This window comes from Hevea brasiliensis, chromosome 10, assembly GCF_030052815.1.
Source record: "Hevea brasiliensis isolate MT/VB/25A 57/8 chromosome 10, ASM3005281v1, whole genome shotgun sequence".
Classification (NCBI taxonomy): domain Eukaryota; kingdom Viridiplantae; phylum Streptophyta; class Magnoliopsida; order Malpighiales; family Euphorbiaceae; genus Hevea; species Hevea brasiliensis.
The window spans coordinates 95913946-96485051 of NC_079502.1; the positions used below are offsets into that span (position 1 = coordinate 95913946).

The 571106-nt window shown below is 34.0% G+C and overlaps 58 protein-coding genes, 2 long non-coding RNA genes, 3 other non-coding genes and 3 pseudogenes across 97 annotated transcripts in view; 40 read left to right on the plus strand and 26 right to left on the minus strand.

Annotated features, from left to right (window-relative positions):
• The window catches only part of LOC110648616 (LOB domain-containing protein 36), a 3300-nt gene extending 779 nt beyond the window's left edge, over positions 1-2521 (plus strand). For 7 of the 8 annotated variants that reach the window (XM_058154520.1, XM_058154527.1, XM_058154528.1 and 4 more), the window contains one exon: positions 1-876. This exon is cut by the window's left edge. In XM_058154520.1, the coding sequence (XP_058010503.1) occupies positions 1-818 (818 nt within the window). In that variant the 3' untranslated portion in view covers positions 819-876. Of the gene's footprint in view, positions 877-2181 lie in introns of those variants that run through there. The other variant, XM_058154521.1, reaches the window with a different exon arrangement.
• A 3262-nt stretch (positions 2522-5783) lies between these two features.
• LOC110648615 (transcription factor HHO5) lies at positions 5784-8391 on the minus strand. Of its 2 annotated transcripts, none has more exons than XM_058154530.1 (6): positions 7805-8391; positions 7452-7660; positions 6976-7351; positions 6451-6527; positions 6135-6363; positions 5784-6061 (listed from the first exon to the last, which is right to left on the minus strand). In XM_058154530.1, the coding sequence occupies exons 1-6, from the start codon at positions 7965-7967 to the stop codon at positions 5982-5984; spliced, it is 1134 nt and encodes a 377-aa protein (XP_058010513.1). In that variant the 5' UTR covers positions 7968-8391; the 3' UTR covers positions 5784-5981. The 2 variants fall into 2 exon arrangements, with proteins under 2 accessions (XP_058010513.1, XP_058010512.1); XM_058154529.1 differs by having other exon boundaries at positions 7769-8391.
• Positions 8392-13788: 5397 nt separating this feature from the next.
• LOC110648614 (serine/threonine-protein kinase SRK2I) lies at positions 13789-19785 on the plus strand. Its single transcript, XM_058154531.1, has 9 exons — positions 13789-14287; positions 14873-14947; positions 15051-15152; positions 15236-15289; positions 15402-15494; positions 16568-16660; positions 18405-18509; positions 18598-18696; positions 19115-19785. The coding sequence occupies exons 1-9, from the start codon at positions 14111-14113 to the stop codon at positions 19409-19411; spliced, it is 1095 nt and encodes a 364-aa protein (XP_058010514.1). The 5' UTR covers positions 13789-14110; the 3' UTR covers positions 19412-19785.
• Positions 19786-21183: 1398 nt separating this feature from the next.
• LOC110648624 (probable disease resistance protein At5g66900) lies at positions 21184-25181 on the minus strand. Its single transcript, XM_058154534.1, has 5 exons — positions 24415-25181; positions 23488-23888; positions 22916-23274; positions 22372-22574; positions 21184-22229 (listed from the first exon to the last, which is right to left on the minus strand). The coding sequence occupies exons 1-5, from the start codon at positions 25091-25093 to the stop codon at positions 21418-21420; spliced, it is 2454 nt and encodes an 817-aa protein (XP_058010517.1). The 5' UTR covers positions 25094-25181; the 3' UTR covers positions 21184-21417.
• Positions 25182-30225: 5044 nt separating this feature from the next.
• On the minus strand, positions 30226-35253 carry LOC110648622 (probable disease resistance protein At5g66900). Of its 2 annotated transcripts, XM_058154533.1 has the most exons (7): positions 35046-35253; positions 34098-34966; positions 33140-33540; positions 32564-32922; positions 31633-31835; positions 30730-31502; positions 30226-30430 (listed from the first exon to the last, which is right to left on the minus strand). In XM_058154533.1, exons 2-7 carry the CDS (start codon positions 34774-34776, stop codon positions 30356-30358), a joined length of 2490 nt encoding a protein of 829 aa, XP_058010516.1. In that variant the 5' UTR covers positions 34777-34966; positions 35046-35253; the 3' UTR covers positions 30226-30355. The 2 variants fall into 2 exon arrangements, with proteins under 2 accessions (XP_058010516.1, XP_058010515.1); XM_058154532.1 differs by having other exon boundaries at positions 34098-35253.
• Positions 35254-37847: 2594 nt separating this feature from the next.
• LOC110648623 (probable disease resistance protein At5g66900) lies at positions 37848-42290 on the minus strand. Of its 2 annotated transcripts, none has more exons than XM_021802913.2 (5): positions 41424-42290; positions 40462-40862; positions 39879-40246; positions 38920-39122; positions 37848-38786 (listed from the first exon to the last, which is right to left on the minus strand). In XM_021802913.2, the coding sequence occupies exons 1-5, from the start codon at positions 42085-42087 to the stop codon at positions 37996-37998; spliced, it is 2427 nt and encodes an 808-aa protein (XP_021658605.2). In that variant the 5' UTR covers positions 42088-42290; the 3' UTR covers positions 37848-37995. The 2 variants fall into 2 exon arrangements, with proteins under 2 accessions (XP_021658605.2, XP_021658606.2); XM_021802914.2 differs by having other exon boundaries at positions 39888-40246; positions 41424-42289.
• Positions 42291-46072: 3782 nt separating this feature from the next.
• Positions 46073-48395, plus strand: LOC110648617 (uncharacterized). Its single transcript, XM_021802908.2, has 2 exons — positions 46073-46885; positions 47946-48395. The coding sequence occupies exons 1-2, from the start codon at positions 46073-46075 to the stop codon at positions 48393-48395; spliced, it is 1263 nt and encodes a 420-aa protein (XP_021658600.2).
• A 2673-nt stretch (positions 48396-51068) lies between these two features.
• Positions 51069-53066, minus strand: LOC131169551 (uncharacterized). The gene is made up of 3 exons (XR_009140484.1): positions 52636-53066; positions 51847-51903; positions 51069-51274 (listed from the first exon to the last, which is right to left on the minus strand). It is a non-coding gene; the product is annotated as an uncharacterized LOC131169551 (long non-coding RNA).
• A 3121-nt stretch (positions 53067-56187) lies between these two features.
• On the minus strand, positions 56188-56294 carry LOC131170078 (small nucleolar RNA R71). The gene has a single exon (XR_009141021.1). It is a non-coding gene; the product is annotated as a small nucleolar RNA R71 (small nucleolar RNA).
• Positions 56295-101344: 45050 nt separating this feature from the next.
• On the plus strand, positions 101345-103881 carry LOC110648611 (pentatricopeptide repeat-containing protein At4g37170). Its single transcript, XM_021802901.2, has one exon. It carries the CDS (start codon positions 101421-101423, stop codon positions 103500-103502), a length of 2082 nt encoding a protein of 693 aa, XP_021658593.2. The 5' UTR covers positions 101345-101420; the 3' UTR covers positions 103503-103881.
• A 375-nt stretch (positions 103882-104256) lies between these two features.
• Positions 104257-105376, minus strand: LOC110648621 (uncharacterized). Its single transcript, XM_021802911.2, has 3 exons — positions 105104-105376; positions 104799-105024; positions 104257-104707 (listed from the first exon to the last, which is right to left on the minus strand). Exons 1-3 carry the CDS (start codon positions 105341-105343, stop codon positions 104283-104285), a joined length of 891 nt encoding a protein of 296 aa, XP_021658603.2. The 5' UTR covers positions 105344-105376; the 3' UTR covers positions 104257-104282.
• Positions 105377-127098: 21722 nt separating this feature from the next.
• Positions 127099-128145, minus strand: LOC131183823 (uncharacterized). The gene has a single exon (XM_058154535.1). The coding sequence runs from the start codon at positions 127907-127909 to the stop codon at positions 127331-127333; it is 579 nt and encodes a 192-aa protein (XP_058010518.1). The 5' UTR covers positions 127910-128145; the 3' UTR covers positions 127099-127330.
• Positions 128146-128217: 72 nt separating this feature from the next.
• TRNAW-CCA (transfer RNA tryptophan (anticodon CCA)) lies at positions 128218-128289 on the minus strand. The gene has a single exon. It is a non-coding gene; the product is annotated as a tRNA-Trp (tRNA).
• Positions 128290-128358: 69 nt separating this feature from the next.
• Positions 128359-129506, minus strand: LOC110652134 (reticulon-like protein B13). The gene is made up of 4 exons (XM_021807654.2): positions 129326-129506; positions 129050-129236; positions 128743-128957; positions 128359-128668 (listed from the first exon to the last, which is right to left on the minus strand). The coding sequence occupies exons 1-4, from the start codon at positions 129360-129362 to the stop codon at positions 128478-128480; spliced, it is 630 nt and encodes a 209-aa protein (XP_021663346.2). The 5' UTR covers positions 129363-129506; the 3' UTR covers positions 128359-128477.
• A 6417-nt stretch (positions 129507-135923) lies between these two features.
• LOC110667374 (L-ascorbate oxidase homolog) lies at positions 135924-140048 on the plus strand. Its single transcript, XM_021828185.2, has 9 exons — positions 135924-136100; positions 136193-136355; positions 136466-136575; positions 137189-137459; positions 138036-138132; positions 138253-138598; positions 138763-139128; positions 139204-139282; positions 139579-140048. The coding sequence occupies exons 2-9, from the start codon at positions 136212-136214 to the stop codon at positions 139780-139782; spliced, it is 1617 nt and encodes a 538-aa protein (XP_021683877.1). The 5' UTR covers positions 135924-136100; positions 136193-136211; the 3' UTR covers positions 139783-140048.
• Positions 140049-156235: 16187 nt separating this feature from the next.
• LOC110667369 (L-ascorbate oxidase homolog) lies at positions 156236-158943 on the plus strand. Its single transcript, XM_021828176.2, has 8 exons — positions 156236-156397; positions 156505-156614; positions 156718-156988; positions 157076-157175; positions 157282-157627; positions 157720-158085; positions 158492-158573; positions 158680-158943. The coding sequence occupies exons 1-8, from the start codon at positions 156254-156256 to the stop codon at positions 158875-158877; spliced, it is 1617 nt and encodes a 538-aa protein (XP_021683868.2). The 5' UTR covers positions 156236-156253; the 3' UTR covers positions 158878-158943.
• A 2461-nt stretch (positions 158944-161404) lies between these two features.
• On the minus strand, positions 161405-166300 carry LOC110667373 (dof zinc finger protein DOF2.4). Of its 3 annotated transcripts, none has more exons than XM_058154537.1 (2): positions 166104-166300; positions 161405-162645 (listed from the first exon to the last, which is right to left on the minus strand). In XM_058154537.1, exon 2 carries the CDS (start codon positions 162625-162627, stop codon positions 161641-161643), a length of 987 nt encoding a protein of 328 aa, XP_058010520.1. In that variant the 5' UTR covers positions 162628-162645; positions 166104-166300; the 3' UTR covers positions 161405-161640. The 3 variants fall into 3 exon arrangements, with proteins under 3 accessions (XP_058010520.1, XP_058010519.1, XP_021683875.1); XM_058154536.1 differs by lacking the exon at positions 166104-166300 and adding an exon at positions 165864-166005; XM_021828183.2 differs by lacking the exon at positions 166104-166300 and adding an exon at positions 162832-162955.
• Positions 166301-171311: 5011 nt separating this feature from the next.
• On the minus strand, positions 171312-173038 carry LOC110667361 (uncharacterized). The gene is made up of 2 exons (XR_009151849.1): positions 172855-173038; positions 171312-171534 (listed from the first exon to the last, which is right to left on the minus strand). It is a non-coding gene; the product is annotated as an uncharacterized LOC110667361 (long non-coding RNA).
• A 19607-nt stretch (positions 173039-192645) lies between these two features.
• On the plus strand, positions 192646-196659 carry LOC110640200 (autophagy-related protein 101). Of its 2 annotated transcripts, none has more exons than XM_021791421.2 (7): positions 192646-192911; positions 193015-193051; positions 193436-193521; positions 193974-194069; positions 194586-194757; positions 194855-195014; positions 196227-196659. In XM_021791421.2, the coding sequence occupies exons 1-7, from the start codon at positions 192879-192881 to the stop codon at positions 196237-196239; spliced, it is 597 nt and encodes a 198-aa protein (XP_021647113.1). In that variant the 5' UTR covers positions 192646-192878; the 3' UTR covers positions 196240-196659. The 2 variants fall into 2 exon arrangements, with proteins under 2 accessions (XP_021647113.1, XP_021647112.2); XM_021791420.2 differs by having other exon boundaries at positions 196287-196659.
• A 968-nt stretch (positions 196660-197627) lies between these two features.
• LOC110667370 (methylesterase 10-like) lies at positions 197628-199688 on the plus strand. The gene is made up of 3 exons (XM_058128737.1): positions 197628-198760; positions 198847-198981; positions 199108-199688. The coding sequence occupies exons 1-3, from the start codon at positions 198407-198409 to the stop codon at positions 199387-199389; spliced, it is 771 nt and encodes a 256-aa protein (XP_057984720.1). The 5' UTR covers positions 197628-198406; the 3' UTR covers positions 199390-199688.
• Positions 199689-204895: 5207 nt separating this feature from the next.
• Positions 204896-205993, plus strand: LOC110664333 (methylesterase 10-like). Its single transcript, XM_058128738.1, has 3 exons — positions 204896-205361; positions 205433-205570; positions 205659-205993. Exons 1-3 carry the CDS (start codon positions 204999-205001, stop codon positions 205938-205940), a joined length of 783 nt encoding a protein of 260 aa, XP_057984721.1. The 5' UTR covers positions 204896-204998; the 3' UTR covers positions 205941-205993.
• Positions 205994-209696: 3703 nt separating this feature from the next.
• Positions 209697-210957, plus strand: LOC110664389 (methyl jasmonate esterase 1). The gene is made up of 3 exons (XM_021824053.2): positions 209697-210182; positions 210279-210416; positions 210536-210957. Exons 1-3 carry the CDS (start codon positions 209745-209747, stop codon positions 210812-210814), a joined length of 855 nt encoding a protein of 284 aa, XP_021679745.1. The 5' UTR covers positions 209697-209744; the 3' UTR covers positions 210815-210957.
• A 349-nt stretch (positions 210958-211306) lies between these two features.
• LOC110664332 (methyl jasmonate esterase 1) lies at positions 211307-213648 on the plus strand. The gene is made up of 3 exons (XM_021823967.2): positions 211307-211795; positions 211889-212026; positions 213200-213648. Exons 1-3 carry the CDS (start codon positions 211370-211372, stop codon positions 213476-213478), a joined length of 843 nt encoding a protein of 280 aa, XP_021679659.2. The 5' UTR covers positions 211307-211369; the 3' UTR covers positions 213479-213648.
• A 1791-nt stretch (positions 213649-215439) lies between these two features.
• On the plus strand, positions 215440-216962 carry LOC110664388 (salicylic acid-binding protein 2). The gene is made up of 2 exons (XM_021824052.2): positions 215440-216011; positions 216357-216962. Exons 1-2 carry the CDS (start codon positions 215640-215642, stop codon positions 216774-216776), a joined length of 792 nt encoding a protein of 263 aa, XP_021679744.2. The 5' UTR covers positions 215440-215639; the 3' UTR covers positions 216777-216962.
• Positions 216963-217096: 134 nt separating this feature from the next.
• On the plus strand, positions 217097-218030 carry LOC110664334 (salicylic acid-binding protein 2-like; annotated as a pseudogene).
• Positions 218031-225679: 7649 nt separating this feature from the next.
• LOC110664387 (salicylic acid-binding protein 2-like) lies at positions 225680-228359 on the plus strand. Its single transcript, XM_058128652.1, has 4 exons — positions 225680-226077; positions 227431-227568; positions 227670-227941; positions 228326-228359. The coding sequence occupies exons 1-4, from the start codon at positions 225688-225690 to the stop codon at positions 228357-228359; spliced, it is 834 nt and encodes a 277-aa protein (XP_057984635.1). The 5' UTR covers positions 225680-225687.
• LOC110664386 (methyl jasmonate esterase 1) lies at positions 228166-230509 on the minus strand. Its single transcript, XM_021824050.2, has 3 exons — positions 229871-230509; positions 228736-228867; positions 228166-228644 (listed from the first exon to the last, which is right to left on the minus strand). Exons 1-3 carry the CDS (start codon positions 230234-230236, stop codon positions 228363-228365), a joined length of 780 nt encoding a protein of 259 aa, XP_021679742.2. The 5' UTR covers positions 230237-230509; the 3' UTR covers positions 228166-228362.
• A 1295-nt stretch (positions 230510-231804) lies between these two features.
• Positions 231805-238053, minus strand: LOC110664384 (uncharacterized). 3 transcript variants are annotated; one of them, XR_009151851.1, is made up of 11 exons: positions 237608-238053; positions 237375-237491; positions 237150-237245; positions 236743-236829; positions 236004-236621; positions 235195-235674; positions 234619-234680; positions 234269-234529; positions 233658-233987; positions 232752-233029; positions 231805-232042 (listed from the first exon to the last, which is right to left on the minus strand). XR_009151851.1 is itself a non-coding variant. In XM_058154539.1 (10 exons), exons 1-10 carry the CDS (start codon positions 237671-237673, stop codon positions 232975-232977), a joined length of 2172 nt encoding a protein of 723 aa, XP_058010522.1. In that variant the 5' UTR covers positions 237674-238053; the 3' UTR covers positions 232699-232974. The 3 variants fall into 3 exon arrangements, 1 of the variants encoding a protein (XP_058010522.1); XR_009151850.1 differs by lacking the exon at positions 231805-232042 and adding an exon at positions 232265-232650; XM_058154539.1 differs by lacking the exon at positions 231805-232042 and having other exon boundaries at positions 232699-233029.
• A 1251-nt stretch (positions 238054-239304) lies between these two features.
• On the minus strand, positions 239305-244431 carry LOC110664385 (nuclear pore complex protein NUP58). 2 transcript variants are annotated; one of them, XM_021824048.2, is made up of 7 exons: positions 244005-244431; positions 243261-243375; positions 241690-242163; positions 240582-241122; positions 240083-240123; positions 239745-239794; positions 239305-239634 (listed from the first exon to the last, which is right to left on the minus strand). In XM_021824048.2, the coding sequence occupies exons 1-6, from the start codon at positions 244268-244270 to the stop codon at positions 239759-239761; spliced, it is 1473 nt and encodes a 490-aa protein (XP_021679740.2). In that variant the 5' UTR covers positions 244271-244431; the 3' UTR covers positions 239305-239634; positions 239745-239758. The 2 variants fall into 2 exon arrangements, with proteins under 2 accessions (XP_021679740.2, XP_021679739.2); XM_021824047.2 differs by having other exon boundaries at positions 239305-239794.
• A 19786-nt stretch (positions 244432-264217) lies between these two features.
• On the plus strand, positions 264218-266622 carry LOC110664383 (ribosomal RNA small subunit methyltransferase NEP1-like; annotated as a pseudogene).
• A 989-nt stretch (positions 266623-267611) lies between these two features.
• On the minus strand, positions 267612-269523 carry LOC110664380 (glucan endo-1,3-beta-glucosidase). The gene is made up of 2 exons (XM_021824034.2): positions 268721-269523; positions 267612-268601 (listed from the first exon to the last, which is right to left on the minus strand). The coding sequence occupies exons 1-2, from the start codon at positions 268785-268787 to the stop codon at positions 267643-267645; spliced, it is 1026 nt and encodes a 341-aa protein (XP_021679726.2). The 5' UTR covers positions 268788-269523; the 3' UTR covers positions 267612-267642.
• Positions 269524-269662: 139 nt separating this feature from the next.
• Positions 269663-270922, minus strand: LOC110664381 (dof zinc finger protein DOF3.4). Its single transcript, XM_021824035.2, has one exon. The coding sequence runs from the start codon at positions 270582-270584 to the stop codon at positions 269865-269867; it is 720 nt and encodes a 239-aa protein (XP_021679727.2). The 5' UTR covers positions 270585-270922; the 3' UTR covers positions 269663-269864.
• A 5995-nt stretch (positions 270923-276917) lies between these two features.
• LOC110664379 (GDSL esterase/lipase At2g23540) lies at positions 276918-278753 on the minus strand. The gene is made up of 5 exons (XM_021824033.2): positions 278382-278753; positions 278138-278268; positions 277788-278036; positions 277460-277715; positions 276918-277364 (listed from the first exon to the last, which is right to left on the minus strand). Exons 1-5 carry the CDS (start codon positions 278653-278655, stop codon positions 277141-277143), a joined length of 1134 nt encoding a protein of 377 aa, XP_021679725.2. The 5' UTR covers positions 278656-278753; the 3' UTR covers positions 276918-277140.
• Positions 278754-279239: 486 nt separating this feature from the next.
• LOC110664378 (uncharacterized) lies at positions 279240-282522 on the plus strand. 2 transcript variants are annotated; one of them, XM_058154540.1, is made up of 5 exons: positions 279241-279610; positions 280020-280256; positions 280902-280985; positions 281108-281237; positions 281323-282522. In XM_058154540.1, exons 1-5 carry the CDS (start codon positions 279339-279341, stop codon positions 282220-282222), a joined length of 1623 nt encoding a protein of 540 aa, XP_058010523.1. In that variant the 5' UTR covers positions 279241-279338; the 3' UTR covers positions 282223-282522. The 2 variants fall into 2 exon arrangements, with proteins under 2 accessions (XP_058010524.1, XP_058010523.1); XM_058154541.1 differs by lacking the exon at positions 280902-280985 and having other exon boundaries at positions 279240-279610.
• A 4925-nt stretch (positions 282523-287447) lies between these two features.
• LOC110664376 (uncharacterized) lies at positions 287448-291518 on the plus strand. Its single transcript, XM_058154542.1, has one exon. The coding sequence runs from the start codon at positions 288243-288245 to the stop codon at positions 291072-291074; it is 2832 nt and encodes a 943-aa protein (XP_058010525.1). The 5' UTR covers positions 287448-288242; the 3' UTR covers positions 291075-291518.
• Positions 291519-292631: 1113 nt separating this feature from the next.
• LOC110664375 (uncharacterized) lies at positions 292632-298496 on the minus strand. Of its 2 annotated transcripts, none has more exons than XM_021824026.2 (11): positions 298036-298496; positions 297742-297920; positions 297435-297657; positions 297192-297333; positions 296904-297104; positions 296567-296698; positions 296305-296433; positions 295312-295730; positions 294923-295139; positions 294482-294672; positions 292632-293309 (listed from the first exon to the last, which is right to left on the minus strand). In XM_021824026.2, the coding sequence occupies exons 1-11, from the start codon at positions 298395-298397 to the stop codon at positions 293132-293134; spliced, it is 2373 nt and encodes a 790-aa protein (XP_021679718.2). In that variant the 5' UTR covers positions 298398-298496; the 3' UTR covers positions 292632-293131. The 2 variants fall into 2 exon arrangements, with proteins under 2 accessions (XP_021679718.2, XP_058010526.1); XM_058154543.1 differs by having other exon boundaries at positions 295279-295730; positions 297742-297940; positions 298036-298175.
• A 3464-nt stretch (positions 298497-301960) lies between these two features.
• Positions 301961-303744, plus strand: LOC110664331 (putative B3 domain-containing protein Os03g0621600). Its single transcript, XM_021823965.2, has 4 exons — positions 301961-302372; positions 302465-302855; positions 302930-303072; positions 303172-303744. Exons 1-4 carry the CDS (start codon positions 302295-302297, stop codon positions 303424-303426), a joined length of 867 nt encoding a protein of 288 aa, XP_021679657.2. The 5' UTR covers positions 301961-302294; the 3' UTR covers positions 303427-303744.
• Positions 303745-305214: 1470 nt separating this feature from the next.
• Positions 305215-307921, plus strand: LOC110664330 (B3 domain-containing transcription factor VRN1). Of its 2 annotated transcripts, none has more exons than XM_058154544.1 (4): positions 305215-305528; positions 306294-306831; positions 307065-307231; positions 307569-307921. In XM_058154544.1, the coding sequence occupies exons 1-4, from the start codon at positions 305424-305426 to the stop codon at positions 307809-307811; spliced, it is 1053 nt and encodes a 350-aa protein (XP_058010527.1). In that variant the 5' UTR covers positions 305215-305423; the 3' UTR covers positions 307812-307921. The 2 variants fall into 2 exon arrangements, with proteins under 2 accessions (XP_058010527.1, XP_021679656.2); XM_021823964.2 differs by having other exon boundaries at positions 305218-305528; positions 306291-306831.
• A 1096-nt stretch (positions 307922-309017) lies between these two features.
• Positions 309018-311405, plus strand: LOC110664329 (B3 domain-containing transcription factor VRN1). Its single transcript, XM_021823963.2, has 5 exons — positions 309018-309348; positions 309473-309979; positions 310105-310384; positions 310595-310731; positions 311039-311405. Exons 1-5 carry the CDS (start codon positions 309244-309246, stop codon positions 311276-311278), a joined length of 1269 nt encoding a protein of 422 aa, XP_021679655.2. The 5' UTR covers positions 309018-309243; the 3' UTR covers positions 311279-311405.
• A 328-nt stretch (positions 311406-311733) lies between these two features.
• Positions 311734-313724, plus strand: LOC110664328 (putative B3 domain-containing protein At5g66980). The gene is made up of 4 exons (XM_021823962.2): positions 311734-311995; positions 312349-312739; positions 312822-313087; positions 313295-313724. Exons 1-4 carry the CDS (start codon positions 311915-311917, stop codon positions 313571-313573), a joined length of 1017 nt encoding a protein of 338 aa, XP_021679654.2. The 5' UTR covers positions 311734-311914; the 3' UTR covers positions 313574-313724.
• Positions 313725-314161: 437 nt separating this feature from the next.
• On the plus strand, positions 314162-318610 carry LOC110664373 (uncharacterized membrane protein At3g27390). Of its 3 annotated transcripts, XM_058154546.1 has the most exons (11): positions 314162-314555; positions 314766-314890; positions 314975-315083; positions 315208-315406; positions 315510-315643; positions 315765-316053; positions 316186-316292; positions 316396-316546; positions 317053-317245; positions 317505-317748; positions 317996-318610. In XM_058154546.1, the coding sequence occupies exons 2-11, from the start codon at positions 314797-314799 to the stop codon at positions 318135-318137; spliced, it is 1662 nt and encodes a 553-aa protein (XP_058010529.1). In that variant the 5' UTR covers positions 314162-314555; positions 314766-314796; the 3' UTR covers positions 318138-318610. The 3 variants fall into 3 exon arrangements, with proteins under 3 accessions (XP_058010529.1, XP_058010528.1, XP_021679712.2); XM_058154545.1 differs by lacking the exon at positions 314162-314555 and having other exon boundaries at positions 314567-314890; XM_021824020.2 differs by lacking the exon at positions 314162-314555 and having other exon boundaries at positions 314567-314890; positions 315513-315643; positions 317996-318609.
• Positions 318611-318717: 107 nt separating this feature from the next.
• On the plus strand, positions 318718-321364 carry LOC110664374 (demethylepipodophyllotoxin synthase). Its single transcript, XM_021824021.2, has 2 exons — positions 318718-319795; positions 320544-321364. The coding sequence occupies exons 1-2, from the start codon at positions 318788-318790 to the stop codon at positions 321177-321179; spliced, it is 1644 nt and encodes a 547-aa protein (XP_021679713.2). The 5' UTR covers positions 318718-318787; the 3' UTR covers positions 321180-321364.
• Positions 321365-321661: 297 nt separating this feature from the next.
• LOC110664372 (protein root UVB sensitive 4-like) lies at positions 321662-326290 on the plus strand (annotated as a pseudogene).
• A 588-nt stretch (positions 326291-326878) lies between these two features.
• LOC110664369 (extra-large guanine nucleotide-binding protein 1) lies at positions 326879-332778 on the minus strand. Its single transcript, XM_021824015.2, has 8 exons — positions 331191-332778; positions 330955-331092; positions 330732-330836; positions 330456-330641; positions 329637-329817; positions 328769-329010; positions 328099-328259; positions 326879-327847 (listed from the first exon to the last, which is right to left on the minus strand). The coding sequence occupies exons 1-8, from the start codon at positions 332367-332369 to the stop codon at positions 327256-327258; spliced, it is 2784 nt and encodes a 927-aa protein (XP_021679707.2). The 5' UTR covers positions 332370-332778; the 3' UTR covers positions 326879-327255.
• Positions 332779-334942: 2164 nt separating this feature from the next.
• LOC110664371 (protein root UVB sensitive 4) lies at positions 334943-339497 on the plus strand. Its single transcript, XM_021824016.2, has 10 exons — positions 334943-335954; positions 336210-336356; positions 336566-336712; positions 337127-337189; positions 337277-337353; positions 338050-338155; positions 338363-338465; positions 338575-338726; positions 338825-338890; positions 339050-339497. Exons 1-10 carry the CDS (start codon positions 335475-335477, stop codon positions 339281-339283), a joined length of 1575 nt encoding a protein of 524 aa, XP_021679708.2. The 5' UTR covers positions 334943-335474; the 3' UTR covers positions 339284-339497.
• Positions 339498-340061: 564 nt separating this feature from the next.
• LOC110664368 (extra-large guanine nucleotide-binding protein 1) lies at positions 340062-345999 on the minus strand. The gene is made up of 8 exons (XM_021824014.2): positions 344373-345999; positions 344136-344273; positions 343940-344044; positions 343664-343849; positions 342881-343061; positions 341948-342189; positions 341273-341436; positions 340062-341021 (listed from the first exon to the last, which is right to left on the minus strand). The coding sequence occupies exons 1-8, from the start codon at positions 345549-345551 to the stop codon at positions 340430-340432; spliced, it is 2787 nt and encodes a 928-aa protein (XP_021679706.2). The 5' UTR covers positions 345552-345999; the 3' UTR covers positions 340062-340429.
• A 4978-nt stretch (positions 346000-350977) lies between these two features.
• LOC110658090 (protein JINGUBANG-like) lies at positions 350978-352737 on the minus strand. Its single transcript, XM_058154548.1, has one exon. It carries the CDS (start codon positions 352548-352550, stop codon positions 351135-351137), a length of 1416 nt encoding a protein of 471 aa, XP_058010531.1. The 5' UTR covers positions 352551-352737; the 3' UTR covers positions 350978-351134.
• Positions 352738-353155: 418 nt separating this feature from the next.
• Positions 353156-396343, plus strand: LOC110658088 (uncharacterized). Of its 3 annotated transcripts, XM_058154549.1 has the most exons (36): positions 353187-353750; positions 353833-353929; positions 354246-356491; positions 359797-359911; positions 360857-361711; positions 361902-362145; positions 362218-362612; positions 362748-362874; positions 362957-363081; positions 374560-375227; positions 375353-375470; positions 375561-375677; positions 377076-377170; positions 377455-377603; positions 377819-377874; positions 377959-378172; positions 380094-380510; positions 380587-380864; positions 381005-381090; positions 381185-381271; positions 381365-381629; positions 381741-382148; positions 382260-382356; positions 390293-390612; positions 390872-390988; positions 391159-391326; positions 391478-391606; positions 391697-391786; positions 392812-392918; positions 392991-393139; positions 393646-393728; positions 393809-393904; positions 394051-394173; positions 394514-394597; positions 395018-395161; positions 395759-396343. In XM_058154549.1, the coding sequence occupies exons 1-36, from the start codon at positions 353470-353472 to the stop codon at positions 396101-396103; spliced, it is 9495 nt and encodes a 3164-aa protein (XP_058010532.1). In that variant the 5' UTR covers positions 353187-353469; the 3' UTR covers positions 396104-396343. The 3 variants fall into 3 exon arrangements, 2 of the variants coding, with proteins under 2 accessions (XP_058010532.1, XP_058010533.1); XM_058154550.1 differs by lacking the exons at positions 353187-353750; positions 353833-353929 and adding an exon at positions 358398-358535 and having other exon boundaries at positions 356364-356491; XR_009151852.1 differs by lacking the exons at positions 391478-391606; positions 391697-391786; positions 392812-392918; ... (5 more) ...; positions 395018-395161; positions 395759-396343 and having other exon boundaries at positions 353156-353750; positions 390879-390988.
• A 3474-nt stretch (positions 396344-399817) lies between these two features.
• On the minus strand, positions 399818-401604 carry LOC110658092 (uncharacterized). Its single transcript, XM_021815576.2, has 5 exons — positions 401445-401604; positions 401301-401353; positions 400551-400727; positions 400339-400419; positions 399818-400259 (listed from the first exon to the last, which is right to left on the minus strand). Exons 1-5 carry the CDS (start codon positions 401499-401501, stop codon positions 400091-400093), a joined length of 537 nt encoding a protein of 178 aa, XP_021671268.2. The 5' UTR covers positions 401502-401604; the 3' UTR covers positions 399818-400090.
• Positions 401605-407145: 5541 nt separating this feature from the next.
• On the plus strand, positions 407146-412075 carry LOC110658093 (wall-associated receptor kinase-like 14). The gene is made up of 4 exons (XM_021815578.2): positions 407146-407399; positions 407728-408543; positions 410003-410086; positions 410575-412075. Exons 2-4 carry the CDS (start codon positions 407787-407789, stop codon positions 411852-411854), a joined length of 2121 nt encoding a protein of 706 aa, XP_021671270.2. The 5' UTR covers positions 407146-407399; positions 407728-407786; the 3' UTR covers positions 411855-412075.
• A 1915-nt stretch (positions 412076-413990) lies between these two features.
• LOC110658094 (uncharacterized) lies at positions 413991-414497 on the minus strand. The gene has a single exon (XM_021815579.2). The coding sequence runs from the start codon at positions 414495-414497 to the stop codon at positions 413991-413993; it is 507 nt and encodes a 168-aa protein (XP_021671271.2).
• Positions 414498-414543: 46 nt separating this feature from the next.
• Positions 414544-419592, plus strand: LOC110658073 (NASP-related protein sim3). Its single transcript, XM_021815546.2, has 7 exons — positions 414544-414552; positions 414594-415054; positions 417039-417295; positions 417975-418175; positions 418300-418390; positions 418670-418943; positions 419022-419592. The coding sequence occupies exons 1-7, from the start codon at positions 414544-414546 to the stop codon at positions 419352-419354; spliced, it is 1626 nt and encodes a 541-aa protein (XP_021671238.2). The 3' UTR covers positions 419355-419592.
• Positions 419593-423699: 4107 nt separating this feature from the next.
• On the plus strand, positions 423700-426722 carry LOC110658096 (BTB/POZ domain-containing protein At5g66560). Of its 2 annotated transcripts, none has more exons than XM_058128326.1 (4): positions 423700-424263; positions 424370-424439; positions 424556-425863; positions 425942-426722. In XM_058128326.1, the coding sequence occupies exons 1-4, from the start codon at positions 424226-424228 to the stop codon at positions 425948-425950; spliced, it is 1425 nt and encodes a 474-aa protein (XP_057984309.1). In that variant the 5' UTR covers positions 423700-424225; the 3' UTR covers positions 425951-426722. The 2 variants fall into 2 exon arrangements, with proteins under 2 accessions (XP_057984309.1, XP_021671272.2); XM_021815580.2 differs by having other exon boundaries at positions 423722-424263; positions 425968-426722.
• An 8238-nt stretch (positions 426723-434960) lies between these two features.
• LOC110658100 (cold-regulated 413 plasma membrane protein 2) lies at positions 434961-437357 on the plus strand. Its single transcript, XM_021815584.2, has 4 exons — positions 434961-435366; positions 436252-436359; positions 436459-436529; positions 436998-437357. Exons 1-4 carry the CDS (start codon positions 435191-435193, stop codon positions 437249-437251), a joined length of 609 nt encoding a protein of 202 aa, XP_021671276.1. The 5' UTR covers positions 434961-435190; the 3' UTR covers positions 437252-437357.
• Positions 437358-438162: 805 nt separating this feature from the next.
• LOC131170172 (small nucleolar RNA SNOR75) lies at positions 438163-438252 on the plus strand. Its single transcript, XR_009141108.1, has one exon. It is a non-coding gene; the product is annotated as a small nucleolar RNA SNOR75 (small nucleolar RNA).
• A 1528-nt stretch (positions 438253-439780) lies between these two features.
• LOC110658098 (oxygen-evolving enhancer protein 1, chloroplastic) lies at positions 439781-441569 on the plus strand. The gene is made up of 2 exons (XM_021815582.2): positions 439781-440143; positions 440693-441569. The coding sequence occupies exons 1-2, from the start codon at positions 439898-439900 to the stop codon at positions 441449-441451; spliced, it is 1005 nt and encodes a 334-aa protein (XP_021671274.2). The 5' UTR covers positions 439781-439897; the 3' UTR covers positions 441452-441569.
• Positions 441570-442450: 881 nt separating this feature from the next.
• Positions 442451-444693, plus strand: LOC110658101 (CASP-like protein 5C1). Its single transcript, XM_021815586.2, has 3 exons — positions 442451-443011; positions 444089-444221; positions 444308-444693. Exons 1-3 carry the CDS (start codon positions 442881-442883, stop codon positions 444500-444502), a joined length of 459 nt encoding a protein of 152 aa, XP_021671278.1. The 5' UTR covers positions 442451-442880; the 3' UTR covers positions 444503-444693.
• Positions 444694-444840: 147 nt separating this feature from the next.
• LOC110658097 (pentatricopeptide repeat-containing protein At2g22410, mitochondrial-like) lies at positions 444841-447755 on the plus strand. The gene has a single exon (XM_021815581.2). The coding sequence runs from the start codon at positions 445636-445638 to the stop codon at positions 447607-447609; it is 1974 nt and encodes a 657-aa protein (XP_021671273.2). The 5' UTR covers positions 444841-445635; the 3' UTR covers positions 447610-447755.
• An 8019-nt stretch (positions 447756-455774) lies between these two features.
• LOC110653242 (uncharacterized) lies at positions 455775-456642 on the plus strand. Its single transcript, XM_058128739.1, has one exon. It carries the CDS (start codon positions 455894-455896, stop codon positions 456401-456403), a length of 510 nt encoding a protein of 169 aa, XP_057984722.1. The 5' UTR covers positions 455775-455893; the 3' UTR covers positions 456404-456642.
• A 6329-nt stretch (positions 456643-462971) lies between these two features.
• LOC131169427 (uncharacterized) lies at positions 462972-463334 on the plus strand. Its single transcript, XM_058128654.1, has one exon. The coding sequence runs from the start codon at positions 462972-462974 to the stop codon at positions 463332-463334; it is 363 nt and encodes a 120-aa protein (XP_057984637.1).
• A 2962-nt stretch (positions 463335-466296) lies between these two features.
• On the plus strand, positions 466297-467058 carry LOC110639472 (STS14 protein). Its single transcript, XM_021790451.2, has one exon. The coding sequence runs from the start codon at positions 466381-466383 to the stop codon at positions 466900-466902; it is 522 nt and encodes a 173-aa protein (XP_021646143.2). The 5' UTR covers positions 466297-466380; the 3' UTR covers positions 466903-467058.
• A 745-nt stretch (positions 467059-467803) lies between these two features.
• LOC110639471 (uncharacterized) lies at positions 467804-473435 on the minus strand. 3 transcript variants are annotated; one of them, XM_058128328.1, is made up of 12 exons: positions 472874-473435; positions 472580-472655; positions 471768-471840; positions 471173-471256; positions 470951-471067; positions 470279-470704; positions 469538-469938; positions 469321-469420; positions 469143-469202; positions 468970-469056; positions 468649-468777; positions 467804-468371 (listed from the first exon to the last, which is right to left on the minus strand). In XM_058128328.1, exons 2-12 carry the CDS (start codon positions 472651-472653, stop codon positions 468069-468071), a joined length of 1854 nt encoding a protein of 617 aa, XP_057984311.1. In that variant the 5' UTR covers positions 472654-472655; positions 472874-473435; the 3' UTR covers positions 467804-468068. The 3 variants fall into 3 exon arrangements, with proteins under 3 accessions (XP_057984311.1, XP_057984312.1, XP_057984313.1); XM_058128329.1 differs by lacking the exons at positions 472580-472655; positions 472874-473435 and adding an exon at positions 472033-472496; XM_058128330.1 differs by lacking the exons at positions 472580-472655; positions 472874-473435 and adding an exon at positions 472017-472494.
• A 5535-nt stretch (positions 473436-478970) lies between these two features.
• LOC110639486 (histone-lysine N-methyltransferase SUVR5) lies at positions 478971-493130 on the plus strand. 6 transcript variants are annotated; one of them, XM_058128334.1, is made up of 12 exons: positions 478974-479556; positions 482189-482686; positions 482970-483272; positions 483388-483498; positions 485948-486058; positions 486877-489702; positions 490001-490162; positions 490747-490863; positions 490929-491032; positions 491128-491265; positions 492344-492431; positions 492589-493130. In XM_058128334.1, exons 2-12 carry the CDS (start codon positions 482204-482206, stop codon positions 492643-492645), a joined length of 4500 nt encoding a protein of 1499 aa, XP_057984317.1. In that variant the 5' UTR covers positions 478974-479556; positions 482189-482203; the 3' UTR covers positions 492646-493130. The 6 variants fall into 6 exon arrangements, 5 of the variants coding, with proteins under 5 accessions (XP_057984319.1, XP_057984317.1, XP_057984314.1 ...); XM_058128331.1 differs by having other exon boundaries at positions 478976-479556; positions 492531-493130; XM_058128332.1 differs by lacking the exon at positions 478974-479556 and adding an exon at positions 479602-480103 and having other exon boundaries at positions 492531-493130.
• A 1635-nt stretch (positions 493131-494765) lies between these two features.
• LOC110639467 (histone-lysine N-methyltransferase SUVR5) lies at positions 494766-508546 on the plus strand. 3 transcript variants are annotated; one of them, XM_021790438.2, is made up of 12 exons: positions 494767-495208; positions 497768-498265; positions 498559-498861; positions 498974-499084; positions 501156-501266; positions 502080-504914; positions 505256-505417; positions 505977-506093; positions 506161-506264; positions 506362-506499; positions 507628-507715; positions 507913-508546. In XM_021790438.2, exons 2-12 carry the CDS (start codon positions 497783-497785, stop codon positions 508018-508020), a joined length of 4560 nt encoding a protein of 1519 aa, XP_021646130.2. In that variant the 5' UTR covers positions 494767-495208; positions 497768-497782; the 3' UTR covers positions 508021-508546. The 3 variants fall into 3 exon arrangements, with proteins under 3 accessions (XP_057984320.1, XP_021646130.2, XP_021646131.2); XM_021790439.2 differs by lacking the exon at positions 494767-495208 and adding an exon at positions 495337-495755; XM_058128337.1 differs by lacking the exons at positions 507628-507715; positions 507913-508546 and having other exon boundaries at positions 494766-495208; positions 506362-506503.
• Positions 508547-510568: 2022 nt separating this feature from the next.
• On the plus strand, positions 510569-516729 carry LOC110639461 (BTB/POZ domain-containing protein At3g50780). 2 transcript variants are annotated; one of them, XM_021790423.2, is made up of 3 exons: positions 510569-511230; positions 511584-512322; positions 515337-516729. In XM_021790423.2, exons 2-3 carry the CDS (start codon positions 511684-511686, stop codon positions 516303-516305), a joined length of 1608 nt encoding a protein of 535 aa, XP_021646115.1. In that variant the 5' UTR covers positions 510569-511230; positions 511584-511683; the 3' UTR covers positions 516306-516729. The 2 variants fall into 2 exon arrangements, with proteins under 2 accessions (XP_021646115.1, XP_021646116.1); XM_021790424.2 differs by having other exon boundaries at positions 511619-512322.
• Positions 516730-523023: 6294 nt separating this feature from the next.
• LOC110639462 (BEL1-like homeodomain protein 4) lies at positions 523024-529355 on the minus strand. Its single transcript, XM_021790426.2, has 4 exons — positions 527660-529355; positions 525993-526378; positions 525244-525304; positions 523024-523939 (listed from the first exon to the last, which is right to left on the minus strand). The coding sequence occupies exons 1-4, from the start codon at positions 529022-529024 to the stop codon at positions 523298-523300; spliced, it is 2454 nt and encodes an 817-aa protein (XP_021646118.2). The 5' UTR covers positions 529025-529355; the 3' UTR covers positions 523024-523297.
• Positions 529356-571106: the final 41751 nt, after the last annotated feature.

Consider the following 571106-nt stretch of genomic DNA (forward strand, 5'->3'; position numbering starts at 1 on the left):
GTGTCCACAGGGTATTTGGTGCCAGCAATGTCGCCAAGCTTCTCAACGAGCTTAGCACTGCCCAACGAGAAGATGCCGTCAATTCCCTTGCTTATGAAGCTGAGGAGCGTCTCCGCGATCCTGTCTATGGCTGCGTGGGTCTAATATCCATCCTTCAACAAAGACTCAAGCAACTCCAGAATGACCTCTACCATGCCAAGAAAGAGTTGGCACAGTATATCGGGCCTAGTGCAATGCTTCCCATTCTGCAACCCCCGACGTTTATGCCACAACAGCATCTGGGTAATCCCTCTGCTTCGAATGTCATGCCCCATAATATGTTGCCGATGATGGGTATTCCTACCGGGCCAGCGCATGGCGGGCAACTTATGATAAGAGACCATCCACAGCAGCCACACCAGCATTCAACACATCATCAGCAGCAGCAATTCTTTGAGGCTCAGCAATTGGCTGCCGCTATGGCCGTAAGAGACCAGCAGGAGATGTTTAGGGCTTATGATCAGCAGCAGCAGCAGCACCAACAGCACCAAAATCAATCACAGCACCAGCAAGAGCTTGTGAGATTTAATAGCGGATTTGACGCAGCAGGTTCGGTTACTGCTACTGGATACAATCAGCTAAGTTCCGCTTCTGCTATGTCACCTTCTTTGGCTCTGGGCGCCTATGACAACCCTTTCCAGATTCAACCTCAAGCGGAGCACCATCATCATCAGCTTCAGGCACAGCTTTTGATTCAACCGCAACAACCTCAGCCAACCCAACAGCAACAGCAAAGGTCTGGAAGTGAAGAGGGCAGGAGTGTCGGTCCATCTTGTTGAATTTTTTGCTTGTTTCTTTACCTTCTTGCTAGTTCCATTGAAGCAATTTTCTATTATAGGTACGTGTTATTTTGGGTCTTTGTTAATGTTCTGCAGTCAAGTGGTTTATGCTTGTGCACGTGAGGGTTCTCTTCACTAGAATTGCCTTGCATTTACGGATGATTTTGATGCCTTTTGTTTGTGTATTCTGAATAGGGTTTCATTAATGGGGAAATATAGTTTTCTGCCAGTGTGTAAAACCAGAGATACTCTTCATTGCATAGGGAAATAGGGCTTTCCCGGGTTGGGTAAGAGAGAAGTTATTGTCTTTCGCTGCCAGGGTCCTTGGGATATGGCCTTAAACCTTTATGAGTAGCATGCATCTTTGCTTTTCTCTTCTTTAAATTGTAGTTATTGAAACTTTGTTGACATAATAGATACATATAGTTGCAGGAGAATGTGCACTAAAGGTATGAGAAAAACAAAGTTTTGCTTGTCTTTTGGGTGATAGACAAAACTTGAGGTGGCTAGAGGTATTATATTGGAATTTGTTGTGCTAATTCAATCCATGAAGCTGATTTGTGTACTAGAATTTCGTTTTTTAGTGTAATTACAACGGTACACTTCTTGGATGGTTTCTTCTACCTAATGAATGACAATTTGGTTTTCCATTGAAAATGATGTTCCTTTTGATAATTCATTCTGGACACGTGTTTGTGTGTGTGTGTGTATATATATATATATATGCCCTTTAAAAAGAGAATATTAGACATTCATTTTGAAGTCGTGTCCTAATTAAAGTATGTTGCTATTTTTCTGTTTCTAAAAGTTTGTGTAATATTTGGCCAAGGTTGTTGTACATGAACATGATAGTGCTATTGGGTGAATAATATTTTGTTCAGAAGGAATTTATATTTATGATTAAATTTGATTTATAACTTTGGACTATATTATATACCATATATAGGATTAAGAGAGCTTTCTCCCTCTCTCTCTCTCTCTCTCTCTCTCTCTCTCTCTCTCTTTTTCGTTTTTAATTTTTCGATAAGATTTTCTTAAAACTAGCTCTGTATGCTATCAATGACTCTGCAGTATTTTCCTTTATGGAAAAGAGGATAAAAAAGAAGAAGAAGATCTATCATTAGCTTGTTAATTATGAACACTTCATTTCCATGCCCTGGGATTTTATTAACATTTCTTTGTGCTAGCAGGACATTATTATACTTAAAGAACATATATATTAAAAAAAAAAAACATTTAATGGGTTTGTTTCCTTTTAATAGGCTGTTTTGGGAATTATCATTAGATTGCCTAGTTTTAAATATGTTGATCACAATAAACATTACCTAACTATATATTTTTGTCCCTCTAATCTTTCTTGCAGCTCATGACTGCTGGACAAAGTTAATACAAGCACACATATACATTGAGTGATTGATAAAGAAAGGTGGGTCGTTGGTCAGAGAAGAGGAAAGATTCATATTTGAGATCTATGAAGCAAGCATTGTTTTTTGTGTTTGAAGAAGACGACTTTTGTGGGGAGATAGCATTTTGAAATGTAGGATCTGCATTGATTTCCGAGTACAGCTCTTTTTTTTCTTTTTCATTTGGTAGGAGATGTTTCACTCTTCTTAATTTATTGCAAAATATGCAATACATATGTAATTAAATCAGACGTTGAGAAGTTCTTCTTTTGCATACTACCAATCTCTTATTGGTTTCAAGCTTTCTGGCCTAATTATTTCTTTTCTCATCTCTTATTATCAATTTTTTTAATAATTAATTCTGAGTGAAACTTAAACTCGAGAAAATTCATAGATAAATTTTGATTATTAACAATTGTTTATATTAGTCAATATTGTTGTCCTGAAATTCTGAATTGGCTTAGCAAGTCTAATAAACTCCTATAATTAAGAACAATAAGTATTGACTACTGATTCACATCCATGTTTGGGCATGTGCCACATAATACATAGTTAATTTATTATGTTTAGGAATTGTTAGTATCTATTCAGGGGGTTCTGCTCATAGATTTCTTATGCATAATGAACTTCAATAACCATGTGCATTCTGTGATAATTAATACTATAATTTGCCCTGAAATAGCTATATAACTATAATATTGTAATAATATAATAGTGTTTCCATTAATTAATTATTATGAGATTGATCTCATGGAGATCCACTTCACTCTCAGAAATATGAAAGTAGTGTAGTAAACTGGAGGTCATCTCTTTTACTTATTTGCCTAGATTTTCTAAATATTTTAAAAAAATAAGAAGAATTAAAGAGAGAGAGAGAGAGAGAGAGAGAGAGAGAGAGAGACTTAGTTTGCCTCCATGAGAAGGCTGAGGGAAGCAAGCAAAGTGTGATGTTTTGTGAAAGCCAAGTGACAATTGCACATTTGATTGCTTGTGAAAAGAGACAAAATGGGAGAATGCACATACCTACTATGGAATGTCAAGCAGAGACAAATGGAGAGGTGATTGCTACTTTTCTCTTTACAAAATTATTTCTTTATTGAAAGTTTTGTCTTATACAAAAGAATTTAACCTTTAATTAATTACCCAATTAATTACTATATTTTATAAGAATGCACATACATTTAGGGTGAGCATTTTTTTTAATCTAAATTAAAAAAAAAAACCAAATTGATATATAAAATTAAATAAATTAAAATATTGTAATTTCATAAAATTTTAAATGAAATAAATTAAGTACATTTACATTTAAATAATTTAACAAGAAAAAAAATATTGTAATTGAAAAAGGAATGAAAGTTAAAAATATATATATATATTTAAAAAATATTTTTTTATATATAAATTATTTTTCATTAAATAAACAGAACTTTAGCATTATTTTTATTATTATTGAACTTAAAAATATTAATTAGAAAAACAGCATATAAAGAAAGATGACCAATCTAGGTTAAGATATAAAGCTAAACCCAAACAGAAACTGCCCTTGAACAAACATCCACACCAATGATGTTATCAATTAATAAAATTTGCAGAGCTAAAGGGGCTTAATTTGAGCCCATTTATAAATCTCACACCCACCTAAAATTGAGAAGCTAAAATGGGCTTTTGGTCTGTCTGAAAATTTCTCAATTTGCAGGTTACATCACAACAGAAACAGAAAATGAAAGGACTTTGATATGATACGAATTATTTGGGATGAGATGTTGATGTCTGGATGTTCTTTCTGTCGTGAAAATTTTGAATTTTCTTGGATTTTTTTTTTCTTTAATCAGACGTACCTTCCAAGTTTTAATTACTATTATTTTACTCTCTTATAGATAACATTAACTTAAATCTATGATAGATTAACTGGTTCACTTTCAAATCAAATCTAAAATTTTTTTCTTTTAAAGAAAGGAAAATAAAATATTTTAAAAGTTAAATTTAATCAAAATAAAATTAAATCAGAATCGAAATAAAATTAAAATAACAAGATTCTTTGATATGATTTTTATTTTCTTACCCTTAAAATTAAATCTTTAGTCTAATTTCAATCTAAAACTAAACCATGATCAGCTTCATAAAATTATTAAAATTTTAAACTACTCAAGAAACATAATTAGTAGAATCAGCTTGAGTACCCACTTTCCCAATCCTCTACTTAGAAAAAAATTTAGGCATTGATAGTATATATATATATATATAAAAGAGCAAGGAAAAGGAGGTAAGATTAAAAGAAAATAATTAATAGAAGATGCTAAGCATTTATTGAGCATAGAAAAAGATTCCAACCAAAGTTGAATAGTCATTCAATGGTAAAGGCAAAATCCTGGCATGGGCTCACCATATCCTCTCAATTAGATTCATATACTTTTGTTATTTTATAATGAAGTTGACACTTTTGTCTTTACAAACAAAGTTTAAAAAAAACAAAGCCCTAGCTGTAAGTTGAAGTTGACAAAACCCTATATTTATCTAATCTAATGGATAACTTAAACAAAACAATATTAGTTTTATAACTAATTAATAGGATTTGATTTATTAGGTGGGTAATGTAATCTCTCCACTGCATTATCAGATGCTCAACTCCCGCTGAAATAGTCTTGATTGTTCTTAATTAAACAATCAATGCATTGCACTTGTAAACGGACTTAAATAAAAATATGAATACTGAATCTTGCATGAATATTGCAAGAGCACAGTCCTGAGCCTATATATATATACACTTTTTTCAAAGCAAAGAACAGTCCTGAAGCTGTTTAGAGCATGTGTAGACGTCAAGGTATGATTTGATAAGCGTCCTCCGTTTGTTTATATTGCAGTGAGCATGCAAGCCAGGGTGTTATCTGAGATTTGGGCATTGCATGGCGATAGTTTTAGAGTTTCAAGTTAAAATAAAATAAAAACCCAAATAAAGATATCAGTCCTGCTTCATGGGAGAAGATGTGAACTTAAAATGAAAGAAGATGAGTTCCTTCAAGCTTAATGTCAAAAAGCAAAAAAAAAAAAATTCCCCTAATTTGGACAAAAATAGCTGCAAAGAAGAAAGAAACAAAGATAAACATGACAAGATTCTAAGCGGTTCAGCTGTCGCTATTATGCACAAGAATCAAGATCGTGCCAAAATCGATTTTTATAAAGCTTTCCCTTGTGTTTAACATGGGGAAAAGCTAGTAATCGCATCCTATGGAAGAATATGGAAGAAGATTAAATGTAGAACTAGCAGCAGTCAAGATCTGGGTTTCGCAGTAAGGAAAATTAAAGGTTTATCAAATGCGCTAGAGCATGATAGTTAGCATGAAGATAGAACAATAAAACCAGAAATATATGTCAGCAAACCAGAAAGCTCAATGGCAAATTTAGTAAGTTCAACAACTTCAGGAATTGCCAAGGCAAATAGAAAACATACAAATCGATTTTCTTAGCTACATTTGTAAACAATGAGAATAAGCAGTGCACAATGATTTCATAAGCAAAGCATAACTCAATGATGCTGTGATTGAAAACAAATAAACTAGCAAGAGACACACCAACCAGAATTTGGCATTAACATCCTAGAATCCGTCAGTATGGATTACATAAACTGATAAACAACACAGATAAGATAGGAAGAGACAGAACTCAAGTTTGGAGAAAAGTAAACGCAACCCATAAAATCCGCAAAATCTATCATATCCTCATTGATATATATATCATCTCTTGGCTAAAGAAGGAAAAAAAATTAACTCCAATCTTGAATACCATATCTATCAACTTCATTGTTCTGATCTTTACAACTTGATTCCCCATGTACATTTGTATCTGCAAAATTCACAGTATCAGAATCACTTTAGTTACCACTATACATCAACTTTTCCTGCCTTGTGCGGCCTACCAGTCCAACTATGGCTCTCCGATTTGTCATCATCTTCCGCTTCCATGCTATCGCCTCCAGTGCTAGAGATACCCTTGGCAGACCCACATCCATGGAAGGGTCCTTGCGGAGAATTAGACTCTGAAATACTAGGTTTTGATGGATCTTTGCACTGATCTTGAGCCATCCATAAGCCATTTGCTTGGGCAGCTGAAGAAGCAGGAAGTTTACGGACATGGAGCCTGTATTTCTGCTCACGCACAAAACATAATTAGTATTGTTCCTTAATAACAGAAAAAAATGCATGGAAAAGAGGATTCTGAATGGAAAAACATACTTGCAAGTGACTCTTTACTTCGTCATTGGTGAGGCCATCCACTTGCATAAGTTCTCTTATCTGTTTGGGAGTGGCCACTGCAAAACAGAATAATCCAATCAGAGATTGACAATGATCATATAAAAAGAACTAGATTTAATTTATGAAAGGAATAAAATTGTACAAATCCAGTATTTTCGAATAAATAGATATAAGCCACTGAATCAATTTAACCGGAAATTCAAATCACTTATCTTTCTCTTATATTAATCAGCAGATATTTGCAATTGCAATTTACACAAAAAAAAAAAAAATTGCAGCTTTCTTTCAATTTCATCCTTTATCTCTCCCATAACAGTCTCAGACTCCCACAAGCTACCCAAATATATATATATATATATATATATATATATATATATATATATATATATATATATATATATATATATATATATATGTATCAATCCTTTGAGGACTAAAAAGCCAAGCTAAAAAATCCCTTTCTACAATTGTTATAAATAGATAAGATCTTGATTAGCTTCTAACCTTGAGATCCACCAAGTTTTTGGAGGGCATCCACAAAGCGCCGGTGAAGCTCCGGCGACCAGCACCGCCTCTGTTTCTTGTACGAAGGCTGCTGGTGCTGGTGATGCTGCTGTTGTTGAGGATTATTCTGTATCTTCGTTTGAATATTGGCATTGCCTTTTGAAATCAGATTGCAGGAACCCAATTCAGATACTGGAACTGGAGTCATAAGAGAAAGACTGGTAACTTGTGACATAACCTCTTTCTCCTCCTTCCTGTCGGTCCCTTCAAATAAAGAAAGTGGCTTAAACGGCATAAATGCCCCTCCCTTGCTTTTATAATTACACAACTGAATTGGGTTCTCACTAGTGGACCGATCATTTTCTTCTTCATTTCTCTGTGGTTTAAAAAAAAAAAAAATCCCATCTTTCAAAATCATGAGAAAATTCCAGACTTAGCTTGTTTTAGAACAAAAAAATTCAATAATTTCAATCTACCTGTTTGGTTTCTGATTTTGAGTCGTGTTGCTTGGAATCAGAGTTGATATTGTTAGTATTCCAAAGTTGAACAGAACTCATCCAGTTCTTCTTATCACTCGTATCATTTCTCATGTTTTCCCTTTCCTCTCCTCTGGAATTTTCTTTCACTGCTACAACATCCTCGAATTCCTTACACTGCATTGCCTCCTCCTTCAGCCTCAAAATAGCTATAAATCAACAAAACAAACACCAAAAATAAAACCCATCTCAGAAAACATAAAATCAAAACTACTAACAGAAAAAACCTAAAAGAAAAAGATTAAAAAAAAAAATACCATCTTTTAGGAGAAGCATGCAAAGAGGAAGCTCACGTTTAAAAGCATCAATCTTTCTCATCTCCTCTTCTAATTTATTGACATAATCATCAAGCTTTGATAATTTCTGTTTACTATCTTTAAGCCTAGAAACCTCCATAAGATACTCACTGATTGTTTTGGGTACATAAACCAAGCTCAAATCCAAACTCAGCCTCATTTTCCCTCGCTATTTTTGATTCCTTATCTCTTCTCTGCTTATGTTAGTCTCTAACATCCCCAGACAAACATAAAATGCAAATGAAAAGGCACCGATCTCTCTATATATAGAGATGATGAGGAAAGAAAAAAAATTCAGATTCAGGGACGAGAAGATTCGGTTGCCAACATTTCGGGTCGTCGCATATTTAGTAAACTCGGGTGAATCGGTGACTATAAGAAGAGTAAAATATCCTAAAATTTGAGTCTGAACCGGCGAGTTAACAGCTTTAATGGGTTGGGAATCTTTTGGATACCGCACACACGCGGCGAATTGCGCTCGCTAACCCATGTTCGGGAAAGAGGTGAAAAGCAGAGTAAGAGAAAATGTGAGAAGATATTGGGGATAAGAAAATAAAAAAATGGAGGATAAAACATATAATGCATTAATGCTTTTATCTAAATACTATTTTTTTTTAGAAAAATAAGGGATATTATTGTTATTTAAAATTAATAAAAATATTTTATTTTATTTTATATTTTTTCTTATTCATTTAATGATTTACTTGCGAAATGTATTTTTTATTTTTGAAAAAATTTTAAAATTTGAAAAATAATATTCATATATTTTATTATTTATTTTAATATATGTTATTCTTATTTTATAACAATATAATTATTTTTATCAATGTAACAAAATTTTTTAAATAATTATTTGATTTTTAATTATAAAATTTATAAAATAATTTTGATTAAGAAAATTATTTTTCATTTGAAAAATATTTGCAAAAAAAAATACATTATAAAGAAATTTATTTAAAAAAATAATTATATCAATTAAATTTTAAACAACTGAAAAATTATTTTTACTTCTTTATTAAGAAAATTAAAAACTAGTTCTAAATTAAATTTCAAGTTTTTTTTTTGAAAAAATGTAAAACTAATTTCTTTTGTTAAAATTTTAAATTTTTTATTTTTTAAATAAAAAATTTAAAAACATAAACACTAAATCTTATTTTTTAATTTTTAAAATTAAAATATTAATTCAATTTTTTTAATAATGAAGAGATTACTCTCTGTCACTTCTGTCCCCTATTTTTTTTATTTCTCTATTTTTTTTCTCACTTTTTCCACTGTTTTTCTAAATACAAAGTTTTTTTTTTTAATTTTTAGTAAGAAACTAAGAGAATAAAAATAATTTTTTATTATAAAAAAAATAATTTTTTTCCAAAAAATAAAAATAAAAAAGAGCAAAATTTGCGTGGTTTCCAAGATTCCTTTTGACTTACTCTCACTTTGGTAAGAAAGTTAGTGCCCAACTTTTTGTTTTGTTGTAAATTACATGTTATCTTATATGTTAATTTTCAATATTACCCTTCCTTTTTTGATAAATTTATTTACATACATCTCTTTTAATATATATATATATATATATTAAATAAAGATAGGATATTTATTTTTAGTAAATATACTTATATTTATTTATCTTTTATTATTTTACTATTTTTTATAATATACTGATATGATATAAGTAATTTACTATTTATCTTTTACTATTTTACTATTTTATCCGTTTCAACAGCCTCACGCAGAACAATGACAAAAGGGTTATCATGTGAAAGATTCCTTAGCTTATGAAGCTCAACCTTATTTCTTGAATAGTTTATCACTACGATGGTTATGTTTATAGACTAATATCGAAAATTAAGAAATCAATAATAACAGGATATACACTTATTAATTTTTTTTTTCACTTTTAAATTATAAAATAAATAATAAAAAAAATCTTGAACTAAAATCTTCTATTTATTTTAATATTAATCATTTTTATAATAAAAAGTAACTAGTTATTATTTATCGTCGGTTGTTTATATTTTATTTAGATTAAAAGAAAATAAGAGAAAAAAATTAAAAAAAAAATAGAATTATTTTTATTTTCTCTTTAAATTAAAAGATAAGTAGAAAAAAAATAAAAATATAAATTCATACTTTTTATATTTTCTAAACTTAAATATAAAATTTTAATTTTACTATTTATGAAATAATTTTTCCTCCAATATTTTTTTCTACAACTAAATATAGAAATAAAATTTATTTTTTCCCTCATTATTATTTTTTAAAATTTTTTCTCAAGTTAGGCTCAAAAATATATTTATTAAAAAATATTTTTTTAATATTTTGGTGTTTGAAATACTACGAAAAATCGATGAAAGAAAAAGATTTTTATAATTAAAGGAAAAAATAAGTCATATTTGAAGAAAATAATTATTTTTATAAAAAATTATTTTTTAAATTTTAATAATTTTATTAAAATATAAAAATATTAATATATATAAAAATAAATATTTATTATTAAGTTAAATAATTAAACAATAAAAATTTTATGTTTATAAAAATATTTTACTAAAAATTATTTTTATAAAACATATTATATTTATATAAATTACTTTTCAATGAAATAAATAAAAGTTTAAATACAATTTTAATATTAGTTGAGTGATATATGTATATATATATATTAGTTAAAATGTGTAACTACCAATGAAAAATCAAAACATGGCACAGCTAAATTCTGTTGATGAGCGGTGAGATTCTTCTCTGCAAAACTCCTACGCTACAAGGGAATAGTTTCTTCTAGAAAGCAGACGATACAGTATACCAAGCACAATAGTATAGGCTAGACTTACGGGTTTTGATTCCGTGTTTCGAGAATCTTTTGGCTGTGAAATGAACACGTGTCCGAATCAACATCGTGATTTTCTAACATGTGAAATAAAAAAATAAAAAAAAAGAGAATACGTTTGATTGGAGATAAGGATTCTTTTTGGAATGGTTTTCATTTCTGAGTGGGAATTTCTTTTAGATGCTTGCCTTTCTGCTAAAAGACAACCATTTCCAACCGCCATTTTCGTTGTTCCCCTTTATTAGAAAATTAAATTTATTTAATATTTTAATTATAATTAAAATATTATTTTTTATTTATATTATTTAATAATATAATATTTATAATAATATTTAAAAATTAAAAAAATAATTTATAAAAATTTATTTCTCTTAATTTTTATAAGTTGAAAAAATATTTTAATTAAGTTAATAAAAATAACATTATTATTTTTATAATTAATATTTTATTTAATTTAATAATTATTTTTATCAACTATTTTTATATAAATAATAAATTATTAATAATTAATAAAGTAGATATCAATCACTAAAATAAATAATAACTATTAAAACAGTTAATATTATGAAATAAAACCTTCATCATATAATTTTAAAATAAATTTGAAAACTCAACCATATTAAATAAGATATTAAATTTAAATTTAATCAAGTTTAATGCTAATAAATTAAAATAAAAAAGGGTAATGTTGAAATGAATGTAATGAACAAAAATTTTAGAGATATATTGGAAGCAAATAAGGTTCCATGTAGGGTTTCAATTTGGATTAGCGTGAAGGACTACTAACCCTAAAATGAAAAAAAAAGTTGGGCTAGAATTTGATGGGCATAATCATCTGATGCTAATCTATTTGTTTATATATTTGCTTTCTAATACAGAATCTTAGCTATAGGATTTATTCAAACAACATTGGACACTAAGCTCCTTCCTCTAGCTCTTTCTCCATATAAATGTTGTACGTATCGCTGCAATAAATAAAATATTCATATAACACATCTCCAAATAGAAATAGTTTAGCTACAGGTCAAAATGAAGCTGGAAAGGTACTAAAACATTCTATATAACACATCTTCAAGATTCTTTTCCTAATATTTTGATTATTTAAGTCCCACTACAGTGACATTCTATGAATTTCCAATAGAAAGGTTTTACATATAACCAATTTGTGGGTACTGACACAGAATTTCAGGCAACTTTGTTGTGTGGGTGAGATCAGAACTCAGACTAACCCCTAACTGTAACACAGGGCCATTCTTAAGGATGGCAGTATAAGCAAAATAGCTACTGATTGTACATCACAATGTCAAGTACAAAGCACAATGGCTTTAATGATTTAATCATGGTCTTCAAAACATTACATCACAAAGATAATAACCTTGGTTTGATCTGACAATAGCTATTATTCTGATAAGAAGTAAATGGCTGCTAATATTCTGACAATAGCTAAGTACAGAAATAAAAATGCTACTGCATTTCAAATGCCTTGGCTTAGTAAAAGTGGATTCTGCATCAAGTGAAATCTCAGCAAAATTCCTGGTCAAATCCATGTGAAAATGAGTAAAAACTTCAACAGGAAAGCAAATAGCAAGCAGTAAGCCAGGCTACAAGCAATAGACATTGCAAATCAACAAATGAATTGGAATAGACTTACAAGAATCACAAAATTTTCCCCCTCATCTTTTTTTATTTTAATTTTTTTTTCATTTTCTATCAATTGACTACGTCTTTTTTTTTCCTATTTTGTTAGAAATGTAATATAATTATTTTAAATATGGATGATATGTTTTAAATAAAGAGGATTCCTAATTGAAAATTCTTCAAGTCACCAATTTACAGTATTATAAAAAAGAGTTATTTTATGCAATTATAGATTTAAGAGCTTAATAATCATTTTAATGAGATGAATACCGAATTACTTCTTTATGTAGCATGTTTAAATTCAAATGGTTTGTTTCATTTATCATCTTACAAAATTCTTTTCTTCTAATTTTTATTCTCTCAATTTCTTGGTTCCGCTCCTGAGTGAAAGTACATAAGTATAGGAAGTACTCAATAATTTTCCAAAAGCCAGAAGGAGAAGAAAGAGATTGATAATTGAATTAAATTATACATAAAAGATTGATAGTTGAATTTAATCAAAATAAACTCAAATTGAAAGTAAAATTAGATCAAGGGACATAGATATAACTATTTTCTCCTTTATATTAAAAAAAAAATCTCAAAAAGGGGTAGATACCTAAATATAAATTGCTAAAATTGAAAATAGAATTGAAAAATAGGTCATTATCATTAATAATGATTTTTTTATATCAAAATTAAACCAATAATTATTTGTATTATATTTAACCTAATTAATATGCCAAAGCATAGAAAATTTGAAAAATAAATAAATAAATAAGGACGGTGATTGGCGACTGATTTTGTTAATCAAGCAGTAATATCTATGCCCGCTCAATGCTTTGAAGAAGCAAGATGGCCATGTATGCCGATGCTCCTTCCTTGCCATGAAAGGGCAGCCTATTGGCTATTGCATTGCCCAAACATTCTAATTGGTCAGAACTCAGACAACGTTCAGCTGATGGAGTCAAGGTGACGAAAGTCTAACCAATTGGAGGTTCAGATTTTGGGTAGCCCTTTCTCCTTAATGCACCGCGTACACTCTCAATCAATGCTTATTCAATAAATTATAGTAATAAATTAATAATCCTTTATTCCCAAGGCTCCGTCCTGAAATGGACAATGCTAAAAATTTTTAATTAAAATATTTATTATAAAAAGCTACTAACTCTATTATCATTGAAATTATAAAATTATAAATTATAAAAAATTAATTAAAATTAATTACAAAAAATATTTATTATAAAATTCGCTTAAATTCAATTTAAATTGGGTTCTCATTATTTTCATCACTTAGCAGCGATCACATGCATTTCACGTGGTCACCAAAATAATCCAAATGCAATGTATAATTCAGGAATTTAGCAGTGAAAGGACACAAAGCTGAAGGTCAATTACAATGGAACAAGACAAAATACAGCGAGACAAGAATCGAACATCACTGCCAATTGAGCATAAAAAAACCAGTGGAAAACGTCGTCGTTTTGTTTTCCGCACTGCTGCAACTAACGCCACTGTTTTTGTCTCATTAGCCTTCTATCTAGTAAATATCTCTTGGCTTCATCATTTCCTCTCTCATCATGACCAAAGAAGTCCTCTCTCTCTCCTCCTTCATTGTTACGGAGGCAGAGGCACTGAGATATTTTGCCGTCGCCGATCAAAAAAATATCTATTCCAACTCCAGCTTTGGCCGCCTCCTCAATATATTGAGTTCCAGGAAACCGAGTCACCGATCTACAAGCCGTGCCTTTGTTTCTTGTTGCTTTCTGTGTTGATTTGTGGCTGAGCAGGAAAAACGTCGTTGTCTTGAAGTTTTCTAATGTGATCACCGAGTTTGTTAGAGGGCCAAATACGAAGCGTGGATAATGGATCGATCGACGATTACTGTGGGGCCTGCTATGGACATGCCGATCATGCACGATAGTGACCGGTACGATTTTGTCCGGGATATTGGGTCGGGGAACTTCGGGGTTGCCAGACTGATGAGAGATAAGGTCACCAAGGAGCTTGTTGCTGTGAAGTATATCGAGAGAGGTGATAAGGTTGGTTTTCTGGTTTTATAGATTATGCGATGATGATTATTTTCTTCTTCTTATTATTATTGATTTATTTTGGTTGTCTATTTATGGAAATTATTAATTATTTTCTTTTTATTGTAGTTTTGTGCTCTGTCGAATTTATTACATTTGAATTTAATGTTTGTTCATTTATGGATTTAATTGTGAGAATTTATGGTGTTTTGTGCTTATTGTTTTCTTCTCTTCTCTCTCTCTCTCTCTCTCTCTCTCTCCCCCTCCTCCCTCTCCCCCCCACCCCACCCCCCCCCCCCCAAAAAAAAAAAAAAAAAAAAAAATCTTACTAATAGTGTATAGCTTGCTATTGTTTGCCAAGTAACTAGATTTACTCAGTTTTTTTGTTTTTTTTTTTCCTTGTTTGGTACTTTATCATTTTGATATTTTTATTAATATGGGATGAGGCATTAAGTTGAGATGAATGTTTTTATGCTGTTTGTTTTTGGTTTACGGAATAAAGTTGGTCCTATAATTTGTTTTTTGGATTGCATTTTAAATGGAAAATAATAGAATTCTCGAATGCTTGTAGCAGTTCATTGTGGTACTGTGTTGCAGATTGATGAAAATGTTCAAAGAGAAATTATTAATCACAGGTCCCTCAGGCATCCCAACATTGTGAGGTTTAAAGAGGTTGGTTTTTTATTTATTACCTTATGTGGCCTCACAAGATCATATCATTTAGATGGGGCTTTGTCTTAATTTGATATATGAGTTGCTGTAAATCTTATTCCAGGTCATTTTAACTCCTACCCATCTGGCCATTGTGATGGAATATGCCTCTGGGGGAGAGCTTTTCGAGAAAATATGCAATGCTGCACGTTTCAGTGAGGATGAGGTTTACATTCCAATATAATAATTATCCTTTCCTATTATTTTTGCACTTTTTGTATGGTTTCTTGACCTTGGATCCTGGTTCAGGCTCGATTCTTTTTTCAACAACTCATATCGGGGGTTAGCTATTGCCATGCTATGGTACTCAAACTAACTTTGCTTTTACCCCTGTAAATGTTGTTGTTGTTTTGATGTAAAAACTAAATCTTTACATAATTTATTTGGCTTTTGAATATTGTCCTCCTTGATGAAGCAAGTATGTCACCGTGATTTGAAGTTGGAGAACACTTTACTGGATGGAAGTGAGGCTCCTCGTTTGAAGATTTGTGATTTTGGGTACTCCAAGGTTAGTACTTATTTTCTCTCACTTCTGCTTTCTTCTTTCACTTGTGCTTACATATTTTACTGCATCTATGGACCATTGGACCTCGTGGTTCAGATTGTGAATTTTCTGGTGCACACTATCAATTTTGGGGACTATGCCACTTAGGGATGCGTTCATTTTGAGTCGATGAAATTGCACTATAGATTGAGGACGATTTAAGAGTTGTGGTTTTTGTTGAAACGCTTTCTATCCCAATGAAATGCTGAAATAAATGAGACAAGTTCAAGTTCTAAAATCTTATTGGCAATATGATTTATGATATTGGAATTGGAAGGTACAACAGGTGCTTGAACGATTCTATGGAGGATGTAACATGACTATTCCTTATTTAGTTACCATCTGGTTAACTTACTAGATTTACTATATTGGCTTTTTGCTGTTTTAAAAGCAAAAAACAACTGACAGGCAACAAGCAATGATTGGTTAGACAATTAAATAAATTACTGAAAAAAGCCAAAAAATGCTTTTATACTCAATTTAACTCAACTAAGCCTTTATCCCAAAAATTTGGGGTCGGCTATATGGATTTGCTTTCTCCACTCTAAACAATCTAAACGATTTTGGGTTAAAATGCTTTTATAAAAGTATAAATTAATTCCTTTCCACAACTGCCTTTGCCTTTCTCATGTGAACAAAAAATTCATGCAAGCATACATTTTTGTTGTTTCTTTTGCTTTATAATGAAATCAAAATTTATTAAAAATTTAAGAAAGCAAAAGTAAGAACTTGAATTAAATGGAGCTTCAACTTTTTTGAGCATTAATCTACTCATGTCCCAAAATTTTCTTTCACTGTTCTTTATTTTGTCCTTAACTGGAACTGAATGGCATTTAAGTTTTGTGCTTGTTTTGTGATAGCAGAACTTTTAAATGGTTCTTACTGTGGTTATTGATAGTTTCTTCATCCTTCTACCTTGACCATATGTTAAACTTTCAGCAACTTGCTGATTGTCATCTTCCGTTTTAGGAGTATTTTGGATCACTAATAGCAATAATAGTTTTTCTTTTTTAATTGCATCTATGGGTGTTTTCCAGTCTTCAGTGCTTCATTCACAGCCAAAATCAACAGTAGGAACTCCTGCATACATTGCGCCTGAGGTGTTGTTGAGGCAAGAATACGATGGCAAGGTAACACCATTTCATTTCTTATGAATTCAGTTATGAAGATACGTGATGTGACCACCTCAATTAATTTGGATCTTTTTGATATATATTTTTTTTAATTCATTTGATATTTTTATTAAATTGATTGGCTGTACTAATGTATTTGAGGTTTTTTGCAAATATATTAGTTTTGTTTCTTTGTTTTTGAAGTGTTTGGCAATAAGGTGGAAAGTTGGGAATACAATGAGCCAGAAGTCTAAGTCTCTCACATGGTCTTTATTTTAAATAAAATGAAATTCATCTCTTATCATTTTGTGTATTGCTTATGGTTTTGGTGTTGTGCATTTGAAAATTGTGGCTGAAATGATATCTAAAATTTTTGTATGATGCATTTTTCCTTAGTACATGGCATTTTTATACGAACAGATTCTCCTAAACCTACTATTTATCAGAGATTCAGAATGTAGTTTGAAGCTTTAAATGCCCTCGATCAACACCATGGAGGCAATCAGCTTGCTTTAGGTGTGAATTGCAATCTATGTGATTCCAGAATGTCCATCTTCTTGGGAAGAACCTGGAATGCTTTCCTATTTACCATCTCACCATTTAGATGATGTACTGGTCCAAGATGTCACCTGTGACTGCTGTGCCAATTGTAGGCCATTGCCCAATATTAATCCTACTTAGGTGCTTGTAGAACTGGGCATGACTACTGACCTTTAGTATTTTCACATGAAGTGTACACTTCTGAGATGGCTTATGTGTCAATATATTCTGTTTGGCTTCATGGAGGAACCTGAGCCCAGTTCACTTGTTACTAGTTTTATATCCTCCTTGTGTGAAATCTCATGATCTGCGCCATGGAGGTTGAACTTTTGGTTATGCTCTCCTTGATAAATTTATTGCAAATGGGATTGAGGCTGTGCGTTCATTGCCACTTTAGGTTTATGCTGCCTGTTAACAAGCTATAATTGGTCTAAGTTGGAAGTTTGTTTTATCAAACTCATGCAATAGTACTATTCTCCCCTCTCTCTCTCTCTCTCTCTCTCTCTCTCTCTCTCTATCTTTTCTTTTTTGTGTGTGCATGTGCACATGTGCATTATGAAAAACAAAATGCACGTTTATGCATCAATATATCTTTTCTTTTCTGTGCGTGCATGTGCACATGTGCATTACGAAAAACAAAATGCACGTTTATGCATCAATATATCCTGGAGCATAGGTGCAAAATGGATGCTACCAGTTTGCTTGCCTGTTCATAGTGATATATTTAATCACAATATTGAAGTATCATTCATATTACTTTAGAGACGAGATCTTTTCTTCTTCTAGGAATTAGAGATGGAATGTGTAACCTAACTTGCGTGCACACGTGCATGTGTGCATGCATGGGGCAATTAAAGGTTTCGATCCTTAGACCATTTTGCGTTGCATATTTATATTATGCCTTCACAGTTCTGGCAGGTGTGGCAGCCAACAGGAATCCTTCTGCGTTTTAGAATTTGATGATTCTTTCTCATTTCATGCCTGTTGCCTTTTTTTTTAATAGTTAGATGTTGATAGATTTTACTGTGCTAAGCATTATATATATATTTTTGTGCATGTGGTTGTGAAACTGCATTGGTTTCTCGTATCTGTCTTCTTAGTCTAAGCAATATGTAATTTTGGATTGCATGTAGACATACCCACACCATGATAAATGTTCTTCAGAATTCTAATATTTAATATGAAAACAAGTTGCTATTTTAATTTTGTACTGCAATACCAGATTGCAGATGTGTGGTCATGTGGGGTAACCTTATATGTGATGCTGGTTGGAGCATATCCCTTTGAGGATCCTGATGAGCCAAAAGACTTCAGGAAGACAATACAGGTTTATCACTAGATCATGTTGTTATTTAACACCTTATCCTAGATTTCCTTCTTTAATGCAATTTAATGTTCGTGTTATTTCCTTGCAGAGGATTCTTAATGTCCAGTATTCCATCCCAGACATTGTTCAGATATCTCCCGAGTGTCGAGATCTGATTTCTCGAATTTTCGTTTTTGATCCTGCAGCTGTGAGTAATTTCTTTTGTTGCAAATCTTAATTTTGCTATGTAGATAAATATAAATTTGATATGTCATTTAGAGAACAACACGAGAAATATGATAGTAAAAATGCGCCTTCTACTGCTGAGTAACAAGTGCATAAATTTCTTCTATCTCTGCATGGTGATGAATAGAAATAAAAACTTGTGTGAAATTAAATAGGAATCATTATATGTGAACCTTGGCCCAAAATATTTAATATAATAGATATTAATAAACCATCATTTGAGTTAGCTTTTATTATTTTGGTTTGGAAACTTGCTTCAAAAGGTGAATTAAAATTTGATGAAATGCTTTCTATTTTTATGATTGTTGGCATAATTTTATCATTCAACTATTTTTGCTAGCGTAATCATTTGTTAAGGTTCTTACTTTCGCATGCAACAGAGGATTACCATTCCACAAATCAAGAACCATGAGTGGTTTCTGAAGAATCTTCCAATGGACTTAATGGATGAAAATACAATGGGCAACCAGTTTGAAGAGCCTGATCAACCCATGCAGAGTGTTGATACCATAATGCAAATAATTTCTGAGGCCACCATACCGGCAGCTGGGGCCCATGGCCTTAATCGGTATATGGCAGACAACCTTGACATGGATGATGATGACATGCTGGACTTTGATTCTGAATCTGAGCTTGATGTGGATAGCAGTGGGGAGATAGTTTATGCATTGCAATAATTTCAACTCTTTACAAGAGAGGGGGTGGTTCTTCAGGCATGTGGACATATCAAAATCTGGCCAAAAGAATGCATTGTAGAATGTGGTAGCTTAGAATAGACAAACAGCTTAGGAAAGTGCAATATTTGCTTTGGGTCTGTCATGTTCACAATATGAATGTTCTATTTCTTTCTGTGTGGAGGGATTTCATCTTACTCCTTAAAAGGGTCGGTAAATGGTACAAATTCTCAAACTTGGGGGATGTATATGCACCTGTAGCCATCCCATTGAACAACGGTTATCATTTTTGCTTTGTCTTGTGCTTTTTGTCTTCTGTACTGTTCTTTTATAAAATGTTTGTATTCTAATATATATTTGGCAGCTAGTTTTTCTCATTGGCTTAGTTTTACGCTAGTTAAGAGAGGCGCCTTTCTCGCCATGTACAAAGTGCTTGTGAGCATCTCTCTCTCTCTCTCTCTCTCTCTCTATTGAAATGCATATGTAGCGTGTTGAATGGTGTCATAGCCCATGCTTTTGCTGCTGCATTGATGTTCAATTGCTCGTATTATTGTTAAACCAAGTTCATTTCGTATCTAAACTAGCTACATTCTAATTTATCAGTCACTACCTGTGTTGCAGCAAAACCACCTCCTATCATGAAATGGTGCACGCCAATTCCATGAAGTTGGCTATTTCTTCATCACGTCACTTGGGATGCTGTAGATCTGAGATTAACAGTGACAATTTTGTTTGATCATCCCATCATATGGACCTTTCTTAGATTATGCAGATCACTAACCTGTTCTGGCAATTTTTTTATTTCTCTTCTCTGATGTGTCGAGAATTTTTAACTACTGGAGGCTTCCAATTGTGAAAGCAGCCAAGTCTTGCAATCTCAAAATTAACCAACTTGCCTATTTCTTTAGGCAGTGCATCTATGTCTTTTGTAGATTCAGCTGGAACTAGAGGAAGGAATTGAAACCTGCTCCAATCTGATTCTCTTCAAATTATATATATATATATATATATATATATATATATATATATATACATACACATGTAACACTCTCACAATACAACTTCTAAAAACATCGATTGAAATAACCGTTTGGGGTTCATTCAATATATGAGCGCGCATAATTATATAAAAATATATTAATTATATAATATACAATTTATATTAAATTAATTGATTAAAATTAAAAAAAATAATATAATTATCTATTACGCATAAATATTGTAAATCATATAAAAATAATGAATGAAAGTTAATTTTAATTATTTTTCTTACAAATATAATTCATTGAGTGATTATCTTATTGTACATAATTTAAATAAAAAAAATTAAAATTAAAGAGAACAACAATTCTGAAATTAATACAAGCTAGAAATGAAAAGATATTATAATAAAATAATTATTTTAATAAGTTAAAATAACTTTTTAATTATATTAATTTTACAATAAAAAATTATTCTTAAAAAATTAAAAAACTATTTGAAGGGTTGTAACAAATAATAGTGGAGCGCTGGGACTGTGGACATGCCCCCTAGTTCTAATATGTCTCCGTTTTAGAATTTTTATTTCACGCAACTATTATATATATATATATAATAATTTAATTTTTGAATTTGAAGTATATTACTTTCACGTAATTCATAGGGTTTAACAAACAATCGAAATTTCATGAGTTATTTGCATTAAGCTCAAATTTCCTTCTGTATGCGTACTTCTCCGAAAGCACAGGTAAAAATTTGTTGATAGTATACTCGATCAAACGAGTGATTTTCTCATCTATTATAAAATTTTTTTATTGCCCTCCTGATATTTCCTGACATTAATTATTGATTGTAAAAACTCACCACAATCAATAATTATAATAAAATTTGTGTGTACGTTGATTTTCTGTCCTTGATCATAGCCTAGGCTTAAATTATATAGCCTAGACTATACATTCGTTTACGTACTTAAATGCATACATTGTACACATTCTTAGATGTATGAATCTAACATTATCAGAAAACAATGATTAGCGAAGCCAGTTTAGGTTGACATCTTTATGCACCGTTATTGCCAGATTTGGGAGGAAAGGCTCAAAAGCTTTCCATGAATTGGCTGTTTCTTCGTCACCTATAACTTCCATTAGATGGACAAGGTTCACAACTGAGCATGGCAATTCACAACTTGAGCAGTCAATCATGCAGAGCTTTCTTAAACTATTCAACTCACTGATCTGTTCTGGCAATTTTGTTAAGCTTAAACATTCAGATATGTCAAGAATCCTCAATTTATGAAGCCTCCCGATCGTGTCTGGCAACTCTAACATTTCAATGCAGGACTTAAGTCTTAGCACCTCCAAATTCACCAAATTCCCCAAGTCTTCTGGCAATGCTGACAGTTTGTGACAATTGGTGATACTGAGCTTTTTCAGCCGGACAAGATCACAGATTCCATTGGGTAATTCCACCAAATCATTGCAGTAGTCAATGTTGATCTCCACTACATTAGGCAAATGGATGGCAGAGTCACTCAAAGCTTGACCAATACTACACATAACCAAGGATATCTTTTCTAGCTTCTCCGATTGAACAGAAGCCAAGAAAAAGGATGGTATTGAAACCTTTTCCAATCTGATTCTCTTTAGATTGGATAAAGAACCAACAAGCTGGAAATTGCTCAATTCAGCATGAAAGAAACCATAATTTGTAACGACTAGAACCTTCAGCTTATCCATGCCTCTCATGAACCTGGGTAAGGTGTAATTCTTTGTCTGAAAATTTAGCACTAAAACCTCAACTTCGGGTGCTTCAATGCTGCACCAATTTGATGAGAACATATTATCTGCAAGAAATCTCTTTATGGTGTCACAGCATGGGGGAAAAGAATAAATAAATTAAACTTTAAAATATACAGTTCTCATGTGTAAGTGTGTGAGGTTGACTATGTTTGTTGTGTTAGGGAAATAGATATAAGGAATATCGACCTGTGCAAATAGATAAAAGGTTGGCCCTGATAAATTGCTGTCTTTGTTCATCCCACCATTCAGGAATATTGTTACCACTTATGTCTAGAAATAGCCTCTTTCTGTGCTCAATGCTTCCTGAGCTGCTTTGAATGATAGCCAACTCTCTTAGTAAATCATGCTGCAGCACGTTAATAGAGCCATAATCTTCACTTGCATCTTTCCTGGTGAATGACAGAAGTTGACAGCTAAAAAATTCTCTTCATTTACCATATTGTCTTGACCAACTAAATACAGCAGCAAAAAATTTACAAAAAAAGAAAAAGAAGCTTTCACTAGCTTTAAATTATCTAGAAACATATCTCAGTCTAACAAAATGCTTTGCCATTAGAATGTCAAACAATCTTATTCTAATGAAAATCCCACTCATGTAAAGTTGCTAATTCTGATGCATTTTCAATGATTATTATAAGTTGTCTAAGCCACAGAACTAACGCCAAATTCTTTGTTGTAAAAAGCATCACAGCAAATCATATTGGCAACAAAACACTCATAGCTAGCATACCTTGTAGATACAAGATCAATCAGATTTCGTTCAGAGAGTTCGTAGAGATTAGCAATGGCCTCATCTTCTTCAAGCTTATGCCATTCCATCCACATATCAGTAAGGGTAGATGCAGGAATTTTTTGGTCTTCAGGAAAGGAACCTAGGTCCATGTAACACTCCTTGGCTGAAGTATTATTCTTCAAGGCATCAACGCTGCTTTGAAGACAATGAAGCAGCTCAAACTCAAAGTTAGAAAGAATAGAAGAAGCTTTAGAACATTCCTTTATTCTCTTGCTCCATTCTGCCGCAGACTTCCCACATAGTGATTTGCCAACCACTGAAATAGCTAGTGGGAATCCCTTACAGACCTCCACCATCTGTTATCCATTGACAATAGTAAAATCAATTGCTCTTTGCATATTGTATGGGCAGAATAGCTAGTTCTATGGCAAAAGTAGAAAAGCGACTACATTTTTCATTTTCTAAGAGTAAAAAATTTTCTTATCTTGTAGGAGTGCTGCACATAAATAGTGAAATATCAAACAAAAATAAGCAAATATTCTTGTCATAACTACAGGTTAATGAAGCACCTTATTGACAACATCTTGATCTGGTCTGTATAAGTTCCCATCTCGCAGGAATGCTAGTTGACAAAAAAGAGTCATGGCATCAGCATTATTAAGTGTTTTCAATTTGTAACTGGGACCAAAGCGTGGAAATTCAAATCTTGATGTTACTAAAATCTTGTAATCAGTTATTGGAAACTTGAGTTTCTCAACCAGAGATTCTGCTCCAGACCAAACGTCATCAAGGACCAGCAGTATAGGTTCTGGCCCTCTGGACCTGAGCAAATTTTCCAATCGGTGAACTGCGTCTTCTTCACTTAGGAAACCAGTGTTGGAATGCATATGCTGAAATAGCCTCTCTACAATAACCATCATGTTCGGTGATTTCGAGACTGTAACAAAGAAAATATTGCTCCTGTATTTGCCTGTCCAGAGTGAAAACACCATATAAGAAAGCAGCCATTGAAATTTCCTTGGAAATTTTGTAGCATTTCACATAAAAAAAAAATCATAGTGCAAAGCCTTGTGTGTGAATCTTCAAATCCTAATCTTTAAACATAAAAATTCTGGGATCCACATGTAGATTTTCTGACATCAAAGTCCCTAATGAAGGCTCAGCAATTTTCCCATCACTCTTGTAAGGATTTACTAGAAACAAATGTGAACAGTCTCCAACAGCTGAAAAGGTTAAACAGTTGTCTATATCTGAATCATCTTATTCCCCTCCAATCCTAATGACTAATGTATTTAACAAATATAAATGGTCTAAAGTTCAATACATAAAGACATCAGAGTAGAACAAATAACCACTGCAATAACCTATGCATTATCAAATTCAAATCCCTTCATCCAAACACCATGAATGATTAAAGCATTTCTATAAATGAATCAATTACCGCTAAAAATAAGAAATAAAAAGGTAATCAACTGAAGTATGGAATAAATAGGTACCCTTAACATTAGCATCTTGACAAAGTGCTGTAGCCAGTGTGGTCTTTCCACATCCTCCAGGTGCAGATACCGCAATCACTTGTGAGACCTCATCATCCTTGAGCAGCTTTTCTTTCAAATCCTGCAGGGGAATCTCTAACCCAACTGGAACCACCTTGAGTCCAGGAGGCGAGCACACACCCGCAAACCCACTCTCATTGGAGCCACCGCCTCTGGACACCCCAGCACTGGATGCTCCAATGTCTAATTTCCTAATCTGTGTACTTAGCAGTCCTATCTCATATAAAGTCTCCTTTACATCGGATGTTAGATATATTGGCAAAATGGTATTAATATACCTACGAATAGATTCATCCAGCTCAACAAGTTTCCTGGTGTATAAAGGCTTCTTGACATAGTTGTATCGATGGATTTTTGAGCATTTGCGAACTAAATCCTCACCCTTTTTCATCAACTCTTGTAGCCCTTTAATTTCATCTGGCCGATCGAATTGTCTGTTGAGTGTTTCGATTCTATTGATGCTTGGTCTTATAGACTCCATTGTGTCTTCCAGGAGCTTCAGGGTAGGAGCAAACATTGCGTTGCTCCTGCTCACCTCAATAATGGCTTTCATAAAACTTCCAAAAACTGTCTCCACCCCAACTCCTGCAGCTGCTGAAGCGAAAAGTGAAGCTGCCATCTTCTTGAACAAAAATGTCACTCAGAATCTTGCAGAGCTAATTACCAATGGTGACACAAATAAATATGGAAAACAATTCAAAAGTTTGGAAGCTTTGGAGTTAAGGCATAGGACTAATGTGAACGATCAATAGCATGTTTTGGAAATGTTTATTAAGAATATCATGGTTTTCGAGTCAAAATTTTTATTTTTTTCAATTTTTCAACACTTCAATTTAGCCATTTTGGAGATGTTCACGTTATCTTCAATAAATGTTGAAAATTTTATATTTATTGTCATTTTAATATTAAAATATATCATTTTATTTAATAAAAATATTTAAATAATATTTTATTTAATTTTATTTTTCCCCTTAATTTGAGAATTCTCAAAAATTAAAATATTATCAGCATTTTTTGTTTTTCAGATACCTGTTATTCTGTTGTAGCTTGACAAGAAAGCTATAAGATAATGCATGAATTCAACTTCAACTAAAATTTAAGAGCAAGACATATTCCTTTGTATATCTTTTATTAAAACATTTTTTTAATTGATTCAATTTTACATACATATCATATAATAAATATTTATCTTATTTATTATTATTGGAAGAAGGAACTTCTCACATTAAAATAATTTTGATGAGACAATCTTTATGTATCAAATAATTTTTATTAAATTAATTTAATTAAATTTATTCATAATTAGATTATTAAATTAAAATTTTTTATTAAATGAAATAGTAAAAATTTGTGCGATCATATCTGATATATAGAACTTTTTATTTTATTTTTTTTATTAAACAACTTGAAATAATTGGCATGAATGACTGACAAAATTAATAATTTATATTATAATTTACTTAATTTGGTTCAAAATTAACGTCTAAGATAAAAACATATATAAGTTAGTAATATATTGTAATACTTACAATATATATAAAAATATAAATTTATAAAAATACTTTAAATTTTTTTATATTATTTATGGTATATAATATTTTTATAGAGTGAATTTTTATTAATTCATGTAAATATTTAATATTTTAATTAATTTTAATTATATTTTTTAATTTTATTTTGCTAAAAATTAATTATTTCATTTTAATTATTTTTTATTAGGAAAAAGAATTATAAAGAAGGGTGAAGAAATTTTTTTTTAAGTCCAAAGAAGGGTGAAGAATTAGAGAAGAATTATTAAAATAGAAGATATCATGGCTCATCATGAAATCTGCATAGGTAGTTGTAGAATTGAAAAACAAATATGGCTAGTTATGAGATTATCCAAGAGATGCTCTTTTAGGGCATTTTCTCATTAAATAATCTTGTGACACTTCACCAAGTTAAGAGGAAGAGTCCAAATTGAAGGTGGTTGGAAAATTTCTGAAATTTGAGGAAGAGAGGAGACATTTTTGGAGTCTCCCAAACACAAAAAAATATACCAATTTCTGCTAGAGTAAGGAATTTAAGAAGGGGGTTTTGGAAAGTTTGAAGGAGGACACCAATTCACATCTTATAGTGTTTTTTTTCTTCTTCTCTTTTAATTTCTTTTCTTTGAAAGAAACTCATTTTTGTTGAATAATGTTGACTTTTGATTGTTTGAGTTTTATTGTAGTTTTCATATCATAAATAGCAAGATATTTTAGCGAAGAATTTGATATAGCTTAATTTGAATTAATCTCTAAATTTTGATATAATTTTCTCTAATTTATTAATAGTTTTTACTTTTGAATTTAATGCATTTGAGCTTAAAAGAGGTTAATTTATAATCTATAGTTAGAAAACTTGATCATGATTTTGATTTAATAATAACTACCATAAATTTCAATTAAGAGTGAAAACTAATATTAGATTTATGAGATTTTGTTGAAATAGTATTTTTTTTAATATTCTAATTAATTGAGTAACTGAAGAAATAGAGGTTAATTCGTTAATTGGAAAGTTTGATGATGCCTGAAAGAGATTATTAAATGCTTTATTAGACAAAATTGATTAAGATTAATTATTGGGTCAAATAAAATCAGTATCCCTAACCACTTTTTCATTAGTTTTTAAACCCAAAGTTTTCATTATTTTTATTAGTTGGTTTCTAATTTTAATTAATTTCATTTTTAGCTTAATTTTAATTTTTTTAAATTTAATCCAATTTGATAATCTAAATATTAATAAAATTAACATAAATTTTGATAATTAAAGATAATTATCATATGAATGATACTTTATTCTTATTGTATTACTTATGTAATTTTGTACATTTACTAATGTATATCAACTTATAATATTAAAAATTCTAATATTAAAATAATTAAACTAAATATTTTAAAAATTATTAAAATAAAATAAAAAAAAGGAAATTTTGTTTCTAATTATAAAAGAAAAATTTACACACTAAAAAGAAAAAGGAAAGTTCAAGATCAAAATTCCATCACTAATAATTTTAATTTGCAACAATGGAATAAATTTTCCTGTCATTGTGAATAATAACAAAGTCAAAATGCATTTATTCCTTGGGCCACACGTGGCAAAAAGCCATTACATTGCTATTTTGCCATCCATTTCCAAATCATTTCTGGATTGTACACTTGGCTTTTTTTTTTTTTTTTATCCTAAATGTTATTAATTTATGAACGTATTCATAAATGCCATCTTTTTCCCTTTCCAATTTATAGATGAATATTTTTTAAAAGCTATTAACTGTAAAAATTAAAAATGAAATGACAAATAATCTAATTTTAGAAAAATAATAGTTTAAATTTTAATAATTTTGTACTTTAAAAAGAATTTTAAAATAAAAAATAAAAATAATCTTTTTATAAATGCTATTAATCTCACATGATTTACCTATTGCAAAAGCCCGTCATCTTTTAATTCTGACAATTCTCATAGATGACTCCATCTATTGGTACTTCTTTTTACTTATGCTTCTACTTTATTTTTTTTACTAGTAAAATAATCCTCCTTCAGACATTATAAAAAATAAATAAAATGAAAATTTTATTTTTAATCGATTTTACTTCGTTCATAGGTGTATTTTTCTTGTAATAGATAGATTTTATATATGAATAGTGATAAAAATGAACCACTGTTAAAATTATAATAATTTTAATAAAATTTTTATTTTTGTATAATCTACACACACGAACACTCTACATTCAATATAAAATTCTAAAGGATCAATTTCTAGACATATTCGACTTACTCACGGACTTTAACTAAGGTCATTTAGGTGTTATTAGGGTGACAATTTGAGTTGACGGGTCGTGTTCATATCGTGTGAATACACGATACGAAAATAATTAAGATTGACACGAACACGACACGATTAATAAATAATATTAAAAATTTAAATACGAATATAACTCTTCTATTATATGGGTTACACGATACAACACGATTAATATTAAATTGTATTGGGTGTATTCAACATGACACAACTCATTTAATACAAAATGACCCATTTAATATGATTTGACACGACTTAACCCATTTAACACCAATATTAAGTGGGTTCATAGATTATAATGGATCAAATGGATTAGTGGATCATGGGTCAACATATGACACGAATATTAAACCGTGTCATAAACGTGTTAATTCGAGTTAACAGGTTAACCCGTGACACAACATTATTCTACTCGTATCATAAATGGGTCGATATGATATGAATTCGACGTGAACACGAATAAGTCTGACTAAAATCCTATATTTTCGTATTGTATTCGCAGATTGTGTCAAAAATTGCCGCCCCTAGGTGTGATTCAAGGAGCTAACATGGATGCATAAAGCTTATATTTCTGCTATAGCTCATCAATAATATTGAAGGCAAACTATACTTTTTGACAAAATCAAAATCAAGGCGAGAGCTCACCTCTCAGCTGACGGCTGAATTTGTTTCCCTCTTGTCTCACCTCAACATCAGTAATCTGGCGTCCTTGTTGGGTGCTCCTGGCTTTCTGCTTCTTCTTCTTTGCGACATATCAGTGCTCCATTGCTCTTATTTTCTACTTCTTCTTCTTCGGTTTGTCGCATGTGGATTATGAAAGTTGAGATTTTCAGTTTTATTATGGTCTAAGTTCTGCCCTTCGTGCGTCCATGGCTCTATGCGCTGCAAGGCCTTCCATTTTGGTTTGCAATTCCAAAGGAAACCATGGTGATTGGTGTATGTGAAATTGTGAAATTGCAAAATTGCGATGGTAATCGATTTTCATTTTCATAATAATTCGGTAAATTTCTTGTTTCCAAAACTGTGAAATTGAGAATAAATCTACCGATTTGAAATTCTTTTTCTTCCTCTTCATGATTACAGTATTTGTCTGTGTGAAGTTGTATGTCAATATTGCGATGGTGATTGGTAATTGTGAAATTGTGATGGTGATCGGTTATTTTGTTGTGAGATTGAGACTGAATGGTGGCTGGAAGCTTGATATTGTGACAGTGGATTGGGAAGCTGAGAATGGAGCAGAGTAGATGGGTCCATAGGAGACGGGCAAAAGGGTCTGTTTCCCGTGTTTTTCTTTTGCTGGGTAAAGACACGAGTCAATGACAGGAATGAATCGCTGTTAAATCATAACAATTTTAATAGAGTTTTTACTTTTATATAATCCAAGACACACACACTTCACAATCAATAGATATGAAATCTTGAAAGATTAGTCTTGAAAAGACAAAATTAAAAAAAAAAAAATCTATGCTTCAAATTGAACAGTTTACATGAACAATAAATCGGCCTTTAATGTATGGTAATAGATGCTTATAAATATAACGTGACTCACATAAATTTTTTATTTTTATTTATTTATGTATAACTAAAATTTAGTCATTATTTAAAAAAAAAAAGAATGAAATTTATTTAATAGCATAAAATAATTATATTATTGATGTTATAATAAATATGATAAATTATATAATAAAAATATAATACAAATTAAGTTACTAATGAGCACAAGAAATAAAAAGATTTTAAAAGATCTTACATTTTAAAAATAGCAATTGAAATTCAACAAAATTTTAGTGAAATAAATGTTTAGTAAATTTTTTTTTTCATGTAAAATATGGTTATTCTAGCTATATTTATATCACCAAAAGAATTTATATTTGTTATTTTTAATTAATTTAATATTTAATAACAAAGAAATAAGGAAAAAGTTTCTAAAAGATTGAATAAACGTCGATTGATGTAAGCTACAAAAAGTAATTGACGTAAAATTGCAAAATAATAATAATAATAATCACTTTCATGTAATTAAATTTTTATTCTCTTTTTTTGCAGCTTTAAGATATTAATTTAGGAGGATTTGCTTCTTACTGTCACCATTAATGGTTCCCAGGTCGGTAAATGATTAAATGATGGAAGCACTGCCTGTCACAAGAGAAAAAGATGAGATTGGTGGCCTGAACAAGACAACTCCAATGCTTTAATTTCAATTAATTCTATATCAATTAATTTGAAATATAATTATAGACATATCATATTTTTTTTATATCAAAACAACAATGTGTTTAAATTGTTAAAAACTATATTAACATTTTGCTAATTTTATTATTTTTTAAAAATCTGATCTAATTTCAAAATTAGAGAGGCATCAACATTAGCGGAGAATAATCATTATCAGAAAACAATGACTAGCGTAGCCAGTCTAAGTTGACATCTTTATGCACCTTTATTGCCAGATTTGGAAGGAAAGCCTCAAAAGCTTTCCATGAATTGCCTGTTTCTTCATCACCTATAACTTCCATTAGGTGGACCAGGTTCACAACTGACCATGGCAATTCACAACTTGAGCAGTCAATCATGTAGAGCTTTCTTAAACTATTCAACTCACAGATCTCTTCTGGCAATTTTGTTATGCTTAAACATTCAGATATGTCAAGAATCCTCAACTTATGAAGCCTCCCGATCGTGTCTGGCAACTCTAACAATTCAATGCAGTTAAGTCTTAGCACCTCCAAATTCTCCAAATTCCCCAAGTCTTCTGGCAATGCTGACAGTCTGTGACAATTGGTGATGCTGAGCTTTTTCAGCCGGACAAGATCACAGAATCCATTAGGTAATTCCACCAAATCATTGCAGTAGTCAATGTTGATCTCCACTACATTTGGCATCCAGATAGCAGAGTTGCTGAAAGCTTGACCAATACTACACATAACCAAGGATATCTTTTCTAGCTTCTCCAATTGTACAGAGCCCAAGAAGCTGGATGGAAGTGAAACCTTTTCCAATCTGATTCTCTTTAGATTTGATAAAGAACCAACATGCTGGAAATTGTTCAATTCAGCAGGAAAGAAACCATAATTTGCAATGATTAGAACCTTTAGCTTATCCATGCCTCCCATGAACCAGGGTAAGGTGTAATTCTTTGTCTGAAAATTTAAAACTAAAACCTCAACTTCAGGTGCTGCGATGTTGCACCAACTTGATGAGAACATATTATCTGCAAGCAATGTCTCTTATGGTGTCACAGCATGAACGAAAAATTCAAACTTTAAAATACAGAGGTTGCATGTGTATGTGTATGAGATTGACTATGTTGTGTTAGGGAAATAGAGATGGGGAATATCAACCTGTGCAAATAGATAAAAGGTTGGCCCTGATAAATAGTTGTCTTTGTTGAGCCCACCATTCTGGGAAATTGTTACCACTTACATCTACAAATAGCCTCTTTCTGTGCTCAATGCTTCCTGAGCTGCTTTGAATAATAGCCAACTCTCTTAGTAAATCATGCTGCAGAACAATCGTAGAGTCATAATCTTCACTTGCATCTTTCCTGATGAATGACACAAGTTGACAGCTTAAAATGGTATTCATTTACCACGATAATCACTACCATGCACATCTGATGCAAAAACTACAATAACAGAGTTTAGCTAGAACAAGAAATCCATCAGAGAAAAATGGAAAACAGCCTACAATTTAATCTCCAAAAAATAAATAGTAGCTATCTTTGTCTTATATCTCTCTTTTTTTCCTATGATATTGGTACTTGGTTTTCCATGGGAAGATCAGTGAGCTATTAACATAAAAAAAAGAAGAGGAGAACTTGGATCCGTAATTGTTCATACTTCATTGATCTTTTGCAAAAACATATATATAGGAGACATAAACATATACTAAATGCCAGGTCCATACCAGCTACAACTACAAGTTGCTTCCCAAGACAAAATCCTTAAATCAAGGATTTGCACAACTTTTCTACCTAATCCTTGCCCAACTAAATACAGCAGCAAAAATATACCAGAAAATAAAAAAGAACTTTCTCTAGCTTTAAAGTATCTAGAAACATATCTCAGTCTGACAAAATGCTTTCCGTTAGAATGTCAAAAAATTTTATTCTACTAAAAATCCCACTCATGTAGGGTCGTTAATTCTAATGAATTTTCAATGATTATTAAAAGTTGCCTAAGCCACAGAACTAACACCAACTTCTTTGGTTTTAAAAAGCATCACAACAAATCATGTTAGCAACAAAACACTCGTGCCTAGCGATTAGCATACCTCGTAACTACAATATCAATCAGATTTCGTTCAGAGAGTTCATAAAGATTAGCAATGGCGTCATCTTCTTCAAGCTTATGCCATTCCATCCACATATCCATAAGGGTAGAGGCAGGAATTTTTTGGTCTTCAGGAAAGGAACCTAGGTCCATGTAACACTCCTTGGCTGAAGTATTATTCTTCAAGGCATCAACGCTGCTTTGAAGACAATGAAGCAGCTCAAACTCAAAGTTAGCAAGAACAGAAGAAGCTTTAGAGCATTCCTTAATTCTCTTCCTCCATTCTGCTGCAGACTTCCCACATAGTGATTTGCCAACCACTGAAATGGCTAGTGGGAATCCCTTACAGACTTCCACTATCTGTTATTCATTGCCAATAGTTAAATCAATTGCTCTTTGCATGTTGTATGGGCAGCAACAGCTAGTTATATATGGTAAAAGTACAAAAGTGGTAACATTTTTCGTTTTCTAAAAGTGAAAAATTTTCTTTGCTTGTAGGAATGCTGCACAAAAATAGTGAAATATCAAACAAAAATAAGCAAATATGCTTGTCCATAACTACAGATTAATGAAGCACCTTATTCACAACATCTTGATCTGGTCTGTATGAGTTCCCATCTGGCAGGAATGCTAGGCGACAGAAAAGCGTCATAGCATCTTCATTATTTAGTGTTTTCAATTTATAACTGGGACCGAAGCGTGGAAATTCAAACCTTGATGTTACTAAAATCTTGTAATCTGTTATTGGAAACTTGAGCTTCTCAACTAGAAATTCTGCTCCAGACCAAACATCATCAAGGACCAGCAGTATAGGTTCTGGGCCCCTGGACCTGAACAAATTTTCCAATTGGTTAACTGCATCTTCTGCACTTTGAAAACCAGTGTTGGAATCCATATGCTGAAATAACCTCTCTACAATAACCAGCACGTCCGGCGATTTTGAGACAGTAACAAAGAAAATATTGCCCTTATATTTGTCTGTCCAGAGTCAAAACCACCATATAAGAAAGCAGCCTATTTCTTCGGAAATTTTGTAGCATTTCACAATTAAAAAAAAAAAAAAGATTCATAACGCAAAGTCTTGTGTGTGAATCTTCAAATCCTAATCTTTAAACATAAAAATATTTGGATCCACATGTATATTTTCTGACATCAAAGTCCCTACTGAAGGCTCAGCAATTTTCCCATCACCCTTTTAAGGACTTACATCGTGCATAAACTAAAACAGTCTCGAACAGCCGAAAAGGTTACACATTTGGATTTAAGTGTTCACAGTTGTCTATCTCAATCTGAATTATCTCATTCCCCTCCAATCATAATGACTAATGTATTTAACAAGAGACAAATGTTCTAAAGTTCAACACAGTTAGACGTCAGGGTAGAACAAATAACCACTGCAATAACCTATGCAATTCAAATCCCTCCACCCAAACACCATGTATGATTAAAGCATTTCTATAAATGAATCAATTACCGCTAAAAGTAAGAAATAATAAATAAAAGGTAATCAACTGAAATATGGAGCAAATAGGTACCCTTAATATTAGCATCTTGACAAAGCGCTGTAGCCAATGTGGTCTTTCCACATCCTCCAGGAGCAGATGCTACAATCACTTGTGAGACCTCATCACCCTTGAGCAGCTTTTCTTTCAAATCCTTCATGGGATTCTCTAACCCAACCGGAACCACCTTGAGTCCAGGAGGCGAGCACACACCCACAAAACCATACTTAATGGAACCACCACCACTGGACACCCCAGCACTGGATGCCCCCATGCTTAAGTTCCTAATCTGGGCACTTAGCAGTCTCGTCTCATACAAATTCTCCTTTACATCTGATGTTGAATGCAGTAGCAAAATGGCACTAATATACCTACGAATAGACTCATCGAACTTAACAAGTTTCTTGGTATACAAAGGCTTCTTAACATAGTTGTATCGATGGATTTTTGAGCATTTGCGAACTAAATCCTCACCCTTTTTCATCAAATCTCGTAGCCCTTTAATTTCATCTGGCCGATCGAAATCTCTGTTAAATGTTTCGATTCTCTTGATGCTTGGTCTCATAGACTCCATAGTGTCTTCCAGTTGCTTCAGGGTAGGAGCAAACATGGCGTTGCTCCTCCTCACCTCCAAAATAGCTCTCAGAAAACTTCCAAAAACTATCTCCAACCCAGCTCCTGCAGCAGATGAAGCGAGAAGTAAAGCTGCCATCTCCTTGAACAACAATTTCACTCTGAATCTTGCAGAACTATTAGTGAGACACAAACAAATATGGGAAACAATTCAAGGGTTCGGTTAATTTGGAAAATGGAAATCTCTCACCCATTTTTTAGGAAATTCTCTCACTTTCTTGGGATAAAAATAGCACTACTGTAGACCCTCTGGCGTGCAGCGCGAGAAGCTGATAAAGAATAAATTTTTTTTTTAGGTTGAGAAGAAAAACAATAAATGAAAAAGGAACTTGCAAAGAAGCTTCCTACTTTCTTGAGCAGTCACTTAAAGCAAAGACTTTCGTTGTGATAACGCCGTTTAAGGCAAAGAAGAAAGAGAAAGGACATTCTTGATTCTTCCATTTTCAAGAGTGAGTAAACCGCAATTAATACATCGATTGTTGTTCAATTCTGTTTACTGTTTGAACAAGACTGATGCTTCGCGCCTGGTTCACATTGACAATACTAAGGTGGGAACTGGGGAAAGACGTGGTTGACTTAACTATTCATTTATCTATGCTAAATTGCTGATTAATTACCTTCTAAACAATTATTAGGATGACATTTCTCCAAAATCAAATATTAATTTGAAAGATTATGTGTCTTTAATCCAGGTTTAACTTAGTATTCTACTACAAGATAATATCTGCAGATTATTTCAGCTATCATTGAAATTTCTTGGTGGTTTCTGTGACACTTGAATGAAAACGCATATAACTAGCTTATGCATTTTCTGTTAAAAAAACAAAAAAGCTATTGGAATTCAACGAGCAATGATCATTGATTTGTTGTTAGGTTCTACTCCACTAGTAGGTTAATGCCAATCCTTGCATTCACGGGCGTTAGTCTCTCTCTCTCTCTCTCCTCTCTCTCCATAGCTAATTTTTACAGCATCCCTAACTTTTAGGGTTTATTATATTTTTATTTTTTATTTTTATTTTATTATTATAAAGTCTTTCTACCTAAAAAAATATTATATAAAAATTTTTTAACTTAAAAATCATTATATAAAAGTCAGACTTGGAATTTTTAAATTTATAATTTTTTAAATTGAGAGAATTTATTTAATTTTTTTTAAATTAAGAGATTTTATAATAATAAAATAAAAATGATGAATGTAAATAAAACAACTCCAAAGTTAAGGATAGCAAAAAAAATTAAGCTGTACATAATCAGGCTGCGAACATATCTTATGGATAGAGCTTTGTATTATTTTTTTTAATAAATTTAAAATAAATCTTAAATAATTTGACACAACTAACTCATAAAATTTAAAAATTAATACAATAATTCATATTATTTGATTTAAAATTAATATATAAAATAAAAATATTTATAAGTTAATAATATATTTTAATGTTTTAATACTTATGATATATAAAATTTGTAAATTGATAAAATAATTTTAATTTTTTTTATAATATTTGAAATTCTAATACCAAAATAATCAAACTAAAAAATTTAAAAATTATTAAAATAAAATGAAAAAAATTTTGATTTTATTTTTATCTTATTATAATTTGACAAGTAAAATGAGAAAATTTTTCTTAAAAAAAAAATACATCATAATTTTTTTAAAAAAAATTATAAATTATTAGACCCCTAAAAATTATGTAAATGTGAATGCATAGGTGTTGAATTTCATGTAAAATAAATAAATAAATAAATAAAAAGTATCCCTTTACCTTTGGTGTTTAAACTAATCAGAAACATTTTCAAAAGTTGACTTCAATAATTTCCCAATAATTAATAAAAGATATTTTTTTAATATAATTTAGTTTTTTTTATAATATAATTCAAATGTTACTAAATTCTTTAATAATTTTTATAATTATATCTTAAAGTTAAACAAATTAAATATAATAATATTTCAAATAAAAATATAATGAATTTAACAAATTATTGGTTAAAAATAATAAAGGCACACGCGTCATAAAAAAATAAATTGTAAATAAAAATAATTTAAAGGATCTTTAAATAATTTAGATTTCTTTCTATTTAGTATAAAAATTTTTAATTATTAAATATTTTTATTTATTTCGCAATAAAATTAGGTTATTTTTATTAAAACAAATCTCAAAATTTTGGAGATGCCATGGCCTCCTAAGCCGTCGGCAATTTTTATTTATTGTTATTAATATTTAAATGATAAAGGAATATATAATAAATATTTAAATTATAGAGGAAATTATCTTTAAAAAAAACAATCTTTCATTTTAATAAGAATTTCTTCTAACTTTCCTCCCTTCATTTTTCTTTTTCTTTTTCTTTTCTCTTTTAATTTCTTCTTCAACAACCATGGGTGGCTCCTCTCATATTTATTTTTTTTTAATTTTTTTAAATTTAAATCAGTCTTCGTCTCGAAGCAGCCAACCCCCACTTATGCACCTCTTATCATGAATGGAAATTGGGATTCTTTGAAAAAGAAAATCTTAATGGTCAAAAAATTTAAAATTTTCCGAACTTTTCTAATTATTTCTAGAATTTTTAATTTAATTTTAAAAGTTTATTATATTTGTAATTATTGGTTAAATTTAATTATAAATCAATTTACTTGACATAGTATTAATAGTTGATTTCTCTCTTCGTTAAATGTTATGTGAAAATTAATTTTGACCATTGACTGTAAATATAATAAATTTTCAAATTAAATCGATAATAAAATTATGATTCAAAATCTTAAGAGAATTTAGAGAGATTTTTTTTTTAATTTAAGTGGAATAAATATTTTTCAATATTATTCTTAGATAGGGTGAGATTCCTGATTAGATTAGGATAAAGGGACTAACTGCTCATTGATGATGAGCTCTTGCCCATTACATTCTCGTAGAGAGAGAGGTGGAGAAAGCCTAAGGTGAAGAAAGAACATCCAATTCAAGAGACTTTTTCTTAATTTGAGTCTATAAAATGTTAAAACTAATAAATTAATTAATTGACCCTCCACCTTACCCTTTGAATTCCTTATTCTTTTTCAAAGTGGAACTCTTGACAAATATATATTATATAGATATTAACAAAGCATATATGCTTACCCTAATTCTTGGATAACTAAAGACAAGAGCAACACATAGATTGTTTGATTTGATCAAAATTAGAATTCAAGAAAAGTTATAACTTTGTTTAATTTAATAACAAAATGCAGGGATAGAAATAGTTCCTACTCATGGGATAGAAATAATTCCCAATCAATCTCATTCAAAATTGAAATTGATTGTAACTTCTAGAGTTTACTCACCTTTATTGCCAGATTTGGGAGGAAAGACGCAAAATTTTTCCATGAATTGGCCGTTTCTTCATCACCTATAACTTCCAGTAGGTGGACAAGGTTCACAACTGACCATGGCAATTCACAACTTGAGCAGTCAATCATGCAGAGATTTCTTAAACTATTCAACTCACTGATCTGTTCTGGCAGTTTTGTTATGCTTAAACATTCAGATATGTCAAGAATCCTCAAATTACGAAGCCTACCGATCGTGTCTGGCAACTCTAACAATTCAATGCAAGAGCTAAGTCTTAGCACCTCCAAATTCTCCAAAAACCCCAAGTCTTCTGGCAGCGCCGACAGTTTGCGACAATTCGTGATACCGAGCTTTCTGAGCCGGACAAGATCACAGAATCCATTTGGTAATTCCACCAAATCATTGCAGTAGTCAATGTTGATCTCCACTACATTAGGCATCCGGATGGCAGTGTTGCTTAAAGCTTGACCAACACTACACATAACCAAGGACATCTTTTCTAGCTTCTCCAATTGTAGAGAGGCCATGAAAAAGGATGGAAGTGAAACCTTTTCCAATCTGATTCTCTTTAGATTGGATAAAGAACCAACAAGCTGGAAATTGCTCAATTCAGCAGGAAAGAAACCATAATTCGCAACTATTAGAAGCTTTAGCTTATCCATGCCTCTCATGAACCAGGGTAAGGTGTAATTCTTTGTCTGAAAATTTAAAACTAAAACCTCAACTTCGGGTGCTGTGATGTTGCACCAACTTGATGAGAACATATTATCTGCAAGCAATGTCTCTTATGATGTCATAGCGTGGATACAAAATGTAACTTTAAAATACACAGGCCGCATGTGCGTGCATGCGAGATTGACTCTGTTTGTTGTGTTAGGGAAATAGAGATATGGAATATCAACCTGTGCAAAAAGATAAAAGGTTGGCCCTGATAAATAGTTGTCTTTGTTCAGCCCACCATTCTGGAATTTTGTTACCACTTACATCTACCAATAGCCTCTTTCTGTGCTCAATGCTTCCTGAGCTGCTTTGAATGATAGCCAACTCTCTTAGTAAATCATGCTGCAGCACGATAATAGAGCCATAGTCTTCACTTGCATCTTTCCTGGTGAATGACAGAACTTGACATCTTAAAATATTCTTCATTTACCAAGACAGTCACTACCATGCATATCTGATGCAAAAACTACAATAACAGAGTTTAGCTAGAGCAGAAAATCCACCAGAGAAAAACGAAAAACAGCCTACAATTTTAATCCCCACAAAAACAAATTTAATAACAGCTATCTTTGTCTTATATCTCTCATTTTTTTTTCCTAAGATACTTGGTTTTCCATGGAAAGATATGAGTGCTATTAACATAAAAAAAGAAAAGGAGAATTTGGATTGGTAATTGTCCATAATTCATTGATTTTTTGCAAAAACATATATATAGGAAATGTAAACATGTACTAAACGGCTGGTCCATACCAGCTACAACTACAAGTTGCTTTCAAAGACAAATTCCTTAGATCAAGGATTTACACAACTTTTTTACCTAATCCTTGACCGACTAAATACAGCAGCAAAAATATACCCCGCCAAAAAAAAAGCTTTCTCCAGCTTTAAAGTATCTAGAAAGTAGAAACTAATCTGAGTCTAACAAATGCTTTCCATTCGAACGTCAAAAAATTTTAATCTATTAAATATCCCACTCATGTAGGTTGTTAATTCTAATGCATTTTCAATGATTATTAAGGTTGACCTTAATTCTAATGCATTTCAATGATTATTAAGGTTGACCAAGCCACAGAACTACCACCAACCTCTTTGGTTGTAAAAAGCACCACAACAAATCAAATTAGCAACAAAACACTCATACCTAGCATACCTTGTAACTACAAGATCAATCAGATTTCGTTCAGAGAGTTCATAGAGATTAGCAATGGCATCATCTTCTTCAAGCTTATGGCATTCGATCCACGTATCAACAAGGGTAGAGGCAGGAATTTTTTGGCCTTCAGGAAAGGAACCTAGGTCCATGTAACACTCCTTGGCTGCAGTATTATTATTCAAGGCATCAACGCTGGTTTGAAGACAAGGAAGCAGCTCAAACCCAAAGTTGGCAAGAATAGAAGAAGCTTCAGTGCATTCCTTAATTCTCTTGCTCCATTCTGCCGCAGACTTCCCACATAATGATTTGCCAACCACTGAAATGGCTAGTGGGAATCCCATACAGACTTCCACTATCTGTTATTTGTTGCCAGAAGTAAAATCAGTTCCTCTTTGCACATTGTATGGGCAGTAATAGCTAGTGATATGGAAAAAATAGAAAAGTGGATACATTTTTCTTTTTCTAAAAGTAAAAAATTTCCTTTGCTTGTAGGAATGCTGCACATAAATAGTGAAATATGAAACAAAAATAAGCAAATATGCTTGTCCATAACTACAGATTAATGAAGCACCTCATTCACAACATCTTGATCTGGTCTGTATGAGTTCCCATCTGGCAGGAATGCTAGGTGAGAGAAAAGAGTCATGGCATCTGCATTATTTAGTGTTTTCAATTTATAACTGGGACCGAAGCGTGGAAATTCAAATCTTGATGTTACTAAAATCTTGTAATCTGTTATTGGAAACTTGAGCCTTTCAACTAGAAATTCTGCTCCAGACCAAACATCTTCAAGGACCAGTAGTATAGGTTCTGGTCCTCTGAACCTGAGCAAATTTTCCAATTGGTGAACTGCATCTTCTTCACTTAGAAAACCAGCGCTGGAACCCATATGTTGAAATAACCTCTCTACGATAACCAGCACGTTAGGTGATTTCGAGACTGTAACAAAAAAAATATTGCCCTTGTATTTGTCTGTCCAGGGTCAAAACGCCATATAAGAAAGCAGCCATTGACATTTCTTTGGAAATTTTGCAGCATTTAACATTAAAAACAAAAAAAATCATAATGCAAAGTCATGTATGTGAATCTTCAAATCCTAATCTTTAAACATACAAATTCTAGGATCCACAAGTAGATTTTCTGACATCAAATTTCCTAATGAAGGCTCAGCAATTATCCCATCACCGTTGTAAGGACTTACAAGAAACAAATGTGCCTAAACTAAAACAGTCTCCAACAGCTGAAAAGGTTACACATTTGCATTTAAGCGTGCACAGTTGTCTATCTCAATCTGAATCATCTTATTCCGTTCCAATCATAATGACTAACGTATTTAACAAAATATAAATGTTCTAAAGTTCGATACAGATAGACATCAGAGTAGAACATATAACCACAGCAATAACCTGTGCAATTCAAATCCCTTCACCCAAACACCATGTATGATTAAGGCATTTCTATAAATGAATTACCGCTAAAAATAAGAAATAAAAAAGAAAAGGAAATCAACTGAAATATGGAGTAAATAGGTACCCTTAATATTAGCATCTTGACAAAGTGCTGTAGCCAATGTGGTCTTTCCACATCCTCCAGGAGCAGATACTACAATCACTTGTGAGACCTCATCATCCTTGAGCAGCTTTCCTTTCAAATCCTTCACGGGAATCTCTAACCCAACTGGAACCACCTTGAGTCCAGGAGGCGAGCACACACCCACAAAACCACTCTTATTGGAACCACCACCACCGGATGCCCCAATACTTAAGTTCCTAATCTGGGTGCTTAGCAGTCTCATCTCATATAAAGTCTCTTTTACATCTGATGTTTGATGTAGTGGCAAAATGGTATCAATATACCTACGAATGGACTCATCCAACTTAACAAGTTTCTTGGCAAAAAAAGCCTTCTTGACATAGTTGTATCGATGGATTTTGGAGCATTTGCAAACTAAATCCTCACCCTTTTTCATCAAATCCTGTAGCCCTTTAATTTCATCTGGCCGATCGAAATCTCTGTTAAATGTTTCAATTCTCCTGATGCTTGGTCTTATAGACTCCATTGTCTCTTCCAAGAGCTTCAGGGTAGGGGCAAACATGGCGTTGCTCCTCCTCACCTCCAAAATAACTCTCAGAAAACTTCCAAAAGCTACCTCCAACCCAGCTCCTGGAGCAGCAGAAGCTAAAAGTGAAGCTGCCATCTCCTTGATCAACAATTTCACACTATTAGTGAGACGCAAATAAATATGGGAAACAATTCATGGGTTTGGTTAATTTGGAAAAAGGAAATCTGCCACTCATTTTATCAGAAATTCTCTCACTTTACCTTGGGAACTTCGTTAAAGGGGAAAGAAATATAAGAGGGGAAAGAAAATGAAGCAGAGGAAACGAGGAAGGAAAAACAATAAATAAAAGGGAATTTGGACTACTTTGTAGTTTATGAATTATTATTTTGGCTTGTTTTATATTTATATAATTTTCATTATTTTGCTATTTTTTTGTTATAATTAGCATAGATAATATTAGCAAATTTATTCAAATTGTTTGTTATTACAATTATAATTTAAAATGGGTGCCAAGCACCTTTTCATTTTATATCTAATTTTAATTTAATTTTATTTTTTTTAATTTCTTATTTTTTCTTTTATTAAAAATCAAATTTGTTCTGATCAAATCGATGATTATAATCAATTTATCATTAATTTTAGTTAATACTATTTTGATCGATTTCAAATTAATTTTAATTTAATGCAAATTTTCCTATTTGAATTCTAAATCCACTTTAAATATCACTATTATTAACAATTTAAAGGAAATAAATAATATATGCAATCACTCAATTTCATAAATATTTTTATAAAAATTATTAAATTTTAATTTTTTTATAAAATTTATTAAATTTTATTTTATTTTTTATAAAATTTATTATATTTTATTTTATTTTTATAAAATTTACTGTTATTAAAAATTAAAAATTTTTAAATTAATCTATTAACCTGTCAATTATTTTTATCAATAAAAATATTTTATTTTATTAATTTTTTTTTTAAATTAGATGCATAAAACATATTTAGCAACTCCCTTTATCATCAAACCCCTCTATTTTTTCTTTTGTTTTTTTCTTCACTAGCAATTACTTATTAGCAACTTGAAAACTTTTAATTTTTAATTATATTAATTTTTATAAAATTAAATTGAAATTTAGTAAATTTTATACAAAAAATTAAAATTTAATAATTTTTATAAAAATTCTTATAAAATTGTGTAATCACATATAACATTATAATATTTATCCTAATTAAGGACCTATTCTAAGTCTCAATGCAGCCTAACACCCACCTAATCTCTTATCATGAATGGAAACTAGGATTCTTTAAAAAAGAAAATCTTAATGGTAAAAAAAAATTAAATTTCTTAATTTTAAAAATTTTAATTTAGTTTTAAAATTTTATTAAATTCTAAAAAATACATAAATGCCTCATGATTATTCTCTTAAATATATTTTCTCCTTAAATTGGTGATAAAATAAAATTTCACAAATTAAATTATTTTTAGATTAAAAATAAAATTAAAGACATTTTAATATTTTTACTAAATTTAACTGAAAATTAGTTGTTATTCTAAAAATATAAACTAAAGTTTATTAAAATGTCACATGTTAAAATATCAAAGGCTAAAATAGACTTAAAAGCATTTTTGCTTGATTCTCTTTAGGGATTAAGTTATAAATTTAATTAAATCTTAAATATTAAATTATTTTTAGATTAAAAATAAATTTAAAACATATTTTAATGAATTTTATTAAAATTAACGATAATTTAATTAAAAGTATAATGATCTGATTAATTTTTAGGTTTATTAAAATATAAAAAATTAAATTATTTAATTTTAAAACTATAAAGATTAAATTATAGATTTAATGAAACCTTAATAATTAAATTATAATTTACCTTTTAATTTTAGGTGATTTGGTACAATTGTAACTAGTTTTGTAGATTAAAAAATTACATAAATTTTTATTGGAAGCTAATTGTATAAAAAAATTGCTAGGACAATGAAATGGGCTTTGGGCCTAGAAGTATATTTTTTCCAACAAGGATTCGCCCCTGAGGATGGGTGTCTGGGGCAACCCTCTTTGCATTTTGGGCTCTACGACCCCTAAAAGGTAGCAACTTGGTCTCGTGAATGGATTTTTATTTTTATTTTTTTCAGCTTAATCTCTCCTGCACTGTGAGAGGGATATTATTAACCAACTACTGGGGGTGGTCAAGGATCGGTAAGGGTGGTCAAGGATCGGTAAGGGCTTGGATTGATGGTTCAAGGTAGCCAAGGCCTACCTAAACTCTTATCTGAATGGATTCTTTAAAAAAAAGAACTTAATGATAAAAAAATTTAAAGTTTCTAATTCTTTTGTAATTTTGTAATTAAAATTTTTAATTTCCATAAGTTTAATTTAATTTTAAAAATTTATTATATTTATAGCTAATAATCAAATTTAATTATAAATTAATTTACTTGATATAATTTTAATGATTGCTTTCCTTCTTAATCAGATGTCAGATCAATTGATTTAGAATTAATTTTGATCATTCATTATAAATACAATAAATCTTTAAAATTAGATTAAAATTTAAAAATTTAAATTCCTTAACCATCAAGCCCCAAAATAAAAGGCCCATTCTACACTCTAAAAAGGAAGTAGAAGAACAAATTATAGCTTCTTAATTACTTAGACACCGTTTGTTTTACAAAAATATAAAAAATAATTTTTTATACTTTTTAACGTTTGAGATATTTAAAAAAAATTTGTAGTGAAAATATTAGAGAAAAGGTAAGAATGATGCCAATTAAAGATAAGTTAGAGAAGGGAAATGAGATGGTTTGATAATGTGAAGCGTAGACATACAGAAACTCCGGTTAGACAAGTAGAACACATTGGTCAGAAAGAAAAGAAAGGGTGGACCTAAACTGACTTGAAAGAGAGTAGTACAATATGATCTAGAAGCATTACATATTTCTTAGGATTTAGCCCAAAATCGTTTAGAGTGGAGAAAAAGAATCCATATAGCTAACTCAACATTTCTGGGATAAAAGTTGAGTTGAGTTGAATGAGAAACTAAGTTAATTTTATTTTTATTTTTTAAATTTTGATAATCTTATTAAAATATGAAAATACATAATATAAACATATACCATTAATTCCATATTGCAACCAAATAACGAAAAATATTTTTAAAAAATATTTTTTTTCCATATCCAAATTACCTTTCACCAAATAAAAAGAGTCTTAATTACACTTGGGTTCCTCTTACAGAGGTTGATGCACATAGTTTTTCAACTTCACGCATAAAATGGTGTTACAAATATTATATAGATTGCTTATAAAATATATATATATATATATATATATATATACATCTACTTCTTATAAATAAAAGCCTAGGCTATAAAATAATTTAAAGGTTCACTCATAAGTTTTTATGAAGAATGAGATTATGAATGCCTTGTCTGATGTAGAAGGAAGTAATTATTCTCTTCTCCTCTTCTCATTTTTTTAATTTGTGCTTTTTGTTCATCCTGTTTTCTCATTAGACTACAAACAAGAAAAACATCATAGGTGATCATGCCATAAAAGACCCAAAATTCTATTTAAATGTTAGTTTCCTGCTTATTAGTCTCCTATATATTTTCTTCATTGAATTATTAGGTGCAAATATATTATTGAGATTAACAAGCAATTGCTTTTGAAATATATATATATATATATATATATATATATATATATATTCTTGGAAAAACTAGACATTGATCATGTTACTTTATCAAACTAGATGCCAAGGAAAGTTCTTCACTTTCTTTAATTTTATTAACGAATATAAAATTGAAAGTGATTGGAATTTCAGTTGTTTTCTTGTTAACTACACAAATATATTGTAGGCATTCACAAAGCATAGAATATATGCTTACTCTAATTCTCAGATAACTATGACAAGAGCAAAATATAGATTGTTTAATTTGATCAAATTTAGAATTCAAGAAAAGTTATTACTTTTTTTAATTTAACAACAAAATGCAGGGATGGAAATAGTTCCAAATCAATCTCATGAAAAATTGAAATTGATTGGAATTTCTAGAGTTCATCAAGATCTTTTTTTTTTTCCCTTCACTTGAAGAGGAGCAATCGATATGTTTTTAGTGGATGTAGCTGTGGAAGCGGTATTAGGAAAGTTGCTAACTGCTGTGACGGAAGTGAAGTTGAAATCAGAAAAGTATGAAGAAATCCTGCAACGTGTCGAAACCAGGATTAGCTTGATAAAGCCAAGTTATCAAAGGATCCAAGAGCTAAACAACGACATAGCTGGGGGAAATACTGAAATAAAGAAATTGTGGAAGCAAATACAGGATGGGGAGCAGCTTGTTCGTAAATGCTCATCAGAAAAAAAATGTTGCAGTTGCTTCAGTAAGCCTCGTAATTATATGAATGATCTCATCGACTTGGATAACTCGCTTAGCAGGTTCTATGAGATTGCTATGATTGAGACTATAATAGGGGTGAAAAAAAATCAAGAACATGTGAAAGACATCCAAAAAGAGGTGACAGACATCCAAAACCAGGTGAAAGATATCCAAAATAAGGTGAAAGCCATCGAAAACATCAGTGACAACGTCAAAGAAATTGAGAAAAAGGTGAAAGACATCCAAAACATCGGTGACCAGGTCAAAGAAATTGAAGGAAAGGTGAAAGAGATCGAGGGCAAGGTGAAAGACACTTCTGAAGATGTCAAAGACATTAAGGACAAGTTGAAGGGCATCCAAATCGACGTCAAAGAAATTTGTGGCCATATATCCAGCCTTTTGCGCTCGCCAAATAAGGGAACATATAAACCCCAGCTGCCTGTTTCCCCATATTCAAAATCTCCAATAGCAGAAGAGAATAGCATTTCATCTTCGCGTCCAAGCATTCTTGATCCGCCAGAGGTAAGAGACAACCACAAGCAGGTTAGCAATTATACACTGATACCACTTGTTAGCTAAATCAAAATAGATATATAGATAGATGAAAGTGATGAATAGAAATCAGATAAGATATCAAATTCATAACCATTCACTTTACTTGCATAACCTTTCACTTCATCTCCATAATCACTTCCTTTGCCTTTACCATTCCTCCTCCATGCATAATACAATAGCATAGATACATATATACAACCTATACTATGCATATATCAGCATCCTTTAATAAATACTTTGCACACATTACTAAATACATGAATTATTATCTAATCATAATCATTATCTAAATATCTTATTAGTTCATATACTTCACCTCAAGATTTTTCCTTGGTAACTCTTAGCTTCGAATCTTCTAATAGCTAAAGCCTTTGTCATTTTTTCTACTAACCGATCATCTGAACTAGGGGAGAGCATTTGGTCAATTCGGTTCCGAACCGAACCGAATACCGAAAATCGAAAAATTGAATCGATTAAAAATATAAACCGAACCTAACCGATCACCTAAGGAGAACTGAACCTAACCGATCACCAAAGGAGAACCGAACTGAAAAATATCGGTTTGGTTCGGTTCCATTGTGTTAAACCGAAAATATTGGAATTTTTATTTTTTTTGGGTTGGGTTATGCATCTTGGGCCGGTTATGCATCTTGGGGCCTTGAGACTTATGCATCTTGGACTGAAAAATTATTTGGGCCATTTTACTATTCGGTTTTATCAGTTTTAACCGATAAAAAACCGAACCGAACCGAAAGTCGAATATGTTTAAATTTTCAAACCGAACCGAACCGATAAAACTAAAAAACCGAACCTATTTAACCGAAATGGCTCAGTTCGGTTCGATTTTTCTGTTCACACCGAAAATTGCAGAGCCCTAATGTGAACTTCATATTGAAACGGTTGCACTTTTCCTTTCTTTTCTACTAGTCTTATGACATACACTTTGACATTCGTATGATTAGTGCGTTCATGTTGCACTTGGATTTTTAACCATTGCAATAACAAATTTATTATCTACCTTGATGACAGTTCCTTCATGTTGACACAGAGGTTACGCCCTGATGATAATAAGAAGGTTGAACCATTGAATCCGTCAAAGAATGTTGACACAGTGATTACAACTTCACATCCGTTGGTGCCTCCTGATTCACTGAAGGTAAAAGATATTTATGACGAGGTGAAAGACACTGGTAAAAAGCTTGAGCCCATAAATCCAATTAAGAAGACAGATAACATGTCTACAGCGTCCATATCCTTGTCTCCACATGTACCTCTAGAACCACAAAGTGTCAAAGATATTGATAATGCAGAGGTGACCATGAAAGAGGCTCGGAAAAAACCTGAGCCCTTAAATGCAACCAAGAAGAAGTACACAGTATCTGCATCTTTGCCCCCAAACCTGCCTGGTGAGCCAATGAAGGTCAGAGATATTCCAAAAGCACAGGATCACGTTAAGGAAAAAATACCAATCGAGAAAGATGAGAATGTTGAGGACTAAATCAAGAAGAATACGAGGATGCATGTTATAGAAGAGCATCAACTCCCATGATGCAGCAGGTATCAAGGATATTAACTTCATTGATCTTATGAAGTAGCTGAATGTATATAATAGCATTTTTTACTTTATTTATTTATTTATTCTGTATTCTACATCCCTGTTTTTATATATATATCAAAACACAAATTTCCCCCTATCAAAGTGCACTATTTTCTTTTTAATGCCTTCATTTCTTTTTCATAAAAAATATATAATTGGCATGTTGTTCTTCTGGTGATTGATGCTGCCCTTCTTAATTATTTGATGCATGCATTGAAACAAGAAAAAAAAAATGATGCATCATTTTTCCTTATTCTTGCTTGATATTTTGTATATGCTAGTGAACGGAATTAGGCTTTCTTTATTTGACAACTCTTTTTTCAAAAAAAAAAAAAAAACTCAAAAAAGTAATTAAGACATACCTAAAAATTTCAAATGAGGTTCTTGCACATATATATTAGTGTTTTAACAAGTACGCAAATCTAAGACACATATACAAATCACACAATCACACAATATTAAAAATAGAAGAAAAATAACATAGAATTTAACGTGGTTCAACCGTAAGGTCTACGTCCACGAGCAAGATAAGAGAAAAAGTTTCACTATGATGAAAATAGTAAGATACAATCAATCAGAACTCTCAAACCCTAATCCCAGTGTGTTTCTCGAATATCTCACAACTCTACCACAAATGGTAGAATATTACAATATTTATACTGGTCCATACCGTGGGGGTAACCCCCAAGGAGATCAATGGTGGGCTTCGGGCTCAGGCCTATCGGCCCATGCCCTCTGCTATCACTACAAATCTCACTTTTTATTCCAATCAGATCGCAGCGCGAAACCTTCGGGTCAGGTCATAATTCGGGTCCATGAAAAAATATATCTAAAATTCAAGCCACAAAAATAATAATGCTTTCCCTTGGCTTGAATTCCCTTGGCTTGAATTCCCTTTATCATTAATAAAATAACCACAAAATACTCTGTCTTGCCATATGCCATCGCAAAAGGCATTACTGAACACTATAAACACCAACCAAGTCTACGCAATGCCTAAACTTGTTGACTGGGACTCCCTTGGTCATCATATCTGTTGGATTATCATGTATAGAGACTTTTTACACAACTACAGTCCCCTGAGATACAATGTCCCGAATGAAGTGATATCTGACATCAATGTGCTTAGTTCGCTCATAGTACATATGATTCTTTGTGAGATGTATTGCACTCTCGCTATCACAAAACACCGTTGCCTTGTTCTGTATCAACCCAAGATCACTCACCAAACCTTATAACCATAAAATTTTCTTTACTGCCTTTGCTAAGGCCATATATTCAACCTCTGTGATAGATAAAGTAACTGTAGCTTGCAATGTTGCCTTCCAACTGATTGCACTTCTAGAAAGAGTAAACAAATAATCTGTCAAAGATCTCCTCTTGTCTAAGTCCCCTGCAAAATTTGAATCCACATAGCCAACGATTGAATCACTCATCTTGGCCCTATCAAATATCAGACCAACATCTGTAGTACCTTTTAAATACCTCAAAATCTATTTCACTGCCTGCCAATGCTCTTTCCCAGGACACGTCATGTATCTACTCATAATACTAACTGCGTGTGAAATGTCAGGTCAGGTGCATACCATAGCATACTGATTGTGCTAGTGTGAAGTAGCTTCCGCAAGTGCACGGGTAAAATTTAAAGATATTAAAAAAATTAAATTTAAAATTTAAAATTGGTATTTGAGGAATTTAAACTAAATCAAACAATTAACTAAATTAATTAAACTAGATTACCAAAATTTAAATTGAAATTGCTAATTATGAAATTGGGAGGAATTAAATCTAAATTCAATAAAAATTAAAGTGATTCTAGAGATAGGGTTTTTAATATTGTTTGCATGTGGTTTATCCCCAATTTAGCCAAACACATGAGAATTGTAATTTTGAGGGAAATCAATTCTTAATTCTTTGAAACTTTTTTCAAGCATTTCAAAGTTGGTATTCATCAAATCAAAGCCTGTTTTCACGGTATTTCAAACCTAACAAAAATCCAATTAAAACTCTAATTGATTTTTGAAAGTCCCCTTAATCCTCTTAACTTATCTCTAACACCAAGAAAACTAAGTTTATTGCAAGATTATCTATCCCAAACATTCACTTTTCAGTCCATCTGTCAAGGATTAAAACTTAACTTAATGAGGGTCTATTCATCAAGCAAGGCAACAAGCTCACAAGCAATAAATCAAAATACAACAAATCTCATTTAAATGACTAAATCAGTTCAAAAACCATAATACAAAGCAATATTTACAAACCCATCTCTAGAATCTCAAAGGTCTACTCACAAATCATGGTTTCAAGACAAACCCAAGTATAGAAATGAAGAAATTGTCACGACCCAACCTATGGGCCGGACCGGCACTAGGACCTGGGCCAGCTTAAAGCCCCCGAGGCCCGTAGTAAGCCTAATTATTCCTCAAATCCATAACCAAGCCCACAATTTAGACCCAATATGCATATAAGATAATTTAAATCAAACTGTTATAATTTTATTTCGGGCCAACTTAGCCCAGAAAATTTCAAAAAACTAAAATCAGGGGAGCCCAGCTCAACCTTGTTACCTCATTTACAAACTGTTTAAATACCATACAAATCTTCATTTATAAATCTCAAAAATTTAAATTAATACAATTTCTAACAAGGTCCACACTATTACTAATACATGCGGAGTTCTAGATTTTAAATTTAGAAAAGATAGTAAAACAATTAAATAATCGACGTTAAACCTGCGAGGAAGAAAACAGGTTGCTCTGTAAAATAACTCCTCCTGTGGCCTGGAAAAATATTGAACAGGAGTGAGCGTTCGACTCAGAGAGTAAAATATCAATTTTAACCATAATCTCTATAACTATCTAAAGCTAATGCACCCTGTAGAGTAAAATGCAACATCAACAATAATTTCACATCATAACAGCAAAAAGGCAATTTGGAGCACTCACACACCCAATAATAGCAATCATAATATATGAGAGCTGATCCCCTATACAGCTCTCTTAAATCCAACCTGTGCCAGCGAAGAACTCAGCTCGGACTTCCACTTAATAACCAAATCAGGGTCCCAGCGAAGAACTCAAGCCGTGTCTACCCCGAAGGACCGGGTCCAAGCGAAGATCTCAAGTCGTGTCTACCCGTCCTATCCATAGTCCACACCACATCACACGCATGCCAACGTACGCACACTGCTCCAAATTACCACAACAACATCCAAGGCATTTTAACAGTTATGAATGCAACATAAAACGTGTTTAGAGTTTAACTACATAGATACATACATATAAGTGATGCATGGGCATGCTTGAACATATAATAATAGTGAAATTACAATTAAAATTAATATTTTACTCACAGTACACCGATGACTATTGTGGCTGCTGGATGCAGAAAAATAGCTGATCTCGATCACCTAATAATTAAATTATAAATTTATTAGTACTAAGTTAGAATAAAACTCTAAAGAGGCAATAGACAGCCTAATTTATGCCGGAAATCCGGCAGAGTTTCCCCTATACCTGGGACCTACCCAACCTGCAAAAAGGCTCAAATAACACTTCTAAATTCAACTCATATCTCATCATCATTATATGGCCCCTTCTGGGCCCTCCAAACCAAGCAATACTCAAAACCTTAAAAATTACGTTTTAGTCCCTATAATTGCAATTTGTAAAAATCCACCCAAACATGCTCTAAAAATTCTAAAATTTTGTCCTGTAGTCCTTAATAATATTATAAGACTATTGCAAAATGAATTGTAATTTTCTAATCACCCATGAATATTTTATCCAATAATTTTACTTGATTCCATAAGTTTCCAACAGCTAACATATTCTTAACTCACCCTAACTCAATATTCACATATTTAAACCTCCATCCGCAAGCTTCAACCAATTATATAAAATTTAATTATCTTAATTTTAAATAATCTTGTATGCCCATATGCTAAAAATCTAACTAAAATCCATCTATATTTTTCAAAAATATTCTACAATCATTCAAAAATTCAACAAACACCATAGAATATCTCCAAATAATTTTACTTTCATCATATATTTTTCTTAGAATTTTTCTCTAATTTTTCCTGTTTAAGAAACATTGTATTTATGCTCCATAGACAGAGAAATAATAAAAATAGTCTTACCCGAAGTTTATCTGTGTCTCAAAAATTCCAAAAATTTATGAGGAAGCCTCTGGAAGTTGAATCATCTCCATAGCCCATCGGAGCCACCACCGGAACCACCGCGCACGGTGGCCGGCCGCCGGTCGCCAGCGACATTTGCCGGATCTGATCATACCACCATGTTCCTCCCCTCTTCCTCAGTCCATATGTGGTCTCAGATCGTCGATCCAACGGTCGGATCATCCTAGATCTGACGAAAAAGCTTGAAAAACCCGAAACTTCTCTCCTCCATATCTCACTCATCCGACCTCCATTTGCTGCAAAATTGGTATCAAAAGAAAGCTCTCGGAACAAGCTTTCCAACGCCACCTGAATCGCCTCGATCGGACGTCGGATGAAGCCAGAATCGTGCCGGAAAGCTGCTGCCCACTGTGCGCGTGTTTTCTCTCTCTTCTCCCTCTCTTGCCACCGTTTCTGGTGGTCTGGCCGTCACCGGAGGGTCGCCGGCTGGGTGGGAAGCCGCTTGGGAGGTCGCCGGCCGGTCACCGGAGAAAGAAAGAAGAAGAAGGGAGGGGAGGAGAGGAGAGAAGAGAAAAATGGGGGGGGGGGGTCCTCCCAATTTTTGAGTCCCTTTTTTTTTTTTTTTTTTTTTTTTTAAAGGTTAGCAGTGACAGTGGAAACCCACTGTCACACGCCAAAGTCACTTTTTTTTTTTTGGTGTTTATTACAGAAATAATGAAAATCTAAGCTAAGGAACCGAAAAACCCAGTAAAATGATGAAGAATCAACTGCCGGAGAGTTGCAGAAAATGTCTTATGTTGCTGCTGCAAAATGATTCACGTGCTCCTCTTCCTCTCTCCCTTTCTTGCAAAATCTCCCTCTTTTTCTCCTTGTGGAAAGAAAGATAAAAAGAAGCTTTTATATGGTTCAGAGGTCTACCCTAGAATGGGTAAAAAGGTAAAAGATTCTGGAGAAAGTGATGTATTAAATTAGAGGGACGAAAGTGCCACGTCAGCTATTTTCAGTAAAATGACACAAGCTGAATCAGTTGTGTCGCAGGTTGTGAAACCGTCTGTCCAAGAAAAACTGCATATCTGACAATCGACACAACCTGTGACACAAGCTGTGTCGCAGGTTGTGTCACCTTCGGTCTCTTTAACTCAACTTCATAATTTTGCAATTCAACTCTAATTTCTTTCAAATGGCTGCTCTGATCAAATGATGCATACATTTTGCATAATCATTTAGGTTTAATTTCATAGCCATTTTATTTGATTATTAGTCACTTTTAGCTAATTTCATTAGTTATTTAGTTAGTTTTTCATAATTGTCAATTTTGGATTAATTTGTAATTTTTACTTTGTTTTGTAGGAAAAATGGTGTTTTTGAAGGACTGAAGAGAAATTTTGCCATTGAGGAGTGACTTCTACTGCCAAAGATGTCAAAAACAAGTTTTCAAGCTGAAATATGCATTGACCAAATTGTGCATAACTTGCCGTATAAGCTATGCAGATCTGCATAAGGAGAAAAATCACTGTTCCAGAACCAACCGAAATGTGTATAAGGAGACTGCATAGCTTATGCACATTCACGCCTCCCTTATGCACTCTCACGGAATTGTGCATAACCTATGCACCAAGTCATGCAGTTTCGCATAAGTGAACCAGAACCAGCCGAAAACTGCATAAGGGACTGCATAACTTATGCAGTCCACTTATGCAGTCCCATAAAGAGTTCATTAATGAGCTGGCAGAAGATTCCCTCAGATAATTCCTCCTAGAACACACCATTTTAGGGCTCCATGTCAGAAAAATGCTATAAATAGTCTCATTTCCCATTTTTAGAAAGGAGGAGACAAGGAGCAGAAAAGGAAAGGAGAGGAGAGGTAGAATTTGAATAGTCACTTTCACCTTCCACACCATTTTCAACCAAGATTTGCAGATTTCTTTCTTTCCTTACATTTTTCTATATTTCTAGTGTTTAATTTCTTATTCCTTAGCTTAGATTAAAGCTTTATTTCCATTTAAACTCAATATATCTTGTAAGCATTATGGATAGTGAGTAGTTTTACCTTTGATTCTGGAGTAAGGGTTGTAATATTTGAGATATTTTGTGGATTTTGATTGGGTAATCCATATTTTGTGGTCTTAATGAGTTTTATTCATTTCTTGTGTACTTAATGACATGCGTAGTGTAGGATCCCATTAAGTGATGTTCTTAATCCATAGTTGAGGCACCGAAAGGAGAAGGCCTTGTGATAGATAATCAAGGAATTGGACTTAATTAACTTAGATCTAGAAATAGACTAAGGATTAAGAGGATTCACAGATTAATTAAAGAACTTAATGGGTCTTAATTAATTCTAACTCCACGAAAGTAGGATTAGTTTGATTAAGGCACTCTTTGTCTCACTCGAAAGGGTATTCGAAGGATTTAAGAATTAATCTCCTTAAAACCATAAATTTCACAAGATTGGATAACCAATTTAAAATCCCAAAATAGCTCGAATATGAAATCCCGAACTCCGGAATCGCCTTTTTACCATTGTTAATTTTCAATTGAATTTAATTGCTTGCCATTTTAGAATCTTGCCATATTTGAACTTGCTTATTTCAATTTGATGCAATTTTAGTTTAATTAATACATTGATGAATAGAATATTAATTTTGCACATATAGATTTCACATTCTCAATACCCATCAATTCATTACTTTAATTTCAAAAATACTTCGATTTAGTCAACTTTTATATCAAAAATTCAATCATTAACTCAACTCCTCGTGGGAACGATATCTTTACTGTATTACTTGTACGACCTGTGCACTTGCGGTTGGGCCACATCAAGTTTTTGGCGCCGTTGCCGGGGAGTTGTTTGTTTAAGATTGAATTCTTGATTATTTTAGTTGTTTTTAGTTTTATTTTGTTATCTTTTCATTTTGTGTTTGTTTGTTCTTTTTCAGGTGCTTTTAATCTTTTATGAGAAGAGCTAGAAGCACAAGTGACACATCCTTATTGTTCAATCCTGAAATTGAGAAATTTTGTAAAGCCAACAAGAAAGAAACCAGAAAAAGAAAAGAAGCTTTGAGAGAAACTGAATTAGAAGAAGTCATGGCTGATGAAAGAATGAGAATTGGTGTTAATGCTGGAAATGATCAAAACAATGAAAATGCAGCCCAAGGTGAAGAAGTTGTTAATGCTAATGTGCCTAGGGGAAGTATGATGGATCATGCTTTTCCTCGTTTTGATGACTTGAGAGAGAGCATAGCAAGACCAAGAATTGATGCAAATAGTTACAAGATGGATTTTGGAGTTCTTCAAATGATTCAGAATTCTCAATTCGGAGGACATCCTTCTGAAAATCCACACACACATCTGAAGAAGTTTGCTATGATTTGTGATATGCAAAAACAACCTGGAGTGTCTGATGATGCAGCAAGATTGAAGCTATTCCCATTCTCTTTGAAAGATAGAGCATTGGATTGGCTTGATTCTTTACCTCACAACTCCATCACAAATTGGGAACAACTCACCGATGCATTTCTTGCACAATATTTTCCACCTAGAAAAACTCAAGAATTGAGGAATCAAATGACAGCTTTCAGACCAAGAGAAGATGAAACTCTCTATGAGTTATAGATGAGATGGAAGGAATTAGAGAGACAATGCCCACATCATGCCATTCCGAAATGGATGATAAACCAGAATTTTTACACAAATGTCACTCCTGCAATTAGAGGGATAATTGATGCTCAAACAGGAGGAGAATTTATTATAAAGCATGAAGATGAAGCTTATGAGCTATTGGAGAAAATTGCAAAGAATACTCATCTTTGGAGTAGTCCAAGAGGACCAGCTCCAACTCAAAAAAGGCAAGCTGCTGGAATGTATGATCTTGATCCGTTCAACATGATTAATGCAAAGTTCGATGCACTTACAAATGTTTTGGCTAAGAAGATGGAAGATTTGAGTATGTTGGTTAGTTCATCATCATCATCTGGAAGTTCACAACAAGTGGCTTATGCAGAAGGAACTATCAGCTGTGGAGTAGATTATAGAGAGCAAGCAGCATATGTTGGTAATTATGAAAACAAGCAAATGGGGAATCCTTATTGTCAAACTTATAATCCAACTTGGAGGAATCATCCCAACTTTTCATGGGGAAATCAGCAAAGTCAAGTTCCAAATCAGAATTTTCAACTACAACAGCAACAAGGAATTCCATATCAACAAAATAGGCAACCATTGCCTAATTTTCAGCAGAAAAATATGAATCCTCCACCAAAACAGCAAGAACAAAGTTCCACCACTGAAGCTTTATTGCAACAGATTCTTGCTAACCAAAATAAGCATGATGAGGAGATGAAAGAGATGAAAGCAATTTGGAGCAGATGCAAACACATAACTGAATCTTTGGAAAATCAGATTGCACAACAAGCATCTTCCTCAAGTACCAAGTCTTTTGGAAAACTACCAAGTCAACCAGAAAACCCAAGAGAGCAGTGTCAAGCTATTACTTTAAGAAGTGGGAAAGTTATAAATGATGAGAAGAGTGAAAATAGTGAGAAGAGAGAAAATGAGAAAGAAACTGATGAGAGTGAAAAACAAGAGAGTGCAGAAAAATGTAAAGAGAAAATTGAAGAGAAGGAAGAGAAGTATATACCTCCTGAGCCCTACAAGCCACAGCTTCCCTTTCCACAAAGATTTCAAAAAGCCAAGCTTGATAAGCAATTTGGGAAGTTCTTAGAGGTTTTGAAGAAGCTTTACATAAATGTGCCGTTTGTTGATGCTCTTTCACAAATGCCCTCTTATGCCAAATTCTTGAAAGAAATTCTCTCAAACAAGAGGAAACTTGAAGACCATGAGACTGTAGCTTTGACAGAAGAATGTAGTGCTATCCTCCAAAGGAAACTTCCTCCAAAGCTCAAGGATCCAGGGAGTTTTTCAATTCCATGCCACATTGGGGAATCATGTTCTACAAAAGCCTTATGTGATTTAGGGGCTAGTGTTAGCCTTATGCCCCTTTCCATTTATGAGAAGCTCAATATGGGAGATCTTAAATCAACCCACATTTCTCTTCAGTTAGGTGACAGATCAATTAAGTATCCTGAAGGAATTTTGGAGAATGTGCCTCTAAAGGTTGGGAAGTTCTATATACCTGTTGACTTTGTCATCTTGGACATGGAGGAGGATTCTAATATTCCAATTATCTTGGGAAGGCCTTTCCTGGCTACAGCTGGTGCTTTGATTGACGTGAAAGGAGAAAAATTGACTCTTAGAGTTGGTGAAGAGCAATTGGTTTTCAACATTAATAACACTATGAAGAAGCATCATTCTGAAGCTGATACTTGCTTGAGAATTGATATTATTGATGAGCTGGTTGAAGAACATTTCAGAAAGAAATATCCAGAAGATCCACTTGAAAATTGTTTGGTTCATGGAGGAAGCATAGACTATGATAACCCTCATGTGGCTGCATATGCTTAACATCTAGAGGGAAGTCCACCATTCATTTCTGCTCCAGTTTTTCAACTCACACAAAAGGAAAAAGTCGAATCTAAGCAACCATCACTCAAGGAAGAAGATGCACCTAAGGTAGAACTTAAGCAACTTCCTTCTCAGCTCAGGTATGAATTTCTTGGCACCAATAACACTTATCCAGTAATTGTAAATGCAAACTTGAGTACCCTAGAGGCTGATAAGTTGTTAAGAGTGTTGAGATAATTTAGGAAAGTCTTAGGATATACCATAGATGGCATTAAGGGAATAAGCCCGCACTTTTGCATGCATAGAATCATTTTGGAAGAAAATTGTAAACCATCTATTGAACATCAATACCTGCCTGAAAACTGTTCAAAGGGACGAAAAAAAAGGCTCACTGCCTGGGTAAGGAGGTCGAGAAGAAGGAGGCCCCCTTCTCGTGGTGCTCAAGTGCTGATTGCTTCCCTGGAGAACAACCGGACTGTTAGGGAGAACCCCGATTTTGCCAAAGTGTTGGGGTCTTCCATCTGCCTTCGGGAGGATTGGGACAGACTGTCTCCGGACAATCTTGACGACATCCTGACCCGATCCATGAGTTTGAATGTAGAGTGCACGTGAACCAAAGACGTAGTCCGAGAAAAGGCTCCTTTGCACTGGGTAAGGAGGTCGTGAAGAAGTGTCAAGATGTGGCATCCTCCGATCCCAACTCTCATCCGCTCAGATTACATATCTCAAATTGAGGCGCATGAAGTACTATGAGGATAAGCCGCGAGCAGGACTCATGTTCGGCCGAAAGGGATCATGCTCTTAGAGAAGTCCAGCGCCGCCAACGAATCCTTCAGTCGCTCACCTTGCTGAGGAGCTTAAGGCAAAAGATGAAGAGATGGTGACAGGAATAGTCGGTGCTTATGTGAACGCTCACAAGGATCTCTTGGCGGAGCTCCAGAAGCGTTACCCAGAGGAGGACTTCTCTTGGATGGCTGACTTGGCTCCTGGAGGCGAGGAGGAAAGCGAAGAGGAGGCCGAGGATGAGAGAGAAAATGAGCAAAATGTAGATCAGGCTGGGGGTGATCCCCTAGCCGAATGACTTGTACAAATTTTTGAAATGAAATGAAGTGGAATGCCCTTTTTGTTCGATGAATGGTTATGATCGGAAAATTTCTAAATTATTAAACACTTGATTGTCTGAGTATGTTGAAATAACTGAAAATGATTATTAACCTAAGTGTGAGAGATCGGAAAACACAATGAGCATGAGATCGGTAAATGGGGCTTGGTCAAAATCGGCTTAAACACTTAGGATCGGGGTCATCATTAAACCGGTATGGAACCTTTAATCATTCTTAAACTTTTGAAAGAGAGATCGGCAATAAAACTGGTAAGAAGAGATCTATTGTCAGTTTATTTCGTTTGCCAACAGAGATCAGGAATATACTTGATAGTCCGAGATTCGACAATGGGTTTGAGAGATCGGTGAGCGATCTAATAGGAGTAAGGCTTTGACTGATGTGAGGACTTAGCATTGATTCAATTCTTTGTGAGGAGAGATCGGAAATGTGACTGTCTATCAAAGAGGGATCGGAAATGTGATTAGCTGTCAAAAGGAGACTTAGTACTGGGGGTCAGTTTCAAAGTTTTATTGATTTTGGGGATCAGCCAAAATATGGTGTCGAAAGCTGCCCCTCTTTACATAATTTCTATTAAAGGGAAAATTTCCCGTGTAGGAATTATGTAAAGATTCAGACTCATATTTTGGACGATTAGGTGTTCGAAGTTAGGGAGCTAAGGCACACTTAAGTTGGTGACCTAAAAATTGGCAACAGAAGTTGAACTAAAATCAACTTGGATCAAAGAACCAGCGGTTGATAGCAGGAAATGTAAATTGCAGGTAAATAAAATCAACTTAGATCAAGGAACCCGAGGTTGATAATAGGAAATTTAAATTGCAGGAAATTAAAATTGGCAGGAAATTTAAATTGCTGGAAATTAAAATCAACTTAGATCAAGGAACCAGAGGTTGATAACAGGAAATTTAAATTGCAGGAAATTAAAATTGGCAGGAAATTTAAATTGCCGGAAATTAAAATCAACTTAGGTCAAGGAACCAGAGGTTGATAACAGGAAATTTAAATTACAGGAAATTAAAATTGGCAGGAAATTTAAATTGCTGGAAATTAAAATCAACTTAGATCAAGGAACCAGAGGTTGATAACATGAAATTTAAATTACAGGAAATTAAAATTAACTTAGATCAAGGAACCAGAGGTTGATAGCAGGAAATTTAAATTGCAGGAAATTAAAATCAACTTAGATCAAGGAACCAGAGGTTGATAGCAGGAAATTTAAATTGCAGGAAATTAAAATCAACTTAGATCAAGGAACCAGAGGTTGATAGCAAGAAATTTAAATTGCAGGTAATTAAAATCAACTTAGATCAAGGAACCAGAGGTTGATAACAGGAAATTTAAATTGCAGGAAATTAAAATTGGCAGGAAATTTAAATTACTAGAAATTAAAATCAACTTAGATCAAGGAACCAGAGGTTGATAGCAGGAAATTTAAATTGTAAGAAATTAAAATCAACTTAGATCAAGGAACCAGAGGTTGATAGCAGGAAATTTAAATTGCAGGAAATTAAAATCAACTTAGATCAAGGAACCAGAGGTTGATAGCAGGAAATTTAAATTGCAGGAAATTAAAATCAACTTAGATCAAGGAACCAGAGGTTGATAACAGGAAATTTAAATTGCAGGAAATTTAAATTGCAGGAAATTAAAATCAACTTAGATCAAGGAACCAGAGGTTGATAACAGGAAATTTAAATTGCAGGAAATTAAAATCAACTTAGATCAAGGAACCAGAGGTTGATAACAGGAAATTTAAATTGCAGGAAATTAAAATCAACTTAGATCAAGGAACCAGAGGTTGATAACAGGAAACTTAAATTGCAAGAAAATTAAAATCAACTTAGATCAAGGAACCAGAGGTTGATAACAGGAAATGTAAATTGCAGGAAATTAAAATCAACTTAGATCAAGGAACCAGAGGTTGATAACGGGAAATTTAAATTGCAGAAAATTAAAATCAACTTAGATCAAGGAACCAGAGGTTGATAACGGGAAATTTAAATTGCAGGAAATTAAAATCAACTTGGATCAAGGAACCAGAGGTTGATAACGAGAAATTTAAATTGCACTTACAAAGCAAGCCTAATCCGGACACGAGCAGTTCTTTCCCAATGAAGTGTACTTAACAGAATCCCGAAGACCAATGATGAATGGAGGATGAGTTGCAAGACTTAGCCTATGACCCCATTTCTTCAAATGCCCCTTTTCTGTTTTTTTTCTTTCTCCCGAAAAGCGCCCTTGCGGGTTTTTACTTCCCCTTCGTCTATATGACTAGAAGTGCCCTTCCGGGTTTTCACCTCTATTTTTTTTTTTTTAAGTCATTCCCTGCAAATCTCATAGTAAAGTACGTGAGGTTATCAATTGTCAAATCTTAATCTTATGGCAAAAATTTTAACTGATTTAAATAGCGCATTAAATAACGAGATTGCAGAAAGATAAATATAAGGGAAAGATAGAAACATGGGGAATGAAGTGTGATTTTATTACGGTTTTAATAAAAACAAAGAAGAAGTTTCAAAGAAGAAGGGTACAAGGATAGCTCTCACATATTCCCTGTGGCTGATTTTGAAATCCCTTAACTGCCATTATTTCAAGTTCTCTGAAGCCTCATGCCGTGACAGTTTCCTCTTCATCCTGGTTTCATGCCCCCCATTCCTTATTTCTCCCTTTTTGTTCTCGGGATGCCCTTTCGGGTTTTCACCCCTAGGTTTTTTATTTTTTTTTTTTATTTTTTATTTTTTTTATTTTTTTTTTTTTCGGGCTCTTTCAGGACGCCCTTTCGGGTTTTCATCCTTCACTCATTTTACAGAAAGTGCCCCTTCGGGGTTTTCGCCTTCTTTCACACATTTTGCTAGGAGCGCCCTTTCGGGTTTTCGCTCCTACCCCTTTTTTTTTTTTTTTTTAGGCATAGTATTTCTTGACGGTGTCAGCATTCACAGGTCTCGGAAACTCTTCACCGTCCATGTGGGTCAAGATCAAGGCTCCTCCAGAAAATGCCTTTTTAACCACATAGGGTCCCTCGTAGGTTGGTGACCATTTGCCCCGGGGATCGTTTTGATTCGGCAGCACTTTCTTCAGAACTAGGTCCCCGGGTTGGAATTCGCGTGGGCGAACGCTTTTATCAAATGCTCTAGCCATCCTCATCTGGTATAACTGCCCATGACATGCTGCTGCTAACCTTTTCTCATCTAGCAAGTTTAACTGATCCAACCTTGACTGGATCCATTCTGACTCATCAATCCCTGATTCCTTCAGAATCCTTAGGGAAGGAATTTCAACTTCAATAGGTGATACCGCTTCCATCCCGAAAATTAGTGAGTATGGAGTTACCCCGGTTGAGGTTCTTACAGAAGTCCGGTATGCGTGGAGAGCGTAAGGAAGCATATCATGCCAATCCCTATACGTGACCGTCAATTTCCGGATTATCCTCTTGAGGTTTTTGTTTGCAGCTTCCACCGCTCCATTCATCTGGGGACGGTATGGGGAGGAATTGAGGTGTCGGATTTTGTATTGATCACACAATTTCTGAATCCTTGGGCCATTGAGATTCTTAGCGTTGTCAGTGACGATTTCATTGGGGAGACCATGCCGGTAAATGATGTTGCTTCTGAAGAATTTGAGAAACGTATTTTGTGTGATGTGCGTATAGGATGTGGCTTCGACCCACTTAGAAAAATAGTCGATTGCTACTAGGATAAATCTGTGCCCATTGGATGCCTTAGGGTTGATGGGACCAATCACATCGATGCCCCACATTGCGAAAGGCCAAGGTGAGGCGAGGTTGAATAATTTGTGAGGCGACACATTTATCGGATCTGCATAGATTTGACACTTATGGCATTTTCGGAAATACTCGATGCAATCCTTTTCCATTGTAGTCCAAAAATATCCCCGTCACATGATTTGCTTAGCCATCATGTGCCCATTGGCATGGGTTGCACAGTTTCCCTCATGCGTTTCGAAAAAGATTTTCTTCGCCTCTTTCGCATCCACACATCTCAATAGTTCACCGTTGGACCCTCTCTTGTATAGGGTTTCACCACTGGGGAAGTATCCCAATGCTAATCTCCGAAGCATCCTCTTTTCGTTTCGGTTTGCCCCTGAGGGGAATTCTCTGGTTCTGCAGTAGACCAGGATGTCATGATACCAAGGTTTACCGTCGGGTTCTTCCTCAATCATGAAGCAATAAGCTGGCTCATTCCTTGCCTTAATCTTCAATATCTGAGCCATCTGCCCCTCTTCGATTTGAGCCATAACGGCTAGAGTAGCTAAAGCATCAGCAAATTGATTCTTGTCTCTATTAAGGTGAGTGAAAGAGATCTCTTCGAATTTCTTAATCAGCTCCAGTAAGTACTTCTGATATGGGATTAGCTTGGGATCCTTGGTTTGCCATTCTCCCTTGACTTGGTATATAATCAGGGCTGAGTCTCCATATACCTCCAACTTCCTGATTTTCATTTTGATTGCAGCCTGCACACCCCTCACACAAGCTTCATATTCTGCGACGTTGTTGGTGCAGTCAAATCTCAACTTAATGGCTATCGGGAAGTGCTTTCCATCCGGGATATCAATACGGCTCAATTCCATTCTGGACAAATTGACAGCTCCGTCGAAATGCATTTCCCATACATCGGCTGGCCCCTCTTCTTCGCAGTCTACTTCATTAATATCCTCATCAGGGAACTCAAAATCCAGAGCTTCATAATCCTGGATAGGATTTTCTGCTAGGAGGTCAGCGATCACGCTACCTTTCACTGCCTTCCGGGTCATATAGACTATGTCATATTGGGAGAGTATGACCTGCCACTTGGCTATCCTACCTGGCACGAATGGGCTTTCGAATACATATTTGATAGGATCCATCACGGAGATGAGCCATGTCTTGTGATTCAAGATGTAGTGCTTGAGGCGATTTCTTTGTCAAGCTAACGCAGCGACAAGTCTTTTCTAAGAAAGAGTACCTTGACTCACAATCATTGAACTTCTTGTTCAAGTAATAAATAGCCCTCTCCTTTCGGCGGTATCATCATGTTGTCCCAAACGCACCCCATCGAGTTACGTTGGACCACCATATACAGGATAAGAGGCCTCCCTGCCACGGGTGGAACCAATACTGGTGGGCTGGTCAAGTATTGCTTAATTTTCTCAAAAGCCTCCTGGCAAACTGAATCCCATTGGGTGGAATTATTCTTCCGGAGTAGTCTGAAAATAGGCTCAGCTTTGGCAGTGAGATTAGAAATAAATCTCGAAATGTAGTTCAACTTTCCCAAGAAACTGCGCACCTCCCTTTCTGTTTTTGGGGATGGCATTTCTTGAATAGCTCGAACCTTGTCTGGATCAACCTCTATTCCCCTCTCGCTTACTATGAATCCCAACAATTTCCCTGACCTAGCTCCGAATATGCATTTGGCAGGGTTCAGTTTCAACTGATATTTCCTGAGCCTTTCGAATACCCTCCTCAGCACCTGCACATGGCTTTCTTCTCCCCGGGATTTGATGATCATATCATCCACGTACACCTCCACTTCTTTATGCATCATATCGTGGAATAATGTGACCATAGCGCGCTGATAGGTGGCACTAGCATTCTTCAGCCCGAAGGACATGACCCGATAGCAAAATACTCCCCATTGAGTGATAAAAGTGGTTTTCTCTTTGTCTTCCTCATCCATTGGGATTTGATTGTACCCAGATGCCCCATCAATGCATGAGCACCTGCCCAATCCCGCAGCATTGTCTACTAACACATCAATGTGGGGGAGAGGGAAATCATCTTTTAGACTTGCTTTATTAAGATCCCTGTAGTCAACGCACACCCTAACTCTCCCGTCCTTTTTCATTACCGGGACGACGTTAGCCACCCATTGGGGATATTTGACCACTTCCAGGAACCCAGCGTCATACTGTTTCTTGACTTCATCCATAACTTTGAGCAGTGTGTCGGGATTCATTCTCCTTAACTTCTGCTTTACCGGGACTGTCCCCGGAATTAGGGGAATTTTGTGTGTCACTATCTGAGGGTCCAAACCCACCATATCATCATAGCTCCAGGAAAATACGTCAAGGAATTCTTTAAGCAGACTGATCATATCTCCCAATTCTTCACTCTCCACTACTTTAAGTTCCCTTTTTACTTCTTCTGTGCCTAAATTTATGGTGTGCGTTTCGTCTCCACAAGGCACTAGGGAGGGTTCATCCTTTTCATTGCTTTCTTCTGTAAGGTCTTCCTCAGAATCACTTGAAGTAACGGCAGTTATGGGGATTTCAAAATTAACCAGAAGAATTTCTGAGTCTATTGGATTATTAGGTGTTAATTGATGAATGGTCCTGAATGAATAAAAATGGAACATATTATAAGGATGAAATTCAAAAGGAAAGAATTGGTATGCCATAGGAAAAAGGTCCATTTACAGTATTACACTTGTCACCATGGACAAAATGATCAAGTGTAGATAACCAAAGGTACTTTACTCGAAATTGAGTACAGGGATGTCCTCTGCCGTCCAGTTGTCTAGTTCCTGCCCCTCAGCTATCGGTGAGACTAGAGCTTCATACAAGGGATCCAGGTAGATGACATCGATGGATGGTTCATCAGGTGATTCTTCCACCTCTGCCGGATTTTCAATGACCGGTTTAGTGAAGACTTCTGTGATTCTCGGGACTACTTTCATCTTTCCCATTTTCTGATCGAATCTCTGATCCCGAAGTGTTTTCCTCATCCAGAATCGTCCATCCATAAGGGCATCTTCCTCATAACCCAAACCACAGCGACCTATCTTCTGAATAGCCGGTATAGGTTCAACGATCCCTTGCAATGCGGTGCCCAAGCCTTTGCCCTCCTGATATCCATTCTTTGACATCACTTTGGCCACCATAGCCATAGCCTTATCATTTCCGGTGTCTTGTAACTCAAGGGCCTGGAAGGAGCTTTCCAACGACTCCTCAGCCTTTTCCACATAAGGGAGTGATTGTGGCTTGGTGACTAGCAAGGGCTCCTCTCCTTTCACTGTGATGATTTTGCCGTCCGTAATATATTTGATCTTTTGGTGCAAAGTTGAAGGAACGGCGTTCGCAGAATGGATCCAAGGCCTCCCCAACAACATAGTGTAGGCCGGCTCAATGTTCATCACCTGAAACGTGACGTTGAAAGTACATGCACCGACTTGGATTGGCAAGTCAATGTCTCCCAGCACTTCTCTCCTTGTACCGTCGAAGGCTCTCACCACCATAGCACTCTGACGTATATCAGATTGGTCAACCGGCAGCCGGGCCAAGGTGGTATTAGGCAGTACATTAAGAGCTGACCCGTTATCAATAAGTACCTTGGCTATTATACAACCCTTACACTTCACTGTTACATGCAGAGCTTTAGTGTACCTTAAACCCGCAGGGTCTATCTCGTCCTCCGAGAAAGTAACAAAACTGGATGCCTGGATTTGTCCCACTATCTTCTCAAACAGCCCCGGAGTAATGTCGGGGTTTACAAAGGCCTGATCCAAGATTCTCTGCAAGGCTTGTCGGTGCACTTCCGAACTCAAGATCAGCGATAACAACGAAATTCGGGCAGGTGTCTTTCTCAACTGCTCCACCACATCATACTCGCTCTGTTTCATTATTTGGAGCAGCAGTTCCTCCTCTTCTTTATGCTCAGCAGGCTCTACTTCCTCTGTCTTCTCAACCTCCTCTTCTGCATTCTTCAATGACTCTCCCATCTTTACTTTCCCTTTTCTCTTTTCTTTTTCTTCGTTCACGTAACACCTCCCACTTCGAGTTATGAACTCAACTTCTTGCTCATGCGAGGAGGATTTTGTGGTAGTGACAGGTTGAGGATTATCCTGGGGAGTAGCACTGGCGGTAGGTCCGGCATAAGTCATCTGAAAGTGTTCATGAGGAGTGAAACATGGCTTAGGAGGTGCCGGGGGTGAAGCAAGGCTAGGAGCCGGTGTACTGCTTGACGCTCCTTGGGTGAAGACTTGGAAATTGTAGTTCCAAGGTATGGCATGGGTGTTGGTAATAGGGAGCTGAGATGGGGCTCGGATAACCGTTACTGGCGGCGAGGCTACTGGGGGTGAGAAGGTGATTCTGGGTTTAGAGGTAGAAGCATTCTGGCTGTTTCTAGTGGTGTTCACTCCCTCTTCCATCTTCGAGCTTGTCTGGCATCTCAGAACCTTGAGAGACAACAAGTTCTGAACCTCTTGCCTGAATCCCTCACATTGACTCATGATCAGCTGCCCCTCCATGATAAGGACACCCCGTACCTTCTTCTAATCCCGTTACCTGAGGGCAAAGGTAGCCTTCCCTCATTGCCACAGCAAAAATTTCTTTAAAGTAAGGAACCAGCTTGTCTACTTCCGGTGTTGATCCTTCTCCATCAGACTCTATCATATTTACACCACTGCCCGCATTATGGTTAGGCAGTGGGTTTGAGGTAACATTGGGGAGGGAACCATTTCCCTCAATTTTTAGCCATCCATTCCGGATTAAAGCGTGCACTCTTCCTCTGAGTGCTCCGCAATTGTCAGTTGAGTGCCCTTGTGCCCCCCCATGATACTCACAACGGGCAGTGGCATCATACCACCTGGGATATGGAGGCTGAATTGGGTCTAGGGGGACTGGTACAATTTGGTTGATACCGATAAGGTATCGGTATATTTCACTGAGTGGGAGGAGAAGAGGTGGATCAGGGTTTCTTGGGGATCTTGGGTTGTTTTGTGGTGGTCTTGGTTGAGCAGGAGGAGGAGGTGGTCTCGGTTGGTAATTTGTAGGTGAGGGATATTGTGGGCGTGGGTGTGGATAATTAGGAAAAGGAGGTGGAATGTTTGCGACTGTTTGGCCATGAGGGGGAGGATATGGCCGATAATTGTTTTGAGGGAATGGGGAATAATTGTTTTGTGGTGTGAGAATGCACATCACCCTCCTTCTTCTTGCCAAAGTGGCGATCTTTTCGCAGGTTCTCACCAACTCCACCTGCAAGTCCCATTCTTAGATTGGCCTCTATTCTTTCACCGGCCTGTATGATGTCAGAGAAGCTGTTGGAAGTGTTCCCAATCATCAAATTGAAATAGGGGGCTTTCAAAGTCTCAATGAACAAAGAGCACAGCTCATTGTCAGTCACCGGAGGATGTACTTCTGCCGCCTTTTCTCTCCATCTCTGGGCATACTCCTTGAAGCTTTCCCTGTCCCTCTGCACCAGGTTTTGAAGATCCCTCCTTGTGGGGGCCACATCGCAGTTAAATTTGTACTGCTTTAAGAAGGCATCAGCTAAATCCTTCTAGGAGCGCAGTTTGCTCCTGTCCAACTGAATATACCACCTCAAAGCTGCCCCGGAGAGGCTCTCATGTAAGAAGTGGACCAGCAGTCTGTCATCCTCTGTCAGAGCAGACATCTTGGCAATATAGGTGGCCAAGTGAATGCGAGGATCTGAATTCCCTGTGTACTTGTCGAAATCAGGGACCTTGAACTTGGGTGGCACCACCACATCGGGAACCAATCTAAGTGATGCCACATCAACTGAGCCATACATATTCAGCCCCTCTATCGCTCTCAATCTCTCTTCTAGAGCAGATAGTTTCTCATTTTCTTTCATCTTATTTTCCCCTCCCACTGCATGATATGCTCCCTCGGCCGGGAGCTGAGGGGTGGAGTAAACTGGAGGGATTAGGATTGAAGGGTGAGGCTCGGCATTTGAGACAGCCGGGTAATAAGAGAAAGGCAGGTCATTATTCATGGCAACCGGATTGACAGTGACTGTCGGGTCCGGGATAGGTGATTGAAAGGTGAAAGAAGTTGTAGCTTGATGGGAATCCATCGTTGTAGGTGGTGGAGGAGGTAGCGGTAAGCTAGGTTCTGAGGTAGGTTTATTTTGGGACATTTCCCTCATTAACCTCATAAGTTCTGAGACCTGGTCTTTAAGTTTTGACACTAGCCCTTGTAGGTTCTGTACTTGTTCCTGGTCTTCCATTATCTTCTTTGTCCGGGATCTTGTTAAGTACACTCTCTTGGGTTGAACCGTGTGCTTGGTCAGACTTGCCTTGTTTGAAGCAATGTTGATTTCCTGTAGGGAGTCGAAAAAAGGATTTTTAATGAATTTTGAATTTTGTAAAGAAACTAAAAGTCCTGGTCTGGACGAAGGATACAGTGGCATTTGGGAGCCAGAATGAAATCTGCGAAAGGATAATTGCATCAACTTTATCAAGGCATCGTTCGATAGTCTGACTGTGAATGACTGGATTGAATGCGCGTTTATGATACCTGTCCATATAGCGCATTCAATTTTTCATATAACCCTAGCGAGGGAGTTCCTACGGGAGTCATATTATTCATTCACAAATTTGCTAAACAATGGTCCAAAAATCATTTCATTAACTGAGTAATTTGTACACCGTATTCTTTACATCGGTCTAGGCTCTGGGAGGTTCTTTATAATGAGATGACATTTTCTGAGATACTCATATAACCTTTCTTTTGTTTGGCAGGGTTGAATGCTTTTAGAGCATACTCGGATTCAGGTAGGAGTTCTTGCTTTCCCTGTGCTATCGTTCTCTCCAGCTGGTCAACATTCTCTTTCAGCTCTTGATAGAGAGCAGCTTGTCTTTCTTTCTCCTTCCTTTCCTTAGCACATTCTTTCAAGATATCGTTGATGAGTAGTGCCTGTTCTTTTAATTCGAGCTTCTTCTTTTTGTTTTCTTGTTTATACTCTTCAACGAGTATCTCTTGGTATTTCATTTTTTCCTGAAGCTTATTATTCTGTGCTTCTACTTCTTTCATTACAGTGTGGAGAGAGTTTTTTTCCTTTTCCCACCGTATCTCTTGCTCTTCAAAACCCATCTTTTCGGCCCTTGCCTCTTCCCTGAGCCTTCTTACTTTCCTCTTGAGAATCTGCTGTTTGTCCTCCAACTGTTTTATTTGTTCTTGCAGTTGCGAGTTTTCGGTGTTTGCCTTTTGTAGTGAGTTTATCAAATGGCTATCAGCTTCTTCTAATAGGACGTTCCGGCGAGGGTCGCTGTCTTCAAATTCTACAGTTGAGTGTTCTCGGTCCCTGCCAGCCCTCCATTCAAGATAATCGCATGTGGCACTTGGACCTTTAAGCGACCTTTCCATCAGAGAGATGTTTTCCCAGGATCTGCGAGCCATTTTCAACCCTTCCTCTTCCTTGAGCTCATGGTAGAAATGACCTTGGTGATATTCTTCAATGTCGATTCTGGATTGTGTTGAGCCAAACTGCCTTATTACCAATGCCGGAGTGTAACTTGTGTATCCGGTTACTCCGATTAGGGACACCGACTGATTTCCTCCTGTGTTGATCAAAACGGATTGGCCTGACGCCCACAGCTTCCTCCAACAATAATCATGGCTATTGAAACTCAAAATCATTCGCGCCCATCTTTGCTCATTCTTCGGACTGATTATTAACCGGGTCATCTTCTCGATGGGAGGCTGGTCAAGGTACCAAGTCAATCCCTTTGTCTCCATAGGGTATATGTGACTGATAATCCAGAGATATAACAATTGAGAACAACACTTGATGGATCCTTTACCCTGTTGCCTGCAGTAGGTAAGGGTTAATAAGGTCTCCGCAAGAATTGCCGGTATTGGATTGACCTCCTGCCTTTCTACCGCCCAGAATACTTCCACCGTGCTGCAGGTTATGATTCCTAATGGTCCCGGGAACAAAATCAGGCCATAGATTCCCAATGCGAGTGCTACTGAAGCTTGATCCCATTGTTTCTCTTGGAGGTATTGATCTAACCGCTTCTCGAGGTAGGTCCAATACCATCCATGCGTGTTCCCTTTGACCGTTTCTTTTGACTTTGCCTCCTCCGAAGGAATACCCAACAAATGTGTTAATTGTTTCCAGGTCTGCCTATGCTCAAGGTGTAGGTAGATCCGATTCTGTGTTGAGTAAGGAATCTCTAGTAATGCCTGATATTCTTTCATAGTGGGAACTGTATCAATGTCATTGAAAGAGAATACCCGTGCCTTAGGATTCCAAATCGACATGGCCTTTAATGCCAGGATTTGGACCTTGACTCGCATTAGGGTTGCAATTTTCCCGTATTTCCTTTCAAATCGTGCCTTGACCTGATCGGGAAGCGACCTCCATCCATTAGATAGACCCTCGAGGCTGTTCATTCTGACCTCAATTTTATTCAGATCCCATGAGGGTAGTAAGCTAGTATGTGCCTTGGAAACATTATTTTGCAAGGGTACTGGAGTATGAGTTGATTTGGACCAAAGTTTAGCATTCTGAACTTCTTCTGCCGACTGACTCGAGGATTCCATGATAAAAATGATGCCTTATCCTTTTCACAGACTCTTGGTTTGATGATGCTGCGGAAAAACTCGTTAGCAAGATAAATTTGGGTAATTTTGAATCATCTTTGTTGGCAGGTGACACATACACATTTATCAAAGTAGGAAAATGTGTAGGTGTTTCAAAGAGAATTCAAGATTACCCTCACAAAAACGAACAAAGGAAATTAAAGCGAGCAGGTAAGAGTAAGTATGCTCCTTTTGTCCTAGCATAGGAGACTCACGATCTGGGATGAGTGCTACCTAATTGGATAGTTCTATCTTATAAGGTAGCTTACTACGACTTTCGGCTATTGTGATAGTTTAGCTCAAGGTCTAATTTTCTAAAAGCCACAGTTCCCAAATTGCCCCTCAGAATAAGAGAGCCCCGTTCTATAACCATGATATTATCGGAAAATTCCATGAGTATCACGGTGGATAGAACGAGTTTCAATCTAGCGAAGCCTTCACGGATACTAACGGGTAAAACCCACTGCACGCTACATGACCCCCTCCTACTTTCCTAAAAGGGTAAGAAAGCCCGGGTATAGGACCGAAGTGTGTGAGGACATCGTGTGAGTGTTCAGTGTGTGAAGGGACACCTTTACCTCTTCCCAATTTAGGGGGATTTTATTCTTTCCATTTTTCCTTTTTCCTTTTTTTCGGAACGAAGAGCACTGTAGGAGGATAAAACAAGCAAAACAAGCAAAACAAGCGGAACAGTTAGTAGGAATAAACAAAAATTAACACGTAAACTATCGCCGGGTGAGCCCACCTAACTATAATTTGATTGGAAAATTAAATCTACTTTTTAGACCTCTAGACCGGGGTTAAATTCGGATATAAAACTCCCCAGTGGAGTCGCCAAGCTGTCGCAAGGTGTTTTGCGGTTGCCTGAACGAACCCTCACCGAAGTGGGAAAGAGTGAGGAGTCGCCACCTTAGTTTTGAGGGAAACTAAAGAAAACCATTTGTGAAAATAGATTGAAATGAAACCACTTCAAGACAGAGATTCTAGGTTCGGGGTCCGTAAACGGGTGGGGAAGGTGTTAGGCACCCCACCTCGTCCCTTAATAAGGGTAAGTAGATTTAACTTTGCATTAGTTAGGAGGGCTTGAATGGACATGTTAATCCTTTTGACTAAAGGAACATTTGATTTTTCACTAAATTTGGATCACCCAGATACATAAGTAAATGAGACAACCTTAGTGAGTTACTGTTGTATGTTAATTTTATTTGAAAGGGATATTTTATTAAAATTTAATTTAAGAATCGGATAAGAACTCTTCTCCGAACTCTTTAATATTTATTAAAATTCTGAGTTGAGACCGGATAAGAACTCTTCTCCGATCTCTATTCAATATTTATTAAAATTTTGAGTTGAGACCGGATAAGAACCCTCCTCCGATCTCTGTTTAATATTTATTAAAATTTTGAGTTGAGACCGGATAAGAACTCTCCTTTGATCTCTGTTTAATATTTATTAAAATTTTGAGTTGAGACCGGATAAGAACTCTCCTCCGATCTCTATTTAATATTTATTAAAATTTTGAGTTGAGACCGGATAAGAACTCTCCTCCGATCTCTTTTAAATTATTTGTTAAAAATTTTGTTTGAGGAACGGATAAAGGCTCTCTTCTGACCTCTTCAAAATTTGGACACAGCCATATATTATAGGAGTCCTAGTTTACGAGTTCTAGTATTTAAAGGTGCCAAAGGTCGAAATAAGACTTCTTTTAACTCGTTGGTACTTTGAGACTAAATAAGGGACGCCGAACTGAATTTTGCTGACCTCCCCTAAGGTCACTTTACCAGTATCCTATCTGTACCCTTTTACTTATCTGAGTTTTGATTTTTTTATTCCGCCTTATGGCATTATGCCGGATCGCCTTCCATGTCAGCCTAGTGATTCAATTTTGCTATTTCCCTGACGTGTTATTTAGACCCTCTTTTTTTCAAAGAGACACTTTAAACACAGTTACCTACATTTTGCCTAGCTACTTCTACGTAACTCGGGACTAGATAACTTGCATTCAGAAATAATAAAGATTAACAAAAGTGTGGGTTAGCCAGCACGGGAGTAAACTGGAGCATATCTTTCCTTTGTATTTTTTTTTAGCGTGACATGAACTTAAAGAAAACAACAGGCATGAGAAAGAGGACAAAAGGAAATACGTGAAACGAAAACTAAACTTAATAAAATGACGATATTAACACTGACCTGTAGGGAGTCGAGTCTATTGAACTAACTACAGAATCGCAAAAAGTAGCAAGATTGAAGGTTGGCAGCTGGAGGACTATGGTTCTCCTCGAAATGAAGTATTCTTTGTTAAAATGTAAACGGGTCAAAATAACCAAGCTTGAGTGGAGTTGAGCTTAGACAATATGAATGGAAATAGAGGATAACAAAGACAGATAGTGAGAGTGCCACAGGATAATGAACGAACTGAAAATGAATAATTTCAGTATTCAAGAATCCCTTTTTCAAGAAAACACTTCAGAAAACTAGTTTCAAAAGTTTTTTCCTACGAAAACTCCAAAAAAATAGCAGAGTAACAAACTGAATTAAGTTTCAGAGTTATTCCACTATAGTTACTGCCTCTTGTCTATATATTTTTTTTCGTCCCTTTGAACAGTTTTCAGGCAGGTATTTATAGGAATCGGGTGCTCCCCATGAAGGGTCAGGATTTATTTTGAGGGAGATGGAGGGTCTGGATTTTGAAGGACATGATCGGATGCTTGAGAATTAAAGAGAACCAAAATGAACGGCTGAGATTATTCTTCAGAATATTTGTCCTTTTCTTCTTTCAATCTGACGGTCTCAAATCCTCTTGTCCGGAACGATCTGAGGGCTAAGAGCGAAAGACGCTGGTCTTGTCGTCTTCTCTCTTGATCCAAGGGTTCCGGGTTTGTCCTTACAAGTGAGATCAACGGTGGAGATTGGGATGTACAGGACTGTCATGACATACCCTGGCACCTGTCAGCATTGAGGGCGATTCTTAGGCGTGTGGTGGAGATCTCGTCTGCCACGCTTTAACTACCTCGGCTCTGATTCTGACGACGGTTATTTGGGATTTGTCTTATTCTTTTTGCCTTCCGATCCCTCCCACGCTCCTATTCCGATCTCTCATGCTGATCTCCCATCTTCCGATCTCTATTATTCCGATCCCTAGAGATCGCCCAAATGATGTAATCTGATCTTTTGGAAATAAAAGTCAATTATCATCTTATTATTATTGCATTGATTATTTTCCGATCTCTGATGTGTTTATCCGATCTGGTTCCTAATTGAACAACCCTTAACATTTATCTTAATATGCCGATCTCTAATTAGCCGTTCTCTTTATGGAATTTGGAGTGTTCGAGAGACGTGTCAGAACAGCTGGCGAATCCTGTTAACCGATGCATTGCCTGGGACATCGTGAGCATTAAATGCTCGGACGAGTATAAATAGGGGTAGGGGTTAGCCAGTTTCTTACTTATGCCATTTTCTGTCTCTCGCAAGCAATTCCAAAACTCTCCTGATTTTCAAGCTCTTCCGACTCCGTTCAAGCTCCGGTAAGGGTTTTTATCCTTCTTTTAGCTTTAAGTTCTTTGTTTTCCTTAAAATGAGCGGCGCCGAAGGTCAGAGAGCGACGAGCCCTCCTTCCATTCAGTTCTCGTGGTCGTCTGATGAAGAAGAGGTGGTCGGGCCGAGCGCACAACCAGAACCTCCTAGGGTCTCCGTTCCAGCTCGGGGGCGGATCGCACCATCAAGGCATGCACCTTCTTCAGGGAGGGAGAATCTTCCTATGGACGAGCTGCCATCGATCTTGCAAGAATCCGATCTGCAATCGTTCAGCCAGGAGTACAATATTCGTCCTGATTTGTACGAACTTATCCGGTGTCACGACGATCATCGAGCCGATCACTTCTTTGAAGAGAATGACATGGTTATGGTATACGAGGAACAGTTAAAGGCCGGTCTTCGGTTCCCTCTGGACGACTTCTTCAAGGAGGTTCTAAAATTTCACCGAGTGTGCATTGCCCAAATTCACCCTAACTCGTGGCGGATCTTAGTAGCCTTTCGAGGCCTGTGCCGAGCTAAGGGAATCAGTCCTACGGCTAAGGTGTTCGCCGAACTGCACAGGCTAACTCGTCGAAAGGACGACGAGCACTGGTTCTTTCAGGCGAAGCCTCATTGTGGGCTCTTTACCGATCTGCCCTCCTCTCTTAAGAATTGGAAGAATCGCTTCTTCATTCTGAGGAGCAAAAATCCGACCTGCTTTGAGGACTTCCCCGTGGTGGTGGCACCGGGGCCCTTGATTCGAGCGTATTACCACGAACAAGGAGGAAGACCTAATAGTGATGGAATCAAGAATCAAGCCGCCACTCAAAAGTACTCTGTTTAGATGCGGTGGATCGCCGAAATGCATCATTGGACGATGGAGTTGATCACGGGCGAAAATCGCGGGCTTCAGCTCTCTGATCTTGGCATCGGTATTTTCTATTTCTCAGATCTTTGGACCTTAGCGATCTCACTGACCTCTTTTTTGTGCACGTATGGCGGGTGGTGAGGGTTCCAGGAAGCGGAAGAAAGAAAGAGAGATTTCCCGGAAAGTGAAAGAGATGAAGCGTTCGGCACTGCTTCAAACACCCGGTCATGAACCTGGGGAGACGCAAGGAGGCCCGCCCCGACCTTCGGGACCGCCGATCGCAGAAGCTGTCCGATCTCCTCCTCAACGAGAAGAGCCGCCTCCACCTCCTCCAGTTGTTCCAAGCACAGAAGGGGGTCGTTCTCGACCTCCTGCGAGGCCCCCTTCTCGTGGCGCTCAAGTGCTGATTGCTTCCCTGGAGAACAACCGGACTGTTCGGGAGAACCCCGATTTTGCCAAAGTGTTAGGGTCTTCCATCTGCCTTCGGGAGGATCGGGACAGACTATCTCCGGACAATCTTGACGACATCCTGACCCGATCCATGAGTTTGAATGTAGAGTGCCCGTGAACCAAAGACGTAGTCAGAAAAGGCTCACCGCTGGGTAAGGAGGTCGAGAAGAAGAGTCAAGAGGTGGCATCCTCCGATCCCAACTCTCATCCGCTCGTGATTACATATCTCAAATTGAGGGGCGATGAAGTACTATGAGGATAAGGTGGCGAGCAGACTCATATTCCGCCGAAAGGGATCATGCTCTTAGAGAAGTCCAGCGCTCGGGCCAACGGCCGCTCGGTCGCTCACCTTCTTTGAGGAGCTTAAGGCAAAAGATGAAGAGATGGTGACAGAATAGCCGGTGCTTATGTGAATGCTCACAAGGATCTCTTGGCCGAGCTCCAGAAGCATTATCCTGAGGAGGACTTCTCTTGGATGGCCGACCTGGCTCCCGGAGGAGAGGAGGAAAGCGAAGAGGTGGCCGAGGATGAGAGAGAAAATGAGCAAAATGTAGATCAGGCTGGGGTGATCCTCACCAATGACTTGTACAAATTTTTGAAATGAAATGAAGTGGAATGCCCTTTTTGTTCGATGAATGGTTATGATCGGAAAATTTCTAAATTATTAAACACTTGATTGTATGCGAGTATGTTGAAATAATCAAAATGATTATTAACCTAAGTGTGAGAGATCGGAAAACACAATGAGCATGAGATCGGTAAACGGGGCTTGGTCAAAATCGGCTTAAACACTTAGGATCGGGGTCATCATTATACCAGTATGGAACCTTTAATCATTCTTAAACTTTTGAAAGAGAGATCGGCAATAAAACTGGTAAGAAGAGATCTATTGTCAGTTTATTTCGTTTGCCAACAGAGATCAGGAATATACTTGACTGGTCCGGAGATTCGACAATGGGTTTGAGAGATCGGTGAGCGATCTAATAGACTGGTAAGGCTTTGACTGATGTGAGGACTTAGCATTGATTCAATTCTTTGTGAGGAGAGATCGGAAATGTGACTGTCTATCAAAGAGGGATCGGAAATGTGATTAGCTGTCAAAAGGAGACTTAGTACTGGGGGTCAGTTTCAAAGTTTTATTGATTTTGGGGATCGGCCAAAATATGGTGTCGACACTGCATAAGGAGGGTGCATAACTTATGCACTTCCGCATGACCAAAAACTTTGAATCTCCAAACCTGCCGAGAGGTGCATAAGCAGAGTGCATGACTTATGCACTTCTGCATAACCAGAAACCCAAATATTCCAAACTTGCCGAGGGGTGCATAAGCAGAGTGCATAGCTTATGCACAACTGCATGACCACCAACCCAAAATTCCAAAAGCTGCCGAGAGGTACATAAGGGGAGTGCATGGCTTATGCACTCTCGCATGACTTCACTCCTCAAATTTCAAAAGTTGCCGAGACCTGCATAAGCAGAGTGCATGACCTATGCACTTCTGCATGACATATTTTTCTGAACTTCAAAACAGGGCGACACTTGCATAAGCTAGTGCATAAGCTATGCACATTCACTTTCCCCTTATGCAGTTTTTACAAAACCCGTTTAAATCAAACTTTACTTTTCGGCAAATTTTTTCCCACCTTCACCCCGATATCCCTGTTCACTGTTTTTCTTCTCTCACGATCCTCATTCCCGCATAACCCTTCCTCTCCCCTTCTTCTCCACTCGTATTTTCACCGCATAAACCCTAACTTCCCCCTGCATTTTCATTTCCGCCATCATCTTCTCCATCCTCACTATCGGAAACCCATGGAATCACCTCCCCATTCCCCTCAAACTTCCCCTCTCCAGGTGTCGCCATTGTCAACGCTACCTCCACAAGAGACACCCCCACCACCTCCCACAACCACCTATAAGCGGAAAGTTAGGTCAAAATCTGTGCGACCCATGTCCTCTGCACCTCCTCTTTCCAAACGCAAAGAACCACCCACCCCATTGTCGGAACCACCACCCAAAAAGCCAAAAACTCCAGTCTCCACACCCTCTTCCAGCAAAAAGCCAATTTCAGTAGCTTCACAGGTATCAAAGCTACCTTGGCCTCTTCCTGATACAATTCACAAGGCAGCTTTTAAGAGACTCAAGGATAGGAGGGTACAACCCACTAGGTATATTTCTGTCGATTCTCTACAATCTCTTGGTTTATTTGACAATGTAGTTGCATATCTTGATGGTATGGGTTGGATGGAATTTGTGCATAAGCAGGAGATAGTTTATCCAACTCTAGTTTTGGAGTTTATTTCTTCATTCTCTGCTGCCCTCAAATTGCATGATGTAGACCATAAGCCAATTATGAAATTTAGATGTTTGGGGCAAAATAGAGAGCTGTCATTGGACCAATTTCATAGCATTTTTGGTTTTGTAATTGATGGGTTATTTCGAGTGCCACATACTGGAGTAGAGGTAGCAAACAAGGGTATTTGGAATCTTTGCACACTCGAGAATCATCACCAACCAACCTCAGACTTTCTCTGCTGGGAGATCCAAAACTTCTCAAATACTAGACCCTGCACTTAGGTTTATTCATAGGCTGATTGCTAGCACTATTTTGGGCAGAGGGACTAGTTCTGGTGCTGTGGGGAAATCTGAATTATTTATGTTATGGTGTGCTTTCCACAAGGTCAAAGTCTCTCCCGGTTATTTCTTTTGTGAGCATGTGTTGCATATTGCCACAAAATCCATAGGTGACATTGTCTTGGGTGGGCTCATAACAGTTATAGCCAAGCATTTTGGTTTTAATCCTAAAGAGCACCAAATACCAGCACTTGTGGACACCTTATATTTTGATGCTGCACACCTATCTAAAACAGGGTTCAGTTTGCCACATTCTGACATTGCACAACCTGCAGCAGAAACTGAGCCCATTGCACAACCAGAAGCCCAACCTTTCCCATCAGTTCCACAGCACTCTACTGAACCTACCCCACCCCCTCAGTCTGAACAGGAGACCCCAGCAGCTTCTGCTCAGCCCACACCTCCTACAGCTGAACCTTCCTCATCCACAGCCCCTCCTGCATTCAACACTAAAGCCTTATTCACCTATCTTGAAAGGCTTAGTGATGATATATACTTTGTGGATAGGAAGCTTGACACTGGTCTTGATACACTCAAGGATCGTCATGATCAACTCTTTGACCTTGTCATGGAAACCAGGGACAAGCAGAAAGAATTGAAGGAGATGGTGAAGCAACTCATGATCTTTCTGGGAATGCCACCTCCACCTCCATCACCTCCTCCAGCACCATCATTTCGACAGCAACCAGCAGCTACCAGCCCCTTAGCAACATCCTTGGACAAGGGCAAAACAATAGAACTAGATTAGTTTTTGTTTTACTTTTGTTCAAACTTGTAGGACTTTTCCTTTGTAAATATGTTCAAACATTTATAGTTTGTTTTGAATTATGTTTGTTTATTTTGAATTAGTTTGTTTTAAATTCTGTTTTTCTTGAAGTTTTATTGGATAGCTATTACATTAGTTTTCTTTGATTTTCATTGCACTTATTGCCCTTTTGTACATATTTGCCCATACTCTGTATATATTTCAATGCTTCTACTGCTGGTTGTACATTTCCCCTTGCTAATCATCATGCAGCAGCTTTTGTATACACTGCACAGGCTATGAATTTCCTTATGCAAATATTTTGCATAGCCTGTGCAACCCTTTTATGCCACTTATGCAGAACTGCACAGGCTGTAATCCCCTTATGCAAATGTCCTGCATAGCCTGTGCAGCCCTTATTGCCACTCATGCAGAACCGCATGGCTTATGCACCCTACTTATGCACATGTTTTGGACAGCACTTTACTTTGCATAACCTGTGCAGCTTCTTATGCATCCCTTTATATCTTGAATTCTCCTCTACTCCATACCAGGTAACTCTTTCTCTTTGCTCTTAATTTTCACAATTCCTGGTAAATATTATTTGCTTTGAGTTTTGGTTATCTACTACTTGAGACATTGAGGACAATGTCCAATTTTGAGTTTGGGGGTGCACATTTTGATTTTTGGCTTTATTTTTCACATTTTGAGTATAGGAGCATCTCATCCCATTCTATTTACATATATTGTAAATATTTACATACACATCCATATATACATATACATAACACATTTACACACACATTTTACACAATTTAGAATTATACACATTGCACACAAATAGACAAATAGATTTCCTCCATTTAGTTAATGCATTACTCATTTTTAGGAATCATACATCATGCATTAAAATCTTTTGCCAAATCCCTTGAGTTTTGAAAAGTTGCCTATGAGAGTGATTTGACTCACCCTTTAGTTGGGTTTGTGGATTGAAAGTTTCCTAAGAGGTGCAAGGTTTTGAAGTGTCTATCTCTTGCCTATATCTTCTTAGCCAAAAAGCCACCCAACTAGTCATTTGGAGATGGAAGTGTTTAGAGGGAATTATTGGATATAAGGTAGTCAAATGATGTCTCACCAATCCTAGAACAAATTTTCTAAACCTTTCAAGGCGAAATACCAGCTTGTACTTGAAAAGAGAAATGATTAGGCATTCTTTGATTTAAACCTTCTCATTTTAAACCTTTGGCCCTTTTTCCTAATTAAAATTAACCTTTGAAAACCCCTTTGAGCCTTTTTATCCCTAACTTTTCTTGAAATCCTTATTACTACCTAACCAATGAACCAAACACTCCAACCCTTTTCATGAGAATAATATTGAATATTAGGTACACTTTCTTAAAAAAAATAAAAATAAAAATAAAAATAAAAATAAAAATAAAGAAAAAAATATATACAATAAAAGGGAGAAGAAGTGCTTGTCATCTTGTAAAAGTGCTAGTATATGTGTTTTTCATTATTGTCATTCAAATTGAAATAAATCCACCCAAAGTATTAAAAGAAATGAGTTTGGGGGTGGCAATTTTAGGAACAATCATCAAAAGAAAATGCAAAATACAAGTTTAAAGTATCAAAATATCCCTCCATTTTATGTGTTTTGTAAAATATGCTAGCACTTGACAATCCTCATTGTGTATTTCTCTCTCCTATATAAAAAAAAAAAGAAAAAGATATAATAAAGTGTACCTTATGTTTCAAAATTGAAAATATTCTCATGCTTTGAATCCTTTTACCCATATTTCTTCTTAGCTTCATTTTGAACCCCATGGTCCCATTACACCCCTAAAAAGACCTTTGATCTCTTGATAGTGCTTGCTACATTAGTGGAGATAGGAGTAGGGAATTTGCCTATGGGATTGGAAAATTATCCATTCATTCATTTAATTCCATCATTCTATATAGAGACACTTTGACTATTGATTGTTCTAGAATTCCTTTTGAGCATGACTCTCTCTCTTTTGATTGGTTGGTTTGAGGATTTTGAATGATAATTGACTTGATGGCTAAGCGGTGAAAGCATGGATAAGCATTAGATTCTTTGCATTTTGAAGGATGGGTATATGGATTGTTGGTATGGCTAAAGGTGTGTTTAGTTACTTTAATAGGTAATTTTCATAGCTCTTTGGATAAGGCACCCCTAAAAATTTTGCATTACATTTTAAAGTTTGCTTGAGGACAAGCAAAAGCTTGAGTTTGGGGGTATTTGATGCATACATTTTGCATAATCATTTAGGTTTAATTTCATAGCCATTTTATTTGATTATTAGTCACTTTTAGCTAATTTCATTAGTTATTTAGTTAGTTTTTCATAATTGTCAATTTTGGATTAATTTGTAATTTTTACTTTGTTTTGTAGGAAAAATGGTGTTTTTGAAGGACTGAAGAGAAATTTTGCCATTGAGGAGTGACTTCTACAGCCAAAGATGTCAAAAACAAGTTTTCAAGCTGAAATATGCATTGACCAAATTGTGCATAACTTGCCGCATAAGCTATGCAGATCTGCATAAGGAGAAAAATCAACATTCCCAGAACCAACGAAATGTGCATAAGGAGATGCATAGCTTATGCACATTCACGCTCCTTATGCACTCTCACGGAATTGTGCATAACCTATGCACAAAGTCATGCGATTTCGCATAAGTGAACCAGAACCAGTAAGCGCATAAGGGACTGCATAACTTATGCAGTCCCATAAAGAGTTCATTAATGAGCTAGCAGAAGATTCCCTCAGATAATTCCTTCTAGAACACACCATTTTAGGGCTTTATGTCAGAAAAATGCTATAAATAGTCTCATTTCCCATTTTTAGAAAGGAGGAGACAAGGAGCAGAAAAGGAAAGTAGAGGAGAGGCAGAATTTGAAGAGTCACTTTCACCTTCCACACCATTTTCAACCAAGATTTGCAGATTTCTTTCTTTCCTTACATTTTTCTATATTTCTAGTGTTTAATTTCTTATTCCTTAGCTTAGATTAAAGCTTTATTTCCATTTAAACTCAATATATCTTGTAAGCATTATGGATAGTGAGTAGTTTTACCTTTGATTCTGGAGTAAGGGTTGTAATATTTGAGATATTTTGTGGATTTTGATTGGGTAATCTATATTTTGTGGTCTTAATGAGTTTTATTCATTTCTTGTGTACTTAATGACATGCTTAGTGTAGGATCCCATTAAGTGATGTTCTTAATCCATGGTTGAGGCACCGAAAGGAGAAGGCCTTGTGATAGATAATCAAGGAATTGGACTTAATTAACTTAGATCTAGAAATAGACTAAAGATTAAGAGGATTCATAGATTAATTAAAGAACTTAATGGGTCTTAATTAATTCTAACTCCACGAAAGTAGGATTAGTTTGATTAAGGCACTTTTTGTCTCACTCGAAAGGGTATTCGAAGGATTTAAGAATTAATCTCCTTAAAACCATAAGTTTCACAAGATTGGATAACCAATTTAAAATCCCAAAATAGCTCGAATATGAAATCCCGAACTCCGGAATCACCTTTTTACCATTGTTAATTTTCAATTGAATTTAATTGCTTGCCATTTTAGAATCTTGCCATATTTGAACTTGCTTATTTCAATTTGATGCAATTTTAGTTTAATTAATACATTGATGAATAGAATATTAATTTTGCACATATAGATTTCACATTCTCAATACCCATCAATTCATTACTTTAATTTCAAAAATACTTCGATTTAGTCAACTTTTATATCAAAAATTCAATCATTAACTCAACTCCTCGTGGGAACGATATCTTTACTGTATTACTTGTACGACCCGTGCACTTGCGGTTGGGCCACATCATCAAAATACACCAAAATTCTCTAAATTTAACCTATAAAACAAATAAATTTCAAAAATTAAACAAAGAAGTATAAAAAGGCAAAATTGACTAAATATATGCTAATATCTATGGTAATAGCTATGAACAAGGGTAAATTATATGCAAAAATTATACCTAAATGATTATATAAAATGCATGCATCAAATTCCTCCATACTCAAATTCTTACTTGTCCCCAAGAAAATTTCATTAAAACTCATTTGGAAGGGAATAGAATCAGTCTTTGAAAACACAAAAATTACTAATCCAAACCACCAGCATTCCAAATTCCCACCAACAAAGCACAAAGAATGAAGCAATCACTCTCAACAATTACAGAATAGCTAAGAATTAACCAATCAACCCAAGCAACAAATTCCAACCAGCTACAAGAGTCAATTGTGTCTAAATAAACCTAAATGAAATAGATAGCCAATGTGTCTCAAATAGATGGTGAGTAATGTATGGAGGATTATATTACCAAGCCCATATGCAAGCATAAAAGATCTAACTCCACTAATGTAACAAGCATTTTTCAAAGAATCATTAGGTCTTTTTAAGGATTGTAATGGGGTCAAATAAGGTAAAATTGTGGTTAACAAAGAAAGGGAATAAGGAAAATAAAATATGAGAATAATATTAATCATGAAACTCAAAGTGCATCCAATATTCTTTTTTTTTTTTCCATTTTTGTATATCCATATATATTTTTTTAATTTTTTTATAATAATTTTTTATCAAGAGGAAAGAAATTCACAATGAATTTCAAGTGCTATCACAATGATTATATAAAGGGACTATTTTTTATACCTTTTTTTTGTACTTGTCCCTATTTCATGTCACATCCAAAATTACCTTTGAGATATTTTTGTGACCCTTTTTTTTTATCAGTTTTTCACAATTACTCTAGCACTTTTTAAGATGTTTCAGTCCTCTAAGTTTTTTCCTTATGTACACTTAATTGCTAAAATATTATTCTCATAAATAAGTGGTAGTGTTTAGGTTTTATGGCTAGATAAATGATTTGGGTTCCAAAGAAATTAGAGAATTAAGGTTCAAGGGGGTTTGCAAGGGTTGAAATAAAATTAAGGTAGGTTAAGGCTAAATGTGAGGTTTAAAATATGAAGGAATGCCTAAATCATATTCTTATCAAATGCAAGTTAAAATTTCGCTTTAAAAGATCTAAGATGCTTGTTCTAGGAATGGTGAGACGACAATGACCATTTTCTTCCTTAAAGGCTTATTCAGACACTCAAAAACTGAAAATAACTAATCAAAATCTGCATACCTGGATGAATATATTAATTTTCAGCTGTTAAGTAAGAGAAAGAATAATGCTTAAGACTTTGTACCCAACTGGAAACTTTCATTTCACTAACCATCTAATGGCAAGTTAGATTGCTTGAATAAGCAACTTTTGGAATTCAAAGACTGTTTTTTTTTTTTTAAATAATCCAAAAATTTTAAATGAATAAATGAAATGCATGAATGTATAATGAACCTATAGGCAACTAAGTATGCATAACTAAGTATATGAAGCTATATGCAGTGTATATATGTGAATATGTACAAGTATGAATTAATGAATGAGTATGTCACTATATGCAAATGAAAAGAAAAAATAATTTTTGCAAAAAATTTAGCCTCTCCCCCATACTCAGAATGGACATTGTCCTCAATGTTAAAAAATTGCAAGGAATGGGATAATTTGGCTATAAATTCAATGGGTTCTCTCAAATACTGTGCATAAAATAGGTGGCTAATATATGCATAAAGAATGGATATGTAAGCCTAAAGTGGATAAGGGGTACCCTGTTTCACAAGTGGTAGCGCAACTTGTGCTGAAAATGACACAAGCTGAGATAAGAATTGTTACCTCATTGAAGGTGCAGCCAATTTAATTAAATAAAATTTGGACAGCTGCTGCACTCATTGCAAAAGAAACAGTGGAATGGAATCCATTAAAGCAATTAAACTCAAAAAGTTGAAATAGAGAGATTAAGCTTCAAAAAATATAACCATGAGATACCCACTCATCAAGTGAAATTCCAAAGTAGCATATTAAAAGCAAGTGAGCAAAGCACTAAAGATTCAAAAGAAAAATATACTTATGAGCAACTAAAAAAATACTAAATAAGCAAATGTTTCAAATAAAAGAAAAGTAACATAAGCAAAATATTAATTAAACAAGTTGCTAAAAACACTAATTAATTAAGCAACTAAAATAAAGACATGAAATATGTAAATTGAAACTAGAAGCTGGTCAATTACGAATGATAACTCCTTTGCCCTTGCCATCTGGTGGAGGTGGTGGTGCTTTTGGTGATGGGTTTGGTTTAGTTAGTTAGTGGTTTTTATTTTTTTTTTATTTTTTTTTATCATGGGTTAGTGGGCTTTTTAGCATGGGGTTGGTCATGGGCCCATCCTAGTGAATTGGGTTGTCAACCTGCTAAACAAAATAAACGACACAAGTTAGAACACAAGGATGGAGGTTGTGCCAGAAGTTGTGAAATCTTCTGCCCAACTTGTGCCTAGTGAACACAAGCTATGACACAACCAAAATCGATTGTGCCATAGGTTGTGAAATATTCTGCCCAAATTGCGCCCAGTGAACACAAGCTACGACACAACCAAAATCGATTGTGCCGCAGGTTGTGAAATATTCTGCCCAAATTGCACCCAGTGAACACAAGTTACGACACAACCAAAATCGATTGTGTCGCAAGTTGTGAAATCTACTTCCCAAATTTGACAAAATTACATAGTACCTAAAAATTTGAAATAAATTAGATTTTAAGTGATTAGACCTTCATAACATGAATTCTAATTGTTTAACCTGCTATGTTCATCAAAAACTCATTAAAAATTTTTAAAGCACCAATTTACACATCCACATTCAAATAATTTTCTTTTGAAACCAAGATGTCAAAGTTTGGAGAAACTTCCTCTTAAAATTAACAAAAAGGGCAATGAGTCCTGCAAAATCTACCAGCAAATAATCAACAATAGAAAGATGAAAAGTATAAGTGAACAAATTTAAAACTAAAATTTAAAGCTGAAATTTAAAACTAGAACAAAAACAAAATGACTAATGCTCATTTGCTTACAATAAATTGTATCTTATCTGCATAAGAAAATTAGAACAATGTCAAACTCTGAATAAAGAGTATAGAAAAACCTAAAACAAATATATGAAAGAAATAAAGAATTAATGAAAAATTGTGGGTTATGCCTAGACATGCTAAGTTTAGGTCTTTAGCTTGACCTTAATCAAAATTTTATGGAGAATGAGAGAGATAGCAAGTTGCTATCTTCTCAATTGGCTCACAAATTGAATAATGCCTTAACCTTTGTCCATTTACCTTGAAATTACCAGATTTTTCACCAAAAATTTCCACAGTACCATGAGAGAAAACTTTCACAATTTTAAATGGACCTGACCACTTTGATTTTAATTTTCCTGGAAAAAATTTCAACCTTGAATTGAATAAGAGCACCAAATCTCCTTCTTTAAAGTCCTTTTTCTTGATGTGCTTATCATGCCATATTTTTATTCTCTCTTTATAGATCCTAGCATTTTCATAAGCATCAAGTCTCAATTCTTCTAACTCATTAAGTTGCAAAAGTCTTTTGTATCCAGCAACTTATAAATCAAAATTGATTGCTCTTATGGCCCAATAAGCTTTATGTTCTAACTTTACGGGCAAATGGCATGATTTCCCAAAAACTAACCTATAAGGTGTAGTTCCTATGGGGGTTTTAAAGGCTGTTCTATATGCCCAAAGAGTGTCATCTAATTTAAGGGACCAATCTTTTCTAGACTTGCTGACAGTTTTCTCCAATATTTGCTTAACTTCTCTATTGGTGATTTCTACTTGGCCATTTGTTTGAGGGTGATATGGTTTGGCAATCCTATGCTTTACCCCATACTTTCTCATCAATTTTTCAAATTGGTGATTGCAAAAATGGCTACCACCATCACTGATTATGGCACGTGGGGCACCAAATCTGGTTAAAACAAATTTTTTTAGAAATTTCACCACAACTTTTGCATCACTGGTAGGTGTAGCAACAGCTTCTACCCATTTAGATACATAGTCCACCCCTACCAAGATATATTTATTCCCATAAGAAGATGGAAATGGCCCCATGAAATCAATTCCCCACACATCAAACAATTCAACTTCTAATATGGATTGTTGGGGCATCTCATCTCTCTTGGAAATATTGCCTACCCTTTGACACCTATCACACTTGCTTACAAAGTTTCTCACATGTTTAAACATATTAGGCCAATAGAAACCTGATGTCAAGACTTTTTCAACAGTTTTTGAGACACTACAATGACCACCATATTCAGAGGAATGATAATGGTAAATAACATCATTTATTTCTTCCTTCGGTATACATCTCCTAATTATTCCATCATTACATCTCCTAAACAAAAGAGGCTCTTTCCAAGAATAAAATTTAACATCATGCAAGAATATTTTCTTTTGTTGCCAAGATAAATCAGGTGGCAAGACACCACAAGACAAATAATTCACAATATCAACAAACCATGGAAGTGCAGATTTCAACACATATAACTGCTCATTCATAAAAAACCCATCAATTGGCACAATATTATCATCTTTATTTTCAGTTTTTATCCTAGAAAGGTGATCAGCTACCACATTCTCAACACATTTTTTATCTCTTATTTCTAAATCAAATTCTTGGAGTAACAAAATCCATCTAATCAACCTAGATTTAACTTCTTTCTTGCTCATTAAATATCTTATTGCTGCATGATCAGTGAAAACTATTACCTTTGAGTTGACCAAATAAGAACGGAATTTATTGAGTGCAAATACTATCGCAAGGAACTCCTTTTCAGTTGTAGCATAATTAACTTGAGCTTCATCAAGGGTTCGGCTTGCATAGTAAATGGCATAAGGTTTTCTATCTATTCGCTGGCCAAGGACAGCTCCAACAGCAAACTCGCTTGCATCACACATGATTTCGAATGGCAAAGTCTAATCCGGGGGTTGCATGATAGGAGCTGTTGTTAATGCCGTCTTGAACCTGCAAAAAGCAACCATACAATCTTGATTAAAATCAAATTTAACATCATGATTCAAAAGATTTGTTAAGGGTTTAGCAAGTTTAGAAAAATCCTGAATAAATCGCCGGTAAAATCCGGCATGTCCAAGAAAACTTCGCACTCCTTTGACAATGGTTGGAGGGGGCAGTTTTTCAATAGTTTCTATTTTGGCTCTATCTACTTCTATTCCCCTGTTTGAGATCAAATGCCCTAAAACGATCCCCTCTTGGACCATAAAGTGGCATTTCTCCCAATTCAAAACCAGATCATTATCAGCACACCTCTGCAAGAGTTTAGACAAATTAGTCAAGTATGAATCAAAATTAGTTCCATATACTGAAAAGTCATCCATGAAGATCTCCATAATTTCTTTAATAAAAACAGAAAAAATGGTCATCATGCACCTTTGAAAGGTGGTAGGCGCATTACACAATCCAAATGGCATCCTTCGATATGCAAAGGTGCCATAGGGACAGGTAAAGGTTTTTTCTTAGTCATCAGAATGGATTGGAATTTAAAAGAAACCAGAATATCCATCTAAGTAACAAAAGTAAGAATGCTTGGCTAATCTCTCTAACATTTGATCCATAAAAGGAAGGGGAAAATGGTATTTTCTTGTAGCATTGTTCAACTTCCTATAGTCTATGCACATTCTCCAGCCTGTAACAGTTCTAGTGGATATCAATTCATTATTCTCATTTTTAACAATTGTTACCCCACTTTTTTTTTGTACAACATGCACAGGACTCACCCACTCACTATCAGAAATGGAGTAAATAATTTCAGCAGCTAGTAATTTCAGGATTTCCTTTTTCACAACATCCTTCATTGTAGGATTTAATCTTCTTTGGTGTTCAATAGAAGGTCTACTATTTGGCTCTAGAAAAATCCTATGCATACAGAATGTTGGACTAATTCTCTTTACATCATCAATTGCATAACCCAAAACTCTCAACAATTTGTCAATCTCAATATCAGTTAAAGATGCATTAATTATAACAGGATATGTTCCATTTGGTCCAAGAAAAGCATACCTGAGATTGGAAGGAAGAGGTTTAAGATCTACCTTTAAGGCATCCTCTACCTTTAATAATGGTGGTTTAATCTCCAAAGTTTGCACTTCTTCAAGCTGAAAAATTATGGCTTCAGGATGTGGTGGAGAGCTCTCCAAGTGTTGTGCAAAAGCAGCTATGTTGTGATTGTCATCATCAATGCTCCCACCATGGACCAAGTAATTTTCAAGAGGGTCTTATGGATAGCTTTTTTTGAAATGCTCTTGAACAATCTCATCAATAATATCTACCCGCAAACAAGACTCAACTTCTTCATGTTTCCTTTTCATGGCTGGATTGATGTTGAATATCATTTGATCATCTCCCACTCTAAGTGTTAATTTCTCACCCTTTTCAAAAAGGGTCTTCCCAATAAGATAGGAATTTTTGTGTCTTCTTTCATATCTAAAATGACAAAATCCACGAGAATGTAGAATTTCCCAACCTTGATAGGCACATTTTCTGGAATGCCTTCTGGATACTTAATTGAATGGTCGGCCAATGAAAGATACATGTTTGTGGGCTTCAACTCTCCCATATTCAACTTCTCATATATTGAAAGTGGCATTAGGCTGACACTAGCTCCAAGGTCACATAAGACATTTGCCACACAATTATCACTTATATGACAAGGAATGGAAAACACACCCAGATCTTTGAGTTTGGGAGGTAACTTCTTCTGAATTATAGCACTGCATTGCTCTCCTAAGTTGATGGTATCATAATCTTCTAGCCTTCTCTTGTTGGTAAGAATCTCCTTCAAAAACTTGGCATAACTTGGCATTTGGGATAGTGCCTCAGTGAATGGCACATTGATATACAACTTCTTTAGCAATTCAAGGAATTTGCCAAATTGTTTGTCTAGCTTATGCTTGATGAATCTTTGAGGGTAGGGAAGGGTGGGCTTGTAAGGCTCAGGTGGGATGTATGGTTTCTCTCCCTCATCTTGCTCACTTTTGCTTTCTTCTTCTTTTTCATTTTTCTCGTTCTCAACTGAATTTTCTTCTTTTATGTTCTTTTTTTCTTCTCTTGTTTTCACTTTCTTGACCAATTTTCTTACCACTAACCTTATATTGTTCATGAGAGTTTTGTGGTTGGCTAGGTAGTTTGCCATAGGATTTACTTCATGATGAGATTGCTTGTTGAGCCAATTGAGTCTCCAACATACGATTGTGGGCTTGTAATTGATCCATGGATTGTCTCATGTGTTGCATTTCTTCCTCCAATTTGTATTCATCTTGCTTTGTTTAGCAAAAAATTTCTCCATCGTGCTTTCCAAGGTTGGCTTCGATTCATGAGGTGGAAGGGATTGTTGTGCTCTTGCTTGATATTCAGGTTGTGGTTGCCTTGTGGGCTGAAATTGAGGCTGAAACTGAGGTCTATTCTGCTGCATATATTGCTGGTTATGAGCATAATTCGAGCTTTACCCTTGTTGAGCAAAAGTTGCTTGTGGTCTCCATGTTGAGTTGTTCACATTAGAGTAAGAATTTCCCATAGGTTTCTGTTGATAACCTCCTGCATAAGCAGCTTGTTCTTGCAAATAATCATCACCATAAGAAGAGTAATCAACTCCACAACTTTGAGTTCCATTAGTGTAGGCAACTTATTGCATAGTTGTAGGAGTTGAGATTATTGCCTTTGTGCAAAAATCACTAAGAAGCTGAGTCAACTGATCAAATCTTGCATTCATGTAGTTAACTGAGTCAAGTTCATAAATCCCAACCTTCTTTGGCTTAAGTGCTCTAGGATTTCCCCCTAAATGGGTATTATGAGCAATCTTCTCTAATAGATCATAGCATTCTTCACTTGTCATTCTCATGAAATCTCTTCCTGCTTGTGAATCAATTGTGTTTCTTATGGCTGGAGTAACTCTGGTGTAGAAATTTTGAACAATCATCCATTTGGGTATTTCATGATGAGGAAATTGCCTTTCAAGCTCCTTAAATCTCATCCAAGATTCATACAAAGTTTCATCATCCCTTGGCTTAAAAGCTACCATCAAATTCCTCAAATGAGTGGTCTTCCCAGGTGGGAAAAACTGAGATAGAAAAGCTTGAGATAGCTACTCCCAAGTAGCTATAATAGCTTGTGGAAGTGAGTCATACCACTCTAATGCTGAATCCCGAAGAGAGAATGGAAATAAGGTGAGCCGAATCACTTCATCTGAAACTCCAGGCTGTCTTTGTGTACCACATATCATCAAAAATTTCTTCAAATGAGAATGAGGATTTTCAAGTGGACTACCTCCAAATTGTGAATTCTGAACTATTTAAATGAGACCAGTCTTTAACTCAAATTGATTAGCTCCAATGATAGGTCTATTATCTCTCACATCTGCACATCTAGGAAAAGCATAATCTAACATGGATCTTCTCTGAGGATCATTTTGATTAACAACTTCATTCTGTCTATTTTGCTCATTTCCTCCATTATCTCCACCAATAGCTCTATTTTGATTCTCCATATTCTTAATTTTCTCCTCTTGGTCAAATCTTTGTTGTTCTTCCTTTTCTGCTTCCTTTCTTCTCTTGTATTCCTTTTTGCTGGCTTGACAAAATTTTTCAATTTTAGGGTTGAATAACAATTCAGTATCACTTGTGCTTTTCGATCATCTCATAAACAAGAAAAGTACCTCAAAAACACAATGAACAATAATGAAAATAAAAGACAATAAAAATTCTAATTAGCTTAAAACAATTAATATCCAACTTAAAAACAAATAATTCACCGGCAACGGCGCCAAAAACTTGATTGTGCTAGCTGTGAAGTAGCTTTCGCAAGTGCACTGGTCACAGTAGTATAGTTTTAAAAATAATATCGTTCCCACAGGGAATTGTGCTTAAATTGAAAATAAAATGATAAGCTAATTAGAATGGTAAAATTTAAAGATATTAAAAAAAATTAAATTTAAAATTTAAAATTGGTATTTGAGGAATTTAAACTAAATCAAACAATTAACTAAATTAATTAAACTAGATTACGAAAATTTAAATTGAAATTGCTAATTATGAAATTGAGAGGAATTAAATCTAAATTCAATAAAAATTAAAGTGATTCTAGAGATAGAGTTTTCAATATTGTTTGCATGTGGTTTATCCCCAATTTAGCTAAACACATGAGAATTGTAATTTTGAGGGAAATCAATTCTTAATTATTTGAAACATTTTTCAAGCATTTCAAAGTTGGTATTCATCAAATCAAGCCCTATTTTCACAGTATTTCAAACCTAACAAAAACCCAATTAAAGCTCTAATTGATTTTTGAAAGTCCCCTTAATCCTCTTAGCTTATCTCTAACACCAAGAAAACTAAGTTTATTGCAAGATTATCTATCCCAAACATTCACTTTTCAGTCCATCTGTCAAGGATTAAAACTTAACTTAATGAGGACCCATTCATCAAGCAAGGCAACAAGCTCACAAGCAATAAATCAAAATGCAGCAAATCTCATTTAAATGACTAAATCAGTTCAAAAACCACAATACAAAGCAATATTTATAAACCCATCTCTAGAATCTCAAAGGTCTACTTACAAATCATGGTTTCAAGACAAACCCAAGTATAGAAATGAAGAAATAATGAAAATCTAAGCTAAGGAACAGAAAAACTCAGTAAAATGATGAAGGATCAGCTGCTGGAGAGTTGCAGAAAATGTCTTCTGCTGCTGCTGCAAAATGATTCACATGCTCCTCTTCCTCTCTCCCTTTCTTGTAAAATCTCCCTCTTTTTCTCCTTGTGGAAAGAAAGATAAAAAGAAGCTTTTATATGGTTCAAAGGTCTGCCCTAGAATGGGTAAAAAGGTAGAAGATTCTGGAGAAAGTGATGTATTAAATCAGAGGGACGAAAGTGCCACGTTAGCTATTTTCAATAAAACGACACAAGCTGAATCGGTTGTGTCGCAGGTTGTGAAACCGTCTGCCTAAGAAAAACTGCATATCTGACAATCGACACAACCTGTGACACAAGCTGTGTCACAGGTTGTTTCACCTTCGGTCTCTTTAACTCAATTTCATAATTTTGCAATTCAACTCTAATTTCTTCCAAATGGCTGCTCTGATCAAAATACACCAAAATTCTCCAAATTTAACCTACAAAACAAATAAATTCCAAAAATTAAACTAAGAAGTATAAAAAGGCAAAATTGACTAAATATATGCTAATATCTATGGTAATAGCTATGAACAAGGGTAAATTATGTGCAAAAATTATACCTAAATGATTATATAAAATGCATGCATCACATGCATGATGCTACCAACAACACTCGAATAAGGAACACTGGACATGTCCTCCATCTCCTCATCTGTTTTGGGTGACATGTCTATAGATAACTTGAAATGGGCAGCAAACGGAACAGTCACAGGCTTAGCATTATTCATGTTGAAATGCTTAAGCACTTTCTCAACATAGGCCTTTTGAGACAAGAAAAGCTTCCTAACACTTCTATCCCTGGTAATTTCCATTCCCAATATCTTCTTTGCAGCACCCAAATCTTTCATCTCAAACTTATCACTCAACTGCTTTTTCAGAATGTTAATTTGTGACATGCTTTTAGCAGCAATAAGTATGTTATCCACATACAACAGTAAATAAACAAAGGAATTATCTGAAAGCTTCTTATGATACACACAACTGTCATATGAACTATGATTAAAGCCATTACGAACCATGAATGTATTAAATCTTTTGTACCACTACCTAGGAGACTATTTCAGACCATATAAAGATTTCTTAAGCAAGCAAATATGGTTTTCCATACCTGGAATAAAAAATCCCTCAGGCTGACTCATATAAATTTGCTCCTCCAACTCACCATGCAAAAATGCTATCTTCACATTTAGTTGCTCAAGCTCTAGATCATGAAGAGCAACCATAGCAAGTAAGACTTTGATAGAACTGTGCTTCACAACTGGAGAAAACACTTCATTAAAGTCAATCCCCTCCCTCTGAGTAAAGGCTTTTGCTACTAACCAAGCCTTATATCGAGGTGCTTCAACCCCTCGAGTGCCTTCCTTTTTCTTGAACACCCATTTGTAACCTACCACTTTTTGTCCCTTAGGCAATGTTACATGCTTCCAAGTCTGATTCTTGTGAAGAGATTCAATTTCTTCACTCATAGCACCGACCCACTGATATGCATCTGAACAAGAAATAGCTTCTCTATAATTGCTGGGTTCATGCACATCAACTGTCTCAGCAACTGACAAGGCAAGCGCAACTAGATCTGCATATGCATATCTCTGTGGTGGTCTAATTTGTCTTGTCTCTCTACCAGTTGCAATGCTATATGGTTCCTGTTGCTGTTGCTCAGGTGCATCCTCTTGTTGATCAGGATCTTCCAGCTCATCCTCTGAATCACTGGACTGAATTGTTGAAGTATCAATATCAAGCTCCACCTGTTCTCTGACACTGTGATCTGATTCTACTATTGACTTCTCCCTCTGACTATCCAATGAAGCAGACTCATTAAATGTCATATCCTTGCTGATAATTAATTTTGAAGACTTTGGATCATTGCACCATAACCTGTAGCCTTTCACTCCAAATGCATACCCTATAAATATGCATGTTCTTGCCCTCGGCTCCAGCTTACCATCTCTCACATGAGCATAAGCAGGGCAACCAAATACTCTCAATTGAGAGTAATCAGCAGGTGAGCCAGACCTGATCTTAAAAGGAGTTTTGTACTCAATAGTTGTAGATGGAGATCTATTAACCAAGAAACAAGCTGTATTAATTACTTCAGTCTAGAAATCCTTTCTCAATCCTGAATGTGAGAGCATGCTTCGTGCTTTGTCACAAAGCGTTCTGTTCATGCATTCTGCAATACCATTATGTTGTGGTGTCCTTGTACAAATGCGATGTCTCACTATACCTTCATTGCTGCAGAATGCATCAAACTCACGATTGCAAAATTCCAACCCGTTATTAGTTCTAAGACGCTTAACCTTCTTTTCCATTTGCTTCTTAATCATCTTCTTCCACTTTACAAAGGTTAAAAATTCCTCATCTTTTATTTTCAGAAAATACACCCACACCATCCGAGAGTAATCATCAATCAAAGTCATGAAGCACCTGGCACCGCTATTGGAAGAGATTCTATTAGGACCCCATAGATCTGAGTGGATATAAACCACCGTTCCTCTGGTTTTGCATACTGCCTTTTTGTCGAACTTCACCCTGGTCTGTTTGCCAAACACACAGTGTTCACAAAAGTCCATAGATTCTATTTTCTGCCCGTCCAACAAATCTCGCTTGCTTAACACAGATAATCCTCTTTCACTCATATGACCAAGACACATATGCCACAATTGAGTCTGATTCTGATTATTGCTTTTGGATGTTATTGTAGCTTCCCCTGAAACTGTATTGCCTTGAAGAAAATACAATCCGGAAGCCAAACTGCTCTTCATGAGTACTATAGAGGCCTTGCACACTTTGAGAACTCCATTCTCTGTATGGTATCTGAATCCATGAGAGTCAAGTGTCCTAAGAGAAATCAGGTTCCTCTTTAGTCTTGGAACATGCCAACACTCTATAGTTCTGACAACTCCATCAAACATCCTCAATCTGATGTTACCAATTCCTTCAACAAATAATGCACGATCATTGCCTAGAAACACCTTGCGACTCATTTGTTTGTAAGTGACAAACTAATTTCTGTGTTGACACATATTATAAGTAGCACCAGTATCAAGAATCCAGTAATTTTGTCCATGATCTAAACTCACAGATAAAATTTCTTCAGCACTGTCATCACCATTAGAATCAATAAAACTTTCAACCACATTCGGAGAATTTTTTAGTTGCTTTCCCCTTTTATTTTTCAACTTGGGACAGTCTCTCCTGTAGTGACCTTGCTCTCCGCACTTAAAATAGTTGGCTTTTTTCATTCTTGACTTAGATCTGGCCTTAGATTTTTTCTTGTTGGAAGAACCCTCCCTTGAATGTGTTCTTCCTTTGCTCACTAAAGCTTCCCCCTCAAATCTTTCTTTATTATCTAGAAATTTCTTTTTCAACTCCTTCGATTTTAGAGAATTATTCGATTTTAGAGAATTACTAACATCGTCTAGTGAAATACTATATTTCCCATACAATAGAGTATCAACAAAAGTTTCATATCAACAAAAGTTTCATAGGAGGGTGGTAAAGAACATAACACAATAAGGGTCTGATCCTCACTATCAATCTCAATATCAATATTCTTCAGATCCATAATGATTGAATTGAATTTATCAATATGTTCTTTAATGGATGTACCTTCGCTCATTCTCAGATTGTAAAGTCTTTTTTTCAGATACAGGCGATTGGTCAGCAATTTGGCAGAGTACAACTCCTTTAATTTCTTTCATGCCATAGATGCTGAACTTTCACCAGCAATCTCGCGTAGAACATTATCAGTTATACTCATGAAAATCGCACTCAAGGCTCTCTCCTTTAGATCAGCCTTCTCTGCCTCTTTCATAACTTCTGAAAAGTTATCCTTGATTGCATTCCATAGACCTTGTAGGATCAAGGAAGATTTAATTTTAATCTTCCACAGATTGAAACTCGATCCACCATCAAACTTCTCTATCTCATACTTCGTTGAAGACGACGCCATTTGTAAACCCTAGATTTTGCGCACAAAGTTCTGATACCAGTTTGTTTTAATAAGCACGCAAATCTAAGACACATACACAAATTATACAATCACACAGTATTAAAAATAGAAGAAGAATAACACAGGATTTATCATGGTTCAACCGTAAGGTATACGTCCACAGGCAATACAAGAGAAAAAGTTCCACTATGATGAAAAGAGTAAGATATAATCAATCAGAACTCTCAAACCCTAACTCCAGTGTGTTTCCCGAATATCTCACAACTCTACCACAAAGGGTAGAATATTACAATATTTATACTGGTTCATACCGCGGGAGCGTTGCCCCCACACCCCCAAAGAGATCAATGGTGGGCTTCGGGCTCGGACCTATTGGCCCGTGCCCTCCGCTACCACTACAAATCTCACTTTTTATCTGAATTGGGTCACAGCTTGAAACTTTCGGGTCGGGTCACAATTCAGGTCCATAGAAAAATATATCCAAAATTCAAGTCACAAAAATAACAATTATGGATTTTTTTTTTGTCTAAACCTGTCTATCATGAACTCAAGACACATATGTATAGTGAGACCCATCTATTAAATACATAGGGTTCTACATATTTATATTTTGAGTCTATGATGGATAGGATCTAGGTAATAAAACAGCAACTAAAATGTTATATACAAGTATATGTTGAGAAGGTGGAAATAAGTGCTCTGTGTCTTAATTAGAGATGTCGTTGCTAAAAGAAACTGCATAACCAATTCACACATCTCTTGGGACTGACGTATTTTGCTAAGAAATATTCTAAATTCCAAGTCTCAATAACTAATATCTATTCCATCATATCAAGAAATTTAAAAGTGAATTGAACTAGATAAAAGATTTGCTCCCTTCTCTTCTTGGCAAATTAAACAAAATTATTACAAGCCAAAGAAGGCTAAATTAAAGCCTTAAATGCATCATGAGAATTGACAAGTGATTAATCTTCTGTCACTTCCAATATATTAAAGGATCCAATGTGATTGTCCAACTCTGGGCCAACAGCTGCAATAATGAATTAATGATGGGGTACAAACTGTTTACTGGTTCAGCTCTTATCAAATTCCCATCCTTTTTTTTGGGTGCTTTGCTCAAATACCTGTTATTGATCTTGTAGCTTGCCAATAAAGCTGAGATAAAGCTTAAATTCAGCATCAGCTTCAAATAAAATAGAAGAGTAATACATATTCCAGGAAAGAGGACAAGTAATACAAGAAACAAAAGGAGGTAATTATTGTAAAAAAAATATCTCAGGTTTATTAGTATTTCCTTACTTTTGTCCTGATTCTTTTCTTTGTTCATCTGTTTACTTGGTGTTCTTGTCTTGCTTTCCTTGGCCAAATTAAAAATAATCGAGTTCTTGATTCTTCTCTGTTACAGAAAAAACTGTTACAGGAATAAGGATATATTCTTGTTCAATGTCTAGGATAATGAGAAGAAGAAAGATATTTTTTGTATCGATTGATTAATAAGCCAAGAAACTTTTCCGCAGCATTTTGTTAACAAAATAGAGGGGCCTATGCAGTTAATGTCATGGAAAATTGGAAGTAAATGCAATGCAATAATTGGGGAATCCACGCTATATTTAAAACATTTAAAAGATAGTAGATTTAAAGAAAGCGTTATTTTAGAAAGGAAATTGCAGAGCTTGTGGAAACAACCGTGGGAAGGTGAGAAGCTTTGGTGAAAAAAAAAAAGAAAAAGAAAAAAAAACTCGTTTATATTTGCTTCAAAAATCCTTGTTAGAAGTTCTCCGCTTGAATAATATTCACTTAAAAAGTTGTGTAAGATTGCTATGCCAATGCAGAAATCAAGGGATGTTATTCAGATTTCGATGGAGGTGAAATATACTAAACGCCTCCCGAACGTAAGTCAGCTAAATTTCGAGGAAGGGGCCAAGATTATAGAGGTGACAAACATTTTGAAGGTACAGAGGGAGTTGTTGAATGCTGTGGTGGATGCAAAAGATAAGAAGGCAAAAATTTATGGCGCTGTCTTGCAAAGTATGGAATCCAAGCTAGGATCGTGCATCAAGAAGATGGAAGAGTCGAGCCAAGTAACATCTCTTGTAAATGAGGAAATAAATAAATCCTTGAAAGAAATAAATGAAGGGGAGAAGCTCTTACAGGTGCGCATCAGAAACAAGTTGCTGCTGTTGCTTCAAAAAGCCTAAATACAGGAATAAACTTCAGGCCTTGGATTATTCACTGGAAAGGTTCTGTGACCAAATTGTTAGAGCGCTGGAACAAGAATCTGGGAAACCACATCAACATCATACCGGAGCAGTGCGGGCAGAATTCATTCAGATTAAAATAGGCCTGAGAAAAAGAAAGAAAGTGCTGATGTGGAAGTTAGAAATATCCATGAGACGGAGGTGACGACAAACATTTCTGGGGAGATCAATGAAGTGTCTGCTAACACTGTATCTTTTGTTGACGAAAAGGAACGACCATTTGTTCCTAAACCGCAGGGTGAATCCTCAAGGCATGAGCAATCGCTAGCCCATGTACCAGTTGAATCAGGCGATTCAAAAATAAAACAGAAAAGGGAAGTGCAAACCAATGCCTCTGTATCTTCGCATTCTGATACGTCTCCAAAACCACCGAAAGTAAAATATGTTCGTGAGGAGATGGATGTTGATAAAGAATTTGAGCCCGCAAATCCAAGCCATTTGGCGATAAAAGGTACTAGAAGTCTGCATCTTAAGCTACCAGAGAAAAAGGCAGAAATATCCATGAGAAGGAGGTGAAAAGAAACATTTCCGAGAAGATCAATGAAGTGTCTACTGACACTGTATCTTCTGTTGATGAAAAGGAACACCCATTTGTTCCTAAACAGCAGGGTGAATCCTCAAGGCATGAACAGTCGCTAACCCATGTACCAGTTGAATCAGGGGATTCAAAAATGAAACAGCAAACGAAAGTGCAAACCAATGCCTCTGTATCTTCGCATTCAGATGCGTCTCCAAAGCCACCCAAGGTAAAATGTGTTTGTGTGGGGAAGGATGTTGATAAAGTACTTGAGCCCTCAAATCCAAGCCACAGGAAAGATTTAGCGATAAACGGTACTCCAAGTCTGCATCTTAACCCCCCAGAAACGAAAGGCACCACAGAGAAGATTGAATTCTCAAGTCAAACTGAGAACATTGGTCCAATGCCAAATGAAGGTGCATATTCAATTTCGCTTTTGCTTCCTAAGCCAACTGTTGGGTTGCAGGCATTGAAGAAATTCAACAAGGAATTACTCAAGGATGTAGCCCCTGCAGTGGTATCATCTGCTCCCACAGGATTTGGACAGATCGCTTTGGCTAAAGAACCTTTTCGAAATGAGGATCAAGGTGCCAATTCAATTTCTCAGGTGTACAAGGCAATAACCAATGTTGGTTTTTGCCAGGCTTGGCATGTGCACTTTGTATCTGCTAGGTAGTGTTTGAACGATATCACAATTGACTAAGGATTTCTTTTGCAGATTTCTGAACTGTACAGAATTCAATCTAAGGAAGGAATTAAAGCATTCTCCAATCAGTTCTCTTGGGATTGCACAGAGATCCAAGAAGTAAAAGATTGCTGATTTTAGCTTGTGAGAAACCATAATCTATGGATTCTTCATGAGCTCTGGCAACAGTGAAAGTTCAGATGCTGAACCTGTAAAGGATAGGCTAGTGCTTGTTTGTACATCGTTCAAATGTAAGATCAACTCAATTAATTGGATTCAACTAATTCTTTATAAAAAATGTCGACTATATAAATCCGTTATCTCCATCTTGACTTTAGAGGTTAAAGACTTATAAATATATAATGAGTTCTAATACAAAATCACTTAATTTAAATTAATGAGTTATATTATTAAATTATTTTAAAATTAATTAATTTTTTATAATGCATATTAAATATGAATATATTAAAAAAAAATAAATTAATTACTTTTTAGAAAGGTAAATCATAAAGCAAAATTTAAGTCTCAAGGGCTTTCCGCTCTTGTTAAGCGTTGGCTCTGCTCCGGCGTTCCCTCCAAAACCATGGAATATCTAAGCTTGAAATTCTCCCGATCTCTCCCTCTGCTAAACCTAAACAAAATCGTTACATCTCCTTATTCTTCTCAAACCCATTCTTATAAGCCTCTTACCCATAAAGCCTTCTTCAAATTAGACACCAAAGAAGGCCTCATAAATTCCTTATGCAAGGATAGAAGATTCAAAGACGCCATTGACATTTTGTGCCAAGAAAAGCGCTTTAAAGAAGCGATACAAGTGCTCAATCAATTGGACAAACCTTCTGCTTCTATTTACTCGACTCTTATACAATCTTGCATCCAAAACCGTGCTCTTGAAGTGGGGAAAACGGTTCATGAGCACATTAAACTATCTGGGTTTGTACCTGGTCTGGTTATATCGAACCGGCTTCTTGAAATGTATGCCAAATGTAATAGTTTATATAATGCTCGGAAGATGTTCGATGAAATGACTGAAAGGGACTTGTGCTCGTGGAATGTTTTGATTTCTGGGTACGCCAAAATGGGGTTACTTGATGAGGCAAGAAAAATGTTTGATAAAATGCCTGAGAGGGACAATTTTTCTTGGACGGCAATGATTTCTGGGTATGTGAGGCATGATAAGCCAAATGAGGCTTTAGAATTGTGTAGAATGATGAAGAGACATGATAATTCAAAGTCAAATAAGTTTACAATTTCTAGTGCTCTTGCTGCAGCGGCAGCAGTTCCATGTTTGAGAATTGGGAAAGAGATTCATGGTCATATTATGAGAACCGGGTTGGATTCGGATGAGGTGGTGTGGAGCGCTTTATCTGATATGTATGGTAAATGTGGGAGCATAGAGGAAGCAAGGCACATTTTTGACAAGATGGTGAATAGAGATGTTGTTACTTGGACAGCAATGATTGATAAGTACTTTGAGGGCGGAAGAAGAGAAGAGGGGTTTGATTTGTTCGCTGAGTTGCTGAGGTCACGGATTAGGCCTAATGAATTTACATTTGCTGGGGTTTTAAATGCGTGTGCTGATCTTAGTGAAGAGGAGGTTGGTAAGCAGGTTCATGGGCACATGACTAGAATTGGTTTTGACCCATTCTCATTTGCAGGAAGTGCTCTTGTTCACATGTATTCTAAGTGTGGGAATATGGTAAATGCAGAAAGGGTGTTTAGAGGGATGCCCAGGCCAGATTTGGTTTCATGGACTTCCTTAATTGCTGGTTATGCTCAGAATGGTCATCCTAATGAGGCCCTAAATTATTTTGAGTTGCTACTAAAGTCCGGGACACAGCCTGATCACATAACTTTTGTTGGTGTTCTTTCTGCATGTGCTCATGCTGGATTAGTTGATGAAGGGCTTCAGTATTTTCACTCTATAAATAAGGAACATGGCTTAACTCATACTGCTGATCATTATGCTTGTATAATTGATTTATTGGCCCGATCTGGTCGTTTTGAAGAAGCTGAAAATATTATTGATAAAATGCCCATGCAGCCTGATAAGTTTCTGTGGGCATCTTTGTTAGGTGGTTGTAGAATTCACAAAAATCTTAAACTGGCAAAAAGGGCAGCAGAAGCGTTATTTGAGATAGAGCCTGAGAATCCTGCTACTTATGTTACAATGGCTAACATATATGCCACTGCCGGTATGTGGAGTGAAGTAGCAAAGATCAGAAAAACTATGGATGACCGAGGAGTGGTAAAGAAACCAGGTTTGAGCTGGATTGAGATTAAGAGAAAGGTACATGTCTTCTTAGTGGGAGATCCTTCCCACCCAAGATCCACTGAAATACATCAGTTTTTGGGGGAGCTTTCTAAAAGGATGAAGGAAGAAGGGTTTGTTCCTGACACGAATTTTGTGCTGCATGATGTGGAGGAGGAACAGAAAGAGGAAAATCTCTCTTACCACAGTGAGAAGCTTGCAGTGGCTTTTGGAATTATTGCTACTCCACAAGGAACACCGATAAAAGTTTTTAAGAATTTAAGAACTTGTGTAGACTGCCACACCGCAATTAAGTTTATCTCAAAGATTGCTAGCCGAAAAATAATTGTGAGGGATTCAAATAGATTCCATTGTTTAGAAGATGGAAATTGTTCTTGTGGAGATTTCTGGTGATTCAAACCCCTTGAAGTCCATCAAGCATTTTTGGAAGACAGAGAAGATCATGTGGGGAACATCTTTAGGCTGCAGCAATTGTCTGGCAGAACATTATTTGACCTCAGTTTGAAGTAAATCGGTGGATAAGTTAAGAGGGTGAAAAGGGGTCTTTGACGTTGGCATCTCTGTTTATTTTGCATCAGCGAGTCTATAAAAGAATGCCCTGCTTTAAGAGTTTGTAACTGATCAAGAAGACTAGCCTCTCCAAGTAAGCCATTAAAGATGAGGAACACTTCTTTTCTTTACAGATATTTGGATGTTTCAATTCTAATAAAACAGAAACTTTGAGGAAGATTTCCTTGCTTTTTGCTAACATATGAAAGTGTTACATTTCTCAGTTGGGCTCAAAATGATGATAATTCATGAGGGTTAGGTAAAGTCCGCCATACTTCCAGTACTTAATGTCATTTTTCTTTTTATGCAAGCCTTCTTAGAAAAAAATATTTACTTGGAAATTTAGACAGAATTAGTATGCTCATTATTATAATTATTTTGAAAAATTAATTATAAAATTATTAATAAGCTAACACTTAATTTTTTATTATAAAATTATAAAATTTCTAATATATCTTTTTTTTTAATATATTCCTGCCAATTTCTTGCAATCATTTGCAAACACCATATTATTATGAATTGAATTAAAATTCTAACTTGAAATCTTACAATAACAAATATATATATATATATATATATATATATATATATATATATATATATATATGTATACATTTTAGATCATCACAAAACTTTAACTGCAGTAAGGTGCAAGACAGGCAAAGTCTTTAACAAATCATAAGTTAACATGGAGGCCTTAGGCTTGGCCGGCCGGTTAGAAAATCCGACAGGCAATGGAGCGAGCAGTGTGGTTCTCTCACAAGTACCAAGCCACTTGGATTGCATGTACTTGTGCTTCCTCCAGGGACCTAAGTGCATCTTCTTCTCCTTCATATACTTTTTTCCTGCTGAACATAATATTTTGATCAAGGCTTTTAGCCTCTCTGCTTTTCCCACAAATATTTCAGGCAGCCGATTAATTAATTGATTATACTCTTCACTTGCTTTTGCCATCTCGAATTCTGCTTGAAAGTTCAATTCTATTATCACTCTCACTTCCCCTTTCTTCGAGCTCAATTTATCCACCACTTCTAAGTAAGTGTGTTCCCCTGCGCAAGAAAAAGAAAAAAAGTTAGCTTCCATGGAATAATAATATATGGCATTGCTTTGCAGCAGGAATTTTGCTGGCTAGCTATCTACCTGATGGAATTTCCTGGCTGCTCTTCCATTTTGACTTGCAAATGGCACAATTATAACCTTCTGCTTGAAGCCGTAATAAAACCTCCCTCTGCAAGCAATTCCGGCACTCTCCGGTCGCCGCCTTGTGACACCTGCATTGCAGGCCTATCAGCTTAGTCTCCCTTACTGCAGCTTTTGTAGCTTGACGGATTTTTGTTTCCAGGGAACTAGTCCTATACAATGTTGCCTGCAAAAATGAATAAATTTGTTTAATTTCGGCTGCGATAATAATTCTTTAATTAAAAATAAACTAATTAATAATATACCTGAAGAAGTTGGTTTTGTGTTTCCCAGAATTTTCTGTTTTCTTCAATACTACAAGAATTCTCATCCTCATCATACTCAACATAATCAATAGAGTCACAAGAACTCTTGGGTGACTCTTCTTGAGCTTCCAAGAAGCTGAAAACATTGTCGGCGAAGCTCGTGTGTTGTTCGGAAATTCCAACAATTATGTCAGAATTCCAGCGAGCGATCAAAGGTTTTCCGGCCATGGCTTGAGCCATGCTTTTTGTTTTCTTTTTTAGGGTAGAAAATGGTGTTATATTGAATTTGCTTTAATTAGATCAAATTTATGGTAAGATTTTGAGTCGTAACGTGGGACCAACCTATCTTCAGTGGACGAACAAGGCGCGGCGAACATGAAAGGTTCTTTGTTTTTTTTTTTCATTCCTTAGGTGGCAGAAAGTTACTGGTGGTTGAGTAAGTTTAATACATGACAGGTGTATTCCACGTCACCCTAACCAATACTTGTTAGGGCTAGTAAACTAGGGATATCCTCAAGATATTCCATTATTAGATTAGATATTATTGTTATGGTTTAATTAGCTTTTTTATTAATTAATTATCTTAGTACTAATTAGGATAATGCTCTGAATAATTTATAATTTTTATTTTTTAATTTAATTTTTAATTACAATCTAAATAAAGATAAATTATTTTTATTAAATTAATTTTCAATTAACATTTTTTTTATTTAATTTAATTTAAATAAATATTAATTAAATATATTTAAATAAATAATTTTTAAAAATAATAAGTAATAATTTTTAAAAAAATAATAAAAAATAAAACAAATTATGTGATAATTGACTATGATATCATAAATTAATAGTCAATTATTTTTAAATTAATTACTATCAATAACTTTTATTATTATTATTATTATTATTGAGGATGACATATGGTAAATAATATTTTTATATAAATAATTTTATAAAAAATAATATAGATAATTTTTAAATATTATATTAATCACAAAAGTTTTTAATTTTTAAAAATTAAATTCTAAAAAAATAATAATTTAAAATATAAATGTTAAGGTAGAATGCTAAATAATAATAATAATAATTAAAAGAGGAATAAAATAAAATTAAATAATAATTAGCGTAAAAGATAGTTATTTATGAAAATTGACACGTAACAAATTTTTTAGGGAAAGTGTCATATGATATTCTCCTGAAAATAACTTACTATTTTATATATATACTAAAAGTTTTGCTTAACTCTTTTGCATTTTAAATGGTCAAGCAAAGACCCTCATGTTTGTCCAAGGGGTTTTGATATTTACATGTATTTAATAGACTTTTATATTTAAGCCCTAAAAATTTCTAGCATATGTTTCAAAGTTTGAACTTCTTTTATTGATCCAATAAAATAAAAATTTAATTAGCCTATGCTTCAAATAATTTAAAAGATATTATCTTCTATTGACCTAAATAAATTTAAAAATTAGTTGGTCACTAATTTAAATTTTTTTAAAATTTTTTTTCATTACTCAAAAGGAAAATTTGAAACGTGGGCTTGTTAATTATTTTTGTTTAATTGTCCAATAAAAAAAATTCAACATTTTAATTTTTTGTTAAAAATTTTTTGAGTTAAATTTAAGAGTTTATTAAATATATATCCATATTAAAAAATAATCTAAATTAAAAATTAAAATTAAAATTTTAGGGGCTACACTATTATTGCTTCTACTTTTTATTTGTTTTATTATAAGAAAATACTAGGAAATTGCCCATTCTAATACACGTGGTTATTAGTAATTATAATATATAAATAATCTTAATTTACATATATTTTTTAATTTTAATATATGAAAATTAAATAATAATTTAATTTTTCATTAATTATTTCATATTTTATAAAATAATAAAAATATAGCAATATAAGTTTTTTTATTAATTAAATATTATTTCATATTTTTTATTAATTTTTTACTTCTCAAAATTTTTAATAAAGATTTTATAATAAAAATATAATAATATAATAGAAACATTACTTGAAAATATGACATCATTTGAAATTGATTTAATTATATAATTATTTTTATCATTTTAAATATCAAAATTTTATTATATAATTAAAAAAAAAGTGAAAGAGAATTAAATGGAGAAATACTACATGGTAATATTACAGACATTGTCATGTTTTTTATTAATAATTTCATATTTTATTTTTATATTTTTTTATTAATTTTTATCTCTCAAATTTTTAATAAAAATTTAATAATAAAAATAAAGTAATATAATAGGAATATTATTTAAAGATATAGTTATTTTTTATATATATTTTATTTTTTATTAATTAAATATTATTTCATATTTTTTATTAATATTTTTATCTTTTAAAATTTTTAATGAAGGTTTCATAATAAAAATATAGTAATATAATAAAAATATTATTTGAATTTATAAAGTTATTATAAATTAGTTCAATCATAAAAGTATTTTTATTATTTTAAATATTAAAATTTTATTATAAAATTAAAAAAATAAAAAAAATTAAATAAAAAAATATCACGTAATAATATCATGAATATATATATATATATATAAATATAAATAATTAAATAATCAGAAAAGTGGACTTTTGTGCGAGAGGGTAATCCTACTTCTAGGAAGTGGTGTGTGGGGCCACCTCTAATTAAATTTAATTAATGCACTAAACCATTGTTAAAATACCATTAGCATTTGATGATGAGAATGTGAATGTCTACTTATCCACATAACAGTAGCCAATTAAAATCTGAATAAGTCTTAAATTCAATTAAAATTTATTCATAAAATTCAAATTATCTAAAACCCAATTATTATTATAAAAAAAATCAAACTCATTTAATTTTATATATTTTAATTAATAATATACATAAAAAATTATTTTATTAATAATTTATATTTAAAAATTTAATAATTTCATAAAATATTTAAATTTCATTTTATATAAAATAAAAATATAGAATTTTATAAGTATTATTATAAAAAATATATATTTTATATTTAATTAATTATTTATATAAACGAAACCGAGTAACAAAAACTTGAACACAGCTCGATTTCATCACGGGTATTATTTTTTAAATCTGAATCTGTCTCAAATCTAATTATATGCTACCCAAATTTATCATATTTGTAACACCCCTAAATTTTAAATTTATTATTTTATAGGTAATTATTGATATTTTGTTTATATAAATTTTAGAAAATTATTTAAAATTTTTTGGATTTTAGAAATCGGATTCGATTTTTCGAAAATATAAAATTTTGATGATTTTTAAAAAATTAATTTAAAGACCATGTGGCAAAACTAAAAATATATTTGGACTCTACGAATTTTTCTGAGTTTTCTAGAATTTTTTTTGGAATTTTTGGATCTCGTTTTCGTTCCTAAGGCAGAGAAAAAATTTAAATTTTTGTATATTGAATCGAAACGATGGAATTGAATCGGATCGGATCTGATAGAATTAGTCGGACCGGCCTTTCCCTTTTTCTTTTCTCCTCCCGCGTCGCCCGACCATCTCCCCTTCTCTCTTCATTTTCTCTCTCTTCCCTCTGCCACCCAGTCCTCCCCCGCACTCCGACGCACCTCCCCTGCCGCTCCCCTGCCGCCGGCAAACCTCTAAGCCGCCAGAAAAGTCGGGCGAAACCCACCCAGCGCGCGCGTGCCGTTTTGCCTTCCCGGCTAAAATTCGGCCGATCCGGCCACCGATCGGACTGGATCTTGTGTCAAAACCCATCTACACATCGAGAGCTTTCCATAGACACTAAGAACACCAAAATCCATTGAGCGGTTTGCCTAATTTTTATCCGAAAAATTTTAGCCCATTTCGACTTTTGGGCTAAATTTCTCGCAAACCATGAACCCCACGAGAAAACCGAGAGTACCGAAGTGCTCCACTCGTCGAGAGCTTTGCCGCAATACTAATTTCAAAATTTTTCGACACCATTTTTCTGTGGGTCCTACGAAATTTCATAGTATTTTTTTAAGTACTAAATGAGTTTAGAAAATTCCGTAAAAATTATGTACTAACCCCCATGTTATGGGCTTCGTGTAAGTACCTTCAATTCGCAGAAATTCAATGGTTGCCCGGGTCTGTAAATTTCGGGCCGGACAGACAGGCTATCAAAAAGTCTCGGAATTTGGTCGAGATTTTGGCTACCCCACCGTTGTTAGACGTCCCGAACGCATTCCAGAGGTCAGAATCGGCATAGGTAAACCCAAACTTTACTTTCTCTTAATTATCTAGTTCTTGAATTCGATTAAAAATCTATAAAAAATTTGTGGTAGCTTAGAAAATTATAATTTCTTTTGCATTAGTTTAGTAATATTGCTAAGGACCGCGGAGTAAAGTTTTAGAATTTTTAGAGCTCATATGGATAGTTTTTGCAAAAGGGATTAATTATAAGGACTAAACTGTAATTTTTCACATTGTGATTGTTGATTGTTTGGATGGGCTCAGGAGGGGCCATGTGATGTGATTGAGTTGTGAATATGTGATTTGTGGATATAGAAGTGTATTTTGAACCCTTTTGCAGGTTGGGTAGGTCCTAGGTATAGGGAAAATTCTGTCAGATTTTTTGCACGATCTAGGGTGTTTTTTGTCTTTTTCAAGCTTGTATCGAGTGAAATATATTAAAAAAAATTGCTATGAAATTATCAGGTGAGCCGGGACAGCCTTCCTCCTCCGCCCAAGCGCCACAATGACTTCGGTTAACTCTGTAAGTAAGATATTAATTTTAATTATAATTTCGATATTATTATATGTTCAAGCATGCCCATGCAATACTTATAAATACGTATTTATGTAGTTAAACACTAGGCATATTTTATATTACATTCATAATTGTTGAAGTGCAATGGATGTTGTTTGTGATAATTTGGGGCAGTGTGTGTGCGTGGCCTGCGTGTGGTATGGTATTGGATATGGACAGGATGGGTAGACACGGCTTGAGAGACACTCGCTGGGACCCGGTCCTTCAAGGTAGACACGACTTGAGAGACACTCGCTGGGACCCAGCACTTAGTTTATTAAGTGAAAGTCCGGCTTGGGAGACACTCGCTAGCAGAGGTTGGATTAAGAGGGCTGTATAGGGGATCAGCTCCCATATATGTATTACTTGACAGTGTTGGGTGTGTGAGTGCTCCAAATTGCCTTTTTGCTGTTATGATATGAATTGTATGAAAATTATGAGGATGTTGCATATCACTCCACAGGGTGCATTAGCTTTAGATAGCTATAGAGATTATGATTAAAATTGGTATTTTACTCTCTGAGTCGAACGCTCACTCCTGTTCATCTATTTTTCCAGGCTACAGGAGGATTATTTGTTGTGGCTAACCTGCTCTTCTTCTTCGCAGGTCCATTAATAGTATTTAATATATTTTATACAATTGAGTTAAATTTTAGACTCCGCATGTGTTAGAAGCATTTATTTTTATTTTGGACTTGTATTATAAAAGTTATGTTGGATCGGTAAAAATTATTAACTGTATGCATGATGGGATTGGATGAGGGAGCTGAGCTCCCATTTGAGTTATGACATTTTGATTATGTGGAGGGTGAGCTGAGCTCCCCAATTTATTATATATTGTGTTTACAGGTCGGGTGAGTGAAAAACTCCCCGTTGAATGGTCCATTTTATGACCGGATTCTGTTCGGTTGAATTCTTGAAATTGAGCCCAAATGGGCCTTAGAGTTGGGTTAATGAATAGTTAGGCTTATTACGGGCCTCGGGGGCTTTAGGCTGGCCCAGATCCTAGTGCCGGTTCGACCCATAGGTTGGGTCGTGATAAATGTTAGGATTCGATCGGATCGAATACCCACAAAAACCAGACATATTGCCATCCTAGTAGGTCCTAATGCCAAATTTGTTAATTACTATTAATATTTCTTTATGTTAAGAATATACCCCTAGTTTATGCTAGCTCCAAACTAGTACAAGAATAATTAGCTTGAATATTCTAAATTAGGATACAATTAATACAATATAAGTTTAATTTTATACAAAATAAATTTATAATAATTTTTTAGATTAAATATTTACCAAAATTTATATATAATTTAATTAAGATATATACATCATTACAATAATAAGTATAAAAATCTTAATATAAATATTTAATTTCAAAATTATTACACTTGTTTTATACAAAATAAATTTAAATAGTAACTGTACTCTTTAAATTAATTTTTTTAAAACATAAAATGAAGGATTATTTCATACTTTGATAGAAAAATTCCTTCAATTATATTTATAATACTAATGGTGCATCTTGGTTCTTAATTAAGTTAGTATGGATGAAAATAAATATCAATAATTACTAAAATAATGGAATCATAAGAAAGCAGGTCCTTAATTAATGGATCAGAAGGATATGCTTTCACAATATTCTTTAAACACACCATAAGCTAGCATATCACTTGTTGGATATATTCCTCTTTCACAATTTCTTTCTCCATTTTTTTATAACCTTTTGCACTTTTCTTTTTTCCTTTTTTTCCCAAAGTGCATTCAAATTTAATGCATTCTTTCTCCAAGGCTATGTCAGCCGGCAAGGGGAAAGAACTATATGCCTCCGTATGCCAATAAGAGGAGGACACGAACGAAACTGCATGAAATCATCAACTTTGTGGGTAATAAGTTGATTCATGTCGCTGTATTTTGGGTAATAATAATTAATGGGAAGGAAATAATACCTTTCTGGTTAATGAAAATTGATAACATGGTGATAAGATGATAAGTTAATAGTAACATTGAGAGAGACAAGAAAATGATCAGTAGCCATTATTAGTCCATTGATCATACAGTTGACAAACCGATCACGTTTTGATTGGTTCTGGGCAGAAAGAATTTAGATCGTTCATTTTAATATTACATGTGAACTTAGGTTATCAATTAAATCTCTCTATATAAAAGATTTTGAGTTAAATTTAGAATTGATTTAAGATTGTGAATTGTTTAAGGTTAAAATGTTTTTGTAAATTAATTTTGTTCATTTAATTTTTAGATTAAATCAATCAATATATGGTCTGTTGGTTTGACTCCCAATTAAGCTCTTAATTTGGTGAAGCATTCATATTCGATTATTTTGAAAATTTAACAATTGGATTCTTTTTAAAAAAAAAATCTAAAAAATATTTTAATTTTAGCCCGAAAGTGAATGAGACGATTTGAGTTTGATTTAAGAACAATTTAATAATTCAATTATGATTGATTTCTATTTCAATTTAATTTAAATGAATTTAATTCCAATTTTAAACTGATTATTTTATATATACTATGATCAATCCTATTGAATTTATTAATTTAATTATGACATGAATCTTTTAGTTATAAAATTCAAATTGCTATACTTTGCCTAAAACATTTTCTAAGTGTGTGTTGGTGATGATTAGATATGCATCCCACCAAGTGGGCAATTAATATTCTAAACTGTAAAGAATTGCTAAGTTACATTTAATTTATACACAAATTCAGAAATGGTATTTATAATGGAAGGAATCAAATGAAATCTCAAGCTTTAAACAACCATGTCTTTAAGTAGATTCCATTTCTTGAATAGTTTGGAGCTATTGGGGCAAATATCATTATGTTTTGTTGTTTTATTAAGTGCTCTGCTGCTAGATTTAATCCCTTGGTTTTGCCACTTGTTTTGTGTAGTTTGTATGCAATTGGCCTTGGATTTGTCTTGAACTTTTGATGTTGGGTCATGCCAATTTTATTTATTATCTCCCAATTTTGAAAGTTGTTTTATCACTACTTTACAATTTTTATTTTAAACTTTGATTAGATTTTGTTGATTACTGTTAGAAGAAAGAATACAAGTAATGAAAGAAAGGATTGTATATTTGTCTGTATCTCATTTACAGAGATATTACATCTATTTATACATGAGAATATGAACTAATTTGGACAAGAATAATAATTGCTGTAATTATGCTACACATGCTAATTGCTGTAATTATGCTACATAAATCTCCTATAATCATGCTAATTGCTGTAATTATGCTAACACCCCCCCCTCAAACTCAAGGTGGTAGCACAGGTGCCAACTTGAGTTTGCTTAAGAGATCCCAAAGCGGCGGGAGGATGCGTTTTGGTGAATATATCGGTTTGGTGACAGAGGAGACAGGAATCAAACATATGGTGCCATGAGCAACATGATGACGTACAAAATGACAATCAATTTCGATGTGTTTGGTACGCTCATGAAATACATCATTATGAGAAATCTGTATGGCACTTCTATTATCGCAATGAAGCATTGTGGCAGAAGAATGAGTGACACCCAAATCAGTTAATAACCACCGTAACCAAAGTAATTCAGATGTAGCATCAGCAAGAGCACGATATTCAGATTCTGTGCTAGAACGTGCAACAACAATTTGCTTTTTGCTACGCCAAGAGATAAGAGAATTACCCAAGAAGAAACAATAATCAGTTGTAGAGCGACGATCCGGATCACCACCCAATCAAGATCGAGTAGCGGATAATACTAGGGAGGTGGTAGCGTATAAGTGCAATCCATGTATTATAGTGCCTTTGTTTTAAGGTATGATTCGAAGTACTTCAGCGAATTGAGTTGAGCGAGGAGCAGACATAAACTGGATGACGAGATGAACATCATAGGAAATATCAGGTCGAGTAACTGTGAGATAAACAAGACTCCCGACAAGCTGTCGATATAAAGTAGGATCATCAAGAGGAGTGCCATCAAGAGGTGTGAGTTTGCAATTGAGCTCCAATGGGGTTGATACTGTTTTGCTATCAGTGATGCCTGCTCGAGAAAGTAAGTCGGATGCATACTTGGCTTGAGATAGATAATAGCCATCAGAATTTTGAGAAACTTCAAGACCCAAAAATAGCCGAAAACCTGTGTCTTTCATTTCAAAATGTTGATTGAGATAATGTTGTAACTCTAAAATACCGGATGAATCATCTCTGTTATTATCATATCATCAACATAAAGCAACGGAAGAACAATACCACCGCTGAGTGAATAATGCGTAATCATGTGGACTAGAGAGAAAACCAAGTTGAGCAAGAGTGGAACTAAATTTGGCAAACCAGGCCCTGGGAGCTTGTTTTAATCCATCTAAGGCTCACCGAAGTTTGCAAACCTTATGAGGAGAATGATAACCAGGAGGAGGATGCATATAAACCTCTTACATTAAATCACCATGAAGAAAAGCATTTTTGACATCCATCCGAAAAGTTTCCATTTACGATAGCTAAGAGATGCGAATAGATGTTAATCGGGCCATGAGCAAAAGTTTCTTCATAGTCGATACCATACTCTTGAGTGTACCTTTGGCTACTAAGCGAGCTTTGTAGCGTTCAATAGTTCCATCGAGCGGGTCTTGATTTTGTAAATCCATTTGCAACCAATAGGGGTCTTGTTTGGTGGAAGATCAACTAAATCCCAAGTATGAGTTTTCTAAAGCCCAAGTTCGACCATAGCTTGCTGCCAAAGAGGGTCGACTTGCCTCACGATAAGAACGAGGCTCATGAAGGGTTGCAATAGTAGAGTGAAAATCGAAAGATAATGAGGAGTTTCTCTTACGGGTAGAACGACGAAGAGTAGTGCTAGGAGGAGATGCAGTGTGCATCGATCAACAATCGTGCCGATTCAACAGGCGGTGTAGTTGGGCTAATATTGAGCACATCACAATCACTGGATCGGGACTTGGAAACCTCTTTGGAGGAGTCGGTGAAAATAGAGAGTCGATGACAGAGTGATGAAATTTGGAAAGAGAAGAGAACATAGTATTTTCCCAAAAGGTAACATGACGAGAGATGCGTAACTTATTAGAAACAGGATCCCAACAACGATACCCTTTGTGTTCAATGCCATAACCAAGAAAACAACATAGACGAGCACGGGGTTCTAATTTGGTATGTTCATGAGGTTGTAAAAGAACAAAAGAAACACATCCAAAAGGTTTAAGGATGGAATAGTCAGGAGGTTGTCCAAACAACTTTTCAAAAGGAGATAAATTATGAAGAACCAAGGTAGGAAGACGATTAATAATATAAACAGCATGAAGAGCTGCTTCTCCCCAAAATTTTTCTGGACATGAGGCAGAAAGAAGAAGAGTACGTACAGAATCAAGAATATGGCGATGCTTGCGTTCGGCTCGCCCATTCTGTTGAGAGGTGTGAGGACAAGAACGTTGAACAACGGTGCCTTGTTGACTAAGAAACTGAAGTAAAGAAGAATCCCGATATTCCATGGCATTGTCTGTTCGGAGAATTTTAATGTCACAAGAGAACTGAGTTTTAATCATTTTTGCAAATGTAATGTAAATTTGTGATAACTCAGATCGATGTTTCAAAAAATATATCCAAGTAAACCGAGAATAATCATCAATAAATATTACAAAATAACGAAAACCATTTACTGAAGAAATAGGAGAAGGACCCCAAATGTCAGAATGAATTAAACCAAAAGGAGTGTCTAAAGTAGTATTATTATGAGAAAAAGATAATGCAGGTTGTTTTGCAAGCTGACAATTTAAACAATTAAATGACTCAAACTTAGTAGATCCTAATAATCCACGAGAAATTAAAGGTTGAATTTTACTGGTAGAAGCATGACCAAGACAAAGATGCCATTGGTGAATGGAGGAATTAGGGATTGTAGCTGCAGACACAAATCTCTGAGGAAGATCTGCGACCCTCCCCAAGAATCTGTCCCGTTTGTGGATCCTGTACCTGGACACCATGGTGAGAAAAAATAACATTTAGTCCTTTTTCACACAACTGACTAACAGAAATAAGATTGAGTGCCAAATTAGGGATATAATAAGTGTCAGGGAGATGAAGATTTGAGGTAGACACATGACTAGTATGTGTGATGTTCATTTTAGTACCATTTGCAGTATGGATTGGTGGTAAGGAAGATACAGGTTTTGCAGAAGACAAGAATTTAATATTAGTGGTCATATGATTACAACATGCAGAGTCAAAAAGCCAATAAGAATTACCCGGAGTGGCAGACATGGCAGCAGGAGAATTAGAAGAGATAACCTGTTTGAATAGTGCCTCAAGATCACTCATGGTGATGGCAGTAGAGCCCTCAGTAGCAGCAACAGCAGTGACAGAGGAAGATCCAGGCTTTGAGACATTCTTGAATTTAGAATGCCCTCCTTTTGGTCTTGGAGGACGTGTGGGACAATGTTCAAGAATATGACCGTAACCATGACAATATTTGCATTTTATAGTAGGACAATATGCAAAAGCATGACCAATTTGATTACAATTCTTAGAGTTGATTGCCAGATTTACGATGTGAGGATCTAGTAGTTGCAAGAGCGAATTGAGGAGCTTTATCCAAACCGAGACGAGTCTCTTCAAAAATAATCTCTTGAATAGCAGTTTCCAATGATGGGAGTGGATTTCGATGTAGCAGGGACGCTCGAACGGCCTCATATTCTGAGCGAAGAGCCATTAGAACTTGAATGAGATGAAGATGATCTTCACTGATTTTGGCCTGAGATATTTGATTCCAAATAGGTTGGACCTGGGCAAGAAAATCATTCACAGATTGACCTGCTTCTTGTTTCAGATTATGTAGAGTAGTCCACAACTGATAATAGTGGGCAAGTCCAGTGGTCTGATATCGATTAGCCAAAAAATCCCAGATTTCTTTTGCAGAGTCATAATTAGCAAACTGGATGTGGATGGACGAGACAGAGGTATTGCGAAACCAGGTGATGATCTGATGATTTTTACTATCCCAATCCTCAAGACGGTCAGCAAATTTTGCATCAGTTTCATCGTTCTCTCTTGTCGGCGTAGTGATATCTCCAGAATAATACGCCAAAGCTTGCGACCTATCAAAAACTTTTCATTCCTTGAACCCAAATATTATAGTTGGAACCAATGAATCAAGCTGTAATAGGTTTTGAAATATCAGATTTCTCCATTGATAACAAGATGAGGAGAAAAAAAAAATGGTATAATAATAGGTATGAAAGAATGAACCAGAACAGATTGTAGAGAGAGCAGAGAGACCCAAAAAGAACTAGAAATAAAAGCTTTATGGCTCTGATACCATGTTAGAAGAAAGAATACAAGTAATGAAAGAAAAGATTGTATATTTGTCTGTGTCTCATTTACAGAGATATTACATCTATTTATACATGAGAATATGAACTAATTTGGACAAGAATAATAATTGCTGTAATTATGCTACACATGCTAATTGCTGTAATTATGCTACATAAATCTCCTATAATCATGCTAATTGCTGTAATTATGCTAACAATTACATTGGTTAAAAATTGATTTGAAAATATCTTAAGCAAAATAAAAAATAATTTTCTCTCTGTCATTTGGAAAGAGCAATTTTTATTCCTTATTTCGATTAACGAAATCACTTATCTCTCAATTGTTTTCTTTCTTATTAAACCTAATTTTTAGGTGGAGAAAGGGAAATATTTTTTTAATATCTAATATCTAGATCAGTTTTTGGTTAGAGTATCCAATAAAATCTTGTTAGAGAGTTGAGTGAAATTAAATTGAAGTTTAAATATTCTTATAATACAAATAAAAATTAATAGATGGTGATAAAACAACTTCTAATTTGAAAGATGGTGGGAGAAATTATGCCTAATTTTAAGTGCTAAAAAAAAAGTCTATTGATCAGGTTTAACCAATTGTGTCATATTAAGTGTTTTTTTTTTCCTGACTCTTCATTATTATTATTATTATTATTAATAAAATCCACATATTGCTTAAAAAAAAAAGGTGACAAATGTTCACTAGAGCAAACACAAATCAAAAGTATTCTAGTTGGAATTTTGTCATATAATTCAAAGGGATAAAGTAGCAATTTGTTAATTGGGACAAATCATCTTTGCAAATTACTTTATAGGTATCCAAATTCAAAGAAAGAAGTGTCTTTTAGAGTTCTTGGAAGAACAAGTCTTCTATAGTTTAAAAATAATAATATATAATAATAATAATAATAATAATAATAATAATAATAATAATAATAATAGTCTCAAGAGAATAAATAATTAATTCTCATCAAATCTTGTTGGTATGATATGAAAACTGTCGCATGGTATTTTGCGGTGGCCTGGACGAACACTCACCGAACTGGGAAAGAGTGAGGAGTCGCCACTTTAATTTTGAGGGAAATTAAAGGAAACCATTTATACACAAAAAAAGATAAATTAAAAGAAACCACTTCGAAAACAGAGATTCTAGGTTCGGGGTCCATATACGGGCGGGGAAGGTGTTAGGCACCCCGCCTCGTCCCTTTATGAGGATAAACAGATTTAACATTATGCTCTTTACAAATTAAAATCGAAAGTTAGGGGGGTTAGAATGATGATGTTAATCCCTTTGATAAAAGGAAATATTTGATTTTTCACTGTTTCGGGTTACCCAGATACATAAGTACATGAGACGACCCTTAGTGAGTTGGTGTTGCGTAGCGGTTTTTTTGTTTAGAGGGTTACTTTGCGTATTGTGCTATTTTAGTTTGGATTTGAGAGAATCCGGGTAAAAACCTCTCCCGATCTCTAGGGGTAATCTGTTTAAAGTTTGAGTGAGGAATCTCGGATAAGAACTCTCCTCCGATCTCCACATATTTATTAAAATTTTGATTGAGAATCGGATAAGAACTCTCCTCCGATCTCTTTAAGCATTTATTAAAATTTTGGTTGAGAATCGGATAAGAACTCTCCTCCGCTCTCTTTAAATTTTTAATTTAGAGTTTTAATGAAGGATCTCGGATAAGAACTCTCCTCCGATCTCCACATATTTATTAAAATTTTGATTGAGAATCGGATAAGAACTCTCCTCCGATCTCTTTAAGTTTGTAATTTTAGAGTTTTAATGAAGGATATCGGATAAGAAATCTCATCCGATCTCCACATATTTATTAAAATTTTGATTGAGAATCGGATAAGAACTCTTCTCCGATCTCTTTAAGTTTGTAATTTTAGAGTTTTAATGAAGGATCTCGGATAAGAACTCTCCTCCGATCTCCTATTTTTGTTTGAATGAGGATCGGGTAAGAACTCTCCCCCAACCTCTTAGAATTTAATTACGATCGTATATCGTAAGAACCTTAAACTAAGGGTTCTGGCACCCGAAAACACTGGGAACCCGAACAAGGCTTCTCTTAACCCATTGATACCTTATAACTAGGTAGGAGATACCAGACTGAATTTTTACTGATCTCCTTTGTGAACACCTTACCAGTACCTTTTGATAGACAATGTTCGATCTTTTTCGTTTACTAATCTGGGATCCGATCTTACCTCGATCCCCCACTATACCATGCTATCTCTTGAGCTTGTTTAGTGGTTTGACTTCATAACTTTTCCTCCGATTTATTATCCAAACTTTTATTATTTTAAAGAAACTCTCGTGTTAAGATACAGCTACCAACATTTTATCAAACTACCTACACGTTACCCGCAACCAGAACACCTACATTTAAAGGTAATAAAGGCTAAGAACAAATAAATAACATGAACTAATGAACAAAAAGGTAAACTCAAGGGAATAACCACCTTCGTGGGGCTCTTTGACATAACATAAACTTGACGAAATTTACGAGCATAAAAACAAAAAATAGAACGAGCACTTGATAAAGCAACGGTCTAGACGCTTACCTGTAAGGGATTGAATCTATTGAACTAACTATGGAGTCACAAATATTGTAAAACTGCGTGCTAATAGTCTGGGGACTAATGCTTGCCTTGAAATAAAGAATACCAAGTTAGAATGCAGTTGAGCCGAAGTAACAGTAGTCGGGTTGGAATGAGATTGAGCTTGAAAAATAAAAAGTGAATATAAAGATGATGAAGACAAAACTGAAACTGAGAGATGGTATCGCAGAGTAATGAACAAACTGAAAATGAAGAGTTTCAGTGTCTAACACTCCTTCAATGGAAATACTTTAGAAAACTGGTTTCTGAAGTTTTTCTATTTTGAAAGCTTAAAAATAGCAGAGTAGCAAGACTGAATCAAGTTTCAGAGCCTTTCCACTATAATCACCATCCTTTTTTCTTTCGTCCTCCCCTACAGTTTTTTCATGTAGGTATTTATAGGGAACGGGTGCTCTTATGAAGGGTCAGGATTGCCCCTGAGGGAGATGAAAGGTTTGGATTTTAAAGGACATGATCTGATGCCTGAGAATTAAAGAGAATCAAAATGAACGGCTGAGATCCTATTCAGAATATTTGTCCTTTCTCTTTTCTAATCCAACGGCTCAAAATCTTATTGTCAAGGGAGATCCAAAGGTCGGGAATAAAAGGCGCCGGTCTTGTCGTCTTCTCTTTGATCCAAGGGCTCCGGGCTTGTCCTTACAAGTAAGATCAACGGTGGAGATCGAGATGTGCAGGACTGTCATGACATGTCCTGGCACCTGTCAGCAATGTGGGCGATTCTGCAAATGAGGCGTGCGGTGGAGATTTGATCTCGTCTGCAATGCTTTAACTACCTCGGCTCTGATTATGACGACAGTTATTGGAAGTTGTCTCATCCTCTCCTTGCTTTCCGATCTCCCATCCCTTCTAATCTTTCCATCATGACCTTTTCCGATTTCTCATACCGGGCCCTTCTCACGATCTCTCCGATTCCAGAATCTTCCCCTCTATCCGAGCTGCTTCAGTCAAAGCATTTAATCCTTTGGTTACCGATGCATCCGCTTCGATTTTCGCTAGTAATAAATGCTCAGACTCCCTATATATATATGCCTCAATGAGGCATTTTTCCGCATTTCATTTCTCCTCTTTCCACTTCTCACTTCTCCTGTTCTAGCTTCTCCGGCAACAATCCCGGTCATGGCGACTGCTCTTAATCTTTTCCCGATTGTTTACTTTGTTCCTCGACTGAAAATCTACGATCCTGGTGATCGGAGAATCATGATAACCACCTCTGATGACAGTGAGAGAATTGGACTAATTTACCGATCTAGATCAAGAACATTGATCGTATTGATCTCGAGTCGGTCGACGGATATAATCGGCGAGCTGATTTCGGGCGAGAAGACTGCTAATTTCATTTTCAAAATCGGTGACCGCCCTTTGAAATTTATTTGGCTCCTCACCACATCGGGCGTCCCGACTGCAGCTCGGTTCTGGTCGATGACATCGACGATGACTCCTCTTATTATCATGAGAGTCATAGTCACTCCATCTGAGCTGTACATCTATCCGATGCCTATGGCTGGCTTTCTGATCAGACATATCTTTTGATTCAGCCACAAGACTAGGCTTTGACATAGGTCCTTACTAGGTAGAATGTAATGCCGATCTCTAGAGATCGCCCAAATGATATAATCTTACCTTTAAAGGTTCTTAATGATGTAATCCGATCTCTTGAGATCGCCCAAATGATGTAATCTGACCTTTAAAGGATGTAATCCGATCTCTTGAGATCGCCCAAATGATGTAATCTGATCTTTTGGAAATGAAATGAAATTTTATTTTGACAGTTATCATTTTATTATTATTGCATTGGTTATTTTCCGATCTAATGTATATATCCGATCTAATTCCTAACTGAATAGCCCTTAGCCGATCTGTAATTCTGAACATCTACCTTAATCCGTCGATCTTTAACCAGCCGATCTCCCCTTATTTATTTATGGAGTTTCTGGAATGTTCTTGCGACGTGTCAGAAAAGCGGGCAAATTCCGCTAACCGATGCGCCGCTTGGGACACTGTGAGCATTGAATGCTCAGACGGGTATAAATAGGGGAAGGGTCAGTCAGTTGCTCCTTTATGTTATTTTCAGCACTCCGCGAGCGATTCCAAAATTCTCTCGTTTCTTCAAGTTCTTCCGACACCGATCACACTCCGGTAAGGGTTTTGATCCTTCTCTTAGTTAAACTTCTTCCATTTCTTTGAAAATGAGCGGCGCCGAGGGTCAGAGAGCGGCGAGCCCCCCTTCCGTCCATGTCTCGTGGTCATCGGATGAAGTTGAAGTGGTCGGACCAAGTGGGCGATCTGAACCTCCCACGACTTTCGCTTTAGTTCGTGGTCGAGCAACTCAATCAAGACAGACATCTTCCTCTGGTAGAGAAAATCTCCCTGTGGATGAGTTGCCATCGGTCCTCCAGGAAACCGATCTGCAATCCATTAGTCAAGAATACAACCTTCGAACCGATTCCTTCGAGCTTATCAGATGCCATGGCGATCTCAGAGCCGATCACTCTTTCGAGGAAAATGATGCGATCATGGTGTACGAAGAGCAATTAAAAGCCGGGCTTCGGTTTCCCCTTGACGACTTCTTCAAGGACGTCCTGAAATTTCACCATGTCTCGGTGGCCCAAGTACATCCGAACTCATGGCGGATCCTGGTAGCCTTCAGAGGCCTCTGCCGAGCTAAGGGACTCGATCCTACAGCGAAGGTGTTCGCTGAGCTGCATAGGCTCACTCGTCGAAAGGACGATGAGTACTGGTTCTTTCAAGCAAAACCGCACTGTGGGCTCTTTACCGATCTGCCCTCCTCACTGAAGAACTGGAAAAATCGCTTCTTCATGTTGAGGAGCAAGATTCCGAACGGTTTCGAAGGTTTCCCCCGAAGCTGGCAATATCTGGTCCCGCCACTTCCGAAGCATGTCGCCCTGAGTAGGGATGAGGGCGCAATGGTAATGGAGCTAAAGGATCAGGCGGCCACTCAGAAGTTCTCCTGTTTAGATGCGGTGATGGCCGAACTGCACCATTGGATGATGCGGCTGGTTACCGGCGAAGAACGCGGGCTTCAGCTCTCTGACCTCGGCCCTGGTACTTTCTACATCTCTGATCTCTGGGCCTTAGCGAACTCACTGACTTTTCTTTGTGCAGGTATGGCGGGCAGCGAGGCTTCCAAAGAGAGCCGAAAGCGTAAGAGGGAGGTCTCCAAGAAAGTGCGAGAGATGAAGCGCGCCGAGGCCTCACAGACGCCAAGGCATGATTCAGGAGAGGTGCTGGGAGGCTCGTCCCGACCCTCGGGACCACCGATCCCTGAAATAGAAGTAGTCCGGTCTCCTCCTCGACAAGAAGAACCACCGCCTCCACCTGCTCCTTCGAGTGCGGAAGGTGGTCCTTCCCAACCTACTACGAGGACCCTTTCCCGTGGCGCCCAGGTCCTCATTCATTCCTTGGAGAAGAACCGATCTGTACGGGAGAATCCGGGTTTGGCAAAGGTTCTGGGAGCTTCCATATGCCTCCAGGAGGATCGGCACAGGCTGACCCAGGGCAACATCGATGATCTCCTGGCCCAGACGATGAGCTTGAGTGTGGAGAGCTTGGTGAACCAGCATATCATCAGGGAAAAGGCTCATCATTTGAGGCAGGAGATCCAGAAGGCGGGCCAGGATGCAGCTTCCGCCCGAGCCCAACTTTCATCCGCCCAGGACTATATAGCTGAAATTGAGGGGCAGATGAAATTCTATGAGGATAAATTGGCCGAGCAGGCTCATGATCTTGAAGAAGCTCGGGCGCTCCGAGCTGCTGATGTCGCTCGCCTCACTGAAGAACTTAGAGCGAAAGAAGAAGAGGCAGTGACGAGGGAGGCCGGTGCTTACGTGAACGCCCACGGGGACCTTTTGGCCGAGCTCAAGAGGCGTTATCCTGAGGAGGACTTTTCTTGGATGGTGGACCTGAAGGAGAGCGAGGAGGAACCTGAAGGAGATAGAGAGGGTGAGTGAAATGTATAACAGGCTGGGGGTGATCCTCCAGCCGAATGACTTGTATTTTTTACTTTGAAATGAAATGAAATTCTCTCTTTTGTTTGATGAGATCGGAAAGTATCTAAGTTGTACAAGCGCCTGATTGTTTGAACATGTTAGAACATCAAACTTGAAAGCGATTATTAATCTATGTATGAGAGGTCAGAAAAACATTGTAAGCATGAGATCGGCCTAAGCCGAGAACAAACACCGAGCGGAACTTAAGATTATTAAAATTGGAAACCTGATTTGAACACTTAAGATCGGAAGCACCATCAAGCTGGATTGAAACCTTAACTTTATTAAATGATTATCCACAATATTTATAAAAGGGAGATCGGAAATAAAATTGGATGGCACGAAGACCTAATGTTGGTTTGATTTCATTTGACGAGAGATCGAAAATGTAATTGACTGGCAAGGAGACTTGATAATTGGTTTGAGAGATCGGTAATGAATTGAACGACATGGAGACTTAGTGTTGGGGATCGATTTCAAAGTCTATTGATTTCGGGGATCGGACAAAATATGGTGTCGACAAAAACAAAATGGTAAAAGCATAAATCAATTTGTTCCATTAAAGTGATGTTAACATTGGCCATTACACTTTTTCTTTAAAACTAATCTTAGTTAATTATAGTGGTTTACACCTTGGAAACCCATCTTGCTTTTGAGTATTGCTTAATTATAATGCTACTTTTTTTCAATTTTGTTTAATAATTCTCCATTTTTTTATTATTTAGTTTATACACCCTCTGATTTTCTTAATATTTTTTTTTTAAAAAAGAAAAGCTTTTTCTCTTTAGATGCTTTTGGAGTTTGAATCCCATAAAATAATTAATAAAAAATTAAATGATGATAAGATTGATAGAAAATAAAATAAAAATTAAAAAAAGGGTAACCTTGAGGAAAGTAAGTTTATTAATTCGAATGATTAAGACATGTGAGGGAATATTAAAAGGAAATCGCCAACCTAATCACTTGCAAGTTGCAACTTGGTTGAAAAGATAACCCTGTTAATTACTTTTATTATTATTATTATTATTATTATTATTATTATTATTATTATTATTATAAAACTTAAATAAATGTACAAAAGTAATTAAGAATGTTGGCAATAATTAATTAGCAATCTACATACAACTAGTGCAAAGAATTCATACTTTAATAAGTATATTCATACATGTGCTTCTTGGTTAGAGCCTGCGTTAAAATCTCATATTAGCTTGGGATAGAGATAATGTGTCTCTTATATAGTTTTGAGCATTTCTCTCCCTTTGAGCTAACTTTTGAGGGTGAGTTAAATATTATCCATTTTCTTAAGATAGTATCAAAACCTTTCAAACCAGTGTTTAAGCCTCCTATGAGTATTTCACGATCTAAGTGTTTGATCATGAGCGTGAAAGAGGAGTGTTAAGATTCCACGTTGATTTAGAATAGGAGTAATATGCTATTTGAGAGTGAATTAGGCTCGACTCATTATTTTTCAAGAGTTGGAAGATGATTTAAATAACTCTAAATAATAATAAGCAACTAGTTAATTATATTTTAGATCAAATTGAATGGCTAATTAATTATGTAGATATTTCAACCCAATCAATTAATTTTATCTCAATAATATTATGGACTTTTTTAAACTATAAAATTTTAAATTTGAATTTCAATCCAAATATTATAAAAGGGTTAATAAATCATAAAGAGATCTCAAATCTACAAGTAGGTGACGTGGCACAAAGAAATTAAAAAGATTTTCTTTTCATGATATCATATTCTAATCTCTTTCTTTTGGTCGTTTCTTCCAGTTTATGGAAAAGTGAGCTGTTAACAAAAACTTTTCTTGACATTTTTGTATCACATTGCCTGCTTATAGATTTTGAAACCTTTTCTATATCCTATTAGCTCCTCTAACTTAAATAATAAACACTTTAATTTTAAGGTAACTTGATTTTAATTATATTAAAGTTATTTTTAAAATTATGATATTATAGTTAATTCAATTGAAATTCAATCAATTTAAAAAAATAAAATAAATGGTTTTAAAATTTTACCATGAACTCTCTCTCTCTATATACACCTTCATCTATACTTAATTAATAAGTACAAGGAGGAGCTACAAGTTTTGTATGAAAAAAGAATGACAAGATGAAGCAAGTGGGAAACCTAGGACACATAAGATTAAACTCAATCAAATACAAAACAATGGTTACATTACATAATGATAATGATATTTATATAATTCATCTAAGAATCATGTCTTGATGTCCAAACAAATTCTTCCAAAAGCATGGCCCAGTTGATTACTGTATATGAATTGTAGACTCATCTGTTAAAGATTAGATTACAAATTTAAAATAATTATAATATAATCCTGTAAATATTTTAATCTAATCATTAAGTCTTAGCTGGAAGAGGCCATGCTGATTTTCTATTAGCAGATGAACATGATGGATAACAACTCAAGAAATTAATACACTAAATAATATAAAAGTAATTCAACATGAAGCAATTAATAATTAAATTGAAGTACTTTTCCATGAAAGATGAGGACTTTATTCTTTAATAAAATAATTTTATTTTTATTCTTATCTTTTCAAAAGCCATGAAATGATAACAAGCCCACTGGAATCAAGAAAAAGAAGGCCATAATAAGTACAAATTGCCAGCGGTTCAACCACTAGTTTACCAGCAGCTACCTTCATGTTGAGCTTTCTATGATAAATAGTTCTTAAAAATTAAATTGACAAAAAAAAAATGTATATGTGTAGTGGAATAGGGTCGATTATGGTTTATTTTTGAGTCGAAATCAAATTGGTAGTTTCAGTTTTAAGGTTAAAGAGATTTGAATTGGATTTAAGGATCTCCGGTTCGATTTTCATTTTGATTTTGTCCAATTTTGACTAAATTTAATAATTAAAATTTTATTTTTTTTGAAAAAAAAAGCAAAATTCAAATTAAAATTTAACTTGAAATAAAATCAAATTGGATTGATTAGTTCTGATTTAATTTATATCCAATCTTCATCAATTAAAGTTCAACTAATTTCAATTTTAAATTGGATAAATTTGATTTTAATTCGATTTTAATGGCCACTCTAAATGGAAGAGAAAAAAAAAATTATGATTTTTTTTTTATGAGCAAGCTTTTTTTTAAAATTTTATTAATCACAAATTCATAAAAACTTAGCATAGACCATTCAACTAAATCCCAGTCGATCGATCTCTCCAAAACACTCCATCTATAGTGATAAATGCTAGGTGAAAAAATCGGAAAAAATACAATATAAAACACAACAATTCAGACTATCAAAATTCATGATTGTTATATATAAATTTGATACAATGTTCAAACTTATAAGAGAAAGTCTGATCTAAACTCGATTTCTCTTAATTCAAGATACGAATTTGCGTTTAAAGTGAATGATAAATCATAACAAACAATAAAAAACAGACGGAATGGAATAAAACAATCTATATCTTAACGAATGGCTCCATTGACTGCAACTTGGAGTGAGAGATCGAACATCCTGATTCGTTTTAGTTGAAGCGAATATGTATAACCTTTTCGCTTCTTTTCTCAAAAAGCACTTTAACTCTTGAAGAGTCACCTTTATTTCTTGCACTTGCAGTTCCAGGACTTTCAGAGTTCTCCCTGGTTGAAAGTCCAGATGGGTTCGAACCGAGGTCCAGTTTCTTATCCATAATGTCTAGTTTTTTGTTCATCTCAATCACCTTAAGCAGAGTTTCTAATATATTTTTCAACTGCGCAACCTGAAAATCCACTTTCAAAAGCTCCTGGAAAGAGGCATCAAGCTCTTCAAGCCTTTTTGCAAACTTTCGCTTCTTGCCGTAGTTCCACCAAGAGACTTGAGAACATTTGGAAACAAGAACTTTGGCTTTCTCCAACAATTCCCGTAATTTCTTCATCTCTGCAGGCAACTTGTTCTCCAAATTTAAATCTTTAATTTCATTGAACTTTCGGATTAGTATTTGAGCCTTATTTTCAAGAAATTGTAGCTGAAACTTGAAAGCAGAGGCTGTGACTTTTGCGCGAACAATCGAGTCATGTAGTTGCTGAAATGCTACTCCTAGAATAGCCCCTGAAACGACTTCCATTGCAGAAATCAAAATACAAAAAGCTTCCTTTTTTTGAATTTGTGATGGGAGCTATATAACATATTTGCTGTTATTTATTGAAAGATTGCAAAATCCTGACGATATAAAAAACAAACCTGCCGAAATTCCTTCTTAATTAAAGATTATTTCACCATCCATGCAAAAACGTCAGCAGGCAAGACAGTATCAGAGACAAACATGAACCTGTTTCGATTCTAGCTTGTAGCTTCTCGGAAATTCTTTCTCAATTAAAGATTATTTAACCGTCCATGCAAAAAGGGTTAAAAAAAAAATAATTGGAAGGGATTTGAACCCGACGTGAATCGAACACGCAACCTTCTGATCTGGAGTCAGACGCGCTACCATTGCGCCACGGATCCACTTTGTTGTTGTTAATCTACATTAACCCATATAATTCTATTCCATTGGGCTTGTTTTTGGGTTTCACATTAAGCTTGGAAAAAGGAAATTCATTAGCAATGGTTTTTTGCAGTAGTACTCTGCTAAAGTAGCACTAATTTACAGCGCGTACAAGGAGAGATCGCATTGAACAGTACACACAGTACATCTATTCAACCTTCCTCTCCTTTACTTCAACATCAGCCACCCCATGCAACTTGTTCTTCACTTTCCTCAACACCTTGTCGTCCACCATCTCAGAAAATCTTCTTGCCTGCTTTTTCATCCACTCTTCACACCTCTTTATCCTTTCCTTATTCTTCATATAAATTACTGGAACTGTCATCCCCACCGATATACCTGTGGTCATCCCACTAACATCATAATAATGCAGAGCACTTCAAGAAATAGATTAATTCTATGAATTTTATTACCTATGTATACTTGTGTTAAGAGATCGACGCAGTTCCCTGCACGAGAAAGCAGCCACAATACAGCAACTACCCGAGCGAAAACAAACCAGTCTCTCTCCACAGTACTCGACTGGAACATCCATCGAATCCCTCCTTCAATCATTTCCTTCAATGATTTTGCAGTATCGATCGCTGTCTGCTCTGAAACTTCCAAACCAGACAAATTTGGCTCTTCTCTGAAACCAATTAAATTATTTAAGCAACGATAATTCTCAAAGTTGAAAAATGAAAGAAAGGTGGGTTGGTAGGAAAAGGGTATAATTATTACTTGCGAAAAAGCCTAAACAAGTTGCCATAGAGGAACAGTGAACTGACAATAACCATGGCTGCCCATGAAGCAGCAGTAATAAAGTTGAATTCATAGATATCGAGCAATACCCATGCAGCTGTTGCGACTATAAGAACCAATAAGCTCAGCTTCTTTCTCCTCCATAGGAATATATCTTTCACAGTATCTATACCAACATTAAGACAGAATTGAAGCAGAGAACTAATTATACTTTGGCTAAAGATCAGTGCAAGTATTCACGGATATTACTATTACCTGAAGAGAACAACGAAGATTTTGAAGCATCAGACATTTCTTTCTGTTATCGAACTGAAGCTAGCTTGCTTGCTAGGTGAAGACCCGAAAGTATTAGAGTATATAGTCCGATTTTGCTGAACTGTTTGTTCGATGAGGTAGCAATCACCATCACCAAAAGAGAGAGAGACTGCGTTTTTAGATTACGCTTACACGTATAAAGAAACATGGAGGCCATGGAGATACAGCCCTCGTGGCAATATTCGGAAACCGCACGTAGTTTTGATCATGCGCAAGAGACGAGTAAGAAAGCTATCCTAGAATCCTGATTCTTGTTTCTTTTGTGAGCCTACAATTCATGCCAACTGAGACAAAAGGCGATATTAATCTAGAAAATTCAGGCCCAAGAAGTTCCAAGTTCCAACTATGAGGTCGTAGCCTGATTGGAATTTTCTTTTTCTTGAGGACTTTCACTTTCAGGCTTTAGGCCCACATTCTCTTCTGAGATGGGCATCGTAGTGTTGCAGTAGTCACCACCTCCAAAATTCAACGAGTGGGAGTGGAGGATGATAAAGAAACAGATTAAAGAATCGCATTTGTTTTGGTTATTAACAATAGGATACAAGAAATTGACGTTAAGAGTTTATTTGAATTTTATATAAAAAAAATATATGTGTAAATTATATTTAATCTAAAAAAACCCATTATTTTTTCAATTTATAAAGCTTAACTTTGCCATTAATACAATTAGTTGCTTGTTTCTTCTGCTAAATAAAATAAAATAAAATAAAAACTTGTTTCTTTTATGTATTTTTCTATAAATATCCTATTATTAATTGATTTTAGTACTTTATATAATTGAGTAAATTTAGATGGATTAAGGAATTATTAATTTATTACTTTTAATGTATACATACCTTATCTCGCATTTACATAAAGTTTATTTCTAACTTAATAGAAAAAACCAATTGCCAAACTCAATATAAATCTTAAGATGTCGAGATTATAAACAATTCAAAGTCGATCAATAACCTATATACCAGATGAGAATGTTATTTAATCTCAACATATATTGATGCGAGATATTGACGCGGGGTTAGATACATTCAACACCAAAAACCAGGCCAACACGCTCAATGGCAAGGGAGGACTATAATGCATAGGGCACCCTTACGATGTATCATAATTATTAGCGTGGCGATGAAGGTTGGTCCTTGCATGTTAATTCCATCACAAACCACAACCGAACATCATAATGGGCACAATTTCTAGTGGTTTCACCTTTCAAATACTTTCCTTTCACTTCTTTAAATTTGTGTGAAACCGACACCTCACTTATTATGCCTTCAACTTCCTTCCTTTTTTTCTTCTCTAAAGTTTTCCTCTTTTGGAATTTCTCATGAAATGTTTACAGGAAAAAACATTTTCTAGTTGTTTTAATTAATCATTTTCAAATCAAACTTATTCAATTTAAAACACTACTATTTTTTTAAGTGATAGATTAAATCATATTTTTTTCTTTCAATTAATTAATTTATTTAATAATTTTCAATTAGTTATCTTTTAATTCCTACTTAAATAGAATTAACTTCAGAATATATAATACTAATTTCCAGTTCCATGATTAAATTACCATTTAAAATTTACGAATTATTTTTTTAATAAAAAATTAGAAACAAATTTTCTTTTTTTTATTAATCGGAATAACTTTTGATAACCATAACATTACAAATGAAAAGCATATATTAGAAATATTTTTTTGGGTGTTAGTTTTGATCTATTATGATTTTTTTAGATGTTAATACTACAACTTTTTATATTAATATGATACATTTAAAATAAATAGTTATAAAATATTTTCTTAATAAAAAAAGTAGTAGATTATATATTAATCATATTGGGTAAAATGTAGGGATAACAACAGGTTGAGTTTTTACATATACTTGTTTCGATCGAGTTCTATATAAAATAGAATTGGGTAACAAAATCGTATTTGGTATGGGTTTATATTTAAAGAATAATATCCATGACAGATTTGATCAGATTTGAATTTTACATATTAAGTATTTGTTATCTAAAATAATTTATATAAATATTTAATTAAATATAAAATAAAAATTAAATATTTTATAGAATTATTAAATTTTTAAAATATAAATTATTAATAAAAATATTTTTATGTATATTATTAATTAAAATATATAAAATTAAATGATTTGAGTATTTTTAGAACAATAATAATTGAGTTTAAGACGAATTTAAGTAGTTGAGAATAAATTTTAATCGAATTTAGGACGAATTCAAGTTTTGAAAATATTAATCAAATTAATATGATTTTCACATATATCTCACCTATTTTCATCTTAGTAAAATGTATTATTTCTTTAATATTAACAAAAACACTAGTAAAACAAATGAGATATAAGGGAAAAAAAATTATTTGTAAATTTAAAATATAAATATATAAATTTTATTTATTTTATATATAAATATTATTTACATATTTATTTCTTAAATACAATCGAATCAAAGTATTGATTTTTCCTGAGATATATTGATGGAGAAAATGAAAGTGGGTATTCCACCGCCATCCGGCAAATGTTATTCAATGTCCGCCTCTTCCCATAGGTCACGGGCAACCTCATTTACGCGTGGTTCCCTCAACCCTTCGTCCCTGTAAGGCTGTAACAGGTCTCGTGGTTGCCATCATTACGGAATTTCTCTCTTCTTCTAATGGATAATATTTTTATCCATAACTTGAAAACTATTTTCTTGCATAAAATGGGCTCTTAGAGTGTAGAAATATTAAAATTATTTTTATTCTTCCATCTATATGCTTAATATTTTAGTTTAATAATTTCTTAATATAAAAAATTTCTTTATTTAAGAGATTCATAACAATAACCTAACCTTATGCATGGATAGCAGATCCTTGAAAAATGGAAAATTGGTTGACTTGGGATTGTTTATTATGCATGGATATTGAAGGTGGCAGAATCCAAATGACTATGAAATCACATGATTGTGTTAGGTTTCAAATTCTCAATTCACCATTTCACTTTTTTTTTTTTTTTTTTTTTTGAGAAGGATAGGGTAAGGTTGATTCTGAGGTAGTTGGTGAGGTTTTTCAACTTTCAACTTTAGCTAGCTGTATCCTTTCTAATCCATTTCTTAGCTGGGACTGGACCATGTTGATGTGTGTATATATATATATATGCATTCTCATTTATAATCAACTCAATATCTGTTCAGCTACACAAACCTTGAAATTTAAAATTACATTGTGGGTTCATATCTGTTTTGATTTTGTTCAATTATCATAAATAAGTTGTTCAAATTAATGTATTGTTCAGTAATATATGAATTTAAAATGAATATCATTACATTTGGCAAATTGAATATGTTATCAATGCATGAGCTCTGGCTTTTCTTTGGATAGTAGAATAAGACAAGCTTCTGACTAACACAAAGATAAACACTGATGTACGTAGCATAAGTTCTCAGGCTTTGGATCTCTTGGTGAGCTCCACATATATTGTAGGTGGTTTGACAAACACTGATGGAACTGTGAAAAATAATAGCAGTTTGACTTTTGGAGGTGGTTTGACATGGGGCAACAATAGCTGGGTAGATGCTCGGCGTTGGCGGCGAAGCATCGGGGAGTGCATGAAGGTGCCCAACTTGCTTAGTGGACAGGGAAGCAAAGGGTTATGTTGGAGGAAAAAACTTATTTTAACTTGATTTATCATAAGTTTATATGAATTTTCTTTATTTTATACGTAAATTTCATACATAATTTATAATTTCAATGCTTCTTTAGGAAATAATACCTTATATAAGACAAAGTGAAAGGAAAAAAGATAAAAAAAAAACAAAGCAATAATCAAGCGCAATCAAAGGGATGTTTGGTCAAAAGTATTTTCCTCATTACAGCTTCAAGAAAATAGCATTTTTTTAACAAAAAAAAATATAATTTTTCTATTGAGAAAAAACTTTTGTTCAAAGCAAATATGATTGCTGAACACCGAAACTCGTGAATTGCGCCGAATATCATCACAATCTACAATCTTAAAATATACATGCCAAATTAACAAACCCACATTTTGAATGATTTTTTCTATATATTTGTTTAAAGAAAGATAAGTGTTATTCTGTGCTATGCAAGCCCACATTTCACACTGAACCAGTGAAGCTCCTTTCGCTCCTTGTCCTCTATTTAAGCCTCACCCATCATCCCTTGTTTGGACAGTGACCCAAAAGCTTCTGAAACGAACCACCAACTTTGGTAAGTGGTAATATTGTGTTCCTTCTTCGACTTTGATGGTGATGCCTTATTCGTTACTTAACTGGTTTTGGTGTGATGGCTACTGGGTTCAGTGGAATATTGTTCATGTTTAAAAAATAATATACATGACAGATTTAGTCATGTTTAAATTTTATATGTTAGGTATACGTTATCTGAACTAATTTATATAAATATTTAATTAAATATAAAATATATATTTTTATAATAATATTTATAAATTTTTATACATTTTATTTTATATAAAATATAACTTAAATATTTTATAAAATTATTAAATTTTTAAAATATAAATTATTAATAAAAATATTTTTATGTATATTATTAATTAAAATACATAAAATTAAATGATTTGAGTATTTTTAGAATAATAATAATTAAGTTTAAGACGAATTTAAGTAATTGAGAATAAATTTTAATCGAATTTAAGTTTTAAAAATATTAATTAAATTAATATAATTTTCACATACATCTCATCTATTTTCATCCTAATAAAATGTATTATTTCTTTAATATTAGCAAAAACACTAGTAAAACAAATGAGATATAAGAGAAAAAAAATTATTTGTGAAATTAAAATATAAATATATAAATTTTATTTATTTTATATATAAATACTGTTTATATATTTATTTTTTAAATACAATCGAATCAAAGTATTGATTTTTCCTGAGATATATTGATGGAGAAAATGAAAGTTGGTATTCCACAGTGATCCGGCAAATGTTATTCAATCTCCGCCTCTTCCCATATAATGGGTCACGGGCAACCTTAATTACGCATGGTTCCCACAACCCTTCCTCCATGTAACAGGTCACGTGGTTGCCATCATTACAGAATTTTTTCTCTCTCTTCTTCTAATGGATAATATTTTTATCCATAACTTGAAAACTATTTTCTTGCATAAAAATGGGCTTTTAGAGTTTAGAAATATTAAAATTATTTTTATTCTTCCATCTGTATGCTTAATATTTTAGTTTAATAATTTCTTAATATAAAAAATTTCTTTATTTAAGAGATTCATAACAATAACCTAACCTTAATAGAAAAGCAAAGAAAAGAAGATAGCATTGGGTGGTTGTCTCTGTTTATTAGAGACTGAGGAAGCTTCTCCCTGTACAGTAGCTAGCAGATCCTTAAATAATGGAAAATTGGTTGACTTGGGATTGTTTATTATGCATGGATATTGAAGGTGGCAGAATCCAAATGACTATGAAATCACATGATTGTGTTAGGTTTCAAATTCTCAATTCACCATTTCACTTTTTTTTTTTTTTTGAGAAGGATAGGGTAAGGTTGATTCTGAGGTAGGTGGTGAGTTTTTTCAACTTTCAACTTTAGCTAGCTGTATCCTTTCTAATCCATTTCTTAGCTGGGACTGGACCATGTTGATGTATCTATATATATATATATATATATATATATGCATTCTCATTTATAATCAACTCAATATCTGTTCAGCTACACAAACCTTGAAATTTAAAATTATATGGGGGGTTCATATCTGTTTTGATTTTGTTCAATTATCATAAATAAGTTGTTCAAATTAATGTATAGTTCAGCAATACGTGAATTTAAAATGAATATCATTACATTTAGCAAAATGAATATGTTATCAATGCATGAGTTCTGGCTTTTCTTTCGATAGTAGAATAAGACAAGCTTCTGTCTAACACAAAGATAAACACTAATGCACGTAGCATAAGTTCTAAGGTTTTGGATCTGTTGTCGAGCTCCATATATATTGTAGGTGGTATAAGTTAAACACTGATGGAACTGTGAAAAATAATGGCAGTTTGACTTTTGGAGATGGTTTGACATGGGGCAATAATAGCTGGGTAGATGCTCGGTGTTGGCGGCGAAGCATCGGGGAGTGCATGAAGGTGCCCAACTTGCTTAGTGGACGGTGAAGCAAAGGGTTATGTTGGAGGAAAAAACTTATTTTAACATGATTTATCATAAGTGTATATGAATTTTCTTTATTTTATGCGTAAATTTCATATAGAATTTATAATTTCAATGCTTCTTTAAGAAATAATACCTTATATAAGACAAAGTGAAAAGAAAAAAGAAAAAAAAAAAAGCAATAATCAAGCGCAATTAAAGGGATGTTTGGTCAAAAGTATTTTCCTCGTTACAGCTTCAAGAAAATAGCCTTTTTTTTTAACAAAAAAAATATAATATTTCTATTCAGAAAAAACTTGTGTTCAAAGCAAATATGATTGCTGAACACCGAAACGCGTGAATTGCGCCGAATATCATCACAATCTACAATCTTAAAATATACATGCCAAATTAACAAACCCACATTTTGAATGATTTTTTCTATATATTTGTTTAAAGAAAGATAAGTGTTATTCTGTGCTATGCAAGCCCACATTTCACACTGAACCAGTGAAGCTCCTTTCGCGCCTTGTCCTCTATTTAAGCCTCACCCATCATCCCTTGTTTGGACAGTGACCCAAAAGCTTCTGAAACGAACCACCAACTTTGGTAAGTGGTAATATTGTGTTCCTTCTTTGACTTTGATGGTGATGCCTTATTCGTTACTTAACTGGTTTTGGTGTGATGGCTACTGGGTTCAGTGGAATTTTAGCAGATTCGATGGGAAAAGTACTGTTTCTGAGCTTACTCTGTGGAGTTTTGGCTGTTTTCGGTGTTTCTCTGGTCAATGCAGATGACCCATATAGGTATTATACTTGGACTGTGACTTATGGGACTATTTCTCCTCTTGGTGAAGCCCAACAGGTTGGTTATGCTTCTTGCTTGGTTGTTTTGGGTGCTGATCGTCGTAAATTTGTAAACTTGGATTTTTTTTTTCTTGGGTGTCTCAAGTTTTGATTTTTGAATCTTGAAAGGTCATCCTTATCAATGGCCAATTCCCTGGTCCTCAACTCGATGTGGTCACTAATGACAATATCGTTCTCAATCTCGTCAACAAGCTGGACCAACCTTTCCTCTTGACTTGGTGAGTTTTTTTTTTCTCCTATCACTGCATTTTCTACTGTTAGTTTCTGGGTTTTCCTATTTCTATCTATCTTTTTATTTACTCAATGTTCTGAATTCAGAAATGTAATGAGAGTCTATGTTGTTCCTTCTGACTCAAAAGGATTAATCCTTGAAACCTGGAAGAAGGAAAACTGCTGGGTAATTTAGGTATTTTTTTTGGGAATAGCAAATTATCAATTTCACTCTTCCTTCAAGAATCAGGATCCACAATGTGGGTCTTTTCTTTCTAGCAAAATGGTGGTTTAACATGCATTATTTGGAATTCTGGTGAATTTGAAAGTTGAGTAAAAGAAGAAACAATCAATGTGTTCCTGATTCAGCCAAATCTCTGCTCCAGATTTAGTGACCTTGACATGAAAATTACTGAACTTGCTTTTATCCTGGTTCTGGTCCTTCTGGAGGTTTTAAAGTTTTTAGTTACTTTTAGGGCTCTGTTTGGTTAGCTTCTTATAATTCGTGCGTTTTTTTAGTTTTTAATTTTTAATCATGTGCTTTCTGCTAGGGGAAAAAAACTTTGACAAGGTTTTGCATTAATATTTCTTTTTCATGTCTGGTTATTGCATTGTCAATAGGAATGGGATTAAACAAAGGAAGAACTCTTGGCAAGATGGAGTGCTGGGAACCAATTGCCCCATCCCTCCAAACTCAAACTACACTTACAAGTTCCAGACCAAGGATCAGATTGGTACCTTCACATACTTCCCTTCAACTCTACTTCACAGAGCTGCTGGAGGGTATGGCGCACTCAATGTATATGAGAGACCTAGAATTCCAATCCCTTTTGCAACCCCTGATGGAGATTTCACTCTGCTTATTGGTGATTGGTACAAGACGAATCACAAGGTGAGCAAGCTATGTTTTCTATCTGAGTATGCCTCTGTGGCTTTGCAAATCATACTGATTCTTCTTCATGTCTAAGCAGTTCATTTCTTCCCAGACATTGCAAAGTGGTTCTGGCTTGTTTGATTGTGCTTATGTGTTTTGTTCTCTTTCTTGTTCAAATTTTGTACTGAATATACTGCATTTCCCTTTTTCGTCTAAGGAAAATTTGCACTCCATTCCACAGTTAAGAAGCCTAAGATGTTGCTTTAGATGACTATAAATCTAAAAGCATGTGTGTAATTTTAACTGGGTTGAATTGTTTTTTGTAAGCTACCATTTCCCTCTTTTCTTATAGAATCGAAAGTTATGAAATAAAGCAGCAATGAAAATCATGGCAATTAGGTGGAATTTGATCATCATATGGTTTGGTGAAATTTTCATTTCAAAATACTGCCTTTCCTTCAATGCTAGGTAACAGTGAGCTAATCACCAAGGGCTACTTGTTTCTTGAGTTTCCTCTGCAGACATATTTTTTGTAATGCTCTGACTTCTTATTTTGCCTCCGAAATCCATATTAATTTGTCTTTATGTTTGCAGACATTACAGGCATCTTTAGACTCAGGAAAATCTCTTCCCCTTCCAGATGGAGTGCTCATAAATGGCCAGACTCATACTACATTCAGCGGTGATCAAGGTCATTTTCTGCCGTTATCGTTATTCTCAACTTCCTAAGGATGTTTAGTGTTTAAACTTTTTTATTTTGTACCATCTTAGAAATTCTTTTACCAACATTTTTTTTGCCTTTTGATTTCAGGTAAAACCTATATGTTCAGGATCTCAAATGTGGGCTTGTCAACTTCCTTAAACTTCAGGATTCAGGGTCATACGATGAAGTTGGTTGAAGTTGAAGGATCTCACACCGTCCAGAATATATATGACTCTCTTGATGTGCATGTTGGACAATCTGCAGCTGTCTTAGTAACTTTAAATCAGCCTCCAAAGGATTACTACATTGTTGCATCCACTCGTTTTACCAAGCAAGTCCTCACTGCAACTGCAGTGTTACGCTACACAAACTCTAAGGCCCCAGCCTCTGGACCCCTGCCTGCTCCTCCTACTGGCCAATTTCACTGGTCTATGAGGCATGTTAGAACTTACAGGTATAGATGAAAACTTTGCTATTCACAAGGTAGATGTGAACATACCGAGGGGAGTGATAAACTACTTGACACTGTTTCATCTAAGAATATTAGGTGTAAACAATTAGTTATTTGTGTAGAATGATTATATTAATCCTCATTATTATTATTTTTTTTACTTGAAGGTGGAATCTGACTGCAAGTGCAGCCAGGCCCAATCCTCAGGGCTCATTTCACTACGGAAAGATAATTCCTAAAAAGACAATTGTCTTGGCCAATTCAGCACCTTTAATAAATGGAAAGAAGCGCTATGCAGTTAACAGGGTCTCCTATGTTAATCCTGATACCCCCTTGAAGCTTGCTGATTACTTTAATATCCCGGGAGTCTTCAGTGTGGATTCCATCCAAAGCCTTCCCTCTGGTGGTCCTGCATATGTAGCTACCTCTGTTATACCAGCATCACTCCATGATTTTGTTGAAGTTGTTTTCCAGAACAATGAATACGCCATGCAATCATGGCATCTTGATGGTTATGACTTTTGGGTTGTTGGGTAAGTCAAAATGTTTAATTGCATCTACTTTGCTACTTAACTAGGTTCTAATTATTCCTGTCACACCATCTACAGTTATGGAAATGGCCAGTGGACTCCAGCCAAGAGACGCTCATACAATCTAGTTGATGCAATTACCAGACACACTGCTCAGGTAAACTAATCCTGTAAATCCATGGTTCTAGGGATTTTAGTTTTGTAAAAGCAAAGATATTATCCACTTGAGAATGGGAGGTGGAAAAATCCATAGCCCAAAAATTAGACATATAATGTAACAACTTAGGCAGTTTACATGAACATTATGCATTCTGCAAATTGCAGCCAGGAAATGGACCTTCGGCTTAGCTATGTAATTAGAAGCAGTGCAAGGATAATGAACCTATTTTCATTCCATTATATGTATTTTACTCTTATTTTTTCATTTCTTGATATGCATTCATTTTGTTGCAGGTATATCCAAACTCATGGACCGCAATACTGATCTCCTTGGACAACCAGGGTATGTGGAACATGAGATCTGCATTGTGGGAGAGGCAGTATCTTGGGCAGCAGCTTTATCTCAGGGTCTGGACTCCAGTCCACAGCCTTGCTAATGAATATGATATCCCTAGCAATGCTCTACTCTGTGGGAAAGCTGCCGGTCAGCACCCTTAGTATGATAAACTAACCAAATGGTAATCTGTTTTCTCAGTCATGAGGGGTTGACTAGAAAAAGGAAACAGAAACAGAGATTAGAGAATACATATTTAAACGATTGGTGAATTGTTTACTGTATATTAGATTTTGGCTGCCATGCTTATTAGATAATCATCAGCTTTAAATGATTTGTATGTTGTCTTTCCCTAGAGGTTTGCATTTTTTACAAATTGTTATTTTTTGTTGGTTTATTATATAGTTATACATTTTCCATTCCCACCAAATTTGATGGATTAATTATATAAATAAGATGAACACTATTGTATAATTTTAAGCTCATTGGAGTTTGATGAGCTTGTTTAATTCGGTCTTGGCAAATAGGCTTATTTGTTTGGATAATTAGGGAAGAGAGATCTTCATTAGGCACCTCAAGGTTCATAGTTCAAACACATTCCATTTTCAAGTAGCCTTACTTCTACCATCAGAAGGCACCAATTGTAAATAGACTTGTTAATGTGTAAATGCAAAATCAAGAATTTGCTCATGGGTTAGATGAAACGAAGTTTTCAGTTTACCGTTTTACACCATGACTGACTGCTCTACATTGCCCAACGGAAAAGAACAGAACAAATTATACAGCTCAAGCAAAGGCCAAATAAATTTCAATAGGAACAGAAATGCATGCATGTAAAGTTTCCAACTGCTGGAAAAATGCAGTTGTGAGTTGTGCGGATATGATGTCAGGTAGGGATGACAATTCTTCCAACCTAATTAAACCTGTCCTGCACTTGATCAATTTCTTTTTTATCTCGATATTGTGTAGACTAGGAATGAGAACGGGAAGAGATGGTGCCTTTATTCCGAATTCTTGTAACTCGTTACACATAATAATATATTATTTTTTTATTAAAATAATTTATTTCTATATATTAATGTATTTAAATATTATAATTTTAATAAAAATATAGACATATGTAACACCCCTAAATTTTAAATAAATTAATTTATATGTAAATATTAGTATTTTATTGTATTAAATATTTGAGAATTTTTTTGAAATTTTCTGATTTTTAGAATCGGGTTTGATTTTCTGAAAATGTGAAACTTTGATGATTTTTAAAAATTAATTTAAAGACCACGTGATAAAACTAAAAATATATTTAAACTCTACAAATTTTTCTGAGTTTTCTGAAATTTTTTCGGAATTTTTGGGCTCCGTTTTTATTCTCAAGGCAGAGTAAAAATTTAATTTCGGGTATCATGAATCGGACCGGCCAATCGAACTGGACCTGATCGGACTGGTCAAATCAGACCGACCCTCTTCCTTTTCTCCTCTTCTTCCCCGCGCGTCTCAACTGCCTCTCTTTTCTCTCCATTTTCTCTCTTCTCTCTCCTCCCCTTGTCGCTCCACTACCGCCCCTCTCTCCCCAGCTCGCCTGCGCGCCTCCAGAGACCCTCCTCGCCGTCGGCCGACGCTCCAGGCCACCGGAAAATCACCCCAAAAACTCACCTGCGTACACGCGACCCTTCGTCTTCCAGGGCCGATTTCGGCCGATCCAGCCACTGATTGGACCGAGTCTTGTCCCAAAACCCATTTACACCTTGAGAGCTTTCTATAGACACCAAGAACACAAAAATTCATTGTGCGGTTTGTCCAATTTTTATCCGGAAAGTTTTAACCCATTTCGATTTTTAGGCTAGATTTCTCGCAAACCGTGAACTCCACGAAAAATCCGAGAGTACCGGAGTGCTCCCCTTGACGAGAGCTTCGTGGCAATACCCATTTCAAAATTTTTCGACACTGTTTTTTCATAGGTCCCACGGAACTTCGTAGTGAAAATTCCGTAAAAATTATGTACTAACTCCCGTGTTGTGGGCTTTGCGTAGGTATGCTCGTTTTGCCGAAATTCAACAGTTGCTCGGGTCTATAACTTCGGGCCGGGCAGACAGGCTATCGGGAAAGCTTCAGAATCGGGTTGAGGTATAGACTACCCCACCGTTTTCAGATGTCCCAGACGCGTCCCAAGGGTCGGAAGTGACATAGGTAAACCCGAAACCTCATTTTTCTTAATTATCTAGTGCCTGATTTCGATTAAAAATCTATAAAATATTTGTGGTAGGTTAGAAAATTATAATTCCTTTTGCATTAGCTTAATAATATTGCTAAGGACAGCGGGGTAAAATTTTAGAATTTTTAGAGTTCATTTGAGTAGTTTTTGCAAAAAGATTAGTTATAGGGACTAAATGATAATTTTTCAAATTTTAGTGGTTGACTGTTTGGATGGGCCCAGGAGGGGCCATGTGATGTGATTGAGTTGTGGTTGTGTGACTTGCGAATATAGAAGTGTATTTTGAACCCTTTTGCAGGTTGGGTAGGTCCTAGGTATAAGGGAGACTCTGCCGAATTTTCAACACGACTTAGGGTGTCTTTGGTCCTTTCTAAACTTGTATTGAGTCAAATATATTAAATAATTTTAATGAAATTATCAGGTGAGCCGGGACAGCCTTCCTCTTCCGTGCAACCACCGCAACGACCTCGATTCAAGTCTGTGAGTAAAATATTAATTTTAATTATAATTTCAATATTATTATATGTTCAGGCATGCCCATGCATCACTTATAAATATATATCTATATAGTTAAACACTAGGCACGTTTTATATTGCATTCTTAATTGATGATATGCTATGGATGTTGTTTTATGGTAATTTGGAGTAGTGTGCGTGTGTTGGCGTGCGTGTGGTGTATAGTATTGGTTATGGATAGGACGGGTCGACGCGGCTTAAGCTTGACTCGCTGGGACCCGATCCTTTTATGGATAAGTCGAGGTAGGCATTGCTCAAGATGATCTTGCTGGCCCCCACATTTGGTTTATCAAGCAAAAGTCCGGCTTGAGAGACACTCGCTGGCAGAGGTTGGATTAAGAGAGCTGTATAGAGGATCAGCTTCCATATATGTACTGTTTTAACATTATTGGGCATGTGAGTGCTCCAAATTGCCTTTTTGCTGTTATGATGTAATTTGTATGAAAATTTTGATGATGTTGCATTCCACTCTTCAGGATGCATTAGCTTTAGATAACTATAGAAATTATGGTTAAAATCGGTATTTTACTCTCTGAGTCGAACGCTCACTCTTGTTCACCTTATTTTTTCAGGATACAGGAGATTTCTTGTTGAGTTCTAACCTGCATCTCTTCTTCGCAGGCAATCTATTAATGTCTATTATGCTTGTATAATTTTACTAAATTCTAGACTCCGCATGTGTTAGGAGTATTTTTATTAATTTGAAATTGTAATATAATATTATGTTAAATTTGTAAGAACATTAAATGCATGTATGTGTGCGTGTGATTGGATTGGATGAGGGAGCTGAGCTCCCATTTCATTTATGAAATGATGAGTATGCGGAGGGTGAGCTGAGCTCCTCAATTTATAACTCTGTCAAGTTGAATTCTTGAAATTGGGCTTAAAATGAGCCTTAGAATTGAATTGTCACGACCCAACCTATGGGCCGGACCGGCACTAGGACCTGGGCCAGCTTAAAGCCCCCGAGGCCCGTAGTAAGCATACTGTTCATTAACCCAACTCTAAGGCCCATTTGGGCCCAATTTCAAGAAAACAAACGGACAGAGTCCGGCCATAAAATGGACTTACCAACGGGGAGTTTTCGACTCACCCGACCTGTAAACACAATGTATAGTCAATTGGGGAGCTCAGCTCACCCTCCACATACTCATCAACATAATAATAAATGGGAGCTCAGCTCCCTCATCCAATCCATCAAAACAGACTTAAAATATTAAGTTTACAGGTCCAACATGAATATAATATTACAGACCAAATTCAAATAATTACTGCTAACACATGCAGAAATTCTAGGAGTAAATAAAATTACACAAATATCGATAAACAACCTGCGAAGTATAAAAGCAGGTTAACCCAGAATAAATATCCTCCTGTGGCCTGTAAAAATTTTTGAACAGGAGTGAGCGTTCGACTCAGAGAGTAAAATATCAATCTTAACTATAATCTCTATAACTATCTGAACTAATGCACCCTGTAGAGTGAAATGCAACATAAACAACATTTTCACATCATAACATCAAAAGGTAATTTGGAGCACTCACGCACTCGTAACATCATTCATAATATATGGGAGCCGATCCCTATACACTCTCTTAAATCTAACTCAGTGCCGTGAAGAACTCATTTCGGACTTCCACTTAAATACCAAATCGGGTCCCTGAAGAACTCAAGCCGTGTCTACCCCAAGGACCGGTCCCTGAAGAACTCAAGCGTGTCTACCCGTCCCATCCATAGTCCACACCACATCACACGCACGCCAACGCACGCACCGCCTCCAAATTACCACAACAACACTCATGGCACATTAACGCTTATCAATGCAACATAATTCGTGCCTAGAGTTTAACTACATAAATATATGCATATAAGTGATGCATGGGCATGTGAACATATAATAATATCGAAATTACAGTTAAAATTAATATTTTACTCACGCACTGACGACAAATTATCGTGGCGGTGGGCGGAGGAAGAAGGTCATCTGCTCACCGACAATCATATTACATTTATTTAATACAATCGACTCAATACAAACAAAGAAAAGACCAATTACGTCCTAAGTCGTGCCGAAAATCCGGCAGAGTCTCCCCTTTACCTAGGACCTACCCAACCTGCAAAAGGGTTCAAAACACACTTCTATACTCACAATCCATATATCAACAGTTCAATCATATCACACAGCCCCTCCGCCCATCAAATCAGTCATCCATCACAATACGCAAAATTTCAATTTAGTCCTTATTATTGATCATTTTTGCAAAACGCCAAACAAGCTCTAAAAATTATAAAACTTTGCCCCATGTCCTTAGCAATATTACTAAGCTATTGCAAAAAGAATCGTAATTTTCTAAGCTACCACGAATATTTTATGGATTTTTAATCCTATTTAAGCACTAGAAAATTACGTAAAAACAAGGTTCAGGTTTACCTTTGCCGATTCCGACTTCGGGAACGCACTCGGGACGTCTGACAATGGGGGGCTAGCCAAAACCTCGGCCCAATTCGAGACTTTTCAGAACAGTCCATTCGCCCGAAATTTGCGCATCTTGCCAATCAGCGAATTTCCGTGAATCGAGGATACCTACACGAAGCCCATAACATGGGGGTTAGTACATAAATTTTTCAGAATTTTCTAAGCTCATTTAATGCTCGAAAATACACTGCGAAGTTCCGTGAGACCCACCGAAAAATGGTGTCGGAAAAATTCGAAATTTATGTCGCTGCGCTCTCGACGAATGGAGCGTCTTTGGTGGCCTCGGTTTTCTCGTGGATTCACGGTTTTAGAAATCTAGCCCAAAAGTCGAAATGGGCTAAAATCTTCCCGAGCTAAAATCGGACAATCCGCTCGATGGATTTCGGCGTTCTTGGTGTCTATGGAAAGCTCACGAGTAAATGGTTTTGGACACAAGACCGGTCCAATCGGTGGCCGGATCGGCCGGATTTGGCCGGAGAAGTCGGGGCAGCGCCGCAGGGACGTTGCGCGCGTTCCGGCCGTTGAGCCGCGTCACTGGCTGGCGCGCTACTGCTCGCTCAGGTCAATGGCGCGGCTAGGGCGGAAGGAGAGAAACGGGAGAGAAAAGAGAGAGGGACGACGCGCGCGGGAGAAGAAAAAGGAAGAAGGAAAAGGGCCGGTCCGATTCGACCGGTCCGATCCGGTCCGGTTCGATTCGGCCGGTTCGATTCAGGATACAAAATTTTAAATTTTTACTCTGCCTCGGGACCGAAAACGAGGTCTATAAATTCCGAAAAAATTCCATAAAACTCAGAAAAATACGTAGACTTCAAATATATTTTTAGTTTTGCCACGTGGTTTTTAAATTAATTTTTTAAAAATCATCAAAGTTTATATTTTCGGAAAATCGAACCCGATTTTTAAAATCCAAAAAATCTAAAAAAAATTCCTAAAATTTAAATAAAATTAAAATACCAAAAATACTCATAAATAATAAAATTTTGGGGTGTTACATGAATAGTTAGCCTTAGTACGGGCCTCGAGGGCTTTAGGTTGGCCCAGGTTTTAGTACCGGTCCGGCCCATAGGTTGGGTTGTAACAATATATTATTAAAATTATATTTAAAATTTATATTTTTAACTTATAATTTATTTTTTAATAAATAAACTTATAATATATAATATTAAAATAAAAAAAAATCCCCGCCTCGACTCCACACTCTTGTAAGGCAGGAATGGAGAGCAATTCCTGCCCTTTGACTTGCTCCATTGCCATTAGACTAGAAAATAAATTATATTATAAATAATTTATTTCACGTAGGATAATAAACGTGAAATGATAAACCGATAAATAAACAAATATATATAGACGAGCCTCAAAAAATTGTGAACCCCATTTATTTTTTTATTTTCTAAAACATTAGTGAATATATTTGAATATGTGTATATTTCCTATTATTGTGGTTATTAATTGTTATTTTAATTTGTTCTTATTATTTTCTAATTGTATAAATTTTTCCTAAACTTTTTTCCTTTACTTTACATATAATATTTTTGTTTGAAAAAGTATAGCTTAGTATATAAAAGAAATTTTCTAATGAAGAAAAAAAAAATATATACAGACTCCTCAAAATTTTTAATATTAATTTATTATCATTATAATAAATAAAATTTAATTTATTAATATTATTATAAATCATAATTTTTAAATTTTTATTCAATATAATAAATATACAATATTAAAAATAGATGGAATGAATAAAGTGCATATGTCCGAGAATTACCTATAAACTCATTAATTTAATATTTAATAGTAATTGTGATGTCAACGAATAAATTTCATACATTGACTTTAAACTTAGAGTGTTGTAACTGTATTGTCTTTAAACTTAAATTTGCAACATAAAATCTTATAAATTTTATCTAATTTTCCAATTAACTTGTTGATGTGGTAGGCATAAAACAAAAAAAAATTTTTTTTTCTCTCTCTCCACTATCTCTCCTCCCTCGATCTCTCTCGCCTCTGTCATCACATCTCTCTATATCCTTCCTCCCATTTCTCTATCTTCTTCACCATTCAAACACGAACAGTGCTCACCTCATTCACAAAATCAAATCCTGATTGCTTCCCTTCTATAATCTCTATTGCAAAATCCAACAACACTTCACAAAACCAAACCCATCAGAATTTGATCTAATAATTTGCATTTTACAGATGAAAAAGAGGTTAAGGGCCATGGGATTACTCAGCTACCAATAACTTCATTCATAGGGAAAAAGGATGATGTTTCCAAAGTAAAAATATTTTTCATCTTTACTTTTGGTGGTTGGACCCGAAGTCAAGACTGCTAGAGAAGAGGAAGACAACGATGTAGGAATTTTAAGGATTCTTTGTTAATGGGTCAGAGATAGAAGGTGGGGGTGAGCATTCGGTTCAAATTGACGTGGCTAGAGCTTGACTCGCTGGGACCCGATCTTTTTATGGATAAGTCAAGGTAGGCATTGCTTAAGATGATCTTGCTGGCCCCCACATTTGGTTTATCAAGCAAAAGTCTGGCTTGAGAGACACTCGCTGGCAGAGGTTGGATTAAGAGAGCTGTATAGGGGATCAGCTTCCATATATGTACTGTTTTAACATTATAGGGTGTGTGAGTGCTCCAAATTGTCTTTTTGCTGTTATGATGTGATTTGTATGAAAATTTTGATGATGTTGCATTCCACTCTTCAGGATGCATTAGCTTTAGATAACTATAGAAATTATGGTTAAAATCGGTATTTTACTCTCTGAGTCGAACGCTCACTCCTGTTCCCCTTATTTTTTTAGGATACATGAGATTTCTTGTTGAGTTCTAACCTGCCTCTCTCATTCGCAGGCAATCTATTAATGTCTGTTATGCTTGTATAATTTTACTAAATTCTAGACTCCACATGTGTTAGGAGTATTTTTATTAATTTGAAACTGTAATATAATATTATGTTAAATTTGTAAGAACATTAAATGCATGTATGTGTGCGTGTGATTGGATTAGATGAGGGAGCTGAGCTCCCATTTGATTTATGACATGATGAGTATGCGGAGGGTGAGCTGAGCTCTTCAATTTATGACTCTGTCAGGTTGAATTCTTGAAATTAGGCTTAAAATGAGTCTTAGAATTGGGTTAATGAATAATTAGCCTTAGTATGAGCCTCGAAGGCTTTAGGTTGGTCCAGGTTCTAGTGCTGGTCCGGCCCATAGGTTGGGTCGTAACAATATATTATTAAGATTATATTTAAAATTTATATTTTTAACTTATAATTTAGTTTTTAATAAATAAACTTATAATATATAATATTAAAATAAAAAAAATCCCCGCCTCGACTCCACACTCTTGTAGGGCGGGAATGGAGAGCAATTCCTGCCCTTGACTTGCTCCATTGCCATTAGACTAGAAAAGAAGTTATATTATAAATAATTTATTTCACGTAGGTTAATAAACATGAAATGATAAACCGATAAATAAACAAATATATAAAGACGAGACTCAAAAAATTGTTAACCCCATTTAGTTTTTTATTTTCTAAAACATTAGTGAATATATTTGAATATGTGTATATTTCCTATTATTGTGGTTATTAATTGTTATTTTAATTTGTTCTTATTATTTTCTAATTGTATAAATTTTTGCTAAACTTTTTTCCTTTACTTTACATATAATATTTTTGTTTGAAAAAGCATAGCTTTGTATATAAAAGAAATTTTCTAATGAAGAAAAAAAAAATACAGACTCCTCAAAATTTTTAATATTAATTTATTATTATTATAATAAATAAAATTTAATTTATTAATATTATTATAAATCATAATTTTTAAATTTTTATTCAATATAATAAATATACAATATTAAAAATAGATGAAATGAATAAAGTGCATATGTCCGAGAATTACCTATAAACTCATTAATTTAATATTTAATAGTAATTGTGATGTCATCGAATAAATTTCATACATTGACTTTAAACTTAGAGTGTTGTAACTGTACTGTCTTTAAACTTAAATTTGCAATATAAAATCTTATAAATTTTACCTTGATGAACAATAAAGTCCTTTTTACCCGTTATCACCAATTTTCCAATTACCTTGTTGATGTGGTAGGCATAAAAAAAAAAAAAAAAAAAAAAATTTCTCTCTCTCCACTATCTCTCTTCCCTCGTTCTCTTCCTTCCTCCCGTTTCTTTGTCTTCTTCACCATTCAAACACGAACAGTGCTCACCTCATTCACAAAATCAAATCCTGATTGCTTCCCTTCTATAATCTCTATTGCAAAATCCAACAACCCTTCACAAAACCAAACCCATCAGAATTTGATCTAATAATTTGCATTTTACAGATGAAAAATAGGTTAAGGGCCATAGGATTACTCAGCTACCAATAACTTCATTCATAGGGAAAAAGGATGATGTTTCCAAAGTAAAAATATTTTTCATCTTTACTTTTGGTGGTTGGAGCCGAAGTCAAGACTGCTAGAAAAGAGGAAGGCAACGATGTAGGAATTTTAAGGATTATTTGTTAATGGGTCAGAGATAGAAGGTAGGAGTGAGCATTCGGTTCAAACTGAACCGAATCGAATTAAATTACTAAAATCGAATTACTATATTTTAGAATCGAACCGAATCGAATTAAATTACTAAAATCAAATTACTATATTTTAGAATCGAACCGAATCAAAATAAATGAAAAATCTAATCGAACTGAACCACTTTATTTCAGTTCGGTTCAAACCGATCATTTTCAAATTTTGCTTAATTTTTTAATTTAGACTTGATTTTTAAGTTATTTAGTTTGATTTTAACCTTAGTTTGAACATAATAACCATTAATCAATGAAATTAAGCAATTTATATATATAAAATTACATATAATTCATAAATTCCCCATAAAAATAAATTAATTCAAAAGTAAAAAAATATTCTTCGGTTCGGTTCAAACCGATTTTTTTTCTCCAAAACTGGACTGAACCGAAATAACTGAAATTTTTAAAATACAAAACCAAACCGAACCAAATTATATCAAAAACCAAACTAAATTACCGAATTAAGGAGGTTCAGTTCGATTTTTCGGTTTAAATTGAATAATACTCACCCCTAATAGAAGGTGCAAGAGAGATGAGAGAATGGGTAAGTGGAGAAGATCCGGAGCCACTAAGGGGCCAAGCGGGGCATTGGGCTCCCCTGAGATTTTGAAAAAGATTAGGGGTATAAAAGTCCTTTAAACAAAAATAAAAGCTAAATTAGCTTGAACCTCCTTACTCTTAATAAAATTAACATTTATATCTTTTTTTTTTTTAAGAAATGTAGCACTCAATTTTTAATTTTATAACAATGTACTTATACAATTAAAATATTATATAATAATCTTTATGATTTTGCTTTAAATAACATTTTAGTACCCGAATTTTCATGTAAAATTTATTTTTAATTTCTAAGAAAATTAAGGATAAGAGACTAAAATGTTATTTTATTTAAAAAATATACAATAAAGGTTATTTAAAATAAGTGAGGGATTAAAATATAATATAAAGATTAAATTTTATATTTTTTTAAGAATAAGAACAATTTATTTCAATTCTTAAAAATTGAATATGTAAGTGTGAATTTCCCTAATTATTAATAAGTTTAATAATTTCCCTAATAGAAGAAAATCTAAGACTAAAATGTTATTTTATTTTAAAAAATATACAATAAAGGTTATTTAAAATAAGAGACTAAAATGCTATTTTATTTAAAAAATATACAATAAAGGTTATTTAAAATAAGTGAGGGATTAAAATGTAATAAAAAGATTAAATTTTATATTTTTTTAAGAATAAGAACAATTTATTTCAATTCTTAAAAACAGAATATGTAAGTGTGAATTTTCCTAATTATTAATAAGTTTAATAATTTCCCCAATAGAAGAAAATCTAACCCATTTCTCTTTAGATAAAGGATGTGCTTAGAGTTTTAGCTAAAAAAAAAAAATCAACACTAAAAATTAATGAGGATTTTTAATGTCACAGATTTTTAAAACTGTTATTCTATCAAATATGTTATAGAACAACAAAGTTAGAAATTTCAATTTAATGCTTAGATTTCTTGGTAAATTAATAACGAAATATCAATTTTAGTATATCTTTTCTCATTCTCTTATTTAATCATTGTAACATTCTATTGAGTTTGGTGAATTTTCTTTAATAATAAAATTTAATGAGTTAGTAAAAAATTTAGAGATATGGATATTTAGTTTTATACAAAATTCTCTATATAATTTCTTAATTTATTTTTTTCCTAATATTAAAGTTGAAGTAATTGAAAGAAATGTTTAATGCTCAAAAATTTTGAGCTGATAACAAATTTATCTAAATAAAAAATAGAAATTTTTATTAATTTTTTAGAAAGATTGTGATTTTAATCTTCATAAGAGAAAATGTATGTATTTCTATTATTTTTTGAAAAGATTATTAATTAATTTTTTATTATTTTTATTTTTACAAGAAAATATATGTATTTATTTTTATATAATTATTTAAAATGAGCCCCTCTAAATAAAATTTTTGGCTCTATCACTGGGGAAAATTGATTGGGATTTAGTTTTGTGAATAAAGTAGACATTAGCTGTTAAAAAAAAAAAGTAGGCATTGACTGTGTTTGAATGGAGAAGAAGAAAGAGAGATGGGAGGAAAGAGATAAATAGATGAGAGAGAGAGAGAGAGAGAGAGAGAGAGAGAGAGAAGAGAGATGAGGGATTGTGGTTAGAGGGAATAGAGAAAAAATAATTCTTTTGCTTAATTGATAACATGCATTTTGCATAGTTATTTAAGTTTAATTTCATGGCCATTTTATTTATTTGTTAGTTACTTTTAGCTAATTTTATTAGTTATTTAGATAATTTTTTATGATTGTCAATTTTTGGATTAAATTGTAATTTTTGCTTTATTTTGTAGGTAAAATGGTGTTTTTGAGTAACTAAAAATAAATTATGCCAGTGAGGAGTGATTTCTATAGCCAAAGATGTCAAAAACAAAGCTTGAAAGTTGAAGAATACAGTGGCCAAATTGCGCATAACTTGCCGCATAAGTTGTGCAGTTCTGCACAGGGAGAAGAAACAATTTTTATTTCTATCAAAATCTGCATAAGTCACTGCATGACTTATGCAGACTTACTTCTTACTTATGCAGCTTCACACAGAGGGCCTAAAACCTGTCGAAAACTGCATAAGGGCCTCCATAACTTATGCAGTCTACTTATGCAGTTTCATAGAGTCTTCATAATGAGCTGGCAAAAGATTCTCTCATGTAAACTACACCTCAAACACACCATTTTAGGGCTACTTGTCAAAAAAAAATATAAATATGTCCTTATCTCATTTTAGAAAAGGGAGAAGAGGAGACAAAAAAGAGAAACAGCAAGGGAAGAATCAGAAAATATAGCAAAAAACGTCATCTCTCCATTTCTAACCCAGATTTGGAGTTTTCTTCCTTTCTTCCCTATTTCCTACCTTTCTTGTATTGGGTTTCTTAGTTCTTAGCTTAGATTTAAGATTTAAGATTTATTTCCATATTAACTCATAATTTCTTGTAAATATTATGGATAGTGAGTAATTTTCATTAGATTCTGGAGTTGGGATGTAATATTTGAGATATTTTATGGATTTTAATTGGGTAATCCATATTTTGTGATTTTAATAAAGTTTTATTCATTTATTGTGTGCTCAAAGACATGCTTAGTGTAGGATCCCATTAAGTATTATTCTTAATCCATGGTTGAAGCACCGAAAGGAGAAAACCTTATGATAGATAATTAAGAAATTGAACTCAATTAACTTAGATCTAGAAATAGACTAAGGATTAAGAGGATTTACAGATTAATTAAGGAACTTAATGGGTCTTGATTAATTTTAACTCTAGGAAAGTATGATTAGATTGATTAAAGCACTCTTTGTCCCACTCGAAAGAGTATTCAAAGAATTTAAGAATTAATTTCCTTAAAACCCGTAAATTCAATAAGATTGGGTAACTAATAAAATAGCTTGAATATGAACTCCCGAACTCCAAAATCGCCTCTTTTATCATTGTTAATTTCTAACTGAATTTAATTGCTTGCCATTTTAAATATTGTCATATTTCAATTTGCTTATTTTAATTTGACGCAAATTTAGTTAAATCATTACATTGTTGAATAGATTACTAATTTTGCATTTATAGATTTCACACTTCAATATTTATCAATTTATTACTTTAATTTTAAAAATAGTTCAAATTAGTTAATTTTTATATCAAAAATTCAATCATTAACACAAATCTTCGTGGAAACGATATCTTTGCTATATTACTTAGATGACTCGTGCACTTTTAGTTAGACTACATAATTAATACTTGCCATGTCATCAAGTTTACTGGAAAATTAGTAATAACATGTGAAAAGGAGTTTATTGTTTACTATATTAAAGTTTATGAAATTTTATGTTGTAAATTAAAATTTAATAAAAATGACACGGTTATAATACTTTAAGTTTAGAGACTACCTATGAAATTTATCGTGATATCAACCCATAAACGTGACCATCTCACAAGCTCCACCAATCATCAGTTTTCCATTTGTTTTGGGCTGCCTTAACTCAACACCAACGCCCAACCTCTTGTCCATGTTAGAAAATTCAAAAGGGCTGAGTTCCAATTCAAACCCAAACCACACCCATATCAACTGCCAATTTCCCACTACACTGCCCACACGTGCTAAATACTCAATTAATCAAGCTATATTTATTTATATATTTTACTGCAAATTGTACTTAACGGTATGAATTATGAGAAAAGAATAGTTAATGCAGAAGGGTCTCATGTGAAAAGGGATATTCTTGGGTCCAAGGGTTCATCTAAATGCAAAATCCTAGAGCTAGAGTGAGATTATGGCATATTCACTATTAGCAAGAATTTTAAAAGCTGTAGCTAAAAGATTATGAATTTTAGTGTTGACAATTGAGATGCATCTTAAGCACATGATGAGATTAATTTCACATGATAAGTTGAAATTAAAGTGAACTAACAAGCTTTTGTTTCATGTGCAATTTAATTTAAACCTAGTGTTTCACATGATATCCTCTCTTGGAATTCATTCTATTCTATATATTCTCCAATCCCCACTTCATATTGGTTGACTTCGTATCAATTAATTTACTTAATGCTATATATGATTAAAATAATAATTTCAATATCATTATAATTTAAATTATTCAATCATAGTTATTATATTCTTTAATTAAAAGATCCATGGATGAAAATTTAATACATTATATTATAAAATATTCCCATAAACATTAGGATAGTTTAGTACTATATATCTACATAAGGTTTATCTTAATTTGAATATGTAAAAGAAAGTACTCTTGTTTAAAATGACAAAGAATTCCTTACAACTTGTAATTAATTAATTAATCTTGGGAGTTCTCAAATTTAGAGCATGATATTCTCCACCCACAACTTTTGAGGCTTAAGTACTGTTAATAATTGTTTGCTTCATATTTAATGAAAATAAAAGCTTTAATCAGTTCGTTAAAATTTCATGATTTATTTAAATTGCTATTGCAAAAAAATATATCATTTTAAAATATTTATTAAGGATTTTTAAATTTTAATTTTAATTTAATATATTTTCAATTTTTGACTTAAAATATATTTTTAACTTGTAAGTTAATTTAAAATTAAGTAGTTTATTGTTTGATAAAACTATTTAAAATTAACTTATAAATAGTTTAAGTGTTTAATTAAAAAGTGTTTAAAAGTAACTTAATTAGTTAAAATGATGAAAAAATAATATATAATTAAATGTTTTGATTGTCAAAATGATGATAATATTGATTTTTTAAAAAATTATTAGGATAATAAAGTTTTTTATTTAGTTAAAAAATACTTTTAGAATAAGTAGATAAGTTATAAATATTTTATGACTTTTGATTTATTTTATGTAATGTTTTAACTTAAAAGTAAAATTAAATACTAATCTACTTATGACTTTTTACTTATAAGTAAATTTGATTGATTTACAAGTCAAATCAAATACCCTTTTAATTATATGAATATCAAAACTAAACATCAAAATTAACAATTTATTCAAATTAATTTTTTCAACTATATCTAAAAATTAGCTTTTGAAAAGTAATTTAAATTTTAAACTAACTTTTTAACATCCTGGAGAGAGCATGTATAAGATAAACAAGTTTTTATGTCCAAAATATATAATTTGTATATTTTGATAAAATTATTATAGTTTTATTAAGAAATGTATACGCCTTTATGTTGTGTGCATAGGTACTCTGTCAAAAAAAAGCTAAAATTATACTTGTGTGTGATGTAGCATAGGAGCTAGTCCTTCGTAATCTTAAATCATTTGCCGAGAGTATGTGCATAGAATATGACTTAACATGCCTTGACAAAATTATCGTAGTTTTGCTAGAGAGTGTGTGATGTTTTGTCTTATGTGTATTCTTAAAAAGTAATAATAATAAATAAATAAGTAAAATTTAAAATCCCAACCGTAATTTCAAACGGACCTTCAGAAGCCAACTAGTTGGTAGTGGGGTGGCGGGAATGCAAAGCACGCAAATGCAATACCAAGAACAGCTATGTAGGGCAGAATCCAGAAATTCTCGAAACCCTAGGAATGAATAAGAACAGATTTATTTTCCTGATCTTGGGATCTTGCTTCTCCTATCATGTGATAGTAGCATTAATTTGTATTCATTAATTAATTAATATTATACAAAATAAATTCTACTCGTTTCCTTCGAGAATTACTTTGACAAGTACGTATAGAAGAAGCGCTGACATTAATGTTGATCCGCCATCGGCTGCGCCGCTCTTGCTTCTTTAGATCTTTCCTTCCTTTTCTTGCTTTCTTTCCTCCCTCCACCCCCATGCGAATTCCACTTAATCTGTTTGTATGTATATAGGAATTAATATTATATTTCCATATTTTTCATGAAATTAAATTATAGTCAACTAATGTACTATATATACTGTTAATAACTTCTGAAAATGAGTTGTGAAAGATCTGCATGGAGTGCGCCGCAAATGAATTTCGATTTCTTTGGTTCCGTGCCTTCATTTGCCTAAATTCATGCACACACACATATATATAACTTTAAGTCTGCTTTTTCTTTGCTCACTGTACTCTACTTTCCTTCCTCAGTTTTACATTGCTATTCTTTAGGTGCAATTTCTCCTCCCATTCTTGTTATTCATCTGCAGTTTAATTATACCTTTGGAGGTGACAAAAATAAAATATAAGGAAGTTGGTTTTTTTCTTTTGACTTTATGCTATGTGCAAAGGAAATTTTTAGGTTCTTGAAAATGGATTTCCTGGAGTTTGATTTATTTTGCTTATATATGTTTTTGCTGTGGCAGACATCTGAAAATTGGAGGACCATTTCGCATTAAAATGAGGCAGGCCAGTATCCTGTACTTTTGTCTTGGACTACTGGCTTTGTTCAGTGGTATTTTGGTGAAAGCAGAAGACGCCTATAGATATTATACATGGACGATAACACATGGAACAATTTCTCCTCTTGGTGTTCCTCAAAAGGTGTGGATTTAGCCCTTAAAAGATATGGGTTTTTCTTGCTATAAAGTAATATACAGGGTTTTGCAGCTCTTGAGCTTAATCTGTTCTTTCCCATACAACTTTTGCAGGGTATCCTCATCAATGGACAATTTCCTGGGCCAACTGTTGATTGTGTTACTAATGATAATATAATTGTTAATGTCATTAACAAGTTGGATGAACCTTTCCTCATTACATGGTTAATGCTAACTGCAACAATTTGTTTTTCATTGTTTGTTTGGATATGGTCATTAATTATAACCAACAAACTGATAGGACATTGCTTTCTGGTATGAAATTAGGAATGGGATTAAACAAAGAAAGACTACATGGCAAGATGGAGTGCAGGGGACCAACTGTCCAATTCCTCCAAACTCCAACTGGACCTACAAGTTCCAAACCAAAGATCAGATTGGAACTTTTAATTACTTCCCTTCTATTGGAATACACAGAGTTGCTGGTGGATTTGGTGGTTTCAATGTTCAATCTAGGTCTGTTATTGCAATCCCATACCCCATACCAGCTGAAGAATTTACCCTGCTTATTGGTGACTGGTACAAGGCTGACGACAAGGTTCGTGCCACGTTTCCTTGGTAACTTATTGCTTAATTTTGACCATATATGGTATTCAATTAATATACACTTTTATTTAATTTGCAGGTATTGCAGCAAGAACTGGACCAAGGCTTTCCTCTTCCTCTTCCTGATGCTCTTCTTATAAATGGGCTTTCTCAAGGTGCTACCTTCACTGGTGAAAAAGGTAGCCATAGCTAATACATATCAAGAAATTTTCAGTCTAATCTTTTGTTTATAGAGACTATGAAAATTAAGTTTTAGAATTGAAATTCTGCCTCCATTTTTTGCAGGGAAAACGTACAAGTTCAGGGTTTCAAATGTGGGAATTGCAACTGCAATCAATTTCAGAATCCAGGGTCACACAATGACCCTTGTCGAAGTTGAAGGAGCACACACCATTCAAGAGGTTTACGATTCACTTGATGTTCATGTTGGTCAATCTGTAACTGTGTTAGTTACGTTAAACGGTTCACCCAAAGACTACTTTATTGTTGCCTCTAGTCGTTTCACTAAACCAATTCTCAACACCACTGGAATTCTTCGCTACGCTGGTTCCAACACTCCACCTACTTTGCCATTGCCTATTGGCCCAACTTATCAAATTCACTGGTCTATGAAACAAGCCAGGACAATCAGGTATGGATCTTCTTCGAAATCTTTTTTTCTTACCCTATTTAATTGTCAACCTGATACTAACAACTTTGTTACAACTTTTTATTTGGTGGCAGGTTGAATTTGACAGCAAATGCAGCCAGGCCTAACCCTCAAGGGTCATTTCATTATGGAACAATACAAGTTGTCAGGACAGTGATTTTAGCCAATACAGCAGCTAATATTAGTGGAAAGCTGCGATATGCTGTAAACAGCATCTCCTATGTGGATCCAGCCACCCCATTGAAGCTTGCTGACTGGTTTAACATTCCTGGTGTCTTTACCTTGAACTCCATTAAGGATGCACCTACAAATGCCCCAGCAGCCTTCGGCACATCTGTTATTGGAACTACACTTCATGACTTCGTTGAAATTGTGTTCCAGAACACAGAAACGACCATCCAGTCTTGGCACCTTGATGGGTATAGTTTCTACGCGGTTGGGTAGGTGCCTTTTATCCATTTAATAAAGAATTCTACTAGTTATAGTGCCTCACTACAGCAACAATGTTGTCGCGAGTTTTTCGTTGCATAATATCTTTTCATTCACTTTCTGTATTTTATTTTATTATTATTATTTTTTTTTTACAATTGGTTCCCACTAGAATACGAAATTGAAACTTCACAGTTCTGGAGACGACTCTAGAACCACTGAACTAAAGCTTATTGGTGACTTTGTATTATATTATTCAGCTTCTTACTGCAATTATATTCTATTCATTCACTTTCTGTAGTGACTCACTGCACTAATTATCTTATTTCATAATTCTTGGCAATCCTCTTCCAACCTCTTTTTTTCAGGCCTAACAAATATATATTTCATTGTTTAATTTGATCTCTAAAATTGCAGGTACGGCTCTGGTGTATGGACCCCTGATAAGCGAAAGAAGTTTTACAATTTGAACGATGCTGTTTCTAGACACACTGTCCAGGTGAGTAAAAGAGACTTTCTAAACATCTTACAAAATCCTTTATAATATCTTGAAAATTCTTTCTGAAGCATACTAACTTAGGCACACAAACCCCAATTTGTCACAGGTGTATCCCAAATCTTGGAGTGCAGTACTGGTGTCATTGGACAATAAGGGAATGTGGAATTTGAGGTCTGCAATCTGGTCAAGACGATATCTAGGGCAACAATTGTATGTTAGGGTTTGGAACAATGAACACAGCATCTTTACTGAGAATGACATCCCTCCTAATGCATTGTTCTGTGGTTTGGCTAAACACCCATAAAGATGTCATTTACTTCTATGTAACTTCTAGGGTTCTTTTATTTTCTTTTCTTTACTTCTGTGTAACTTCTAGGGTTCTTTTATTTTCTATTTTTTCTTTTTTTCTTTTTTATTGTCTTGAATCAGTGACGAGAGTGTGACTGTTAAGAGGAAATTAAAATGGGGAAATAGGGTTAGAAGATAAGGGAAATGGAGAAATTTTCCATTAATTAGTTTGTGTAAAATTTCTTCCCAGCCATATATTTTTTGTAATAAGTTTTTTCCCCCATAATATTTCATTTATCTGCTGTGTTTAGCTAATGGTTCTCTTCCTTAATATGAAGCTTCTATGATTTATTTGTATTGAAGTACTGTCAGTAAAAATTACTTCATGCACATTTGGTATTAGACAGTTCCAGCAAACAAATTTGTAATAGAATCAGCAGCAGGGGTTTGCAAAGGGCAATAACTAAGAAATCACTTAATTTAAAAGTTTAAATTTATAAATGCAGACTTTATATCTTTAACACATTTTCAATATGTAATGTGAATAAGTACATATCTACTTGATTAATCTTTTGGTCTGAGAGACTCTAATAACATATCAAAAAATCATTCAATTTAGAAGTTCAAGTTTCCGATTTTAATATTTCTAACATACATATCTTTCCTTTTTATGCTTACCAAAAAAGCTTAAGCACAGAAATGTGTAATGAAGAAAATTTTCCATATTGTAGACTTATTGCCATGCATTTGAGGCTGAGAGATTGATTTATGGGATGGAATTGGAAAGAGTGGAGTTTATAACATGATTCGAGGTCTTAGAAGAAAGGCTGCAAAAAGAATTTCCCAAACTTAGAACCATATATATTGTTCCATACAAACTTTTCATGCATTTACTGAGACCTCCACTCTTAATGATATCAAGGTCATCAGGGCAAATCCATTTCCTGTAGGGAATTAATTAAAAAAAAAGAGCTACGAAAATTATGAAACTTAGATACCTTATTTTGATGTCTTTCTACTAATTAAATAACATAAAATGCTATAAACTTCTCAAACCTGACCGGTTGAAATATGTATTTGAGTTTATTTATTAATTTTTATAACATTTTTAATATAAAAGAATACTGATTTTATTATTGTTTCATAACAGCAATTGAATAAACCTGAAATAAATATTAAAAAATTCTGAATAATTTTTTAGTATAGCTATTGAGAATATAAAAAAAAAACTTAATTAAAATTAGATAAAATTTATATTAAAACTATTTATATTTACTTTTTTGGTTAAAGCATGTCAACTATTCGAGCTAGCTCAAAATTTCAATAATTCAAATTTGACTAATATTTAAAACTTAATATTAAGCTCAAATTACAGTAAAAAAAAAAAAGTTTTGAGCATTATTATGTTTGATTCAATTGGGCCAAGTATATTGCAGCCCCACTTCTAACCTTCCAAGATCTATATCCAACTCGTAACCTTCAATTAAGATTAGTCATTATCTTCAATGCGCCACAAGGTTTAGTTTCGCTGTATGAACTCCGAAATTTTGTGCTAACATGACCAACATCTATATATATATATATATATATATATATATATATATCAGACTCTTCTCCTAGTCTCCCACTTTTGGAAAAATAAACCCAAACCTAAATCTAGGCGTCCTATTAATGCTTAATGGTGAAATACTTCCAATTCCCTGGCTTTTGACCACTATTTCTTTATCAAACAAATTTAGATTGGTTGTTCTTATGATGGGGGGAGGGGGGAACCCTTCATGATTCTGCCCTATAACCCTATCCTGATATTGATTCTTATTTCCTAAAGGAGATGGCATATACCTGAGATCTGCACTGAAATTTTTAATTGCACCAATTTTCATTTGCCAAGAAACCCTAAGAAAATTTGGAAGGAGTGTGACAACTAAACTCAAATAAAGTTCAGGAGTAGCTATATGTACTTTTCATGTTAAAAGCTATATAATAATTAAGAAAAACACGTATGTGAAAAGAGAAAGATTCAGTACTAGTGATTAAATCTAAGCAAATTCCTCCGAAGCAGAGATACAAGGCTGCAGTGGGAATCCTTTCCTAACGTCGAGAATAAAATTGCTGTTTGACGAGAGTGCTCTTTCCAATGCCTGCTTTTAGTACTCTATTCATCACTTCCTAAGAAATAATAATAATAATAATAAACATACCTTTACCACCTCCACCACCACAACCACCGCTAGCTACCACCTAATAGCTATATATGAAAAGGAACACCAACTAAAGGTCTGTTGAGTTAACCAAGATGATAATTAATCATGTGAGGGTTTATTCTTTACGGAAATTTCCATTCTTTCTTGTATTTTATTCCCATAGAAAGCAAGATGAGATTGGACTATAAGCACTCACAAATCTTCAATCTTTTTTCAAAGATATATATATATATATATAACCAGGCCCCAACCATGTGCTCTGTGAAGGCTCAAGTTTCATAATAATCTGTACGAGTAGGAGAGAATGTTTGACCGTTTGAATAAAAATGGACAACAGGAGGCACTTAAAGCAGCTAATATTTTCCATTTCTACCATTTTTGGTCCTTGGAACATTGTCACAAGTCAAACAAACAAAAACACACATACATAATTGAGAACCTTAAAAGTAAATGAAATGCAAAGAAAAGAAACTGAATCTACGACTTTATCCATATACCACAACCACCCTAGCATATGAAGGTAATCTAAAAAGCAAAAACGAAACCAAAAAAAAAAAAAATGAAATAAAGGGTTCTTAAGGACATGCACCGTTAGTTGTTGGAAGATCAGACCATGAAAACGTTGGATTCCAGTAGCCCAATTCACCTCCAGCAACAGGAGAAGACTCCAAAATGGTTGAAGATGCAGCTGAGGAAGAAGCCACATTGCTTAGAACTACAGGTGAGTTATCGGTATAGTAATTAGTTGATGCTCTGAGTCTTTGATACAGTTCTAGTATCCCTGAGTTTTGAGCTTCATGACCAACTATGAAGCCAGTTTGTTGGTGCTGTTGAGCTTGGTATTGATTGTTTTTCCAAAAAGGAGGGCAAAGACCTAGAGAAGGGCCTTGAGTAATAGGGTCCAAGCAAAGTGTACGAGCATTTAGTGCACCATTAGCAACTGTTGACTCAGTCATCATGTGGGTTCCGATCATACACCCTTCCTCCTTCAAAGCAAGAGAATTAGTTAGTGTACTGGAGTTAGGGTTAGGGTTATGGGTGGTTCTCAGTAAGGATAGAAGATGCGAATTCTGAGGTGAAGCCCACATAATTGGGCTTGATGGAAGTTCATTATCAAATCCATTCCCAAAGCTCGATCTTCCAATCTCAGATGCCACTGTTTTCATCTTACTGGTGCTTGACTTTCCAACTGAGGTAGATACACTTGTGCTTTTGTTTTTTCTGCATCCGCCTCCGATTGGAACATTCCTAAGAGCACCACCTTTAGTCCAATATCTGCGACAAGTTTTGCAGAAGTGGCGAGGTTGAGTGAGGTTATAGTTATTATAGTAGCAGAACTTAGTGTTTGAAGAATCACATCTAGGGCATCTGAGGTTCTCTGAAGTTGAAGAAGTTGAATTAGCAGCAGTTGCAGTAGCAGTTGTTGTAGATGTTGTGGCTGAAGAAGAAGGAGAAAATGAAGGAGAAGGAGAAGGCGTTCCTTCTAAAATGGTTCCAGTGATGGAAATTTTCCTTATCTCTCCTCCAATAAGGCCAGCACCTCCTAGGAGTTCTTGAATCATCTTTTCTTCTTTGTAGATCTACAACAATCCAAAACAAGAAAAGCAAAGCAAGGTGAGTCTTTTTTGAGTTAGTGGAAAAGCTAAAAGAAAGAAAGAAAGAAAGAAAGTAGCTAAGTTTTGTTGTGTAATTGGCTAGCGTATGTGTACAAGATGAAAGCAAGAGAGACAAAGAAAGAGAGGATGTAGGAGGAAAACATGGCTTGCCTTGGTAAGTTCAATTGAAAGGCTTTGTTGTCCAGTTTCTTTTGTGGTCGTAAAGGATTAGAGATAGAGAATATGGAGCTTTAATAAATAGATATAAATACACAATGTGAAAACAGCCACTTATTATGATCACAAAAAGACAAGTAGGTCTTGGATTTGAAATTTTGCCGTAGGTGGCTTTTAGACGCAAGCGAATGGGTTTTTCTTCATTTCCCAATTATACCCCTCTGATATATCCTCATACTTTCCCTTATGAAATATCAAATTTGACAAGACCCCATTATTACCCTAATCATTCCATTAATAGTCTGAAGAAATGCTAACAACTTTCTTAATTTCTCATTTTTCTTTCCAGATGAAAAACAAAAGCTAATTCAGTTTCAAGTTCATTATATATTTTATATATTAATTTCTTCCCCATATCTAAGCATTTTAAACTGATTATTTCCTATTTATCATTAGCTTGATTGGTTCCAAAATGAGAAAAACCCAAAGTTGAATCCCTTATTCTTCTCTGGAAAGAATATGTGGGTGTTTTGGTAATTAGATTGGCTATATGGTCTCTTCTAGTGCTGTCGCATTATGTCTTGATAAAATTTGCTTGGCACTACATAAAAAAATCATAAGCCTAAAAGTGGAAAGAAATTAAAGAAAAAAATTTATAAATAATGAATATAGTAATCAAGTTTTCTAAAAGAATAATCTTTGTTGGGAGCTTTGTGTTTTCTTACCGAAGATGCTGTTCAAGAACCATCATTACAAGATCAAAGAGAGGACTAATCACATGGAAATACGTGTAAAGCTGTGTCCCTACTGCCCAACTATAAAGCCACTGGCCGAGACTTATGGCTTGAATTTAGCCTTTCCTTCAGACACTAGCAGGAATCAGGATATGATAACCATACATTGAGTTATTTTAAATCCAAACCCTAATGATTTACACTTGCATAATTATTCACATGTTGGTTTGTGGAATATTGAACCTAGAGCAATTCCCTAATCACTATTATCAATTGTACGTCCAATAGGAACCATATAGATTTAAGCGAATGAAAGTGGTGCACCTCTTTTTTAATGATTATATCTCATTATCACATCCAGAATGGTAAGGGAAGATTTGCCTATTAACCTTCAGCTCATTTGGGAGATATAACCTGGTGAAATTGCATTAGCAGCATGCATGCTTTAGATTTAAATCTTAATTAAAAAAAAAAAAAAAGAAGAAATTGATCAAAAGGGGACGGCGGCTAGGCTTAGAAACATAATTATTTTGTGCTCAAAATCGTTTTGGGTAGGTGCTGTGAAATCATCAATACTTAATTAAATTACTTTTTGTACCTAACGCAAACTTGTCAACTTACATTCTGTTAGAAATAACAGAGAAGACTTCGTTTTCATATATCTCAGACCTCACCAAATTGGAGTATGGGACATTCCAGGGAGAGGAATTTGTAGAGAATAGAATTTGTAATAGACAAGTATTGATTTGACTTTGACTACTTTATTAGCGTAATGGGTTCACATTTAAGATGAATTTCATTGCGAAGCTTCATAAAAGGTACAAATTAAGGTAAGAGAGAGACTTTGAACAAGGACTTGAGACTGAAAGATGTGTACTTAATTAATTGTTTAGCATCTGCCACTGTTTTACCTAATCACAGGCAAATAAGACAAACAGCAAGTTGATTTGATGTAATCCCTTATCTATTTGATACTACTAAAATTAATGTTCAAAGCATGAATGGACAAATAAATGTGTTTCAATCACTGAGATAAGAACATATAATTAATAACAGTGTCAGTGTGAAAAAGATACCTTCTGTGAACTTGCGGTTGGAGCATGTATACTTTTTGAATGGTGTAAATGGGAAATAAAGAGAGAAGAATATATGTAAGAGAAAGGAAAGAGATAATAGCTGGTGATAGGGAAAGGAGAGGGGGGTCTACATGTTTGATATTTGTGTATCCATTTGTCAATCACCATCTGAGTATGGCAATTAGTGATCATGGAGAGGTAAATCTTATCACTTGCATTACAAGATAATATATGGTGACCAATGTTTAAACCGTTATTATCATTAATTCTAAACAACTCCACATCACCTCAAGTCTCATTCCTGAATAAATTAATTCGCCCTGTTGGCCTACATAGCTTAATTAAATTAATTACTAAAATCCGGTACTACGTTATCATATTATTTACACTTAGTGATGCTTTTTCTTTAGGCCATCTTTCAAGTGGTTTTTCTACTACCTTGAAATACCCTAGCCATGGGGTCAGTTCGATAGTTCCAATTCATGAAATTGAGTTGCATGATCTCTCAATTTGGATATGAATCAATTGATCAATGGTTAAAGTTTTCTAATTTTTTAAAAAGAGAATATCAATTTGAATCAAATAGTTCTAGTTTTTTTTTTTTGAAATTAATTTTAAGAAAACATACACAGAAAACTTACTGTGCACACTTGTGCACACTTACACTTCCGGACAATTGCTAACTGGAAGACAGTTATGCATACGCTTGTATACAACACACACGTTACTTGGATGATGGATGACGTGAGATCCAAGATCAGAAACAAAAACATCAGGAAAGCACCCACCTATCTACATCACAATTATATTACTTTTTTTGAAATTAATTTCAAGAAAATACATACACATGATATAAGAAAGATTTACTGTACACACTTACTTACTTGAACATGTAAAGCTTCAATTCTGAATTTAAATTTAAACTTTACAAATTCAAACTGAATCATGATTGGGTCTATCTTAAAATTGTTGACCAGAAATTAACATACCAATTTGTTAGTTAGATTTGATTGCTCAAGTAGATATACGGATGTTGTTTTCAGTGACATACCTAATGAATAATTATCAATCCATGAATAAAAAGCACAATTGGATCAAATAAATCAGAATAAAAAGATGATTTAAACTAAAAGCATAATTAAGATGCTTTTCTTAAGTGGGGTTGTGGAAATGTCTCTATAATGGGTGTACCTCTCCAATCACTGTACTAACTGACCTGAACCGAGAGATCGAGAGAAGGCGAGAGAGGTCCACCAGCAGAAAATAAGAGAAATAAATCAGTGTATGAGTGCAGAAGAAAAGACCAAAAGGCAAAGAGCGGACACAGAACACCCATGCATGTTCTGTTTTCGAAGAGTGGCAACATTACATTTTCTCCTGATTTTTTCGAAAACAATTGTTCGATGTCTATTGTAGTAAAAGAAAAAAAAAGGTACACAGCAGAGCAGACACGTACCTGACCGCGCGTGCCGTCCGGAACGCGAGACTTGTCCCAAGACCGAAACAGGAAGAAGAGAGCTCGTCCCTTCGTCTGCCCGACTTTTTTCTATTTCGGCCGGGTAGCAGAAAACGACATGAGCTCTTATCATCCTCGTGCCGGGCACGGGCAGCCCAATCTTGTCGCCGTCAAGCCTCTGGTTGCCGAGTTGCCCCTCTTTCTCTCTCTCTCTCTCTCTCTCTCTCGATCCGCGGGCTCGCTTTCTCACTTGCTACGTCACTGTCTATTGCTTTCTCTTTTATACGCAACTCATAAGTTTCCCGCCTAATCTTTCTACAAATCTAACGGTTCAGTTATTGTGTGCTACAATTATTTACAGGTGTCATAAGGTTAAAAAAATTTACTTTTATATAATTGATTGTTACTTTGTCATTTTTCTGCTACATCGGCTCTCTTTGACCAGGGCTTCACAGTAAAAGATAGAGGACAACTATAGTTACATGAAAATTTTTATAGCTTATTGTTAAATTTTATTTTTTATTTTATTTTTATCTTTTAATTTTAATTTATTAAAAAATTTATAAACTTTATTTTTATTTTATTCAAAATTTCTCTAATTTATATTAGCACAGTTTTATATTAATTTTTTTTTTAAATTACAGTATAATATTTATAAATATAAATTTAATATTTTTTTATAAAAATAAATTTTTTTTTGCAGAAAATAAAATGTTATAATGATATTAATATTTTTATAATACATCTAAATGATAATTAAAATAGTTAATATTATATTAAAAAAATGAGATAAAAGGATAATCATTGTTTTCTTAACCTGAAAACCTGTTATAATAGATTGGATAGATTTTTGTAAAATAAAATTAAAAAAATTTATAATAACAAATTAAAATTAAAAATAAAAATGAAACACAAAAGTAAGTTTTAAAGATAAATTATAAAAATTACCTCATAATTGCAATTTAAAATTAAGATAAAACCGATTACTTTATAAATGAAAATATACTTTAATGCACCTAATAATTTGCCTAAATTGCATGATTCAATGGAAACAGAAGTCCAAAATAAATTGATTCAATTTAGAGAGAAAAATTAAATTACCGATTTCTAATTCATCCCCTGAGCCATACCTTCATGCATGATCTAGGTCAATCCGTTTCAAATCAGCAATTTTTTTCTAATAAAAAATGAAATAATTAGAGGACTAAAATAGCAAGAATTTTTTTATTATTAATTTTCGATATATAGAAGATATTGCATTACGCATAGGGAATTTGTTTGGGGCATATGTCACAGATGTAGCTCATATGCATTGGAATGATATGAAATGATAACCATGCATGACATTTGATACACTCCCACATTCTGTATGGACCCCTCCTCATGTTTCCCCTTATGCGGCAATACTGCTTTTCTAGGGCTTCTCACCCCTATTATTCTTTTTCACTAGTGGGATGGGTACCTTCCTTGTTTCTGAATTATTTTCAATAATGCAATTTGTACGATTTTGCAGCTTCACTACTCTCTCTCTCTCTCTCTCTCTCTCTCTTTCTCATTCTCTTATCCATATGCTCTCTCTCTTTCTCATTCTCTTATCCATATGCAAGTATACCCCTCAAATTATCTCCTTTTGTTTTGGCACGTATATATCCAATGATACACCCTCTCGATCAATAGAAAGAACCAAACTATGAATTTTGGCTATGAATACGTAATAATATATTTTTTTTCTTTTAACATTTAAACCTAATAAGCTATTTTTATTCACTTTTCCTATACTACAAATGTCAAAAAATTTATGTCAGACCAAATCTTGATGACTTCTATATTGGAATTTCACGTATAACAACTAAATGAAGTGTTGAATAAGCAATGATATATATTCAAAGAATATTTAGTAATTTATTATAAAAAATAAATTCTAGTACAATAAGTGAGGGCCCAAGCATTATCAGTGGGTTGCACTATGCAACCTTATTACTAGTCCCTCCATATGCTGTAGACCAAGATTGTACGAATCAATCATTCAAATACAAGAAGTATGTCCCTCTTGTTCGTATTCAAATTTCCAACAACTTTTATATAACATACAGGACGCTTCAGTTGTTTGGTTTTTGTATGTAAAATCTCTCTCTGGGTCTATGGATCCTCGGATCTCGTTTTCAAAACCCATTGGCTTCATGTATAGGACATAAGCATTTTGCAACCAAAGCATTGAAGGAGTGGGTATAAAAACAGCTGAGGGTACTACTATTTGAAAGGAGAAAAATAGATGGTTCTTATCATATACACTACATTCTCTAGCAAAAGGGTCCCCCACCTTGAGCAATACAACAGGATAGGTCACGCACATTGGGAATTCCAATGAAGAGTTCAACCTGACAAAAGCTAAGATGGACAAGATCCTTCCTACAGTAGTACACAGATTATCTCTGTGAACAAAGTTGGCATGTGGGTTGTTTCTTATTGGAGCAGGGTGCAACTTACAAAAGGTCGAGTGATGATAAATAATGAAACTTGTTGGCACAGAGAATTTCTAACTGACATGTCAAGAACACTCCCATGCTAATCCAAAGTTTCTGTTACCAAGACTAGATTTGGTTCTCTATGGAAGTTTGCATTTTGATGCAGGCTTCAGCAATGGTTTCCATGTGATTAAACCGTTCTAGTGAGACAGTGATCACATTGAAGATCCCAAACATTATGGGAAATTGCAACATCGAATTTGATTTACTATTAATCAAAACCTATGTTTTAAAAGCAGTGAAACTATGGAATTAGAAAGTGGGTATAATCTGTTCGGGTTGAATGACTACAGTCTAGAATTAAAAAAAAAAAAAAAAAGCTTTGGAAATCATGTCAGATATACTATAGTGGAACCAAGAAATCTGGGAACCCATGAAGACCATCATTGAATATCCTGTATAAACTATATTATTTTTATATGCATTATCTCTAAAAGAAACATAAGATATATTTCGAGTTTATCTCGTGAGAATTTAAATGGTATACAACAAGAATGCTATTCCAATTATTTAGGCAGCACGACGTCATGTCACAAATATTGAGTATAGAGTAGATGTATACCTATATCATTTCTCAAATACAGCCAAAGAAGCATCTCATTGAGACCCCTAAAATCCAAAACGTGAGAACAAAATGTTTCTTGTGTTCTGAAAATTAAAGTAGCTACTGAACAAAAGATTGCTGAAAATTGAGAATACCAAGAATAAGATCATACCTCAAAGATGGCCATACTGATCTGCCCAGAAAAGGAGGAAGAAGGGAAAAAGATCAATGATCATCTAGAGATTCAACATTTATGCCAAGGCATTTATTTCAGCTTCAACCATCCAAGTTCTCAAAATGAAATAAATTAAAATTAATAGATATAATTCACCAACCAAAATTTAGTCACAAGATGATGCATCTTATTTTTCACTCTTTATTTTTTTTTTCCCTTTAAAAAATTTCTCAAACAAAGTGTAAATGGATATTTATAACATACGAAAGTCAATCCATAAGTGAATTACGAGCTAACAGATCTTTTTGCATCTGTAAATTGATAAAAAAAACTGAAATCACTCTGTACACAGAAGCATCCAAAGCGGACTAGGAACAGGGACATATATAACAGAAATTTTAATCTATTAGTAAACAAATACCTAAGATCATATCACCATAGTGGAAATTGAATAAAAGTAAGGGTCTCTCTGTTGGTACCTAAAAGTAAGTGCGGGTCACTTTCATTTCTATTGTACCTGCCATGACATGACCATGAGGATAACCATGACGAGATTTATTAGATGGTAAAGATGCAAACGGCATATTAACACAGTAACGTTCAAAATGTATGATAAAAACAAACTTGAGTGGTGGGAAACTAAGAAAAACAATGACACCTGGAACCCACATTGATTTTTTGATGGGATGGGAAGACAATATCGTGGAGGACTAGTAGCCTTGCACTCAAATAAATATGTACCCATGTGATTAAACTGGATTTCAACGTGAATCTTGGAATTCCTTCGGCTTTAAAATCTCATTCCAAAATGAAATTAGTGTTGTATTTGAAGAAATCTTTTGACCAACAAATGTCAGTTTTTCTCTTCCTATTGTATTTCCAAATCTTTAACTTTGTGCCCATGGTTAAATGGGCCTGAACAACTTCAACATTTAAGAATCATAAGAACTTTCAATTTCACTTGTTTGTATGTGGAATATTGCCAGCATCATTATCATTATATTAGTCCACAAATAATTGAATATATGTTAAATTTAGAGAGTTTAAGTTATTTTTTTTAATGAAAGTAAAGTTATTTTATTATTTTAATATTTTTATAATTAAAATTTATTAAATTTAATTTTAAATTATTTTTTAATACTCTTTAATTAGTATATTTAAAAAAGTGATTTTTCAATAGCAGTTTTAACAGTAACATCAAATAAACAATAAGATGAATTAAAAAGGTGCACACCATCAAAAGGTTAAGAGATAGTTTGAATAAAATAAAAAATCAGTATTCACTTTATATAAGTTCCTGATTGCAATAAGACTCATCACTTAAGTTTAAATTTCCAATATCAAGCCTGCATGTAACAAGAGTTTTAGCAACTAAATTAAGCGAAAAAAATATCAATGTTAAATGAGGAAGGACTTTCCTCAAATATGCAAACTGGATCCATTCCTGAAGAATCCTTGTATGCCTGAGTTATTGGTTTGTGATTGTGTCACATGGCTTCTTCATCACTTTTTCCTGAACAAATTAATATAACACCCTATCACTACCATTGATCAGTTCTTATCCAATCCTACCTAATAAATGGCAGAGTGATGGATATATGGAGATGAGGTGTTGTCTATACATCAAATAATCGTAACACTAATGGATTATATTAATTTCCATTTATTTTCTTGGAATTTACAAAAACTAGTTTACTCAAACAGTTCATCACTTAATGAATGGCTCATAGTAAAGGTGTTGAGGTATCTCCATCCATCAATCTTAATCATAGCATATATGGACCACGCAAATTTGACTTTTGTGTAGTTTATCTGACCTAATTTAGTCCAACAATCTAAATCAGAAAAAAAATATGTCATTGATATTCACAATTTGGCATTTCTTTTATCCACTATATCATTTGAATTTGCGGATCATTTGCATGCAACCCGTGCCAGGAAGAAAAAAAAAACAAAAAACAAAGAAAACAAAAGCACAATGCTTAATTAGTATAGACTAAAACAGGATTTGAATGTGTGGTGTACAGCTCAGGGTAGAGAATGTCTATTTTCTATTATCAGGCAGAAATGAAATCCAGTGATACAAGACTAATCCAAAATAGTGAGATGTTGCCATCCAGCCAAAAGAGACCGAGAAGAGAATCTTTCACCTGAACTCGTCCACTGAATTTGAAGTTCAGAAAGAGACTGCTTACAATGAAATTCCAAAATGAACTGAGTGCATGATTATCAATTATATACTAAAAAAAAAAACCAAAAAATATATAACAAAGATTATTAAAAGAATCAGTCTGTAGATAAAAATATTATTCTTATGATTCAAGTGCGACAGCGCTGTCATTTTGCACTCACCATGGGCAACAAAGAATGGCTCTGTGTCCATAAACCATCCATTCATCCAAATTCCTCAATACAAACAATCACACTCATAATGGTAGAAGAGTATTAAAAAAAATATATATATATATAAATAAATAAATAAACTTCTCAATGAATAAAATAACTAAAGCCAATGCCTGATTATGAGTGAGCTGTGTTCATGGTGTGTGTTTGTGTGTGCATAAAATATTCATGTCATAATTGGCGGCTACATCAAATCAAAAATCACAAGAATCTGAAGAGGGCCCCCTTCAGTAAATCAATAAGTTTATCACTGTCATTGATATTATTATCACATTGTCATATTAGGAAGCTCATGTTAAGAAAGGTGGACTGATGTCAATGTGGTTACGGTTGTTCATGTAAAATTATGTCCCTACACCCAAGCCAGCACATAAGTTTCATCAATATGTTCTGACCACTAAAGGTAATATAGAGATGTTGAACACAATTTTCAGCATGCTAATATAGCATTAGAAAAATAAAACCATTAAATTAAACAAGTTTGGTTATGAATCACAAGAGTCACACACACTACTGTAACAGAGATTGGATGGTGATAATATGATCATATATACACACTTAATTTCCTTCTCTATATCTTATTTTTGGATACAAATACAACTGACACTGATTATGACTCGAGCTCAAGATTTCATAGCCCTGGAATCGACGCCAGTGCTATTGAGCTCATTCATCTCTATATCTTCATTTAAACAATCAGAACCATAAACGCTATTTGTAAAGAACAAACAGCCAAATCAGTCAGCCACATCAGGGTAAAATTAGTCTGTAACAGTAACAAATTATTACATCAATCCAAATGAAGCATAAACTAGTTCACTCCATAACAAAATCAGATGGCACCAATTCACAAACAACTTAAACTATTAGATTTTTGCAGCTAAATTACAATTGGCTAAATTTTTTCAAGATAACTATGAAACTGAACGAATATAGCAAATTCACAAAACCAGCAAAATTAACAAGTAAAAGCTATAGAATCAGTATCTTCAGAATTGAAGTTGGAGCTCAAAGAATGGTTTTGTATTCGAAAATTGAAACTTAACAAGAGAAATCGGAACAAGATAAGAGTAAAATTCGATATGTAAAAAGCCTTGCCTTGACCTTGAGACTGGGACGAGGAAGAGAGGTATGGCTTCGCTCTTCGCGGCCATGCTGCCAGTGGAGGCGGTGGACTGGAGGCTTCGTTTTTGCTTGCCTCGAACGCACTTTGACACATGTTTCTTTCTTGCTTGGGTGAATCACCGTTGGTTAAAGAAAAATCACAAGGAAGCCTTACTCTTCAAATCCAACTAAAATATATTTTTATATATTATTTTCTTTAATAAAAAAAATTGTCATTAAAAAAGCTTTCTTGATTGAAAAAAATAACTAAATTATTTTTTAAATTAAATTAACTATTATAATTAGCATTGTCACATAATTTTATTTTTTAAGGATATAACACTGACTTTGTTACCCAAAAAATATAGACAACTCAAATTTGAAAATTTTTATTTTAAAAAATTTGTTTATTCTTATTTTATATATATATATATATATATATATATATATATGAAAAATGTAAACAACTCAATTGCACAAATTTTAGTTTTTAAGAAAATTTTATTATTTAATTATTAAAAATTTTTTAAAATGATTATAATATGATATTTATTATAAACATAGAAAAAAAAAACTTTGCTTAAAATATCTAAATTTGGATCAAATTTTCTTTAGTTTTAAAAAATAAGAAATCATGTGTGTTTCAAAACAATTTTCCCTTCAAAATATATTTATTTTACTCATAATCATCTTTAAAGTTATTAAAATTATAAAATTAATTTGCTCTCTTAAGATTTTGTTAACTAAATTAAAATTGTAGAAAAAATAAGACTGATATAAAGCAAAGTAGAAGAAGACAAGAGGAGAACACAAAACACCATATCTAAAATTGATATCAAATAGCCTATAAGTAGGCATTACAAAATAACCAACTAACCAATAACTCCTATAAAATAGATAGCAATTAACTCACTGACATTCAAGTAAACTAAATACTAAAAATCAGGAGAAAATCACAAAGCATTAATCAAGAATTTTAACAAACAAAAATATCTCTAACAATTAAATTTTACTATTAATACCCTCCCTTAAACTGATATCTGCAGAAATCAGTTTAGGAATTAGTTCTAACAACTCTAGCTAAGCCAGCTCTTGAACAACTTCCATTGAAGAGCATACTCCAAGCATTCTTCGAAGCTTGACAAACACAGCTTGCTTGAGCGGTTTAGTCATAATATCTGCCACCTAATCTTGACTTCTACAAAACTTCAAATTAATTGTTCCATTGTTGCAAAGATCATGCAGAAAATGGAACCTAACATCAATATGCTTGCTTCTTCCGTGTAAAACTGGATTTTTAGAAATCTTGATTGCTGAAACATTGTCACAAAAGACTGTTATTGAACCTTGCTGCTGATTATGGAGTGTTTCAAGCAATCTTCTTAACCAAATAGCTTGACATGAACATGTTGCTGCTGTAATAAATTCTGCTTCAGTACTTGATAAGGTAACAATTTGTTGTTTCTTTGATGACCATGATACAGCCCCACAACTCATCAAAAAAACAAATCCACTTGTACTTTTCCTATCATTGAGGTCACCTGCAAAGTCGCTATCTGAGAAGCCAATCAAATTTCCTTTTGTTCCAGCTGCATAAAAAATTCCAAAATCAACTGTGCCTTTTAAATAACGAAAAAAATCTTTTTGCAGCAGAGAGATGATTCTCAATTGGATTCTCCATGTATCGACTTATTAAACTAACACCATACATGATTTCAGGTCTGGTTGAAGTTAGATGCATCAAACTTCCAATAATTTGCTTGTACAAGGTGGCATTTATCTTCTTCCCTCCTTCATCTTTCATCAACTTTAAGCCATATTCAGTTGGATTACAAACTGAATTGCAATCCTTCATTTTGAACTTGTCCAAAATCTCAAGAACATACTTCTTCTATGAAATAAAAATACCAGCTAGTGACTGCATAACTTCAATACCGAGAAAATAATGCATCAATCCTAAATCAGTTATATCAAATTCAGTCATCATATTTTTTTTAATGTATCAATCATGACACTATCATTCCCGGTATATATCAAGTCATCAACATACAGACATACTACAAGCATTGAACCATTATCACCAGGCTTTGTAAAAAGAGTATGTTCATGAGGACATTTAAGAAAAGCTTCTTTAGTAAAATAGGCATCTATACGACTATACCAAGCTCTTGGAGCTTGCTTTAGTCCGTATAAAGCCTTTTTATTTTGTATACCTTTTCCTCATTACCTTTCTTCACATATCCAAGAGGCTGGTCAACATGCGCTTCTTCTTGTAGCTTACCATGTAAAAATGCTGACTTCACATCTAATTGATAGATGGACCAGGAATTATGGGCAGCCATGGATAGTACCAATCAAACAGTGTCCAGCCTTGCAACTAGAGCAAACACCTCCTTGTGGTCAACACCAAGTTCTTGTTTGTATCCCTTCACAACAAGTCGCACCTTATATTTGTCTATGTTGCCATCTTTGTTCAACTTTGTTTTATAAATCCATTTAACTCTAATGGATTTTTGCCCCTTGGGAAGTTCTACCGATTCCCATGTATTGTTTTTCTCTATGGATCTCATCTCTTCATCCATGGCATTTTGTCATTTTAAATCCTTGAAAGCTTCTTGGAATGTAAGTGGATCACAGTCTGCAAATAACGCAAAATGAGCAATTGAATCATCATCAGTTAAATCATCTCTACTTACATAATCCATCATCCTGGCTAGTTTCCTTCTCTCATCGGATCAAATGCCATTGAATTTTCACTAGAAATTTGTAGTTGCTGCTCTGAAACTGGAATTTGCACTTGCTGGTCAGCTTTGTTGTTAATTTCTTCAAAGGTGACTGGTATGGGCTGCTTCCCTGACTCATTTTTAGTCCAAGTCCATGTATTTTCTTCATAAAAAATCATGTCTCTACTGATCACAATCTTCTTAGTGACTGGATTGAATAATTTGTATGCTTTGGAGACTTCACTTATGCCATGAAAGACACACTTTTCACCCTTATCATCTAGCTTCTTCCTTTTCTCATTTGGTACATGTGCATATGCAATACAACCAAAGATTCGAAAGTGATCTACAGCTGGTTTTCTTCCACTCCAAGCTTCCTCTAGTGTCATATTTTGCACAGAAGAGGTGGGGCTTCTGTTCAACACATGAATGCTCCAATTTACTGCTTAAAGCCAAAAGTTCTTCGGAACATTGCCTTTTGCCAACAAGCTTTTCACCATGTTGAGGATTGTTCTGTTTTTTCTTTTCGATTCTCCATTTTGTTGTGGTGAGTAGGCAGCTGTCAGTTCCCTTCGAATGCCTTGTTCATTACAAAAGGCTTCAAATTCTTTTGAATAGTATACTCCACCACGATCAGTTCAGAGAGTTTTAATGGCTTTTCTTGACTCATTTTCAACATAGGCCTAGAATCTTTTAAATGCACTAAAAGCTTCTAATTTTTCCTGTAAGAAGTAAACCCAAGTTTTTCGAGTATAATTGTCAATGAAAGTAATTAAATATTTCTTAGCCCCATTGGAAGATGGATTTATTGGTCCACAAATGTCAGAGCGAACTAGCTCTAACGCATCTTTTGCTCTCCAAGACCTTCCTTATGGAAATTGAAAGCGATTTTGTTTGCTAACAACACACTCTTCACAAACTTGAGATGGAATGACAATTTGAGGAAGACCCGTCATCATATTTTTCCACTGGAGAGTTTTTAATCCACCAAAATTCAAATGGCCATAACGGAAATGCCAAAGCCATGAAGGATTCTTTAATTCAGCCAACAGGTAAGATTGGGCAACTTGAATCTTTAGTGGGAACAGCCTGTTTGCACTCATTTGAACAATAGCAATAGCTCCTCTTGAAGGATCATATATTTCACAAACACCCTTTTGAATGGTCATCACATAGCCCTTTTCTTGCAATTGACCAGCACTTAACAAATTACTTTTCAAGCTAGGAACATAGAATACGTTAAAAATATTCTTCACAAAACCATTCTTGGTTGTTATATTAATATCACCTTTTCCCGTTACATTTACTTTAGAACAGTTACCAAAGCTCACAGTAGAATGAAAACTTTCATCGAAATGGGAGAACAGAGACTTACTACCATGCACACATGTGATTGTTGCATCCTGTATCCACATACCAAACATCAGACTCAACTTCTTCATTAGTTTGAACAACCATCAACAGAGTTTCTGCTTCCTGATTTTCTGTAAAATTTGATTTCTCCCTCTTCTCTTTGTCATTAGGCAGCTTGGTTCTGTAACAACCTTATTTTTTTTATATATACATAGAAAATATTTAAAAAATTAGGCTATTAATTTATTACTATTTTATTTATGGTATTAAATTAGTATTTTCATAATAATGATATTTTTACTTTATGAATGTTATTTTTACATGTACTATTATTATTATTGTTATTATTTTAAATTGTTATTTGTAATATTGCCATTATCAAAAATCAATTAAAGTTATTTAAGATTAAATTAAAATAATAATAATTAAATTTCTTTAGAGTGTTATCATTATTATTATTACTACTAAAGTTTTATTTAATTTAAATATAATAAAAGAATTTTGGATCTAATTGTAAATATCTAAAAAGTTTAGGGTCCAATATTGTAATTAAAAGATAAAAAAAAAAAAAAAACTTCAAAATCGGTAGTACCCCCCCCTCGATTCTCTCTCTCCTCTCCTTCTCTTCCCCTTCATTCTTCCCCTCTGTCCAGCCACCTCCAGTGCTGATGATGCATCGGCGAGCTCCCTCACCTGCAGATGACACCCAGGCGCTGGCCAGCAACGGCGAGGGTCGACTAGAGCAGGGAAAATGAGGAGGGAGAGAGGTGGAAGGGACACTTGATGCGTCCCCTTTGCCGGCTGATTCCAACCGTTTTCAGTAGCCATCCTGCCGACTATGGGTGGCAATGGCTTCCTCACACAACCAGCTTCCATTTCCGACTAGCAGCCCCTGGAGCCAACATTGGAGGAGAGAGATCAAGCGAGAGAGAAAGAGGAGAGAGAAAATGGTGGCAGCAGCTTTTTGGCGATCCGACTATTGGATTGAAAATCCGAGAACACCGATGGACTAAGCGCATTGACACCTTTGAGATGGGACAAGCCCTGCTCCGATCGGATACTATTTGAAAAAGGTGATCATCGGACGGTTTAAATCGCTTAGTGAGATTTTTGACTTTTTTTTAATAAAAAAAAATTTAATGTAATTATATCATAATTATTAATAATTTTTGAACTTTGTTCAGGTGCAATTGGATTGATGATAGTTTACCGGTGTCTAGAACCGAGTTTTCGGCCTGATCCGCCTGCCTGGCGGCCTGTCCCAAAACATAGTCAATATTACAGTTGATCCTCGCATTTTCAAACATTTCAGACATGTTCCAAGTAGCAAAATTTGTAAAGGTAGTCCCAAACTTAAGTTGTGTAATTTTTACCTTAGTTAAGCTAGCTGATAAATCGGTAAACTTTTCCTGACTTAGTAAAACTAAATAAAATAATTTTAAATAATATAAGAACGATGTAGAGGAGCTTCAGGAATATTTTTATAATTTTGAAATACTGAAAATAAATATTTAGACTGTAGATGAGTTAGGGACCTGAGCTAGAGTTTGGAGAATTAGACCTAGATTAGGATTCTTGTAGACCTCGGATGGACATTTTCTTGTAGGTCCAATTATAAAGGAGACTCTGCCAAAATTTCAGCAAGACCTTAGGATTTCTTTTAATTCTATAGTTTAAATTAATTATTTAATTTTATCAATTTTTTGATAAAGGTCAATGTGTATGTTTAGGTGATCGGTACCGGCCGTCTTCTCCTTCCAACTAGACCACCTGTAGTCCAGTTGACTAGTCTGTGAGTTGGATATTAATTATTTATGTAATTTTAATATTAATTATATATCTGGCATGCTCATGTATTTTATAAATATTTAATTACGCACATGTATAGTTAATATATTAGGAGCATATTTGTTGCTGCATATTTAATTATTGTTATTTATTTGTGATTACCGCCCTGAGGATAATTTAGAGCTCTGTGTGTGTGTTGGCGTGAGTATGGTATGGATATAGATATGGGTAGGATAGGTAGTCGCAGCTGGAGCTTAATCACTGGGATCCAATCCTTATATATAGATAAGTCGAGGTGAGTACGACTTTGAGTTGATCTCGCTAACCCCCGCATAACACTTGGATTATTAAGTGAAAGTCCGGCTTGAGTTGATCTCACTGGTAGGTATTGGATTAAGAGAGCTGTATAGCGAATCAACTCTCATATGTATATATTTATGTGATACACTGAGCGTGTGAGTAGCTCCAAATTAACTTCTTGTGCGAATATTGAGTGAATTATTTTTCATATGTGATAGATGTGCATTTCATAGTAGGATTGCACTAGTTTTAGATAGTTATAGAAATTGCATCTATAATCAATATCTAAACTCTCTGAGTTGAATGCTCATTCCTGTTCAAATATTTTTCCCAGGTTACAGGAGGAGCATATTTATTTCTTCGAGTCTAACCTACATTTGTCCTTCGCAAGTTGTACTTCTTAGTTTAACAGTTTCTTATATCTATGTATTTATTTATTTAATAATTAGAAATCCACTGTGATATTGGGATATATACTTATGATATTAATTAATGAAAAATTATTATGATATTAAATAGTTTATACATGATGGTATCAGGGTTGAGCTGGGCTCCCCTAGTTGTGTTTTGTGATGGTTATCGGGTTGAGTTGGCCCAAATAAAAATATAATATTTTATTTATTTTATTTTATTGGCTTGTTGGGCCTTAATTTTGGCCCTGACTATGGGTTTGAGAATAGTGAGGCTTACTACGGGCCTCGGGGTTTTATGTCGGCCCAAGTTCTAGTGCCAGTCTGGCCTATGGAATCGGGTCGTGAAAAGTACGACATTCGAAATGATTGACCAAATTTATGAAACTTGAAGCCCTCACCATGAAACCACATTTTATTGCTTGTCTCCATGGTTCTTGCAAATAACTTGTAATAGACTCACCATCCTTAATTTATAGAGTCTCAAAATCCCGTCTCAAAGTTTGAAGCTCTACACGCTTGACTCTTATTGAACCTTGATATTTCTTTTTCATTGAATCCCAAATTCGCTTGGAAGTATCTTTGAATAGAATGGTTTTTAAGATTGAACCATCAATAGCATGGAATAAGTAATTATTTGCTTTGAGGTCCTTCAACTTCAACCCCTCAATTTCTATTTTCTGCACATCAGACACTACTGTTCCACTTGCTAGTTAAGGTACTCCATCCGAAATGACTTGCTAGTACTCCTTCAATCAGAGGAAATTTTTCATCAACATGCTCCAATGATCATAGTGACCTTCGAAGCGAGGAATTGCAAGTTGCACAAAATTGTCAAATGCCATTGACAATGCTTAGTTGTGCAATAGAAAGCTACTGCTTCAATTTCATGAGCCTGGCTCTGATACCACTATTAACTAAATTAAAATTGCAGAAAAAATAGGACTGATATAAAGCAAAGAACAAGAAGACAAGAGGAGAACACAAAAACACCACATCTGAAGTTGATATCAAATAGCCTATAAATAGGCATTACAAAATAACAAACTAACCAATAACTCCTATAAAATAGGTAGCAGTTAACCCACTAACATTGTCACACCTTATCCCTCTGTAAGGCATAACATGATCCCGTAGTATACCTAATAGATTACCGAGCTTCGCCTACTGATAACCCATTAAGTATACTATAAGGGATTTTAAACCAATTTCTATTCATTTTAAATATAAGGAAATATTGAATACTTATTAAAAAGTCTTTAATTAAAGTTCATGTCATAAGCCAAATTTTTTATTAATTTTGTATTATGAAAATTTTCTAGAAATTTCAGCAGAATGCCGGCTAGAAATTAAGAAAACGGTTCTTCAAAATCTATTAAAAACACTTCCAATATGCATATAATACCCACAGCTCCATTTAAGGTCAACATAATCCAACTTAATCAACACATTTTCAATAATCTCAATATCATTTCATTCAGTTCAACTCAAATATAAAATTTGCAATTCCAGAAAAGAGAACAAAATATTAATATTATAATTTTAATTGTACAACTGCTCAATTAGTTTTATAGATACATATGAACAACAATTTACATAAAAAAAAGAATTTACAAGGGTATAAAATATTATACCCGTAAAAGATTCCAAAATTTATTTTCTAGCAGATCACTCTGCTACTTTATCATTCTCTCTATCTGCGACAGCAAGAAAAAGCCATCGCTGAGTAATTTATTCAATGATGCACAACAATAATTTCTAAAGTCATCAGAAATATAATCATTCATTAATAACAGAAATTTAAAATTTTTCACAATCATAGTTCTCAAATTGAAGTCAAGATTTTTAATAATAATTTATCAAAATAAATTGTAAACAATAGTGTTGTCAATAAATACACAACTTAGGTCATGACACAAAATTTTATGATCAATGCCGTGTTGTACACCACGACAAAGCAATCTACAACCTCACTAATCAAAATTAATAAGGGAGGTAGCTAGCTAGCTATATGAGTACTCATTCGATCTCAACCTCAAATTGGCAAGCTAGAGAGGGAGGAATATAATCAATCTCAACTCCATAGATGGAAGAAGAATACAATAGAACTATCATGCCAAGTGTGATTTCAAAATCAAATTCAAATCACATTATTCAAATATATCATACAAATCATAAATCATATTTCATTCCAAAATTCTCATTTACAAAGTAGACAACACACTATTTTTTAAATAAAATTTCCAAGGCCAAAACAATTAAAAATTATTCTTAACACTTATTCAATTAGCTTTTGAGTAGAAATAATGAATTTAAAATATTGTGTACAAACCTCTTATGGGTGCTTTGACTTAGTCCAGTCTTCCTTCTTCCTGGGAGGGCTCATTTCCTACTAAAACACATAATTAAAGTGTTTCAATATCCATCCAAATCACTTCTACTAATTAATCTAACAATTAAAATTTTATATACTTAATTTTACTTATAAAGTCTCCTAAGGGTTGAGTTCTTTATATTTGATAATATTGTGGCTACTATTTATATTACTATTCATTTAAAATATTGACTTTTTCATAATTAATAGGTATATCATTTCTAAACACATGGTCATACCACATTTTGGGTCACAAATTTATTGGCATTGGTTGTTAATTGCAATTCAAGGCCTATTAGAATTAATCCTAAAATTTCAGATTTGGTCACTAATATTTACTGTTCCATTGGATCAATCTACAGTAGAAATTTGGCTAAACTTTCTTCATCAAAGTTGTTCCTTAATGTGTCTACTTTAATTCTCTTTTTGAATCACTCCATTTGGAGTTTTGTAGCTCAAGTTATGACATTTTTACCATAATTGGCCGGATTAGTCATTTCTAGATTTTCTTGGCAAATTTTGGTTCTGACAGTTTTGGTGACCTAACTTTGGTTAGCAACTTGAATAGGTTATAATCAGAATTTGGGTTTTTATTCTTCATGAAAGTTGTCCTCTATTCTTTTCTATGGTTTTCACAATACCATTAGCTTCACAATTATCCTTAGGCCTGGGGTGTCATAGAGTCCCACATGAAATTATGGTAGCAACTGAGCTCGCAGTCATTTCCCAGTTTGGTTACCCATCTTTGGGACCTCGGCTCATTTAACCCATTATACTTTGTTTTTCTTATTTCCATTTCACCTTCATATAATTTCTATTAATTTTTATTTATGACTTTTTTAGGTGATATAAATATGGTTCTACAAATCTTGACTATCCGGACAGACACTAGTCACCTAAATAGTAGAATATATAGACTACTTAGTGTGGGGGTGTTACAATTCTCTTCCCCCTCCCCCCCCCCCCCCCCCCCCTTTAAATAAATTTTACCTAGTATTAATCTCTGAATAGTTATGAGTGCTGTCTCCTCATGTCCTCCTTGCGCTCCCAAGTAGCCTCCTAGCCTGAATGATGGTTCCACAACACCTTAACCAGGGGTATCTACTTGTTTCTCAGCTGCTTCACCTCAGATGCCAGAATCTCTATGGGCTCTTCCTCATAAGTGAGGTCTGGATTTACTTCAATTTCTTCTACTGGTAGCACATGAGAGAGGTCTGATCTGTACCTCCTCAACATAGACACATGGAAGACATTATGTATCCTTTCTAACTCCGGAGGTAGTACCAATCTATATGCCAAAGGACCCACTCTTTTCAGAACCTCATATGGCCCGATGAAGCAAGAACTCAATTTCCCTTTTCTGCCAAATCTCATAATTTTCTTCCAAGGGGAAACCTTAAGGAATACCTTATCACCCACAGCATATTCAATGTCTCTTCTTTTCAGGTCAACGTAGGACTTTTGATGATCTGATGCAGCCTTGAGTCTATCTCTGATAAGCTTAACCTTCTCCTCTGTCTGTTGAACAATTTCTAGGCCAATCAGTTTCCTTTCATCCACTTCATCCCAACACAAAGGAGTTCTACACTTCCTTCCATACAAAGCTTCATATGGAGGCATCCCAATACTTGATTGATAGCTATTATTATAAGCAAATTCAATCAAAGGTAAGTACGTGTCCCATCTACCTTCAAACTCAATCACACAAGCCCGTAGCATATCCTCCAATATCTGAATTACCCTTTCAGACTAGCCATCTATCTATGAATGGAATGCAGATTAAAGTTCAATCTAGTTCCCAAGGCTCTTTGCGGAATACTCCAGAATCTAGAAGTGAACCGTGGATCTCTATCTGACACAATCGATACTAACACTCCATGAAGTCTCACTATCTTATCAATGTACAGTTTAGCCAATCTATTCAGGCTATAGTCTATCCTCATTGGCAGAAAGTGAGCAGACTTGGTCAATCTATCCACAATGACCCAAACTACATCATGGTTCTTTTGTGTTCTAGGAAGTTCTATCACAAAATCCATCGTAATTCTTTTCTATTTCCACTCGGGAACTAGCAATGGCTGTAGCAAACCAACTGGCACTTGGTGTTTAGCTTTCACTTGCTGACAAGTTAGGCATTTGGATACATAATCAGCTATGTATTTCTTCATACCAATCCACCGATAGTGCTCTTTTACCGCTCTATACATTTTAGTCCCACCAGGGTACATAGCAAAAGGAGAGTCATGTGCTTCCTTCATAATGATTTGCCTCAATTTCACATCATTTGGAATACACACTCTGCCCTGGTGTAATAGTAAGCCATCATTATTCATTGAAAATCCAGATTTCTTACCATCCCGAGCTTCTTCCATTAATTTCTGATACTTTTCATCATTTTGTGCTGCTGTTTAAATCTAATCAATCAACATTGGCTTTACTTGCCAGGTAGCTATCATCTGTCCCACATCATATATCTCCAGATTAGCATGCAGTGCCCTCAACTCATGTACCATAGACAAAGGATAAACACTTAAACTAGCCATATTCTTGTGACTTAAGACATCAGCTACCACATTTGCTTTTCTTGGCTGATAATCTATCAAGCAATCATAGTCTTTAATCAATCCCAACCATCTCCTCTATCTCAAATTCAACTCCTTTTGTGTGCCCAGATACTTCAAGCTCTTGTGATCTGTGTAGATGTAACACTTCTCCCCATACAAATAGTGTCTCTAGATCTTCAGAGCAAATACAATGGCAGCAAGCTCCAAGTCTTGTGTAAGATAATTTCTCTCATGGGGTTTCAGTTGACGTGATGCATCAGCAATGATATTTCGGTCTTGCATCAATACACAGCCTAGCCCATTGTGAGAAGCATCGCTATAAATAGTATATTCTTTACCTGGAGTAGGTAAAGTCAGGACTGGAGCTTCAGTCAAACATACTTTTAACTCATTAAAGCTATGTTGGCATTTATCAGTCCACTAAAATTTTACATCTTTCCGAAGTAGCTTGGTCAGAGGAGATGCTAACATAGAAAATTCCTTTATAAAACGGCGATAGTAACCAGCTAAACCCAGAAAACTGCGAACTTCTATGACATTTCTAGGTAGCTTTCAGTTAAGAATAGCTTCTACCTTACTGAAATCTACCTTAATGCCTTCAGCTGATACAATGTGCCCCAAGAAAGAAATTTTCTTCAGCCAAAATTCACACTTCGATAGCTTGGCATACAGTTATTTCTCCCTTAGGGCCTGTAGCATAATCCACAGGTGCTTATTATGCTCCTCTACAATCTTTGAATACACCAAAATATCGTCAATGAATACCACAACAAACTGATCTAAGTATAGCCTGAAGATAATGTTCATTAGGTCCATAAAAGCAGCTGGAGCATTGATTAACCCGAATGGCATAACCAGAAACTCATAGTGGCCATATCGAGTTCTAAAAGCAGTTTTAAGAATGCTCTACTCTTGCACCTTTAACTGATAATACCCTGATCTCAAGTCAATTTTGGATAACACAGCTACACTCTTCAACTGATCAAACAAATCATTTATACGAGGTAATGGATATGTATTCTTTATGGTCACCTTATTCAACTGCCTGTAATCGATACACAGACGGAGAGTACCATCTTTCTTCTTAATAAATAACACCGATGCTCCCCAAGGTGACACACTGGAGCGGATGAAGCCCTTATCAAGCAATTCTTACAACTGCACCTTCAACTCCTTCAACTCAACAGGTGCCCTTTTATAAGGTGTAATGGAGATTGGGTTCACACTAGGCATAACCTCTATTTCAAACTGCACTTCTCTTTCCGAAGGTAACCCTGGCAATTCTTCAGGAAACATGTTTGAAAAATCACATACTGTAGGGATGTCTCTCAGTGCTGGACTCCCTAATTGGGTGTCTATCACATGGGCCAAATAAGTTTCACACCCCTTCCGAATCATTTTTCTGGCATGTGCAACTGAAATAAGGTTTGATGGCAGTAACTGCCTCTTCCTATGTATTACTACATCACTATACTAAGGGAGATCAAAAGTGACTGTCTTCAATCTACAATCAATCATTGCATGATGCCTGGCTAACCAATCTATACCCAAGATGATATCATAATCTCTGAAAGGCATTTCAATCAAATCGGATAGGAAAGTGTGTCCTTGAATCATCAAAGGACAATCCTTATATATTTTGTTAACCCTAACCTCTTATCCTAACAGACTAGTTACTAGCACCTTAAAATCCATTTTCACATAAGGAACAGCAATAAAGCAAGTGATGCTGGCACTAACATAAGAGTGAGTAGACCCAGGATCAAATAGCACAAGCACATCTTATTCAAAGATAGAGAATGTACCAGATATAATATTAGATGTCTCAGCCTCCTCTCTCTGACACATCGTGTACACTCTGGCTGGTGCGCTACTTAGCTCTGGCTGATTTACTACACTCTGACTACCAAGTGTACTGCCCCTACCTCTACCTTTGCTTCTGACAACTGATGGTGAACTTCTAGGGGTAGAAACTTGGGCTGATCCCTCTGAAGTAGTAGGTGGTCCAGAACGACGAGCACTCGTACAATCCTTAGCAAAATGACCAGTGCTGCCATAGTTATAACATGCCCCTGTGGCCTTATAGCATATTCCACCAAACACCGTTCCGCATGTCTCACAGGTGCGGACTGACAATGTCCTCCGAGATGTCTGTTGGGTAGACCTGGGTGGCCTTTGTCCTGAGGATCTACCTTTATCAAACTTGCAAGAGCTGGATCCTCCAAAGTATTTTCTCTTTCCTGATCCACTATTAAAAGCTTGACCAGTAGTCTTTCCACCCTTCTTTTTCTCCTCTGACCCCTTTTTAAGTGCCCCTTCCAATTTAATTCTTTCTAGCTCCAAGGCTTGTGAAATTAATTATGAAAAATTCTAGTGTCTGAACCTCACCATTTGCAATCTTAAACTTGGTCTTAGCCTGATCTCAAACCTTTTGCATCGATCTCTGCTGGTGGTGAGTAGGCTTCCAGTATAGTGACTCAGTCTAGAAAAGTCCCTCTCATATTCTGCTACTGTTTTGTCCCCTTGCTTCAAATTCAGGAATTCTTGCAGTTTCATATCGACATACGTATCAGGGACCCATTTCTGCCCGAACTCCCTCAGGAAATCTGACCATGTAGGACTGGGGGCTCCACTTGACTATGTGGGATGGTCTTTCACCACTCATATGTATCCTCTTGCAATAGAAAAACTGAGTATTTTCCATGCAGTGTAGCTTTTTAAACACCCTTTCCATTCTTTCAAGCCACTGCTCTGCCTCTAGTGGATCCACAATACCCTTAAACTCAGTAGCCCCATATTTTATCAATTTATCATATTGCCTGGTTGGAGGCTGTAGTTGCACTGTCAATGCTTGAATTGGGGCTTGTGTTGGCATATTTTCAGCCATTTGTTGGAATAAGGGAGCCATTTGTTGAGCAAACTGTGCAGGGAATTGCTGCATGGGTGGAGCTAGTGTAGCTGACCTACTAACATTCAGAGGAGCTAGGGCTTCCCCCTGTGCCTCAACCTCAAATGACTGCTCAACTGAGCGATCTCCTTCCTCCATTTCAATTTATAGAAATTCTACTCCCTCACAACCAACACAAGGAGATTTCTCTCCATTAGTCTAAATTCATGATGTAAATACATCATATATATCAATTAAGGACACTTGAGCAGTTGTACTAATCAAGAAAATATTTCAATTTATAGTTCAAAACTCATTTCAAAATATCACTTTGATACCACTAAAACATATCACACCTTACCTCTTTATAAGTCATAATATGATCCCGTAGTATATCTAATGAATTACCGAGCTTCGTCTACCGATAACCCATTAAGTATACTACAAGGGATTTTAAACTAATTTCTATTCATTTTAAATATAAGGAAATGTTAAATACTTATTAAAAAGTCTTTAATTAAAGTTTATGTCATAAGCCAAACTTTTGATTAATTTTGTATTACGAAAATTTTTCAAAAATTTCGACAGAATGCCAGTTAAAAATTGAGAAAACAGTTCTTTAAAACCTGTTAAAAACACTTTTAATATGCATATAATACCCACAACTTCATTTAAGGTCAATATAATCCAACTTAATCAACACATTTTCAACAATCTCAATATCATTTCATTCAGTTCAACTCAAATATAAAATTTTCAATTTCAGAAAAGATAACAAAATATTAATATTACAATTTTGATTGTACAACTGCTCAATTAGTTCTATAGATACATATGAACAATAATTTACATCAAAAAGAAATTTACAAGGGTATAAAATATTATACCCGTAAAAGATCTCAAAATTTATTTCCCAGCAGCTCACTCTGCTACTTTATCCTTCTCCCTATCTGCGACAGTAAAAAAAAGTCATCGCTGAGTAATTTACTCAGTATTGCACAATAATAATTTCTAAAGTCATCAGAAATATAATCATTCATTAATAACAGAAATTTAAAATTTTTCACAATCACAGTTCTCAAGTTGAAGTCAAGATTTTTAATAATAATTTATCAAAATAAATTGTAAACAATAGTATTGCTAATAAATACACAACTTAGGTCATGACACAAAATTTCACGATCAATGCCGTGTTGTACATCACGACAAAGTAATCTAGAACCTCACTAACCGAAATTAATGAGGGAGGTGGCTAGCTAGCTATATGAGTACTCATTCGATCTCAACCTCAAATTGGCAAGCTAAAGAGGGAGGAATATAATCAATCTCAACTCTATAAATGGAGGAAAAATACAATAGAACTGGCATGCCAAGTGTGATTTCAAAATCAAATTCAAATCACATTATTCAAATATATCATACAAATCACAAATTATATTTTATTCCAAAATTCTCATTTACAAAGTAGACAACACACTATTTTTTAAATAAACTTTCCAAGGCCAAAATAATAAAAAATTATTCTTAACTCTTATTCAATTAGCTTTTGAGTAGAAACAATGAATTTAAAATGTTGTGCACAAACCTCTTATTGTTGCTTTGACTTAGTCCACTATTCTTCCTTTCTGGGAGGGCTCATTTCCTACTGAAACACATAATTAAAATGTTTCAATAGCCATCTAAATCACTTCTACTAATTAATCCAACAATTAAAATTTTACATACTTAATTTTACTTATAAAGTCTCCTAAGGATTGAGTTCTTTGTATTTGATAATATTGTGGTTACTATTTACATTACTATTCATTCAAAATATTGACTTTTTCATAATTAATAGGTATACCATTTCTAAACATATGGTCATACAACATTTTGGGTCACAAATTTATTGACATTGGTTGCTAATTGTAATTCAAGGCCTATTAGAATTAATCTCAAAATTTCAGATTTGGTCACCAATGTTTACTGTTCCATTGGACCAATCTACAGTAAAAATTTGGCACAACTTTCTCATCAAAGTTGTTCTTTAATGTGTCTACTTTAATTCTCTTTTTGAATCACTCTATTTAGAGTTTTGTGGCTAAAGTTATGATATTTTTACCATAACTGGCCGGATTAGTCATTTCCAAATTTTTTGAGCAAATTTTGGTTCAAACAGTTTTTGATAACCTAATTTTGGTTAGCAATTTGAATAAGTTATGGTCAGAATTTGAGTTTTTGTTCTTCATGAAAGTTATTCTCTATTATTTTCTGTGATTTTCACAATATCATTAGCTTCGCAATTATCCTTAGGCCTGAGGTATCATAGGGTCCTACTCGAAATTAGGATAGCAACTGAGCTCGCAGTCACTTCCCTGTTCGGTCACCCATTGTCGGGACCTCGGCTCATTTAACCCATTATACTTTGTTTTTCTTATTTCCATTTCACCTTCATATAATTTCTATTAATTTTTATTTAACATATTGACTGTTCGAATAGACACTAGTCACCGAAACAATAAAATATATAAACTACTTAGTATAGGGGTGTTACAAACATTCAAGTAAACTGAATACTAAAAATTAGGAGAAAATCACAAAGCATTAACCAAGAACTTTAACAAACAAAAATATCTCTAACAATTAAAAGTAATTGTTAACAAATTGAACGCTAAACTCTTAAAAACCTCTTTCTTCGTTGATTCGGTGATCAAGTCAATTTGAAAATTTTTATAATTACTATATACAAAAGGAAAAATTATATTTTAATTGCTGAGATATATTATAATTAACAAATATATCCCTCTATTTTAAAAGTCAACTATATTACCCTAATTATCATTCCTTCAAATTAAAGTCCTTCCAATCACTTAATCTGCTAAATCAATGGTCTAAAGCTAACAAAGAAGAGCAAGAATAACTGTTATTTTCAAAAATACCCTTAATAATTTTTATTCCAAAAAGCCTCCTTCCCCATTCCAACCATAATACCTTCTAGACCCATTTATTCTTTTTTCCGGCTTCCAAACCTAATTGATCCTCCATCACCACTACCTCTTCATTAAATCCAGTTGATCCTCTACTGCCACCTTCGCTAATATTGGTCCCCATAATAAGCCTGTTTCAATCAAATGTGCTACCACATCAATAGCTCCAATCTTGCTAATCCTCGCAACCTAAGATCTCGAAAACTATGTCTTCAATTTCGTCATGGCATGGGTGGACATGGTATATGGATCAAGGCAAGTTGTATCTGGTGTGTGGGTATGCGATGGTGTTAGAAATGGCAAGGCCGTGGGAATGGACGTGGTCTGTAGGCCAAGGCGAGGTAGATGATTTAAGCATTCTAAAGGTGGCTCAGAGGGAGACAAATTTGCTTCTCATACCCCATTCTCTTTCTCACTTGCACTCGACAGCACCCACAGCTTGTTCATTCAGTGGTTATTTGTGTCAAAAGTGAAGCTGGTCCCTAACCTTGCACAAGAGTCTACTGTTGCTCGCTTTGTATAATTTCTCTTCTTGGGTTTGGAGAGGATATGACACTGACAAAAGGTGCTTAGACAAAAGGATTTGAATCCATTGGAAGAATAGGAGCTGAGATATACCCAGAAGCGAATGATCCATCTCTTGGTTTGAAAATATGCATGGGCAAAAACTGGACTTTGCATTTTGGGTTTTTGATCTTAATATATGGTCATGGCATCCTCTGTTTTTCTTCGTCATTTTGGAACCAAAAAGTAATTTTTTAATAAAAATATTGAATATATAAAATAAAATATAAAAATTTTGAAAACTAAATTTTTTTCTTCAATAATATAACTTTATTTGAAATGAAATAATCTAATTCATTTAATAAATAAATAAATAAATACTTAAAGGGCACAAAATAAATAGAATAAAGTTCAATTTGCCTTTGTTTTAATCAATAAAACACCATTCATTCATAGAGAACAAAGGAACTTAAGAACTCTTGGTTCCCAGCCTATTTAGCCAAACTCCTAACTAGACTAAGCCCATGCTCAAACCAACACAGACATATACCTAACTATCAGAAACATTACAGACTCATACCCAGAGAAACAAGGGCCAAAGGCTTAACTGATAGAAACCAACGAAGACCCGTCTTCCCCTCTTGGTAATCCATTTTTAGAATCGAGTCACTGCCACCTCAAAGGAGAGTATCAGCTAACAACAAGGAAAACTTTGAATATCTCATCTGCACACAGACTGGTGGGATCTCAATCATAAGAAAATGGCATGCAACCACTTAACATAATAAATAGAGACCCCAAACAAGGAACCCAATAGCTCAAGAACTAAGCGAGTATTTGCTCAGCCAAGAGAGCAAGTGAACCAAAGAGATGTCGGATGAATCCGGGAGTAGACGTGGTAAAGCTCCGGCGTCTTAATCTCATGTAGCCAAACGATCACACGTCCTTGAGAGTACCAACCAATAGATGATGCCAAGGAGAGACTATTCTGATTCAACCATCTTAGATCTTTGAAGGAGCCTTGACAAAAAGAGTACCAGATCTTATCTACACCTACTAAAATACAAAACAACAAATCCTCATTAAATAGGGAAGCTAAATTCCACAGAGGGAGACTGGAATAAGGAAAAAGAAAGGAAACAACTATTAACTAACAATCAAAAAGCAAAATTTGCCTTTGGTACTTATTATGGAGGACTAATCTAATTTATTTTTAATTTAATTTAATTTAAAAAATTTAATTTATATCTAATTTAATCTAAAATTAAAAACTGTGCAACTCATCCCTTTCTGGGTGAGTTGCTTTTTTTATTATTTTTTAATATTTTTAATGCTAATTACTTAATTAATTTTTTTTAATTTTTTTAACATAGTTAATTATTTTTAATGTTAATTTAATAAATATAATTGGTTAATTTTAATATATTTTACTTTTTTATATTAATTAATAATAAAGAAATATAAAAATAATATTTTTATATTTTTAATTTTATTCAATTATAATTTTATAATTTTAATTAAAAACATGTAAATATAAAAATAATTTTTTAATATAAATAATTAAAATTTATTATTAATAATTTTTAATTTTAGTTGATTACATAATAAAAAATAATATTTTTTATTATTTTTAAATTTAATTAAGTATAATTTTTATTTTCAATTAATTATATAAAAATATAAAAATAAATTTTCATATTTATTTTTAATTAATAACATTTAATAATAAAAATAGTATTGTTTATATTTTAATTTAATTAATTATAAAATATAAAAGTAATATTATAGTTTTATAAAATAAAAAATAATTAAGTATTTAATAAATGAAGCGGGAAACGTAAATTAGAGAAATTAAATTAAATTCTAGGCTAAATTGAATTATTGGGGAAATTGAGCTTTATTCCCAAAATAAATCCCCACCGCTCAAGGAGATCTCAAATACAGTGTCTGTATTTGCTACTACTACTACTGTACTCCTATCAGGAATAGATCACTACCATACGCGAAGCTCCACCGTCGACTTTACCTTACTTCACCCATCGTTCGTTGCCCACCTTTCATTAATCCAACTTCCAAAACATCTCCTAGCTTTCCAATTTTCAATTTTAGATTGATCTACGTCAGTCTTTGCCCAATTTTCTCACCAAAAATCATCATGAATTGCGAAGTTTGCCAACTCAAAGAACTGGTAAATCAAAATCAAAGTATCTAAATGTGTTTTTCTTTTCTTTTCTTGTAATTCTAGCTCGAAATTAGAGATTTGATCGGAAATTGTAATGTTCTGTGCGCAGGAGGTGGAGCACTTTGAGATACGGGAAGTTCTACGCTGTAAGTAAAAGCCCTATTTTGAGTTTGGAATTGGAAGTGGAAAGCTGTAGTTTTTTTATAAGTTTTTTTTTCCCCTTATGTTATGTGTTGAGTTTGGCTTGAAGACGGTCATAGATGCAATTGATCTTCAAAATTCACTAATTGAACGAGGTTGAGTGACGAGGCAGTGAAACAAAAAATCGCTGCTTGGATTGATTATGGCTTTGGCAGTTCCTTGGAGAATTGTGTTTTATGATTGTTGACATTTTGTTACGTCATAGTTCATAGGAATTCATGTTCTATGTCAAACATGGATCCCTCTCTCTCTCTCTCTCTCTCTCTCTGCTTTTGCCTTAAGTCCTTGTGTGTCTTGTTTCCGAATTGATGAGGTGAAATGGTTTGCAGGCATATTACATACAATTGTCTTTCATCGGGCTTTAGGTCTTGTCCGGCCTAAAGACATTGATTTGGAGCTCTTTGATATTACATATGTAAGTGATTCTAAAATTCCTCATATTTTTTTCTATATATTATCCTCAGATGGAAGCCTTTTTTTTTTTTTGTTTATCATGATAATATTTGTCAAACATAAAGCTCTGACGGAAGTACTAGTAATGAAAAAGTGCAGTATATATAGATGACATATTGGGCTTTTTTCACTATTCAGAATACCAAGTTTTCACATGGTATTAAAATCTCAACTTTGAGCAAAGTGAAGTTGGAGTCTTGGACATGGAAAATGCATGTTACCTGACAAACTGTTGAATTCCTTCTCCCAAGTTGTTATTTGAGGGGAAAACATGCTCTTTACATGTCTAACATAATCATTTGAGATTAATTTAACTAGTAATACTAATAGTGCTAAATTGTATTTTGTATGTTTTATTTTGGCAGCTTTTATATTTGCCTTTCATCACTGCTATACTTTTCTCTTATTGCATAGGTGCAATGTGGGGATATCGAAGTTGAAAAGAAAATAGATGAGAAGATTGAGCAATTTGTAAGTTGGGTTGAGAAACACCCGAATAAGAAAAGCGAGGTCTGTATGCCAAATCCTTTTTAAGTTGTGAAAATAATTAGTTTATTACCATCTCAAGTTTCTGTGTATTCTTTTTATTTCCATGGGCGGGTATTTGATGATGCGTGGAAGTGATTCAGTCCCGAATGTTATGCATCCTACATAACTGGGTCTAATATTTGGTATCATCTACTGAAAATGCGGAAAAGAGTCTAATTCAATGGCCCAACTTCAACTAGATTGGGATTAACATGTAGTTGAGTTGAGTTATGTTGTATTTGCCACTCGGCAAGGACAAGCATTTCATCCTTTTTCTCATCATTCAGGATCTTCTAAGTGTCCTGGTGGCATCAACATTTCTGCATGCTGCATGTTTTGCGTTTGGTATGCCTCGTCTTGTGCTGAACAATGATTGATAATAGTCCAATTCTCTATCTTTTTTGATATACCATTTTTCCATCTCTTCTAGTTAAATTAGCAATGTTACATCTTTTTATGATCTTTATATTGTTTGTTTACTTCTGAGTTATGATGCAGATATGTTTGTCCTTTTATGAAGTGAAAAGCAAGCATCCATCATGGTTCACTAACAAAATTGAACGACTAGATTGGGAACAATGGCATATCAATTTGAATGTGACTCAACACCCAAAACCAAAAGCACACTCTGGAAAGTCTCATCATTCTAAAATAGTTGTTGATCCAGGAGGTACCATTACTTGTATGCCTAGAACGATTAACCATGTTAAAGGAAAAGTTGCTTCCTTTTAATCTTTTGTATATTATATTTTTGCTCATGCTTACAGAGAGTGCATCTGAGGAGAGGAGTGTTCGCAGAGCATCACTTGAAGTATCTCTTCGCGAGGTTTTGTTCCAAATAATAAAATTTGTGAATGAGAAAAAAGATCATGTTCCCCCTATAACTGAGAGTGTCATCTATTTTCCTTATGAAATTCACATCCCGAGGTCAGTTGTTCTTCATTTTCTCCTCTGCTTGTGATGCATATTGGTCTTGGTTATATTAGGTTGCATATCATGCATGTTGTGTTGGGTGAATCTATTTTTTGTTATTCTTTCTGTTCTTTGAACCATTTTAATATTCTTGATCTCTTATGAAGTAACAGTAGTTTGGTTCTGGTGATATTGTGTTAGTATGTTGGCAGTGTTGTCCTTTTATTAGGTTGCTTATAAGTTTGTGAAAATTTGGTATTATGATTTTACCATTTACTTGGTGTGTAGAAATTTTGAATATAAGAAACAACATATAGCTTAAACTGTGTATTTAGGAAAGTGAAACATATTTCATAATTGAAGAAAGGAAATTGAAATGTGAAGGCAGAGTAAACAATGACTGTTTGTGAAAAGTTTGTTTCTATCACTTGAAGAAAGGAAATTGATATTATGATTGCTGACGCAATAATGCTAAATATTCTTTCATTTGTTAACAAACTTGTATTGGATCAACTACTATAGTAAGTATCTAATGTCTTTGCTTATTCCTTGGAACTTTAGTGTATTTATTATTGTAGTCTGTCTGAGCCATAAAATTCCTTTGCAATAACAGTGCCTAGGGGAAGGGAGGGTCATTATTGAGTTGCAATCTTGTGTGTGGGATGGATAGTTATTGGTGGTAGTATATCATGGAAGGAGAGGCATAATGAAGGCAATATACTTTTGTTAATGGAACCTTTTTTCAATCAATTGAATGACAAAAGGCACTAGTTTACTCGACGATGAGAATAGATGGAATTTGTAAAATGGATATAGAAACTGATAACATACTGCATAGCTGTCAATTGTAGATACTGCTGGAGTACTTTAAGATCAAGTGTACGTATGGCTCTGTTTGAAGGTTCAGTCAAAACCTACTGCTCCTTCCTCGTTCATTTCTTGCTTTTAATCTTTAGAGCATACAAGTGATGATGAAAAGGCAGGTCTACTTGTCTATTCTCCACCTGCAGCTAACCAAAACCATTTTAACTCCCTTGGTTTAAGTTGAGTTAGCAAGGGACTAGTTAGACTCGCCTCTGTCATCAGCATTTTATTTTTAGCTTTAGTGAACTAATAAGCTGAGGTTGTCTTTGTGCTAATTACATTCAGCATACTAGGTTATAACTGACTGCGCCTGATGTCCTTGTTCTGTTAATGAGAAATTGTTATGTCGCAATTTTCTGTTAGGAAATTTCTCTGAAGCTCATGATTAAACTGCTGAGTTAACATTATACTGCCATTACTCAGTTCATCGGATTCTGCGTTTGGGATGGACATGCTCAAGAGGATAATACAGACAGGGCATCCTACTATGCTCAGCTGATTGTAGTAGTCGGCCCCTGAAGTATATTCGTCAACTTGCAGGTTCATAAAGAGGGTTTATTCTGTTCATTTATCGCATTGCGCAGAAGAAAGCTATGGGGTAGAGATTGATCCCTGGAAAAAAGTGATTCAGTAACTTATCGACGTAAATATTCTGCTTTTGCGTCTCTCCCAGCTCCCCTGTTTATCTTTTCTCCTCTACATACTAGACTGATGCCATCTCAGTCAATGAAATACCATAATTGTCATAAGACTTGATATAGTGAAATTAATGAATTGATCCTTGTGTTATCAAAAATATCGTTTTTAGTCTTTAACATTTCATGTCATCTATCATTTGGTTTCTCTGTTCAAAATTTCTATTAATGAATGGATTTTTAAATTGATAAAAGGAGAGATTTTATTGTTAATAATAATAATAACAAAAATAATTTCATGCTACAACTCTTTCATAATCTCAAATTTTTATCTAACTTTAAATATGTAATCATTATAATTGTATAAATGGATATTACATAAATTTGTGGAATAAAATTTCACAAATCTAAAAATAGATATTTTAGTCATAAAACTGTTAGTGTTTTATTACTTAATTCAATTCTGCCATGATTTTCCATCTAATAGTTGAAACTATAAGATGAAAGAAAAATGTTTTGCCTGAGCTGGAGCTCACAATTGCCTTCTGGTAAGACTTAGAAATTCCAGAGGCGACTTAACTAACACGAGTTAAAGGTCATCCGTCAATTTTTGTATATGATTTTATTAAATAAAGCTGTAATGAAAGCTGTCTTAATTACGTCAATATTTCTAAAGCCTAGCTACCAGTTGTCTACCAGCTTTTTTTGTTGGATTTTTTATTTAAAATTATATATATATATATATATATATATATATATATATATATATTAATTAAAAAAATGTTTCTTATTTTTTCGGAATTAATTTTTAACGTTTCTTACTTGCTATTTTTAAGAATTAGTGGCTTAATATTTCTTATTAATAGATAAAAATTAGAAATTTTTTAATTGTTGAAAAACATATTTTTTCTGTTCATGAACCACTCGTTATCGTCATATACTCTTCACTAAATCTTATCTAATCTTTAATCTTATTTTCTTTTATTTATCGCAAATTAATTGTTATATATTCATTTTATATTTATTTATTTATTTATTACATTGTGCCTCAATTTTTTTTACTCTATAAAAGGAATAATTTTTTTATCTGATATTTTTTGGTATGTAGATTAATAAATTGTAAGTATTAAGAATAATCGGTTCGGGGAACTTTTAGCTGCACACAAGAGCTCCAACAGATTGAAGTATCTTGCAAGAGGAACGTGGTTTATTGATTACTCGGTTATACTCTCTACTAAATCTCATCTAATCTTTAATCTTATTTTCTTTTATTTATCACAAATTAATTGTTATATATTCGTTTTATATTTATTTATTTATTACATCTTGCCTCAATTTTTTTTACTCTATAAAAGGAATAATTTTTTTGTCTGATATTTTTGGGTATGTAGATTAATAAATTTTAAGTATTGAGAATAATCGGTTCGGGGAACTTTTAGCTGCATACAAGAGCTCCAACAGATTGAGGTATCTTGCGAGAGGAACGTGATTTATTGATTACTTGGTGCAGACGGGCCGTTAATGCCAAAATTCAGCGTGCTTCAATCCACAAATTCATAGGCTACTCTAATCATTTTTTCTCTTAATTTTATATTGTTATCATTTGAATTTTATTGTTTGTGATTCATATTTACTGTTTTTTATTTAATTGATTTGGTATTTAATTTTTTTTTTCTATCAATTTTCTCGTTTTAGACATCCTTCAGACATTTGACGTGGATGTGAACCTTAAAGAACTGAACAAATATGAATCGGACAATCCGACAATCCGACATTAGGCATGGCCACGTGAAATTCTCCCATATCTACACATTGCGCAAAGAAGATACGGATCCAAGAACGACCTTCTTCTGAATTGATAAAACGCAACCTCTTCAGCATAGCGATAGGATTAGAAAAGGTAACAATATGGAGAGTGGGAAACGCTTTGTTTTTGTTCATGGAGCTTGGTGCTGGTACAAGCTTGTGAACATACTTAAACTTGTTGGTCACCAGGTCACTGCCTTGGACCTTGGTGCTTGTGGGGTTGATATGAAGCAGCTCGATGAGATTTCTTCTATTTCGGATCACGTGCACCCACAAATGGAGTTCATGGATTCACTTCCTCGGGATAAGAAAGTGGTTTTGGTTGGTCCCAGCTATGGTGGCCTCTGTATTTCACTAGCCATGGAGAACTTCCCTAAGAAAATTTCCGTTGCAATTTTTGTCTCAGCTTATATGCCACATCTCTACTCTTCACCAGGAACTCTCATACAACAAGTAATTAATTAAACACAGTCCTCAAGTATATATATGCTTGAAATAACCCTTAATTTCTTGTTTCTTTTTCTGGCTTGTTGTTACTGTACTTCAGAAGGACTTCAACAGAGTCATTGATGGATTGCCATTTTACATTTGCTAATGGCCTGGAAAACCCTCCAACTTCAGCGATCTTTGGTCGAGAATACCTGAAGGCTAAGCTGTACAAGCACTGTAAACCAGAGGTAATCAAGTAATTAATTAATAACACCATTTATTTATCACTGAACTAAAGATCATTGGTATAACACCGATTATCTAAAAGCATTTTCAAGTTAATGAATTAATTAATTAATGCCTCGTGCGTGCAGGATCTTGAACTGGCCAAGAAGTTGATAAGACCAACAGGGTTATTCGTTGAAGACTTTGCTAATGATTCTCTTCTGACGGAAATGAAATTCGGGTCTGTGAATAGGGTTTTTGCAGTTTGCAAGGAAGATGAAGTGATGGAGGAATTTCAAGAATTCATGATCAGGAAAAGTCCACCTAAAGAAGTGAAGGTGATTAAGGAATGTGGACACACGGTCATGCTTTCAAAGCCTAAAGAGCTTTGCCTATGCATAAAGGAAATTGCTCACAAGTATGGTAAATAGCTGAGAAGTATACCATATATGCAAAGACATGCAGCTGAGAGAGAAGCTATTTAGAGATAGAAGCTGTCTCAGAGAGCCTACAAATCATTAGGGATCCACAGTATAATTTATAGTAGGGTTTACATGTCATTTATCATGAGAGACTCTAAAAGTGACTAATAGAATTCAAACTCGAGATGAGGTGCATTAAAAGTGGAATCATGAGCTCATCCTTCGGGGGGCTTAACAGTATTATCGTATCTCTTTCTTTAGTGTAATTTTAGTACTGCCCAAGTAATCTATTCTTCCCCTTTTTTTAATATGCAAGTGTATTAAAAGCCTGTAAGGGCAAGAGAAACATCTTGAGTGTAGAACAAACAATTGAAGAGAAAAGAAAAGTCGACATATTATGGCTGACATCATCTAACCAAATCAACCCAAACCAATCAAAAAAAATCCAAACCAGCAAAACAAACCCCCAAATCAAACCTAACCCCATCCCATGAACCCTAAGATTACAGGAACACTGAACAGAACAACCATCGCTGGCCGCCTCTAGAGGAGCTTAACAAAGACCGAAGCCAACACATTGCCAACAACCAAGGAGCAATCAAAATTGCTCATCCAAGTACAACCACTCATCTATAACAAAGTGTTAGCATAATTACAGCAATTAGCATGATTATAGGAGATTTGTGTAGCATAATTACAGCAATTATTATTCTTGTCTAAATTAGCTCATATTCTCATGTATAAATAGATGTAATATCTCTGTAAATAAGACACAGATAAATACACAATCTTTTCCTTCATTACTTGTATTCTTTCTTCTAACATGGTATCAGAGCCGTAAAGCTTTTATTTCTAGTTTCTGGGGCCTCTCTTCTCTCTCTACAACCTGTTATGGTTCATTCTTTCATTCCTGTTATTATACCATTTTTTTTTCTCCTCATTTTGTTATCAATGGAGAAATCTGATATTTCAAAACCTATTGCAACAGTTCCGACTGGTTTCAACTATAATCTTTGGGTTCAAAGAATGAAAAGTTTTTTAATAGGTTGCAAGCTTTGGCGTATTTTTACTGGAGATATCACTACGCCGACAAGAGAGAACGATGAAATTGATGCAAAATTTGCTGACCGTCTTGAGGATTGGGATAGTAAAAATCATCAGATCATCATCTGGTTTCGCAATACTTCTGTCTCCTTCATCCACATCCAATTTGCTAATTATGACTCTGCAAAAAAAATATGGGATTTTTTGGCTAATCGATATCAGACCACTGGACTTGCCCACTATTATCAGTTGTGAACTACTTTTCATAATATGAAACAAGAAGCAGGTCAATCTGTGAATGATTTTCTTGCCCAGGTCCAACCCATTTGGAATCAAATATCTCAGGCCAAAATCAGTGAAGATCATCTTCATCTCATTCAACTTCTAATGGCTCTTCGATCAGAATATGAGGCCGTTCGAGCATCCCTGCTACATCAAAATCCGCTCCCATCATTGGATACTGCTATTCAAGAGATTATTTTTGAAGAGACTCGTCTCAGTTTGGATAAAACTCCTCAATTTGAAACTGCTCTTGCAACTACTCAATCCTCACATCAGAAATCTGGCAATCAACTCTGTAAGAATTGTAATCAAATTGGTCATGCTTTTGCATATTGTCCTACTATAGAATGCAAATATTATCATGGTTACGGTCATATTCTTGAACATTGTCCCACACGCCCTCCAAAACCAAAAGGAGGGCATTCTAAATTCAAGAATGTCTCAAAGCCTGGATCTTCCTCTGTCACTGCTATTGCTGCTACTGAGGGTTCTACTGCCATCACCATGAGTGATCTTGAGGCACTATTCAAACAGGTTATCTCTTCTAATTCTCCTGCTGCCATGTCTGCCACTCCGGGTAATTTTTATTGGCTTTTTGACTCTGCATGTTGTAATCATATGATCACTAATCTTAAATTCTTGTCTTCTGCAAAACCTGTATCTTCTTTACCACCAATCCATACTGTAAATGGTACTAAAATGAACATCACACATACTGGTCATGTGTCTACCTCAAATCTTCATCTCCCTGACACCTATTATATCCCTAATTTGGCACTCAATCTTATTTCTATTGGTCAGTTGTGTGAAAAAGGACTAAATGTTATTTTTTCTCCCCATGGTGTCCAGATACAGGATCCACAAATGGGACAGATTCTTGGGGAGGGTCGCAGATCGATTATTTAAGCTTGCATCTTTACATCTTCCTCATAGATTTGTGTCTGCAGCTATAATCCCTAATTCCTCCATTCAGCAATGGCATCTTCGTCTTGGTCATGCTTCTGCCAGTAAAATTCAACCTTTAATTTCTAGTGGATTATTAGGATCTACTAAGTTTGAGTCATTTAATTGTTTAAATTATCATCTTGCAAAACAACCTGCATTATCTTTTTCTCATAATAATACTACTTCAGAAACTGCTTTTGGTTTAATTCATTCTGACATTTGGGGTCCTTCTCCTATTTCTTTAATAAATGGTTTTCATTATTTTGTGATATTTATTGATGATTATTCTCGGTTTACTTGGATATATTTTTTGAAACATCGATCTGAGTTATCACAAATTTACATCACATTTGCAAAAATGATTCAAACTCAGTTCTCTTGTGACATTAAAATTCTCCGAACAGACAATGCCATGGAATATCGGGATTCTTCTTTACTTCAGTTTCTTAGTCAACAAGGCACCATTGTTCAACGTTCTTATCCTCACACCTCTCAACAGAATAGGTGAGCCGAATGCAAGCATCGCCATATTCTTGATTCTGTACGTACTATTCTTCTTTCTGCCTCATGTCCAGAAAAATTTTGGGGAGAAGCAGCTCTTCATGCTGTTTATATTATTAACTGTCTTCCTACCTTGGTTCTTTATAATTTATCTCCTTTTGAAAAGTTGTTTGGACAACCTCCTGACTATTCCATCCTTAAACCTTTTGGATGTGTTTCTTTTGTTCTTTTATAACCTCATGAACATACCAAATTAGAACTCTATGCTCGTCTATATTGTTTTCTTGGTTATGGCATTGAACACAAAGGGTATCGTTGTTTGGATACTGTTTCTAATAAGTTATAAGTTACGCATCTCTCGTCATGTTACCTTTTGGGACAATACTATGTTCTCTTCTCTTTCGAAATTTCATCACTCTATCAATACTGACTCTCTATTTTTCACTGACTCCTCTAAAAAGCTGTTTCCAAGTCCTGATCCAGGTGATTGTGATGTGCTCAATATTAGCCCAACTACACCTGCCCCTGTTGAATCTGCACCAATTGTTGATCCAGTACCTACGCCTGCATCTCCTCCTAGCACTACTCTTCATCGTTCTACCCGTGTAAGAGCAACTCCTCATTATCTTTCTAATTTTCACTGTTACTATACTATTGCAACCCTTCACGAGCCTCGTTTTTATCGTGAGGTAAGTACTGACCCTCTTTGGCAGCAAGCTATGATTGACGAACTTCAGGCTTTAGAGAAAACTCATACTTGGGATTTAGTTGATCTTCCACCAAACAAAACCCCTATTGGTTGCAAATGGATTTACAAAATCAAGACCCGTTCTGATGGAACTATTGAACGCTACAAAGCTCGCTTAGTAGCCAAAGGGTACACTCAAGAGTATGGTATCGACTATGAAGAAACTTTTGCTCCAGTGGTCCGATTAACATCTATTCGCAGTCTTTTCTTCATGGTGATTTAACAGAAGAGGTTTATATGCATCCTCCTTCTGGTTATCATTCTCCTCATAAGGTTTGCAAACTTTGGCGAGCCTTATATGGATTAAAACAAGCTCCCAGGGCCTGGTTTGCCAAATTTAGTTCCACTCTTGCTCAACTTGGTTTTCTCTCTAGTCCACATGATTCTGCATTATTCACTCATGAACCGATGTGGTATTGTTCTTCTATTGCTTTATATTGATGATATGATAATAACAGGAGATGATTCATCTGGTATTTCAGAGTTACAACATTATCTTAATCAGCATTTTGAAATGAAAGACCTGGGTTCTCTCAACTATTTTTTGGGTCTTGAAGTTTCTCAAAATTCTGATTGCTATTATCTATCTCAAGCCAAGTATGCATCCGACTTACTTTCTCGAGCAAGCATCACTGATAGCAAAACAGTATCAACCCCATTGGAGCTCAATTGCAAACTTACACCTCTTGATGGCACTCCTCTTGATGATCCTATTTTATATCGATAGCTTGTCAGGAGTCTTGTTTATCTCACAGTTACTCGACCTGATATTTCATATGATGTTCATCTGGTCAGCCAGTTTATGTCTGCTCCTCGCTCAACTCATTTCTTTGTAGTACTTTGAATCCTTCGTTATATCAAATGCACTCTTTTTCAAGGTTTGCACTTTTCCGCTACCTCCTCCCTAGTATTATCTGGCTACTCTGATGCTGATCGGGCTGGTGATCTGACAGATCGTCACTCTACAACTGGTTATTGTTTCTTCTTGGGTAATTCTCTTATCTCTTGGCATAGCAAAAAGCAAACTGTTGTTGCACGTTCTAGCACAGAATCTGAATATCGTGCTCTTACTGATGCTACATCTGAATTACTTTGGTTACGGTGGTTATTAACTGATTTGGGTGTCACTCATTCTTCTGCCACAATGCTTCATTGCGATAATAAAAGTGCCATACAGATTTCTCATAATGATGTATTTCATGAGCGTACCAAACACATCGAAATTGATTGTCATTTTGTACATCATCATGTTGCTCATGGCACCATATGTTTGATTCCTGTCTCCTCTGTCAGCCAAACTGCTGATATATTCACCAAAACATATCCTCCCGCTCGCTTTTAGGATCTCTTAAGCAAACTCAAGTTGGCACCTGTGCTAGCACCTTGAGTTTGAGAGGAGGTGTTAGCATAATTACAACAATTAACATGATTATAGGAGATTTATGTAGCATAATTACAGTAATTATTATTCTTATCTAAATTAACTCATATTTTCATATATAAATAAATATAATATTTTTATAAATAAAATATAAATAAATACATAATTATTTTCTTTATTACTTATATTCTTTCTTCTAACACAAAGTAAACTTCTCAACTTTCTTAGCAGAACATGAAGCCCAGTTCTATAAACAGTAAGAGGGATTTACCGCAAAGCTCTCTGACACTAAAACGATGACTTTCCCAGTCATGGTGTAAAAGCAGAAGCAGAGGATTAATTACTTCATGTACCACGTGATTAGGCTTTTCGCTTTTTGACTCTTTCTAAGATATTTTTTCCCTATGAGTCAACGAAATTATATGGTGGCCAGCAAGTTCACAATAGTGATGCACTTGTACTTTTCAAAAAGAAAGTAAAGATCACAACAAAAAGACAAAATCCAAAGATTAAAGAATCAAGGAAGAAAGAAAGATGGAATCAGAAAATAAAATAATGGCTAAATTTTTTTAAGAAAAAATTGCAAATCTTCAGCTGGCAACCATGGCTGATATATATTTTAATTCATTCGTCCTAATAATGAAAATTGGTTATGAAATTAACAAATTATAAAATCTCAATAAAAAGAGAACAATTCTGAGATTTGAAAGGCTGGAAATGGAGACCAAGAAGCACTTTATTTTGGTTCATGGAAGTTGCCATGGAGCTTGGTGCTGGTACAAGGCTGTTCCTTTGCTCAAGTTAGCTGGGCACAATGTCACTGCTTTGGACCTTGGATCTTGTGGGGTCAATCCTAAGCAGCTAGATGAGGTTTCCTCTATTTATGATTATGTTCAACCATTAATGGAGGTCATGGCCTCACTTCCTCCAGATGAGAAGATTTTTTTGGTTGGTCATAGCCTTGGGGGGTTTTGTATTTCCCTTGCCATGGAGAAATTTCCTGAAAAGATCTTGGTAGCAGTTTTTGTCACTGCTTATATGCCCGACTGCAGAAACCCACCAGCAACTCTCTTAGAAGAAGTAAAATTTCTTGACACTCTTTTGAAAAGCTTCTCGCCACTTGAAAATAACTTCATTTTCTTGTAAACCAGTTCTTCAGGTGGACTCCAGTGGATTCCCTATATGATTGTCAGGTCCACTTCAGCCAAGGCCCAAATAAACCGCCAATTTCCTCTTCTTTTGGGCCACAGTACTTGACCAACATGCTCTACCTGCAATGCCCAGCAGAGGTGAGTTTCCTAATTAATAACCAAGCTTATTGAAAAAACATTTGTGATGCTCATGAGTGATTGCATTGCACTGCATTGTTGAATGCAGGATTTGGAGTTGGGAAAACTTCTGGTAAGACCCACTGGAGTGTTTGTGGATGAGTTGGGCAAGGATTCTCTGCTAACAGAAGCGAAATTCGGATCGGTGAGCAGAGTTTTTCTACTCTGTGAAGGAGACGTTGTGATGAAAGAGGGATTTCAGAAATGGTTAATTGCAAATAGCCCACCAGAAGAAGTGAAGGTTATCAGTGAAGCTGCCCATATGGTTATGTTCTCTAAACCAAAAGATTTTCGCCAATGTTTACAGGATATTGCAGAGAAATATAATTAAACCATAAGAACGCATTTATCAATCGACTTCCACTTTCCTTTCTATTTATTCTTCTGCCACTAGAAATTTTTTGGTTTCTTATTTGTGCAATAGAAATGAAAAAATAAATAAATAATAAAAAAAATTATTTTCCTTTCTATTATTTAATTACTCTAATTAAATCAGGAGGGAAATGAGTCTATGAAGCCTATTTTTGTTATTATATTTTATTAGGTAGTTTGGTGTCATTATATATTTATAGTGTCAGTTTTTATATCGTTCTTATTTTTCATTTCTCATCATTTCTCTTCATTGCATTTTACATTAATAAAAAATATTTTAGGAGTTAGGAGAAAATTAAAATTCTAATTTCTATAAATTTTTTCTCTTGTTTCTTCTCTAATTGCTATTCAAACAAAAGAAATTAAAAAAATTATATTTATTTTATTTTCTATTAAACATCTTTTGCTTATTGCTTTATGCTTCTAAGTTCAAAGAAGGGTGACCGACACCATCTCCCTATACCCCGATTTCAAACCCATTTATGAATCAAAATCATTGATCAAGTCTAATCTTGAGTTCAATCCGAATCAATTTCAATCTAATTCACAATTCAAGTCGATCTATGGCTGGATCCAATCCAATATAGTTTTTTCATCCTCTAAATGTTTCCTGTTGGTTTGTTGTGGTTCATAATTAAAATTGAACTGAAACCGATTAAACCTGTTTTTACTCTAACTATGAAAAAATTGAATTGAAATTGAATCAAAATCATACCATATGATTTAGGCCTAACTACCTTTTCATTTAAAAAATTAAAAAAAATTATTAAAAAAAATTCTGATTCATTCAATTTCAACCTAGACCAAACTAAAATCTGAATGGAAACCGTGGGGAATTCGAGATTTTGATTCCAATTTACTCTCTTTGATAAAACAAAATCAGTTATCTCAGATCAGCTCGAACCGAAGCCGGCCTGATGGCCGGATCAAGCTATGGGATTGGCAATGTCAAAATATTTGTTGTCACTTGTCAACTCAATTGATAAAAGAAGAAAAAATAAGTTGTTGCTGTCCCCAACAACTTAGTGGGGGTGTCCTCCTCCAATACATGCTAGTGGTGTGTCACTTTTTATGATGATTAATGCCATTATCTTTTCTTTCCTAAATTGGTGGTAGCACTAGCAACCCGTATATATATATATATATATATATATATATATATATATATATATATATATATATATATATATATATATATAATTTTAATTCTTTCTTTTTTAAATATTTTTACTGTAAAAAATCAGACCTTCAATGATAGAGTACTGTTAAAGTATAGTCTTATTATTATGTTCCTTAGCTTCTTATGGCATATAAGATTCTGTAATGAACAAATTACTAAAAGGAAGAAGCTTCTCATATGAAAATGCATAATAATTTTAATGGGTATTTCAATTAAAACGTTATAAATTAATTTCATTCTATATAGATTGAGTTGTAACATTTACCGTTACAGAGAGAGTTGGTGAATTTTTTGCTAAATACCATCATAAAAACAATATTTAAAAGAAATAATTATAGAAAAATTAAAAATTCTAATTTAATTAGTTTGTAATTATAGATATTTTTTATTTTTATTTATCATAATTTATAGTCTGTGAAGCATGAAAACGGCATGGACTGAAGTTTTTCATTTCTAAAAATATTTTCAACATAGAAATAGGACATGACAAAGAAACGTGTCAGGGCCGTATTCAAACATAGAGAAAGGTGGACACGCGTTTTCTCTTAAGAAATGTGTTTCTTTAAAAAAAATAAACAAATAAAAAAAAATGCAAAACCAAAGTTGCAAACAGAAGAAAGAAAGAGGAGGAGGAGGAGGGGGGATGCGCACATACACAAGGTTTGGGAACTCTGGCTGCATTTTTTTTTTTCTATACTTAAGTGGGAATAGAACTCCGCCTAAATAGTTTGTGCTTAGTCAGTCTCAAGCTTGGATAAAAGAAGAGGGTTGCGGTAGGTGACAATTAGCGTAAAAATTTCGTCACACCTTATGATATGGATTCAAATGATATAAACGTTGGGGCGTTCTCTACTTACGATGCGCTACGTCGGAGCCCAGGTTTAGTGAGAAATATGCAAGGGTGTAGGGCGTCCACCGAAAGTAATGCGTCATGCCGACGCCCGGGTGTGGTGTTAAGTGAGCAAGAGTTCCCACATCATGGACAAGTGTGGGTAAAGAAGTTAGTACATAGGACAGATAGTAGAACAGAATATAAGATAAACATAAAAAATAATAAAAGATATCATAGAAAGAAACCAATTAGGAAGGAACAGGATAGGAGGAGGATCAGCGTTGGTACTTGGAATATTGGATCACTTACAGGAAAATTAATGGAGCTTGTGGATACCTTGTAAAGGAGAATGGTGAATATTGCTTGCATTCAGGAGACTAAATGTGTAGGAGAGAAAAACAAGGAAGTGGGTAATTCAGGGTACAAACTGTGGTTTACCGAAAAGGAGAGAAATAAGAACGGAGTGGGAATAATCATAGACAGGACATTGAAAGACGCTGTAATAGCTGTGAAAAGAGTAAGAGATAGAATTCTACTAGTAAAGCTAGTACTAGAAGGTGAAACAATAAATGTAGTTAATGCTTATGCCTCACAAATAGAACTAAATACTGAGAGTAAACAAAAGTTTTGGAAAAATATGGATGATTTAATACAAAGCATACCGAATGAAGAGAATGTTTTTATTGGTGGAGATTTGAATGGACATGTAGGAAGTGATAGGTAAGGTTATGAGAATGTTCATAGAGGTTTTGATTTTGGTAGTTGAAATAAGGAGTGAAAAAGCATCCTAGATTTTACTATGGCATACGACCTAATACCAGCAAATACCTACTTTATAAAAAGAGAGTCACATCTAGTGACTTTCAAAAGTGGACAACATAAAAGCCAAATCGACTTCCTCTTTACCAAGGAGACAAATAGAGCTCTATGCAAGGATTGCAAGGTCATTCCATGAGAGGTTTTAACAAGTCAACATCAGTTAGTAGTCTTAGATGTCAAGTTTATGAATAATTCAAGTAGGGTAAGAAAAAATAGTATAATTCGAACAAAATGGTGAGAGTTCAAAGGAGTAAAGCAAATGAATCCATTTTTGAGGATTTTATCCAAAATCATTTAGAGTAGAGAAAGCGAATCCATATAGCCGACCCTAAATTTTTGAGAAAAAAATTTATTTGAGTTGAGTATACTTAAGTGGGAATAGGTGGAGTAAGGTTTTTTTTTTTTTAAATTTCTTTTATTATAATGATATGCATGGCTGTGAAATGCCTTGAAATTAGAATAAATATTTTTAATTAATTTATTAATAAAAAGATGAAAGCTTTTAAAAAATATTAATATTATTAATTTTAATTATTTAAAATTATATTATTTTATTTACAATTTTAAATAATATTTATACAAATATATTTTATATTTATAAATATAACTTTTTTTTTTATACTAGTGCATTTTCCCAATTTTTATTTTTTATATTTTTTAAAATACTATTTTTCCGTATTTTTTTTCATTTTTTATATTCACGTTTCTGATTTCGTGCTACATAATCTATAATATAAGTTTATAGGCTTGTAATAATTGAAATAATTAAAAAAAAATAACTAACTAAACAAAAGAATTTAGGTTTTTATCATTAATTGGATTTATTCTAATTTTCACATTTTCTTTAAAATGTAATAAATAATGAACTAAATATTGAATAAAAGACTTCTGAAGCTTTTATATGTATATATACACATACATGCATACACTTTATGTATGGCTGTATTGAATCATTTCATATAGTAAAAATGAGTTCTGAAGATTTCAGAAAAAGCATAGATAGAGGAATAGAGACTAAGAAGCACTTTGTTCTGGTTCACGGATCTGGCCATGGTGCTTGGTGCTGGTACAAAATTGTGCCTCTTCTCAAATGGGCTGGTCACCAGGTCACTGCTTTAGATCTTGGAGCTTCTGGGATCAATCCAAAGCAGCTAAATGAGCTCAAATCTTTTTCTGATTATGTGTATCCATTAATGGAATTCATAGCCTCTCTTCCTCTAGATGAGAGGGTAATCTTAGTGGGTCACAGCTATGGTGGTCTTGGCTTGTCTCTAGCCATGGAGAACTTTCCTGAGAAAATCTTGGTAGCAGTTTTTGTCACAGCTTATATGCCAAATTTCATTCATCCACCAGTAACTCTAGTACAAGAAGTAAAAGATCTTCACCATATATGTGTCTATTCAGGCATGTGTTCTTGCAAATTACATGTTACTAACTATTTTCTTTGGCTTTCTTTTGTTAACCAGTTCTTCAAGAGAACCCCACCAGAATCCCTTTTAGATTGCCAGATAACTTTCCATCAAGGACCAGAAAACCTGCCAATATCAGCTGCTTTTGGGCCACAGTATTTGGAGGCCATGATGTATCACAACAGCCAACCAGAGGCAAGTATTTGTTCTAGCAAATGTGGCTTTCATAAATATGTTCCATCACTGAGCTATGACCAATCTGATAGCGAGTGATTTTCTACAATGCATGAACAAGACACCACTTCTCCTTGCAGGACTTGGAATTAGCCAAATTGCTACTCAGGCCCTTCAAGTTTTTCCTGGAAGACTTGGCCAAGGAATCTCTGCTAACTGAAGCTAAATATGGATCGATAAAGCGGGTTTTTGTAGTTTGCAAAGAAGATGCAGTTATGAAAGAGGAAATCGTGCAATGGATGATCGAGAACAGCCCAACTGAGCAAGTGAAGCTTATTGATGGAGCTGATCATATGGTCATGCTGTCAAAACCAGAAGAGCTCTGCAAAATTTTCCAGGAAATTGCAGACAATTATTAGTCAGATTGTTTTGTAATATTTTCTTGACCATATCAGTTTCACATGTTCTATAGCCTTGTGTACCATTCCCTTCATCAAATTGAATCCGTTGGAGAATTGATGTTTCATGATAATAATAATAATAATGGTGGTTTTTATCCAAAGCCAATTTGGGTGATCTGGGTCAATCTTCACCATCAAAATTTTTGATGGAATCCAAGCCATTGATGAAGCATAATTTGACTTATTTTTTTTACTGATTATGGGCCATCAGATTTGGGGCAAATTGGGCCGCTGCTCATAGTTTTTAGCTGCGCTCAACTTAGTGCTGCCTGCCCTAACAACAGCGGCTCACTCACCCACCGACAATGACAGCAAAGCCCACCACAGCTCGCGCATCATTCGACAATGTTGGTGTTGATAAAATGAAACAGCTTAATTATACCACCAAAAGGCAATTAATATTAAATTTGAATATTAAAATATGAAATAAAATATTTAGATTTTATTTGCCAAATACCAAACATGATCTTTTTATTGATTTTTTTTTTAATCTTTGATTCCTAATTATATAAGATGAAAGAAACCATAATTAATTTCAATTTTTTAAGAGCAAATATGCAGAACTCAAAGCACTTTGTTCTAGTTCATGGGATTTGCCATGGAGCTTGGTGCTGGTATAAGATTCTTGCACTGCTTAAAGCAGCTGGTCACCGTGTCACTGCTCTAGACCTTGGTGGTTGTGGAGTCAACTCTAACTCCAACTCCAAGCAGCTCAATCATCAGATTTCTTCCATTTCCATATCGGACTATTTGCAGCCCCTCATGGATTTCTTGGCCTCCCTCCCTGAAGAAGAGAAGGTGATCTTAGTGGGTCACAGCTATGGAGGCATGGCTATTTCTCTAGCCATGGAAAGTTTTCCTAACAAGATCTTGGTGGCTGTTTTTGTCACTGCCTTTATGCCAAATTGTGCATTCCCACCTGCAACTCTTGTTCTGGAGGTTCATATATTTTTTTTTTTTCTTATTTTGATCTTGAGAATTGATATTATGCAAATTTTATTAACTTTTGGGTTATTTTTGCAATTAATCCAGTTCTTCAAGAGGACTCCAATGGAGTCCCTCTTGGATTTCCAGTTCTTTTTTGATGATGGCCCAGAAAAGTTACCTACTTCAGCTTTGTTTGGGCCAAATTACATGGCAGCCAATCTCTATCAGCATTGTCAACCGGAGGTGAGTTTACAGTATCATTTGGTTTGCTCAGATCTAAATCTTGCTAGTAATATATTAATTGCATTTTTGGCCTGTTTTATACCAATTATTTAAGTTTTTGCTATTCATTAAAATAAGATCTTGCTTAATTTGTTCAATTCTGAGATCAACAAAAGCATTAAACTACAGTTCTAATTTCATGATATTTTTCTTTTTTATTTTTATAAAAATCTTTTAGTATCAATTAAATAAAGCCAAATAAACTACAAAAATATGTATTTGATGATTAAGATAAAATTATCAAAATTAAAAATTATAAATCCATCATCAAGTTAAAAATGAATTTATTACGTTAAATCCTCAGCTAGTTAGTGAATTTTTTTTTCCACTTGTAATTATGAATATTCTCAAATTATTTTAATGCATCGAAATTAAATTTTTTTTATTCAAGTTATCTTAAATTTGGATTCTCTCACATTGGTTTAGTGTATTTAAGATAAATAATCGTATAGTGCTTACTCTCGAGTAGAGTTAAATCCAATTTATTAAAAAAGAGAACTCCCATCTTTATTGATGTTGTTCTTGAATTTTTTTATCGGTCGGGACTTGCAAGATAAGAGAACCAAGTGGGGATTTGGTTTTAATAACTTTCTTATGCTTAAGTTAATATTGACATTGATATTAAGAATAATAGAACTCTAGAGATAACAACATACCTGAAAATTTAAATCTCTTATATAGACATTAGATAAACTTAGATTATTATTAAGATGGTGATTATAGTCCTGTTTGATGATCGCTTTTAAAGTAGCATTTAGTGTTTAGAGGTTGAGAGACCAGTTTATGAAAAGCAACCCATCCTAATTTAGAGGTTGAAGGAGCGTTTTAATTAGACCAATAAGATTATATCACTATTTTTATATTTAATAATTAATTTAACAACTATTTTTACTGCATATTTATTTAACAGCTAACGATTAGTAAAACAGCTGATAGCTACTAAAATTGCCAACAATTACTAAATCAACTAATATTATCAAATAGGACCTATATAAAATTCGTATTTAAAAAAAAATTAATTAGAATGAAATTTAGATTACCTAATAAGGTGATGCTTATCTTTAATTAACAGTATTTTATAGAGAGCCACTGAATCACTTATTAAGTATATTGATCATACATTGTGAAGTGCAGGATATGGAATTGGCAAAGATGTTGATAAAGCCAAGTCGGCTGTTATTGAAAGAGTTGTCCAAGGAATCACTATTAACAGAAGATAAATTCGGGTCAGTAAATCGGGTTTTTATCGTCTGCGAATCTGACGGGCTGTTGAAGAAAGATCTCCAGGAATGGTTCCTTGAAATTATGCCAACCAAAGATGTGAAGTTCATAGCCGGAGCCGACCACATGGTCATGCTCTCTAAACCCATTGAGCTGTGCCACATGTTCTTGGATATTGCTGACAGATACTAAATCGCCAACCACAGATGTACACGGGTCCGTCATATGTGATCCATTCCATATCAGTCCGGATCCAAATGCTCCAATGTTTCCTACAAGCTTAGGGAAGTCACACCAATTTAATATATTCATAAATAGATAATTTTAAAATATTTTTAATAAAAAATAAAATTCTCCTTGAATATTTACATTCGAGTGTAAATAAAAATTACTCATTCTGCAAAACTTAGCCGTATGTTGAGGCCAAGAGATGGCCCGAAGGAAGCGAGTGTCATGACCAGGTCACCTTGATGAGCTACTCAATAATTTTTCATGGCTTATCAGAATGCCCACAAAGTTTCTGAAGCAACCAAGTTGTTGATAAACACTAGACAAGCACTTGTTTTAGCCAACACCAGGAAGTTGATAGCCGGGGGACCTGACCTGGCCTGGCTCGGAAAAAAACACTCCTCCACTGGAAGTAGATGATTTGAAGCAAACAAAGCCTTATATTGTAGAATTTATCGGAAATTGCAGAGGAATCACTGCTTTATGGTGATGAGTTATTGAAAGTATTTCCTGTAAGTATACCTTCATTAATAATTAGATAAGATATTCTTTTTATTTTATATAGGATTCATTTTTATGCTTCTTCTTTATGTTCAGTTTTTTTTTATTTAAAAACTAATTAAAAATTTATAAATATAAGATATATTACTTTTTCTAATACAGTCAAAATATTTTATAAATTTCAAAGAATGAAATATCAAAAAGGAGTAACCTTTCTCTCACTTGAAATGATAAATAATACTTAATTAAAGCTCTGTTTATTTTTTAGTATTTGAGATATTTAGAAAAATTATTTAACAGAAAATATTTTTTGTTAAAAAGAAAATTAATTAATTTAAAAAAAAAATCATTTTTCATTTTTTAGATTTTGATATTCTTGTCAAAATGTGAAAAAATTTATAAATATATAAAATAAATATATGTCATTAATTAAATATTACAATTAAATAACAGAAAATTTTTTAATGAAAATTTTTTAAAAAAAAATATTTTTCATGAGAAATATTTTTTATATATAAATTATTTTTATGAAATAAAAATAAGCTTCAATTAATATTTAAGTGATTAAATAGTGAAAGTTAAATATTAAATTAAATTTTAATTTTTATATATTTTTAACCTAGAATTTATAATTTTAATTAATGAACCCCAATTATAATCATTAAACTTTAATTGTAAATCTAAGTAAAAATTTTTAAGTTTTTGAAAATTCAATTAAAAAAAAAAAGAAAATTAAAAGATGAATAAAAAACCTAATTGCCCATCTAATTAGGGAGAAGTTCATTGCATTTATAGATGGTCCAAATTGCAAAGGAACCTACTTTTTTTTCTACTTGCATATATATCATATTATAAACATTTCTTTAATGTATTCCAAGATTGGGATGTTACTTGACTTTGGCCTTTTTCCCTCTAATTTTGTTATAGTATATCACAAGCAATGTAGATAAATTTTTTTTTATATTTAATTTTTTTTATATTTTATATATATTATCATAATAATGTTACTCAAATTAATAATCTTTATTTCATGGAAAATAATTTATATATTAAAAATATTTTTATATAAAAGAATTTAATTTTTCATAAAAATATTTTTTATTATTTGATTGTAATATTAAATTAATGATATATGTTATGTCATTTATGTAAAAATATTTTTATATTTTAATAAAATTATTAAAGTTTAAAAAAATAAAAAAAATGACTTAATTTTTTTATTGATAAAAAATATTTTTAATTGATTTATTTTTTTGAATGCTCTAACAGTTATAAAATGTGAAAAAAATTTTAATATATTAATTATTAGATGTATCTAAAATATTAAAAAATAATATTTTCTAAAAAAATGAATATTTTTTATAATATAAAAAATAAATTTTATATAATTATAAAAAATAATACATATATTAATAGACCTAATAATTTCTGATAATAGCATGGTTGAATCGTCAAAAAGAACAATGAAGAATTTTCTTCTTGCTAGTGCTTAAAATAAACACGATAACGGAAAGGGCAAGTCCGCGACCCGAGAGTTGGTGAGAATTGATAGAAGGGAAAACCTTTTATCAGTTAATAGACACATCCCAGAGCCTCACCCCTGGGCTCTGCACAAAGCAAAAAAATGACACGATTCAACCAACAAAAGCATTTCGTTCTGGTCCACGGGGCTTGCCATGGGGCTTGGTCTTGGTACAAGCTCAAGCCATTATTAAAGGCCGCCGGCCACCAGGTCTCGGCGCTGGACCTGGCGGCTTCTGGCATCGACATGAAGTCAATCCAACATGTTCATACGCTTTATGAATACACTCATCCTCTGTTAGAGTTATTGGCTTCGCTACCACCAAATGAAAGGGTTATCCTTGTTGGGCACAGCTTGGGAGGCCTGAATTTGGCTCTTGCCATGGAAAAATTCCCTCAGAAGATTTCTGTTGCTGTTTACTTATCAGCTTTCATGCCTGATACCCTTCACCAGCCATCATACGTATTGGATCAGGTATATACATATGTTGGGTTTTCTTCTTCTATTTTTGTTTTTTTCCATCCAAATTTTCAACTTTGGCTGCGTTTCCCACCGCCTTGGACCAGCTTGGAATTGAGTTTCAGGCTTTTCTTCTTAATTATTTTAGATATTATTAAAAAAGATAATTTTGAAAATTTATTTTATTACTTTTAATAATCTTATGATGATTAAAATATATTATATTTAATTTTTAATACTTTAATTAATGTATTTAAAAAAACATTTCCATTATAAAACTTTATCTTGTCTACCCATAAATTTGTTAGGAAAAAAAAATATTTTCTTATCTGTGTCTCATTCATAATAAATTATATACAGTACAACAAAAGGACCCCAAACGAAGCATGGCTGGACACACAATTTCTGCCCTACAGCACCTCTCTGCAGCATATGAGTTCAATGTTTTTTGGCCCCAAGTTCATATCCTCCAAGCTTTATCAACTAAGTCCCATTGAGGATCTTGAATTGGCAATGACATTGGTAAGGCCTTCATCACTGTTCCTGCACGATCTTTCTCAGGCAAAAAAATTCTCAAGTGAAGGATATGGATCAGTTAGCAGAGTATATATCATATGCGAAGAGGACAAAGCAATTCCTGAAGAATTTCAGCAGTGGATGATAGCAAATAGTCCTGTTGAACAAGTGATTAAGATTGAAGGTTCAGATCATATGACCATGTTTTCTAAACCACAAGAATTGTGTCAGTGTCTCTGCGAGATAGCCCAAAAATATGCTTAAATTTGTTATTTTAACATATCATCTATTATCATTATTATATGTATAATAAAAGATCAGCATCGTATATGATCTTATCAGGTGGGTATGATTGAAAGTTGTTTAATTTCCATTACATAAACATATTTGTTATGGTAGCAGAGTGTTTATTAATTATTTCTTTTAAATTAATTGATTTAATTGCGTGTATTATTGGCTTTGATTGGATGTGTTGGTTGTTTTTTTTTTTTTTTTATTTGACCTGAATTAAAATTTAAATTTGAGATTTAATATTCTTGAAAATAATTTTAATATTTTTAAAAAAATTTTGACATAATAAATTAAACCCCATTGGTTCCTAAAACTCATTAATTGTTGATTTATTTAATTATTTATTTTATCGCCATGAGACATATATAATCGAAGGAAAACCATTGAACACAATGATGTGTAAGAATGCAGCGAACGATGTTCCTAATATTATTTAATTTTATTGAAAAAAATGAATTTGGCTTTTTTTTAATAGTAACAAATCTTATTGTATATAGAAGGAAGATAGGCAAGTGTACAGGTTTTGCAGAGGGAAAACAATGGCAAAGGCCAACAATGGGAAGCATTTTGTTATGGTCCATGGTGCAGGAGGAGGAGCTTGAGTTTGATATAAGGTCAAGCCACGACTTGAGGAAGCAGGCCACCGTGTCACGGTGCTAGACATGACGGCATCTGGCAGGCACCGTAAGGCATTCCAAGAGGTTCATGCATTCAATGAATATAATGTAATGAACCTCTTATGGAATTCATGGGCTTTCTACAAGAAAATGAAAAGGTTATATTAGTTGGTCATAGCTTGGGAGATGAATTTAGCTTTAGCCATGGAAAAATACCCTGACGAGATTTCAGCTGCTATACTTATATTTATTTGCATTATAGTTACAGATTAATTATTTAGATCGTTTTACCCAATTTCTTGATTTTAATTACTTTTGTTTAATGATGCATATTTGAAGGATGTTGAGCTGGCCAAAATTTTGTTCCTTTTTCGTGCCAGATTAATCATAGGCCAAGAAATTTTCCAATGAAAAATATGGATCAGTGAAGAGAGTTTATGTCCTGTGCAAAGATGATAAAATAGTAACAGAGGAATTCCAACGATTGGCAATTGAATATAGTGGGATTAAAGATGTGATTGAAATCAAGGGTTCTGATCATATGGCAATGGCTTCCAACCCACATGAACTCTGCACTCATCTTATACAGATAGCACACAAACATGCTTAAAATTATATATTATTTGGCTTTTCATTTTCATGGATAAAATCAGTGTCTATTAAAATAATAATAATAATAATACCATTTGGTTTATATATATATATATATATATATATATATTGCAATTCAAGTTAACGTTGGGGCGTCCTCTACTTACGACGCGCTACATCAGAGCCCAGGTGTAGTGAGAAATATGCAAGGGTGTAGGGCATTCACTGAAGGCGACGCGCTATGCCGACGCCCGAGTGTGGTGTTAAGTGAACAAGGGTTCCCACATTATGGACGGGTGTGGGTAAAGAAGTTAGTCCATTGAACAGATAGTAGAACAGAACACAAGATAAAAACAATAGAAGATATCATAGAAGAAGACTAATTAGGAAGGAACATGATAGGAGAAGAATCAGGGTTGGTACTTGGAATGTTGGATCACTTACAGGAAAATTAATGGAGCTTGTGGATATCTTGGAAAGGAGAAGGGTGAATATTGCTTGCATTCAGGAGACTAAATGGGTAGGAGAAAAAAGTAAGAAAGTGGGTAATTCAGGGTATAAATTGTGGTTTACCGGAAAAGAGAGAAACAAGAACGGAGTGGGCATAATCATAGACAGGACATTGAAATACGTTGTAATAACTGTGAAAAGAGTAAGAGATAGAATTATACTAGTAAAGCCAATACTAGAAGTAGAAACAATAAATGTAGTTATTTATGTGCCCCAACAAAGGAGGAGAAGATAGTGAGGTAAAACAAAAGTTTTGGATATATGATGATTTAATGCAAGCATAAAAATGAATGAAAAGAATTTTTTTTGGAGATTTGAATGGACATGTAGGAAGTGATAGGCAAGGTTATGAGAATGTTCATGGAGGTTTTGGTTTTGACAGTCGAAATGAGGAGGAAAAAAGCATTCTGGATTTTGCTATGGTATATGACCTAACACTAGCAAATACCTACTTTATAAAAAGAGAGTCACATTTAGTGATTTTCAAAAGTGGGCAACATAGAAGTCAAATTGACTTCCTCTTAACCAGGAAGACAAATAGAGCTTTATGTAAGGATTGCAAGGTCATCCCAGGAGAGGCTTTAACAAGTCAACATCGGTTAGTGGTCTTGGATGTCAAGTTTAGGAACAATTCAAGTAAGGTCAGAAGAAATAGTATAGCTCGAACAAAGTGGTGGGAGTTTAAAGGAGTAAAGCAAGTGAAGTTCAAAAATGAGCTTCTCAAGTCCGAAGCATGGAAGCTGGATATAGAGGCCAATGATATGTGGATACAGATAGCATCAAAGATTAGAGAAGTAGCTAGAAAAGTACTTGGAGAGTCTAAAGGACATAGACTATCCTCAAAAGAGAGATGGTGGTGGAATGAGAAAGTACAAAAGGCAGTGAAGAGAAAAATGGAATGGTATAAGAAATTACCTAAATGTGATAATAATGAGGCATATGAACAGTACAAGATAGCAAAGAAAGAGGCAAAAAAGACAGTTAGTCAAGCAAGTGCACAGGCCTTTGAAAAGTTATATGAGAAACTTGAAACTAAAGAAGGGGAGAAATATATTTATAGATTAGCAAGGAGGAGGGAAAAGAAATGTCAAGATCTCAATCAAGTTATGTGCATTAAGGATAAAGAAGGAAAAGTGTTGGTAAAAAATGAGGACATTAAAGAAAGATGGAGAAATTATTTTAATGATCTTTTTAATAATAATCAAAATGGTAATAGCGTGAATATAGATTATAGAATAATAGAAAAGAATGTGAATTATACTAGAAGGATTAGATCTTTAGAAGTAAAGGAAGCACTTAAGAGAATGAAAGTGGATAAAGCCTGTGGACCCGATGAAATACCAATTGAAGTGTGAAAGTGTTTGGGAGATATGGGAGTGGCATGGTTAACTAAATTATTTAATAAGATTCTAAACTCAAAGAAAATGCCTATTGAATGGAGGAGGAGTATTTTAGTACCTATTTTTAAAAATAAGGGAGACATACAAAATTGCTCAAACGATAGGGGAATTAAACTTATGAGCCATACTATGAAGTTGTGGGAGAGAGTTGTGGAGCATCTACTACGTCATGATACTTCTATCTCTCTCAATCAATTTGGCTTCATGCCCGGTCATTCAACTATGGAAGCGATCTTTCTCATTAGAAGCTTGATGGAGAAATATAGAGATGTGAAGAAAGATCTACACATGGTTTTTATTAATTTGGAGAAGGCTTATGTTAGTATTCCAAAAAATGTCTTATGGAGTGTGTTAAAATAAAAAAGGATATCTATTAAGTACATACAAGTGTTGAAAGATATGTATGAAGGAGCAAGTACTATTGTGCACACAGTGGGAGGGGACACAAGAGATTTTCCGATCTCAATTAGATTACACCAAGGATCAGCTATAAGCCCTTATCTTTTTACATTAGTTTTAGATGAATACATATACAATAGAGTATTCCTTAGTGCATGATGCTTGCGGATGATATTGTTCTGATAGATGAGAGAAGAGAAGGAGTCAATAAAAAGCTAGAGCTTTGGAGAAGTACTCTAGAGTTAAAGGGTTTTAAGTTAAGTAGAACGAAGACAGAATACATGCATTGCAAGTTCAGTGAAGGCCAAACTGGTGATAGAGAAGAAGTTAGTTTGGATGGAGTGGTACTGTCCCAAAGTAATCACTTTAAATATCTCGACTCAGTCCTTCAAGTAGATGGGGAATGTGGGGAGGATGTTAGTCATAGGATTAAAGCCGGATGGTTGAAGTGGAGACGTGCTACGGGAGTTTAATGTAATTGCAAGATTCCCAATAAGTTGAAAGGAAAATTTTACCGTACAGTCATACGACCGGCTATGTTATATGGTAGTAAGTATTGGGCACTGAAGAAGTCATATGCGTCTAAGATGAGAGTTGCAAATATAAGAATGTTAAGGTGAATGAGTGGCCATACTAGACTAGATAAAGTCCGTAATGAGAGTATTAGAGAAAAGGTAGGAGTGGTGAGAGAAGAGAGATTGAGGTGGTTTGGTCATGTGAAGCGTAGACATATGGAGGCTCTAGTTAGACGAATAGAGCACGTTAGGTTAGAGGATAGAAAAAAAAAAAAAAAAGGGGTAGACCTAAATTGACTTAAAGGAGAGTAGTACAACATGACCTAGAAGCATTATACATTTATGAGGATTTAACCCAAAATCGTTTAGAGTGGAGAAAGCGAATCCATATAGCCGACCCTAAATTTTTGGGATAAAGATTTAGTTGAGTTGAGTTGAGTTACTTTCGGAACTGCCGAGCTCCATAGTTTCAATAAGGCTTCTCTTATCCTTCGAGACAAAGAAAGGTAATATTTTTTTTCTCGTCCAATTGAGGTTCAATCTCCCTCACTTTAATTGGAAGTAAATAGTGATTTTGCTTATGGGTTGGCAAGTTTGGCAATAAAAAGAGGATAACCTTGAGTTGACTTGCGTTGTGGCCATGATATTTGGTTTCTTTGTGTTCTGCTTGCTATCAATTTGAATGTCGTGTTCAATTTGGCTCCATGTTCTACTCTTTGCAATTCAAGATTGATTTTATTCATAGATTTTTTCTATGGGTATGGATATACAAGACAATAAAGAACACTTATTAATATGGGTACAAAAAAAAATATAGAATTGACTAAAGAGAACAACATGCCTAACTTTAAAGGCTTGAGGTATCGAGTATAATTTTTTTAAAATGAGAAAGCGTGATCGTAATAAATTACTATCTTAAAAAACTACCATTAGAGTGAGATTTAAAGTGGGTAATTTGTATTGAATTAGGATTTTATACATTCGGTATTTTGGATGCTACTGCATCAAGGACATCTCTTGCGCTTGGCTATTTGCACCTTTAAGATTTGCTTCTACACTACAATTGGGAAAGTCGTCCTTAGAGACAATGATGGTCGATGAGCTCTGCAACAACATCCTTTGTTGTAATAGAGTTGATTTTGTATTCTGTTTTTATGAAAAAATCTTCAGAACGATGCTGTTGGGTGAGTTGTTAGGCTGTAATGGGCGTTCCTTATGTGGTTGGTGACATGACTAGCTTTGATCACGGTGCAACACATCCAGTGGTGGTGACCTTAAGGTCATATATCTAAAATTCTAGATTAGATATGGTCAATTATGAGCTTGATAACAGTCGAGTTGGGTTGGTCTGATTTAGATAGTCTGGTGTCTGTTGAATTTATTTCATGTCTCAGAATGTGTGCCTCAGTTCTTTTTCTCTCGTCTTTTTAAACTTTCAAGCAATCATGCATAGAAAAAAAAAAAATCAACATTTCATTTTCTCTTATGAATTACTTTAGTGCTAGACGTCTTATTATTTCATACAGTTCCATCATCTTTATCACAAAGATTAGATGTGAGCCCGCGCTCTGGGCCACAACTTATTTTTATTTTGTTCATTTTGTAAATCAATTTTTCATTTATTAAATTTTATTTTTCATAATTAATTTTAATTTTCATTTTCATTATTTTGTCTTTTTTCACTTAAAAAGTGTTTTGGTGTTGCTCTATAGATTGAGTGTAATCTTAGCCTAAGATTTAAACTTCAATCAGTATTATAGAATGTAAATTCACTTGTCAATAACTAACCTTTGTCGTTATTAAAAAAACAATTATATAAAGGGTTAATTGTCAAAAAAAAAAATTTAATTTGTTAATTTTTATTATTAAATATTAAAATTTACATAATTATCAATTAAATTCTTATATTTAATTAATATCTCAAATTGACAAACTGTCAAAAAATTATTAATATATTTAATGGGAGTTTCATGTCAGCTGTCATATCATCACTATAGAAATCACAACAGAAACTCCAAATTAAGGTTAATTGCAAAAAAAATTATGAAATTTATCAATTTTTATAATTAAATCTTAAATTTTACATAATTAATAATTAAATTCTAACGTTTGCATAATTAACAATTAAATCTTCAAACTTGATTGATATTTTAAATTGACCTAACCGTCAATAAATTATAAGTATATTTCAACAAACAAGAAATTTCTAGTCAAATTCTGTTAAACTTTGTGTCTTTATCAACACTTCAACTCTGCTCAGTAAATCATTAATTAGTGTATTATTTTAATCACAATATTCGCTAAGTTATATCCATTTTTCAGTGATTTTATTTTTAATTTTCTCTAACTCTATTACTTTCTCCAATTCTATAACTTTCTCCTTAAGAGCATTTATTTACTAAAGTAAATATGTCAATAGCTCTTTCTCCAGGCCATTATAAGGTAAATTAAACTACTAGAAGAAATTACAGTTATTCTCTTTAATTAATTATCTATTAATATCAGCTATCAATAAACTTATAAAATATAACTCCTAACTAAAATAGTCAAAACAAAAGTCATTACAATATCTTTTAAGCACCACATACTAACGGTTAATTGATGGTTGAGTCAATTTAAAACATCAATTAAACGTGTGAGTTTAATTAGCAATTATATAAACTTTAGAATTTAATTTTAAAAATTAACAAACTTCATTTTTTGTTGGCAATTAACCCTAATTTGGAGTTTCTAATGTGGCTTCTACAGTGACGATATGACAGCTAATGTGAAACTCCCGTTAATTATACTAATGATTTTTTGACAATAAAATTAATTTAGGACATCAATCAAACATGAGAATTTATGTAACACCCCAAAATTTTAAATTTTATTATTTTATGAGCATTTTTGGTATTTTAATTTTATTTAATTTTTTATTTTTTTTTTTTTTTTTATTTTTAAAATCGGATTCAATTTTTCAAAATATAAACTTTGACGATTTTTAAAATTAATTTAAAAAAAATAAAAAAAAAAAAAAATATATTATATTTTTATATTTTTTTTTTTTTTTTTTTTTTTTTTTTTTTTTTTTTTTTGTTTCGAAAAATCCCCAAAAAAGTAAAAAAAATTTTTAATTTTCGAACACGACCCCAATTTATGGGACCTACGAGTCGGGACAGCGGACTTTTTTTTTTTCTTCTTTCTTCTTTCTTCTCCCCCTCTCTCTCCTCTCTCTCTCCTCTCTCCTCTCTTCTCTCTCCCTCTCCTCCTCCTCCTCCCTCCCACTCCTCCTCCCCCCCCCCTCCGCCCCACCTCAACCGCCCCACTCCCCACCTCACCCGCGGAAAACGCCAGCAATGACAGCGACAGCGCGACGGCGCGCGCGCCAGCATCCTTCCCGCCATCCGCCCGGCTCCGTGCATCGATGTCGTCTTCTCTCTTGTACTAACATCTACTGCATAATCACTGAGAGTTCATAGAATTTAAGACCAAATCCATTGAGCTTTTGGAAATTTTTTGTTTCATTTTTGCCCAAATTTTTTTTCTTTTTAACGATTCGGAAACGAAACAGAAAATCGAAGAAAATCGAGAAATTTTCGAGAGCTTTGATTCAATTTCAAGAGTCGATTTAATTTTTATTTGGTAAATTTTTTTTTTTCTTTTTTTTTTTTTAATTTCAAAAAATATTTTGTTTATTTAAATGAGCTTTAAAAAATTTGAAAAAATAAATTTAAAATTTATGTCGTTAAATAGGAATTTTAATGCTCGATTCGTCAGGAAGGTTCGACACGAAGTCCAGGGTGGAATTGCGGCCATTGAACCCGAAATTCTCAAATCCCCATACCCCATTTGGGTCAGGGACAGGAGTTTAAACAATTTCTTAATTCAAATTAAAATAAAATAAAAAGTCCCAAGTAATAGGATTAAAGGTAAAAAATACTTTTCTTTTTAAATAGCTTAGTAAATTTTGCTAATTTAATAATAAAAAAAATTTTTAGAATAAAATTTTTTTAATTGCCTTTTTGAGTGAGTCAAAACTCCCGTTGAAGGTTCATTTTTATGCGGACTGTGTCAGTTTGATTTCTTATTGAAATGAAATGGATGGGCCTGTTGGTTGTGTTGAGTGAAGTTTTACTAATAGCTTAGCTCGGGGGCTTTAAGTACTAAAGCAGTCTTGTGCTGTCCCATAATTTAATTGACAATTATACAAACTTCAAGATTTAATTACAAAAATTACCAAATTTTAGGATTTTTTTCAATTAACCTTATAAAAATTTAACAAACTATGAATTTTATTTTTACATTGTTTAGTGTGATGAACAAATAAATATAAATATTCAAAATTCCAGAAAAGAGGATCATAATATCATTAATTGAAACCCAGAAAATAACAAAAAAATTAAAGAGAACAGATGAAAAAAAAAATAAATAATAAAGAGCCAACCTGCAGTGAAGTCAAATGTGAGGAATATATATTTTAATGGTCAATTAATTAATTAATTAATTAATTTGTGATTAGGTAGCTCATCACTTTCGAAAGCAACCACTTAACTCGATTATTGAAGTCTGCAGAATTTTTTTTTTTGTAGTCAAGGAGATGGGATTTGATCTTACAAGATTCTTCTCAGAAGAGACATATGATTTCAAATTTAATGCTGAATTTCTCTACCAGTAACACCACACGGAAAATCAATTTGGCTCTTAAAATAACAAGAAAATGCCTCTTGGCTGAGAATCACATGCATTTTTAACTCAATTTATGGGACCAAGGCTACTAGCTTGTCCAAAGTCCACACCCTCAACCAAGAAACAAATCTTATTGTATATATAGAAGATAGGCAAGTTTACAGGTTTTGCAGAGGGAAAAAAAATGGCAGAGGCCAACAATGGGAAGCATTTTGTTCTAGTCCATGGTGCAGGAGGAGGAGCTTGGGTTTGGTATAAGGTCAAGCCACGACTTGAGGCGGCAGGCCACTGTGTCACGGTGCTGGACATGGCGGCTTCTGGCAGGCACCCTAAGGCATTCCAAGAGGTTCATACGTTCACTGAATATAATGAACCTCTTATGGAATTCATGGGCTTTCTACAAGAAAAAGAAAAGGTTATATTAGTTGGTCATAGCTTGGGTGGTATGAATTTAGCTCTGGCCATGGAAAAATACCCTGACAAGATTTCAGCTGCTGTATTTGTATCAGCAGTTTTGCCAGATACCTTGTACCACCCATCATATGTTTTTGAGAAGGTATGTATAATGATATATGTGGGATTTTAAATATGAATTAAAATTCAAATTTCACTACAAAAGTGTAGAAATTGTCTAAATATATGTTTAATTATTTTACATTTAATTTCAAATGATTTGAGTTCCATTAATAATGGATTTTTTATTTTCATTTATTGCGTATTGTCCATTAATTGATTGTTTGTGTAGCATTTATAAATGATTATTATATTCTACTGGCTAAATGACTAAAAAATTCAAAAATTGTATAAGTTTTTTTTTTATTTTTAATTAAACTTTTTGGTTTTATTAATTTTTTAGCTTAATTTTTAAATATTTGCATAAATTATTAATATTAGTCAATCCGTTTAATTTTAATAGTTATTCTCAAATTGATAAAAATATTATTTTAAGTAATTTTTCTATCACTTTAAAAATTATAATTACATTTGTTTTAGTTTTATTATTTGTTCATATTTTATGTTTAAATATTGATTTTTTTTTTACTTTAAATTTGAAATAAAATGATAAGAAATATGTGAATTAAAAGTATAAGTAGAAAGAGAGAGAGAAAAGAAATTAAAAATTCAGATAATAATATTAGATGTATTATTTATTTATTAATATGAAGTTTGATAAAATTAATAAAAATATTAAATTTATTGCATATATTAATAAAATTAAAAGGAATAGCTGAAATTGATAATAAATGAACAAATTTGAATTATTTTTGTCAAATAATGAGTTCAATTGTTTTTAATTAAATTTATTACTAAAATTAAAAATATTTGAAAAGGTTTATGATCAAATTGATAAAATTAAAAGTTTTGACTAAAATTGATAATTAACATAAGGTACTCATTGATATCATTTATGGGTAAATTATAATTTAGTTTCTAAAATTTATTAAAATCTGCAACTTATTTTCTATATTTTTAAAATCAATCAATTTAATTTTTAAAAGTTGATAAAACTTATAATTTAATCCCTCCATATAATTAACAGTTAATTATAACAAAATTAACTAAAATGTTCTTAACTATATATATTTTCTAACTGAAATAATTTAGTCCTTAAAGTTTTGTATCATAAATGGTAAATTAATCAGAAAATTAGATGAATTGATTAAATTGTATATTTTACTAAATCTTATGAATTAAATTGCCTAATTTTGAAAATACGAGACTAAATTATAGATTTTATCAAATTTACATATAGTATAATCACACTTTTTTTTTTTAAAAGAATAACGTTTAACATTGAGTTTTGAATATTTTGTGTTGATATGCTTTTTTTTTCATTATTATTATTAATAGTTGAATTTTTTGAATCAGAAGAAATACTTGAGTATTCTTTAAATTTTTATTTAATATTTTGTATTGATGAAAATAGTTATATGAGATGGCCCCAAAAGATGTAGGAGTGGATAATCAAATTTCCTACCAAGAGAGCGCCAATGGACCCATAACATGGGTACACTTCGGCCCCAAATATATAGCTTCCAAGCTTTATGATTTAAGCCCTATTGAGGTATATAATTCTATTTATTTGCATTATAATTTCAGATTAATTACTTCTTTTTACACAATTTCATGATTTTAATGATTTTGTTTTATGATGCATACTTGAAGGATGTTGAACTGGCCAAAATTTTATATAGACCAGGTTCCTTTTTCATATCAGATTTATCAAGGGCCAAGAAATTTTCCATTGAAAAATATGGATCAGTGAAGAGAGTTTATATCCTGTGCAAAGATGATAAAGTAGTAACAGAGGAATTCCAAAGATGGGTTATTGAATATAGTGGGATTAAAGATGTGATTGAGATCAGGGGTTCTGATCATATGCCAATGGCTTCCAACCCACATGAACTCTGCAATCATCTTATACAGATAGCACACAAGTATGCTTAAAATTATATAGAATTGGGCTTGTTTTCCATGGATAAAATCATTGTCTAATTATTGTAAAACAAAAGAATTATATATCATTTGGTTTTTATATATATGCAATTCAAGTTAAGATCTCATCAACATTTCATTTTTCCTGATGAATAGCTTCTGAACTACACATGCTAACGCCTATAATTATAATTACAAATATGAATCATCAAGACAAATCAGCGAATGAAGCAAGCTGCATTATTATTATCATTATTGGTATTATTATGTAATTAAATTTAATTAGTGTATCAAATTGAGCAATTTGATAGTATTATTAAACCATGTTTAAACATCCAAATTACATTATGTTCCATGCTTTCTTCTCTTCTGTTCTGTATCAGCAGGCCCATTAAGCTCCCACAGCACAAGCCAGTGTGAATTTCACAGATATTTTTTGGCAATCTCTTGGAGGCAAGAACAAAGCTCTTGTGGTTTGGAAAACATGACCATGTGATCAGAATCAGCAATAACCTTTACCTCATCAGTAGGACTGTTTTTTATCATCCACCTCTGTAGATCCTCATTTATTATCTTATCTTGGTCACATACAATGTAAATTCGAGGAACTGATCCATATTTCTCTTTGGTGACTACTACTTTTTGTGTTCCTGCATCACCACGGAGAGGTAAAGGTCTTATCGACAGAGTAGCTAGAATCAGATCCTGCTTGGTTCAAGAAAAGGAACAAATCAGCTGTCCAAACCAATTGTAGCAGAAAAGGGTTCAACGCAATAATAGGTAAGAATGCTATTACCTCAGTTGGGGAGAGCTGGTACAACTTGGTTTCCATGAATTTGGGTCCAAACAGTATGGAGGTTGGAGGGTTATTTGGTCCGTCAGCAAAAATATGTCGTGTGTCCATGTAAGAATCGACTTGTCTAGCATACTGCGTGATCATAAGCAGATATCACCACTTAATCAGAAGTAAAAGGCAAATTTAGGAAAGAGAAGTAGCAGGCACAAGCTCGCAAAGGACAAACCATCTAATAAGTAGTTCGGGGGTGCTTTCTAATCATTTAAGAGCAACAAGTTAGACATAGTTTTACCATATATTAACTATAATCACTATAATTTATTAGTTATTAACTATATTCAATAACTAAACTAAATAGGTGCTTAGTTATTAAGTAGACATTTCTGAGATGAATTTATTGGTATTTTTCGAACGAGAACTAAGTGTAACATCAACCCAATCACAAGCCAACACCATATGGAGGAAAAGTGCAACCAGGGTCAAAACCTAGAAGCGTCTGGAGCCAAGCCAAGAAATAATGAACACAAATTGAATAAATTCTCCTGAAGCGTGTAGAACATATATTTTGATCGTTGTCGTATTCTAAAACTTTCCTCTTCAGTCCTTACACGACACGCATCAAGATAGAAGCAAAGCGTTCTTGACTTTGTTAATTTCTTGGTAAATCTGCCGTGGAGTGGCCACCATTGCAATTTTGCGTCGTCAAGTTCAATGAAAAAAACAAAAAAGACTTCCTTCATTTGTGAAAATCACTGTTTGTCATTTAGTTTGCTTGTCATGTGATCATTTCCCATCGAAAATATGGTGGGTTTCATTTTAGAAAGATTTACAGTGTTAATAAAATAATCCAAAAGCTAAAAAGAAACATAGCTGTAACTTATAAGCCATTTGAAGACACGAATAACTAATTAAATCAAGTCCTTTTAGAGCCTATTGGTTGTTTCAAGTATGATAACTTACAATATAATCTTAAATCTTGAACTAAATGAATTCTGATAAATTAGGAGCAAATCCACCTTCATTTTCTTCTGCGATTACAGAGATTATGAAGGGTGGGATGTGCAAGGATACATGTGTGCAGTGCTCGCAAGCAAAAGCAAATGTGTGTGTGAGAGAGAAAGAGAACAAATGATACCTCTTCATTTAGAGTCGTGTGACTGAGTTCAGGGCCTGGCATAAAAGCTGCAGCAAAGACTCCAGCAGAAATTTTCTCAGGAAACCTTTCCAATGCAGCAGATATGCTGAAGCCACCCATACTGTGACCTACTAGAATCACCCTCTCTTCTGGTAGCAGAGACATCATGAATTCCATCAACGGCTCCATATATTCCGAAAATGAATGGATATCATCTGCCTGCTTAGGATGTACTCCAGAAGCAGCCATATCCAAAGCTGTAACTTTGTGACCGGCTGATTTCAGCAGAGTTGCCACCTTATACCAACACCATGCTCCATGACAGGCTCCATGGACCAACACAAAATGCCTCTGCCTCTCCTCCATGTCCTGTCACCCACCCCTTGCTTTCTCTTCTTTTTGGTGGAGTCAGAATGAAAAACTTTTAAACCAGGAGTTTCGGCTACGTAGTATTTGAGAAGATGATGCTATTCAAAAATGTCCAAAAACTGTCACATTACATAAATTCAAGGCCCTCTGTACTGGGCCTACAATCGTCAATTCCGAGCCCCAAATTGGCATTTTTTGGAGTAATATCTAATCAGAGTAAATAGGAGCCGCATTTGAAACAAATAGATCATATATGAAATGAATTACCTTAATATGGCAGCTAATTTTTTCCTGCTTGCTACTCGGTGATGTAGAAGATAATAGAATACTCAAAAAGGGATTCGGAATAATTCTTAATTTTTATATTGATTCCCAAAATTAATAATAATCATAATAAGCTCTCTATCAAAATAATAGAATTGTTGGTACCATTATTCGGGTTTGGAATCTAAATAAGAAAATACTTAAATAATTACTAATTAGAAATCACAAACTAATTCAAATTTCCTAAATAAAATACTACTTCCTAAATAATAGTAGAAATTTTAACCTTCTTGATATTAAAACATCTAAATTAAAGACCTTAATTTTATAATCAAAATTAAATAAAAATAATTATTAAATTAAGTCTTTCTTAACTGCATCATTGTTTATTGGTTGGAGGAAACTTGACCTCGAGTTTTATATTATTAAAGAATTAAGACAGGAAGTGAATCAAGAGAACAAACAATTTTATCTTCTTAGATGGTAGTAATAAAATTGAAACAATAAATTGTGTTATTTTCTTTACATTCCTGGACACATATAAATACATAAAATTAATCACAACTACTATAGTTAAAAAGGCTCTTCACTTCATTAGGAACAAAGAATTGGATAAATCTTCAATTTTCATTTTCATTTATACGGCTGGATTTTCTTCTTTTTCCTAAATAGATTCCTCAAAACTTTTCTTGTTGATTATCATCAGTTCCTTTCTCTAGCAACTTTAGCAATGGAGTTAAATCTGTCACTAATAATTAAGTTACCGACTAAATTAATGACAGATCAGCAAGGCTTTTTCTTTAAGCCAGAAGCAATAAATTTGGCGACATATTGGTGACAGAAACAGCAACGAATTTAACTCTGTTGATAATTTCGCTTCATAGCAGGGCCTTTAGTGACGGATTTAATTCCGTAGCTAATCTCAATAAATTTTATTTAAGTTAATAATTAAAGGTTATTTTTACGTATTATCATATTCCAATAACTACTTAATTTCAAGTTTTTGTAAACAAACACATTTCTAATACTTTTAAAATATTTTTGAAAAACTTAAATTAAATAAATTATAATTAAAATACTAAGTTTAATATATATTTTAAATTAATTAATAATCAAAGACATTAAAAAAAATTTTGTTATTTAACAATAAGTAAAAAGAAATTTATTTTATCTTTGGACTCTTCATTTAGAAATATATTTCCTCCCAATTTCTTGAAATAAATTGCACTTATAAAACATAATTATTTCAAATGTAAGTTTACTTTTTATGAAAAATAAAATTAATTTTTATGAGAAATAAATTTAAAATATCAAATAATAAATATGCTCTCAATTTCAATACAATAATATATTTAAATCATTTTATACATATAAATTTAAATAAAATATATTTAATCATAAATAGTTATTTTGAACTAATGATAGTACTGCCACCTTATACCTGACAGGCTCCATGGACTAACAGAAAATGCCTCTGCCTCTCCTCTCTGTGCTATCGCCCCAAGTTTGTCTTCCGTTGCGTTTGGTCGAGTCCTACCACTGCACCATGCATGGAAAAAATCTAATTTAACCCTCATAATTTTGGCTCCCTTCGCTTATAAGGATGAAGTTATTCATATCTGTCCAAAACGTACAGAACACCTTTTCAAATGCAAGAAGGCCTGGTTGATCAGACCAACAATTATAAAATCATCGTCCCATATGGCATCACTTTCACAAGATAAGGTAATCTTTGCTTAGAAAAGACAGTAGCTGGCCACATATAGGAAGAGGGATGACTTTGATCCCTTCCTTTAGCGAGTGATCAAAATTATACTCTGCTTTCTTATATTTCTGAAAGTTATAAATACAAGAAATATATATACTCCAAAAGACTTCACAAATAAAGGAAAAATACAACAAATTAGGAATATACAGGAATTACAACTAATTAGGAATATGCAGCTAATGAATTCCTAGGTTAACGATTCCTCAAATAAGGAATAAAATTAAATAGGAAAGATTTTAAAGACTCTAACGGTGAGCATACATTTAGTTGTCTGATCCAAATTTTCCGTGCATATACTCCACATCATTATTAAAAGACAAATAAAGAATATTCCAAGTGCCAAAATAAGGTTGATGGAATCTTCAAATGGATGGTTACGCTGCATAAGCAGAAGCCCAATTTCAAATAACTCAAATAAATTCCATCCTTTATAATGAGGAAAAAGAACATCTGAAATAAAATAGAAAGGGCATAAATTACCTCATGTTAACCACAATGTCATCAGGCAACTAGTCTTTACTCAAGCATCAATCAATTTGTCAAATGGTTAAGAATACTTCAACAGTACATCACAACAATTTGGATTGAAGAACTTGGGAGATGATCAAGTGCTTTAAGCAATATGATTCTGATTTACCATATAATCTTAAAGCAACAGATGCAAATTCTAATGCAGCGCAAGTTCCTAAATAGTTCCTCGAGTTCAGGAAAAGCCACGACTCTTTTGATCAAAGCATAATTCCTGAAATTTTGTTAAACTGCCAGAAGAATATGATCAGTACGATGTTAATCCATCAAAAAGATTTTCAGCTGTTAAGTAGAAGTACAGTAAGGATCCATGTGTCGAAACCAGTTAATGCACTGAATTCAAGCAACTAGTCTTTAAATCATTACATAAAAGGGATGCAATGTCAAATGCTACTTCTTTAGGCACTACTTGCAAGGCAACCAAAACAAACCAGGTCCATGTTATTTAAGCCAACTACTATGATATAATATGACTCTATATGCATCAATAAGTCTGCCATTGAAAGCATGGACACGGTTAAAAATGAAATGGCAATTATCAATGAGTTTTCTAGTCTCCTCAGGGATGATAAATAAAATTGAAACAAGACATTCTGTTTTAGAAGCTATTCAATGCAATATTTATGTTGCCCAAAGGGCATTGACCGCTTCCAAGGACATGACCTAACCAATGAGACATGGCACAATCCTTTCCCAGATTAACGAACCAGGAATTAGAAAAATTAAAATAAAATACAAGCTCCTCATTAAACTTTGCTAAATCTAGCATACAGCAATGAATCAAGAAATGCTTCAAAAGAAGCACAAAGATACTCAAACTTAATAGATAAAAGAATGACAGTTGAGAGAAAAACACACCGTTTCAAGAGAACTTCAGGATTATATGGAAACAAATTCTTCCGATGAAGATTTTCTACAGAATCTTTTAAAGAAAGCAAACAATTTTTGGCTTTCTTGAACGGTTGGCTTGTGTTTTTCCAGTGCTTGTGGCTACATTCAATATCTTTCTTGCATTTGTCTTCAAGTGATGAAGAAATATCTTTTATAGTTATAGATGATGCCTCCACCTGAAGATTAAAGCCATCCGAATATATTTTTCTTTTCTTGCAAGATGATTGATCCACAATTTTCTTATGCACAGAAAATGTTATGAATAAGTTCCATGAATTGCATACTGTACGCAAACACCTGCAAGAAACATGTAGAAAGAAAATAGATGAGAAGCAAACCAGATTCCTCAGTCCTGGACAGAAGGAAGCATGAGAAAAAGTGGTCAGCTCATTAATGAATCATGATGCTAAGAATGTTCTGATGCACTTAATATTCATGATGGACCAATAAACTACATCCAGTAAGTGTAATCACCAACCCCTTTGTTAGAAATAAGTTTGGCTGAAAATTTAGCATTCACAAGTTAAGAACAAGTATTAGCATGTTTTAAAAAAGCAACCACAAGACATACTTCATACCTTAAAAGATATTCTGCACAAGTGATTCCTGTATCTTTAGAAATAAGGTAATCAAGAAGCACTTGATGATCATAATGCAACTGCAAGAGAATAAGAATCACAAATGAAATTACAGGAAAAATAAACATCAAACCTTGTGAATGCAAAAGACTTGCCTCTGCAAGGAACAGATGGAACAGGTTTACAGGATTAAAAATGCTTGCAACATAAAAAAGAGTATCTTGTTTGACATCTCCATTTGTCCATTTTTCTTTATTTGATCTGCATACAACCCAATAGCATGATTAAGCATTCAATTCATTTCAGATTTAACAACTAAAATAAAGCCAACTAGAAAGCTCAGTGCTTACTGCTGCTCTAAAAAGGGCTGTATGCTAAGCAGTTCCAAAAGCACCTTAAATAATATATCATCCTGTACATTAAGGAAACAAATATATGGAGCATAGAAGATCCAAGAATAGTATTTGTTATGTGGAAAATTAAATGAACTCCAGTTATATAGCAGAATACATTTTCAAGAAGAATACAACCTTCAAAACTGGGACATTTTTAAGAATGATTTCTACAGACTTAACATGACAGGATGAGCACACTAAGATGGATTTATGGGATCGGATAAAGAAAGCATTTGTAGGAAGGTGAAAGTGGTATGCATTGAAGTATGAAGATAAGTTGAAAGTGCACGATTGAGATGGTTTGGCGTTCATAGTAGACCATCAAATGAACCAATACGGAAGGTCGAGCATGCTGAAGTTGCACGAGAGAGAGAGAGAGAGAGAGAGAGAGAGAGAAGAGGGATAGACCTATGATGACATGAGATGAAGTCATGAAAAGAGTTTGAAGTCCCAGAAAATTATTCACATAGCTGACCATAACTCAATTAGGACTAATCAGTTGACTTGACTTCCAAAGGGCTGAACACAAACCTCATGCATATATAACTGGAGGAAAGATAAGGAAAAACCTCTACACTTTTCCAAATACATTTCATGATCCAGAAACGTATCAGTTGGAAGATGCCCTTGAAGCCATTTGTAGAGCTCTAAGAAGCCTTGCCTTCTACCATAACTGTCCAGGTCTGATATTGAGTCAAATGTCAAAGAAGAGTTGAGAGTCGCACATCCACATTGCTTGCTAGTTTCCCTTGTCAAGCTGATCAGACTGAAGCAACACTTTACGAAAAGAAGAACGGTCCACCTTTGTAAGTGATGAGAATTGATTCCATGTACTCTATCAGAAAGACTCAATAAAAATGGAGAACCTTCAAGGCATTCTTCCTGACCAAAATCAAGTTTGATTATGGGTTTCCACAAGAGCTCTTCAAAGTAAACGTGAAGAAGTTGCAACCATGAAATGAGAGTAGAGCAACCTAAACAAGTCTGGTAACTAAGCCTCAGCATTAGCATCTGCAAAACATGTTGGTGTAAACATTATTTTAATGGATTTATAGAAATATGATAACATCCAAATGTTGGATCAATGATCACTATTTATTTTATGTTCTGATAAGTTTATGCATTATCAAAATAACGATACACTAAATGCAGCTAGCAAACCAAGCAGAGTTCACTAGAAAAAACAAATGAAAATAGAGGAAAACATTTGTCATTTTGTTTGGTGACAAAACAAGTTAGTTATTTTAATAGGCAACAATATGATTGTCCTGAAAAAAATATCTCAAGACTACCATCCATTTTCTCAATTCACAAAGAAAGAAACTAAAGCAGATCATTACCAACAATTTATGCCTGAAGTACTGAGAGACAGACATTTTCAGAAAATTCTCATGCTTGCCGAGGCACCAAGATAAAAGTTTGGGCACAAAACTGATGATTATGCAAAGAACTGGATGATGATCATAGGAATCAACCTTGGGTTCCACAGCACAGCTTTGCTCAACCAATGAACAAAGGAACTGGATAAAATTCCCAAGAAATACAACTCTTGCGTCCTTCTCACCACTCTTTCTAACAAATAAAGCATCAATAAAATGACTATTCTGAGAATCATTTTCCTTAGCATCGCTACTCTGACCAATTTGAATCTCATCCATGAAATCCCAAGGCACATCTGAAAGAAAAGAACTGGCAGAATCCAAGTACATTTCGCAAAGGTGATCATCATCCTCTTGCTTCAAATATTTTAATGTTTTGCGTAAAACTCGAATAATTGTAGCTGCTGTAGACCAGTTAGCATTTTCCAGTCGAGATTTTAAGAGAAAAAAACTAGATGAGTCATAACTGGAGTCCCCAGCTCCATTTTTTGAAGGTGCCAGAAAGTGTGACAACATATTGGCAATTGCCAATTCCAGACAAATAAACAATGAATGAATGAAAGAATCCCACTCCTTTCCCTGCAAGACATTTATAGTCAAGACAATACAACACACACACACACACACACACACACACACACACACAAAAAAGCCCCATGCTGTAAACAACAAAACATAGTGGAAACCAATATTGACTTACAGATGCAGCCACGAACTCAGAAATGACTACAAGAATGTTGCCCACCAAGTGTTGTACAAATCGACTCTCAACCGTTAGAAGAATTATCTGTGAGCAAAGTACATTAAAGTCAAGTTCACAAGACTATTAGCAACTAGAAAAAGTGTCAACCAGCTAGTCAACATTGGGGAAAATAGTAAGAATCCAAAATGGAAAACATAGTGAGGAACAAGTGTGGGATACATATGCACATTTGCTGTAAGATCATCCTAATACCATTAGAACAAACAATTTAAATATTGGTTAACATAGAGCACCTGTGACTAACATCCATATTAACACTAACATTATCCACTCACTGTCAGAAAATTAGATTTTGAACTTACACCACCACTATGAAGGAACAAGAGAAATTTGAGAGAGCTTACCAAGTCTGCTAGTATCTTGATCAAACAGTTATGGTCCTCATGATGCATCCCTGATCCACCAACGTCTTTGTCACAAGCAAGTTCCGGAGCCACTTCCTGTTCAATAATTAAGTTCGGAAGGGGGGAAGAAGGATAATATATGCGTTTATTTACCATTTCTTTACTTGAAATCCATCCAAATTCCAATTCGAAATCGAACAGAGCCACAGAGATGATAAAACCTACTTTATCAGAATCGCAATCAAGTGCCAGCTTCATAAGCTGAATTTCTCTCAAGACCCGAGAGAGAGCAATTAGAAGATCCTTCTCCTTGTCTCTGGTTAAAGAAATCACTTCCGATTCCTGCAGTTCAAGTGGAAGCCAAAATTTTTAACAAATTACATCAGATTCTACAATCTGAGGGAAAAACAAATTAAAGGAAACCCTAAAAAGAATCAGATTTCTCCAAAGAACTTAACAGTGAACGGACGAACGGAATCATCGATCAGATGGCATAGAAGGGAGAATTTCGAATCACTAGACATTTTTCGGCTTCTGATTACTCCCGCGAAATTTTTTTCCCCTTCATCTTGGTGACGCAAGATATAGCGGCCACTGGCTAGTGCTGCGTAGTGACAGCTTGATAACGCAGCGTTTTGAATTTCAGGTGCGGCGAAGTGGCTAAAAACGGTGCGTATTAGAGGCTTTGAAAACGGTTCAATTTGGCAGGTGAAGTCTGCAAAAACTCAGCACAGGACTTTTTAAGTGCCAACCTTTAGAAGGCATGCAACAGCTGTTTGCTAGAATGCCTCAAAGAAATCTGGTGGAAACGTCCTAATAAGTAAATTCGTTTTTATTTTAAGAGAACTACTTGTGAGATTATACGAAAAAGAATAAGAATGGCATTATACCAGGCCTAGTCGCATGGTAAGTTTATTAAGTAAAGCAAGATTACCAGATAAAACAGAGAGCTTATAACTGAATCAACCTATAGCGATGTGCATTTGAAACTATGGAGAACTTTGATAAGCTCGTGTCAACAGACGGAATTTGTAAAAAGGAGTTCATGCAGCAGAACAAGTGTTGAGACTTGATCCACAAGAATGTGCAACCCATATTTTGCTTTGTATTCTTTATGTTGCTGTAGGGAGATAAGTGGGTTGATGTTGAAAAAAGACCCTGGTATGAACAGGATAGAGGACAATAATGATATTCACGTATTCTTCTAACGACCAATCAAAGTATCAAACCCAGCGATTGATGAAGCTCAGTCTGAAGTGCATAGACTACAAGGCAACATGATCAAAGATGAACAAGAATTTGATGCAATTTTCAGACCGGCGTAACAATTTTCCTAGGGACACTTGCAATGTGGATTCATAATTAATTGCATGATATGTTGGCTCTTAGCAACGAATTTTTGTAAGAAAGGCAGAACCATTATCGTTCTAACAAAAGTTCAAAATCGACTAGAGCTTTAACTGAAATTAAGATTTGAAGTTTAAACTCAAATTTTATTCAAACTCGTTTATAAAGCTTAGGAAGTCAACAACCATTTTATTTATTTATTTATCAAACTCGGTATACTTAACTCACATTTAATAAATTTATTAAACTTATGAACTCAAACGCGAACTCTACTCTTCAGGCTTAACTAGCCAAATTATTAAAAAAAAATTATATATTAATTATTATCTAAAACTAATTTAATAATATATTAAATAAATCAAAATAATTAAATTAATAATTATAATGATATCATTACTTAAATTATAATTTAAGTGTTTTCATATATATGTGTATATGTATAAATTCATTCACCAGCTTATAAATGAACTAATTTAAGAGTCTAAACAAATCAAGCTTATAGCTTATAAATGAATCAGCTTACAAATTTAAACGAGTCAGTAATTGTAAACTTAAACTTGACTCATTTATTAAACAACCCTAAAAATAAAGTTCAAACTTGACTTATAAGCAAATGAGTTGAACTGAATTTTTATTGAGTATAGTCTCCCCATCCCGGCCCGCATGTTACCAAATCCTAACCCTGAGAACTCAGGACAAGAAACTTCCTTTTGCTACAGGAGTGGAGTGGTACACAAATGGATACTATTTAAATACCGCTTGCTTTCTCACAAAAAAAATAAAATAAAATAAAAATATCAGACGTAAATGCATGAATGTCATCGGTGATCTATCCAACGGTAAAATTAATAGCTGAGTGCTAGAAGTATATGAACTCGACGCCTAGGCTCATTTGTTTGGCAACAAGATCCAAGCAACAATCAGAACAAATTCTACATGTTTTGATGCCTTGCCGCATTAGTTTTTCCCATACTAATCTATGTTTTGTACAATGTTACAGGAACATGATCTTGCACCATCAAACATGATTGGTAATATGCGGGCAGGGGTGGTGGGGAGTCATTCTTTATCTCTGTTGCAGCACATGAAAAGTAAGCTGATTTCTTAGACCCGACAACAGTATCCAGAGCAAAAGAAGCTGCAATGAGGCCATTAATATTGGGGGAAAAACAAATCTTAACATGAAATTTAAGAATCTTATGTAGTGACCATCATTTGAGCAGATAAGATGGCTTAATATTTGATCACCTGAGCCTTTGAGACTAGCGTCGGGCAGTTCGAGATTTTGGCCTTGGTTTCTGCAAGGGCATAGAAGAGAAAATGTAAAATAAAATTCAGCTCATTAAACAGAGAAAACATGAACTACACAGTAGGAGATATCTGATAATGACTTAAAAACCAACAGGGTTTAAGTGCTTTACAAATCACATGTATTTCGCTTTTCCAACCCCTCTAATTGACTAATTTCAGAAAAGGATGCTTAACTTTAGGATTATCTATGGTGGAAAAACTTTTCACAGAGAATGCATATAGCTTGCTAAATTTGTTTAAGAAATAAATCAGAAAGCTGGAAGAGAGTTACTCACAGATGTTGTCCCAAAGCTAGCCCCAGATCCTGTTACAGCCCCTGCAAAAAAAAATAGAGAACTTTATTCAGACAACCAGAGAAGAATAAAATTGCAAATAAATAGCAAACATTGTTAAAGCTTCCTATATAGAACCAATAATCTGGAGCAGAAGACAACTGCTACTCATTAAAATTGATTTATTTGTTATCACATCTTGATAATAGTCGGAATCTCATCATACTATCCCAGGGTCATGAGAAGTCATTGACAGGTCAAAACAAACAAGTTTAATCTCACATACAGTTTAAATGTTTAATAAAATCGTATCAAAAAGAAGATAATAAGCAACACAAAGCCCAATACGTTTTTTTTTTTAATTTTTGGGATATGAAAAGAAATTTTATCATGGTTGATACAAAATACTTACAGGGTATCGCCAAATACAATCATAATGTAGTAAAAATCAAATATATGAATGGAATGAAAATTGTAGTATAAAGACAAAATAAGAAGGAACCTGATGCAAATGGTGTTGAAAATAGGGAACCTCCAGCAGAAGTGGTAGAACTAAAGGATGTAGCAGCCCCGCTAAACGACGAGGGAGTTGAAGCAGAACCAAGTAATGATGCTGATGATAAGCCAAAAAGTGAAGCTTGGGGGGAAGCACCAGATGACCCAAACAAAGAGGATACTGGAGCAGCGGCTGTTGGTGTTGCAAATAAAGAGGATGATGACAAAGAGGAAGATGCTGCAGTAGAAGGTGTACTGAAAAGAGAGAATCCACTCCCTGAGGAAGCTGATGCCGTTGCTGCAGATGTCTGTGGAACAATTGATGCTCCAGGAGCTGCTGAGGTTGCAAACAACCCAGCAACCTGTGTTGAAGGCTGTGAATTTGCAGGCAAATTCAAAGTTGGATGTACCCGCTTAGCTGCAGCTTCTTGTTTTGCTGTTTCCCGCCGATCAGCTTCAAGGAATGGATCATTCACATCCCCTCGACGGCGCTGATCAGCAAGATAGGCAGTTTTCATAGATGCGATGTACTGATGAATGCTCTCCACCTAGGGAATACAAAGTAAAAAACCCATTTAAAATCACAACCTAAGCAACATAGTCCATCCTTTTGCACTTGATGTGCTTAAGTGTAAATCTTCAAGGAAAAACCCTGTATGAGTTAAATCAAAACCAGACTTCAACTAAACAAGAATACCTCTACTAATAATACAAAGAAGAAATACCTCAATTGATGTGTTATTGTTTAGGATTAAGATTTAGTTGTTGTTGTTGTTGTTGTATATCCAAACGATTAGATAATATGGATAAATATTTTTTTTTCCTTTGAAAAACGAAAGGAGTATACAAGCGTCATGGAAAATTTTTAACTGAATTTAAGTGCATATGCTTACTGCCAACTGGTAGCAGTAAGAACTTGTTTCCAGAAGTTAGAAAAATATTAGTCTCAATGATTGAACATTGAGAAAATACTCAGATCAAATGTACATTTACTAAGCACAACCTAAAAAATGGATGAAGTGTAGGAAAATACAACTTCTTGTGAGATATTACCATCCTGGAATGCCATATTCCTGAAAGGCTGAAACTTAAAATGTATGTTCATCTTCCTTTACCTTAGATGCCACATGAACAAAAAAGTCATGCACATTTGACATGACTTTTGGAAGAGACTGCAATAATAAGGATCCAGGGTGAGAAGAGTTCCTGTCAGAATCTAAGAGAAGCAGTTGCTCTAACTCTTCAATCCACTGACGGCATTCACACAAATATTTCTCAAATCTAACTACTGTTTGCTGTAAAAATGGTGATGGTTTCTTAGGAAGCCCACTGTAAAAATCAAACACTGGCACAATGAAGGTGGATGTTGGTTGACCAGTAGAAACTGGTGTCACTGTTGTTCCAGAGGATTGGGATGGTGCAGTGGCATTTGAAGCACTTCCTGGATTAGGATGAAGAAACCTAGGGCGTAGCATCATGAAAGAACGTACAGCCATCTCTGTGTTCCGTAACATGTCTTTAACATTGATCATGAGCTCCTGTAGTAGAGCTTTCTGTCTTTCCATGGCAGTACTGATCCCCCCAAGCTCCTGTTGTAATGGCTTAAAAATATTCATTAAGCAATTAAATGACCAAGAAACCAACCATAACTATTATACAAAAAATTATTAAGATCATAGAACAGTTATGTTTCATTTATAAAAAGAATAGATATCTTTGTGAGTGTGTGTGTGTAGAATAAATAAAATTAAAAAAAAAAAAGAACGAAAGGAAAAGAAAAGATACACTGGGTCTTAATCTTAAGGTCACATTTTATGAATTGATTCTGCTGGTGTGGAAAACCCAGTACAGATAATTTGGTGATTTGCCTCAACTAACCTAAATCTTTCACTGTGAATTGAATTTCCTACAAGAAAAATTATCATCACAGTTTCCATGTGATGCAAAACCAAAAGATATCAAGTTCAATATCACATTGTATATCTATCTTTAAGTGTAAAGAATTGACATATGTTATGTGTTATGCACATGCACAGGGGCAGAACTAGGTGAGGGCTTGAGAGGGCCTTGGCGCCCCCCCCCCCCCCAAAAAAAAAAAAGTTTTCAAAATTAAAAATTTACCCCTAAATTTTAATATATTTTTTAAAAAAATTACTGTCCCCCCCCAAAAAAAAAGAATTTTTAAATTAAAATTTTACTTATAAATTTTACAGTATTTTTTAAAAAAATATTGTTTGAGACTTCAATATTATATTTTTATTATTGTTTCTTCCCTGCACTTTTATGTAAATTTCAACCATATTTTTTATATTATTCAATTTTCATCTCTTAATATTTTGTATTTTTATTTTAATTCCTATATTTTTACTAAGATTTCATTTAGTTTCTTTTAGTATTTATACTTGGCCTCCCCAAGAATAAACTTCTAGTTCTGCCCTTGCACGTGCATACAACAAATGGACTCCAAAAAGTACTTGCTTGCTTCTTCCCAACATAATTTCTAATCATTCCATCTTGCGTGAAGTTTGAATTAAATTTGGGGTCACAAAATGATTTGAGCCTGGTTTCTACTGGCATAACTGGGTTGAATCAAACAACACAATTCAAAGACACCAAACACACGTATAATACAATTCATTTGTTCTAATGAAAAGAAAATAATGAACGGCCATAGAAGCATAAGTACCAGAACAATATGGCCTGTGTCAAGCTCAAACCCTTCATTGGATACTGAGGAATCATAAAGGCGACTACACTGATCTAGCCTCTGGCTCTCATCCCTATACTCCAAGATCTGCTTCCTAAAACACCAAAAACACTAGAGCGTCTCAAAATACCACAAAGAAAATAAAGCAACAAAATAAACAACAAAGAAAATTAACTATCTACTCAAATTAAAAAATTTGCCTCATAGGTATCAACATTCATGTTCCAATTATGGAGGTTCAAACACAATAACCTGAATACATAAAAACCAAACCAACAGAATAAATGTCCAATTAATCTCATTGAAAATCAGTGATTCAGTATAATGCAAGATTAAAACTTGTCAAAAACTCACTTGTGTACAATATTTTGATCAAGTCGATAAAGTCCAAGCTTCATTTACCAGTTACTTAAGGAAGAAATTAAATAAATCTATCAAATTTTAAGTAATTCACTATCTTAAAATAAAATTTATAAAAAAAGAAAGAAAGAAAGAAATCAAAATGCTCCATTTACACCCAGACCAACAAAACAAACTGTCACATAAGTTGCAAACTTGCTTCTAGGTTCTAATAACAAAACAAGTACAAGAACTCAGACCCATAATTCTTTTTTCTTTTTCATCTCTTCCCACATTTTCTAACCAACCCAGAAACCATTAAACCCAAAACAGAAAATGCAAGAAAAAATAAAAAGAAAAATGAGAACCAACACGTAAACATACTCGATCTGGAGTAGAATTTTTTGAGAATCAGGATGGAGATCTGCCCACTTGGTGCTGTAATTCGCAGGAGCCTTGTCATTGGTGAAAAGATACAATTGCTGTTGGTGGTGCTGTTGTTGCTGCTGCTGCTGCTGAAACTGTTGCGGGAATTGCTGCTGTTGCAATTGTTGCGGGAAAAGGGGACTGCTTTGTTGAAAGGGCTGTGGCTGAGACCGAAACAGTGACTGTGGTTGCTGTTGTGGAGTTAAAAACGGAGAAAACGACATTTGTGATTATGAATCTATGATTCAAACTTCTTGTTATAGTTTTTGCCTTGACATTTGGTGTATTTCGGTGTTCGTATGATCTTCCTTGGGGCTTTAGAAATTCAAAAACCCTAAAGAGGGAAATGGGGATAAAAAGACCCGCCTCGACCCATTTTTGTTGGGGAACTATTTTAAGGGGGGAAAGTGACCAAAAAAAACTTGGGATAAATTACTATAAAGTCCCTATAATTTATTAAAATTAATTATTTAATCCTTTTTCATAACCCGATGAAAATGTTACTCAATCTTATTTTAATTTTGAATATTTATACTCTTTAATTTTTTTAATTTTAAAAATTCATATTATTTAAACCCTGTAATTTTAATTATCTTTACTAACACTTCTCTGAAAGTAACTTGTTCCCACTATTAAGTAAGAAAATATTTATCTTTACTTATAAACTCTAAAAATATATTGATCTATTTATTTATCATAATTTTTGAATTTATAAATTAAAACAAATAAGCTTTTTTTATTTTTAATACTTATAAACTAATTTGATAAAATATTTTATTATATTATTTTATTTTTAAATTTTCATCATAAATTTCATTTAATATTTTTTAATTATTTTAATAATTATTATATTTATAAGTTATTTTTTGTTATCAGTCACTTATAAACACTTTAAATAATTATATATTTATTTAAAATTTTAAATATTTATAAATTTAAATTAACTTATAAATAATTTGATTTTCATAAGTCAAACATATTCTAAGTTACTTCCTTTATATTAAAGGAAATTAATTCCTTTGTTTCATGGGAAGTAAAATTACAATGATAATCAAAATAAGTTGAATAATTGAAGTTTTCTGAATAAACTTACCAGTCAAATAAGGCCTAAATAACTTAATTTTTATAAAATATATTAATATTTTAACTAATTTTAGATGTAAAAGAAAACTCAACAATTAAGTAAAAAATTGTTTGATATTATTGTTGGGCATGCATCATATATATATATTATCCTCATCGTTATTGGCTATTGCACCATGTTAACAGTGTTTCTTATACCCAGATATGTTTATGTAATCTGCCTTTGAGCTTTTGCGCCATTTTGCATTACATCAGACTTGCTTTGATTTCCAAGTCATCGAGCATATAACAATTGCTCAAAGATGATGTAAATAAAGGACCTCAATAAAATTATTTACTATTTTCCTAAATGGCAATAAAAAAAAGTCAGCATTATTAATAAGTTTTAATTTAATGATAAAAAATTAATAATTAAGTCTTTATTTTTTTAATATTTTTTTCTGTTCATAAGTAATACGATAATTACTTATTTTTTATATTAATTATATTATATAAATAAAAGAAGTTATATGCTTATTAAATATTTTTATCTTGTTATTTGATGTACTTATTATATCTATGATTCTTGTCTATATAAGATATTTACAATATTTTTTTAATTAATTTATCTCAATTAGTGTGCTAAAGTTTTATGTTAATATAATACTCATTTTAATTTATAAATTATTATGATCCTCTTATTGACTTGCTTAGAGTTTAAGAAAAAAAAAAAGAAAGGAAAAAAAAAAAGCCAGCATTGCATCCACCTTGATGTGACTTCCATGTCACACAGCATAGAACAATTGCTCAAAGGTGTGAATCCAAATCATGGCACGATAATCTGATGTCAACTTTCTTACGAAGCAACTTTCCTCCCTCCAGTTATTCCTGTCAGGTCTTATATAAAAAGGTGTCAAACCATGGCGTTTTCATATGCTAAATCAACGAAAATGGAAGAGAGGAAAAGATCCTAAATTCGTAGGCTTCAAAGGTGGTTTTCCAAGAAAAGCTGACATGGGTTTGTGGTGTATTCCATCTCTTGCACACTGGACCAGTAAATGAGACCTTCTGGTTGGTGTGCAAGGGATGGAATGTGTCATTGATCTATGCACCAACCCATTTTTCTTCTTCCATGGAGGTAAGTTCTATCATAACTCAGGCAGCCTTTGTTTTAGCTATACAACCACAAAATTCAAACAACTCTTCATTATTTTGTTCCAAGGCTTTCACTTTTAAGCCTACCAATAAGTTGTTTTTTTATTTTTTTATTTTTTTATTTTCCAAATGGCTTGGAACTCTGACTTTTAGATTAAAGTTTATTAGTTATATTAAGGTCATTTTAATTTACTGACTCCAATATCCATAATTTTCTTATAATTTGTAATTTTAATATTATTTTCCTATTATATTTTTTTATCAGTTTCCTATTATAATTTTAATTTATTAGTTATATGTAACAACTCAAAAAAAAAAGTTGGCTTTTTCGAGTGGCAGTGGAACTCAGTTCCACTGTTAGAAAAAAAAAAAATTTTCAAAATAAAAATTGGGAGAGCCGCCCCCTCAATTTCTCTCTCCTCTCCTCACCTCCCCTCCCTTCTTCTTCTTCCCCTCTTCAGTGACCGGCTGGCGACCTTCCAAGCGGCTTCACACTCACCGACGACGTCACCAGTAGCGGCAGCAGCTCAGAATCCGACTAACAGTGGAGAGAGAGAAAAAAAAAATATGGATCACAAACTTTGAATACTCGTATCCGGCGATCCCAACGTTCAATTGGAGTGATTTCAGCTGCTGTGGACTCCTAAGAGAGAGCTCTTTCGGATGAGACTAGTCTCGCCGGATTTGGTGGCCGTTTCCGCCACCGGCGAGGAGAGAGAAAATCAATTTTTTTTTACTTTCCGATGAGATTTCCAACAATCCGACCGTTTGATCGACGATCCAATACTACCTATGGACTCAGGAGGAGGAAAGGAACATTTTGGTGTAACCAGTTCCAGCAAATGTCGCCTGCGGTGGGTGGCCGGCCACCGTGCGCGGTGGCTTCGGCGAGCTTTGGGGATTATTCAATTTTCAGAGGCTTCCTCATAAATTTTTGAAATTTTTGAGACACAGATAAACTTCGTGTAAGATTATTTTCATTATTTCTCAGTATGTGAAGCGTAAATGCAGTGTTTCTTAAATATAAAAAATTAAAGAAAAATTCTGAGAAAAATATATGATGAAAGTAAAATTATTTATAGATATTCTATGGTGTTTGTTGAATTTTTGAGTGATTGTAGAATATTTTTGAAAAAATATAGATGGATTTTAGTTAGATTTTTAGCATATGAGCATATAAGATTATTTGAAATTATGATATTTAAATTTTTTTATGATTAGTTTAAGCTTGAGAATAAATATTTAAATATGTGAATATTGAATTGGGTTGAATTAAGAATATGTTAGCTGTTGGAAACTTATAGAATTGAGTAATATTCTTAAATAAAATATTCATAAGTGATTAGAAAATTTCAATTCCTTTTGCGATAGCTTTATAACTTTATTAATGACCACAGGGCAAAATTTTAGAATTTTTAGAGCTTGTTTGAGTGGATGTTTACAAAATGTCAATTGTAGTGACTAAAACATAATTTTTAAGATTGTGAGTATTGCTTGGTTTGGAAGGCCCAGGAGGGGCTATATAATGATGATGAGATATGGGTTGAGTTTAAAAATGTTATTTGAACTATTTTTGCAAATTGGGTAGATCCCAGGTATAGGGAAAACTTTGCCGGATTTCCGGCATAAATTAGGTTGTCTGTTATCTCTTTAGAGTTTTATTTTGACTTTGTACTAATAAATTTATAATATAATTATTAGGTGATCGAGGTCAACTATTTTTCTCCATCCAGCAACCACAATAGTCCTCGTGTACTGTGAGTAAAATATGAATTTTAATTATAATTTTGATATTATATGTTCAAACATGCCCATGCATCACTTATAAATATGTTTCTATGTAGTTAGATACTATGCACGTTTTATATTGCATTCATAATTGATGTAGTGTCATGGATGTTGTTTGTGGTAATTTGTAGCAGTGTATGTGCGTTAGCGTGTGTGTAGTATGGTATTAGATATGGACAGGATGGGTAGACACGGCTTTGAAAGACACTTACTGGGACTCGGTCCTTTATGAATAAGTCAGGGTAGACACAGCTTGAGAGACACTCGCTGGGACCCCGCATTTGGTTTATTAAGCGAAAATTCGGCTTGAGAGACACTCACTGACAAAGGTTGGATTAAGAGAGCTGTATAGGGGATCAGCTCCCATATACGTACTGTTTGAATAGTATTGGGTGTGTGAGTGCTCTGAATTGCCTTTTTACTGTTATGATGTGATTTGTATGAAATTTATGATGATGTTGCATTCCATTCCTTATGATGTATTAATTTTAGATAGCAATAGTGTAACACCCCAAATTTTTAAATGTATTATTTTGTGAGTAATATTAATATTTTTATTTTATTTAAATTTTAGGAAATTATTTAAAACATTTGTCACGAACTAACCTATGGGCCGGACCAGCACTAGGACCTGGGCTAGCCTAAAACCCCTGAAGCCCGTAGTAAGCCTAACTATTCCTTAACCCAACTCAAAGGCTCATTGGGCCCAATTTCAAAAATTCAACTGGACAGAGTCCGACCATAAAGTGGACCTTTCAACGGGGAGTTTTTGACTCACCCGACCTGTAAACACGATATATAATCAATTGGGGAGCTCAGCTCACCCTCCACATACTCAATGTCATAAAAATAAATGGGAGCTCAGCTCCCTCATCCAGTCCATCAAACATGCATATAATAATACGTTTACAGGTCCAACATGATAATTATATTACAGACCCAAATCAAATAAATATTTCTAATACATGCGGAAATTCTAGGAATTAATAAAATTGCACAAACATTAATAAATAACCTGCGAAGGAGAAAAGCAGGTTAACCACAATAAAAATCCTCCTGTAGCCTGAAAAATAATGAACAGGAGTGAGCGTTCGACTCAGAGAGTAAAATATCAATTTTAACCATAATCTCTATAACTATCTAAAGCTAATGCATCATGTAGAGTGAAATGCAACATCAGCAATATTTTCACATCATAACAGCAAAAAGGTAATTTGGAGCACTCACACACCCAATAATGTTAAACAATACATATATGGGAGCTGATCCCCTATACAGCTGTCTTAATCCAAACTATGCCAGCGAAGAACTCAAGCTCAGACTTCCACTTAATAAACCAAATCAGGGTCCCAGCGAAGAACTCAAGCCGTGTCTACCTCGAAGGATCTGGTCCCAGCGAAGATCTCAAGCCGTGTCTACCCGTCCTATCCATAGCCAACACCACATCACACGGACGCCAACGCACGCACACTGCTCCAAATTACCACAACAACATTCATGGCACTTTAACAATTGTGAATACAACATAAAACATGCCTAGAGTTTAACTACATAGATATATACATATAAGTGATGCATGGGCATGCTTGAACATATAATAATATCGAAATTACAATTAAAATTAATATTTTACTTACAGACTTGACAGCAGTCACTGTGGCGGCTAGGCGGAGGAAGAAGGCAGTCCTGGCTCACCTGACAATTTTATTATAATCATTTAATAAATTTGACTCAATATAAACTAAGAAAAAGACCAAAGACGTCCTAAGTCGTGCCGAAAATCCGGCAGAGTCTCCCCTATACCTAAGACCTACCCAACCTACAAATAGGTTTAAAATACACTTCTGTATCCACAAACCATACACCCATAACTCAATCATATCACACAGCCCCTCCTGGGCCCATCCAAACAGTCATCAATCACAATATGTAAAATTACAGTTTAGTCCTTATAATTGACTCTTTTTGTAAAAACTACCCAAATAAACTCTAAAAATTTTAAAACTTTGCTCCGCTGTCCTTAGCAATATTACTAGGCTAATGCAAAAAGAATCATAATTTTCTGAGCTACCACAAATATTTTATGGATTTTTAATTATATTTAAGCACTAGAAAATTATGAAAAAGTAAGGTTCGGGTTTACCTATGCTGATTCCAATCTCGGAAACGCACTCGAGGCATTTGACAACGTTGAGGTAGCTAAAATCCCGATTCAATTCTAAAACTTTTTCGGTAGCCAGTCTGTCTGGCCGGAAATTCACAGACCCGGGCAACCGTCAAATTTTCGTGAATTGAAGGTACCTACACGAAGCCCACAATATGGGGGTTAGTATATAATTTTTACGAAATTTTCTAAGCTCATTTAATGCTCGAAAAAAATACTACGAAATTTCGTGGGATCCACTGAAAAATGGTGTCAAAAAATTTCGAAATTTATATTGCCGCGAAGCTCTCGACGAGTGGAGTGGTCTGGTACTCTCGGTTTTCTCGTGAGGTTCACGATTTGCGAGAAATCTAGCCCAAAAGTCGAAATAGGCTAAAACTTTCCGGATAAAAATTGGACAAATCGCTCAATGGATTTTGGTGTTCTTGGTGTCTATGGAAAGTTCTCTAGGTGTAGATGGTATTTGACACAAGACCCGGCTCAATTGGTGGCCGAATCGATCGAATTTTGGCCAAAAAATCGAAACGGAGCGCGCGCGTTTTCCGGTCGCCTGGAGCGTCGGCTAGCGGTGGGAAGGCGGTGGGGAGGGCGCCAGCGAGGTTAGGAAGCTAGGGAGGCGGCGGCGCGGCCTGGGGGTGAGGGAGGAGAGAGAAAACGAGAAGGGAAGGAGGAGAGGTCTGGCGCACAAGGGAGAAGAAGGGAGAAAAAGAAAAGGGCCGGTCCGATTCGACTAGTCTGGTTTGATTCGGTCGATTTGATTTAAGATACAAAATTTTGAATTTTTACTCTGCCTTGGGAACAAAAACGAGGCCCAAAAATTCCGAAAAAATTCTAAAAAACTCAGAAAATTTTGTAGACTCCAAATATATTTTTAGTTTTACCACGTAGTTTTTAAATTAATTTTTAAAAATCATCAAAGTTTTATATTTTTGGAAAATCAAACCCGATTTCAAAAATCCAAAAAATTTCAAATAATTTCCTAAAATTTAAATAAAATAAAAATATTAATATTACTCACAAAATAATACATTTAAAAATTTGGGGTGTTACATTCTTTCCCCCTTATAGAAAATTCGTCTTCGAATTTTTATACAAGGCAGAATAAGGTACTGAATTATACATTGAATAAATAAGGGTACTTGCTACGCATATCCCGCTCTGACTCCCAAGTGCACTCTTCCACTGACTGGCTCCTCCACAAAACCTTAACCATAGAGATCTGTTTTAATCTTAGCTGTCTCACTTGGTAGTCCACTATGGCTACAAGTTGCTCCTCAAACGTCAGATTTTCTTTCAGCTCTATTACATCCGGCTGTAACATATGAGAAGGATCAGGAATGTATTTCCTAAGCATGGAGATGTAGAATACAGGATGAACGTGGAACAGGTTGGGTGGTAACTCCAACCGGTAGGCAACTGCTCCAACTCTATCAGTAACCTCAAAATGTCATATATACCGAGGTGTTAACTTGCCCTTCTTTCCAAATCTCATGACTCCCTTCATCGGAGAAACCTTCAGGAATACATAGTCGCCTACTGCAAACTCTACATCCCTCCGTCTGGGGTCTGCATAACTTTTCTGCCTACTGAAAGTTGTTTTCAATCGTTCCCTGATTAAAGGAACTATGTCTGAAGTGTACTGCACTAGGTCTACATCATGCACCTTCGCTTCTCCCATTTCTGTCCAACACAAGAGAGACCTACACTTTCTTCCATATAGTGCCTCATAGGGTGCCATCCCCATGCTGGAATGATAACTATTGTTGTGGGCAAACTCCATCAAAGGTAGCTGATCATCCCATTGACCTCCAAAATCCAAAACACTCATACGAAGCATGTGTTCCAGTGTTTGGATTGTCCTTTCGGACTGTCTGTTCGTCTGAGGGTGGAAAGCAGTACTAAAGTTCAACTGTGTGCCAAGTGCCTCCTGCAACTTTCTCCAAAACTGATAAGTGAACTGGGGCCCTTTGTCAGATATTATGGAAGCCGGAACTCTATGCAATCTGACTATTTCTCGAATATAGAGTCGGGCGTACTGTGCAACAGAATATGTGATCTTCACCGGCAATAAATGAGCTGATTTAGTTAGACAATCTACAATTACCCATATCGAATCATATCCTCGCGTGGTACGAGGCAACCCAGTCACAAAATCCATAGTAATCATTTCTCACTTTCATTCTGGGATAGGGAGCTCTTGCAGCTTCCCTGACGGCCTCTGGTGTTCAAACTTCACCTTCTGACAAGTCAAGTACTTGGACACAAAGTCTGCTATGTCTCTCTTCATGCCATTCCACCAATAGCTATCTTTCACATCATGGTACATCTTGGTGGAGCCAGGGTGGACATTGCACAATGTATAGTGTGCCTCTTGCATGATTTCATTTCTAAGATTATCCACATTGGGCACACATATCCTAGAACTTTGCATTAGGGCGCCATCATTGGCAAATCCAAACTCACCACCTTCACCCTGCTGTACTCTTTCTATGATCTTCATCAATTGTTGGTCTCTATGCTGGGAAACTCTAACCCTATCTCGCAGGTCTGGTCTCACTGAAAAATGAGCCAATAATACCCCCTCATCTGAAAGATCTAGGATTAGACCTTGATCCATTAACTCATGTACTTCCTGAATCAACGGTCTCTTTTCCGCTGATATGTGCACCAAACTGCCAGAAGATTTTCTGCTCAAAGCATCTGCTACTACATTGGCCTTCCCAGGGTGGTACTGGATGGTGCAATCATAGTCCTTCAGAAGCTCCATTCATCTTCTCTGTCTCAAGTTTAAATCCCTCTATTGGAAGATGTACTTCAAACTCTTGTGGTCGGTATATATCTCGCACACTTCACCATACTGGTAGTGTCTCCAAATTTTTAGTGCAAAGACTACAGCCGCCATTTTTAAATCATGGGTGGGGTAGTTCTGCTCATGCCTCTTCAGCTGCCTTGAAGGATAAGCCACAACTTTTCCATTATGCATCAAAACACACCTTAAGCCAACTCTGTAGGCATCACAGTACACGGTATATCCTTCACCACTCATCAGTAGTGTCAACACAGGGGCGGTGGTTAGACACTCCTTAAGCGTCTGGAAACTCTTCTCACAATCATATGTCAAAATGAATGGAACATTCTTCTGAGTTAACTTAGTTAGGGGAGCCGCTATCCTAGAAAAATCTTGCACAAAACGCCTATAGTAGCCAGCTAGACCCAAAAAACTTTATACCTCAGTGACTGTTGTAGGCCTAAGCCAATCAGTTATAGCTTCAATTTTCTTGAGATCTACTTGAATGCCTTTACTAAAAACCACGTGTCCTAAGAATGAGATGCTTTATAGCCAAAATTCACATTTTGAAAATTTGGCATATAGCTGGTGCTTCCTCAAAGTCTGCAATACCATCCTCAAGTGTTACACGTGTTCTTCCTTGGTCCGAGAGTATACTAAAATGTCATCTATGAATCCAATGACAAATCGGTCCAGGAATGGCCTAAACACCCTGTTCATTAAGTCCATGAAGGCTATTGGTGCATTAGTGAGTCCAAAAGACATCACCAAGAACTCATAATGACCATATCTTGTCCTAAATGTTGTTTTGGACACATCCTTATTCTTGATTCTCAACTGATGGTAGCCTGATTGTAGGTCTATCTTGGAAAGATTCTAGCCCCTTGGAGCTAATCAAACAGATCATTGATCCGAGGAAGTGGATACTTGTTCTTCACAGTCACTTTGTTCAGCTGTCTATAGTCAATACACAACCTGAAGGACCTATTCGTCTTTCTCACAAATAGAATAGGAGTACCCCAGGGTGAAGTGCTCAGACGTATAAAACCCTTGTCCAAAAGCTCCTGTAGTTTCTCATTTAGCTCTTTCAATTCTGCTGGTACCATCCTGTAAGACGACATTGATATGGGGTTTGTACCCAGCACAACATCAATGCAGAACTCTATTTCCCTTCCTGGTAGCAATCCTGGAAGCTCCTCAGGGAAGACATCCATGAATTCTCTGACAACAGAAACATTTTCCATGTTGATACCTTCTACAGATGTATCTCTCACCAATGCCAAATACTCTTGACATCCACGCCTCAATATTTTTCTAGCACTAATTGCTTATACTAAATTATATGGAGCCACGCTCCTGTCACCATCAAAGCTAAACTCTTCCACAGCAGGTATGTGGAAATACACCTTTTTGTTCCTGCAGTCTAAAGTGGCATAATGGGTTGCCAACCAATCCATTCTCAAAATTACATCGAAATCCATTACTGGTAGAAGACCAAGTCTGCTGGGAGGATCTTTCCATCCACTACTACTGGGCTACCCGGAAAAATCATATCTACATCTATGTTGTCACTAAGGGGGTAGCTACAGACAAAGGGCATTCTAATATTGTAGGGTTCCTACACAATCTCATGGCAAACACTGGAGAGACAAATGAGTGCGTAGCACCCGGATCTATTAAAACACGAGCCTCATAGGAACAGACCAGAAGAATACCTGCCACAATTGCATTGGAAGCCTGAGCATCCTAGTGGGTTAGGGTGAAAACCTGAGCTTAACCCCTGCCCTGGGTGGCAGAAACCTGATAGTGACTTCTACCTCCTGATCTGCCTCCAAATCCACGTCCCCCTTATCCTCGGCCCTGTTGGCCACTGAACTAACTGCCTACCATGCTGGACGCACTAGGATACAACTAACGAGGAACATTTGCAACAGAACCCTGTGACCCCATCTGTGGCTCGCTGAATACGAGGCATTCCCTAGCAAAGTGACCTGGTTGGCCACACCTAAAACATACTCCTGAACCCATCAGACAAGGTCCTGAATGTCCTCTTCCACACTGTGCGCAAGGTGCCAAGGAGGATCTGGAACTGCACCAGAATCGTTGTATCGGTGTGACCACCGCCGATTCGCACTCGTCCAATCCTCGAGATTTGTGTCTAAAATCACTCCTCTTATTCCTACTTCTTCCTCTGTAATTACTTTGGCTTCCGCTGTCTGGAGCACCCATGTGGGGAACACCTGAAGAACCCTCTGCTCTATTTTTCTTTACTCTTCCACTGTTATCTCTGGTGTAGCTAATGTGACACCCCTTACCCGTCTACAGTATAGCCGAGCAAGTTATGCCACTCAGTATGCCGGAGCACCAATTTATGTTTCTATTTACAATTTATCCCTTTTTAATTCATTTATTTACAATTTTGATAAATCTGAATTTTTTCTCAAATTTTATAGAAAATCCTGCAGAGTGCCGGCTGTAAATTGGAAAAACATTTATTCTGAACCTGTTTAAAAACACTTCCAATATAATTTCCAAATCCAAACTCCATCATACACATTTCAAGTCAATCTCAAAATCTCAATCTCAAATTACTATACTATTTTCAAAACTTTTCTGTTCACTTCATCACTTGAAGCATATTCATAAATATTTCTCAACATTTCATTTATCAACATACATTATGCAGAAAATTTCAATAATATGAAATTTCATATATTTACATTAATACATAATTACAAGAGTTTATAGTTACAATCCAAACTAATAGAAAATGCCAAAATACCAAATGCTCCCAAAATCCTATGTCCTACCATATGCACTGCAGGTGTGAGGTGACTCGGGACTCCAGATGCAAATCTGAAGGCTCACCCGGTCTGATGTCTGCTGGGCTCACCAGCTAGGTTTCCAGTATCTTTGCGTGATAAAAGCAACGCGCTAAGCAATTCTGCTTAATGGTGACAATATAAAATAAAATAAAATAAAATAAAATGAATATGCAGAATGTGTGTTTACATTTTTGGTAGACTTAACTTCTGATATTATTTGTATTATTATTCGATTAAAATTTGATAAGGTTTATTATCATTGCCCGAGTAACCCATACTGATTGACTGGACTGGATAAACGGGTAAAATGGCACTGGATACTAAGTACCTCGGACCATCACACCATCGGTCACATTGTGTCTCCCGGTGTGCAACAGAATAGCTAATAAGTTGTAATAATTATCGGGGTTAAAATCCAAGTGTAATAATTCAAATGACATAGCCAAAGGCTATTATGTCACAGAATGGCATGGGAAGCCATGAAATACATAATGGCATGAAGCCATATGCAGTACTGCTAACAGAACCCTATTGGCATGCCAAGCTATCCAAACCAATCTTGTTAGGTATACTACGGCATTTTACACTTTTAAGTTTCACAATTTTTGAAATTTAAGTTTTAGTGTTACTATTCCATTCATTGGTCAACAAAAATATTGACTTTTGCATAGGCAATAAGTACATTGGTTCCAATATCATCAACATACCACATTTTGCATTCAAAATTTGTTGGTATTGGTTGCCAATACCATTTCTAAGCTTAATGTTAGTTGGGCAGAATTTTCAGTTTTTATACTTTGTTTTTACTGTTCTATTGGTCAATTTTGCAGTGGGAATTTGGCAAACTGATTAACATGAAAGTTGTTCCTTATTTTGTCTAGTTGCATTTTCTTTTTTGAATCACTTTATTTGGAGTTTTGTAGCTCAAGTTATGGTCCAAAAACCACAACTGGCCGGATTGAAATTTTGTCCAGAATTTCTGGACTGACCATATCTACAATGTAATGAACAGTGACTGCAACTCACTTGTTGAATATGTTCTGGTCATAATTTGGGTTAGGTTTCTTCATGAAAGTTGTTGGTCTATATCTCATCTTATTGCTGGTAAAATTTCAGGTCAATTGGACATTTTTACACTGATTTATGGCTAAATGACCAAACACTGTTCATTTAATCATTTTGCCCCAGGCAGACTGCAGGTCACCCGGATTAGAGTAAGCTTTTGGTCCACTTGGTTTGGTTTTATGGGTATAGTTTCTTCACCAAAGTTGTGCCATTATGTGTCTAGTTTCATGTCCAATTAGCCTTACACCAATTGAACCTCTACAATTCAAGTTATGGCTGCCCAAACCTGCTTGACTCATGTCCAATTCTGCAGGTCACCATGGGCAACCACACCAAACCCAAACTCCACTACTCAACACACTGCATTTTTTATTTAAACAGAACCAAATGGTCATTAATTGACCATTAAAACCTATTTTCATTATCACATGGTCAAAGTCCCATTTTTCCACCTCAAACCCTAGCTCAACATTACCACACATGCATTTCCACTTCATTTCATCAATCCACTTAGTAGAGACATATTGTGGACAACCATAACAACCTTTTAACTTCATTAAAATCAACACAATCAAACCCTAACCATGGCCGCTGAAAATAAGGGATGGCATACAAGTGGTATTTAGCAATTTTCCTATGTAATTCTTACTCATACATAGTCCTTAAACATATATTCAAAGTAAAAATTAAAGTTAGGTCACTAACCTCTAAGGAGTGAGCTTTCCAACTTGCTAAAGTTCTTCCTTTCCTTTTCTTTTTGCTCCCAAAAGGCTCTCCAAGATGCAAGAACAACTTTTTGTGTTGCTAGGTTAGGGTTTAGTTGGGTAAAAGTGGGGGAAATCAAGCTTTCAAAAGCTTGCTAATGGTTGACAATGGTGGGAGGGTGACGGCATGAAGAAAAAGGAGAGAGGAGGTTCTGATTTTATTTTGTTTTCCAGCCCATTTGGTCTCTTTTAAACAAAGTTATGCCATGTGTCAACTTTGGATTGGGTAGGAGAATTTTAATGACATCATTATGATGTCATAAGTCCATTTTCCTTCATTTTCTCTTCATTTCTTGTCTATTTAATTGCAATTAAATTTTTAACAACATTTATTCATATTTTATGTTATATAAATTATTTATTTAATTGGACAAGCTGGCCAAAAATCATCTCTGAAGATGAAATGACCAAAATGCCCTCCGTATGGCTTAACGGGCCAAAATTATCTGTACTGATTGAAAAATTTTTCTAAGTATTTTCTTGATATTCTAATGTCATAAGAACCTCAATAACCCTTCTCTGGAGTCTCAATAATTATTTTATAAATTTTCTCCTAGGTCTAGGGCTCCTAGTTGCGAGAACCACAACTTCTCACTAGGTTACCCATCGCTAGGGCACCGACTCATTTAACTTGGTTGTATTTTATTTCTAAAATTTTTCCTAAATTTTTCTTATTAATATTTGAGTTAATTATGGTTCCTCACTTTAGTTTAAATATTTTTTCGGACATTCTAGCTGTCCGGACCGACACTGGTCACCGGAATAGTAGACTGTATGGACTAGCTAAAGTGAGGATGTTACAGCTAATCTCTATCTATCGGGCTCGATCAACTACCACATCAAAAGACTGATTAGACATCATGGCCAGGTTTGCATACCTCCTTTCAAGCCCCTTCAGGAACCTTTTCACCTTCATACTTTCTGTAGCCACTGCTGTGGGGCCATATCTGCTCAGTTCCAGAAATTTTATAGCATATTCATCTACAGACCTGCCATTCTGCCTTAAGGGCTCAAAGGCCCACTGCTTTTGATCTCTGAAACTTTCTAGTACAAATCGATTGATAAACAGTTCCACAAATTGGGTCCATGACAAACCTTCCATCCGAGGTAATATGTAGTCATTCATCCATTGTCTAGGCATAGGCCCCATGACATGCTGCATACACTCTATAAGTCTTCTATCACCAATCAGAACTCGTTCTCGCCTGTCTGCAGGAATCTAAAAATTGATATGCATCGTCTGACACATCATAAGTACCAGGCACCAACTTCTTGAAATTTATTATCTGTTTATAAGGTTCCCCTCTTGGTACGGTGGACTGCTACTGCTGGGGAGGGTAGACCATATACTGTGCCATCATATCAATGGTTCTCTGCAAACTAGCTAGAGTAGCTGTCATTGTGTCCGTGGGACCCTGTGCCATAAAATACTGATTCTGAACTGGTGGCAGCTGCTCTTTTACTTGAGCAGCTCTAGGCCTCCTACCCCGCCTCCTCGAGCTAGGCGCCTCATCCTGTGCCGACACATCGTCAGGCACATCTCGTTCTGGTGTAGTGGCAGCTCTCCTACTTCTACACATTTTCTTGAAATTCAGCTGCATTAGCCCACAAAATTTCAAAACTCTATATTACACAGTTCTATAGACTCATAATTACACACAATTATATAAAGTAGAAACTAGAAGCAAAGATGACAATGCAAGACGAATGTGGACCCTATTTTCCGCATGTGACTCCTATTAGACTCTTTCCAACACTTTAGACAATTTTTCCCTATGAATCTGGAGCCTAAACTCTGATACCACATTTGTCACGACCCAACCTATGGGCCAGACCGGCACTAGAACCTGGGCCAGCCTAAAGCCTCCGAGGCCAGTAGTAAGCCTAACTATTCCTTAACCCAACTCAAAGGCTCATTGGGCCCAATTTCAAGAATTCAACTGGACAGAGTCCGGCCATAAAGTGAACCTTTCAACGGGGAGTTTTTGACTCACCCGACCTGTAAACACGATATATAATCAATTGGGGAGCTCAGCTCACCCTCCACATACTCAATGTCATAAAAATAAATGGGAGCTTAACTCCCTCATCCAGTCCATCAAACATGCATATAATAATACGTTTACAGGTCCAACATGATAATTATATTACAGACCCAAATCAAATAAATATTTCTAACACATGCGAAAATTCTAGGAGTTAATAAAATTACACAAACATTAATAAACAACATGCGAAGGAGAAAAACAGGTTAACCACAACAAAAATCCTCCTGTAGCCTGAAAAATAATGAACAGGAGTGAGCGTTCGACTCAGAGAGTAAAATATCAATTTTAACTATAATCTCTATAACTATCTAAAGCTAATGCATCCTGTAGAGTAAAATGCAACATCAGTAATATTTTCACATCATAACAGCAAAAAGGTAATTTGGAGCACTCACACACCCGATAATGTCAAACAATACATATATGAGAGCTGATCCCCTATACAGCTCTCTTAATCCAAATTGTGCCAGCGAAGAACTCAAGCTCGGACTTCCACTTAATAAACCAAATCGGGGTCCCAGCGAAGAACTCAAGCCGTGTCTGCCTCGAAGGACTGGGTCCCAGCGAATATCTCAAGCCGTGTCTACCTGTCCTATCCATAGTCAACACCACATCACACACACGCCAACTGCTCCAAATTACCACAACAACATCCATGGCACTTTAACAGTTGTGAATGCAATATAAAACGTGCCTAGAGTTTAACTACATATATATATATATATATATATATATATATATATATATATATATATATATATATATATATATATATATATATATATAAGTGATGCATGGGCATGATTGAACATAAATGTAACACCCCAAATTTTTAAATGTATTATTTTGTGAGTAATATTAATATTTTTATTTTATTTAAATTTTAGGAAATTATTTAAAATTTTTCGAATTTTCGAAATTGGGTTTGATTTCCCTAAAATATAAAACTTTGATAATTTTTAAAAATTAATTTAAAGACTACGTGGCAAAACTAAAAATATATTTGGAGTCTACGAATTTTTCAGAGTTTTTTAGAATTTTTTTGAAATTTTTGGGCCTCGTTTTCGATCCCAAGGCAGAGTAAAAATTCAAAATTTGTATATTGAATCGAACCAGATCGGATAGGACCAGTCGAATCGGACCGGCTCTTTTCTTTTTCTTCCTTCTTCTCCCTCGCGCGCCCGACCTCTCCTCTTTTCCTTCCCGTTTTCTCTCTCCTCCCTCACCCCCAGGCCGCACCGCCGCCTCCCCAGCTTCGCCACCTCGCCGGCGCACAGCCCCACTACCTCCCCATGGCCAACCGACGCTCCAGGCGGCCGAAAAATGCACGTAAAGACCACCCGACGTGCGCGCGCTGTTTCGGCTTCCCGGCCAAAATCTGGCTGATCCTGCCACCAATTGGGCTGGGTCTTGTGTCAAACACCATCTACACCTCAAGAGCTTTCCATAGACACTAAGAACATCAAAATCCATCGAGCGGTTTGTCCAATTTTTGTCCGAGAAGTTTTAGCCCATTTCGACTTTTGGGCTAGATTTCTCGCAAATTGTGAACCCCACGAGAAAACCGAGAGTACCAGAGCGCTCCACTCGTCGAGAGCTTTGCGGCAATATAAATTTTGAAATTTTTCGACACCGTTTTTTGGTGGATCCTACGAAACTTCGTAGTGTTTTTTTCGAGCATTAAATGAGCTTAGAAAATTCAGTAAAAATTATATACTAACTCCCGTGTTGTGGGCTTCGTATAGGTACCTTCAATTCGCGAAAATTTGATGGTTACCCAGGTTTGTGAATTTCCGGCCAGACAGATCGGCTACCGAAAAAGTCTTAGAATTGGATCGAGATTTTGGTTACCCCACCATTGTCAGATGCCCTGAGCGCGTTCCCGAGATTGGAATCGGCATAGGTAAACCCAAACCTTGTTTTTTCGTAATTTTTTAGCGCTTAAATGAGATTAAAAATTCATAAAATATTCGTGGTAGCTCAGAAAATTATGATTATTTTTGCATTAGCCTAGTAATATTGCTAAGGACCGCGGGACAAAGTTTTAGAATTTTTAGAGTTTATTTGGGTAGTTTTTGCAAAAAGGGTCAATTGTAAGGACTAAACTGTAATTTTACATATTGTGATTGATGACTGTTTGGATGGGCCCCGGAGGGGCTGTGTGATATGATTGAGTTGTGGGTGTATGGTTGGTGGATATAGAAGCGTGTTTTAAACCCATTTGCAGGTTGGGTAGGTCCTAGGTATAGGGAAGACTCTGCTGGATTTTCGGCACGACTTAGGATGTCTTTGGTCTTTTTCTTAGTTTGTATTAAGTCAAATTTATTAAATGATTGTAATAAAATTGTCAGGTGAGCAGATGCCTTCTTCCTCCTCCGTCCACCACAAAGGATCATTAAGTCTGTGAGTAAAATATTAATTTTAATTATAATTTCGATATTATTATATGTTCAAGCATGCCCATGCATCATTTATATGTATATATCTATGTAGTTAAACTCTAGGCACGTTTTATGTTGCATTCACAACTGTTAAAGTGCCATGGATGTTGTTGTGGTAATTTGGAGCAGTTGGCGTGCATGTGATGTGGTGTTGGCTATGGATAGGACGGGTAGACAAGGCTTGAGATTTTCGCTGGGACCCGGTCCTTCGGGGTAGACATGGCTTGAGTTCTTTGCTGGGACCCCGATTTGGTTTATTAAGTGGAAGTCCGAGCTTGAGTTCTTCGCACATACGCTTTGGATTAAGAGAGTCAGATAGGGGATCAGCTCCCATATATGTATTGTTTGACATTATCGGGTGTGTGAGTGCTCCAAATTACCTTTTTGCTGTTATGATGTGAAAATATTGCTGATGTTGCATTTCACTCTACATGATGCATTAGCTTTAAATAGTTATAGAGATTATGGTTAAAATTGATATTTTACTCTCTGAGTCGAATGCTCACTCCTGTACATTATTTTTCAGGCTACAAGAGGATTTTTGTTGTGGTAAACCTGCTTTTCTCATTCGCAGGTTGTTTATTAATGTTTGTGTAATTTTATTAACTCTTAGAATTTCTGCATGTGTTAGAAATATTTATTTGATTTGGATATGTAATATAATTATCATGTTGGACCTGTAAACGTATTATTATATGCATGTTTGATGGACTGGATGAGAGAGCTGAGCTCCCATTTATTTTTATGACATTGAGTATGTGGAGGGTGAGCTGAGCTCCCCAATTGATTATATATCGTGTTTACAGGTCGAGTGAGTCAAAAACTCCCCGTTGAAAGGTCCACTTCATGGCTGGACTCTGTCCAGTTAAATTCTTGAAATTGGGCCCAATGAACCTTTGAGTTGGGTTAAGGAATAGTTAGGCTTACTACGGGTCTCAGGGGCTTTAGGCTGACCCAGGTCCTAATGCCAATCCGACCCATAGGTTGGGTCGTGACAAATAGAAATTGTGGTTAAAATTAGTATTTTACTATCTGAGTCAAACGCTCACTCTTGTTCACCTATTTTTTCAGGCTACAGGAGGAGTTCTTTTACAGAGCAACTTGCTTTCTTCCTTGCAGGTTTAACATTAGTTATTTAATTGTTTTATTATTTTTCTAAATTTGAAATATAGAACTCCGCATGTGTTAGTTATAGTATGGACCTTATCCGAAATCGTGTTAATTTAAATTATTAAGATTAATAAATAAAGATTTGTATGATACTTAAATAATTTATAAATAATGTAAATGGGTTGAACTGGGCTCTCATAATTTGAGTTTCTGATAATTATTGGGTTAAATTGGTCTGAAATAAAATTATAATATTTTAATTTAAATTATTTTTATATGCATATTAACCCTAAATTATAGGTCTGGTTATGGATTTATGAACAATAAGACTTACTATGGGCCTTGGGGGCTTTATACCTGCCTAGGTCCTCGTGCCGGTCTGGCCCATGGGATCTGGTCGTGACATTATCAAATTTTACTTAAACTTTAATATCCATTTAAAATATGTTAAATTTGACCTAACTCGATAAATGGCTATTTTATATAAATAATAAATAAATGGTTCATTCAGTAATGTTTAGAATATCAATTCATATAATTTTCAAAAATAAAAATAATTGATTCTTAATTAAGTTATAAAAGATTAAAATATTCAAATATAAAATCTAAATTAATAAAATTAAAAATTAATAGGATTATATTAATAAATTCATAAATAAATGACAATTTTAAAAGAGAAAATAATTGATAATTTAAAAAAATGAAAAAGAAAAATAATTCATTTTTATAAACAAGTATATGAATTAATATAATAAACATTATTAATAATAAATATATATATATATATATTAATATTTTAACAAAATAAATATATTATTTATGATTGCACAAGTTATTATATTAAAAAAATTTACAATTTAATATTAAAATTATTAATTTCTTAAATCATATAAATAAATCCTATTTAATTATATATATATATATATATATATATATATAAACAAAACTTTCAATCTCAACCGTCCATTATTAAGTCATCCTTGTAAATTCATCTATTTCCCTAGCCTAACCTTAAACTAGTCGTCTCCCTAATTTCCTCTTCAGCTTTTTTCGGCGGACGCCACCAATCTTCCCCTCCCCGTCACACTTACACTCGAGAGTCAAGCCCTCCAACCTGTGCAGCTCCTCCCTCTTCCTTCACTTGCGGCTATATCTTCACTTCTATTCGTTGCCCTATCCTCTCTACGGCCCTCTTCTCAGGAGCCTTCACCTTCTCCAGTAATGTCTTTTCCTCCATCGACAATCTCAGTGCTGCCATTTGAAGCTCCTTCACCTGCTGAAAACCGCGCCATTTCGAACAGATTTGAAGCTCCTTTACCGGTTGAAAACAGCACCGTCTCTTCGTTGCCGTTTTGGTGATATAGAGAGAGTTGGTCGACGCACGGGACTTGGGTGCTCGTCTTCAAGGTTTTTTTTTTCGATTTTTATATTTATCTTTTTGGTTATTGATTTTGATTTATGTTCGGTTTGATTTCGTATTGCTTTTTTTATTTTGTGATGGATTACTTATTCTGTGTTGATTTATATGCTTTGGGCTTTGGGGACAGAAACAAAGCGAGTAATTTTTTTTTTTTAATCTCTTTGGATAGAGAGAGAACATGAAGAAGAAAAAGAGAGAGAACAGGGAAGAGAGAGAGAGACGTGGACAAAAAAGGGAAACGAGCAGCTTATGCGCCTAGCAAACGAGCTTCTCACGAGCTCGAGTCTTGAGAGGTATTATTATTATTATTATTATCATCATCAAAAGAGTCTTGAGAGTTGAGCTCGAGCTTTAATTGAAAGTGTCGAGCTAATCCTTAACTATTCAAAGCTTGGCTCAGCTCTTTTGCATTGCTACTCCATTGTTCGACCTGCATACTCGTCTGGGTATTCTTTCTTTTTCTATCTCTCTCCATCTGTATTTATGTTTGCATAAGAGTGTGAGTGTGTGTGTGAGTAACAAAGGTTTTAATTTGTTGGTCTTGTGAATTTTGCTGGAATTTTAATACCAATATGGAAGCTGGAGAAAGAAAATAAAAGAAAACTGTATTTTTTGTTTTTATGCACTTGTAGTCTCCCCCATTTCTTTGAACTATTCTTTTTTCCCCAGTTGAAGGCTAATTTGTTGGGAGTGAAAAGATGACACGACCATATGGGATAAATGGGCAGAAGCGGAAGAAGAGAGAGGAGAGATATGATAAAGAGGAAGATGAAGTGGGAGAGCAATCAATAGAAATAGCGAAAAGAGCCATGGTAGCAGAAACAGAAATGGCTATGGAAACCAGTGGCTTCAAGAAGAAGAGAAAGGAGAATTAGAAGGACAAGCACATGAAATTGCGGGCATCCCAATTGTTCCAAGTGATTTAAATACAAAAAGCCTGGGGTTATATTTGCGCTAGAGAGGGCCTTGTTGGAAGTTGCTAAAGTTGGAAAGTTGTGTACTCTGTAATGTTTATTGGGTTCTTTTTTTACTAGAAACTTATAATAGCATTTGGGTTGATCAAAGTTTTGTATAATTGAATATAGAGGTTTAGAGTTGTGTTGACTAACTTGCATTAATTGGAATGGAGTCTAATTATGGCTTTAGGCTCTCAGAGTGTAAATTTTGTTTTATCACTTTGTCAAAAATTTCTACTCTATCTAATTAGTTTTGTTCGTGCAGAGTTACCAGATCTTGAATTCTGATGATCATGCAAACTTCTTGTGGAAAAATAATAAAAATCCAGTTGATTATAGGCCTGACATTGTTTATCAGGTTAGTGCATTTTAGCATTCATTGCTGTTGTTCTCCATTATTGATTTTTCTTTAATTTCCCTTGAATTCTTAACTATGTCCTATGTTTCTTCTTTTACCCCAAAATTACTCAGGTTGTTAAAGAAGTCATACTTTTAAGACCATTATTGGTCTTGTTCTTGTATGGATATGAACATAGTATAAGTGTTATTCAAGGGTATGATTTATCTTAATAACTAAGGCGTCAGTTGGTTAACTTGCTTTTTTCTTATTGTTACATTTGTTTTCAAGCAAAATCAAAATTAGTAGAAAGTACTTTTTAGAAAGCAAAAGGCAAACAAACCAAATAGAGGCTAAGCTAACAATGTTCTATTTCTCAAAGGAATAAATCATTTTGGAAATTTTTTAACCAGCCGACTTCAAATTTTTGGGATAAAGACTAGTTAAGTTGAGTTGAGTTGAATTTAACCATGTTAAAGCGCATCTCAAATTAATTTTGTTTCTTATGATATGATTGTTGATGATGATGATGCCAGGCTCTCCTATCAATCTTAGATAGTCCAGTAAATAAGGCTGGGAGGTTGCGAGCTGTGTATGTTAAAACTGATAAAGGTGTTCTTTTTGAAGTTAAACCACACGTGCGTATTTGTTAATTGAATATTAAATTTCATATCCATAATATCAAATCAACAAATTTTATTTTGCACAATAATTATTAAACCATTCTCAAAGTTTTAAAATCATGTATAATATTATTTATCTAAACTTTTTTTTTATATTTATAAAAAAATTTTATGTGTAGGTTTTGTTTGATTTGCAGAAAATAATTTATATATGAAAAAAAAAATTTTTTTTTAAGTGAATTGATAACACGATGATGCTATTATTTTTTAATAATAAAAATTTATCAAATAATAATAATTTTATAATTTTGTTAAAAATATTTTAATTTGCTGATAAGTTTACTTGTAATTTTTCTTACCTTTCCTCTCCTTTCTCACAGTGCTATTAAACCTAGTCCGGAGGTTGGCCCAGTGAAGTAATTGAGTGAATGGATTATTGATTTAATTAGTGGGTTTATGGTTCAATTAATATGTCATTAAAAATTAAATATATATATTTATATAATTTAATAAAAAATAATCAAATTATATAACTATTTAAATAAATAAATATAATTAATTAAATTTTAATTATTTGAATGAAATTTTAATATTTATTAAGTTATATTTAATAAATTTTAATAATATTTTTAAATTTTATATAAAAGTATTAAGTAGTATAATGCATAAAAGTTTATGTAAATGTATAATTTTTTTTAATATTTATAAATATTGAATATATGTTAAAAAATAAATATCTTGAAATAAAAAAAATACATAACTATTAAGTTACCTCAACTTATTTTAATTTTAAAAATTTTTTATGAGATCTTAAGATCAATTCTCTATATCAATACTAAAAAAAGAAAGATTTTATTAAATAATTGAATCAATCGGGTTAACTGGTGTACACTAATTTAACTGCGGAGTGATTGGATTATATTAGGTCATTTCGTTGTCTGATTTAATTTTAAATTCAGACTAATTTAAAGTTTGATCTACCAATTCAACCGACTGATTCAATTTGGGTTTAATAACTATTTACTTTATCAATAACCCAATTACCAAATCTTAATAGTAAATGGGCTTCTTGTTAGGATAAAATAAGCCAAAATTTCTCTGTTCTCCAACAGCTTGATTTTGTAGGAACAAGTTATATATGAAAATCTGCGATGGCCATTGGCTCTTTGGTGATTTTGCAGCTGCTTTCAACCGCTTGAACACATTTGCAATATATGTTTCAGCATTCTGAGGGGTTGCAAGCTCTATCCCTGGAGAAATTGGCCATCCAGTTTCACTTACGTAAACCTTGACATTTGTGACTCCAATTTTTTCCATTGCTGACATAAAAGCATCAATCAACCCATCAAGCATATTGGTATATCCAGTTCCTCCATCCTGAACTATCACATTGGATGAGCTGAGCAGAGCATAATCCAGGGAAATGTTCTTATAATCTGGATTATTCTTATAAGCATAATAAGGGTATAAATCACATAGCAGAAAAGGGCTATGTTGTTCCAGAAACTCAACAATAGGCTGAATGGTGAGAAGAAATTTAGGATCAAAGGTGCCTGCAGATGGAGGGTAACTTTGTGAAAGCCAATTTAGTTGAAATGGGGTGGTCAAATAGATAGCACTCAAGTCAGGATCAGCATTATATAATGCATCTTTAAGGACTTGCATTGCAGGAAGTAAGGCTTCCGCTAATTTATCGCCAGGGCTTATACCATGTCCAACAGCTATCATTGTAAATCCTAGTATCGTTTTATATGGCTTGACATAGGTATTGACCCAATTTTGAGCAAAACCTTTTGCAAAGGCTACTTGTACAATGTCTTCATTTGCAACCCCCAGGATCACTTCCATCCCTGAATGTTTTAATGCCTCTAGAGCATCTATATGTGGCTTATAAAGGCGAATCTTTTGGAAGCCTTTTTGTTGGCAAAGTTCTATAGTTTCTTTTGCACTTGGCAGGTTGTTTGCAAGCCTTGAATGGGTCACACCGATACCAATGGGAGGAAAGGCTCCTGCATATATAATTGAAAACAATAGCCCGTTAAGTATCATTATCCACTTAATCAGAAGCTGCAAATCATGGTAAATCAGAAAATCAAGAACCAGCCTGGCTAGAAGGTATGGAACATACCAGCAAGACATTGGAAATGACTTAGAAGTAGATAAGTTAGTACTCCATGGAAGAGAGGAGAAAACATTGGAGCTAGATTACTAGATGTACCTGGAAAGAAAATTAAGGATTAGCTATTTAGCTTTTAGTTTCTGATGGGTTTTGGGCTGGCTTCTTGTTTCTCTTATATACAAGAAAAGTTGCAACTCCGTAAATGAAGCAGCAATACAAGCTGTACAATGGAGTCTCCGTTGATTCCCCGTGGAAGAAAATTTTGTTGTGGCCTGAAATTATCACCACCTCGGAATCAAATTACATTCACTAGTTACAATTATATATACTATTTTGAGCCCTGAAACCTGACAGATTAGGAATTACTAATTCTAATTATGAGAAAGCTGATGTTGGATTACCTCCATGCAATATTTCGGATCAATTCTTTGCCACAAAGATATCTTTTAACAATGTGGAGAATTATGGTCACATCATATTTTATCATGATTATCAACCCTTGAATGTCCTTGAGCAGGCCACAGAAAAAAGGAATTAATCCTTCAGTTTTGGCATGAATGGTAAATGGTTTTGCATTAACAACAACAACTAAAATCTCAATCTAGTTTGCCATTCAACTCTGTTTAACATCAGGTCCGATGGTTTTGAATCAACAAGATGGTTTTGCATTTGCTTGTATACAATTTGGACTAACTACATGTGCTTTATTTGGACATCAAAACCAATCCTCTTCTCCAGATTACATTTTTTTTTCCTGAAATGTTGATTTCAGATTAAATTAAGCATTATAATGCCATAATACCATCATCTAATCACTTTTTTCTGAGAATTTTCGCAATGATTATGAATGAGATGAAAAATCAAATGATCTAACAATATTGCATTTCATAAAGAAAGTCTACTGAAATTCCTAGAAAAGAAAAGAAGATAAATTGTCTGAATCCACTAATATAAGCATGGCAAGTAATTGTGCTCATGATCAGAAGTATATGTAGCCAGATATGGTACCATGTCAACTAAACAAAATGAGGTTCATAAAACTAACAAAATCAGATGGCATGGTAAGTAGTAATTAACTAAACCCTCAAACCTTTTTTTTTTTTTTTTTTTTAAGGAAAGGGCCAAAACCCAGAAGAGAACCCAAAGAACAACATCATTTAAGACCATTTCCAGGAGTTGAAATAGCCAGATCAGGCCAAGAAAAGCAATCCCCACCAACAAATCCATTATCCCCACTCTCAAACTGCCACGTGTTACCCATTCCTGCTGCAGCACCACCATGGCCACCACCAACCCCAGCACCACCATCGCCCACACTAGGAAAAGGCCACACCCCTCTCCCAAGCCCACAGCCCATGTCCTCAAACCCAGACCCTAGACCAAGCCCAAATCCTCCAAGCGCCAAAAATCCAGGCCCCTGAGTATTCAACAAAGAAGTAAAGCTCCCGCACACTGTAGAACCACCTGTGGTGCTGCTCCCGCTATCCTTCCCATGGCCGCCGCCACCACCACAGCCAAACTGCACGGACGTTCCTTGATTGGTCATGAGTGGCACCAGTACAGGGGTAGTGGGAAATGAGAAATTATCAGCTGCTGTGGCGGTGATTGTAGCAGCAGTACGTGACCGCTTGGCATTCTTGCGGGTGCCGCCGCCAACAGGGATGTCACGTAGGGTGCCACCATGGGTCCAATAACGGCGGCAAGACTTACAGAAGTGGCGGGGCTGGGAGAAGTTATAGTTATTGTAATAACAGAATTTGGTGTTGGTGGAATCACAGCGAGGGCAAGGGAGGTGCTCTTGCTCTGGTGGTGGAGCTGCAGTCGTGTGGGGTTTGGTTAATTTTCGAGTTTCGGTGGAAGTATCTGATGGCATTTTGGGATCGATATGTGAAGTGGGTAAGTGATGGAGCTTGGCTTTTGGTTGGTTATGTTGGAGAAAAAGAGTGTGTAAAGAAATAATGGAAGGTGGCAAAGTGAGAATGTGGAGATGGGTTATGGATTGTGTGTGGATATATAGCAAAGGTCCTTTTATGGAGAGAGAGAGAGAGAGAGAGAGAGAGAGAGAGAGAGAGAGAGTCTGGAGGACACTGAAAGGAGTTCTGAGGGATTTATGAACAGAGAGCGGATGAGGGAGAGAGAATGTGCAGCTTTACAGTGTTCTGTTAGGCACGACATTTTCAGTCGGCTCCTCATCTTGAACTGGTCGGCGGCTATGCTTAGCTAGGTACGCGGCTTGTGTTTTTCTCTCTCTTTGTAGTAAAATTTTAAAAAATAACAGGTTGAATGGATAATGATTCTGTTATAATATTTAACCATCAAAATTTATATACTATACACAATTCAATGATAGGATGGAATAACGTTGATTTGATTTATTTAGTTATTGTGACGTGTAAATTAATTTAATTATTTATATAAATTTAAATTAAAATAAATTATTATATAATTTGATTAATATTTTTTTTAATTTTAATATATTATCAGACTCAATTATAAATTTCAACCATCATAAAATTATCTAATTGAGACTATATTAGAATTATAAATCCTATATTAAGAGAGAATAAAAATAAAATAGTAAATATAAGTGATTAGATTGTAACGTGAACTTGGAAGGTTATTTTGATATGTAAAATAATTCAATTACTTATATAAGTTTATATTAAAATGAATTAATGTGTAAGTTGATCAACATCTTTTCTAAATTTCAATAAAAAAAAATAAAAATATTTATAAGAAAAATATATATTTTTCATTATATAATTCACTTATTAAATCTCTATTTAATAAAAAAAATAAATATATATCTCATAACAATTAATGATCCAATATATGTCTAATAATTGAATAAATTAATCAATTTATGTATGATCTACTACTAGCTAGCACTAATCTAATTAATCTCCTTATTTTTATATGGTGGTGGGGAAGGATGTGATAAGTTAGGTGGAGGCAATGGCATTATTGATCAAAAAATATGGGCCCATATAACTTGATTTAATTATATCAATTTTTCCATACATTTATAGATCAAGATTATCACAAAATCAAAAAGAAAACACTTTGTGTCACTAAGGAACGTTCGCTAACACTACCATGTTTTTAGCCATAGTGAAAATCTTCTTTTAAAACAATTGAAAGTGGGGAAGTATATTTCATTAATTAAAAATAGAGTATAAAAATAAATATAAACTAATGTATTATATTTATATATAAATAAAAAATTTGAAATATTCAATTGTGTTGATAAAGCGTATAAATAAGCCAATACGATGCAAATTCAACCCAAATGATATGGTTTTTGTTTGAGGGTTTTTGGTTTTAAAATCAAATTTAATGAAAAATTAGACCCGATCTATGATCGGTTCGATCTTTGAATCTAAACCAGCCCTGAATTGGGAATAGGGGGTCGGTTAAGGGCCCTTCCCCTTTAACCGAGCTCAAATAGGCCGATTCAAACCAATGGTTTGAAACTAGAATCGGCTAGATCTAATTTCCTTTTTTTAATTTAAATTGATTTTATATTGAGTCCTTTTATTTTTTCATACATTAGAAACTAAATTATTTAGTTTATTAATGATGTCTAAAAGTTTACTATAGTTTAATATTAATTACGTCCATTTTTATTTATCATTTAAAATTTTTCTATAGGAATTAAAAAAAACAATTAAATCACATAGATTATAACAAATTATCTATGATTTAACTAAATTACTTTTATCTCACATAATTAAAAGAAATAAAATGAGATAATTAAATAAGTTAGAGAAAATTATAAAAATAATTATTGTAGTTAATAGAGATAAGGGTAAAATTAAAATAAATAATAATTAATGCACTTTAATTTTCTCAAATAGATAAATTTAGACAAAATATTTTTTAAAAAGTAACAAATTAAAATAGATAAAGATAATAATACTTAAAATTGAACCAAAATTGTTTCGAAATCAAATCAAACCGTAAAGTCAGTTGAATCAACGATTCTGTCCCAAAATCAATTTACAGTGAACAATCAAAAAATCAAACACGTTTTTAATTTCTGTGATTTGAAAAATGAGAAACAGAAAATGCCAACGTTGCTGAATGGCCATAAATCACTTGTTTTTAGTTGCCATTAATTGGAAATGGAGTGGCTTTGATAAGGGTGGTACGAGTAGCTAGAATTTGGGGCAAACAAGGTATCTCAAGCTACATTCCAAATTCAATAATACAAAGACAGAAACCCTTCTCTTTTTTATTGTTTTTCTTCCCCCTCTTCGGTTTATACAAATGCACCTGTCCTTACCTTCACTTCAATGTCGTCGTGATATCGGTTCATTTCATAATTGTATTAGAATTAATCAATGATTTTTTAATTTGAATCAAATTGAAAATGGAATAACGATAATACCCGAATCAATTTAATTTTATATATTTATAAATCACTTGAATCCATCTCAATATAATATATGTATACCTAAAATTAAGAATGTAGAGAGAAATTATCAAAATAATCAACTGATTAACTTGAATAAATCCAAACTGAAATTATGACTTTATATATTTAAATATTAATTGTAATTTAAAAATAATTATAAATCAATTTTTTTATTTGAGTTTCGAGTTAACATAGTAAAAATTAAATCAAAACTTAATATATATATATATATATATATATATACACACACGTGAAAAATTATATTTCTTTTTTTATTTTTATTTATTTTTATTGAATAATATATCTTAAGTTAATATTTTTTTTCAATTAATGTATGATAACATGTATATAAAAAAATTTAATAAGAATTGAATCATAACAATCTAAAAAATATTAAAATAAGTAAAAACCATTAAAACTAAGCCCAAATCAATTAATATAAAAATCGAACATATAATTCAATTTATTGATGTTGATTTGAATATTATCAAAAATAAATTTTTTTAATTTAATTTGATAACATACATTAAATCCGATCAAACCAACCCATATTCATCCCTACCTAAAATCACAGGAAGATTTGGTAAATAAATAATGCAAGTGGATTGCAGCTCACAGAATTTTCTGCACCATGTGAGGAAATTCCAACTTTGCTTTTTTAAAAAAATAGAAATTGTCATCCAACACAAAAATGCAATCATTTGAAACAGATGAGTGCATATGGCCAATGATGTGTAAGTGTCAGCTTCACCTTCTTTCTTCCCTACTCACTCATATATTAAAAAAAATAATAAAATTATGCCATACATAATTAATACACTAATCAAGAGATGATAAAACTAATTCATATTAAATTCCCAAATTGCATAGATTTTGTGGGCTGCACATGATCCTATACATCTTAGCTTAATTCCATGATTACTCAAATCTTACATGCCCAATATTTTTTTTTATATACATATAATTTACACTATTTTTTTTATCATTAGATTTAATTTTCTCTATTCAAATTGTGACTTATGTGTGATATTTCATTATGGACTCCATTTGACTATAACTCTTTGGATTAAGACCTAAAACTTGTAATTTTGTAGATAGATGTTCATTTTTCAACAATTTTTGATTGATTATGTCTGAATTAAATGAGACAATGACTAATATTTCCAAAGGTTTTTATTTTTTCAATTAAAAAAATAAATTACAATAAAGTCTTTAGAATTTAATAAAATTCTCAAATTAATACCTGATATAAGTTTAAATATTATTTTCGTTAACTATTTAATTCTCATATTTTAGTTTTATTAATAAATTAGTCTCTTAATTAGAGGTGAGCAGATTTCAATTTAAATCAAAAAATCGAACCGAATCAAAATTACTAATATATATAGAAAATCCTAACATTTTTTAGTTATGTTTTCTAAGTTTTTTTTTAATATTTTTATTATTGAGATTTAATGCTAAAAATATGAAATCTTATAAAATTTAATTTGATCATTTTAAAATTGAACCGAACCGATATTTATTGATTTATTTGATTCGATTGTCTCTTAGTGATCTATTTGGTTCGATTTTTAAAATTTTTGATTTTCAATTTTATCAATTTTATTAAATTGAAAATCGAACCGATCGTTTATACACTCTTATCTATAATCAATGAATTTTGAAAATAAATTTATTATTAAAATTAAAATATGATAATTAAATTATCAAGAAAATAATATTTAGAAATTATATCGTTTCTAAACTTATATTAGTCATTATTTTGTAAGTTGGATTTTAAGAATTAATTATAATTAAAAAAAAAAAAGGTGACTAAAACTTAAATAGGCTAAGCGGGTAGGTAAGGAAAAGACAAGAGAATGAGAGGGACGAGTGATGCGAGAGGAGGGAGGTGGTGGTAAGACCGACAGAATCATGGATGTCGGGGCAGCGTGGATGCAATAATTGGGTCTTCCCTCTGATTTCGGACGCGTCATGTCCGCATCAGATTCCCCCTCCGTACTACCCTCTCCAATCTCTTCCCGCATTTCTCGCTTCACTGTTCTCCTCACCAAACTACACTGTTCCCATCCTTCCATTCTCACCGTCGATTCTTTTCTTCTTCTGGCTGTGCTCTGATCCCACGGCTGTTAGTCAAAGTTTGCATGATTTATCATGGTAATTTTCACAATTTTTCTGCCATCAATATTTAACTTTATATATTTCTTTCTATTCTATAATAATTAATTATTTGTGCATGTGATACCATGCAAAGCACGCACAGAGCCAACGTTGATTTCATTAGATGAGAGATCCACGTCGTTTCACATGGAATTGCATGGCCTAAACATGAAATATCAACATTTCACCTTTTTCTTTTAATATATACTTTCTGTATTATATTAATTAATGAATACCCATCTCATCTGGAATAAAAGCTAAGTGGCAAATAACAATAACAAACAAATAAAATTTTAATGTTATTGATTATAAATTTACCACTTTAAGCTAACTCCTTGGAAACAAGAAAAAGATTTTGTGCATGGAAGTCCTTGAATATATATATATATATATATATATATATATATATATATATATATATGCAAATGGGTACATATCAGATGGAGACCAAAACATACCAAAAGTAACTAAAAATAAGATTCACTTAAATTCCCAACAAAAGTTGGCTATAGCTTTGCTCTTTTTTCTTCCATTTAGCTCCCTTACACCAATACTGGACCAAAAATTTTGTACCTTTTTTTAAGCAAACTCAAAAATCAAACAATTCGGCTATGAAATGAATCTTAGCTTAAATTAAATTTAATTAAAATTTAATTTTAAAATCTTACTCAAATTATAATACTTAAAAAATTGAAGTCAAGAAGTCAGAGCGTGGGGTCCGGTTAAGATGGAAAGAGAGGTGTCAGGCTGTCGGTGGATGATGGTGGTGGGTATTCTCTCCGGTGGCATGCGCGGCCTCAGTTAGACATCTAATGTCTAGATGACAACATCATGTGTCGCTTTCAAGAGAATATTAAATTGTTGAGGGTCTTGCCTTCCCTCTGTCCTCTTCCGCCCCTTACTACTGCTCATTCGGTCGCCAATAATAGCTGACAATTCCAATTCCAATTCCAATTCTGATTCAATTCCCTCTCTCTCCTCTGCTTCAGAAACTCCTTTTTTCTTTTTGGCATTTTCTTTGTGCTCCATGCATTCAGCATTGTATTTGTGATTCCACTCCCCCAAGTTTTTCATTCATAAATGGTGAATTTTATTTTTCTTAATTAAAATAAAATATACCTCTCTCTCTCTCTCTCTGTCTCTCTCTTAATAAAATGTGCGAGCCATATAATAATAAAATGTACTTTTCTCAAATTTCAATGTCCATAAATGAAGATATAAATAAAAGGTTAAGAAGAATTTATTTATGTATTTATATTTAAGTAAAATTAGATTAGATTATTAATTAGGGTGATTTTAATTTTCCACCTAATCCAGATTCTTGATTGGTCAGAATTTCTTGTGATATATGTGTTGTTAGTGGAAGAGAAGACATAATCATAGCTAGGCAACCTACTTCACTGCGTTTCTTGGAGTAGGCCCAAGGTAGTTGGTCAGTCTCACGATTGAAATACTACTAATCTTATACACATCTATGTATTTCATTTGATTTGGCCCTGGATGCTGCCCATTTTTCACACCCCCCTCAAATCCTCAACTAACTTTGAATTAAACTAGCAAAATGCCAAAAGCTACTGCCTTCTTTCTTCATTTGATTTTAATGAGATTAAACTGAATACTTCAAAAACCTTAAAACAATTTTAATATCATTAAAGCCAAAGTGTGGTGAAACTCCAATTCTCAAAACTGTATGTACTGCAGGCGAACATGAAAAGTAAAAACAAAACAAGAAAACAAGGGGAAGTTTTGTTTGTAGAAGATAAGTTTACCATATGGGTAGAGCAAAACCCTGTTGATATAAGGAGAAATTGGAATATTGCACACACATACAGAAACAGAAATCTTTTTATAATCAAAGCTCTCTGAGTTGCCTTAGATTCATAGGAGATATATATCTTTTATCTCCATCCAGCAGTTGCTTGGCAAGTAGAATGTTTGCAGCCTCACTGGGATGGTAAGGATCCCAGAACACATGCGTGGACCGATCTTGGCACATAGTTGAGGTAGGTCCACATGGAATTATCCCAGCAAATTGCCCTCCATTTCCACAGCAAGCTCTTGTTGCAGTTGTAAATCCTGCATACACATATGTGATGTTGTTTTAATACCAAAGAGTTTCAAGATAAAAGTTCAAGAAAAGCATACAAATATTCTATCTTTATATTAGTTACCATATTTGTCATAATTTGTGATGAGTTCCATGACTAGATCATAGACATTGGCATGAACAAACGTAGCTCCAGGAAGATTATCGTTCAATTCAGCAAGTAAATCCTTCAATCTGCCATTGTATTGAACTGCTAATTTATTAGCTAATCCCACACATTCATTCTCTTTCAGTTGATTTATAGTCTTCTGATAGGGTATGCAGCCGATCGGTCCGACATTTCCGATAACAAATTTTCTAGCATCCAATTGATATAGTCTCTGCCAAGAATAATTAGTACATTAATAACCATTTTGAAACATAATTGCATAATTTTAATTAATTTTACTCACAGTAAGTTGGCCTCTTAAGTGATTAAGCATATCATCAATGAATGCATCAGGACTTTGACTAATTCTTGCCCCAACTGAGAGGACTGGAAGTAGGTAATTGTTTAGGAAATCATTTGCTCCAACAGTGATGGAGAAAATTGATTTCTTCATAATGTAATCTCTTGCCTTGGATGGACCCAGCAATTTATCAAACTCTTTTCTAGTAATGTTGTAATAGTCTATTTGAATATCCATTCCTAGCCTGTTAACCTGCAACATCCATAATAAATACATATATTTACTATTAATTTGGAAATCATGTCTATATATATATATATATATATATATATGTGGAGTTATTGAGTGCTAACAAATATTCTTCCGGTTGCATTCAAAATCCCTCCTCCTCCTGAAGCATAATTTACACCATATAATATAGCTTTTCCAGTGGAATTTGGGGCTAGAAATGGGATAGCATAGTTTGGTAGCCCTAGTTCCTCCCCTAATTAAAAACAATAAATTAACAAAAAATTAATAATTAAGCAATAACTACAAACAATCATTGGAAGTATTTAGTAATTAGCAAGAAAATTCAGCTTAATTAATTATAATTACCTATAATATCACCAATGGTTCTTCCATTGGTGTACCGGCCGGTAGGGTTTCCTCCGGAGGCTTTAAAATCAATCCCATTAGGAGGGATATTTGCCCTAGAAAGAGTTGGTAAATAGTTATTGTTTCCAGCATCAACCAGAGAATCACCAAAGATAAAAGAAGCTCCAAGTTTAGAATTATCGTCATCATTAGCTGCCTTACAAGGGTAATAGCTCAAGAAGTTGGCAAGAACAAAAAGAAGCAAGAAGGCCAGGGGGTGAGTGTTTAAGGCCATGTTTAGGCTTCTCTAGTGATGCTCCAAAAAAGAAGCCCTAGAGGGAGTATATAAGTGACCATGTTGGGACAGAGAAAAAGAAAGAATCCATTGGTGAAACTTGCAAGATTGATCTAGTGAAGGCGCATTTGGTATGACTCTTTAATATTGGAGAGTGGAAAGTGGTAAAAAATGTGCATGAGGGGGTAGTTTATCAACATTGTTGGAAAATTCTCTGCGTGGTATGAAGTTTTGGATTTTGCTTTTGCAATACGTAAATGGGTTTACTTGAAGGTCAAAGAAAGTGCATTAAATTTAATCAAGGTGACGCTTAAAATTGAAATTGAGAATGTTCTTATAGGAAGGAGGGAACTTAGGTGGTGTTTGGTTTAAGGTCATTACCAATGAAGTCCTCAAATTCATCGTCAGATGGGCTAAGCCTTAAAGCCCAGCAAACTTGAGCAATATTGGAAAATAAAAGCCTCTTTAGATAAAATTCTTTAGTGGGAAATAAATACGATGCCGTTTTTGTCTAGACTTTGTGACCACTAGAAGGGCATTAATGGCATTTAGAAAATATAAAACCCAACTTTCCCTTTTCCCTCTCTTACTTCCCCGTATTTAAGCTCAAAGCTGGACCGTTGGAAGAGCACCCACTGGCACTGCCACTGAGAGTGAAGTGACACGCAGCCCAGAGCACCACCATGGGAAAGAGGGAAACACAATCTGTAGAAGCCAACACAAACCCTAATTCGCTAATCAACGATGACCAAAGCCCAAAGATGTCGCCCTATGAGCTTTCCAGAGAAGAGAGAATCAAGTCAAACCGCGAAAGAATGCAGAAACTCGGTCTGGTGGATCTCTCTCTCAAGCTCCACTCCCTCACTGCTTCTAAACGCACCCCAAGAAATAACCCATCCTCAGCAAAACATCCCTCTCCTCTGCAGCAATCTGGACCTCTTCGCCGTTCCTCAAGGTAATTTGATATTCTCTTTTTTTGTTTGACCATTTATTGTGAATATTTGACTTGGCATTGTCCTTGCTTTTGCGACGTGTATTGTTTGGATTTTGAGCTTTTGGTTGTTTTTCATTGAATATGGCTTCACCACAATCTTTAGTGAACTGGGTTTTATGTGCCTGTTTAAATCAATTGAAGTTTTTTCATTTAAGTGTGTCTGTGATTTGTGAGAAACGTTTCTGCCTGTGGAAATTGGAATTCAGGTAAGGTAACTGTAATCCCAAAATATTGGATGCTTCTTAAATGTTAAAGGAGTCTTCTTTGTCTCTTTAGCCTATTTTGGTTTCAAGATTTTTTTTCAAGTTTTGATGATTGATTGATTGTTTATTCGAGTGTTTGTCTTTCTATATCTTTGGAGTGGGTTTAGGTTGCACAATGCGACGCCTGTTAGCTATTCAGAAGCGGTATTGGCAAAGAAGAATGGGCTATTGGAGGACGAGGATGTGAGACTAGAGGTGGGTTCAAAGCCAGAGGTTTACACTGAAAAGCATGAGAAGCTGTTGGGCAACACTGAGAGGAGCTGGGCGCTATTTGTGGATGGGTACGGAAAGGATGGAAAACGTATTTATGATCAGGTTAAGGGAAAGACTTGCCATCAATGTAGGTGAGTGCACCAACTGCCTTTATCAAGTTATGATAAAATGTGGCAATGTGTTGAACTTACTGTTTGAGTGTACAATGATAAGTTTTGTGAGGAAAACCATATAATACCATTGTGCATGGTTCAATGCGCATGCTTTCTAATAGTGTAGCATTGCCATTTATAATTGACATCCTTTTACCTCAAACATTCTAAAAACATATTTTAAAGCCTGTGCAATAGTTAGCGAAGTGGTTCTCTTGCTTGTATCAGCACTAGCATACTATTGTCGCAGTTGAATGAAGAAATAATGATAGTTTGGTGAATGTGGGGTGTTGTGATAGTATTGGAGGTGGCTTGGAGCTCAAAGGTGGATGCAAACATACTTTAAATGGTGGTACTAGCTAGTGCAACATTATCAAGTTGTTGATTAAAACATTTTAATATGGTTTATTATGAATGTGGTGTTAGCTGTAAACTTGATTGAGTTTTTTTTTTTTTTGAAAGTTCAAAATATGATATACCCATTTGACAATGAAGTTCCCCTGCTGTCTTATTTTGCTTATTATGTAGCTGTAATGTTATATGCAGTTTGGTTTTCAAATCAAATTCTTTTATAATCTATGTAATTTCAATCATTTACAAGCTTGAAAGGGTGCTTGTTAACAGGCAGAAAACTCTTGGTTATCGTACCCATTGCAGCAACTGCAAGATGGTCCAAGGACAGTTTTGTGGAGATTGTTTGTACATGAGGTTTATTTTTTGAAGATTCTTTAGTTTGATATTATCCGCTCTGCAGTTTTTGTACTTTTGTAAGCTTTAACCTGTAAAATTTAAAATAATCTAACATTTCTATCCTATTTTTGGGCAAGTAGATATGGGGAACATGTACTTGAAGCCATAGAAAATCCAAATTGGATATGCCCTGTCTGTCGTGGAATTTGCAACTGCAGTTTGTGCCGGCAATCAAAAGGATGGGCTCCCACTGGAGCTCTTTACCGTAAGGTAACTCTACTAAATATAAATGCTGGTTCTTTTTTTTTTTTTTTTCAGGAGTTATAATGAACCAAGAATTTGGTCTATCTTTTAGATTTCAAGCTTGGGCTACAAGTCAGTTGCGCATTATCTCATCCAAACCCAACGCTCACAAAATACTTCAGAAAAGGATTCAGTGACTGTCAGTCAAGTTTCTGCAAAAAGGTCACTGCCCTTCTCAGATATGGAAATACCATCTGAGAGACCTCCAATTATCAATGATGAAAATATTGGACAATATGAAGACACAACACATGATGAGTTAAAGATTAAGAAAGAGAAACAACTACCAAACAGCAGAAATCTGACCACTGATGGTCAGACAAATATGGGATCTGTAGAGGTCAATCATGAGGCCAATGAGTGCCTTGGATTTTCAGAGCCTAACTCTGAAGGCAAGAGAGAAATTGAAGCACATTCTGAGAATATGGAATCTTCAAAGGCCAACCATGACGTTTGTTATGGCCATGCAGGATTATCAAAGCCGCCTATATTTGAAGATGAAAGAGAGAGTGAGTTTAAAGGTGAGAAAAAGCAGCAATTGCAATCTACAGATGAAGAGCATGATAATTGCAATATTGTACTCGAAAGCTGTCCGAAACTTGAAACGAAGAGGGCATTGGCCTTCAAGCCAAACCTAGATAGTATTGCTGCAAGATTGAGGCAAGGGCATCAGAAAACCAATTGCCAAGGTAATGTGGAGCCAACTGGTGTCAATGAGAAAAATTCTGATGTTAAGCCATCTGTGAATATGTTTTCTAATCAAGAGGAGCCAAAAGAAGAGGAATTACATGTTGAGGAGGACAAATGCACTGATGGCAATATCATCTTGGACACTAGTCCAAAGCTCAAGAAGAAAACTGCACGCACTGCTGAACCAAATCCAGACAGTATTGGCGGAAGACTACGGCAGAGGCGTAGAATGGGCCAAGGCATTGACAAAAACGGAGTTTAGCATGCCCTGTGAAGACAGTATTGCAGAAGGTGAGGCCCATGAAGAAACCAAAATGAAGATGGAGGGATGTTGTTGTTTATATTTGTGTCAGCGAGCTTAGGATATTTTTTTTGGGCCAGTGCGCCAGACTTGTGCCTTAGGCGTTGTTTGAGGCTGCTTTTAGCATATTGGCGTTCCATGAATGCTTAGCTTAATTTTGACAAGAGCTTCTTTTGGATCCAAAATGGTGTTGCATGTAGAAGCAGCTTAGTCCAGATAGACCTTGAATATTAGACGAAGTTCTACTAGCTAATAATTTGTCATTTGACTTAAAATCTCTAAATTTCTAATTCCCAAACCGAATTGCATCAAACAACCAGAACAATTCAGATGGAGATTTTTAAACATAATGCAATTCTAGTTTTAATTTTTCTAATTTTCAATAAAAAAAAAATTAATTTCCAAACAGAATTCTAAGAAAACTTCATCCACTCCTAACAGGCCATAAATATTTGAGGCCCAGCCCAAGATTGGCCACAGACACTAATAACCAATCAAATCTGTTTTGGGTGGATGCCTGGATGGAATCCATAATTCTATATCATAATGAAAACTTTAATGCGTTGGGTCCTAAACTCTGTTATCAATGCATGAACAAAATCACTCTCACTAACTCTGCAAACAGTGACTCATGGGTTTGATTTCTTTTTCAGTGTCCTATAAATATAATGATATTGATAATATATATGGCCATGAAGGGCAGGATACAGCCAGCATTTTGGAGCAGAAATGCCAAAAAGTGTAGCTTCCATTGCATAATGGATGCTCACCTAACACTTTAATTCAATTCTTGCTTTGCTACTCATTATCTTTAATTCATAATGTGCTTTCTTATACTTACCTTAGATAAAGCTAGAGTGTCTTTCTGCTACATAAGTACATCATTTTACTTCACATTCCATGCAAAGTGAGGGATACTTCATCCTAGGCAGCCAACCCATTTCTTCTTTTGTCTTCTTCTTGTTAAAGAAACATGCAGAAAAGCTTGGCAGCTCCTCAGATGCTTTTGAGCAGAGGCAATTGGGTTCTCCTCTCATCATTCTTTTTTACTGCTAAAAATGATTATTCCTTAGCCCTTTTGACGCTGTCTACTCCTGTGTTTGACCCAATCTAGTTTTGCACTTTTCTTTTGTACATGTGAAATTTTTTAAAGAAAAAGAAAGTCTCACATATAGTTCTGATATTAATATAAAATAATTGACATTTGAGTCCTCTTTAAAATTACCATAATTTTAGTAATCCTCCCTCAATTTTGAGATTACTTCATTATCGCCCCTCAATTTTGATTCCTATAAAAAAAATACTCAAACTAATTGCAGAGCAGTAATGGAAGATGATAATTGAGGTTAAGCCAAGCCTTAAACAATAGAACAAAGTTAACAATTGGCAAGTGATGCACGTGATCCCCACGTGAATGAAACGTGAAGTGAGTATTGAAATCAAGTTCAAAGCTGAATTTTCTTAGAGAAAGAACAGTATATTCCTGATGATGAAATTCAGGATTTGAAGTCGCTTGCAGCTTCCTTCTGAGTCATAATTTAATTTTGACCATTAACCTAATATCATTAGTCAATATAATTACTCTTTAGTGTTCACAACTTGATCATCACTCATTTTTCTTTTCCTTTTTTCTTCCCAAATAATATTATTTCTTTTTTTTTTTTAAGAAATAATGCAATCTTTATTTTCCATGGGACAATTTTCTTATATTTTCTCTTTGTTTTTCCATACAAATTTTCTAATAATTAATTACTATTTTAGTCTATTTTTTTTTATTTTACAACAGTATTAGATTGATTCGAAATTAGATTAATTAATTTAGAATTAAAACTTTATATACCCGAATTAAATAAAAAAATTATGTTTATCTCCTTTAAATCGGATTATAATAGATTTAGCAAGGAGATTAAAAGAATAGAAACTCAAAAGTCGAAACTATCTCTATTAGATGAGTAATATATTTTTAGGATCAAACCAGTTAAGCAATTGTATTTAAATATTAATCATTAAAATTAAATTTATAATGATAAATTAGGAAGCATACTTAACTACCATTTCAACTAGTAAACTGATATATGTAGCTAGTTGGCTGGCTTTTTCTAGGAGGAAGTTTGTGGGGTTTTGTGCATTGGTCCTACTACAATAAGCAGAGGAATCCTAAGGTGGCCTTCCTCTAGTTTTGTGCTCTTCCTTATTACTTCACAACATAATATCACATATTTATTTTCAAACACACATACATTTTAGAGTAAATTATTTTTTCATTCCTAAATTTTTATTATTTTATGATATATTTTTTAAAAAAAAGTAAAAAAAAAAACCTTATGATTTCATATTTTAATATATAAGATACTGTAATTTAATTTTTATCAATTTTAATATTTTATTTTTTACATATTAACAAATATGATATAAACTTTTAGTTACAGTTAAATAGCATTAGCATGACAAACACGTGTTCGTCTTATCAGTATCATTTAAAGTTAATTAACGATTTTAATCACATTTATTAATAAAATAAAATATATGATATTAAATTAACAAAAATAAATCACAATCTCTTCCCTCACATGTCAAAGCATAAAATCATAATTTTTTTTTGTATTTTTTTTTTATCTATTTCATTAATTTAACCATAGACTAAAAAATTGGAATATAACGACATTTATTTGTAAAAATAATAAAATATAAGTATTAATTATGGTATAATATAAAGATAAAAAAGTAATTTATTCCATATTTTACTTATAATAAGAGTATCTCTAATAATTTATGTTTATCAAAATTAAATCATATTTTCAAAAATTTTAAAAATATATTCTCTCATATTAATTTATTAATACAATTAAATTTAATTGACAATAATTAACATTTTTATTTTTATCAATTGTATTAATTATATTTTTTTTAATTTCTTGATGATTAATTAAAAAAAGATCTTTTAATCCAAGAACTTGACAATTCTAATTAACTCTGTATCAAAAAGGTGTCTCAATCCAGGGTAAAACAAAACAAATTAAAACTTGAAAATGGGTTGAAAGATTGGAGATAAAATCTTGGAACATATGAGGAACATGAGCCCCCACATCACCTAACATCTTTAATAGCCATATCATGCCCACATAACATTGATATAAGGAATTAATTATATAAATTAATATTCCTTTACTAAATATATATATATTTTTTATTGCTAACAGTGAAAGAGTTGCTTGTGCCCTTCAGGTTTTGCCTTTGGGCTCCATTGAATTTTCTTTTCTTTTCTTTTCTTTGGACTCCATTGGGCAAGAAAACTGATTAGGGAGAGAAAAAAATTAAATACAAAATTCAACAAGATGTGGAAGCATATGAACAAGTTGAGAGTTGTTGAATTGTATATTTTATTAGGTTAGTATGTTGGATACATTAAACAAAAGAAGCAAACATTGACAGTGAACCAGGCACAGTACTGTTAATTAATATTTTATTTTTTTTAAATAAATTAATAATCTCCATCTAGAAGTTGACTAATATGTCATTTTGTGGTGACAGACCTAAATTAACCTAAAGTAGGATTTGTGAGATGTGAATAAATAAATTAATAACAAATTCAATTCAAACTTGATCTTCTCCTTAGCCAAGTTTTTATCATGTCTTCTTTCCTTAAATATTTTAAAAAAAATCTCATTTTGATTTTATTTATTTAAAAATTATTATTTAGGCTTAATTTATTATTAATTTAATACGTAAATATATGAATATCATATATTTAATAAATAGATTTTATTATATATTATATATTTTAATTTAATAATAAATTGAATCTAAATAAAAAATATAAATTAATTAATTTTAATATTATTAAATAAATTTATTGGTATTAATTTGAAGAACTATCAACTAAAACTCATTTAAATTTGATTTATTTTATTTATAAAAATTCAAAAATTCATCAACATTTTGAATTATGTTTTTTTTTAAATATTTAAAATAATATTTTAAAAAAAAGTAATTTAAAGTCATAGACCTAAATAGATAAATTTAAGAAAGCTTGAATAGATCCAAAAACCTATTGAAATCAGAACACATTCATTTGGATATTCATATCCATTTTGCCTATTGCAAGACATTCTTGAAAACCTAACACAATAATGATATTTATATGCTTGAAATTTGCAATTTATCATACCACAAAATTAAACATGTCAAATAAATTATTTTCCTTTAATCACTCAATCAAGTTAAATTAATTATATGCTATTATGTTAATAATAATAATAATTTATTTATAATATTTGTTTTATAGATATTTTATATTTAAATTAGGTGTAATACATGATTTCAATTTTAAATTTTATCTGATATAAAGTTTTTATTTTAAAATTGTTTTTTTTTTATAAAATAAAATAAATGGAGAGTATTCTTATTTATTATTGTGAAATTTACTTAAAAAAGCTATTAAATACCAAAAACACCCACCTAATCAAGATAGAGGCTGAAGGGTTGGGACTTTGATGGTTTATTGGCTACAGCCTGCCAATTTGGACAGAAAACAGCTTTTTAAAAGCTAAGCTCCTTATTTGACTTTTAGTCATTACCGCTTGAAGAAAATGCTTGTGTGGTTCCCTCACAGTACACAAAATATATAATAATAATAATAATAATACCATTTCTTTTGTAAATTTTATTTTATTTTTTTAAAAATATATGTTACTTTTGTTATATTTCAACTCTCATTTTAAATGAAAATTTTAATTAACTATTTAATTTTAAAAATTCTTACTTACTCCTCATAAAATTTTAAAAAATATATATAATTTATATATTTAATAAATAAATTTTATTATATATTTTTTATCTTTTCAATCATATTAATAATATAAATTCTGATTGTATTTAAAAAAATAAATTTTCATTAAAATTATTAGTAAAAATATTCTGTTCATGCATTTCAATAATTAAATATTTTACAATTAAAAAATTAGATTAAGTTCATCCTTCTCTATTAAGAAAACACAAAAGTGTAATTTTAGTTTATATATAGAAATAAAAAATATTAATTGAAAAAAGAAACAAACACTTAATAATAATTATTTACTTAATATATTATAGGTGAAGGGGAGGGAAAAAAAATAGAACTTACAATTGGTTGTGAAAGTCAATGTCCTTTCTCACTGTTTGTTAAGGGAGGTTATGGTGGAGGAGAGAGAGAGTCAATTGAGATAGAGAGAGAAAGCAAAGTGGGGTTATCAATACTGGCATGTCTTTGTTTTGGATTTACTGGTCGCATAGTAAATGAGCATTTAATGTGGAGAAGGGTTTGCTTTGCCTGCTTTTATTTGTGCTGCAGTGAAGAGAGAGAAACTCAAGGAAGAGAGGTTCTTTTTGAGCTCTCTCAGGTGTGCTAATGGATTCTTGACATCTATTCTTCATCCACAGATTTTAAGGGTTTAAGGGCTTTTTTCTACTCATCGTCTTGGTTACTTGAAGCCCTTTTCTTCATATTTCTTCCTGAGTTTTTTGCTGGATGCGAGGTTCTTTGCGAAATTTGGGGATCTGGATATTGGGTTCTAGGGTTTGACTATCTCTCTTTCTTGGGTTTCTTCCTAATTTGTTTTCCTTGTTTAACTTTTCGCTGGAATGGGGCTTTGACTTTGTTGAATTGGGTCATTTAAATTTTGGGTTTTGTGTTTCTGTGGGTTTTCACCTGAAATTCTTTGAAGCTAAGCTGACATTTCTTAGATTCTGTATGTTTCTCTTTCTTTTTTCGATTCTTCATTTGCCGTTGGACTTTTGAAGAAATATAAATTTACAGTTTTCTTGATCTGATTCTAGAGTCGAGACCCTTTCTTTCTCGTTACAGTCCCTAGGGTTTGATACTGACCCTCCTCTGTTTCTGGTAGATGGGCTAAACTCAACAGAATCTAACTGTTTTCTTGAGTCTTGAGCTACGTTTGCTTTCTTGGTTCTCTCTCAGATTGTTGATATAGTAAAAAATTTTGATGCATCTTTCACTGTGGAAGCCCATATCTCATTGTGCTGCTCTGATCTTGGATAAGAAGAGCAGGAAAAAAGATGGGTCCGAATCCAATCTTGATATCAAGAAAAACGCATCAATTCTTCGGAAACTGCAAGAACATAAACTCAGGGAAGCTCTTGAAGAAGCATCTGAAGATGGGTCTCTCTTCAAATCCCAAGACATGGAGTCTGAGACACTTGGAAACCAGGACGAGAGCCTTGGGCGATCAAGATCCCTGGCAAGACTCCATGCCCAGCGTGAATTCTTGCGTGCCACTGCCCTAGCAGCAGAACGCATATTTGAGACTGAAGATTCCATTCCTGTCCTCCGTGAGGCTTTCTCCAAGTTCCTTACAATGTACCCAAAGTACCAGTCTTCGGAGAAGATTGATCAGCTAAGGTCAGATGAGTATGCACATTTGAATCCAAAGGTATGCCTCGATTACTGTGGATTTGGGCTTTTTTCATATCTTCAGACTTTGCATTATTGGGAGTCTTCTACATTTAGCTTATCTGAGATAACTGCAAATTTGAGTAATCATGCTCTTTATGGTGGTGCTGAGAAAGGCACTGTGGAACATGATATAAAGACCAGAATTATGGATTATTTGAACATCCCTGAGCATGAGTATGGCCTTGTTTTTACTGTCAGTAGAGGTTCCGCATTTAAATTGCTCGCAGAATCATACCCTTTTCATACCAATAAGAAGTTGTTGACCATGTTTGATTATGAAAGCCAGTCTGTGAGTTGGATGGCTCAGAGTGCCAAAGAAAAGGGTGCAAAAGTTTATAGCGCATGGTTCAAATGGCCAACTCTTAAACTCTGTTCCACTGATTTGAGAAAGCAAATTTCAAGTAAGAAGAGGAGGAAGAAGGACTCTGCAGTTGGTTTGTTTGTGTTTCCAGTGCAGTCAAGAGTTACTGGGGCCAAGTATTCATACCAATGGATGGCACTGGCTCAGCAGAACAACTGGCATGTCTTGCTTGATGCTGGGTCATTGGGTCCCAAAGATATGGATTCGCTTGGGTTGTCCTTGTTTCGGCCTGATTTCATTATTACTTCATTTTACAGAGTATTTGGGCATGACCCAACTGGTTTTGGATGTCTTCTTATCAAGAAATCTGTGATGGGAAGCCTTCAGAATCAGTCTGGAAGTACAGGGTCTGGAATGGTAAAAATTACACCTGAATACCCTTTGTATTTGAGTGATTCTGTTGATGGTCTGGACAGACTGGTTGGCATTGAAGATGATGAAGTTGCTGGGAATGCTGAAACAACCACAGAAACTCGCCCAGGATCACAGTTGCCTGCATTTTCTGGTGCATTCACTTCTTCTCAGGTGAGGGATGTATTTGAGACGGAAATGGAACAGGACAACAGTTCTGATAGAGATGGGACGAGCACTATATTTGAAGAAACTGAAAGTATTTCAGTTGGTGAAGTAATGAAAAGCCCGGTCTTTAGTGAAGATGAATCATCAGACAACTCATTCTGGATTGATTTGGGTCAAAGTCCATTGGGGTCAGATACCGCAGGTCAGTATAACAAACAGAAAATGTCCTCTCCTCTACCACCTTTCTGGTTTTCTGGCAAGAAGAACCACAAGCGACTCTCTCCAAAACCAACATCAAAGATATATGGCAGCCCAATGTATGATGACAAGGGGGGGCCACACGATGACCACCATATGCTGTCATTTGATGCTGCAGTTATGTCTGTTTCACAGGAATTAGACCGTGTTAAAGAGGTCCCTGAAGAAGAACAATTTGCAGAAACAAACTGCACTCCGCGAAATGGTAGAAAGGGTTTTGATCATCCACATGTTCAAGAGATTGAGGAAGAACCTGGAACAGGCAATGCACTTTCAGCTGGTTCTTTGTCAAATTATGATGTAAATGGATCTCGGCTTAATAATTCAACATTGACTGCTGCGCATCATAGCCTAGCAAATGGCTCAACCTCAGCAATTGGCTCAGAGATGAAAGAGAGTGCTATAAGAAGAGAAACAGAAGGTGAATTCAGGTTGTTGGGAAGAAGGGAAGGGAATAGATACGCTGGTGGTAGATTTTTTGGGTTGGAAGAGAATGAACATCCGAGCAGGGGAAGAAGGGTGTCGTTTAGTATGGAGGACAACCGTAAAGAACGTATGACTCATACTCTGGAGCCAGGAGAAGTATCTGTAACGAGCCTGGATGATGAAGAGTACACCAGTGATGGGGAATATGGAGATGGACAAGAGTGGGATAGGAGGGAACCTGAGATTATTTGCCGGCATTTGGATCATGTGAATATGTTGGGTCTCAATAAAACCACAATCAGGCTGAGATTTTTGATCAATTGGCTTGTGACCTCATTACTTCAACTAAGGTTTCCCAGCCCAGATGGGGAAGGAAGAGTGCTTCTTGTTCACATCTATGGCCCAAAAATAAAATATGAAAGGGGCGCAGCTGTAGCTTTCAACATTAGGGATAGAAACCATGGGCTGATAAATCCAGAAGTTGTTCAGAAGCTTGCAGAAAGAGAAGGTATCTCTCTTGGCATTGGTTTTCTTAGTCACATACGGATATTGGATAGTACAAAACCGCAGCATGGTGCTTTGAGCCTTGAAGATACGACTCTATGTAGGCCAATGGAAAATGGGCAGCATAATGGAAAAGGTGGGTTCATGAGGATTGAGGTGGTCACTGCATCTCTGGGGTTTCTTACCAACTTTGAGGACGTTTACAAATTATGGGTTTTTATTTCCAAGTTTCTTAATCCAGCCTTTGTCAAAGAGGGTAGTCTTCCAACAGTTGAAGAGGGGACAGAGACGTGAGTTCTGGGACAGCTCTCAATAGTAAAGTTTCAGGATGAAACAAATGGATGCTTTTGGGCATAGAAAAATCAATTGGGGCACAAATCTGAGAGTCAGAGCTGAAGATCAAAAGCTAGAGAGAAGCTCGGAAGGTATTTGTGGCCATATTCTTTTGCTCTTCCTCTGGACTCTTTGATTCAACTGGTGAATTTGTTAATTCTTGTTTGTTTTATTTTTTCCCCCCTTTCTCCTTTGGGTTCTTGTAGAGGGTGGCATTAGAATTTGTATCAACTCGGGAAGTTATGTTGATCTCGAAGCAGATTAGTATGGGGCGGCACTTTCCCCGCCTCAACATTCTGCTTTTGGCCTATACAAAATCAAAATTTCTTGCTTCTGTACAGAACTTGACCTTTATTTTCTCTGTTGTAGTCTATAATACAAGCAGGGAGGCAGTCTGATTGGAAATTGCAACGTCCTTAGTGTCAACTTTGTTTCCAAATCCTAATGATGTGATGTAAGAACAGAACAATGCTTTTGTTACGTTAAAATCGTGTTTCACGTTTATGTGGCAATCTTCAGCTCGAATGAAATTCCAGAGTCTTCAATCTTGGCGTTTAAATACCGCACATAGTCAGGTTAAGAGTCAATAACGAGAGTTGTCCCTTCACCAGCTGGACCCCTTTTTAAGTTCTTCAGCCTTCATAGAAGCGTTGTTATCCAGTTTTTATTACCAACTTGATATCTCTGGTCATAGAAGCAAATCTTAAGGTCTTATAACTGGCATATGAAACTTAATTGACAATCTTCCTGGTCTTGGTTGAGTTGGTGATATTAAATGGTGTCATTTTCTTGACATGGAGGTAACCAATTTTCAATTGCAGACAAATTTCAATTCAAGAAAGCTCAAACAATTTTTCCTTCAAATAAGTACGAAAAGCAAAGTCTAAAAGGGACTAGAATGGGAGAAATTATGGACAAGGAATAGTGATTTGATGTCAACAGGAAACAGATATTCCCTTTGCGCAATGCAAAGCTCATCATGATAATTGGGGTATCTTTCCTTAGAGCAATCATCATAATTGGGCCAGGCCCATTGATTTTTGTCTCCCATGGAAATATTTGTGGATGTATGAATAATTAGTTCTTCTTTTCTTTCTTTTTATTCTTTGAGTGGCTGCTTTGTATAAAGTTGGGTTGGAGATAGCACTGCAATTTTCTTTTTGAAACCAGATAATGATGACCAAAACCTGCTTTTCCTTAAAAAGATACAAAACAAGAGATCTCCAACCCCTTCATTACAAAATACTCCACTGTTTCAATTGAGAAATCTTCTGTACTATCCACAAGATAGCATAAAGAAATGGGATAATGTTTCCATGTTTGACAAACTACTTAGTTCAAAATGGAACATTATGTAGTGGTTGATGATAATGAAACGTTGACAAATTTCAGCCGACTTAAGTCGTAGTAGCCCATTTGGCTACTTAACTATAAAATTTCGAAGATTTTGCCTGTCATAATCACCATGATTAAGAAAATGTTATTTACATAAACAAATATACAGCCAACAAAAAAAAGTCATCATGAAGGTTCCCAAATTTTATAAGCAAAAGATAAGCTAAGGGTATTATCTTCCATATCAAATTAAAATTTTACTTTCTTAAGTTTCATGATAAGGGATTAGATTGATATATGCATACAAATAATAAATTTACAAGTCTCAATATGCGAAAGCAACCCATCACCAGCAATTGGAGGTCCGCTCTCCGTGTACAATCTGAAGTTTCTGTCGTGATTCCATTGGCAGCTTTAGCATGTTAATCCAGTATAAGTGGGCCAGATCAGCCAATCTCACAAAGTCGATTCCTAATCCATAAAACACCACAACCACCGAGTGTGACATGTATATAATTGAATGCAGTGCTTTAGCTCCCGATTGGATCCTGGTTGGTAATTAAAGGTTGATAAAGATCTTAAAGATTGCTCTTTGCAAAGATGAATCCCCCACTTCGTTACCTGTCATAAAAATCAGAAAGATTCAAGGTTCGGATGACGGGGTGGGACTAATAAAATCAATTTCATGATTCCATCATTTTTATGAGAAATGCAGTTTCCAGTGCCGACTCCTTGCACTGCAAGTATCTGTTCTCCTCCACAATATCTGTTGTTAAATTAAGCAGTATCGGACGGCTGGGGTCATGAATAGCACGTTCGCGAACTCGAGCAACCCACTTTGCGGCTTCCCAAACCCCAAATCTGAACGATGCCAAACATGAAGTATTAACACCTCGCTTGTTACAAAAGCAAATGATCAAATAGAAAAGTTATTTTCAGAAGATGAAATGCAGATCCACTTTGTCATTATAAATATTTATATTAATGCAGAAAAGAATTAAAAAGCAGGCTTCAATTAATCGTTGCTTCAGGCATCAAATGCTTAGGAGGGCTTTTGCGGCAGGAAATGTAAAATAATATTTCGACCAAGACATATCAGCACAACCAATACACAAATGCACTCACATGCTACACAATTTGATATAATGCGCGCAGCTTATTTACTAGCACAAATTCAGATCCCTTTGTGTTTCATTCATAAATTGCATTTAGCAACAACAAATTGCAAACATATGAGAATATTTTACCCATGCTAGAAATTTTTCGGAGCAAAAACTAAAGTCAGCAGCTCTCAATAAGAATCAGACACTGTATTTCGAGAACATTTAAAATTATATAAATGAATAAAAGCCACTAATCAAAATGGAAAATTTTTGCCTTTTCCTATCATTTTTTTTTTAAGTAATATGGAAGTAATCTTCATTGGCAGGATAGATATGCTCAAGATCTTTTGCCACATTTTCACTTCAAATGAATGATACAATCTGCAATAAGAATACAGATATAGGCATATACTTGAAATAATCTCATTGCACCAATCAACATAACATGTATCTCAACAAATCAAGAAATAACACACTTTCATTATTATCCAGCAACCATAAAGCCCAGCCATGATCCAGCATCACAGATCAAACCTAGGCACATGAGAATCAATTAGTAGAACTTAATTGTCCAAGCAGTGAATGAGAAATAAGATCACACATAATGGAAAAAAAATATATAGTAACCATCAGTATCAAACCAAAAGCACATGAAGTTACTAAATAGAAGAAAGAAGAGCTAATAAGTTTATCAAGAGAAACCTCACTGCCACATTTAGGTCCTACCTATTTGACAGGTCATAACCATGTTTCAAGATTACAAATTCTTTCTTAATTTATAGACCTTTGCATTTCCCTTATCCTAGAGTTTGAAAACATGCATCAACTAAAAATGGTTTGGATTTTCAATTTAACACCATCCAACAAGCTCATGATTGTTTGTGTTTGCATTGACCACATATGAAAGCAGAAAGTATGTCAGGAAATTACCGTGTGTTAAAAGATGAGGTTATCAATACAGCAGGGTAAAGGATATCCTTCTGAATGTTGTCATACGGAGAATATTCTTGTATGGCATGAAAATCATCAATGTCCCCAGGGTATCCAAACTCTTCAAAGTCAGCTGCAGTAAGCGGTAAAATGGGATAGAGAAGGGTGTTGGTTGGATCCAGAAAGGGAACCTGAAACAGACGAAGGATATGGAATGATACATAACACAAATGGGTATATTGAAAATAATTCCAGTTCTGTATTTAATTTTATTTTATTCATTAAATGATTCCATCTTATTGGTTCCTTCATTAAAAAATCGAGAAACTAGGAGAAGAAAGTAAAAGCAGTGGACCTTCATCTGATCAGAATGCAAAATAAATAAATAAATAAATAAATAAAAGACAGAAATATAAATGGAGGCAAATGTTTAATTTATACCTTCAAAACTGCAGCACGTAATAAATCTGGGCAACAGTTGATGGCTGAAGCAACCAAAAGACCTCCAGCACTATATCCCCAGCCCGCAAGCTTTTTATCTTGCACAATTTCATTTTCAATAAGAAATTTGGCACAGGAGAGATAATCTTTTATGGAATTAAGTTTCTTCGTACGTCTGCCATTATGATGCCACTTCTTACCTTGACCACCTCCCCCTCTGCAAACAAACCAATTAATTAAGTTAAAATGCTCAAAACACTCGAAAGACTTTCAAAGTTTAAATAACTAAAAGAAAATGATAACCATTTTAGAACAGGAATTTAAAATGCTTCATGTACACAAGATGGGGGAAAAACGTAACAAATAGCAGTAGTGCAGCTGAAACAGACCTAACATCAGCGTATGCAACAACCCAACCACGATCAAGAAGGCTCTTCAACTCACTACGCCATCGTTTGTCGAGCAACTCACCATAAGCTCCATGCCCATGAAGCAACCCGGGGTTTTGATTTGCATATTTATGTTTGCGTGAATATATGATAGTTAGAGGAATTGAAACTCCATCATAAGAAGAGACATCATAATGTTCACAGGCATAAAACTCTGCAAGGTCATTCCACAAGTTATCATCATCAGATCTGACTTCACTGGAAGATCCAAAGTTTACATTATTCAAGGATGCATTGGCGACACTCATAGAAGAGGCAGTGCCATACAAAATCCTTGTTCTTTCATAAAGCATGTTTTGTTGTTGAATAATATTCCACTTGCCATTTGATAGGTCGTAATCAACGACAGCATCTGGCATCTGTAAGAAATTAGGAGGCCATGATTTGACTAGAGATGCGCAATTCTACTCAAAACAAATAGAACAAAAATACACATGCAAACATAGACAAATACATTGCTAAATAAGTGAGAAAAATTAATAAATGTTTCCTCATTGTAACTGAAATTAAAATGAATATCCATCAACATGAGATAAGATATGGCACAAACGCAGTCAGTTAAAAGCAAAGCCATGCATTGTATACTTGCAGGATCTTTAACCTCTAAATCTCAGACATTAAACACATAAATTCATCTGATCAGCTGAGAACCAACTACATATAAAAAATTTAAACATTTTTAACCAACAATTATATGTATAGCTATCCTTGTAAACCAACATTTAAATACAGTCTGAAAAGCAAGGCAGGGGTTATGGTATTAAAAGTAACTCATTGAATTGTTTTCCGTTCATATCTTCTAACTATTATCAAGATCAGGATCCAAGTAAAAAAATTCTTCACCAATACAATAAACTAGTTATAATACAAATATGAAGTGAAATAGAGCATGCTGAATCCCTTTACTGAAGTTAGGGCAAAATTAACTTATACCACAGGCGATGATATTGTAAAGCGCATGGTTGATGAATGGTAGTCATAATTTGGTCCAGCTGAAATTTGTGAAACATATTTTGGAAGAGGGAGGAATCTGGGGTTAAGCTCTTCCAGATCAAATCCTTTCTGCAATAACAAAAGAAGACAAGATGAGAATAACAAACCAGTATAATATAAACACACCCATGACAACTCTTACGAGTTGCGACCACTGTTTAACTTCAAATGTTTCACAAGCTGATAGTGCTTGGTTTCTTACCTTCCCACAAGGCAAAGGTAGAGGAACAGAACAAAGTCTGAAGCTCCAACCTTCCCTTATAATTAATGCCAAATGTGTGTAACAGAAATCGACATCCTCAATAATCAAATCTTGGTCATCATTGAATATACTCTGCAATAAATGAAACTGGATGATGAATGATATAGGCACCCACTAGCTGCATGGATATTACCTAAAGGATATAACATCTAGAGATTAGTGAAAGCAAGAAGATAGAGTAAACAATTACGAGTGCCCAAACTACAATGAAACAAAAGAAGCAAGTTGAAAGAGAACCGGGATAAAGCATAATTGAATGTAGAGAAAACCCACCAACCTCCCATTTCCTTGGACTGGAAGAAGAATCAACAGGACAACGTAGAAGGTAATGATGATCAACAAGCTGGCCCTCCCTAGCAGCATCAGTAAATAAATAAAGGTACCCCTGATGATGTTCAATCACACAGTGGGCTAGAGTCTCACATTCCCAAACTAATGTCATATCAGACAATGGATCAGCTGCATTTATCAGACAGACCTAAAACATGGTCATGATTGTTATACCATTTCAACTACCATCAACTTCAAGATCCAAGTCCAGCACAAAGTAATCAAAAAGTGATACCTTTGAAAATGTTGTAGAAAATATATTGACAGTCACAAAGTGAAAATCCTTTGTGTGTCTAATGTTAACAAAAACGTTGTCATTCGGTTCATCTAAAAGCAAAACATCTTCATCAGTTGATCCAATCATGCTACAATATATCCTGATGACAAAAAAGAATACCAACTTTAGTTTGTTGAATCCAAGAAAGCACATAATAGGATAAAGCACATTCAAATGATGCGACATCAACATGATACTTACCGGCAGGGCCTCTTATATTGATTGGTAACAACATAAAGCAATGCCTGGCCATCCTTGGCCCAAGCCAAATTTGAAACCCTATCTGCTTGAGGCTTACTACACAATGCACCAGAATTCAGATTCCTTACAGATAACTTAAACCAGTCATTGTCCTTATCATACATAGTATATGCAAGAAACCGATGATCAGGCGACACTTCAGATAATTCTTCATATGCATAGCCTATAAACAATTGCAAATTTCAAATAAACAAACAAATCAAAAGTTGTCCCAGAATTAGGAAAAGAAAAAGATATTTTTAAATACCTCCAAATCTCTCTGCTTCTTGATTATAATCAAGCAGCTTCTGCTCAATTCTTTTCCCAGAGGTAAAATCAAATCCACCAGCAGGATATTTGTTGGAAATGAATTCTTCATTTAAGCTTAACAATCTCCGACAGAGCACTGGATACTGCATCCCTTCTTCAACTCTTCGATAGTATAACCTGCGGCGAGGAAAATCCACCTTGAAATAGTAAAAGAAGGATAATTCAGATTCACAACTTACTTTATTTTGTTTCTCACAATCCAAACAGAAGGGGGGAATTTATCGAAAAATACCATGGTCCCCAACGAATGGGAGGAGTGGAGAGATCAAATTGCATCCTGGACGCCATTTCAGACTGAAGCTTACTTTGAAGCTTCTCAGTATCAGACATTACGGCCTCCGTGTATTTCTCTTCTTGCTCCATGTACACGTCCATGTGGCGCATCGCTACCTTGTCGTTCAAGCTCGACATCCAGCTGTACGGATCCTCCCATACGCCGTCGTGGAATGTGAAGGATTGGGGTTTCTGCGGCGGTTTTGGAGGTTTTGGCGGAGCCGGTGGCGTTGGTTGCTTTGGCGGTTTGTAGTGGCGAACACGGAGGAGAGTGGAGGTGAAACGGTGGTGACGCCGGATGGCCGTTAGAAGGTGGCGCATGATTTTGTAGGGGTTTTTAGGGGTTCGGGGGCCAGAGGTTTGTGCGGGGTTTAAGGAGAGAATAGCAGGGCGAATTTCTGGTGATCCCACACTCAAGGTTAGAAATTTGCAATCGCCAACGTGTTAACAATAATTTTATTGTTTTATTTTATAAAAAATAAATGTCATTTTATATAAATATGTAAAATACATTATATAATTCATAATATTTTTTTTTCTATCATAGTAAGTAGATCTGCATGAATATTATAATTTAGTGAGTATTTAGTAAAATATATGGTAATAACGTGAATATTGACTATAGAATAATATAAAATAATGTGAATTATACTAGAATGATTAGACAAGGAAGCACTTAAGAGAATGAAAGTGGGTAAAACCTGTGGACCTGATGAAATACCAATTGAAGTGTGTAAGTGTTTGAGAGATATGGGAGTGGCATGGTTAATTAAATTATTTAATAAGATTATAAACTCAAAGAAAATGCCTGATGAATGGAGGAGAATGGATGAGTATTTTAGTACCTATTTTTTAAAATAAGGGAAACATACAGAGTTGCTCAAACTATAGGAGAATTAAACTCATGAGCCATACTATGAAGTTGTGAGAGAGAGTTGTGGAGCATCGACTACGTCATGATACTTCAATCTCTCTCAATCAATTTGGTTTAATGCCCGGTCGTTCAACTATGGAAGCGATATTTCTTATTAGAAGCTAGATGGAGAAATATAGAGATGTGAAGAAAGATCTACATATGGTTTTTATTGATTTGGAGAAGGCTTATGATAGTGTTCCAATAGATGTCTTATGGAATGTGTTAGAACAAAAGAGGGTATCTATTAGGTACATACAAGTATTAAAAGATATATATGAAGGAGCAACTACTATTGTGCGCACAGTGGGAGGGGACACAAGAGATTTTCCGATCTCAATTGGATTACACCAAGGATCAGCCATAAGCCCTTACCTTTTTACATTAGTTTTAGATGAATTGACAAAACATATACAAGAGATTATTTCTTGGTGCATGTTGTTTGCGGATGATAATGTTCTAATAGATGAGATACGAGAAGGAGTTAATAGAAAGCTAGAGCTTTCGAGAAGTACTTTAGAGTTAAAGGGTTTTAAGTTAAGTAGAACGAAGACAGAATAAATGTATTGTAAGTTCAGTGAAGGCCAAACTGGTGATAGGGAATGAGTTAGTTTGAATGGAGTGGTACTGTCCCAAAGTAATCATTTTAAATATCTAGGGTCAGTCTTTCAAGTAGATGGAGGGTGTGAGGAGGATGTTAGTCATAGGATTAAAGCCAGATGATTGAAGTGGAGACGTGCCACGGGAGTTTTATGTGATCGTAAAATTCCCAATAAGTTGAAAGGAAAATTTTACCGTACAGCCATACGACCGGCTATGTTATATGGTAGTGAGTTTTGGGCACTGAAAGAGTCGTATGCGTCTAAGATAAGAGTTGCAGAGATGAGAATGTTAAGGTGGATGAGTGACCATACTAGACTAGATAAAGTCCGTAATGAGAGTATTAGAGAAAAGGTAGGAGTGGTGTCAATTGAAGATAAGTTGAGAGAATGGAGATTGAGATGGTTTGGTCATGTGAAGCGTAGACATACGGAGGCTCCAGTTAGACAAGTAGAGCACATTAAGTTAGAGGATAAAAAGAAAAAAAAGGGGTAGACCTAAATTGACTTGGAGGAGAATAGTACAACATGATCTAGAAGCATTACACATTTATGAGAATTTAACAAAAAATCGTTTAGAGTGAAGAAAGTGAATCCATATAGCTGACCCAAAATCTTTGGGATAAAGGTTTAGTTGAGTTGAGTTGAGTTTGGTAAAATATATAAATTAATCATTGTATTTTTAAAAATCATATATTTAATCATTGACATTTAGATATATCTATAAATTAATTGCTCAATTTAATTTTATGTCTAATTTATTATTAATTATATAAAATATTAAAATAATATTATAAATTTATAATATAAATTTTATTATAAAATAGTTCCTTATATTTTATAATATTTATTATTTCATTATAATACCATATAGTTTTATTTTAACAATATTCTAGATATATTATGTATTTGAATTAAAAGAATTTAATTGAAAATTTTATTATTATTATATTATATTATAATTAACTAAAAAATTAAAAAAATAATTAAAATATTTTTCTGTCCATATATGACAATACAATAATTAATACGTAGGTTTATTAAAATATTATTTATTAAATAGATAAATTTTAAAAATATAAAAATTAATATCTAAGTTTCATTAAATTTTTGAGATTAAATTGTAATTTTGTCTAGGCAATTTTTAACAGTGCAAAATTTTAAAATACATTTTTTTTCAAAAGCTTAATTTTAGGACTCTATTAAAAAATGCATGAAACAATCTGATAATGTGTTTATAATTTCTTATTTTTTAAAAATATAATTTGAGTTATAAATAAAGGTGTTAATTAGAACTAAATTTAATCGGTTTGAATTATTTAAATTAATTTATATTTTAATTTGACTCTTAATTTTTAATGAACTAAAATTAAATAATAATAATATATGTACACACTTTTTATATAAATATTACTTATATATATATATGTTACATTTTAAATATGTATGTGATTTTTATTATTTGAATTATTACATTAGAATTAATGTTATTTTTAAATTTATTTAAAATAAAATCTAAATTTGAATCATATTAAAACATAAATTTTATTTAATTTATTATTTAAAAATTTGAAATTATATAAAAAATGTTTTACTCCACTAAAATTGAACAGTGCATACCATAGTTAGTATACAGATTACTTAGCAATTTTGAAATTATTGCCATTCACGTTAATGTGAACGATATAATTTTTATCATTTACATATTTCTTCCGCTTACTAATGAGGACCCTTTTATATTTTAATTTTTCTATGACTTAAAACTCAATTATATCTCTATATTCATAGAAAAAGTTTAATTTATTTTATTTTTAATTTTTTTCATCTAATTTAACTTAAAAATTTTAATTTAAACTCAAATTAGTATAAAAATCAAGAAAATAAAAAAAATTAAACTTCCTAATTTTTGAAATTAAATAAAAAAATCAAGAAATTTAATTTTAAAATTAAAAAATTAAATTTTTTAATTTTTTATTTAAATTAATAAGTCAAAATATTTAATTCATAAATTTTAATTTTTTAATTAAATTGAATTTAAAATAAAACTTATGAAATAATTTAAATAAAAAATTAAAAATAAATTAAATTAAACTTTTAAAATAAATATAAGAATTAAATTGAATACTTTACTATTTTTCTAACGTCCAATGCATATTGTTTAAAAAATATTTTAAAAAAATGTAAATTTTAAGTAATATTAAAAAAATAATTTTATTATTTTAAAATTTACATAAATAACCTATTAAATTTATTTTTAAATTAATTTTTAATACACTCAAGCCAATCTAACCATCTGCACACAGCGCACGATCAACTTGGCCAACCATTAGCGGTAATTCTTGTAACTATAACTAGAAATATGATAAATCAGATTTTAGGTTTTTCTTTTTCCCTTTAATGATTATATTCTTGTCAGCTTTTTTCGAGTCCAAGAACCTGCTACAAGAGATGGAGAGAACATCAATCACCATGCGCCACCGCGGAGCAGACTGCCGTAGAACCAAAGTCCACTAAAAGAGAAGAAGCTCTGGATTCCCACGCCTCCTCGATCTTCGCAGGGCTGCAGCAGCTTTAAGATTTTAGCCGGTCTTTTCATATCTTCGTATCCAAATTGGTATCAGCAAAATTCTCTCGTTGCCACAAGAATAAAGTCTTGTATATAAATAAGCCCCTGCATGCTTAAACCGAAGTCAGGTTAAGCAGAAGATGGTGGCTAGGAAGCCAAAACGGCTTGCTGAAACTAAATTCTTCAAGGTTTTGGTCGATGATTTCAAGAAGAAACTTGTAATGTTCCTCTTATTAACTACTTCTCATCTCTTTTATGTTCTTGAAAGAAGTTGATATTCTTAGGTTTCGCTTCTCTCCTTGTTTGGCAGAGGATACCACCATTGTTTGTGAGGGTGTTCGAGAGAATCATGCCCAAGAAACCTATCCTAAAATCTGAGCAAGGAAATTTTCCTGTATCAGTGAAAAGTAACGACAATGGCTACTTCATCAAGCGTGGATGGAAGAAGTTCGTCAAAAATCATGAGTTACAGATGGGTGACTTCCTAGTTTTCAATCTTCTTGATGATAATAAAACTTTTGAAGTGGATATGTATGGGCCAACTTGCTGCTTGAAGGGCCTGAAGCTACCTTTTCATGAGAAAAGTAGCTGCAGGGATTGGGAAGCCAATGTTACACCAAACAAAGACATCGCCTTCAAGAAAAAGGGTCGTCCTAAGTCAGGACGTCGCAAGAAGCCACAAGTTTCTGCAAGAAAAGCTGGTAAGCTCTCTGTTTTCACTTGGTACACTGGGCATAATTTTAGAAACTGACCCTTTGGGTTTGGCTTATGCAAGGTTTGAATGCTAAACGAGGGCCAAATGTCCAGGAAAACAATGAAATGAACGAGAGAGAGAGAGTAGCCAAAGAAATACGAGCTATGGAGCCAAATCATCCTTCTTTTAAACAGGATTTGAAGGATTACCAAAAATACGGTTTGGTATTTCTTCTTCATTTCCCTTGTAAAATTTCTCAGTTCATTCACTAGTCAGGAAAATTCACAGGTTATACTTAAATATGTATACTTTTTTTGCAATAGGTAATGCGCAAAAGGTTCGTTTACGAGACAGGGCTGGAAAGCAAGAGGAACACGGTGATCAAAGATCCGCAGGGGAGGGTGTACACAGTTGACATCAGCGTAACGGGTAGACAGGTTCGCTTAAGCACTGGTTGGTCAATATTTTATAAAGCTAATGGGCTAGCTACAGGGGACACCTGCGTCTTCCACTTTATACCAGAAAAGAGTAATCTCATTGAAGTTCAAATCCATAGAAAAAGGAGGCAGAGATGCTAAGACTGAATTAACCATCTTTGCCAAGATCAGTTTAGTCATAGAACTTTTGGCCACAGTGATAAAAAGAAGTGGGAGACGGAGAAGGTATTCAGTGCATCATTTTGTTTTTGGGTAAAAAGATGGAATTCAGTTGGAAGTTGAAAGGTCAGGAGTTTTTAGCCATTCTGCAGCTTTGTTTTGGTGATTGCCGTCTTGTGAATGGATTTGGACGATGATAATGGAGTTCTTTTGCCAACAAAAGATAATGGGGTTTGAGTGAGACTAGTATATATTAATATTTTATGATAAATGTTAATCAAATTTGAATATTAAAATTATTAATTCAACTAAGGTAATCTTTGCTTAGAATTTTGTATTTTATAAGTATAAATTAATTAATTACAATCATTTATCAATAGGGAAATTATTATTATTTACATTCGATCATCGCGAATCTAAAATATAAGTCTTGAGTCTAGATAAAAATAAAATCTCTTAATCTATATTATAAGTTTAAACTAATTAATTAGGGCAATTTAATCGGCTATAATTTTAATCTTAATATAAGTGTGATCACAACCTCCCAAAAAAAATTGTAGTTGGTTGATTTATTTATCAATTAAAAAATCTAATTTCCTTTAAAAAATCATACTTTATAAAAAAATAAACTTGTAATTTTTATTTTCTTTTGTAATAACACTTTGATGCTTAATTATTTTCTCATAATAAGATTTATAAAATCTCATATTTTAAATTTAAATATATTTTATTAATTTTCTCATGTGACTCTATTTTTAAAAAGTTAGGATTTAATTTTGAATTAAATTATAATTATTTTTTTATGAGTGATTAGTTTAATTTATACACAAATTTAATATATTTGATTTTTACTTCTCTTTTATATTATATTTATAATTAATAAAATGTTTTTTACTTGTATATAAAAAAAAGAAAAACATGTACTTCTAATATGACTTTCAGAAGTTTATATTTTTTGAAATTTCCTACCTGTGTTAAGTTGTATAAACACTCAAGTAATAAAAAATTATTTATATATATTTTTAAGTGAGATTTAAAATAATAATTATTAATTAATTAAATGTATACACTCAAATTTTAATAAGAATTGCTTTATATTTCTTCTCAAAATGAAAAAAATTTCTTTTTTATAGGTTAAAAACACATATAGCATTTTAATTTAAAAATTGACCTAATAAATTTAACATTTCCTTTTTCTTTATCTTTTCTTTGTCGGTGTACATTTTTTTCTATAATTGATAATCTAATAGAGATATCTGCTCTTTCAGAATGAGCTCAAATAGAAGAATCAGAATACTGTATAATAATACTTTTCAGATTTTTTAAATTGTCTACTAGCATGATTCTGATACAAGTATTTCTATGGAAATATTGGGTTTGATAGTCTTATTAAACTCATTAATTCTGTGTGGACATATCGGACTTTTTATGTAGAAAAAAGATTAGAAATATTTAGAGGAAAAAAATGGCTTATAATAGATATTTTAATAATCAAATTTCTTGGTTATATAATATTGGTTAATTAAAATTCTAACAATAAAAAATGAAAATTATGACCTGCTGTGTGTAAGAGTTGGTAGGCCTATAGGTCGATATGAAAGCCCTTGACCACTAATTTTAGCCTTAGTAAAAGGACCAACTTATCCATCACTAGGGGTCAATTATAGTTACCCCTTTTATTGAATTAAAATTGAATAATAATTTAATTTTTAATTAATTCGATCCAAATTATGAGTTAATAAAGAAAAAAAATACTTCAACAACAAAATCATCCTCATTGAAAATCAAAGCGAATCAAAATCAAAACCAAAATTGCCACCTTTTCTAACCCATAAAAGAGGCTTGCCGTGATCCTCTGTGCAAACTAAGAGCTCACCCTCCAATAAAAGAATATAATTGAAGTCAAATAGCTTGCAGGATGCAGCTATGACCCTATGAGCTCTCTCACTATGTGAAGTGCGTTTTCTTTTTGTTTCTGCATGGACTCTCTCGAAAGAAAGCTACCCATTGCGTTCACGATTATGGAGAGAGAACCCCATTTCTTCAAGATAATTCTTGATGATTCTATCCGGGAGGGAAAACTTGTAAGCTTTCTTGTTTCTCTGGATCTTCCTTCTTCTTTTACTGTTCTTGTTGCTTTCTTGATATTTTTCTGGTTTTTGGTGAATAATGCTAAGCAGAAAATGATTTGTGGTGTGATTGATTGGTCTTGTTTATATGTAATGTTATGGTTTTTTTCTGCATTCATAGTGAAGGAGCAAGAATGTGTATTTGTTTTGTTTTAAAATCCTTTTACTGGACAAATTCTTGAAGTATTAGTAACCATGAAATCTTGTGATTCACTTTCTTCTGAAAACCCATTTGGGTTCTAAACCAAGTTCTCTGTTAATCTTTTAGCAGATGGGTTCAATTAAGCTCGTCATGCAAAGCCATTTTCTAATGATTGCATACTTCCATAACTTACACTTTAATGCCATCCAAATTATCGAATCTATTGCTTCAATTTAGTTCAGAAATTTCATTACGCTTAATAGGTTAGACTGAGAACTGTTGAAATTCAAGCTGCTGTAATTGATTATTGGTTAGATATTCTTCTTGAGAAATTTCCCACTGAGTAGATTTTGATTTTTGTGCATGTGATATTAGGCTCGTGAAGAGTAAATATCTGTAATAATCTAAACGTATCAAAATAGTGATATTTCATCTTATTGCAAGTGTTCTGCTGCCCACCAATTATGCCATCCTGAAGTAAAATTAAAGGCTGAAAATCATTTCAATGTTATATTGCTCTGCATTTCATCTGCTTTAGTAGATATGTGGGGTTAGTTAATTCTAATATGAATCAGGAGATTCCCAAAAAGTTCATGAGGAAGCATGGAAAGGATTTGCCAAGTCCTGTCATCCTTAAGGTCCCCAGTGGTACTACATGGCAAGTAGAGTTGTTGGAATGTGATGGTAAGGTTTGGCTGGAGAAGGGTTGGCAAGAATTCGCTAAACATCACTCTGTGGACCATGGGTACTTTTTAGTTTTTAAATATGAAGGACATGGCCATTTCTGTGTATTCATACTTGACAAGAGTGCATCAGAGATAGAGTATCCATGTAAAGGTGTATGCACTGTGGATCAAAATCATGAGCCTGTGATGGAAAATAATGAAGATGATGCCTCTGTTGAAATTGTGGATAATCTGTCTCAACGAAGAAAAGTTGGGGAGAAATCACCATTATCGATAGATCAGCAGTCTTGCAAAATAACCAGAACTGATTCAACTGCTAAAACATTGGATTCGTTGTTTCCCAGTTCACATGCATATCTTAGCAATCAAGCCACTCCATCTACTTGTATAAAGGTTGAGAGTTCACATTGTTCCAAGAGAGAATATGAAGGTATGTTTTTACTGATGTAATCTGCTTTTCATTTTAAAAGGATAAAAAAGGTTCATCTTGTAGTTAAGATGATGCTCAAATTTTGCACTAAAAATGGTGAAATTGGAAATTCTAGCTCTCACCACCCTTTCATAATCTAAGAATCCTGAATTCCACAGAAGAAATTTAAAGTTTAACCTATTTAACTTTTGAGAAGAAACAATGCTTATTCATTATTTTATTGATTAATGTAGGAAAGCTCAAGCAATCGACAGCAAGCAAAAAGAATACCGGTAGGCAGGGCAAAAGGCCTCCATGTTCAAGTAATTCTCAAGCTCTTGAAGAAGCAAACAAGTTCATCTCAAATAATCCATTCTTCAAGTCTGTTGTCCGGTTAGATCGGCTCAAGTACTCTAGTGTGGTAAGGCCATGAACTATACACTGATAGGTAGTAAGCTCAACCAAAGCAAATATTAAAAATTATCACCAATAAATTTCTAGAGTTTGCTCTAATATTGACAGTGAAGAATAGTTCATTTGTTTTCTTGAGAGAAGAATCTATCTATCTTGTAAATACATTCAATATCTAAACTAACAAGGCAAACTTTTTTATGTACTCACTCTCTGAGACACATATACACAGCTTCTCTCTCTCTCTCTCTCTCTCTCTCACACACACACACACACACACACACACACATATATATATATGTCAAATAACATTGTAGAGTGATACCATTAAAATTTAAATTATGCAGTGTGTACCAATTAACTTCAGCCGGAGATATGTTAAGGCCAGGATAGTGAATTTAACCCTTCAAGTTGCTGATAGATTGTGGCCTGTGAAGTTGATACGATATTCAAAGTGGAAAGTTGCTAAGTTTTGTGGCGGTTGGCCTACGTTTGCAAGGGAAAATTCACTAGAAATGGGGGATGTTTGCATCTTTGAGCTGATAAAAAGTGATGCCATGAATGTATTCATTTTCAGATGTGAAAAGTAAATGCTGTGTGTTGCCATTGTTTTCTCCTTCTGTTTAGTAGGTGGAACTTGGAAACAAACTATGAGACTTGGAACTTAATTTCTTAAATGGATCACTGTTGTTTTAATTTCTTTGTAGCCTTTCTTTGGAATTTCATTAGCATAAAAAGAGCTCTCTGTTCACCCAAAAAATCATATAATTTTAGCTTGGAAACTAAGCTCATTTGATCAGAGATAATTTCTTGAAGCTCTAAGATTCACCACTTGCCTACTGTGAGAGGAAGGATAGCCCAGCCCAAAACATATGGGGTATCGAGTTGATATGTTAAATATTCAGTGCACATACATTCTCACTCTATCTCATATGATGTGGGGTTCACTCTATGAAGTGTTCACAGTTTTATGAGCGGGGACCACTTGAACCGGCCGATGGATGCAGAAAACCACTGAATTTAACTTAAAATCTGATCTGATTTTATATTTGAATCACTAAAGGCAAAAAATGGAAATGGAACAGTCGAGCCGACTTTGACCCGCTCGAACCAAAATGAACTGCCCGGTTTTTTTTTAGGCAAAACGCAAAAGGTACTCAGCTGCAGCTGTTTGGGATGTTGTGCTGCATTTTATCCCAACTCAATAGGAATGAATTTATCACTAAAAATAAAATTTGAAGTAATATCTAATGAAACAAAACATTATACAACTCACGCCTCCTCTCATTATACTTTTAAATAAAGATAATATTTAGTTATTATGTTCACACGAAGAGCTAAATCAGGATAGAACAAGATCATTTCATCAAATTAATCATTAAGTTACCACGCTCAGTGATTTTTATTAATTATAATTATTTCATAATTAAGGAAATTTAACTATAAAAATTAAGGAAAATATATTTTAATTACTTGTAATTATAAAATACCAAAGGAATTTTGAGTTGAGGAAATAATTTTTTGGAGCCGGTGTATGCAATAATCTGTCATCTCTGTAGGCATTGTTATTAATCCGGATCGGACCAGCAAGTCAGATGTAGAAAATTGGTGAATTGAACTTAAAATTTATCTATTTTCTATTTGAATCGCTAAGGGAAAAAATGGCAATGAAACGGTCGAACCGACTTTGACCAGCTCGAACCGCAATGGACTGCCCGGACCTTTTTCTTTTTTTGGAGGCAAAACGCAAAAGGCGTTGAACTGCACGCTGCAGCTTTTTGGTCTGTTGCGCTGCATTTTTGGTCTGTTATGCAGCATTTTATGAACACTTTTTTCCATACTTTCAGAGTCCAGAGGGCAAAGGAGATTTCGTTCTCAAACTCCAAAGTACAAATTCTTTGCTGCCAGAGACTCACCTTCCAGTCCATCATTGACAGTCGAAGCTATCGTTGTGTTTCACTTTCTTGCTTTGAGCTGGTGCCATGAACTAGTTGTAAATTGTTCAGTGCGTTTCACTTTCACATGGCGGCTTTTTGTTCCCAAATACACGAGAGTTCCTTGCTTCAACCGAAGAAAATCCGTTTCTTCAAGATAATACTTGAGGACACTGTAAGAGATAAGAAACTTGTAAGCTTTTGTTCTTTCTTCTCCGTAATTTCTTTGCTTCACTATACATGGGATTATTGCTTTCATTTATGGTAAATCTACGTTGAGCAGCTTGTTTTTTTTTTCCCCTCCGTTTTAATCACAGGAGATCCCCAGAAGTTTTGTGAAAAAATATGGAAATGCACTATCAAACCAAGCAATCCTTAAGCTCCCAGATGGTGCCTCATGGAAAATAGAGTTGTTTAAGGGTTGTTATGTTTGCTGTGATGTTTGGTTGAGTGAAGGTTGGCAAGAATTTGTAGATTATTACTCTGTGAAATTAGCACATTTGCTGCTTTTTACGTATGAGGGGAATTCCCAGTTCTCTGTAGTCATATTTAGTAAAACTGCAACAGAGATTGATTATCCGCTCAGGAACATGGATTTCAAATTTCAAGAGCCCAAAAGGGAGGAAACTGAAGATGGCTTCTCTGCTGAAGCCATGGATGTTGATTTTCCTAATCCAACAAAAAGTGGTCAGGAAAGGGAGCAACCATTGCGAAGACCTAAAAATGAGAAAACTTTTCAGAGAGCTACAGCTTTCAAATCCAAAAATCCACTTATGGTGATAAATATGCGACCTTCATATGTCCCTCCTGCTGGGAATAAAATGGTAATTTTATTAATGAAAGCTTCATGGTCAATACAACTTGCTCTTAAAAATAAGAAAAAAAAATCCCTTATTTGTTAATCTCTCAATCTTTGTGTGGGTTGTCGTGTGTTAAATTCTATGTGCAGAATCTACCAGAAACGTTTTCCAGGAAATATTTGCTTAATGGTGAAGGTTCTGTGATGCACTTTGTTTTTGGTGGGAAAATTTGGCCGGTCAAGTATGCTAAGGAGGAAGGCCGAACAAGAGTAAAACTGAAGTCAGGTTGGAGAACTTTTGCAAAAGACAATCACTTGGAAATTGACGATGTATGTGTCTTTGAATTGATCCCGGCCAAAGGTGCTGAGATTAGTTTTAAAGTTCATATTTTTAGAGTTGCTGAAGATAGACCTTCTGACTCTTCACTAGGTAGGCAAATCAATCTGTTAATGCTTCATTATAATCTCCGCATATACCGTTTGTTGCTTGTTTGGATTAGAAACCAAACTAAAGCTGAATCTGTTTCTATTTTATTTGAATGGAATAACCTGAATCTTTTTGTTGTCCTCATGGAAAGATACTCAATTTCTTGAAGTGAAAGAGCATTTACACATCCCGACGTTGCTAATTATGACGCAGGTAAGGAGCAGAAGACACATGAGAAGACAACTCCAAGTTCGAGTATTCGTATAACCAGTGAATCTGCCCGAAAATTTGTCTCAAAGAATCCATTCTTCAAAGTAGTTATGAAGGCATCTTATCTGTATCTATATTTGGTAAGACGAATAACTACATCCTTCAATTTTAAACCCATCATTATGAGTGCCTGAAGCCATGAATTACCCTTTCAATTGTCTTTATGGTCCATAAGTTCTCTTCCATTATATTGATGCTTCAAAAGAAAACCAGGCAAACAAATGGTAATTGGCCTAAAGAACCCAGTTCGTTGCTCACCTCAAACAGCACTATGCCTCAGAAGTACTTATCTATGCAGAAGAATTCTCAATACTGTGTTCCACTTACTGTCATTGTAATTGTTGCCATTAATACTCTGTTCTCATATTTAAATGTTACCTTGTGCAGCATATACCGACAAGATTTGCAAGAATGCATTCGAAGCACTGGGAAAAGAATACTATTACTCTTCAGGTTGAAGATAGATCATGGAATGCCATGTTAACATACTCAGGTAGCAGACTCACTGGTGGATGGATTCGATTTGCAAAGGAAAATTTTCTAAAAGAGGACGATGTTTGCATATTTGAGCTGATTGACAGGAGCAAATTAATTCTGAAGGTCTCCATCTTCAGGAGTGAAAATTAAACAGTTGTTAATGTTAGCAATTTTATTATGCTTCTTGGAGGCAATTACTAGTAGCTATTTTATTATTTTTGCTATTTCATACACTACCAACCATATACTGCTAATATAATTCAGTAATTTTCTCTCCGATATCTCATATTTTTTTTTGTATATATTAGGGATAATATAAGTCTATCAATCAGTGCATACAGAATGGAGGCGTAGAAATAGCATAATTTTTTTTATTTGATTCATTAATTAAGATTTAAATTTGAGAAATAAAATTCTGGAGACAACCAATCATTAATAATATAATATCTTTTTGTTTATAGGAAGTAGAATAATATGTGTTAGTAACCTTGTGATCGGATATTCCAAATTCTAATTGCTTTGTTATCCCTTAAATTATTGAGTTTGTTAAGAATTTCTCATTTAGAAATTAACCAAAAATAAATAAATAAATAAATAAAGGAGACGTGGCATGCAATGCAAAGTTGCCATGTTTAGGTAGGTTGTTGGATAGACTTGCACTGTGTTGCCAAGCTCCTTTGCTTTTCCGAGGCAGAGATAAATCAATCCAGTAGTAGTAACGGCAGTTGCCATTCCGATCATTGCAAGCTGCTTTCTCTTTGACTCTTTGTGTACCCTGCAAAAAAGATGGTGAAACCTACCACAAACGTTCCTTCCTCCATTGAGTTCTTCAAAGTTTTCCTCTCCAGTGTCAGCTCCCGCCAACTGGTACACACACTCTCTCTCTCTCTCTCTCTCTCTCTCTCTCTCTTTCTTCGTGGCTGCGTGCATATTTCAATGGTTCTTTTGATTCCTGAGTCAACCCCAGTTGATTTTTTTTTTAATCATGTATATAATCAAATCCGACTTTTTTTTTACCCTTTTCCAGAAAAGGGGCTTTTTCCCCCTGTTGTTTAGTGTACTTTTTGGTTATAACAGGCCTGATTTTGGCAGGCATAACATATCAGGGGGCTATACTCCTTGTAATGTATATATATTCTGCAGTAAATTAATTCTTTAATTGGAAGTTTTGTTGCTTAATTATGTACTGATATTAAATTAAGAGCATCTTAATGTTTCAGAGCTTACCTCCGGCTTTTGTCATGCAATTGAATCGACCTTTACTGAAAAAAGCTACTCTTAAAGATCACAATGGAAAGTTGTGGGATGTCCAATTAGAAAAGACCGAAAGAGACTTGATTATTAGAAAAGGTTGGCAAGAATTTGCAAGTCATCACTCTTTAGTTGATGCTGATTTTCTAGTTTTTAAGTATGATGGGAATTCTCAATTTTATGTCAAACTATATGGTAAAAATGGATTGGAGAAGGAAAAGACTCTGCCTAATAATATGTCCAGCACTCATATGGAGGAATCAGAAACAGAAACAGAAGATGAGAAGAATAGGAGCCACTCTATTAGTGGTTGCAAGCGGAAGTACTCAAACACGGCATCCATAGAAAATCAAAAACAAGGTGGTTGTCATATTGTGATATTGATTTATTTCTTTTCTTTACAGTTTCCCCCACTTTAATCTAAAACTTCTTATGTTTGCAGGTCGATCTGGAGGAAGTCGTTCCAAATTGAGACAGGCTGCAGGTTCATCTAGAGGACGTCGATCTAAGTTGAGACAGGCTGCTGGTTCATCTAGAGGAAGTCAATCCAAATTGAGACAGGCAACAGGTTCATTTAGAGGAAGAATACACAAATTAAGACAGAATACAGTCACAAGAAATGGTGAATACAAGATGGCTAGAGCATATGTTACCCCCCAAAATCCACACTTTGTGACAATTATGAGCCGATCAACGCAATATGTTGTGGTAATTTTTCTCATCTTTTTTGCTGCCATTATGCATTCATCAGGTTTTCAATTGGCTGCATTGGTGAAGTAAGAAAAAGAATGCATACAACTAGGAAGTGTTGTTAATTGAGTTAACTTCAGTTAAGGACTGTTATTAAAACTGTTATTGACCACAAGTCTTTGTTATATTGCATTGGATGTCTTATAAAACTGTTACTGTTTGCAGCATGTTCATAAGTCAGTGGTGAAACAGCACAACCTTAAATTGCAGGAAACAATGACACTTTGTGATGAGAATGGGCAGTCATGGCCTGTGAATCTCATTTTCAGAGATGATGGTCGGATACATATTAATGAAGGCTGGCGTAATTTCCACAGGAAGCACAAATTAGCAATCGGGGACATGTGTATTTTTGAATTTATGCCCACAGAAGATGACATTTGCGATGTACTCCAGGTGCAAATTGTTCGAAAAAATGGTGAATTTGATGTGGGAGAAGCGTAGCACATATCTAGCCCAATGAGCAAACTCAGCCACCAAATATTAATTGTTGAGTAGTTATAGAACTTTTTCAAGAAGTATTTATTATAATATTAATACTTGTAGAACAAGCATAATTCATTAAAGAATCTGATTCGATTTCTCATCCCAACAATTTGAATCTATATGGCGAATGGTAAATGTACCTTAATTGTGATTGAATCTTAGGATTCGATAGTAAATCAATATTATTTTAATTTAAATTAAATTATTAATTTTAATTCTATTTTAATTTATAATGATCCTATTTTAATTGGGATTTCACATTAAATATTAGTTATTTTAATATATCATTAAAATTATATAAGCAACATAACAATTATTTTAATGTTTTATTTTTTAAAATTATATTAGTTATCATTAATTTTATGGGAGATTTAGTTGTCAATTATAACGTTCCTAAAGTTAAAATTTGGAAGTTTACTTTTATTTAATTATTACTATTATATAATAATTAATAGCATATTACTATTTAATTTATAAAATTTATTAAAATATAAAAAAATATTGTTTGTGAAAATCATTTACACTTATAACTAACTTATATTCTCAAGTACCACCATATTTTTCTGTCCATGGACCATGGATGTTGGGTTTGACTGGTTCAGAATTCCTTTTTCCTGCATGTTGACTGTAATCTGATCTCTCTTGCAAGTTGTTGAACTGTGGAACATTTCAAAGGATGGTCCCTCCACTTACCACTCCTAGTACGATACTAACATAGAATTGTGCTTTGTCTTACTCATGCATGCTAGAGATTCTATGTTTTGTACGGTTTACCTTTTCTAGAAGCGTAAGCAGAAGTAGTCAATGTTTGACTGAGCTCTCTTTCTTTTTTAGCTTTCATCTAAGCGAAGATTGGCTTCAAGCTCTTTGCTTTGCTTTGGCTTTCTGGGAATTTTCCATCATTAATAAAGATTGAGAAAACAAAAGGCTTATAGATTAGGTATGTGAAAATTTTGCTTTTGCATTATGCTTCATCTTGGTTGCTGAGAAGATGCAGGAAAAGTAGCATCTAAAAATGCTTGGTTTAATTAGGCCCCATAATTAGTCTAGAATTTGATAAGATTTTTCCAAAATAAGGGCCTAAATAATGCGATTGCATCTGGAGATAAACTGCGAATTCTTCATTTATTTCTGTATGATTCAATTGCAGGGAACTCAAAGGTAGATAATTCACAGAGAAAATGGATGTTCCTATGGGATTCTTGGGCTACTTTTGTTACTTTATCTTTTTTCTTCCAGTTTTTTTTGTTCTATTCGTCCTTGGAATGATCAAAGGTAGCTATTTTCCTCTCTGTTTGCTATACCTGAATCATTGCTAATCCATTGTAATTTGTTGCTACTCATAAAACAATGTGGCAGGTGCTATTTTCAGCCCCTTTGTGTTTCTGGTTATTGCTTTTGGAGATACTGGTGTTGTCATAGGTTTATGGCCCCTTCATCTTGTTTGGAGTATCTACTGCTTAATCAAGTAATTTTCTTTTTCTTCCCTTTCTTTCCAGTTCTTAGTAAAAAGATGAAATTGTGAAGAGTATATGGTCAGTTCTTTATTGATTTTCTTCGAATGTTAACATCAGAACAACTCTTTTTAACAGAACAAAGAAATTTGGCCCATGTATGAAGTGCCTCTTGATTTTACTAGTCCCAATACCAATAGCATTGTGGACTGTTATTGGAGTTGCTGGGAGTGCGATTATGGGTGCTGGATATGGTTTCGTTTGGCCTGTAATGGAGACATTTAGGGCTATCAGTAAGAAAGGTCCAATCCACATGAAGTTGATCAGATGCTTGACAGTAATGTTCCTGCAGCTTTTCCACTTGATATTGCTATAATAAATTGCAGGTGTGTATCCAATATCATAGATGAGGGAATTCATTGCTTGTATCATTACCTTAGCAGGATGGCACCTGGACCTGTGTTTGGGGAGCATGTACGGTTGTCCGTGATTTTTCAGATTTTTCCTTCCACTCATACTTCTCTGTTATGGATGAGCTGCTCGAGTCAAAGGATGAGGAACCCATGGAACTCAAGTATTAATCTTTTACTTTTAATTCAATTTGTGTTTGATATTGTTGGAACTGTTTAGTTAGTAGATTTTTGAATTGTAGATCGTTATGTGATGAATTTAATCTTACCCTAGTATTTTGATAGGGTTGCTCAGATACCTGGTTGCATTCTAGCAGCAATTCTAGGGATTTTGGTTGATGTGCCTGTTATAACTTTAATAGTTCTGTATAAAGCGCCTATATTACTGTTCAAAGGGTGGCACCGGCTAATACAAGATCTTACTGGGAGGGCAGGCCCATTTTTGGAAACTGTTTGTGTTCCATTTGCTGGGTTTTGGATTCTGTTGTGGCCAATTGTGGTTCTGCTGGCAACTTTGGCAGGCATGATTTCAAGTTTTGGGTTTGGCTGTTATGCTACAGTTGTTGCATATCAGGTAAAGCTTCATCACCATTTTTATATCTACAGCTAGAACTAATCTCTATTTTCAGAATTTTCATGAAATGCCTCTTTATTTGTGATTAATGTGGTTTTGTTTCTGATCAAGTTTCATCACTGTTGGTATTAGGAAAATTCTACTAAGAGGGGATTGCTTTATGTGATTGCTTCTGCATCTGTATTTGATGAGTACACCAATGATTTGCTGTACCTGCAAGAAGGTTCATGCTTCCCCAGGTATATATGCATCTTCTGCAGTGCTCATATATGGTATTGTTCTTGTGCAATGCACAGTCATTAAATAAGTTGTCTGATAGCTTCTTTTCTTGTTGGCAACCAGACCTAAATATCGCGAACGAGTTAGTCCCAGTTGTTCACTGCAATATTCACTTTCAGTAAAGAGACTGCAGGAACAGTTTGATGGTGCTCATATTGGTGAAACATTTAAAACAACTTCTACAGAGAAAGCTAATACACTGAAGACTGCCGTGGTAAGCCATTAAATATATATAATGTATATAATGGGACTGTGGGAGCTCTAGTTATAATAGAAACCACCAACCGTCAGACATGGTTTTCTGAAATAGTTGTTGCCCACCAAACCCCTGAGAGGTAGGAGTAGGGAAATGGAGGTCTAAAATTTTAAATAGGCTAAAATAGGATGCTTTTATTGTTCTACAAAGTTAACCATGGATGCTTTGTTCTAAGATAACTTGCATTGTGCATCTCAAATTTGTTGATGAAAATTGTTTTAATGTTCGTGTGCAAATAAAACACCAATGATCTAAACAAGTTGGATGTAGCATGGGAAATAATAATGTAAAATATTAAATATTATTTGTTATATCATAACATTATTGTTTTGTTTATTTCTTCTACTTCACTATTATCCAGTTATCACTGCCTGAAACATGACCTAAAAGATGTTTCTACTTCTAAAATCTTTTGGTTTCTTAATTTTCAAGATGCTTAATTCTCTCTATGGTATGTTAACCAGATATGGGATAGCTTCTTTAAAGCATTTGAAGACACTGGGAAAGAGCTTCTTAGAGATAAAGCCATTGGAGTTTCGGATCTAGATGCCTGGCAAAACTCAAAATCAAATATTATCAACATTGGAATTCCTGCATATGCATTTCTTGAGTGCTTCCTCTGCTCCATTAAGACTGATTCCAGTGGCTTTATCCTCCGTAAGAATCATTATACTCATACAAATTTGTAATTTTATGGAAAATTGTTGGATTTCTGATTACAAGTTGGAAATTCAAATCACATAATCAATTCTTTTTTTTTTTTTTTTTTGTCTATTCTCTCTGCATTGTTTCATAATAGTTTCTCAAAAGTTGGTATCTAGTATGTACAAGTTTGTGAATAATCTCTAAAATCCTCCCTCCCCTTTCCTGACGACCTGAAATAATAATTAATATCCAATTCTCATTATTGTTTCAGGTGATAATGTTGAGATAACAAGTGTGAATAGACCTGAAGGGCGGGTTTTCAATTGGCTCTATGAGCCAATGTGTATCATGAAAGAACAGATTAAGAGTCTAAATTTGAACAAAAATGAGGAGTTGTACTTCTACAAACACTGCCTCTATGGAGGTGAACCGGCAAGAATTGAATCTTGGCAGAATGGTGGCATCCCTCCACAGGATAAGATTAAACGAGCTCAGTTGGAGGGTATAAGTAGAAGGTATTCCTAATGTTTCATTTCTGATCTCTGGACCATTTAAGCTGTCTATATTTGTATTCAAAAGAGTTGATAATAAATATACTGTAGGGTTTATGTTTCAGATTACTTTCTGTTGCTCATTTTCTTCATTGTGCAATTCTAATATCTTGCTTATAAAACACATATTTTCTGTTTTACATTGCCTGATGTAATTTGTTTTGTTAATTCTTATTTATAATGAAAAACTAATATTATATTTTGAAATCAGGTTGCAGGGCTTTTGTTTGACATTGTCAAGGCTGCCAACTTCCAGACGTCGCTTCTTTGAGGTTGTGAAAGCTATTGAGCAATACTCGAAGGACTTGAACAGCCTTGCGGGTGGAAACGATGATATAGAGGCAGCTAGATAGGTCCTTTCGACATGACACATTGGAATATCTACCTCTTAGATTGCCGTGAAGTAGCTTATGATCTGATCTATAGAATACATATTTGTAAATTGCAGTATCCATAGTATGTATTAGTGCTAATTCCATTTGATTATCCATCTATATTTCATGAAGTTTTTAAAGATAGGCAGCTGATATACTCAAGTGTCAGATTGAGAAATTCTGGAATTTGCTTAATTGCAATTTTTTCCCCTTATTTTCTTTCCTTTACTAACAAATTTTCATTTGTTAAGTTTATTTAGCAGAATATGCTATGGTCCAGGTCTGCAGACTCCATTAGTTGTTCTATTTTGTCTTGCAAATCAAGTAAGACATTGCTGGAAGAGTCAAGGCTATATTTAGACATTGCTGGAAGAGTCAAGGCTATATTTTTCAACCGTCCTTACTTCTTCACGTGGCACTTGGCAGAAATGGTTAAGGCTTGATTGATGAGAAATTTTTGTGTGAATCATATCCATTTGACTGTAATAAATAGAAAGGGAGGATTTTCTTGATCATTTAAAAATTTCTTTGGATAAAATGTCCCTTATTTTGTTTGGATTTATATGCATAATGGTCCCACATGTCAGTTGTACTCATCTCCAAAGGAAATGAAAACAAAATAATAATCTATGAGAACTCAAGACCAAAAAATCTGTTCTTCTTCTGTCTCTGCAACCTCTGATCAAGGCTTGATGGATTCTCTTCTCCAATTATTATTAACTTTGATCTTCACCCTCCTTTCCCTTGTATTCTCTATCTACTTTTATCTCTCAAGGAGAGCAACTAGCCGCTGCAGTGTGCCGCAGGCTGGTGGGGCTTGGCCTGTGATTGGCCACATGCACCTCTTCGGTGGTCAGCAGCTAACTCACAAAACACTAGGGGCCATGGCTGATAAGTATGGACCTGTGTTCACTATAAAACTAGGATCACACAGAGTTTTAACAGTGAATAGTTGGGAAATGGCAAGGGAGTGTTTCACTTCACATGATAGAGTTTTCTCCACTAGACCAAGCGTTGCAGCATCAAAGCTGCTAGGCTATGACTCTGCCATGTTTGGTTTTGCCCCATACGGTTCTTACTGGAGAGAGATGCGTAAAATAGCAACAATTGAGCTTCTGTCAACACATCGGATTGATATGCTAAAGCACATACGAGCTTCAGAAGCGGAAACTGCGATAAGAGAAATATACAGAACATGGGTTGGCAGAGGCAGAAAAGAAAGTGGACTCTTGGTGGATATGAAGCAGTGGTTTGGAGACTTGACTCATAATGTTGCTTTGAGAATGGTGGGAGGGAGGCGATGTTTTGGACCGAATGCTGATATGGAGGAAGGAGAAGCACGTAGATGTCAAAAGGTTATGAGAGATTTTATTTTCCTGTTTGGGGTTTTTGTGTTGTCTGATGCAATACCATTTCTTGGTTGGTTGGATTTTAATGGATATGAGGAATCTATGAAGAAAACTGCCAAGGAATTGGACATTCTCGTGGGAGGGTGGCTGGAGGAACATAAACAAAAGCGACTGTTAAGTGGGAAGGAAAAGGAAGAGCAAGATTTCATGGATGTGATGCTTAACATATTGGAAGAAGCAAAGATTTCATGTTTTGATGCAGACACCATTAACAAGGCTACTTGCCTGGTAAGTACCCATATTCAACTATTTCATTGCCCATGGTAGCTAGTCCTGCACAAATGAACTTTGTTTTGCAAATTCCTTCATAATTAAATTATTTCAAGCTGCCCAATTGTTTTCTAATTAATTATTTTCTCCTAAGTTCATATAAAGATTCATTAGAGGAATGAGATAATACTGTCTAAAGGAGTGTTTTCAATCTCTTCCTGCACTTTGCTGTAGAGCGTGGCCTGTTTCACATGAGCAGGTTCAAACCAAAAGAAATTGTTGATCTAAGCTTATTATTATTTCCCATTAAGAGGGGCAGTGGAAATTCCCTGCATCAGAAATGGATGGCTCTATCCCCTGCCCATCCTATTGCCACTCCTATTCCATCTTTTTTTTTTCTTGAACTGCATTCTTGTTCCATATTTGCAGTTGAAAACTTGGGCTTTCTTTGGTCATAAAACAAGGAACAAGATGAGAGTCACATCATTCTTTTTTTTTTTTGTCCCTTTTCAATGAATGGTATGCATCATACTGAAGGTTTCAAATCAGAAACAGTTGGAATATTGTAAGAATTTTGATTTGCAGCTAGTCAAAAAGGCTTATGTTTAATTAATTTTAGTTTTGTCCTAAAGTCGATGTGAGGCCAAGAAGTTTTTAGTAAAATAATGGTGGTGGATTGGGGTCTTCGTGGGGCAAAGATCATCATCCTTGTTCTTTTCTGATATTAAATCCAACTTCTATCCATACTTAATCGTTATCTTGGCAGAATTTGATCTTAGCAGGAAGTGACACAACCATGGTTACTTTGACATGGGCATTATCTTTATTGCTCAACAATCCTCATGTGCTCAAGAAGGCTCAGGATGAACTGGACCTCCATATTGGTAAAGACAAGCATCTAGATGAAACTGATATAAAAAAATTGATCTATCTCCAAGCCATTGTCAAGGAAACACTGCGCCTATATCCACCAAGTCCTCTCATTGGTCTTCATGCTGCAATGGAAGACTGCACCCTCTCAACGGGCTACCAAGTCTCAGCTGGAACACGCCTGATGGTAAATGCCTGGAAAATTCAACGTGATGAGCGAGTGTGGTCAAATCCTGATGAATTCCTTCCTGAGAGATTCTTGTGTACTAACCATAAGGAGACAGACTTGAAGGGACAGAATTTTGAACTCATCCCTTTTGGCTCAGGAAGAAGGTCTTGTCCTGGCATCTCTCTAGCCCTCCAAGTAGTGCATTTCACCCTGGCTAGTTTCTTGCATTGTTTTGAAGTTGCCAAGCCATTACCAAGCGAAGATGTGGATATGAGCGAGAGCCCTGGCTTGACAAATTTAAAAGCAACCCCACTTGAGGTTGTCCTTGTACCTCGTCTTAATTCCAGGCTCTATGGATTCTAAACTGAAAACACCACTAGATGGAAGAAAGTGCAATCTTGTGGAGATGCCTTATCTACTGTAGATAAAAAGTTAAAAAGAAATAAAGATTATTTCTAATAAAATTGAAAAAGATTATGTCAACAACTTCTAACATGTCTTTGAATTTTCTATTATGTTTTCAAATTTTAAATTTATTATCTTCTACAGATTACTGAATGAGATGTTATGTGTGTCTCTATAATCAATCAATCTCAATTATATGCATTTATATCTTTTTTTTAAAAAAAACCAATAATATTTTTATCTTTTAAAAGTTATGTATAATAATAATAATAATAAGAATAAATTGCAATTAATTTAAATATTAATCATATTATACATGGATATGCATGATCATATTGCAAAAATATTTTAAAATGTGAATTTAATATATATAAAGAGTCACAATAATGGCAGGTCGTCTAGTTTTCCTGCTGCAACTTAAAAGACTTCTGTTTAATGAACGGTACACCGATTCCTCACAGTCTCCTAGCCCTCGGCACAGCCAGCGGTCTGCCGGTTGGTGTTTGCTGGTTTGAACAAAATACTAGCCGTTCGCTCCTTATAACTGCAAGACAACGAGGAGTCGTTTAACCAGGAATACAACCAAAGACCTGCTAGAAAGAAACGTCATGTCGTCAAGGGAATGTTATGGCCAATTTGCCATTTGCTGGTATTAAATTAAAACTAATAGCGTAACGGCAACTCTAGTCAGAAAAGAAAGAAGAAAGGAGGGAAATGTTGCTTTCCCTCAAGCTGAGATAGCCGCACGCAACCCACCTCCTCCACTTCCTATGATCATCTCTCTTCAAGTCCACTCCACAAACAGTCGCCTTCTCCTCTTTCGTTCGCCGACTTGGGTACTACGCAGCATAAAGGCCTTTTCAACCTTAAAGCCAGGAACTTGCTAGCAACCAACTTTGGCGGGAAAAAAAGCAAGCAAAGGATTACTCTTTTTCTTTCTCTTACTTGAACGTTATTGCAATTCCTTTTCATGCAATCGACGTTATACTCACCCACCAATTCTCGCCAATTCCATTTTCTATGGAAAGCTCAGCAATTCCACTTTGCCGCCTGGAAACCCATCTCCAAGTAACTCAAATTATCCTCTTCCAGAACCCTAACTCTCGCTGCTTCACTCAGAACCTCCATCAATTACGAACGTGAAGAAGGTCTCGACGAGGGGCCGGGACCTATCTTACCCGTGCGGCTACCGGTGGTGATTAGGCACTCCGGTCAGGTCTCCAGGTATATGTGGGATGGAAGCAGCTTGAAATTGGCGAGTGTTCATAGCGGTGCATTGTCTTTGTGCCTTGATTTCGAGGATGGGTTTCGTAAATTGTTTCGGGTTTCCAGTTTGGCTGTTAGCAATTTCTTTATTCCCAAGCAAGTCCCTGATAAATGCATAGGTCAGTGATAATTACATGGATTATGTGAAATGGAAGCTCTTGCACCGTGTATTTAGCTCCGCTTTGCAGGTTCTTGCTACGCACTCAGGTATTTCAATTATGTATTAAAGATTCTTTCTTTCTTCATTTTATATGCATAGGTCAGTTGCTTGCGTTTGAATTTGAACTATTGCAAGCTCAAGTTGAATTCGGTGATTATAAGTGTGAAGATAGTTGCTTTCTTTTATGAAGCTCGTGAAAAATCCCTTTATTGATGATAAAACTTGAAAACTCATTACAAAAATGAGCAGTTGATTACACAAAGCGACTTCTGCATGATTACTTATTTGGGAGAATGAATTGATTGTAGGCCATGTTTCGGGCTCTAGGCATTGGTTATTCTCGTTCGCTACCATCAGCAGCTGCTCTTAACTGGGTCTTGAAGGATGGACTTGGACGGCTGAGTAGGTGCATCTACACTGCTAGCTTGGCATCTGCCTTTGATATCAATTTGAAGGTATGATTTCTATGTCCATTAGATTGTCTTGTATTATATGAGATTCTTTTATCTATTTGCTTATGTTGAGTTGTGAAATTTTTGTAACTGACGACAGCATATTTTGTTATTGGAAAAAATAACCTTAAGCTGCAAAATACGTTGATGTGGAGCTGGTATTGTATTTTAGAGCTTCAATAATCCCTTTTCTTTTCATTGTCTCGTGTGTAGAGAGTTAGGTTCTCAACCTCAGTTCTCTTCAGTTTAAGCATTGGAGTGGAGCTGCTGACTCCTGCATTTCCTCAGCAGTTCTTTCTTCTTGCAACCATAGCCAACATTGCAAAACAAATAAGCCTGGCAGGTTACTTGGCGACTGGTGTAAGATCTCTTCCTTTACAAACTGTTATTCTCCTTTCTATATAATAAGTTGTCTTAATTTTCAATTGTTGTGAAGAATAGCCTCAGCATTAGGCATTCAAGATATTTTGAGTTAGTGTACTTGAATTGTATAGCACACGGTACAACTTGATTGTATGATATATAAATTTAGTCCATGTCCCTTTCTTGTACAAATCTAGATAGTCGGCTCACAATAATTTCAGCCTAGGCCATCATAGACAATGCTAATGAAATTTTTATCCTCGCTTGTGTGTTGATGGATGTTTTCTAGTCCTGTTTCACCATCATTTTGAGAGGCACCAGACATAGGAATCACTCCCCAGTCCCCAACAGTTATTAAGTTAGGTATTATACTTTGATGTAAAGTACTAATGTTATTGCTTCATATGCAGTCTGCTATTCATAGAAGCTTCGCACTAGCAGATAATCTGGTGAAGTTTCAGCAAAAGCACAGGTTCTAATTTTTCCTAGCTTGTGTTTTATGTTGCCTTCATATATTTTTCATGTGTAATATAGCCTGATAAATGGCATGGACTTCTGATACAAACAGTATGCTTCGATAATCTTGGCCTCATGATTGCTGCACTTTTAAATATGCTGCTCAAAAACAATCAAAGGTTTTCCCTTTTCTTATTTAACTTGTAATCCTCTTAGGTGAAATGTTGTGCCTATCTATTAATTATTATCCTCTCTTCTCATTTGCCTTTCATAAGTCAAGCACTCGATAAATCCTTTTTTTTTTTTCATACTTAATCCTCTGATTGATGTATGGCACTTTTGTTCATATGCATTGTTGGTAGAAACTGAGTTGACATCCGCTTAACTATATTCTATGCGTACTTCAACTAAAATTCTTTTTTACTTGCAAATTTTGACTTGAACTCCTTCAATTCAATTAGCAAATTTATTTGTCAAATTTTCCATGTGCCATCAAGGGAATGTTTAAAATTGCTGTTTTTGGCCTTAAATAATTGGGAATAAAAATTGAAAGTGAAGTAGCAAAACTTTTCAGATAGTGATACAAATTAGAACTTATTGAAGGGATGTTAACTAAAAAGTACTTATAGCTCTAGTATTCAAATTGAAAAAGAAATTGAGATGGTTGGGAGCACTGTTTTACGTATGATTTTGTTCCCTGCTTCATATGTGAGCTCTATGTTGATGGTTCTTCCCATACTACCAAAGTATTGGAAATGAAGTTAATTAAATAAAAAACTAGACCTCATAGTTTTGTAGACAATATTTGCTGCCATTGAAACCTTTGCTTGATATGTTCACTGGATTGCAGAAATTTATGCCATCTTATTTTGCCAACTTCTTATTATTATGCAAGATTGCTTGCAGGATTGCCTTTTGTTGTTTACCTATTTTCTTAGCTATAGACCTTTTTGGAATATATCAAGGGCTTAAGCATGTCCATCTACAAACATTAACTAAGGTTTGTGTAGCATTTCTATCTACAAACATTAACTAAGGTTTGTGTAGCATTTCTATCTTTCTTCTCATGTGAGGTTATTAAGGACTTCTTGGTTGGCATTAACATTGTTTTGATAAAAATGAAAATCATCTCATTGCATATTGGCATATGCACATTAGCATTGCTTCTTTGTTTGTAAAACACACAGGATCATTATCCTCGTAAGAAGATGAAGTTCAGCGTCAAACTCTTTTTTCCTCTATCCAGGATAGGCTTGAAATCATACTAAATTCATGGATTGAGTTAGGACGTGTGCCTTCACCTGCAGAAGTGAGTAAAAAAGAAGGAATTGATTTTCCGTGGAGCAAAGGTGAGTTTTTCATCCATGCCTCATTGGTGTGATCTCTTTCTTCAAATTTAACTGCTATGGAACTTAGTGCACATCAGTTATGCAACTTAAGCTATTCTTGGGTTCTTGATCAGGCAAAGAACTATGGCCCATTAGAATTGGGTGCATAAACACCAAGGATCAGATACCCAAGTTGTCAATGATGGCAATGCAGTCCTTAAGCAGCGAGGATTACTATTTCATATGCATGGAGAACTCTCAGAGAGGGTTGACAAGATCTAAGCAACTATAAATATAAAAATCTAAAATTTTTGTATAATTATGAAACAACTTACCTTGTAATGCTCAACTCACTGTTTCTTCCCTTTGACTGCTGAATTTCTAGCAAGGTATTCTTCTATGTCTACGCGAGGGTGCGGGTACTGCAGATGTTATGATGGGTTTGTTGCAGGTAAAAGGAACTTGAGAGAATAATCGGTCTTGTGATGACCATAATAACTATCTATTACAAAAATGTGTTTTCACCAATTGATAGGGATCAGCTGGCTCTATTGGTTCCAATTGCATTGATAATTTTAGATGTCAATGTCATATATTTGCTGTTATGTAGGCCTGCTACGTTGGGAAGGCCCTGCTTTTAGTAGGTGGGAGACTATTTCAGAGGCTAATGAGCCAGAAGGCTCAGTTCTGAAGGAGTGGACTAAATTGATTGAGGATAGCAAGCGAGCAGCGGAAAGGGATTTGTACCCATTAGATGATCAAATGTTGGCACTGGGTTGGGCTGTGAAGAACATATTACTGAGTACTGAGGAGCAGGCTAGATACAGTTTTGTAGATGATTGAGCAATCAAACATCTGGCTATACTACTGTAAAGTTATAGGCGGCTCTCCGGTAAACTACAGGAGAGGGGATCATTTTTATTTTTAGTTTTATTCAAAAAGAAAGAAAGAAAAAAATGCATGTATAATTTATCTGATTTGTCTCTACTTGGATCAATACTAAGCAGCCAAAAGAAGGTGAAATGCAGGATCATTCGAAGTTCATTTTGTCTTTAGGTATCTTGCACTATTTTTTTTTTATCTATTGTATATATTTATTAAAGGCAATGTTTATTCATCTCTCTTCTTGTGGGACTGATGATTTTGTAGCGAGGTATTTACCAATATTAGCTGGAAGCTTGTGTAGGAACATGATCTTGTCCGGCAGGTCCGCCGATAATGCACATATACATGCAATTTTGAGTTCTAAGGCCCTCAGATCTGGTAACTGAGATCATAAATCTCATATGATGAAGCCACTAAAAATCCACCATCATCACTCGCCAAGTGCTGCTTTCCTTTCTTTTCTTCTTCTTCTTCTTCTTGTTTTTTTTTTTTTTTTTTCCCTTTCGGTTTTGCAAAATATTTTCCTTGCAAAATCCCACGTTCAACAACCAATAATTCTCCAGCTTGTTAACAATCTGGAGAAATGGAGCCATTGCATCTAGAAATATCGAGTTAACATAGTAATTTCCGATGTAAAGCATATTCTCCCTGGAGGGGTCAACTGCGCTTCGGTTCTACAATGGAGATAAAAACAGCATCAAGCTTGGATTTGATATCCTTTGTTATGAAGATGTGATTGCATTCTACTTGTTACAGGATCCAAAGTAATATCATCTTATATTACAAATGAATATTTGAATCCAGTTTCAAAGGTAAAATAACTACAGCGCATGTTACCAAAAAAAAAAAAAAAAAACGGACACTAAAAACACAATATCAAGTGATTCCTTCATCGTGTAACATTGAAAGCTAATGTTTCATCCTAACTGTATGCTGGTAATCTACGAAACTATGTAGCAGCACGTGACTTGGATTATACCTAGATGGTTTAAGAGATCTTATAGCTGCAATGGCTTATAGAAGAGAAGCATCTCCACTTGTTCATTTACATACCATTATATATGTACACTGGCAACGACAAATGTTGTAGAAGATCCATTTACAAGCCCTTTTTGATTTACCGATTAAGGGGAATAGGGGCTTGCCTCGTTGCTATAAAATGAATACTCACTCAGGCTGAAGTTGGGTCTTTCTTCTTCCCACTTCAAAATCTCCCTTGCATATTTAAGAGCTCCATCAACACTATCAGGTTCCAGCCCCCTAACCAAAGAAACATACAACTTCTTTCCTGTTAGTGAAGCATAAAGCTTCTTGAACTTGACTGCAACATAGTGGAAAACCAGCTGACCAATTGAAGGGTTACAATTGATGCTATTCCTGTTGCCGCTAGATTTGTGACGGCTGATCACAGGATGGAAATCATCAAACCATTCACACTCAGTCAATGGAACACGTTCAATCTTTTCCTCCAATAGATCAAATTTGTTCAATAACAAAAGAAAATCCATCTGATCAAAGGTGGGATGAGTAACAATACTCTCAAAGAATCTCCTGCTCATCAACATCTTGTTTGTAGAACACCCATTGCCATCAACTGCATATTGGTCGTAGTCACTCAATGCAACACAGAAAATGACCATCCCAACATCTTCAAACATCTCAAGCCACTTGCAGTTCTCTCCCAGCCCCCGTGCATGTACACTAATCAGTTGGTATCTGGAGAACCACCACAGAGAAAACACACAAAAATATGACAAGAATAATAAGAAGCACTTCAAATGCAATAAAGTAATTTCAACTATTAGATTATACGGTCAAGTCACTAATTTAATCCTTTTCAGAAATTGAGGACCTATTTTTGTGAAAGAACAGCAATGTGCACACATGAAAATTGCTCAACAGACCACCGAAATGGGACCTACCCTCCTATAAAATGCAAGCAATATGCTTCAAATGGTGGGACCTACCTGAGAAGAGAGTCGTGGGGATCATCAGAGTCAAATTTATCAAGTGCTGATGGGGGAAATGAGAAGTCCAAACAAGCAAGCCCATTTGATAAAGTAACGCCCTCAGCATACAGGATATCCAAATCTGAGGGTTCATAGTCTGTTCTCAATACGTCAACAGCCTGAGAGAGAGAGAATTTGTTCTTAGCAACAATAGCAATATAAACTGGAAGAATTTGTCATTCTTAACATCCATGTGGATTTTGTAGGAACAGTAAGACTGGTGGGGGGAAAAAATGTAACTGCAGCTATGATGCAGTTTGAGATTGATTGACTATTTGACTGCTCAACTTTGAATCATTAAAAGCTCAACCAATGTCATTGTTAGCCCAAATATTGCTATGAGACCTAAGCTCATGCTGTGCTTGGCTCAACTCAGTGAGGTTCAAAGAAAACATTATAAATCCCATTCATCATTGGATTATATATTATCAGTATGCATGACACATGCAGATAACCATTAAACCAAAAGGTAAGTATCAGTGTGCTCTACAGGATCCAAGTCTCTTATAATCACAATCATTTACTCTTAACCACTAGCAAATCATGAAAGAGGAGCATAGATAGCAACCAAACATAACCACAATTTAACAAATCTAACCAAGCAAAGGAACCCGAAGCATGATCTTACCCTTTCTAAGAAATAACTAGCAACACTAGGCAACATTTCCAATTCATTTCTCCGGTTGTATGTGGCCTGAATGGCAGGGTCCTTCCACAACTCTTCTACCAATGGTGCATATTCCCGAGTGGCTGCTGGAAAAATCACTTCCAAATTTCCTGCCACCATAATCTTCAGAAGCCAATCTGAGAATGCTTTAAGCCTTGGACCGATAGAATAGATAGTTTTGCAATTGATGCCATTGCTACTCCCTGTTATGAAATGAACCAACATTTTGTTTCAGGCTCTCACACAGACCATAAGCCACAGAAAAGCTATTTTCTTCCAGTTAATTGAACTGAGTCAACTATAAGAATTTTAAAATCACTTATTTCAGAGAAACCCTTCCCCAACCCTTAACCTTCTCTTAAAAATCCCCTTCCCTTTTGTAGTAGATGGATGCTCACCAAGCTATCACAGAAAAGCTATTTTCTTCATGCTTTATCAATGAACCGTCTCAACCCAAAATCTAAACTATGTTGTTGACTTTCAAACATCTTTCCAAAAGCAATAATTATCTTTCTAACAATTTCCATTTTTTTTCCTGTAAAAAAATTACTTGGACATTGGACAACAAAAGGGAAATAAGAATCTAATAGTTTTCTTAAAGAGGAGCATATTTAAATTAAATGCGATGAAGCACCACTGTATGTTGATGCCCTATAAAGCTGAGTCCATAGCAGAAAAGGGAAAAGGACTTAATGGAAAACTTCGTACATTAAAGCTCTAAATGCATATTCTTTTCCCTTTTCTTAAATGTGAACGAATGCATGCATGTGCACATGTGCAGGTAAAATGAAAAACTAGATAATAGGAGAGACTCAAAAATCATCAATACCAATGGGGTCAGATTCATCAGAAGATTGCCCTTTCTTCATTTCAGCCAAAGTTTCTTCTTCAAAACGGTCACGCCCCTCAAGGAGTATACCAAGATAACCATACACATTGCTCTGAATTGTCATTTTAATATTTTCACGCTCCTCCTCAGTGAAAGGGACAGGTTTGTAAAGAATCTTGGCCTGAAAAGAAAAAAGTACATTTCAGTTAATCAAGTGAATTAATTTGCTTACGTTTTGCACCATTGATTAGCACATCTGCACGCCAATAATTTAAAGATTTGGTAAAACCCTGACAACAATATTTCCCAATAAGCTATTAAATAAGAAAAGGATATAGTCAAATGACAAGATTCAAGATTATATCCATACTAAACTAAGATGTCTAGAGACAAAATTTATCTACAACAATTTCCCAATGTGCAGCCATATGTTATGCATGACACTGACAACACCATAAAATGTTCATTTAATAACACAAAAAATCCTCAAAAGGTTTGGCAACAATAACTAATCTTCACCATTTAACCATGTTTAGAGACATATACGCTACATCATTTTCAGAATATATACTGTAATGGTTGCTATAATGTATACTGCTTATCATTGCTGTTCCTTTGCAGATCATCTTATGTTCCTCAATTTAACCTGATATCCAATAACTGTATAAACTAACATCCATTTCCTTAAACAAAGTTTGGATATCCTTGGACAGAAGTGGAAATATGATCATGTAGAATTCAGTATAGACTAATCATCCACGCATAAGCAAAATATTAGAAGAATGTTAAGTTTGTCACCACCACTATCTAACAAAATACCTGCTTAAAAATAGTACTTTTCCCAGATCCGCTGTATCCAACTAAAAGGATCTTCTGAAGCGTTCTCTGCTCAATGTAGTCTGGGACACTTCTGCTCATCATACTGTCAACTTGTTCTCCACAAGAATTTGAAGATTTAGCGGGAACAGGGAGTGATAAGAAAGCACATACAAGCTTCATTCCCGCCTGAAAAGCAGCTTAAATGATTATGTATGCGCAATTATAGGTAAATTCGGATAAGGGAAAATTTCAGAGACATTCACATATACACCATACCTTGCCCCAAATGTAACCTTTAGTGTTCTTCTGCCCCTCTTCTTGGTATGATCCATCCTCATTCACCCAAAAATGTGGGTTGCCAGCACACTGAACTCCAGCCAGCTGCAATGTTCAACAAAAAGATCTTAACAAAACCCTTACATTAATCATCCAAAATAGAAGAAGAAGAAGAAGAAGAAGAAGAAGAAGAAGAAGAAGAAGAATGCACATAAATTTCAACCTGCAACATCCTAAGCTCTACTTTCGTGATCTCCCGGCCATTTATGTAAACTTGTGTGTTTCCATTGCTAGCATTCACGTTAATAGGACCCCCAACATTCAAATGGGGACTTATGATCTGGGAAGGCTTCTGTCCTTCCTGTTAAATTTAAATTAACATAACCATCAAGCTCCATAATGCGAAAAGAAAAAGGCATACAAAATTGTAATTCTCCCAAAAGTATACACTATATTCACCTTTCCCCAGAGACCAGACACTTTATCATACCAATAGCTTCCAGGTTTCAACTTCTTTGGAGGGTTTGGACAACTCTGCAAAACAACCAACTCCTCATGTGAAAGGGGCATTCCATTCACGCAAACATACTCGGGGGGCAACTGATTTGCCTCGCACAACTTCTCAGCCTTCATTATCTGTCTAATCTCCAAATCATTCAGCAATCGCTTAAGCATTCTTGAACACTTCCCCAAACTCCCTCTTTTCGATTCATCAATGGGATACCCTATGCAAGTAACACATTTCCTTCCTTCAGGCATCGACCCCATAGCTCTAAGCACACAATTACTACAATACTTAGCATCGCAAACAATGCAAACTTCCTTCTCAGAAAACCTATTACCCTTAAAACACCTATAACAAGCCCCTTTCTTCCCTTTACTCTGCGGTTCTCTCTTAACCCGCACAAACCTCGGCTCCTCCTCGCCCAACTCTTCACTATCATCACCACCACCAACACCACTATCGGATTCAACATCACAAAAAGCAACAACACGGGCTCGCCTACCATCCTCATTCCCCTCGTTATGAGTATGACACTCCCCAGAAGGTTTAAGACTAGAAACCCGCGAAGATGGGCAATCAATGCTCAAAACCGATTCACTTGAAGCCCAATCTTGACTTAATTCATTCGAAACCCTCAATCTCGATGTACTATCTCGCGATTTATTATCAAAACTATCAGAGAACTCTATTATACTGGAGCTCCTGCCCCCATTTACCAATCCAGCAGAAAGCTCCTTGCTAATAGAAGACGACCCACAAGGCTCAGTGGAAAACTCCAATGCACCTGAGCTAGTCAGCTCGCCAGACAACCCGCAATCTTGGTTACTCTCTGCGGCTCTATCGATGACTGAAGTTGGAGACACAGTTGTTGCCGCTTCTTCGGATCCCGGCTCTTTTTGAGAGAAGGTAGATTTTAGCTCTTTAGAGAGATTTTTACCTGGATCGGTGGGTAACAGTGGTTTAACAACCGGTAAAGATAGTTTATCCGGGAGAGATAGCTGAGATACGACAGCAGCGACCGGAATTTTGTTGACGTTAATCGGGACGGCGCGTGGGAGATCATAAGGTAACGGCGGGCCATTGTATTCCAATGCAAAGGAGTAATGAATCCCATCTTCGGTCTCCAGTGGCATTATTTTTCCCTTTCCTTGTTTAAACCAATAACCGCTAAATTGCAAACCAAACTTCAAGACTCATAGTTAAAGAGAGGGAGGAGGAGGAGGTCGCTGTATCTTTTTCTTATCTTCCTCCTTTTTGAGCTCAAATTTGAATGAAAGTGGAAGTAGCTCAATTATGTAGCTAGGTTTACAAGGAAAGATAAAGGAAAAGAAAAGGGGATGATGGAAGCAGAGCGAAACGGAATTCAACTGACCTTGAAACACACAAAAAAAAGGGGTTTCAGGGTAGACAGAAGTATCTAATAAAGAAAGAACAGGCAAAAATGAAAATCCTAGGGCAAAAAATGAAAAGGCCGGGCGTTTGGGAAGCAGGAAAATGAGGAGGGAAAATGTATAAGGAAAAAAAGTGAGAAAAGCAACAGCAGAGAGAAAAATAAAAAACAAAAAAAAGGAGGATAGGTGAAGAGGGGTGGGGACAGAAGTTTTTGTCTTTTTGAACATTAGTGGCGGAATCTGAGGCTGTGTGTGTAGAGATGTGGACAGTGGTGGAGACCCACATGATGCTGTGTAAGAATTTTGTTTTGCTTTGATGTGTGACCATCCGTGTTAATATTCCGATCGACTGAAGAATTAAAAGACGATCAGGTTTTGATTATACTCAGTCAAGCCAGTTTTATCTTCGCTTAAGCTAAGACTGTAAATGGCAACAAAATTCTTGAGCCAAACCATGTTTCTGTTACGTCTAATTTAGATCTAATTACTAGGTTTTATTGAGCTCTTAAAATAATCTTTAAATTTTGGAAGAGTCCCAACTCGCTTGTGGACGCATGGATTTTTGGATGATAATTTCCATAGCGTTATTTTCCCATCTTGATGCACCTTAAATACTGTGTCTTCGGATATGACAATTGCCTTAACCAACCCACTACTCGATTTAAACCCAGAGAACTCCTCCTGGTTTTTCCACACCCGAATGTTCTTGCTATCAGAACCCGTACACAAAAGATCACCAGAGGTGGCCAACAAGTATATATGCCCCTCTCCACGTACCAATGATCCCATAAGCACATTAGGAGATTTCACTTGATCATTATTAACGTAATCTTTATCTTTGTCTTTATCTTCAAAGTCTAGGTTCACCTGAGAAGACATGGATAATTTCTAAGCGGGTAAGGAGGGAGGACGTCATTATGAAAGGCAGAAGAAGCAGAGTCAAAATTGAAGAAAGAAAAATCTTGAGTGGTGCTTCCGTTCATTCTTAAAATGGAACTACCACCACCATCGGAGTTTTTGATTATTTGGCCATGACATGGCCAGGGAGGAGGACGCTTCTCTCCCAGGAGAAAAACGAAGCATCTGCCTTTGTGCCTATCCGCGTCGAGCCCTTCTTTAAAGACCACGAATTAATATTTCGATTAGCTCTTAACAACGTTAACAACAATAGAATAAATTAAAGATGGTATCTACAACGGAAAAGAAGGAATAAATAGGAAAACCAGGAAGGAAGGAAACCGAAAGCATAGAAGAAGAGGAGAGTGCAGATGCCTTCGAAGGTTTGATTAGTTAAAGTCGTGATTTTATTTTGGGTGATATATGGAGTATCTGGATGCTGAGGAATGTGCATTTTAAAAAAATCAAAATTTGTTCTTTAATCTAGCATGGAACAAGGTGTTCTCTTAGCTTCTCTGTGGTCTTGAGCCTAGGAGCCCACAATGGGTTGACGTGCCTTGATATAGCTGAATGGAAAGGGATTCCTACTTCTTAGCCTTAATTAGCAGGACATAAGGTTTTGCAAATTTCATTAAAATGGCTAATTAATAGTATTATTAGTTACATAATAATGATGCTTGGCAATATTTTTTCTGTCCAAGTTGTTGCAGATTTATTTTTAGCAGTTTCTTATGTTTTTGATGGCCTTCACATAACTGGTTATGTACCTCTTCAAGATTTTATGAGGCAAAGTAAGGCACTTTCGGATCCTGACAATGATGAGACTCCTGCAGAAGAAGCACCTTTGATTTATAATAATACTTTATTTTCAATTATTGGTACCTCTATTTCAAGTCAATGGATGTGATTGTTCAGAATTCCGGAATAATTGATAAAGGGGAGAGTTCAACAAAAGTATAAAATGCTTTGAGTCATCGAAAGTTGTCTAAATTCGATTTCATTGAATGTGGAATTTGAATTTCTGTTTATCATGCCTATGCAGATATGTCTTTTGGAGAAAGTAAAATGGGAATTCTTTGGGATTTGTTAGGAATTCAGTCTACAATTTTCAGTGTGGAGAGCTCCCATTTAGTAACTGATTCTGAAACTTTGAATTCTCAGTCATCTACATTTGAGAATTTGGGTTTTTCTTCATTATCTCTGCTCCAATGTCAAGATACTGGTTTCTGATAAATGTTACACTGAGTGGAATATTTGTCACAAGGCACACAATAAAGAATGCTGTAGTTGGAGCACATCAAATTAATAAGCTTACATCATTGCTTTCAGTTGGCAAAAATCTGCAAACAATCTCTTGGAGAATACAGGTGCTGATTTTATTTCTAGTTGAGGGAAACAAATTATCTCCTTTACATGACCTTCTATTTCTTTTAAAACCATTGTTTTCTCCTCTTTACACTGTGAGAGAGAACTTGTGGCAGGCCAAGAAGTCTAGAAAGAACCAGGCGGAAGGGGGTCCTTGAGTCACAATAACGACAGGCCGTTTAGTTTGTCTGCTGCATCTTGAACTAATACCATTAAAACGACGCCGAGCCTCAGAAAAATAAAAAAAAAAATAAAAAATAAAAAATAAAAAGAGAAGAAGAAGAAGAAGAAGAAGCAGAAGAAGAAGAAGAAGAGAGCGAAATGTTGCTTTCCCTTAAAAGCTGAGGTAGCCGCACACAACACACCTCCTCCGCTTCCTATAGCCTTCTCTCTTCAAGGCCACCCCACAAACAGTCGCCTTCTCCTCTTTCGTTCGCGGACTTGCGTACTACACAGCATAAAGGCGTTCTCAACCATAAAGCCAGGAACTTTAAAGCTAGCAACCAACTTTGGCGGGAAAAAAAGAAAGCAAAGGGTTACTCTGTTTCTTTAGCTCTTACTTGAACGTTATTGCAATTCCTTTTCATGCAATCGACGTTATACTCACCCGCCAATTCTCGTCAATTCCATTTTCCATGGAATGCTCAGCAATTCCACTTTATCCCTAGGAAACCCATCTCCAAGAAACTCGAATTATCCTCTTCCAGAACCCTAACTCTCGCCGCTTCACTCAGAACCTCCATCAATTACGAACCTGAAAGAGGTCTCGACGAGGGGCCGGGACCTAACTTGCCCGTGCGCCTACCGGTGGTGATTAGGCACTCCGGTCGGGTCTCCAGGTATATGTGGGATGGGAGCAGCTTGAAATTGGTGAGTGTTGATGGCGGTGCATTGTCTTTGTGTCTTGACTTCGAGGATGGGTTTCGTAAATTGTTTCGGGTTTCCAGTTTGGCTGTTAGGAATTTCTTTATTCCCAAGCAAGTCCCTGATAATTACATGGATTATGTGAAATGGAAGCTCTTGCACCGCGTTTTTAGCTCCGCTTTACAGGTTCTTGCTACTCAGGTATTTCAATTATGTATTAAAGATTCTTTCCTCATTTTATATGCATAGGTCAGTTACTTACGTTTGATTTTGAACTTTTGCAAGCTCAAGTTGAATTCGGTGATTGTAAGTGTGAAGATAGTTGCTTTCTTTTACGAAGCTCGTGAAAATACCTTTATTGATGATAAAACTTGAAAACTAATTACAAAAATGAGCAGTTGATTAGGCAAAGCGACTTCTGCATGTTACTTATTTGGGATAATGAAATGATTGTAGGCCATGTTTCGGGCTATAGGCATTGGGTATTCTCGTTCGCTACCATCAGCAGCTGCTCTTAACTGGGTCTTGAAGGATGGACTTGGACGGCTGAGTAGGTGCATCTACACTGCTAGCTTGGCATCTGCCTTTGATACCAATTTGAAGGTATGATTTCTATCTCCATTAGATTGTCTTATGCTATATGAGATTCTTTTATCTATTTGTTTATGTTGAGTTGTGAAATTTTTGTAGCTGACAGCAGCATATTTTGTTATTGGAAAAAATAACCTTAAGCTGCAAAATACATTGATGTGGAGCTGGTGTTGTATTTTAGAGCTTAATGATCCTTTTTCTTTTCATTGTCTTGTGTGTAGAGAGTTAGGTTCTCAACCTCAGTTCTCTTCAGTTTAAGCATTGGAGTGGAGCTGCTGACTCCTGCATTTCCTCGGCAGTTCTTGCTTCTTGCAACTATAGCCAACATTGCTAAACAAATAAGTCTGGCATGTTACTTGGCGACTGGTGTAAGATCTCTTCCTTTACAAACTGTTATTCTCCTTTCTATAAAATAAGTTGTCTTAATTTTCAATTTTTGTGAAGAATAGCCTCAGCATTAGGCATTGGAAGATATTTTGAGTTTGTGTACTTGAATAGTATAGCACGCAGTACAACTTGATTGTATGATATATAAGTTTAGTCCATGTCCCTTTCTTGTACAAATCTAGATAGTTGGCTCACAATAATTTCAACCTAGGCCATCATAGACAATGTTAATGAAATTTTTATCCTCGCTTGTGTGTTGATGGATGTTTTCTACTCCTGTTTCACCATCATTTTGAGAGGCACCAGATGTAGGAATCACTCCCCAGTCCCCAACAGTTATTAAGTTAGGTATTATGCTTTGATGTAAAGTACTAATGTTATTGCTTCATGTGCAGTCTGCTATTCATAGAAGCTTTGCACTAGCAGATAATCTGGGTGAAGTTTCAGCAAAAGCACAGGTTCTAATTTTTCCCAGCTTGTGTTTTATGTTGTCTTCATATATTTTTCATGTGTAATATAGCCTGATAAAATGGCATGAACTTCAGATACAAACGGTATGCTTTGATAATCTTGGCCTCATGATTGCTGCACTTTTGAATATGCTGTTCAAGAACAATCAAAGGTTTTCCCTTATCTTATTTAACTTGTAATCGTCTTTAGTGCTTATCTATTAATTAGTGTCCTCTCTTCTCATTTGCCTTTCATAAGTCAAGCACTTGATATATCTTTTTGGTTTTTCCAATATAATCATACTCAATCCTCTGATGCATGTATGGCACTTTTGTTCATATTTATTGTTGGTAGAAACTGAGTTGACATCCCCTTAACTATATTCCATGTGTACTTCAACTAAAATTCTTTTTTACTCGCAAAATTTTGATTTGAGCTCCTTTAATTCAATTAGCAAATTTATTTGTCAAAATTTCCATGTGCCATCAAGGGAATGTTTAAAATTGCTGTTATTTAGCCTTCAATAATTGGTAATAAAAATTGAAAGTGAAGTTCAGATAGTGATACAAATTGAAGGGGCGGTAACTAAAAAAAACTTATAGCTCTAGTATTCAAATTAAAAAAGAAATTGAGATGGTTGGCAGCACTGTTTTACCTATGTTTTTGTTCCCTGCTTCAAATATGGGCTCTTTGTTAATGGTTCTTCCCATACTACCAAAGTATTGGAAATGAAGTTAATTAAATAAAAATATAGACCTCATAGTTTTGTAGACAATATTTGCTGCCATTCAAACCTTTGCTTGATATTTTTACTGGATTGCAGAAATTTATGCCATCTTATTTTGCTAACTTCTTATTATCATGCAAGATTGCTTGCAGGATTGCCTTTTGTTGTTTACCCTATTTTCTCAGCTATAGACCTTTTTGGAATATATCAAGGGCTTAAGCATGTCCATCTACAAACATTAACTAAGGTTTGTGTAGCATTTCTATCTTTCTTTTCATGTGAGGTTATTAAGGACTTTTTGGGTGGCGTTAACATTGTTTCGATAAAAATGAAAAATCTTATTGCATATTGGCATATGCACATTAGCATTGCTTCTTTATTTATAAAACACACAGGATCATTATCCTCATAAGAAGATGAAGTTCAGTGTCAAACTCTTTTTTCCTCTATCCAGGATAGGCTTGAAATCATCCTAAATTCATGGATTGAGTTAGGATGTGTGCCTTCACCTGCAGATGTGAGTAAAAAAGAAGGAATTGATTTTCTGCAGAGCAAAGGTGAGTTTTTCTTCCATGCCTCATTGGTTTGATCTCTTTCTTCAAATTTAACTGCTATGGAACTTAATGTACATCAGTCAACTTAAGCTATTCTTGGGTTTTTGATCAGGCAAAGAACTATGGCCCATTAGAATTGGGTGCATAAAGACCAAGGATCAGATACCCAAGTTGTCAATGATGGCAATGCAGTCTTTAAGCACCGACGATTTCTATTTCATATGCATGGAGAACTCTCACAGAGGGTTGACAAGATCTAAGCAAGTATAATATAAAAATCTAAAATTTTTGTATAATTATGAAACAACTTATCCTGTAATGCTCAACTCACTTTTTCTTCCCTTTGACTGCTGAATTTCTAGCAAGGTATTCTTCTATGTCTACGTGAGGGTGCAGGCACTGCAGATGTTATGATGGGTTTGTTACAGGTAAAAGGAACTTGAGAGAATAATCGGCCTTGTGATGACCATAATAACTATCTACTACAAAAATGTGTTTTCACTGACTGATAGGGATCAGCTGACTCTATTGTTTCCAATTGCATTGATAATTTTAGATGTCAGTGTCATATATTTGCTGCGATGTAGGCCTGCTACATTCGGAAGGCCCTGCTTTTTAGTGGGTGGGAGACTATTTCAGAGACTAATGAGCCAGAAGGCTCAGTTCTGAAGGAGTGGACTAAATTGATTGAGGATAGCAAGCGAGCAGCAGAAAGGGTTTTGTCCCCATTAGATGATCAAATGCTGGCACTGGGTTGGGCTGCGAAGAACATATTACTGACAACTGAGGAGCAGGCTAGATACAGTTTTGTAGATGATTGAGCAATCAAACATCTGGGTATACTACTGTAATGTTATAGGCGGCTCTGCCGCAGACCACAGGAGAGTTTTAGAGATTATTTTTATTTTTAGTTTTACTCAAAAAGAAAGGAAAAAAATTGCATGTGTAATTTATCGGATCTGTCTCTACTTGTATCAATACTAAGCAGCCAAATGAAGACGAAATGCAGGATTATTCAAAGTTCATTTTTCTTTAGGTATCTTGCACTATTTTTTGTATCTATTGAATATATATTTATTAAAGGCAATGTTTATTCATCTCTCTTCTTGTGGGACTGATGATTTTGTAGTGAAGTATTTACCAATGTTAGCTGGAAGCCTGTGTAGGAACATGATCTGGTCGGGTTGGTCCACCGATAAGGCACAAATATACATGCAATTTTGAGTTCTAAGTCCTCAGATCTGGTAACTGAGATCATAAATCTCATATGATGAAGCCACTCAAAATCCACCATCATCACTCGCCGAGTGATGCTTTCCTTTCTTTTCTTTAGATTTTTTTTTCCCTTTCAGTTCTGCAAAACATTTTCCCTGCAAACTCCCACGTTCAACAACCAATAATTCTCCAACGTGTTAACAATCTGGAGAAATGGAGCCACTGCATCTAGAAACATCGAGTTAACACGGTAATTTCCGATATAAAGCATATTCTCCCTGGAGGGGTCAACTGTGCTTCAGTTTTACAATGGAGATAAAAACTTTGTAATGATCGGTATGAAGATGTGATAAAGCATGTAATGATCGGGATGCTCCATTCTACTTGTTACAGGATCCAAAGTAATATCATCTTATATTACAAATGAATATTTGAATCCAGTTTCAAAGGTAAAATAACTACAGAGCATGGTACCAAAAAAAAAAAAAACACACACACACAATATCAGGTGATTCTTTCATCGTATAACATTGAAAACTAATGTTTCATCCTAACTGTATGCTGGAAATCTACGAAACTATATAGCAGCACAAGACTTGGATAATACCTAGATGATTTAAGGGATCATATAGCTGCAATGGCTTATAGAAAAGAAGCATCTTCACTGGTTCATTTACATGCCATTATATATGAACACTGGCAATGACAAATGTTGTAGAAGATCCATTTACAAACCCTTTATGATTTACCGATTAAGGGGAATAGGAGCTTGCCTCGTTGCTATAAAAAGAATACTCACTCAGGCTGAAGTTGGGTCTTTCTTCTTCCCACTTCAAAATCTCCCTTGCATATTTAAGAGCTCCATCAACACTATCAGGTTCCAGCCCCTTAACCAAAGAAACATACAACTTCTTTCCTGTTAGTGAAGCATAAAGCTTCTTGAACTTGACAGCAACATGGTGGAAAACCAGCTGACCAAGTGAAGGGTTACAATTGATGCTATTCCTGTTGCTGCTAGATTTATGACGGCTGATCACAGGATAGAAATCATCAAACCATTCACACTCAGTCAATGGAACACGTTCAATCTTTTCCTCCAACAGATCAAATTTGTTCAGTAACAAAAGAAAATCCATCTGATCAAAGGTGGGATGAGTAACAATACTCTCAAAGAATCTCCTGCTCATCAACATCTTGTTTGTAGAACACCCATTGCCATCAACTGCATATTGGTCATAGTCACTCAATGCAACACAGAAAATGACCATCCCAACATCTTCAAACATCTCAAGCCACTTGCAGTTCTCTCCCAGCCCTCGTGCATGTACACTAATCAGTTGGTATCTGGAGAACCACCACAGAGAAAACACACAAAAATATGACAAGTAATAAGAAATCACTTCAAATGCAATAAAGTAATTTCAACTACTAGATTATACCTGTCAAGTCACTAATTTAATCCTCGTCATAAATTGAGGATGTATTTTTGTGATAGAACCGCAATGAGCACACATGAAAATTGCTCAATAGACCAGCAAAATGGGAGCTACCCTCCTATAAAATGCAAGTGATATGCTTCAAATAGTGGGACCTACCTGAGAAGAGAGCCGTGGGGATCATCAGTGTCAAATTTATCATCAAATGCTGATGGGGGAAATGAGAAGTCCAAACAAGCAAGCCCATTTGATGAAGTAACGCCCTCAGCATACAGGATATCCAAATCTGAGGGTTCATAGTCTGTTCTCAATACGTCAACAGCCTGAGAGAGAGAGAGAGAATTTGTTCTTAGCAACAATAGCAATATAAACTGGAAGAATTTGTCATTCTTAACATCCATGTGGATTTTGTAGGAACAGTAAGACTGTTGGGGGAAAAAAAATCTAACTGCAGCCATGATGCAGTTGAGATTGATTGACCATTTGACAGCTCAACTTTGAGTCATTAAAAGCCCAACCAATGTCATTGTTAGCCCAAATATTGCTATGAGACCTAAGCTCAAGCTGTGCTTGGCTCAGCTCAGTGAGGTTCAAAGAAAACATTATACACCCCATTTATCATTGGATTATATATTATCAATATGCATGACACATGCAGATAACCGTTAAACCAAAAGGTAAGTATCCATGCGTTCTACAGGATCCAAGTCTCTTATAATCACAATCATTTACTCTTAACCACTAGCAAATCATGAAAGAGGAGCATAGATAGCAACCAAACATAACCACAATTTAACATAACCACTAGCTAAAGAGCCTGAAGCATGATCTTACCCTTTCTAAGAAATAACTAGCAACACTAGGCAACATTTCCAATTCATTTCTCCGGTTGTAAGTGGCCTGAATGGCAGGGTCCTTCCACAACTCTTCTACCAATGGTGCATATTCCCGAGTGGCTGCTGGAAAAATCACTTCCAAATTTCCTGCCACCATAATCTTCAGAAGCCAATCTGAGAATGCTTTAAGCCTTGGACCGATAGAATAGATAGTTTTGCAATTGATGCTATTGCTACTCCCTGTTACGAAATGAACCAACATTTTGTTTCAGGCTCTCACACAGACCCTAAACCAAAGAAAAGCTATTTTCTTCATGGTAATTGAACCAAGTCAACTATAAGAATTTTAAAATCACTTATTTCTGAGAAAGCCTTCCCCAACCCTTACCCTTCTCTTAAAAATCCCCTTTCCTTTTTTAGTTAATGGATGCTCACCAAAATATCACAAAACCACATTAGAGACTGGCATAGAAATTAGCATAGTCAACTTTGAATATAATAACGGACCATAGAAGACCAATGCTTTATCAATCAACCACCTCACCCAAAATCTAAACTATGTTATTGACTTTCAAACATCTTTCCAAAAGCAATAATTATCTTCCACAAAACAAGGAAAAACAATTTCCATTTTTTCCTCTAAAAAAATTACTTGGACATTGGACAACAAAAGTGAAATAAGAATCTAATAGTTTTCTTAAAAGAGGAGCATATTTGAATAAAATGTGATGAAGTACCACTGTTGGTTCCCCATAAAGCTGAGTCCATAGCAGAAAGGGGAAAAGGACTTAATGGACAACTTCATACATTAAAGCTCTAAATGCATATTCTTTTCCCTTTTTTTACATGTGAATGAATGCATGCATGCGCACATGTGAGGGGGGAGAAAAAAAAAACTAGATAATAGAAGAGACTCAAAAGGCATCAATACCAATGGAGTCAGCTTCATCAGAAGATTGCCCTTTCTTCATTTCGGCCAAACATTCTTCTTCAAAACGGTCACGCCCCTCGAGAAGTATACCAAGATAACCATACACATTGCTCTGAATTGTCATTTTAATGTTTTCACGCTCATCCTCTGTGAAAGGGACAGGTTTGTAAAGAATCTTGGCCTGAAAAGACAGAAGTACATTTCAGTTAATCAAGTGCGCTAATTTGTTTTCAATCTGCACCATTGATTAGCGTGTCTGCAGGCCAATAATTTAAAGACCTGGTAACACTTTAACAACAAAATTTCCCAATAAGCTATTAAATAAGAAAAGGATATAGTCAAACGATAGGATTCAAGATTATATCCACACTAAACTAAGATGTCCAGAGACAAAATTTATCATATGCATACTAAACTAAGATGTCCAGAAACAAAATTTATATACAACAATTTCCCAATGTGCAGCAATATGTTATGCACGACAATTACACACCATAAAATGTGCATTCAATAACTCAAAAATTTCTCAAAAGGTTTGGCAACAAAGATTAATCTTCACTATTCAACCGTGTTTAGAGACATATACACTACATCATTTTCAGAATATATACTGTAATTTATTAACTGTATAAACTACCATCCATTTCCTGAAACAAAGTTTGGATATCCTTGGACAGAAGTGGAAATATGATCATGTAGAATTCTGTATAGACTAATCATCCATGCATAAGTAAAATATTAGAAGAATGTTAAGTTTGTCACCACAAATCTCTAACAAGCTACCTGCTTAAAAATAGTACTTGTCCCAGATCCGCCGTATCCAACTAAAAGAATCTTCTGAAGCGTTCTCTGCTCAATGTAGTCTGGGACACTTCTGCTCATCATACTGTTAACTTGTTCTCCACAAGAATTTGAAGATTTAGCGGGAACAGGGAGTGATAAGAAAGCACAGACAAGCTTCATTCCCGCCTGAAAAGCAGCTTAAAAGATTATGTATGCGCAATTATAGGTAAATTGGGAAAAGGGAAAATTTCAGAGACATTCACATATACACCATACCTTGCCCCAAATGTAACCTTTAGTATTCTTCTGCCCCTCTTCTTGGTATGATCCATCCTCATTCACCCAAAAATGTGGGTTGCCAGCACATTGAACTCCAGCCAGCTGCAATGTTCAACAAAAAGATCTTAACATGACCCTTATATTAATCATCCAAAATAGCAAAAGAAGAAGAAGAATGCAAATAAATTTCAACCTGCAACATCCTAAGCTCTACTTTTGTGATCTCCCGGCCGTTTATGTAAATTTGTGTGTTTCCATTGCTAGCATTCACGTTAATAGGACCCCCAACATTCAAATGGGGACTTATGATCTGGGAAGGCTTCTGTCCTTCCTGTTAAATTTAAATTAACACAACCATCAAGCTCCATAATGAGAAAAGAAAAAAGCATGACCAAATTGCAATTCTCCCAAATGTATACACTATATTCACCTTTCCCCACAGACCAGACACTTTATCATACCAATAGCTTCCAGGTTTCAACTTCTTTGGAGGGTTTGGACAACTCTGCAAAACAACCAACTCCTCATGGGAAAGGGGCATTCCATTTACGCAAACAAACTCCGGAGGCAACTGATTTGCCTCGCACAACTTCTCAGCCTTCATTATCTGTCTAATCTCCAAATCATTCAGCAATCGCTTAAGCATTCTCGAACACTTTCCCAAACTCCCTCTTTTCGATTCATCAATGGGATACCCAATACAAGTAACACATTTCCTTCCTTCAGGCATCGACCCCATAGCTCTAAGCACACAACTACTACAATACTTGGCATCGCAAACAATGCAAACTTCCTTCTCAGTAAACCTATTACCCTTAAAACACCTATAACAAGTCCCTTTCTTCCCTTTACTCTGCGGTTCTCTCTTAACCCGCACAAACCTCGGCTCCTCCTCGCCCAACTCTTCACTATAATCACCACCAACAACACCACTATCTGATTCAACATCACAAAAAGCAACAACACGGGCTCGCCTACCATCCTCATTTCCCTCGTTATGAGTATGACACTCCCCAGAAGGTTTAAGACTAGAAACCCGCGAAGATGGGTAATCAATGCTTAAAACCGATTCACTGGAAGCCCAATCCTGACTTAATTCATTCGAAACCCTCAATCTCGATGTACTTTCCCGCGATTTATTATCAAAACTATCAGAGAACTCTATGGTACTGGAGCTCCTGCCCCCATTTAGCAATTCAATAGAGAGCTCCTTGCTAATGCAAGGCGACCCACACGGCCCAGTGGAAAACTCCAACGCACCTGAGCTAGTCAGCTCGCCCGACAACCTGCAATCTTGGTTACTCTCTATGGCTCTATCGATGACTAAAGTGGGAGACACCGTTGTTGCTGCTTCTTCGGATCCCGGCTCTTTTTGAGAGACAATAGATTTTAACTCTTTAGAGAGGTTTTTACCTGGACCGGCGGGTAACAGTGGTTTAACGACCGGCAAAGATAGTTTATCCGGGAGAGATAGATGAGACACGACGGCAGCGACCGGAATTTGTTTGACGTTAATCGGAACGGCGCGTGGGAGATCATAAGACAACGGCGGGCCATTATATTCCAATGCAAAGGAGTAGTGAACCCCATTTTCGGTCTCCAGTGGCATTATTTTTCCTTTTCCTTGTTTAAACCAATAACCGCTAAATTGCAAACCAAAGTTCAAGACTCATAGTTAAAAAGGGGGAGGAGAAGGTCGCTGTACCTTTTTCTTATCTTCCTCCTTTTTGAGCTCAAATTTGAATCAAAGTGGAAGTAGCTCAATTATGTAGCTAGGTTTACAAGGAAAGAAAAAGGAAAACAAAAGGGGATGATGGAAGCAGAGCGAAATGGAGCTCAGCTGACCTTGAAACACACACACACACACACAAAAAGGGTTTCAGGGTACCCAGAAGTAAATAATTAAGAAAGAAGACGCAAAATGGAAAATCCTAGGGATAAAATGAAAAGGGCGTGTGTTTGGGAAGCAGGAAAATGACGTGGGAAAATGTAGAAGGTGAAAGAGGGAGAAAGGCAACGGCAAAAAAAACAAAATAAAAAAAAGTTGAGGCTTTTAGGCCTTTGGGGAGGGGAGGATGAGTTGTTGGAGGATAGGTGAAGAGTGGGGACAGGAAGTTTTGTCTTTTTGAACATTGATGGCGGAATCTGAGGCTATGTATACAGTGGTGGGGACCCACGTGGTGCTGTGTAAGAATTTTGCTTTGCTTTGATGTGCGACCATCCATGTTAACATTCCTATTGACTAAAGAATTAAAGACGGTCAGGTTTTGATTATTCTAAATCAAGCCAGTTTTGCCGTAAACGTGGGCTGCGCAGCAAAAGTTTATGTTTTTTAGCCTCAGTTTGTTTTAGGAAAACTATTTTTTTTAATATTTATAATAAAAAAAATAATAAACAAATATATTTTAATAAAAAAATTATTTTTGAATTTTTAAATTAATAATTTTATTTAAATATAAACATATATATATATATATTCATTCAAATATTATTAATTTAATATTATAATTGAATAACTACAAAATTTTTAAAAAATTAAAACATTTTTCATAAAAATTATTTTTAACGAAATAGATAAAGCTAAAAAAGAAAATTTATAATTTGCCCCCTAAATTTTATTTTATATTACACTTTAATTCTTAAAATTTAAAAAATTTAAAAATTAATTATTAAGTCCTTAAATTTTAGATTATATTATATTTTAATTTTAAAATTTTAAAAAATTAAATATTTATTTTCTAAATTTTACATTATATCTTACATTAATCTATGTAATTTTAATATATATATATATATATATAATATTTAATCTTTCTATCAATTAATTAAATTATCGTAAGCATTAAAATTATTAAAATTAAATTATTTTATATATTAAAATTATATAAATTAAATAATTTATTTTATAAAATATCAAAATTAAAGTATAATATAGTATAAATTTTATATATTAAATAATTAATTTTTTAAAATTTATGAATTAAAATACAATGTACAATAAAATTAAGGGAGCAAATTGTAAATTCTCCTTTAAAAATTTATTTTAATATATTAAAAACTTTGTTTAAATAAAGTTAAAAAAGAAAATTTATAATTTATTTTTCAAATTTTACTTTATATTACATTTTAATTTTTAAAATTTAAAAATTAATTCTTAAATTCTTAAATTTTATATTATATTATATTTTAATTTTAAAATTTTAAAAAATTAAATATTTAATTTCTAAATTTTATATTATATCATACGTTAATCTATGTAATTTTAATATATATATATATATATATATAATTTAATCTTTATATCAATTAATTAAATTATCGCAAGCACTAAAATTATTAAAATTAAATTATTTTATATATTAAAATTATATGAATTAAATAATTTATTTATAAAATATTAAAATTAAAGTGTAATATAATATAAAATTTATATATTAAATAATTAATTTTTTAAAATTTATGAATTAAAGTACAATATACGATAAAGTCAAGGGAGCAAATTGTAAATTCTCCTTTAAAAATTCATTTTAATCTATTAAAAACTTTGAAAATGTATTTAAAATTATATATAAAAATTTTTAAAAAATTAGTAAAATTAATTTTGTTATTATAAAAAAATTATTTAACCTTATAATCTTAGGGAAAACAGTATTTTTATTTGTGTCCGCTAAATTTATGTTTGTCATATCATATTTAAGATTTTATCCTTGTATTAGGGTCATGTTATTTCTATTATGGAATTTTATTTTCTTTTTTATATGTTTTTTTTTTGCAGTATTTAAATAAATTTATAGAGTGTTTAGTCCACCTGTTTGGTGTACCTCATAGCTAATAGACACTCAAACAGATGAATTATAGTATTTGATAAGTTTAAAAAAATAAAGCTGATAGATGATGGATCCCATAATTTGTATTAGCTGATTTGATTTTATTTTTTATTTTGACTATATTATCCTTTTTTATTTAACTTAAAAATTAATATTATTAATACTTTTATATTTTTTTATTTATAATTTTAACAAATTATTAATAATATAAAAATATTTATTTATATCTAAAAATTTAAAATTAATTATAAGTTTTTTCTTTATCAACAATAATAATTACTTTATTATTTTATTTATATTTTTAAAGTTATTTAATTATTTTATAATAAAATAAATGATATAATATAATAGATTAATAATTATATATTTATTTTAATAATATAATAAATAATATAATATATTAATTTAATAACTATACATTTAATTTAATAATAAAATAAATAATATAATACAATAAATTTATAATTTTATATTTATTTTCATAATAAAATAAATTATATAATATATATTTTCATTAGTCATTTCACATATTAACAACAACAGCTAAATATAATTTTACCAAACACTTAACATAAATCAGCTATCATTAGCTACCAACTATTAGCTACCAGCTATTAGCTATCAGCTAATAATAATAATTATCAGCTAACAGTTATCGATTGTATTTAACAGTTAAACTAAATATACTCTTAATCATTAATTTATGTTTATTTGAGATTTTAAATATTAAATTATGGATAATAATCTAAATTGCGTAATAGCACTCCTCCATTAATGTTTAATGCTTTAGTACCTTTTGTAGCCATAAAGGTCATAAAATTTGAAATAACAGTGTTACAAAAAGTGTTTTTATCGAAAATTAAAAATATCAGTTCCCTATCAGAATATTATTTTACTTTATTTAAATTATTTTTGAACAAAAAAATAAAAAAAATTAATATATTAAATCTAAACTAAATTCAGATTAACAGATTTTTTCAATGCACTTAAACTCAGGGCCAAAGTGTTATAAGAGTTAAATATACTAAAGGGAGTGTTACATAGGAGAGAGCAATTTTTGGTTTAAATTGAAAAATCAAATTGAATTGGTTTAATTTGACTCAATCGGTTCAGTTTTAAAATTCAATCAGTTGGGTTTGATTTATATTTTGATAATTTCAGTTAATCGGTTCGGTTCGGTTCGGTTATTTTCATAAAAAATAAAAAAACCGAACCAAACTGAAATTATTAACATATATAGAAAATCAAAGAAAATTAAACCGAATTGAATCAAATCAAATAGAACCGAACCAAAATCAAAAAAAACAGAACCGAACCTTAGGATTTTTGAGTTTTGATTTCTAATATTTTTTTTGTTTTTATATTTTTATTATTTAGATTTAATGTTAAAAATATGAAATTTTATAAATTTTGATTTGATCGGTTCAAAATTGAATAGAACCGATATTTATCGGTTCGATTCGATTGATTTTTTCTTATTAATCGATTTGATTATGTTTTTAAAATTTTTAATTTTTAATTTTAATTTTTAATTTTATTGGTTTAGAACCGAACCGACCGTTTGTACAACTCTAATGTTATATATAACTATAAATAAAAAAACAAACAAAATCAGTTGGAAAGTTTTGTTTAAATAAAGTCTTGGCACGATGCTGTCTTTAGCTGGGATCTAATTATTACGTTATCTTTGTCTTACTTTTTTTACGCTTGTACCTTTGGATTCAATAAGATTGTGATTTAAAATCAACTTTAAATTGATAGTTTTAATTAATCAAAATTAGATCGATAAGTTTTTTATTTTTATTTAATTGATTTAACTTAATGTAATAGTTAAATTTTTATTTTTAAATAATTAATTTTAATTAAACTTAAATTAATAAATTTCAATTGTCTGAATTAATTTTAATTTTAATTAATTTAAATTTAATATTACAAAGAAAGCATAAATACTTTAGTGTGCATGATTTTTAGGATCTCGGATCGAATAAAAAATTATACAGAACTGAATTAAAGTTGAAAAATAACGGTTATTATAAGAATTGAACAAAACTTATTGTATTGTTTTAATTCAATTGTGATTTTTCACTAATAACTGAAAAGAAATCTAGTTAACTAAAACTAAACCAAATAACTTATGTTATACAATTTTTTTAATTTTTTTAAATATATTATATAATTTCACTAAAATTATACATATATATATATTAACTTTTATTTTTTTTAATTATCAATGTATTAAACTATCTTAATTATGTGACTAAATTACCTTATAGTCGTATAATGTACCTTCTAATTCTTAATTATTATATATTTAGCTTATAGCTAAATGATATATAATAAAGAAATAGGTAAAAAAAATATCATATATTTATTAAAAATTATATGTATATATAATATATTTTTTACATTAGTATTGTATTTAGACATTAATATTATTATTTTTATTCATATTTTAATAATAATTTTTCTTTAAATTTATTATTTTTTTCCTATAATAAAATTAATTATGTAAAAATAAAAATTCCATCATATTGGAGGAAGAATTAAAAGTTAAAAGATGATTGGAGCTTTTTAGAATGGAAAATGTAGCAATAAAGCTTAGCTTTATATTATACTTATTAATTTTGTGTTATTTTATATTTGGGATGAGAATATTATATAACTTATTATGAATATTTAGTGCTAATTTATACTTTTACTATGAGAGTTGTTAATTTGATTTTAATATTTTTTTTAAATAAATCTTTATTTTAGGCTGTTTTGTTGATATATTTATTTTAATATTAATATTGTTATTTTAATATTAATACTATTATTTTTATTGATTTTTGATATTAAAAATTTATAATTATTTTTATTCTTTTTAAAAAAGACAATAATATTATAATTTTAGATACAGAAATAAGAACTAAATTTGAAAACTAATTAGAATTGAAAAAAAATAAAAAATACTTCAAAATCGAAGTTCAATTTTGATTCTTCCAAAAAATCGAATCAAAATTAACCCAACCCAACTTATAACAATGTAATGTTGAGCTCATTACGCTAGCAGCCAACTAATATATATATATATATATATATATATAGATATATATAGTTTATTATTTTAATTGTAAATTAAATAATAATAATAATAATATAATTATAAATAAATATATAATCAAATATGATATATTTTAATTTCTTACTTTTGCATTAGAGAAGTCTCTTTTTGAGAATATAGAGAAATGTATGCAAGTATCAAATTCTCAATCTTCATGGACTAGTTTTTAATTTCAATCGCATCTTTTTGTCCGATTCTTTGCTTTTGCTTTCAATTTTTTTTTTTAATCGGAATGCCAGTTTCATATGTATCAGGATTCTCCCTAATGCCTTCTATGGTTTATTCTGCTACGGTCAGAGCTTCGAGCTGGAGGCAGCGAAATTGGCATGGCACTAGCACACCCGTTCCAGGCAACTGGTGGAGCGTTCTCCGACACCCGCCACATCTTCACAGACTTATCAACACTTGCACTGTACAAAATCCATGGCGTCTCGTGGGAGATGGATTTCTCATCTTTCTCGGCTGCCAAACACTTAACAGGCCCAGTATGACCATTCAACAATGACAAACATATATGATCGCTTCCTAGTCTTCTCCACACGCATATTCCTGTATCTGCTGACCCGCTAAACACAAGACTCCCTGCTGTGACTAAACAGAGAACCGCTGACTTATGGCCTCTTAAAACGCCACCATGGGAGAGTTGCATTTTCCTTTCCCAGAAGTTAACGAGCCCTTCTGATGAGCCACTGTAGATAATGGTGGCTTCAGGGTTCACTGCAAGCGTAGTAACTGTGCATTCTTGTTTCAATAATGTTTGAGAAAAGAAGTGTTTTGTCCCTTTCCCTTGTAATTCTCTTCGCCAAACCTTGATACTTCCATCTGCTGAGCCCGTAAACACCAAACCATCAAATCCTGCCACAATAGAGTTCACCGCATCATTGTGTGCGGCGACGGATTCGAGGCATTTTGAGTCTGAAATTCTCCATACTTTGAAAGTTTTGTCCCCTGACACGGAGTAAAGAAGCGTCTTATCTTCACTTAAGCTAAGACTTGAAATGGCACCAAAATTCTTGCGCCAAACCATGTTTCTGTTACGTCCAATTTCGATATAATTACTGGGTTTTATTGAGCTCTTAAAATAATCTTTAAATTTTGGCAGAGTCCCAACTCGCTTGTGAACGCATGGATTTTTGGATGATAATTTCCATAGCCTTATTTTCCCATCCTGATGGCCCGTAAATACCGTGTCTTCAGATATTACAATTGCCTTAACCAACCCGCTATTCGATTTAAACCCAGAAAACTCCTTCTGGTTCTTCCACACCCGAATGTTCTTGCCATCAGAACCCGTATACAAAAGATCACCAGAGGTGGCCAACGAGTGTATATGCCCTTCTTCACGTACCAATGATCCCATAAGCACATTAGGAGATTTCACTTGATCATTATTATCATAATCTTTATCTTTGTCTTTATCTTCAAAATCTAGGTTCACCTGAGAAGGCCATGGATAATTTCTAAGCGGGGAAGGAGGGAGGACGTCATTATTAAAGGCAGAAGAAGCAGAGTCAAAATTGAAGAAAGAAAAATCTTGAGCGCTACTTCCGTTCATGCTTAAAATGGAACTAGCACCACCATCGGAGCTTTTGATTCTGTGGCTATGACCATGGCCAGGGAGGAGGACGCTTCTCTCCCCATAGAAAAACCAAGCATCTGCCTTTGCGCGTCCCCGCATCAAGCCCCTCTTTAAAGACCACGAATTAATATTCTGATTAGCTCTAAACAATGTTAACAACAATAGAATAAATTAAAGATGGCATCTCCAACGGAAAAGAAGGAATAAAGAGGAAAACCAGGAAGGAAGGAAACCGAAAGCCTAGAAGAAGAGGAGAGCCAGAGAATGGAAAGATGATCCTTGTATAGTAAGCATGATTATGTTGTTATTAACCTTTATTTAAATTATTAAAGGAAAGTAAGTTTTGCCACGTGGAACAACTTATTTTAGGAAGTTACGATAATGTCCTTATTTCTGACAGGCTGGCGAAGATATTAATTTTAATTATCCTAAAAATACATAATGTTTCAAAAAAATATTAAAAATACGTAATACGTTTAAAATATGAAAAATATGAAACTATTTTTTAAAATTTTAATTAACATAAAATTATTATGATTTTAATTTAATTTTTAATAAACAATTAAAATTAAATTAAAAAATAAATTAAATTAAATTAAATTTGATATAATTTTAATTCGTTATTATATGAATATTCGATTTGGTTCCAGACTCGAGAAATCCCGCTCGTCCATAATTACAAGGGATTCGACTGTTTGGAACGAGAGAAAGTTGGGGGAGAAACGGGGGTAAGTTGGGTATTATGGAGTCTCTCACCTTTGACCGTATGTTTATTAGTTGACTAACGGCAAAAAATGACAGAGTGGCCACGTCTGCTCGTGTGACATACGTTATGGGCTTGTCAGTTAAGTTTTCGCGCCTTCTAAAGACTCTGATTTACTCTAGAAACTCCACGATCACAATCTAGGGCAATAAGGATTTATCCGTTAGATTCTCGAGACTTAATCAGAATCGAAAGCTATGCAAATGTTAAAATCACAATTCCTTTCCTCAAATTGAAGCGATCGCCAATTGATCGATGTTCTTCCACGGCTTAGTCCGCCGGAGACTCGCCTCTCTCTTGCAGCCATGGCTGCTAGAGGAACCGGAGCTTCAAATGGATTTAGGGTTTATCAACTCTAGAGTAACAGCTAAGAGCCTCAGGTTCGATATCTCTTCTCTCAATCGGCTCTTCGACGAGTCCTCTCGTTTCTCTTTTAAAGAGGTTAGTGTGGAAGAATTCAGTGTTCGCTTCTCTAACTGGTCTGTACCTGCCTTCGAAATCGAAGTTCGCGGCGTCAATGTCACTCTTTTCGCGGGGTAACCTACCGCCACGCCGCTACATGTGTGTACGTCGTCCTTTTGATTGGTTTTTAATTTATTTGCTTGATTATTTTGGTAGGGAAGAGAAGGAGGAGGGGAGCTCAATAAGGGGGAGGAAATTGAGTGAGAAGCTTAATGAGGAAAAGAGGAAGGCTGTTGCTGGGATTGATCCGGAGGTATTTTGTTTTTCATTGCATTTTTTTTTTTTTTGTGTTTTACGTCTTTTATATTACATAAGAATTCATTTGTTAAAATAGATTAACTTTTGGACCATGAGCTTATGGATTCAATAAATGCCAAGTTTTTAAGACTGAATGGTGTTGGATTCTACTTGTTCTTTTAACTATGTCAAAGGTTATAATAGTGGGCAACATTTGGTGTTATTTTTGACAATTTCTTCTACTAAGCACATTGAGAAAGTGAAGACATGTTTACTTGCCTGATCAGCTAGACTTGAGTACTGTAACTGAGCCTTTGTTTTCTATATACCAGGGTAGCGCCTTGCACGAAGTGCTGGAGAGGGTCTTGGTCTCAACTCCCTCAAGAAATAGATTTACAGCTTCGTTGTTTAATCTTCTTCTCAAACATGTCCATTTGCAGATCTTCAATTTCAATCTTCAAGTGCAGGGTCCCATCTTAAATGATGCCCTTATATGCTTGGTCGAAGTAAAGGAGTTTAATGGTGAATCTCAGTATTTTGAGCATGCATGTCTTCTTCGAGGGTTTGTTGGTGCAGTCTTTAATCCTCTAAAAGAGATTTCCATTGTTATAGATTTTAGAGGTTTTGGAGTTGGATATGAGATGAAAGATAATAAAAACTCAGTTTTTTCTTCCACAGAAATGTTTTCGTGCATTAAACTGAATGATCTTCAGCTGGCAGACTTCAGTATTCGTGTTCCAGAATTAAGTCTTTCACTTTCTCCACTTGATCTCCTTGTTTTGTCAGTACTTGGTAATCTACCATCAAAAGAATCGAAACGTGTCAGAAATGGTAGACAACTATGGAGACTAGCTGCAAACAGATTAGGATATGTGATTTCATCTCCCAGGTTGTCATTCCATAATTTAGTTGAATTTGTTTGTCTGTGGTTACGCTATCTCAATGCTTATGAGCATTTACTATCCCTCCTTGGAGATTGTGCAGACAACTTATTAAAAAAGCCTGCTATTAAGATGTCCCGAGACAATCTCAGTTCTTTCAATCACGATTGGGATGTGATTTCTTGTATTGAAAAACAGTTGCCAGTTGAAGCTATTGCCCAGGCACGGCGAATAGCCAGATACAGAGCAAATTTGAATGTTCAACATGGTGAATCTGGCTATAAAGAATACTCTGCCTATAGTTGGTTCAAATTTTTCTCTAAAATTGTACCAGTACTAATATTCACTTGGAATGTTCTATATAGAGTTTTCCTCTCAATTGTACATGGTTTCTTTTCAATCAAGTTTTCTTTTCAAGAACAAAAATTTGACGGACATTTGGGAAACAATTCTGAAGATCACTTTCCGCAATATTGCTTCCTGCTAAACTTTGGAAAAATTTTAATCAGTTTCTCCCCAACTAACACAGTTCAGAAAGTTAATGAAAAAATGGAATCACATATTGGGATCTCGCATTCTGATGTCCACTTATTCTGCCTATCAATTGATGCATTATTATTAGTGTATGTTGATGAAATTTTTGAACAGTCCTTGTCAATTTCCTGTGGGCAGTTAAAGGTCAAGTCGTCTTCGGTTATTGGGGCTACAATCACGGAAAGCCGTTCAAAGCATCATTTTAGTTCTGTGAAAAGAAATCGAAAAAGGAGGGCTGACAATTTAAAAACTGTTCTATGGAGTGAGCCCGCACAAAAATTTTTCCCTTCACAATCTGGTGAAACCAATGATGCAGGTCAAGCTGAAAGTGCTTACAGCCCACTTCTGCAAAATTTTCTCGGAGAAATGTGGTTGACTTGGAAGAGATCTTGCACAAAATATGATGATAATGAGATTCAGTATTCTGAAAACCCATGGCTTCTTTGTGAGATAAAAAATTGTTTGATATATCCAGGCATGAAGAGTTCAGATTCTATGTTTTGGAAATGCAGCTTGACAGTAGGAAAATTAAATTTGGCTATGGGATATTTGTCAATTATATCAATGGCTATCCTGCTTGGGCAGATAAAGCATGCTCTAAAATGGACTGAGGACAATGGAATGGCAAGTGTTCTTTCACGTCCGACACCAACCTGTGAAGAGCAACAAGAAATTAGTTGGGAAGGTAAATATGAGGTTTTTATCAATAGAATGAAGATGAATTTACATAGATTGCTTCAAGATAAATGTCTTCAACTGGGAGTATTCATAACTGGTCCTCACATCCAGATGTCAATAAGAAAGATTGGATCAAACAGTAGAGATGAAGATATGAATCATGCAGTCGGTCAGGATGACTTTCGCCTTGGATTTGATATCCACAATATTGAGGCTGTTGTGTGGCCAACTTCAAAATCTGATTTAGTGTTAACTCAGTTGCCAGAAATTGATGATATGGAAACAGAGCACCATAGGTTGCTAGAGCCTCAGATAACTGAGATTCCCAAATCAGATAATGAAAAGTATTCTTCTCAGACGTGTGTTTCATTGAGGTCTTATCTGAGAGTTAGTGGCTTGAACATTTTCATGGGAGATTTCACGGAAATACAACAGAGCCAAGTTCTTGCGTTGAAGCCAATAGCTGTTGAGTTATCATTTTTCAGGTGGGGTTTTTTGGCCTTTCGTTTTGATTTTATATCTACCCACTTGGATATTTGAACAACTTGCATTCATGGTGCCCTTTTCTTTGGACTCTTTTTCTGCTTTGATTGCTGAGACGTGCATATCTCTATATACAAAGCTGGTCTTTAAAATAGATTAGTGAGAGGCTACTATATGTCTATCTTCTTAGCCATGGGAGTGTGCCACACATTTAAACTTCTAATGCATCTTTAGTGAGAGGCTGCCATATGTCCATCTTCTTATTATGGGAGTGTGCCAAGTGGCACACTTAAACTTTTAATGCATCTTATTTTTGTCAGGAAACCATTCAACCTAAAAGTTTAAGTTTGTAGGTGAGGGCCCCAAGAATAGTTTTATATCTCTAATACACCTCTGCACGCGAATGCCCATTGGTCTTGAAGTATGAACAAGCACAGGCCATTTTACCTTATGCTGAATTATTTAATTAGTAATGGGGTGGTCAAGATTTGAACTCTGTACCTTTTGGTATGGGAAACTTTGATACAATGTCAAGAAACCATTTAACCTAAAAGCTTAAATTTGTAAGTGAGAGTCCCAATAATTTCCATATTTTTTAGCTATACTTTTAGCATTAATTGAATTAATATCATATTATTGCAACTAATTAATATGTGTCTTTTTGGTTTTCTAATACTTAGTATAACATCTATATAAATCTATAACTATATAAATATTATAAAATTGAGAAATGAAATAAGGTTACACAATAAAAATGAGCTATAAAATAGGGCCGCATCATGTTGCCAAGCAGTTGCTTATCTTCTCACCACTTAGCATCATAATATGAGATATTCTTCAACCCCTATTTTCTATGCGATTTTGATAGTTTTTCAACAAGATAGCTTGGTGCTTTTTCTTTTATTTCAGTTGGAAGATTAATAGACCTAATGACAAGTTAAATGGATGAACATGATTATAGTGACATATAAAAGCCATAGTCACAAGTATATAATCATGAAGACCAAGCAAAATTACTTTTAACTTTATTGAACTTCAATGGCAGAGAAAAAGTTTATATATAAACTTAGAACCATTACAGACCTCCTTCATCACATCTTGAAAGTTATAGTGGAGAAGTATTTGAAGACAGTGAACAAGATTTCACACAAATATCTCCAATGTATGTTCTTAAAATTTTACACATTTTTTAAATATTTTCCAACTTTCCATATACTGTATCCTGATTATTTATTCTATTAACATTGGATACTATATAATTTTAACTATAGTTGTAGGAATCTGTGTAAGGCTTCTGTATCACCAAATATCTAGGTTTCGTTACACTATATTTATACACATATGCAACTATATTTATAAATTACAATTGTAAAGAATATTCTTAAATTTGGAGTCGGTAAGTATAAACAATTAAAAATGCAATAAAAAAATGACATCTCACAAATTTTATACAATAACAATTTAAAAAAAAAAAAAAAAAACCAGTGCAATGCGTGAGCAAATATCTAGTTTGTTTATATTCTTGTTTTCTCGGGGGCATCTACTTTCCACTCCTTACAGTCACATTTTTTATGTGAAAGGAACATTTTCCCCCAATTTTTTTACTAATTACTGGGCTACTTAACAGGTGGTAGTCCCTTCAGTCTAGAAATGGCAATAGGGCAGGGTGAAGTGGGGACATGGAGCTGTTCCCCATCTTCGACCTTGAGGGGATCTCAGTTTCCTACTTGAATATATATTTTCTTCTTTGTTCATTGCGATATTTTTATTTTCAATTTTAAATGTACTAGAATACAAAAAAAAAAAAAAAAAAATTACTGTAATCCTTAAAATATAAGCATGAGTTGCATAATCTCACAACAAATAAACATAACTTTTATATATGGCATTGGGTCTCCACATGATCAGGTTGGGGATCTCCGTGAGGCGGGCATATACAATCCATTGAGGGCGGAATCCCATGGAGAATGGAGAATGGAGAATCCAACACCCCATTTCCATCCTCCACCTAAGTGATTTTACTAGTTCAACCAGCTTGGAGCCATGGTGAGCTATGAACTGTATCAAAAGAAAAGGAGACATTGTTACATGATGCCATTTCTAAACAGTTCTCATTCATTATTTAATTTATTTTCATACATTCTGCATTTCTCTTGTGAGCTGAATGAAATAATTAACCTGATAACAAAACAGAACCAGTTACTTGGAATTGTCATTATTTTTAAAAAATAAGCCTTCTTCACTGCGTTGTGAAAAATTTGGGGGGAGAGAATTGCCAGTACTTTTAAAAACAAGGCTTCGTCTTTCATTCCCTTATTGGATGAGGTTATTTTCTTGTCCTCTTTGTCAGCTTGCACATCCAGGGTTTTCAAGGGTTTGCCTTTGACTGTTGTTCAGCTTGATTGTAGGTGCTTCTATTATAGTTTCTTTTCTCCGATGTTTATAGTCATGTTTTCCTTTGCTTATGATTAGATTAGGAGGATATCTTCTCATCCACATTTTAAAAGAAAAAAGAGGTATTCAAATTAAAGTGGAATGCACACATTTTTTAAAGTCAGGGTTTGTCTCTTTTTCTGCAGTTATGGAGCATTTGATGGAAAGGAATGATCACATTTTATATATATATATATATGTACATATATTTTGCTATGGGACAAGGTGGTTTTCTTGGCTTCTTTGAGACCTGCTTCATGGACTTTCAAAAGAAGTGTTTGAATGTTATTCAACATGATTGACAGCCTTTACTTTTTTAGTACTTCAATATCTGTATCTCTGTATTGTTTAGGTAGGAGGATACCTTATCTCCCATATTTTCTTCTCCTTAAATTCTTTAATACAATTTCTGTTGTTATCCAAGGAAAAAAAAAAAAAAAAAAGAGTGCTTTTGAGGATTAACTTTATCTTTCCCTTACTTCTTCTCTTCTTTCTTGAGTCTTTTTTGTTAATTTAAAGCTTTCTTGTTTGATAGAGATACATCAACATTGCAGAATAGCATCACCATTTTTGAACTTCCACAGGAAAGACATAAATTAGCTCTTTTTTGGGATAAACTTCATACTTGTCTCTTTTGAAGTTTTATGCTCATCAGTTAATCCTTAATTTTGCAGGGTACAAGTTTTCTGAATCATGTTTGAGTTAAAATGCTCATAATTTTTTTATTTTTACTTTGCCTTATTTGTGAAAGATGTTGGTGATCTTGAGTATTGTGGAGTTGTTTACATTGCAAACTCTCTCTCCCCCTCTTCTAATGTACTGAAGAAACCATATTTGTTATTCTGATGATGTACAAATTTTGCACCTGTTGCAGGGAGTGTGTTCATTCATTTAGCACCACCACAATTTCTTTCTCTACAGCAGTGTGTGGGAGAGCTACAGGAATCACATTTATATCATATATGGATGAATTGCAAGGTTTCTTTCAGGTGATCATGTCTTTCTACGTTTCTGAACTATTATTTCTGCTTGAATGAGAATAAAGTACATCTCCATATGCCAACACCTTGAAGGGTTTCTCTTCTTTTTTTTTTTTTGGTTGGGGGGGAAGGGTGGGGTTTATGTTTGAAGTGATGATGTGCACATATATCTAAGAGAATTAACACAATGTGCAGGTGAAAGACATAAGTTTTCATTTGTGCTTGTGTATTTTTTTTTTTTTTTTTTTTTTTTTTTGTTGGGAGAAAAGGCGGGGGAGCGGGGTGTCAGGGCCATTATACATTCATGCCTGTCTATGAATGTTTTTCTCAGGCCCTTCTCTTGTTATTCTAAGGTCTTCAAATTTCAAAGGGTGATTAGTTAAAATTGTGATTTTATTTTGGGTGATATATGGAGTACGGATGCCGAGGAATGTGCATTTTCAAAAATCAAAATTTGTTCTTTAATCTACCATGGGACAAGGTGTTCTCTTAGCTTCTCTGTGGTCTTTAGCCTAGGAGCCCACAATGGATTGATGTGCCTTGACATAGCTGAATGAAAAAGGGATTCCTACTTCTTAGCCTTCATTAGCAGGACATAAGGTTTTGCTAATTTCATTAAATGTCTATTTAATAGTATTATTAGTTAATGATAATGTTGCTTGTCTGGTGTTTGATCAGACCTTGACACCTGGTTAAAAAAATGCTAATATACATTAACATAGACAAGCAAGGGTTGTAGTAATGTTTTTGATGTAAAGACGTGCAATTTGGTTTTTCTTTTTTTTTTTCTCACTGAAGGAACAATAGTTAAGTGAAGTGGAAAAATTTTATACTTCAACTCTTTATGCTTCTATAATTTTTTTCCTTGAAAAGAAAAACCTGTTTGTGGAGTTCCCTTATGTTTTTAGCACATGTTTATTCATGTCATAACTTGAAGATATTATTTCTGTCCAGGTTGTTGCAGATTTATTTTTAGCAGTTTCTTATGTTTTTGATGGCCTTCACATAACTGGTTATGTACCTCTTCAAGATTTTATGAGGCAAAACAAGGCATTTTCAGATCCTGATAATGATGAGACTACTGCAGAAGGAGCACCTTTGATTTATAATAGTACTTTATTTTCAATTAATGGTACCTTTATTTTCAAGTCAATGGAAGTGGTTCTTCAGAATTCCAGAATACTTGATAAAGGGGAGAGTTCAACAAAAGTATATGATGCTTCAAGTCATCGAAAGTTGTCTGGATTTGATTTGCATGAATGTGGAATTTGGATTTCTGTCCATCAAGGCAGTGCAGACATGTCTTTTGGAGAAAGGAAAATGGAAATTCTTTTGGATTTGTTAGGAATTCAGTCTATAATTTTTAGGTATCAGGATCACATGGGAAAAAGTTTTGATCACTTTGTAGTTAGAAACTTGCAGCGGCAATCTCATAATTGGTTATACGAATCATCCCTTTCTAATTTAAAATTTTCTTTAGGGTTGGGTTGTCCTCGTGATAGGATGAGTAGTTCATCTGGTAATTCTCCTTTGGGTGGTAATGCATTATACAGTGTGGAGAACTCCCATTTGGTAACTGATTCTGAAACTTTGAATTCTCAGTCATCTACATTTGAGAATTTGGGTTTTTCTTCATTTATCTCAGCTCCAATGTCAAGTCACTGGTTTCTCATAAATGTTACACTGAGTGGAATATTTGTCACAAGGCACTCAATAAAGAATGCTGTGGTTGGAGCTCATCAAATCAATAAGCTTACATCATTGCTTTCAGTTGGCAAAGATCTTCAGACAATCTCTTGGAGAATACAGGTGATGATTTTATCTCTAGTTGAGGGAATCAAATTATCTCCCTTACATGACCTTCTTGTCTACATTGGTGTATGTTGATATAATTACTTTTGTATTTTTGAATTTTCTTGCATGTGAATCTTAATTCATTATGTACCAATACATGCTTTTCTAATATTACTGACAAGTGAGACATTATGCCATTGAGCAGGGTGGTCCTCTGGTCCTTGAAACCACAGCTGTGATGATGTTTGTTCGTTGCTTTGTTTCGTATCTTCATTCCTTTGCAAAACTTTTATCTATTATAAAAACAACTGTTAAACAAGTCGATAATTCTGAACATGAGGCCCAAGAGATACCACGTGCAACTCTACAACCTGTCTGGGAACTGCCTGAGGCCTCCTCCATTGATGTGTCTCAGTTTTCTCTTATTTTCATTATTGAAGATGATTCTGGTATACATCCTTTCTTGTGTTAAACTGATAAGTATTTTCTATAAAATTATAATGTTTAGTTAATTTGTGCAGGTGATCTTCAGGAACTTGTGAGTGAGTTTGATGTCCATGTGGAACTCGAATCGGCAAATATGCAAAGGAAGTTCATGTTTAAGCTTTCTCGCATGTCAATCTTCTCTCAGGTCCTTCAAGAATGTCCAGAAAATGAAAATGAAAATCAAATTCCTCATTTTTCTTCTGCCATGTTAAATAAATCATCATCTCATTCTCCAACTAGGGATCCTGCTGTTAAGTTTCAGCATATGGATGGAAGTCACATAATTCATCAGAACTATATCTTAAATCATTTAGTTGCTTTCATATCAGCTGAGAAGTCAAAGAATGGTCCTCTGCCATTAAATCAGATTTGGGTAGGCAATGGTTCTGTTTCAGATATTCATGTGACTATATCTCTTTCTGAAATACAGGTGAGTGATGTTAAGTTTCTTCTGTTTCTCCTAAAGTTTCAAGGCCTGTATTATGTTAAATTTTAAATGCTGCTGATACTTTGCTAGTCCTGTCAGTAAAGCATATATGTACCTTGTTCTTGGCTATTATGTCAGATGCTTTCATCCATGGTTTCTTCCTTGTCTGGTGGTTATAACGAAGAGACAACCAATGATCTGAAAAGAAGGAGCTGGTCCAGTGGGCAAGAGGCTGATAACAGTTTGGAAGACATGGTTCCTAATGGTATGTCTATTTTCAAAAAGCTTTCTAATATTTCTTCTAAATTTGGTGAGCTTGGACTATTCTTTATTCTTGAAATGTATAGGAGCAATTGTTGCAATTCAAGATGTGCATCAACACATGTACTTTGCAGTTGAAGGAGAGGAAAGCAAGTATAATTTGGTTGGCATAATTCATTATTCTATTCTTGGAGAAAAGGCTCTTTTTAGGGTAAGAAATTTTTGTTGTTTTGTATTATCATTTAACACATCAACATTGAGTTTTGACAAGTGCCAATTTCTGGAGAATTTTTCTAATCCAAGTGTCTCCACAGTTATAATTTATCTGAAACAAATAGCATTATACAATATAGATTCTAAAATTTTTTATTGCTTTATTAGTAAATTAATTGCAATAGTTTGCTGTATTTGCAGTAGCTGCTTTCTAGGGATTTGCATCGGTAAATTCTTGTTTACCCTTTGGGGGATAGGAGATAGGCTTTTCATTGGTTGGTCTGTCTCACAGACTTCCCTTCTTAATGCATGGTTCTTGCATATCTTGGCCTTGTGTTATGTTTAATCCTTGATTATAATGTATCGCATGAATTAATCTTTTTCGCATTTTCCTTTGTGATAGTATATGGTGTAATATTAACCTAGCTGATACTGGAACCAATTTGATTGATGGGCTTTGGACATTTAAAGTAATGTTGTGAAACTAATTTCGGTATCTCTCAAGCCTCTAAGTTGGAGACACAGACATTGCATCTGTTGGAGACTAGATATACATTCATGCATTTTATTAAGCTCATTGTTTGTGATGACATCACCATTGTTGCTTATGCATATTGTATTTATTTGATTCTAGGTTGTCAAGCTTCTTGGTCCGTTTGTTGGTATCAAGATGTTTTCATAGTAATAATTGTATATGCGCTCTATTTAGGTCCATGTTGGTTGTAGGGCTTATCTGTTGCTTTGTGAAAACTAAAATATATGAGAAGATGAAAGTGATCTAATTTATTTGTCTATTCGGAATTCTAGTCTGCTTGAGGATCTTGATTCCAATCCATGTTGTGATGAGGTTGTAGCATTTTGGGGCATGTTTATATGTTGCTTCTTGCTACAAGTTCTCTCTCCCTAACTCGTAAAATATTATAACTTGTGATTTAGGCTCAATAATGAACATAAATTAGAGAGGAAGAAGAGGGAATTGAGGGAGAAAATAGGGGAGATGAGGGAGAGAAGTAGAGGAAGAGGGGAAAAAATTCTAGAGAGGAAGATAATTCTTGTATATTTTCTTATATCAGATTTCAAGAGGATATTTGGTAATTATATAGCTACTATTAACAGCCTATATCTCTCAAGTCATAATATTAAGCACGACACCAACAACCGCCCCCCCAATGAAAATGATTCTTGTCCCCTAGGATGAATTGAGCCTAAAATTCATTGCTATTAGCAACACCAACCAAAATTTCTTTGTGATGCAAGATTATGAACTATTAATGTGGTAGAAAAACTGATTGATTTATTCCATAGAAAAAGATACATATTTATATACAATGTAGGCTAACTAATTAGGAAGATATGCATCTATCCCTGTATCCTTATAATTGTGCTAATCTAAAATCTACATATTTATTTCCTTACGTACAACAACTTCTATAACATTCCCCTTTTTGGTAGAGCATAGATACTAATTATGTTCAGCTTGTTACAAATATAATCAACCCAAGTTCCATTTAGAGCTCTTGTGAAGATATCTCCTAACTGCTCTCTAGTTTTGATGTGTCTTGTTTAAATGATCTTTTGTTGAAATTTTCATGAACGAAGTCACAATTAATCTCGATATGTTTAGTCCGCTCATGGAACGTAAGATTTGAAGCAATATGAAGAGCAACTTTATTATCACACCATAGCTTAGCAGGTAGTGAGTGAGATCTTAAGATCAACCTCATATAGTAACTGATGTATCCACATTACTTCACGCATAGATTGTGCCATAGCTCGGTGTTTTGATTCAGCACTAGAATGAGAGAACACACTTTGCTTCTTACTTCTCCATGTCAACAAGTTTGCTCCAACAAAAATACAATATTATGTAGTTGATTTCCTATCATCCTTCGAACTTGGCCAGTCTGCATCTAAAAAAGATTCAATATATGAATAACCATGATTACCATACAAGAGGTCACGTCCTGGAGATCCTTTCAAGTAACAGAAAATTTGTCCCAAAATTTCCCAATGTGTAATAGTGGGAGAGGATTTAAATTGACTCATTGCATTAACATGGTACACAATATCTGGACGGCTCACCAACTTCCTGTACTTCTCTGGATCTTCAAATAATTCACCATCCTTGGTTGTAAGTCGAAGATTAGGAGTCATTGGTGCATGCAAGGTTTAGCACCTCATATCCTTGTTTCTGCCAATAAATCAAGAACATATTTCCTTTGAGATAAAAAGATCCCTTTCTTACGCCTTGTAACTTTAATTCCCAAAAAATACTTCAACATACCCAAGGCTTTTGTTTGAAATTGGGTGTGAAAGAAGGATTTGAGACATGAAATTCTTGTAGTGTCATTCCTAGTGATGACAATATCATCTACATATACTACTAATAAGATTAGGCCATTCTTAGAATGTCTATAAAATATAGAGTGATCATACTTACTCTTTTTCATGCAAAATTCCTAAACCACTATATTGAATCTCCCAAATAAAGCTTGAGGATTTTGCTTTAAGCCATATAAGGACTTTTGAAGTCTAGACACATTACCCAACCCTCCTGAACAACAAAACTAGGTGGTTGCTCTATATAAACCTTCTTTTGAAGATCACCATGAAGAAAAACATTTTTAATATGTAATTGGTGTAAAAGGCCAATCATGTGTGGCAACCACCTGCTAGAGAAATGAACAAGTGAAAAACCACTTAACTTTCTATTACTTAATCAGATAACAAGTTTGTCATTTGTACAAACAAGGCGTAAGCCAAAACTTGTAGGCCAATTACTACGGTGAGAGCGATGTCAAATTTCCTCCTCTGCCTTCTCTTCTTCTTAGACTCATTTTCTTTAAGGATACGTAATCATGTGAAATCAACTCAAAATCACTGTCACCCAAATCAAAATCATCACAGCCAACATAATCCTTACATCTTCTTTTTCCAGCCAACCATTTCTCTTTCCTTAATTTTTCTAGCAATAAGAACATAGCCTTTACCTTCATAAATGTAGAAAGAGATTAATTCTCCTTAATATCAATTAATCTGTACATGGGTATATATATACAATTGATTCCTATAATTGTGTTCTACTAATTAGGAAGAAATCCTAAATAAGAATTCCTAAATAGGAATACAGAATACAAAATATACAGAGAAATAATATAATGATTGACTTTCCATAACACTCCCCCTCAAGTTGGAGCTTAGATGTTAATCATGCCCAACTTGTTACAAATGTAGTCAATCCTAGCTCCATTCAGAGCTTTTGTGAAAATATCTCCTAATTGCTCTCCAGTTTTGATATATCCTGTTGAGATGATCTGTTGTTGAATCTTTTCACGAATAAAGTGACAATCAATCTCAATATGTTTGGTCCGCTTATGAAATACCGGATTAGAAGCAATATGGAGAGCAGCTTGATTATCACACCATAATTTCGCAGGCAGGGGGGTCTTAAAACCTGTCTCATCTAGTAATTGAAGTATCCACATTACCTCACATATTGATTGTGCCATGGCTCTATATTCGGATTCAGCACTAGATCGAGAAACTACACTTTGCTTCTTGCTTCTCCAAGACACCAAATTTCCTCCAACAAAAACGCAATATCCAGTAGTTGATCTCCTGTCAACCTTAGATCCAGCCCAGTCGGCATCTGAAAAACATTCAACATTCAAATGCCCATGATTACCATATAACAAACCTCTTCCTGGAGCTCCCTTTAGATAACACAAGATTTGTCCCAAGGCTTTCCAATGAGCAACAGTTGAGGAAGACATAAACTGACTTACCACACTAACGGCATAAGCAATGTCAGGACAAGTGACTGTAAGGTAGTTCAATTTTTCTACCAATCTCCTGTATCTCTCTGAATCTTCAAACAACTCACTATCCCCTGCTAACAGTTGTAAATTTGGAGTCATTGGTGCACTACAAGGCTTAGCACCTAATTTTCCTGTTTCTGTCAATAGATCGAGGACATATTTTCTTTGAGACAAGAAAATACCCTTCTTACTTCTCATAACTTCAATACCCAATAAATACTTTAATAATCCCAAGTCTTTGGTCTGAAACTGGGTTTGGAGAAAGGTTTTAAGAGATGAAATACCTGCCAGAGTCACTCCCAGTGATGATAATGTCATCCACAGACTACCAGGAGAATTAAACCAGCCTCAGATTGCCTATAAAATACTGAGTGATCACACTTACTCTTTTACATACCAAATTCCTGTACTGCTTCACTGAAACTCCCAAACCAGGCCCTAGGACTTTGTTTCAAGCCATAAAGAGACTTCCGAAGCCTTCAAACTTTACCCAACTCCCCCTGAGCAACAAACCCAGGTGGTTGCTCCATATACACCTCCTCCTGAAGATCACCATGAAGGAAAGCATTCTTGATATCCAATTGGTGCAGGGGCCAATCATATGTAGCTGCTAAAGAGATAAACAAGCGAACAGAAGTAAGTTTAGCTACAGGAGAAAAAGTGTCAGAATAATCAACCCCATATGTCTGAGCATATCCTTTTGCTACAAGGCGTGCTTTTAACCTAGCCACAGAACCATCAGGATTTACCTTTACTGTAAATACCCATTTGCAACCAATAGCTTTCTTACCAGTGGGCAAAGGCAACAGTTCCCATGTACCATTAGCATCTAAAGCCTCCATTTCCTCTTTCATAGCAGCACACCAGCCAGGATGAGACAGTGCCTCACCAACAGTATTAGGAATAGGAACAGAGTCTAAAGAAGTAACAAAACACCGAGAACAAGAAGACAATTGATTATAAGAAACAAAAGAAGAGATAGGGTAAGTACATGAACGTTTACCTTTACGAAGAGCAATGGGTAAGTCTAGATCAGAATCATGATCAGTATGAGGTACAGGATCTCCCAACGAAGTAGCTGGTGGAGGATCTGAGTCAGGAATCTCCAATCTCCTGGAATAAACATGAACAACGGGAGGTCGAGTAGGTCTAGAGACAGAAGAAACAGGCTGTGAGAGAGGACTAGACATTGGTTGGACAGTATATATTAAGAGATCATCCTCCTCCCCCTGACTCTCATACACAGATGATTGAGGAAAAAATGGAGTGGACTCAAAAAATGTGACATCTGCAGAAACAAGATAACGATTAAGAGTAGGAGAGAAACAGCGGTACCCTTTTTGGATCCGGGAGTACCCAAGGAAGACACATTTGAGAGACTTTGGATCCAATTTAGTAACCTGCGGACGAACATCACGCACAAAACAGGTACAACAAAAAATACGGGGTTCAACAGGGAACAAAGATTTTGTAGGGAACAAAGCAGTATAAGGAATATCCCCATTAAGGACAGAAGACGGCATACGATTGATCAAAAAACATGCCGTAGAAACTGCATCCGCCCAAAAGTGTTTAGGAACTTTCATCTGAAAAAGAAGAGCACGAGTTACCTCAAGAAGATGCCGATTATTCTTTCGGCCACGCCATTTTGAGATGGGTTATCCACACAGGAAGACTGATGAAGAATGCCATTTTGTGTCATATAAGACTGAAATTGTGCTGAAAAGTATTCTTTGGCATTGTCACTTCTTAATATGCGCACAGAAGTATTAAATTGAGTTTTGATTTCATTACAAAAGGCACAAAAGATAGAAAACAACTCAGAACGATTCTTCATTAAATATAACCAGGTAACACGAGAGTAATCATCAACAAAAGTAACAAAATAACGAAATCCAGTTTTAGAAGTAACAGAAGAAGGACCCCAAACATCAGAATGAACTAACTCAAAAGAGGATGAAGCCCGTTTATTGACTCTAGACACAGAAGGCAAACGATGATGTTTTGCAAACTGACACGACTCACATTCTAGTACTGATAAAGACTGAAACTGAGGACATAACTTCTTCATGGTAGATAAAGAAGGATGGCCCAATCTACAATGAGCTTCAAGAGGTGTTAAGGTACTGGAGCAAACAAGCGACCGCGGTACATGATTTTCCAGAATGTAGAAACCACCTGACTCACGTCCTCTACCAATAATCTGCTTCGTCGTAAGATCCTGAAATAAACACTGGTCAGGAAAAAAGGAAACAGAACAATTTAAGGTACGAGTAAGTTTATTAACAGAAAGTAGATTAAAAGAGAAATTTGGTAGACACAAAACAGATGACAAAGAAATTGACGAAGTCGGATTCGCAGTTCCAGAACCCATGACACAAGAAGTAGAACCATCAGCTAAAGTAACAGTAGAGGAAGTGAGACTAGACTGAAAAGCAGATAGAAGACTAGAATTACTTGTCATGTGATCTGTCGCACCAGAATCAATAACCCATTTGGATGAGGAAGACACAAGGCATGTAGTGGATTTACGACTCGTGATCGCGATGTGAGGAACCGTAGGCTTTAGAGATGCCTGATACTGGGAAAACTGTGCAAAATCCTCTGCAGATACCAAAACAGTTTTTTCAAAGGAAGATACTGTAGAATCCTCTGCTGCCATATTTGCCATCTATGATCGCTGATTTTTCCTCTGAAGTTGCGGACAATTATATTTTGTATGGCCAGGCTCATGGCAATAATAACAAATGACTCCTCTTGAGTCCTGATTAGAACTAGCCTCTTCATTACGCTGATTACTTCATTGCTGTAATTCCTCCTCTACTTCCTCTTCTATTACCCCTGTTGTCCATTTGGATTACACGCTAATAAAAGCACTCTTGGCGGTGTGACGATTGAGTACTCTGCACGAAGGACCCGTGTGAACGCTTTCATGCAAAGAGGAAATCTCGAATCGAGAGAATCGAGATTTAGCGATCTCATACTCAAGGAAGGCTGCAAGAAAACTCATAACAGACTAGTTGCTCCGTTGGGCTCTTTGAACTTTCACATCAGAACTAAAAGGCAACAATACATTAAGTTCCTCATATACCCGTTTAAAATCCATAAAATAAGCCGTGAGAGACTTATTCTCTTTCTCAGCACGGTAGAATGCCTTACAAACATCATGAATACGGGAGATATTCCCTTTACCAGAATACAGAAAATCTAAGTAATCCATCAATTCCTTAACAAATTCACAGTGATTAATTAAACTAATTACCTCACTGTGAATCGAGTTCCGAAGCTGCAAAAACAACCGAGCATCCTCCCTTAGCCAAGTTTGTTGTGTATCATCAGTAGGTGGATCTTTAGTAAGGTGATCATCCTTATCAATGCTACGCAAATAGACCCTAACAGTCTTACTCCATTCCAGGTAATTCGAACCATTAAGTTTGTGTTCAGTGATCTTAGTCATCACCGGAATCACATCAGAAATAACATTCTTATTGTCTGCCATTTGTTGAGACAGAAAACTAACCGAAACGATAATCCAAAGTGCTTACAGTAGCAAAATAACCCAAAATCACAAATCAAGCAAAATACCGAAATAGGATCTGAGAGCCAAACTTCAGAAGTCCTTTAATGGTGTACTGGATCAAGCAACAGCACACAGTGGTGGAATAAGGGGATTGAGGCGACGCTGGCGATGTTGATCGGAGTCGAAAAGGCCGGTCGGCGGCCAAGGTCTCTCCTGAGCTGGGTGGTGAGAACAAATAGTCACCCCAGATAGATGACCAGCTCTGATACCATGTAGAAAGAGATGATTCTCCTTAATATCAATTAATCTGTACATGGGTATATATATACAATTGATTCCTATAATTGTGTTCTACTAATTAGGAAGAAATCCTAAATAAGAATTCCTAAATAGGAATACAGAATACAAAATATACAGAGAAATAATATAATGATTGACTTTCCATAACAATAAACAATAGCAAATTTAGGGACAAAAATGGTACTAGTACCGTAGTTGACAAAAGAACTTTGATCAATTGCAGTTTCTTGATTATCCTTCTCAATTTCAAAATATTCGCGAAGCCCCATATGTGTTTCAAGCCTGCTTAATATCAACGATCTTGCCATCTACACTTGAAAAGCCCAATTCAGGATCGCCATCATCTTGAATTGGAAATACAAATTCAGAATCTTCACTAGGCTCAAGGAATTGCCTAGACTCTAATGCAACTTCTCTAAAAAAATCTAAGATTTCCTCCATGTTTTGCTCCATAGATGCACTACAATTTTCATTTATTGAAGAATATCTTTAATTTCTCCATCAATCCTAACATACTTCCATTGAGTCTTTTTGAAATATCTAGACCTTCATCAATTTCTTCCAAATACTTTGAAAATTGTGATCCAAAGATTGCAATTAATCTCCAAGATTCTACAATTTAATGTTTTCTCCCATTCAGTTTCTTCAATTCAAATTGCAATTAGGGCTAGGTTTTGTGATGGACACAATGGATAAAAAAGAATAAGAAAGAGAGAACAAACCCTAGGTTGAAGAAAAAGATGAAGAAGAAGAAGGAGAATAAGAGTTTAAGAAGGAGAATAAGAGTTTAAGGGAAAGATAAAGTAGAAGGGAAGAGAGGAAGCATTGATCTCACAAAATCTACTGCTCTAATACCAAATGTTATGACCTGTGATTTGGGCTTAACAGTGAAGGTGAATTAGAGAGGAAGAAGATGGAATTGAGAGAGAAAATAGAAGAGATAAGGGAGCAAGTAGAAGAAGAGAGGGAAAAGAGTTCTAGAGAAGAAAGATAATTCTCGTTTATTGATTCACGTATCAGATTACAAGAGGATATTTGGTATTCATACAACTACTAATAGCAACCTATATCTTTAACTCCTAACACTTGCGGTTCGAGCTTAACATTGAACGTGAATTATAGAGGAAGAAGAGGGAATTGAGGGAGCAAACAGAGGAGATAAGGGAGAGAAGTAGAGGAAGGGAGGGAAAAGAATTCTAAAGAGGAAAGATAATTCTTGTTTATTGATTCACATATCAGATTACAAGAGGATATTTGGTATTTCTATAGCTCTTATAACAACCTAATTGCTGAAGTCCTAACCAAAAAGTTGTTTGACAGTTCAAAATTCAAAAAATAAGTTAGGAGGACATGTTTCAATGCCACCGTACGCATCCCTTAGATAATATAACTCATCTACTTGTACCTTGTAAGACTTAATTTCAGCTTGTAATCTTTGAATTTCAGCCTGCATAGAATCTAGTTGTTAAGGTAGAGTCTCAATCTTCAAAGGCCCAAGGAATAGATATAGCACTAGATTTTCTTTTCCCCTGAAAATTCAGGGGCAATTAAAAAAAATCTGCCATTGTCGTGGTGATCAGCAGCCCAGCAATGTCCACTAAGAAAGTAACTTACATAGAAAAAACGTAAAACCCTTTTTTTATGACGAAAAAAAAATCTTTAAAGATCCTTTATAAATGCTGGAAAACTTTTGCACTCCAACTAACCTTCAACTAACATATGGTAATTTTAATGGAAAGAAAGAAACCAACAAAAGAATGGTAGATGGTGAACTACCACATGGTCGATGATTCAGAAATCTCACTTGAACTCGCTGTAATACTAAAATGATTTAGAGTCACAAAGAAAATAGAACACAAAAATGAATAAAACGATATACTTAGACTTCTATAAATTCTCAATGTTCAAATATGCTAAAACTCTGGAAAATACCTAAATTACATAGGGATTTATGAACTAGTAATTATTCCTACTATGACTAGGATTACTAATGAATATCTGAATTAGTTGAATAATATTCAACTAGTTTCAGGGGAACCAATGATGAATATCCAAATCAATGGAACCAATGATGAATATCCAGATCAATGGAAATAATCAAAATAAACTATTTACCAAATCATCACTAGATACAACATCTGAGTCAAAGAGTCAGTGCGGAATAAGTATATCGAATCAAATAATAGTTATTAAAGAAGGCACGCTTCAGGCTCAAGGCTCACCAGGCTCTAACTGCAGCGCCTCTACAAGAGAAAGGCAAATGATATTCACCAGGCCCTCTCCTTATGCGCCTAGGCGTGTACCTTATTCCAAGCGAAAGGCTCTAGAAAGGCACGCCTTCTTTATTTCCACGTTCGATGAGCATTTCCATTGATCAAAAGCACTACCACTCAACTTAAAATTTGTCGATCTACTAGAATCCGATATTGACGCATTGGAAAGTTTTTGAAATTAGTATCGCTGGTGATAACTATTTGCCAAAATCTTAGCAAACTACCACACCGAAGATCACAAACCTCCCAAATTTCCATTTTCACTACTACCACTCTCTTATTATCTTGTTCAAAAAAAAATGTTGCATCTACTCCTATTTCAAGATCTATGCCAAAAGAAAAAGGAAAAACACCATCCACTAACTTGAGAACTAAACAATGCTCATTTAGTTCTTAAAGATGAGGAAGATGATGAAGATATTGATTTTGAAGATGAGTATCAAGAGGATAAAGGTGTAGTAGAAGATGAAAAAGATTATGATGCTACTATTGAGTAGTTATTTTATGATTGCGTGATTTTAGTTTTGAGACATTTAAAAAATATTCAAATTTTAATATATTAGTACTTGAATGTTTATTAGTTATTATTATTTGTAGTTTTATGTTATTTGAAGGTTGATGAATATTCACATTTATTGGACTTTTATGTTGTTTTTTTCTTTTTGCGCCTCACCTTGCTCAAGCGCACACCTATGCCTTGTGCCTAGGCTCCAGGACCCCTTGGCATCCTAGTGCGCCTTGAGCCTTTAATAACTATGAATCGAAGAATAAGCATTGAACAGTTTACTGAATCAGGATCAGCCATGTCAGCATTAGATTTGTCGGTTGACTAAGTCAGTTAAAAAGTTAAAAGAGTGAATGCAAATAATAGCTGAATATGTCAGATGACGAATCAGTTTTGACTGAAGATGGTCAACTAAGTACCCTCAATTGACCATGGCGCTGAATCTATCAGTCGAAGATTACATAAGAATATACTTTCCTATAAATACTGGATAAGGCTGAAAGAAAAGGACAAAAATCATTCTCAGCAATGGAATCTTCTGGAGCAAGAAACCTTAACTCTATAAATGGGTTAACATTTCAAGAAGAGAGGTACTTTTTCACTATTTCCTTACCATTACTCTGCCAAATTATAGAGTGAAGCTGACTTTACCGTCAGAGTGGGCCACCAAAGCAATTCCAATCTCCCATTCTAACTCCTTATGTGAAGGTTGGAATCTCAAGGTTTAATCCCCTGGATTGTTGGATTCAACAATTAGGATTCCCAAAACAGGAAAATATTTAACCAATACTAACTAGGAAATTCTAAACACGCTATAACTTTTTAAGTATTCCTAATAACAATGAAATTCCTAAATAATAGAAACGTAAACTTCCTAGTATAAATTGTAATAGAAAATCTGGATTGAAGATCTTAATTTCACAACTAAAAATTAAATCAATATCATTCCTAAATCTAGTTTTTCGTTGACTGCATCATTTCTAGCTAAATCTATTTATTGTTTTTTTTTAATTTCAAGTTTTTTGGTTCATCACTTTGTACTTTATAACCTCTTTTGTAGGTCAAGCACCACAAACAAAAGATATGGAATTCATCAATATTATGGTTTTCCTTCATATCTTTGCATGCTAAGAGTGATTCTGGTGAACCTTTGAGATTGAATTATCATCCTGGATCAGGTTTTGTTAGTATCTCCAGCACGAATGATAGTGGATGGTCTCTCTGGAAAACAATTTCTTGTGAGCCCAAAAGCTACAAGGGTGATGTTGGCTGGGAGCTATATAATACTTTGGTTAAAAAAAAGTTTTATTTGATCAATAAGAAGAATGACTGTGGTGTTGCTTTTGTTGATGAGATTCCGCAATTTGTTAGGAAGCCTGGAAATCCTTTCAAGTTTAAAGTATTCCATTACCATGCTTTGGGTCACAATATTGCAACTTCAGATAGGCTTTATTTGGAGGCTTCTGGAACAAATTTGAATTCTAGGCCACATGAGGGGGAAGACACAACTTCTTATCTGAATGAAAGACTCCCTTGTATTCAGATTAAGATTGACAACACTGATCTGACCATTGTTCATGAGCTAACCGATACAAAGGACAAGTTTCCTCTCCTTCGTGGTTGCATCAATAATGTCCAAATCAATGTTCAAATTCTCTCTAATAAAACAAGAATTATGAGCACATCATGCGCTTTGTTTTGTGTTTTTGATGCACAAAAAAATTCATGGTGAGCATTTTATTTTGGAGATAATAGTATAACTAGTTTTATTTTTCACTAGTTGCCTTCACATTAAAATTGATTCCTATATGGACAAGTTTCCATTTATTTTCCCTTCCCTTTTTTGGATGTAGGAGAGAACTTGTTCACCCTGTTGAAATATCTACATTCTATAGATCAAATTTCCAACTTCAAAGTTTGGAAACTATTCAGCGTGGAGTGCCAGTTCATTTCTATTGCAGAACTAAGGGGGTCAGAATAAGCATACATAAGATAATAAATTCTTACCGTGTTTTTGTTTGATCACTTGCAAATATTTTTTTTGTTTTGGCTTATTGGCAGTTGGATATATCTCTAACCGAGCTTTCATTAGATATACTACTCTTTGTGATTGGGGAATTAAAGTTGGCTGGTCCCTTTTCGGTGAGAAACTCTATAATTTTGGCCAATTGCTGCAAGGTTTGTACTCTCTTTTGTAACTGGTTCATATGCAACATCAACCCTCTGCCTTCTTTCCCAATCCCCTCTTATTGTGCTTGTGTATGCATTATTTTCATGTGCTATATTTAGTTTAATTTCAGCGAAGGTTGTCAAACTTGCTTTTTTAACCTACATCAGTAGAGGGTTCATAAATTCAGAACCTAAAATAAACTTGAAAAAAGCAAGATTTTAGAAAAACTATATAAAATAATACTTAAAATGTATTTATATATGCATAAAAGTTATACATTTACCTTTCTAATACATTGTTTAATTATAATAATCAAATTTAAACATTCCTTCAATTACATCATTAATGTGAGAGTCACTTGAATCACATTACAATTTGATAAGTTGATATTTATTTAAACTTCACATTTTGAAGCATCATTACAGTTTTGAGAAGCCATAAATAATTATCATAATAATATATTCATAATGAATGCGTTAAATATCTTGATAAATAGCATGCAAAAAATTGACTTGATAATAACAACCCTATAATATATTATATGTGTGCTTGTTATGGTAACAAATAACTAATAGTTATAAATGCAATTTAATAGTAGATAAGTAAGATTTGATAACTAAAATTTAAAACCTAGAAAATGATATCACCTAAGCAAATAGCAATGGTTGCTATATATGAAAGGGCAATATTGTAAACTATAAATATTCAAATAGATAAAATCGTGAACTTGTAAAACTATCAATTCAACTATTTGAAATTATGATTTTAACTTTATTTTACTTGATTCCAAGTTTGTGTACGTTTTTAATTGTTTACATGCTTCTAACTTGCAAAATTATACAACTTAAACTTTCAAATTTAACAGCAATGTTTTCACCATTCTTTGTGCTTGTTTGGAATATTTGGTGTTTTATTAAGTTATTGGGGCAGGGTCTGTTGAATCTTGAAATCTCGGCACTGCCCATGTGTTGGACTGAAAAGTAACGAGTAATGACAATGCAAGATGAAAGTTCTTTCTTCATTATTTTCTTCATCTACTTTTTTCTTCTTCTTCTTCTTCTTCTTCTTCTTCTTCTTCTTTTTTTATTAATAGGTTAAATTCTTCTCTTGCTATGGAATAAAGTTTTGACATCTTTTTTCTCTTGCTTGAGAACACTCACTAATAATGTATGTTTCTTCAAGAGATCCAATGTGAACATATATGGTTGAATTAGTGGTGCTACTTTACCAAATCCAGATAACTATATTAGGAGATGAGGAATTTATGTGCTATTTCTCTTTTTAGTAACAAATCATTACAGACAAGCCTCTCTCTCTACTGGTAGTATAATCTCTTCTATCATATTCCCATACAAATCTTCTATCTATTATTATGAAAAGTTTTATAACCATGTTTGCCATTTCAGGTAGAAAACCAGTCAGGTTTAAATCTTCTTTGCCACTTCTATAATAACAGAAGTGTTACAATAGCCAGAAAACAGTCTGCTTCTGTATTTTTAAGGTAACTTGTTTATGTGCTTGCTTATAATTTTTGTGAATTTAGTAGGCATGAAAATTTGAACCCTGATCACTATCCCTGATGTTGATCAAATTTAATCTCGATAAAAGAATTATGCTTGCATATGTATTATTATAGTTTTCACTCGCTTGCTAAGGAACTAATTTGATTCCCCAAAAAATTCTTAGTTATATATTAGAGTATGTGTATGCATGCATGTCTTGTTTTTGCTTATTTAGATTAGTGTTTGATTGACCAATAACTTTTGATTATTATTCGTTCTAAAGGCAGCCAGTGTTGACAAGTGAACTTCCAGAAAGTACGTTTGTTACAATTCAACTTTCTAATCTTGGATCTTTTGCAACTACTTCACTTCATCTTTCTCTTTCAAGAAATCAAACACTTGCTTGGAGAACACGTATAATGTCACTCTCAGGTATGTTAACGTCATTGTTGAACAGGACACTAGTTAACCTGCATGATGGACTCAAATAACGGTGGATAATTACTACATATGTACTGTTGGCGAAATTATTCATATACAAAATGAAACCTTTTTTTTCTTTTTCCAATTTGGTCAATTTATTTTGCACTTTTTTAGAAATGTTGTAGATTTTAAGGATTGAATTTATTAGCTTGCATCCTGAACAGATTCAAGAGCTTATCCTGGGCCATTTGTTGTGGTAGACATTTCAACAAAATCTAAGGTACTTCCCCAAGTTACTGCTCGATTTCTTTAAGTTGCAAAATATACCTGTCCTAATAATATTTTCATCTTTTATTGTTTGTAGGATGGTTCATCCGTTGTAGTTTCTCCTTTAACCAGAATACATAATGGAACTGAATTCCCCATGGAGCTACGATTTCGACGACCTCAACAAAATGAAAATGTGTTTGCTTACGTGTTGCTGAAGCAGGGGGATTCAATTGATGATTCCATGGCAACATTTGATGCTGTAAATTTGTCTGGTGGATTAAAGAAGGCATTAATGTCTTTAAGCATCGGTATGCTTTCTTAATTCTGAAGCTTAATTAAATCAATTTCCAACATTCTGTGGATATATTTCCAATTATTATTTTTGGATTACAGAAAATTTTCCAATTTGAATTATATAGTCCTTGACTTTTTAAATTCCTAACACTATAATCCTTCCATTAGAAATTTAGAATACCACACACTTTAGTCCCTAAGTTTTTAAATTGAACTAGTAGCTAATCCTCAAAGTTTCATATGTTATACTTTTCAGTCCATTTTTCAGTTCCATTTCAATAATAACTTAAAAGTTATTGCATTTAGAAGATAAGGGACTAAAGTACATTATATTTTAATGTAATTCAATTTTAAAATAAAATAAGGACCAGAGTTTTTATTTTGCCAAATTTCAAGAGGGGTTTTGCAATTTTCCTCATTGTTTTTTTCTTATGCATATTTCCTTCTCATCCTTCTCTTCTCCTTATCACCAATGTTATCTTATCCTTGATATCTTCGCATATTCTAAATGAGAAATTGTTTGATTTTATATCTAAAAGTTATTATCCATGCAGATGAGGAGTGTGGAAGAAAATTTATGCTTAAATTAGGCCATGTTCTATTTGTGTTCCAAATCACCTTGTGAAACCTATCACTCCCTGCCTTCTCAACCTGACGCATTGACTGTCTAATGATTGGTAATAAAGCAGTGGTTGGAATTTTGCTAATCATTTTTTAGTAAATTACTATTTAGTCCCTCGATTATGTTAAAATTAATGGTTTGGTCCTTGAATTTTCAAAACACAGTATTTAGTTTCTCACATTTGATTCCATTAATTATTTGGTCCTTCCATTCATTTTTTGTTAATTTAACCATTAGTCAAATGAGTAAAAGATAGTCAATAAGGGACAAAAACGTTAATAATGGTAAAAACTAAAAAATGAAAATGTTTATAATGGTAAAAACTCAAGGATGAAAGTTTTCATCATTAACGGCAAAAGTTGAGAAAAGTAGATGGAGGGATGAAAGTATATGATGAAATCAAAACTTAGGGAACTAATATGTTTTTCAAAATAAGAGGACCAAGTCATTAATTTCTCTATACAGGGACTGAATAGTAATTTTTCCATCTTTTTCTTGGGAAAGTTTAACATTGATTAAATGATCATGAAGGAATGGTTGGATAATGGCTCTGTGTGATATTAGTGAAATTTTAGCATGTTTGGATTTTCATGCAGAGTGAAACTGTTTCAAAAGATGCGTGCTTTTGAATGAAAAATAAAGGTGTTCTGCTTTATATTTGATGGGAATTATTCAACCTTAAAGCTCAAACTCTGTATAGTATGTCAATCAGTTTATTTAACAAGCCATCATTCTACTCTCTTTAGAAACTTTAAATGCTTTCTATCTTTAAAGGGGAAGCAAGAGACGGAGTTACTGAAGCTGAAGTAGAATGGTTTTTGTTGGTTAAGAGAGGTGTGGGTTATAGACTCCGATTTGTGTGGCAGTTTTAAGTAGGCTCTGAATCTGTGTGGTGGTTTTAAATAACCAGTGAGAGTTGCTGAAGCTGAAGTAGAATGGCGTTTGTTGGTTAAGAGAGGTGTGGGTTCTAGACTTGGAATTTGTGCGGTATTTGAAATAACCACTCTTGTGTAACATGACTTGTATCATGATTTTTTTTTCCCTGTCATTACATTATGGGCTGCTTCAAGATGGTTATTTGGAAACCGTAGGTGAAATGGGACACTAAGGGCAATACACCCCATTATTGGTAGATACTCTTTGTTATTACCCTATATTTACTCCCTTCTTTTGCTAGCTAATTTTTTAAAAGTAAAAATATGGTAGATGCACTTTGGTTGTGACGCTCCAACTGCGATTTAAAAACTCACTATATGCTGTTTGTTTTTCTCAAACATGTCTGCAGACTTATGTTTCTGGTAATTGATTTGCAGGTAACTTCTTATTTTCTTTCAGACCTGAAATTGTCGACGGCTTGTTAAATTCCAAGAGAGCTCTGTCAGTTGAATGGTCAGATGAGCTAAAAGGTGGAAAGGCTGTTTGTCTCTCTGGAATTTTTGATAGGTTGGGCTATGAAGTCCGCAGGGCTTTGTCCATTGAATCAGCAAAATGTTCCTTCAGCACTGCACATTGTAGTGTTAGATCTGAAGATGCTCGTGTTACCAACCTGCATTTTCTGATTCAGAGTGTTGGAAGAGATGTCCCTATCATACATCCTGATAAGTCTAGTGATGATTCTGAAAGTAGTTCAGCAGTAGCATTACAAGAGCAAAAGGAAATTTTTCTTCTTCCTACTGTTCGGGTGTCCAATTTATTGCACTCAGAGATACATGTGCTTTTAACTGAGACAGGTAATGACAGAAAATGTTATGCAACAATAATTCTTTTAATTTGGAAGTGCAACTCATAACTACTGTCTTGGTGCAGATCTGCATACTTCCACTGTTAGTGACAATATTGGGAAGCAAGCCACTATAGCATGTGGATCAACAGTTGATTTTTATGCTAATCCCACCATAATATATTTTACTGTTACCTTAACAGTTTTTAGATCAAGCTGTAAACCAGTGAATAGCAGTGATTGGATCAAGAAGTTATTCAAGAACAAAAATGATGTCCGCTGTTTGGACATTGATCTCGATTTTGGTGGTGGAAAGTATTTTGCATCACTAAGATTGTCTCGTGGGTTTAGGGGCATATTAGAGGTGATTATGCTGTTACTGCTTAATGAATTTTACGATTCATTTGATGCGTTCCAGTTGCAAGGGTTCAATCATAAGTTGGATTTCTAGTCATTTGCATCTTTTCATCTTAGTGGAAGACTCAACTATTTAAATTTTTGCAGGCTGCTATTTTTACACCGTATTCTATGAGGAATAACACTGATTTTTCCCTATTTTTCTTTGCTCCTAATCAGAAGCCTCTGTCTAGGTAATTTATATGTCTGAAGATGGTAAATTAACTTTTTAAAGAACTATTCTATATTTGTGTCCTCTATTTACTTGATGGCAATAAGTATTTGCAGGGATGAGGTCAGAAAGTATGGCTCCAGCATTCCTCCTGAGTTAGGGTTATTTTGCCCCCCAAATTCAATAAGGTCATGGTTTTCAAAGTAAGATATATGTATATTATATAAGTGCCATATGCTATAAAGTTCATCCTCCTGCTGTATCAATATTGTAGCTTCTAAAATTTCTTTTACCAGATCCCACAAGATGCGGCTTAAATTGTTAGAGAATCATGCATCTCAGGCACTGTTAGACTTGGATGCTTTATCTGGCCTCACGGAGATAAGCTCAGAGATAGAGGAGGAAGGATCTGGACTCAAATATATTACAAAGTTTGGGGTTTCCATGGGACCATCTTCAAGTGCGGTGATGGTCCCATCACAGATTGTAACTATGACCCCACGGCATGTTGTTTACAATGAGTCAGAGGAAACTATCACGATCCGTCAATGTTACTTGGAAGTATGCTCTCAATTTTAAATGTTTTTTCCTTTAATATGTTTGGCAAAATGTGTGACATGTGCTGTTAGCATTGGTCATATGCTTTTCCTCATCATCTCTTCTTTTCAAAAGGATGAAATGGCAGGCATAATCCACATTAACAGTAAACGGAGAACAATACTCAAGCTGCAGAAGGGAATTAGCAGGAGCAGGGAATTCAGTTTTTTTGAGAATGTCATCAGAAAGCATAGAAATGATGTCGATACTTCACTAGTATACATCCAGTTCCAACTAAATGAGCCTGAATCAGGATGGTCAGGGCCAGTATGCATAGCTTCACTGGGATGCTTTTTCCTGAAATTCAGGAGACAATCAAATCAAGTTCAAGCGTTGAATAACAATGCACCAGAATTTGCTGCTGTTCATGTGATAGAAGAAGGATCTACTCTTGGAATGCACTTCTATAAACCTCCAAATGTTAATCTACCATATCGAATTGAGAATCATTTGCATGATACTTCTCTCACTTACTATCAAAAGGTTGTCCTATTATTCCTTTTGTCTTGTCTATCAGTTTTCAATTTGGTGGTCATTCATTGAAATTATTTTGTGCCATAATACTCTTTCAATTGTCATTCAAGAATTTTTCAGGACTCATCAGAGCGAGAGGTTCTTGGATCTGATTCTAGTGCTTATTATGTCTGGGATGATATGATTCTTCCGCATAAACTAGTTGTCATAATCAATGGTAATGACGTTTGCCTTTTTTTTTTAATGTTGTATTGACTAATGTAGTAGGTGTTTAGTTTACCTTTTTGGTGTAGCTGATAGTTTATAGACACCTAAACAGGTGAATCAAGGTGTTTGCTAAACTTTTAAAAATAAAATTGATAGCTAATAAGCAACTTATAGGATACCATTAGCTACAGTTTATGTCAGCACTATTTTTAGAGCTATTTCTCATCAGCTTATAGTTTATTTTATTTCTATTTAGACCATATTATCCTTTTAAAAAATTTATTAATTACAAAATTTGCCTTTAAAATAATTTTTTATGCCAATAGATTATTTAAATAAATAATAAATAAATATAAAATATTATAAATATAATAATTATAATGTTCATTTTTATATATATTTAAAAATAATTATATTTTTAATATGTTGTAAAATAAATTAATAATTTCATATTTATTTCAATAGTGAAATAAATAACATGTTATATATTCTTATTAGTCATTTTACATATAACAATAATAGTTAGACATAATTTTACCAAACGCTTATGATATATCATCAGCTATATTCAATGGTCAAATCATGTGAGAAAATAGAACAGAAGAAGAAATATTAAGAATTATTGAAGAGCTTGATTATTTCCTCAAGCCAATAGTGTCAATTTATAATCTTTACAGGACAATTAAATAGGAAATACAATCTTAATTAAATACGTAATTATAGCCACGATTCTAGCACTTAAATATATTCACACAATCATTATAGATACACATATGCTAGCTATTTATGGTATATATCTTAACACTCCCCCTCAAGCTGGAGCATACAAATCATATGCTCCAAGCTTATTACAAATATATTCAATCCGAGAGCCTCTGAGAGATTTTGTCAGGATATTTGCTAATTGGTCATTTGAGCTAACAAAGCTAGTGGCAATACACCCAGATTCAACCTTTTGTCTGATGAAATGACAATCCATCTCTATATGTTTCGTTCTCTCATGAAACGATGGATTAGAGGCAATGTGAAGTGCAGCTTGATTGTCACAGATTAGTTGCATTTGTTTAAGTTCCCCATACTTCAACTCTTGGAGAAGTTGTTTTAACTATATAAGTTCACAAGTTGCCAAAGCCATAGCTCGATATTCTGCTTCTGCACTTGACCTAGCAATCACATCTTGCTTCTTTTTTTTCCAAGAAATCAAATTACCTCCAATCATAATGCAATATCCTGAAGTAGACCGTCTGTCTGAAGGAGAACCTGCTCAATCTGCATCTGAGTAACCAATAATTTGTGAATGACCCATCTTCATATAATAGGCCTTGTTCTGGAGCTCCTTTAATATATCTGAGTATCCGAATAATTGCATCCCAATGACTACTACATGGTGCTTGAAGGAACTAACTGACCACACTTACAGCAAATGAGATGTCTAGGCGTGTGATTGTAAGATAATTGAGTTTTCCAACCAATCTTCTGCATCTACCAAGATCCTCTAATGGCTCGCCTTGTCCAGGAACAAGTTTGACATTTGGATCCATAGGAGTATCTGCGTGTCTACAGTCTAACATACCTATCTCTGTCAGTATATCCAAAACATATTTCCTTTGAGAAATGGCGATACCTGTCTTGGATTGTGCCACTTTAATCCCCAAAAAATACTTTAGCTTCCCAAGATCCTTAGTCTGAAAATGACTTGACAAGTATTGTTTGAGTTTTGAGATCCCAACATGATCATTTCCTGTAATAACAATGTCATCAACATAAATAATGAGATAAATACAGTTATCATGGCCATTATGGTGGAAAAATACTGAATGTTCAACTTCACTCCAAGGCATTCCAAATTGTTGGACTACAGTACTGAACCGTCCAAACCATGCTCTTGGAAATTGTTTCAAGCCATATAAAGAACGCCGTAGGTGACACACCAAACCAGACTCCCCCTGAGCAACAAACCCTGATGGTTGCTCCATATAAACTGCCTCAACTAGCTTTCCATGTAAAAAGGCATTTTTGATATCCAGTTGATAAAGTGGCTAATGATGGATGGCAGCTAAGGAAATAAGAAGGCGAATTGACACAATCTTAGCCACGGGAGAGAAGATATCACTGTAATCAAGGTCAAAGATCTGAGTATAGCCCTTTACAACAAGGCGAGCTTTAAGTCTATCAATCTGGCCATCAGGCGCCACCTTGACTGTATAAACCCATTGACAGCCAACAGTAGATTTGCCCTTTGGTAGTGGCACCAAATCCTAAGTGCCATTGTTATGGAGAGCAGTCATCTCTTCAACCATTGCATTACACCATCCTGGATATTCCAAAGTTTCTCTAATTGTCTTAGGTACAGATACATTAGACAAAGTGGTGACAAAATCATAGTAGGAAGGAGACAAATGATGATAACTTACAAAATTATAAATAGGATGAGGATTTCAAGACGAACGAATACCTTTTCAGATGGCAATGGGAAGAGCAGCATCGTCTGTTGAAAGCGAGACTAGAATAGTAAAGATGAAGGAGGGCGAGAGTCACCAGGAGCCGGTGTTGTACTTGTATCAAGCAAAAGAGCATCAATGGTGTTAGTGGGAGGATGAGGACGACGTGAGTAGACGTGTAGAGGTGGTGGACTGATTGGTGGTGGAGGAAGAGTAGGAACTGGTAAGGCAATGGGAATAAAAACCTTGGATGCGGTGTTAGAGGAAAATAGGGAGATGTTTCAAAGAAGGTTACATCAGCTAACACAAAGTATTTATTTGTAAGTGGATTGTAGCATTTGTAACCTTTTTGAAGTCTAGAATATCCCAAAAAGATATATTTTATTGAGTTGGGCTGAAGTTTGTCTTTGCCAAGAGTGTGATTATGAACAAAACAAATACAACCAAATACACGCAGGGACAACTGATAGGCATCTTGGCCAGGAAACAAAATGGAATGAGGACTCTGATTCTGCAAAACAGAAAAAGGCATTTGGTTAATTAAGTAACAAGCAGTAAGAATAGCATCTCCTCAAAAACGAAGAGGAACATTTTGGTGAATGAGTAAAGTGTGGGCAGCCTCAACTAGATGACGATTCTTTCGTTCAGTAACCCCATTTTGTTGAGGGGTATAAGCACATGAAGTTTGGTAAGTAATACCTTGAGAAGATAAAAAATGAGTAAAGGGAGTAGACAAATATTCTTTTGCATTGTCACTACGAAGTATTTTAATAGAAACACCAATTTGATTACGTATTTCAGTAGGGAATTTTTGAAATATAGAGAATAATTCAGAACGAGTCTTCATTAAAAATAACCAAGTGCAACGAGAATAATTATCAACAAAAGTAACAAAATAATAAAATCCTAAAGTTGTACTGACACGACTTGGACCCCAAATGTTTGAATGGACAATTTCAAACATGGACTTAGCTGTATTATTGACTCGCTTGGGAAAGGAAACACGACTTTGTTTCCCAAGTTGACAAGACTCACATTCAAAAGAAGATAAACTAGAAAGACTAGGAAGTAATTTTTGCAATTTGGCAAAACTCGGATGACTCAGACGATTGTAAAGAAGATCAGCGGAAGTGGTAGAGGCAAGAGCAACCGAAGAATTTGAAGTAGAAAGATGGTACAACCCTTGTGACTCACATCCTACTCCAATCATCTTCCTCGTACTCCGATCCTGCACAACAACAGAGTCAGCTGTAAAGGTGACAGAACAATTGAGATTTTTAGTCAATTTACTAATGGAGATTAAATTATATGGGCATTTTGGAGTGAACAAAACTGTGGTTAAAGGAATAGATGGAAAGATTTTTACTTCTTCTATGCCCTTAACTAAAGTTTGTGAACCATTAGCCAAAGTAACTTTAGACAAAACCGGAGGAGAAACTAGAGATGAAAAAAGACTTTTGTTACTAGATATATAATCAGAAGCACCAGAGTCTAGGATCCGTGGACCAGTTAGCGAAGACTGTGTTAGACAAGCAAATGAATTATCAGAATGAGCACTGTTAGAAGATTGTTGTTTGGCTATTTGATATTGCAAATGCTCCATGTAATCAGCTCCAGTTATTAGGATAAAATCTGACACCTGATCCTTTCCATCAGGTAATGGAAGAATACCAATTTCACTGGATTGAGCCTTATGTGCAGTTGATCGGCCCACATTATTTGACTGAATGGGGCATGGTAGTCGACCATGAAGGGCCCAACAAGTGCCTCGAGTGATTACTTTTATCACAATAAGTGCAATGGAGCCTTTTACCCTTGCCTCTCTGATAAGTACCCTGTCTCGGTTGGTTTCTACTTTGTGCAACTAAAATTGAAGATTTAATTCCGGAGAAATTATTCTTATTGAGTGAGATGCGTAGAAGCTTGGCAGACACATCCTCTAGAGTGGGAACAACCGGACTAGTTAATATCTGGTCTCTAACAGAATCAAGGTTAGGTCTTAGCCCAATCAATGCCAAAACCATGAAGAGCCTGTCCCGCTGTTGCTCAGAAATATTATCAGTACATGGCATGATAGAATTAAATTCATTTTTCAGTGATTCTACCTGTCTCAAATAACTAGACATATCTTGTTGATTTTGCTGCAGATGAACTATATCTGATACTACCTTTATAAATACGTTGCACATCATTTGTATATAAGATTTTCGCCTTAGTCAAGACTTTGCAACAAGTTTTACAAGACTGAAAAATATTAAGTAATTTTGGGTCTAGAGAATGCTACAAGAGACTACATAATTGAGCATCAATCTTAGTCCAATTAGCTCTATTTGTTAAAGCTATATCCATGGCATTTTTAACCAAACGGTCATCATACCCCTTCCCCATAAACCATAATTCCACTGATGCAGTCCAAGACATATAATTTTGACTTTCTGCTAATTTAACCGTAGTAATAGCTGGTAAATTACTAATGGAAGAAAATATGGGTTTGAGAATCTCAGAACCTATGTTGGATATGGGTGTGAGAATCTCAGAACCTGTGTTGGAGGCTGTATTGGAGGACTCCTCAATCTCAGACATGTTGGCAAGAGAAGCACACTGAAATGTTGCTCAGAAATACGTCAGAAAAGCCTATTGTATGAAGAGGTAGTGACAAAAAAGTGAGAAACAGGTGACGGGACCAGCGTGGTTGAGGTCGCCTGAGGCCGGCAAGTGGACGGGAAGAACCGCCGGCAAAAGACTCTAGTACATGCGCAGTGGAGAGGCTGATCCTGGGCTGGGTAATCCACTAGGCTAGGCTGTGACAGCCACGGACTCCCAGAAAGTGACCAGAAAAAGAGGGAAAGTTCCTCCCTATGAGGACTTTGTTTCAGATATCAAATCAGACCCACCGAGGGCTCTGATACCATGTGAGAAAATAGAACAGAAGAAGAATATTGAGGATGATTGAAGAGCTTGATTATTCCCTTAAGCCAATAGTGTCAAATTATAATCTGTACAGGACAACTAAAAAGAAAATAAAATCTTAATTAAAGACGTAATTATAACCTCAATTCTAGCACCTAAATATATTCACACAATTACTACAGATACACGTATCCTAGCTATTTATGGTACATATCTTAACAAATCAAACAGACCCATAGTCCCATTTTGTTCGGTTACTTTTAATTTAGGGCGTGCAATTGATCGGTCTGGTTTCGAACCAAACTGAACCAAAAAAACCAAACTACATATTATAAACAACTGAACCGAAATAAATCGGTTCAGTTTGGTCCATCAGTTTGGATTTCAACAATCAATATACAAAGGAGAATATCTCTTGTTGCATTTCTCCGAAACAGAACAAATCCATACCAAACAGAACCATCCTTGAACATTGATCAACAACACAATTTGATTTATCCCAAGCAAATTCTAACAATTGAACAAAATAAAACCTAATAATTTTAACCAAAAGAAAAACTCATCTGGTCAAACAAATTAACAAAACCTAATTGTTCAAACTTCAAACAAAATCTAACAATTTCAACAATCAAATTTCCCCAAAGCTATCAAATTCAAAATGACATCAATGGTGAGGCGAAGAGGTTAGGCACATCATGCAGGCCCAAAATCTGCCATTTTCAACCCAATGTACTGGCTCCCGTAGTAGGCTGTAGAGTCGTTGTCATGGGGTTACTCTGTGCCCGTAGTGAGAAGGATCATTGGAGAGAGTGGTGAGGCTGGCCTTTGATTGTTGCCATTTTAAATTGTTGCCATGTGGTGAAGAGGCTCTAAAAGTGCGGTGCTACTGATGTGACCTATATTGAGAGTTTGCTTTGTGGGATGTGTGTGAACCCTACTATGTATGAGCGTGAGATTTAGGGGAAGATAGATGGCAGATGGGAGGCAGAGGTGTGAAAAATAAAATTTATGAATTCCATGTTAAGTTTTATAGGCGGCCAAAAACCTCAAAATGAAATAGCATGCTCTTGGTTCGATTCAGTTCGGTTTGATTACTTTGGTTTTTTTACTAAATTGCCCGAATTGAAAAACCAAACTTCCTTAAAAATAGTAATCGAACCAAAACCGAATTGGTTCAGTTTTGCTTTTCGGTTATAACAAAAAACTACTCGCCCTTACTTTTAATGTATATGAACTACTCTCCCAAAATTCCTTGTGCTAAGTTCCTTCCTTGCTTCCCACGCATATTTTTTTACTTATCAATGGTCACGATAAAATTTCAACTTAGAGGTCCTAGGTTTGCACCACTATGATTAGGGATAAATTAACAACAAATAGTGTACCAACGAAAATTACTCGAATCTTTACCCATTCTAAACCCAATTAAAATTCATCCTAAATTACCTGATCTTGTCCCAAACTTGATTATTGTTAGGGTAAATAATACCCGATCCTGTTTAGATTTATATATTTTAATTAAATATTTTTATTAATAATTTATATTTTAAAAACTTTATAATTATATAAAACATTTAAATTCTATTTATTTAAAATATATTATATAAAAAAATGAAAATTATAATAAAAAATATATTTTTGTTATTTAGTTAATTATTTATATAAAGAGATTATGGTAACCTGATACATAAAATTCAAACCCGACATGGGTATTATTTAGTAAACCCGAACCTATCCTAAACCCAATGATATATCACTGAACCCGTCCTGATAGATTTTGGCTGGATCAGATAACAGAAAAAAACCCAACCTGTTAACATCTTTAACTATCATAGGGCGTGAGTTGTGGGAGTTTTATGGGCCAATTGTGTTTCCCAGTCCTTGGAACAAAACAAGGGGGAAAAGAAAGAAAAGGTAACTAAAATGTGGCACACACCATGGACCTGTACTTTTGGTTCAGTGGCATCCTAATTCAGTATTCTTTATGTAAAAACCATTATGGTATGCGCATAATTTTCTACATGGCAATTGAGTTTTTAGATTATCTTTGTATTATTGTGTTGTAATAATTATCAATGGATCAGGCTGTCTTCTTATATATTTTTGTTCCATTCTTTTTTATTGGGATTTATCTGCAGAGGCCATAATAAACATAAGATTGAAAGAGCAAGAAATGAGTGAGTTTATAGATCTTGTGAAAAGACAAACAAGCATAGCCTTAAATGTTGAGACTTCATGCTCAAGTTTATAGATCTTGTGAAAAGACAAACAAGCATAGCCTTAAATGTTGAGACTTCATGCTTGGACAGAGAATATTATTTCTGTTTTATACCTTTATGGGCATGATAATGTGTTTGTGATTGTAATATGAAATTGTAGACTGTTCCTTTAGTTTTTAGTGCAAGGATGTTCAAATCATTTCTGTCATTGGACATCAAAACAAAAAAGGAAAAAGGTGTGTGTGACACTTACCATGCCTATATTACGCATGACAAATTCCAATGTAAAATAAACATCACCTATAATAAGATACAGCTTCAGCGACTTCGCAGTTATTGACGTCCTAAAGAGTATTGACTATCTTAATTTTTCATGCAGATAAGCCCGTATTGCGTGAAATTAACTTGGATAAGGTGCGGGCTTGGAAACCTTTTCTCAAACAAAAACAAAACAGAGGGTTGGCATCTGATTCACTTTCCAACAAAAAATTCAGAGACCAAAGAAATTATTTTGGTTGGTTTAACAGCATGGAGACTGCAAAGGTAGGATATGAAGTATATGCAGAGGGTCCTACACGAGTTTTACGGATACGAGAGTTCTCCAGCAGTCAAAAAGGAGACAGATTGTTTCAGTCATGTGCAAAGATCCAGCTAAGAGTATTTCATTTCAAAATCCACTTACTTGAAGATAGAAAGCAGGTCAGTCTCAGTGGATACTATGTCAATGGAACACTTCCTCTCATCTGAATTCTTTGATATTTTTCCTACAATACATTTCATCACGAATCTCATTTTGTGGATTATTTGGTTTCTCCTTTATTATAAGACCTCCTCAGTGTTTCTAGTGAAAAAAATTTTTTATACATAATGTTGGTTGGCAACATCTGCTGAAGAAGTGTAGTTACTTCTTGATGCAATGATTTCATTTCCATTTACTTAATGTTTTTGTTTTTTGAAGGATTTAGATAAGAATGACGAACCATGTTATGCAACATTTATAGTTGCAAGGCTTGGCAATATCAATTTGGACTCTATCTTTGTGGATCAGCAGAAATATAATCAGATTAATGTGCAGGTAAATAGTTTCTACATGTGTAGCATTCTTTATGAAGTGTGAACTAGAAAATTGCTTTGGCATATATCTTTGCCTGTGGTCTTTCTGATTCTGGAAGATGTCATCATAAGTATTGGGCATGAATTTCTGTACAATCTTGTACTGATAATATCTATATTAATTTAATGCAGTCATTAAATGTTGATAAGAAGTGGATCAGTGCTCGTTATGCAGCAATGCTTCGGAGACATCAATTAGACTCCAGTGACTCAAATGTTTCTGTAATCAAAGTTGTCTTCATCCTTCTTCCAACCAGTTCCAATGTTAGACAAGTTAAATATTCATCCATTATTCTACAGGTATGATGAAGCATGCTCCTCTGGCATCTGTCCTATATTGCCAAAGCTATGTAGCTTTTTTCTTTTGTTTCTATATACTTTAAACATTCCCCAGGTTAATATATGCATGCATTGGCTCTATACCTAACTTTTTTGACTCAATGGTGCACAGCCGATTGATTTGAACCTTGATGAGGAGACTTTAATAAAACTTGCCTCATTTTGGCGAACATCTCTGAGCAACTCAAGTGCTCCAAGTCAGCAGTATTACTTTGACCATTTTGAGGTCCATCCAATCAAGGTTTGATGCTTTTCTAGTCTATCATGACAGCTTATTCTTCACCTAGGTTGTGTTAATTATAATCTGACCTATGTTTATGATGTCTTATAGATTATTGCTAACTTTCTTCCCGGAGATTCATATTTAAGATATGACTCAGCTCAGGAGACTTTAAGGTCATTACTACATAGTGTGGTAAAGGTCTGACAAATACTCTCTCTCTCTCTCTCTCTCTCTCTCTCTCTCTCTCTCTCGATAAATGTCAGAAACGGCTTTTGGACCTATTTGGTTCAGTAGTTGCAGTTATCTGTTGGCAACTAGTGGCCAACTGTTTGCAGTCAGCAATTGCAATTGATCATAGAGCATTTGATAGCTTGGTGATTAGAGTTGTGATTGATGTGTAAATTGCCAAATTAGGACATATGTTTTTTAAGATACTATATGAAAAATAGCATTTTTGTTTGCATATGAATCTGATTTTAGTTTTTTAGTTTTACTTTTTAAAATTACTCTAACAAACCTGCAAATTTCACGTTTGCAAATTTTTCATATAGCCGACCCCAAATTTTTAGGATAAAGGCTTAGTTGAGTTGAGTTATATATATATATAAATTTTATTTGTTGTTATTCACATTATGTTTATACAAAATATAATTTTTTTAATATATATATATATATATATATATATTAAAAAAATTATATTTTGTATAAACATAATGTGAATAACAACAAATAAAATTTACTAATCATAAATATTGGACTGATAGATGTCTATCAAAATAAAAATATAGCTCTTTATAGTTCTTTGAAGTGCGCCATAAGAATTTCTTAATTGTTATAGATAATTAAAAAAAAAATGCTTGTTTACTTTATGGCTTTTCACATAATTGTCACTAAAGGTTTCTTATTAAAATAACTTGAAATGACTTTTCCATGTCAAAATTTAGTGTTTGTTTCTAAAAGTTGGAATTTCTAGAGTTTAAAGATAAGTCAACATTCAGTTATACTGCTCAGCTGTTGTTACTTGAATATTTAACTGCCACTCATAAAATAAAAAGGTTCCAAAACACCTTAAATTTAGTGGTTGGGATCTCAACTACAAAATGCTGGTCCCAACGACCAAACCAAATGAGGCCTTTATCTCTTCTTGCATTAAGATGTGCAAAGCTTATTTTGGTGCTATATTGTGTGAGTTGTTTGTTTTCCCTCCTTTTGCTCTTCTATAGGTTCCCCCCATAAAAAATATGGTTGTGGAGCTCAATGGGGTCCTGGTTACTCATGCTTTGATAACTATGCGTGAATTATGCATCAGATGTGCACGACATTATTCCTGGTAAGCCTCTACATAAGCATTTAATTTTTTATGTAATTAGTATTATGTCCTGAAGTTGACTCGATTATCCAGGTATGCAATGAGGGCCATCTATATTGCAAAAGGAAGTCCCTTGCTTCCACCAACTTTTGTTTCCATATTTGATGATCTGGCTTCATCTTCTCTTGATGTTTTCTTTGATCCTTCCCGTGCATTGATAAATCTTCCTGGTTTCACACTAGGTAATTATTTGGCAGTATTTGTTCTTTCTAGATGTTTAATACACTTTTTCATAAGTAAATTAAGCTTCTCTCACACTTTTGTAGTTTTCAGCATCTATTATGTTGTGATAGTCAATCAGAACAAGAGGTACATGCACACGAAAAGCACATGCATGCATCAGGGCAATGCATTAAACCATAGCTGGGAAATTAAACTTCTTCCTCTAAACGTGAAATCCACACACTTGCAATTTTTCATGCAGTTTCCTGTCATCTTTGCTGGAATATGCTGACAAATTGCTTTCTAGGAGGCATTGGCATAACCTAAGTTTCAAAAATGATATTGATTTGATATTGATGTTATTGTCACCTTGCTCATTTGTGTTACTTTCTGTCTTTTTGTCTGCTGTCTACAAGTTGTTTCTTAGAACCATGGAGTGCCTTTAAATGCATATGCATACATGTGCACATTACAGTAGGTTTCTTTTGTTCTGTTACTTGATTTTTTTACTGCTTGTTGATGACAGGTACCTTCAAATTCATCAGTAAATCTATATATGGTAAAGGGTTCTCTGGGACAAAGCGCTACTTTGGTGATCTGGAAAAAACTGTATGTTCGGCCTTTTTGTATTTATATATAAGGTTTCCATGGCACTCACTCTAGGTATTAATTACATGGTGGCTTTGCAGCTGAAAACAGTGGGGTCTAATGTGCTATTTGCTGCTGTCACTGAAATATCAGACTATGTCCTAAAGGGAGCAGAAACAAGTGGTTTTGATGGAATGGTATTAATCATCTTCTCCTGAGTCCTTGTGAATATTTTCCTTGCATTTTTGTTATTCATTAATGGCACTAATGCGACTAAAAAAGGATTTGAAAATTAGTTGGAATTGTCAACATTGACATTGTCTCTCCACATGTTATAATCAAGGTAACTGGATTTCACCAAGGAATACTGAAATTGGCTATGGAGCCATCACTGCTGGGGACTGCTCTGATGGAAGGTGGCCCAGACAGGAAGATCAAGCTTGATAGAAGTCCTGGGGTTGATGAGGTAATTATCTTTATGTAGTCCAATGATGGTCGTGCAAAGTTTGTCCTTTTTCTTTTGGCATGCCTCCTTTGTTCAATAAATTCTAAGTGTCCATTAGTCATTCCTCCATCACAAATCCAGTAAAATATCAATATGTTGGTGCACACTGCACAGGGAGAGAATACAAGTGAGTGACATCATAAAATTAATAAGCATCTTTTGTCACATTGAAAACAATTAGGAAAGACAATTCTTCTATATGTTGATTTGCATTCTATGGTTGCAGGCACTTGTTGAACACAACAGACTACTTGCTTTATGTCTTTAATACTCTACTGACTGGTTATTTGGAATATTGCAGTTATATATTGAAGGTTACCTGCAAGCTATGTTGGATACAATGTATAGGCAGGCGTATCTGAGAGTCAGAGTGATAGACGATCAGGTAATTATTGAAGGGAAACTTAAAATAAATTGACAAGATATTCAGTAATCTCCTTGCAAGTCAACTGGGTGCATAAAAAATCAAAATGTATGTGTTAAAACTCCAAGAGTTAAAATTCATGTGTATGACTGGATAGTTGACGTATACGACTGGATAGTTGGCATATACTTACTGTTGAACTGCAACGTAAAACTTTATGATCATCTTTTTTTTTTTTGCGGTCATTCAATGCCAGAAATCCTTTGTTGTTTTAAAACCTTGAGCTTTACGAATGTTAAGATATATTTTCCTAATGGGGAAATCACAGGCTTGAATTGTTTTCAAACTAAATATGCCCAAGTGTTAGTGTTATCGAGTGTTGAAGGTTTTGGTAACCTTTTTTTGTTTTCGCCATTGATTTATGCTTGCTTGTGCACTTAGGTGCTCCTCAAAAACCTACCCCCCAACAGTGCCCTCATAGATGAGATCGTGGATCATGTGAAAGGGTTCCTTGTAAGCAAGGCATTGTTAAAAGGAGATCCTTCAGCATCTTCTTACCCTCTGCGTCATCTTCAACGAGAAAGTGTAAGTGGCCCCACATTTTGTTTCCCTTCCATTCCCTTTCATTAGGATTTGTAAGAAATATAAATGGTGGTAATTCTGAAAACAGTTGATCTACTAGCTTTAAGAAGTATTAAGCAGACTTCCTTCACAATCATTCTACATGGTCATTTTAAACTAAATCTTCTAATGTGCCCCAAATATCTATTTTAGCAGCAATTTTATAAATTAAATCATGCATAAAACCAAAATGAATGGTTGCCTGTTAGTTTTATGCATGCTTGATCAGTTTGTGAAGTAGATGATTATCAATGTTAATATCTATAATCATTTTTACCCCTCTATCTTCCTTGGTTTCAAATGTAAGTTTATACATATGACCGATTGGCTTTTGCTCAACTAGTGTTCTTGAGGATGATCTTATATATCTACTAGGGGTTCTGAAGTTCTCAAAGTACACCCTCCCCAACTAGAAAGAGATTATGCATGTACATTTATATGTAAATCACTGTTTATTTATATGACTCAGCAATGCTGATTATTGCTGAAGTTTGACTCCTTAAATGTTAGAAAAAGGAAAAATAATAATAATAATAATAATCATTGAAATATTTACCACAGGAATGGAAAATAGGACCAACTCTGATCACATTGTGTGAACACCTCTTTGTGAGTTTTGCAATTCGGATGCTGAGAAAGCAAACTGGTAAGCTTATGGCCAATATCAAGTGGAAGAAAGAATCAGAGACTGATGATCATAAAGCAATAGTCCGTGCAGACACCACTGAAAGGGGGCACAGGCTGAAGTTCATATGGAAATGGGGCATCGGTAAGTTTGTATTTTCAGGCATCCTAGCATATATTGATGGACGGTTATGTCGTGGTATTCCTAATCCTATAGCACGACGAATCGTTAGTGGTTATTTGTTAAGTTTTCTTGATAAAAGCAACACCGACTACAAATAGTATAAGGCTATTGTTAGATGGCATTTTTATTTCTTCTCCCTTTCCTGCAATTCTTTCTTATTTCCTGTTCAATTTAGGATTCACATATGATATCCAGGAACTGGTGGGCGTGGTCATATTATGATCGTAATAAGCTCTATCATAATACTTGGTACTTTTTGGTTAAACCTTTATGTACAGGGGATTTATCCACCTACACTGCAGTCTATCATTTTAGTGACTTTAGATTATTGTTGATTATCCAAATTCTAAAAACCTGCAAAATGCTGAAAAGCCAGGTTGCTGTGCAAAATTCATTTCCCTGTTTTCATATTTTTGTGGCAAGACGCCAAAGGGATGTTGTAACAATCAGGTCAGCTGCAAACAGACGTTTCTACTGTATCTTTTCAGAATGCCCCTGGTTTATTCCTATTCACTGAATCGTCCATTGTTTATGGGTTGGAACCTTGCTATTTTGTCTCTTTCAAATGCAACAGTTGATAAAGGATTCATTAAATGTATTAAATGAAACATTCCCCTCAAAAATTTCTTTTCTACCAGAATACAAATATTTCTATAATAAATAAATAGTTCCTTGCGTGTACTGAAGGGTCATCAATAACCAGAATAATTATCTGCTTTTATAAGTTGGCGTAGAGCAATATGCATCTCTAGACGTGCAAATGTGGAAGGAGGAACATGATATTGTATCAAAAGTTGCATCTTTTTTCTGTTGTTTTGACTTCAATTGAATTTGATAATTTATTATTCTAAAAATAACCTTTCAAACGGCATCCTCGCAAGATGGCTTGGCTTGGACATTTTCTGTGTTCTACTTGTAAAAACAACGGATGGGTTCTGGGCTCTAGCGATAAAGATTCAGCATGAAAAGTTGGAAAAAGCTTCGGTATTTGTTTGGTGGGAATGCAATGGATGTGGATAGAAAGTTGTCGACAAGGCCAGTGGATGAGTACATGGGTTTGCACTTCACACTGCCCATAGTTCATGGACGTACTCATGGCTTGCAGTTTAAGATTTATCCTTTTGGCAAAAATCTACCTGCTCTCTTTAAACAAATTTTTTTATTCATTACTTTTTTTTTTTTCCAATGAAGTCAATTTGATCAACAAAGAATTATGTATTGGGTAATATTGATAATTTTCTGGGGGCGCTATTGATAATTAACAAGATTTGCATATGGATCTCAATAATTAAATTCGAAAACTTCGATTAATGCCCAGGAGAAATATTCTTTTTTAGATAAGAGGAAGATGGGAAACAAATTTTGAATTAATTCCATTATGAGGGTATGTGATCGCATCGGTATATTAAAAGGTTAATTAAAATATAAGCGAATATAATAAAGTGCTATATAATCTCCTTTTATATGCTTACATACATATATAATCGAAAATATATTTTATTAATTAAAATAAAAAAAATTCAAATATAAATCACTATATCATATTTGCCACAAATAAAATTAATTGTTTATGCAAGAAATAATATAAAATTAAAAAAAATTGATAGTATTAACAAAATATATAAATAGGTTAATAAGCAAATTTATCATGTGCTCATTAAATAACCTCTAAACTTACTTAATGAACGAAAAATTTATATTTTACAAAATATTATTTTTTAGAAAATAAAATAATTTATCAAAAAAAATACATAATAACTTTGAAAGCACAATAAAATCATGAGATCTCTTTTATTCCGTCTACTCAATCATAATGAATTCAAGTTATTCAATGATAAGTGAGAATCTCAAATCAAAATCCTCCATTACCCCTTCCCCTCTTTCAATGGCGCATTTCTATCTCAAAATAAATTTAAAAAAAAAAATGAAATTGTCACGTCAAGATTCATATACTACACCTTAGAAATTCAGAATAATTTCCTTCTAAATAATTAAAAAAAATGTTATTAAAAAATATAAATTTGATTTTCAAATAAATTTGATAAATTTTTTGTTATAATAATTTTAAAAGCAGTTAAATTATTTTTTAAACATTTAAAATATTATAAGTTGGAAACAGGACTTAGATTTTTAGCTAAAGCAGCTTTATAGTGTCACCTTAAATCACCCACAGCTCGCAAAATACATGCACATTTTCAGAAGCCCACTGATTTTGGATTGCCCACCAAACCACAAATACAGCAAAACCAAAACTAAAGCTCCCGCTGAAACCTCGCCCTTCTGTATATATGAGACCCGGCCACTGTCATTGCCACTCTCCTATACGTCAATTCTCAATGCCCACTTCATTTTCCCTGCAGAAAAATGGCATTTGTGATTTCTCAGTCTCAGCAATCTCTCACAACAGAGGACAAAGAAAATCTATCACAGCTTGGTCCTATTAGCACCCAGATTCAATTAAAATCATCATCATCACAAGCTTCCTCTTGCAAGGCCTTGGATAAAGAAGTTATCCTCAAACGCCTCCGTCACCATAAAAGCTTGAATAAGGTTCGAAATGTTTTTCAAGCTCTGGTAAGCAGCTCAGAACATGGAAACATGATCTCAGAAAGCCAGCAGAGGTGGCTGGACCCTGATGACGCTTTCTCCTCCCCATGAACTTCTGTCTTCTGTTGCTTTGCTGTTTGGGTCCATCACATATACATCTGTGAAGCTAATGGCTGAGAAGCCATGGAGGGCACAAACAAATATATGTTCACTGTTATTTTTTATGAGTACAACTACCATGTATTGTAACACTGCTTGATGGAATTGGCAGCTCAATCATATGGCTAATCTTTGTGAAAAAAAACTGTCAATCTTAATATTTTATGATATAAGGTAGAGATCTGTTGAATTTATTACGTTCAAAAATTATTAATTCTTATATTGCCATGAATGATCGTCACTCCACAACCACCCCACCAGCCACCACCACTATCCGTCCTCTCAGGTCCCAACCTTTTAAATTCAAACACATAAATGCCGCAAATATAGGCCATTTCAATGATCACAACAAACTGTAATTTCATCAGGTCATGATCACAACAATGAGGTGCAACAAGCAATCCTGCAAGTCTAATTTCAAGTCCCTAAGAGATCAATTAACGCAAGAATTTTATTTCCTTCATTGTTTCGTACAGGCCACTGGTCATAGCTCCGATGTTCTCAGTTTGTCATTAGGTCTTCCACGCAAGGAAAAAAAACTCCCAAAGATAGTGATGAAGATGTTGTATATTACAATTTAATTATTGGCTCGAAGCACATAGCTAAACAGACAGCACCAGTGAATATACAAGTTGTTCAAATACATACTCTGTCACATAAAAAGGGAACCACAAATATTATATGCACTGGATTGGATTCTAAATGATCGAATTCAATTAACCATGAATGCGAAGAGAAGTACTTAGTTGTGGGAAAGCAGTTGCTTGGGATGCTACTGATTTATCTATAGCAGATATACGTGTGCACTTGTGCAGAAGAAGGTGACCTCTTTGAAATAATTAAACAATATTCTCCCACATAAACGAGTAATACTTTTTCTAGGTACCAATAGGATAAGCAAAAGCAGGAGGCATTGTTGGAATCCAATAGACAGTGCCTTTGATAGACATGCCACTCATAAATCCATCTTAAGATTCACATCATACTAGAGCTTGTGTAGGTAAGTGATTAGCTGTTGACATTTGACAATCACAAGAAGCCATCGGCCCACATTTTAAATCAACAACGTAATTACAAACACATAATGGGCATTCATGAGAATCAAATAAGGCCATAAAAAGTTCATCCATTAAAAATATGCGCTTTAATAAAGCTAAGGCCTAAGGATTACAAATATGTGCTCTACTAAAGCTAAGGCCTAAGGATGACCAAATAATGCTTCAATATGGCATTAACCGTATAGAGGCCTGCACTGCAAATGGCTATAAATCAGAGGAATAATTCTCGCCTTTTCTAGGCAAATTGGCTTATGTCTTACAAAGGCTTTGTGGTGCCCAGTCTACCAAAGGACAGACACGTTAACAAGAACACACAAATTGTCATTTCTTACTTAACAAACCAGAAGTAGAAATGAGGCGAAGTGCTTGGTTGGAGTTGTTCAAAACTGAAGATGATCTTGAAACCTGCATTTTCTTTTTCCTCAGGAACTCCAAGGAGTTCTGTAAGCATTGAGGAGGTGGCATCTCTTTCAAAATAACAGTCTCTATCCTGCAAATCACAGTTCAAGAATATAATTATTCTATTTCAAAATATATCTTACAGGAGTTTGCTTTTAATTATGCCTCACCCCGAGCTTTTAGGCTTTTTCTTTCTAGGAGGAAGCTTTGCCTCAACCTTCTCATCCTCTGAGTCTGATAAGAAAACTTTCCTGGGCACAGAAAAAAAAAAAACCCTCCCAGTTAAAATCCTTCATGCATACATGAATAAACTACACGCAATCCCAACTACACAAGGGGTGTGTGCACATGTACAAGAGAAAGAGCAAGAGAGGCTTCATACTTCTCACGAGCTGCAAGCAGTTGAACAATCTCATTTGGAAGCATCCCCCCAGTACCCAAAGGCTCCTTTTCTGTTTCAGTTTCCGTTACATCCTGTACACTTTCATCTCCTTTAGAAGGTCGTGGTGTTTTCCTTTGTGCCCATAATCTGCGACGTTCTTTACCCTCACGAACAATTCTATAAAGCAGAAGGAGTTTACATTTGTAAATTACAATTGTTACATTGAACCATGTTTTTAGAAGTAAACTAAGGCTCCTTTTGTTTCGCAATAAAATTTTATTCGTGGAAGATATTTTATAAAAAAAATATATTTATGAGAGAATGCTCATTTTCACTGTTTCAATAAGACAATGAAAATCAATTATAATTTATGTCTAGCACTTGTAAACAATGAATATATATCTTCCAATAAAAAAGACTGAAAATGTCTGACACAAAGCTCACAATTAATTGAGGACATAAAGCCCATATTAACTTGATGAATCAAATTATAAATCCAGAGAGGAAAGGTGGAGCTATCACAGAAGCATTTCTATGCTTTACTCTAAGCTTTCATAATCTCTCAAAACTTTTCAAATCAAATTTGCAAACTGTCATCAATATTACTAGTTTCCTACTATTGCTACCTAAAGCAAACATCCCATCTAGAAAACCCCAGAACCAACAAAAAAAAAGGACAAAACTAAAACAAAACTAAAGGTTACAATTTCTCTACAATCCAATAATTATAATTAGCGGGAAAAAAATAACCTTGTTTTATTTTCTTTTTGAACTTTTCTTATCTCTTCGTCTTGCTGTATTCCCTGCAAGGAGAACACATATAAGAGCTACGTTTTCTGAAAGCAGCGAAAGAGTTATGGCTGATTCTAGGAATATAAAGAAAGAGGTCAGAACCTGCTCCGAGGTAAACTCCTCCGGCACGTCCGAATCAGAATCCTCCCTCTCCGACATTTGATTTTGATTCTGATTTCCCTACTTTCTCTTGGGGAACTTCGATATCTAGGGTTTTAGATTATTGCAGCGTCTCAGCTTACACATGAGACAGAGGTTTTTGCCTTTTGTGCAATCAGTCTTGAGTTGGGCTCCAATTGGAGCTCCATGTGAGGCCCATTTATTGCGTATTAGGCCTGCACTCTGGAGCTCTTTTTAGGAATTGGGCCTGAGCTCCGAAACTTTTATTGGGTATTGGGTCGGGTCAAGTTTTAAGCGGAAATCAGCCTCAAAGATAGATTGGAGTTCAGTACATTGAAAATATTAAATAATAATATCATTTATATTTATATAAAGGCAAATTATTCTATCAAAAAAAAATATACCAATTACTCATAAAAAATTATTTATTTTTTAAATTTACAAATGTGAGACTCATAATATTATAAATGAGATTGAGGGTATCTAATAATTTATTTTTTATATATATGTAAAATAAATATGTGATTGAAAGAATATTGCTTTAAATGTATGTTATAATTTTTCCTTGAGTTAAACACAAATTTTTTTTATTCTATAAATTTCATATTAATTACATTAAAAAAAACTTAAATTTTCTAGAGAAAATAATAAATAAAATAAATTATAAAACAAAGACTTTGATGGGATATTACATTTGAAATTTTTATGTAGTTGATGTATTATTTGATATAAATATTAATTTTTTTTGGGAAGATGGTATTTGATAACTTATAAAAATATAAGATAATGTGATCATTCACTCTGAATTTTTTTGGTCTTGGCCGACCTTATTTGGACAAACCTTCACGTGTCAAAAAAATCCACCGTCTTCCAGAAAATTAATGATGGATCTCAAACCCAGTTCGAATCCTATATTTAAAATAACAATTAAAAAAAAAAAAAAAAAAAGCTGCATGAATTCATACTTGCGTATTATTTAGTCTTCTTTGGAGTGCTAGACCCGATTATTAGAAAGAGAGTCTCTGAAGCTTCCACATAATTATAATCAAAGTGTGATTTAATCTTTTGCCTTAGTATATTTTTAAATTAATTATTATTTAATTTTTTAAAAAATAATTTACATATAGGATATAACTTGAATATAAAATCTTAATATATAAAAATTTAGAATTAATTTACATATAGAATATTGTGATTTACAAGTGGTGATTTTTCTCTTATCCCTTATCCTAATATACCATCCAATGGGTACCATGGGCCATAATTTCAGCTGCTCAATTTCAAACAATCTGATGTAAGAAGTAATTGACAATGTTTTGACCATTTCAAACAATCTGATATATTTTTCTGTGTAGAAGAATAGGCCTGGCTAACATGCCAGATTAGATTAAAATCAGTGATTTCGATTTAAATTTTGGAGAAATCAGAATTATAAATCATTCGTGACTCTGATTTTAGTATTTCAATTTAATTTTGATTTGATATAATTTAATCGTTATTTTTTTTAAACAAAAATCTATTTTAATTTCAAATTAAATCAGTCAATTATAATCTAATTTAAAAAAAAAAATCATTCAAATTAATTTTAATGAATTTTGATCTGATTTCCAATTAAATCAATCCAGTAGGCCGGGTCTAGTAGACGAGAAGCCCTCGATTTCCTGGTAAAAGTTATCCACTTGATGATAATATTCAATAAGCATCCACAACCAAATCCACTAATTCAAAACCTACACCACAAACTTAGTTGTAAAGTGGGTAAGCTTCCATACATTTCTTTTCTTTTTTTTTTTAATAAAAATTGCTTGCATTATAATTGAATTTTAAATTTATATGACCAAAATAACTATGGCAAGCTAAAAAAATCTATCTACAAGTAATTTTTCAGTATTATTTATAAATATAAATTAAAAAAATTTAAATCATATTATATAAATCTCATTTTTCTTTTTTTTCAAAATAAAAAAATAAATCAATATGCAAAAATCATACTTAAACAATTAGTATTAATTAATAAGATGGCGTTATCCCACTCCAGTTTGACTACCTGCACTAGTATGATAACTAAATATTATATTTGTTTAGTAATGCAATGGAAAGCGGCAGCGGATTATCTAATGACTCGTCTCATTGAGTACCACTTCGGATTTGATGGTAGATTTCTTATTAGGTTCAATCGAAAACGTTAACTGGTGATCCCGGATCTCGAACCTAAAAGGCTACGATCGTGATACCCAAAAAATCATCATTTTTTGTAATTAAAAAAATAACTAATATTTTTTTTTCTCAGAGATAAAGACAGGTAAGATTAAAAAATAATTTAAAGATTAGCCCATTTAAAAAGAAAATTGGAAGATTGTGACATGGAAAACTAATTAATGGTGATTAGCTAAGTGATAATTAATTTAATTTATAAAATATTTTTTTATTGATTAAAGTTTTTTATAGATAAATTTAAAAAAAATATATTTTTAAATGCATCAAATTAATATAAAAATAGTTTTAATTAATTATCCAAAGAGAAAATTTAATATCAAAACATATAAAATAAATTGATGTGAGAAAATATAATTTTAAAATTATCTATGTAAAGAATTTAATCTATAATAAGTGATTCATATAAATACAATTTAAAGCACATATATCTTCTTTTTATTTATATTTTAAAAATTATTTATGTATTTATAAAAAATAAAATACACCATTTTTTTTATAATGAAAAAAAATTCCATAATTTTTCTGTTGCTGTCTTCCTTCAAATAATTAACAACCTTACTTTCACAATTACTCTATATTATCAATATTATCAATATTACTTTCACAATAATATATATATTATTATATATAAAATTATAATAATATGTTCTTAAATTATATATTATAAATTATATAAAAAAATTAATCTACTTTAAAAGAATATTAGTATGTCTTACTGTAAAATTAAAAATTTATATTTAAAAAATTTATTTATTTTTAAAAATATTTTATTATAAAAATAAAAAGAAATCGATAGCCGCGTAAAGAAAAGTAGAGAACCCGAAATTAAGGAGTGTGACGTTGAAGCAGTTGACCTATTACAAGAGTATATAAGGTTATAATAGTCAAATTGTCCACAACGACTTTGTTGTCTACGGCTAACGTCTGCGCACAGAAAAACGCGCTTTATCCACATACGAAAGGGATTGGAAGTCAACATTTTATTGATTTTACCACACTACCCTTTTCATTTCCTTCAATAACCGAGGCTCTATCATTGCCCGTAACTGAGTAATCACAAAATTGTGGATTCAATTTTCAATTAAAATTAAATAAAAAAATTATATCACATTCATTGATATATAAATTAATATAATAATTATTTTAAAATAATCAAAAAAAATAATTAATAAAATGTAAATGTTTATACAACCCATAAATCAACAGACAAACTAAATACTAGGCAAGCTTGAGAAGGGATAGAAGGTCTAAGAGAATCCCTCACAAAGAAAGCACATGATCTGATTTGTCACCATTAAACACAACACAAAATCAAAGTATACACCACCAAATCGAAAGGGGAGAGGGAAGAATCCACCCTTCCAGATGGGAATGAGCCATCCCCTACCCTTAAGGGCAGGGTATAGCCACAGATTTGACTATGGGAAGTTATTGAGAAGAGAGAAACAAAGAGAACTCTCGTTGAGAAGGGAGACTCGACTCCCACTATTCAAATCAATTATAGCTCACGAGACTTGACTTGAGGATTAATTATCTCACACACTGCAGTAATTATGGTTAATAATATTATTAATTTTTTTATATATTTAATGTCAGTATTTTATTTAGATATATTTAATTTATGTAGTTTAGACTATTACGTTATAAAAATAATTGGAATTAGACCTTTACTAATAGTGTATTATTGGCATGATAGTAAGTGCTTGATCATACAATTTAGGAGTATCAATTTGGGTTTATGGATCATATTCGTGTTGTATCAACATGCGGCACAAACGATTAAGGTCGATACGAACACGACACGATTAATAAATTGTTTTAAAAATTTAAATACGAACACTACTACGGGTTACACGATACCACACTATTAATATTAAATTATATTATGAGTATTCAATACGACATGACCCATTTAACACGAAATAACTTATTTAATATGGTTTGACACTATTTAACCCATTTGACACGCTATATAAGTAGGTTCATAGGTTATAGTGGATTAAATAGGTTAGTGAGTCACGGGTCAATACGTGACACGAATATTAAATCATATTATAAACATGTCAAATCGAATTAGCGGGTTAACATGTGACAATACACGATTACAACTGTGTCATAAAATGAGTCGACACGAATACGAATAAGCTTAACTCAAACCTTATATTTTCGTATTGTATTTACGGGTCGTGTCCAAAATTGCCACTCTTAATGCAATTAGTACAAGAATCGAGGTCATTAATTCAAATCCCTAACAGGTGCTAAGAACTATTGACACTAAATGAGGATAATTCAATAGGCCATCGCCTTACCTAAATATTTTTTAAAAACCATGATATAAAAATGCAGCATTATTAAAAGGATGGCAAATCTAAACTTTTGATCACTTAGGCATGAAAGAAAGCATTAAATTATTAAACTTTTAATATAATCATTTTAAGCCATGAAAGTAATGCTTAAAATTATTATTTTCATTACATAATGAAAAAGCAACTATCTTCTTTTTATGATGATCTATATCGTTTGATAAGATTTAAACGTGAAAATATCTCATTAAATATCTTAAACTTTATTGTTAGAATGTCCACTCAAAGACATTAAAATTTAATAAAATTGTATAGTAAAAAAATATTCAATCGGCTCCCATAAGTCCACAAAGGAAACGATACGAAGAATAACTTGACTTTTAATACATTTATAATATAAAATTTTCCAGAAAAAAACAAAGAGGATTTCTGATTAGTTGCTCCAATGGAAGAAGAAAAGGATTAGGTGCTCTTTGCCATTTGAATCCACAGAGAAAGAAGCATACATAGAAACACAAACCCTTTAAATCCAACAGCATAAGGAGTAGTATAAATTTATGAATTCATTGCAAAGATGATGATGATGATGGATCAGTGGCCTACCCTTTTTCTCTTTTATTTTTTAATTACAAAATATTATTATTAATTGCATGGACAAAACTAGAAATCTATTATCAAATAAAAATAAATTGACATGAATTAATTAAATTAATTGAATAAATTGACATGAATTAATTGAATAAATTTACATATCAGACCACGTCTAGTTTTTTTTTTTTTCCTCAAAATAAAATAAAACCAAAAGGAGCTATTGGATGTTGTCGATCCACGCACCCATACTGCTGTTCTAGTCAAATTTTTTATAATTGCGTGCTGACTGTGCCACTTCCTCCAATGCATTTAATATAAGGTTGATTTTATATAAAAATATATTTAATAATTATTAAATTAAATATTTATATTAAAATTTATATAAAAGTAATTAAATTATATATAATAAATATGTAAATCTCCATTGTTTTTTTTGCAAATTTGCTCTTTTTCAAGGGTATCTATGTAAATTCACATTCTAATTGGCGCTCATACTAAGGGTATTTTGGTCATTAATGGGAAAATTTGCTTTTTAATTTTTTGGAGCTGTAATTTATATTTGTGTAGAATACTATGAAATAATAATGAAAAGGTTTTTGCAGAGTGCTTCATGGTTTTGCTTATTTGAGTCTCTGTAATGATTACTGTTTCATAGAAGCCAAAAATTCAGATTTAGTAAAAAGAACAAAGGGAGAGAAAGGGTTTTTGTGGGGCTTTTGAGCTTTGATTTTTCTTTGTCAAAAAGAAGCAGTTTTTTATGACACAAGCTTGAGATGGAAATTGCTGAGCAATTGCACGGCCATTGAAGAAAGTTTCATAGGAAAAGGTAAATGCTCATAAATTCTTGACCAACCATCACCAGGGACCATTTCTTCTCCAGAATTTTTTATGGTGAACTATTTTTCTTTTTCCTTTTTTGTATTGTGAAGGAAAAAAAAAATGAAAAGATGTTAAATTTTCCATTAATGAACCTCTGTTTTATGAAGCATTTATTGGTTTCAGATGGCTTCCCAACGGCACCAAATGCCTCAGCTTTTAATTCCCTCTCCATCTAATCCAATTTCCTTCTCTTTGCAACTTCCCCCGCTCTTTTTAGACACCCAACAGAAAATATTTGATGTTTAACTGTTTCTTATTATTTTTTTAATCTGCAGAAGAAGAAAAGTAGAGAGTACAGGTAAATGATTCAGGTCTCTTCGAACACATCCCAGAAATGATTTTGGAAGGAACCCAGCTAGCTCTTATTATCATCACTTCAATTTTCCTGGTTACATCAGCCAGAGCTCATAGTCATAACTCATCGTCAATTTGCCAGAAATCTTGTGGAACCGTTGAGTCAGCCAAGTGGGTTCCTTACCCATTTGGCTTCTCGGATGGGTGCGGTATTCGACTGAACTGCACCCAACAGGGAGATATCATGATCGGAGGTTTCAAAGTCCAAAACATAACCCCAGATGGTATCTTTATATATCTTCCAGCAAAATGCAACCGCTCTCTTGAATTGATTAAACCTCTGTTTGGCCAGTACTACTCGCCAGCCTGGAGAAACGGCATTCTCCTGCAAAATTGCAACAGGTCTTTAAACAATTGCCTTATACCCACGAGTTCCTTCTTGAACCAGTTGAAGATACCGAACTGCGATGCTAAAAGTGACAATCTAAGCTGCTATTCTGTGGAGAAATTGAGCATGGGTATTTTGCCTTACGAGAATTTGAGCTCGACTGATTGCAAGTTCGTATTCTCTTCGTTTGCAGTTGGGTCGAATAACCCAGTGCTTTCGCTCGAGTTCGAGCGAGTAGAGTTGAACTGGTGGCTTAAAGGGAATTGTACAGCTGATCCTTGCTCCAAAAATGGGACTTGCACACAAGTTATACTTAGTAATGGGACGATCGGCCACCGATGCCGTTGTAATGAAGGGTTCACCGGAGATGGGTTCAAAACGGGTGAAGGTGCGGAAGGTTGCCGGAGCGGTGAGTCAAATCTGTCTTTTGATTTATTTGTTTGTACATTTATTTATTTATTTAAATATTGTTTGTGTTTGATTTTTGGTGGGGTGGGCGTGGGCATGGGTTGGCTTTTGATTGGGGAAAGTGGGTGCCTGAGTTGGCTAATTGGAGTTTGGGGAAAGACATTTCAATGGAGTATCGGCGGTCTCTGGTCATAAAAGCTGAAAAAAAAAAAGAATTTAGAGTTTAAAAATATGACCCTGAGGACCATATGGGATATTGCCTAATCAATGTTATGTTAAAATTTTGTTTAGGGTTTAATGGCAAACACATTTTCTTTCATGAAAGTAGTCTTTTATTTTTCTTTCTTACAAATGAATACATCGAATTCAAGACTTTATACTTCTTAATCTTTAAAGCCGGAGAAACACCTTGAAAGATTAGTGTTTATAAGTGGAAATAATAGTTAATGACATGCATATACAAGGAAAATACTAAAATTTTGACTTTTAGGGTTCCAATGTTGTGCATGAAGTCATTTTAGACCAATTCAAAGCAATTCTAATTGCATTTCACCTTATTTTTTATGTCTTACCCAAACACAAGTCTGACCATAATCAATGCATTATACCTGCCACGATCATAGCCTCCTGTAGCGTTTGAAAAATCACTACCCTTTTTTTGACTTTGCTAATCCTGCCTAAAATTAACATCCTTCAAGAATCTCAATCTTTTAACTACAAAGTTGTTTAGGTGAACAAAGCCATTTGACCAAATTGTGGTGTGAGACTAAAGGGTCTTGTTTTTGACTTGGCAGAATTATGGAACTACTTTGTCTGTGATTTTGTGACTAACCATTGGACATAAAAAAGATGGAGAAAATTTTTATGGATCCATTTTTCTGTAGCTCTGCTCGTTTCATTAGCATCAACGGTTTAGTGTGTCGGAGTCCCACACCGGAAAATAACATGAAAATGTAGCAAGGGGTAACCCAACCAAATTGGCTTAAGTCATTTTGGTAGAGGCAACCTCGAGCTCAAACAACTAAATCATATCAACAGTATTCAGCACTTTCTGAATAAGAGAAAATTACAGAGTGTGATAAATGTGCTTATACATATGCAATAAAAGATGGTGGAAACGGATTTTGTTATCTAAACGATTTTGGTTTGCACATAAAAATGTGTCTGGTTTGGCTGTCTTTTGTTTGAATTTAGAATGGTTTGAACTTTTTTCTTTCTTTTATTTGATATTGCTATAAGGTGGTATTACGGGCTAGTTTTTGTGTATCATACTTAAATGGTTTGAACTTTGAACCTAAGGATTACAGAAATATTAGACTTGTAAGTGTTGTCAAACAGGGGAAAATTTAGAATGTAATTTCAATATGAAATGCAAGTGTAATCTGATTTATGATCACATTTTGTACTTGTATCCTTGTAATTTTCAAATAGACATCTCTTCTGATCTTTCCTGATTGCAGCATCGTCAGTTTCTGGCTGCAACCCGTCAAAGTACATTAATGGGGAATGTGGTGGAACTACTAGAGTCGGTGTTCTTGTTGGAGGTAAGTTTCTTAAGCTATACAACAGTAACAAACAAAAATTTCCATTTCCTCCTTTTTTTATCAACTTTTGAAATCCATGAATTGCAATTAAGTTAATGTCTTTTGCTTTAAATGGAAGAAACTCTCAAGGTCTTTGAACCACGAGCCTTCTGCATATTTAAATTTATTTTTGGGTGGTTTTCCCCAACTTTCTGCTTTAAAATGTGCTTTTCAACTCATTATTTATTATTTAATAATTTAGATTTTCATGCACAAGAATGATGAATAAATTTAGATGCATGTCTTCAAGTTAGCTGGCTACTACTAGATAGTAATTCTTTTTTTTTTTTGGAAGGTTCTAATTTTACATATGGTTGTCTTTTGTGCATAGGGCTGAGTACATTTACCTGATTCTGGGTTTTTGCAATAATCTTGAAAAATATCATATTAGTTTCTTTTTCTCTTCACCCTTCTGAATGTCACAATGGTCCACATTTTTATGTTGTCAGGGATTATTGCTGGCGCATTGTTAATGGCTGGTCTGGCCCTTATCTGTTACTTTGTTCGACGGCGATCCACTTCTTTGAGAAACAGGTTGAGTGCAAAGCGACTTCTATGTGAAGCTGCAGGCAATTCTAGTGTTCCCTTTTACGCATATAGAGAAATTGAAAAAGCCACCAATGGCTTCTCAGAGAAACAAAGGCTGGGAACTGGAGCCTATGGTACAGTTTATGCAGGAAAACTCCACAATGATGATTGGGTTGCTATAAAAAAGATCCGACATAGAGATACTGATAGCATTGATCAAGTCATGAATGAAATTAAGCTCCTTTCCTCTGTTAGCCATCCAAATTTGGTCCGCCTCTTAGGTTGCTGCATAGAGGAAGGTGAACCGATCCTTGTATATGAATTTATGCCTAATGGAACCCTGTGTCAGCATTTACAAAGAGAGAGGGGCAAAGGGCTTCCGTGGACTATACGGCTTACCGTTGCTGCTGAAACTGCTAATGCTATTGCTTATCTTCATTCTGCCATGAACCCACCAATTTATCACAGAGACATCAAATCTAGCAATATACTTTTGGATTACAACTATAAGTCTAAGGTAGCTGATTTCGGCCTTTCTAGACTTGGCATGACTGAGTCATCTCACATCTCAACAGCCCCACAAGGGACTCCAGGCTATCTTGATCCTCAGTACCATCAATATTTTCACCTCTCTGATAAAAGTGATGTTTACAGTTTTGGAGTAGTTCTTGTAGAGATCATAACCTCACTGAAAGTAGTTGATTTTTCTCGACCTCACTCTGAGGTAAACTTGGCTGCGCTGGCTATTGATAGGATTGGAAGGGGTTGTGTTGATGAGATAATAGATCCATACCTTGATCCACATAGGGATGCTTGGACATTATCATCCATACATAATGTGGCGGAGCTTGCTTTTAGATGCCTTGCTTTTCATAGGGATATGAGACCTACAATGATGGAAGTGGCGGAAGAGCTAGAGCACATAAGGCTTAGTTCATGGGTTCCAAGCATGTACTCCGCCTCAACAGCAGCTTCCTCTTGTTCCTCACCCGACAATGGAAGTGAGAAGTCACTAGGTGTTTCCTCAGTTAAGAAGGCCGGTGTAGCAAGCCAGAGATTACTTGTTCCACAGAAGGCAGCAGATTGTTTGACTTCATTGGAGGAAGTGAAAGATAGCTCACCCGTTTCTGTGCATGATCCTTGGTTAAGTGAACAGAGTTCACCTTCAACAAACAGCTTGCTGGGTAATGCAGTCCAGTGACAAAAAGCTGGTTCGTTTGATCAGTGCTTGGCTTCAAATACTTTGTGTGAATAGGATTGAGGTATCTTATAGATTTCAATTACTTACTGCTTATAGGTCTCTTACGGAGATATATCTTGTTCGTATGACCTATTGTCTCTTTACAACATATTTTTGCAATGTTGAAATGAAAAGGATGCAGAAGTCATTACTAAATAGATTCTGCAAATGTTTAGCAAGAATGTGAGATTGAAATTTGTGTGCTCATGAACGTGGGTTTTTGCGTGAACAACCTGCATCTAAGCTGAATTTATTTTCTCTGTTCTCTCTTGAGGATAGATAAATTCTTGTAAATGATTGAATGACTCTGATTAAAGCAAAGGCAAAAATTCTTCGCATGAATATGAGGTGTGAATGAATTTGGTAATTACAAATTGCAAGAATTCTAAATTGAGATAAAATTTTACCATATGTTCAGGAATGGGACAAAAGATTCTGAGTTTCTGACTTTGCTTCCTTGGATTCAATACTTGATGCATTTGAATGGTACTTATTTGGTGACTTTATGATGTTTAAGATCCCAGAGAAAATAAGACATTCTAAGCTCTCAACGTAAAATCTTCATCATTGCCACACATTACCATTTTAAGAATGAAACTTTGTTCTCATTAATTAAGGATTTCAAGATGAAAAAAAAAAAAATACCCTTGGCCTTTGACGATCTATGCTGCAAGCTCTCACTTTTCCAAGGGTTTTACATCGTGGCAATAACTGGCCTGAGCATCCTCTTTGTTGAATGGATACGCTTCCTGTTTAGGAGTTTATAATTTGATTACAAGTTTAACTTCAAAGTTTAATGCCCTGGAATTAGAGGATTGATGCGGTGCAATTGAATTTCATAAAAAGATTGATGAAATACAGTCATTTTCTTTATCTCTCTTTCTTTCTTCTAGACAGGTTCTTTTTCTCTCTCACCATCTCTCGTCCTCTCGCTCTATTTTCTTTTCTACTTTCCCTTCCTTTCTCTTCTTCCAAACACTCTCCTAGGTTGAATTGATCAGGTCGTAACACAACGATTCTCACAATCCTGTCATCTATGAAGATTTCTTTCCTTCGAAGATAAAAAATGATCTCGAAATGCTGGAAAGCAATTTGTTCTGATGTGTTTTATTTTGTGTTTTGAGACTGAGCAAAAGATATTATGCTGCATGGGATCAACTTCTGCTATATTGATGACATAATTGCTCAGTTATATATAAATAAAAAGCCAGATAAACAAGCGCTTTAACAAAGAAAGAATAGATAGAAACCTCTTCATACGGTAGAGCAGCAGCAGAGAGGTCCTTAGAGAAACCCGGAAATCCAGCCGCGCCGATAAGAAAAGTCCCATTCCCGCAAGCACAGAAACCACAGCTATTCGTTTATTTACATCTTTATTTGGAAATTCAGGTGATCCAGAACCCGGCGACAAAGTTGAACAATCGCTTTAAGTATCGGTTACTGAAGCAGGCTCAACAAGGACATTTTCCTGCATTGAGGTTGAGGAAATTAGAGTCTTTCACATTGGGAACCGAAAGAAAAATGAGAAAAAGGTGAACCTTGGTGGAGATTTCTGTGGGATTGAGGTCTTTTTGACAAGCTACTACGGTTGGGAATCTACAAGGCTTGGTTCCGTAGTTGGATGAGAGGCGGTGGAGGTTAAGCTTCCCGAAAATATGGCCGGAACCTATGGAGGCCGAAGGGGTTTGAAGCCACACGAGCCATGGAGATAGAGTTTCTTCCTTGTGGCGGCGCACTGTATTTGAGTTCGCTATGAAAGCTAGACAAAATGCAAAGATTTGACAGAGACCAGCGCTCGGTAATCAGAAAAATGCTAGTTAACAAACCTTGTCCTTTGTTCTTAACGAATTATATCTTCTAACGACGTATGATGAAAATGTAAGAACTATTAAATGTGCTTGCATTACTCTGTAAATCCTGTTGATATTATTGAAGTGTGCCTCGAACTAACGTCACAGCCTCAGTTGTACGAAAGAAATCATTACTTTTATTTAATACGTTCTGAAATTTAACAGAGAATGAAGTTGATTAGAAATTGGAATTTACATCCCTCATATCAGAAAAAGCTCTTTGAACATCAGATTATCACCGACTAAATCATGATTTTTGACCTTCAGCTTCAGGCCCCAAAATCCCATTTACTATGGAAGTAGCCACTAAAACGCCCACAACTTCCGCTCCCGCCACCGCGCCGGCTTGTGCCAGCCCTCCGAAGCTCACTGCCTCTTCTATTTCTCTCTCAGCCGTTTTGATCCCTTTTTCCGCCGTTTCAATCTCTCTCTCTACTGTTGCTATTCCTTTCTCCGCCGTTTCAAGTCCCTTCTCTGCTGCCTCGAATCCTTCCTTCACAAGCTCCTCTGCCTTCTCCTCCGCTTTCTTCAGCTTCTTCTTTAGTCCGAACAGTGGAATATCCTCCGCAAGCGACGCCAATTCTCTGACCGTCAATACCGGTGCTGCCGTTAGAAGGAAGAGCAACTGCCTCCTGCTGGCGACAGATGCCGGTAGAGATTTCGGACCGTGCGCCTTGCAAGATGGGGGGTGCGCATTGCGCGCACGGTGAAGAGAGAGAGCTTGGAGAATAGGTGGAGAGATTGTGGAAGCCATTGATTCTACAGCAGGAGGATTATCTGTATGAAAGAGAAATGAATATATGTGGCCTGTGGTTCCCTGCATTTGCAGATGGGCAATACAGTCATTTAGACGACAAAGGACAACGCTGTCGTTTTTGCGTTGTACGTTTTCCATAGGATTTCCCTCGTTTTATCCAAAATTTTCCGCCAGAAAAATAGAATAGACAACCGTTTCCCTCTCACATTTCCGGTGTTCATTTTCCAAAATCCAGACCTAAACTGTGGCGGAAGACGAAGTGTGGTATCGAAATCATTAGTGACAATGACCGAACAAACCGTAGCTGAGGCTCCAACCGCCTTGGAAACCCAAAACTCGAACGAGGGCACCATCGAATCGAACGTCCAGGGAGGCACTGAGTCCACTTGCAATAACATCAGCAACAGCGGAGAAGCTTCGGCTCTGACATCCGACGGAGATGGAGAGAAATCGCTGGAGTTAGTGGCCGAGTTGACTGATAGAGGAACTAAAGCTCTTAAGGAAAGTGATTATGGCGAGGCCGCCGAGTGCTTCAGCCGTGCCCTAGAAATCAGGTTAGGATTTCAATTTTCGATGTATTTCTTCATTTTTTATTCTGCTTTAATTGCTAAGAGACTCAAAAAAGATAAAAAAAAAAAAAAGTGAAATCAAGTTTAATTTCTATGTCTTCTTTTTCCCCCTTTGATTTTTTTTAGGGTTTGTTAGGATTTTCTTTTGTCTTTTACCTATTATCATGTGATGCTGTTTGCTTTTCTTAAATATTCACTTGAGACACCTTGCTTTCTATTCTCCCATAAACCTTAGAACATTATTTGTAATGGTGTTTGCATCTGTTTGGTTGAGGGTTAGGCAGTTATTGTGATCCTTCAGGTCCTGATAGAATGAACAGGAACGAAGTGGTTAAATTTGGGCTTTACGCTACAAATTGTGGCAGATGCTGATTGCGCATTGCTGGGATATGCGTTTTCTTGTTTGTTGTTTTTGTATAAGTTAAACAATCATCGGATCCTCCCTCCTTGGCATGCTTGTTGGTTATTATATCCACTAGTTCTTTATTTTTGTATTAGTTTTGCTTCCTTTCATGATTTAATTTTTGCAGTTAGCATAATGAGTTTTCCAATATTGTCATGTTATGCCTGGCATGTTTGCCTGCCGTGATCTGTGATTGTTAGTCTGCTCTATTGGAGTTTGTTGGGATCCAAGTTAAAATAGAATTAGGAGATTGAATTAATTAGGAACAAAATTAAAATAAAAAATATAGAAGTTTTGTTCTTAGAATTCGGTAAATACTAAATTGACTAGGAATAAAAGTTGTTTCCTATTTGGACTTTGAATGTCCATCACGTGGGGCTATAAAAGGAGGGTGTGCTCCTTTAAATTGAGATGAGAAAAGGCTGTTAAGAGAGCAGAATATAAGTGGCAGCAGCCAAAATTGAGAGGTGGACTGACTGGATTAAGGCCACCGAATTGTGAGGTTTTATATTTGTGAGTGATTTATTGTAAGTGACAGAAAAATAATTAGTGCTTATAAATTAATTTTCCTTTAACAGTGTATTTGTTAGTAGAGTAAACGTACGCGGGATCACGTTGAATTTGTGTTCTCTAATTTGTGTGGACTTGATTTTCACAACAAGTGGTATCAGACTGTTAGATTTGTGACTTAAAATCATAGTGGATTTGGAAGATATCTTTTCTTAATTTGAGTCAGAGAAATATTATTCAATAGAATTGAATATTATTTCTTGTATAGGATATAACTCTTATCATAATGGTATTCTTAAATTAAGTTAGATTCCTAATTAGATTATAACTAAGAGGACTAACACTATAATAATAGTAGGATGAAAATGTTATTTGGTTTTTGCCTAAAGCAAGAAGTGACTTTGTCCATTGTGGAGAGGCCAAGAGGGACTCTTGCCCGTTGCAGTCCCATTGAGGGAAAGAGATGTCGGTTTAAGGTGTAGAAAGGAATATAGAATTCAAAAGCAAGGAATTCTTGTGTATTAATGGGGCCTCTTGCCCATGTCATTGAAGATACCCTTTGTAGTGTATAGAGTAGTTAAAGTAGTAAATATATTATGTTATGTCTAGAGAAAACTAAGAGGGACTAATTCATATATTTACTATGAGCGGTTATGTGGTGAGGGTTCTGTCGGGTGTAATTGGGATAATGGATAGTTAGTTTTGAGTTTGTAATTGATGATTATTTTATTTATAGTAAAAAATGGAATGGCAGTTATATAGCCCCTATGTTAAGAGAGTGAACCATGTAAATATTTTGTTGTAGTTGTTTGCTTTGTCCACAATGCATAACGGAGTTGTTTTGATATTCTGTAGTTGCAAGAATGTAGGGAAAAGAAGTCTAAAAAAGGATTTTTCAATTTTTAAAATTTCGTCTTGTATTAAAAGAATAGATGTTAGCAAAAATACTTCGTGATCATGGAATTATATAGGAGTTCTCTCACTCAATCCGTTTTATATTTGAGTGTGCTTCAATCCTCTCTCTTATAAAAAATTAACTAATCCTTATAATCTTAGGGTTTCACACTATGGTGAACTTGCCTTTGAATGCTTAAATGCGTACTACCAATATGGACGTGCGCTATTGTACAAAGCTCAAGAAGAGGCCGATCCACTGGCTACAGTACCGAAGAAGGATAGTGAATCTAAACAAGACTCTGATAAAGATGGATCTGTTAAAAATTCAATAAATGGAGAATCTTCCACTGCTTCTGTTTCAAGTAATGTAGAAGATGGGAAGCTCAATTCCAATAATCAAGGAGCAGCTTATGATGGTTAGTATTCTGCTGTCAGTATGTCTATAGGTTGTCGTATTAGAACTAAATTTGTTGGCAAAGTGACTTGTCACTTCTTCCTACAAATGGGTGATTAGCATGCTTTTAATGTTATATGATGCACACTATCGAAATTCATCAACATCCTATTCTTAGTTGTTTAATGGTACATAAACTGCAGTGCCTAGATTTTTTATTTCTCATTCTCTCACCACAATGAGAGATTCTTCAATAATAATTGTGGCATCAGTTTTATGTTTGATTGCTAGACTGCTCCATTCTTGGGTTTTTCATTTGTTAACAAGAAACTATGTCTTAGAATTGTATTTGAACTAACATATGCATGCTTGTGGTCGTCAAATGAACAATTGCAGTTAGTAGAGTAGATGGTGGGGTTATTTGATCATAATATGGAGAAGAAAGTGATTGCACTATATTATGGCCTAAGTTGCAGATTTATTTTTGATTGCCATACTGCTCAATTTTTTAGTTATTTGATTTGTTAAAAAGAAAGAATGTGCATGATTTCAAATTTTCTTCTAGTTCCTCCTTCCATGCCTTAGCAAAAGGGTTATTAACAATTTTTAGGTACACTGAGATGGTCGAAAAAGAATAATATTAGTCCTGAGAGTATAATGTTCTTCGCTATATCCTGCTGTTACATTTTTATTCTTTGCAGCATCTGGTGGGAAAGATCAGGAAGAAGAAGATGAGGATAGTGATGATGAAGACTTGGCAGAAGCAGATGAAGATGAGTCTGACCTTGACTTGGCTTGGAAAATGCTAGATGTTGCCAGGGCAATTGCTGAAAGACACTCAGGGGACACAATGGATAAAGTGGATGTGCTATCAGCATTGGCAGAAGTTGCTTTGGAAAGAGGTATTTATACTGAAATTTGTAATATTGGTCACTAGGTATATACAATTTAATAATTTCTGCATGGTTTCTAAAGGACTCCTGTTTGACTTAAATGTGGTTTCTATCTTTGTTTTGTTTTGTGTAGAGGACATTGAAACATCTCTCAGTGACTACCAGAAAGCATTGTCCATTCTAGAACGGCTTGTTGAACCAGACAGTAGACACATAGCAGAACTGTATCCTTTTTAAGGTATAATTACTCCAATTTGGGATAATGAGTATCACCTATTGCTAATAAATTTTCTAATTCATGAATTTTAGTATGTTTCATTTTGCTTTTTTGTTTGGATCAATTAATTATCCCAATTCTTTTATTTTGTGCAGCCTTTTCTCTGTCGCACCTTAACTGGAAATTTCTAACATGTTTCATTTTCCTTTTTTTTTGGATCAATTAATTATCCCAATTCTTTTATTTTGTGCAGCCTTTTCTCTGTCTCACCTTAACTGTAATTTAGAAATTTCCGTATATGTTTGTGTTTGGAGATTGGCTCTAAGCCTCAGGAAGCAATTCCTTATTGCCAGAAAGCAATATCAATTTGCAAGTTGAGGCTGCAGCAGCTCGTGAATGAAGTAAAGAGTTCCTCAGAATCAACAAAGTCATTGGCAATTTCTGAATTAGATGAGGGTGTCCAGCAGTCATCCAATGGCTTGCAGAATGATAAAGCTGTTACAGATAAAGAATCAGAGATTGAAACACTTACTGGCCTGTCTGGGGAGCTGGAAAAGAAGGCAAGTATTATCAGTGTTAGATATTAGAAATATTCTTTTGAGCTATCCTGTGTTTATTTTAAATCTCTGGATTTGCAGCTTGAAGATCTTCAACAGCTGGCCCTGAACCCAAAATCTATTCTTTCTGAGATCCTGGGAATGGCATCTGCCAAGTTAAGAGGTGGTGAGAAAAGTGCAGCTCCAGCTGTCGTGAATTCTTCACAGATGGCTACTGCTAACAGCAGTGGAGGTTTTGACTCTCCAACTGTTTCCACTGCTCACACAAATGGGAATGCAGTCACTCATCTTGGTGTTGTGGGAAGAGGAGTTAAGCGAGTGTTGATGGGTACAGGCTCAGCAGAATCAAGCCCAATGAAGAAAGCCACATTGGACCCCTTATCAGCAGACAAAGAAGATGGCAATAACCATTAGTGTTTCCAAATCTTGAATTGTCCATGCTTTGGTATTTGTAGTCCAAACTGGTAAGTTTTGAGTTCTTTTCTTTTTTTTACCTATGTTAATCTAAATATTGATATCATGAATCCTTGTAAGCAGCATAATTGTCTGTCTTAGATTGTTGTTTGGGCAGTATCCTGTTTTGTGATGCAGGTTGTAGTAACCATATCTGTTACTTATTTTGCAATCTGATTTGGAAAATGATATTTCTGTAGCTTCTAACATCCTTAAAAAGATTTCAGCTGTTCTCAATCTGCCACTTCACTGGTTAATGGTTGAGAAAGTGAACCTTTTGAAGCCATAATGCTATGATGGTTCTGTCTTAAACCGTTCATGTGTTGAATACATTTATATCTCATGGTTTTGTGGTTGGTTTCTCACTGAATTCCAGTGAAGCCCCAATCAGAATTGATTTTATGATGGCTAGTGCTGTGAAAATATTAGCACCAGCGAATAATTTAAATTTGCTGAATGCATCTTTACATCTCTTTTCTGTATATATATATATATATATATATTTTTTTTATGATATCTATCTCTTTTTCTATATAGTGATTCTTCTGTTTGGCTCCCTTTTATCAGTTAAGCCCTCTGTGGGGACGATCAGTGGTAAATCAACCTTATCTTGATTATTGAGTAAATTATCCTAAGCTCCATAAATGTAGACATTTTGTAGTCGGCCGAGCTGGCAGGTAAATTATTTAGGTCCTACAAACAATTTAATTGAATTCGGGGGCAACCTGTGCTGGTTTTCTTATAGATTTTTTTTTTTTAAAATTCATTTTTTTATGCCGCATCTGGGAGGATGAATTTGACCCGAGTAAAATTAAATCTGAATTTTGGGAAATGGATCGCACCACACTAATTGATATGGTGTTTGACAGCCTATAAAGTAAAATAGTCTAATGTTGGGCTGAATATGGTAATGGCATATAGCTGGTTATTTAGGGAAACAATGGTTTGATGATCATCATAATTAATGAGATGCGTTGAAATTTCACATCTCTTGAACTTGAAAAGTGTAAGTATATGACTGAGCTGGGAACTGCAGCTGAAAGAAACTGATCCAAATTTTAAGCCCTAAGCAGGACCACAAATGAGCGAAAACAACTATTTGGAGTTGTAACGATAGGGAAGGCAACAATGATGATAACAACTTATTCTCATGCAAACCGAGAAATATTTCTGGTTGAAAACAATAATTATAGAAGAATTTGGTAGCAATTACTTTAGCATTCCAAGCAATAAGAACAACCATTTGATTGCAACATTCTTTGTCCAAATGTGTCTGTTGCATCATATCAGACAAAAAGCTTACCTTTTTCTTGTCCTTCTGTTTTTGGGAAATCATCACTTTGTTGGACTTCCAAATTTTTGTATTCTTACCTAAAAAACTATCATTGCGTCTAGATTTTTAATTGGCAACTTTGTAACATCATAGCCATTGGACTGGGGGGCTATCAAGGCATTGAGCAGGAACTATAGTTGTATATACCATCCGAACCGATGATTTCAAGCCAAAGTTGTTTGATATAGAATTTAATTAGCTTGGAAGGCCAAGTATGCGACGATATCAAAGTGACAGAATTCTGCTATATAATGAAAGAAGTGAAACGCCAATATTAAAAGAAAACGCAATCCCTCGATCGTAAGAAGAAAAACCATGTGCTTTCTAGTGAATTGCAAACAATGCGGGAAGCATTCATGGGGAGGTTGTGGCCAACACCTTGCCACTCTCTATAAAAGTATTGACAAGGGAAAGCACTGCATGTGCCGGCCGTGGCCTGGCGTCATCATCCTTACTGAGAAGAAAGCTTCCGGCCAACAACCACCGGAAACTTTAGCTGCTTCAGCTTCAACTACCTCATCAGGTATAAATATAAAAATATATATGCGCCTGCAAATGTCAAGTGAATAATAGTCTATTTAAATGAGTATTAATATTTAAGTAACCGGCTTTCTTGATTTTTTTCAAGATTCAAGGCATCAGAAAGATGATATACGTTATTAGTTAGGTCATCAATCATCAATATGGCTTTCTTATATTCTAGCATATTAGATATCTTGTTATTATATTTCACGCATGAGTGTGTTATTAGCTATGAATCCATGAGTTGGTGTGTTGTAGTTGTTGAAGAATTCATCATTTCTTGCAAGAATGATGCTAAGATATGCCTTCATTCCAAATATTTAATGATCTCTTCTTTCAATTGATAGTGATCAACAAAAATCAACCTTTCAATGTCATCTTGTGAAGTGAAATATATAAAGAATAGAACAGTGCAGGTGAATATTAAACAAATAACGTCGTACAAAGAGTTTTTGGGATATCTTCTTAAATGCTCCCCTATAATAGAAATTTGTTTAATAATTGATGCAAATTTGTTTCTTCTTTTTATTACTTTTCCCCTTTTATTCATGAATCATGATATAAACGTTATATATTGACCTTCAGATAATTATCTAACTAATAATTTGTGTTATATAAATATGTACATGCAGGTGTTGAAAAATCTTCAAAGATGGATGTTGGTCAGCAAGTGCAGTGCTAGGGAGTCATGATGGGGCTATACCACCTTACCCTACCAAAATATGTTTGTCTAAGCTTGCCTATGGCACAGTATGTAATTAGAAATAATGCATTGGGGCAACTATGGTCAATGTTGCATTGACTAATCCTATTCCTATTTTTAAAATTTCCTTTGTTTTACTACCTTACTTTTTGTGTATGGATTAATTAATAAAGAATCAAACGATTAATAAAGAATCAAACTCTCTTCATCTTGTGCAGGGTGCCGTAATATTTAAGTTTAACGCACTAGTCTCTTGGGTATTGGTAAATTTTGGATGATTTTGTCATGGTTCTTGTGCAGCTTGTTTTTTACCCGCTAACTATTTTTTGCTGTAATACTAAAAGCATTGATGAGAGAGGAATTTGAAATCTAGGAAACAGCTGTTCTAGGGAGATGAAAATGGTGTCCTACAATGACTAAAGTGGTGGGGGAGCGGAAAGCCCATAGTCTCGTGTACTCGAGACAGTGTGACCCACATCAAGCACTCCATAACCAAAAGCATGGTCTGACCTTAGATAAATCTTTTGCTCTTTATTGTTTGGCTTTTGATGTTCTTTTCATTTAAGAGGAGCATAAACCACACATATACCTCAAAAATGGTGTGCCCAACTGAACTAAGCCATTCACTCTTTTTGTGCATTTTGTCTAATGATTAGTCACCAAACCACGTGAAATGCAGAAATAAAAGGGCTTCGTTAGTCCACTCCACTAATCATGTCCCTATCTTTGGAACTTTAGTTCAGTAGCAATTATCAGATGAGAAGATTCAGTTCTATGCAAGTGGGGATGGGTTTGTTTTCCCTTCCATAGCCACTATTTCTGACATCATCATCACCATTCTTTATTCTATCCAAATTTTCGTTAATGGTTTGATAATCATCCATATGACTCATCCTAATCATATTTCTGTTTTTAATTTCTTCTCTTCCTCTGGCTAGCATGTTCTATTGATGAAATTATGCATAGTCGTAAACACTATTAGCTGGCAATGGATGATCACATACTATTACTGTCACCTAATTAATATGGCCATAAATGTTGGGGAAGGAAAGGTATAATGTTAGATGTGCAGTTATAAATGAGAATGAAAATAATTTTTTTTAATTAGGCATAAATTTCTAAGTGAAGCACCATAAAAGAGCTCGAAATTTCAAAAAAATTCTAGGAGTTTTCTTTTTCATGTGGGTCATGGCCTCCATGTGACCATTTATTCCAACAAAGTTTTTGCATGAATCGTAAGTATGGCCATTTTAGTTTTAATCTTAGACGACATAATTCTCATAATTAAACCATTTCATCTCATTCATTGGGTTATTTTAGATCTCTCATGCACCTTCACTATTATAGTTTTGTCACTGATTAACTAAATTAGTGGACCAGCTAAGACTTCTGTACTATACTAATGCCAATTGGATTAGATTAAGATATGTTAGCTTCCAAAAATAAGAAGAAATCATCAAAATCCAATCGTTATTATCTTTTTGTCGCTTTGGCTGTGATGTATGTTTCAACTAAAGATTATGAATGTGGGGTTGTTAATAATAAGACATGCTTCAATGTTTTCCTTCTGGCTCCTAGCAATATTTCAGATTAAATATCATTTATTGAACTCTCATATTAAGTGTACCCCATCTATCATTATTAATCTACAAAGGTCGGTATATATTATTTGTTTATTTATATTTTGATCAAAGGTACATATTATTTATGAATCTATTCTCTGGCTGCAATACCTGACCTTGGACTTGGGTTGTAAGCCATGGCCATCCATAGGTAAAATTCAATTAAAATATTCCATAATTTACGCAAAAAGCAAGCAATGCTTTTATTGCCTAATGGGAGGTAATGATGGCCTTTTTAGAAGGGATGAAATTCCTTCATAGAGAGAGAGGGAGAGAGAGAGAGAGAGAGAGGGGAAAAGATATGGAAATTGAGGTTGTATTGCAGTAGTTGAGATTCTGAGTTGATTCAAAGAAAGCAAAGGGAAAGTTGGGTAAAGAAATAATTTATTGATCCACTTTTTCGATATCTGTTGAGGCTTTTATTTGTCCGTTCCCAGTTTATATTTGGATTCTCAGACTCTCTCTTCCTCGAGAAACACTGTGCCAGAAAGAGAGAGAGGCAAAAACATCTCTCTTTTTTTAGCTTCGTTCAACTGAATAGTTAATGTCACCCACCACTAAAGACTCCCTCCCCTGTACTCTGTACTCATGGATCTAGCTTTAACTCTCCATAAAAGTGTCTAACCAGGAGCACATTTTCTTTACGAGAAAAATGGCAGCTGAGAAGCCCAGCTCCAAGGGGCAAGCCTGGTTAGAGCTATTTTTGTTCAACTTTTCCTCTTTTCTTTAGCTATCTTTCTGCTTCACAAAATAAGAAAATATTGGCTCATATTTGTTCAATTTTTTGTTGCTGCAGGTTTTGCACTACTGGGTTGCCAAGTGACATTGTAATAGAGGTGGAAGATATGACCTTTCATCTCCACAAGGTCAGCCTAATAATGCCCTGGAAACTTTACCTACCCTATTGTAACTGTATAGTCCATGGCTATCTGAGACGTAATAACAGTTTCTATGTTTGTTTGGTGACGATGATTTGTTTCAGTTTCCTTTGATGTCAAAAAGTCGAAAGCTTCACCAACTAATAACCGAGCAAGAGACAAACCAAACATCCGTAGTAGAAAGAGAAGGAGAAGAGCAAGAACCTGGAGGGCATGAAATCGAGGAAGTTCACTGTCAGATTTCTCTCTCGGATTTCCCGGGCGGCTCCGAGACTTTCGAGATGGCCGTGAAGTTTTGCTACGGTGTCAAGTTCGACCTTACCTCTACCACCGTCGCCCCGCTTCGCTGCGCCGGAGAATTTCTTGAGATGACGGAAGAGTATGCCGAAGATAATGTAATTTCCAAGACAGAGCGGTTTCTCTGTCAATCTGTGCTCAAGAGTCTCAAGGAGTCTATAAAAGCATTAAAATCATGCGAGAAAGTGATGCCTCTTGCAGAGAGCTTAGGCATTGCGCAGCGATGCATAGATTCCATTGCTTCCAGAGCCTCCTCCGCCGACCCGACTCTTTTTGGGTGGCCGGTTAGCGACGGAGCTAATGAGAATAGAGCCACATCCAATCAGGCCTTATGGAATGGGATTGAATCAGCGGTGCGTAGAAAAGGAGCCGCCTCTGCGGCCACCGATGCCCCCCCTGTCGGTAGAGGTACTAATGCGGATTCATGGTTTGAACATTTGGCGCTTTTGAGCTTGCCTTTGTTTCAGCGATTAATTCTTGCCATGAGAGCGAGAGATCTGAGTGCAGATATTATAGAGAGCTGCTTAATGTACTATGCCAAGAAGTACATTCCAGGCATTTCGAGATTGAACCGAAAGCCATCATCGTCTTCCTCTATAACCTCAGAGAGCGAACAGAGAGAGGTATTGGAGACTATAATTTCCAATCTTCCACTGGAGAAAGGCTCCAGATCATCAACGGCAACAAGGTTTCTGTTCGGTTTATTAAGAACAGCAAACATTTTAAACGCATCCGAATCTTGTCGCTCCGCGTTGGAGAAGAAGATTGGGTCGCAGCTGGAGCAAGCTACACTTGATGATCTACTGATTCCTAGCTATTCATATCTTAACGAGACTTTATATGATGTTGATTGCGTGGAGAGAATCCTAAGCTACTTCTTGGATGGACTTGAAGAAAGAAATGCAACTGGAATTGAAGCGGAGAAGGATGGTGATCGCAATGTGAGATCGCCAGCTATCATGCTTGTCGGAAAATTAATCGACGGTTATCTGGCTGAGATTGCCTCCGATGCGAATCTGAAACCTGATAGATTCTACAATCTGGCAATCTCTTTACCTGAGCAAGCTAGGCTTTTCGACGACGGTCTCTACAGAGCCGTCGACGTCTATCTGAAGGTAACTATTGATTATATGCATTTTTAAGTTTTTTTTTTTTTTTTTCTCTTTTTCCTTTTCACGTCTTGTGCTCCTTAGGCATTTTAAGTGTCTCTATATTGAAGGCGCATCCATGGATATCAGAGGCAGAGAGGGAGAAGATTTGTGGAGTGATGGACTGTCAAAAGCTAACTTTAGAAGCGTGCACGCACGCGGCACAGAATGAGCGGCTTCCGCTGCGGGCGGTGGTTCAAGTTTTGTTTTTCGAGCAGTTACAACTCCGCCATGCTATAGCCGGGACATTGATTGCGGCAGATGCGGCGCCGCAGGATTTTGCTAGGCCATCGATGCTAGGACGGGAACAAGAAGGAGTAGAAGAGGGAGCAGTCTCGGCTGCTGCTACGGCGGTGGCGGAGGAGGCACAGGACAGCAGCAATACGTGGAAGGCAGCAGTGAGGGAGAATCAAGTGCTGCGACTAGACATGGATAGCATGAGGACGCGGGTGCGTCAGCTGGAAAGAGAATGTTCCACAATGAAGAAAGCGATCGAAAAAATTGATAAAGTGGGCCCACGTGGATGGAGGAGGTTCGGGTGCAAGTTCAAGACTCAAGTGTGTGATTCACATGAGCAGACGGTGGTAAACGCAAGGAAGGGACGGCACCATCATCACCAACAATAGGCCTTCTTGTACGTGAACATCGAACACGACATGTCGTTAATTGTTTTATTGTCTGGTGTGAGTTGACCGATTTACACTGTGTAGACAAGTGTCTATGCCTAATAAGTTGTAGATGTAATTTACTGCCACGTTCTCATGGTCTTAAAAAGGTCTAAAAAATAAAAATAAAAATAAAAATTATTATTGCTTGATTGGCCAAATTTTCACGGCTTTTGAGGAAGTGGGTGCCTTAATGAAAGAGCTTGAGGCATGAGGTGTCAGTAGAAACTACAGTCTCTCTTTTGGATAAAGTTTGTGCAAATGTGAATTCTGATGTTGTCGGAGTCGCTTTCTCTGATTGGAAAATTGCTCTAGAACTTTCAAGCATCAGAAATTGTTGGATATATTGGGTCGTTTGATATTAAATTAAAATTAGACAGAAATTAATTGATTTGATTAGATCTGATCTTTAATTAAAATCATTTCTTTTAAAAAAAAAAGTTCTAAAAAAAAACTTTCATTCACAGATTTAATTAGAAATACAATCAAACGAAAATAATAGTCTATTTCTAATTGTTTAGGGACAGAAACTTTCTCTGGGTGATTTTTTTTTTTCTTTGGAACACGAGGTATTGTTTTTGTCAGGATTTCATCAGTCGTTCTTGCTTTTTCTCAATGAGGGATGGCTTTCCTTCCAGCATGGATATAGGTCTCTCTCCCATCTCTGATTGGGTTTTATATAGTTTTTGGGTGTGTTTGTGTTGCATGCAGGTATATTTTGTATTGAGAGAGTCCTTTGAGAACTTGTGACGAGTTTAGTTATGTGTGCAGCAGCGACAAGCTTTCCTGTGGCCACGATTTTTTAAAATTTATTGTAGGTTCTGTTCTTGGGTTATGATTTTAGGTATGACACGACTCCTTCATTTTTTTTTTTGAACTGCACACGACTCCTTCATTGCTACTTGTTAGCCTTCTATACTTTAATAGTTATAATGTTAGAGAGCTCTATTATACTGTCCCTAGAATTTGAGAGTTTGGTTCTTGGTGAAGCTAAGATAGAGCTCTAAGACATCTTTGCTTTTGTGGTCTCACCTGGGCGTCGGTTGTTTCTTCCTCTACGGATGTGAGGCATTCTTGGTTCGTTTTCAATGGTTTTCGGCATTGGGTTATTTGTTACGATGGTTGCTGCAAAAATGCTAGGACTCCAAGCTTGTGCGATGAAGACAAGTCCCGAATCTAGTTTCAACTATGTCGGATTTTCGGCGTTGAGTCTAGTATAACAGGCAATGGGCCTAATTCGTTAAGGCTGGATTCTTTTGCTTACCATTAGATATACTCTATACTGAACCTTGGTCTCAGCTTTAATTGAAACTATTTTGTTTAGGTTAGCTTGATTAATTAATCTATTTTACCTTTTTACAAAAAAACTAATTGGTTTTAAATACCTTTATGTAGCAAAGCAAAGCCAAAGCATGTCATTATAAAATAAAGTTTATGTACTTCACAAACAAATTAACATTTTTTCTCCTTAAAGTTCGATTCGAGCATTAAAAGAAATGAATAAGCCGATGCTTTTATAATGACCCAAAGGCCATAAAACTCCTATTCTGTCAGCTAGTTTCAGGAGGTGGAAATAGCTCTGCACCATCAGTCAGCTTTGCACGGCGATAGAAGAAAGAAGATCAACCATCTTATTAGCTTCACGAAACACATGCTGCAAGCAAACTTTCCATGCTTAATCGAACAACTGCTTACACTTCTCCACCTCATTCAAATAATAAGGATCTATCTTCGAAGATTTCACCGTATTTTGTAATTTTTTTTTCTTAATTCAGCACAATTTTGCGATCCTCTCTATTCTTCTTGTCATTTCTCTCAATAATTTCTCTCTCCTCTCTCTCTTGGCCACTGCTTCATCCTATCTCTGTTCCCCCTTTCCTTTTTCTCTATTTCTATCCACATCTCGCTCTCTGTTCCTCCAAATTATGGAGCATTTTCAACTGGCTATAATGGAGAAGCAAACCCAATACTCTGCCAAGAGAGAAATTATATCTTAAAATAGTGATACTACCCTCAAACAATAAAGTCCAAAAGTCAAAAGATATTTATAGCGTGGATAGTCAAAGCAAGAAATACTTCTAACGTGGCGAAGAAAGAAGCCTGAACGTAAACTTAACAAGCCGAGCAAGAAGAAAGGACCGAATAATAGCTTTATTCGCTCAAGAAGGTTGTCACAACCCAAACTATGAATCAGACCGGTATTAGGACTTGGATCAGCATAAAACCCTCAAAATCCGTAGTAAGCCTAACTATTTTCTAATCCAACTATAAGGCCCATCATTGTAGTACAATTTCAAGAAAATAAATAGATAAAGTCAGATCATAAATTGAACTATCCAACGGGAAGTTTTTATCTCACGCGACTTGTAAATATAAAATAATTCAATATATCTCAAATTGGGGAGCTCAACTCACCCTCACAATTCTCAATATAGTCAATCAAACTAATAGAAGCTCATCTCCCTCATCCAAACACAATCTATCTCATGTATCCATACATAGTCATATAAATAATATTACAACCCCAGAATTTAGTTATTACAAATCTAAATAAATATTACACTGCCGATGCATGCGGAGTTCTAGAATAGAATTAAGAAAAATATAATACAATTAAACTTTTTTGACTAAACCTGCGAGAAAAAATGCAGGTTATTTTCAACAAGAAACTCTCCTGTAGCTTGGAAAAATATGGTAAACATGAGTGAGCATTCGACTCATAGAGTAAGATATTGATTTTAGATACAATTTCTATAATTATCTAAATCTAGTGCATCCTTAAAGATGAAATGCAACACATTCACATATTTCAAACAAGTCAAATAATATTTACATAAAAGGTAATTTGGAATACTCACACACCCGTATGTCAAATACATATGCATATATATATAAGAACTGATTCCCTATACAGCTCTCTTTGTCACGACCCAACTTATGGGCCGGACCGACACTAGGACTTGGGCCAGCCTAAAGCCCCCGAGGAGCGTAGTAAGCCAAACTATTCCTCAACCCAACTCTGAGGCCCATTTGGGCCCAATTTTAAGAATTCAACTGAACAGAGTCCGGCCATAAAATGGACCATTTAAGGGGGAGTTTTTGACTCGCCCGACCTGTAAACACAATATATAATAAATTGGGGAGCTCAGCTCACCCTCCTCATAATCAAATGTCATAAAAATAAATGGGAGCTCGGCTGCCTCATCCAATCCAACCATACATGCATTTAATAAGTTTACAGGTCTAACATGACAATTATATTACAGACCAAAATCAAATAAATATTTCTAACACATGCAGAATTCTAGGAGTTAACAGAATTATACAAACATTACAAACATTAATAGATGACCTGCAAGGCAGAGAGGCGGGTTAGAACTCAACAAGAAATCTCCTGTAGCCTTGAAAAATAGATGAACAGGAGTGAGCGTTCGACTCCGAGAGTAAAATATCAATTTTGACCATAATCTTTATAGCTATCTAAAACTAATGCACCCTGTGAAGTGAAATGCAATACCGTCATAAATTTTATACAAATCACATCAAAAGGCAATTTGGAGCAATCACACACCCAACACTGTCGAACAATACATATATGGGAGCTGATCCCCTATACAGTCCCCTTAATCCAACCTCTGCCAGCGAAGATCTCAAGTAGGACTTTCGCATAATAAACCAAATACGGGGTCTCAGTGAAGAACTCAAGCCATGTCTACCCTGAAGGACTGGGTCCCAGCGAAGATCTCAAGCCGTGTCTACCTGTCCTGTCCATATCCAGTACCATATCACACGCACGCCAACACACGCACACTGTTTCAAATTACCACAAACAACACCCATGGCAATTCATCAATTAAGAATGCAATATAAAACGTGCCTAGTATTTAACTACATAAATATATACATATAAGTGATGCATGAGCATGCTTGAACATAGAGTAATATCGAAATTACAATTAAAATTAATATTTTACTCACACACTTAACCGTAGTCACTGTGGCGGCTGGGCGAAGAAGGAAGGCTGTCTCGGCTCACCTGATAATTTATTACAATTATTTAATACTTTTGACTCAATACAAACTAAGAAAAAGATCAAAGATGTCCTAAGTCGTGCCGAAAATTCGACAGAGTCTCCCCTATACCTAGGACCTACCCAACCTGCAAAAGGGCTTAAAACGCACTTCTATATCCACAAACCATACACCTACAACTCAACCACATCACACAGCCCCTCTTGGGCCCATTCAAATAGTCATCAATCACAATATGTAAAATTACAGTTTAATCCTTATAATTGATCCTTTTGCAAAAACTACTCAAATGAGCTCTAAAAATTCTAAAACTTTGCCCCACGGTTCTTAGCAATATTACTAAGCTAATGCAAAAGGAATCATAATTTTATGAGCTACCATGAATATTTTACGGATTTCTGATCCAATTCAAGCACTAAACAATTAAGAAAAAGTAAGGTTCGGGTTTACCTATTCCGATTCCGACCCAAGGGACGCGCTTGGGATGTCTGACAATGGTGGGATAGCCAAAATCTAAACCCAATTTCAAGACTTTTTCGGTAGCCTGTCTGTCTGGCCGGAAATTTGTAGACCCGGGCAACCGTTGAATTTCTGTGAATTGAAGGTACCTACATGAAGCCCACAACACGGGAGTTAGTATAAAATTTTTACGAAATTTTCTAAACTCATTTAGTGCTCGAAAAAACACTACGAAGTTTCGTGGGGCCCACCGAAAAACGGTGTCAGAAAATTTTAAAATTTATATTGCCGCGAAGCTCTCGATGAGTGGAGCCCTCTGGTACTTTCGGTTTTCTCTTGGAGTTCACGGTTTGCGAGAAATCTAGCCCAAAAGTTGAAAATGGGCTAAAACTTCTCGGACAAAAATTGGGCAAACTGCTAGATGGATTTTGGTGTTCTTAGTGTCTATGGAAAGCTCTCGAGGTATAGATGAAGTTTGACACAAGAACCGGTCCGATCGGTGGTCGGATTGGCCTGATTTTGGCTGAGAAACCGAAACAGCGTGCACGCGCAGAGGAGGACTTCGCGCGTCGTTTCCGACAGCCTGGAATGTCGGCCGGCGGTGGGGAAGGGTTGGGGCTGCGCGCCGATGAGGTGGGGAGGCTAGGGTGGTGGCGGCATGGCATGGGGAGAAGAGAGGAGAGAGAAAACAGGAGAGAGAGGAAGAGGGACAGGAACGCATGGAGAAGGAAGAAAGAAGAAAAGAAAAGCCAGTCCGATTCGGCCGATCTGATCCAGTCTAGTTAGATTCGGCCGGTCCAATTTAAGATACAAAATTTTAAATTTTTACTATGCCTTGGGACAAAAAACAAGGCCCAAAAATTTCGAAAAAATTCTAAAAAACTCAAAAAAATTCGTAGAATCTAAATATATGTTTAGTTTTGCCACATGATCTTTAAATTAATTTTTAAAAATCATCAAAGTTTTATAATTTCGAAAAATCGAACCCGATTTTTAAAATCAGGAAAATCTCAAATAATTTTCTAAAATTTAAATAAAATAAAATATTAATATTTTCCCACAAAATAATAAATTTAAAAATTAGGGAGTTACACTCTTAATTTCAACCTATGCTAGCAAGATCAACTTAAAGCCGGACTTTCTCTTAATATATAATTGTAAGGGTCAGTGAGATCAACTCAAAGTCGTACTCATCCTGACTTATCTATAGAAGAGATCAAGTTCCAGCGAGTTAAGCTCCAGTCGCGTTTACCCGTTCTACTCATATCTATAATCATACCACACGCACGTCAACTCACACACACAACTCCAAATTACCGTAAAGCAATATCAACAACAAATTCATCATATACATATGCAATACAAGGCATGCCTAATAATTAACAATATACATATATTTATAAGTGAAATGCATGGGCGTGCCTTGAATATATAATATTATTAAAATCATAAATAAAAATTAATATTTACTCACAGATCAACCAGTGATTATTGTTGTGGCTGGATGGAAGAAGATGGCTAACCCTAATCACCTAAACAATTATATTATGAATTTATTAGGACTAACTCAAATCAATAATTTAAAAAGGCAAAGACATCCTAATTTATATAGAAAATTCGGTAGAGTTTTTTCTATATCTATGACCTAACCAATCTGTAAAATAGTTCAAACAACACTTCTAAGACCACAAGCCTCAAGCCCACATATTAAAAACATCACATGGCCCCTCCTGGGCCCTCCAAACTATACCAAACTCAAGTATTCAGATAATTTAGCTATAATCCTTAAAATTAATATTCTGTAAAAATCATCCAAACTAGTTCTAAAAATTTTAAAATTATGACCTGCGATTCTTATCGATGCTATTAAGCTATTGCAAGAGGAATTAAAATTTTCTAGTTACCCACGAATATTTTATAAATTTTATTTAAAATTCGGTATTAAGTAAATAAGGCAATTCGAAGTTTGGGCTTACTTATGCTAATTCTGACGCTTGAAACGCGTCTGAAACATCTAAAATTGATAGGATGGACTGTAATATTGACGCACTTCTGAAGTGAATCCGGCAGCTTGTTTGTCTAGCCCAAAAATGTAGATCCGGGCACCGGTGAAATTTCTATGAAACAAAAGTACATACAGGAAGCCCACAATATCAAGAGTTAGAATATAATTTTTATTTAATTAAACAAGCTAGTAAATGCTCAAAAAAATACTGCAAAATTCGTGGGACCTACCAAAATTTTAGTGTTGAAAAATTTTAAAATTTATATCATCGTGAAACTCTCACCGAGTAGAGTGTGCCGGTAGTCTTGGAATTATCGTGGGGTTCCTGGTTTGGGAAAAATTTAGCCCAAAAGTCGAAATGGGCTAAAATTTTTCGGGCTTAAATCTGACAAATTACTGGATGAAAATGAGCGTTCTTGGTGTCTTTGGAAAGCTCTCGGAGAGTAGAACATGATTAAGACTGGACCCGATCCGATTGGTGGCCAAATCGGCCAGAATTGACCTTGAAAACTCAAAAGTCGAGTTACGCATGAAGGCTCCTTTGGGCCCGTTTTTTCAGGCGTTTGGGGCGGCGATCGGCGGCAGGGAGGGGTGTTGGTGGGGAGCCGGCATGTGGGGGAGGCAGGGGAGTAGTCTGCTGGCGCTTGGGAGGAAAGAGGAGAGAGAAAATGAGAGGGGAAGGAAAGATTGCAGAACATGCGAGGGAGGGGGAGAAAAAGAGAAAATGGATCAGTTTGATTCGATCGGTCCGATCCGATCCGATTCTATTTAGCTAATTCGATTCTGGATACTCAAAATTTTATTTTTACTCTGTCCTGTGACCCAAAACAATATCCAAAAATTTCAAAAAAAAAATTACAAAAAATTCAGAAAAATTTGTGGAGTTCAAATATAATTCTTAATTTACCACGTGTTCTTTAAATTAATTTTTAAAAATCGATAAAATTTATTGTCTCAAGAAAATCAAATCTAATTCAAAAAATTTCAATTTAATTTCCATAATATTTAATACAATAAAATATTATAATTTATATATAAAATAATTATTAAAAAATTTAGAGTATTACAAAGGCAAATAAAATCCTTACCGAGAAAACAATCACAGTGTCAAATATAACCCGGATTCCACAGACCGAGCTCTAATCCTGCCTATAATCCAATAAAAGCAAATATCAAGGAGATCACCATGATATTTAATCAAAATCATTGCCTTAAATAAAACAATGACTATTTTTTAAAAAAGTCTATAAATATCAGCCAAAGGACCAGGCACAGGTACGCCAACTACTTTCATAATTCTTTGTTATTAAGAATTTTTTAATCTCTTTGAAGAATTAAGATCTCTTACTTGAGTGTTAGAGTGGTCTATCAATAGACTATTCACCTTATACTTTTTTCTTATTATAAGTTTACGTGTCATTAGGATCAAGACCACAAAGACTATCAGCAATATCAATTAAGAATATATAAATATATCATTATAATTACTAAAATTATTTCTCTCATCCTCTTATGTAAGGACAGTTCAATACGAAGAGACGCTAACTGTGACCAACATAAGGGGTGGCTGGGCCTTCTCCTATAAATAGTTTTTTGAGTAAGATAGGGGCTGAGTCGTCTCTGTATTTGGGTTGAGAATTTGTGCTAAGCTTGATTTGGGTCACGTGTTTGTATTTATTTATACTTTTAGGGCCTTTTTGGTAAGTAACAGATTCAAAAATCAAAGGCTGGCCCTTGCAAAACACAGAAGCATATAATACGGCGACGTATAAGTTTGATGGGTCATGGAAACGCGGAGAAGATCGAGTCAAGCGAAGCCACGTGCAAACATGCGTGATGCCAACTGTCAACGGCCTGGAAAACAGTTAAGAACAAGAACTAAGAAGAAGGAAGATCCGAAACTCCACCGTTACCGTTCCATGGTATTCATTAATTACTATATTTAATTTTTAACATTCTCTAAAAGTAAGGTCCTACCTCACTCTTCAAAACGTCCTTATCCAGAACTAAAGAGCTGCTCAAAAACGCAATTTGTCATTTGATTTCTCTGTTGCAGCCTCTTCTCCTCTACAATTCTTGTGTTTTACATCTCAAAACTGAAAACTTTGCATAAGGGAGAGAAAAAGAAAAGAAATGGGGAGGATGGAGTACTTGAAAATGAGTACTGATCAAGTACCGGCCGATTTGATCAAGTCTGATCTCAACGAGCTCAAGGTTGCTGCCAAGCGACTCATCAATGATGCCACTAGGCTTGGCGGCCTTGGCTTTGGTACTTCTTTTCTCAAATGGGTTGCTTCTTTTGCTGCCATGTGAGTCTCACACTCTCTCCCTTTTATTTATGTACTTATTCTTTTGAGTTTTTTCTGGGCTGAGCCATGAGTCTCACTTTCAATTCAAATTGGGTTTTTGAAATTTAGCTTCAGTGGGATTTGTTATGTTACCATGCATCTTCCTTTTTCTGGTGTATTGGGCTTTCTTGGATGCGTGTATTCTTTCAGGATGTAATTGTGCATGTTTCTTGTTGTGATCAATTCGGTTCCAGCTTGACACCATCATGTTATTTTGGCTATTTGTAAATTTAAAAAAATTAAAGCAAAATGGAGAAATCCCACTTATTGGAAGATTGCTGGATGAATAACCCGTTCACAAGCAGGACTTTGGAGTTGATAAAGATTTGCTTATTTCTCAAATATGATGGGATTGGGTTCTTTCATATGCTGGGTTTTTTGTAGGAGTTAAAATGTTTGACTTCACAGCAATTTTCCTGCTTGTAGTATTTGAAGATACCAAAGCCTAGTGCTTGTGAAACTTAAGAAAGAGAAAGAAATAATTCAATGCTATTTAATCTCTTGTTCCTTCTTGAATTGGGAGATCTAAAAAAGAAATAAAGGACTATTTTCATTTTGGGTGGGTTTGAAGCCTAGTTTCTTCTTTGTTCTTGCTTAGATTTACCCATTTTTCTTCGTGTCCTCTGTCCATCACTTGGCAACTCATTCACTGAGGTTGACACATCCTAATGCTTATCCTAAGAGGTAAAACGTTGAGGATATTGGAACTAACTATATCAAGCAACTGCATATTTCTATTAGTTGTTCTGCATTTGATATGAACTATGTGTATAGCTTCATACCATGTTATGTTCTTTTAGTATGTGAATTTTGTAAGTCACTGATAATTTTCAATGTTCAATGCAGATATTTGCTGATATTGGATCGGACAAACTGGAGAACAAACATGCTGACTTCTCTCTTAGTCCCTTACATTTTCTTTAGTCTTCCTTCAGTAATATTCAATTTCTTAAGGTCTTAATTCCCTCTGATAATTAACTAATTGAGCTCTTCAGTCTTTCATTTATCTTCACTGAATTTTATTTCTTGATATATTTATCTTAAATTGCTCAGAGGTGAGGTCGGAAAATGGATTGCTTTCATTGCAGTGGTGCTTAGGCTTTTCTTTCCTCGACACTTCCCAGGTATAGGCTACCTGTGCATCTCATTTTTCCAGTTTTATTTAGATTTGCTATCTCAAATTGCCATTCTTTGTTGCTTTGTCCTCTGCATTTGACTGTTAATGATCTATATTGCTCAAGGGAACTAGAATTTGGCAAATTACTATCATACTTTTAAAGTTGTAACTCCCACTTAACTGAGTTGGTAATTTGTTTATTTGAGGATGGGCTATTTATCCTTTGAAACTATTCACTTTAGGCTATCTGCACTTCTGTTTACCTTTCAATTAACATTTGGAGATGCTTCACAAGTCTCAACTCTCAACAATGAACATTTGCTTACAATATTTGTGAGAAAATGCAGAGAGGTGGGGTTGCCTGCTTGCTTGATTTTGCTGCAACTATATATACCCTCTGATTTTCATGTGTTAATGATTAAGTGCCTTCACTTCCCCCTTTTTAATCCTACTTTCTGTTTATTGCCATTGACAGATTGGCTGGAGATGCCAGGATCATTGATACTTCTTCTGGTTGTGGCTCCCAGTTTCTTCGCGCACACCTTGAAGGACAGCTGGGTTGGTGTCTTGATATGCCTCTTGATTGGTTGTTACCTACTGCAAGAGCACATCAGGGCATCTGGTGGATTCAGAAACTCCTTCACACAATCCCATGGAATATCAAACACTGTTGGCATTATCTTGCTGTTGGTTTACCCAGTATGGGCACTGGTACTCCACTTCATCTAGGCGATTATAATAGCCCAATGAATTGGACTAGTCAACTGGAACTTGAGCAATCATTTTCATGTCTTATGCTTAAATCTATTTCTAAGATTTGAAATCTTATTCCTCAGCCTATTGTTCAAATTTTTACGAATCCTGCATTTGTTTGCGCTAATCTTTTTCGATCCAGCTTAATTATATGATGTAATATTGATAATCCATGCTCGTTTCTCAAATCATCTATAAAACAAATGCAATCTAGCTCAGTGCAGAGTGCTATCTTTTAGTGCTTGTGATATATGCAAAATTCACCTTATTTTTTACATATTAAGGCATTATTTCATGATAGTAGCTTTTAAGGTAATGTTTAGTATTTTGATCATAATTAAAACGCTACCTCTGTTATTTATATTATTTGGTGACATTTTAAAAGTTAATCTTTTTCATTAAATGCCGAATATTTTCACTTTAAATTACTATTATTATGTAAATAAATAATAATTAATATGTAAATAGATAAGGATTAGTAAAAAAATTAATAGTTATTGAAATAATTAATTATAATATTATGGACTTTGAAAAATATGGCCTAAACGATGTTATTATGCTCGATTAGGCCCACCGAATTAAAGAAAAAAATATAATATGTTTTTTTAAAAAAATTCGATTAGGGCATCCAACGTGTCGAAGCCGCTTTGAGTTTAGATTTCGGATGAGGCAGCTAGATGGTATATCGGTAATTTTAGCAGAGAATAGAGTAAAACGAAACCCTAGCTGTATCAACCTTAGCCTATAAATTGGTAACGAAGGCGTTCTGTTCTCTGAATTCTCTCTTGTTCCTTCGCTTATCTTGCGATTTTGCTTGTCATCTTTTGTTTATGTACAGATCTAGGGGTTGATTTCCAAATATATTTATAGCTCTAGTGATTAGGGTTTCTCTGTGATGAAGAAAAAAAGATGACGAGTCCGATCAATTTTTCCATTCTTTCAATGGTGACGACAATCGAGGCATTTGTCTGAGAGAAATCCTTTTCACTGCTATATTTTAATTTTTCTATTGTTATTTCATGATCCAATCTTTCTACTGAAGATATTAATCTTCGATCAGATGGTTTTTTTTTTCCTCTTAAATCGTTGAGAAATTATTTGCTGATGAAAGGCGGGCAGTAGTGATGATTGAGATATTTCACATTCTTATTTTTTAATGTGATGATTTTAACTCCTCCTACTCATTCTGAATGCCTGCTATTTATGCTTTTATGTTTCCTTGTTTTTTTTTTTGTTTTAATTAAAAAAAATGATTTTTGAATTTAATTTATGATTTAAAAAAAAAAAAAGAAATTTAGGAACTTCGGTATGGATGATCTGGTTGTAAAATGATGAGATTTGTTTATTTGAGATTTGATTTCTCCATGGCTTGAGACTTGAGGGAGGAGGAATTTGCAGCAATGATGAGAAGCAATCTCTCTCATTTTACACATTGAGGGCCACCTGTGATAGTCCTTCAAGCACTTTTGAGCTGCTCAACAACCTAGCTCCTCTCTCTCTCTCTCTCTCTCTCAGGAGATACAAAGATTAAATCAGCTTATTAAGTATTAGGGACTGGCGTGAATATATAAATTAGTGTTATTTTCAGCTCTAAATGGAACTTGTATACTAAATTTGATGAACGATTTAAAGGTTTAACTTAAGCAACATTCCAAATTCAAGAGAGATTATAACAAGGTATTTATATTGAGAAGTAAGGTCTTGTTATAATGAAATTGCTACAAACAAATCCAATAGAAAATACCAGAGATGAAAAAGGGGAATGGATACTTTTTAAGACAAGCCCTGAAACGAAAAATGGAGAAGAAGAGGGAGATGGGGCAAGGTAGTGAAGTGCCTGAAGCCATTTGCCAAATCCAGATCTCTCTCTCGCCAATCAATGAAGTCTGAACTCATCTTCGCATCGCCACTCTTCTTCTCAAACATTCTCCCAACGTTAACGAGGCCAAATCCCACCTTTAGATAAGCCCAATTGCTTCTGAAATCGATCCCACATCAAACCGCTAGCCGAAATGCAGAGATGGTTTTTTTTTTTTTTTTTTTTTAATTCAGAGATCGGCTGTCAATAACCAAACTGGGATGGAATTTTTTTTTTCTAAAATAACTTTAATACCAATTAATCAAAACATTAATATTGAATTGAATTTTGAAGTAACATTTGATGGAACCTCTTGACATGCTAAGCCAATAACAAACAGCACAACACTCTGCTTCTAATTTATGAATTATTTATTTTTGTCCGACAAAATTAAAAAAAAAAAAGAAAAAAAAAAGAAATTATAACTGGGAATTGTTTAACGATGGCCACGATTCAATTGAAATTGAACCGGAATCGAGCACTGCCCACCTCTGCTACGGTGGAGGGACATAGGATTTGGACATAGTTCAGCAACATGTTATCTATATCCCACATAAGAAACTTGCCACGTGGCAAACTCACAGCCATTTTCATTAGCTTCAATCAACCAATAAGAGAAAGCCTTATCCTATCCCTTATCTTACTCACGCCAAAGCGATCTCTTCCCACGCAAAAAAAAAACACATTTATTCCTTGTTATCGATAGGCAAATACATTTCCACGAGATACTGACGCAGAAGAGGAAGAAACAAGGAGAGTAAACTATGGCAGCCTCACTACAAGCAGCAGCCACACATATGCAACCCACTAAGGTAGCTTGGGCGCCTGCCAGGACCAGCAGCCTTCAGCTCAGATCTTCTAAGAGTGTGTCTAAGGCTTTTGGGTTGGACCCTACTAATGCTAGGATCGCTTGCTCCTTGCAATCTGACCTTAAGGACTTGGCTCAAAAGTGTGTTGATGCTACTAAGCTTGCTGGATTTGCTCTTGCTACTTCTGCTCTTGTCGTTTCGGTATGTTTTTTTACCTTAGCCCATTAATTCCCTAAATTCATCTGCTGCTATGTAATTAATCAGCATGGTCACATTCGCCTTGGACAAAATTATGTCTCTGTCTCTATTTTTCATAGCTTAGACTGCCCTCTTATCAAGAACTACTGTTTTACAAAGGTAATCTTTCTTTTATCTTTAAAGGCGTGAAGAGCGAAGAGCTCTAGAGTTTGAATATTTTCATCTATATAATTTTATGATATTATGCACTGAATTCCATTACTGTCTTTATGATATTATGCATTGAATTCCATTACTATCTTAGATCAGCTTCTAGGAGGATGCGCTTGATATTAATGCATGCAGCACTGTCTAAAATCCAAATTGGCCCTTAATTTATTGGTAAAGGTAAGTTGTTTAGGAGCCCGTTAATTTAATAATTGTTAAAACGAAAGAAGAAAGAAAAGAAAGTAGATAATTAGTTAATACGGTGAGACCCTTGATTAACCAGAACAAGATTGATTAGTGACTAACAGGCGAGCCCTGTTGACGACCACTTTGTTTTTTTTCCAGGGAGCAAGTGCTGAGGGAGTCCCAAAGAGGCTAACTTATGATGAAATCCAAAGCAAGACATATATGGAAGTAAAGGGAACTGGTACAGCAAACCAATGCCCAAGCATTGAAGGTGGGGTAGACAAATTTGCCTTCAAACCTGGCAAATACAATGCCAAGAAGTTCTGCCTAGAGCCTACTTCGTTCACTGTCAAGGCAGAAAGTGTAGCCAAGAAATCCCCACCTGAGTTCCAAAACACTAAGCTCATGACACGCTTGACCTACACTCTCGACGAGATTGAGGGACCTTTCGAAGTCTCCCCTGATGGAAGTTTGAAGTTTGAGGAGAAAGATGGAATAGATTATGCTGCTGTAACGGTGCAGCTTCCTGGTGGTGAACGTGTGCCTTTCCTTTTCACCATTAAACAGCTGGTGGCAACAGGGAAACCAGAGAGCTTTGGCGGAGAGTTTCTTGTACCATCCTACCGTGGTTCATCTTTCTTGGACCCAAAGGGAAGAGGTGGCTCTAGCGGTTATGACAGTGCAGTTGCCTTGCCCGCCGGAGGCAGAGGAGACGAGGAGGAACTAGCTAAGGAGAACATTAAGAATACTTCGTCATCAACAGGGAAAATTACCCTTAGTGTCACTGGAAGCAATCCTTCGACTGGAGAGGTTATTGGAGTGTTTGAGAGCGTTCAGCCATCTGATACTGATCTGGGAGCAAAGACTCCAAAGGAGGTCAAGATCCAGGGAATTTGGTATGCTCAGCTTGAGCAGTAGAGCTCTTTTTCCTATATGTATTTGTGTATTAATAGTCTTGGTTCAGATTTTACTAAATGTTGAAAGTGTTGCTAAAACTTTTCTGTGACCCAATTGAGTATCATTATCATCACCATCATCATAGTCATCTCCCCTGCTTGTGATAATGTTTGGAAACCAAGGGATTTGGAAGCAATTAGGACAAGACCCTCTGCTTTTCTGCTACTCTAATACCTTGATCAAGTCCTTGGTGGGTTATTCAAACACTGTAACGCTGAGGCTATAGGATTCTGCAGAACCAAATCATTGGAATTTCCACAGCAGGGTTAATATGGTTAAGAAGTAAAGTTTTGATAGTCAATATTGGAGGCATATATCATAGTGTAGACATCTGAATATTTTAGAAGAATTATGGAGAAAAGGCAACTAGGGTTCAAATTATTTAATAAGTATGGTCAGAATATAACATTCCTAGTTTTTGTTTCAATGAATAGTCAAAATATAATATTCCTTAGCTCTAATTTGTGAATATGAATCAGATGGAATTGATAAGTTCAGGCTAATTATAAGGTCTATTCCTGTTAGGTAAGCCAAAGAAAGTAATAACTAATCAATTTCATCCATAAAAATCTCATTTGATTCCATGAATACAGAGAATTTTTCTTATTTAAATTTATCTATTATGAACTTAAGATATAAGACGTGAAATTCATCATTTTCTTTTGTCTTAAATCAATTAGAGTCTAAATAAAAATTTCTCAATCATCTGTTACTCTTCTGAAATAATTTTTATTATTAATTTTTATATATATTTTTAAAAGAAATAAGAGTGTTAAAATTTAAATCTTTGAAATTTTTATTTTTTTTATTATTATTATTATTAATCGATTAATTTTAATGCGAATCTAATGCCTTGAAAAAAATTCATATAATTAAATTCAATTAATTTGAAATTGCAGATAAAAAAATAATTTAAAATTAAAATTTAATTATTTTTATTGTACTAATCGAGCAGTTTATGAATCGTCGGTGGATCATGATTTCTTTTACGCCCGGCTGCGGTCTTCACCTTATGGAGTGGCGGGTGGCTGGCAGCCAACTCAAACTGAGACTCTGACCTAATTTGCCATTGGGCTAGCCAATGGACCTACTAATCCACGTGTCCATCACCAAGTTATTATATCTTTAGGCATCAAATTTCCAATTGGGAGAACCAGAGAAGAAGAAAACTCTCCACGCGGGCGTTGCCATTGCGTTCCTTTGGCTTTGCTTTTCCTTCCAATTTCCTTCACTGGAATAACAATCTTGAATCTTTCCGATTAACCACAATTTCAAAACGATAACTATTTTTGTTCCTTAATTTGTTTCTTTTTCATTCTTGTGATTGATGAGAAAAGTTGCAGAGGAATGAAGTTTTGGACATGAAGAGACAGAGAAGTAGAGCTGGAAGATGGAAGAGGTGCCTGGTGCAATGGGGACAAGCGCTAGCTTGGCTCTGAGATTGGGTCAGGCTATTTTCTCAACTGCTTCTCTTCTCTTCATGTGTCTGGGCATTGACTTCTACAGTTATACTGCTTTCAGGTAATTCTTTGATTCTTACTTTCCTGCACTTTGATCAATTTAAATAGATCCTTTTTTTAATCTTTATTCAATACCCATATCTTTTTATTCTTTTATTTTCATTTTAGTTTATATCATTTATTTTGTATTTGCTGCAATTCCATGCTGTAGAATATTTTTCTTATCAGCTGTTTTGTTCTTTGCTGCTGTATTTTTCTTTTCATTTTCCTCCTAATTGCTCGTTAATTCTCAGCTGTGCCCTTGGAATTGGGCTCATTAGAGGGTCTGGGAGAGAGAGGTATGGGGATAACATTTGGGTTGTGAGTGAGTGCCAAATGCTAAATTTTGGCAATTAGGGACTATTTCATCTGGGGCATTTTACATTTGTTGCTTAAACACGTTGCAATTATCCCTGTCCACATTATATATAAACTTATACCCAATTGGGAACCAAATGTTGTAAACGTTTCAAACAGCTTTACATGGACCTAGTCTTTGTTAGTTGTTAGGACCATCTTTCCAGAGGGCACCTGTAATTAGCCTCTTTAGTTTGATGATGATGGATGGTCTGATCAGCTATTAGACCTTCTGTGTTTTCTAGTGGTGGATTGCCCCAGGGCACTGGGTTGAGATCTTCTGTTGTTCATATCAATGTTGAGGTGTTTGAACTAGGAACATTTTATAAATATTAATAATTTAAGTGTCCTTGGTGGTGAAACCTGTAGCGGTCTTCTATGGAAATTGTTGACATTCAATGTATATGTGAAGGAGTGAATACAATTCGCTGATCATTATCCTTCTGGTATTGTTTCTAAAAAATGCTAGTTTTTTTAAAAGAATTACTGGTCAATTATCTTGCCATTCAAATTTCTGAAATTATGGATTCTCCAAAGAACTACTGAAATCATCCATGTGATCTAGATGCAAATAAAGTGAATTTAGTATTCTTGTTCCTTTTGCTATATAAATACCCATTGGTTTATGAATTTCTTTCTGTTTTACCATTCTCAAATTTCCTTGGTTGATAGAATTCAGATACACATTTTTATCAAGTCATTTTGTGTGATTTTCATTACTGGTTGTCCCTTTTTGTGGCAGCTATTTGGTGACTGTCATGGGTTTTGTTATTCCATGGAGCATAACTCTGGTGCTAGTGGATGTATATTCTGTCTTTGTTAAATGTTTACCTCATCAACCAAGAATTCTGTCAGCCATTATCATTGGAGATTTGGTATGCAGTGATTTTCTTTATCTAAAATTGATTGTTTTTGATAAAAAGATATGTTAATGATATATTACCACTTGATTCGATCATAGGTTTTATCACTTCTATCATTAGCAGCAGCGAGCTCAACAGCAAGCGTTACAGATCTTCTGCTTGATGTTGGAACTCCATATTGCCGTGCAAACTTCTGTAGCAGATATCAGTTGTCAGCTGTTATGGCTTTCCTGTCTTGGTTTCTGTCATTTGCTTCATCTCTCTTCAATCTTTGGCGTCTACCTTCTTTGTAAACTTTTCTACTTTTTATATTGACATATGGGAACCTTTTGGGCAAATCTTGACAAATCCTTGTTGCTCAATATCAAAGTTTGTACAATATTGATTAGTGTCAACTCTTTACAGCTAATCTTAAATGATAGAACCAGCTGCCCCCATCAATTTAATCAAGTAAAAAGCCAAATCTTTAATAGATTTTTCCAAACTTTTCCTTCCCCATTTCTTTTCTTGGAAAGAAAATTTTATATCCCTGCATGTATTATAATAGCTACGGCTTGTATTATGCTAATTGTAGAATTTCAAATGTATTACAATTGTTATTTGATCATTCTTTGTTAACATTAGTACGGGGTTAAAGGCCACAATGAGGTAAGAGTATTCATTGTATTAGAGACAATAGAAATTTTATTACTAAGTCTTAGATATTAATGCAAACCTGATATGTAATAGAGTTTAATGGTGAAAAATGATTCATATAACTGACTCCACCTAATTTTAGATTAAGACTTAATTGTTATTGGTGTTGTTGATAACACCAACACCCTCTCGCAGTTCTTATGCCTTCCCTCTTCTTCAACTGAAATCCCAACCCTCACCTCTTTCTCTTCTGTGTCATCTTCAAGGGCCTCCCACTTTTCCACATCTCTTGGCATGTTTCTATGCTCCTCTTCAACTACTTCTTCACCATCTCTTTCTTCCTCAACTTTTCAAGTTACTAATATTCAAAATCATGTTTCTGCTACACTTATTTCTCCATTATTTTAGTTTTCTTAGTTTTCTCCTTTTCATTTTGTGGCATGAAGGATTAGAAGTGCAGGTTGGTTATTCTTATTGCTACCGACGCCATAGCCACAGACCACAGTGACCTTGATTAGCACTAATATAAGCCGGCGTTGTCCACAAAAATCCTAAGGTAATAGCATAGAAAGACAATAAAAGAATTTGCAAGAGAATGTCAGTGTGGGTCCAGATTTTGAAGACACCTTCGTAGTTGTTGCAGTCCCACATTTAAAAATTATAAAGAATTCAAACGAGAGCTAATGCAAACCTTCTCTGCAATCTAATCTAAATAAATTTTATAATTTCTCAATGAATAGGTTCCCAACTTAGATTGGCGGTTTGTTTTCGTAACCAATGCCCAACTGCCATGTTCTTCCCTTTCAAATATTTTACCCTTGGTTCCCGCCTTAACCACACCGTCAGCTCATTCCATCAATTCAAGTCTCAAACTCACCAAACTCTTCATTCAATGCTACTCAAATGCTCCTCCATGAAAGAACTAAAGCCAATCCATGCCCAAATCATCCTTAATGGCCTCAACAATGAGACTCTCACTCTCGGCAAGTTAATCTCTTTCTGCGCTGTTGCTGATGCTGGCAATCTGGACTACGGCCAACTTTTATTTAACCAAATTCCTGAGCCCAATAAATTCATGTACAATAGTCTAATAAGGGGTTACTCTAGTAGTAATGATCCCATAAAGTCCATATTATTGTATCGCCAAATGATTGATTCTGGCCTTTCTCCAAATGAATTCACTCTCCCTTTTGTACTTAAAGCATGTGCTTCCAAATCGGATTATTGGGTATCCGTACTTGTCCACGGCCACGCTCAAAAATTGGGTATTGGGTCTCATGTTTGTGTGCTAAACGGCCTGATAAATGCGTACGTTGCCTGTGGGTTCATCCACTATGCCCGCGAAATGTTTGATGATATATCTGATAGGACTTTGGTTTCTTGGAATTCGATGATTGGTGGGTACGCCAAAGTGGGTTGGTGTAAAGAATCGTTTTTATTGCTTAAAGAGATGAGAGGACTGGGGGTGGAGCCTGATGAATTTACTTTGGTTAACTTGCTTTCGATCTGTTCACAGAGCTGTGATATAGTTCTTGGCAAGTTTGTGCATTTGTATATTGAGAAAAGGGGGATGGAGAAAGATTTAATTGTGAGAAACGCTCTTCTAGATATGTATTCCAAGTGTGGGCATTTGCAATCAGCTGAAAGAGTTTTTGAGCGGATGCCTGATAAAAATGTGGTGTCTTGGACTTCTATGGTTAGTGCATATGCTAAACATGGGCTTGTCGAATTGGCTCGTCGAAATTTTGACCAGATGCCAGTGAAGAATGTAATTTCTTGGAATGCAATGATTTCTTGTTATGTTCAGGGAGGCCAATGCCGGGAAGCTCTTGATCTGTTCCATGAGATGAATAATTTGAGAGTGAAGCCTGATGAGGCTACCCTACTTTCTATTCTTTCAGCCTGTAGTCAGATTGGTGATTTGGTCATGGGAAAGAAAATCCACGATTACATACATAGCACTTGTAGTACACCTAGTGTTACTCTATGCAACTCAATTATAGACATGTTTGCAAAGTGTGGCACCCTTAAGTTCGCCTTGGATGTCTTTAACAAGATGCCAAATAAGAATTTAGTGTCTTGGAATGCCATTATTGGGGCCCTTGCATTACATGGTTGTGGACCAGAGGCAATCAAGCTCTTTGAAAAGATGCAAGCTGAAGGTATTTGGCCTGATGAGATAACCTTCACAGGATTGCTTTCTGCTTGTAGTCACAGTGGTCTTGTAGACACCGGGCGACATTACTTTGACAAGATGAGCTCTGTTTATGGGATTGTACATGAAATTGAGCATTATGCATGCATGGTTGATCTTCTTGGGCGAGGAGGTCTCTTGGATGAAGCTATTAGTCTAATAAGAGGAATGCCAATGAAGCCTGATATTGTGATTTGGGGTGCTTTACTTGGTGCATGTAGGATCCACGGAAATGTTGAGATAGGGAAACAAATCCTAAAACAGTTATTGGAGTCGGAGCCATACAGTTCTGGTGTTTATGTCCTTGTATCGAACTTGTATTCTGAAGTTGGAAGATGGCAAGACATGAAGAACATTCGAAAACTAATGAATTACCATGAGATCATCAAGTGCAGAGCAATTAGCTCAGTTGAAGTTGAGGGCTATGTTTATGAATTCATGGTTGATGACAAGAGACTCGAAGTTTCAAGCAATGTATTCTCCATTCTTGATCAGTTAACTGACCATATGAAGTCAATAGCGTACTTTTGCAACATCTCAAGTCTTTGTTCAGAAACGTCGGAAGTATAGTGGCAACAAGCCTTGAAAGTACAGTATGTGAGCAATAAACAAGAACAACTGCTATGAACTGTAAGTACACAAACTCACTCAGGATGGATATTTCTTCCTGTCATTTTTGAATTCTGTATTTATTTATTACAAGCTTTATACCGAGATGCCTACGCTCTTTAAACATTTGAAATATTCTTTCTATATAGAATCACGCATACTGTCATCTAAAGAGAAGTAGATGCATGGATATCTAATAGAGATTTCTTGAACAATAAATTTGGATCAGTTATGGAGATATCAGAAAGAGAAGAAAAATCTAGTCAAATGATTAAAATTCAGGAAAGAAAATGATTTTATTTCATCGAAAATTGTTTATATAAAACAAAGATATGTAGCACATAGAAAAATGCTTTTTGCAGGAAATACAATGGTGGCCTTTTTTTTCACAGCTAGCTCTATCTCATACAAACTATTAGAGTGTGCACAGTTTTTGGAGTCCAGAATTAAACTAAAAAATCATATTGAATCAAATTTATTTTCCTGTTTTAATTTGAACCTCAATCGAAGAATCTATGCATATATTTATCTATATTTTTAGATATATTATATATTTTTAATATAATTATATATTTTTTTATGTAATTAAAATTGTAATGTATGTGTATATATGTATATACACAATAATTATAATTATAGACTACATACAATCTAATACTTACATTTTATTTCTTTAACTTTCCTTAATAATTTTATTATAAATGTATGAAATCATCTTATAATCCTTAATCATAAATATATTAGTATATTATATAATATACTTTCTAACCCTTAAATTTATATGTATTTCATAAATAAAAATTATATATTTAAAAAATAGCTAGAAGGTATATTATATAATATTATCTAGTTTAATTTTCATTGAACTAATTATATAAAATTGTTTCAGAAATTAAAATTCAAATTGAACCAAATAAAAATTGAAGCTTCAAAAATGAAACTAAGTGTTTGGTACGAAGTTAAAAGGAGTAAATGTTATCCTTATAATTTTTAACCCTTCATTAATATTATTTAGATATTTAAAAGGTTAAATTAATTTTTCACCCATTAAACTTTCCTGGGATTAAATGCTAACTTTAAGGGTTTAGGTTAATAATTTTCTTATAAGATAACATTTAATTTTTGATTTTTTAATCTTCTACCAAACATATCTTAAATTGAAATTGAAATATCAAAAAACTGAATCAGACCAAATTAAAAACAAAACCGAGCCCACACATCCCTATAAGTATAAACTACATGCAAATGATGCAATGCTACAAATTTTTATGGAGATTCAATCAACTTTTTATTTATTTATTCATATTCAATCAACTACTTTAAGAATCATCATCTTCTACAACATAAATAAAAAAAACAGGAATTGGCTTTTTTTTTTTTTCTGAGAAACTCAAATGATTTTATTTCTACTAAAATCTTTCTACCTTGGACATTCTTTACTTCTAAATGAAGCAATGAACTTTGAAGGTTGAATTATTAAAGAAAAACAAAATAACAATAACAAATAATATTGAGATATGGTTGCTAGACAACTAATGGTTGATTATGATGGAAATTAACCCTTAATCCTCAAGAAAAAGCTAGCAATAGGGATCTAGTTTTCAAATTGGTTTCATGTACATATAGATAGATATATAAGGAATTATGATATATATATATTTAAAATTATTCAACTTAGATAAGGCATTTGTCAAACCATAAATAGATAGAGCCAAAAATGTATCCACCAAACATAAAAATAATATATGATTTTCTTGTTTAGATTTGTGGGTGTTGCAAAAAGATAATGTACTAGTTCATGAACACTTTATGGTATGAATAATTGGCTCCTAATTAGCTTAGAGGATGAATGTACAAAGCAAAAAAGAGTCAAGTCAAGCACCTACCAATAAATCATAATCCTTTGATATAATGATAATGAATCCTAGTGTATTTTGAAAGAAAAGAATATTCATGATCATAATAAAGGCCAAACTTTAATATAAATTCATGAATGTATCAAAAATAGTGTGTCAAGTGTCAAAAATAAATCTTAAATATCAATATTTAACTCAAATAATGTAGAATATATATTTAAATGAAATAGAAATGGAATTCCCAAGATGTCTCCACTGTTTTAGATTTAAATGGTATTATTATATTTCATAGGTAATTATCACGTGTGCTCACTCAATTTTATAAGTGTTTTTATAAAAATTATTAAACTTTAATTTTTTTTTAATAAAACTTACTGAACTTCAATTTAATTTTATATAATCGAAAATTAAAAACTTTCAGATTAACATGATAACCTGTTAACTATTTACAAATAAAATTATCTAGTTAACGATTGTTGGTAGAGAAGAAAAAAAAAGGAGAAGAGTTTGATGATAAGAGCAAAAGTTGTATGTGTTTTATATATCATATATTTTTTTAATAAATTAATAAAATAAGATAATTTTATTTATAAAATAATTAACAGGTCAACAGATTAATTTAAAAATCATAAAATTATGTTATCGTAGTTACCATATATCTAATAAATTAAAAAAAATGTTATGGCGTGTGCATAAGGATTAAATTTATGGTTTTATTAATTAATTTACACAAGGTATAAATGTACTCAATAACATCAAAGATTTATCTAATTAAACATGAACCTAATAAAAAGACAAAATTCTTGTGCTTTATTTTTTGCATTATCTATTGTATGAGAAAATCATCAACGCCTTAACAATATATATATATCACAATTATTTTTTAATATTTTTTTTGCAAATAATTAATCAAGTCTTGAACATAGAGGAATTATTGAGGGAGAGCAACCATTGCCATTGGTCATGACAACCTAACTTGCAATATAGCTTTAAGAAAAAGGGGCAAAATTGGAGGAACTTTCTTGGTAATGACAAAGGCAAACTTTACAATGTGAATCCATGAATAGAGAGTCAAAGATACAATTAGAAATATTGTCTCCACTGAGAAGAACCTAATAGATTTAATTGAAATTATTTAGATTAATTAGATTCTAATGAGGATTATGTTAAACATTACATGTACAAATATAATTGTAATTATAATGTGTTTATGCTAGTTGGTGGGTTTTACTATTTGCTTTTGCCAGCTAGGTTTGGTCTATAATTCTCTTCAATTGTATCTTGGAATGTCACGCTTCCTAATAACTTCGAAAACATTAATTATTGTTATGAACAAAATCATTGCACACATTGGACATTCCAAAGGGATATATATATATGTATATATAGTTGGCTGTGTCAACTAAATTGATTGCATTTTTTCCTTCCTATTGCATAAATTGAGTTAAAATCAAGTGATAAATTCATGATAATTGAATTATTGGCACAATTATCATACCATTGTACATGTTCTTAAATATTTACAAGTGTTTTTTGAGCTCATAGTGGGATATAATAACATTGAAGGTCGATTAAATGCATATATTTTATGCGTAATTATTATACGTTGTAATTTAATTTTATGATTATTTTTATAAAAGTTGATGAATTTTAATTTTTTTCATAAAATTTATTAAATTTTAATTTGATTTTATAAAATTTATTGTAACATGAAATTAAAGGTTTTCAAATTAATCTATTGAACTTTTAACTATTTTACGAATAAAATTACTTAACTAGTGAATAAAAAACAGAAAAAATAGAGGGGTTTGACGATGAATAGAGTAGCTGGATGCATTTTTATACTTTTTTTAAAGAAAATAATAAAAATAAGATAATTTTATTTATAAAATAATTGATAAATAATAACTTTTACGAAATTAAATTAAAATTTAATTATTTTTATAAAAATATTAGTAAAATTGAGTGATCGTATGTGACAATCACTCTATATTTTATAATATATATTTTAAATTATGTTTTAGTATTATTGTTGAAAAAATCACAATTAAAGCGTATTAAAACCTAATCAATATTTCTATTCCAATGTAGCTAAGCTATGGAAAGTTAAAGAAGGGAATATTAAAAAAAAAAAAAAAGTATTCACTTTATGAGTTCATGCATATTGCATAGAGAAGAAAAAGGTATTTTATGCCATTACAATAAGTTGCATAAAATAATAATAAAGTATTATTCCTGTTAGAGCTTTTTGCTAAAGAACCCCATGAATCACTGTTTGCTTTAGGAATTTGGATGGATTTGAGGGGTGCAAGGAAAGGGCCATTGAAGCTTTCATAGAAAGGTTTGAGGAGGTGGGAACTCTAATTAGCCTCTTTCCTTCAATTATTAATCCAATTATTACCTAAACATTTAACTAATTAAAAAAAAAAAACCCCAATTACAGATCTTCCTCCCTCACAAAGCAATAGGATTTAAAATATATCAAATCAGAGCTCAGAGAACCTGCATACTGCACAAGCACACTCTTGTCTGTGGCCCCTCATTATAAATTTTCATATTCCTGTAGTACAAATGTACATTGCATATGTACTCTTTTTCCTCTGACTTGGGCTTCAACATTAATGCATTAAAAATATCTTTTACTTAAAAAACAAAAAGTATTCCCTGAAATTAACTCTCATTCAAATCAAGTAAATGAAAAAGACAATCTTGTTGGGAGCACAAGTGAAACAAGAGCAAGCAAAAGAACAAAAATGATGAGAAAGAAGAAGAAGGCCATGCTTTGTTTGTGGCTAGTGTTTGGTGTGGCCATAAAACAGAATATGGTGGCGGGATAAGGGGGAAGAACAGTGATGAACCAGAACCAGACCCAGTCACAGACCAGATCTCATTGCGCCACCTTCTGTCGGCTTGTTTGGCTTTTTTAACTTTTCCCAAGGTGCTTTACTTCCACGTGTTTTTCTTGTATTCCTTGCCTCGAAGCTCTCCATGACCTGTGCTTTCCCGCCATGTTTCCCTCTTCTGCTTCTCTATTTTTTCATCCAAAGAGAGAAGATCTCATTCATGGAAGAAGAGTTCTATAAAAATATAGAATATATATATTTTTTTTATATCTGCCTTACATATACAATGTTATAATAAAATTTTTATTTTAAATTTCACATATTTAAAGATGATTCCAACACTACTAAAATTGACCTCTCGTGCTCTCTTCTTTATTGCCACCTCAATATTTTTGACTCACCTTTTCTTACGTTTTACTTCATTATTTGGTGAATGCTTCACAGCTTGCCTCTACTGGTCCCAACTTTATAACAAAATGATCAAATACAATGTCCCAATAATATTATTAACATGTAGCTCATTAATAAAATATTTATCTCATTCGTTTAATTCAAATTAAATTTTGAATTTACAATTTTGTTTTACAATATTAATTATAAGTTTAATATTATTAAAGATTTATTTAATTTAATGATTAAGGTGAGCATGTAACATTCAAAATGATCAATTATCACGTGATATCTCACGCTCAGACTGAAAGTGTTATTTACATAAAACTCTTTCAATAAAGTGATTTCAAAATTTGAATATCTGACTTTATGGATAAAATCTGTCTGGAAATAATTTCATGTCACTAATTTAATCACTTATTGATTAATTTTTAAATTGTTTATCATTAACTTTTTCATTCAAAAATATTAATCTATTAAGATAAGAGATAGCATAATATTTTCATAATTATGCACTAATTAATACAATAATTAAAGCTAGCTAAACAAAGGCTAATTATTAGGTACATCCGATACACTAAAAAATAGTACTCCCTCTCTCACAGAAAGTGAATCATTCCTATTATATAAGAAGTGGATCCCACATGATTGTAAGAGAAGGTGTGTATACACTGGGTGCACCTAATAAATCCTCATAAACAAAAGTAAGTTCTGTAAGTAGCTAGATTCCCCTGTGTACAAAACTAATGTGAATGGAAAGCAAGACATGCAAAGGAAGGCTATAACCTAATCTATCAAATAAATAAATAACACTAACCCAAACTCACATTCCAAATCTATTACTAAAGATTATGCAAACTCATACTATAAAGTACAAAAGTTGGGGCAAAAAGCATGTTAATAATTAGCAAAATTATAGCCATCAGCTTTATTTGGTGGTATTTGTTTATTTATTTTTTTAATAATATTTTATTATTTATAAGTTCAATTTATAAATTAAAAATAAATAAATTGAAGACTAAACTTTTTAATTTTGATGCTTATTAGTTCTGTACTTATAAACTAGTTTAATCAAGTATTTTACTATATTATTTTTATTTAATTTTTAAAATTTTATCATGAATCTCTTTTAATATTTTTTTGTTATTTTAATAATAAATATATTTATAAAATACTTTTTATCAAATATATCAACTGCTTATCAATCATTTATAAGCACATAAATTAAACAAGTAATTATTTAAAATTTTAAATGTTATAAGTTTAAATTAGCTTATAAGTATTAGATGCCTGCCTATCAGTTGATTTTTATAAATTAAATCAAATATGTTTTAAAATTACTTCTAAAATTATAAATTTTAAATTTAAATATCAAGAAAAACTAAATAAATTTAAAAATTTATTCCCTAGCTATGCAAAACAATACCCAACTATAAGAGGAGAATTTGAAATCCACCTGATAAGTGTCTTTTTGCTTTTGTGATTAGTTTTTAAATTTATAATCATAATAAGGTTTTTAAAAAATTAACAATTTAAAAATATAATTATATCTTTAAAATTAACAATTTTAAGTATTAATTTTTAAGATTTTGAATCATTATCTTTAATTCTTCAATTATTAATTTTTAACAATTAATATTTAATAAGTATAAATCAAATATATAATAGAATCATAATTAAATTTATAAATATAATATTTATAATAAAGAAAACTTAATCTAATCTAATTTGATTCAGCAAGTAAATATATATCACTCATTTAATAAATATCAAGTTTAAGATTTTATTTTTTTTAATTTTTTTATAAAAGAAATTTAAATTTAAAATTCAAAAATATATTTAAAATAAAATTAAATTTATAACGAACTCCATTTTAACAATTTTTTTTAATTAATTTAAAAATACGATGGAACACCTTTAAAACGCCTAAAATGATGTGATACCAAAGAAGGAAGGTTGATGATGGAAGAGAGTGGGTAATTTATTAGGTTGCAGCCAATCCCCTTTCACACTGTCCCACAAAATTTCACGTGATGCCTTTTCGGACTCGTCACTCACTCGACTCGCTCACGCACACGCTCCTCTATGCTTTGTTATCCATTCGCATCACACCACCACCCTTTAACCCACACAGCCTTTAAGCATTATTAATTTTAAGGTAACATTAATTAATATATTGAGCAACCAACTAAAATTTTAATTAGCAATAAAAGAGTTTTTTTTTGTTTAACTTATAAAAATTTATTTATAAACAGTTAATATTTAAAAATTAATTTAAATTTATAAATATTTAAAATTTTAAATAATTATATATTTAATTAAAATATTTATAATTAATTGATAAATAATTAATGTATTTAGGTAAAAATAATTTATAATTATATTTATTATTAAAATAATTAAAAAATATTAAATGAGATTTATAATAAAATTTTAAAAATTAAATAAAAATAATATTATAAAATATATAATTAAATTAACTTATAAATTAAAATAAACCCTTCTAAATATTGATTCTGACTGTTTTCTTAGATAGTTTTATTAAAAAATAGAATTATGCAAATGATTGAAATGATTAGGAAAGGTAATGTAAATGATGAGTTGTTTATGGGTATACCAAAATTATTTGACTGTTGTGAAATGAGTTAAAATTTAAGGTAAAATATAAAAAAAAAATGTAATTTAAATTTGAATTTACAATTTATTTTCATTTTATTAATAAATTAAAATATAATTATATTTATTTATTAAGAAATAAATTATGTGTTTAAATTTAAAATAATATTAAATCACAAAATTTGTATATATATATATATTTTTTAATTTTGCCTTAAAAGCTCTAAAACCTAAGTATGTAAAATAAGCTAAATTGGAGGGCTTAGAATTAAAAGGGCATAAATGCAACGCACATTATACAAGCTGTTTCCAACAACTTACAGCCTGGCAAACCCTGCCCACTGATCGATGAAACGCAACCCCAATCCCATAAAGCGACAAATCTTACGTGGCTACCAGGTACAGATGACGAGCCCATTTCTCTCCGGCCACTATATATACATCTCCTCCATTTTCTCCAACCTTCTCAAGATGCAAACTTTCCACACATTCTTTTACTAAGAACTTGTAATTTCTCCCAGTTTTTGATCTTTAAGCTAAATGGGTATTTGTAATTCCTGTGAATCTACCCACGTAGCTACTGCAAAGCTCATTCTACAAGATGGCAGGCTTGAAGAATTCTCCTACCCTGTTAAGGTTTCTTATGTTCTCCAAAAGAATCCCACTTATTTCATCTGTAACGCAGATGAAATGGACTTTGACGACGTCGTTTCCGCCATTAATGACGACGAAGAGCTCCAACTTGGGCAGCTTTATTTCGCTTTGCCTTTGAGTAGGTTAAAACACCCTTTGCAGCCGGAGGAAATGGCTGCATTGGCTGTCAAAGCTAGCTCAGCTTTGATGAAAAGTAATAATAATGGGACTGACAAATGTGGGTGCCGCCGGAAGTCGTTGTCGCCGTTTGTGTTTTCTGGCGAGAGTGATGGGAAATCTGGTAGGAGAATGACAGTCTCCGCCGCAACAGGTGCAGGCGGTAGTAGTGGCAGGCGGTTGAGGAGAGGTGGTGGGACGACAAAGTTTACTGCAATGTTAAGTGCAATACCTGAGTAGGGGTAGTTTAGGAAATGCATGAGGGGTATGAGTGTAAATATCGTAATTATTAGGGGTTCATTCTGGAAGGTCCTCTGTCAACTCTCGTCTCTCTTTGCTCTTGGTGATGTGATTAGTTGGTTTGGTACATTACTTTTGGCTGTCACCCATTTAAGGATTGTATTACAATTTTACCCCTAAATGAGTTGATGAGCTATGGGGATATATTTAAATAATTACAGTCATTATTTTTCTTATAATTTTTTTTTAATTTAAAAGAAATTAAAGGGCATGCTAAAATTTATTTGTTGTTAAACAAGACAAATATCAATTATGAGCTATAATTCTGTCAAAATCATATAAAATTTTTTGATAAATTATAGTATTTTATTAATTTATTTCACATATCATATGAAATAATTAATTTCTATAAATATGGAAGAGCCAGAATTAGAAATGTAACAGCACGAGAGCTACTAGGAAGTTCCAATTTTATAGCAATTGGATTCGCATAATACAGCAAAATTTGTCACTTGTGGTGTGAGCACGGGCTAAGATATATCGGGAATATTAAAAAATAGTATTCCATCTCTCATAAAAAAATGAGCCCTGTTATATAGAGAGTGGGTCTCACGTTATTGTGAGAGATGGTACATGTACACCGGGTATACCTAATAATTTTTCGTGAGCAGGATCATGTAGTTCAATGCCGACAATTTCTGGTATATTTAAAAATTTTATCCTCTAACTTTAACTCTGACACTAATTATAGCATCAAATGTTTATTATTGTGTTAAAGGCCTGTTTGGTATTATTGTTGAAAATACTGTTAAAAAAATTATTTTTTAAAATATATTAATTAAAGAGTATTAAAAAAATAATTAAAAATTTAATTTAATTAATTTTAATCATAATAATATTAAAATAATTTTTTTAAAATTATTTTTTTTAACAACATTTAAAATGATACTTTTATTAAAAAAATAATTTTAATTTTTCAAACTCAATATCAAATAGATTATAAATTGTTTGTAGAATCACAACATCATTTCTTTATAAGGTAATGATCTAAGTGTAATAACTCAAAAAAATCTGGAAGAACATTAACCTGCTAAGTTATCCTCAAGTAGAGTTGAGATGGACCTTAAAATTCCATTTCAACCCTTGAATCAGGCCGGCCGGCCGGCCGGTGGCCACCTAAGTGAGTGAATTAAAGGCTGAAAAGGGATAAGAAAAAACTAATTAAATTATTATTTTTAAGGATAAAGAGAGAGCAATATAAACCATTAAAAAAACAGAGAAGAGAATAAGATAAAAGCAAAATAATGAGCATTGGAAGTAAGTTATTTGTTTTTATAAGAAGAGGGAGCCAAAACTTCCACTTCCGAGTTTTAATGGCAATTTTTTGTCAAATTCTTGGAAATTTGTTTCTATGTCTTATACGTAACAGTAACATTTGATAAAGAGAGTTGAGAAAATTTTATAATTAGTCATTAATTAATAATTTTTTTATATTACCAATAAGTTTTTATTTTAATAATATTAAAAATTTCTCTAAAATTATTAAGTCTTAATTTTTTTTAAAAAAAAGGTAATTTTTTTTTAAAAAGGTTTTTTTTTTTTTTTTTGGAAGTTGCAAATGGGTTTAGGGCCACTTTCTGTTTGGTTTTGAAGAGAAGGGGACGGACAGAGAGAGGTGAGGGTGCTGTCATTGTCAAATGGAATTTTGCATACGTAGGTAAAGGTGAAGTGCTTGTATTCACACAGCTGTTGGTCAAGCCACTGGCGATCACACATCAATCCTTAAAACACATACCTTCCCTTTTCACAAAAATACCTAACAATAAAATCTACTTTAATCATTGAGCTGCCTAATTAATAGTTCAATAGTTTATAAAAAAAATAAATGAAAAATCTAATTTGATAAATAAAATTCTATATCAAATTATTTTTTAATAAACTAATTAAGGATTTATTTAATTTAGTGATTGTAATTAATTATTAATAATTAATAGTTAATATTAAATTTAATACCGATAACTATTAAGGTTGAAGACTAAAATTTCAATTTTCAGTAATACAATTATAATTTAATAGTAGAATTCACATGTTAAATATATGGATCTCATACTCAACTCAACTAACTCAACTCAATTAAATTTTTATCTCAAAAATTTATTGGGATCGACTATATGAATTCTTTTTCTCTACTTTAAATAATTTTTTATTAAATCCTCGTAAATATGTAATGCTTCTAGGTCATGTTGTATTACTATTCTATAAGTCAATTTATGTCTACTCCTTCTTTTATTTCTATCATTTAACCCAATATACTCTACTTGTCTATCTGAAGCTTCCGTATGTCTACGCTTCACATTATCAAATCATCTTAATCTTCATTTTTTCAATTTATTCTCAATTGGCACCACTCCTACTTTTTCTCTAATACTCTCATTACGAACTTTATCTAGTTTAGTATGGTCACTCATCCACCTTAACATTCTCATCTCCGCAACTCTCATCTTAGACACATACAGCTCATTCATTGTTTAACACTCACTACTATATAATATGACCAGTCGTATGGATCTCATGTATTGTAAAAATTTTGAAAAACTTAAAAAAAATAACTTGTTAAGAAGAAAAATCTTTTCCATATACAAACTTTTAGGAAACCACATCAAAACTTGAAGAAATTACGTGCATATATGGAATTATATGGGCACCTTAGCCCTAGAGCTTTATTGTGGATTTGCAGAGGTAAAACAAAAGAATAATGAGAGACCCATATACCAATCATGAGAGCCAGCTAGGTATATAGGAGAATCCAATGTATATATATATAGAAATGAGAAAGGAGGGGCACGTTTCTTTTTATTTTAATTTCACCATATCATGTGATAAAACAAGTGGGGGATAAATTCGAAGACATTTTCATTTAATTTTATTGGTATTTATCAGAATATGTCGTTTCTTATTGGACAATATCCATGTTTATTTCCAACCATCATTATTCTGCAACTTGAAGGTTGAACAAGAAAATTATATATATATATATATATATAAAAATAGAGGTAATATATAGTTTTTTTAATGGGGATGTGGGGGTGTTTCTTTATAGAGAACATGCAGGTGACAATAAGTTTATAAATTTATATATATATATTAAAAAATTACTACTCGTTTTACATGAATTAGTATGATAAATCAAACCAAAATTACCTCTTTTCGTTAATTATGAGTAATCTCTTCTTAGCAATAGTATCATTTACTAATTATTTTATTATTTTCATGTGACTTAAATTATGATCCGACCTAAAAATTTTAATATGATCTAATTGAAATAAAAAGTGAAATTTGTACTGTTAGCGGAGGGCATGAACTAAATATAGATATTGTAATATTGTACTATTTATGGGAGATCTATGAGATATTTAATAAACATACTAAAATTAAAATTTGAAAATTTCGAGTGATTGTATCTTATTTTTTCGCATCATAGTAAATTTTCTTTTTCGTCTTACCTATGAACATAAATTTTATGATCAAACCACGTAAACTTATGTAATTTTTTTATATTATGTAATTATATAATTATGTATATATTTTAGATTTACATATCTGCTGTAATATATTTTATAGTGTATACCAACCATTTGATAATGTTAAAAGTAAAGTGCACTACTGTACTCTATTTATTTTTAATAATTGATTTCATTCCTGCTTTATTTCTCTTGTATTAATTGTTTATAATGATTGAAAACGATAGATTCTGAATGCAAGTTGGTCGACAAATTTAACCCTTTCTCAATTCAATAATGTGGATTTGTTGCAATTCCATGTTACAGAGAAAGTTTAGGCCAGTTTTGTACCAACCAAGAAAAAATACAGCAGGGAATCCTTCAAAATACAAGAATGCATTAGATTCTTTTGCCCCACTCAACTTTGAATAAACACCATATTCTCCCTCTAGTCATAGTCATAGATAGTCCATATTTTATTGATAAAATATAAATAATTAAATAATATATAATAATATTTTCCATTTGAGTTAGTTTTTGAGTTAGTGTTAAACTTGATTTATTTTTTTTATAATAAAATATAAATAATTAAATAATATATAAAAATACAATCAACTAGAATTGTATAAATATATGCATTAATGGTTGAATACTTGAAGTTACAAAAAATTTGGACTTTAGTAAGAAGTCTCAATGTTTTATATGTCCCTAATGTGCTCCACTACTAAAGCTATTTTGTCTGTGTTTATAACTTGAGAATAGGGAAGATTCCAGGCTACTTCCATTGCAAATTAGTTCTAATCTAATTGCTATATGAATGTTAAAAGAAATAATGCATGATTGATGACCATATGCCTCCATCATTTTCACCTTTGCAAGTGCTACTTATAATTGACACTAGCCATTGGCATTTTATGATACCTATAAAGCTCTATGTTTTCATTGAGTATTATTCACACATTATTGATAATAAAATATATTCACTCTGTAACTTTATAATCTGTGTAGTATTATCGTTAAAATATTAAAAATATAATTTAAAAACTCAATTATAAATTAAGACGATTCTAATATCATTAAATCAAACATCTTTTAAGCATCACTCTCTATGAATCCTTCTCTTGTAAGCAAACTTGTTAATTATTTTCTATATATTTGATGCTCCCAAATCTTTAGTTATAATAGGAAGGTGGTGACCACTATTACTTAAAAACAGAGTAAACTTGTGAACTTTTGGATAAAGTTAAAAAAAAAAAAAAAAAATTCAGTGTCTTTTCATGGACAGAAAAATCTTTGTTGGTTCATATTATTATTATTATTCCATGAACCACTAAGAAAGCTGTCCTTGTCAAATAATACTTCGAAATTATACTATCACTGCAAATGTGGTCCTCTCGTTTGCACATAACAAGCAATTTTAAAAGTAGGTACTTGCTCTGCCTGAACTTTCTTGCCATGCATAAATCGTCGGTGTGTTTGAATAGAGAGAAAAAAAAAATTTTTTTGGAGAAAAAAATTTTTGGAAGAAAATAAATGAAAAATTCTTTGTTTACTTTATAAAAATTTAAGAGTAAAATTATAATTATTATTTATAAAATAAATTTACGTTTTCATATTCAAGCATGAAAAAAAAATATTTAATATTCTTCTCATTATTATCTACGTTTTTTTTATCATTTGATTAACTGCTTAAAAGAGCCCACCGCTCTGCATTTTAATTGCTTAAAAGAGCCGACTTTGCTTTGACGTTTAGCGGCCCACCGCCAACGCTGTGCATGGCCCTCGTGGACTACGGCTGTTATGATTGTGCTACGATACTGGTCCTGACTTGTAGGTGTGATCAGAAACCGACAATATCCTCTTTCTTTTTTTTTTTAATTAAATATATAATTTCTTTTTTAAATTTTATCAAAAAATTTTATAACACTATAAATTTTTAAAATATTTTACGATACATCTTAATTTATATAAAATTTTATGATTTATCTTAATTTTAATAAAAATAAAATTAAGATATTATTTAAATATTAATTAGCATATTTCATATTAATATAATTGTAATTCATATTATTTAATTTATAAATTTTAATAATATCGTAATTTTACTTTATAAAATTTGATATTATGGCTATTGAATATTTTAAAATTTTAAAATATAATATTTTTTTATAAAGTTAAAATATAGAATAATGTATTCAGCTTTTTTTAATTTTGTTTTTATATATCTTTTATTGAGAGGAGAAAAGTACTTATTATAAAGAAAAAGCCATAGTTTTCCATTAATTAAATTGATATATGGTTTGTGTAAATTGTAAATTTAATTTTTTTATTACTATAAAATATAATATTGTGGGTTAGGTAAGCTTTTAGCCATCATATTAAATTTATTTTAATATAATTAAAAATAAATCATTTACATAGATAATATCTGGTGTAATTCGACTCATGATTTCATTTGTTAAAGAGCTAATCTTTCCATGCTAATTGTTTAAAGATTAATAGTCATAAATTAATATTATGGTGTAATTTTTAAGTAAATTATTTACCTAAGTAAATTATTTACCTAAGTATTACGAGATTAGAAAAAAAATATTTAATTTTTTTATTAAAAAAATTAGAGAAATAAAAATTAAATTTAAAATAATATATTTTCAATCATTAAATTAAATTAAATTAAAAAAATAAAAAACACGTATTTTAAACTTTATTCCCATGATTCGAACCATTTGACAACTAGATGGATTTAACTTTCAATGTTGCAAGGAAGCTTCACATTGAGGGATTTCTTTCACTTTCAGTGGCATACAACCAAAAGCTTTTTGACCTAAGTGCTTGAATTATGAATCTTATTGTTATTTAAAGTTCATTAAAAAGGTGGACTTAGATTAATAATAATAATAATTAAAAAAGGGTTAGGTGGAAAAAGGAAAATGATAATAATAAGAAGGAAAAGGATCAACTATAAAATGTTACAGCCTGATAAATTCTTGATTAAATTAGTGAGATCAACTAAAAAATCCGTTCATCAATAGCTAACGTACTATTCTCTTTTAACGGAGACAATAAACATGGGCTCGTGTGCTTCTTCTCAAAGCCAAAACACCACCAAACACCACGCATCATCACCATCGACGATCAAGGTAATCCACTGCGACGGGAAGCTGCTGGAGCTGAAACAGCCAACCAAAGCCAGTTACATCAAAACCCAGAATCCAAACTTCTTTCTCTGCAGCTCAGAGTCGATGTCCGTTGGCACGTACGTTCCTGAGGTATCAGGTGAGGAAGACTTGCAACCGGGTCAAATTTTCTTCCTTTTGCCACTTTCCCAAGCCCACAAGCCTCTCTCCCTTCCTGACTTGTGTGCTCTAGCCGCCATGGCCAGCTCTTCCCTTGGCAAAGCTAGCAAGTTACCGTTGAGTAGTGTGTTCTAGTGAAAATGCTCATTTTCCGGTGACTGAATGTCAGTGGGATTCCGATGAGAAATTAATAGGCATCCAAATGTGGAAGTCTGGAAGACGATTATGCGCAAGGAAATGCACCTGTTGCTATTTCACATGCACAAGTGTCTTTTAGGCCATTTGCCATGTCCATTGGATTTTAATGTGTTGAGTTTGAAGAGCCCATGGATTAGAGCCCAATTTTGACCATGCAGAGTTCAAATCCTTGGGCTTAGGGGTATAAACGAATCAAGTCGAGTTGAGCTTTGAATTGTTCAAGCTCGACTTATTATATTTTTTTCAGGCTCGAGCTCGATTCGAGCTTTAATATTCAAGTTCAAATTCGGCTCGTTACATATATATTAAACTCGAGCTTGATTCGAGCTCGGCTCATATCAAATTTATTTATAATATAAACGAATCAAGCTCAAACTCAACTCATTTATAAATTAAACTTAATCTTGAATTCGAGCTCGACTCAAATTTGTTAATATTATTATATTAAAATAAAATTTAATTTAAATAAAAGTAAATTAAAAATTAAATTAATTATACTTAAAATATATTTAATCTTAATTGAAATAAATTTAAAATTGAAAAAAAAAACTAAAGAGTCCATTTGAGCCCACACGTCGGCTTGCTAGCCAACCAAAATAAGGCATTTAAGTTGGGGTGAGGGGCTTCCTTTTTTTTTCAGGGGAAGCCACTCAAACACCTACACCCCTCCCCCCTCAAAAAAAAAAAAAAAATCCCTCCCTTTTTTTTTAATTTATTAACTTTATTTTAAAATTTTAACTTACTTTTATTTTTATATAAATAATTTACTATAATAAAAGTCTAATGGTACAATATAATATATAATTAAAATTTTATCATATTTATTATTACATTTATAAATTTTTAAGGTTTAAATTTAATTAAAAATTATATTTACATTGTACACCTGCATGCTTAATCTAATTTCATGACTTTTAACTAAATTTAATAATATTATGATTTAATTAAAAAGATTATCATGTGATACAAATTTAAGATATTATATGATATCAATATATTAATTATAATTATAATCAACTCAATTACATGTATATATATATACACACACAATCTAATCTCATGACACCTAACTAAACTCAATAGTGTCATGATTTAATTAAAAAGATTACTATGTAATATAAATACAATATATTATATGATGTCAATATATTAATGACAATTATAATAAACTCAATTACATAATATATATATATATATATATATATATATATATATATATATATATATATATATATATATATATATATATATATATATACACATACTCCTAATATAATTTCATGGTTCTTAACTAAACTCAATAGTATTATAATTTAAATTTAACATATTAATAATTTAATTTTTAGGGAATAAGTGGATAATATTAAGTAGAAAAAAATATAGGAGAGAGAAATTTTTAAAGAATGCATAAAGAGAAAGTACTTAGAGAGAGAGAATAATAATAATAATGAATAAATAATTTAGTATTAAAATTGAATATTAATCTTTGAAAATTTTAAAGTTCACATAAAAGAAAATTAATAAAGAAATTGGAAGTGAGACTACATATAAAAAGAAAATAATAATAATTATTAGATATATTAATATTAATTTTAAAATTTAATCTTTTAAAAGTTTAAAATTTTAATAAAGAAGAAAGAGAATGGGAGAGATATGCTTCATGTTTCAAATCACACTAACACTAAAAGTATGTCATTTTAATTTCTTTAGTAGTTTAATATAGATTAAATAGTTCACAATAATATTTATGTATTTATTATCTAATATTCTAAATTTATTCTCATGTAAAAATTAACTTATTTAAAAAAAAATAAATCTAAAACATAAATAACTGTATAATTATAAATATATTTTATACATTGTTTATATCATATTTTTAAAGAATATATTATTTTAAAAATAATTATAAACAAAATAAATATATTTATAATATTATAAAATTATAATAATTAATATAAATATTTTTGTAAACGAGCTTGCTCATAAACTTGTTCAATGAGTTAATTCGTAAACTTATAAATGAGCCGACCTCGAACTCGAGTTTGGCTCGTTTATTAAAAGAACTTAAAATTTTAGCTCGAGTTTAATTCATTTAGAAATCGAGCCGAGCTTTTATCAAGCCAAATCTCAAATAGTTCACGAGCAGTTTGATTCATTTACATTCCTATGTTGGGCTTAACTTGAAGGACTGAATGAAAATTTTGTCTTATAAAGCCCAATGTGAAGAATTTCATTTTTCCCCAAACATTGCTTGTAAATTTAATCATCATTTTAATTGACACGGGTGAATATGTGAGTTCACGCGCTTCATCAGAAGTTAATTTGTCCTGAAACCATTAAACCTGAATAAGTGACACCATCATATAGTGAAAAATTAATTACCTAGGCTTCGCTGTGGCCAAAAAATGATTAGTGGCACGCCTGCCAAGATTTCATCTTCTGATAATGCACGCACGTATCACACACGTGGACTTTGCACTACAGATCAAATCAAAGTCAACTAACTCACGTGCACCCTTCGTCCCAGGACTTTCATTAATCAGCCCACCAGATCTTGCTGTATTTGCCCTGTAAACAACTTTAATACCCATACATATCACAATTCACGACCTCCTTTTGGGTGGCACTTTCCGACCATACCCTTGGTTTCATTCCAACCTGTCTCTAAGCCCTTAGTTTTACATAGACTTGGGACTAATTTAATGTCCCTCTCAGCCACAAATTATGACTTTGTATTTTAATTTTAAGATGAATTAAGTTTAAGTAAATTTTCTTTTTTATTGATTAGTGGGTTATGATTATTGCCCTTTAAGCTCAGATTCCAAAGTTAAATGGTTTTATTACTGCTAATTCAGCACATTATGTCACCATTTCTAAATTGAATGTACCCAATAATTCTCTATGTTGGAGCCTGCCTATAAATGAATGGCCTGTCAACTACAAGTCTAATTTGTTTCACTTTCAGAAATCAAGAGTCAAAGAAATGGACCCTGCTTTGCTTCTTCTTCCTCTTCTAGTTGCTCTATCCATATTCCAGGGTGCAGCACAGCCATCAAGCCCCATCCCCAGCCCCATGCCAACCGCAGCCAGAGACTTCCTAGAAGCACACAACCAGGCAAGAGCCGCAGTCGGGGTTGGCCCTCTCAAATGGAGCGAGATGCTAGCCAACGCTACTAGCAGACTAGTCAGGTACCAAAGAAACAAAATGGGTTGTCAATTTGCAAACCTCAGCAATAGCGTTTACGGTGGAAACCAACTATGGGCCAGTGGAATGGCTGTGACTCCTCGCATGGTTGTTGATAACTGGGTGGAAGAGAAGATTTACTACAACCATACTGACAACTCCTGTGTACCAAATCACCAGTGCGGTGTTTACACTCAGGTAGTGTGGAAGAAGTCCCTGGAGTTGGGGTGTGCACAAGCTTCTTGTGTAAAGGAGCAAGCTAGCTTAACCGTGTGTTTCTATAATCCTCCTGGGAACATTGTAGGGGAGAGCCCATATTAGAGAAGCTGTATGTAGCTTTAGGCTTTGTGTGTGAAATGGGTTTCTCGAGATTTAAATGCTAATGAGATCTGAAATCTTGGGTAGTGGTAATGAATCCGGCTCTGTGTTCACTCCAGAGTTGTACTATAATTAATCGTTAATTCTGCTTTGGTTTAAGCCATTTTTTCCCCCTCTCCCAAGTGCTCATCTAGCAGCTAACAATTTTGCTTCAGTTTTTTCACCCAGAACCTTTTCCAGATATTGTTGCAGAGGTGAAATCTGTAGAAACAAAATAGACAATATTGACGGGAAGACGATGACAGGATGCAGAGTCTCATTAACTACGGTCCACTTCACAATTGGTCCATATAGGACAAATTCTGTGAAAAGATCTGTTCTTGAGAGAAGATATTTTTTTTATAAAAAAAAAGAAAAAAAAAACCATGGACACCACCCACCGACAAATATGAACCTGAAATGGTTAAATTATTGAAGAAATGCACCTTGATGTGTCATATTTATGTGGATATTTTAGGTCCAATAGCTTAATGCAAAGCAGCCTATACATTGAATAATGTAAAACCAACAAATAATTTTTGAGCCCTCCATGACAAGGCATGAAAAACCTCACCCATCTGCCATCCTACAGCATTTAATACATTCACGAGCACAACTGAGCATTGATATTGCTGGTTAGAGGTTGAGGTTCGGTTGGAGAGTAGACAATTAAGGGTAATTTGGAGGCATATCATCACATAGACCCTTCAGGTGGTAAAGGAGGAGCAAAATGTATTCTTGAGTAATTTTTCTATTTACATTTTCTATTCATAACAGGTTTTCTAGTGTTATAATCAGTTTTTGGCATACACAAATTATATAGAGCCAAATATAGAGTTTAGTTGGGGAAAATAAAAAAGAACAGTTGGCCAAATCTATGTACAATGCTCGGTACAAAATTTCATTCTTTTCCAGCATTACAAAAATCATGAATACTTCCGCAATACAGCATAGCAGACTGGAAATCACATTATACAATATAAAAGAGCACACTGTTCTATCCTAACAAATTTTTTTATTTCATCTTCTACTTTGTACAAGGGAAAGTATAGAATCTCAAAATATAAAAAACCTTGAGAACAATGTGAATGAACTGGTGGTGAAAATTTTGGATGCATGCAAGTAAGCGATTATCTTACCAGCTCTTTAGATATCAGATACCGAAAAGTGAAGTTATGGGGAATCCATTCAATGCTCTTACGAGGTTTTCCAAGCTGACTTTTCTTAATACACTTCCTTAGAGATTCAGGCAAATTCTGTTGGATCATTTCAATAACGCCAGCCTGACACAAACCTGAATCCTTTGCAAAGGATTCCACAATCTTTGGAAGTAGGATTTTCTGGTCCTTGCGTACACCAAAGGTAGCTCGGACATACTCTTCTTTGGCAGCTTCAAGCTCTTGAAATACTCTCTTTGGTGTGTAGACACGCAACTGGAAAATAACATAACAAATTTATATAAACCCTGTTTGAAAAAGATAAACTAAATAGAAAATGTGTCTAACTTTAGAGGCAGGAATTATTAAGGAAGGAGTGAACCCCGGAGTTTCATCTTTTCTTCGACTGATATCTCTAAAACAACATCAAGTAATCAAAAGTAAATCAAGCTTTCTGGAAATTTGGGGAACAACAAGATGATGCACCTCAATACATTTGTAAGTACTTCTCATCTTAATAAAAACATTAAAAAGAAGATTGAGGTTGAAGTACCGCTGGATCAGAATGGCTTCCTGAACAGAGTGCGAAGTGCAAAAGGGGTTCTGGATCCTCAATTGCATATGCTTGTCGTTTGTCTCCCGCCTTAAATTTTGACCTTGATGGAAGCAATAGTCGAAGCCACTGCAATCAAAAGCAAGCTCAGTAAACCTCATTAAATTAGATGAAATTTTCCACACATAACTGACAGAAATCAATTGAATTACTGGATCTCAGAGAACTATTCCGAGTAATATGTACTATATGCATAGATAAAATAATTTCTACATGCATAGCATCTTAATTTTCAAGATAAATTCAAGACTTGAGATCTACCTGTCCAGGACGAGACATCCGGCATCCAAGGATAGAATTCTGTATTGTGTCTGCACTGATTGTATAACCCCCAACATTGTAAGCAGCCTGCATAGAGTGGAAATATAAGGAAAAGAAAAAGAGAATTGAACCACAATTTCCTCCTTCTAGAAGTCAAATGTGGGTCTTCTTACCTTCAAGAGCACAAAAAGTCTCTTCACATTGTTTTGCGGAATTCCATAAGCCAGATATGCCTATAGGTAAACAGCAAAGATTATGTTACACTCTCACTCACAACAGAAATAGAACCAGGTCCAGCAGAAAGGAGTCAACATTTTAAGCAAAAATATTTCTATTAAAGAGAACCATTACATGCATTACTAATGCATTGTGTATGTTGATCCAGAAAGCCAGCTTCTCCTCATGTTTCAGCTTCCTAGGATCAACCTCTTCCAATTGACAGATAAGTGATCTACAACAGAATAAATCAATAAGCATGTAACAAATTTCAACACTAGCACAAAATACAAATGTTCACTTAGTACTTTATAAATAAAGTTTTCTGGTAAAGACCAAAAGAATAGCTCACCTGAAATTTTGCAGCAAGTATTCAACATCTCCCAACTTCTGACTATCTCTATAAATCCATGGCACTTCAACCATTGTACTGTATGGTCCACTAAATTCTTTCAGTCCTTCAACAAGGAAAGGGTTATCCAGCCGTACATCAAATGATGAATTATTCCTGAACCCTGGACTCCACACATCACATTGATCCTGAGGGGAAAATGCGCTCACTGACGACAAAGATGAATTGGGAGATGAAAGGCCATTATGTGTCAAAGGTGAGTCTGAAAGTTTGCAATATATAGCAGACATGCACTTGATCATATCCTCAGAAAGCTTGTTAGGTGTCTCCGGAACATGATCAGAAATGCGTGTTCCAAGATGCTCAGCCAAACTGATTATATTTGTTGCATTCTGAGCATACTGCATAAAAGCCATCACAATTTATAATCCAGTTAAGCATGTGCCAAGCTGTCATATGAACGCATTAATTTCCCCTAAGTTGTTGTTATTGTTGTTGTTATTACTATTACTATTATTATTATCATTATTCTTTTACATGGAAGCAGATTGCCAGTGACAGGGAGCAGATCTCCAAGAAGAAAAAGAAGAAAGAATGGCTGAGCACACAATATTCTCTTCCTTTTAATTCTGGGAAGGACTAGTAAATTAAAATCATGCCATGATTTGGGTCCAAGGTCTTTGGAAATTGTAGGGAGCCAAAAGAAAAATGGAGACATTAATAAATTTGATACTAAATTACCTCCATCATGGACAATGGCTGGGAATGGCAGGCACGTACAGCTCTTCCTAAAGACTCTTCTGGAGTAGCTCTATTTGGAAATGTTGAACGTTGTGATAATGAAGAGTGACAGCGATGAACACCAGAATCTAATAGATTTTCTTCTCCTCCAATACCACTGGATTCCTTCCATGGGTTGTCATGTGACCAACAACCAGATTGAACAGCCAAAGTTTCTCTCTTCGACATTGGTTCAAGTCTGGAAACATCCAAGAATCTCCCTCTTGGTGTTGTCAGAGGTGATTTTGATCTTTCGTGCTTGCCAGATGAAGAAACTGGGGATATTTGTTGATCAAAAGCTTTCCGGTACAAGGAAAGAAGATATTGCTCCAAATATACAACTTCCAACTCTAACACTGCGATTTCCTTTATTAATTCTGTGGCTGGCTGGAAAAAAAATGGCATGGAGGAAATCAGAAACCTTTACTGATTACAGTTCCCATTATCCTCATGGAATAAAAAGCAAAAGAAACAATTCCAATTTATAACCCTATCCCCAAAGTAATGTTGGGTGCTAGCAAGTCAAAAGCCTCTAGTGCCGCATTAGTCAATTTAGAGAATTTAATAAGAATGAAGTTTAAGTCTGCAAGAAACTGTTTCTAATTCTACTTAATAAAAATGGGATTGAGTTACCTTGGGCATTGACATTTCTGGAGCATTATCATGGGAGGAAGTCCTATAACCAAGTGCTTTTTCTAGCACGCGACGGACCTCAAACTGATCTTGTAATCTTTTCTCAAGCTGTAGAATCTGCATACAAGAGATTAGATCCAAGGTGTGGTTAATACAAATATTTGAAGTGAGCAACACCTAAATGGCACATGGTTTTAAAGATAAAGAAGTTTGGTTCCACACCTCTTCCTTCAGAGAAACCTGCACTTCGGTCTTAGGGTATTGTTTCTTCTTGGTTTTGACAGAGTTCTTCAAGTGCCCCATATCCTGTTATTAAATCATACCCAAAAGTCATATAACAAGGAATTAATTGTAAGATTATGTCACAGGAGAACATTCATTTTGGATGAATGTTGACCGAGCGAATTAGTTGATCTGGCAAGGAGTAAAGAAATAGATTCAATTTCTGGGGATTAATTACATGAATTATTTTTCTATTGAACTCAAAAGAATAATTTATTCCATTCAACTCTATTTAGGGCCATATGGGAGATTTGATTCTAAGAAATTCAGCTTAATATTAACAACTTTACCCACCCTCCCTAAGCAAACAGATAGATTAATAGAAAGAGGAGTTGGAATATAATAATGATAATAAGAAGAAAAAGATGTCATCATACAGTAATGTCTGGCCGGCTTGGGGCTCATGGTCTTTATATAACATGGGAAAGAAGAAAGAAAAACAATAGATAAGATAATGAGATATTTCTGGTGCTAGTTCTCTAAACTTCATTTAGAAATCAATACTTTTTTTAAAGGAAAAAGGCAGCCATCTTACCAGCTTTACGCGGTGTGATGCTTCAAAGGATTTATCTACTCCATCTTCCTCGAATCTTTTCTTATCTGGGAAGCTGACAATGGAAAAACAGCAAAATCTTAGATGAAGAGGCTATGGATTGCAGAAGAGAAGATTGACATTCTGCAACTAAAATTCTTGGCCACTTCATTGACAATTTGAACAAAATCAAAAACATTTTTGTTGACACTTCTTTTTTTTTTTTCTCATCAGAAAGGAAAAGATGAGCACATATATCTGCTGCTACCGTTTATTGGAGGTGCACTTAGCAATTATTTTCCCAAGCCTCATCGTAAAAAAATCTCCCGTTACTTTCAACACGACTTTAGTCATTGCTGGCAGATCAGGGAAAAACAAGGGGAAAGTTTCAAGAAACACAAAAAAGTTCCCCTATATTATAAACTGAGAACACTGAAGATTTCCTGCCTTAAACCCCATTTTGAAGAGGTTCCTGACAACTTAAAAAAACACCCCATTGTCCCTCTTTCTTGAAGCTCTTAATTTCATCAGGACCATAAATCAAATCATTCATGGCTCTCTCTAGTTGGTAAGTAGTGACCCAGTGCCACAACCAGGAGGCTAAATCCAAAATGTTTATACAATTGTACTTGCATTATAGCTACTTGTAAAACCAAGCCTGTGTAGCTGTGAATGCACAAGTTTCCATGTTAATCAATACTCCCGGAACAGAAAAAATTCCAGTTAGAGGATACCATCAATTAAACACCACAAGTGAACTGAAATATGCAAAAGAAGAACAATAATTGCAAACTAACAAAAGATTTAACAGCTACCTCTTTGAACGCTTGTGTGCAGTTGTCACTATCTGTCCCAACATTTTTCTGTCTCCACCCCCTTCAAACCGCATCTCTGAAAACACATCCCAAGAAGCAACAATTTCAGTAAAACAAAACAAAATTTCCCAGATGCAAAGAAAGAGAAAAGAAAATAAAACAGAGCTAAAAACAGCAACCATTACACTCAGCAAAAAAAAAAAAAATGATTAACCAGATGGGTTCCTTGAGAGATGAAATGAACCAGAGTAGACCAAAAAAAAAAAAAGAACCAAATGGGTTCACAGGAAGCACCAATTAAACTCCAAAAACTCCACTTCTCTCAATGCACTTGAGTAAACAAGAGGTTCCAGGAAGTAACCACGAAGTCATCATTTGCAGCTAACAGAGTCTGAACATAGCAGAGACTGAAAGGGTGTTACCGTGTTACATATATGGGCAAGTAAAGATAAGACCTTTGGGCTTTTGACCAATGAATCTTCTCTTCAAAGGGACTCCCTTACACCTTAGTCACTCTCTATATATATCAGTAAGCTTTTGTAAAGGAGGAACTTTTTTGCATTAAAAGATGCAAAAACAGCTCGTGGGCTTTAATTAAAGAAGAAAGTTTACAAAGTAATGCGACTAAAGACTACACTCTAAATGTCAAAATGTGCAAAAAGTGCAAAATTTTCTCTCAATCTCAGACATCCCAAAGGACAAAAGGAGACTAGTTGGAGAGGAAGATAAATAGTGGCTACACCTATGACTGTCAAGTCCAAATAATAATAAAATAATATCCATGACCCAATTTCCTCGTTCTCTTCTCTTGTTGGGAAGCAAGTGGGAGTTGGTGGCCGTCCCTCCACCCTTGTCCTGTACCTTCATACATACCATCTTCTCTTCTATATTATTTGCTTTCTAGTCTTGATACGAATTAATTCTTTATAAGTAAATATAAATTGCAAAATTAAGCACTTTCCAATTGCCATATCTTGGCAAATCATGAAATTGTTGGCCAGCCTACCAAATTTTTTACTTTTTACGATTGAACATGTTAGTTTTTAAAGTCAAAAAGGTTCGATTTCTTGCAATTGCAAACGATGTTAACTCTAATTGGATTTATGTACTTTGCTTAATTGAGTGCATTACTAGCTTTTTAATAGCCCCTTTGAAAAGCAAACACTTGCTATTGTATGAACAAAATCTTCCATTTAACAAATGTAGCCAAGATTTGTCAAGATCCAATTTTGTCACCGTGGTAGAACAACGTTGTCAAGCTTCTAAGAAAACGTTCTCTCTTTCGTTTTCTTCTTTTTCTAGAGTTCAACCTTGAAAATTATTGTCTAGCGGCTTCGCTTGCCCCATTTAGATAAGAAGGAACTTCTTTCCCCCAAATCTCTGAGAAGGGGTATGCATTTTGTGATAGTTTCATAGCTTTTTTAGAGAGAACTTCAATAATATTTAAAATAACATTTTTTTAATCTCTTAATCACAATCCCAAATTGACTCGTAATGACATTAGAGAACAGTAATATCCATTATATATGACCCAAAAGTTGCTAAGTGAGTCCATCCAAATACAAAGGATATTGAGCATTAAAAAGAAAAAGAGTGCATGATGACCAAATGTAAGTTGCTAAAAGATTTTTAGCCAACAAGAAAAGCAGAGAGGCTCACACCTCAAAAGGGATGAAAGGTGAGGGATAAAGGAGACATTGGATGCTTGAGGTTTGTGGGGTTTCTCTTTGTCTTTGAGAAAATTAGGGTTAAAAGAAAGGGTAGATGCCCCATGTTGTCCTTGAGTATCCAAGAGACTAACGTTTGTCAAAGAATCACCAAATAAAATATTAAATTATGGGTTTTGTATTTCTTTTTGTCGTGATGCTCACCAGCTGCTAAAGAAAAATAAATAAATAAAGTTTTTTTCTCACTGCAACCAGAGAGGAAAGAAAAAGAGTTTCTTGAAAAACTTTCCATCTAGTGTTTGTTTAATGGGAAACCTTTTTGTTGAGATTGGAAGAAGATCCAAATCCAATAACCACAAGAGTTCACTCACAACCACATAGAGTCTATAAGAGTAGGTTGGCTTCAATTAATGAAATTTAAACTTAACTTTTGTTTCTAAATTTTTATTTACATGGAAGGTCAAAATGCTAAAAATGAATAAATAATTAATTTCTTCTAAATGTTGTACACCACGAAGACGTATAAATTATAAAAAAATAAAGTAAATATATAAAATAAAATATTAATATTTATGTGGTTCACCTCTTCTTTTTTATATAGAGTTACATGCCACTTTCAGGTAGAACCTCTCATCAATAGATAGAGCTAAATTCTCAATAATTGGCAAACCTATTTTCTACAATGTGTGACAATCCCATAAGTTGAAAGCCCACCCTCCAATGGCGAAGCCACTCTTTATGAGCAAACTCAAATAACCTTCTCAAAATACTAATATTCTCACAATACTCCAGAATATCTCCCATTATAGAATTTGATCATAAATCTAAATCAATTAGAATTTTTGGTCATAAATCTAACAGTGAAGAATTCCAATATAGAGTTTGATCATGCTTGTTTTAATGTTAATCAGACGATAATTAAGTTAATTAACTCGAAAGGACAAATAAAATCAAAACTTGAAAGGACAAATACCTTGCATTTAACAAATATTATGTAGCAGTGGAATCATATGGATATAATATTATCCTTGTTAGCTAGCGATTCTGCATTTGTGGGATCAAGAAAGAGTCAGATTTGTTATTTTGGACACATCTGATACTTTAATCTCCAGCCTCAGAAGTTGAAATTTTCTTGTTCCAATACTTAAACAATTGAAACTTCTATTTTATCTTATTATACATTAGTCTGTTGAATTTTGAAGTGGGTATCAATTTTTAAACGAATCTGACAGACATGCTTCATAGATTTATGAAAATTTTGAGTTGCATTAATTATATTCTTTTAGTTGTGAATTACAAAAAATAACATCCACCCATTAATTACAATGATCTACAACACACACACACACAATTCCATGGTGTTGATTCTTTTTTTTTTTTCAAAATTTATCAGTTTATAAACACAAGATCAGGTTAGGTAATAGGTACCCATGTGTCTCTACGGTTTTAGATCAAGAAAATTTCTTTTATACAGGCAAGAAAATTTCTGACATGTTTGTTTACCATTTCTGATGAATTTTTACTTACAAGACAGCAAATTCAATGAAAGATTTGAAAAATTAGATCAGTGAGAAACAACTCGAACCTGCAGGTTCCAATCTGCTGCAGTTTTTCAGTTCTCAAGAAATCATGCACAGTCTTCAAATGAAATGATAAAAGAAGACAAATTAGAAATGAGTATATGTAAAATATTGGCTGAAGTTCAAATTAGGAAGCTTGTAAAATTCCAAAACATAGATTCTAAGTGAAACTTGCTCACTTGTTTTCTTGTGGCATTTAACTATGCATGCGGTTCATTTTCTTTTATACTGAAAACATGACAATATTTGTTTGAAATGTAATCCTGTTTTCTATTTTTGAACTGCTTTAACAAAACATAACTGTGCTTTTCATTGATTTTTCTCTTACACTACTAATATAAAAAATATTCATTTCTGAAATAGCTTAGTAGGTACTAAGCAGTGCCTATGAGTTGGCCACAAAATCCATAAAAAATGTCTGTTAGTTGGGAGGGAGAGAGAGGTGTGTGGATGCATGTGTAGTGGTGGGAAAATGGGAGGTTACAAGGTTGATGCATGGCATTTCAGTGGTAGAGAGGGTGAGGAATCCCACAATTGAGAAAGAAAAAGTGAACTTTCCAAAAACATTTGGACAATGAGTCAATGCCAATCATAACCAGTAAAAGGCACCTCTGCCTTCCCCATTTCTGTCCCAACTTCCCCACTTTATTTGTTTTATTTTTTGTTCCTTCTTATAAAATGGTCCTATGTCCCAACTTCAAAGAAAATATCATAAGCCTATTTAATTGATTAGTTAACTAATTGCATCCTTAAAGACTAATTATTTATTTATTTATTTATTTAAATCAATGATATTCTTGTAAACAAATATTCATAACATGTTATGAATTGGTCATATTCATCCATTAAGTTTTTTTCCAAGTTCCAATTTGTAAGGTTGATGAATTTTTAGTTCTTATAGTAAGGCTGGTTCATGAGTGCTTTGATTGCGCAGGCAAATGTGAGTTTTGATTAAAGAAAAAGATAAAGAAAGAAAGAAAGAAAAGTAAAACTGTGCATGGAAATGAAAAGAAATGAAATCAATGAAATAGGAGGCAGCTGAGACGTTGAATTTTGAGAAAAGTACTTAAAACTCTCTTTCCCCATTCAAGAGCAGAGGGAGGTTGATGGGCAACCAACCAGCAATGCATGATTTACTCACCTTTAACTTCTTCTCTCTCCAAATAAAGTACCAACCATCATTCAATGTTTTTTTTTTTTTTTTTTTTTTTTTTTAATGCAAATTTGCATCTTTTTGAATCCCTCTCTTTTTGTCAAACTTCCATTATCCATGCACTTCCTTGGCCCCTATCCATATATGTTTGGAATTTGGCAATGTAAGAATCCTTCCTGTGGTTAAAACTTAAAACTACCCATCAATAATTCAAGTTGAAGCAGAAGATATACCATAAAATCATCCATATATATATATATATAATAATTTCATTGTAATTATTAATTGTAATAAGTTTTACATAAGTTTTATTATAATTAACAATTACAATGAAATTATTATATGTACTTTTAAACTGGGTTCAATCTTCTTGATTTTAAATAAGGTCACTAGCCAACAATAACCCAATTCAAAGAGCTTCCTCATTCCTCAAGGTTAGTCCAATTTTCCATGCACTATACTAATAGAAGTGGTTTAGTGTGTTTGGGGAGATTTTGCTTTAACTTTTATCATGAAATTTTTTGTCCTTAGTTTTGTGAATAATGATAACTGTGTATGTATTTTTTTGTCCTTAGTTTTGTGAATAATGATAACTGTGTATGTATTTTTTTGTCCTTAGTGTTTATCATATAGTGCATATTATATTAATTTTTCATAATTTTTAGTTTTTCCCACAATTTGGATTTTGTTATTTATGTCTTAACAATTCCAATAAAAAGTTTATACATCTTTAAAATTTTAAATTTCTAAAATATAATAATAATAATAATAATAATAATAATAATAATAATAATCACTATTATTGACTAATAAATAATAAGAATGCTAATATATTATTATTGATAAATTTAAATTTTATCTCTTTTTTTTTAATTTATTGTCTCTTCTTTAAAATTTTGTATTTCAAATTTGTATTATTTCTTCATTTTACATTTTATAATACTTTTGTGGATAAAATTAGTTGAACGTAAATATATTATCGTACCAATAAAATTTAAATACCTCTCAGATGGAATGAATTTCTCTTACCATTTGAATCAATCCTTCAAAGTATCTTATTTTCATTCTATTAATACAAAATTTAGAGAATAAAAAAAAATAATTAGGATAATAAAATCCAATGAAACTTTCAACCCTTTTTAAAAAGGTATCTTCTTTCTTATATAGAAAGTTGACTTAGAATAAAAAGGGCTTAATAAAAGAACAAAAGATTGCTAATTTGGAGAAAAGTCCTCCATTCAAACAGAAAACCACAGTGGAGACCTTTTAAATTCTTTTAATTTTCCATGCAATTACGCCAAGAGAAAGAGCATAATTACATAAAAAGAATCAAAATGAATCTAACTTTGCAAATTCATACCCACTGTTTATAAAGAAAAAAAAAACATTAATTTAGGGTTAAATGCTTGAAAATCATGTGATGTGAAGTTCAATTTTCATTAATCTTCTAGTTTTGTTTTCCTTTTAACTTGGGTAATGGATAGTGTTCGTTTATAGTAGTTAATATTATAAATTAATTTTCCTAAGTTTTATAAAATAAACTATGTTTATCATGAACTCAAAATATAAGATGTACGGTGAAATTTACATATTAAATACATAAGTTCTATATATTTTTATCTTTAATACTCGATGAACTGGATTTAAACAAAAATTTCTTATACTTATGATTACAGAGAGATTGAATGAAATTCAAATTAATACATAAAATAATTGAATGTACTAAAAAATAAATAGAATAAAATTATAGAGGACTAATTAATATATTTTTTAAAATAAAAAAATAATTAATATAAAAGGAGTAAATAGTAATTTTTTATAAGAAAATTTGATCAAAAATACGAAATTGGTTCCAAATGTGGTTGGGCTTGGACATCTATATATGGGCTAAGAACAAAACTAACTCATTTCATAGGTTCTGTTCTAGCTCAGATAGACCCACCCATGAACCATCAGCCACAGCCAGAAGCGAATACTAAGGTAATTAAGTGCCACCACTGCACGCCGTCGTTGCAAGTTGGGTCTGTTTTCGTTGCGATATAGAGCCAGGCAAGTGAGGGAGATGTACCCCAAATTTCTCATATCTTGAAGAAAAAAAGTCGTAATCTTGGAAACAGAAAATCCAAAATTCAACCATACCTCCAAACAAAAACCAAAATCAAAACCAGAACCTATTTTTGCTTATAATAAAACCCATGTAACACATAATATAGAAAAGGAAATAAAAAAAAAAAGAGCCCTGTAGAGGAGAGCTTCTGATCTGATCCCTTGAACCCAGTGAGTCTTTTAAGATCCTTTAATTTCAGGATTTCATTATCAACCACACCATTCAATTCAACACGTTTACCCCAATTTTCCAATTTTTTTTGGCCACGGTACAGCTCCTTCCCTGTCTAGTCACAAAACCCACATACATAAGAGCCTTATTTCACAGATTTTATATGCAATTAGGAAACCCCCCCACCCCACCCCATAAAAAAAAGGGTACGAAACCAAAATTCACTACCTTAAGCTATAGCCAAAACATCAAACCAACCACCATGCGTAAAAGGTGATCTCCCCTACTACTCTTTAAAGGTACATTACCACTACTTCTTAGCTGCCTCTGTTTTTATTTCCCGCTAGGCATTTTGACCATGCATGTCACATTTTTTTCATTTAATTTTTTTGGGAATTTTATGACCTAGGTAACTGTTGTAGGTGTAGCTGCTGCTGCCATTCTTAGAAAGAATATGATTAAAAAAAATAAAGAAAAAAAACCCATAATACCCTATAACTAGATAACCTAGCAATGAAAAATCTAAGAACCCTCGTTTGATTCAGCTTTTAAATTTGACTCTTTGTTTATTTGCAATTTTGGGTGTTTGATTTTTTTTTTCTCAAAAAGAATCATGGATTTTTATCTTATTTTCTTTTTGAGCTGGGTTCTGACCCCACCTTTTGAGTCAACCTTATTTCACATGCTGATCGTATATCTCTGCTCATGGGTTTTGGATGCTGTTTTAACTAGTGAAGGGATTAATGGTCAACTCATAATAGTGTAGGGTTCCATGGCAATTCTGTTACTGGGTCTAGTAGATTAGGGTTTTGGCTCATAATCCCAGCAAAATTTATAGGCTTTCAGGTGGGTTGTTAAGGAATTGGATCTTTAATTTTTGGTTAACTGTTGATTTATTGAGATATTTCTTGCATGTGCTTTTTTTTCTTGGCTCACGTTGCATTCTTGTTTTGCCTTGTCCTGGTCATACAGTGGCATAAGCTAATATTGTACAATTACATTATATACAGTCTTGGTGAATATGTATAATATTTGCTTTCTTGTGTGTATAGAGTGTAAATGAGTTGCATGCAAGCGCTTTGCACTTTGCAGTACCCTTTAGAATTTCATGGAACCCATGCTCGTTGTTATCTGCATTTGCTACAACTTAGTAAATTCAACTGAGTTTCTCTCTCTCTCTCTCTCTCTCTCTCTGTCTCTCTCTCTCTTTTTTTCATAAATAAAATTGCCTCGATGAAATTTTCAGTTATTGCAGTAGCTTTCCCTTGATATTTATATCTAAATTTATACTAATACATGTATTTTAAGATAATTGAGCAATTGAAAGCTACTTTTGGATCTTTTGATTAATAAAAAAATCCCAAAAGCGTCCCAGCAGTGGTTTTGTTGCATTTAAGGGGCGACATTAACTACAACAATAATGCCAACAAGACTCTAAATGATTTTAATCATTTGAGTTGTTGAATTTAAGTAAATAGGTCAATGCTTCTGCAATAATTGGGCATCATAGGTATGTGAGATTTTATTAACTGATTTCAATGGTGCAAGGGGGCCTGTCAATACGATTTACAGAAAATAATGATGGAGGATGTGAACTATGCAGAAAAAAATAGCAACATATGTTATGAAAAAAAGAAAATTAAAAGATAAACTTGCTTAAAAATTACTGCAGATTATTGTGAAAATCTATTGATATAAGAAATACTCGTTACATTCATAATTCTTGAGTTTACTATTTTACTTGTGATGTGGTCAAATATTGCAAAGCATTAACTGAACTAGAGTTTATAATATTCTCCTATTGGTCAGAATTGCCCCCACAAGAATCTTGTTTTGGTTAAATCTAATTTCAATTCAATAAATGCACGAGATTTTCCTCAAAATCTGTATCTAGTAGTGGTTGATAATTAACCTTTTATATTTGTAAAAAAAAAATTATCCTCTATTTCTTTTTGATAAGCCCTAAATATAAAAGGTGCATAGTGTTCTTGCAAACTGCAAATAAACTTACCTGTAGAGCATAGTTGGGAACATGTTGACTCTGGAGTTTGGATGTAATTTTATTTATAAATTTAGTGGTCTTCTAGTGTTAGAGCTTGCTTTCTATGCAGGTGAGAGTGTTCTTCCAAATGTGCTTGATCTTTTGAATTGTTAGCTGAAAGTGGCATTATTTATTCATGTACTTGTTAACAGTGGAACTTAGGTCAACTTTCAAAATGGAATGCAAAACTGTTGCTATTTATAAGATTTTCAACATATTTCTTAGGCCCTTTGACTGGGAGAAATGTGAGCTATTCATATACGTAAGTTTGCAAAGTTACTGTTTTTATACCTGCAACTTTTGCTTTCTTCTTTACATTTATTTCTGTATATGGAGATTTACATTTAGCTGATTTGGGTTTTATTTGAAACTTTTGAAATCTTCTTTCATTACTATAGGATGAAGTGCATTGTTTACTGTGTACTTACGAGAGTTAGATAAAAAGATGCTTAAATTTTTCTATAGGTTGAAGAAATAGATCCATACCGTATGCATTTAAAGGTTGAAACATGGCATATGCGTATCAGTTATTTGCTTGTTTACCATCTTGCGGGAATGTTTGGCAAATAGTTGTGCTGGTTAGATGCTAAAAAAAGACATTATGTTCAATCATTTGATGACATAGTTTTTGGAACATTAACTTGTGAAGGCCATCTTCAGGTTGCACCATCATGTGATCTTTTGATTCTGTTCATTATGTTATCTAGTTAATATGTTCCATAGAAATATAACTCTTTCTATATAAGCTTCAGTAATCAGTGTGTACTGTTACATTATCTGTGATTCTAATTTGCATGCTTCTGGTTCTTCTATGGGTTGAACCTTTTCTTGATCAAGGAAATGATTTCAGAAATAATTAGTTGTTTTGTGCATATTATATGCGACTACAGATTTGAGTGTAAATCATGGAAATGCTTCCTTCCTCTGGTGTTCAGTATGTTGGAGAATCTGATCATTCTCAGCAGAATTCAGGAACAGTTTTTATTTATGCTGGAGAATCTAATAGTGATGAACATGGAAAACAAGTTCACATGGTGGATGGTGGAGTGAATATCTTATCACTAAATGGGGAAGGGTCTCAAATACATAGACAAAGTGATGGCCAAGGGGCAGCAAATGGATTACCTCTCTCCGAAGGACATCAATGTGGACCCTCATATTCTGATTGTCAGGTGGAGAGCCAAAAATTATCTGGTGATTCTCATGATTTTGAAGATGAGGACTTGAATGTACAGAACTCTTGTACAAAACCTTGTGAAGCCCCTGAGAACTTTCAAGTAATTGTGGATACTATTGAAAGTGAGCCAACTAATGGTAGGGATGAAGAGTCATCTCTTTCAGAGCCCAAGTGGCTAGAACATGGTGAATCTGTGGCATTGTGGGTCAAGGTAACAGTGTATATATTTTTTCTTTTCACTTCTATGAACATCTTTTCCCTTCAGCAAATACATTATGCGATAGACTTACTTTATTGATTTTGCAATGGCTCTTGAGTAGTGGTAGTGCATAGAAATTTTCTTTTGACGATTAACCATGTGAATTTCTTTGCTTTTGTCATACCATTACTCCTTTTGTTAGTTATCCATAAATGAAACATTTGTGGCCATGCATTGGAAATATGAATTCAATTTGGTTTTGACATTGGTACTGCTATATTTTTATGATTTATAGTGGAGAGGGAAGTGGCAGGCTGGAATTAGATGTGCAAGGGCAGACTGGCCATTATCAACATTGAAAGCAAAACCAACTCACGATCGAAAGAAGTATTTTGTTATATTTTTTCCACATACTAGGAATTACTCCTGGGCAGATATGCTACTTGTCCGATCAATCAACGAATTCCCACAGCCTATTGCATATAGGACACATAAAATTGGACTTAAAATGGTTAAGGATTTGAATGTTGCACGGCGGTTTATAATGCAAAAGCTAGCTGTTGGCATGCTAAATATTGTTGATCAATTTCATACTGAGGTATACTTTTATTCTTTGCTTGTTCGTGCTTTGTTTCGCTAATGAATCATGTATCCTTATACCTGTCTTCACCTTTTCTTGCAATCTTCATTATTGTTTCTCAAATTTATTATAGGCTCTTATAGACACTGCTCGTGATGTGATGGTCTGGAAGGAATTTGCGATGGAGGCTTCACATTGTAGTGGTTATTCTGATCTTGGAAGAATGCTTTTGAAGCTTCAAAACGTAAGTTCCTATTGCTCTTGTAGTTTGCGAAATAGGGATGAAAGATTTTGTCTTTGTTGGCAGTTGAAAATTACAATACATGACAGCTAGGTATTCTCTCCAGAATCCTTACAACATTGCATTAGTGAACCTAAAAGTGTTTTTGATAAATGCGATTTTTTCTAACCTACCATGCTTTTATCGTTACTGGCCATCACGTGCATTGCCATGATGGTAAACATGTGAATATTTGTTTCAACGATAAAGATAATATGAATATTTTTGCAGTTATTTTAAACATTTGATTTACATGTTAATAAGTTATTGACAATTACAATGAACATTAAGATTAAAATTTTAATAAATAATCCTATAACCAATCACATACATATCATATATATATATATATATATTTATTTATTTATTTATCACTATCAATGTCCTTTACTAAATATTATGAACTTATAAAGTAAACTTCCTTGAAATTCTGACGGTAAATTTTCTAAAAACAATTAACAGTCTAAGTATAATATGAACTTACAAAGTAAACTTCCTTTAAATTCCAATGGTACATTTTCTGATTACAATTAACAGTTTTAATGATAATTCAGTATTTTTATTTCTATTGTTGGCAATGTCGTGGATTTTGCATTCTCAAAAATTTTACAAATATTTATATTTAACATTATATCAAATATTGTGACTTTTAGTCCAGTGATTCAATGAAATTTTACAGTTTATATTAATAAATATAAAAATATTTATACAGATTTTTTTTTTAATTATCTTGTTGGCTATTACAATAGTTAGAGATTTAGCATACCAAACTTTTTTTTTTTAAACCAACCTTGCCATTGCACAAATCATCACCAACAAATAATACAAATAAGAATAACCTTAATTGATGGAAATTATTAATGGCAAAACACTGGCTAATGTTGTTTTTTCACTGGTTCATTATCTCTTATATTTATTATAGGTGTGTTTAGGCATTTCTAGACCTTATATTTTAGTATTAATTAATTAATTAAATTATAATTAAGAGATTTTTTTTAGAAACTTAAGGCATTTTAGTAATATAAAATATCAAAAAGTCCCTTTTGTCCATAGTGTATTACAGTTGTACCTTTTGTCGTTGTACAAATTCTTAAACATAAATAATAAAAGAAAATTATTTTTAACTTGTGACAATATAAAAAAATCCTCTATTTCCCTAATTTGTGATAATAATAATAATAATAATAATAATAATAATAATAATAATAATAATAATAATAATAATAATAATTTATGTCATTAGTGTATTAACATAAATTATTTTTTATCACAAAAAATTTTTATATTTATTATTCTATAAAATTTTAATATTGTAATATATATTTTTCTTTAATATAAATAAATTTATTATTAAGAAGACTATACTCTAAATATTTTTATTATAAAATATTTTTAAAATTTCAATTAATTATATTAAATTACTTTAAAAAAATTATTTAAATTTATTTTACTTATCATTTGTAAAATATATCAAATTACTAATTATAATAATATATTATTTTAATTATTATGTTTAAATAAATTATTAATTTTATAAGATACTTAATATTTATTTGATATTTAATATTAGGCAGAACTTAAGATCACCCCATCATCACAACTACTATTATCTTACCCATATTACATGATACTGCTGCTTGGCCATGATAACAGCATACGTTTTGAATTATCAGTTGATGGCTTTGCCACCTATGGCATAATAATAATAATAATAATAATAATAATAATAATAATAATAATAAGTTTACATTATAAATTAATTATGTTCTGACTCACAGAAAGTGGATCTGGTGTGTTTATTTTCCAGTTGAGTTGAGGTTAATTCTTTGTTTGGCCAAAGGCTTGTGCTTGCCCCTTTTTCTTTATGCATACATGTGAGAAAGAATTAACAAGCAAACTTGCCTGTTTGGAAATCATTACTGCATCACTTTATTTCCATATTTGTGTTTAGTTCTTTTTATTTATGAGCTTTATTATGTGGCATAATGCTTGTAATGCTTATTGAAATTGTGGAAAATAGAACAATTGTGTTTTATTTCCTTGTTATAACTAAAGTTTTGTTGAGCTGAGTTGTTGCATTCCCCTAATTTCCTATGTGTATGGTTTCTTGCATATGTTTCTTTGATTTCCTATATTATGACATCCGTGTATATATACATGTGAGAGCATGCAATAACAAACTTCTTTTTTTCGCATGTGAATTTACTGTTTTGTTACTTTCTTTGTTTTGTGTTTAAAAATTTTATTGTGTTACTGTACTTGTGAGCTTTATGGTACATAAATACATATGTTTTCTGTGGACTCTGAAATTTTGGTTTGGTCAGACAATTTCAAGCCTTATGTTAACATTAATTTAAATTATCTTCCTCTGTCAATTTGCAATGAAATAATGCCACATCTCCTGTCTCTACAGATGATATTGCAGCAATACGTAAAATCTGACTGGCTTGAACATTCTTTTCAATCATGGGTACAAAGGTGCCAGGTTGTACAAAGTGCTGAATCTATTGAATTGCTGAGGGAGGTACGCATTAATGTATTGCAGCTTACAGAAGTTGAATGACCACAGTTCATGCAGAGGTGTAATAATTTTTATTTTTTAATAAATAAAATATCAGCTTGAGTGGATGGATCTTTTTGTTACTGTACCAGATGCAAGAATTGTGATTATCTGTTATCCCAACATCATATTGGAATAAACTTAGTTCCCTGATATGCTTTATGATATGTGAGATATCCACCTGTTGAGCATGATTCTCTAGAAAATGAGGAACTAGCTGATGTAGCCACATTCATATAACACTTAATTTTTAATAAAAACCTGTTCATTTCTCTCTTTATTTTCTGTGATTATTTCTAGAATGTTTAAAGAATGACCAATTGATTCCCAGAGTTGTGTTTGTCACAAGATCTGTGGGGTGCATTATTTCCTAGATCTATAACTGATTTAAATACATAGAGATACAGTGCTGCTCAGCCTGTGGCTAGAGAAGTTCTCCTTGATGTAGATGTTGCATTTTGTAGACTGGTCTTTCAAAAAAGTTTACTAGCTATTAGTTTAATCCTTTCTGGAGATTTCTTTGTACCCTTAGTTATATCTGTTAAGTTGCTGCTACCTTTAAAGCCTTGCTTTGCACCAGCTTTACCCACTCTTGTTTTGGTGCTAAAGAAAAACAAAAATTTCTCATCTATGCCTGTCTTCCTCCAACAGTTTGCAATTGTTAAAATTAAAATCATTGCTATTCTAATATTGGAATTCTTTGAAAATTAATAACCCATAGTTGTGTTGTCTTAATGTATTTATCCTTTATTTTATGCTAATTCTTGTTTCTTGTGATCTAGGAATTGTCTGATTCTATCCTATGGAATGAAGTCAACTCTCTCTGGAATGCACCAGTGCAGCCAACATTAGGTTCTGAGTGGAAAACATGGAAGCATGAAGTTATGAAATGGTTCTCAACATCTCATCCTGTATCTAGTAGTGGAGATGTAGAGCAGAGGAGCTGTGACAGTCCCTTAACCCTGAGTCCTCAAGTTGGCAGGAAGAGACCTAAGCTTGAAGTGCGCCGTTCAGAGTCACATGCTTCCCAGGTGGAAACAAGCAGTCCACTTCAAACTATGGCTGTTGAAATTGACTCTAAGTTCTTTAATAATCAAGACAATATAAATGCTGCTAATGTAGAATCAGAGCCTTCTAAAGTGGAATATTTTAGAGAGGGAGTTGCACCTACAGAGTCTCGTTGCAGTGTGACTGATAAATGGGAAGAAATTGTAGTTGAAGCTGGAAACTCTGAACTTATGCAGACCAAAAATATTGAAAGGACTCCTATAAATGAAGTTGTGGATGAGAAAACCTTAGATCCTGGGAATAAGAATCGGCAATGCATTGCCTTTATTGAATCGAAAGGAAGGCAGTGTGTTAGATTGGCAAATGATGGTGATGTTTATTGTTGTGTACATTTAGCCTCTCGTTTCATTGGCAGCTCTACCAAGGTAGAGGCAAGTCGTTCTTTTAATAGTCCAATGTGTGAAGGCACCACTGTTCTTGGAACTCGATGTAAACATCGGTCTTTATCAGGTTCCTCATTCTGTAAGAAACACAGACCCCGGATTGATACCACAAATACCTCAAATTCACCTGAAAATACACTTAAGAGAAAGCATGACGAGATTATTCTAGGTGCAGAGGCCACGCATTGCAAAGATATGGTATTGATGGGAGAAGTTGAAAGTCCCCTTCAAGTAGAGCCTCTCTCAGTCATGGATCGAGATGCCTTCCATGGAAGGAACATGTTGATAGAGAAGTTTGAGCATTCCATTCCGAATCATAGTGGCCAGGAGGTGTTACACTGCATAGGCTCAAGTCCCTTTGATTATAATGCCACTTGTTATGACACTCCAAAGCGTTATTCATTATATTGTGATAAACACATGCCAAGTTGGCTTAAACGTGCAAGAAATGGTAAAAGTAGAATAATACCGAAAGAATTATTCATAGATCTTTTAAAGGATTGCCATTCCACGGATCAAAAGCTGAGTTTACATCGAGCTTGTGAGCTTTTCTACAAGCTCTTCAAAAGTATTTTGTCCCTGAGAAACCCAGTTCCTATGGAAATTCAGCTTCAATGGGCCTTGTCTGAAGCTTCTAAAGATTTCAACATTGGAGAACTCTTGTTAAAGTTAGTTTGTGCTGAAAAAGTGAGACTCACAAATATATGGAGCTTCAGTGCTAATGAAGATGTACAAGTTTTCTCCTGTGTCAATGAAGAATCAACAATTTTGCCCTTGGCTGCTGATAGTAGCCATGATGATGAAAAATCATTTAAATGCAAATTTTGCTCAGAGGAGTTTCTTGATGATCAAGAGCTTGGCAACCACTGGATGGACAATCACAAAAAGGAAGCCCAATGGCTATTTAGAGGTTATGCCTGCGCCATCTGCCTGGACTCGTTTACTAACAGGAAACTTCTGGAAACCCATGTGCAAGAAAGACACCATGTGCAATTTGTTGAACAATGCATGCTTCTTCATTGCATTCCATGTGGTAGCCACTTTGGGAATGTTGAAGGGTTATGGTTACATGTCCTCTCAGTCCATCCCGCTGAATTCAGGCTATCAAAAGTGGCTAATCTGCTGTTGGGGGAAGAAAAAGAGAATTCTCTGCAAAAACTTGAACAGGTCAATACAACTTCTATGGAAAATAACTCAGAGAATTTAAAGGGTATCCGAAAGTTCATATGCAAGTTTTGTGGCTTGAAGTTTGATTTGCTGCCTGACCTTGGCAGGCACCATCAGGCTGCTCATATGGGACCGAATCTATTCAGTTCTCGACAACCAAAGAGGGGGGTTCGTTATTATGCTTATAGATTAAAATCTGGAAGACTTAGCCGTCCTAGATTTAAGAAAGGTCTGGGAGCTACAACGCATAGGATGGGGAACAGGGCCAGTGCTAGCATGAAGAAACATATCCAGGCATCAAAGTCACTTAGCCCTGTGGGATTAAGTTTACAGTCTCAGGTAACTGAGCTAGCAACACTTGGTAGATTGGCAGAATCCAAATGCTCAACAATTGCAAAGATATTGTTTTCCAAGATTCAGAAGACCAAACCTCGTCCTAATAACCTTGATATATTAGCTGCTGCACGCTCTGCATGCTGTAAGGTGAGCCTAAAGGCCTCACTGGAGGGGAAATATGGAGTGTTGCCTGAACGTTTGTATCTCAAGGTAGCCAAACTTTGTAGTGAGCATAATATTAGAGTGAAGTGGCACCAGGAGGGATTTATTTGTCCCAGAGGATGTAAGAGTTTTAAGGATCCAGGATTACTATCACCCTTGATGTCTCTTCATAATGGTTTTGTAGGTAAACAGTCTACACATTCATCCAACTATATGAACAAGGCGTGGGAAGTGGATGAGTGCCATTATGTCATTGATTTGTACGATGTTAGAGAGATTCCTAGACAAAAGTCCATTGTCTTGTGCAATGATATAAGCTTTGGGAAGGAATTGATACCAATAGCTTGTGTAGTAGATGAGCACCTCCTAGCATCTCTTAATGTCTTTGCAGATAGTTCTGACAGTCAAACTACTAACTTCCCCATGCCCTGGGAAAGCTTTGCCTATATCACAAGGCCATTGCATGATCAATCTCACAATCATGTTGTTGAGGTATCCTTCTATAGGCTATTTTCCTATTGTTTGATGCTACTTGGTCTGGATCATGGTCTTTAAATCTATGCTTAATGCACTTAACTGTATGCACATGCTTGGCCTATATCCTATGTTGCAAGTGATTGATCCTATTTGGCTGCCAACAAAACCCCCCACCCTAACATAAAAAAAAAACCCACATGAAGCAAGCATATTCAGTTAAAAAGAAAAAAAAAAGTATGTTCATATGTATCAATGCTTCTTTATACCATACGTTTGACACTTTACTCTGCTCCACCCTCCCTTTTTTTTGCAGAATTTGCAATTGGGGTGTGCTTGCCCTGATTCATTATGCTCTCCTGAAACATGTGATCATGTTTACCTCTTTGATAATGACTATGAAGAGGCAAGAGATATATATGGGAAACTTATGCATGGCAGGTTCCCATATGATGATAAAGGGCGGATTATATTGGAGGTAATGCAAGTGTAACTTTGTCAATAGTTACTGAATGGCATACTTAATATTGGTTGCTGAACTTTTATATATGGCTGCATCTCGTAGAATGCTACATCCTAGGCTTAAGCTGCTGAAGCCCTGGACTTCCCTATTTTTCTGAAAGGCGTTTGTTAGCATGTTTTTCTTTTGAGAGTTTATGTAATGTTGATTAATTTGTGCGGTTATTCTTAGCTTTTCTCTTCCTTGTCTTGTAATGAACTATTTACATGTGACTACAAAGATGGTATTGATGCTTCTAAGCATCTAATATTGATCTATTTAGATTTCCTTTGATAGGATTATAAATCACTTGAATTCGTTGGTTTTCGAGATCATGAGATTTTATGTTTCCCCTCCTAGTGGAGATCTCCAGTACATAAACATGTAAATTTTGTACCACAAATTTCATTGCCATGAACAAATTCTATATGACATGCAGATGGGGTGTTTATTCTTGTTCACTACCCCGCCCTTCCTCTTTAGATGTCTAGTTTAGATACAAGTGTGAATGGTTGCTTTCCTAGTGAAATTGACATTTTCAAGTTTTCTTGCAAAATGTGCAGGAGGGTTACCTTGTTTATGAGTGCAATCACATGTGCAGGTGCAGTAAAAACTGCCCAAATAGGGTTTTGCAGAAGGGAATACGAGTAAAGCTGGAAATCTTTAAAACAAAGAATAAGGTAATGCTTTCAATTTTTTAAATTACTTCTGTAGCCTTATACTTACTCCAACCGTTGATATACAGGGATGGGCTGTCAGGACAGTCGAACCAATCCTACGTGGCACATTTGTGTGTGAATATATTGGGGAGGTTTTAGATGAGAAGGAGGCATATGAAAGGCGTGGCAGGTTATCAATGTTGAAAGATGTAGTTTCTTGTTTGGTTTAGCCTATGTTTGTGTTTATTTATTTTATATTTTAAATGAATTTTCTTGGACTTCCAGATATGGTGAACAAGGTTGCAGGTATATGTACGACATTGATGCTCGTGCCAATGATATGAGCAGATTGATCGAAGGACAGGTCAAATATGTGATTGATGCCACCAAGAATGGGAATGTTTCACGGTTCATCAATCACAGGTAGGGAAAATTCAATCAGTAGTGTTCCTTGCAATGTGAACCAATTGAAATAGTCTACCGTTCAATTGTTGATGTTCTTAAAAGGTATTGGTGTTCTGATACGTGTTGTGATGCCTATCTCTTGATGCATGAGGCAGTGGCTTTGATGTTATGTGTATAAGTGGCTTAAGATCAGACCATTTATGTCAGTTGAGTTTACTTTTCATCTATATTTTCTCGGGAGACATGCTAATGAAGCGTACTTTATATTTTAGTATACAAAATTTTGTTAGTAGATGCCAGAATAGTATATGGATAATGTTAAGGAGAAGCATGACTAAATTCAGAATACAAATTTAGAACTTCAGGAAACTCTGTATGGCAGCATTTTAGAAACCTGATATGCCTGGTCAGGTCAGGTTATATGAGGATTGGTCTAAGAATGAATGAATTTTAAGTTTTACCTGTGCCATATATAATAATCTGGCAAAAACCAGAGAAGTGATTGGTTCAACCACAAATCAGTTTCACCTAGACATTGTTCTCACAAACTGTCTGGTTTTATAATTAATCAATTGTAAGTTTGAAAATTGCTCAAAATAATGATGTAGTGTTCAAAACAGAATGTACCAATTGCTAAGTGCTGCTGTCTTTTAGTCTAACAATTGCAATTAATATGTACAGTATATATTCATTTCCACATTTTTGTCTTAAAATTGTATGAATTTAAAGTTCTTTCCTTCCTCTTAGAGAGCATGACTGTTATCCATGGTGCTAAAATGTTAAAAAAAAAAGTGCGGACTTATTTCACTGTGATTATGTAGCAACTGTACTGGCGTTATTATTTTTATTGTTTTTTGATAGTTACTACAACAAATAAAAATTGCATCAAAGTGAATTATCATTAGGTTAATAAAGTCCACTTAGCACATTTTTAAGTTAACAATCCAAAAAACAAAAAAAATACTAAGCCTTCTAAGGATTATTCTAATCTGGTGAAAATAGCAAAGTATTGATGCACCATGTGCTGATTTCTTGTTAATTTTTCTAATGTTTTAAGTACTTGTTGATTTGCTCGTGCTTCTCAATGTGTTGGCAGCTGCATGCCAAATCTCATGAACCACCAAGTTCTTATCAACAGCATGGATTCTCAGCATGCTCATATTGGTCTGTATGCAAGTCGAGACGTAAGCAATCTCTGCTTGTTTTTCTTGAATATGTTGAGCTTCATTTTCTTGGTACTGTGTTTGTATGTGTGGTAATTGATTTTGCCATATAATGAGCAGATAGCTTCTGGTGAAGAACTAACGTACAATTTTCTGTATGATCTGCTGCCTGGAGAAGGGTATCCTTGCCATTGTGAAACTTCCAAGTGCAGAGGGCGCCTGTACTAAATCTTGATGGACATTGAGTTCTTGTGGTCTTGTCTGCGAATAATAAGGGAGACGGGAGATTTGAGTCCATTCCCTGCAAGCCAAATTTATGGGCAGACCAAATCATGAGTAGCTCATTGAGTGGATCAAAGCTAACAATAACTTGGTCAGGTTCCTGTGGCAATGGTACCATACCAGGGCTCCAGCATTAAGGAAATTTTGGCAATCCCACCAAGTTGTTTGTGTCTATTCACATTTATATACGAGGCAGAGGAAACCTCATTTTCTTTTTGACCTATCATTTTCTTTTTGACCTATCCTTTTCTGTAACAGCGAGCACTGATGCCAACCTGGCTAAGCTTCTAGTGTAGAAGGTGATTTTTTCTGTTTGAAGTTCTTAGGTGTAGTGTTTGTTTACCGTTGGTGCCTAACATGTTTGTTTACCATTTCTGATGAAATTGGACATGGATTTTTAACTTACAAGATAGCCAATTCGATGAATGATTTCAAAAATCAGACTACTGATGAGAAAGAAACCGACAACCTGTACCTGCAGGTTCCAATTTGCTGCAGTTTTTCAGTTCTCAAGAAATCATGCACAATCAAATTGAGCTTTTAAAGTTTGTTTCACATTGTTATTTAAACTATTATCAAGAAAAAACACTATCTAAAAAATGTTTATTAAAATTTTTAAATTTTAGTATAAATTTAAGCAAATCAAGTGGCAGGGTTACCATAATCACAATTCATAACATACTGTGACTTGTTTATATTCCTCTATGAAGTTACTTCCAAGTTCCAACATGCAAGGTTGATGAATTTTCAATCTATAGAGTTAGGCTGGTCCACGAGTCCTTTGATTGCGCAGGCAAATGTGAGTTTTGATTAAAGAAAAAAAGAAGAAGAAAGAAAGGTAAAACAATGCATGGAAATGAAATGAAATCAAATCAATGGAGGAGGAGACACTGAGATGTTGAAATTTGAGAAAAGTTATAACTCACTTTCCTATTTAAGGGCAGGGAGGTTTTTTTTTTTTTTTTTTTTTTTTCTTAATTCAAAAATTAAAATTAAAATTAAAATTAAAATTAATCTTCTAGTTTCGTTTGCCTTGGACTTGAATAATGGACAGTGTTCGTGCATGGTAGTTAACATTACAAATTAATTTTCCTGAATTTTACAAAATATAATCATATTAAAATTCTGTTTGTTTCAAAAAAAATATTTTATTAAAAATAATTTATATGTTTTATAGCATTTGAAACATTTAAGAAAATGAGTCAATAAAAAATATTTTTTTATGAAAAGAAAATTAAGTCAATTTTTTATTTTTAAATTTTAATAATTTTATTAAAATATAAAAATACTTATACATGTAAGAAATAAATATATATTATTAATTTAATATTGTAACTAAAAATAAAAAATATTATCATGAAAAATATTTTTTATATAAAAATTATTTTTTATTATTTAATTATAATATTCAATTAATAATATATATTTATATCATGTACATATAAATATTTTTATATTTTTATAAGATTATTAAAATCTAAAAAATAAAAAATAATTAAAAATTTCCTTTGATTGTAAAAACATTATCCATTGATTTATTTTCCTGAATACTGCTAAAAATTATAAAAGAAATATTTTATTAAAATATTTTTCATAAAAAAATAGAATCTAAATCTACTAAATTCAACAATTAAAACTATTTGTTGGTATCAACAATTAAATATTAATAGTTAACAATTAGCACTTAAAAATGCTAAAAGTTAGTAATGAAAAATGTTATATTTTTAATAGTATAATTAGATAATTGAATTTTTATAAAATTATTGGAAAATTATATTTATAAACATTTAAATTTAATAATTAAAAACTAAATAATAATAAAATTTAAGTGGAATTGGATCAAAAATACAAACTTGGCTCAAAGTGTGGTTGGACTTGGACATCTATATATGGGTAAGAACAAAACTAACTCACAGGTTCTGTTCTGGCTCATATAGACCCACGCATGAGCCATAAGCCAGGATCGAATAATAAATCTCACTGCTATACGACGTCGTTGCAAGTTGGCTCTGTTTTCCTCGCAAGATAGAGCCAGCCAATTGGCAAATGAAAAGAGAGATGTACCCCAAATTTCTCATATCTCGAAGCAAGAAAGTCTAACCTTGGAAATGTGAAACCATGCCCTCCAAACCAAAACCAGAACCTTTATTTTTCCTTATAATAAAATCCCATGCAACACAGAAATGTGGAAGACAACTTCTGATCTGATCCCCCTAACCCAGTGAGGTCCTCTTCTTTGATTTGAGCTTTTCATTTTCATCAGCCAGACCCTACAATAAAACGCGCTCCAATTTTCCATATTTTTTGGCCACGGTACACCTCTTTCTTTCCCTAGTCACAAAACCCACATACCATAAAAGCCTTATTTCACAGATATTATATGCAATTAGGAAACCCACCCCCCCCCCCCCATAAAATTAAAGGTACAAAACCAAAATTCACTGCCTTAAGCCATAGCCAAAACATCAGACCAACCACCTTGCGAGAAAGGTGATCTCCCCTACTACTCTTTAAAGGTACATTACCACTACTACTTTCGTTTCTGCTTCCTTCCTCTGTTTTTATTTCCCCCTAGGCATCATGACCATGTATGTCACATTTATTTTTTTTGGGAATTTTATGACCTAGCTAGCTGGTATAGCTGCTGTGCCCTCCTTAAAAGCAAAGTGATTAAATAAAATTAAGAAGAAAAAAAAAATCCATGATACCCCACAAGAAGATAGCCTAGCAATGAAAAATCTAAGAACCCTTGTTTGATTCAACTTTTAAATTTGACTCTTTGTTTACAATTTTGGGTTATTGATAATATTTTCGTTGCATGCTTAAAGAATCCTGGGTTTTTATTTTTTTTCTTTTTTGAGTTAGGATCTGACCCCACCTTTTGGGTCATCCATATTTCACATACTGATCGTATATCTGCTTATGGGTTTTGGATGCTTTTTTAACTAGTGAAGGGATTAATGGTCAATTCATAATAATGCATGGTTCTATGGCATTTCTGTTACCGGGTCTAGTGGAATAGGGTTTTGGTTTATAATCTCAGCAAAATTTATAGGCTTTCAGGTAGGTTGTTAAGGATCTGGATCTATAACTTTTGGTTACCTGTTGATTTGAGTTATTTTCTTTCAGTTTTTTTTTTCTTGGCTAACGCTGCATTCTTGTTTTGTTTTGTTGTGGTTATACAGTGGCATAAGCTAATATTGTAGAGTTGCATGATATATAGTGAGATTCTTGGTGAATACGTATAATATTTGCTTTCTTGTGTGTATAGAGTGTAAATGAGTTGCATGCAAGTGCTTTGCACTTTGCAGTACCCTATAGAATTTGGTGGAATTCATGCCTTGATGAAATTTTCACTCTTTGCAGTAGCTTTCACTTGATATTTATATCTGAATTGATACTACTACATGTATTTTTTAAGATAATTAAGCAATTTAAAGCTGACTTTTGGATGTTTTGATCTTAAAAAAAAAAAAATATCCCAAAAGCATCTCTGCAGTGGTTTTGTTGCATTTAAGTGGTGACATTAACTACAACTATAACGCCCAACAGACTCCTAGTGATTTAAACATTTGGGTAGTTGAATGGAAATAGTTGTTATTCTTGAATAAGAGAAAGTGATAGAACTGTGATTATTGGGCATCATAGGTGTATGAGATTTTATTAACTGATTTCAATGGCGTCAGGGAGGCTTGTCAATACGATTTACAGAAAATAATGATGGAGGATGTGATGAACTATGCAGAAAAAAACATTGCAACATATGTTATGAAAAAAGAAAATTAAAAGATGAACTTGCTTAAAAATTGCTACAGATTATTGTGGAAATCTATTGATAGAAGAAATACTCATTACATTCATAATTCTTGAGTTTACTATTCTATTGTGATGTGGCCAAATATTGCAAAGCATTAACTGAAATAGAGTTTATAACATTCTCCTCTTCGTCATAATTGCCCCCACAAAAATCTTGGTTCAATGTTTGGGTTAAATCTAATTTCGATTCAAAAAATGCACAAGATTTTCCTCAAAATCTGTACCTAGTATTGATTGATAATTAACCTTTTATATTTGTAAAAAAAAAAAATCCGGTTTCTTTTTAGCAAGTCCTAAAGATAAAAATTGCATGGTGTTCTTGCAAACCGCAAATGAACTTACCTATAGTGCTTTGTTGGGAACATGTTGACTCTGGAGTTTGGATGTAATGGTATTATATTGTTAAAGCACGCTCTTTATGAAAATGAGAATGTTCTTCCAAATGTGCTTGATCTTTTGAATTGTTAGTTGAATGTGGCATTATTTATTCATTTATTCGTTAACAGTGTAATTTCGTCTACTTTCAAAATGGAATGCAATACTGTTGGTATTTATAAGATTTTCAACATATATATTAGGCCCTTTGACCAGGAGAAATGTGAGCTATTCATATCTGCAAGTCTGCAAAGTTACTGTTTTTATCTCCTTCACCTGCAAATTTTGCTTTCTTCTTTGCATTTATTTCTGTATATGGAGAATTACATTTAGCTGATTTGGATTTTATTTGAAAATTTTGCAATCTTCTTTTATAACCATAGGATGAAGTGCATTGTTTACTGTGTACTTACAAGAGTTAGACTTAAAGATGCATAAGTTTTTCTAAAGGGTGAAGAGATAAATCCATACCATATGTATTTAAAAGTTGAAATATGGCATATGTGTATTAGTTATTTGCTTGATTTACCATATTGGGGTAATTTTTAGCAAATAGTTGGGCTGGTTATATGCTAAATGACCACATTACGTTCAATCATTTGACAACATAGCTTTTTGAACATTAACTTATGAAGACCATCTTCAAATTGCACCACCATATGAGCTGTTGACTCTATTCATTATGGTATTCTTTAACTGTGTTCTATAGAAATATAATTCTTTCTATTTCAGCTTCAGTAATCAGTATGTACTATTACATTATCTATAATTCTTATTTGCATGATTCTGGTTCTTCAATGGGTTGAACCTTTTTTTCTTTTTTTGATCGGGGAAATGATTTCAGAAATAATTAATTGTTTTGTGCATATTATATGGGACTACAGATTTTAGTGTAGATCATGGAAGTGCTACCTTCTTCTGGTGTTCAGTATGTTGAAGAATCTGATTGTGCTCAACAGAATTCAGGAACGGTTTTTATTTATGATGGAGAATCTAATAGCTTTGAACATGGAAAACAAGTTCAAATGGTGGATGGTGGAGTAAATATCTTATCACTAAATGGGGAAGGGTCTCAAATAGAGAGACAAAGTGATGACCATGGGGCAGTAAATGGATTGCCTCTCTCCAAAGGACATCAAAGTGGGCCTTCATATTCTGATTGTCTGGTGGAGAGCCAAAAATTATCTGGTGATTCTCATGATTTTGAAGATGATGAATTGAATGTACAGAATTCTTGCACAGAACCTTATGAAGCCCCTGAAAACTTTCAAGTAATTGTGGATAATATTGAAAGTGAGCCAACTAACAGTAGGGATGGAGAGTCATCCCTTTCAGAGCCCATGTGGCTAGAACATGATGAATCTGTGGCATTGTGGGTCAAGGTAACAGTGAATGTATTTTTCCTTTTCACTTCCATGAACATCTTCTCCCTTCAGCATATACATTATGTGGATAGACGTACGTTATTGATTTTACAAATGGCTTATGTGTAGTGCATACAAATTTTCTTTTGAGGATTAAGTATGTGAATTTCTTTGCTTTTGTCACACTATCTTTTTGAAAGTTTTACTCCTTTTATTAGTCATCCATAAATGAAACATTTATAGCCATGCATTGGAAATATGAATTCAATTTGGTTTTGACATTGGTACTTCTATAATTTTATGATTTATAGTGGAGAGGGAAGTGGCAGGCAGGAATTAGATGTGCAAGGGAAGACTGGCCATTATCAACTTTGAGAGCGAAACCAACTCACGATCGAAAGAAGTATTTTGTGATATTTTTTCCGCATACTAGGAATTACTCCTGGGCAGATATGCTGCTTGTCCGACCAATCAATGAATTCCCACAGCCTATTGCATATAGGACGCATAAAATTGGACTTAAAATGGTTAAGGATTTGAATGTTGCACGGCGGTTTATAATGCAAAAGCTAGCTGTTGGTATGCTAAATATCGTCGATCAATTTCATACTGAGGTATACTTTTATGCTTGCTTGTTCTTACTTTGTTACACTAACGAATCATGTAGTCTTTACCTGTCTTCACCTTCTCTTGCAATCTTCGCTTGTTTTCTCAAATGTATTATAGGCACTGATAGACACTGCTCGTAATGTGATGGTCTGGAAGGAATTTGCGATGGAGGCTTCACATTGTAGTGGTTATTCTGATCTTGGAAGAATGCTTTTGAAGCTTCAAAATGTAAATCCCTATTCCTCTGATAGTTTGGGAAATAGGAATCAAAGATTTTGTCCTTGTTTTCCCCAATGTGGCAATTGAAAATTACAATACATGACAGCTAGGCATTCTCTCCAGAATGCTCACAACTTGCATTTGTGAACCTAAAATTGTATATGATAAATGCATTTTTTTCTGACCTACCATGCTTTTATTGTTGCTAGCTGTCATTTGCATTGGCATGATGGTACTTGAAGAGTTAACATGTGAATATTTGTTTCAATGATAAAAGTAATATAAATATTTTTGCAGTTATTTTAAACATCTGTTTTATATATTACATGTAAATAAGTTATTGACAATTATATAGAAATAATAAACATTAAGAATAAAATTTTAATAAATAATCCTATAACCAATTATAAACAAATCATATTTTTCTTCATTTTATATTTTCTTTATCAATATACTTTAATATGAACTTCTAAAGTAAACTTCCTTTAAATTCCAATGATAAATTTTCTGATAACAATGAACAAATTATAATATGAACTTACAAAGTAAACTTCCTTTAAATTCCAATGGTAAATTTTCTAATAACAATAACAGTTGTAATGATAATTCAATATTTTCATTTGTACTGTTGGCAATGATGTGATTTTTGCTTTCTCAAAAATTTTTTAAACATTTATATTTAACATTATATCAAATATTGCAACTTGTACACCAGTGATTCTATGAAATTTTACATTTTATTTTAATAAATCTAAAAAATTTACACGTATATTTTTTTATTATTTTATTGGCTATTGCAATAGTTTGAGACTTAGTATACCAAGCCAAAATTATTTTCAATTTTTTTTAGCTAACATTGCCATTGCCACAAAATATTACTGACAAATAATATAATTAAGAATAACCTTAAATAATGAAAATTATTAATGGCAAAACACTGGCTAATGTTGTTTTTTCATTGGTTCATTATCTCTTTTATTTATTTATTTTAGGTGTGTGTTTTGGTGTTTCTAAAACTTTTTTGTTAGTATTAATTTATTAATTAATTAAATTATGATTGGGAGAATTTATTTAGAAACTTAAGTCATTTTAGTAATATGAAATATCAAAAAGCCCTTTTGTCTATAGTGTATTACTGTTTTACCTTTTGGTCCTTCTAAAAATACTAACAACATATGTAATTTTATTCATACTACAGATTTTTCTGTCAACTCTTGCTCTGTAATGAATTGATGAGCTTAAAGATCACTGCAACATTCATGCCCCTATCACCACAACTATTATCTCACCCATATCTCATGATACTGCTACTTGAACTTGATAACATCATATGTTTTGAATTATCAATTGATGGCTTCACCACCTGTGGGGAAAAAAAAAAAAAATCTAAGTTTACATCATAAATTAATTATGTTCTGCATCCCAGAAAATGGATCTGGTGTGTTTATTTTCCACTGAATTGGCATCAATTCTTTGTTCAGCCAAAGACTTGTGCTTGCCTTGTTTTCTTTATGCATACATGTGAGAAAAAATTAACAAGTAAACTTGCCTGTTTGGAAATCATAACTGTATCACTTTATTTCCATATTTGTGTTTAGTTCTCTTTTTTTATGTGCTTTATTATGTGGCATAATACATATAATGCTCATTGAAATTATGGAAAATTAGAACCATTTTGTTTTATTTCCTTATTATAACTATAGCTTTGTTGAGCTGAGTTATTGCATTCCCTTAATTTCCTGTGTGTATGGTTATTTGCATATGTTTCTTCGATTTCCTGTGTTATGATGTCCATGTGTATGTACATGTGAGAGAGCATGCAATTAGAAACTTCTTCTTCTTCTTCTTCTTTTTTCTCATGTGAACTTACTGTTTGTTACTTTCTTTGTTTTGTGTTTAAAATTTTATTCTGTGCTGTACTTTCGAGCTTTATGGTACATAACTACATAATTTTTCTGTGGACTCTGAAATTTTGGGTTAGTCAGCCTATTTCAAGCCTTGTGTTAACATTAATTTATAAATAAATTATTTTCCTCTGTCAGTTTGCAATGAAGTAATGCCACTTCTCCTTTCTCTACAGATGATATTGCAGCAATACATAAAATCAGATTGGCTTGAACATTCTTTTCAATCTTGGTTAAAACGGTCTCAGGTTGCACAAAGTGCTGAATCTATTGAATTGCTGAGGGAGGTACGCATTAAAGTATTGCTGCTTACCGAAGTTGAATGACCACAGTTTATGCGCAGGTGTAATAATTTTTATTTTTTAATAAATAAGATATCAGCATGACTGGATGGATCATTTTGTAACTGTAGCAGATGCAAGAATTGTGATCATCTGTTATCCCAACATCATATTGGAATAAATTTAGTTCCCTGATATGCTTTATGATATATGAGATATCCACCTGTTGAGCATGATTCTCTAGAAAATGAGGAACTAGGCGATGTGGCCACATTCGTATATCACTTAATTTTTAATAAAAACCTGCTAATTTCTTTCCTTATTTTCTGTGAGAATTTCTAGAATGCTTAAGCAATAACCAATCAATGCCCAGAGTTATGTTTGTCTCAAGATCCGGGTGCATTATTTTCTAGATCTATAACTGACTGAAGTACATAAAGTGCTACTCAGCCTGTGGCTAGACAAGTTTTTCCATGATGTAGGTGTTGCATTTTGCACATAGCCTGTCAAAAAAGTTTGCTAGCTGGTAATTTAACCCTTTCTTAAGATTTATTTGTACCCTTACTTGTGTCTGTTAAGTTGTTGCAGCCTTCAAGGCCTTGGTTTGCACCAGCTTTGCCCACTTTGATTTTGGTGCTAAAGAAAGAAAAATGAAAAATTCTCTTCTATGCCTGTCTTCGTCCAGTTTTGTGCAATTGTTAAAATTAAAATCATTGCTATTACTATATTGGAATTATTTGAAATTTAATAACTCATAGTTGTGTTGTCTTAATATATTTATCCTTTATTTTATGCTGATTCTTGTTTCCTGCAATCTAGGAATTGTCTGATTCTATCCTATGGAATGAAGTCAACTCTCTCTGGAATGCACCGGTGCAGCCAACATTAGGTTCTGAGTGGAAAACCTGGAAGCATGAAGTTATGAAATGGTTCTCAACATCTCATCCTGTATCTAGTAGCGGTGATGTAGAGAAGAGAAGCTGTGACAGTCCCTCAACCATGAGTCTTCAAGTTGGCAGGAAGAGGCCTAAGCTTGAAGTGCGCCGTGCAGAATCACATGCTTCCCAGGTGGAAACAAGCAGTCCACTTCAAACTATGACTGTTGAAATTGACTCTGAGTTCTTCAATAATCGAGACATTATAAATGCTGCTACTGTAACATCAGAGCTTCCTAAAGAGGAATATTTTAGGGAGGGAGCTGCACCTACAGAGTCTCCTTGTAGTGTGACTGACAAATGGGAAAAAATTGTAGTTGAAGCTGGAAACTCTGAACTCATGCAGACCAAAGATATTGAAAGGACTCCTATAAATGAAGTTTTGGATAAGAAAACCATAGATGCTGGGAATAAGAATCGGCAATGTATTGCTTTTATTGAATCGAAAGGAAGGCAGTGTGTTAGATGGGCAAATGATGGTGATGTTTATTGTTGTGTACATTTAGCCACTCGTTTCATTGGCAGCTCCACCATGGTAGAGGCAAGTCCTCCTGTTAATAGTCCAATGTGTGAAGGCACCACTGTTCTTGGAACTCGATGTAAACATCGTTCTCTACCAGGTTCCTCATTCTGCAAGAAACACGGACCCCGGATTGATACAATAAATACCTCAAATTCACCTGAAAATACACTTAAGAGAAAGCATGAGCAGATTATTCCAGGTTCAGAGGCCACACACTGCAAAGATATTGTATTGATGGGAGAAGTGGAAAGTCCTCTTCAAGTGGAGCCTGTCTCAATCATGGATGGAGATGCCTTCCATGGCAGGAACATGTTAACTGAGAAGCTTGAGCATTCTGTCCAGGACCATAATGGCAAGGAGGTGTTAAACTGCATAGGCTCAAATCCTCTTGATTATAATAGCCCTTGTCATGACACTCCAAAGCGTTATTCATTATATTGTGATAAACACATCCCAAGTTGGCTTAAACGTGCAAGGAATGGTAAAAGTAGAATAATACCTAAAGAAGTATTCATAGATCTTTTAAAGGATTGCCATTCTTTGGATCAAAAGTTGAGTTTACATTGTGCTTGTGAGCTTTTCTACAAGCTCTTCAAAAGCATCTTATCCCTAAGAAACCCAGTTCCTATGGAAATTCAACTTCAGTGGGCCTTGTCTGAAGCTTCTAAAGATTTCAGCATTGGAGAAATCTTATTGAAGTTGGTTTGCACTGAAAAAGAGAGACTCACAAAAATATGGGGCTTCAGTGCTGACGAAGATGTACATGTTTCTTCCTCTGTCATGGAAGAATCAGCAATTTTGCCCTTGGCTGCTGATAGTAGCCATGATGATGAAATATCATTTAAATGCAAATTTTGCTCAGAGAAGTTTCTTGATGACCAAGAGCTTGGTAACCACTGGATGGACAATCACAAAAAGGAAGCACAATGGCTTTTTAGAGGTTATGCGTGCGCCATCTGCCTGGACTCATTTACTAACAGGAAACTTCTGGAAACCCATGTACAAGAAAGACACCATGTGCAATTTGTCGAACAATGCATGCTTTTTTGTTGCATTCCTTGTGGCAGCCACTTTGGGAATGTTGAAGAGTTATGGTTACATGTTCTCTCAGTCCATCCTGCTGAATTCAGGTTATCAAAAGTGGCTCAACTGGATAATCTGCCTTCACGAGAAGAAAAAGAGGATTCTCTGCAGAAACTTGAACAGGACAATAAAGCTTCTGTGGAAAATAACTCAGAGAATTTAGGGGGTATCCGAAAGTTCATATGCAAGTTTTGTGGCTTGAGGTTTGATTTGCTACCTGACCTTGGCCGGCACCATCAGGCTGCTCATATGGGACCGAATCTATTCAGCTCTCGGCACCCAAAAAGGGGGGTTCGTTATTATGCTTACAGATTAAAATCTGGAAGACTTAGCCGTCCTAGATTTAAGAAAGTTTTGGGAGCTGCAACATATAGGATCAGGAACAGGGGAAGTGCTAGTATGAAGAAACGTATCCAGGCATCAAAGTCGCTCAACATTGGGGGATTAAGTGTACAGTCTCAGGTAACTGATCTTGCAACTCTTGGTAGATTGGCAGAATTTCAATGCTCAGCAGTTGCAAACATATTGTTTTCTGAGATTGAGAAAACTAAACCTCGTCCCAATAACCTTGACATATTAGCTGCTGCACGCTCTGCTTGTTGTAAGGTGAGCCTAAAGGCCTCACTGGAGGGGAAATATGGAGTTTTGCCAGAACGTTTGTATCTCAAGGCAGCCAAACTTTGCAGCGAGCATAATATTAGAGTGAAGTGGCACCAAGAGGGGTTTATTTGTCCTAGAGGATGCAAGAGTTTTAAGGACCCAGGATTACTGCCACCCTTGATGCCTCTTCATAATGGTTTTGTAGGTAAACAGTCGGCACATTCATCTGACCATATGAGCAATGCGTGGGAAGTGGATGAGTGCCACTATGTAATTGATTTGTGTGATTTTAGTGAGATTCCTAGACAAAAGTCCACTGTCTTGTGCAATGATATAAGCTTTGGGAAGGAATTGATTCCAATAGCTTGTGTAATAGATGAGGACGTCCTAGCATCTCTTAATGTCTTTGCAGATTGTTCTAACGGTCAAACTACTAAGTTCCCCATGCCTTGGAAAAGCTTTACCTATATCACAAGACCATTGCATGATCAATCTCACAATCATGTTATTGAGGTATCCTCTTATGGGCTATTTTCCTTTTGTTTGATGATACTTGGTTTGGACCATGGTCTTTAAATCTATGCATAATGCACTGAACTGTAGGCACATGCTTAGCCTTTATCCTATGTTGCAATTGATTGGTCCTAATTGGCTTCCAAAAGGCACCATCCACCCTAACATAAGAAAACCAACAGTGCATACATATTCAGATAAAAAAAAAGTATATTCATATGTATCAATGCTTCTTTATACCATAGTCATCTTTAACACTTTATCCCTCCGTTGCCGCCGCCCCCCACCCCCCCCCCCCCCCTTTCCTCTCCCCTTCTCCTCCTCTTTCCTTTTTTATGCAGAATTTGCAATTGGGGTGTGCTTGCCCTGATTCATTATGCTCTCCTGAAACATGTGATCATGTTTATCTCTTTGATACTGACTATGAGGATGCAAGAGATATATGTGGGAAATTTATGCATGGCAGGTTCCCATATGATGATAAAGGGCGGATTATATTGGAGGTACTGCAATTCTAACTTTGTCAATAATTACTGAATGACATGCTTAATCTTGGTTTCTGAACTCCTTTATATGACTGTGTCTCATTGAATGCTTGATCTTAAGCTTAAGCTGCTGGAAGCCCTGGACTTGCATATTTTTCTGAAAGGTGTTTGTTAGCATGTTCTTCTTTTGGGAGTTTATGTAATGTTGATTAATTTGTGCAGTTCCTAACTTTTCTGTTTCTTGCCTTGTATTGAATTATTTACGTGTGACTGCAAAGAGAGGTAGTGTTCATGTATCTAGGCATCTAATATTGGTGCAGATTTCCTTTGATAGGATGATAAGTAACTTTAATTTGTTGGTTTACGAGATCATGAGATTTTATGTTTCCGCTCCTAGTGGAGATCTCCAGTACATAAACATGTAAATTTTGTACCATACATTTCATTGCTATGAACAAATTCTATGTGACCTGCAGATGGGGTGTTTATTCATGTTCACTTCTATTTTAGATTATGTGTGAATGGTTGCTTTCCTAGTGAAATTGACATTTTCAAATTTTCCTTGCAAAATGTGCAGGAGGGTTACCTTGTTTATGAGTGCAATCACATGTGCAGGTGCAGCAAAACCTGCCCAAATAGGGTTTTGCAGAACGGAATACGAGTAAAGCTGGAAATCTTTAAAACAAAGAATAAGGTAATGCTTTGATTTTTTTTTAAATTACTTCTATAGCCTTATATTTACTCCAAATCTCAATATACAGGGATGGGCAGTCAGGACAGGTGAACCAATCCTACGTGGCACATTTGTGTGTGAATATATTGGGGAGGTTTTAGATGAGCAGGAGGCAAATGAAAGGCGGGGCAGGTTATAAATGTTGAAAGATGTAGTTTCTTGTTTAGTTTAAGCCTATGTTAATGGTTATTTATTTTATATTTTGAAACGAGTTTTCTTGGACTTCCAGATATGGTGAACAAGGTTGCAGCTATATGTACAACATAGATGCTCGTACCAATGATATGAGTAGATTGATTGAAGCACAGGTGAAATATGTGATTGATGCCACCAAGTATGGGAATGTTTCAAGGTTCATCAATCACAGGTAAGGATAAATCAATAAGTATTGTTCCTTGCAATGTGAACCAATTGAAATAGTCTACTGTTAGATTGTTGATTTTTTGAAAGGTATTGCTGTTTAGATATGTGTTGTGATGCATATCCCTAGATGCATGAGGCAACTGCTTTGATGTTATGTGTATGAGTGGCTTAAGATCAGTCCATTTATGTCCGTTGAGTTTACTTTTTCATCTATAATTTCATGGGAGACATGTTAGTGAAGCCTACTTTATATTTTAGTGGACAAAAATTTGTTAGTAGATGCCAAAATGGTATATGGATAATGTGGAGGAGAAACATGACTAAAATCAGAATCCAAAATTTACAACTTCAGGAAACTCTGGAAGGCAGCATTATAAAAACCTGATATGCCTGGTCAGGTCAGGTTATCTGAGGATTGATCTAAGAATGAATAAGGTCATGACTTTTAAGTTTTATCTGTGCCATATGTAATTATCTGCCAAAAACCAGAGAAGTGGTTGGTTCAACCACAAATCGGTCAACCCAGACACTGTTTTCACAATCTGTCTGGTTTTATAATTGACCAATTATAATTTTAAAATTGCTCAAAATAATGGAGTTTGCAAAATAGAATGTACCAATTGGTAGGTGCTGCTGTCTTGTTGTCTAACAATTACAGCTAATTTGTACAGTATATATTCATTCCTACATATTTGTCTTAAAAATTAGAGGGAAAAGAGTTCTTTCCTTCCTCTTAGAGAGCATGACTGCTGTCCCTGGTGCTAAAATGTTTCGAAAGAAAATGTGTGGACCTATTTCACTTTGATTATGCAGCAACAGTACTGGGATCATTATTTTTATTATTTATTGATAATTACTCCAATTAGTTTGGGGTTAAGGCTTAGTTGTTTTTGTTGTTATAGTTGTTGTATTGATAATTACTACAACAAAGAAAAATTCAAAGTGAGTTTTCATTCGGTTAATAAAATCCATGTACACATTTTTAATTTCCACAATCCAAAAGGAAAATAGTAAGCCTTCTAAAGATTCTTCTAATCTTTGTGAAAATAGCAGAGTATTGATACACCATGTGCTGATTTCTTGTTAATTTTTCTAATATTTGATTTACTCTTGAATCTTGATGTGTTAGCAGCTGCTTGCCAAATCTTGTGAACCACCAAGTTCTTGTCAATAGCATGGATTCTCAGCGTGCTCATATTGGTCTGTATGCAAGTCGAGATGTAAGCAATCTCTGCTTGTTTTTCTTGAATATTCATCTTTTTTGTATGAGACTTGGGATTACGAGGCATCTTTAGTGTTTTGGTTTTGGTGCTTGGCTCTATTGAGAATCGTAATCATCACGAACTTCATATTCTTGGTGCTGTGTTTGTATGGGCGGTTGACTTGTTTCATTTAATGGTTTTCCCATAATGAGCAGATAGCTTCTGGCGAAGAACTAACGTACAATTATCAGTATGATCTGCTGCCTGGAGAAGGATATCCTTGCCATTGTGAAACTTCCAAGTGCAGAGGGCGCCTTCGCTAAATCTTAATGAACGTTGGTTCCTGTGGTCTTGTCTGCGAATATTAAGGGAAATGCGAGTTTTGAGCCCATTTCACGCAATTCAAATTTGTCAGCAGACCATATCATGAGTAGCTCATTGAGTGGATTAAAGCTAACATCAACTTGGTCAAGTCCCTGTGGCAATGGTACCAGGGCTCCAGCATTTCTGCAAGGAAATTTCGGCAATCCCACCAAGTTGTTTGTGTCTATTCACATTTATACACGTTATTCGAGACAGGAAACATCATTTTCTTTTTGGCATCTCCTTTTCAACAGCAGCGAACACTGATGCCACCCTGCCTAAGCTTCTAGTGTAGATGGTCATTTTTCTGTTTGAAGTTCTTAGGTGTCATGTTTGTGGGTATTCTTTTCCTGGGAATGCATAAGTGGCCTGTTTCAAATAATTTTTGGCCGCCATGTATGCTTATTACCCACTATTGACATGTAAATATTTGAACAAACAAGCTTGCTTTTTGGTTATGGAAGATGATGCACATATTTTGTGGGACATTGATTTGCAGATACTGAAATGTGCGTACTAAAACTAGTTGATTTTTCAAGATTGCCCATCACTGATATAGTCAAATATTATTTCTCCATTTCTAACTACAAAGAAGACGGGAGTCCAAAGCTGAAGCTCACCAAGGTTGCCATTCCTGCCAGGACAATTCACTAATTAGTAATTGATGTCAATTCACATTAACTGATTTATACAAGTCAAACTAGGTCAAATGTCTTTACCATATTCAGAACATCTTGATAATTAGAAATGACAAACTAAACCATTTCATTTTTCCCTGAACCATAATAAAAAAAAATAAAAATATTTGGTATAGCAAATCACTAAGGAACATTTGCACAACTATTTCCTTTCGGCTACACTAAAATTATGGAGGTAAAAACAGCTGACAAGGAACAAAGCCCAATTAAGGAGTATGACCACATGGCCATGGGCCTATAGGAATGAGCAAGACACAGGCATTGATCAGAATCGATAAACGACCTTGTCTAAGACATAGTGCTACATGCTTATTGGGTTTCGTACTCTGTAGTCGTGTGAACCAAATCAATGTACTTTTTCAGTTGTTTTCATGGATGAGGTTCCTGTCTCTTCCGTTTGCTTCCAGAAGTTGAGCACTTCTGCTAAAAGTAGACTTGAAAACTCCAGTTGAAATTATTGTTAAAGGGTTCCTCATGTTACTGCAAAACCGTGTTTAAATCCAACAAAGCCAGCAAATATGCAGAAACAAAGAGAATAGCATATTCAAAGGGTCGAAGAAACCAGGAGAGGAGATAATCAACCTTTTTTTAATTTTCTTTTTTTCCTCTTCTTGCTGAGGATGATGATGGGTAGTGTTTTAATGTTCAAGACAGAGATAGATTCTTTTCTTTTGATGGAGAGGTGAGATTATTTAATACTGTAAGGAAAATTAGCAAGTCGAAATCAAAGAAGGAAATTTGTGATAATTCCTCCAACCTGCTTCTTGGGTCCTGTCATGATGAAGTTGATTCTTTTGCTAATAAGAAATAATGATTAAAATCAACAAGCTGGTGGTTCACTTGAGAGAATCACTTGATTACAAGGTTAAACCAGCACGTGGAAGAGAGGTAAATGTTGTTGGTGAGTGATTATTATCAAGAGAGCAAAGAATTAATAAAAACCACACTAGTCCAAAGATCTCTACCACATGAAGAGTGATGCAAATGACAAATGTTGTGGGCCAAAATTCCAGCCAGACCATCTTCTCTTGGATTTCTTTTTGGGTGCCATTGATGATGAAAACATAGCAATCATGATTTTGTATTCTCTGTTATTGCACTACAACTACAAAGGGCAGTTGACACAGGTCCATGCCCTTTAAAATAATGCAAAAGCAAGAAAGATAGAAAGGGATTAGTCAAAAGATTTCAGAACTAGTCTTTGAATATTTGGTTGCCTTACCAATCCTTTCTTCTCTTGCGCCACTTGACAATGATGTGTTCCTCTTCTTTTTATAAAGCAAAATAGCTACTTAACAAGATCTTGCATTTAATTTGAATGATGCTAACTCCTTCTCTTTGCTTTCATTATTTGAATTGATTGGACCCATATATATATGGATTGTCTGAAATCAGTATTTGCTATAGCAAATCTATACTGCTATTCTTTAATAATATTGATAGTATACTTTAGCTCTGGACTAAGAGAATCTTTCCTCGTATATTTTTTATTATAATGTGTTTCCTCTATACTTGTTCTTAGTATGCAATGAATTGTTATCTGTTTTTTTAATAAATAATAATAATAGTAATTTCAAATAATAATAATAATAATAATAATAATAATAATAATAATAATGAACTCCTATGTTATGTGGACAGCCCACAACCGCATAAGCCAAAGCAAATAGACTTGAGTTCTTTTTGACTCGAGAGGCAAAGCTACCATAAAAAAACGAATAGGACTAAACAGTGTGGTCTACAACAATAAATAAATAGTAAATACACATTAATTGGTGGTGGTTTGGACCAACTATCCTTTTCATTTGCCCTAATTTTATCCAAGACTGCCATTCTTAACTCTCTGCCTGATGCAATTTCCTCATAGTACCCTTCAATCACCCCATGCATGAGTATTCATTGAACTCTCTGCTGCTATTACCAAAAGGGTGTTGCAGTCATTTCACTGTGTATGAAAACGATGGTCGCACTTTCAGCCTAGAAAATCCAGCGACGGTCCAGAAAAGCAACGAAATACGTGAAGAAACCAGAAAAATTATTTTAAAAAATCAAGACTTTAAAAGGGACGGGAAGAAGATGATGGGAGACAGGCCTGTTTGATCACTGGGAAAGTGCTTTTGGGGAGGGAGAGAGAGAGAGGGAATATTTGCAGAGAGAGGCAAAGGCATGCAAAATCTGAGACCCACATCACACACAATCATCAAAAGCATAGACAGACACAAACCTTTGAGCCCATCACTGCTTTATTTTCCTTTTTTCACTTTAATAAGGGTATTTGTGAGTGTTGGGGTTTTCTTTTACAGTTAAAAGAGACATCACACTCATTATTCCTCCTTGCAACTATCTGTTCACTGGTTCCCTTGATGCTTGACATTAGTGCTCCTTCTCAATGATTTTAAGCACTCCTGGACTTCAAAACTATGAGATACAAGATGGGTTTTCAAGGAGGTTTCTGAATTCCACACTCCTCGGGTGAGTTTATAGTGTTTTGGGGGTCTCAAAGTTTCTAACTTTATGCTTGTTGCTGATTTAGTTAGGAAAATTTTTTACGGGATTTTGTTGGGACCTGATCTGCATTTAGTTTTGGAGGACATGGGAGAAACTGTGTAATTGCTTTTTGTGGGGATTTTCGCCTGCATAGATTTTTTTGTATTTTTTTTTTTAGGAATTTTAGTTTTACTCTTTTGAATTGTGTTCTTATCTTCCTGCAAACTTTAGATTACAATTAGATTTTGTTTAGTTTTTTTCTCAACTCTAATTTGTAGTATATTGAATTTTAAGTGGCTCAGTCTAGAAGAAATAAGTTTTCTCTTTTCCAAGTGCAGTACTTGTTTCAGACAAAGTAAAATTTTGATTTTAGGGTTCCCAGGATTAACTTCAATTGCCGTAACTTGATTTCAATAATGCTGTAAGTTCTTGTTAAACATGGCTGAAATTAGACTTACAAGTGTAGAACAAGGCCAAACCAAGATTCGAAATGTCCCAATTGCTGTAACACCAGAAGGTTTTTGGTGTTGTCCTTCTCCTGTTGGGTTTCAAAAGACCGTTAAAACTCAAAATCCACTAAACAAAACCAAACCATCTTCACCACCACCTAAGACTACTGTCCAAAAGAAACAAGCTCCATTTAATGAGAGAAAGCCGCCACCACCAGCTCCATTAAGACCTGTAGTTGTTTCTGATGACCAGCGAAATTGCAGCTCAGATACTCCTAGTGTTAGTGCTTCTGTTGTTAATGAGAGAGGATCGAGGCCCAAAATAGAAAGTTTGCCAAGGAAAGTGGCGATAGAGTTTGGGGAACCTGGAACCAGTGATATGAAGGTGGTCCTACTTGGAAAGCAAGGATTTTGTGTGAAGCTGAGTGTCCACAAGAATGTCTTAGTGGAGAACAGCAGCTTTTTTGCTGATAAGCTTTCTGGGGAGGAGTTTAATATGTCCTGTCTTGAGATTGACGATTGTGATGATGTTGAGATATATGTTGAAACCGTGGGACTGATGTATTGCAAAGAAATGAAGCAGCGGTTGATCAAGCAAACTGTCTCGCGTGTGCTTCGAATTATCAAGGTAATTTACGGTGCAACAGGTCTTTTTATTGGAGTTTAAGGCAACTTTGCTGCTTACATGTTTTTAGTAATGGTCTTTGATTGTGGTTTTGTTGTTCTGGATTTGTCTTGCATTGTGAGCAATTCAGAAAATAACACTTGCATGACTTAGCATAGGCTACATTTAGTGAAGGACATGTACATTGCCACTGGTCCTTGGCTCCAGCAGGGAAAAGTTGGGTTGTGGTAGTCTTGTTGGTTATATTCTTTGAGAAATCAATGTTGAATTATCTGTTGGCTAAAAAGAAAGAAATATATGAAATTTGGATTGTCCTTAGTCTTGTTTATCTTTCACTTCTTTCTAAATGATAACATCACTTTGCTTGTGGATCATAAGTTGTTATTCTTTGTATGCTTATGACTAATAAGAGAGTTAAGACTGTTATTGACATTAGTCTTTGGGGGGCTCCTAGTCGCTACTGCCTATGATGTTAAATTGGAAATCTATAACAAAGGGTCAAGGCAGGTGGGGTTTTTTTTTTTTTTTTTTTTTTTTTTGGTTTTGGAGAGAGACGGGGGTGGCTGTAAATTAAGTTTCTCAATAATCTCTATTGGAGTGGATATATCAAAATTGTGGAGAAGTTGAGTGACCTTCATCTATTCCTATACGTTATTTCCTTTAGTGTATATGAAGCATGCTAATTTAATGAATAAGTATTAGTTGTTCTTGGATTGTAGAAAGTGAAAAAGGAGAAGAAACAAAAGAGAATATGGAAGAAGAATTGCTTGATTATTCCCTCAAGCTTTTAGGTATATATATATACACACTGTCAAGTCATACATTGAGAATAGTATGCTACAAATTTATAGGACATATCTATAGGCACATTTACAAGCATAATCCTAGCTCACATTTACTTGCATAATCTTAACGCACATATCCATTTTCTAACACTTCCCCTTAAGCTGGAGCATACGTATCATATGTTCCTAACTCGTCACTAATGTAATCAATCTGAGACCTTCTAAGGGATTTAGTAAGGATTTATACTAACTGGTTGTTTGAATTGACAAAACTAATAGCAATACATCTTGACTCAATCTTTTGTCTGATAAAGTGACAATCTACCACTATATTTTTTGTTCTTTCGTGAAAAATTGAATTTAAGGCAATATGCAGTGATGCTTGATTGTCATAAATCAACTTCATTTGTTTGATATCTTCACATCTCAATTTTTGAAGAAGTTGTTTTAACTAAATAAGCTCACAAGTTGCTAAGGCTATAGCTCGGTATTCTGCTTTTACACTTGATATGGCCGCTACATCCTACTTTATACCCTTCAAAGATATTAGGTTTCCTCCAATTAGGGCACAATATCCTGAAGTAGATTGTTTGTTTGAGGGAGAAAATGCCCAATCTCATTAGAATATCCAACAATTTGTATTTGTTTTCTGTCTTCATAGTTAATGCGATAGTCCTTGTCCTAGGGCTTCTTTGATACATCTAAGTATATGGATTACTGCATTCCAATGATTATCACAAAGAGTTTGAAGAAACTATCCACATTTACTGCAAAAGACATTTGATCGTGCGATTGTGAGAAAATTGAGTTTACCAAAAAGTCTCTGATATTGACTAGGGTCTTTCAATGGCTCCTCCATGGGGATATGTATGTGTTTGTAGTCTAGCATGCCAGTTTCTTCTAGGATATCCGATTCGTGTTTCCTTTGTGAAATAACAATGCCCATATTGGATTGTGTTACTTCAATACCCAGAAAGTACTTGAGCTTTCCTAAATCTTTGTTCTAAAAGTGACCAAATAGATATTTGAGTCAAGTAACACCCTCTTGTACATCTCCTATTATGACAATATTTGGGTCCTCGACTGCAATAAATATCATGTATATTGCATGATTTGACTTATTTTTCTGTTTTGGTGTGGCATTTACTACTCTGGTGAATGGTGATAATAAAAATCTAACTGTCCTATTTGATAAGAAGGAAACCTAAAAGTTGAAACCAACTTGTATTTATGTACCTGTTCCATTTTGTGTTAAGAGTAGAACCAGAATTTCAATGGGTCATTATGCCTAAGCTTTGATACCTTGACAGCATCAACAAAATACAGTGTAACACGTCATTCTTTGCTTTGACTTTTTGTCTACACATAGCTTAACCAAGTGGTTTGACATTCTTTCATATAATTGATGCCTTTATTGTCTGATGTAATTGCTTTCCTTATTTTTCTTCTCAGCCATACCCATTATGTTTGGTACATTGTTTTTCAATTTCTTGACGTGCTTAATCGAAATCTTTTCATTTCAGTCAATATATAGATATGCTTATTTGGACAGTACTAGGGAAACTTGAGTTGTTGGGATCATTAATTGTTGTTCTTATATAGATGCTGAGACGCTGCTAATCTGCTGATTCTAATTGAACACAGTTTGGGCACATAACTTACAATATTTATACTGGATTATCAAACCTAAAGCTAGGATTTGCATAGCAAATGGTGATTTTGAGTTAAGCAAAAGGTGAATGGAATTGTAAACATTAAATCCACACCCTATCAAGATTCAAGGCAACCTTTCTCTGTCTTTTTCCAATGGCCAGTGAATACTACCACTTCTAACCATGATCACTGTGTTAGAGATCCTGTTGATGATTATGTATAGTCTTGAAAGTAAAATTTAGTATTAAGAAGTGGCAATGTGGTCATCCCCCATATGTCTCTCCCTCTCTCTTGTTTCACATTGTTTAATCCTTGTTTGCATATGACCTTTGTGGCATATTTGATTATTGGTGAACTTTTCTGTTCAATTTCTAGAATTTTATGATGCCATTCAGGCAATAGTTAGGATAACAAATGTCTGCTGCAGCTAGCTGCATCTTGAAGTTGTAATATTCATGAATGGAAAGGATTATATGAAGTTTATGCAGTCAGTTGAATCCTCCTTTAGCACTTTTCATGTTTGGTTTGTGAAATCTTTAACGTTTGTGTAGGCCTTACACTTTTAGAACTGTTTTGCAGATTGCTGAATTTATTGGCTTCAACTCATGCATTCAGTCATGCTTGGAATATTTGGAAGCAGTTCCATGGGTTGGGGAGGAAGAAGAAGAAAAGGTGATCTCTTCAGTTCTACGACTCCAGAATGAAGGTGTTGGGGTCACACCAGTTTTGAAACGAGTCTCTTCTGAGGTTGTTAATCCGCCTAAGGACACACTTTCCCACATAATGGAACTTGTTCTTACAAGCAATGAAGAGAGAGGCCGCCGTGAAATGAAATCTGTGGTACTGAAACTCCTTCGAGAGAACAATAGCCTTCCAAGTTATTCAGGTTCAGCTGACATCTGCAATGAAACCATCTACAGTTCATGTAGAAGTTGCTTGGATTCGCTGTTGTCTTTATTCAGGCAAGCTGCAGAACCTGAGTTTGCTAATAAACCTATGGACAGTAGGGAACCAGTGGTGAAACGAATAGCTCTTGAGGCTGATAACTTATCATGGTTGCTTGACATTTTGGCCAACAGACAAGTGGCAGATGAATTTGCTTTAATGTGGGCTAGTCAGCAGGAGTTGGCAGCCCTACATGCAAAGCTGCCTATAGTGTCCCGTTACCATGTTAGCTGCATTACTGCAAGGCTGTTTGTTGGAATTGGAAGAGGAGAGCTGCTACCATTAAAGGACACTCGTCACCTATTGTTACAAACCTGGTTACAGCCATTGATCAATGACTACAGTTGGTTACAACATGGTAGCCGCTCATTTGATCGGAAGGTGGTGGAGGAAGGCATAGGGAGGACAATCCTGACTCTACCTCTGGAGAACCAACAGAGTATTTTGCTTGCATGGTTGGGCAGTTTTTTGAAGGCTGGCGATAATTGCCCAAATCTCCAGAAAGCCTTCGAGGTCTGGTGGCGGAGGACTTTCATTAGACCATACATTGAAACTCAAGGTAATCTACTCCGGTCAGATAGCTCAATGACATCAAAGCAGTAGAACTAATGAGTCTGAAATGAGAGATCAATTCATATGCAAAGAAGTTGCTTCCATTTAGGAAGGAGAGAAATGGTTTCATTTAGCAAGAGATAAGGTAGTAAATCCTTGTGGAAGCAAAACAGTAACACGATATTGATAAACTATTACTAGTGTATTTTATGAGAGTGCATTGCAGGCTTGTAAAACTTATTTTTCAGTTGATGAAATATGGGTTGATTGCTTGATGTGGAAATGAATGAAGAATTGTAGCTTGATGTGGAAATGAATGAAGAATTGTATTGGAAATTGCTTTTCTCTGCAATTTTTTCCACTCCAGTAATGATTATGTAATTGTATAAGCATCTATACATATAGAAAGTGATGTTGTGAGTGTAACCATTTTCTTCTGAAATCTAATAATATTGTTATGTATGATTGTATTGTATGTTCATTGTAATTCATCTGTTAGTAGAAATCTGATCAACTTTCAATTGAATTATTAATTTTGTAAATTATTTAAATTTAAATTATTTTAAATTTTATATACATTAAAATAAATTGTTAATCGTTTGGCAGTAAATAACTCAAATTAAATTAATAAATGAATCAAAATTTATCACACTACATAAAAAAATCATTGGTCATTAGAGCTCTTTCTATATGTGATGGATGATCAGGCTTAGATCTTACTTGGTTTTAACTTTTTATTTCCTAAAAAGTAAAGGAAATCAGAGAAAATGACTTCTTGGCTTAATTACTCCAACCAAACAAGGCGATGTTTGCTTTTCTTGGTGGCCGTGCAGGGTTTAATCTTTGGTATTTTGGGCTGGGTTGTTCAGAAGTTTTTGTGGTATTGGCCACATGGGATGAATAAAGCCTTATGAATTCTCCTGGCCCATAACCTAAACATTCCTAATAGGACCCATCACATTTACTTGGTCTTGGTCTCATTTTTGCACATATATATTGATTTTTTTTTTTTATCCTTTTGGTATTTTGAAATTCTTTAAATGGGTGGAGATAAATTTCATTAATGATTATTAAACTAATCATTAAATTTTATTATTGTCATAAAAATTAATTTATTATGCTCATCATTTTGTATTAATTTTTAGATTGATTTCAAAAAATTTGGGATTCATAAAATTGATTTCTAGTGTTTTATAATACTATGAAAATTTTGAGATTAACTTAAGAAAATAATAAGTTTAATGTGATTGATCAAAATATATTCAATTAAAATAAATTTAAATAAAATTAAAATTTAATTAACGGTTCAATTGTAATAAATTAAAATTTTTGTGATTACAATATAATTAATTCAAAGACTAATTTAGTGATCATTAATGCATTGCCTTTCAGCTTGTGCATTATCATTTATCGTCATCTCTATATCAATATGATCATGTTAAACTAATTTTACAGCACCTCCTCGGTGCCATCCCTGAGGTGATTTTCTCGTTTAAAGGAGAGGTACAGCTTTGATATAATGTTTATTGTTTTCTTGGTCTCTCCCTCTCTAGGTCCTTTCCTTCCACTACACATACAATTTCCCTTACCTATACTTTAGGCTTCATGAATGATAGCTACTTTTGATGTATCAGTAGCTTTCCATAAAGGCTAATAAAACAAGTCCAAACTAAACCGAGGTGAATAGACTTATCCAAATTGTAATGGTAATCATATATAACCTTATGTTGCAGACCAAACCGCAGTGCACTGTGACATATTAAATTAATCGGAGATATTATGAGATTCTAATATAAAAGATTTTATTATGTAATGTATTTTTAAGTTGATGAACTTTTTATGTAAAAATTTTTAAGTTTAATGATTTTATGATAACAAAATAAAATTCAAAGACGAAAACATAACAAATTTCAAAGTTAAGAGACAGTTAGCAGATAATCTTCAAATTTTATGATGTCACAGTGTCGAGAATTTTTTTTTTTTTTGTGCATTATGTAATAGATCCATGAAGCTTTGATTCATATGCAATAACCTTAATCATTGGATCAAAATTCACTCTTGGTAATAACTTTACACTAGATGAAACGAAACGATAATGCATTTAAGTGTTTGAAGTTAATTTCCACATCTACTTTCTCCTGTTTTATCATAATGTCGTTTTGTCACATATATTGTTGAAGGGTCATTACTGATCACTGAATACTGAGACTCTCCAACCCCACTTGCACGTGCATACAAATGATGAGGCAGAGCAGAGAAGAAGACTGAGGAGAGTGACAAGCTTATGTTATATGTTCATGGAAGGTAATGTAATGTCACATTATACTAGCTAGCTTTTCTTATTTCGTCTCATCCTGTGTTTGTTTCTCTGCCATTTTTGCTGTTCTTGAATTTGCAGTGGTATTAATTAGAATACCTAAAACCAGCAACTCAACTTTTTTTAACAATTACTGCATATCACTCTTTAAGATTTTGTATCATTTATAAATAGAATGATTGTGATCTGCCTGCCTTTAAGTGAATTAAAAACATGAAATTTCATGTATTTTTTAGGGTTTTATATTTCAAGGAGATGATGTAATGAAGAAGAAGATGATTGAAGAACAGTTGTTGCATGCACAGTCATTGGAAGGATCTGTTTTGGCAGAAATTTCAAAGGAAAGGAAGTGGTCCGCCATGTATTTGAATGTTCTCTTAATTAATAGACATATCCAGTTGCCAGCCCATGTCAAGGAGGTGGCCCCTCCTACCCCTCCTTATCATTTAAATTTGATCAACTCACAACTGGATGTTGGGCTTTATTGTACTACTCATCCACATCACTCTTCTTGGGCCAATATTTTCTCACTTAATTACCAGTCCACCCTTTAGCTTTTTTCTTTATTATTATAATAAGAATGTATTGGACATTGTTATTAAAATTGTAGTTGATAAGTCAACAAATATTTAGATATTTTTATCTTTTAAATAAAATTAAATATTTAATTTTTATAAATAAAAATAATATTTATTGTGAATGCCTTAGCTCTTGGTGGGTCAACCAGATGTGTTCAAGGTCTACACTATCACACCCTGTCTTTCCCTGCATCTAATCAATTCCATTTAAAATTTTCACTAAGCCAAGGGAGGATGGGCCCAAACCCAAGAAAGAACCTAATTAATTATACCCATAAATCTCCATTTCCCAATGTGGACCCCACATTTATGTATATAACAGGTGACTGGTTGGTAGTCAGTCCTTGGATTGGATCTGAAGGGTATCTTTCAATCTAGTCATTTTAGGTAGGGGGCCACTCCAAAGGTGTTTGTCCTCTATTTTAATTCAATTTTCTTTCCCACTTATCATTTTAATTGTCAGTTTCTCTCTGCATTGAATTTGTAATTTGTGTGTCCAAACAAGACAAAGAAACCATTCTGGGGTGGCATCAATCTTATTGATGAGTAGCAGTAGGGTTTTGAGCCTATCTCAGCCCAGATGTTATGAACAGTGCTCAGAAAATAAAAAGGGGCCACCCACACCCACCAGAAAGCAACATTTATTGCTCATTTAATGAAGGCTTGCAAAAGCTAGGCTATATAGGAAAAAAAAATTCTTGGAAATTTCTCTTTCACAGCTCAATGCCAATCAAACCCATCTCTCCTTTTTTATTATTTTTATTTTCAACTTTCCAGAGAGAAAAAGGGAATGCTCTTACATCAAGGAAGTAGAGTCAATTTCTCTTAACATATATTACAATTGTCTTTCAGTACTCTCTTTGGCTAGTTTCATGGTTGATGATAATGATGACGATGATGACTCTCTGTTTGGGTACCTGAAAAATTTATTTCCCTGCATTAATATTCAGCTTTTAAGAATTAATAAAAAATATATATATAATCTTTCTTCTAAAGGTCCAGTCATTTTTATTTTGCTTGTTTGTAAGCGACTTCACCATCAAAGAATGAAAACCTAATTGAAAATGACATTGCTTGATACTTACATATATGAAAGTGAAACATTGAGCTGCAAAAAGGGTTTGTATTTTTCCCAGCAAGGTAACAATTTAACAGCTGCAACATCAATATCATCCCCTTCTCCTCAGCTCACTTGCAAGATTTTTAATCAATAATCTTTATTATATTTCTAGAAATTCCTCTTTCTTTCATGAAATTGCATTATCTTAAATTCAAAAAGGGAGATGATCATAGCAGCAGAACAACTTGGTAAACCCAAATGCAGGACATATAGTAGTTTTCGGTTGTGTTCCTTATGAAAAGCAACATATTAGGTAAAGAGTAGTTGTTGCTTTGTATATTATTGGTTTGGAATTCAAGGAACCTTCATTTTGCGTTGGTTATCAGGTAACATAACAAAACCAACCCCCTTCCCTGCGTTCTTTTTTGACCTCACATGAGAATAAGCTTAATGACTATTAAATTAAATAATTATATTTAAATTGTACACTCATCATACACTTTAATTTTTCTAAGGAGTGCTCTTGACACATTTATTATTAAAATTTATATATTTTACTTACCCTTAATTATAATAAAATCTTATCACGATGAGTAAAAGTCTAAAACAATAAGAGTAGTTAAAAGAGAGACTTGAAGTTAGAACATTGTGAGCTATGAGAAACTATAGCTACGAGAAGCATAATCTAAACTTTGATATGTTAATATTAACATATTCATGTACGTTTTTATACCTTTCTTGTGAAATTTTTGCTTAAACTCGATTTATTATAGAACCAAAATATAAATTTAATGTCTCTTTAGACTAACAACTGAGTTCTATAATAAGGATAACTTTCATATGCCTTCAATTTATATATCTTTTATTATGTCTCCATGCAAGTGAAATTATGATTTCATGAATTTTTTTAGAAAAAAATGAAAAAAAAAAAGCTGCTAGTGAATTGGCATAATTTATATAAAAGTTAGTTTAATTTTAAAATTTCTTTATACCATATGTATTAATATTTTCTTTCATTCATTTGATTTCAATTAAGATTTAAATTTGATATCTCATGATTTTGGATCGAGACAATTCCAATATTATTGAAGTAAAACTCATTTGTGTATTAACAATTTTTTTTTCAACCTAGAGTGTTTTTCTCTATTTTGTTAATATGTTTAGAGAAAGTTACTAATGAATACACATATAATAAATCCACAAAAGTCTCAATTTTATTAATATTATTTGTCAATGGCAAATTGAATTACATAATATCCATGATATTGGAGTTTAATCTATTCATACTTATTTCAAGCTTAAATATAAGTTTTTCTTTTGGATTTTTATTAATAAAATTGTTTTGGTTATTAAAAAAAATTTGTTTAACTTTTGAATGAGTTGGAATTTCTTCACAAGTTAAATATTGGCTAGTAAAAGTTAGATAATTTTACTATTATCTTATATAATAATTACATATACTATTCATTAAAAAAAATTTTGACAATTAAGGGTAGCTTAATTATTGGTCTTTCTATATACATATGTTTGGGAAAGTCTTGCATTTGAGTCTTCCATTTACCTTTTCTAAGATTATCTATCTTTATAGTCAGAAATGAGGAGCTACCTCCTACTGTGTAGTCTATCAATTGTAATCGGTTCATTGTGCCTCCAATGTATATATTAAAAAAATTCATTAATTTTTCAACTTAGTTTATATGTGTTTATTGTATAATGATTTCTATAATATATCAAAATAAAAATAATTTTGTTAGAAATTAATTTCAAACTATTTATGAGTCTTTTCAGTTGAATTTAGAGGTGTTTGGCATTATTTATGGGAAAAAAATATTTGATTTTTTATTCACTAAATATAAAATATTTAGGGTATGCATGTGTCAATCATAAATTGATTTTGGTGCAATACATTTGGGTGTAGCAAAGTGGTTCCCTTACTTTTGAGAAAACATGTCTCTTCATGTGAAAACACAGAAAGTACTGGGACAAATATAAATTGATCTCTAGGTCTTATATAAATGGAATTAAAATTACTTAGTGTATATATAGGATTTAAATTTTTAACCATTGAATTGGAGAGTTTTTTTTTATTCATTTGCCTTTAATTAAAAATTAAATTTAAGATTTCATAATTTTAAAAATAAGCTGAGTATTATTAAATTAAAAGTTATTAGTAAGAGTTATCAATTTTTTATCAATCAGGATTTGAATCTATTGAGAAGCACTATAAAATTATTTATCTTGAATGTATCAAGTCAATGTGAAAGAGTATACCTTTAAAATCGTTTATATAGAGGAAACCTAATTTTGATGCGCGAGGACTAACTTAAAAGTACCCAACCGAAAGTTCAAAAAAGAAAAAGCTCATTAGTGATTGAAGAGACTTTCAACAATATTATTAAAATTATAGAAACTTGGGATTTTGTTTATCTTAATATAGTTAATCTTAAGTCTAATAGATAAGATGTACAGTTAGATTTACCTATTAAAAAAAATTATAAAAGATAAATGTACATCTGAAAACAAATTCTCTGAAAGAAAAAGATAAGATCATAGGCCAATAAAGGTGAGAAATTGATGTGTACCATAAATTGAAAGTTAACCATCTATATTTAAAGGTTTTTATGCATGTGATTTTGTAACAAATATCAAAAAGGAAAAGCTTTCATATCTCAATCATAGTCACATATATAGTTGTAATAGATAATTAAATAATTAAGCCAATATTGTCTAGGGGGTTTTGTCATTATTAAGTTAAAGAAAATATTAAAATAAAAATAAAATATGTTTATGCATGACCCCATGAATCTCTTTAAATATAAAAATAATTTCATGTTATTTTCTAGCCAATATTAAGATACAAAACCTCATAATTAAATACATAAGGAGCAAAACAATGCCTACTATACAATTACAATAGATCTCCATACAGCTAACTGACTTAAAATATATGCTACCATTTTCTCATTATATGTTATTTCCTTCTTAATAGAATGAAAGAGGGGAAAAAATTAAATAAAAGACAGAAAATAAAAATAAATATTTTTTTCTTAAAGGTACTATATAGAAAGAAAGAAAGGGTTTGAATTAATTAACAGTTCCCAAAGTCCCTAAAAGAGAAAGCAGAACCCTTCTCTGGCATGTTCCCGGCATGGCGTAGCCCTAGAGTGAGCGACACATCCCCAGCGGCGGCAGTGGTCCCAAACCTTATAAGAGTAGACCCAATGTCAGTTCCAGCATTGGCATGCTGAACAGAGGTGGTCCCATGCTCAGCTGCAGCAACCATGCTGCTGCCACGGCGACACGTTTCATCCGTCAAGTCATGGAAAGGCTGGGCATGGGGTGGTGGTGCCCCTACCTCTGTGGTGGGAGTAATAATGGTGGTGGCGGTGGAAGAAGGGGAGTGTTTTGCTTGGTTTTCCGAAAAGCATTGTCTGTTGATTGCAAGAATTGATGGGTCGTTTTCATTGGCATTTTCGGATCTTTTGCCTGCTGCTGCTGATGGAGGTGCTGGTGGTGGTGTTGCGGTGGTGGAGGGAGGTGCTGATGAGGATTCTGTCGGTGTTGGTGTCTGTGCAAGTGCAACCCCACTTTTGTTATTATTATTGTTGTTGTTTTGCTTTCTTTCTCTATCTTCTTCTCCGCCTTCCTCTTCTTTTGCCTCTTGTTGATACATCTCTTCCACCATGGGTTTCCACAACCGAACCCTTGCATTAATGAACCAATTCGAAACCTACAAACATTGATTTAATTCATGCCATCATTAAGAAGTTGCAATCTTTGTACTTTTATGCATCAAATATGCAAAAATCTTTATCATTATATAGCAGATATAGAATATTTCTTTTAATGAACATTATGTTATTCGATGGAATAGCGTTATCATTTAATTTCAAAGGTCGTTAGTAATAAAATAATAGGGAAATGAAATGGTGGCCATGGACAAGTGATCAAATGCTATCAGAGTGAGGGCAGTCCATTAATGAGGCTTGCTGACTCAGTTATTTATTACACAAGAAAAAGACATAGGAATAGGTGTCTGTTTTCTTCAAATTTCGTGTCGCAGCAAATCAGTTTTCCGTTTTAACTTTCTCTCATGAATGTTACAGGCGTTGACATCTTCTTTAACACATTATAAACGTTTGACTAATTATAATTGTTTTAATAAAAAAAAACTTAATTTTGTTTCTATCTACCATCGTCTAGATAAGTAAAGAAAAAGATTAATAAACCAAAGACTGAAATTTGATTTTTGAAAAAAAAAAAAAAGGAAACAAGGGTTTTGCTTGTCGCACCATGATAGCCAGAGAAAAGCAATTGCATGATAACGTACGTAATGGAGATTTGAGAGAGTAATGAAGAAAGTTTCCACTTGCAGAGTAAAAAAATGGAGGTAAAAAACACGGCAAGGTTAAGATTCAAAGTGCCCAACAAAAGAAAAAAAAGGTATTCACTGCCTTAATGGTTCTTTCTCTTGTGGTTGGATAGTGTCATTGGATGGAGAGAGAGAGAGAATCAAAGCTGCAAACTTTCACGTCTCATATCTAGTGTACTTGCTTCTGCTCTTAAATATTTATGTCTGAGGAGTTCCCTCACTGTCTCAGTATTTATGTCTATTTCAGAATCTACGTCCCAATGTTTAAAAGAATCCAAAGAAAAGAAAGAAAATAATAGAGGAGATTTTAAAAAAATAAAAATAAAAATAAAAAAAGTTTTGGTAACATTCTTATCTTTCTCTAACAGAAAGACAATAAAACCAGAGAAAGAAAACCCAAAACATGCAAGTTCCTACTGAACTTACTGATGGTCCCTTCTATTGTGTTTCTCTATTCTCTCTTCTTCTTTCTCCTATAAGGGTCTGCTCTCCAAGTTCAGCGTACAGCAAACCCGAAACATGAAAACTCTCTCTCTCACTTTTCTTTTCTTTTTTTTTTCTCTATTAAAGTTTTCACTGTTTTGCTTAAGAAGAGAAAAAGGTGTGTATATATGCATAGAGAAGGGGGAGAGAGAAAGAGAAAGAAAGACTGAAGAACTAACCTGATTCCTTGATAAACCAGTCTGTCGTGCCAACAGATGCTTATCTGCATCGCTTGGATACCTGAGAAAGAGACCAGAAAATGACATTAGAGACTTTATTACCTAAACCGTATAAAGCGACACCAATGCTCTATGTACCCGTAGATGGGATTGAACCTTTCTTCTGCATGGGCGTGAGAATCTAAGAGAAGAAAGATGAGCACAGTAGCAGACAGCACCGCAGCAGTAGCGGTAGCAGAATTATAGAAGGACAACTGCACTCCCTGATCTCTCTTGTTATTATTATTTACATTACATCACTTGTTTTTAAAAAGAACTGAGGTTTTTTTTTTTTTCCACCAAGAAAAGAGAAAAGAGAGAGAAAGAAAAGGTGGCCACTGGCCAGTGACATTACACTTTAATAAAGTTTGGTTTTATACTAAACTAATTTCTGGTTCTGCCAGAGACTAAGTATTCTGTAATGTCAAAAGCACTAGGCAAAGAGAAAACTTTTTACAGCTTTTAGCTGAGGAGACAACATCCAAGGACACTGCATTGCTGTTCCTTTAATCACAATTTATAAAAAAAAAGGCTAGAGGAACAACAAAGGGAACTTGGATCTTGTGTATCCATGCATCTGTTCTAGTTAACTAATTATGTAAAGTATCATTATTATGTCATCTAGTAAAAAGCTTTTAATCAATGATAATAATTGCTTTGGCTTCAATTTCTCAATTTTTTTATATTGTCTATAGGTAAAGGTAACGTACGGGTGGAGAAAATGCTCAAAAAGCCAAGCTCTCAAAATGTTGACAGATCGTTCAGGTAGGCCTCTTTGGGGTCTCCAAGCGTCTTGTTCCATCATACCCATTTGGTGGAAGGCTCTTTGTTGTCTTAAGCTTTGCTCTAGCAATTTTAGCCTTGGAGTCTCTCCTTTTGTTATGCCTGAGGTCCCTGCTCCATCTTTCTCCCCAAGTAGTTCACAACTATGCTTCAATTGTGCTGCAATTGCATCCTTTAGACATCGAAAATGCCTTGACATGGCCTTCTGGGCAAGCGCAGTGTAAGGAACTGCTGCCCCAAATCCCATTACCAGATCAAATGAATTCACAACCATTTGCATTTGTTCACAGTAATGGTTATATCTTCTATCCACCTGCAAATTGTTGACCACATGCAAATTAATTTCAAGAAAAATCAAATCTCATCAATCCCAATGTTTGTTAAATGTTGAGGTCTAGTACTAGAAATCATGGTACCATGCACCTTGATATTAATTTCTTTCTTTCTTTTTTTTATTTTTTTATTTTTTTGCCTTACCAACTCAAGAATTTTTGAAAGAAAGAGACCGAATTAAAAACAAAAGTTTCTAATATTGTTACATTGTAAATGGTAGTAGGTAATTAAGACCTTATCTAAAAGGGAAAAAATCATATCACAAATGACTCTGACTGTGATATGGGTAGTGTCCTAGAATTGTCATTCCATAAAAAAAAAATTATGAGATTGTAGACTAATATAACACAAAGAGATAGAAGGAGAAAGAGAGAGAGTAAAACAAATCATAGCACTACATATATGATATGATCATGAAACAAAATGAGGATAAAGAGAAGGGAAAGAAAGCCAAACCAAGTTCCTCTTTCAGAATTTGATGACCGCAAAAACAATTTTGAAAGGACTTTTTACTCTTAAAGGAAAGAGAGAATGCAGCAAAAAAATAATAGTAACAATAAATGCGAGGATCGTAGGCACTGGTACAGTGAAATGATTGTTAATGGGAACGATAAATGGAATATGATTGGGCTTCTTTCCTTATTACAGCCAATTGCCAGGCTTGCTTGATTGTGCTAGTGTTGTGTGTGCATAAACAAAAAGAAAAAGAAAAGAAGAAACAATCCCTCTGTTCCAAGTCAACTAAGATATAATATCAATGGGGTTTGTTTCTCTGCAAAATTACTATGATGGGTATGAATGCGTTGGACAAGTAGCTTCATTATAACTTCCCTGCGTACTATGGTGGCTTACTAGTCATCTTCTCAATGAGGAGGAACGTCGCTTCTAGCCGGACGCATACCCCTAATAGTAGCCTCTCGTGTTTTTACCAAACCAAAATCAAAGTACGTTAACAGCCCCACCAATCCAACCAATTGTGAAAACTTTTAATAATAGTAATAATAATAATAATTATTATTATTATTAAATAATGACTAATCCAACTCTACCAACTAGATCCTATGCAACCAAATTGCACCAGCCGGCTTTTCTTTGATTGACTCTTAAAATATTGATAAAAAAACTGGCCGGAATATTTCCGTTCGTCGAACCCTCTGATTTCTAAAATAATGGACGCAATAAAATAAACCAAAAAAGATTGGGTCTCGACTCTTGAGGGAGAGAGAGAGAGAGAGAGAGAGAGAGAGAGAGGATTACATGCCTCATCAAGCATGGATAAAAGTTTGACCTTCCTCCTCTGGTGCTCAATCCTATCGGCAGCTGACAAAGGAGAGAGATCTTTTGTTGCAGATGAAGAACCGCCGCCGCCGCTACTGCCGCCAGGATTATTGGAACTAGGGTTTGTGTTTTGCCTAGTAAATTTGTTCTTCTTGAATTGACCCCTTCCCACACTGCAAAACTCTTCTAACAGCTCTTGGGCTGCTTTCACATACTTGGAATTCCTCAAAACATTAACCACTCCTAAAGATGATCCAAACCCAACATGTACTTGGTGATTTTGCCCAATTCCCGCTTGCAAATGCAATGCCTGGTGTTGACCACCCAAATTCTTGTAATATGGAGCAGCACCAGAAGAAGAGCCCCCTCCTTGATTGTAATATAATAATCCGCCCTCCCCCATCCGCAATTCTTCTGCTTTGGCTGCTTCCAAGTGTTGCAACGATGAAGATAATGACAAAGAGAGTCCTTGCCCTTCCACAACACTGCCAATCTCAGCTGGGTTATTGAGCTGAGCACCAGTGTTGGCTCCTTCATGAGCACTACCAGGAACCCATGTGAATTGTGGGGGAGATATCTCACTACTTGCGCCGAAAGCTCCTCCAGGACCGGACACGCTAAACCCTTGAAGAGAAGTAGATGGGTTTGGTAACAACATGTGAAGTGTAGAAGAAGTCGCAGGAGGATGATGAGGATGGGAAGGAGCAGGAGATGGTGATCTTGGCTGTGGATTCATGAGAAAAAGCTGCATGGCAGCAGCCGAATCTGCATTAATGCCTGTAATCTGATGATGGTGAGCTAAACTTTCGCGGCTATTATGATTCTTTGAATCCCCTAAAGGACCCAAAACTCCTACCATTCCTTGCCTGTTGTTGCTGTACCACTCGTTGGTCGTTACTGGCTGCTGTTGCCGCGGATGCGCCGTCCGGTAATTTGACTGCAACGGCTGGTCCAACAATTCAGCAGCGGTGGCAGGCCCTCCAGGAGGGAAATTGAACATTTCTGATAACATACCGGCAGTTTCATAGACCGGAAGGCCACCGGATTCTTCCTCTTCGATGCCCACTAATGGCCCCGGAGGTGGGTCGTAACCTGCTTGAACTCTAAGTTTGTCTCTGCGGATCTGCTGGGCTAAGTGATGCTGTTGCTGCTGGTGATGTTCTTGGTGATGAGCTACCTGGGATCTCTCGAAGCCATTCGAGAAAGAGAAGATTCCTGCTTGGTGGTAGTCTTGGGACATAGAATAATTGGCAGAATTAGACCTGGGTGGAATTAATGGAGCAACCGACGACTGGTGAGTCTTGGAGTGAGAGAGAATCGGAGGGAGCGGTGGTGTTGCTATCCCCATATTAGTATCTTGGTATTGATGATGATGATCATCATCTCTTGTATATAATTCACTTTCTTGTCACCCACTTGTCTTCGCTTTCCCTTTGCTCAATTCTGCTGTACATGGATCGGTTAGACGACACAAGCAAAACAAGAAACACCCATCTTTTGATTAGAGTTTACATATCAAGAAACACAGCAAAAAAACAAGAAAGGAAAGAGGAAGAGAGAGAGAGAGAGAGAGAGAGAGAGATAGGGCTATACGAGTATCAAATGGGTCTTTTTTTGAGAGCTTTTCTTGATTTTTTTTTTCTATTAAAAAATAGAAATTTCCCTTTAACATTTTCAACTTTGTTCATCATCCAAATATACATACACAAAACACACATATATATATAGACACACACACATACACACAAGAGTACCTCTTGAAGTTGCAGAGTATGAAAGGATGTAAAGCTCTCAGCCATCGTTTTCTCTTCTGTGGTTTTGAAAGCTTCTGCGAATTCCTTTCTTTATCTCTCTAATAGCTATGTGTTGTCTCTCAATCTGTCGTCTCTTTCTTTCTTTTTCTCTCCTTTTCTTTCCCTTTGCTAGCTGCTGCTCCTCGCAGCACTTACTGAGTGTGTGTGTGTGTGTGTTTGCAACCAAGGCTTGTAGAAAGTGAGGTGAAGTTTTAACAATAAAATAAAAGCAACAAAGAAAAAAAAGAATGGTAGCTTATGGCCTGAGACTGATATATGATATCTCTCTCAGAGAGAGAGAGAGAGAGAGAGACAGAGAGCAGGAAAAAAAAATAAAAGACGAGGTCGCTATTCCTTCCTTCTCTCCCTCACCTTCTCCTTTTACACACCATTTTATTTAATATATATTTCTTTAATTTATTGAAAAATAAAATTAAACAGAAAATATGAGAAAACAAAGACTTGGGCTACAATTTATTAATTTATGTCGACACCAAATTACTTATATATCCCTCCCCTGGGGTTGAGGGCTTGTTAGTCCTTGGTATCCAAACTGGCATTTTCGAAATAAAATTAATAATAGTTGACAACAAACAGTCAATTTTTTTTGCAATTTAATGAATTTTTAATAAAAATAAAATATTATTTATGTGATGAGAAATGACGAAAATGTTGGGTTCCAAATGTTGGGTATTATTGTAATTTTGCTTACGTCCTTTGGAAACAAACGCAAACTACGGAATAAAATAAAGATAAGGTGAGTACAAGGTCATCTCAATGATCCAAACTACCACCATCCTCTTGATTTCATTTTATGACTATAATGCCCTAGCTAATAATTATTTCCAACCCATCAAAACTACTAGTTGGTGAGGGCATTTTCGTCATTTGAATATTGCGTTTTTATGCATTAATAACACTACCAAAGCTAACGCTACCTGGACAGGCAACAGGGACAGACAAATCCAATTATATATATATATATATATATATATATATATATATATATATATATATATATATATATGTTATTTTTTATCACTCAAACTTAGAATAAGGAAAAATCCCACACCGAAACCATGGGTGGCACGTGCCATCGCTTGGGTTTACTCATGGCAACTATGTATGAAAACCACGTATAACTGAGTTAGCTTTTCAAGAGGTGAAGCGCACACAATTAATATTTTTTTTAATTATAAAAATTAAATATTTTATATTAGGTAAAGAATAAAATTATTTATATCAAACACTTATTAGCTAGAGAGATATTTATTATTAAACTAAATATGTATCATTATTTTACATTAATAGAATAGATTATATCGTTATTATTAAAAGAAATTATTATTTAAATTTGATTTGTTGATATTTATTTATTTTTTTTTCCATTATCAGATAGATTATGCTGTCTAAAAGGGTAGTTAAGGATCTAATTGTAGGTATACATTATGCTTCAAAATGGTATAAACACACTTGTCCATAAACCCCTTTTATAATTAGAGATAGTGGGGCACTTTCTTTCATAGCCTTTTGATGAGCAAAAGGGTAATGAATCTTTTTCATTTTAATTAGTATTTTATCTTTTTTCTTTCAATTAAGTCCCTATCTATGGCAGCTTCTTATTGATACCAAAAAAGCTACACCAAGATCATATATGTGATATATACACTGCCTATTAATAGAAAAACATGTTCTCATCAAAATTAAAAAGCATGGAAAATTTCCATGTGAAATTATATTTTTTTGGTTGATGTGTTCATCATCTTATATATCCCCTTTAGGCATTTGCTTTAATTTCTTTGATTCCTCGAAAATTAATCTCTCACCCTTGTTTTAATTTTAACTTTAATTTTTTTTTTGGTTCCATAAAGCTTGGAACCCAACTCCCAATGTCCCCCACATGATCAATTTTAGAGACAAGGAAAGAGGAGATCAATAGGGAGAGAGAGACAGACAATCATTGAAGCAAAGACAGATTATATGTTTACCTTTTATACATGGCTTATCAATGCATGTCATCAGTAATAATAATAATAATTAAAAGAGAAATTAAATATGTTGTCACAGGAAACCGTACAATTAAAAGAATATAATATATACCTAAATTCCCCCATATGCCTGCCTACATAATAATAATAATAATAATAATAATAATAATAATAATAATAATAATAAAATTAAACTAGCTAAGCATTTTGATATATAATTTTCATTTTAAAAAAATAATTAACTGGTTAAATTGAAATATATAATAAAAATATCAATTTATTAAATTAAAAATTGACTAAATTAATTTATTAATTTTTGAATTGTTAATGAACAGGTTAATGCAATGTTCTTGATAATTTTGAAGATTAATACATCTCTCAATTGAAAATAAAATTTAAAATTTGATTCTTTATTAGATAGCTTAATTATTTTAACAACTTGCATTATGGTTTATATATTTTGTTTTTTGAGGTAGCTAGAGGATAAATTGGCATGTTTATTTCCTGCATGGAGTTGGAAAGATTAGTTTATCTTTCTCAGGTTGAGATTGAGTTTGAGATGTTACCCTTCTATTTGTTGGGAAATTGGAAATAATTTAACTAATAGGCAGCCTCCTTCTCCAAAGATAAATTTGCTTAGAAATTATAGTGTGTGACTTTATAAATGTTAGTGTAAATTGATGAAATTGTTATAATTTTATTAAGAAGCATATCATTTTTTTTTTACATTTAATAATTATTCATACTCATCCGTTGTAGATGGATTGTGTTAATATATATATATATATATATATATAATTAGAGCTAGCTAGCAATTCGAATAAAATATGTTTAATTAATTGTATCAAAATGATTAATCATAATATAAATATATTTATGACATATGTTATACGATATAGCTCGATTAATTCAATTAAATAAATAGGTTATGACAATTTGAGTTTAATTAGATAATATAATGGTAAGTTTTTCCTGATATTTAATTTTTAAATAAAATTATTGCTTATTAGAAAAATGAATAAGCTATTATAAATATTACATGACACGATAATATTATCTAAATATTTAAATATTAAAATTAATTTAAATAGACAAAAATAAACTTTTGTTTTTTTTTATAAGGATAAACTATAATCTCCATAAATTATTATCTTTTATAAAGCTAGCCCACATATCTTAAACTTATAGAAATAATTTAAAAAGAAAATACAAAACTAAAATTATAGAAGAACCAAATTCATATTAAGTTACCATAAGATTGTTGATTGAGTTGAAGCATTTGATTGATTAATTGGATCAAAACAAAAGGATTAACCTATTAGTTTCTGTAAATAATTGAGTAATTGTATTTCTTATTTGATTAAGGTTACTTTAAAATGAAATATTTGCAAAAAAAATTTAAAAAATTTCGCACAAAATTATGTATGAATTATATTTATTTTAAATGATTTTTTTAAATTTAAAATTATTGAATTCATTCATTGTAAATATGATATTTGACAAAAAAAAATCAATTGAATAAAATTCAATATTAAATTTTTATCACTAATCATAGTAGTCTAGTGGTTAACTTGGTGAGATGATCTTATCTCATCTTGGTTCGACTCTTTGTGCCAACATGATGATTAAATATTGTCTCTGCTTAGAAGTGTAATTAAACGATGTGACGAATTGTTCAATAATTTATCTAATTGAGTGTCACATCAAATTTAGTGGTAAGTTATTTTCTATTGTGTTAGGTTAAATCGAAGATATCAATCGATGACTGATGACTATAGATCTCGAATCTAAAGAGATTTTAATCATCATTTTTGAAAAATTCTTATTTTTTGTAGTTAAAAAAGAAAAGATTAAATTTTAATTTTCAACTATGTCGTAAATAAAATAATAATATGAATTTATTTATATGAAACTCAAAACTCATTTAATGGGTAGTCATGGATGAATACAGTGATTGGGCGACGAAAGACAGGAAGATTAAAAAGCACTTCTCTATCCCAACTTCAAAACCGGATTGATAGTTGACACCCTAACCTTCTTCTCATCTGTGTGTCTTCTTTCGGGTGATGGTCACGTGAATCCCACCCTCCCCCCACCTCATCATTGTAAACCTAATATCTCATCTGCCCATCACGTGCCAAAGTCGGCTCTACGCACGTGTCCCTTTATTATTACCTTTTATTGGATTGCCTTTATTTTTATTTTATTATTTTTTATTTTTATTTATCAATACTATACTCATCTCATTAAAAAAAAAAAAACAAATTATGCGCAATATCAAGAATTTTATCTCATATTTTATTTCGTCTCTCAATTTTAGTTTATATTAAAATATTTTGAATTTTAATTTTATTTTATAAAATTACTTTTAATTTATTATAGCAAATTTTTAAATTAAAAAAATAATAAAATTATATTTTTATCCCTTTTTTCTTACACTAAAAAATACATACGCTATGCTTTCATCAAGGTATATATATATATATAACAAACATAAACATATGAATTTAAGGTATCTATATAATTACACTTTTTTTTTAAATGCCTATATAATTACACTTATACAATATAAAAAAAATAAAGACAAAATTTATGTGATTCGATTATAAAAAATAATATATATGAACCTGACGTAAGAAGAAAAATTTCACTATGATAAAAAAAAATGATTTATAATCACTTATAATTCTCTAGATTTTAATTTTACTAGATTTTGCATGTTAAGATCTGTAAAAATAAACAAAATATATCATATTCATGTTATTATATACCGTGACACTATTGCTTCCTCACTTCCTAATAAGATTAATTGTAGACTTAATTAGATTTATGCCTGTCTCCATTGCCATCACAGATTTTATAAAAAAATATTCCATTTAAATTGTATTATAAGCTTTTCAAATTGAATCATAATTCCAACCTCTTATATATATATATATAATTCCTTCAACTCAACTCAACTCAACTCAACCTCTTATCCCAAAAATTTGGGGTCAGTTATATGGATTCGCTTTTTTCACTCTGAACGATTTTGGGTTAAATCCTCAGAAATGTGTAATGCTTCTAAGTCATGTTATACTACTCTCCTCCAAGTCAATTTAGGTCTACCCCTTTTTTTCTTTATATCCTCTAACCTAATGTGCTCTACTTATCTAACTGGACTGGAGCCTCCGTATGTCTACGCTTCACATGACCAAACCACCTTAATCTCCCTTCTCTCAACTTATCTCCAATTAGCATCACTCCTACCTTTTCTCTAATACTTTCATTACGGACTTTATCTAGTCTAGTATGGCCACTCATCCACCTTAACATTCTCATCTCTGCAACTCTTATCTTAGATACATACGACTCTTTCAGTGCTCAACACTCACTACCATATAACATAGCCGGTCGTATAGCTGTATATATATAATTCCTTCACTAAAAAAAATTATTTTGAAGATAAATCATAATTAAGCCATAAATAAATTTCTTATTTAAATATTTATATATATGAATTTTTCTTATTTAGATCCAGTTCATAATAGATTTAAAGATACAGAATATATGATTGGGTCCATCTATCAATTAAATATGTGAGTCTTACATATTTATATTTTGAGTTCATAATTAATCAGGTTTAAATAAAATTTTTTCAATATATATTTATTTAGAGCTTGATGGATTCCTAAATCGATCATAAGTAGGTCTAAATTAATGTGAATTTATGATAAGAAAATATCTATTTATACAATTGAAAATGACACGCACCCTTTATTTTTCTCCCCGACTAGGATGTGCAAAATATATATATATATATATTATTGAGAATTATCTTTCTTTATTTTTTTTATTCATATAAAATATATATATTTTTTTATTTTTCTTTAAAAATAATTAACTTCTTTAACGTTAAAAAGACAAATTCAATTGTCCACCGAAAAAAAAAAAGACAAATTCAATTTCTGAGATTTCTATAGAATAAAAGAAATCGATGGATTGAACGAAAAATCTAAATTTTTGGATGATAATTAAAATATTTTTCTTTAAATGGGACCATTTATTATTATTATTATTATTATTATTATTATTATTATTATTATTATTATGTAACAAGAGCTGCCAATTGCTGTGCTGAGCGTGTCCAAAGAAAAGTAAGAAAAGTACTTATCAATCTCATTAAGACAGCAAATTGCACATCTAGATTATGACATTTTATTAATGAGGACCCAAGTTGCTCCTTCATCTTCTTAATTAAAAAGACCAGAAAATTTCAGCTTCTAATTAATATTAAAATTCAGAGCTGTAATAGAATAAAGTGAATTTAATTCTATTTTAAAAGCTCACTAAAAGAGAATATTTGCTTAAATTTTATAATTAGGAGGTGTTTAGTATGAGATTAATAATGTAACTAAAAGAGAAGATTAATAAACAATAATTATTATTCTTGTAATTTTCACCCTTTTATTAATATTATTTGAATACTTAAAAGAGACTAGATTACTATTTATGCCTTCTTGGGGTTAAAGATTAAGCTTGGGAGATCTAAATTAATAATTACCTCTTTAAAAATTAAAATTTATAAGGGTAACATTTAATCCTTTATTTTTTAACATTATACCAAACATATCTTTAATATAAATTTCTTACCAAATTAATGTGAAATAAAACACCATATTCACACCAAATATAAACACTTAGAGTGTGAAATTTGCAAGTATGAATATCTGTGGGTGATCCAATATTAAAGCATGGTAGATTTTAATATAATGCAGAAAAAATAGACAGGTCTAATTTCATTCAAAAAATTAGCTAAAGGGGAAAAGATTTTTCCAAGTTTTATATTTATCATAATTTTTTTTATCCCAAATTAATGTAGGATATATACTTTAATCTAAATTCTACTTCAAACGAAGGCCATGCTCTAAAATTAACTTTTAGAGCGTGTATATGAAAAGTTCAAATTCATATGAAGATAAATTTATTCACCATTAAATTGAATTTTTGTATATAAATTCATGTATTTTATATATACACTTTAATTAATTTGTATATATCTTAATATAAATATTTAATTAAATTCATTTTCATATGTACTCGAACTTACATTAGATGCATACTAACTCTTATTGCTTTAATTAACTTTATGTTGAAAACTTATTGACCCGTAAATAGAACTGGCCATGCTCGAAGTTGAGCTCAAGACCCAAATAAAATCAACAATCGGTTCATGGTTTTCAAATTCTAATTAGATTGTAATTGTTTGGGGGATTCGTCTTACGTTTTCTCCTTGAACTAAGACATGAGTTTGGTCTAGGTTTGAATTGGGATTGATTAAGCCCAAATTTAAATAAAATCATTTTGAATCAAATGAATTTTGATTGGTTTAACTCAATTTCGGATAAAGTCTCATTTTTTCACTTAAAAAACATCACTATCAAATTTAATCAAATCAGTTAGATCAAATATTTATCTTTTCATTTAATATATTTAAGAATTGCGTCTAAATTTTTTAAGATTATCCAATAAAATATTATTTTTAATAAAAAAAAAAGTCCTTTTACGTTACTATCTCATTATAAGAAAAATTATATCTTATATTAAAAGTATGCGATTTTAATGTAGGGTATACACAGTATTGGGTAATTAAACTTTAATAACTAACTTTTATGGAGTGGTATCAAAATCATTCATTATAACTCCCGATTGTGATTGTGTGTCGCACGCAATGACGTCAAAGTAGCAGTGTTCTCTCGGTGTTAGATCAAACTAGCACAAAGTCAATTTGTACAGGCGTTAAGATTACGAAATATGATGAAATGTTACGATTTAATTGTAAAAAATCTTTCATCTCATAATTTAATTCTTAAAATTTTTTTCATTAATTTCAATATAGGTATTAAAAACAAAATAAAACAAATTATATTCAAAATTATCATTGAATAATGTAACTTCTTTATAAATCAATCAATTAAGAAGATGGAAGAGCCATAAAAGGTCACCACTAGTAGTTGAATCGGCGGAATGTTTTTATTCCACGGAAAACAATGAATCATTTTTTTTTTTACAAATATATTTTTAATAAATTAAAAAAAAAAAGGAAAAAGGAGAGGTAATTAAAGAGGATTGGTGGACAGCAGGGCAAAATGTGGTCGTACGAGGAAGCGTCAACGCCAATTTTTAACTGTCTGTTGTTAGCCCCAGTGGCGGTGGAGGGAGGAGACCGTAAAAGATTCAAACAAAGAAAAGGAAAAAAAAATGCAGGAATATTATTTTATATATTAAAATAATAATTAAAAAATTATTTTATTATTTTAAAAATTTATAAATTTAATTTTTAATTATATTTTCTAATTAATATATTAAAAAAAATATTTTTTCCAATAATAATATCAAATATAGCGCTCACAGTCTCCTTCCAATATCACTTTCTTATCTTCTTAAAAAAAATAAAATAAAATAAAAAATATATAAATAATGATAGCTATTGAAAAATAAATGATCCATTTGTCTCTTTGATGTCTGTCAATTTTTTCAATTTACTTTTCCGTGTGCTTCTTTTCCTTCTCCCCTTTCACTTTCAAATGCAAACTTCCACAATTTTCATTAAAAAAAATTAAAAAAATAATTACAAAAATTATCAATTAAATATATCTATTTTTCATTGATAATTAGAATTATTGACAAATTATAACACCATATTTATCTCTCTATACACCTTTCTTTTGAGTGATCGTTACTAGACTCACCTGTTATATTTAAATTTTAAATATGATTTACAGGAGTAAATCTCATAATAAAATAAGAATATTTAAAAAGTTATTGTGATATAAATTTTTATTATTTTTATTTTTTCTATAAAAATTTTTTATCATATTAAATATTAATTTTTTTTATCTAAACTTTTTCAAATTTCTAACTATTAAAATTTTATCTATGTGATCTCTCTAAAAGGTATTAGCGATGCCTTGTGTAATCAAACATCATCTATATAAAAGAGAAAGACAGCTATGGTGGAAATGGAACAAACAGTGATGATGATGATGAGTAAAGATAGATATATATAATTGGACCCAGTAATAATAAGAAAGAGTGTAGAGGTTGTCTTTTCAATTACCCCATTTTCAGGTTAGAAATTTCTCTTGTGATAACTCAATACATGCTAGCTAATGGAAAATTAGTCAAAAGATCGTGAGTATTATATATATAAGTTTGTAATTCTCTTTTTATAAATTAATCTTTAAATTAGAGTTAAATAATTTTATATTTTTTTATATCAGAGTCTTACTTTATTTGATTAGTGAACTATAATTCGAGATCGAGAATAATGTATCTCATATTGATTAGCAAAGAAAATTTTAAACGTTATATAATCTAATTTTTAAGGTGGAATTAGAGAGTTTGATATCAATATCTTCTTCCAGCTAAGGCTATGATCAATTCCTATCAAGGCCAAGGACAAATCCCTGTAAGGTGTAGTGTATTGGGTCAATGAAATGTACCACTCGACCCTTTCTAAACTTCACAGATTCCTATCTTAAAGTGATGGTGATTTATGGTACCTTAGTGCTAAGGACATGGATACCTGGAGAGTCAAGTCACTAGAAATCATCTTACATCACCTCACATTAACATGTACCCATCATCTATTTTATAATTAAAATTAAACTGATTTAAGTTAATTCAATCAAAATTAAAAGATTTTTAAATTCATTCCGATTCTTTAATCTTAAAATGAAAATTGTTAATCTAATTCTGATTAAAATTGAGAATTTTTTATTTATAATTATATTAAATTTATATTGCAAAATCTAACACAATGTCTTTTAATAAATACAAATTAAGCCATCCTAAATGAAATTAAATCAGAAAGAAAATGCTTAATTGTTTAGTATTTTGAGGGAACTTTCATGTAATTCAGTCAAATGACAATTATTGAAGAAATTGGAAATTGATAAAAGGTGAAATGGTGATTGCTCTCCAAGCAAATCATACTCAAGAGTCTATGATAATAAATTAATCAATCTTTCTATGTGCTTGTCATGTATTAGTTTTGCAATGAAGAACTACCAACCATCACATAAAATATAGAAATTTTAATATTAAATTTTTCAAAAAATTGTATAATATCATACAGCCATCATATCTTAATTGCTTGTTTGCATTTGAAATCAACAAAATTAATAAATATAAAAATAATAAAAATTGGGTAATCCTTACCTAATAATGATGTTAAGCTTTAACCAACTTTTTATTTTATTTTATTTTTTAACTTGTTATGAGAAATACACAGTAAGTGTATGTAATATTATATAAGCAATACCAAAATCTTGCTATATTATTGCTTAGAAATTAAATGAAGCTCGTGACCCTCCTGCTACCAAACCCTAGTTTTTTAAATGCTTTCGCTTCTTCTTGTTATTGGTTCGTGAAAGTTGAAATCCAACCATGTTGAAAAGCATATCATGAGAAAATCATTACAATAATCAAGAAATGTCAAGTTTTGTTTATTTTTCAAAGGTTCCATTCATGTCAAGTTATCCATATTTATTTCAAATAAAGAAAGAAAGAAACTAAAACAAGACAAATCCCTCTCTACATTTATTTCTACTGTTAGCCTTTGTGATCAACATCAATTATTTTGATTTTGATGTGAGAACAGGTAACAAATTTTGAGATAAAGATGAATGGAGATTATTTTAATTTTAACCCATATCTTAATTTAATGATAAATATTAGAAACTTATCTAGGGCGGTAAACTAACTAAGTTGTTCACAAACTGTTCAAGACTAGTAGAGCTCGAGCTCAATTTTTAAGTTTGTTTAATAAATGAGCTTATAGTATTTGATTCATTAAAACTCATGAGATGACTTATTTATAAAAATATTTATATTAGTTATTATATTTTATTATATTATAAATATTTATTATTTTATTTATGAATATTCTAAAAATGATATATTATTTTATTGATATTCAATTCGACTCGATACGAGTTGAGCTCAAACTTAACTCAAATTTGAAAAACATTTTGAAGAATTAAGTTTGAACCTTTTAAAACTCTGTTCGACTCAGTTTAATTTATTTACTTTTAAACTTATATAAATAAGAGAATATTCATACATTACATTTTACCCATATTCACTCTTTCATAATTATTTAAATAACAAGTATTTAAGTTATCCAATTAGAGTTTGCTTAAAATGATGGTATCACAAGATTCGTACATTAATTCAACTCTTCAAAACTTTTTAAGTAAAAACAAATAAATTAAGAAAGCAAAAATTATATGGCATCTAGAGAAGCAAGCAAGCAACATGGAAAATGATGTATGAGAGGGCCAGGTCAGAAGATATAAAAAGCTAAATTAATACTAAAAAAATGTTTAATCATGCAAGGTTAATTAAATTCAATCATATCACGTTAGATTTATGCATAACATATGATATTAAAATAATAAGCATATGTTTAATTGTATATATGGACCGAGTAAAAACAATTGCATAAAGACCTTATTAAAATAATGCTACTAGTATATAGTAGTGATAGGGACAGCTTTTGAGAAGCACTCTTTTCCACTTTAGTAGCTTAGCTAGCCACTAGAGAGAAAAAAAAAAAAAAATGGGTATTTTTATGTCTAGCTTTTGATTAAAGGTGTGTCCAATTGAATTGAAAAATTTGAGGAACTTTGAATTCATAATGCCCACTATATAGATAATCTTTTCCTAACATCTCTCTATCACATAAAATTCAATGCCTCGTGTTGTGACCATTTCAATTTTTCAAACGATTATGACCAAACCTCATCCTTTCTTCTAGAGATTATCAACAAATAAAAAAGAAAAATTTTAAAATGAGTTTTCAACGGAGGATTTAAATTTAATTTTTAGAGAAAATATTATTGAGAAAGATAATTATAAATATTAAAAAGAATAATCTTATGTAAATTGTAAAATGAATACGGAGAAAAACACTTGGTTATGACAATTAGCCACCTTTGCTAGTTCTAATTTTTAATCTTTGGTGGTAGAAGTAATATTAATATTTTTTTCTTGGGAATTGAGAACAAAATTAAACACCAATGTCCTTCTCAAAGTGGGTCACTTTCCCTCTCAGAAGATTACATTAACTAAGGGACCAACATTCTCATGGTATGCCTCCACCCTTTTCGAGATAATAATCTCACCCTTCTCTTTTTCTTTTATTTCTTTTCTTTACTTTGATTCTTTTAATTTCTCAATCTTTATTTTTTCTTCTATTTCCCCCTTTGTCTAATGCAATTATAATGAAAAAAAAAAATTAAAATTCTCCATAAAAATTTCAATATTGTAGCATAATAACCAAGAAGGAGAGGCTTTGGACTTTATAGGGGATGGACCCACATAGAAAAGGACATGAAATAATTGAAAGCATATATGTATATATAAAGGCACTTAAGGAGGAAAATTAGTGTGTATATATGAGGAGGGGTGGTCCAAACGGTCCACGTGGCAAGGCCGGCAAAGGGTGGCCATGGCCACGTGGGTGAGAGGTGGTCCAAATGGCAAGAGAGGTGTTAGAAAAGTGAAACGTGTTCCAATAAAAAAGAAAGAGAGAGGTGACAGGCTGTTGAGCAAGAGGCAAAATGGGAAGTAATAAGTTGTGTGTTGCAGGCTTTGCTTTTGTCTTTCGGTTGTAAGCTACAAAACATCCTTTCTCTCCACATTTCTCAATCATTGCATTTGCTTCTCTAATTTCATTTTCCCTTTCTTATTTATTCACCAATTAGCACTCATTTATTTGGATGTCTTTCTACCAAATACAATTCCAGTTAGGCCCAAGTTGCTGCTTTGGAGTCAGTACTCTCTAGACAAGAAAGGCCCAATGAATGTGGGCCTTTAATGCTTGGGCTGTGCCAAGCAATACTTTTCTAAATCCAATAGACAAAGCCAACATTGACAAAATAAACTATCCAAAAAAGTATGAAATTAATCTATTATTCAATTCCATAATTTAATAATATTAGAATTATTTTAAAATTATTAAATTTTAAATTTGAATTTTATAAAAAAAAAGCAATTCCAAAAAGGATTTTTTTTTTATTTTTTTATTTTTTTATTTTTCAATATTTTTCAGATTTTTTTTAAAAAGAAATTATTTTAAAGAGATATTAGTAATTTATTATGTTGACATTATATACAAGTTTTTAAAAATTATTAAAAAAAATGTCATCAACTTATCTCAAGAAAAAAAAAAAAAAAGAAGACTGTTAATCACAAAGTAAGAAAAATTCCAAATAAAAAAAAAGGAACCTTTGATAACTCTCTCAAATAATGTACACAAAGCATTGATACACTTTGTTTTAATTATTTTTCTGAATATAAGATTTTAAATGAAAACAATCCATATACTATAATTTAAAAGCAAAACCCAATTGTAATTCTTTCTAGTTTGGTGATGAGTATCAAGAACATATGCTTGCTTGCAATTGTATTAATTATGGCTCAATTAGACAACACTAGCTATTAGTTGTTTTATTAGCGATTAATTATTAAATATTAATTATTTATATAATGATTTAAAATAAAATTATTCGATAAAAATAACTATTAAATATAAAATAGTAGTATCATCTTGTTAGCTCTAATCAAAATATTTCTTTAACCTATAAAATTAGGATGATAATTTTTTATGAATCAATCAATTAATCTCTAAATATTAGTATAAATATTATGCTATTTAATGATATAAATAAAAGAGATAGTGTTTCAAAACATTGAATATTACTTTAAAAATCGTTGTGAAATAAGGCAATTGTATACAAATTGATTTGACTCATCTAAATAGATCTTTTCTATTTGGAACTCGTAGTTTTGATTACTTTTTCAAAATTTATGTGATTCTCTTCTTTTATGATACAGGTAATTGCTATATCGGTCTTAGATGTTTGATGTAATTCTTGTTTGATGTAATTTTTTAAAAAAATTTTTTCCTTCTTAAAGAAAAGAAAACGGATAACAGCAAACATTATATATCGATATGGAATAGACATAGTTGATGCCATTGTTCTTGTTAATTCGGTAATAATCCCCATAACCATTTACATCAACATAAGGCAGATCCGAAAAATAAAATTGAAATATTCAAGAAATTAAAGAAATAATCTACTTGGTATGGTAGAAAAATTGCTTGCAGAGGCAGCTTGCTTTTGGAATGCTTGATGATGAACGTCAACTTTAGCAACAAAGCAAAACAGAAACTTGAAGCAAGTTTCAACACAAGAACGAGAAGTAGTTGCCAACTTGTTGCTTTTGCTCTTCCCTGTGCTTTCCCCTCTCTTCTTCTTCTTCTTATCCTTCTTGAACCACTTCTTCATTTTATCTGAAACGGTCTTACTATTCTCTTCTTCCCTGGTAAGTTGGTAGCTCCTTAGATATCTTTGCCTGAAAACGTAACTGTCAGGGCTACCAGTATCAGTAATATCTGAACCAAAAGAGAATACCTTATGATCTCCTTCCATGGACATACGATAATAACCAAACGGAGAAGCAGAATAAGCACAAGTAGCTCTTTTCTTTCCTTCTTTTTCCATACATAAGCTTCTCATAAATCTTGCTTGCGCCTTGTGCCATTCAGGTTTTGCAGATAGTATCCTCACTGGGTTCTCTGCTTTTACACAGCTCAGTGAGGAGCAACTCATCATTTTAATTTCTGTAGCTCTTTGTGTATCTACTCAAATTTGAATGAACCTAAAAGAATCAACAGGGAAAAAGATATTATACGCATGGTTCTTGTCTTCTATTGTTTTGTCTCGTTATAAGCATATATATATATATATATATATATATATATATATATATATATATATATATATATATATATACACACACACACACAGCACGAAGATTGAGGGTGGACCAAAGCAGTGAGAGAAAACAAAACAAATAGAAAATGGGTAAGTTGCAAAGATTCCCTGCAATTAACTAAAAACATATTTAGATTTATCTGCATATTAAACATAGAATGTCTGTCCCTATTTGTCATTGAATTAAGCCAAATAAGACTTTCTTTGTTTCTTCTTGTTGCTCAAAATTATATATATATATATATATATATATATAAACTTTTTTTTCTAAATTCAGTTTATCTTTTATTTAAAATATAAAATATATGATGAAATTCACTTATTAAATGTATGAGTATCATACATTTATATATTAAATTCATAATAAATCGAGTTTAAGAAAGAATATATATATACACTCATGGTCTTTATTTATAATAAAAAAAATTAATTATATTATTATAAAATAAACAAATAATACATATAAAAATAATTCTTTTAATTTTTTAAATTAAACGATTGTTTTTATTATTGACTAGTAAATTATTTTTTATATATATTTTTATTTTTTATAAAAAAATAAAAATTAAAAAAAAAATAAAAAATCATAAAAGAGGATACTAATATTCTTCCTTACTGGTAAACAGGTCCTGAAAATTTAGAGTTTACAAAGAGCCCAAAGAGTGTTGGCTATATTTGGGCTAAATCTGGGACCCATGCAGTGTTGGTTTTATTTGGGCTCTCAACCACCCACAGAAAAAATAGTAGCTTACAGTTTCCCTTCTACATGGGCTTATGTCAGTACATTCCGAGAAATTTTATAGTGATGCAGTAGTATCATATAAATAAATAAAAATTTTAAAAATAAAAAATTTTAAATAAATTTTTTTATAATTTTAAATTTTAATTTTTTTATTTAAGAGAATATAAATACTTTTAAAAATTTTTAAGAGAAAAACTTTTCCAATACAATTGAATAATACCTTCTTAGAACTTATTTGATATTCCTGTTAAAATTATTATTAAGAAATTTATTTTTTAAAATATATTAATTAAAAAGTATAAAAAATAATTTAAAATTAAATTTAATAAATTATAATCATAAAAATATTAAAATAATAAAAAAAAATTTTAAATAATTTTTTTAATAATATTTAAAATAATATTTTTATTCAAAAAGGTAATTTGGACTATCTAAACTCAACTCCAAACAGGTACTTAGTTGGATGGTTGTGATTCACAGTTTGTAATTGACTGTGATCAGTGGTAGGTGATTAAAAAAATTAATAATTAAAAATATTAATTTTAGTCATATAATTACAATTTCAAATAACCGACTATTAACATAAAAATTTGATTAAAGAGTCTTGTTTACCAAATATTCTTAGCGAGCAACTGAAAATTTAAAAATTAAAAATTAAATTCCAACCATCTAATCAAAATGATATTAAAAAAAATGTTAAAAGGGACTATAAAATTAGGGAAATTTTTTTAAAAAATTTAATTTATTGTTAATGTAAAATACAGTACACGCGATGAAATTTATTATGAAAATATATATATCATAATAAATATGTATATATCATAATAAATATGCATACATACATATTTAAGAAAGGGACATACTTCTTAACAAAATCATAACAATCTTATCAAAGTGATAACCCTAAAAATAATATCAAAATCACTGCTCAAATATCTTTTTCAATTCTGAAACCCTGGATCAATTTATTGTAAAGGAGAAAGCATAGAGCATGGAGATGTTAAGGCTAAAATCCAAAGGGGTAGGGCCATATAGCATTGTATGTAAAGCAACAAAAGAAATGCCTTGCCATTAATGCATTGCTTTTCTTCTGAAATTGATTTAATAACCATCAAGAATCCCTCATGCAAATAAAAACCTACTGAAATTTTAATTTTTACAAGCTCTGAATTGGACAATGAATTGTTGGTTTAATGGTAAAATTAAGTAAGGCCAATGTCACGACCCAACCTATGGGCCAGACTGACACTAGAACCTGGGCCAGCCTAAAGCCTCCGAGACCATAGTAAGCCTAATTATTTCTCAACTCAACTCTAAGGCCCATTTAGGCCCAAATTCAAGAATTCAATCGGACAGAGTCCGGTCATAAAATGGACTATTTAACGGGGAGTGTTTTACTCGTCCGACCTGTAAACATAATATATAATAAATTGGGAAGCTCAGCTTACCCTCCACATAATCAAAATATCATAACTAAAATGGGAGCTTAGCTCCCTCATCCAATCCCATCAAAAAGGCAATTTGGGGCACTCACACACCTAACACTGTCAAACAATACATATATGGGAGCTGATCCCCTATACAGCCCTCTTAATCCAATATCTGCCAGTGAGTGTCTCTCAAGCCGGACTTTTGCTTAATAAACCAAATGCGAGTCCTGGATCTATCAAAACACGAGTCTCATAGGAACAAACTAGAAGAATACCTGCCACAACTGCATTGGAAGCCTGAGCATCCTGGTGGGTCAGGGTGAAAACCCGAGCTTGACCCCTACCCTGCGTTGCAGAACCCTGATATTGACTTCTACCTCCTGATCTGCCTCCAAATCCACATCCTCCTTATCCTCGGCCCTGTTGGCCACTGAACTGACTGTCTGCCATGCTGGAAGCACCAGGATACAACTGAAAAGGAACATTTGCTACAGAACCCTATGACCACACCTGTGGCTCACTGAACACTGGACATTCTCTAGCAAAGTGACCCGGCTGGCCACATCGGAAACATACTCCTGAACCCATCATACAAGGTCCTGAATGTCCTCTTCCACACTATGTGCAAGGTGCAAAGGAGGATCCTGAACCAGACCCAGAACTGCTATAACCCGAACAGTGACCACTGCTGGATCCGTACCCTGGTTTAAATCCTCGAGATTTGTATTTAATGGTAAAATTAAGTAAGGCCAATGTCACGACCCAACTTATGGGACAGACCGACACTAAAACCTGGGCCAGCCTAAAGCCTCCGAAACCCGTAGTAAGCCTAATTATTCCTCAACTCAACTCTAAGGCCCATTTAGGCTCAAATTTAAGAATTCAACCGGACAGAGTCCGGTCATAAAATGGACTATTTAACGGGGAGTTTTTTACTTGTCCGACCTGTAAACATAATATATAATAAATTGGGAAGCTCAGCTTACCCTTCACATAATCAAAATATCATAACTCAAATGGGAGCTTAGCTCCCTCATCCAATCCCATCAAAAAGGCAATTTGGGGCACTCACACACCTAACACTGTCAAACAATACATATATGGGAGCTGATCCCCTATATAGCCCTCTTAATCCAACCTCTGCCAACGAGTATCTCTCAAGCCGGACTTTCGCTTAATAAACCAAATGCGAGTCCCGGATCTATCAAAACACGAGTCTCATAGGAACAAACTAGAAGAATACCTGCCACAACTGCATTGGAAGCCTGAGCATCCTGGTGGGTCAGGGTGAAAACCCGAGCTTGACCCCTACCCTGCGTTGCAAAATCCTGATATTGACTTCTACCTCCTGATCTGCCTCCAAATCCACATCCTCCTTGTCCTCGGCCCTGTTGGCCACTGAACTGACTGTCTGCCATGCTGGAAGCACCAGGATACAACTGAAAAGGAACATTTGTTACAGAACCCTATGACCACACCTGTGGCTCACTGAACACTAGACATTCTCTAGCAAAGTGACCCGGCTGGCCTCATCGGAAACATACTCCTGAACCCATCATACAAGGTCCTGAATGTCCTCTTCCACACTGTGTGCAAGGTGCAAAGGAGGATCCTGAACAAGACCCAGAACTGCTATAACCCGAACAGTGACCACTGCTGGATCCGTACCCTGGTTTAAATCCTCGAGATTTGTATTTAAAACCACCCTTCTTGTTGCTTCTACCTCTTCCTCTGTAGTGACTTTGGTCGCCACAATCCGTGGTACCCGTGTAGGGAACACCTGAAGAACCTTCTGCTCTATTCTTTTTCGCTCTTCCACTGTCATCTCCTGTATAGCTAATCTCAATCTAACGGGCTCGATCAACTACCATATCAAAAGAATGATCCGACATCATGGCCAGGTTTTCATACCTCCTGTCCAGCCCCTTTAGGAACCTTTTTACCTTCATACTTTCTGTAGCCACTGCTGTAGGGGCATACCTGTTTAGTTTCAGAAATTCTGTAGCATATTCATCTATAGATCTGCCATTCTACCTTAAGGCCTCAAAGGCCCACTGCTTTTGATCTCTGAAACTTTCTGGCACAAACCTGTTGATAAGTAGTTTCACAAACTGGGTCCAAGATAATCCCTCAATAGGAGGTAGTACGTAGTCTGTCATCCACTGTCTTGGCATTGGCCCCAATATATGCTGCACACACTCTATAAGCCTCCCATCAGTAAACTGCAACTCCATCCCTGCCTGTTTGCAGGAATCCAAAAACCGATAGGCATCGTCTGACACATTATAAGTACCAGGCACCAACTTCTTGAAATTAATTATTTGTTTGTAAGGTTCCCCTTTTGGTGCGGTGGGCAGCTGCTATTGGGGAGGGTGAACCATATACTGTGCCATCATATCGATGGTTCTCTACAATCCGGCTAAGGTAGCTGCCATTGGGTCCATGGGACCCTGCGCCATAAAAGGCTGATCCTGAACTGGTGGCAGCTGCTCTTCTACTTGAGCAGCTCTAGGCCTCCTACCCCACCTCCTCGGGGTAGGCGCCTCATCCTGTGCCGACACCTCATCAGGCACATCCGGTTCTGGTGCAGTGGCAGCACTTCTGCTTCTACGCATTTTCCTGAAATTCAGTAGCATTAGCCCACAAAATTTTAAAACGGCATATTACACAGCTCTATACACTTATATTACCACACGCGCGCCATGCACACACACTGCTCCAAATTACCACAAACAACATCCATGGCATTTCAACATTTATGAATGCAATATAAAATGTGCCTAGTGTTTAACTACATAGATACATATTTATAAGTGATGCATGGGCATGCTTGAACATATAATAATATCGAAATTATAATTAAAATTAATATTTTTCTCACAGACTCAACCGAAATCACTGTGGCGATTGGGCGGAAGAAGAAGGTTGTCTCGGCTCACCTGACAATTTTATTATAATTATTTAATACATTGGACTCAATACAAACTAAGAAAAGACCAAAGATGTCCTAAGTCGTGTCGAAAATCCGGCAGAGTCTCCCTTATACCTAGAACCTACCCAACCTGCAAAAGGGCTTAAAATGTACTTCTATATCTACAAACCACACACCCACAACTCAATTACATCACATAGCCCCTTCTGGGCCCATCCAAACAGTCAACAGTCACAATATGAAAAATTACTGTTTAGTCCTTATAATTAATCCTTTTGCAAACACTACCCAAATGAGCTCTAAAAATTCTAAAACTTTGCCCTGCGGTCCTTAGCATTATTACTAAGCCAATGCAAGAGGAATCATAATTTTCTGAGCTACCACGAATATTTTATGGATTTTTTAATCCAATTCAAGCACTAGACAATTAAGAAAAGTAAGGTTCGGGTTTACCTATGCCAATTCTGACCCCGGGAATGCGCTAAAGACTTCTGATAATGGTGGAGTAGCCAAAATCTCGACCCAATTCCAAGACTTTTTCGGTAGCTTGTCTGTTCGGCCTGAAATTTATAGACCCTGGCAATCGTTGAATTTCTGTAAATTGAAGGTACCTACACGAAGCCCACAACACGGGGGTTAGTATATAATTTTTACGAAATTTTCTAAGCTCATTTAGTGCTCGAAAAAATACTACGAAATTTCGTGGGACCCACTAAAAAACGGTGTCAGAAAATTTTGAAATTGGTATTGCCGCGAAGCTCTCGACATGTGGAGCACTTCTGTACTCTTGGTTTTCTTGTAGGGTTCACGGTTTGCGAGAAATCTAGCCCAAAAGTTGAAATGGGCTAAAACTTCCCGGACAAAAATTGGGCAAACCGCTAGATGAATTTTGGTGTTCTTGGTGTTTATAGAAAGCTCTTGAGTTGTAGAAGATTTTTGACACAAGACTCGATTCGATCGGTGGCTGAATCGGCCGAATTTTGGCTAGGAAGGCGAAACAACCCGCTGTGTGAAGGGGAGGTTTCGTGCGGCTTTTCCGAAGGCCTAGAGCGTCGGCTGGCTGCAGGGAGGGCCTAGAGCAGCGCGCCGGCGAGTGGGGGAGGCTGGGGTAGCGACGACGTGGCGAGAGGAGGAGAGAGGAGAGAGAAAACGGGAGAGGAAGGGGAAGAGTTGGGCGCACGTGCGGAAGGAGGAAGAAAAAGAAATGGCCGGTTCGATTTGACCGGTCCGATCAGGTCCGGTTTGATTTGGCCAGTCGAATTCAGGATACAAAATTTTAAATTTTTAGTCTGCCTTTGAGACCGAAAACGAGGTCCAAAAATTCTGAAAAAATTTTAGAAAACTCAGAAAAATTCGTAGAGTCCAAATATATTTTTAGTTTTGCCACGTGGTCTTTAAATTAATTTTTAAAAATCATCAAAGTTTTATATTTTCGAAAAATCGAACCCGATTTCTAAAATACGAAAAATTTCAAATAATTTCCTAAAATTTAAATAAAATAAAATATTAATATTTACCCACCAAATAATAAATTTTAAAATTAGGAGTGTTATAGCCAACCAATTAGTAGGAGTGAGCATTATTTAGTTCAAACAAAATAAACCGATCCTAGCCACCTTAATTTGGTAATTCGATTCGGTTCGATTCGATTTTATATTAGAAAAATTTCAATTATTTCGATTCGGTTCTGTTTTGAAGAGAAAAAAATCAGTTAAACCGAACTAAACCTAATAGTTTTATTAATTTTTGAATTGATTTATTTTTATGAAAAATTTATGAATTATATGTAATTATATATATATAAATTGTTTAATTTTATTGATTAATGGTTATTAGGTTCAAAAAAATATCAAAATCAGGCCAAATAACTTGAAAATCAAGTATAAATTAAAAAAAAATCAAAAACCAAAATTGATCGGTTTGAACCGAACTGAACCGAAATAGAGCAGTTCAGTTCGATTCAATTTTTCATCAATTTCGATTCGGTTTGGTTTCTAAAATATGTAATTTAGTTTTCATGATTTGATTTGGTTTGGTTCGGTTCGATTTGAATCAAATGCTCACCCCTACCAACTAGGCTAGTTTAATATTGAGTTCCAACTCTATCATTCTAAAAAAAATTATTGTATGAGTGATTCACTTTTTAAAATATATTCATATTTTTTTTAAAGAAAATGGATCAAATTTAATTTTATCTTAAAAGTTAGTCAAGTTAGTCATTGACATTTTGATAAATTTATAAGTTAGTCACTGCCATTAGAATCATAGTTAATTTCCTATTAGATTAAGTAAAAATGACCAAAATGTCATTAATTATATTTACAAGCCAAGAACAATATAGTCCTAAGGTTTTAAAATTAGAGAGACTAAGTTGTAGGTTTAACAAATTTTAAAAACTAAATTGTTGATAAAAATAAATCCTAAGGGACTAAATATAGTTAAGAACATTTTAGTTATTTTTGTTAAAATTATTGGTAACTTAATTAGGATTCTAATGACAATGGTTAATTTATATAATTATTAAAATATCAATAATTAAATTACTTGATTTTAAAATTATAGATATTAAATTATAGGTTTAACTAAATTTTATAGACTAAATTATAATTTATCTTGTCACGACCCAACCTATGCGCCGGACCGGCACTAGGACCTGGGCCGGTATAAAGCCCCCAAGGCCCGTAGTAAACCTTACTGTTCTCATGACCAGGCCCACAATTTAGGCCAAATATGTATATAAAATAATTTAAATTAAACTGTTATAATTTTATTTCGGGCCAACTTAACCCAGTAATTTTCAGAAACTAAAATTAGGAGAGCCCAGCTCAATCTTGTTACATCATTTACAAACTATTTAAAACTCATAAAAATTTTTCATTTGTTAATACAAAAACTTAAATTCATGCAGTTCCTGACAGGATTAATGCTACTACTAGTACATGCGGTGTAACAACCAGAAAAAAAAAGGGGGAATGGGACTTTGGCGTGTGATAGTGGATTTTCACTGTCACTGCCAACTTAAAAAAAAAAAAAAAAAAAAAAAACCTTCAAAAATCGGGAGGACCCCCCCCCCCCCAACTTCTCTTCTCTCCTCTCCTCCCCTCTCTTCTTCTTCTTTCTTTCTCCGGTGACCTCCCAAGCGGCTCCCCACCCGGCCGGCGACCCTCCGGCGATGGCCAGACACCAGAAACGGTGGCAAGAGAGGGAGAAGAGAGAGAAAACGCACGCACAGTGGGCATCGACTTTCCGGCGCGATTTCGGCTTCATCCGACGTCCGATCGAGGCGATTCAGGTGGCGTTAGAGAGCTTGTTCCGAGAACTTTCTTTTGATACCAATTTTGCAGCAAATGGAGGTCGGATGAGTGAGATATGGAGGAGAGAAGTTTCGGGTTTTTCAAGCTTTTTCGTCAGATCTAGGACGATCCGATCGTTGGATCGACGATCCGAGACCACCTATGGACTGAGGAAGAGGAGAGGAACATGGTGGTATGATCAGATCCGGCAAATGTAGCCGGCGACCGGCGGCCAGCCACCGTGCGCGGTGGTTCCGGCGGTGGCTCCGGTGGGCTTTGGAGATGACTCAACTTCCAGAGACTTTCTCATAAATTTTTAGAATTTTTGAGACACAGATAAACTTCGGGTAAGATTATTTTCATTATTTCTCTGTTTGTGGAGCATAAATACAGTGTTTCTTAAACAGGAAAAATTGGAGAAAAATTCTAAGAAAAATATATGATGAAAGTAAAATTATTTGGAGATATTCTATGGTGTTTGTTGAATTTTTGAGTGATTGTAGAATATTTTTGAAAAATATAGATGGATTTTAGTTAGAATTTTAGCATATGGGCATATAAGATTATTTGAAATTAAGATATTTAAATTTTATATGATTGGTTGAAGATTGAGGATGGAGATTTAAATATGTGAATATTGAATTGGGTTGAATTAAAAATATGTAAGCTGTTGGAAACTTATGGACTTGAGTAAAATTCTTGAATAAAATATTCATGGATGATTAGAAAATTACAATTCATTTTGCAATAGCCTTATAATATTATTAAAGATCACGGGACAAAATTTTAGAAATTTTAGAGCATGTTTGAGTAGATTTTTATAAAATGTCAATTATAGGGACTAAAATGTAATTTTTAAGGTTTTGAGTATTGCTTGGTTTGGAGGGCCCAGGAGGGGCCATATAATGATGATGAGATATGAGTTGAATTTAGAAGTGTTATTTGAGCCTTTTTGCAGGTTAGGTAGGTCCCAGGTATAGGGGAAACTCTGCCGGATTTCCGGCATAAATTAGGCTGTCTATTGCCTCTTTAGAGTTTTATCTTAACTTAGTACTAATAAATTTATAATTTAATTATTAGGTGATCGAGTTCAGCTATTTTTCTGCATCCAGCAGCCACAATAGTCATCGGTGTACTGTGAGTAAAATATTAATTTTAATTGTAATTTCACTATTATTATATGTTCAAGCATGCCCATGCATCACTTATATGTATGTATTTATCTAGTTAAACTCTAGGCACGTTTTATATTGCATTCATAACTGTTAAAGTGCCATAGATGTTGTTGTGATAATTTAAAGCAGTGTGCGTGCGTTGGCGTGCGTGTGATGTGGTGTTGACTATGGATAGGACGGGTAGACACGGCTTGAGATCTTCGCTGGGACCCGATCCTTCGGGGTAGACACGGCTTGAGTTCTTCGCTGGGACCCCGATTTGGTTTATTAAGTGAAAGTTCGGCTTGAGTTCTTCGCTGGCACATGTTGGATTTAAGAGAGCTGTATAGGGGATCAGCTCCCATATATTATGATTGATATTACTGGGTGTGTGAGTGCTCCAAATTACCTTTTTGATGTTATGATGTTAAATTATTGCTGGTGTTGCATTTCACTCTACAGGGTGCATTAGTTTTAGATAGTTATAGAAATTATGGTTAAAATTGATATTTTACTCTCTGAGTCGAACGCTCACTCCTGTTCACCATATTTTTCCAGGCTACAGGAGGAGACATTTTTCAGTATAACCTATCCCTTTCCTCTCAGGTTATGAAAAGATTATTTAATTATATTATTATTCTCTAAATTTATAATTTAGGACTCCGCATGTACTAGTAGTAGTATTAAGCCTGTCAGGGACTGCATGAACTTGAGTTTTTGTACTTAACAAATGAAAAATTTTTATGAGTTATAAATAGTTATAAATGAGGTAACAGGGTTGAGCTGGGCTCCCCTAATTTTAGTTTTTGTTAATTACTGGGTTAAGTTGGCCCAAAATATAATTATAACAGTTTAATTTAAATTATTTTATATGCACATTGGGCCTAAATTGCGGGCCTAGTCATGGGTTGAGGAATAGTTAGGCTTACTACGGGCCTCGGGGGCTTTAGGCTGGCCCAGGTCCTAGTGCCGGTCCGGCCCATAGGTTGGGTCGTGACAAAGTTGGTATTAGAGCTTAGGCTCTAGATTCATGGGAAATAATATACTTGGAAGTGTAAAAAAGAGTCTTGTTAGGATGTTACATGCGGAGTATAGGATCCTGTTTTGTCTTTTCTGTAATTCTTTGTTTCTAGATTCTGCGTTATACCTCGGGAAATATAAAAGTGCCTCAGTTAGTGTCTTAATTTTCATGGAGTACATAGAAATGTGAAATAGAGTTAGCAGACATGTTGAGATCTATCATGAGGATACGTACTCCAAGAAATGCTATGTTTCTGTTTGTATGGGTTTAAATGGTGAGTCTTGAAAGTACAGTTGCCCTATATAATGATGAGGATACCACTGCTGGCAGTCATCAGTGGATGACCCAGTTAGAATAAGTTTATGATAATAGAAGATTCAAGAGAGATAAGAAATTAGGAGACCTAGTCTGTCAGGACATATCGTAGTAACTATACAATGTTCTCAATGTCTGCTCTGTAAACAGCAGATTACAGTACTGACATGGGATTATTGTGTAGAGCTGCGTGCATCCCCATGGTACTCCATAATGAGGGTGTTTGCGGATGACCTCTGCTTTGGTACAGTTATGTCAGAACAGAGTTCTATATCTGCCGAGGAGTTGGGAACTCCTGGTTAGGGGTCTAGAGTTAGAATATTGAAAGGTCACAGTTGGGTGATAACTAGAGTCAGTGACTCAGTTACCCTAGCATGAGCTAGAGTTACATCAAGAGTTGCCATCAGACCAGACGTTTCGGATTAGTTGCAAAGTAAACGTGACACTTATAGAGTGAGATCATCTAGTCTTCAGTATGGAATTTTGGATCATTTTTGTAGTACGACAGATGTTTTGCTTAGAGTTTAGTGAAAATAGTATACCTTGTGTGTGTCAGTAAGGTGTAAAGTACAACTCTACTACCTAGAGAAGGTGAAAACTATGAATTGATGATTTACAGAGCTATGATATGATAAGAGAGACATTAATTTGACATGGTTTTGGGCAAGGTGGTATATGTAGTACCTTTGTTGCAGCAAGTTAGGGTATAAACCTATCTTTTCAGAAGGGATCGAAGGTTATTGCTGATAATAATGACTTATAGAATAGTGTCTCAGATGGGACTGTAAAGTATGGTAGAGAGTAGTTGGCTCGGGTATCTTGCAGAGGATGCAAGTTCTATTATAGGAATCATATATAATCAGATCACGATTGATGTAAATCCTTTGAATTTGATGACGGGTTTGGGTGCCCGGAATCTTAAGTTTTGGCTAATTGAGTAAACATGGAAAATAATAATAATAACAAATAAATAAAATTACTGCAGAATTAGTTCTCGAGATAGTAAGGGTATTATGTAAGCTAAAGGATAAGAATAGAAATCATACGATAAAGGTATGACTGCAATTTCCTGAGTTCCTTTCTAACTTCATATTGTTCAAGACAATAGTATAATCTAATTATAATAGTGTTAAGAGAAATAAATTAGCAAAGATAAAATCATAGAACACCAATGGATAAAGAAAGTGCAGAATGAAAGTTTGGACAATTGATTGCAGATGCAATATAATCTAAATGCCAGTGGAAGTACTAGCTAGAGTGGTCAAAGGACCAAATCTGAGTAGCACAGACATATGATAACGCGATAGAGACCCTGAAAGATATAGTTAGCAAGTACAGCTGTCATGTTAGGAAGAAGAATGGAACCAGGGGTAGAATAGTCAAGTTCTATTTTGGGTAAGACAAAAGAAATAAATGAAAGGACAATCTGAAGGGCGCATAATAGAAGGAACAAAGTTAAGATATAGGGTAAGCTAATTGTTATTATTGGCAAGGTGAATGACAAGGATGGAGAACTCAAAATGGGACCATATTAGTGAGAATAGTGATAGAGGTGTGGAATCTAGTAATGTGATACTCATAGCATGATGTAGTTGAGGTAGTGTCAGGAGCTCAATTATAGAGCTTGGAGTTTCATGATTGGATCATACTCTATCTATTCTCTATTTCTAAAGTAAAGTGGATAGCAATGGGGCAAGATTCTTTTAATTTGTTAACAATATCAAGAAGAGTAGGCGAGGAATACAATAATAATGAGCAAAAGCTAGAAGGTGTGCAGTGGTATTGCGGACTATCTAATTAGGCAGAGACAAAAGAGTTAGTAAGTAGTAAGTTGAATAAAAGTCAATCTAAGGGATCAAATAGGTATTATGAGAGGAAAAGAATGATAGACAATGACACATAGGCTTTAGGTTAGACCTTTGAGATAGTGAGAAGGTAGTTAGAGGTTCATTATGAATGATAGGCAAACATTTTTAGTGTGATCAACAGAATCACTTTGCAGTGAAGCAATAAAGACAGAACAACAGTAGGGGTAGAACGAAAAGTGACAAGTCTAGGTGGTTATAAATCACTAGAAAGTTCAAGAATCAAATTAATGACCATAGATAAAGGTGGAATTAGTGTTGGAAAAATCTATTAGTGAGAGAAATCTTTCAGGAATCAACAAAAGTTAAGGGCACAATATAAACGATAATAGATATGAATCATAGGTCGAGTATAAGTAAAGTTAATAAAATTATAAAGTATTATGTCAGGAAGGACAATGGTACGATAAAGGGTTCATGCAGATGATATCTTATAGGTAGAGCACAATTGTGCTAGGAGATAATGAAATTTGGAGAGAAAAACCAAGAAACATAGGTTAAACATTATTATATGGACAATCGAGTGTAGTTGAATATAAGAGAATATTTTTCTTTCTTTTCAAGTTTAGCTCGTGTTTTTTATTCTAGAGCGTTATATAAGGAACAGAAACTGAGTCAAGGAGACCTAGTTATTTAAGAGTTTGGTAGGCACCGATCCATACGCAATTTCCCAATATGAGAATGACAGTAAGTGCATACTTAGTGTTAAGTATGAAAGGATGATCAGAGTAATAACAGGAGTTAAATCGAGCTAGTTACTAGGGCTTACAACCCTTTTGAACTATAAGCTGGAGGAAGTGCTAATTGCTAATGAGTTACAGTGAATATAATTGTTGCTAATGGGAAAAGTTGAGACTGAAGTTTGGAAAGCTATGGGCAGTATATGTGATTATATTAAGGAGAATGAACACATGAAGTATTTTGTTTAGAATTAAGGCATGGCACACATTTCCCACAGCTGTGTTAGTTCAAATGGAACTTATAGTTTTAGGGGCTCCTATCCATCCAGGATGAGCAATTTCCTACCAAGGCCGGTAGGGAATGATAATGTTCTGATAGTTAGTTGGAAAAAAAAAGGGGGATACAAAAAGAATTTTCTATTATTAATTATAAGTGTTACGTAATGTGAAGAATGTGCTGGTAGGAGTCAATCGTAAAGTTAGAATTCTCAAAGTAATGGAACTAGTAATCAAGATAAGGCTAAAAAGAGAAGAAAGTTACAGTTGATGATGGGATGGACATCCTTGAAGGAAAAAGAATAAGAATGAGAGGAAACTAAGATTAAGGAATAAGTATAGTATGTTGAAAAGATATCAAAGATAGCAGAAATAGGAAAAGAAAGTGGATAAGATTCAAAGGATAAGAAAAGAGCTTAATAGATTTAGTTACAGTGGTGAGAATAAGAAGGAATAAGCCTACTAGTGACACACCAAGAGATATTTGAAACAAGTTATTATGAGATGATAGATTAAAGGAGTAGTGGAGCCTCGACTTAAGTGCCAGTGTGTCAGAAGTGGGCCACATACTAAGAAGTTTTAGGAAGAAGTCTAGATATTTCCATTCCAGAGAAGGAGTGGGAAACGATAAAGTTGCATTAACTGGGTTGTCAGGGAATACAAATATAATTGTCCTATAAGGAAAGAGACCCAGTTTGCTTTCCAAAGTTGATAAAGGGTACACTTGGCCCTTGGAGGAGACTCTACCTGACTAGTTACATAAGATGGACAGAGGTTAGTCCAAGTACCTTAGTAATGATACAAATAGATTGGAAATTTGAAGTATCATGAAAGTGAGAAGATGCATTGGTACTAACCGTTAAGGTCAAAAGGATAAGTAAATGTTTCGAACAAGATGCCTAGATTAGGTGCTACAGGAAAGCTACTCATAGGATATCATGGAATAAGGAACATAAGTTATGTCATTGAGGAAACAGAGATTATTGAAACAAAGGAATAAGGACTAAAGTCGCCAAGAGACTTATTGGGGCGTAATAAAAGTGAGGTAAGCATCAAAGTTGATTGAAGTTATGAGATATCAAGTCAAGAACAGTGAGGTATAGCGAATACTTGAAATGTCAGAAAAATGGTTAATGAATAGTTACAAGATAAGAGCCCTCTAGAAAGAGATGATGACAAATAGGACACTATAGTAGAATCAGAGAGCGGTAGAATATCATATATAATATACGAAGAGTTTGAAGAATAAATGTTTTACCAATCTCTGCATAGCTGGAGGAGTAATGATTGCACTTATTCTAATAATCTTTTTTTCCTTATTTCTTGTTTATTCGAAAATTCGAGGACGAATTTTTTTTAAGGGGGGAAGAATATAACAACCAGAAAAAAAAAAGGGGGAATGGGACTTTGGCGTGTGACAGTGGATTTCCACTGTCACTGCCAACTTTAAAAATAATTAAAAAAAAAACTTCCAAAATCGGGAGGACCCGCCCCCCCCAACTTCTCTTCTCTCCTCTCCTCCCCTCTCTTCTTCTTCTTTATTTCTCTAGTGACCGGCCGGCGACCTCCCAAGCGGCTCCCCACCCGGCCGGCGACCCTCCGGCGACGGCCAGACACCAGAAACGGTGGCAAGAGAGGGAGAAGAGAGAGAAAACGCTCGCACAGTGGGCAGTGGCTTTCCGACACGATTCTGGCTTTATTCGACGTCCGATCGAGGCGATTCAGGTAGCGTTGGAAAGCTTGTTCCGAGAACTTTCTTTTGATACCAATTTTGCAGCAAATGGAGGTCGGATGAGTGAGATATGGAGGAGAGAAGTTTAGGGTTTTTCAAGCTTTTTCGTCAGATCTAGGACGATCCGATCGTTGGATCGACGATTCGAGACCACCTATGGACTGAGGAAGAGGAGAGGAACATGGTGGTATGATCAGATCCGGCAAATGTAGCCGGCGACCGGCGGCCGGCCACCGTGCGCGGTGGTTCCGGCGGTGGCTCCGATGGGCTTTGGAGATGACTCAACTTCCAGAGGCTTTCTCATAAATTTTTGAAATTTTTGAGACACAGATAAACTTCGGGTAAGATTATTTTCATTATTTCTCTGTCTGTGGAGCATAAATACAGTGTTTCTTAAACAGGAAAATTTGGAGAAAAATTCTAAGAAAAATATATGATGAAAGTAAAATTATTTAGAGATATTCTATGGTGTTTGTTGAATTTTTGAGTGATTATAGAATATTTTTGAAAAATATAGATGGATTTTAGTTAGATTTTTAGCATATGGGCATATAAGATTAGTTGAAATTAAGATATTTAAATTTTATATGATTGGTTGAAGCTTGAGGATGGAGGTTTAAATATGTGAATATTGAATTGGGTTGAATTAAAAATATGTAAGCTGTTGGAAACTTATGGACTTGAGTAAAATTCTTGAATAAAATATTCATGGGTGATTAGAAAATTACAATTCATTTTGCAATAGCCTTATAATATAATTAAAGACCGCGGGACAAAATTTTAGAATTTTTAGAGCATGTTTGAGTGGATTTTTATAAAATGTCAATTATAGGGACTAAAATATAATTTTTAAGGCTTTGAGTATTGCTTGGTTTGGAGGGCCCAGGAGGGGCCATATAATGATGATGAGATATGAGTTGAATTTAGAAGTGTTATTTGAGCCTTTTTGCAAGTTGAGTAGGTCCCAGGTATAGGAAAAACTCTGCCGGATTTCCGGCATAAATTAGGTTGTCTATTGCCTCTTTAGAGTTTTATCTTAACTTAGTACTAATAAATTTATAATTTAATTATTAGGTGATCGAGGTTAGCTATTTTTCTGCATCCAGCAGCCACAATAGTCATCGGTGTACTGTGAGTAAAATATTAATTTTAATTGTAATTTCACTATTATTACATGTTCAAGCATGCCCATGCATCACTTATATGTATGTATTTATGTAGTTAAACTCTAAGCACGTTTTATGTTGCATTCATAACTGTTAAAGTGCCATGGATGTTGTTGTGGTAATTTGGAGCAGTGTGCGTGCGTTGGCGTGCGTGTGATGTGGTGTTGACTATGGATAGGACGGGTAGACACGGCTTGAGATCTTCGCTGGGACCCGGTCCTTCGGGGTAGACACGGCTTGAGTTCTTCGCTGGGACTCCTATTTGGTTTATTAAGCGAAAGTCCGGCTTGAGTTCTTCGCTGGCACATGTTGGATTTAAGAGAGCTGTATAGGGGATCAGCTCCCATATATTATGATTGATATTACTGGGTGTGTGAGTGCTCCAAATTACCTTTTTGATTTTATGATGTGAAATTATTGCTGGTGTTGCATTTCACTCTACAGGGTGCATTAGTTTTAGATAGTTATAGAAATTATGGTTAAAATTGATATTTTACTCTCTGAGTTGAACGCTCACTCCTGTTCATCATATTTTTCTAGGCTATAGGAGACATTTTTCAGTATAACCTGTCCCTTTCCTCTCAGGTTATGAAAAGATTATTTAATTATATTATTATTCTCTAAATTTATAATTTAGGACTCTGCATGTACTAGTAGTAGTATTAAGCCTGTCAGGGACTGCATGAACTTAAGTTTTTGTACTTAACAAATAAAATTTTTTTATGAGTTATAAATAGCTGTAAATGAGGTAACAGGGTTGAGCTGGGCTCCCCTAATTTTAGTTTCTGTTAATTACTGGGTTAAGTTGGCCCAAAATATAATTATAACAGTTTAATTTAAATTATTTTATATGCATATTGGGCCTAAATTGTGGGCCTAGTCATGGGTTAAGGAATAGTTAGGCTTACTACGGGCCTCGAGGGCTTTAGGCTGGCCTAGGTCCTAGTGCCGGTCCGGCCCATAGGTTGGGTCGTGATAGATTTCTAAATTTCAAATTTAGAGAATAATAATACAATTAAATAATTATTGATAACTTGCGAGAAAAGTAGTAAGTTATTCTGAAAAATGTCTCCTCCTGTAGCCTGAAAAAATAGGGTGAATAGGAGTGAGCGTTCGACTCAGAGAGTAAAATACCAATTTCAATCATAATTTCTATAGCTATCTAAAGTTAATGCACTCTGTAGACTGATATGCAACATCCTCATAAATTTTTCATACAATTCATATCACAATCAGCAAAAAGGCAATTTGGAGCACTCACACACCTAACACTGTCAAATAATACATATATGGGAGCTGATCCCCTATACAGCCCTCTTAATCTAACCTCTGCCAGCGAGTGTCTCTAAGCCGGACTTTCGCTTAATAAACCAAATGCGGGGTCCCAGTGAGTGTCTCTCAAGCCGTATCTATCCCGAAGGACCGGGTCCCAGTTAGTGTGTCTCAAACCGTGTCTACCCGTCCTATCCATATCCCACACCACACACACGTCAACACACTCACACTACTCCAAATTACTATAAACAACATCCATGGCACTTCAACAATTATGAATGCAATATAAAACGTGCCTAGTGTTTAACTACATAGATATATATTTATAAGTGATGCATAGGCATGCTTGAACATATAATAATATCAAAATTATAATTAAAATTAATATTTTACTCACAGACTTAACCGAAGTCACTGCGGCGGTTGGGCGAAGGAGGAAGGCTGTCCCAGCTTACCTGATAATTTCATAGCAATTATTTAATATATTTGACTTGATACAAAATAAGAAAAGACTAAAGATGTCCTAAGTCGTGCCGAAAATCCGGCATAGTCTCTCCTATACCTAGGATCTACCCAACCTGCAAAAAGATTCAAAGAACACTTCTAAATCTCAATTTCCATAATCACATCTCATCAACGTCATATAGCCCCTCCTGGGCCCTCCAACACAGTCAATAATCATAAACTTGAAAAATTACAGTCTAATCCTTATAATTAACCCTTTTGCAAAAATTACCCAAATGAGCTCTAAAAATTCTAAAATTTTGCCCCGCGATCCTTAGCAATATTACAAAGCTAATGCAAAAGGAATTTTAATTTTTAAAGCTACCACGAATATTCTATGGACTTTATTCTAAATTGGTATTAGCCGGAAATGAGCAACTTGGAGTTTGGATTTACCTATGCCAATTCTGACACGTGGAATGCATCCAGAACATCTGAGAATGTTAGGATTGACTATAATATCGATCATGTTCTGAGACGAGCCACCGGATAGTCAGATTTGACTGAAAATGCGGTCCCGACGCCTGTGAGCTATTCTCGATCTGATTGCACTTAAATTAAGTCCAAATTGTATTAATAATTATCATAAAATTATTTTTAAATTTTGAAAATCAAAAAAGTGCGAAAATCTTATCAAGCGATCTGGACCGTCCGATTATCGCCTTTTTCAAACGATGTCCGATCGGAGCAGGACTGGTCCTATCTCAAAGATTTCATCGTCCTGAGTCCATCGGTAGGCTCAGATTTCCAATCCGACGATCGGATCGCCTGAAAAGTGGCCGGAAAGCCACTGTCGTCACTTTCTCTCTCTTCGTTTCTTGCCGGAAACTCCACCATTCCGAGCATGGCTGGTGGGAAAATGGAGCTGGATTCGTGGGGAGTTGGTGGCAGCTTAGATCGCTGGCGTTGGTGGCTAGAATCGGCCGAAAAACAGCTCGACTTCTCTCTCTCTCTCTCTTCTTTTTCCTTCCTTTTCTTCTCTCTCTTTCTCTTCCTCCCTGCCGCCTGCTGTCATGGCTGCCACTACTTGACGTCATCCTGAGGTGGGGGAGTGCCATCGGTGCCCCACTGGCGTTGGCATTGGCTGGAAAGGGAGAGGGAGAAAGTGAGGGGGAGAGGGTGACGCGGGAGAGGGGGGAGGGAGCTGCTGTTGTGTTTTTAAATTTTCTATTTTTTTTTATCTTTTAATTATATAGCTAGTCCCTCAACTTTTTAGAGGTTTACAATTAGGTCCAACATTATTTTATTATGTTAAAGTTTAATAAAACTCTAGTAATGATAAAATAAATATAATCTAGGAAAAATTAATTATTTTATTTTCATTTAATAAATTAACTTTAATTAAATTATTTATTATTAATTTATTTACTATTATTATCTTTCTTTATTTTAAAATCAATTCAAATAAATCCTATAATATTAATAACATAATATTTTCTTTTTATTTTATTTATAATTTAAAAATTTTGGGTTGTTACATATCTTAATAAAAACAACAATAAATAGCAAATAGAAAAAAATATTAAAAAAGAAAAAATTATGACATGTTCAAAAACAGCAAATAGACTTCGATTCATGATCTCTAAAAAAAACCTGCACAATTTATACGTAGTATAAGAAAATTTTATATAATTAGTGCAATTTTTATATAATGATACATTTAGTAAGCTTTGATTTGATAATAATTGATAATAATGTTTATATTGAAGGTGAATTCTATAGTTAACTTTAAGTAATACTATCATAATTTATTTTATAAAATAATAATATCATATATTCATGTAAAATTATATTTATTTTTATAAAATAATTATTTCAAAATAATATATTAGATTAATAAAAAGAATATAGATAATTTTGTACAAAATCATATAATAAAATATAATTTAATATTAATAACAATGAGAAAAAGTCTTTATATTTAATAATGAAAATATAAATAGCACCATTTATTATTATTAGCAATTTAAAATATTTTTATTATATTGATTTTATAAAAATTTTATATGTGTTTTTTTAAACTGTCATAATTTATTCTAATATGTTTTTCATGAAATAATTGTTTTATAAAAAACACATTACTTTAAATTAAAATGCTTAAATTTCACAAAGTTTTAATTTTTTTTATTAAAGAAAATTTATAATTTGGCTTTTAAGTTTTGCTTTATACTATATTTTAGTCTTTTGAATTTAAAAAATTATTTATTTATTCTCTAAATTTTATACTATATTACACTTTAGTCCTAAATTTTTTAAATTAATTATTTAATCTCTAAATTTTACACTATATCACACTTTAATTCTTGTAATTTTAATGTGTAAAATAATTTATTCCTTTTGTTAATGGATAAAATTATTATAAATATTAACATTACAGAGACTAAATTATTTTATATATTAGAATTAAAAAACTAAATAATTTATTTTTCAAAATTTAAAAATTAACGCGTAATATAATAAAAAATTAAAAATAAAATAATTAATTTATCAAAAATTAATAACTAAAATATAATATAAGATAAAATTCAGAGACTAAATTTTAAATTTTCCTCAACAAGATAATAAAAGAATTCACTTATATTAAAACCAGTGGAATACCCGTGCTATGCATGGTAACATATATAGTCAACTCAACTCACCTAAGCCTTTACTCCAAAAATTTGGGGTCGACTATATAGATCCGCTTTCTTCACTCTAAATGATTTTGGGTTAAATCCTCAAAAATGTGTAATACTTTTAGGTCATGTTGTACTAGTCTCCTCCAAGTTAATTTAGGTTTATCCCTTTTTTTCTTTCTATCCTCTAACCTAATGTGCTCTACTTGTCTAACTGGAGTCTTCGTATGTCTACGCTTCACATGACCAAACCACCTTAAGCTCCCTTCTCTCAACTTATCCTCAATTGGCACCACTACTACATTTTCTCTAATACTCTCATTACAGACTTTATCTAGTCTAGTATGGTCACTCATCCACCTTAATATTCTCATCTCCGCAACTCTTATCTTAGACGCATACGACTCCATCAATGCCTAACACTCACTACTATATAACGTAGCCGGTCATATGGCTGTACGGTAAAATTTTTCTTTCAACTTATTAGGAATCTTGCGATCACATAAAACTCCCTTGGCACGTCTCCACTTTAACCATCCGGCTTTAATCCTATGATTAACATCCTCCTCACATCCCCTATCTACTTGAAGGATTAAGCCGAGATAGTTAAAGTGATTACTTTGGGATAGTACCACTCCATGCAAACTAACTCCTTCCCTATCACCAGTTTGGCCTTCATTGAACTTACAATGCATGTATTATGTCTTCGTTCTACATAACTTTGACTCTAGAGTACTTCTCCAAAGCTCTAGCTTTCTATTGACTCCTTCTCGCGTCTCATCTATCAGAATAATATCATTCGCAAACATCATGCACCAAGGAATACTCTTTTGTATATGTTTCGTCAATTCATCTAAAACTAATGTAAAAAGATGAGGGCTGATAGCTTATCCTTGGTGTAATTCAATTGAGATCGAAAAATTTCTTGTGTCCCCTCCCACTGTGCGCACAATAGTAGTTGCTCCTTCAGACATATCTTTCAACACTTGTATATACCTAATAGATACCCTCTTTTATTCTAACACACTCCATAAGACATCTCTTGGAACACTATCATAAGCCTTCTCCAAATCAATAAAAACCATGTGTAGATCTTTCTTCACATCTCTATATTTCTCCATCAAGCTTCTAATGAGAAAGATCGCTTCCATAGTTGAATGACCGGGCATGAAGCCAAATTGATTGAGAGAGATAGAAGTATCATGACGTAGTCGATGCTCTACAACTCTCTCCTACAACTTCATAGTATGGCTCATGAGTTTAATTCTCCTATAGTTTGAGCAACTTTGTACGTCTCCCTTATTTTTAAAAACAGGTACTAAAATACTCCTCCTCCATTCATCAGGCATTTTTTTTTTAGTTTAGAATCTTATTAAATAATTTGGTTAACCATGCCACTCCTATATCTCTCATACACTTTCACACTTCAATTGGTATTCCATCGGGTCCACAAGCTTTACCCACTTTCATTATCTTAAGTGCTTCCTTTACTTCTAAAGATCTAATCCTTCTAGTATAATTCACATTCTTTTCTATTGTTCTATAGTTTATATTCACGCTATTACCATTTTGACTATTATTAAAGAGATTATTAAAATAATTTCTCTATCTTTCTTTAATGTCTTCATCTTTCACCAATACTTTTCTTTCTTTATCTTTAATGCACCTAACTTGATTGAGATCTTGACATTTTCTTTCTCTCCTCCTTGCTAATCTATAAATATCTTTCTCCCCCTCTTTAGTTTCAAGTTTCTCATATAACTTTTCAAAAGCCTATGCTCTTGCTTGACTAACTGTCTTTTTTGCCTCTTTCTTTGCTATCTTGTAATGTTCATATACCTCATTATTATCACATTTAGGTAATTTCTTATACCATCCCATTTTTCTCTTCACTGCCTTTTGTACTTCCTCATTCCACCACCATCTTTCTTTTGAGGGTGGTCCATATCCTTTAGACTCTTCGAGTACTTTTCTAGCTACTTCTCTAATCTTTGATGCCATCTGTATCCACATATCATTGGCCTCTATATCCAGCTTCCATGCTTTGGACTCGAGAAAGTCATTTTTGAACTTCACTTGCTTTACTCCTTTGAACTCCCACCATTTTATTTGAGCTACACTATTTCTTCTGATCTTACTTGAATTGTTCCTAAACTTGACATCCAATACCACTAACCGATGTTGACTTGTTAAAGCCTCTCCTGGAATGACCTTGCAATCCTTGCATAGAGCTTTATTTGTTTTCCTGGTTAAGAGAAAGTCGATTTGGCTTCTATGTTGCCCACTTTTGAAAGTCACTAAATGTGACTCTCTTTTTATAAATTAGGTATTTGCTAGTATTAGGTCGTATGCCATAGCAAAATCTAGGATACTTTTTCCCTCCTCATTTCAATTGCTAAAACCAAAACCTCCATGAACATTCTCATAACCTTGCCTATCACTTCCTACATGTCCATTCAAATCTCCACCAATGAGAACATTCTCTTCATTCGGTATGCTTTGTATTAAATCATCCATATCTTTCTAAAACCTTTGTTTACTCTCACTATCTAGTCCTATTTGTAGGGTATAAGCACTAATTACATTTATTGTTTCTCCTTCTAGTATTATTTTTAATAGTATAATTCTATGTCCTACTCTTTTCACGGCTATTACAGCATCTTTCAATGTCCTATCTATGATTATGCCCACTCCGTTATTGTTTCTCTCCTTTCCGGTAAATCACAGTTTGTACCCTGAATTACCCACTTCCTTGCTTTTCTCTCCTACCCATTTAGTCTTTTGAATACAAGCAATATTCACCCTTCTCCTTTCCAAGGTATCCACAAGCTCCATTAATTTTCATGTAAGTGATCCAACATTCCAAGTACCAACCCTGATCCTCCTCCTATCCTGTTCCTTCCTGATTGGTCTCCTTCTATGATATCTTCTATTGTTTTCTATGTCTATTTTGTGTTCTGTTCCACTATTTGTCCTATGGAATAACTTCTTTATCCATACCGGTCCATGATGTGGGAACCCTTGCTCACTTAACACCACACCCGGGTGCCGGCATGGCGCATCGCTTTCGGTGAACGCCCTACACCCTTGCATATTTCTCACTACATCCGGGCTCCGATGCAGCACGTCGTAAGTAGAGGACTTCCCAACATTTATATCATTTGAATCCATATCATAAGGTGTGACGAAATTTTTACGCTGGTTGTCACCTACCACAACTCTTCTCCTTTATCCGGGCTTGGGACCGGCTAAGCGCAAACTACTTAGGCGGAGTTCATGGTAACATATATATATATATATTAATTAAAAAATTTTTATTATTTCTATTTAAACAATTAAAATTCTAAAATATTAGCAATAAATTTTTAATCAAACAAAGTAACAATTGTTCTCAAATCAATGAACTTAATAGTCATAATTTTTTTTAAATGGCCATAAATTATTCTTCATATATAATAATAATAAAATCACTTTAAAATAATAAAAATAAAATAAAATTAAAGTAAATTAAAAATTATTAAATGCATAAAAGAAAGAGAAAAAACTTTTAAATATTAATTTTTCTTCAAAGTAAATATGAGCATTGGTTTTACTGCAATTTACTTTTTAAATTAAAAATTAGGAACATAATAACATGTGATAATTATTTTTAGTAATTATATTACATCTATTTAAAAAATACAAAAAATACTTAATGTTGACTTTTCTTTTTAAAAAAACTAGCGAAAAACCCGTGCTATGCACGGTGTATATATATATATATATATATATATATATATATATATTATTTTTAATTAAAAATATAAAATTTTAAAATTTTAAAATATTAACAATAAATTTTAATAAAATAAATTATTAATTACTCTAAAATCAATGAACTTAATAGCTATAAGTTTTTTTTTAATGATCATAAATTATTCTTCATACATAATAATAATAAAATCAGTTTAAAATAATAAAAATAAAATAAAATAATATATATATATATATTATTTTTTAATTAAAACAGATAAAATATTAAAATTCTAAAAAATTAACAATAAATTTTAATAAAATAAATTAATAATTGCTCTCAAATCAATGAACTTAATACCTATAATTTTTTTTAATGACCATAAATTATTCTTCATATATAATAATAATAATAATAATAATAATAATAATAATAATAATAATAATAATAATAATAAAATCATTTTAAAATAATAAAAATTAAATTAAATTAAACTAAATTAAAATTTATTAAATGCATAAAAGGAAGATAAAATATTTTTAGATATTAATTTTTATTCAAAGTAAATATAAGTCTTGATTTTACTGCAATTGACTTTTTCAATTAAAAATTAGGAACATAATAACTTGTAATAATTATATTTAGTAATTATATTATATCTGTTTAAAAAATAAAGAAAATACTTAATATTGACTTTTTCTCTTTTAAAAAATTAAAAATTAATGGATAGGCATTACCTTTAATAATTCGACATTTAAGAAAAAATAATAATTAATTTCTCACAAAAATTTAAATATGTTGATTGTAATTTAGAGCAGATATTTTAAAGGAAATTAAATTTTTAATTATAGTAATAACTGGATAATTATTATAATATTAGTTGAATTTAAAATTAAAAGTTTTGAGTTGTTAAATTATTAGCAATTAAATACTAAATTTAATTGTAGTAAATGTGTTGCAGTAAATGTGTTAAAAAATATTTCACTTTCCTTTAAAGTAATTGCCATTAACTTTTTAAATTCAAAAGTAGGAAACTTGTAATGAATGACAATTATATTTGGTAATCAATATTTTTCTATTATTTAAATTTAAATCAAAATAATTAAGAATTGTATTTAAAAACAAAATTATATAATAATTATATATTACAACTGTTTAAGAAATATAGAAAAATTGTTATCAATAAATTTAATTAAAAATTGCTGCTTACTATAAATGTGAAAATTTTAAAATTCAATCTCTTCTTGAATTTATTTTATAAAATCTGAACGACTTCTTCATCAGAAAGTGAACATGGAATATACATAAATTGGTATATGTGTGTTCATTGAGTATAATTAATAAATTAATATGATTAACTCTTAGTTTTTCCTATCTCTGATTAAATTAAAATTTTCTAGACATTTGTAATAATAATAATAATAATAATAATAATAATAATAATAATAATAATAATACCTACTTAATATAATATTAAAATGTAATAATTATATAATTTGTAACTTATATATACATAATTAGGAAATTAATAACTTAATCATAATTTATAGAAATTGTATAATTAATTCATTTTTCTAAATAATAATAAAATAATATAACATAACATGATTAATATTAACTAAATTAATAATATTAACTATTTATTAATATACTATAAAGAATATAAAAAAAATAATGAAAATTGAATATTAATATAAATTTATTGTTTACCATAACTATGAAAATAAATTTTTATTTCATTTCATTTTGCCATAATTTATTTTATATAGCATTCAATATATAATTAAAAATATGTCTTTTTTTAAATGAATATTAAAATAAAATAAATAAAAATAAAATAACATTAAAATAAATTAAAATTTATTAAATATATAAAAGAGAGAAAAAGAAAGTAAAGAATTTAATTTCATAGGACTACTTTCATAGCATAATTTTAAATTATTTTATTAATTTTAAGATATATATAATTCTTAAATTTTTATAATTAAATGAAATAATTAAAAATTTAAGAATCATTAAATGATAAATTTATAAAATTATTAAAATATGTCTAATATTTTTAATTAGTTAACTATAAAAATTGTGATAA

Bases quoted from the DNA above. Each gene is read 5' to 3' on its own strand.
- LOC110648615 (XM_058154529.1), bottom strand. From the start codon at position 7,967: ATGAGGCTGAGTTTGGATTTGAGCTTGGTTTATGTACCCAAAACAATC. The intron at 6,364-6,450 runs GTATGTTTTTCC...GTGCGTGAGCAG, and splicing joins AAGTAAAGAGTCACTTGCAA to AAATACAGGCTCCATGTCCG. The intron at 6,062-6,134 runs GTAGGCCGCACA...TGAATTTTGCAG, and splicing joins GGAGAGCCATAGTTGGACTG to ATACAAATGTACATGGGGAA.
- LOC110648614 (XM_058154531.1), top strand. From the start codon at position 14,111: ATGGATCGATCGACGATTACTGTGGGGCCTGCTATGGACATGCCGATC. The intron at 14,288-14,872 runs GTTGGTTTTCTG...ACTGTGTTGCAG, and splicing joins ATATCGAGAGAGGTGATAAG to ATTGATGAAAATGTTCAAAG. The intron at 18,510-18,597 runs GTTTATCACTAG...ATTTCCTTGCAG, and splicing joins ACTTCAGGAAGACAATACAG to AGGATTCTTAATGTCCAGTA.
- LOC110648624 (XM_058154534.1), bottom strand. From the start codon at position 25,093: ATGGCAGCTTCACTTTTCGCTTCAGCAGCTGCAGGAGTTGGGGTGGAG. The intron at 23,275-23,487 runs GTGCTTCATTAA...AATGGATAACAG, and splicing joins ATCAAGATGTTGTCAATAAG to ATGGTGGAGGTCTGTAAGGG. The intron at 22,230-22,371 runs GTCGATATTCCT...GATTTCTTGCAG, and splicing joins CCTTTTATCTATTTGCACAG to ATAATATGTTCTCATCAAAT.
- LOC110648622 (XM_058154533.1), bottom strand. From the start codon at position 34,776: ATGGCAGCTTTACTTCTCGCTTCATCTGCTGCAGGAGCTGGGTTGGAG. The intron at 31,836-32,563 runs GTATGCTAATCG...GTCATTCATCAG, and splicing joins ATTGATATTGTAGTTACGAG to GAAAGATGCAAGTGAAGATT. The intron at 30,431-30,729 runs GTGCATAAAGAT...CTCTTGTGACAG, and splicing joins TTCCAAATCTGGCAATAAAG to GCAGTGCTTCCATCATTTAA.
- LOC110648623 (XM_021802913.2), bottom strand. From the start codon at position 42,087: ATGGCAGCTTCACTTTTAGCTTCTGCTGCTCCAGGAGCTGGGTTGGAG. The intron at 40,247-40,461 runs GTGCTTCATTAA...AACAAATAACAG, and splicing joins ATCAAGATGTTGTGAATGAG to ATAGTGGAAGTCTGTATGGG. The intron at 38,787-38,919 runs GTTGATATTCCA...CATTGCTTGCAG, and splicing joins CCTTTTATCTTTTTGCACAG to ATAATATGTTCTCATCAAGT.
- LOC110648617 (XM_021802908.2), top strand. From the start codon at position 46,073: ATGTTTTTAGTGGATGTAGCTGTGGAAGCGGTATTAGGAAAGTTGCTA. The intron at 46,886-47,945 runs GTTAGCAATTAT...ATGTTGACACAG, and splicing joins TAAGAGACAACCACAAGCAG to AGGTTACGCCCTGATGATAA.
- LOC110648611 (XM_021802901.2), top strand. From the start codon at position 101,421: ATGGAATATCTAAGCTTGAAATTCTCCCGATCTCTCCCTCTGCTAAAC.
- LOC110648621 (XM_021802911.2), bottom strand. From the start codon at position 105,343: ATGGCTCAAGCCATGGCCGGAAAACCTTTGATCGCTCGCTGGAATTCT. The intron at 105,025-105,103 runs GTATATTATTAA...TCATTTTTGCAG, and splicing joins CACAAAACCAACTTCTTCAG to GCAACATTGTATAGGACTAG. The intron at 104,708-104,798 runs GTAGATAGCTAG...TTTCTTGCGCAG, and splicing joins CAGCCAGGAAATTCCATCAG to GGGAACACACTTACTTAGAA.
- LOC131183823 (XM_058154535.1), bottom strand. From the start codon at position 127,909: ATGGAAGTCGTTTCAGGGGCTATTCTAGGAGTAGCATTTCAGCAACTA.
- LOC110652134 (XM_021807654.2), bottom strand. From the start codon at position 129,362: ATGTCTGATGCTTCAAAATCTTCGTTGTTCTCTTCAG. The intron at 128,958-129,049 runs GTAATAATTATA...AATTGGTTTCAG, and splicing joins TTGTTTAGGCTTTTTCGCAA to AGAAGAGCCAAATTTGTCTG. The intron at 128,669-128,742 runs GTAATAAAATTC...GGATGACCACAG, and splicing joins CTTAACACAAGTATACATAG to GTATATCGGTGGGGATGACA.
- LOC110667374 (XM_021828185.2), top strand. From the start codon at position 136,212: ATGGGAAAAGTACTGTTTCTGAGCTTACTCTGTGGAGTTTTGGCTGTT. The intron at 136,576-137,188 runs GTGAGTTTTTTT...CATTGTCAATAG, and splicing joins CAACCTTTCCTCTTGACTTG to GAATGGGATTAAACAAAGGA. The intron at 139,283-139,578 runs GTAAACTAATCC...ATTTTGTTGCAG, and splicing joins TTACCAGACACACTGCTCAG to GTATATCCAAACTCATGGAC.
- LOC110667369 (XM_021828176.2), top strand. From the start codon at position 156,254: ATGAGGCAGGCCAGTATCCTGTACTTTTGTCTTGGACTACTGGCTTTG. The intron at 157,628-157,719 runs GTATGGATCTTC...ATTTGGTGGCAG, and splicing joins AAACAAGCCAGGACAATCAG to GTTGAATTTGACAGCAAATG. The intron at 158,574-158,679 runs GTGAGTAAAAGA...AATTTGTCACAG, and splicing joins TTTCTAGACACACTGTCCAG to GTGTATCCCAAATCTTGGAG.
- LOC110667373 (XM_058154536.1), bottom strand. From the start codon at position 165,983: ATGGGTGTTCTGTGTCCGCTCTTTGCCTTTTGGTCTTTTCTTCTGCAC. The intron at 162,646-165,863 runs GTCAGTTAGTAC...GGATTGTTGTAG, and splicing joins CTCTCGATCTCTCGGTTCAG to ATCTACAAAGAAGAAAAGAT.
- LOC110640200 (XM_021791420.2), top strand. From the start codon at position 192,879: ATGAATTGCGAAGTTTGCCAACTCAAAGAACTG. The intron at 193,522-193,973 runs GTAAGTGATTCT...CTTATTGCATAG, and splicing joins AGCTCTTTGATATTACATAT to GTGCAATGTGGGGATATCGA. The intron at 194,070-194,585 runs GTCTGTATGCCA...GTTATGATGCAG, and splicing joins ACCCGAATAAGAAAAGCGAG to ATATGTTTGTCCTTTTATGA.
- LOC110667370 (XM_058128737.1), top strand. From the start codon at position 198,407: ATGGAGAGTGGGAAACGCTTTGTTTTTGTTCATGGAGCTTGGTGCTGG. The intron at 198,761-198,846 runs ATTAATTAAACA...TTGTTACTGTAC, and splicing joins GAACTCTCATACAACAAGTA to TTCAGAAGGACTTCAACAGA. The intron at 198,982-199,107 runs GTAATCAAGTAA...TCGTGCGTGCAG, and splicing joins ACAAGCACTGTAAACCAGAG to GATCTTGAACTGGCCAAGAA.
- LOC110664333 (XM_058128738.1), top strand. From the start codon at position 204,999: ATGGAGACCAAGAAGCACTTTATTTTGGTTCATGGAAGTTGCCATGGA. The intron at 205,362-205,432 runs GTAAAATTTCTT...CTTGTAAACCAG, and splicing joins CAGCAACTCTCTTAGAAGAA to TTCTTCAGGTGGACTCCAGT. The intron at 205,571-205,658 runs GTGAGTTTCCTA...TGTTGAATGCAG, and splicing joins ACCTGCAATGCCCAGCAGAG to GATTTGGAGTTGGGAAAACT.
- LOC110664389 (XM_021824053.2), top strand. From the start codon at position 209,745: ATGTATGGCTGTATTGAATCATTTCATATAGTAAAAATGAGTTCTGAA. The intron at 210,183-210,278 runs GTAAAAGATCTT...TTTGTTAACCAG, and splicing joins CAGTAACTCTAGTACAAGAA to TTCTTCAAGAGAACCCCACC. The intron at 210,417-210,535 runs GCAAGTATTTGT...TTCTCCTTGCAG, and splicing joins ATCACAACAGCCAACCAGAG to GACTTGGAATTAGCCAAATT.
- LOC110664332 (XM_021823967.2), top strand. From the start codon at position 211,370: ATGAAAGAAACCATAATTAATTTCAATTTTTTAAGAGCAAATATGCAG. The intron at 211,796-211,888 runs GTTCATATATTT...CAATTAATCCAG, and splicing joins CTGCAACTCTTGTTCTGGAG to TTCTTCAAGAGGACTCCAAT. The intron at 212,027-213,199 runs GTGAGTTTACAG...TGTGAAGTGCAG, and splicing joins ATCAGCATTGTCAACCGGAG to GATATGGAATTGGCAAAGAT.
- LOC110664388 (XM_021824052.2), top strand. From the start codon at position 215,640: ATGACACGATTCAACCAACAAAAGCATTTCGTTCTGGTCCACGGGGCT. The intron at 216,012-216,356 runs GTATATACATAT...AATTATATACAG, and splicing joins CATCATACGTATTGGATCAG to TACAACAAAAGGACCCCAAA.
- LOC110664387 (XM_058128652.1), top strand. From the start codon at position 225,688: ATGGCAGAGGCCAACAATGGGAAGCATTTTGTTCTAGTCCATGGTGCA. The intron at 227,569-227,669 runs GTATATAATTCT...GCATACTTGAAG, and splicing joins ATGATTTAAGCCCTATTGAG to GATGTTGAACTGGCCAAAAT. The intron at 227,942-228,325 runs GTATGCTTAAAA...CTGTATCAGCAG, and splicing joins CTTATACAGATAGCACACAA to GCCCATTAAGCTCCCACAGC.
- LOC110664386 (XM_021824050.2), bottom strand. From the start codon at position 230,236: ATGGAGGAGAGGCAGAGGCATTTTGTGTTGGTCCATGGAGCCTGTCAT. The intron at 228,868-229,870 runs GTATCATTTGTT...ATGATCACGCAG, and splicing joins ACACGACTCTAAATGAAGAG to TATGCTAGACAAGTCGATTC. The intron at 228,645-228,735 runs GTAATAGCATTC...TGAACCAAGCAG, and splicing joins ACCAGCTCTCCCCAACTGAG to GATCTGATTCTAGCTACTCT.
- LOC110664384 (XM_058154539.1), bottom strand. From the start codon at position 237,673: ATGTCTAGTGATTCGAAATTCTCCCTTCTATGCCATCTGATCGATGAT. The intron at 237,492-237,607 runs GTTAAGTTCTTT...CTTGAACTGCAG, and splicing joins ATTCCGTTCGTCCGTTCACT to GAATCGGAAGTGATTTCTTT. The intron at 234,681-235,194 runs GTTTGTGTTCAG...CTTAATGTACAG, and splicing joins TCCAGTTATATATGCATGAG to GATGATATATTATTTAAGGT.
- LOC110664385 (XM_021824048.2), bottom strand. From the start codon at position 244,270: ATGTCGTTTTCTCCGTTTTTAACTCCACAACAGCAACCACAGTCACTG. The intron at 243,376-244,004 runs GTATGTTTACGT...TTGGTGTTTTAG, and splicing joins AAAATTCTACTCCAGATCGA to GAAGCAGATCTTGGAGTATA. The intron at 239,795-240,082 runs GTGAGTAACTCT...ATGCCCTTGCAG, and splicing joins CTAGCTTTGGGACAACATCT to AAACCAAGGCCAAAATCTCG.
- LOC110664380 (XM_021824034.2), bottom strand. From the start codon at position 268,787: ATGTTTTCTCCTCTCTTCCATGGAGTACTAACTTATCTACTTCTAAGT. The intron at 268,602-268,720 runs GTATGTTCCATA...TTATATATGCAG, and splicing joins TCATTTCCAATGTCTTGCTG to GAGCCTTTCCTCCCATTGGT.
- LOC110664381 (XM_021824035.2), bottom strand. From the start codon at position 270,584: ATGCCATCAGATACTTCCACCGAAACTCGAAAATTAACCAAACCCCAC.
- LOC110664379 (XM_021824033.2), bottom strand. From the start codon at position 278,655: ATGGCCTTAAACACTCACCCCCTGGCCTTCTTGCTTCTTTTTGTTCTT. The intron at 278,037-278,137 runs GTTAGCACTCAA...TGGATGTTGCAG, and splicing joins ATGCAACCGGAAGAATATTT to GTTAACAGGCTAGGAATGGA. The intron at 277,716-277,787 runs GTGAGTAAAATT...TATTCTTGGCAG, and splicing joins ACTTAAGAGGCCAACTTACT to AGACTATATCAATTGGATGC.
- LOC110664378 (XM_058154540.1), top strand. From the start codon at position 279,339: ATGGGAAAGAGGGAAACACAATCTGTAGAAGCCAACACAAACCCTAAT. The intron at 279,611-280,019 runs GTAATTTGATAT...GAGTGGGTTTAG, and splicing joins CCTCTTCGCCGTTCCTCAAG to GTTGCACAATGCGACGCCTG. The intron at 280,986-281,107 runs GTTTATTTTTTG...TTGGGCAAGTAG, and splicing joins GGAGATTGTTTGTACATGAG to ATATGGGGAACATGTACTTG.
- LOC110664376 (XM_058154542.1), top strand. From the start codon at position 288,243: ATGCATCTTTCACTGTGGAAGCCCATATCTCATTGTGCTGCTCTGATC.
- LOC110664375 (XM_021824026.2), bottom strand. From the start codon at position 298,397: ATGCGCCACCTTCTAACGGCCATCCGGCGTCACCACCGTTTCACCTCC. The intron at 297,334-297,434 runs GTAAGTATCATG...TTTTGTCATCAG, and splicing joins CAATATAAGAGGCCCTGCCG to GATATATTGTAGCATGATTG. The intron at 296,699-296,903 runs GTTGGTGGGTTT...CATTTATTGCAG, and splicing joins CCAGTCCAAGGAAATGGGAG to AGTATATTCAATGATGACCA.
- LOC110664331 (XM_021823965.2), top strand. From the start codon at position 302,295: ATGGTGGCTAGGAAGCCAAAACGGCTTGCTGAAACTAAATTCTTCAAG. The intron at 302,856-302,929 runs GTAAGCTCTCTG...GGCTTATGCAAG, and splicing joins AGTTTCTGCAAGAAAAGCTG to GTTTGAATGCTAAACGAGGG. The intron at 303,073-303,171 runs GTATTTCTTCTT...TTTTTGCAATAG, and splicing joins ATTACCAAAAATACGGTTTG to GTAATGCGCAAAAGGTTCGT.
- LOC110664330 (XM_021823964.2), top strand. From the start codon at position 305,424: ATGGACTCTCTCGAAAGAAAGCTACCCATTGCGTTCACGATTATGGAG. The intron at 305,529-306,290 runs GTAAGCTTTCTT...AATATGAATCAG, and splicing joins CTATCCGGGAGGGAAAACTT to GAGATTCCCAAAAAGTTCAT. The intron at 307,232-307,568 runs GTAAGGCCATGA...TAAATTATGCAG, and splicing joins GGCTCAAGTACTCTAGTGTG to TGTGTACCAATTAACTTCAG.
- LOC110664329 (XM_021823963.2), top strand. From the start codon at position 309,244: ATGGCGGCTTTTTGTTCCCAAATACACGAGAGTTCCTTGCTTCAACCG. The intron at 309,349-309,472 runs GTAAGCTTTTGT...TTTTAATCACAG, and splicing joins CTGTAAGAGATAAGAAACTT to GAGATCCCCAGAAGTTTTGT. The intron at 309,980-310,104 runs GTAATTTTATTA...TTCTATGTGCAG, and splicing joins CTCCTGCTGGGAATAAAATG to AATCTACCAGAAACGTTTTC.
- LOC110664328 (XM_021823962.2), top strand. From the start codon at position 311,915: ATGGTGAAACCTACCACAAACGTTCCTTCCTCCATTGAGTTCTTCAAA. The intron at 312,740-312,821 runs GTGGTTGTCATA...TTATGTTTGCAG, and splicing joins CATAGAAAATCAAAAACAAG to GTCGATCTGGAGGAAGTCGT. The intron at 313,088-313,294 runs GTAATTTTTCTC...TACTGTTTGCAG, and splicing joins GATCAACGCAATATGTTGTG to CATGTTCATAAGTCAGTGGT.
- LOC110664373 (XM_058154546.1), top strand. From the start codon at position 314,797: ATGGATGTTCCTATGGGATTCTTGGGCTACTTTTGTTACTTTATCTTT. The intron at 315,084-315,207 runs GTAATTTTCTTT...TCTTTTTAACAG, and splicing joins AGTATCTACTGCTTAATCAA to AACAAAGAAATTTGGCCCAT. The intron at 317,749-317,995 runs GTATTCCTAATG...TTTTGAAATCAG, and splicing joins TTGGAGGGTATAAGTAGAAG to GTTGCAGGGCTTTTGTTTGA.
- LOC110664374 (XM_021824021.2), top strand. From the start codon at position 318,788: ATGAGAACTCAAGACCAAAAAATCTGTTCTTCTTCTGTCTCTGCAACC. The intron at 319,796-320,543 runs GTAAGTACCCAT...TTATCTTGGCAG, and splicing joins TTAACAAGGCTACTTGCCTG to AATTTGATCTTAGCAGGAAG.
- LOC110664369 (XM_021824015.2), bottom strand. From the start codon at position 332,369: ATGCCACTGGAGACCGAAGATGGGATTCATTACTCCTTTGCATTGGAA. The intron at 329,011-329,636 runs GTATTGATGATT...ATTTCATAACAG, and splicing joins TGATGAATCTGACCCCATTG to GGAGTAGCAATGGCATCAAT. The intron at 328,260-328,768 runs GTAAGATCATGC...TCTCTCTCTCAG, and splicing joins CTAGTTATTTCTTAGAAAGG to GCTGTTGACGTATTGAGAAC.
- LOC110664371 (XM_021824016.2), top strand. From the start codon at position 335,475: ATGCAATCGACGTTATACTCACCCGCCAATTCTCGTCAATTCCATTTT. The intron at 337,190-337,276 runs GTTCTAATTTTT...CATGAACTTCAG, and splicing joins AAGTTTCAGCAAAAGCACAG to ATACAAACGGTATGCTTTGA. The intron at 338,156-338,362 runs GTTTGTGTAGCA...TCCTCTATCCAG, and splicing joins ATCTACAAACATTAACTAAG to GATAGGCTTGAAATCATCCT.
- LOC110664368 (XM_021824014.2), bottom strand. From the start codon at position 345,551: ATGCCACTGGAGACCGAAAATGGGGTTCACTACTCCTTTGCATTGGAA. The intron at 344,274-344,372 runs GTGAATATAGTG...TAAATTTAACAG, and splicing joins TGTCTGGTCTGTGGGGAAAG to GAAGGACAGAAGCCTTCCCA. The intron at 344,045-344,135 runs GTTGAAATTTAT...TGAACATTGCAG, and splicing joins TAGAGCTTAGGATGTTGCAG to CTGGCTGGAGTTCAATGTGC.
- LOC110658090 (XM_058154548.1), bottom strand. From the start codon at position 352,550: ATGCGGGGACGCGCAAAGGCAGATGCTTGGTTTTTCTATGGGGAGAGA.
- LOC110658088 (XM_058154549.1), top strand. From the start codon at position 353,470: ATGTTCTTCCACGGCTTAGTCCGCCGGAGACTCGCCTCTCTCTTGCAG. The intron at 353,751-353,832 runs GTAACCTACCGC...TTATTTTGGTAG, and splicing joins AATGTCACTCTTTTCGCGGG to GGAAGAGAAGGAGGAGGGGA. The intron at 391,787-392,811 runs GTCTGACAAATA...GCTCTTCTATAG, and splicing joins TACTACATAGTGTGGTAAAG to GTTCCCCCCATAAAAAATAT.
- LOC110658092 (XM_021815576.2), bottom strand. From the start codon at position 401,501: ATGTCGGAGAGGGAGGATTCTGATTCGGACGTGCCGGAGGAGTTTACC. The intron at 401,354-401,444 runs GTTCTGACCTCT...TTCTCCTTGCAG, and splicing joins AGGAGTTTACCTCGGAGCAG to GGAATACAGCAAGACGAAGA. The intron at 400,260-400,338 runs GTGAGGCATAAT...TGTGATTTGCAG, and splicing joins AAAAAGCCTAAAAGCTCGGG to GATAGAGACTGTTATTTTGA.
- LOC110658093 (XM_021815578.2), top strand. From the start codon at position 407,787: ATGATTTTGGAAGGAACCCAGCTAGCTCTTATTATCATCACTTCAATT. The intron at 408,544-410,002 runs GTGAGTCAAATC...TCCTGATTGCAG, and splicing joins TGCGGAAGGTTGCCGGAGCG to CATCGTCAGTTTCTGGCTGC. The intron at 410,087-410,574 runs GTAAGTTTCTTA...TTATGTTGTCAG, and splicing joins AGTCGGTGTTCTTGTTGGAG to GGATTATTGCTGGCGCATTG.
- LOC110658094 (XM_021815579.2), bottom strand. From the start codon at position 414,497: ATGGCTTCCACAATCTCTCCACCTATTCTCCAAGCTCTCTCTCTTCAC.
- LOC110658073 (XM_021815546.2), top strand. The intron at 417,296-417,974 runs GTTAGTATTCTG...TATTCTTTGCAG, and splicing joins TCAAGGAGCAGCTTATGATG to CATCTGGTGGGAAAGATCAG. The intron at 418,944-419,021 runs GCAAGTATTATC...CTGGATTTGCAG, and splicing joins CTGGGGAGCTGGAAAAGAAG to CTTGAAGATCTTCAACAGCT.
- LOC110658096 (XM_021815580.2), top strand. From the start codon at position 424,226: ATGGCAGCTGAGAAGCCCAGCTCCAAGGGGCAAGCCTG. The intron at 424,264-424,369 runs GTTAGAGCTATT...TTGTTGCTGCAG, and splicing joins AGCTCCAAGGGGCAAGCCTG to GTTTTGCACTACTGGGTTGC. The intron at 425,864-425,967 runs GTAACTATTGAT...TCTATATTGAAG, and splicing joins CCGTCGACGTCTATCTGAAG to GCGCATCCATGGATATCAGA.
- LOC110658100 (XM_021815584.2), top strand. From the start codon at position 435,191: ATGGGGAGGATGGAGTACTTGAAAATGAGTACTGATCAAGTACCGGCC. The intron at 435,367-436,251 runs GTGAGTCTCACA...TGTTCAATGCAG, and splicing joins GTTGCTTCTTTTGCTGCCAT to ATATTTGCTGATATTGGATC. The intron at 436,530-436,997 runs GTATAGGCTACC...TGCCATTGACAG, and splicing joins CTTTCCTCGACACTTCCCAG to ATTGGCTGGAGATGCCAGGA.
- LOC110658098 (XM_021815582.2), top strand. From the start codon at position 439,898: ATGGCAGCCTCACTACAAGCAGCAGCCACACATATGCAACCCACTAAG. The intron at 440,144-440,692 runs GTATGTTTTTTT...TTTTTTTTCCAG, and splicing joins CTTCTGCTCTTGTCGTTTCG to GGAGCAAGTGCTGAGGGAGT.
- LOC110658101 (XM_021815586.2), top strand. From the start codon at position 442,881: ATGGAAGAGGTGCCTGGTGCAATGGGGACAAGCGCTAGCTTGGCTCTG. The intron at 443,012-444,088 runs GTAATTCTTTGA...TTTTTGTGGCAG, and splicing joins TACAGTTATACTGCTTTCAG to CTATTTGGTGACTGTCATGG. The intron at 444,222-444,307 runs GTATGCAGTGAT...ATTCGATCATAG, and splicing joins CCATTATCATTGGAGATTTG to GTTTTATCACTTCTATCATT.
- LOC110658097 (XM_021815581.2), top strand. From the start codon at position 445,636: ATGTTCTTCCCTTTCAAATATTTTACCCTTGGTTCCCGCCTTAACCAC.
- LOC110653242 (XM_058128739.1), top strand. From the start codon at position 455,894: ATGGGTATTTGTAATTCCTGTGAATCTACCCACGTAGCTACTGCAAAG.
- LOC131169427 (XM_058128654.1), top strand. From the start codon at position 462,972: ATGGGCTCGTGTGCTTCTTCTCAAAGCCAAAACACCACCAAACACCAC.
- LOC110639472 (XM_021790451.2), top strand. From the start codon at position 466,381: ATGGACCCTGCTTTGCTTCTTCTTCCTCTTCTAGTTGCTCTATCCATA.
- LOC110639471 (XM_058128329.1), bottom strand. From the start codon at position 472,118: ATGACTAAAGTCGTGTTGAAAGTAACGGGAGATTTTTTTACGATGAGG. The intron at 469,057-469,142 runs GTAAGAAGACCC...CACTCTATGCAG, and splicing joins GACTTTTTGTGCTCTTGAAG to GCTGCTTACAATGTTGGGGG. The intron at 468,778-468,969 runs GTAGATCTCAAG...TTTTGATTGCAG, and splicing joins GGATGTCTCGTCCTGGACAG to TGGCTTCGACTATTGCTTCC.
- LOC110639486 (XM_058128331.1), top strand. From the start codon at position 482,204: ATGGAAATGCTTCCTTCCTCTGGTGTTCAGTATGTTGGAGAATCTGAT. The intron at 490,864-490,928 runs GTAATGCTTTCA...GTTGATATACAG, and splicing joins TCTTTAAAACAAAGAATAAG to GGATGGGCTGTCAGGACAGT. The intron at 491,266-492,343 runs GTAGGGAAAATT...ATGTGTTGGCAG, and splicing joins TCACGGTTCATCAATCACAG to CTGCATGCCAAATCTCATGA.
- LOC110639467 (XM_021790438.2), top strand. From the start codon at position 497,783: ATGGAAGTGCTACCTTCTTCTGGTGTTCAGTATGTTGAAGAATCTGAT. The intron at 504,915-505,255 runs GTATCCTCTTAT...TTTTTTATGCAG, and splicing joins CTCACAATCATGTTATTGAG to AATTTGCAATTGGGGTGTGC. The intron at 507,716-507,912 runs GTAAGCAATCTC...CATAATGAGCAG, and splicing joins GTCTGTATGCAAGTCGAGAT to ATAGCTTCTGGCGAAGAACT.
- LOC110639461 (XM_021790423.2), top strand. From the start codon at position 511,684: ATGGCTGAAATTAGACTTACAAGTGTAGAACAAGGCCAAACCAAGATT. The intron at 512,323-515,336 runs GTAATTTACGGT...ACTGTTTTGCAG, and splicing joins GTGTGCTTCGAATTATCAAG to ATTGCTGAATTTATTGGCTT.
- LOC110639462 (XM_021790426.2), bottom strand. From the start codon at position 529,024: ATGGGGATAGCAACACCACCGCTCCCTCCGATTCTCTCTCACTCCAAG. The intron at 525,305-525,992 runs GTACGTTACCTT...TCTCTTTCTCAG, and splicing joins TTTGAGCATTTTCTCCACCC to GTATCCAAGCGATGCAGATA. The intron at 523,940-525,243 runs GTTAGTTCTTCA...CAATGTTTGTAG, and splicing joins CTGGTTTATCAAGGAATCAG to GTTTCGAATTGGTTCATTAA.